General features: G+C 46.5%; 12 protein-coding genes and 2 long non-coding RNA genes across 33 annotated transcripts; 6 read left to right on the plus strand and 8 right to left on the minus strand.

The window, feature by feature from the left end:
* Positions 1-3468: 3468 nt before the first annotated feature.
* NT5DC3 (5'-nucleotidase domain containing 3) lies at positions 3469-61004 on the minus strand. Its single transcript, XM_051845832.3, has 14 exons — positions 60708-61004; positions 34080-34264; positions 26582-26656; positions 25873-25928; positions 23764-23854; positions 22598-22735; positions 19391-19451; positions 18912-19014; positions 18664-18765; positions 16689-16770; positions 15600-15686; positions 14588-14728; positions 10258-10322; positions 3469-7964 (listed from the first exon to the last, which is right to left on the minus strand). Exons 1-14 carry the CDS (start codon positions 60916-60918, stop codon positions 7712-7714), a joined length of 1650 nt encoding a protein of 549 aa, XP_051701792.1. The 5' UTR covers positions 60919-61004; the 3' UTR covers positions 3469-7711.
* Positions 61005-63036: 2032 nt separating this feature from the next.
* On the minus strand, positions 63037-153389 carry LOC100355689 (putative tetratricopeptide repeat protein 41). Its single transcript, XM_089308896.1, has 16 exons — positions 153024-153389; positions 140145-141162; positions 133922-134102; positions 131016-131230; positions 122171-122331; positions 116973-117390; positions 114891-115130; positions 109113-109311; positions 107704-107882; positions 97794-97933; positions 89195-89366; positions 86044-86191; positions 85354-85506; positions 74820-74953; positions 63831-63960; positions 63037-63741 (listed from the first exon to the last, which is right to left on the minus strand). Exons 2-16 carry the CDS (start codon positions 140938-140940, stop codon positions 63066-63068), a joined length of 3942 nt encoding a protein of 1313 aa, XP_089165022.1. The 5' UTR covers positions 140941-141162; positions 153024-153389; the 3' UTR covers positions 63037-63065.
* A 1020-nt stretch (positions 153390-154409) lies between these two features.
* Positions 154410-171336, plus strand: HSP90B1 (heat shock protein 90 beta family member 1). The gene is made up of 18 exons (XM_051845840.3): positions 154410-154566; positions 155223-155325; positions 155849-155990; positions 156442-156558; positions 157888-158219; positions 161759-161870; positions 162085-162204; positions 162896-163012; positions 165014-165151; positions 165232-165309; positions 165420-165485; positions 166134-166403; positions 166687-166932; positions 167324-167460; positions 169784-169862; positions 169948-170103; positions 170479-170595; positions 171046-171336. The coding sequence occupies exons 1-18, from the start codon at positions 154518-154520 to the stop codon at positions 171073-171075; spliced, it is 2409 nt and encodes an 802-aa protein (XP_051701800.1). The 5' UTR covers positions 154410-154517; the 3' UTR covers positions 171076-171336.
* LOC149123602 (uncharacterized) lies at positions 158712-162158 on the minus strand. Its single transcript, XR_016216991.1, has 3 exons — positions 162062-162158; positions 161465-161579; positions 158712-160659 (listed from the first exon to the last, which is right to left on the minus strand). It is a non-coding gene; the product is annotated as an uncharacterized LOC149123602 (long non-coding RNA).
* Positions 171337-176233: 4897 nt separating the features above from the next.
* UQCC6 (ubiquinol-cytochrome c reductase complex assembly factor 6) lies at positions 176234-184603 on the minus strand. Of its 5 annotated transcripts, none has more exons than XM_051845846.3 (4): positions 184334-184603; positions 180979-181096; positions 179487-179589; positions 176234-176885 (listed from the first exon to the last, which is right to left on the minus strand). In XM_051845846.3, the coding sequence occupies exons 1-4, from the start codon at positions 184601-184603 to the stop codon at positions 176828-176830; spliced, it is 549 nt and encodes a 182-aa protein (XP_051701806.3). In that variant the 3' UTR covers positions 176234-176827. The 5 variants fall into 5 exon arrangements, with proteins under 5 accessions (XP_051701806.3, XP_089165023.1, XP_008255221.1 ...); XM_089308897.1 differs by lacking the exon at positions 184334-184603 and adding an exon at positions 181365-181891; XM_008256999.5 differs by lacking the exon at positions 179487-179589 and having other exon boundaries at positions 184334-184471.
* A 7-nt stretch (positions 184604-184610) lies between these two features.
* Positions 184611-204494, plus strand: TDG (thymine DNA glycosylase). The gene is made up of 10 exons (XM_051845841.3): positions 184611-184876; positions 191606-191748; positions 195119-195360; positions 196131-196200; positions 198869-199004; positions 199197-199279; positions 199360-199454; positions 201616-201787; positions 202184-202309; positions 202640-204494. Exons 1-10 carry the CDS (start codon positions 184854-184856, stop codon positions 202768-202770), a joined length of 1221 nt encoding a protein of 406 aa, XP_051701801.2. The 5' UTR covers positions 184611-184853; the 3' UTR covers positions 202771-204494.
* Positions 204495-204706: 212 nt separating this feature from the next.
* On the minus strand, positions 204707-245646 carry GLT8D2 (glycosyltransferase 8 domain containing 2). Of its 2 annotated transcripts, XM_070052783.2 has the most exons (11): positions 245305-245574; positions 244443-244514; positions 230773-230819; positions 228900-228992; positions 220950-221121; positions 214433-214550; positions 212911-212995; positions 212295-212407; positions 210045-210211; positions 208946-209058; positions 204707-205307 (listed from the first exon to the last, which is right to left on the minus strand). In XM_070052783.2, the coding sequence occupies exons 3-11, from the start codon at positions 230789-230791 to the stop codon at positions 205138-205140; spliced, it is 1050 nt and encodes a 349-aa protein (XP_069908884.1). In that variant the 5' UTR covers positions 230792-230819; positions 244443-244514; positions 245305-245574; the 3' UTR covers positions 204707-205137. The 2 variants fall into 2 exon arrangements, with proteins under 2 accessions (XP_069908884.1, XP_002711278.2); XM_002711232.6 differs by lacking the exon at positions 244443-244514 and having other exon boundaries at positions 245305-245646.
* Positions 245647-259208: 13562 nt separating this feature from the next.
* HCFC2 (host cell factor C2) lies at positions 259209-345610 on the plus strand. 4 transcript variants are annotated; one of them, XM_008257001.5, is made up of 16 exons: positions 259209-259476; positions 260946-261094; positions 262831-262991; positions 271220-271428; positions 272824-272908; positions 275380-275486; positions 275591-275779; positions 285848-286015; positions 287281-287333; positions 297232-297406; positions 300634-300834; positions 301359-301432; positions 305002-305139; positions 310460-310645; positions 311975-312260; positions 345091-345610. In XM_008257001.5, exons 1-16 carry the CDS (start codon positions 259314-259316, stop codon positions 345159-345161), a joined length of 2415 nt encoding a protein of 804 aa, XP_008255223.1. In that variant the 5' UTR covers positions 259209-259313; the 3' UTR covers positions 345162-345610. The 4 variants fall into 4 exon arrangements, 3 of the variants coding, with proteins under 3 accessions (XP_008255223.1, XP_089165025.1, XP_002711279.1); XM_089308899.1 differs by lacking the exon at positions 345091-345610 and adding an exon at positions 334324-334561; XR_016216992.1 differs by lacking the exon at positions 345091-345610 and having other exon boundaries at positions 304312-305139; positions 311975-312486.
* LOC127491098 (uncharacterized) lies at positions 291919-296283 on the minus strand. The gene is made up of 3 exons (XM_089308740.1): positions 296210-296283; positions 295461-295613; positions 291919-292460 (listed from the first exon to the last, which is right to left on the minus strand). The coding sequence occupies exons 1-3, from the start codon at positions 296281-296283 to the stop codon at positions 292040-292042; spliced, it is 648 nt and encodes a 215-aa protein (XP_089164866.1). The 3' UTR covers positions 291919-292039.
* On the minus strand, positions 329902-350671 carry NFYB (nuclear transcription factor Y subunit beta). Of its 10 annotated transcripts, none has more exons than XM_051845857.2 (8): positions 350484-350671; positions 347812-347898; positions 338737-338830; positions 335689-335819; positions 333441-333638; positions 332666-332747; positions 331879-331958; positions 329902-331544 (listed from the first exon to the last, which is right to left on the minus strand). In XM_051845857.2, exons 2-8 carry the CDS (start codon positions 347815-347817, stop codon positions 331512-331514), a joined length of 624 nt encoding a protein of 207 aa, XP_051701817.1. In that variant the 5' UTR covers positions 347818-347898; positions 350484-350671; the 3' UTR covers positions 329902-331511. The 10 variants fall into 10 exon arrangements, with proteins under 10 accessions (XP_051701817.1, XP_051701823.1, XP_089165027.1 ...); XM_051845863.3 differs by having other exon boundaries at positions 338737-338850; positions 350484-350621; XM_089308901.1 differs by having other exon boundaries at positions 338737-338875; positions 350484-350621.
* LOC127491072 (uncharacterized) lies at positions 350489-356441 on the plus strand. Of its 2 annotated transcripts, XR_016216993.1 has the most exons (4): positions 350705-350793; positions 352034-352187; positions 354424-354573; positions 355902-356441. XR_016216993.1 is itself a non-coding variant. In XM_089308904.1 (3 exons), exons 1-3 carry the CDS (start codon positions 350489-350491, stop codon positions 355903-355905), a joined length of 459 nt encoding a protein of 152 aa, XP_089165030.1. In that variant the 3' UTR covers positions 355906-356441. The 2 variants fall into 2 exon arrangements, 1 of the variants encoding a protein (XP_089165030.1); XM_089308904.1 differs by lacking the exon at positions 352034-352187 and having other exon boundaries at positions 350489-350793.
* A 38574-nt stretch (positions 356442-395015) lies between these two features.
* Positions 395016-525253, plus strand: TXNRD1 (thioredoxin reductase 1). Its single transcript, NM_001256962.3, is given in 16 exon segments — positions 395016-395095; positions 429078-429229; positions 436469-436529; positions 484525-484647; positions 487729-487801; positions 489790-489909; positions 492104-492246; positions 493447-493562; positions 496095-496320; positions 498454-498546; positions 499178-499254; positions 500319-500475; positions 502885-502992; positions 507754-507849; positions 512490-512624; positions 523430-525253. Coding segments are annotated over 13 exon segments (1500 nt in total). The 5' UTR covers positions 395016-395095; positions 429078-429229; positions 436469-436529; positions 484525-484560; the 3' UTR covers positions 523499-525253.
* Positions 468111-484533, minus strand: LOC127491070 (uncharacterized). 2 transcript variants are annotated; one of them, XR_007919577.3, is made up of 3 exons: positions 484217-484530; positions 470992-471134; positions 468111-468345 (listed from the first exon to the last, which is right to left on the minus strand). It is a non-coding gene; the product is annotated as an uncharacterized LOC127491070 (long non-coding RNA). The 2 variants fall into 2 exon arrangements; XR_016216994.1 differs by lacking the exons at positions 468111-468345; positions 470992-471134 and adding an exon at positions 480885-481451 and having other exon boundaries at positions 484217-484533.
* EID3 (EP300 interacting inhibitor of differentiation 3) lies at positions 473581-475295 on the plus strand. The gene has a single exon (XM_051845856.3). The coding sequence runs from the start codon at positions 473761-473763 to the stop codon at positions 475084-475086; it is 1326 nt and encodes a 441-aa protein (XP_051701816.2). The 5' UTR covers positions 473581-473760; the 3' UTR covers positions 475087-475295.
* Positions 525254-572525: the final 47272 nt, after the last annotated feature.

A 572525-nucleotide genomic window follows, 5' to 3' on the forward strand; every position in this document is an offset into this window, starting at 1 on the left:
CTCGGCCTCCGTGACACCAGCAGAGGCCCGGTGCCCGCCCGGGGTCCGGTCCTGCTACAGCCATGCTTAGGGGCAGGTTTTGGCCTTCTTGCTTCCAAGCCTCACAGCCAAGTGGCGTACTCTCATAGCCAGAGGGAAGAGGCTACCTCTTTCCCAGAACTGTCCTCTGCCAACGTCCCCTGGAGTCTGAAAGTGCCACATGTGCGTGGCATAGGACAAGGATGAGTCACCCAGGTGTCAGGCCCACAGAACAGCTCCTCCTGAGAACTGACTGCCCCGTCAGTGTTCCCACGTGCATGGGGGCACACAGTGCGGCACCATAGCCCCCCCACGCCAAGGAGGGGGGTCCCCGGTGGGCCCTCCCACAGTGTCGAGCCTGCTGATGTTCAGTGAGCCCCCCTTCCTGAGCCTGGACCACCCTGAACCCCGGGGCTGACATCAGAGAGAACTCGGCTCCCACCTTCTGTTTCGTCTGCCACAGCCACTTCCCAGGACAGTGCTGGGCTCGGGGAACACGTGTGCAGCAATGGCATCTGAAGACAGGGACCCAGCAGCGCCAGCACTGCACTCACGGGCTAGGGGAGCACAGGCAGCTACCGCTGGGGGTCGCACCCGCTGGGGGCACTAACACCAAAGGTGTCACATGCAGCGAAGGAGAAGGGCGGTGGACGGCCAGTCAAAACCTCTTCTGCTAAGAGCAGGGAAAAAAATAACCTCATGCAACAACTTGCCAAGACATCTGCAATGTTTTTAAACTGCAAACGTGTGAGCTTGTTAATGGCTATTGCTACCTTAGAAGAGGCGGCAGTTCACCTCCACACCCTGTGCCTGGTAGAGCGTAAAGCAACGGGTGTGGCGGGGGCAGGCTCAGCCTGCTCGGGTGCTCAGGAGGTGCCGGCGGGGTGTGTGAGGGCAGCCGAGGGGCCATTCTCCCAACCTGCAGGGGACCAGGAGCCCTTCCGGAGCGCTGGGTGGCAGGAGGCACCGCCCACAGAGAACGTGGCCCACCTTCACATGAGCCTTCCAGCATCAGACTCTGCACAGAAAGACAAAGTAGCTCTGACACGCAATGCGTGACTCAACTGGCAAATGCTCAGACACGAGGCCTCTAAAAGACATCATGAGGATCACCATGATGGCTTCCGACGAGGATGGATTCCAGGAAACAGTACTGTCTGTTTCAAAAAGGACATTTTAAAATAAGGGTTAAATACTTTGGGTGCCTGCACTGTGGCATAAGGGACTAAGCTTCTGCCTGTGGCGCCAGCATCCACATGGGCGCTGGTTTGAGTCCCAGCTGCTGCTCTTCTGATCCAGCTCTCTGCTATGGCCTGGGAAAGCAGTGGAGGATGGCCCAAGTCCTTGGGCCTCTGCACCCAAGTGGGAGACCTGGAGGAAGCTCCTGGCTTCAGATCGGCCCAGCTCTACCTCTCAAATAAATAAATCTTTGTTAAAAAAAATATTTGCTTTGGTCTGAAAATCAAAGTTCTTACATCCCAGTCTTCAGACCCGGGGATGGGATGAGGCGGCGCGGCCCACGGGAGATTAAGTCAGGAGGTGAGGCCTCGTGTGTGGGATTAGGACCCATCTAAAAGGGGCCCCAGGATCTCCCTCCCCTCTCCACCCGGTGCGGACACAGCGGGTAGGGCCCATCGGTTAATGAGGAAAATGGCGTCCCCGGGCGCTCACTCTGCTGGAGCCTGACCCTGGACTCGCCAGCCTCGGGAGCGGTGGGAAATAAAGCCCTGCGGTTCACAGTCCACTGTACCACAGCACATGCGTGCGTCATCTGCACACGTACATGCACCTCCACGAAAACGCCAGCCACAAATGCAGACCCGGGCGCGTTGGACCTGCGATCCAAATGCTACAAGTGGTGCTGCCGTCAGCAACGTGGTTTCCAATGTCCTTCAGAAACGCAGGAGGATCCTTTATAAACTGGGGTAAAACAAGGCTAAACTCCTCCTTGGGTTTACAAGTGGCTGCATTCCTGGAAAAGTCAGCATGGTAAATCACATCCAGAAAAAAACAGAGTTAGGTTCTGGGCTGAAAAATGGTAACAGATGTACCAGGAATGTCAACAGGCTCTTTAAGGAGGCAGAGGCGGCGGGCCCTTCCCTGCACAGGGCTCCCTGTGAGACGAAGGCAGTCCCATGGGCCTGGCACCAGGGCCCACAGGTGCCCTCCCCATCTGAGCCCTTCCACCCTATCCACCCACATGTCCCCAAATTGTCCCCAGGGGGCAGTGCTGGCCCGGGAGGAGAATCCCTGCTGGGGACAGAATGAGAGGCGGGCCTGTGCAGAAGTCAGACTCTCCTGTCGCCCTCACTCTAGGGAACTTCATTCACAGCATGGGGACTTTGAGCCCACGCCAAAGTTCTGGAAGCCCCAGCACGTTGGGCCAGCTCTGTCACAGCTCCAAGGAGGAGGAGCAGCGTGCCACTTCCTGGTGGATGACGCACCAGAGGGAGAATAATGCCACGTTTCCACGGGATCACTGAGGAAGAGTGCAGGTGCAAGATGGCAGGCGATCGAGGAGGGAGGGGAGACAGAACGAGGTGTCCCCAGGAGAGGTGAATGATGCTACGGTATCAGCCCAAGGGGAGGTCAAAGACTTTAAGATGTTAACACCCACACAGACATTTTAAAACTTTTTAAAAATAAAGCCTTCAAAATATAAGGGGCCAGCGTTGTGGTGCAGAGGGTTAAGGCACTGCCTGCAATGCCGCATCCTGTATGAGAACCGTTTAAAAACCTGGGTGCTCCACTTTGGATCCAGCTTCCTGCTAATGGAACTGAGAAAGCACTGGAAGATGGCCCAAGTGCCTGGGCCCTGCCACCTCCATGGGAGCCCTGAATGGAGGTCCTGGCTCCTAGCTTTGTTCCAGCCCAGCCAGGACATTAGGGGAGTGAACTAGCAGATGGAAGATCTCTGTCTCTCCCTCTATGTGAACTCTGCCTTTCAAATAAATCTTCAAAAAAAATATATACATGTATTTATAAATGTACCCAAAATCCAGTATGAATTGACTTCATAATACTCCTAAATTCTATGCTTCCTTTCCTTAAAGCCTTTCAGCTTTCCTGTTCCTCCGATTACAAACAGGGCCCCGGCGTCTCCTTGGTCTCCCAGAGGGAGCTCCCTGGGAAAGACAGGGGTCACCACCTGCCCACTGGTGGCTGTGCTCCCCACCGGGGTTTCCGTCCACAAGCTCTGAAGGCAGGTGGACCCATGTGCTTCTGGGAGTGGGAGGAGATGCAGGTGCTAAGAAAAAAATGTAACCTTTCACCCCTTCTCTCGGGGATACCTGGTGGGACCGTCAGAGCTTTGCTTTTTAATCCAAGGCTTCCTCCAATCCTTGTAGGAGAAATAACCTCAAGTGCTGGAGGAAAAGGCACGTTTGGCACGTTGTGGCTTCACCAGCCTGCAGTGACTGAGCACACAGATCAGAGGCCTAACAAAGCGACCACGCAGTGCAAACTTTTATTGGCTTTAAGTTCAGTATCACGTAACACACAAAAACAACATTCAGAATAAATAGCAAATTCACATTCAGAATAAATAGTTCATCTACCTAACTTGCATGTGTTGTACTTGATGCCATACAGGCACAGTCCATCACCCCACAGGACAACCAGGCAAGTCTCCTCCCAAGTCTGAGCCCACGCCTGCCCTGCTAATGGAGGCGTCGCAGGCCAGGTTCCCCAGGAGCAGCCATGCTGGAAGGCCTGCCCGGGAGCGCTGCTCGGATCACCTCCTGGCAAGGGGAGGGAAAACAAGGAAGCAGGACCGAGAGGCAGAGGTGCTGGGCTGCAAGCGGACCCCACAGGGAGCGCTGGAGCCCCGAGAGCTCTCCAGGCTTGTCCTGAGCAGGGTGGGGGGCCAGGCCTTTGATGCCCCCCAAGGAGCAGTCAGGGCTCTTCTGCAGGGGAAGCTCCCAAAGAGGCCACTGGCTGTGAGTGGTCAGCCAGCGGCCCTCCCAGGAGCTCCCCAAACCAGCACGATCACAGGACACAGCTGCGGATGGCGGGAGGTACATTCCACTGGTGCAAATGGGAGCTCGGTGGCTCAGGCACACACAACGAAGAGAGGAGGACACGAGCCGGCGACACAGGATGCCACCGGCGACACAGGATGCCACCGCTGGCCACACCGGGAAAACACGCTCAGAAAGTAGCTCTAAGGGAACATGGCGCACTTACCTAACGCACTTCTTGCTACTACCTGCATCCCAGCTATGAGGTCACTCTCCTGCACACTGTCACTGAGGCAATCTTGACAGTGCCACAGGACAGCTCAGCAGAGCAGGGGCTGGTGAAGTGCAGCCCAAGATCAAGTGCAGCCCATGGGCTGTCACTGTCAACCACACTGGGATGGAGGACAGCCATACCACTCCTAGAGCAGAAGCAGCAGGCAACGGCCCATGTGGCTTCCTAAGTGGCCCCTTAGAGGGAGAACCACATCGCAGGAACTTTGCTCCTTTCCCTAACCCACTGGTGATGCCAAAGCTCAGCTGAACTTTGACCTAAGCTCCCAAATGCGAAGGCAAAAAAAAAAGGTACAAAATGAAATCAATAGCAAGAAGACAAAACACAGGTTCTCTAGCAGCTGACTGCAGCAGTCACGGGACCCAACATCTGTGCGGCTTCAGTCCGGGAGCCTGCTGGACAGGGGCCCCAAGTGGGTCTTTGTCTGCCAATGAGTGTTTGGCAGAGTGGAATTCAGTTCTAATATTTAGCACCCTCACCACTGCTTAACAGGCCTTTGAAGAGGAGGAGAGAGAAATGGCCATTTAGTTCACCCAAAGCTAAATTAGGTAGGAGGCAAGATGGCTTTTTGTTTCTCCTTTGCAATAATTAAGAGGACCAGCGGCCAGCGCTGTGGCACAGTGGCCTAAGCCTTTGTCTGAGGGGCAGGTTTGAGTCCCAGTTGCTCCTCTTCTGATCCAGTTCTCTGCTATGGCCTGGGAAGGCAGTGGAAGATGGCCCAAGCCCATGAGCCCCTGCACCCACGTGGGAGATGCAGAAGAAGCTCCTGGCTCCTCGCTTCGGATCAGCCCAGTTCTGACAATTGCAGCTATCTGGGGAATGAACCAGAGGGTGGAAGAACTCTGTCTGTAACTCTGCCTCTAAAACAAATATGCAAAATCTTTAAATAAAAAAAAATAATTAATATTGCCAATGAATACAAGGCAACTAACAATTTAGTTTGAGAGATATGCGCAAATCAGTAGCACGTGTTACATGCCATATGGTACTAACAGAGATAGAAACTTGAGAGAGGGAGAGAGATCTTAGGAGGAAAGTAGGAGCTCTAAGCCTAAACAACTAAAATATTTTAAAAATCAGGTTTCATCATAAAAGCAACTCTGGAAAAAATCAGTTCTGCAACTGCCTTCCAAAGGGACTTGCTACAGGTACCATGGACACTGGCGGCTGCTTGTGGCTGGCATGCACCACCCGCAAAGTCTCAATTCATGTTCATGCAATTCTTATAAAATCAGTCTAAACAACGTTAGAAACACTAAAGCTTTAAAAGTTCAAGCTAATTGCATTGTTTGCTTTTACAAACTGGTTTTTTTTAAATGGTAGAAAACAGACTCACTTCTGTTATCCCAACACCCTTCCATCCGTGTGCACACCAGCAAACCACCCGGAAAGAACCAAGTGGCCAGTGTGGTGGCACACGTCCCAGCTGAGAGCCCTGACAGCAGCAAACGAAAATGTCTTCAACTGCACACAGACCACGACAAGCAATGACATGGGGGTGCCGCTGTCCTTGCTGGGCAGACGGCTGTGCTGGGCCCTGCACTGTCACCCGGGGGGGGGGGGGGGGGGGGGGACGCCAGGCCCCTGCTACCTTGCAGCTCTCAGGTTCTGCCAAGCTGAGTGGCCCAGAGACCGAAGCGCTCCTAAAGGAGAACACACTGGAAAAGTCATTATTCACATCCAGAAAAGTCTTCTCCCTCAAGACCGAGATCACCAAACCAGAAAGCAGGTTTTCAAGCCAGTTCCACTTGGTTCTTGAGTAAACAGAACACCGGGCAACCGTCACACGGCAGACGCCACAGGAACACCTGATCAGATGCAAACTCAGAGCCATTTTCTAAACACCTACATACAACCCACTTCTCCAAAGCAAAGACGACACACCAAGAGCACCTCAGGACCATGACACTGTGCGGTGATGGGCGTCACCCCACACGTGAAATGCCAGCCTCCGACACACTCCGACGGCTGGAACACCCAGCAGCAAACAAGCTGCACACGAAGCGCCTCCTCTGCTCCAAAAACAAATGGGCGGCTGCACCTTACTGCTTCATAGGAACACAAGAAAAGCAGGAACCTACCTGGGCCTAAAGGGTCGCCTACACCCTTACAGGGAAATACACAAGACGCCACGTGGGAAGCTCGGTTAACCAGGGGCGCCCCAGCAATGCCGCGGCGCTGCTCTGACTGCTCCGGTTCTGGCGCGCAGCCTGGGAACCGCCGAGCTGGCCTGTGGTCCACGCGTTTGTTACAACACAAAGGCTCCACAAGCAAGCACTCTCCGCAAGCCCCCTTCGGTCCCTGCCGTTCCCCAAAGCACGCACGTTACAGCAAAAGCTTGAAATGGGCTCTAGCAACTCTAGACCAGGCTCCTCTGGACACAAGCGCAAACCAGCAGATGCGATTACGACCCTGCCAACAGCACCTTGACAACAGCACACACTCCCACAGCTCGCTGAGACCCAGGAACTATGTGGGAGGATACTGACACAATAAAACACACACACACATACAGATGCCACTTGCGTGAGAAATAAGGACCACTCAGTCGGCCATAGCAGGTCTAGCTACTGGCTTCAACGTCCTGCACCTCTCCCGCCAAGGGAAACCCAGGCCAGCTCCCAGAGTCACACACACCTGGCAGGAGCAAGGCAGAGAGCAGCAGAGTGCGGGTGACCAGCACTTGGGTGGGCTGTGCGGGTGGGACCCGCTCCGGGGGGCCTCTCACAGGGGTGCTGGCTCTTGTCACCCGCTCACTCCTTGCAGCCTTGTTTCACAGAGAACTGTTCCCCGACTGCAAGAGTGATCTGCCACGGCTCTCACCTACCCCGCCCTCCTGCCCCCCTACCCCGCGCCCACGTCCAGCACCACTGTCCAGTCCCTGCACAGCAGGCGCAGGCTGAGGACAAGGAGTGCCAGTTCTCTCTCACATTAAGTCCTTCCAGGGACACTGAGTTCTCTTTGACCCCACACACCAGGGCAGCAACACCTTAGGGCCAGCGGGTGTGGGAGCTGGCTGCCGCCTGTGGCGCGGGGCGGCGGGCATGGCTCCCCGGCTGTCTGCGCACAGCGCTGTCTCTGGGCCCCGCCGCGCCGCCTGCAAACACGCAGGACGGTTCCAGGGGGGTCATGACCAATGTCCGCACTCACCCTGCCGGAATTCACGGGTGCACTGGGTGGGCTCGCCTCGCCCGGGGAAGCCCGGTGGCCATTCCCACACCCCCACACCCTGGTCAACAAAGTAGGTGGGGCCAGAGTCTCCGCCCCAGGAGTGCAGGAAGGCGAGACCAGGAGAGGGTAGTCCGGAAGGTACGAAGTCAAGGTCAAAAGGCATACTCGTCTTTCCAGAAAGCAACGCTCAGACACAGGCAAGACCAGTCCAGCCACGCCCGCCTAGCCTGGGCCCACGCTGCTTCCGGCTCTTCCCAGGGCGGGCGCGTGGTTACTTGGCCTGGGCCTCGTGCAGGAGCGGGGCCCTGCAGGCGGCTGGCAGGTCGGACCAGGCGGGCAGCTCATGCTGCAGCGGAGTCCGCCGCGGGTAGAACGTGTGGCTGACATCGTAGTTCAAGAGGCAGCTCAGGGACGCCATGTAGATGTCGGCAAACCGCGACAGGCGCCGCAGGAAGTAGGTGGGGTTCTGGTCAGTGCGGAACAGGCTTCCAAACTGTGCGTTGAAGAAATTCTTGGTCATTTCTCTGAAGTGGCAAAGCAGGGGGAGGGGGGAGAAGGCGAGAATGATTCAGAAAGTTTTAAACTACCGAAATCAAAATCTCTTAAAAAAAAAAAAAAAAAAAAAAAAAGATTCATTTGAGAGAGCTGCAAGGCCAGCAGCTGACCATGTGTCCATCGGCAGGATGACTCTGGCCACGGCTCCCCCCAGCTGGCGCAGGGACACTGCTACAGGCCTGGTTTGGACCTCCAAAGTGCTCGGATGCCTATAGACTAAAGAAACTTGTGATGCTGTTAAGATTTATTTATGTATTTGAAAGTCAGAGTTACACAGAGAGGGGGAGGTCTTCCATCCGCTGCTACACTCCCCAGATGGCCACAACAGCCAGGGTTGGACCAGGCCGGAGCCAGGAGCTCCATCTGGGTCTCCCATGTGAGTGGCAGGGGCCCAAGCACTTGAGCCAACTTCCTCTGCTTTCCTAGGTACATTAGCAGGAAGTTGGATCAGAAGCAGAGCATCGGGGACTAGAATGGGAGCCCACACAGGGTGCCGGTGCAGTGTGGCAGTGCGGGTCCCTAAGGAACCTCACATGGGGTGCGGGCACCGTGCGGCAGTGCGGGTCCCTAAGGAACCTCTCACATGGGGTGCACCACTCCAGCACTCATGGCACGGCCACGGGCATCACAGCCCAGGTCACCCCACTTTGCCCAGATTCACCCCAGCCGAGGCGCTAAGCCCCTCAGTCCTACATGGGTGCACATGTCTGTAAATCAACATCACTACCATACACATACAAGACATGTAAACCTCTGATGGCTGGGATGCCTACACACATAATATTCCAGCAAAATGGATAAATACCGTGACTGTTGACAAATTAGTGACTAACACAGAGAAACTCATTGACACAAGTGACAAAATCCACCAGCAGGCACTCACTGCCTGTTGTCCCTCAACCACAGTAGATGCTACAACACCCAAACAGCAGGAAATTTAAAGAACCCAATTACATCCTTGTGAGTAGAATGATGTAAATGGCTTTCAAACTTGTGCTGAAAAACCCCACCAAGACGTGAACATGCTAGAAACTTTTCTTGTTCTGGTTTGCTTGACTGGAACCTAACACTCCAGCCTGCTAATGTGCTTTGTTTTCTTGGGATTTATTCATTACGGGGCCAACACTGTGGTGCAGTGCTCGAAGCCGCCACTTGCAACGCAAGCATCCCATGTCTGAGTGCTGGCTTGAGTCTTGGCTGCTCTGCTTCTGATCCAGCTTCCTGCGAATGTGCCTGAGAGGCTGCAGACACAGCCCAGGTGCTTGGGTCCCTGCCATCCGGGGTACAGCCTGGCCCAGAAATGGCTGTTGCAGCCATCTGGGCAGTGAACTAGAGGATGGAAGATATTCATTCATAGTCTCTCTCTCACTTTGCCTTTCAAACAAGTAAAAATCTTTAAATAAGATTTACTCATTCATTCGAGGAGCAGAGCTTTGCCATCCAGCGTTCACTGCCCCACGGCCACCACTGCTCCCTAAGGTCTGCACTGGCAGGAAACTGGAACTTGGATCTAGGCACCATAATATAGGATGCAAGCATCCAATGGCAGATGAGCCACTAGGCCAAACAGCCACCCCTGCCGCAACATTTTCATTCCAATGAAAGTCAAGAGTAAGTGGGAGTAAGCCCAGAGGCCAACACCCTGAGGGAAGAGGAACTGAAGGCCACACAGCCTGGGCCTCTGCAGAACCTGAGGAATGGACCCTCTGACCCCCACCCACCCACAGCCCTCAGCAGATGGAGCCCAGGCCGCAGCGGCTGGATCCAGACCTCAGGGACGCTGTGCCCGGGGGAGGCGGAGGGTCACCTGGCCAGCAGCAGTGTCTGAGCGCCCGCACCTGCATAGGGAGGCCCGACTGTCACAGGGCCCGCCTCTGGGAAAGACCAGGCCCCGAGCCACACAGCTGCGCCCAGGGCAGGCCGGCTTCTTCCCGCCTGGGGGCGCATTCCTCAAAGAGCCTGGCTAAGAAGGAGCCCTAGGCTTCGCTGAACCCGCCCACCTCCACGCAGTCCGCTGGCGTCACTGACAACCGCACAGAGGGCTGTGCTCGGGGAAAGTCCGGGGGCAGAGGAGGGGATTCGAGGGCGAGCTCCCCGCCCCCATGACCTGCAAACCGCAAGGGCGGAGCATCGAGGAAGTGCCCTCACCGCACAGAGCTGATTCTAGACTGCACGGGGTCACATTCACACAGGCAGCCAAAAAGGGTGTTTCCAGATCCGACTCAGAACAGGGCGGGGCGCTGCCCCTAGGGCTGCTCTTACCTCATCTCCTTCCGCTCCTTCTTCCACTCCTGCAGAACCAGCCGCGACTCCGCGTCCCTGTGCACCTGGGAGACATACGCCAGTCAGCGCCCCTCGCAGTCCGGGGGACGTGTTCTTGCTAACTACGCAGGACTTGGGCGCCTGAAGTCTAGCAGGCAGGCGCTACACTTCCAGACTTCCTGCCTTCTTCACCAAGAAACGGTTTTAAACAGCAACATTAGCAATGTGATTTAACAAATTTAAGTGGAATACTCTTAGTAAATGCTATATTTAAAGGTAACACAGACATATCACCGTAAAATATATGTGCATTCCACACAGGCGCTCTGTGTACCACATATGTAAACATGCACTTCATACATACTACTGCTACACACGTGCATATGTAAGTCCAACAGCAGTCCAATGGAACAGTACACCCACTAACTGCAAGCCCAGGGAAACAAGTACACATTTGGAAATTAACATGGACATTTTTTTCTTAGTTTATGCAAGGGTATTAGGGTTATAAATGATTTTCACTTTTCTTTACTATTATCCTCTAAAGTGTGTAAAAGAAAAAAAAAATACGCTTTGTGAAACACAAGAAGGTAGCAAACCTAAATGAGAAGGAAAAACAGAATTTTCTGGTGGGCCAATCGTGAGCAAAGGCAAAGAGAAAATAGCAACTACCCCCAACTTAACAAACAGAGTCTCACAGGTCTCTCTCCAGGGTCCCCGTGGCTAAACAGAAACTCGGAAGCCAGCACCACAGGCTCAGGACCGCAGGAGCAGGTGGGGCTCCCCAAAGTTCATGACCGCAGGAGTAACCTTCGAGCCCAGATAAAACACCAGAGGCAAACCATCTGCGTTCACCCGGCACCGGTGCCCTTGCAACCACCACATCCTCCCGGACATGGTCCACAGCATGACTCGGCCCCCACCAAGGACCTCTGCCTCTCGCACAAAAACCCTGTCCCAACCGAGCTCATCATCTGGATTTCTTGCCTAATGCCACTGGCTGCACGGCCAGGAAACAGCTCCCCTGAATGACCCCCTGGCTGCAAACAGCAGCACCAGTCCACTGATCAGCACCGCTGGGAGTCTGGATGGAGTGGCTAGCAGCATCCGTCTCATCAGCTTTCACACTTTCCGTCAGTAAATTACTACAGAACGGAGCCTCTACAAAGTGTGTGACCAGATCAGAAAAGATCATCTCAACACAGAGTCACAAAGAAGCACTGCAGACACACGTGTGTGTGTGTGTGTGTGTGTGTGTAAGTCTGTGTGTTCATTCACTGGGCATCTACTATGTGCCAAGTGTCACTGCCCAAGATGCTGAAGACACACAGAAGACAGGATGGAGGCCCCGTGGGAGACAGGTCACAGTTAAACAATGGGATACAACACAGAAGTGTCAGTCTTGGGTAGCGGGGATCCTCACTGCCCCCATTCTACCCACACATCCTTTTTATTATTTATTTATCTATTTAAGAGAGAGAGAGAGGGCCGCCAAGGAGGGGGCGTCATCTCCAGCCTCCCCCAGCCACAAGGCGGCTGACGGACAGGCACGGGAGCAAGGCTCCGGAATCCAGGGCCAGTCTCGGAGTAGGGAGCCCCTGAGCTCCGCGGGCTGGACCCAGCGCTGGGCCATGGATCCCTTCTGCTTGCCTTCCTGGGAGCCTTTCTCCATCATTTCTCATCTCCCACACAGACCACCCCCTTACGGGGATCCCTCCCTCGGGCACTTACACGGACTCCAGTCTCTCCGTGACAAAAGACCTGCCTCTCCCTGAACCCCCCTTTCTGCAGCTTTGCTCCCCTACCAGGCCCTGGCAAACCAACTTCAGCACGCTTCACAGGTGGAGTGTTAGGTACGAGAAAGCGCACACTCTAGCCGGCAGCCTCCGAGGGCAGAGACAGACGGGCACGTATCCACGCTGGGCACCACTACGTGGGAAGCTGACACCCAAGCTCCAGAACTTTTCTTGAGGATCATGCTGGGGTCACATCGGCGCCTGGGAAGCTCTGGACTTCGGAGCATTTCAAAGCTTGGATTTTCGGATTAGGGACACTCAACCGATGAAGTCCGGGCCGATATCCCAAAGCCAACACACTGTGCGATGTGAAACCCTTGTGGTGTGGAGCATTTCAGATAGGGGCGTTCACCCTGCCCAGTACAGGCCTTCTCACCCCGGCCAGCCCACAAGCCCCCACCAGGTAGGCCGAACCCTGCCACGGGCCCCTGCCTGTGAGTTGAAGAATGGGCTTTGGGGTTTAAATGGTTGGAAAAGAAAATCAAAAAGGAAGAATTTCATGGCATGGGACAACTCCATGGAATTTACATTTCAGCACCTGCAAATAAGCAGAGTCGCTGGTCCAGACTTTGCGCGCAGCTGCCTGTGGGCGACAGGTGCAGGGCGGAGCGGCTGCAGCAGAGTTTGCGGCCCACACGACCTACGGCGCTGCCCACGTGGCCCTCAGCAGAAAGCCCTGACCCCGGCCCAGACTGGCACCGGGGAGCAGTCTCCTGATGGCAGCAGCACGCCGAGAACACAGCCTTTCTGGAAGCACTTTGCAGCCACCTAACAACGTCATTCTTGTTTTAAAACCGAAAACTACAGACTTCAGTTGAATCTGTCAGACTTGGCCCCCAACAGCACTGTACTGGCTCTGAAAAAAATCGAAGCCAATCCAGGAGGACTACGCTTTCCCTTTAGAAAATAGTTCACACCTGTAAAACGGTGCTAAGGCCAGGCCCCGCTTGACAGCGTCATGGGGACAAAGTGAACATGAAGCCCCAGTCGTGGAGAACAGGGCATGTTCTGGTCCCACTGCCAGCCAGCCCGACGCCACACTTGCTGGCGTGGCGACTCCAGGAAGTCACTCGGCCCTTGACCTTGGCTTTCCCGCCTGTAAATGGAGGGGCAGTAGAGGCATTCACCCCCTTTCTGCCCGCTTTCTCCTGTTCTCTAAACCCACGTACAAGTCAGAGAAAGGAAAACAACTAGAGCCATTCAAAGCTAAACTGTAGCGACAGCATCTGCCAGGTGGATTTACGGATCCAACCAGCCACCAGGGTCACGGTCAAGTCTCTGGCTCCAGCCAAGACCTATACACCAGGGAAGCACCTCTGTGTGCTGCTAGGCGGCCTGGGCCCGAGGATCCTGAGGCCAGAGTCAAGTCTTGCTCTGTTGTTTTATGACCCTAGGACCGCCACCTTGCCTCTCCAAACCCCAGGTGCCTTCTTCTGAAATGGAAACGGTGTGGCCACCTGCAGCAGGCAGCTGCGTGGTGAAATGAGAGGCGTGTGCAGAGCGCGCACGCGGCACCATGTCCAGAGTGACTGTCAGCCTGGAATGACAGATGCACACACTCCAGCCACATTAACTCTGAATTCGCGCCTTGTATTTTTAGAAAACCATCTCACAGGCCAGCATAGTGAGGGAAACAGAACAAACCCTCATCAGCAAAGAGCCAAGGGCCCGCGTGGCCTGGGGACGTGCAGGGCACCACGCTCTGGAACCTGGGCCTCGGTTGTGAGCTCAGCGCCCAGCCACCTCCACACGGGCTGCCAGCTGGGGCAGCCGGGCAGTTCCCGGCCCGTTTCCAAAGCCGCTGGCAGGCTGTGGGCAGGAGGCCGGGGCCAGGTATGTTAGCCAAGAGACAGGGCACCCGTGCTGAATGCAGCAGCCCAGGTGTGAAAGCTACATGCCTCCAGGGTCTGGGGGCAGAAAGGAGGCCCAGCTGCAGCAGACAAGCAGGGTGCATAGACTAGAATGGTCTATGCAAAGGACCCACCTCTCCCAAACTGGCCACACAACTCACAAAGACAAAACTGCCACTAAACCCAGTAAGCTGGCGACTGGCGGGTCTTCAAAGTCACACGGAGCCTGGAACCACGGACCTTGACTCTTGCTGTGAAACTGACAAGCCACAGACCCAGGTTCCAGAGGACTCTCCGATTCACAGATGGGGAAACTGAGGACCAGACAGAGAAGCCCCTGAGGGCAGAGCTTCGCAAATCCCACTACTACACCAAGAGACACCTCCCACCATCACCCCGGTGCAGTGGCGAGGATGCCCGAGCATCATAGACATGGGGGCAGAGACACCTGCGTCCACACAGGTCCCAGCTGCCGAGACCCTCCGAACGCCTTCGGTGGGCACCTTCAGAAGTTCCTTTATAGAAAGTGGCAAAACCGCCCTCAGGTCCAAGAGCCCTGCTTCTCTACTGCAGAGGACACGAAAACCCCAGGCTCGGCAGGAACAGCCAGCCCGAAGGTACCTGAAATGACCTTGGCCAACAGACCTACGGCAGGCTGACAGACAGACCCGAAACGCAGCAAACCTGCATCTGCTCCAGTAGGCCGGTCAGGGTCTGCAGCCAGGTCATGGTCTGCACGTACTGCTCGGTGTTCATGATCTTGAGCTCGGATCTCAACTCTGGGATGATGGCGCCAGTCCGCCAGCCGTGCTTCAGGGTCAGATCCTGATCACAGAGATCAGAGAGTCAACGTTCGTCTCCCCCAGACACAGGAGGCACTCGGTTAACGACCGTTCCCTTGCCATGGTTATTTAGTGCCTGAGCACCATGAACTACATTTCATTAAAACCTGTTTTGCCCCAGGCCTTGTCGCCCCAAGACAGTTTCCATTCAGGGCAATAACCGCCCCCAATCGCAATCCCTGCAGACACACAGTGTCTGCAATCACGAACCGTGGTCTGCGGAGAAAACGATGAGGTCCGGTCTAGAGTGGCTGAATTTCAGCTACGAAGCTGGGCAAATGCACCCTGCCAGTGTTTGTGCAATTTTTTTTTTTTTGGGGGTGGGGGTGAAGGGAAGTTTTCTGCATGGTCAAATTTGGGAAACGGGTTCTAGAGACTTCTCTGCAGCAGGGCTTGGTGCCTGGCCACAGCACCAGCTGTTATGGACATGTGGGGAGTGAGCCAGCAGATGGAATCAATCAATCAATCAATCAATCAATCATTCAATCTCTCTCTCTCTCTCTCTCTGTAACCCAGCCTTCAAATAAAATAAATCTTTTTAGAAAAGGCAGCCGCTGGCTGGGAAGTGAAGCCGTGGCCAATGTGTACAAGCTTCTTGTTGCATTTTTCCTTATCAATATTTAAACGGGACGATTTATCTGAAAAACTCTTGGAGAAAATTCTAATTTCCATCATTCCCCCAAAAATGTTTTACAACTCTGATTCACCTTGCCCCCTAAAAAGTGACACATGAAAATATACAGCTTACTCCCAGTGTCAATGAAAACATAAACATGAACTTAAACACGAGAAATTCCGTAGTCAGTGGGACTCACACAGCTATCGCCCCCCAGAGAGAGGACAAAGCTCCTCACCGCCAGATCACTGTATATATGATCTCCAAAATACAACACTCTGGATCCTCTCCAGCCAGTAAGCTTCAGGAATTCATACAAATTGCCCTGCAAGAAGAGAAAAACATCAGTATTCAATCACATGGCAGCCAGAGTCCTCGCTGTGCAACCAACCCATGATCCAAAATATGCATTTTTTAAAAACTTCTAAAAAATTTTTAATATTTACTTTAAATATCACACTTTAAAGACAGAAGCACCTTCCTGGGGAGTCTTCCAGACCTTTCTGCAACGTCAGATGTACTTTTCCGAGAGGATGCGCATTGCACACGGCTCTGGCACTCTGCCTGTACACTGAACACTCGGCGAGCACCCTCCACGTCAGGAATATTAATCTCCTACGTGACGACAGTGGCCGAGAGGGTCCACAGCGCATCGTGTCACCTCCCTATCACTGGACATTCGTGCTGCTACCCACATTGTAAAGGACTTCCTGACAAGCACTGTTTTAGCACCATTTTGTTGACCACACCTTAACAATTTTCTTCAGCTACCTTCCTGGAAGTGGAACAGCTATATCAAAACCAAGTTTTCAATAGAAAATCCAGCAAAATCCAGAATTTTATAGAGCCACCGAGGATATATCAGAATTAAGCACAGAATAACTTTAGTCACATAGGAACGGTAAGTCACTCGTGCAGTCAACATCTGAGAGCCTTTAGACATCAATATACAGGGAAACTGTACATAAAACATAGCTCATCGGGAAACAATGACTAATTAAGGCAATGGTTACGGCCAGGAGTAAACGTTCCTTAAAGAGTGATCTCCAAGGTTTACTACTGGCAGCTGAAATGTTACATAACATGAAAGTAATATTTCAAATTTGTTTAAAAAAATTCAGTTCGGAGTTCATTTAGAAACGAGCATGCCGGAAGTATAACAACTTAAGGCTCGATCTGAGCACCCGGATAGCAGGAGCCACCCCAAAAGCAGCACACAGCGTGGAGCCCAGGCCCGGCACTCGGCAGCCTCCACGCCCATCCACCGTTCCGGTCACTCCTGCCCTCGGAGCACAGCCACAGAAGGGGCACGCTGGGCACGACCCACCTGCTTGTAGATCTGGCCCTTCTGCAGCTTGTGGATCTTGTCCCACAGCAAGACGCCTTTCTCGTTCACCTTCCGGAAAGGTCTAACGGCAGAAACGGAGACGTTACGACGCGTGACAGTGGCAGCGGCTGTGCTGTGTTGCGCTCCCGGGCACACTCCCACAGACCCCACACCCCAGCTCCCAGCCTGAGTCAACGCAGCCCAAGCCGTCCTGACCCCAGAATCCCAAAGGCATTTTGTGCCAAGAGAACCCAGGGTCAAGCGCACTTGGAAAACACCGTGAATCACGTACGTGCCTCTGACAGCTACGCACATGGCACAAAGCCCTGCTGCAGAGAAATCGCTAGAACTCGTTTCCCAAATTTGACCATGCAGAAAACTTTCCTTCACCACCTCCCCCCCAAAAAAGAGCTGCACAAACACTGGCAGGGTGCATCTGCCCAGCTTCACAGCAGGAATTCAGCCACTCTAGACACAGAAGTCAGAGAAGCAACAGTGCGAGCCTATCACTGACAATGGATTTGTTGGCCTTTTTTTTTTTTTAAAAGATTAACATGTATCTGAATTGTCTTTGTGAATATAAACTCACTGTAGCAAATCTGGAAAAAACAGAAAAATACAACGAAGCAAAGGAAAGTGACCCATAATTCTAGGATCCAAGCACGAACCCTTACGACTCCAGGGTAGGTCTTCCAGTCCTGATTTAAAAGCTGCTGGCTTTTTTTTTTCAGATTTTATCTGAACATAAGAGAGGAGCCCTTTGTATGCACCCATTAGTCTTTTATCTCCAAGTGATGACACACCCTTAAACCAATTGTCTTTAACCTAATCAAACACACAGCTGGCTGTGTTTTCTCCCAAATACCTCCGCTTTAACAGCGAGTGTGTCAGAAACTACCTACCCATCCCAGCAGCTCCTGCTGGTTTCTGACCTCTCCCAGATCCTAGAGGGTCATCTCAGCCCCGAGCCCAGCCATCCAAATCAGAGGCAGAGCAAGCAGAGGGAAGGAGGGGAAAGCTGGCAGGGCCCCCGCTCCCGCACACACAGAGGGTGACAGAGGACAGGAGGACCTCGATGCCAGGCCCTTCTCCGACAAACCCCGTGAGCTAAGAACACCCGACACCATGTTTCCCCGACAGTGCGGCAGCCAGCGCTCCCAGCCGCCCGCAGGGACGCTCCAGCCGCTGCTCCCCACGCCGTATTTCTCAGCTGCTGTTCATGGTGCTTGGGCACCGCGCGATGCTGCCTTCAATCACCTGACAGACAGGGACAGGCTGCCTGCGCCCCAGCTGCATAGTACCCAGAAGTGGGGAAAGTGTCCGAAACAGGCCACTACGCAAACCCCAGGCCCTGCAAGAAGGCCAGTGGCAGTGGCAGGTCTCCACACTGTGAACAGCGGGGGTGGCGCCAGCGCTCGCGGCGCAGAGATACCCGGGGCGCACAGACACCGCAGCATCCCTAAGCTCCAGCCACTCAATACTGACAGCACGGCCCCCCCACCCCGCTCCCCTGCGCCCCCACTTCCCAGGGCCCCTAAGGCAGACGTGATGAAGACTTACTCCCCTTCGACAAAACCCGTGCTGCAGAGAAGCTGGGGCCAACCCAGTCGTGATTTTAAATGCACCAATGAGGCTCTCTAGAGTCGGGGCGTGTGTAACTGCTGTTGGTTTCGTGGGCTTCACACCAGCTCCGCATCTAAGGGCCTAATTCACCACGTGACTTCAGTTTGGCTTTCCCACAACTGCCAATCATTTCCTGAAGGCCTGAAGCAGGGGCTGGAGCAGCCCAAGCTCAGCGGAGAAGCATCCACCCGTCCAGGATGTGCTCAGCCCACTCCCCTAGCAACTCCCTTGCTGAAGGGGTCAGAATCTAAAGCCGTCATCTCAGACGTTTATGACCAGGCAAGTGAGCCTGCAGGTGCGCACACAGCCGCGGAGGCGGGGGACCTGGTCCCCACCCGAGAGAGACACTCACCTGCGCTTATCATTGAAGAAGTTGGGCTTCTCGGCCTGAACTATGACCACATCAAACAGGTCCCTCCAGTCCTTCCCCACAATGTACCGCATGCCCTTGTCCCTGGAATAACAAGTCAGCCGCGTCAGCCTCACGCTGCCTTCTCAGTAAGGAAGCACGCAGGGCCGTTAACTTCTCCCCCTCCAACCGCTGAAACAAGCAGAGCCTGAGCCAGCCCGAAGCCAGCAAGGGGACACAGGGGCACTTACACGAAGCTGCTGGGGCTGTTGGTGATGAGGAACATCTTCTTGCCGTGGTCAGCCAGCTTGGCCAGCACCGCGCGGGTCTGCTCGGCATAGCAGATGTACTTTTCTAAGAGCGAGAGAACGCACAGCCAGACTCAGCATGGACCAGTCAATCTACAAGGACTCACCATACAGGGAGCTTCCCGTACCACCCCGCCATCAGTGCGGGACAAAAGGGGCGGAGGACGCCAGGGGTGGGGCAGGGCGGGGCATGGGAACCCAGGGCACCAGACCAAGAGTCTGCCTCCTCTAAGTGGAAAAATCCAAGTGGCTGCAGCTGCCAACTCCTCTGCTTGTGAGATAGAATGATGGCAGGTTCTGGGACAAAGAGGAGGAGAGGCATAGGATGCCAGCAGAGGTGCAGGCAGCCCCCGGCAGGCCCTGGTGTGTGATGTCAAAGGCCCCCAGGGCGGCCCAACAGGTGGCCACCACGGAGCACCTACCGATATCCGCTTCGATGGCCCTGTACATGATCCCTTTGATGTGCACGTCCCGGATGGAGTCCTGCCCGAAGACACATTGCTCATCAGCGAGAGTGGAACTGGGCTGGCTACAGTAACAGTCCAATGAAATGGCACTGCTGGGAAGTCCTGTGTCTACAAGTCTGGCAACCAAGCACTAAACAAAGCCTGAATTCTGGACCATTCATCAGAGGTGGGCTTGGGGAAAAGCTCAGGTTTCCATGGTGACCATGGCAGTTTGCAAAACGATTTTTCCAAAGGGTCGCCTGGGAAAGATACCTTGTGAGAATAATTCTGAGAAAGGCTTCACATGATACACAGTTACTTCTAGGCAGGACCAGAAAGAAATGGCTCCAGCTCATCGGGACAGAGGGAGTTCCTGTTCTCGTCACCTTTACACCCTTCCCTATCCCCAGACCCCAAGTGCAGCTCCTGCATCCTAGAATGAGGCAGACACACACAGATCTTAGGACCCTCCTCCTCTCTTGGGTGCCAACAGGGTGAGGCACCATCCGTGAGGCTGTCCCTCTGCTCCAGGGGGCGTCAGTTTCTCAGCATCAGTGCAGCATTATTTCAACTACATTTCCATCTTCAGTTTCGTTTTGTGCACCAGCTCTTGCACCGTGCCCACAGGCAGGTGCAGAAGCAGGAGGGGAGGGGGCTAACCCTTTGTAGGCCAGGAGTGTGGCCGCCTGGTGCTGCACAGGGGTCAATGCAGAACTCCCAAGGGGGCAGAGCTCCCAAGGGGGCAGCGCTGCTGGAGCATATGGGAACTTTCCACAGCCAGGAGCAGGAGACTGAGTTGTAGGCAACGCGGCAGGGAAGCCCTAGGCACAGGTGGCAGATTTCTGCCAAGCGTGAGCACTTCTGGATTATAATCTGAACTTAATTACCTCTCAGCACAGCCTGTTTGAATTTCACACCAGCAGAAGGAAGTGGCTAAATGCAAGCTGCACTGCCTAGCATAAAATCTAGGCTCTGCCACTTACAAGCTCTGAGACCTTGGGCAAATTACTCCACCACTCTTGTGCCTCGATTTCCTTACCTGCAAAGTGGGATGACAATGATTTTATCTACCTCAAAGAACTACTGTTTAGATTTGAAAAGTCAATATGCAGAATGTACTCAGAAGAACAGTGCCCAGGACAAGGTAAACTCTACATAAGTGTCTGCTATTGGTGCTAGCAATACTTGTGGTAAAAATTGAACTTTCAGATAAACAACGTTCCTCAAGAACACAAAAGGTTGCAATAAAATGTACAATGAAGGGGCTGGCACTGGGGCATAGTAGATTAAGCCTCCGCCTGCAGTGCCAGCATCCCATATGGGCTCCAGTTCTAGTCCCAACTGCTCCACTTCCAATCCAGCTCTCTGCTAATGTGCCTAGGAAAACAGCAAAAGATGGTCTAAGTCCTTGGGCCCCTGCACCCACGTGGGAGACACAGAAGAAGTTCCTGGCTCCAGATTGGCTCAGCTCCACCTGTTGGGGAGTGGCCAATTGGGGAGTGAACCAGTGAATAGAAGACCTCTCTCTCTGTAGCTCTGCCTCTCAAATAAATAAATCTTAAAAAAAAAATTGTACAATGAAGTTCCTGTGTGCACCAAAAGGAGAATAGGAACTAAACATTAAGATCTAGTTGAATTTATATTAGATTGAGGCTGAGACACTATAATTCACCCTTTATCACTCTTTATCTTCCTAAAACCCTCAATCCAAGGCAGTCCAGATTTAAAATTACCCCATATGTACACTTTTTATACTCAATTAAAATAAGATTTTTAAACTTAAAATTAGTTATAACTATACAATAAAGCTATGGTAGCAAATAAATATGTATCTTTTTAAAAAGTATTTTACATATGAATTGCATATGAGCAACTATGTAAGTAACACATATTATATACAAATACACATCTAACAAATAATAAACATTTTTTTAAGTACTGAAAAAGTTCATATAGCTTAAAGGACAGAATATATGAATACCAGGATAGGTGTTCAGCTTGGTGGCTATGCTGACGGCCTACATCCCATTTGGGAGGTGCTGTTTTGAGTCCCAGCTCTGCTCCTGATTGCAGCGCTAACACACACCCTGGGTGGTCAGCAGGTGATGGCTCCAATTGGTTGGGTCCCTGCCATCAACATGGAAGACCTGGCTTCCAGGCTCCAGGCTTTGGTTCCTGACCTGGGACCACGGCAGGCCTATGGAGAACGAACCAGCCAATGGGAGCTTTTGCTATGCCTATCTCCCACTCCCTCCCACTCAAATAGAAATTTTAAAACAAACACATGTGCATGAGAATAAAATATGTGTATAAATATATGCATATAAATAATGTATACACAGGCATGTAAGTGTTTACATTTGTCAACATGCCTCTCCAACTGAATTGTTTCATGGCTTTTGTAGGGGACCCTGTGGGCAACAGGAAAAGGCGCCCTGTGACCCACTCGCTCCTAATCCTCCCATAAGGATTTACAATTATTATCTGTCAATTTAAAAATAAATTAAGAAAAGACACAACAGGCTCCCCTTGGGCAACTTCAGTGGCACAGCCCCCCGCCCAGGGCGTGAATACCCCCAGTAGGTAAAGCAGACCCCCACCCCACCCCCACCGTGGGCAGGCTCCACTCTGCCCTCACACCACCCACCAGAAAGCATCAGACAACCAGGTGACAGGGGAGCACCAGCTTATCTTTTTTTTTCTTTTTTTCTTTTTTTTTTTTTTTTGACAGGCAGAGTGGACAGAGAGAGACAGACAGACAGAGAGAAAGGTCTTCCTTTGCTGTTGGTTCACCCTCCAAAGGCCGCCGCGGCCGGCACGCTGCGCTGATCTGAAGGCAGGAGCCAGGTGCTTCTCCTGGTCTCCCATGGGGTGCAGGGCCCAAGCACTTGGGCCATCCTCCACTGCACTCCCTGGCCACAGCAGAGAGCTGGCCTGGAAGAGGGGCAACAGGGACAGAATCCGGCGCCCCGACCGGGACTAGAACCCGGTGTGCCGGTGCCACAAGGCGGAGGATTAGCCTAGTGAGCCACGGCGCCGGCACCAGCTTGTCTTAAACACCGGGGAGGACTGCGAAGCCTCCTGCCATGACTGCTTTCCTAGGCTGTCCAGGGTCACACCACAGCAGAGAAAGGACCCCACCCCGGGCCCAGAGGGCAGGCTCCAGCAGGCTCTGGCTCTGACCTTGACGTCTTTGTACAGGTGGACGGGCTCATAGTCGATGTTGTTCTTCAGGAAGTGCTCGTTCACACACGACAGGAGCGTCATCTCGGGCAGGGAGAAGATGTCCATGAACTGCTTCATGGTGTTCCCGTGCGAGCTCTGCGGGTGGGAGCGGTAGTGGGGGCAGTGAGGACAGGGCACCCGGCTGGCACAGCTGCAGGCGACCAGGAAGCAGGGAGCAGTCTCACCGGCCAACGGAGGCTCTGGTTGCCAACGGTTAGCTGGACGCTCTCCACAAAACAAGCAAACTCTTAATAACAACGAAGTGTGTTCCTCATCACTCGTGGCAGAGCTGCTGTCTCAGCCCAGATCTAACTGGGCCAGCCACGGAAATGCCTGACCCTCCCCCCGCCCTAAGTCTGCCCACCCTTCCCTGCCGCACTCCTCCCGAGCCAGGAGGAAGCCAGCACAGACTGCTGCCCGCACAACAGCAGGAAAAGCCACCGCGCTCTCCCGACTGGGAGCCCCTCGCAGTCCAATGTGAGCTTGAAAGGAGCCTTTCTGGGAACGCATGAGATTCATGCCCCCGCGGGCACTGGCTCACAGCACCCCTTCCATCTCACTTGACAACGGGAGTCAGATAATTCATCTAAGGGGCCAGTGTCCTGGGGCAGTGGGCTGAGCTGCCACTTGGGACACCCACATCCCACGTGAGACTGGGGTTTGAGTCCCAACGACCCCACTTCTGACCCAGCTCCCTGCTAATGGCCTGAGAAAAGCAGCAGCAGATGACCTAAGTGCTTGGACCCCTGCCATCCATGTGGGAGACCACATGGGGTTCTAGCCTCCTGGCCGTGGCCTAGCCCAGCCCTGGTTATTGCAACCATCTGGGAAGTGAGCCAACAGATAGAAGCGCCTGATTCTCTTGCTCTCTCACCTTCTCTGTCACTCTCAAATTAATGAACAAATAACTTAAAAAGCACTGTAGAAAGGAGAATCATGAAGAGCCCAGGGGTGCGGGTGGGGAACTCTAACATACTGTTCTCTCTCAAATCTCGGGCCCCCCCACCCCATGTCAACTCCACAGGAGCAGCAGGTGAGTCTAGGGGTTCACGCTCTGAAGCCTACAAGACTGTGTTTCAAGAAGGAAAAAGGCAGGCTGCTTTACAGAAAATGCACCTCATTACCTTTCCATAGAAGTCGCTCATCTGCTCCAAGGGCACGTGTGACCCCTCGTACATTTCAATGACTTCTTCATCAGGGACCACACTGAGGCCTCTGGAAAAAACAGATGACGTCATTAAATGTGGGGAGCAATTAGGACTAGACTAAGTTACTAGAATTAAGACATTCTATGCCATCTGCTCTCCCACAATATGGCGCTGAGAAGGAAGTAAACAACTTCTACGCAGCTGCCTCTCGTGTTTGATTGAGCTGCAGGAGCTGCTCCTGATTGGAGGAGAGCAGCGTACTCTGCGTGTGGGTAGCAGAGTTGGGATTGGTGGAAGAGGACTATAAAGGAGGAGAGAGACAACATGCACCAGGAACATCTATCTGAAGGAACACCTGTGCAGCCCCCGAGAGAGCCGGCCGGCCGTGTGCCGCTCCCCCGCGGAAGTGGGGAAAGTGGCAGGGGGAACCACCCTTCCACAGAGGTGGAAGGACAGCAGCCAACCCGGGAAGAACCAGCAGCAAACCCGGGAAGGGCCGAGCAGACAAAAGAACAGCGCAGGGTCCTGTGTCGTTCCTCCACGAAGAGGGGGAGCGACAATTAAAGAGCTCAGCTTAGGATGGCAAGGGTGTTCAGACCTCTGTGCCCTGCAGGGCAGGGGTGCCAGACACTCGTCACCAGGAGGGAAATGGGCCACACCTATTGCTACCGACAATGGATGAGATGCCGTGATCACTCGTGTACCTGCTGTTCTCCCAGTAACACAAGCAGGAGTGGGACTAACAGCTAATGCCACGTGGTGCCTGCTACGTGCCAGAGATGAGACACACCCACTCCCTGAAACCTCAACACCCCTGCAAGGAGGCACTACCGCCTGCTGGGGCAACCGAGGCTCAGAATGGTCACGGACCTTGCCCAAGGCCACCAAAGTCCAAGGCAGGCTTCGTGGTGTGAGGGCCCAGGCTCTTATGCCACCAAGGTACAAGGTCCCACATGACTTGCTCTGGGCTGTGGCCTTATTAATTTGAATGTTTTTCATATATGAGGGCAGCGAAAGGCCGCTTGTGTCTCTAGCAAACTCACCCTCCTGCCCTCTGCTACTGTTCTCTAAGAAGATGGGTGGGGAGGGAGAGGCGCACAGGGGGCTCCGAGGACTACACCCCAGACACGAGGCAAGAAGTGCGTTGACAACCGACTTCGCCCAGTCCTGCATGTGGCTGTGAGATACAAAGGTGAGGGCTGGCGCCGCGGCTCACTAGGCTAATCCTCTGCCTGCAGCGCCGGCACCCCAGATTCTAGTCCTGGTCGGGGCGCCGGATTCTGTCCCGGTTGCCCCTCTTCCAGGCCAGCTCTCTGCTGTGGCCCGGGAGTGCAGTGGAGGATGGCCCAAGTGCTTGGGCCCTGCACCAGCAGGGGAGACCTGGAAGAAGCACCTGGCTCCTGGCTAGCCAGCCATAACACGCCAGCTGTGGCGGCCACTTGGGGGGTGAACCAACGGAAAAAGAAAGACCTTTCTGTCTCTCTCTCTAACTCTGCCTGTCCAAAAAAAAAAAAAAAAAAAGAGAGAGATACAGAGGTGAGGAGCACAGAGCTGAGCCAGTCGGCCCAGGGTCCAAATCCCAGGTCCTTTCATCACGAGCGTAACGGCCTCAGCAAGTCATTCAGCTCCTTGAGGTCTCAGGGTCTCCATCCTTACAGCAGGGCCCACCACCACCTCATGCCACCACTGGGACGGAATAAGCGGCTGCAGACACGCAGCAGGTATGCAGTGAGTGCCAGGCAGGTTTCCTGGTGTACCTGTGATGGAAAGGACCCAGTGCCCCCCCCACCCCCCCGGCTGGAGGTGGCATCCCACAGCCCACGGGAGAAACGCTCACCTGGCGTAGGAACCAGAGGCTGTGGCAGGTCTGTGGCACTGCGCTTTCAGCCAGTCACCCTCTCGCCTATGAGCACGCGGGGACATGGCTGCCTCATCTTCCCAACAAGCCAGCCCTGCAGCCTGCCTGCCCTTGCTCCCTCGTGTGGCTCCCCGCAGGGAGGCGGGCCTCAGCGAATGCTCAACACGTGAAGGAACGAATGAACCATCACCCACGGCAGCCCTCCCGGTCTCTCCTGGCCCGCTTACCTGTAGACAGTCCCCAGCTGAATGTAATGAAAAGCATCGATCTTCATCAGGATCGCCTTTAAGACATAGACAGGCAGGCGTCAACGACAGCCAGCAGCCTGCACTGGTCAATGAGCCATCCCCGGGGCGCCCCGCATGTCCTTCCCGACCCAGGAAGCCCCCTGTAGGTTACTAAGGAGCACAGCCAAACACCAAAACTGCCGCCTGGAGACCAATGGTATCCCCCTGACGGCAGGATGCAGCCAGCCTTTTCCAGGCACGGAGTCTCTTTCGAAAAGATGGCTTGGGGCCGGCACTGTGGTGTGGCAGGTAAAGCCACCACCTGCAGTGCAGGCATCCCATATGGGCATTGGTGAGTCCCGGCTGCTCCACTTCTGATCCAGCTCTCTGCTACGGCCTGAGAAAGCAGCGGAGGATGGCCCAAGCCTTGGGTCCCTGCACCTGCATAGGAAGACAGGGAGGAAGCTCCTGGCTTCAGATTGGCACAGCTCTGGCCATTGTGGCCCACTGGGGAGTGAACCAGTGGATGGAAGACCTCTCTCTCTCTGCACAACTCTGACTTTCAAATGAATAAATAAATCTTTAAAAAAAAAAAAAAAGGAAAAGAAAATATGGCTGGATACTGAAATAATCTGGATCTGCAGCCTCAGGGAACATAACTGAAAACCAATTTATCTGTTGAGCGAGGGGCGCACAGTGTGGCACCTACCCGTTGGACATCGTAGTGCAGCCCGCGGATGGCGAAATCGGGGTCGTACTCGTACTTCCGGATCTCCGCGGGGTACTGGAAGGAAGATGGCCGGGTCAGCTGACCGGAAACCATGTGCAGGGCGGCACCGAGCCAAGGCAGCCCAGCGCTCAGAACAACGGGTCCCTCAGCCTCCTGCCCAGTGTGTCCTGGCCACGGGGGACCCCAGCCTGCCAGGCACAGGCCAGGCTCGCTTCCTGCCTTCCCCACCGCCCCCCCCCCCCATCCCTGGACATCCAGATTCCTAAGACCCCACAACACATCTGACCTCCGACTCACTGCCTCCTCTTGTTTCTCAGGCTGCCTGAGAGGGAGCTGTGATGTCCTCTTGATGGCCACAACCACGACTTCCCCAGACACGCAGCCAGCCAGCCAGGTGGCTCACCTGGGACACCTCCGCAGGGCAGCAGCCCCACGGCCACGTTTCTTGAGGACCCCTGCAGGCGGCTTCCCTGGCCTTTCCCCACAGTCTGAGCTGCAGAAGCCCCCCGCAGTCAGCCATCAGGGAGGCCCCTTCTCAGCAGGGTCCCCTCACCGCAACTGCAATGCTCTGGAGGCAGCCCCTGGCATCTCCCAGCTATGACACCACACTGAACGCCATGCAGCTGCCCCACTGACAGCAGGTCTGCGGCTGCCGCACACCCGGCTCTGCCACACCCATTGTACAGAGGGGACATGAGAGGCACTGCATGAAGCACCCAGCTGGGGAACGGCAGCTGGGCAGCCAGGCTGGGGTCCCTGTCCCGGCCATACTGCATCAGCCCAGAGCACAGCTACAGGACACAGCATCCACTCCGGAGCCTCCTCCAGAGGCTGCGGCTCCAGGATCTGATGGCAGCCAGGATGGCAACGCTTCCGTGAAAACCTGGACAGCTATGATGATGCCCAGGAAACCTTTCCCCAAGGCTGTGCCGCTCACTGTTCACAGCCAAGGTCACATTCACATGGGATCACTTCCCGGCAGCTCCAGGCTGAACTGCACACAGCAAGTTTTCAAGTCAAGCCACACAAAGCACTGACGCAGATGTCACGTTTATCTAACAGCTGCCACACCCCCCCCAAGAAATCTCCAAACCAGCATCTCCACGCACGGGCACTTCCAAGAATTCTGAACAGTGAGTATGGTTCGGAGGCTCAACGCAGCCGACTCAGAACCCAGTGTCTAACAGTTCTGCTTCCTGAAGTGAGGCCAAGCGACGTCAGCGTCTCTGAAGCCTCTTTTTAATGTGGGAGCAAAGGGGCAGCATTGGTGCAGTGGGTTGGAGCTCTGCGTGGGAAGCCTGCATCCCCAACTGGCGATCAAGTCCCTGGCTGCTCTGCGTCCCATCCAGCTCCTGCTAATGTGCACCCTGGGAGGCAACAGGTGATGCCTCAAGCATATGGGTCTGTGCCACCCCTATGGGAGACCCAGATTGAACTGCCAGCTCCTGGCTTCAGCCTGACCCAGTCCTGGCTATTACAGACATTTGGGGAGAGGACTAGCAGAGGGAAGATTGCTTTATCTCTTTCTCTGCCTTTCAAATAAATTAATAAGTATTACGGAAGACAATTCCTGCAAAATGCATTCAGTTCAGTGCCATTTCTCAAGACTAAACGTACTAAGTGTACACATGGAAATAGAAAGACATCTGCTTTTGAGTTGCTTTGTCATAGAACAGTAAATCTGCACTTTAGCATCTTTGCAAAAAGCCAATGTAGAAGATTGCAGCTCCTTCATAATTACCTCTTTTTAAAAACTAAAAGACAGTTTTATGATAATGGAAACTTTTAAAAACTGGATAATTGTATCTATTTTTGAATGTCCTCTGATGCATAATATTCTTGAGAGCTTTTAATGAGAAAGGGAAAAAGACAACACTCAACACCTGACATTCTTTCCTCTGGCCTGGTGTAAGTGCACATTTCAGGAATCAGGATGAGAAGTGTCTGGTTTCCTGGGCTGCACGTCACTGTTCACAGCCATTCCCAGAGACAGGTGTGTGTGTGCATGCACGCGTGTGTGTGCATGTGTGTGTTGGAAAGGGGCCCACTGTGAGGATTTTTTTGGTTTTTTAATTTGAGAGACAGAGAGCTCCCATCTGCTGTTCACACAGTATCTTCAGGTTGGGGACAGGGGCTGGGAGCCAAAACCCTGGGGCAGGTGTCCCTTGTGGATGGCAGCAACCAAGTCAGTTGAACCATCACCTGCAACCTCCTGGGGTCTGCATCAGCAGGAAACAGGAAACAATCAGGAGTGGAGCCAAGTGTCCAACCCAGGTACTCCAACATGGGACACAGAACTCTTAGCTACAAGCATGTTTTTGAGTTGGGTGGTGAAGTGAGGAAATGACAACTTTAGGGCAGGTGTGGAACACAGAAATCACCCCAGTCCAGCCATTTCATTTCACAGACGAGGGAAGAGACCTGGAAGAGGATTCATCTCGATCCCAGAGCAGAGCAGCCGAGGCTGGGAGAGTGGATCCAAAGCCTCCCAGTTCCCAACCCAGTGAAGCGACTCGGTTTTACCGAGCACTTGCTGGGTGCCAGGCACTGCCTGGCCTCTCCACAGGTATTTCTGGACTCAATCCTTCCCACTCCACAGAGGGTGAGACTCTTGTTATTCTTACTTGGTAGCTGTGAAAGTCAGGCCTTGGAGAGACAGAGGACCTGGCTGTGGTCACCCAGCTCGCACATGGTGGGCCCTGGACTTGACACTTGTGCTTTACGATGTTGTTGTCCTGTTGAGGCTATCCCAGCTGCTTTTGTTAGTCCTCACGGTCATTTCCGTTAGGTTTGGGGCCACTGGAAGAACAGCCTTTCTCACTCTCAAGTGGCTGCCCAAGAATACCATAGCCAGTGCAAGTGGCAAGGGGGAACCTAAGCATGTGTGGGTGTGGGCCGTGTCCTGCTGGGAGCCCAGATAAGCCTCGCTCAGACAGCCGGCAGACTTGTCTGCAGGATACGCTCTTGTCCATGCACTGCCTCCTGCCTGAGATAGTGCTAACCAGGACAACCTACAGCAAACTTTGAGCTCCTCCAAGGTGGCAGGGGCTGCTTTTGCATGGAGGCGGTGAACACCAGTACGGTGGCTCCAAGTTGGTTCAGAATTGATGTGGTGATTAACAACGGACTTGAACACAGCACAGACCTGGGTTCAAATACTGGTCCGGCCAACCACTGTCTAGAGCTGTGTGGCCCTGGGAATATTCTTCACTCTGATCTTCAGATGAGTCAGCAGTTAAACAAGCATGAGATGCCCTTGCCTCCTTCATGTGGTGCGATGAGGAATAAGTACAATGTTCTAGGGAATGACCTAGTGTGTGGTGCTCAGCAAGTGCTCAGTTAAGGTATCTCTATCCGTGACATCTGAAATCGCTCTTTCCTGCCTGGCCTCTTATTTATCAGGTGGTGAGTATTTTCTTTTTCCCTTCCTCATTAAAAGCTCTCAGCAATATTATGTGGGGCCGGCGCTGTGGCTCACTTGGCTAATTCTCCACCTGCGGCGCCTGCATCCCATATGGGCGCCAGGTTCTAGTCCTGGTTGCTCCTCTTCCAGTCCAGCTCTCTGCTGTGGCCCAGGAGGGCAGTGGAGGATGGCCCAGGTCCTTGGGTCCCTGCACCTGCATGGGAGACCAGGAGGAAGCACCTGGCTCCTGGCTTCGGATCGGCGCAGTGCCGGCCGTTGTGGCCATCTGGGGAGTGAACCAACGGAAGGAAGACCTTTCTCTCTGTCTCTCCCTCTCACTGTCTATAACTCTTCCTCTCAAATAAATACAATCATTAAAAAAAAAAAGGTTTCAGCAATATTATGCATCAGAAGACATTCAAATATAGATACAATTATTACCCAGTTTTTTTAAAGTTTCTATTATCATAAAACTTTCTTCTTTCAGTTTCTAAAAAGAGGTAATTATAAAGGAGCTGCAACTTTCTACATTTGCTTTTTGCAAAGATGCTTAAATGCAAATTTACTGTTCTATGAGGAAGCAACTCAAAAGCAGATGTCTTCCATTTCCACGCGTACACAAGGTACATTTAGTCTTGGCAGGAAAAATGGAAGAACTGTTTTGTTGAATCAGAGCAAGACAAAAATCTGCATAAGCATAATTGATTCTATTTACATGCCTGATATAATTAGTATAACTTATTTTTATCAAAGCAAAAAACAGATTCATGATAACAATAAAATGTCAATGATCTTCAATCTAGAGGCTTTTATAATCATTATGACTGATCCTTTTATTTATCCATCTAGTTCATCTTTTCCCAAAAAATATTCATAAATGTTTTAGGATCATAAATTTTTTATTTTCATGAATATTTTAGTTTCATCCAAACAAAAAACCCTATAATAGAAAGGTATTATTAACCACAAGGGGCAAAGAAAAGAGGTGAGCACTTGTCCCTTGGGGACAGATCTGAGTTCAAATCCTAGTTCACCTCTTCCTGACCTGTGGCTTAACTCTCTGAGCCTCAGTTCTCAACTGTAAAAGAGAAGCAACATGTGTGAATGGGGCTGTTTGCAGATCAGAGATACAAATAATAGCAACACTCAAGTACTGAATGTCTTCCATGCACCAGGTACTTTACAAATATTAACTCATTTAATTACCACTATAACATAGGGAAATGCTATTATACCCACTTTTCAGAGCAGGAAATTGAGGCCCTAAGAAATAGGGTGAGCTATTAAGATTACCCAGAAAAGAGGTAGGGAAAGCAGGGTTTGAACCATAGCACTCGGGCTCCAGAACCTGTGCTTTTGGCACTGAGCAGGCAATGAACAGTGCTGTTGGGATAACAATCTACACCTGTAAGAGATATCAAGGTCACGGACAACTCTGCAGCTGACCCAGGGAATGCCAGGGGGCAGTGTGGCACCCTTCGGCCTCACTGCCCCGTGGGTAAACAGGTGCTGAAGGGTGGCAAACAGGAAGTACTGGCAGAACCACTTCATTCTTAGGCTGCTTCCCATCTCACAGCCAGGGGGAGGGCAGCAGCTTAGAGTCCCTTGACCAGAGAGAGGTGGCTGCATGGCTTTCCATTTGGTGAAGTGGCCATCATTGAAGAATGCTGGCTAAATGGAGAAGGGAAGGTTATATTTTTGGTAAATACCTTTTCTGCACAGTGGATAAGGAAACATGAGCTGCTTAAATCTACTGATAACCAAAAGCTGAGGATCAAAAAAAAAAAAAAAAAAAAAAACATGGATTAAATGATCAGGACCCAGCACTGCAGCTGCATTAATCAAAGCATAAGACTCACAGCCAGGGAGGTGATGGTATCCCCCTCGGCCATGCAGGTTCGGGGTTTCACATCTGAGAGTGACAAATCACAGCACATACAACAGTAGGTGACCAGATGAAGAAGAGGGACTGGCGTTGCTAAGTCACCACTTGTGACATCGGTATCAAAGCACCAGTTCAAGTCCCAGTTCCGATCCAGCTCCCTGCGAATGCACTTGGGAAAGCAACAGAAAATGCCCCAAGTGCTTGAGCTCCTTCTATCCACGTGGGAGACCTGGATGGGATTTCCAGTTCCTGACTTCAGCCTGGCCAAACCCTGATGTAGCAGCCATTTGGGGAGTGACCCAATGGGTGGAAAATGTCTGTCTCTTTCTCTCTCTCTTTCATAATTTACTTGCCTGCACAACTGACTCCCACCAGGCTGTTGGTTCCCTGTGGGCAACACTTGGACACTATTCATGTTATCCTCCTTGCTTTCAAGGCAGGGCTTGGCACAGAGAAGCCACTTAACAAAGGCTTAAGGAGATTAGGAAGAGATCAATGGTGAAAGTGAAATCAAATTCCCAAACAGTGCCTTGAACGTGGGCGCTAGGAAGCATCAGGCCCCAGCCTAGCCAGCCTCCCTTAGCTTAGCTCAGGGACGCATGAGGTCATTTGCTTCTCCAATACATGAGACCTTGGGGGCCAGTATTGTCTCCAGGGGTCGAGGGCTCAGTTCAGTGGAACTCCAGGTCCGGGGCAGAGGGTGACTACCACCTGCAGGTGGCTCCCAGGCTGACGAAAGCCCACCTGGCCGTGAGACCACCAGGCAACACTGTGCAGGTGGCTCATGCAGAGCATCTTGTTAACACTTCCAGAACGGACTGCTGCCTCCCTGCTCTCCCACGCCATGAGGCACACACCGCCTTGTTCCTTACCTCAACCTCTTTTGCAGACAACCTGGTTAGGCTAGAGCTAATCTCACCACCATGATGAAACAGAGAAGGAATGCACAAGCCTTGGTGCCTGGCTCTACACCAGCGGCTACGGCTCTTCCGTGATTTCGCCAGACCAGCGCCCCCACTTCTTGTAACCTCCTTGAAAACCCCAGAGCAGCCACATGCAGGAGGGCAGTGGTCTTGAGACTCAGAGGTCTGCTACCCTCTCATCTGTCAACAGATTAAACTCTCTCTCCTTTACCCTCAAACCTTGTCTCATTATCTGGATCGACACCAGAGACAGGAACCAAGCTTTCAGCAACAAAAGCTGGACCAAGGCAGCATTGTTCAACCCATGGGAGAAATTCCCCAAAGTCAGAGCTGAGTCCTGGAAAAAGGTGTGTCCACCCAAGAGGGAGACTCAAACCTCACTTCTCAGGATGCTGGATAACGGAGTGGGGGAGGGGGCATCTCTGAGGATGCTGCACCTATCCTGACTTCTGAAACATGCACTCAAGGGGCGCAGCCGGGTACCACGGTTAGAACAAACCTTGGGACACCCACTTCTCATATTTGGCTGTGTGGGCTTGAGCCCTGGCTCCACTCCTGTTTCCAGCTTCCTACTGCTGTGCGCCCTGGGAGGCACTGAATGATAGCTCAAGGGGCCGGTTCCTGCCACGCATGTGTAAGAGCTGAGTTGGGTTCCGGTCTCCCATTTTCAGCCCAGGTTAGCATTTGGAAAGTGAAATAGAAGGAAGGAGACCACCCTCACTCTCCCTCCCTCTTTCTCTTTTCCTCACTGTCTGCATTGCAAATAATTTGAATTTTAACCTGCATTCCCAACAAACTAGAGAAAGCATGCCTAGCATTGAGTGTTTTTTCTGTCCTCATGAGAAGCCCTCAACCCCATGGTGCATCAGACACAGTCAAGTCTTCTTTACATATGGAAGCAACTAAAGCCAGTGCCGAGGGTGACGCCTCGCCTTTCACGTAGGGATTTCCCTCTAACCAAGGCTGCCGCTGCACCGAGCTCTAGCAGAAACCACGCTGCTGCTCTACGACAAACAGCAACAGATGAATCTCTACTGATGCATGCCTGGGGACAGTCTTTTGGCAAATGGTTTTTTTTTTAACAACAGTTTTTATTAAAAAAAAATTAAGTCATTTGGAACAGAACAAAATCTACTCATTCATCCAGCAGCAGGTCACCAAATGACTTCCAGGTGCCCAGCACGGGGCACGTTGGCTCAGGCTTTTCTTCACAAGTCCCGGGGGGGAAGGCGAGGGAGGAAGACACAAAGGTCCCTGCGGCCTTACCCGGTGTTCGTTGATGAGGAGGTCCCGAGCAGCATTAAATATCAGCGTGTGGAGGTGTTTTGAGTAAAACACCAAAGTGTAATCATAATCGAAGCCATAGATTTCAATGTCCGACAGGCTCATCTCATTGTTGGAGAAAATGGCGTCTGGATTCAACAAGTTGCTCATAATTGAAGGAACCAGTTCTAGAAGGAAAGAAAAAAGCACGTTACCCCGCACAAGAAGTGATAGTAGGACTCCTACACAGAGCGAGGAAACCGGAGCACCAGAGGGATTTGTCGCACCGTGTAATCATCACACCGCGCCGAGGAAACCAGGCACCAAGGGCTGCGTGTGGCCCGATTCCACGGACAGGAAGAGACAAACCCACTGGGACAGAAAGCAGAGGAGTGGCTGCCCAGGGATGGAGCCCTGGAGGGGCTGGGGGTGACCACAGAGGCTACAGAATTTCTGGAACTGACTAGGCAACGGCGATGACTGTGCACCTCTCATGAATATTCTAAAAATCACTGAGTGGATGATGACACGGTATGTAAATTACACCTCAGTAAACTGTTTCTGAAAAATATTTACTGTTGGGGCCGGCGCCGTGGCTCACTTGGTTAATCCTCCACCTGTGGCACCTGAATCCCATATGGGCACCAGGTTCTAGTCCCGGTTGCTCCTCTTCCAGTCCAGCTCTGTGCTGTGGCCCGGGAAGGCAGTGGAGGATGGCCCAAGTGTTTGGGCCCTGCACCCGCATGAGAGACCAGGAGAAGCATCTGGCTCCTGGCTTCGGATCGGCACAGTGCCAGCTGTAGCGGCCATCTGGGGGGTGAACCAACGGAAGGAAGACCTTTCTCTCTGTCTCTCTCTCTCTCTCACTGTCTGACTATCTGTCAAAATAAAAATATATATATATATTTACTGCTACATTCACTTTAAAAATACAGGCAAGTTACAGCTTTTGCAAGACAGTAAGTTGTAAATATCACACACATCTCACCACCAGAAAACACTGTCCACATCTGATGCATTTGCTGCCGGTGCTTTTTCAGCTGGACCATTTTACATGAGTGACCCCGGACTGTACACACAGGTTGCATTACGCTCTCTAAAGTTAATATCCAACCATGATCCTATTTCCATATCGTGACAGATGTTCTTAAAGTATTAGGTAAGGGCCGGCACTGTGACAGAGTGGGTAAAGCCACCACCTGCAGTGCCATGTGGGCACCAGTTCGAGTCCCAGCTGCTCCTCTTCAGATCCAGCTCTCTGCTATGGCCTGGGAGAGCAACAGAGGATGGCCCAGGTCCTTGGGCCCCTGCACCCACATTGGGGACCCAGAGGAGGCTCCTGGCTCCGGCTGCTGTGGTCAACTGGGGAGTGAACCAGCAGATGGAAAAGCTCGCTTTCTGCCTCTCCTCTCTGTGTGTAAGCCGACTTTCAAGTAAATAAATCTTTTTTTTTAAAAAAAAAAAAGTATCAGGTAAAATTTTGGTGCACGGATTACCAAACTGTGACTGTGGTGCACACGCAGGTCTGTTTCCTGTTTGACACAAGGGCACTGCGGTGGGCACATCTTTGTGTTCATCTGAGTCTGCCTTCCCATCATTTCCTTCAGCCGGTTTATCAGCAGTGCCGTTCCTCCCACACTGCTGGGCCCAGTGCTAGTTTGAGTTTCCTTGTTGAGCAGCTGTAGCTATGTGCAGGAACAGCTGCTTCATGCCTTATTCCTTCTGGGAGGACTTCCAAAAATTCTTTCCACCTTACTGCTTCCTGGAGCCCACAGGACCCTTTTAAAATTCCGAGATGCCACAGGGAATGCCAGGATCTTATCTGCCACTGTGTTGAAACACCTGGCTATCTGGTTACTCCAGGAACTAATTCATTGTTAAACATCAAGTAATGCCATCTATGATTTAAAAAAAGAAACTAAGAGAGCAGGAGAATGGCAGCTCACTCAGGATGGGACAATGGTGAGACGGGCCGCACTGTGACATCACCCTTCTACTCTGGCTGCTGCCCAAAAAATGCCACCATTCTCAGGAAAGTGCACAGAAGTCTGAAAATACCATCTCTGCAAGTCAAGTTCTTTTTCTTAGAAATTCATTTAGTTATTTGAAAGAGTGGCAGAGGGAAGGAGAGACAGTGCTGGCTCGCTCCCCAAATGGCCACCAACAACCAGGCCTGGGGCAGGCCGAAGCCAGGAACTCCATCTGGCTCTCCCACGCAGGTGTAGGGGCCCAAGCACCCGGACCACCCTCTGCTGCCTTCCCAGCTGCATTAGCAGGGAGCTGGATCAGAAGCAGAGCAGCAGGGACTCGAAGTGGCAAACTGGTGGGAAATGCCAGTGTTGCAGGCTTTCCCAGAACACAGGTGAGGATGACTGTTCATTTCCCTCCCATGGTGACATTTAGGAGGAAGGTGGAACAGGGCATTTCAGGGAAACACGCTACTCTCATCCCTTCGATCATTTAACAGAAGAGCCTCATCAGGCCTCATTGCGCGGCGAGAACACAGACCGCCCTGCCCTGCCACGACCGCCTGCCTTCAGCCTGGAGGACGCTGGTGCTCTAAAACGAGCTTGAAACGGCTCCTGGAGAGGCCAGAGCTGAAGGTGGGAGGCTGCGCGACAAGTACGAAACGACGCATGTAGACGCAAAGCAAACTGTTTTACAACTGACAACCACGTGTCCCGGTACAACAGCTAACATGTATTAAAGCACGCACCATGTGCTACACGCTACAAAGAACACTTTGCACGGCTTCTCTTCATCCTTCCAACGACCCTGTGAGGCACGTCCTGCGTCAACCTCATCTTAGATCTGCAGACACTCGAGGCGCGGAGAGATTAGAGTGCTGGAGGGATACACCACAGCCAAATCCCACTGCCGGGAGTGGGATCTGTAAGTTTGGCTTCGGAATCCATGTTCTTAACTCCCTTCCCGGGGATTATGGGAATCTGCCAGTATCTGTCTGGGGTGCGATTTTGTTGAAATAAAACAAAGTGTCTCAAACCATCATTTCTAAGCTTCCCCCTCTACATACTTCTCCAAGACCATGAACAGCATACAGGAACCATTTCTGCCCCAAGGCATTACTGTGGCACAGTGACAGCTACCAGACAGCCAAGGCCCCAGCAGGCGGCACCCCTTCCTCCTCAAGGTAACCTGAGCTTTTCAGAAAGCCCCATGACCACTTCAGGATGTGGGGCCTTGAGAAACCTAACAGGAGCCATGGAATCCTTGTGCCAGGAAAATGCACATATAGAGTTGGCAGAAAATTCCAGTGGGGTTGTTCCCAATGCCTGCTCATGGCCCCCAGCCAAGCTTCCAAGGCACACACAATAAAAACGCAGCCCTTAGATCCTACACAGGCCTTCCGCGCCCATCAAGGTAAACATATGGATGAATGAGCGGATTTCATATTGTCCAGTGGCCATGATCAAGTCTACTAAAAACCACGTAGCCACAATCCACCCACACTTGCATTTCCTCATTAGCTTCTTTTGTCAAAGCCAAGGGGACAATAACCTCAGCTTTTTACTAACTTGCAAATAAGACAGATTCGAGGAAGGTAAACAGAAACTTGAAGGCAGAGCGTTCACCAGAATTGGCTCTGAGGAAGGTGGGGAAGCTGGCAGCACCAAGCGCTCAGGTATCCAACACCCCAGACTGCAGGGCCTGACGTAATCCACGGGCCACTGCGGGGCTATTTTCTGAACATGAGCACAGCGCTGCCCATAGATGCAAGTGGGCGGAACTGCTTGGAGGGATCCAAGGCTCCACTTTCACCCATGACCTTCCCAAGGGAAGTCCTAGTGGCCTGTTTAAGTAGCGTTTGCAAGAAGGTCCCTCTCCCTTTCACGACCAGGGCAGACTTAACCTGAAGCCCTCAAGAAGAAACCACCCTGATGGAAAATCATGGCAGGGCAGTGCCTGCCCACAGCTGCAGGGATGTCCCGCCGGAGCGGGTTCCTCACCTGAGCACCATTCCCAGCCACCAGGTCGCTCGCCGCCTCTGGCACCCTCAAAATCAGCACGAGGACAGCCTCGGGTGCTTCAAAAGGATCTCAGCACCCTGGGCACCCGCTGCAAAGAGGAGCTGCGAACAGCTCCCAGGCAAAAGAAGACACGGCCAAGCACTCTCCGGGAGGGAAACCGTCTGCACTCCAGACTCTCAGAGTAAAGCAAAGGCCCCTGACCGGCCCAGCCATCCCCAAAGCATCGGCCAGGGTAGGCACACGCTCAAAACAGGATGCCTTTTGTGGATCATGGACGGGGACAGGAAGACAGTGCACTAAGCACAAAGAAACAGACATGTGGCTCCGCTGCTCTGACCAGAGCTCCAGACAGAACACAGGGTCCAGTGCAGCTGCTTGGAGTTGGAGGCTGTGCAGCGACCAAGAGTCCATGTGCAAACCGGGAGCCCCCAGAGCACTTAGTAGCTTCTACTTTTATTTGCTTTGACTTGCTAGGCAGACAGAGATCTCCCTTCCATTGGTTCACTCCCCAGATGCCCACAACTGCTAGGACTGGGCCAAGCTAAAGTCAGGAGCCCATAATTCAGCCTGGGCCTCCCACATGGTTGGCAAGGCCCAACTACCTAAGTCATCTCAGGGGCCGGCACTGTGGCACAGTGAGTAAAGCTGCCACCTGCAATGCCAGCATCCCATAAGGACATGGGTTTGAGTCCCAGCTGCTCCTCTTCCAATTCAGCTCTCTGCTATGACCTAAGAAAGCAGTAGAAGGTGGCCCAAGTTCTTGGGCCCCTGCACCCTCATAGGAGACCCAGAAGAAGCTCCTGTCTCCCGGCTTCAGATCAGCTCAGCTCCAGCCATTGTGGCCATTTGGGAAGTGAATCAGCAGATTCAAGGAAAATTACGAAACATTAAAGAAACACAAGACAACATAGACACACACTAAAATGGAAAAATCTGCCATGTTCATGGACTGGAAGAATTAATAGCATCAAAATTCCATTCTACTCAAAGCAATTTATAGATTCAATGCAATCTCAAAATACCAAAGATGTTTTTCTCAGATCTGGAAAAAAACTCAAATTCATATGGAATCACAAGAGACCCCAAATAGCTAAAGTAATGCTAAGCCGTAAAAATAAAGTTGGCAGCATCACAATATCAGATTTCAAGACATATTACAGGGCAGTTATAATAAGAACAGCCTGATACGGGCACAAGAACAGTTATTTGGATCAATGGAACAGATAGACCCCAGAAATTAATCCACATATCTGTAATCAACTAATCTTTGACAAAAGAGTTAAAATCACTCCCCGGAAAAAGGACAGTCTCTTCAACAAACAGCATTGGGAAAACTCAATCTCTGCATACAGAAGCATGAAACAGGACCCCACGTTACACCTTCTACCAAAATCAACTCACAACGGATCAGAATCTAAATCTAACACCTGCAATCATCAAATTACTAGGGGAAACACTGCAAGACACTGTCCTAGGCAAAGATTTCCTGGGTAAGACCCTAGAAGCACAGCCAACAAAAGCATAAACAAATGGGATTACATCAGGCTAAGAAGCTTCTGCGCAGCAATGGAGACAGTCAACAAAGTGAGGAGGTAACCGACAGAATAGAAGAAAGTATTTGCAAACTTCACATCTGATAAAGGATTAATACCCAGGATATAAGAAGTGAAGTAAGCCAGGCCCAAAAAGACAAATATCACATTTTCCCTGATTTGTCATAACTAATATACAGAGTACCAAAAAAATGTAATGCACATGAACAAAACTGACATTTTGGGATTTGACTATTGTGTATAGCTCTTGTCTATACTCCTGAGGAACAACGGTCTTTCTACTTACCGCTTGTTGAATTATTTATTTAGTGGAGTGTTAAGCTTGGGATTATAAACTAAATTGAAAGCATATCATTGTCAAAATTAGAAGAAAATAAAGGAAGGAGGAGGGAGCATAGGATGGGAAGTATCATTATGCTCTTAAAACTGTATACATGAAGGCCAGCGCCGCGGCTCACTAGGCTAATCCTTTGCCTTGTGGCACCAGCACACCGGGTTCTAGTCCTGGTCAGGGCACCGGATCCTGTCCCCGTTGCCCCTCTTCCAGGCCAGCTCTCTGCTGTGGCCAGGGAGTGCAGTGGAGGATGGCCCAAGTGCTGGGCCCTGCACCCTATGGGAGACCAGGAGAAACACCTGGCTCCTGCCATCAGATCAGCACGGTGCACCGGCCGCAGAGGCCATTGGAGGGCGAACCAACGGCAAAACAGAAGACCTTTCTCTCTGTCTCTCTCTCTCACTGTCCACTCTGCCTGTCAAAAAAAAAAAAAAAAAAAAAACCTGTATATATGAAATTTATTCCCCTTATATAAAAAAATTAAGACTATCATGAAAAAAATGCCATTCCATAAATTTTATATTCACCACTAACAGAGAATAGGAATGAAGTTAGAACTTAGATACAGAGGTCTGATAAGTTTCACTTATTCCACATTTTATACAGGATCTGTTTATTTTATTTGATCTTACATCCTCTGGTTTACTCCCTAGATGGCTGCAATGGCCAGGGCTGGAACAGGCCAAAGCCAGAAGCTTCTTCCAGGTCTTCCACAAGAGTGGCCAGGCGCAAGCACTTGGACCATCTTCCTCTGCTTCTCCCAGATCATTAGCAAAGGATGGTAGCATTGTGGGCAGCAGCTTTACCCATTATGCCACAGCACAAGGCCTGTATCCCACATTTTCAACTGTGCAAGGATCTGAACTTGGGCAGCACAATTACCATTGACTCTTCATCCCCTTTCATGTCCAGATTTGCTACAGAACTCTCCCTTAACAAAGGCACCAAGCCTGCCAGGGCTGGACCATTGTAGAAAGAGGAGAGGAGGGGTATCCTTAATATTATTTAAAAAAAAAAAAAGAAAAAGAAAAGAATAATTCAGCAGCTGGAAGAGATTTCAAAATTCTCTTATTATAGTACAATTCCCAGTAACTAAGCCAGAGAATCAACTTAAGCAGCCCTTGCTGGATGAGTGGATAAAAAGAAAATGTGTATTTATACCATGTAATACAACTCAGCCATCAAAAAAGAATGAAATCCTATCATTTGTGCCAACGCAGATGAGCCTGGAGAACATTGTGTTAACTGACTTAAGTTCACAGGCACTGAAATACATACACTGAATGGTCTCACTGGCTCGTGAAATCTACAACAGCTGATCTCATGAAGTAGCCAGAGAATGGTGGTCCCCACAGGCTGGGGAAGGTGGAGGAGAGGGAGGACGGTCAGAGGTGGACGTGGTACAAAGAGCGAGCAGTAATAAGTTCTGGGGTTCCACCGCAGGAATGCATCGTGTAGTTCAAAATAGTGAGAAGGGAGGGATTTGAATGTTCTCCGTACAAAGAAATGAGAAGGGTTTGAGTTGATGGATATGCTAACTGCTCAGATTTTATCATGACAAATTGTGGACATGAGCTGAAATGTCACACTTATGCCCCATTAATATGAACAATTACATGTCAATTACATTTTTTAAACTTTAATTCCATACAAGAGAGGAATGGCTAATACACATAAATGTTCAACCATTCTAATTACCAAAAAAAGGCAAGCTAAAGCAATCACTTGTGCGGTAGCGGCAGCTCTCTCTGAAAGCAGGAATGATGCGCGGTTCGCCCGTCTCTAGTTCGCATGCACGTGTCTCTGTGACAAGCATGTGTTACTGGCTATGAAACAAAAGCATGATGTTGTCGTGCAGCTGACGGGCTGCGGCGTGGTTCTGCAGGTGTCCGGGTGCCTGTGAGCGTGTGACTCGGGGGTTGCTGCTAACCACGGGACCCAGGGCTGGCACAGCGACCCGGGCAGTCTCACCCCCTCGCTGGGAAAGGCGATGAGTCAACGGTAGCGGCAGCCTCCTTCAAGGCAGCTTGGCCACAGGCACCAAGAGTCTTTAAAAAATACCCGTCCCCTTTGACCTGGTCATCGGCCTTCCAGGAATCCGCGCTGCGGAACCGCTCCGGGAAGTGCATGTGCACTGATACAGGATCATTCTGTTACCAGGTTAATGAGGCAGAGAGTGAGGGAACACCCGTTCCAGCTGGAGCCTCAGTCACCTCGGATCTGCACTCGGGACCAGGACGCGTTCATAGGAACACAACCCAGTCACGAAGCGGGAATACACCTGAAACCCAGAAGGTTCGACTTTTTGATAGAGCAAACCACAATCCCAGAAACATTAAGACAATGTTTTTCTTTAAAGTAATGGTTTAACTTTTTAAATAACATTATTTAAGTTATTTAGCTATAATTTTTTATGCATCACATTTCAAGCTGGTTTCGGGGCGGGGGGGCATATGAGTTAAGCAAAGGTGACCCAAAAATCCAAAATGCTCCCAAATCCACAACTTTGTGAGCACTGATCTGGCGCCAGTGTGATCCTCCAAACGCTGTGGATTTGAGAGCATTTCAGAGTTCAGGTTTTCAGACTAGGGATGCTCAACTGCAATGGCTAAACAAATATTCCAAATCCCAACCCCCTCCAAAACCTGACACATTTCTGGTCGCAAGCATTTGAGGTAAGGGACACTCAACCTGTATACAAACAAGAGAGACTGAAGAAGAAACCGAAGTGGGGAAAATGGAGCAACAGCCTTGTTCTCCTAGAGAAAGCCGGAAGTGACAGAAAACAGGAGGACAGCTTCCATTTTCTCCGGGGCTCAGGAGACCCACAGCTCAGCCAGCTGACTAGCAGGCAGGTGCACTGAGGTGCTGCTGCTGCACCCACAGCACAGAAGCGAAAACTGGGGATGCGGCCAGCTAAGCAGGGTCAAGAGCACGGGCTGTGTGACGCGTTTCTCTGTGTGACGCGTTTCTCTGCTCCTACATCAACACAAGCTACAGCGGCTTCAAGCCAGCTGCTCATCCCTAATTTGACCATATCTCCATGCTTACATTTCATAATATTCATATTCATGAAGACTTGCAAATATGAATTATTTCATGTTTATTTCACATGGCTCCAAATTCTATCACATTATAAGAGTAAGTTAAAAAGTTCATGGAAAATGGAATGAAAGATCATTTTTGGTGCAAAAAAGATTGGAAATTCACACAGCTTTTTCATAAAACACATTTCCCATGAACTTCTGAAGACCCCTCATGTACTAAAAAGAAGCTTTCAAAACTATGCATACAGAGTAAAAACAAAAAACACAGGGCCGGCGCCGTGGCTTATTTGGTTAATCCTCCGCCCGCAGCACCGGCATCCCATATGGGTGCTGAGTTCTAAGTCCCAGTGGCTCATCTTTCAGTCCAGCTCTCTGCTGTGGCCCGGGAGTGCAGTGGAGGATGGCCCAAGTGCTTGGCCTCCTGCACCCGCATGGGAGACCAGGAAGAAGCACCTGGCTCCTGGCTTTGGATCGGCACAGCGCTAGCCGCAGTGGCCATTTGGGGAGTGAACCAACGGAAGGAAGACCTTTGTCTCTCTCATGTCTATAACTCTGCCTGTCAAAAAGAAAAAGAAAATGAAAAGTGCAGACATACTTCTCGTTTCAAAGTTGAAGCAGCCTTCACTCTCCCCCACTGTCTCTACTGCAGGTGAACCCGAGGTCCCAAGCCTCGAAACCTCACTGCCGAGAATGGCACTGTCACCCTCCCACAACCCACCTTCTGTGGAGCCACGCACGGCGCAGGCAGGACCGCAGCTCTGCCACCAACAGTTGCCTGAAGACTTGAACTTGTTCTGATACCTTCCAGAACAATCTGACGACAACACAGACTTCACACTTGTTTATAATTTGTATGTTACGCTTGCTGCCAACAAGTATAGGTGATGTAGCATGTCTACTTAATATCCTTCCTGCAAATAATTACACAGTAAGAAGAGGAGTAGAAAGTGTGACCTCCAACTGAGGCCGAGATGCAATGACTCATACTAGTGCAGACCTAAGGGATCTAAATAGGATGCTTTTTTTTTTTTTTTTTTTTTTTTTTTTTTTTTTTTTTGACAGGCAGAGTTAGACAGTGAGAGAGAGAGAGAGAGAGAAAGGTCTTCCTTCTGTTGGTTCACCCCCCAAATGGCTGATACAGCCGGCGCTGTGCCGATCCGAAGCCAGGAGCCAGGTGCTTCCTCCTGGTCTCCCATGCGGGTGCAGGGCCCAAGCACTTGGGCCATCCTCCACTGCTTTCCCAGGCTACAGCAGAGAGCTGGACTGGAAGAGGGGCAACCGGGACAGAATCCAGCGCCCCGACCAGGACTAGAACCTGGGGTGGCGACGCCACAGGCGGAGGGTTAACCTAGTGAGCCGTGGCGCCAGCAAGATTCCTTTTAGCCACAAACTATTTTCTCCCATAGCTCTAGATTCCCCAGTATCATTCATTATAAATCACTCTTCAGTCAAGGTGTATGATGTGAGGCTGGCGTTGTAGCGCAGCAGGTGAAGTCACCCACCTGTGGTGCCTGCCTCCCAAAAAAGCACCGGTTTGAGCTCTAGCAGTGGAGGATGGCCCAAGTCCTTGGGCTCCTGCACCAACATGGGAGACCTGGGAGAAGCTCGCGCTTCGGCCTGGCCCAGCCCTGGCCATTGCAACCATTTGGAGAGTGAACCAGCGGATGGAAGTGCTCTCGCTCTCTTCCCCTCTCTTTGTAACTCTGCCTGTCAAATAAATAAAATAAATCTTCAAAACAAAACAAACAAAAAACACCAGCATAAAGATTCTGGCATTAAGATTTGAAAATCTCCTTTTTAAAAGAAGGCATAAAATGTTACAGTCCCAGTTTCTTTAGCAGGTGGTGGTGGGATGATGGGAGTTAATGATAATTTATTGTGTATTTCAGAAGAGCTAGGGCTGTGAATGTTCCCTCCACCAAGAAATGGCAAATGTCTGAGGTGACAGCTGTGCTAGCTGCACTAACTTGATCACTACATGCTGTACGTGGATATCGACACAGCACACTTTACCCCATAAACACATGCAATTACTCTATGTCAACTAGAAATACGGTGTCTACACTAGTGCAGTAAGAGATTCCAGAACAAAGTGCCCAGAAAGAGAAAATCCACGCTGTCACCTGCCTAGCACACCTCCAACCCTTAGTGAGAGCTGACGTAACTCTGACTCAGCACAGATTCCAGGGTCTGCGGGGGCCTTGCCCTCCCGCTGCAGAAGCTGCAGGGGTAGCAGTCCTGATGGGCCGCTCCTCGTGCTCCCTACAGGGGAGTCTCTCTCTCCAGCCAGGCTAAACCACAATCCTCCCTGGATGTCTTTGGTTTTATTTTATAGTTTTATGGAAGTACAAATGGTGTACGATACATGGCCCACAGAGCCTACAGTCTCATGCAATCCGACACACACACACAACAGATTAAGGGTAGTGAGCCTGTGGAACATCCCGATACCACCTCACATCCTCTCAACCCCAGCCCACCTGTCTTCCACCCCTGCCATCCCCAGGCCACGACTGATCTTAGGGTCATATAGATGTGTTTCTTTTTTTTTTTTTTTTTTTTTTTTTTGAAGGTTTATTTGATCTATTTGAAAGTCAGAATAATGGAAAGAGGGAGCGAGGGAGTGAGGGAGGGAGGGAAAGAGAGAGAGGTCTTCTATCTGCTGGTTCACTCCCCAAATGGCCACAACTGCCAGGGATGGGCCAGGAAGAAGCCAGGAGCTTTCTCCAGGTCTCCTACATGGCTGACAGGGGTTCAAGCAGTTGGGCCATCTTCCACTGCTTTCCCAGGCCATTAGCAGGGAGTTGGATTGGAAGTGCAGCAGCCAGGACTCAAACCAGCACCCCTATGGGATGCCAGTGTTGCAGGCAGCAGCTTTACCTGCTATGCCACGATGCCAGCCCCTGATGTGCACTTCCTAGAACTTTATATACATGGGACCATGCATCATGTAATATTTTTATAAACTGGCTTCCCCACTTACTACACTCACCTAGCACACCTCCTCCATGCCAGCCGCCATCCAGGGCTGCAGTGAGCAACATCCCAGGCTGTGGGGAAGACAACAGCTTCACAATGACAGGAGAGGGGAAGCAGCCGTTCACAAGCTGTTTTCACTGCATCCATCAATCTAAAGAAGCAGCTGTCATTTTTCCATTAGTTTACCTACTCTGTACCAGCTCCAGGGAAAAGCAATCCACGGCAAACAGCATGACTCATCTGAATTAGCAACGGGCTTGCCATGTGTACCACTCCCACCCAAAGTTAAATTCACACCTCCAATTACCCTGAAAGTAATATCTGTAATTCTGACGACTCCATGGAAACACAGCACGCTTCCTAAAATTACAAAAATAAACTACTCACAACCACATTTGAAATAATACAATCGAAAGTAGTAATGGTTTAAAGACAAGCTAATCTTAAGATAAGTCATTTAATTAAAAATAAAAACTAAACTGCTCAAAAGAAAAGGACATTATCTTCAAGGAAAAAAACTCAGAAAAAGAAAATCGTGCCTTATCAAAAGATCAACTTCTGGGGCCGGCATTGTGAGCCATCTGGGGCATAAACCAGTGGATGCAAGATCTCTCTCTCCCCCTCTCCAACTCTGCCTTTCAAAGTAAATAAATCTCTTTTTAAGATTTTTTTTTTTAAGACCAAATTCTAGACCCACTATTGGAATTTTTCACGGCAGCACAGTGCTGGCCCAGCCCAGACACTGCAGGCATTCGAAGGGTGAGCCAGCAATGGGAGTGCCTGCTCACTCGCTGCTTCTCTTGTTAAATACACAGCCCCGCAGGAGAGCAATTCTGATATCCTGGCATTAATCGTGGCTCTCAAGTGGATTTTTCTGCACAATGGAGGAACAAGCACCAGTGCCTCACATATGCCAGGCACCACACTGCTCTTCCGTTTTCTCAGTAAATCTCCCGTCCAGCCAGTTAGCTCAGTGGGTTAGAGCCGGTGCCAGTCTCTCCACTAACATCGCCAGAACCCCAAGAGGTAAATGACGCAATCTGCACTCTGCAGATGAGGAAAACCAGGCTGAGAAGGCGAGTCAGAGGCCCAGAGTCACCGAGCTGCCTAGCCACACGGGGTGAGGTGAGCGCTTGGCACTGCACACAGGAGCTGCTTCAGAAGTGTTGGTCCTTTCCTTATCCCACTCACCCACTCGGCTTCCCTATTTCCTAGGTCAATCAGCATAATCCAGGAGCCACCTCCACTTTCAAGGATCTCTGAGTCCACAACTCTTCCCCTGGTTAACACTAAGACCTTAGCGGCAGGCAGAATAACAGCTCTCCAGAGTCAGCCGTGTCCTAACCCCTAGATCCTGTGACTACGTTACCCAACGTGGCAAGGGAGGAGAGGGGGCTGCAGCTGGACGAGGCTACAGTTAGCTGGAGAGAGGGCATCTCGGATCATCAGGCAGGCCCACAGGATCACACGGGTCTCTGGGGCTGGCAAAGGCAGGCAGGAGGGTCAATGCTGGCTTTGACAATGGAAGGAGCCGCAAAGCCCACGGGAAACCTCGAGAAGACAGGGAGAACAAGCTGTCTCCAGCAGCGCCTCAGAAGGAATGCAGTCCAGCCAACACCTCCACGCTGGCCCAGTGAGACCCAATTTGGATGTTGCCCTCTAGAAGTACGCCAACTATCAATCTGTGCTGTCAGTACATTGATGGGAGTGACGAGATTTTAATAGACATCTTTTGCCTTTTTGCCTCCTGTTCTCTTGCCAGGGTGCAGTGAGCCTTCCGGGGCTCACATGAGGTCTGAGACCACACAGACTGAATGCAGAATCAGCTCTGATTCCAGCTGTCTTCTATGAATCCAGACATCACAGAAATCTGCAACAATGTGAAACCAGGACATTCTTCTAAACTTATCTTGGAAAATAGTCACGTTGCATAAATGTAGGCCGTTTACATCAACAGATAATGGATTTGTTATTTTTAATGAATCAATAATTACATAACTTTAAAATTTTTTGGTTTTAATCTCTAATAGTTTTGATATATATAATCTATATAAACAAAAACTCTGGGCTCTGCAATGATTGTAAGTATATAAAAGAACTCTGGGGCAGGCACGTTGTGCAGGGGGTTAAGCTGCCACTTGGGAAGCCTACACTCTATACCAGAGTGCCTGGGAAAGAGTCCAGCCTGTTTCTGACCAAGTTTTCTGCTAACGTTCACCCTGGAAGGCAGATGACAAGCGCAAATACTTGGGCCCCTGCCACCCACAGAGAAGACCCAGATGATGGAGTTCCTGGATCCTGGATTGTGCAAGTTGTTCCCAGGCATTTGGGGCATGAACCAGAAGACAGAGGATCGATGGATCTCTCTCTTCCCTTCCCCAAATAAATAAAAACAATTTTTTTTAAAAAAGGATTTATACATTTATTTGAAAGAATTACAGAGAGGGAGGGAGAGACAGAGAGAGAGAGAGAGATCTTCCATCTGCTGATTCACTCCCCAAATGGCTGCAATGGTTGGGGCTGGGCCAGGCCAATGCCAGGAGTTTCTTCTGGGTCTCCCACATGGGTGCAGGGGCCCAAACACTTGGGCCACCCTCCACTGCTTTCCCAGGCACATTATAGAGAGCTGGATCAGAAGTGGCGCAGCCAGGATTTGAATCAGTACTGATATGGAATGCTGGCACTGCAGGCAGTGGTTTTGGCCCACTGTGGCACAGCACTGGTCCCAAAAGCAAACTTTTAAAACATGGAGTTCTCGGCCGGTGCCGCGGCTCACTAGGCTAATCCTCCGCCTTGCAGTGCCGGCACACCAGGTTCTAGTCCCGGTTGCCCCTCTTCCAGGCCAGCTCTCTGCTGTGGCCAGGGAGTGCAGTGGAGGATGGCCCAAGTGCTTGGGCCCTGCACCCCATGGGAGACCAGGAGAAGCACCTGGCTCCTGCCTTCGGATCAGTGTGGTGCGCCGGCCGTGGCGGCCATTGGAGGGTGAACCAACGGCAAAGGAAGACCTTTCTCTCCGTCTCTCTATCACTGTCCACTCTGCCTGTCAAAAAAAAAAAAAAAAAAAAACACAACAACAACATCATGGAGTTCTGACAGCAAAAAATGGAAAGCTATTACCTTAACCATGCCTGCCTCATCCACTATTAAAAATCATTTGTTAAGGGGCAGTCTTCTGGCCTAGTAACTCCAGTGTCTCCCATCAGAGCACCTGGGTTCAATACCCACACTCGGCTCCCGACTCCAGCTTTCTGCTAACGCAGACCCTGAGAGGCAGTGGGGGTGGCTCAAGTGATCAGGTTCCTGCCAAGCACATGGGAGACCTGGACTGGGTTCCTGGCTCCGGCCCCACTCCACCTGGCCCAGCCCCAGACACCGCAGGCATCTGAAGGGTGAGTCAGCAATGGGAGTGCCTGCTCACTCTCTGCTCCTCTAGTTAAATACACATCTACTCAGATCAATTCTGATGTTCTGGTGTTAATCGTGGTTCTCAAGTAGATTTTTCTGCTCAAAAAAGAAGACATATTCCAGTCGACTTGGAGAGTTCCATCTCCATGTACAATTCAGTTTTCCAAGTGTCTCGGTTTCTTAGGAAATCACTTGGATGAAACAGTCCCTCAGAGCCCTAGGGAATGTAACAAAATGAGTCAGGAAAGGACCAGCCCACTGAAGTCAAAAGCCCAGGCCCACCAGTCAGCTAGCCTGTCTGCCTCCACACTACCTTACCTAAAACCACGCAGCATTGGACTTAAAAATCACACATACCTTCATCTCCCTGTAAACACCTGCTACTGGGTGACAGGCACAGACAAAGGCCCACAGGGGATGGTTTCTCCTCAACCAGTTAAACTCCCTGTTAACGTTCAGGAGATCAGGGGCTGGCATTGTGGCACAGCTGATAAAAGCTGTAGCCACTGCACTGGTCCATCTCATAGAGAAGCAGGTTCATGTCCCGGCTGCTCCACTTCTGAACCAGCTCCCTGTTAATGTTCTGGGAAAGCAGTGCAGGGCGGCCCAAGTCCAAGGGCACCTGCCACCCATGTAGGAGACCCAGATGAAGCTCCTGGCTCCTTGGCTTCAGCCCTGGCTGTTGAACTAGCAATGGAAGACTCTCTGTCTCTCCCTGTCACTCTTTTTTTTTTTTTAAAAGAAATAAATCCTTTTTTTTAATGGGTGAAATTATAAAGAAGTTTACAAAAAGCTTTTTGCCCTATTCTCCTTTCTCCAAAATCCACCCATGTCAGTACAGATGGGACCCAGTGAGGACGGAGCTGACCACGAGCTCCATGTGAGGCTGCCGGCACTGAGCCCCAAGGCGTGACAGAAGTCCAGGGAAACCTGGAGAAGCACACAGTGACAGGGTGTCCTGGGCTAAGGACCACATGGTTCGCTTCCCAGGGAAGACTGACAGACCCGACAGAGGGCAAAGATGAGCTACCCGAAAACCAAGTCCAAGGGGGTTGCCGTGTCGTGGCAGCCGTCCTCACACGTGCACAGCTGTCACAGCCAAGGGACATGAGCATCGCTGACTCAGCTGAGCATGAGAAGGCTGGCAGCCTTGCGATCATGCGACAAACTCAGGCCGATGGCAGATGGCCACTCAGGAGGCTGTGGGAAGGGATCCTTTACCCAGCGGAGGCCCCTCCACCTGCCAGGTGTACGGCTCTCTGCTCTGAGACAGGTCTCTACGACCCGGAAATGAGGCACATGTCTGCCTTCAGCCCAGCCTTTCCTGGGGTCACAGGATTGCCAAAACACGCCTAAACCAAAGGGGATGTTTTACAACAAGGTATGAAGATGGTACCGGCACCCCCCTCCCACCACGCAGCCAGGAGGTGAGCCCGGGTCTCCACCTGCACTCTCCCCGCTGGGCACCACAGTGCCGATGCTGGCGCCCTTTACTCAATGCATTTATTTAGAGCTGCACCCCCGCATGGTGCCAGGACTAGTAACCCTTAGTGTTCCTATGGGTCTTTATAACTGGCACACACCTGCAATTAATTTTTATTATTTTTTTGGTTGAATAGACAGGGAAAGCCATCTTCACTGGTAGCATACAGTCAGGAGTCAGCTCACGCTGTCTGTAAAGGGCCAGTTAGTGAATATTTTGGGCTTTGTGGTCTGGATTGTAGCTGCTCAACTAGGACAGCAAAGAGCAAATGAAGTGATTAACAAAAAGAAAAGAAAAAGAAAACAACCGGGGTGGCTGTGTTCCAATAAAACTTCGCACACAGGGGCGGGCATCGGGGCCTGCAGTTGATACCTGCCTGCACTCCTTGGCTTCAGCTTCCCACCAATGCAGACCCTGGGGAGCAGCAGTGGTAACTCAAGTACCTGGGCTCCTGCCCCACACACAGGAAACCTGGATTGAGTTTCTGATTCTGGGCTTGAGCCCAGAGCCCAGACTCAGCCTTTGTGTGCAAGTGGGGGAGTGAGCCAGTGAGTGGGGGAGTGAGCCAGTGAATGGGGGAGTGTGCCCACTTGCTCTTTCTCTGCCTCCCAAATAAAGTTAAAAAGCAAACAGCAAGCTAGAATCAGTCCCATGAACTGTAGTTTGCAACCCTTCCTATGGTTAATAGTATTTCCTTTTAATGTTGTTGCAATATTTGTCTACTATTAATAACTTGCTGGCTTTCTGCGGTCAGCACCTAAGATCACTCCCCCCTTCCATTAAGCTCAACCCTCTCACACCCTTATTTTGGGGGGCATCTCTCATAAACAGCAACTGACTGTATCTCCTTTGTATCTGACGGGATAATCTCTTAGTCTGACAATTACTGATATATTTGGAATTATTTCTATCATATTTAATGCTACTTCTCGCTTTTTGTTTCTTTCATCTTCATTCTTGCCTGTTTCTGAATTGTATTTCCATACAATTTATTGTCAACATTCATTTACTCACTCGACTACCAGTTACTTTTTTCTCCATTTTCTCTTCCTTTTTTTTTAAATTTTTATTTATTTGAAAGACAGAGTTACAGAGAGAGGTAGAGAGAGAGACATAGAGAGAGGCCTTCCATCCAGTGGTTCATTCCCCAAATAGCCACAATGGCTGGAGCTGAGCCAATCCAAAGCCAAGAGCCAGGAGATTCCTCTGGGTCTCTCATGTGAGTGCAGGGGCCCAAAGACTTGAGCCATCCTCCAATGCTTTCCCAGGCACATTAGCAGGGAGCTGGATTGGAAGTGTAGCAGCCGGAACTCGAACCAGCACCCATATGGGATGCCAGCACTGTAGGCCTGGGATTTAACCTGCTATGGCACAGCACCGGCCCCTCCTCTTCCTCCTTACAACTCTCTTTTGGAGATCATTCTTTTATTCCCTGATAAATATACATTTTATAAGTTCCTTTAATGAGTTCTTTTTGTGGCATACTCTTGGTTTTTATCTAAATAGCTTTACTCTTTTTTTTATTGTTATTTTAATTCTCTTATTTGAAAGACAGAGTTAGAGAGAGAGAGTGGGAGAGACAAAGAGAAAGAGATCTTCCATCTGCTGGTTCACTCTTCTAAATGACCACAACAACCAGGGCTGGGTCAGACCAAAGCCAGGAGCTTCATCCAGGTCTCCCACATGGGTGCAGGGGCCCTGCACTTGAGTCATCTCCCACGGCCTTCCCAGGCACAGTAATAGGGAGCTGGATTGGAAATGGAGCAGCTGGGATTTGAACAGATGCTCGTAAGGGATGCCAGCATTGCAGGTGGCAACTTCACCTGCTGCACCAGAGCAACAGCTCCTATTCCAAATCTTTTTTAAGATCTTATTTATTTATTTGAGAGGTAGAGTTACAGACAGAGAGAGAGATAGGAGAGGTCTTCTTTCCATCGGTTCACTCCCCAAATGGCTGCAACAGCCAGAGCTGGGATGATCTGAAGCCAGGAGCCCAGAGCTTCTTCCGGGTCTCCCACATGGGTGCAGGGGCCCAAGCACTTGGGCCATCCTCCAGTGCTTTCCCAGGCCACAGCAGAGAGCTGGATTGGAAGAGGAGCAGCCGGGACTAGAACCAGCACCCATATGGGATAGTGGCGCCACAGGCGGAGACTTGGCCCACTATGCCACAGCATATGCCACTCTAATTCTTGACTGATGTCTTAGCTGGGTATTGGAGTCTATGCTGACAGTTTTCTCTCAGCACTTGGAGGGGATTTTACCCACTGCAGGTTTCATTCTCCCATTCCTCTGCCATCGTAGTAACATGGACATGGGCCTACTGTGCACTGGTCATTAAGAACTCTACATCTATTAATTCACTTAAACCTAACAACCCTATGAGGTGTTATTATGATCATTCCCATTTCACATATGGGGAAACTGAGGCACCCAGCAGTCATCTGTCCCAGGTCACGTAGCTTACAAATGAAGTCAGGATCTGAACCCAGATATGAGTGCTCCATGGTCTGTACCCTTAATACTATGCCTTTGGACCTGTCTTTCTGGTTGATTTTAGGTTCTTGTCTTGTCTTTCGTATCCATGATAGCTTATTAATCCTGCTTGGGATTTGTTCTGCTTCCTAAAACCTGAGCATCCTCCTCCACAGCTCTGGAAGAGCCCCAGCAACCTTTCTTTACTGCCTCTCCTCCACTTCCCCACCTCTCCTACGGGAACACCAGACACGTGTAAGGCCTCTCACTCCATCATTTATTCAGCTGCTTCATAATACCCACCTACGATGACATTACATTCTGGGCAGTTTTCTCAGATCCACCTTCCAGTTAATTTTTTTCTTCACTTTTGCCTATTAAAATAATTCACTGATTTTTTAAGAATTAAGTTTAATTTCTAGAATTCCTATATTATTATTAAAATCTGCCTGATCACTTCATGACCCTTGCCCACACTTGCATCTTTCATGTCTCCAGAAGTCTGAATGTTATCGGATGCTAGTGAAAGCTGTTTTCACTTATAGTCCCAGTATCTGAAGCCCTGCCCACACTAACTGAGTCCACTGGCTCTCACTTTGGGTGGCTTTTTTCTGTATTTTTAAAGTCTGCATTGAGAGCTCATATCTGCTTGATCAAATCTTAAGAGTCCTGGATTCAAGGTCTGTTCTTCCAAGAAAAGCCTGCATTTACTTCTAACAGGAATTCAAGATCACAATCGCTTGCTTTCAGTGACTTTCTCGGTGTGGGATCACCAGACCATGGGAGCACAATCAATTCAAACCCAACCCCACATGAGACCTCTAGCCAGTGACCACAAGGTCACGAGAGGCTTCCACAAACTTCCCTCTACCCCGTACACACAGAAAAAACACCGAGAGCAAGGCAGAGAGAAGTAAGTGTCCCACTGTGCCTCTCATGGAAGAAAGCACTGAGGCCATTGGACTTTCAAGGGAGTCTCGGACCACGCACCATGTGTGGTGGAGGCAGGGCCCAGCCTTGCAGCAGGCAGTCTAGCACCACTCAAAGCCTCCCGGGACAGGGCCCCCTTGGACTGCTCCCTCAGCTGCAGCTCTGTCCTCATGATCAGTCCTTGGGATGTCTCTCCAGTTTCTCAGAGTTCAGTTATGCATTCAAAAGAAGGGCTCCTGTATTTTTTTCCACACAAGGATGCAGAACAAAAGGTTTTCAGACGTCCTCACCTGCCTGATCGCTGGGAGCCAAAGTCCAAAAGAACTTTCTAAGGAGGGAGGATTTCTGCTTAAGTCTTTAAGAGTTCAATAAAGGACTGGTTTCTAGCTTGCAAAAACACAGCTTCCTGTGCCCTGTGTCCACCCTCAGGAACCAGAATCTCCAGGGATGGACATGGAAATTCAATTTTTTAATTTGTTATTCACTTTTATTTGAAAAGCAGAGACAGAGACACAGGGTCCTTCCATCTTCTGGTTCACTTCTCACATGCCCCCCAGATAGCAGGCCAAGCTGAAGCCAAGAACTCAATCCAGGTCTCCAATGTGGTGTCCAGGACCTGATTACTTGAGCCATCCCCCACTGCCTCCAAGAATGTGCACTAGCAGGAAGCTGGAATTGGGAGCAGAGCCAGGCACTCCACTATGGGAAGCAGGCATCAGAGGTGACAGCTTGACCACTGTACCAACCCAATGACCGCCCCCAGGAATTTCTGATTTGAACAAGCTCCCCAGAAGATCTGATGTGTCACCAAGTTTGAGTTTTTGTTTTGTTTTGTTTTTGTTTTTGTTTTTAATTTTACTTGCTGGGGCTGGCACTGTGGTGTAATGGATAAAGCCATTGTGCGCAGTGTTGCATCCCATATAGGCTCCAGTTCAAGTCCTGGTTGCTCCACTTTCTGATGCAGCTTTCTGCTGTGGCCTAGGAAAGCAGAAGATGGCCCAAGTCCTTGGGTCCGCGCACCCACGCAGGAGACCTGGAAGAAGCTCCTGGCTTCAGATTGGCTCAGCATCTGCCATTGAGGCCATTTGGGGAGTGAACCAGTGGATGGAAGATTTTTTCTCTTCCTCTCTCTCTCTGCCTCTGCCCCTCTGTAACTCTGCCTTTCAAATAAAATAGATCTTTAAAAAAAAATTATTTGCTTTCGAAAGCTGGTAAAACGATTATCATGTATCTTGTACATTTTCTCTCCTTTCACATCCTCTTTATGGTACCCAGAATTTTAACTATGCAGGATCTGTGCCCCCATTGAAAGAGGAAAATTAAAACTTGGGATTTCAACTGGTGGGTCCTCCAGCTGCCACCACGCCAGTTAGAGGAAACCTTCACAGTCAACAGGGAGTCAGGTCAACACTACATCCTGATTCCAAGATGGTGCCTGGATCCTGGATGCAAATGTTAACCTGGAGACAGCCCCCGCGAGGGCCCTGCCTCCCCAAGCCAGGCACCACGGCTCAGTCCTCGCTTGCCTGCAGGGCACCACAGGGGCCCAATGAGCTCTGGGTCACCAGAGTGAGAGCCCCCACGAAGTCCTGAGAGCCTGAGGAAGACCCTGCAGACCTGTGCGTAGGCACAGTGTGAGCCGGCACAGCGTACATGGGTCTGTTTCCTAAAGACAAAGCACACCCTGACATCATTACTCTAGGTCCCTGACACACAGAGAAAGCCTATTTCTGGTTATACAAGTAAGCAGCAGTGTTCCAGATCTCCCCCAAGGCTGGCACAGACTCCACTACTTGAGCCACCACTGCTGCCTGGCAGGGTGCACATCAACAGGAAGCTGGACTCGAAGCAGAGCCAGGACACAAACCCAGGCACTCTGATGTGGGATGCAGGCATCCAAGCGTCACCTATCCATGCTGTACCACACGCCTGCCCCTGTCTTCTACTTTTCTTTAAACATGTCTCTCAGAAGATGCTGGAACAATGAGAAATGGTGGTCTGATTTTAAAATTAATTCAAGAATCTCTTTAACCCCTTGCAGCTCCTTGAGGAACTTAAGCTGATTATTACTTTATTGTATTTTATACATAATGACTCCTGTCCCTGTGTCTTGGGCTTATTTTATGACTGCTAAGCTTACATCACCATCTCCCACAGTCCTCACTACCCACATAACTTCTGATTGATTATTAAATGCTTCCAAGCTAGATCTCAGACTAAATCCTTCATCACCCTGTAAAAGCTTCTGCCACTGCGCACTAATCCTCACACTTCTTCACACAACTTAATTTACGCTGCAGCCCTAGCCAGGAGGCCGGAAGTTCTCAGAGACCAGGCTCTGAGATTACTTCTGAAGGAAAACAACCCACTACACTGCCCAAAAATAACCCCAAGCAATGCCTCCTGGAGGAGGAGGAGGAGTGTTCGCATCCCACACCTGAAGGGCACACACAGTGATTGAGTTCAGAGACGACACACAACAGACCATGCACAGATACACAAATATACTTCAAATTCACGGGAAGATGAAATTTAACTTAAAAATTAAAACATAAGCCCATTTTGGTACAATATTTTTAAATGCCCACATAGTTTTTCATAATATCAAACTCTTTGCATGACAATAGCATGACGGCTTTTGACAATGCGTCCTTTTAGGACAGGGTTTCTTGAGCTTGGTACTAGGACTGACACTCGGGGCAGGGTCATTCCATGTTGAGGGACATTTGCGATGTTTACAGAAACCCTGGCCAGCAGCACCCCTCTCCTGGTTGTGACAGCAGAACCATCTCCACATCTCCATACGTGGCCAAATATCCCCCGGGGACAAACCCGCTGCCTCCAACTCCAGTCGAAAATCACTGTTCTAGGAGAAAACTGCAGCATCTAACACGTTTGCCAGAGGCCACAAAACTGCTTCTTTTCCTAAAAACACAAAGAACCTTTGCTTTGCACTGAGTTTGAGACAGGATGCATACACATGATATTTTCAAAAGGATCAAGCAAAAAAAAAAGGACAAGAGAAGAAACTCCAATGAAGGGATGATATATGAAGCCCAGAGCCAGTGCTCCTCAAAACTGCGACTGTTAGAGTCTGCGGGAGCTGAAGGAGAGCAGACAGCAGCCTGGAACCCAAAGAGGACACTGGGTCAAAACTAAGGAACTCTGAGTATGTGTAAACTATGGGTAATGTAGCAGTATTGGTTCATTAGCTATGATAATTGTACCACAGTTGGGGCCGGTGCTGTGGTGCAGCAGGTTAAAGCCCTGGCCTGAAGTTCCGGCATCCCATATGGACACTGGTTCTAGTCCTGGCTGCTCCTCTTCCAATCCAGCTCTCTGCTATGGCCTGGGAAAGTAGTAGATGGCGGCCCAGGTCCTTGAGCCCCTGCACCTATGTGGGAGACTCGAAGAAGCTCCTGGCTCTGGATCGGCACAGCTCTGGCCATTGCAGCCATCTGGGGAGTGAACCAGCAGATGGAAGACCTCTCTCTCTGTCTCTACCTCTCTCTGTAACTCTGTATTTCAAATAAATAAAATAAATTTTTTAAAAAAATTGGACCACAGTCATGTGAGATTAATCAGTGGGGAGCAGCAGGCATTTGGTGCAGTGGTTAAGATGCCACTTGTAATACCAGCATCCCAAATGCCAGTGCCTTTGTTCAAGTCCCAACTCCACTCCTGATTCCAGCTTCCTGCTAATGCAGACTCTAGGAGGTAGCATGTGATGGCTCAAGCATTTGGTTCTCTGTGACTCATGGGATGGGAGATTAGGGTTGAGGCTCCCAGCTATGGCAGGATGCAGCCCCAGCTATTCTGGGCATTTGGGGAGGGAGTCAGTGGATGGAACTTCTCTCTCTCTCTGATTTTCTAATAAACAAATAAATGCTTATTTAAAGCAATAAGAGAAACATGTATAGGGTTTATTTAAAAATACGCAGTTTTTCTATAAATAAAAACTGAGAGACACAGGTAGGGGTTGAGGGGTATGGATTAAGTCACCAATTATGATGCCAGTATCCCACATGTGGGCCCTGGTTCGAGTCCTGGCTGCTCTGCTTCCAATCTAACTTCCTGCTAATGTACCTGGGAAGGCAGCAGACTCCATAGGGTCATAGTCCCTGGACCCCTGCCACCCATGTGGGAGACCTGACAAGTTTGAATCCTGGCTACTCCATTTCTGATCCAGCTTCCAGCCAATGTACCTGGGAAGGCAGTGGAAGATGGCCCAAGTGCTTTGGCCCCTGCCACCCATGTGCGAGACCCAGAGTTCCTAGCTCTTGGCTTCATGCCTGGCCCAGCCCTGGCTGTTGTGACCATTTGGGGAGTGAACGGGTAGAGGATGAAGATCAATCTCTCTCTCCCTCTCTCTCTCTCTCTCTGATGCTCTGCCTTTCAAAGATAGAAACAGTAAATCTTTAAAAAAAAAAAAAAAAAAAAAAGTCCTAACTAAAGGCAAATAAAGAAGGATGGGAAAGGAAAGACACAACAAAGAATAAAAAATCTCCTCCCTGGGGCCAGCGCGGTGTTCACACAGAACTCATTCCATGAATAAATGTTTACTGCAGCTTCATCTGACATAGCAGAAGACTAGGAGCAACCCACATGTCCCCTGATGAGTGATGCCAGGGTAAGCAGCCCACTGTGGTTAAACAGGTGCACACAAACTGGCTCCAATAAGGAAAGCACTAATGATACAATCATGCAACAATGTGGCTAAAACTCCAAGCAACTGTGCCCAGTGGAAAAAAGCCAATCCCAAAAGGTTACATAGTATCATGACTGCAGCTAGACTTTTTGAAATGACAGAATTTTAGAAGTACACAGCAGATAACGCTTCAGGGACAGGGGAAAGGGGGAGCATGGGGAAGGCGATGGGTAGGGTTACAAAGACAAGATGAGGGATCCTTCTGATGAGCTGTTTTACACCTTAACAAGGTGGCTACACAAGCCTAGATGGAATAAAGCTGTGTGGAACTCCTCCTGCCCCCAACACACACACACATAGGAGTATCAATAAAACCAGGGGCCTCTAACAGAATTACACCAATGCACTCTGGCTGTGACACTGTACTATTGTTCTGCAAAATGTTACCACTGGGGAAAGCTGAGCAAAGGGTCAGCCAGATCTCCCGGTATTAATTCCTACTGTTGCATGCACACAATTCTCTCCGCTAAAATTTCAACTGAAAACCACCCTGCTGACCCAAAAGCTGGGCTACACCAATTCTGTCTATTTCTTTCATCTCTAAGACCTGCAATTCCTAACGTCTCCAAAGCCAGGCTTCTCTCCGCACCACACAACAGCTTTAAGTCTCAAAGCAAAATTAAATTCTTGGCATAGCGAAACTCTGAAAATAAACCACTGTCTTATAGAATTCTGCACCGGTAGCCACTCTGAATCTCTTCTGAAAATTATTCCAAGTGGGTTTTATTTCATTAAACTGACCTCTGGCCAAAAGAGGGAAAATGTGACACTACTACTTGTCATATCATCAAATATGTTTTCCTCATCTTACTGCCACCTCAAGCTTCCCCCCCTCCCGAAAAAAAGAGGGCCAATATTAAAATGTCGATTCTGCATTCTGCAATCTTTCATGAAAGCAGCAGCGATTACTATCCGCCCCTGGCAACGGCGGTTCCCAAGTGATCAGCGGCTACTGGGGGCATCAGAGCAGGAAACCAGAGGTGCGCTGAGACAGACGCTAGGTCAAAGTGTGACCTTGGCCGGAGGCCCTTCAACTCGCGTCTCAGTTTTGCCATCCACTGAATGGGAATGCAACAGCACCACCCTGGGAGGCTACGGAAGCATTCACAGGGAAATCTCGGCGCCCCGCACTACGATTTCAAGTTCCTCTTTCTGCCGCGCCCGCTTCCCTTAGCAACGCCTGAGCCAGGCCCACTTCACGTTCACCTGGCCAGAAAGCACTGGCTCTGCGCTCGGGAGGGGAGGCCAGGCCCCCCAGGCCCCCCAGGCCAGGCCAGCCCAGGCCAGCCCAGCCCGGCCCAACCCACCGCCAAAAAGAAACACGTGCGCCTCCACTTGCCGCCAGGCGCCCAGCCCAGCAGGCCCCTGCAGGGGCACGGGGCGCCCACTGCCCCTTCCCAGGCCGTCCTGTTATCACCCTTGGTTTTTTCAACACCTGGCAGTGTGGGGGCGACCGTCTTCGGATCCTGCCAGTGCACCCCCGGGGAAGCCCAACGCGCTTTCCGATGCAAATTTCTGGCTGAAGACCCCTGGAACGAATGCAGCAGCTTCCCCCCCTGACAGGAGAAACGCAAGAGTTGGAAAGTTTCAGGAGTCGCCCGGCCAAGGAGGGGCCGCCCGGGGCTGGGCTAGGGGGCCCGTGAACCCCAAATGCAAGGCCCCAGAGGTCGGGAGCGGGCCGGGGGCGCGGCCGGCCGCGCCGGGAAGGTGTCGAGGCGCCGCCGCACTCACCCTCTGTGCTCCGCTTCGCCTCCCGGTAGCGCTCCCACAGGTAGCTCTTCATGTCCGAGGCGGCCCCGGGGGCAGTGCACAGGGGCCGGGTGCTGCCCGCATGCGGCCGCCCGCGCGCCGCAGCCCCGCAGCCACCCCGCAAGGCCGCTGCTGCCGCTGCCGCCGCCCTCGTCCCAGCCCCGCGGGCCGCCGCCGCCGCCGCCGTGGCCATGCTTTCCGCTGCTGCGCTGCGAGTGGCCCCGCGGGGCCAGCGCGCCCGCAGCTCAGCCCCGCCGGCGGGCGGCTCCCTGCGTCGGAGCACGTGGCAGAGAGGCCCCGCCCTCCGGCCGTCGCGGGGCGGGACCTGGGCAGAGCGGGGGTGTGACCGGACCTGAGGGGGCGGGGTCTGGGGCGGGACCGGGGCAGAGAGGCGGTGACTGGACCGTGAGGGGCGGGGCCTCGGGGCGGGGCCTCGGCGGGCGGGGGCGGGGTCTGGGGCGCGGCCTTGGCTTGGGTCGGGAAGGTGGGGCCCGTGGCCCAGACTGCGGGGGTTGGCTCCTGCCCCTGGGAAGGCCGGGGCGCGAAGGCCACGGGAATGGGATGACCGCGACACGCGACCCCGGCGCGTGCGGAGCCCTGCGGTACCTTCCTTCCGCCTTGTGTGGCTATCTGTCTTCCAACTCTGGCTGCAGGGCCGTGTCCTTCCCTGCCTAGGCTGCCCAAGGTGACCTCTCTACGTTAGCCGTTGCAGGCTAGAGATCCTCCGGGTCGCGCCGGCCTGACTGGGACGTCCCCAGAGCCGGGATCCATCCAGGCCCGCTACCCGATCCTCTACCCACGTGAAGGGGGTGGCTGGACCCAGGCCCCCATCCGTGCGATGATGCCAAGCTCTTAAGGCCCCGATACATTTGATGGGCACCGTCCCTGCACTGCCTGGAGGGCCACAGCCCCCCACAGATCAGCGCCTAGGGAGGGAGGTCCACCCTCGGGACACGCTCACCCACTAAGGCTGCACGTGTTCTCTGTCCCACGGTTCCACAAAGGTCACAGAAACAGCAGTGTTTCCAGCAGGAGGTATTTCTGCGTGGGCTGTCAGACTTAGCAGCCTCCCCGACCAGCCCGGCTGAGTGCCCCCTCCCCCGACCTCAGGAACTTAAAGCAGGGTGCTGGGCGGCCGGGGAAGCCATCCTGCCCCGTGGACCCAGCTGGCCCGAGCAAGGCGCCCCAGGCACTGATTCGTGTATGCCCACGTTGCAGGCTGCAGGGATCGCAGCAGCCTCGGGGCAGCCGGTGGCAGCCCCTGACCACCATTTGCTTGCTAAGTCTTGCTGTACTCAGACGTGGGTGCCCTAATTTCTCCCATTTAACAGGTAAGCAGACTGAGGCGAAAGGAGGTTAAATACACTTTCCTGAATGACAAAGCTGAGCCCATGCTCGCGTTTGGCTTCCTAAAATGATCTGTAGGATTTAGCTGGGTGACAGGGGAGTTGGTAGCCCATAAGCAAGCCTCAACAGGCAATGGTTAATGTTTTAGAAATCACCAACAAAATGGGAAACAATAAAAATGTGAAAAACAGATATGATATCAAATCCACGAGCTCTGGCACTTTAAACATTATGGTTTTACTTTATTACAATTTATATCTTATTTGGTGACAGCAATGTGTAGATTTTGTTTATGCTGAAAATTAACTCAAATTCAAATTAAATGGCATGCAAATCACATCATTAAAACGTTAAACTTTTTTTAAGCTATGGATACTACCAGATCAAAGTTGTTCTACCTACCTCAGAAATGTGAATCACTGGGCCAGCATTGTGGCCTAGCTGGTTAAGCAGCCTGCAACAACAGCATCCCATATGGCCCCCGGTTCAAGTCCCAGCTGCTCCACTTCCCATCCAGCTCCCTGCTAATGACCTGGGAAAGCAGCAGAAGATGGCTCAAGTGCTTGGGTCCCTGCCACCCATACAGGAGACCCGATGAAGCTCCTGCTCTTGGCTTCAGCCCGGCCCAGCACTGGCTATGGTGGTCATCTGGGGAGTGAACGAGTGGATGGAAGACCTCTCTCTCTCTCTTTCTCCCAATTCCATCTTTCAAGTAAATAAATAAAGCTTTTTTAAAAAATGTGAATCACTTAAAAATTGTTCTTTTAGCTAAAATAAGTTACAATATTTGTATTTTTTAAAGATTTTTTTGAAAGTCAGAGTTTACAGAGAGAGACTGAGTTACCATATTTTAAGGGGCTAAAAACAATGAACTCCTCAAATCTAGAGTATGATCACTTCTAAATATTTTAGGAGAAAATACCCCATCAAATAATTCCAAATAAAGACAGATGGAAAAAAAATCTACAGGCACAAAAGAGTTCACAATAATTTTTATTCCTTTTTAATACCACTTGAGGTCTTCAACGATCTTGTTTCCATTTGAGATCTTTGTAGCAAAAAACACTTCTGAGGGTTGAAACTATAATCTGGGCTATGGAAAAGCCACTTTTCTGATATGAGCTCATATCCAGGTTCCCAGAGGTTATTTGTGCTAAGAGGCCCCAGCAGAGGGTGGTGGTAGATGGTAGTGAGTTGGCAGTCCCCGCTCTCCGTTTTGGCCGACAAACTCCTTGGACTCGAAAGCTCTACCAAACTATTCATTTTCCCTGAAGACAGAATCGTGGAGGAATACTCGTCCTTCTGTCCTGAGGCTTTCTTCCCAGGGCCGTTCCGTATGTCCACAGGACTTTGTGTTCTTCGCTGGATCTTTTCCTTAGCAGAAAGGCAAATCAGGGGTCTTGAGATCTGTGTCCCCTTTCTAGAAGCACATTTGGATTTACCTGAAACTGCGGGAGGTGCCGAGGCCCAGCTGTTGGCCTTCTGTAACTTCTGTGCGTTCGCGCACAAGGCAGAGTTCACGGAGCCAGAACTCTGTGCGCTGCAGTAGTCTAACTTAAGCAAGCGCTCCCACCGTGAGGAGTCACTCCGGGGACCCTCCCGACTCCAGTGGCTCACACCTTGAGGCCAACACCTCCTGCCCTTGGCCAGCTGAATTTCCTTCAGAAGGCTGCAAAAGACAAAACATTGTCAAGCGGTCGTGTGTCTCACACAAGTAGCCAGAAATGCCTTTCTTTTTGAGGCATGAATTAGACTCACCACTGGATTCCATGGACTGATGGATGAGAAGACCCCAGGCACATTGCCCTTAAATTAAATGATCCGCGCAAATAACCTGCTACCTCCATCATGACATGATAAGAAGAGTTGAATATCAGTAACTGACCTGCTGGGTATTTGAAAATAAGAATATTAGAATCTGTAACCAAGCTGGCGCCTGCGGCTCACTAGGCTAATCCTCCGCCTTGCAGAGCCGGCACACCGGGTTCTAGTCCCAGTCAGGGCGCCGGATTCTGTCCCGGTTGCCCCTCTTCCAGGCCAGCTCTCTGCTGTGGCCAGGGAGTACAGTGGAGGATGGCCCAAGTACTTGGGCCCTGCACCCCATGGGAGACCAGGATAAGTACCTGGCTCCTGCCATCGGATCAGCGCGGTGCGCCGGCCGCAGCGCGCCGGCCACGCTGGCCATTGGAGAGTGAACCAACGGCAAAGGAAGACCTTTCTCTCTGCTCTCTGTCTCTCTCTCTCTCTCACTGTCCACTCTGCCTGTCAAAAAAAAAAAAAAAAAGAATCTGTAACCATTACTCCTAGAGTCACTTGTCTGAGAGAAGGATATGGCGGTCAATTGGCCCAGCTGTTAAGACACCCTCGTGCCACATGGAAGTGCTTGGGTTCAATTCCCAACTCCCACTCCTGAATTCAGATTTCTACTAAAGTATGTCCTGGGAGGCAGCAATGATGGCCCGGGTGATGTAGTTCCTGCCTAACCCACATGGGAAACCTTGATTGAGTTTAAGCTCCCAGCTCCAGCCCTGAGCCAATGCAGACATGTGAAGAGAGAACCAGAAGATGGGATCTCTCTCTCCCTCTCTCTCTGCTCGCTCTCCCCCCACACACTCACACACATACAAAAAGAGAAAGATGAAAACATTTTCAAAAGACAGCACTGAACGTTACCTATCTGCTAAAAATGCTGAACCTGAATCTAATCATAAAGAAATAATTAAAGGATAAAAGAACAAACTGAACGACACTTGGGGCACAATGTGGCTTAAACACTTCAGAAAATATCAACATCATGAAAGACAAAACAAGGCTACTAAAATATTTCACACTAAAAGAGACAGTAACCAAATCCCTTCAAGATCCTCAATATGATTCTGTATCAAAAAGGAAACAGCTACAAAGAACATTACTCAGATACTTAGGGAAATCTGAATATTGTAGTCATGTGTAATGGTTAAGTTTCCTGGCTTTGATTACTGTATCGTGTTTGTCTAGGACTTGCTTGTACTGGGAAGATACATGCTGAAGTGTATAGAGATGCATGAAAATATCATGTTTGCAGCTCACCATCAAATGGTTCAGAAAAACACAAACCTATGTGTGTGTGTAAAGGGAACAGAGAATGTAGATGTGCAAAATGTAAACAGTTGGTGAGTGCAAGTAAAGTTACACAGTTCTTAACTACACTATTCTTGAAATTTCTCTGTAGGTTTAAAATTTGGCAAAATAAAAAGTTAAGAAAAAATGTTGCCAGGTGCCATTGTCAATGATAGAATTCTCTACAAAGTGCTAGGTTAAAAAATTTTACAAACTGGGGCTGGTGCCATGATGCAGTAGGTTAATCTTCCACCTGTGGTACCAGCATCTCATATGGGCGCCAGGTTCGAGTCCCAGCTGCTCCTCTTCCAGTCCAGTTCTCTGCTATGGCCTGAGAAAGCAGTGGAAGATGGCCCGAGTCCTTAGACCCCTGCACCCACATGGGAGACCAGGAAGAGGCCCCTGGATCCTGGCTCCGGATCGGTGCAGCTCCGGCCATTGCGGCCATTTGGGGAGTGAACCAGCAGAAGGAAGACCTTTCTCTCTGTCTCTTCCTCTCACTGTATGTAACTCTACCCCTCAAATAAATTAATTAATTAAAAAAATTTTTACAACCTAATTTGCAAATGATTCTCACTTATTCATTTTACCCATTGACAAGACTTTTTAAGGAGTTGAATTTATACAACTGATTATAAACTTAGTATAAGGGTTGTGCATGTCAGGGTGTTGATCTGGAAACGTGAGAAGGAGAATGCTAGGTTTGTAAGCCTTAAAACACTGAGAGGTGACACAGCCTCTGTCCCAGATTGCCTGCAGCTTTTTCTGGAAATCTGATAAATTTCTGAAATCAACGGCTGAGTTTCAGCTGTTGTCTCTGCTTAGCCATCAATCAGTGGAATTTTTCTTCTCTGGGAATTATTTTCATGCCTCCCTCTCATGTCCTCAATTGCCCCAATCTAACTCAGCAGAATACACTTCTGAATTACCCTATTGATGATGACCACCAAGTTGCCTTGCCCTTAACTGACCTGAAATGGAAAAGTGCAGACCCCCACCTTTGGGAACAAGAACTGTTCTCTCTTAACCAGGACTTTGAGTACCAACGAAATCGAAGGTTCCCTGTCACCTCTGTGTTACAAGGCACACGGATAGCCTCTCAATCTGATAGTCACAGCGACCTCCTTTCTTGGCCTCTGAGATTCTGCGGACTCTCAGCCTACCTCTAACCTCTCCTTGTCTTTCTGCAGCACAGTCCATCCCCCGTCCTTAAATCCTGGCACGCCTCCAGGTTCCATCTCCTGACATTTTCTTATCTTCTTCTTGGCTCTTTCAATCGTTCGACTGGGTTCAGCCACCAAATGCATGCTAAAGACTCCCAAATGGTCTATTCCGGTTATGTATCAGGATTCCACTGCCTACTCAATGTCTCCACTCAGATAGGAAATGCAAACTCAGCAACTCAGCATGCCCAAAATTAGCTCATCAAGGCTCCCACCGATTCCCCCCTCCCCCCCAGTGCACTCCCTGTGTTGGAATGGCAACAGCGTCACACACCCAGTTTTCTGGCCTACAGTATAGCTGTAAGCTGAGAAATGCCTTCTACTGTTCCCCTCCTTTCACCTCCAAAATCCAATTGAGGACTGAGCCCTGTTCAATCCACCTACTAAATCTCAAATCCAACCCTTTAATCTTCATTTCTAGCATCTCATTTCAGGTTACAAGGAAACCCTCAAATCTCCCCTCAACCAATCGCACCCTCTGCTTGGCCACAAGAATATTGTGTCTAAGACACAAACTGATGCTGCTGTATGGCACAGCAGATTAAGCTGCCACTTGGAATGCTGGCACGACATACCTGACTGCCAGTTCAAGTCCCAGCCACTCCACTTCTACACAGTTCCCTGCTAATGCACCTGGGAAGGCCGCAGAAGATGGCTTTTGTAATTGGGTCCCTACCACCCACATGGACGACCTGAATAGAATTCCAGTCTCCTGGAATTTGGCCTGCCTGAGTCCCAACCATTGTGGCCACCTGGGGAGTAAACAAGCAGATAGAACATCTCTCTCTCTCCTTATCTCTGTCATAATGTCTTTCAAATAAATAAATAATATTTTTAAAAATAAATAATAGGATATAGGGGTAGGCATTGTGGCATGGCGGGTAAAACTGCCACTTTCAATACCAGCATCCCATATAGGTGCCAGTTTGTGTCCTGGCTGCTCTACTTCCAATCCAGCTCCCTACTGATGGCCTGGGAAAGGTGGCAGAGAATGGCCCCAAGTGCTTGGGCCACTGCAACTCTCATGGGAGACCTGGAGGAAACTCCTGGCTTCTGACTCCGGCCTGGCCCCAGTGCTATCTGGAGATCAAACCAGTAAATGGAAGATCTGTCTTTTCCTCTCTTTTTGTAACTCTTTCAAATAAATAAATAAATCTTTAAAAAAAAATAATAAGACACGAATCTATACATGCTGCTCAGTGCTGAAAATCTTCCAGCAACATCTCTGCCAACCCCTTTAGCCCAGTAGACAAGATTGCCCACGCCCCAAACTCTGCTGCTTCCTCCAACATCATTCCCCAGCCCTCTCACTCCTGAGTTTCACACCACGCTGTTCACCTCTGCTTGCCTTTGTTCATGCGGATCCTTCTTACCTACAACACTTTCCCTGACCCTCTTTCCTAGGCGCAGGCCAGGACTCACAGCCCAAGTCACTTTCTCTACAAAGTCTCCCTTCTTGTTTCCCTATGACCCCTGGAACATGGCACAGTCATTTCACACTGACTCGTGGTATCTGTGTGCACCTGTCTCCCCAACAAGGTCACAAAATCCTAGAGTCCACAGACGGTGGGAAAGACTTGGAGTTGGGGGTCAGAGAACTAGAATCTAAGACTGAAATCAACTACTTCCTAGCTCTAAGGCTGCCTTGGGAATGTCACTTGGTCTTCATGAAGCTCAATGATCATTATATCTGATTCACAGGATTCTCTGATCAGAAGTGCTGGATAGGAGCTGGCACGGTGGTATAATGAGTTAGGCCACTGCCTGTGATGCCAGTATCCCACTTAGGTGCTGGTTCAAGTCCTGGCTGTTTCACTTCCATCCAACTCCCTGCTAATGCACCTAGGAAAGCAACAGAAAATGGCCCAAGTGCTTAGGTCCCTGGCTTTGGCCTGGTCCAGTCCCAGCCACTGTGGCCATTTGGGGAGTAAACCAGCAAATGGAAGATCTCTCTCTCTCTTTCTGTGTACCTCTGACTTTCAAATATAAAACAGTGTTAAATTAAATCATATGAGATGCCTGCTATTTCCTCAGCTTTAAGGTTAGTTCACCGGGACAAGTGTTTGGCACAGTAGGTACAATGCTGCTTGGAATACCCACATCCCACACCAGGGTGCCTAGGTTTGAGTCCCAGGTGCACTCCCAATTCCAGCTTTCTGTAATGAAAACCCTGGGAGGCAACAAGTGGTAGCTCAAGAAGCTGGGTACCTCCACCAATGTGGGAGAGCCTGATTTAGGCTCCTGGATTCAGTGTGGCCCAGCACTGGCTGTTGGATGCATTTGAGGTTGAATCAGCAGATGGAAGATCTCTCTCTATATATATATCTCTCTCTATCTCTCTATCTCTGTGTGTGTGTGTGTGTTCTGTTTCTCTCTCCTCTGTCACTGTCTTTTCCTCTTTTCTGTCTCTTTCTCCTATCTCTATCTCTGAAATTTTAAAACCCTGTCCTTACATTATTTCAGAAAAAAAGCTCAGTGATCTCTTAAAGTCCCTTCCAGGGTCAAAAGTTTTCTAGGCTCATGATAGCTACCATTTTCTTGCAACCAATACTGTTTACAAATTTGTAAATCATTGAAAATTATTAAACCTGGGGCCAGTGTTGTGCCCATAATGGGTTACACAGCTGCCAGTAGTGACAGCATCCATATGGGTGCCACTTCAAGTTCCAGCTGCTCCACTTCCAATCCAGCTCCCTGCTACCACTCCTGGGGAAAGCAGTGGAAGCTGGCCCAAGTCCTTGGGCCCCTGCACCCATGTGGGAGATCTGGATGAACCCTCTGGCTCCTGCCTCCTGGCTCCTGGCTCTGGCCTGGCCCAGCCTAGCTCAGCCCTGGCCAAGGCCATTTGGAGTCAACCAGTGCATGAAAGACATTTCTCTCTCTCTCTCTGCCTTTCAAATAAATAAATCTTTTTTTAAAATGACTAAACCTGACAATGAGTAAAACGGAAGCTGTGTGAACACACACACGCATCTTGTTGCTTAACCAGGGCCCTCCAAGAGCACTCTGATGCTCAGGACACACACATGCCTGCAGCTGGCAGCCTCCTCTCCACTCTGCAGCCATCGTTCTGCTCCCAATGACTGGGTTCTGGCATGACTCAAAGTCAATTTGGTTTACTAGTCTAATCAGCTAACTTAATGAATTAATACACATTAATAAGAATGAGTGTGAAATGAGAGGGAATTGCTTGCTATGGAACCCAGGCTAAACCCCTGGGGAAGACTCAAAACCTTGAGCTGCCGAAAGGAATTAATTCTTTTAACTTTTGAGTAAGCAAGACGGTGCTACAGGACCAAGAGGGGAAATGAGGCAGCAGTCTGGAAGGATCCGGCGCACAGACTGCATCACAGTTGTTATCACCCTACAGAAACCCAAACCAGAACCCGTGGGCGATGCATCCAGAGAAAGACGACATCCAATTCCAGTCAGAGGGCCCACTGTAACAAAGAAAGAGACCTTGGTTCCACATCTAAAGACGTGGAGAAAGAACACACATTTGTGTTGAAGTTAAAACTCAAGCCCAAGGTCGGTCTGTGTCACTTGCCTGACTTTTGGATTCCTGGGCCAGTTGTTACAAAGAACAGGGTTCTAGCTGAGCATTTTTAAATTAAACACAGAGAAGGCACTGACTCACTCTGCTCAGTCACCCACCAGAGCCTTTGTCTACTTTCTTCCTTCTAAATTTGACTGAGATGGTTGGCATTTATTTTCTAAAAGAAATCCAGGGAGAGGGAAGTAACACAATGTTCATCTACCATCCTTCATCCAAAATAAACAGCTGAGAACAGAGCACTCTGCCTGCCGGGCTGGAACACAGAAAGGCCCAATTCTCTTCTTTCCTCCCCACTCAAATGGTTTCTCAATAGATGAATTCACAATGCTTATCAAAGAGGCAGATCTCTAGGACTGCTTGGTGTCAGAGGCAGCTTATAACATAAATCTCAAAAACCCTCATTTCAGAGTCAGGAGTCCTACTAACATCTCCAGGCTTAATAGTTTTATTAGGTTTAGGTGAATATTTGAAATTGGATCAAAGTTGAGAGGAGATGAGTTATAAAGGATATAGGAAAGAAAAAGACATTTATGAATAAATGCTTCATGAAAGGCGGGGGCAAGGAAAGAAGGGGAAGTGGGAGAGGAGGAGGAAGAGAAATGAAATTTAAGACTTACTGAAAACAACACGTGTGCACAGTTGCACACATGCTAACACACACACTCCTAGAAATCAGATATTTCCCCTGGGGCCGGTACTGTGGCATAATGGGCTAAGCCTCCACCTGCGGGTCCAGCATCACTGCAGGCACTGGTTAACATCCCGGCTGCAACCACTTCTGATCCAGCTCTCTGCTATGGCCTGGGAAAGCAGTGGAAGATGGCCCAAGTCCTTGGGTTCCTGCACCTGCATAGGAGGCCCCAAAGAAGCTCCTGGCTCCTGGCTTCGAAATGGCCCAGCTCCTGCCATTGTGGCCATTTGGGGAGTGAACCAGCAGATGGAAGACCTTTCTCTTTGTCTTTCCCTCTCACTGTCTATAACTCTGCATCTCAAATAAATAAATAAATCTTTTTAAAAAAAAGATTTGTTACCCTCTCACAAACTCAGTATTTTAATATATGCTTACTATAATCTCATGCATAAAAATGTTGTATTTATAACTAAAGTCTTAATTATCAAAACTGGCTGGAAGGCCCCTATTTTCATACTCCTGGAAGACTATGCTGTAGTCTATATGTGTGGGGAGCAAACCGGACTAGACTGAGTTACTGGAATTAAGACTTATTGTATGCATCTGCTCTCCCACAATATGGCGCTGGGAGAGAAGTAAACAGCTTCCGCACAGCTGCCTCCAGTTCAACTAATAAACTGTAGGACTTGCTACTGATTGGAGGAGAGCAGCGTACTCGGCATGTGGGCAGCCGAGTTAGGATTGGCGGAGGAGGACTATAAAGGAGGAGAGAGACGGCATGCACCAGGAACATCTATGGGGAACATCTAGCTGAAGGAACACCTGTGCAGCCCCCGAGAAGAGCCGGCCGGCGGTGTGCCGCTCCCCTGCGGAAGTGGGGAATGTGGCCAGGGGGAACTGCCCTTCCACGGAGGTGGAAGGGATAGTAGCCAACCCGGGAAGAACCAGCAGCAAACCCGGGGAGGGCCGAGCAGACGAAAGAACAGCGCAGGGTCCTGTGTCGTTCCTCCACGAAGAGGGGGAGCGACAATATGTGTATCACAGGTAGTAATAACAGACTAAGGAAGGTACCGAAATATTCAAGTGAGCAATTATCTTTGTTAACTTACAATACAAAATGGAATCTGAAAAGCCAACTAAAAATGATTCTTTTCAGCAGGGTAGAGTACACTTTGGGTTCTTTCTTTCAATACTGTTAGCCTGGAGCACAGCCTTGCTTCTGTCCAGAGAACACAAAGCAAACTGTGTCAATACCCAGACAGAACCTATTTAGCCACTTCCTCAGCCTCCCTGCACAAGCAGAACACTTACATACTGCTAGCACTGTTTCTGATGCAGCGACAATACAAAGAATAAATGATATGGCCCTGCTCCTCGGAGCTCAGGGTGTTTGAGAGCTCAAAATATGCAGAGGCGGCAAAAAGAAAATGAGTGTCAAAAGGGATCCTTTGTTTTAAAAAAAAAAAAAAGAGAGAGGATCCTTTGTGACTCTGGATTCATAGCATTATTTCCAACTATTAGATTAGAAATCCCTTGTCAAGACTGTGCTAGAGGTAACTCTAGATTCCTGACACTTATCTGCTGTGCAAAAACCCTGCACTGGCTTTAGGCCGCTGTTATGTAAACATCTCAAATCCTTGTCCTGCTCTGGGTGCCCTGTGCCTGGCCCCAACACCTCTCTCACACGCCAGCCACACGGGCCTTCTTTTTTGTTTTTGTTTTTGTTTTTGTTTTATTTTCTTTTAAGAAACACACGGAGAGAACTCCCATCCGCTGGATCACTCCCTGTGCCCTCAGTGGCAAGAACTGGGCCAGCCAGGCCAAAGGCTGGAGCCCAGGAAACAATGCTGGTCTCCCACGTGAGTGGCAGGAACCTAATTACTTTGTGCCATCACTACTGCTCTCAGGGTGTGCACTGGCAGGAGGCTGAAATTGGGAACCAGAGCTGGGAATCTAATTCAGGCACTCTGATATGGGATGCTGGCATCCAAATGGTAGCTTAACCCACTAAACTACAACATAAGCCCCAAAAACTTGTTTAAGAAGTTGCAAAAACACTGTGGTTGATACCACTACAGACGCTTTCTTACCTGAAAGTAAGTGACTATATCAGACTTCCACTAGAGCCCGTCCACCCCTGTTATTCCCAGTGCTGCATGAAGCAACTAGATCAGACAGACCAGCTCCTTGCCACACATTTCTTGCACACTTGCACCTGCATTTCGTAAGCAAAATGTTTCACTCACTCAACCCAGAAACCTTTACTGAAACGTGTGTGCACACAAGCACACACACACACACACACACACTCCCAAACCTGACCACTAGAAAGGTTCTCCCCCTGCTGATATCCGGTATCTTAAGCTGTTTTCCTCCTCTGCGGGTGGGCAGGCTGGAAGCGATCATGTTTTATGGTAAAACAGAGGTACAAGCACACATGCTGGGAAAAGTGTTTGTTTGGTTTCCATCAGGGTTTCTCAGTCTCAGCGCTACCGATATTTCGGCTTGGATAATTTTTCGCTGGGGTTGGGGAGGAGAGGTGTTGCTGTCCTGGGCATTGTATGATGTTTCACGGCCATCAGGCAGGCTCCGCCCACTCAGTGACAGCTGCACTCTCCCCTTTACCCCCATAACACTCAGTCATTAAAAATCAAAAATTTCGCCAGTCTTTTGTTAGGATCAGAACCACCAGCAGTTGAAAGCCACTTGTTTAGGCTGAAGTACAGACTGTGCCCTGAGACACTGAGCCACCAGGACCCCTGAGAGTGCTCCACAATTTTCTGGTTGTGGCATTTAGAAAATGGGATTTCTCGACTGGATAAACAAAATGACCCGCAGCTGGAGACACTCGCCCAAGGGCTCCACCCGTGCCCAAGGGCTGACGGGTCTCTGTTTGGCAAACCAGGCACCCATTCTTATTCAAGACACAAAGGTTGAGAAGCCCTGCCCCCTGGGACTCACATCTTGACTTCCCCATCCTGCCTAACCCCTTCCAGCTCTATGTGGCCTTTCTGGCCTGCTGTCCCAGCTTCCCAGTCAACTCTCCATTCTCAACTTCCAGGTTTGGCAGAAACACTCCTGGCAAATGACAGAACCTACTAGAATGGTGACTACATATAGAACAGGCTCATGGACCAGGGGCCAAGTAAGTACTGAGGCAGTAAAGGACACGGTCTGGGTGCTCTGGTGCATGGCAACAGCAAGGTGCAGAGAGGAGACCTCAGCATCCCTCCATAGTGACCCTGGGAGACTGACTTAAAGGGAAATAAAGTCCACCAGACTGAGCCAGTGCCAGGAGAAACCCAGTATTCACAATAACCTGTGGGGAATTATCAGTTTTGATTAAAAAAAGAATTGGAACAACACCCACGAATGGGAGAAAACAAAAGCAATAAGCAGCAAGAAGGATGAATGGGCACTACTCCATCCCCCTGGTGAGAGTAAAGCCTTCAATTTTTATTAATTTCTACTTTTAGCCTTTAGGGTTATTTATTCATTTGAGAGGCAGAGTGAGACAGCAAGAGCAGAGAGAGCTCCCATCCACTAGCTCACTCCCCCAATGCCTGCTAAGGCCAAGGCCAATCTTGAAAGCTGAGAACCCATCCAAGTCTCCTGCATGGACAGCTGGAACCCAACTACTCGAGCCAACATCTGCTGCCTCCCAGCACCTTCATTAGCAGTAAACCGTAGAGAGGTGTAAGAGAGGGAAAATCAAACCCAGGTACCTGATGGCGGACACAGGCACATTAGCCACTAGGCTACACACCCATCCCTAAGTTTAGAATGTTTATATTTAATTGAAAAGTGCTTTCAATCCTTTGGGTTAGGTCTAAGGCACTGAATCCTACATTTTATAGCTCAAATCAAGGATGCCCCGTGAGAAGCCATCTTGTTATTTCTGACTGCGTATTACATTAGTATCTTAGGAATAACATGAAGGTTATTCTTCTATAAACAAAGTCTTAAGACAGAATTTGAAGAAAGGAGGAAAATCATACTGGTGAGACACAGGAATGGTTGAACACAGAGCTTAGTTTACAAATGAATGAGAAAGGGGAGGGAAAGATGTTTAAAAGATCTCTTTCCTACTAAGGGAAGATAAGTAGGCAACAAAAAAAAGTTGAAAGTATGTGCAACAGGAGCTACTTGTTTCAAAAACAAAGACTTTTAAATAAGCAAGGTACACACAAGAAACAAATGGAAAAGTCACCTTCTTAGAAATAGATCAGAGCAGTTACCTAATTTACACAAGGTGTCACTGAGGCTGATGTTCAGCTGCTTCTGGACAAGTGAGGAGTTGACCAGAGTGCTTGCATTTTCCTTGATTTTTATCACTTGTTTATAGTATTCAATTACTTGCTTCCTTTGGGATCTAGAAAAGAAGAATTTAATTAAAGTTTTGCAAGAAGGATGTCTGCCATTCATTTAACAACCATTCACTAGCAGTAGGCACTAGGACTCAGGATCAAAGACAAGTAAGCCTAACCATTGCCCTAATAATTTCCTAAGGTGGGAGGAGAAATTGGAGAGAGAAGCAGGAGTCTACTCACGAAGGACATTGGCTGCAAACCTAAGGGGTCTGGACCTGGATTTTGAAGAGTTTCCATTAAGAGAATAATAAAATCTGATCCGTACATTAGAAACCCACTTTGGCAGAACTGCAGAACAAGCAGGTGAGGTACGGCTGAGACCAGTTAGTCCTCAGGAAGACTGATGAGGGTCCCACTATTACAGAGGCCACAGATGCAAAGTGAGATTGCTCAGTGTAGCATCGCACTGGATGTGGAGGTGCTGATGAGGGAGGCTGCTGGGGACACTGATACCTGCCATGCAGTGGTGTGGTTAAGAGTTCAAGCACACCGGGTTCTAGTCCCAGTTGGGGCACTGGATTCTGTCCCGGGTGCTCCTCTTCCAGGCCAGCTCTCTGCTGTGGTCTGGGAGGGCAGTGGAGGGTGGCCCAAGTGCTTGGGCCCTGCACCCCATGGGAGACCAGGAGAAGCACCTGGCTCCTGGCTTCGGATTGGCGCAGCGCGCTGGCCGTAGCAGCCATCTGGGAGGTGAACCAATGGAAGGAAGACCTTCCTCTCTGTCTCTCTCTCTCACTGTCTAACTCTGCCTGTCAAAAAAAAATTCTTAAAAAAAAGGACATTATATTTTGATAAAATGTTCCATTCAGCAAGAAGACATAACAATCATAAATATATATGCACCCACTGCAAGACCACCCAGTTATATATAGCAAATACTATTATATCTAAAGGGGGAAATAAACTCCAATGCAATGTAGTGGGTGACTTCAACATCCCACTCTCATCAATGGACAGGTCATCCAGACAGAAAATCAATAAACATCAGAATTGAAACATACTATCAAACAAATGACCTAACAGAAATTTACAGGATATTTCATTCAAGATAGAGAATATACATTCTTCTCATCAGTACATGGAACATTTTCTACATCACATATTAGGCCACAAATCAAGTGTCAGAAAATTTTTAAAGATTGAAATCATACCATGTATCTTCTCAGACCACAGAGAAATAGAACCAGAAATCAACAAGAAGACTAGAATACTCAAATATTTGGAAATTAACAACATGCTACTGTATGATCAATGGGTTATTGAAGAAATCAAAAAGGAAATCAAAAACTTTCTTCAAATAAATGAAAATGAAAACACAACATATCAAAACCTGTTGGATACAGTAAAAGAAGTATTAACAGGGAAGTTTGTAAGTTTGTAGCATTAACTGCTTACATTAAGAAAGAGAAATGTCTCAAATTAAAGATCTAATGATGCCGATCTACAAGCAACTAATCTTTAAAAAAGAAGCTGAAAACAATTCCTGGAAAAAGGACAGTCTATTCACAAATGGTGCTAGGAAAACTGTAACTCTGCGTGCAGAAGTGTAAAGCAAGACTCTTACCTTACACCTTACACAAAAATCAACTCAACACGGATCAAGGATCTAAATCTACGACCTGGTACTATCAAATTATTAGAGGATAACAATGGGAAACTCTGTAAGACATTGGACTAGGCAAAGACTTCTTGGAAAAGACCCCAGAAGCACAGGCAATCAAATTCAAAACAGAGGAATGGGATTCCATCAAGCAAAGAAGCTTTTGCACTGCAAAAACGAAACAATTAGCAAAGTGAAGATGCAACCAACAGAATAGGAGAAAATATTTGCAATCTATACAACATATAAAGCATTAATATCCAGAATCTGATAAAGATCTCAAGAAACTCAACAACAGCAAAACAGTCAGTTAAGAAATGGGCAGAATCAGAGGACCACAGCTCCCTGTGCTTGGTGCTGCTACAAAAAAGCCACATACCCCAAGTCAGGCCAATCAGAATCTTCCCCCAGACTGTTCTCTGCAGGGCCAGTGTGAATGATGCATTGTCCCTTGCAAGAATATGAGTCTAAAGTTGCCACTAGACACATTTTCTACCTGCTCAAAAATTGATAAATTGGAAAGAATGAAGATAGATTTAAAAAAAAAAAAGTAGCAAAAGACACTAAGAAAAAGAATCCTGTAGTGTTGGGATCTTGTCAAGATGGGAAAAGACTGAAAATTGAAGGTCCCTATATTTATGTCTAAATATTTATGTTATTAATCAAGATAATAAACTGATAAACAAAAGAAAAGAAATGGGCAAAAGATGTTAATAGGCTTTTTCTTTTTTAAAGATTTATTTATTTATTTGAAAGGCAGAGTTAGAAGGAGAGCAGAGAGAATCTTCCACCTGCTGGTTCACTCCCCAAATGGCCACAACAGCTGGAGTAAGGCCAATTTGAAGCCAGGAGCCAGGAGCTTCTTTCAGCTCTCCCACATGGATGCAGAGGCCCAAGCACTTGGGCTATCTTTCACTGCTTTCCCAGGCACATTAGCATTAGTAGGGAGCAGGAAGCAGAGGTGGAGCAGAGGTGGAGCAGAGGTGGAGCAGAGGGACTTGACTCAGCAGCTATACTGGAAATGGGCACTGCAGACAGTAGCTTAACCCACTATGTCACAGTGCCAGCCCCAAACAGGCATTTTTCAAAAGAGGGAATTCAAATGGCCAGCAGACATATGAAAAAATGCTCAGGATCACTAGCTGTTGGGGAAATGCAAATCAAAACCACAGTGAGGATTCACCTCTCCCCAGGTAGAACGGCTTTCATATAGAAATCAACAAACAATAAATGCAGACAAGGATGTGAGGAAAAAGGTACCCTAATCCACTGTTGGTGGGATTGTAAACTAATACAGCCATTGTAGAATACAGTATGGAAATACCTCAGAAAGCTGAAAATAGGTATACCATATGACCCAGCAATCCCACTAGTGGGAATTTACCTAAAAGAGATAAAATAAGCATACGAGGGCCGGCGCCGCAGCTCACTAGGCTAATCCTCCACCTTGCAGCGCTGGCACACTGGGTTCTAGTCCCGGTCGGGGCGCTGGATTCTGTCCCGGTTGCCCCTCTTCCAGGCCAGCTCTCTGCTGTGGCCAGGGAGTGCAGTGGAGGATGGCCCAAGTCCTTGGGCCCTGCACCTGCATGGGAGACCAGGAGAAGTACCTGGCTCCTGCCATCGGATCAGCGCGGTGCATCAGCCGCAGCGCGCTGGCAGCGGCGGCCACTGGAGGGTGAACTGTCGCTCCCCCTCTTCGTGGAGGAACGACACTAAGCCCTGCCTAGGCTTCATATCCGAGTCACGGCACCATTATGTCGCTCCCCGTCTTCGTGGAGGAGCAACACTAAACCCTGCCTAGGCTTCATATCCGAGTCACGGCACCATTATGTCGCTCCCCCTCTTCGTGGAGGAACGACACTAAGCCCTGCCTAGGCTTCATATCCGAGTCACGGCACCATTATGTCGCTCCCCCTCTTCGTGGAGGAACGACACAGGACCCTGCGCTGTTCTTTCGTCTGCTCGGCCCTCCCCGGGTTTGCTGCTGGTTCTTCCCGGGTTGGCTGCTGTCCCTTCCACCTCCATGGAAGGGCGGTTCCCCCTGGCCACTTTCCCCACTTCCGCAGGGGAGCAGCACACCGCCGGCTGGCTCTCTCGGGGGCTGCACAGGTGTTCCCTCAGATGTTCCCCTTAGATGTTCCTGGTGCATGCCGTCTCTCTCCTCCTTTATAGTCCTCCTCTGCCAATCCCAACTCGGCTGCCCACACGCCGAGTACGCTGCTCTCCTCCAATCAGGAGCAAGTCCTACAGTTTATTGGCTGAACTGGAGGCAGCTGTGTAGAAGCTGTTTTCTTCTCTCCCAGCACCATATTGTGGGAGAGCAGATGCATAGAATAAGTCTTAATTCCAGTAACTTAGTCTAGTCCGAGTTGCTCCCCACATGAACCAATGGCAAAGGAAGACCTTTCTCTCTGTCTCTCTCTCTCACTGTCTACTCTGCCTGTCAAAAAAATTTTTTTAAAAAATCAGCATATGAAAGAGTTATCTGAACCCCAGGTTTATTGCACCTCAATTCACAATAACTAAGATATGGAATCAAACCAGATGTCCATTAATTGATGGTTGGATAAAGAAATTGTGAGATATAGATAGATACATAGATAGATAGATATAATGGAATACTACTCAGCCATAAAAAATAATGAAATCCTGTCTCTCACAACACAATGGATAGAACTAGAAATCATTATACTTAGTGATAAATAAGCCAGTCCCAAAAAGACAAATACCATATGTTTTCCATGGTCTGTGATAGCTAATATAGGAGCAAAATTGACATTTTGAGATTTGATAATTATTTATAGCGCTTGTCTCAACTGTTGAGAAACAGTGTTGTTTCTTTTACTACTTGTTCAACTCTTTACTTATTATAGGGTTAATCTTATAAGTACAAAGTAAACTGAAAGTAGATCATTGTAAAAATTAAGAGAGAGTAAGAGGGGAAGGAGGAGGAAGGGTAAGAATGTGGGCAGGAGGGAGGGTGGGAAATATCACTATGTAACTAAATCTGCAAGTATGACATGCATGAAATTTATTTACCATAAAATGCAAATTTTTTTACCTTAAAAAACCTAATGATGCATCTTGAAGACTTACAAAAACAAGAAAAACCAAACCCCAAATCAGCAGGAAATAAGCAATAATAAGGATCATAGCAGAAATAAATGAAACTAAAAAAAGTACAAAAGAGCAACGGAAAAAAAATGGTATTTTTGAGAAGATAAGCAAAATAGATAAATCACTAGCCAGACAAAAAAGAAAAAGGTGAAAAAACTCAAATAAATAAAATTAGGGATGAAAAAGGAGACATTACAACTGATACCGCTAAAATACAAAAGATCACAGGAAACTACTATGAAGAACTATATGTTAATAAATTGGAAAGCCTCAAAGAAATGCATAAATTCCTGGATTCATATAACCTATCAAGATTAAATCAAAAAGATATAGACAACCTAAAAAGATCCATAACAAGACATGAGATTGAAGCAGTAATCAAAAGTCTTCCATCAACAAAAAGTCTGGGACTGATGGCTTTACTACTGAATTCTACAAAACATTCAAAGAAGTAACCCCAATACTCTTCAGATTATTCCAAAATATTGAACAGGCTGGAACTTCGCAAAATTTTTTATGAGGCCAGCATTACTTTGATATTAAAACCAAACAAAAACATGATATATATAAAAAAAACTTACAGACTTATATCCTTCATAACATAAATGCTAGATTCTCAACAAAATACTAGCAAATCAAATCTAAAACCACATTACATTAAGTGGGATTTATCCTAGAAATCCAAGGGTGATTCAACATTCACAAATCAATAAACATCATAAATCACATCAATAGAATGAAGAACAAAATCCATAAAGTCATTGCCATAGACACAGAGACAGCATTTTATAAGATTCAACACCCCTTCATGATAAAAACCCTTCACAAATTATGTCTAGAAGGAACACTGCTCAAAATTATAAAGGCTACATATCACAAACCAACAGCCAATATCGTATTGAATGAAGAAAAACTGAAAGCATTTTCCCTCAGATCTGGAACAAGACAAGGAAGTCCACTTTTGTCAGTCTTATTTAATACAGTACTGGAAGTTTTAGTAAGAGGGATTAGAGAGGAGAAATAAATAAAGGGCATCAAAATTGGAAAAGAGGAAGTCAAATTATCCGTATTTGGAGATAACATGATGTTGTGGCCGGCGCCGCGGCTCATTAGGCTAATCCTCCGCCTTGCAGCGCCAGCACACCAGGTTCTAGTCCCGGTCGGGGCGCTGGATTCTGTCCCGGTTGCCCCTCTTCCAGGCCAGCTCTCTGCTGTGGCCAGGGAGTGCAGTGGAGGATGGCCCAAGTCCTTGGGCCCTGCACCTGCATGGGAGACCAGGAGAAGCACCTGGCTCCTGCCATCGGATCAGCGCGGCGCGCCGGCCGCAGCAGCCATTAGAGGGTGAACCAACAGCAAAGGAAGACCTTTCTCTCTGTCTGTCTCTCTCACTGTCCACTCTGCCTGTCTGCCTGTCAAAAAAAAAAAAAAATGATGTTGTACAAGGAAAAATCTAAATACTCCACCAAAAAGCTGTTAGAACTGATAAGGCAATTCAGTCAAGTTGCAGGTTACAAAAAAAACATACCAAAAACAGTAGTTTTTTTGCATGCTAATGATGAACTCACAGAAAGAAATGGAGAAAGAAATTCCATTCACAATAGCCACAAAAAATAATCAAATGTTTAGGAATAGGGGCTGGTGCTGTGAAACAGCAGGTTAAAGCCCTGGCCTATAGCGCTGGCATCCCACATGGATGCTGGTTTGAGTCCTGACTGCTCCATTTCTGATCCAGCTCCCTGCTGATGTGCCTGGGAAAGCCGCAGAACATGGCCCAAGTGTTTGGGCTCCTGCAGACACATAAGAGACCCATATGAAGCTCCTGGCTCCTGGCTCTGGCCTGGCCCAGCCCCAGTCATTGCAGCCATTTTGGGATTGAACAAGTGGATAGAAGACATTCTCTTTCTCTTTCTCTCTCTCTCTCTCTCTTTCCCTCTCCCTCTTCTTCTCCTTCCCCACAATCTCTCTATAACTCTGCCTTTCAGGACTAAGAGTCAAAGGGAGCACATAAGCAAGTCTAGTACCTGCTAACACTAACCGATAGAATAAATAAAGGGGAGAGTGGTCCAACATGGGAAGTAAGATACTCAGCAGACTCCTAGAATGGCAGATGTCCTGAATGGCACTCTGGCCTCAGAATCAGCCCTAAAGGCATTCGGATCTGGCTGAAAAGCCCATGAGAGTATTTCAGGCATGGAAAGCCAAGACACTCTGGCAAAAGATCTCTGTGAGTGAGATCTCAGTGGAAAGAACAGGTCTTCAAAGAAGGGGGTACCTTTCTCTGAAGGGAGGAGAGAACCTCCACTTTGACTATGACCTTGTCTAAACAAGATAAGAGTCGGAGAACTCGGGGGGCTTCCATAGCCTTGGAAACTCATGACTGGAGCATAGGGGGATTGCTGATGCCATAGACAGGAGTGTCAATTGGTAAAGTCAACAACAGGAGTCACTGTGCACTTACTCCTCATGTAGGATCTCTGTCCTTAATGTGCTGTGCATTGAGATTTAATGCTATAACGAGTACTCAAACAATATATTTCACTTTGTGTTTCTATGGGTGTGCAATCTGTTGAAATCTTTACTTAATGCATACTAAACTGATCCTCTGTAAAAAAAAAAAAAAAGAAATTATCAACTCCCAACTTGACTCTCACTGGGATTAAACATAACAATAGGTCTGATCTGATTTCATCATCATTAAAAAAAAATCATCCATTATTTTTCACTTTATGTTTCTGTGTGGGAGCAAACTGTTGAAATCCTTACTTAATGTATACTAAGCTGATCTTCTGTATATTAAGATAATCGAAAATGAATCTTGATGTGAATGGAAGGGGAGAGGGAGTGGGAAAGGGGAGGGTTGTGGGTGGGAGGGACGGTATGGGGGGGAAGCCATAGTAATCCATTATTCGTACTTTGGAAACTTATATTCATTAAATAAAAGTTAAAAAAAAAAACTCTGCCTTTCAAATAAATAATTTTTTTTATTTGAAAGGTAGAGTTATACACAGTAAGAGAGAGAGACAAAGAGAAAGTTCTTCCTTCCATTGGTTCACCCCCCAAATGGCTGCCATGGCTGGAGCTGAGCCAGTCCAAAGCCAGGAGCCAGGTGCTTCCTCCCAGTCCCCCATGCGACTGCAGGAGCCCAAGCACCTGGGCCATCCTCCACTGCCTTCCTGGGTCACAGCAGAGAGCTGGACTGGAAGAGGAGCAACCGGGACCAGAACCGGGATGCCGGTGCCGCAGGTGGAGGATTAACCAAGTGAGCCATGGCACTGGCCCCCAAATAACTAAATCTAAAAAAATATTTAGGAATATTTTCTACAATAAAAAATTTCTAACATTGATGAAAGAAATAATCAAAAACACAAAAAATGGAAAAATATTCATTGCTCATGGATCAGAAGAATCAATATTAATAGGGTCAGTAACACTGCAGGCAGAACTGTAAATTTCCTTTTAGACATGCCACCTACCTTCTATTCAGGCCAGCTCCCCTTCCAGGCCAGCTAGGTAATGGAAGTCAACAGTATATTCCCTAAGAAGGTTCACAGCTCCCTTATGATGTCTCTTCAAGTACCCCATGTAAAGAGATAGATAGGTCTGGGCATCATACCTGCCTTAAATTAGCCCACCTGGTTATTATCAAGCCCATCCTGTCAGTTTCTATTTGGTTCTCAATGGGAAAACTTCTCTTGGTTTAGTCAGCACCTTTCTAAGGTCCTCTAATAATGACTCTGTCCTTTGTTTTAGACCCTGTGTTTTTAATCTCTCTCCAGACTTGAAACAGTGAGATTCTAGAAGGCCATGCACATGAAATCTTGGATGGAAGCAGTTTCTACAAGCTGGCACTGCGTCTCCCTCAAAAGGCCATCTTCTGCTAGAACCCTGTCTTAACTGCCATTCTCAATGACGCCCCTTTTCAGCATGAAGTAACCAGAGTGGCCATTACCTAGTTCCCCTAACAGAAGTTAGTGTCCATTCTTCTAGGGGAGGGAGTGTGAGGAGCAGACAGGTTAATAGGCAATCACATTGGTCCCAGTGGAATTTAGGGTGCAAAATGCTTGCTTTCCCCAAAGGCTACCTTTAGCAAGATTAAAAGTGCCTGCCCCATTCCTTAGGAACTTCCATTCTTATCATGAGAATAACAAGAGAGTGGTGACTCCATCCTTCTGAGCTCCCAGTTCACTGTAAAACAAAGTAGGCATCCCACCCTTCTGATGGCTGTTTCGTTTTATCATGAGTAAGCCAACAGGGTAACAAGATTACAAGTCACGTATTTTGATAGGTTTTGTCCCTGCCTTGAAATTGAATGTCAAGCTGGTAAGTTTTTTCTTCCCCAAAATTGTGCTTAAAAACCCCTTTAGCCAGCCCCTTCAACAATAATAACAAAAAAACCAATCCAGTTGAGAAATGGGCAAAGGACTTTAATAGACCTCAAAAGAAGAAAGAGAAATGACCAACAAATATATGAAAAGAACGCTCATCATCACTAGCCATCAGAGAAATGCATATCAAAACCACAATGAAACATCTCCTCACCACTCTCAGAAGGGCTAAAATCCAAAACACAGAGAGTAACAAATGCTGGTGAGGATGTGGACAAAGGGGAACACTTATACACTGCTGGTGGGAATGTAAATTAGTGCAGCACTGTGGAAAACAGTGTGGAGATTTCTTAAAAAGTTAACAATAGACTTGCCATTTGATCCAGCAGTCCCACTATTGGGTATAAACCCAAAAGACTTGAACACAGTATATCAAAGAGACACCTGCACCACCATGTTTATAGCAGCACTGTTCACAATAGCCAAAACTGGACTCAACCACGGTGTCCATCACAGGATGAATGGATAAAGAAAATGTGGCATATATACACAATGGAATATTATTCAGCTATAAGAAAGAATGGAATTCTACCATTTGCAACAAAATGGACAGTACAGGAGGAATCATGTTGAATGAAATAAAGGAAGCTAAAGTTTAAAAAACAAACAAAAAGGAGCAAAGAAAGACACATCTGTGTCTGTCCGTATTGCTGCAAATATAGTTGTGTAAAACTTTGTTATATACCTTTGTGAAACCAATGGTTAGGAACGTTACACTACTGTAGTTTTAATGATGTCATTACTCTAAAATTTACTGTACATGGGTGAAATGGTCATTTTTTGTTTATAACCATTGTCCATATTCCCAGTAAACAGGGTCTTTTTGCTTTTAACTTATTAGACTTACTCAGTGAAGTAGTAAGCCTTTCTACTGTCACAAAAATAACAAAAAAAGAAAGGGAGAAGGAAGGAGGGTGGACGGGAGAGAGTGGAGTGAGAAAGGAAGGGGCTATTACTGTGTTCTTAGAAGTGCACCTACAAAACACATTGAATCTGTTAAAACTAATTAAAAATTAAAGAAAGAAAACAATGATAGCATCACACTTCTTTGCCCTTTCCCTACTGCCAAACCTCTGTGCTTCTCGTGGGCCTAAGACTTCCTTTGAATACATTACGCTCAGTTCCCTGACAAACAGAGCGGGACTTGACTCTCAGGCAAGTCAAACTCCCAAGCTTCTGAGCAAGGCTGGAGCCAAAGAAGTGAGACGCCCCTAGTGGGTAATCTCAGGCCTCCTGCCGCTGCGGTCTCTTTTTTTGGGTGAGGGGGATAACACATTTCTTGACACATCTCATAAAAACTTACTTTTCACTATCACTTTGTGAAAAAAACAGTAAATCTGCTAAAAATTCCATAATTTCTGCAACTCGCATGCTTTTCTCACCAAACAAACTTCTCCTGATATTTAAGCACTCTTGAAGTTTCACTCTTGCAAAAGAAGTATTTCCGGCAACCAAACTGGAAATAAAACACGTGTGTTATTTGCTGGCATGACACATGCTGGCTACATTCACTGTGCTACCAAAAATAATTCTCTTAAATAGCCTTTATTTTGTGCGGTAACTTGTACTGGAGAAATAAAAAGAATAGTTGATAATAGCAGAAATGCCAGAACATAGTATATACATGTTTGTAAAGAAACTGTGGCACTATTTCCAACCTCAGTACACTGGCCTCTGGGCCACATGGTTCTTCGTTGTAGGGGATTCCCTGGACATTGTATAATGCTTAGCAAAATCCTGGCATCTAACGACCAGCTGTCAACAGCGATCCCCCTAGTTATGACTATCAACAATGTCTCCAGACACTGCCGCAAGTCCCCTAGGTGAAGGGGCAGGCCTCAAATTGCCCCTGATTAAGAACCACTAAGCTAAAGGATGGAAATGCTAAAGGTCACCTAGATGGGAAATGGATTAGCAGGTGTGGGTTAAGCACACTGATCATAAGAGGAAGCTCTAGTATGGAAAACATAACAATTTTAGAAACCAGGTTTACATGAGAACACCTTCCGTGTATTTCATAGTAGCTTGATCACAGGGATTGTTACTCAGGAATTTGGAAACTTCCGTAGCATATTCCAAAACATGATTTTCCTTTAAGTACTCCTCAGACGCTGTCTTGGCCAGGTTACTCAGCACTTTGACTGCAGGAAATAAATTTTGGCAAAGAATGTGATGCTTAGAGGATTTTTTTCCCCACAAAAGAGTTAAGATATCAATAGGCATAGCATTTCACATAATTTCATCACTGCCAATAGCCAGGTGTTTCTCTTAATAAAATCAACTCTTGACCTACACTGAGTGGAGATTGCTTTTCATACCATGCTTTTGTGAATGCAGAGCAGTTAGAGGGTCCAGGAGCCAAATTCATACCTTCAAAACAAATTCTGAGTCTGTTTTGCCAACAAATAGGTCAGAAATAGAGTGGGCATATAGATATACTGAAGCCATTCATCGCCTTGGTAACCGAGTCCTACAGAAGATCGCCAGCACAGTTCTACAATAAGATACAGCAAAACTATACAATCTTACGACAAGCACCACACAAATACACAGCCCACAAACCCAGTTACTACAAAATGAGCTGGACCTGGACCCACCCAGCCTTGGGAATGCAACCTCTACAAAGGCTTGGCAATGCTACTCCTTTATTTGCTTGTTTTTTTTTTTTTTTTAATTTATTTGAAAGGAAATGAGAGAGAGAGAGAGAGAGAGCACGAGAGAGAGAGAGAGAGAGAGATTGTATCTGCTGGCTCACTCCCCACATGTCCATTACAGCTGGTGCTGGGCCAGGCCACAGCCAGGAGCCTGGAACTCCATCCAGGTCTCCCATGTGGGTGGCAGAGACACACACCTGCTGCCTCCCAGGGTGTATTACAGGATCGAAAGCAGAGTAGGCCAGACTCAAACCAGGCACTCTGATACAGGATGTGGTCCTTATAAGCAAAGGAAACTGGGACTATGGACATGAGTATGCACATACAAACAGCCAGGGAAGGCCACAGAGGACACAGAAGGAAGGCACCACCCAGAAGCCATGGAGAAATCTCAGGAGAAACCAACCCTGCTGACCCCTTGACCCTGCACTTCCAGTCCCAGAACCGTAGGAAACAAGTTTCTATTGCTAAGCCCTCTCGTGTGTTCTACATTGGTTTGTGCAGTAATGTTCTGAGAAGGTGTTACCAGAGCATTGCCAGCAGCCCAGAAAAGCAGGCTTAACTCCCTGTGCTATGCAATTCAGACTTAGTTATAACAGAATTCCATTCCATCATCAAGCAGCACTCTTAGCATCATCATTTGTGCCTAATTCCCTGCCCAGTGAGCACCACACTCTTCCATGCCTCCCATCTGCGGTCCTGTGCTTGCACTTGGACATCAGAGCAGGACAGCCACATAACTGGTCTCCCTACATCCCACCATGAATCCATTCTAGACAGAGCAGCAAAAGTGATCTCAAGATAGAATTTAGATAATGTCATTCCTACCCTGACTCCCTGCAATGGCTTCCCCTCCCACTTGGAATAAAAATCCCAGTGTGTGTCCACGGCTCAAGACCCAAACTCTGCATAGTCTGGGCCCAGCCACCTCCAGCTATTTGCTCACAGAGGCTTCCTTCCATTCTTGGGGCAGACCCAGCACTGCTCCACGTCAGGGTTCTACACATGCTGCTCCCAGGACTGTCCCCAGCATGCCTCCTGCAGTCCACAAACAGATCCACACACATACATGCATGTATACTCTAACTCCACCCATCTCTCATGTGCACCTGAAATCATTTCATAGTTTGGCTCACTTGTGTTCTGTGTGTCACCTCCTTAGAAAGAAGAGTTGGTGTTTCTGTCTTGATCGCTGTTCTAGACTCAGTGCAGCTCCTGGGGCACAGCAGGTGCTCAAGAAATATTTCTTACGTGTGTGACCTCTGGTCCAGCTGGAATCCTCCCTCACCTTCTGTATCTGCTTACCCCGGCCCCAAGTCTCTACCACACTGGAACTGTGGTGTGATTCTATCAATGCTTCCACTCATGACACTGAGGCCTCCTAGTATCCCATTTAGCCAAGATAGCCCCACCACAGCCTATTGATTTGACCTCCCCGTGTAGATCAAGCTGGGTCCACCTGTCCCCTTGGAATTCTACACTGTGGACTGCCCAGCTGCCCTGGAGGACCAGGCCCTGCTTACACACAAAGTGTCCCTGGTTCCACCCTGGTTTCCCCTTGCACTAGGGCAATTTGAAGTTAGGCTCCACATATTGAGAATCAAAGCTTCGTAAATCTCTAGAAGATATTCTGCGTGAGGCCTAGTATGGACTCCATAGCACCACAAATACTAAGTGCCAGAGTCGAAAGTACTTTATTTAATCTCTCTGACCGTCAGGTTCCCCATGTGTAAAAGGGGAGTTACAATGCACGCCACATGAGGCATAGTTAAGGACATAAGGAATTATGAGTATAAGAGCTCAACAAATAATCATTATTACTATGAAAAGGAATTGGCAAATGAGAACCTCGGAGTGAACAGCTTGCCCAAGGTAACCTTTGATCCTCTAGAAGTGTTAGCAGACTGCAAAAACAGCTGCACCTTCGTACCTCCTACACAAGCCTGCACCTACCGCCACCATGCATTGCGACTCTGCACCTCCTCCCATCAGAGGCGAATGAAGCCTGCTGACTGTCAAATGCTGCAGAAGCAGGCATGGACCAGTTCTGAGCCCAGGCCCAGGCTTCTGCTCACCCTCCTGGAAGCCTATGACTTGTCAAGTGCACAGGTCCAGGCCACGCTCCCGGAGGATGAAGAACACATGGCCCAGCCACCCCCATCACCTCAGCTAGACAATCCCCAGATACCTAAGTGAGGTCCTTAACTCAGCCAGCCCCACTGACTCTGCCAGTAGATTTGGCTGCTTGCACAAGCCAGACCCAAATCTGCTGGGCTGACCCTGGAGTCACACCCTCACAGCCCCCACCTTCTCAGGAGCAGCTGTCAGAACACAGAGCACTTTGTGTTCAATCCTCACACGCCCACCAGCTTCCTGCCCAGACACAGCAAGCAAGCAATGCACAGGCGTCTATTTCCACCTTCTTGCGGGAGGAGTCGGACTCTGTGAAACACAAGAAGTTATTGCTCCCTCTGCATGGTTCTGCCGTACCTTTCTGCTTCATCAAGTCCTGGCTGTTTCTCAAGTCACTGAGTGAAAAACACAGCAGGTTTGACCATGCTTTTTGGAAATACTGGCAGCTCTCCTGAGTCATGCCGATTTCAAGATACAGTTCTCCGGCCGCGTTCTGTACTTTGACAAGCATCTCTTTCGTGGACCGGCTCTATACAAAGTAGAAAGGGAATCGGTGCTGAGGGAACACGGATCTGGAAAGGGTACAGCCGCCAGACACTGCCCCCCCCCCGCCCCCAAAGAAAGGCTCATTTCGTAATGAACTTGGAAAAGATGGTATGCGTTACATTGTTTCTCAGGGAACTGTACATGTTTATAAAATAACAGTTATGGTGAAATATTTATTGGGAGACATTGCAAACTAAAAACACAATTTGGAAATTGTTTTCACAACTTAATAACAAAAATTTTCGAAGAATAACGACCATATTTTATGCATGGTAATGATTCCAAGAGGAGCCTTATGCAGAATTCAAAAGAACAGCTGAAAATGCTACTGGGATTCAAATGTGACCAGAGTGCTGCTACCTTTATGTCTGACACACTATTGCTTAGCTATGAATTTAAGGGACCGGGCTGTGGTGTAGTAGGTTGGGCCTCTGCCTGCAGCACCAGCATCCCCATATGTGCACCAGTTCAAGTCCCAGTTGTTCCACTTCCAATCCAGCTCCCTGCTAATGGCCTGGGAGAGCAGTGGAAGATGGCCCAAAATGTTTGAGCCCCTGCACCCTGTGGGAGATCTGGATGAAAGTCCTAGCTCCTGGCTCCTGGCTTCAGATTGGCCCAGCTCCAGCTTTTGCAAACATTTGGAGAGTGGACCAGTGGATGGAAGACCTGTGTGTGTGTGTGTGTGTGTGTGTGTAGCTCTACTTCTCAAATTAGTAAATCTTTAAAAATAAATAAATAAATATGAATTTAAATTCATCTACTGGTTGAGTGTATTTCTTTCAGGAATCCTTAAACTTTGTTAATTGTAATCACTCTATCAAAACCTTTTCAAAGCCGGCACCGCGGCTCACTAGGCTAATCCTCCACCTTGCGGCGCTGGCACACCAGGTTCTAGTCCCGGTCGGGGCGCCAGATTCTGTCCCGGTTGCCCCTCTTCCAGGCCAGCTCTCTGCTGTGGCTAGGGAATGCAGTGGAGGATGGCCCAAGTGCTTGGGCCCTGCACCCCATGGGAGGCCAGGATAAGTACTTGGCTCCTGCCATCGGATCAGCGCGGTGCGCCGGCCGCAACGCGCCGGCCGTGGCAGCCATTGGAGGGTGAACCAACGGCATAGGAAGACCTTTCTCTCTCTCTCTCTCTCTCTCTCTCTCTCTCACTATCCACTCTGCCTGTCAAAAAAATTAAAAAAAAAAAAAAAACCTTTTCAGGGGCCGGCTCCACGGCTCACTAGGCTAATCCTCCACCTGCAGTGCCGGCACTCCGGGTTCTAGTCCTGGTTGGGGCACCGGTTCTGTCCCAGTTGCTCCTCTTCCAGTCCAGCCCTCTGCTGTGGCCCAGGAGGGCAGTGGAGGATGGCCCAAGTCCTTGGGCCCTACACCCGCATGGGAGACCAGGAGGAAGCACCTGGCTCCTGGCTTTGGATCAGCACACTGGCCATGGCGGCCATTTAGGGGGTGAACCAACAGAAGGATGATCTCTCTCTCTCTCTCTCTCTCTCTCTCTCTAACTCTGCCTGTAAAAAAAAAAAAAAAAAAAAAAAAAAAAAAAACTTTTCAGGGGCTGGTGCTGTGGCGTAGAGGGAAAAACCGCCACTTGAAAAGGCGACATCCAATACGGGTGCTGGTTCAAGTCCCAGCTGCTCCACTTCTGATCCAGCTCCCTGATAACATGACTGGGAAATCAGCAGAGCATGGCCCAAGAACTTGGGCCCCTGCACCCACATGGGAAACCCAAATGAAGCTCCTGGCTCCTGGCTTCAGATTGACTCAGTTCTGGCCATTGCAGCCATTTGAGGAAGAAACCAATGGATGGAAGATCTCTGTCTCTACCTCTGTCTCTGTCTCTGTCTCTCTCTCTCTCTCTCTGTAACTCTGCCTTTAAACTAAATAATCTTTAAAAAAAATTTATCAGTGCATAGGAACATATTGATTTCTGTTAGTTTTTAAAGTGCCCCCACAAAAAATAAGTTGGTAATGAGTTATCCCAGTGTTAATATCTCATTTCAGAAAACTCATCAACAAGAACAATGTGAATGTGTTTGGCAACTAACAGGCTCTCTCAGTGGACTACATCATCATCATAATTAGCTATGTAATACTTTATGCTGTACCACAGTGTTGGCCTGGGGAAGGACTAAGCCTGGCTCCCTGCTGTGAACGTCAAGACTTTGAGTCTTCCTACTCTGCTGCACCTACTTAAAATGCCCTTCCATGGCAAAGGATCCTTCAGAGCTTGATCCAGAGCTTTCTAATAGGTGCCCTGCAAACAGGTTCCATCTGCACCGAGATAATTACGTCCTTGACCTTGGAGGCAGCCAAGTGTAGCACAGCATTCCCGGGCCTAGGTAGTGATTCTGCCAGGGATCCCTCACATGAATCTTTAAAATCTAGGGGGCTGGCGCTGTGGCACAGCAGGTTAATACCCTGGCCTAAAGCACTGGCATCACATATGGGCTCTGGTTTGAGATCCAGCTGCTCTACTTCTGATACAGCTCTCTGCTATGGCCTGGGAAAACAGTACAGGATGGCCCAAGTCCTTGTGCCCCTGCACCTGTGTGGCATGGGAGACCAAGAAGAAGCTCCTGGCTCCTGGCTTTGGCTCAGCACAGCTCTGGCCATTGCAGCCAACTGGGGAGTGAACCATTGGATGGAAGACCCCTCTCTCTCTCTCTTTCTCTCTCTCCCTCTCCTCTCTCTGTGTAACTATGACTTTCAAATAAATAAATAATTTTTTTAAAAAATTGCCCACTCTCAGCATAATTGTAGATCCTATCCCTGCTGCTCCTAGGCCCAATCCTCCACTCCAAAGTTGGCCTCCATTCTGCTTTCATTGAGCTCAAATATACCCTGAAAGATTGCTCTCAAATATTGGTTAGGATCAGGATTGGCTGCAAATAACAGAAACCTCAAATCAATAGTGGCTTCATTTCTCCCATGTGAAAGTCAGGAAGCTGAGCGGTGCAGGGCTGCAGACTTTCCACTGTGCAGAGACCCCGGGCCCCTTTGATCTCACTGCTTGAACTTCACTCTCAAGGATATCTCTTGGCTTAAAATGACTGTTCCCTCTCCAGCCATCATATTCACAATTTAGCCAGCAGTAAGGAAGAAAGATATTATGGTCTGAATGAGGCCCCCAAACTTTGTATTTCAAAATTCTAACCCCCAATGTAATGCCATTAGGAAGTAGAGCCTTTGGGAGGTGATAAGGTGGTGAACATGAAGCCCTCATGAGTGGAATCAGTGCCCTTACACCAGAGAGCCCTGAGAGTTCTCTCACTCCCTTCCTCCACGCGAGGCCACAGCAAGAGGATGGAGTCTGTGAACCAGGTCACAGACCCTCAACAGACTCCAAATCTGCTGGTGCCTTGATCTTGGCCTCCCCAGCCGTCAGCACTGTGAGAAATCAATGTCTGACAGTTAGGGCACCAAGCCTATGGGGGTTTTGTGATAGCAAACAGGGCTAAGACAAGGAGAAGAGGGGAGAAGAGGGCATACCCTTCAGTTCACAAAAACTTCCAGTCACTCCCATTTATAACATATCAGCCAAAACTTGGGCATACGGCGCTGCGGCTCACTAGGCTAATCCTCCGCCTTGCGGTGCCAGCACCCCGGGTTCTAGTGCCGGTCGGGGCGCTGGATTCTGTCCCGGTTGCCCCTCTTCCAGGCCAGCTCTCTGCTGTGGCTAGGGAGTGCAGTGGAGGATGGCCCAAGTACTTGGGCCCTGCACCCCATGGGAGACCAGGAGAAGTACCTGGCTCCTGCCATCGGATCAGCGCGGTGTGCTGGCCGCAGCGCGCCGACCACGGCGGCCATTGGAGGGTGAACCAACGGCAAAGGAAGACCTTTCTCTCTGTCTCTCTCTCTCACTGTCCACTCTGCCTGTCAAAAAAAAAAAAAAAAAAAAAAAAACTTGGGCATAAATTCATATCTATGGAAATGTGGGAAATGCCCCCTTCTTTCCATACAGCCATCTGCTAGGCTAAAATTCAGAGGAGGGGCATACAACTTACAACAACAAAAGGGGAACAGAGACAGAGAAATGACCAACCATCTCGGCTACATCTAATTCCCTCTTTTACATTTCAAATGATCAGTGTTTCCACTAATCTCCATCATGCCATCGCCAGAGGAAGGGGTGCCCAGCCCCCTTCCCAAGGACTCACTCCTGGCCCTGAGCTGTATATCCGGCCCTCCTGCGTCCTCAGAGTCTCTGCAGGAATGTCTGGCCTGCCCCTGTCCTAGAGTCAACTCCAGCTCCACACAAACACACATAACCTGGGCCAAATTTGACCCCCACCCAATGCTCTCCTGGCTTTTCTTCTTCTTTTTACTGTCAAATTTCTCAAATCTGTCTCAGTGCGTGCATCTTCTCCCTTTCCTGATCACACACCCACCTCTGAAAGCCCTGTACTCCGGCTTCTCCCACATACCCTTGCCCCACTCACTCACTTAGGGCTTCTCCAGGCCTCACTGTCCAGACCCCTGGGCAGCACTGGGTGCCGTTGGCCACTCACTCCTTGATTTGGGGGAAACTTCAGCCTGCTTCTCTTCCAACCTTTCCCTCCCTCACGAGCTCTTCTTGTCTCCTGCCACTGGTTCAGCATTCCCAGGTGTGCAGACGCCTTTCTGGTCTCGCTCTCGATCACCAACCTTAGATTTCCCTCAGTTGGCTGAACACTCCACTTGAATATTTTTCTTGAGCTGAAACTCAAAATTTCTAAAACCCACCATCTTCCATCCCAAACCCACCTTACTCTTTGGCTTTGCCCACTCTGTCAACCAGGCTCAGATTCTTCGGGTCTCGTTGATTCTTCCCCATTTCACAGCCATGCTTCCCATCAGTCTGAGACAGAGCAGAGCGCTTCCCCCAGGGAGTCTGACAGACGTCTAACCCAGCACCAGTCCACAGTGGCCCTTCCACCTCTTGGATCCTCTGTCCATATTGCCAGTAACACCAGTCAGCGTGTAAATGTGGCCCCATATTGTCAGCTTCCGTTCCCCTCCTCCTATTCCATATTACTCACTCCTTGAGGACAGAGACCCTCTGTGACACTGAGTAATATGTGTGGACATTCACAGCGACTGCAAATCACAAACCCAACTTCACACTGGCTCTCAGGTCTATGTAGCCACCACCTCTGGAGCGCTGATGAAACTAAGCTTGCCAAGTGTGACTTCACTGCATATTCACAGCCACCCTAGGAAGTAGAGCTCATTACTCCTCTATTACATGGGAAAACCAAGGTTCGATTTGGCTAAATAAATGGCTCGGGTTTATGTGACTAATCAGCAGGAGAGCAAGGGAGTTCAACCCAGACCTGCCTATCTCCAAAACACTGTTCTGCACATTTTCTCAGCAGGAGCGCCTGTGTTCAGTGCAGAAACAAATGTGCACTTGGGTTTTCAGGCTGTCTGGTGTACCTACTGCGAAACACTGCAGGGAAGAAATGAGACCTTTTGAACAAACAGACCATCTACGTCAGAATTTCTCAAAACCAATGCCACTGGTGTTTGGGGCACCAGAGCCCTGTGCTGTGCACTTCGTGCTGTGCATTAGAGGATGGCTAGCAGCATCCGTGGCCTCTACCCGCCATATGCCAACAGCAAGTCTCACCCCAAGTTGTGACAACCAAAAAAGTCTCTAGCATTGCCAAGTATTCCCTAGGGAATGAAATTTGCAAACCACTGCATTCAATTTTAAAACAAGCTGGTCTCTGGCTGGAGCCGCGGCTCAGTAGGCTGAGCCTGAGGCGCCGGCACACTGGGTTCTAGTCCCAGTCAGGGCGCCGGATTCTGTCCCGGTTGCCCCTCTTCCAGGCCAGCTCTCTGCTGTGGCCCGGGAGTGCAGTGGAGGATGGCCCAAGAACTTGGGCCCTGCACCCCATGGGAGACCAGGAGAAGCACCTGGCTCCTGCCTTCGGATAGGTGCGGTGCGCCGGCCGTGGCGGCCATTGGAGGGTGAACCAACAGCAAAAGGAAGACCTTTCTCTCTGTCTCTCTCTCTCACTGTCCACTCTGCCTGTCAAAAAAAATAAAAAATAAAACAAGCTGGTCTCAAGAAATTATAAAAATGGTATAAGACAGAGTATAACAAGATTTCCCCACTTGAAAATGTTAGGCACATATTTCAAAAGAGTTGTTATTGCCCAAAATAGCTATATAATTTCAGAGCCTAGAAAATTCTTTCAATAGTCTCCGTGGTGGCTAGGCCCAAAGAACTGTTGCAAAAATATTTTGAGAACTGAATCACAAGACTGATGCCTCCAGAAAGAGACTGCAGAAGCTGGGAATTCTTGCTGGATGTCTCAGCGCTGGCGTGCTCCCCCAGTCAGCCCCACCCCTTCAAGACCACACAGCTTAGTCTGTGCTTCTCCACCGACAGTGAGTCCTGTGCCACTGCGAGCTCCATGAGGGACGGAACTGGCCACCTTGCTGCCTGCTATCAAACCTCCACACTCTGCTCAGCCTAGGCAAAGCCTTCAGTGAATGCTCCCTGAGTGAATGACTGAGCGACTGGCTAGAATCAGACAGCTGGTGAGGACCTAATAAAATAACTGTGTTTTCCAGACAAACATTAGACAGAGGAAATGTGGACCTCATGGGGGAAATGATCGTGGCAGGGAAAGATTCCACGGTCGTAATAGGAAACCATTCTACTCCCTAAAAAATGAACAAGTGGTCAAAAGAGCTTAAATTAAATGCACTATTTCTAACCTAGGCCTCAGCATTTTATAACCCAAGGACAGCAATAACAAAATTGCTTCTAGTACTTAAGATCTCACTGTGTGTCAGATACCACGTAAGGGATTTTTGCATTTTCTTATTTGACCCTGGCAATGGCCCATGAGATAGACCTTAGAATCCTTAAAAATGAGAACTCAGTAGGGCAACAGAGATTAAAATTCCTGCAAAGGTCACAGAAGCAGTAAGTGACAGAGCTGGGGTTTAAATCTGGGTCAGCCTGAAAACACTCCAGGTCCCAGTCACTACTCTGTACCACCTTCTAAGGACATAAAGGAATTTAATTTGCTGACCAAATGGATTTGTTGATTTGTTTATCAAGTACCCCCAGATTAGAATATCTCATGGAAGATGTAAAAATTGGTAAATAAGCACTGTCTCTGTTGTAAAGGGAGTTGCAATGTTGAGTATCATGAATCCTTTTACATAGAAGCCCTTCCATAAACATGTATTGATGAGGGCAGGGGTAATATCTTAGGAAAATGTGAAGGTTAGAGCCAGTACTGTGGCATAGCGGGTTAAGCCACTGCCTGCAGCAACACCATCATTCCATATTGGCACACTAATTCCAGTCCAGTTTTTCCACTTCCAGTCCAGCTCCCTGCTAATGTACCTGGGAAGGCAGGGAAAGAACGGCCCACGTGCTTGCAGCCCTGTGGCCCATATGGGACACCTGGATAGAGTTCCAGGCTCATAACTCGGCCTGACCCAGCCCTGGCTATTGTGGCCACTTGGGGAGTGAGCCAGGAGATGGACTATCTTTTTCTTACTGCTTCTCACTCTCGCTCTGTCACTCTGCCTTTCAAATAAATAAAATAAATCTTTAGAAGAAAAGAAAAAATTTTAAGGAATTTGTTTCAAAATAAGAACAACTTTGTCTTTGGTTATACTTCCTTTAATCCACAAACTATTGAAATCAGTGAAAATTAAAACAGTTCTTTAAAGGCAACAAATGTTATCTTAAAGCAATCTTATAGTTATATTTTATGAGTGAAACTTTCATTGAATTCAACAAAACCAAAAGTTCGTATTTGAGGAAAAGCGAATCAATATAGGGACAAGATAATAAACCAGTCTTCCCCAACATCTTTATGAGAGTTGAAACAAAGGCTTTGACCAGTCTTTTATTAATTCATTTCAATCCACCACTGTACTTTCCTTTTTGTTTATGAACATTTTTTTCTCCCAAAGTTACACTTGTGTGTATTCATGAATTCTGTAATGATTTCTATCTATTTAGTGCTTTTTGTCATTAAATATAGTTTGGAGCATAGGTTAAAAACACAGCTTCCAAGGCCAGCAATAGGTCACACTGGGTTAAGTCAGCTGTTGAGATACCAGCACCCGATATGAGCACTGTTTCTAGTTCTATTTCTCCGCTTCCAACGCAACCTTGGCCACTGAGGGCATCTGGGGAGTGAACCAGCAAGTGGGAGCTCTCTGTCTGTCTGTCTGTCTCTCTCTCTCTCTCTCTCTACCTACCTACCTAATCTATCACTGTTCCTCAAATACATAAATTAAAAAAAAAAAAAACATAGCTTCCTCATTGCTGAGTAAAACCAATCTGTCTCTTTGTGCATCAAGCTACAAAGGAAAAAAGGCAAATGATACCTGACAACAACTGACACAAAAGGAATAAGGTCCAGAGAATCTGAACTTCGTCTCACTTTACCTGCATTAACATGTTCTCAACATCTACAAACAACTCTTTGGCTTCGTTGGTCTTTCCCATAATCTTCAAAAGACTCCCAATAAAGAACAACAAGCGACATCTGTCCACGGCAGTAAGCCCAGAAAGCCTGGACTCCAGCGCTGGAGTGGAAAGAATAGTAAATGATTCTAGAGAATATTCTGAAAGGAGCAAAAAGTCACTGCTACTCTTGATACAGGAGTCAAAAATGCTCTCTGTAGTTCAGTTTTGTCTTCAAGATATTAGCATTTTGCTTTTATTAAGGTTTATATATACTATCAAGCATTTTAAATTATGACATGAAAAATAACTATAATTCTTTAATCTTAACATATAAATTTGGGAAACCATAGGGTCAAAAAATTTTTATAACTCAATTCATGTTTTGCTATAATTTATATTACAGGGTGTTTTTCAGGCAGGAACAAAAAGAGGTTCTTACTTCTTATACAATTCTGCCCTCTGTTGCAACTATCTTGAATTGCCAGTTTCAACAGAAAGAAAATATTAAAAGAACAAAATTAAGAGTATGTATGGGGGCCAGCACCATGGTGTAGTGGGTAAAGCTGCCACCTGCAGTGCCAGCTTCCCATATGGGTGCTGGTTCTAGTCCCAGCTGCTCCTCTTCCCATCCAGCTCTCTGCTATAGCCTGGGAAAGCAGTAGAAGATGGCCCAAGTCCTTGGGCCCCTGCACCTGCATGGGAGACCTGGAAGAAGCTCCTGGCTCCTGGCTTCAGATCAACACAGCTCCAGCCTTTGCTGCCAACTGGGGAGTGAACCATCAGATGGAAGACCCGCCCCCCTCTCTCTCTGCTTCTCCTTCTCTCTCTGTGTAACTCTGACTTTCAAATAAATAAATAAATATTTTTTAAAAAGAGTATTGTGTACTTATAATTTATACACAAATGAAAATACAGAATTTTTGAACTTAAAGACATAATTAAATCCATAGTGCTACAAAGTCATCATTTTCTTTTTTTTTTTTTTTTTTTTTTTTTTTTTTTTGACAGGCAGAGTGGACAGTGAGAGACAGAGACAGAGAGAAAGGTCTTCCTTTGCCGTTGGTTCACCCTCCAATGGCCGCCGCTGCAGCCGGCGCACCGCGCTGATCCTGGCAGGAGCCAGGAGCCAGGTGCTTTTCCTGGTCTCCCATGGGGTGCAGGGCCCAAGCACCTGGGCCATCCTCCACTGCACTCCCTGGCCATAGCAGAGAGCTGGCCTGGAAGAGGGGCAACCGGGACAGAATCCGGCGCCCCAACCGGGACTAGAACCCGGTGTGCCGGCGCCGCAAGGTGGAGGATTAGCCTATTGAGCCACGGCGCCGGCTCAGTCATCATTTTCAAAATTGCTCTTCTTATATGTCCCAGTACCTAAATTTCTACATTCACTCATTTGTTACATTTCAAATTACTGTTTCTAGTGTGTTGGGGACAAACTTATTCCTTGTTCCTTACCCACTCCTTTTCTCAAGTTGGAGACCAGTCCAACCTTGCATACTCTAATTTCCTGTTGCTCACTTTTCTGTAAGTCACATTCATATATACAGCAAATACTGAGCATCCACTGTGTGTCAGGCAGCATTCTAGGCTCTGAGCAGGCAGACAAGGCTGAAGGCCTCAGCACAGCAGGGTGCTGTGAGCTTCAGCAAAAATGGAAACAGAGTCAGCGGAGAAAGAATGTCAGAGCTAGAGTACAAGACATTTGTCCAAAGTCCAAATGAGCCTACGGTGGGAATGAGAACCCGGGGGGAGAACTACGCGGCAGAGGAACCTCAGAACTGGAAGCAGCTACTCAAAGCAGGCAAATGAGAGGGATCTGGATGAACAGAGAAGGGACAAGTTTCTGCTCAGGACAGGGTTCAAAGGATCACTGGTTCAGTTTCTTGCCAAGAGCTCCGATTGCAGTGGGTGATGTCCACCACTACATTTACTATCACTCAATTCAACCATCTCCCATGCTCCAAGTAACCTTCATTCATGAACCCTAACTCCCACTCCCCTCGCAGCAAGAGATAGAACAGATGAGGAAGTAACTTTTCGTGTCATAAAACTGATCTGAGTACATTATAGAAAATATGCAAAATTAGAGGGAAGAGTTAGAGAGAAAAGAGCAGAGGAAACTACATAAATTGGAGGAACACAGTAGACCTACTGGAGGGTGAAGATGCACACAACTTAGGACCCCACCAACCAAGAGCCTCCATGCCAGCGCTGGAGAGAAAAGTGAGACCAGACTGCAGCAGCCTAAGCCACTGGCGAAAAAGCTGCAGGAAAAGCCTAGAGGAGATCCGGCTTGGAGCCCCGTGGGGGACAGTGTACCCACCAAACTGAGGAGAAAGAACAAGGGAGGGCACGTTTTCCCTCTCCCTGATCATCCTGCAAACGCACAAGCTAACAGAGAGCAGGTGCCATTTTGGACAAATATAATAGCTGCACCAGCTTATGTCCACGCTCAGCAATGAGCCAAACTGAGACTGCTGAGTCTGGTGGGGAGAATAGACTGTTGGCTGGGTGCTTGTGACTGTGGGAGGCTTGTGCGCCAGGACTGTGAAAACACTGAGGCTGCATGGGTGCCGGTTCTAGTCCCGGCTACTCCTCTTCCAATCCAGCTCTCTGCTGTGGCCTGGGAAAGCAGTAAAAAAACAGCCCAAGTGTTTGGGCCCCTGCACCCACATGGAAGACCAGGAAGAAGCACCTGGCTCCTGGCTTCAGATCAGCACAGCTCCGGCCATTGTGGCCAACTGGGAAGTGAACCAGCGGATGGTCTATATTCCCACTAAACTAGGGTCTTTTTGCTTCTTATTTGTTAAACTTCTTATTTGGTAAAATATTAAGGCTTTTCACTTTAATGTAAATTTAAAATATGTTATCTCAAAAACTAAAAAAAAAAAAAGACACAAGGAAGAAGGGTGGGAGGAAAGAGGGAACTATCACTCTGCTCTTAGATTTGTATTTATAAATCATATTGAATCTGTTAAAATTAATTAAAATTAATTTTTTTAAAAAAATCATTGCCAATTTTGTACTTGAAAAATAGCACCCACTTTCGTTTCAATTTGCATTTCTTTGATTTCCAGTGAAAGAGAATGTTGTAATATAACTATTAACAATTTATAGTTTTTCATCAACTCTTAACATGCTATGAATTTCAAGATGCATCTCTATTTCTGTAAGTTTTGAGAAAGCATGCACTTTAAAACCAGTGAAATCTATTATTTATTTAGTGAACTCATTTCTCCAACAGCCATTTACTGAGAACCTTGGGTATCTACCATGAACCCAGAGCTGTCCTGGACACAACAGATAAAGGATAAGCCCAATGAGACCCAGCCTGTCTGTTGTGCTGTCAGAATAACAAGGGAAACAGATCTGCATTCAATCATATAAGTGAATATAAAATTAAAGTTATAAAAATAACCATGAAAGTGGTAGTGGTAAAATGGAGGAAGGTTCCTCCTTGGAAGTGACCATTGAATTAAGAGTTAAAGAAAGGGACCGGGGCTGTGGCATAGCAGGTAAAGCTGCCACCTGTAGTGCCAGCATCCCATATGGGCACTGGTTCAAGACCCGTCTGCTCCACTTCCAATCCAGCTCTCTGCTATGGCCTGGGAAAGCAGTAGAAGATGGTCCAAGTCCTTGGGCCCCTGCACCCATGTGGGAGACCTAGAGGAAGCTCCTGCCTCCTGGCTTCAGATCGGTACAGCTCTGGCTGTTGCGGCCAACTGGGGAGTAAACCAGCAGATGGAAGACCTGATTCTCTCTCTCTTTCTCTCTCTCTGTAACTGTGACTTTCATGTAAAATAAATAAATCTTTAAAAAAAAAAGTTAAAGAATAGAAACCTTTGAGGCAAAATGGGGAGAGGGAATGTTGGGAGTGCTGGGCAGGGGGGATAGCTGTGTGAAGGCCTCAGGGCAGGAGAGAGCACGGAGCTTAGAAAACTGGAAAGAGAGGGCTGGCGCCGTGACACAGCAGGTTAACACCCTGGCCTGAAGCACCAGTATCCTATATGGGCGCCGGTTCAGGACCCAGCTGCTCCACTTCCCATCCAGCTCTCTGCTATAGCCTGGGAAAGCAGTGGAAAATGGCCCAAGTCCTTGGGCCCCTGCACCCACGTGGGAGACCTGGAAGAAGCTCCTGGCTTCAGATCAGCACAGCTCTGGCTGTTACGGCCAACTGTGGAGTGAACCAAATAAATCTTAAAAAAAAAAAAAAAAAGAAAAAAGAAACTAAAACTGAAAGGAGGAGACCATACATCAGAGAGAGCAAAGGTGATTTGGTCAAGATGGGATGGAGGCATAGAGAGGGATACACCCCACACCCAACAAGAGAGGAAGGTCCCTAGTCTCAAGGAACTGATATTTCCAGTGGCTGAGAGGGTCTGGGGCAAAGGAGGGGGAGAAAATCAGAAGATTTAGAAAATTACAATAAAAAGGAAGTCAAGACCATGACAGATAGTAATAAAAGCTATGCAGAGAATTACAGTACATTAACATACAGAGAATAATTAGTTTTACATTATGCTATGGATGCTACTCTGAGAAAGTGACACTTCAACTGCCATCCAGAAAGAACCAGTACTACGGGTTGAGGATCCCTTATCCAAAATGCTTGGGACTACAAATGTTTCTGATTTCAAGAGTTTTTCCAAATTCAATTAATTAATTTATTTGTTCACACAGACTTTCCCAGTTGAGCACCCCTAATCTGAAAATCTAAAACCTTTGAGATCATTGGTGCTCATATGTTTCTTTTTTTACAATAGTCTTTTTTTATTTTATTTTTATTTTTTTATTTTATTATTTTTTTTTTAATTTTTTTGACAGGTAGAGTGGACAGTGAGAGAGAGAGACAGAGAGAGAAAGGTCTTCCTTTTTTGCTGTTGGTTCACCCTCCAATGGCTGCCGTGGCCGGTGCACTGCGGCCGGTGCACCACGCTGATCCGATGGCAGGAGCCAGGTGCTTATCCTGGTCTCCCATGGGGTGCAGGGCCCAAGTACCTGGGCCATCCTCCACTGCATTCCCTGGCCACAGCAGAGAGCTGGCCTGGAAGAGGGGCAACCGGGACAGAATCCGGTGCCCCGACCGGGACTAGAACCCGGTGTGCCGGCGCTGCAAGCCAGAGGATTAGCCTAGTGAGCCACAGCGCCGGTCTACAATAATCTTGGTTTCAGATTTTGAAAGTACAGATGCTCAACCTGTACAAATATGAATGGAAAGAGCATTCCTGTTAGAGTGAACTTCCAGTGCCAAGGCCCAAGGGTTGAATAAATACACTTGCAGAGAGAAAACCGGCCAGTGTGGCTGCCACCTAGAGGAAGAGGAGGAATCTTATAAGATGGTGCTGCCCAGGAGGGCAGAAGCCAGATTCTATTAGATAATGCAGGCTAAGCCAAGGAGTTGATCTTTTATTATAAGTGCAACTGCAGGCCATTGGAAAGGTCCTGATCTAAAACAATGACACGGTCTGGTTTAAATCTTTAAAAAATTCATTCCAGCTACTGTGTACGGTAGACAATGGGCTGTGGCTGTAGAGAAATAAAAACTAAAGTAGGAAGACAAGGAAGGAAGCTATTAAAATAGGCCAGGGAGAGTTAATAACGGTGGCTTGGGCTCACTAGAGTAACACTAGAGAAAAACTGGGGTTATAATAGCTCCTCTTATCGTTCTTATTCAACATCACGCTGTGGGCCAAGCTAATGAAATAAGACACAGGAGAAAATGCATACATACTGAGAAGGAAGGAATAAAACTGTCTTTGTTCACAAATGATATGACGTCTATGTAGAGAATTCTAAAGAATCTTGAAAAAAAATTCCTGGAACCAACAAGCAATTATAGTAGAGTTGAAGGATACAAGATTGGTAGACAAAACTCAATTAGTTTCCAATGCGCCAAGCAACAGACAGTTGTAATTAGAACTTTAAAGCATAATGCCAATTATAACAGCATTAAAAACTAAATGCATTGGTATAAATCCAACGAAGTATATAAAGGACCTACATGCAGAAAACCACAAAATTCTGATGAAAGGTATCAAAGAAGATCTAAATAAATGAAGAGATATTCCCTGCTGATAGACTGGAACACTAAATATCATTAAGCTACAATATCTTCCCAACCTGATCTATAGATTCAATGCAATTCCAATCAAAATCCCAGCCATCTATCATGTAGATTTTGACAAACCGATTTTAACATCCATACAGAAAGGAACAACAAAAACAACAACAAAAGAATAGCTATAAAGGCTGACCATCCCTAACCTGGATATCTTAAATCCAAACTTTCAGATTTCATAGTTTCACTATGGGGATGCTCAACTAGTAAAATCTATTAGAATATTGCAAGATATAAAAATTCTAAAACCTGAAACATTGGTCCGGCGCCATGGCTCACTTGGTTAATCCTCCGCCTGCGGCGCCAGCATCCCATATGGGCACCGGGGTCTAGCCCCGGATGCTCCTCTTCCAGTCCAGCTCTCTGCTGTGGCCCAGGAGGGCAGTGGAGGATGGCCCAAGTGCTTGGGCCCCTGTACCCACATGGGAGACCAGGAAGAAGCACCTGGCTCCTGGCTTCGGATTGGCGCAGCACCGGCCACTGCAGCCATTTGGGGAGTGAACCAGCAAATGGAAGACATTTCTCTCTCTCTCTCTCTCTCTCTCTCTCTCTCTCTCTCAATAACTCTACCTGCCAAATAAATTAAAAAAAAAAATCTGAAACACTTTTAGTCCCAAGCGTTTCAGATAAGGGACATTCTCTCTGCATTAGTTTCCTAGTTTCCTGCTAGAGTAAATCACTACAAACTCAATCCAGGTCTCCAACAGGGTGGCAGGGACCCAACTACTTGGGCCATCACCCGCCTCCTTCCTGCACGCACATCAGTAGGAAACTGGATCAGAAGCAGAGTGAGCAGGACAACAGTCGGGCACTCCACTATGGAATGCATAGTCACCCAAACAGTGACCCTAACCACTGCTCCAAACTCCAGTCCCCCGCGATGATCTTTTAAAACTAAACCTGTCACCATCTTATTCAAATCCCTGATGGCATCCCACGGCCCTTAGGATAAGGATTCAGTCTTCAGCGTAACTCTGCCTACATGGGCTCCTGCCTTACTCTGTAGCCTCAGAAGTACCCACCCTGCTCTTGCTTCGTTCTCCAGATTTTTGACTCTCCCTCTCAACTCTGAGTTTTCAATCATGCTGCTCTCTACTAGGGTTTCTTTCTCCTCCTCCCTTTCTCAGCTTCAAGACAAGGTTACACCTCCCTGCTCTAATCTCCATGCCACAACTTTGTATCACCCCTCTCAGGCTCAATGCTTTTATAGCTCTTTACCATAAGCTCCATTAAGGGAGGAACCATGTTTCTCTCATCCATTGCTGCATCCCTTGGCACAATGCGAGCACTCAGTAAATACCGCTGAAATAATCTGGACTCACAGCACTTGTCCAGGTCTCTTTATTAGTGAGGAGAGCAAGGATGAACTCGCAGGTAACTCCCAGGATTACAGACTATAAAACAGGATTTCTCTAAAAATTCTCTGCAGAAAAATTATCCCCTCTAAAAAATGTGTTTTGGAGAATGGTCCAGTTAATGATCTTCCCTTCAGTAGTGCCGCAGGAGGGAAGATTGACCCAGGCCATGTGCAACTACACAATCATGGCAGAAACAAATGTTCAGGAAGACCCAAGAGACAGCCAGGCCCCTGGAACACCTCCTGTGTCTATTAACTGGGATCCTGCAATGATTACATTTACTCTAATCTAGGGCATCCAGTGCTTGGCCCTCTGACTCCTTCCAGTAACCCCAGAAGGAAGAAAAGTGACCCACACAGTGCCAGAGGGACTTCAGGGAGACGGCTAAACGGCTGATGCCGACTCTGCTACCTGGGCTGCGAGGCAGGCAGGAACCCGGAGAGCTACAATGAGCAGGGTGCCCTGATGTTTACGCTAGCAGAACTGGAGAGCGGAAGCAAGAAGCTTGGTGGGAGTGAAGTCTATAGAACTTGGTCGCAGTTGAACACGAGGGCCCTCCTGGAGGTTCCCGAGGGCTGACAGTAACATGGGGACAGAGGGCAGCCTCTCCGGCATCTCCATAGACAACGTCATGCTTCCAGAGCCACTGGAACAGCACAGAAGGTGTCTCCCGCGGAATTCACAGGCGCACATTCTGAACTAGGGTCCTTCATATGCAGAACAGCCCAACACGTGAAAGGTGGGGTGATTGCCATCCAGTGCCAACTGCCAGCACCACCGCTCCAGCCCCACAATGACCAAGCCCTGCTCAGCAGCTGCAGCCTTGCCCGGAAGGGCTATCACACAGCCCCTTGGAGATCTCCTCTCCCTCCAGTTTACTTTCAGCTTCTTGTTCTCTCACCTCCTCTGCTCTACTTCCTGACAACGGGCACACTTTCAGATGGACCCCAGCTCTCTTCTGCACACACCACATCCCAGTGGGCCTTCTGCGTAAAGGATTAGTGAGGCAAACAAATTCCAGAATTACAGAACTCATGCGTGGTCATCAGAATGAAGGTAAACAGTAGATGCTCAAGGACCAACAGGGGCAGATAAAGCCTAAATCCATTCCTAACTATGTGGGAGACCCCGGGCAACTTATCTCACCTCTCTCGAGGCTCGGTTTCTTTAATTGATTTCAATCAATGTATGACTAGTATTAAAGCAGTTATATGAGAATTCAACACAATGAGACATACAACGCATTTAACGTAGAGCCTGGCATATAACAAATGCTCCAAATCTATTATTAGGATCATGAGATGTGTAAACCTCATGAGGAGAAGGATTCCACTTGCCTTGTTCACCACTGTGTCAGTTAAGTCCTTAAGTCTACGGCCCAGGGAAGGTGCTCAGCTCGTGTTTGTTGAAAGAATGAATGAAGGTTATGACTGTAGTTATTAAGCTATGACATACAGAATAAAAGAGGTGGGGAGGAGGAGGGGCAATAGGGCCTACTTACGGAGGACAAAGGCAAGGAATATTAACCAGAGTGCTCTCCAAACACAAGCCAAGAACGTCAAGGGACATCTGTCCCACTGTGGATTATGCCACCCTTGACAGTACTGTTTCCAGTCCTGAATGATGGAGTTGCTGCTACAATCACTAGTCAGAGGGAGCACAGAACAAATGTGGAGGAGGGTGGTGAAGGAGATGCAGAAATAATTTAGGTTTTGGGTTTGGCACTGTGGCATAGTAGGTTAAAGCCCCAGCCTGCAGCGCTGGCATCCAATAGGGGCACCACTTCAAGCGAGTCCCATGCGGGTGCCATGGAGACCCAAAGGGAGCTCCTGGCTCCTGGCTCCTGGCTTTGTATCGGCTCAGCTCCAGCCACTGCCATTTGGGAAGTGAACCAGTGGACGGAAGACCTCTCTCTCTCTGTCTCTACCTCTCTCTATAACTCTATCAAATAAACAAAATAAACCTGTTAAAAATAATAATAACAACTTAGGTTTTGTACTTATTTAATCTGACATGTCAACTGGCCTCTCAGGAATGCTGTTGATTAAGCAATGATGCTACTAGTAGCTCTTACACCATGGGCATGAACCCTGGGCCAAGGGCCAAGGATGGACATACAGATAAAGAAGGAAGCTATTAGGTATGTGGTTAAAGCCCCAAGAAATAGAGTGCAAAGAAAACTAAGGACAAATCCCTAGAAAACAGCCACAGCAAGAAAATACACAGACGCCATTTCAAAACAAACACTTTTTCCAATTCTTTTTTGTTAAGGAATTATTGCCTTAAATTGTGATGAGGAGAAATTAGGGAAGTCTGTTGGGTTGATCAGAATTATGTGAAGAAACAAGGGAATAGCTATTTTGGCCACTCCATAAGCCGGCAACGTGGGCTACTGAGATGACGGGACTCGCCGTACCTGAGAACGTGTATCTCTTCCTCGCCTTGTGGCACTCATCTGCTTTGATCCTGGCCGCTGAGAGCAAATAGGCCCCAGAAATATCATATCCGGCCTCTGACAACTTCTTCCAGTAGTGAACGAGCTGCAGCCTTGTCCAGAAGCTCAGGCTTTGGATTTTTGACAGAAAGTCTGCAATACTGGTGACACGAGGAGGCATTATAAATCACAGTAGGACCTCGTGCTTTGAGAGAAGCTGTTCCTCTACTTACCACATTTCATCAGCCTCTTCAGAGACTTCTTAACTATCAGGACTTTTTAGGCCACCAGATAAATATGAGACTTTCACTCTTCAGCAGTCAAAGACAATTCACACCTGTCCAGGGTGCCCCTTCCTCCAGGCAGACTCCCTGGGTCTACCAGCAGAGCTCTTCTCTGCTTGGATGGTTCATTACACCATTGCTCTAGTGAAACATTTACCACATGTACAGTAATTCTTTGGTTCTAGATCTTGTCTCACCAGATGAAAGCATCTAAGGGCTTGGATTGTATCTTACTCATTTCTGCACCCTCAAGACCTAGCACAGTGTGGGAGAGAGGGTAGGTTAATGACAAGACATTTGCTGAGCTAATGCATAAAACGAAAAGAATGAAGAGAAATGGGAGGCACGGGACATGGGGGAAGGAAGAAGGGGCGAAAAAAACCATACAGGGAAGAAGAGAAGGGAAGGGAAGGGAAGAGAAGGGAGGGGAGGGGAGGGGAGGGAGGGGAGGAGAGGGGAGGGGAGGGAGGGGAGGAGAGAGTGGACAGGAGATTCTAGCAGAGGAACATGGTCAATCCTTCGCCCTTTTTTCAGCCCTTATCTTGTCCTCTCCCCAGAATTCCACTTAACTTTGAGAGGCATCCACATGGAACCAAAAAGGGAAAAGAATACTTTGTAGAGGAAATGTGTCAAATAGAGCAGCCCTGGGGACCCATCAACCCCAGAAGCTGGTGCCAGATGATGGTCACAGCTGAAAAAATGGACTGGCAGTTGAAGGCATTAATGTGTCTTGCTCAAAGGCACCCCTTGTATCTCAACAGCACTGGTCAAAGGAAGAAGCTAAATATGTACACATGCAATTATATAAAAATGGTGAGGAGTAGCTTTCGGTGCAGTGGTTGATGAACTACTTGGGATATTCACATCTCACGTCAGAGTGCCTGGGTTTCGATTCCACCTTCCTGCTAGTGGGCACCCTCGGAGGACTGTAAAGTAGGTCCCTGCCACCCATGTGGAAGCCCTGGCTTGAGTTCCAGGCTCCCGGCCTCGGCCTGGTCAAATCCTGGATACTGTGGGCATTTGGAGAAGGAGCCAGTGAGTGGAAAGTGTCTGTCTGTCTCTGTGTCTCTGCCTTTCAAGTAGATTTTTTTATACGGGGAGACTTACCTAGGGCTGGAGAGGAAGCTGCACAAGCCCGACCAGCACCCACTCATCTTCATATGCCACGGCAGTTCTTGGTACACTCTCCAGAAGGCGGACTGCCGCTGGAAGTATCTGACCAGGATGTGGTGGAAATAGGTTTTCCTGTGATTTGTGGGTTTCCGAAACGAATATGGACCGCTTTCTCTGACAGGAGTGATTACACCTATTTAAAAACCAATTGTAGTGTAATGCGGCTGACTTTCTAGTACATGAAAGCACTATGGCAAAAATACGACAACTCTGTGGCCATAATAAGAGGAGTAAAAGTCAAGACAGCAGGGGGGAGAAGTGTATCTTCTGATCCATTATTCTGAATTTGCCAAATAATCATTTATCATCTGATCACTGACCTAGAACTTGAGAAGCTTGTGATCACACTGGTTTTTTCATTGAGTCCTCCACCTCCTCAAGGAAATACGTGTAACTTAACTTTTCTACTTTAAGCCTACACCATGGTTACAGCTCGGATATGTACTTCCAAACATCTGAGGCTATGCACTTTGGAGAAGTTAATCCAAATTGCCTGGACTTCACACAGGCCAGGGCGCCACTGAACAAAATAAGTGGCAAATTCACTGTTGGAGCCATGGTTTCTTTATCTTGATTTCCAAAGAGAAATGACTCCAATGAATAACACTACCCAGAAATCAGCCTCTCAAGAACAGATGGTTTTGCTTCACTCAGTCATGGTGCATGCTGAGTGTTCTGCAATACTACTTGGATGTCTTCAGCCCATATCAGAGTGCCTGGGTTCGAGTCCTGTCTCCACTTCTAATCCAGCTTCCTAACAATGCACAGCCTGAGAGAAAGAGGGTGAGAGCTCAAATGCTTGGCTCCCTGCCATCTACATGGGAGGCCCTAATAGAGCTCCTGGCTCCAGGTTTCATCCTGGCCCAACCCAGCTGTTGTGACTTTTGGGAGTAAACCAGGGATGGCAGATCTCTCTCTCTGCCTATCTCTCTCTGCCTTTCAAACAAATAGTTCCTGGAAACATCTGTCCTTGGAAACTAAACTAGAAGTATTTTTTTTAATTTTCTGTTTGGCAACTTCAGCTGGATGACACACCAAGCCCAGCTCTTCATAAGAACTATAGGGAAGGTCAGCACTGCAGCTCAATAGACTAATCCTCTGCCTGCGGCGCCAGCACACCAGGTTCTAGTCCCAGTCGGGGCGCCGGATTCTGTCCCGGTTGCTCCTCTTCCAGTCCAGCTCTCTGCTCTGGCCTGGGAGTGCAGTGGAGGATGACTCAAGTCCTTGGGCCCTACACCTGCATGGGAGACCAGGAGAAGCACCTGGCTCCTGGCTTTGGATCAGCGCGGTGCACCGACCGCAGCAAGCTGACTGCAGCGGCCATTGAGGGGTAAACCAACAGAAGGAAGACCTTTCTCTCTGTCTCTCTCACTGTCCACTCGGCCTGTCAAAAAAAAAAAAGAACTATAGGGAAAGAGGAGCCCATTATTTATATGGCCATTGTGCATTTCCATTGAAATGACTTCCAGCTCACCCACTCATATGGAGAGACACCATGCTATCTGGTCTAAAGTGTGCAGGTATGCCCAAGGTGGCAAAGGCAGGGCTTAAGAGGCCCACAGAGGCCGGCGTCGCTGCTCAATAGGCTAATCCTCCACCTGCAGCGCCGGCACCCCAGGTTCTAGTCCCGGTCGGGGCACCGGATTCTGTCCCGGTTGCCCCTCTTCCAGGCCAGCTCTCTGCTGTGGCCCGGGAGTGCAGTAGAGGATGGCCCAAGTTCTTGGGTTGGGCCCTGCACCCACATGGGAGACCAGGAGAAGACCTGGCTCCTGGCTTCGGATCAGCACAGTATGCCGGCCGCGGCGGCCATTGGAGGGTGAACCAACGGCAAAGGAGGACCTTCCTCTCTGTCTCTCTCTCTCTCACTGTCCACTCTGCCTGTCAAAAAAAAAAAAAAAAAAAAAAAAAAAAGAGGCCCACAGAAAAAAAATAAAATAAAATTCCCCTCCTTTACCAAGAGAGGCAAAGGCATGTCTGTGGGCACTAAGTTGGGAGGTAGGGTGGGTGACAAGAGAAACAAAGAACCGGGGCAAAAATGATCCTGAATCCAAGTTCCGGTGCATTAAGCACAATGCTTAAAGTGTACTAAACATTTTCAGAGGCAACACTGTGTTTAATCTCCTCTTCTTACAGCATGAGGAGGATCTGAGTACGATTCCTCTTCCGACAAGCAAGGCTACTTAAATCAGACAGGTCAGGTGAGCTGCCCCAGTCAGCACAGGACCAGTAGCTCAGGGAGCATTTGACTTCATTCCAGTGCGCCTCCAGCTACAAGGGGGATGTGAGGAGAGGGTTGACCTCTGCATCGTCTTTGCATACAAAGTACAGCACGGTTCTCATTGACTTAATGCCTGACCTCTAAGTAGTGCTGTTGTCATCCTCATGGTAGGCCAGAGTATCCTATACTGATAGACAACTCCCAAATCTCAGTGACTCAAAAGAGCAAAGGTTTATAATGTACATCACAGGATCAGAGACCAAAAATTCCAATCCATGTCTCCTCACTCACCCCAGGACTGATGGAGCAGCCACCATCTTGAATGTTGCCAATGGTAACTCAGTCACAAGGCCTGTGATGACAAAGGAGCCAGGAAGTGTTCCTCATAGTGGGGTAGAGGCTGGGAACATTGGTGATGAGCTCAACCAGCCACTACAAATGCTTGTCGTAAGTACTAGAAGCTGTGCCTTACATGAATTAGCATTTTTAATACCCTCAAGGTAAGTACTGTTATTGTCCCTATTTTGCAGGTGAGAAACCTGAGTCCGAGATTTAAGCTAGGTCACACGGGATCTTTCAGATTCCAAAGCCATTGCTCTTAACATGAAATCCCTTCTAGTAGACATCAAAGTGATTTCCAGTAGGAGGGAGGGTAGACTCTCTGACAAATAGCATGTAGATGTGACAGTGATGTGAGAAGCCAATGGAAAAAGGCTGCTGCTGACCTATGACCACAGAGCCCTATAGAAATGGCTCCTCTTTGGTGCTCAATCCTCTGGGTTTGGTTCTCCAAGCAGACACTATTTCCAGTATGGACTCTCAAATCGGCAGAGATAGAGGCTGCTAGAAATAGCAGGCCCCCAAAACTAATAGCAGTGCATTCATTCAGCAAACATGTATTGAACATAACTAAGTGGGTCCCAGAGAATTCAGATGTGCTCAACAGTGTCTGATAAAACAAAACAACTTCGGGCCCACGGAATTCTAGACAGCCAGGTGATCTGCAAGGACCATTTGGGGAAGATAGTGGGTAGGGGGCCACAGGGAAGATAGATGAAGAAATTGAAAAGGAAATTAATGGTGGATAGCATTCCTGGAGTATGACTATGGGCCAGGCGGTTCTAAGTGCTTTGTGTGTGTTAACTCATTGAATCCTCGTAAGTAACAACCCTGTGTGATATCAGTTCATAAATGTGGGATCTGGGACACAGAGTGGTAAAATGTAGCCAAGGTCATCAACTAGCAGGTGGAAAGGCAGGAGTTCAACCCCATCTGGCATCAGGATCCCACTTGTAAGCATTATGCTATGTTGGCTCCTTCCATTCAACAGATGCAGAAACAAATAGGTTTCCCTGACTGGATTTGGGACAGTTTTATGGGGTGAAGGTTACAAAAAGAAATGGCAGAGGCTTTTCCCAGGAAAGGCTCCCTGGGAACCTGAGAAAGGTGGGGCTTGGGGACACACCTTTGCCCACATCTGATGGAGTCCACATCAACCTGGCACTTCAAGGGCTGACTGTTTTGGGACAAGAGGGCAAGGCCCTTGGCATGATGTCTGGTTTGTGCACAGTGGCCACCAGCAGCAGGGATAGTGGCGAGGCATCCACCTTGTAAACAGAAACCAGACGAGACTCTTTGATGACCACTGCCAACAAGCAGATGGGTGAGACATGGGGCACTCATGGGGGACCCCCAGGAATATCAGGAGCAGATCAGGGCTTCCTGGGTGGGTAGGAGGAACAGGTGGAAAATAGCACTGTTGTGACCTGGCCTTGTCTGATGACGTCCTGGTTGCACATGAAATAAATGAAATAATGTATAGGAAGTTAGGAAGTGCCTAGCACAGTAACAGGACTAAAAAACAAAAAAACTGGTTATCATGACCTGTATCAACAGATACAACAATGGCCTACTGGTACTAGGGCAACTCTCTCAGCTTTTCAGCTCCCCTTTACAATTGCCCTAATCCTTTTCCACCCTCACTAAGGTGCACGTGTACACACACACACACACACACACACAGAGTATATAAGAACAAACAATCTTGAGTTTTGGTGACAAAAGGGAAGGAAGGCTGCTCCATCACAGTCCAGGAATCAAAGAATGTCTCTAGATTAGATCATTAGGCACAAAATAGGTTACAAATCAAATGCTATGCTATTCAGAGTATTAATTTTAAAGGCAAGAAGCAGATGCATGTGGTTAAAAAAGACTAACTTGCCTCAAAATGATTGACATGCTATTTGACAAAAAAGAGTCAAAAGATAGCCCTTGACCAGAAATGTCACAGTGGTCTCAAGGAGTGTGGCCTGGCTGTTGATATTGTGGGCGTGGTTGCTTCTGGGGGTGAATTAATCTCCTGATGCCTCTGGCAAGGACTGGTGCTCACAGCCTGATCCTGCAGCGTGCCTTTCTCTCTAACTATAGGGCATAGTGTCAGCAGGGTTTTATTTTGGGCTTACCATGCAGTGAAGGGGGACAATGCATTCCCAGAATTTTAACAGCCACATTGTTCCCTTCTAGCCCCCACACCTACAAGAGTGTATTGTTCTGGGGGAAAAGCAGAAATGGAGCACATTGCAAACCATCCTACGGCAAGTGAGAAGAGATGACATTAAATCTAAGAGCAACTTCATTCCTAGGCCTGCTCTCTCCTCTACTTTACACAACTTAGAGATGGTAGGAACGACTACAATACAGATGGGAAATAGCAAAAAGGATTTACATTTTTTAAATGAAAGCTTAAAAGATCACAGTAAATATAAAAGGAAATGTGCAGGGAGCTTGGAATCTTGCCAGAGGACTCAAGAGTTTTCAAAGCCTGAGAGCTGCAGTTCTCTGTGTGACTGTCATAGAGTCTTCTGCTTCTAGAAGGGTTAAGAATCCGATTTCAGAATCAGGGCAGACACTGATAATTCCTAGCCAATATACTTGTCCCTCTCCTTTGTTGGTGACAGAAGCCCACGCTGGTTTAGGACGGCAGTACACTCAGTTGAAACCACTATTCTTCAGGTCCCCTTGTGTTTAGCTGTGATCACATAATGAAGCTCTGGGTCAAAGAGACAGAAGTGGAAATGATGATGAGAAATTGCAAGGACAGCTCCTTTAAAAGAAGCAGCAAGCTCTTCTTCCTCTCATCTCCTTTCCTGTTGCCTGGTATTTGATGGCTGGAGCTCTGGCAACCATGAGCATGAGGTGACCTTGAGAAGGTGAATGGGGGACATAGAAGGAGTTGGGTCGCAAGTGATTTTGTGGAGTAAATAAAGCATCCCAGAACTGCCTGTGTAGGAGAATAGGCCCTGGAGCGTCAGCCACTGAAGGCACGTCTCAGTCATTCATAAGTAAATCCAATTCCTAACTTACACTCTTAGAGATATGTTGCTGCACGGACTCAATCGTACTTCAGAAATCCCAGCTACAGGCTCTCCCTGTGTGCAGCTGCTCTGCCCCCTTAGCCAAACCCCTTAGGACCGGTTCCCAGACCCAGGCCTTACCGAGAAGCGTGTGCTCCACAGCGTCTCGCAGGGACTGGTGCCAGAAGTAGAGGAGGCCGTTGGGCTTCTCCTGGACCCACTGCTTGGTGGCGCTGCGGAAGGCAGCCCAGTGCAGCGTGGTCACTTTGTAACGATTGCTATAGCCCAGCATGTCCAGAATCTGGAGCAGCTCATCTTCCGTCAACCCACAGTGTGAGACGCACAACAAGCACAGGGTGTCAGTCACCCAGCCGTCCAGCCCTAGGCAGACAACGTGGGGGGGGGGGGGGGACAGTGAGAGTGAGTGTGTGCCGGCGGCAGCCTCTCCGATTTTAGTATATGTGCTGCCGAGGCGAGCATGTCGGGCAGCATGCTAACGTTTGAGGTGATTAATCCACTTACTCCTTTCCGTCGGCCGCAAGGCAAATACTAAAACTGCCCCGTCTTACAAACAAGGAAAATGGAGGCCACACAGAAGTCCATGCCGAAAGGGAATTTGAACCCAGAGCCAATACCGTTACAACTATACCATCTACAGTGACACAACTGCCACAGGTAGAGCTAGCGTTACAAATGCAAATTGCCGGTTACTGCACTGAGCGTTTCGGCTGAGCAGTCCTGACTTCGGGTTTCCAAACCCCAGATTTGTATGTGTGGGTAGGGGCAGCTGTTCTACTGGATTGCCCTCCTGCCACGCTCTCACAGATACCCCTGAAGCAGCGCTATTACTCCCCTGACTTAGATGTTCCCTCCAAAGCCAGATTTCCTGCCGGCTTTAGGACGCCCCAACTCTAAAGGGACCCTTCAGCGCACTGAGAGCAACGCCCGCACAGTCTGCCAGTCCGAAGTCATTTCCTGTGCTGGGCTGGGGTGCAGCTCTAAAGCACCTGCAGTCCGTGGGCAAGGCAGAGCTGGTCAGCCTCAGCAGAAGCTTCCCCTCGGCTGAGCTCCCTGGGCCCGAGTCACTCGGGGTCTCTGGGTACCGCTGAGGGATAGGGCAGTCCTTGGGGGAGGAGACCTGGGCTTTCCTACCCCGTGCTGGAGATCGGGGGTAGCACAGCCATGGGCCACTCTCACGGGGACCACGAGAGGACAAAGTTAGACTCTCAAAAGCCCAATTACTGAATATCATGAAACAAATCCCAGACCAATTTGTGGAACAAATTGTTTACCACAAACAACAGACTCAGCTAGAGGACGCTCTCAAGGGAACCTGTATTCCTGCTGAGGAGACGCCTTGCAGAGCTGAGGCAGGCACGGGAGCGTCAGAGCAGAGGGCGCACTGCAGCAGAGAGGCCAGGGGAGCAACGGGGCTTTCTCCGCTAGGAGGGACTGCGTCAGCAGGGGGCAGCAAAGATCGCTCAACCCGAGAATGCCGGGCACGCCTGTGTCCTAGGGGAAGACCCAAGTCTAGAGGACCGTCTGAGCCCATGGTCTCCTTAGCAAAAGACCACGGTGGTAAGTAACAACCAAAGACACCCAGCACCAAGGTCATCGGACCCGAGCTCGACCCAACAGAGACATGGGAAGGCGAGAAACGCTCACTTGACTGAAACAACCCCGGCTTCACTGAAAACAAAATCCGCTGGTGGCATTAACTTGGATTGACTGGATTAGGTTTCCGTCATTGCAGGACCGTGGGCTCAAAAGTGAGGTTAAATTGAAGTATACAGATGATGAAGATCCATTTCTTAGGCCCCTGAAAAATGTGACTGAAACTTGGGCCAGACGAGTACAGTTCTCCTTACAGTCCACACAGAGATCTCTAGAGAGGGTAGTCAGATTTAGCAAAGAAAAATACAGGACATCCAGTAAAATTTGAATTTCAGATAAGCAACTAATTAGGGTTTGATATGAATGTGCCTCGTGTAGTATATGGGATATACTTACACTGAATATTATTTTTAATTTGTCAGCAATTAAAATAATTTTAGCATAAGTATATCCCAGATATCATAATTCTATAAGATTACTTGCTAATTATCTGAAATTCAAATTTACCAGGGCACCCTCTATTTCTCACAACTCTGTCTCTAGACCCTCCTCTGCTGCAGCGAAGCCATACGGTTTCCTCACCCAGCTTCCACACCGCCCAAGGCCTACCTTGTCGTGAAGCCTCCTTACAAGTCCAACTATAGTCTTCAGTCCAGCGTTTCAGGATCAATCCCCAGAGTTCCTGAATAGAGGCCGCCTCCAAGTACTCACTCATACACTGGAACTCATTTCGGTAGATTCTACATTCTTTCAATTCATTGGCAAGGATCAGGAGTTTTAAAGGATTGCTGTTTGCATTATTCTTCAAGGCATATCTGCTCTGTTGGAAGGGGTCTTGGTTGAGAATGGAGAGGTGCTGTCTAAAGACCTTGAGCTTCATTTCGTTATTGTCCATGCTAATGAGTTCCACAGTCCTCACATCTGGGCGGGCATACAGTGACTTGTAGGGCAGGCTGGAGGAGACAGTGCTCATGATAAATTTGCAATGAGGAGAAAGCGAGTGTGGCAGCCAGGAGAAATCTCTTGCCTGATGGAGATAACCAGAGAACCTTGGACACTTTAAAGACCTTCACGATTCCTTTGCCAATGGCTTTCAAATTTAAAGTAGGTGGAATACTGGGAAGAAGTCTAGGGTATGGGTTGGGATTACTTATTCATGGTAAACCGCATGGTAAAACTCTTTTTAATGAAACCATATTTGACTGACCCACCTATCTGTTAAGAATCTGATCATGCAAATGTGGAGTCTTTTTAAAAAGAGGTTCATAAAGTCACAGACTTTTATAGAATGACCTATAATAATAATCAGAGAAAACGTAAGAGAGAACAGATAGAACCATTTGGTTGAAAAAGAAGACATTATCTTATGCTGAAGAATTGTCTCTTTGTACAGCCATAATTAAATGTCTCATCTAATTCATTCCGCTAACAAGCAGCAAAGCTGGAATTCAAACCCACGGTCTGGTTCCTGAGTTCAATGGCTTTACTTTGGAACAAAATAAACATCTAGTAAAATGTTTTCTCAGGGTCAGTGCTGTGGTGTAGTAGGCTAAGCCTCCACCTGTGGCACCGGCATCCCATATGGGCACTGATTCAACTCCCAGCTGCTCCATTTCCAATCCAGTTGCCTACTAATGGCCTGGAGAAGCAGTGGACAATGGCCCAAGTACTTGGGTTCCTGTTCCCACATGGGAGACCCAGAAGAAGCTCCTGGCTCCTAGCTTTGGATCGGCCCAGCTCCAACCATTGTGTATATCTGGGGAGTGAACCAGTGGATGGAAGACCTGTGTCTCTCCCTCTCTCTGTATCTCTGCCTTTCAAATAAATAAATAAATCTTTTTTTTTTTTAAAAAAAAAAAGACCTTTTCTCCAGTTTTTTAAGTCATCCCCCTCCTCTCTTCCTCTTTGTCTAGTAACAGCAACTATTACATTTTGTCTGCTTCCGCTGAGTCAGGCATTACGTTGAGCATATCTTCAGGAATTGACTGTATTACCATGTTTTTTATTGTCTGTATCTTAGAATATTTTGTCATCTCTTGGGGTCTTTCAAACCAATAGAGAAACTACCATTCTGAAAGCTAGCCAGTTCTTGGGATTGGTGGACAGCTTGCCTGCAATATGCCCCAATCCAGCTTTTAAAATATATTTTAAAATTTATTTATTTATATTTGAAAGGCAGAGGAACAGAGACAATGAGGCAGGAAAAAAGCTCCCATCCTCTGGTTCACTCCCTAATTGTCAGCAACAGCTGGGGCTGGGCCAGGCCAAAACCAGGAGCCCGGAACACAGTCTGAGTATCCAACGTGAGTTGCAGGGACCCAAGTACTTAAGCCATCACCTGCCAATTCCTAGGGTGCACATCAGCAGAAAGCTGGAATGGTGACCGGAGTCAGGTCTTGAACCCATGCTCCACTCTGAAAAGATGTGGGCATCCCATGGGCATCCCAAGTACTATACCAAATAGCCAACTCCCAATCCAGCTTCTTTTGTAACTTTCACATACCAACTCAGTATTTTTTCTGCCCTAGATCAACCAAGAGCCAGGTATCAAACAACTCGTGGCAGCCCCTGGGCCCTAAAGCCACCAGTTTAAACTGAACAGTCCTGAATTGTTTTTGTTTTTGTTTTTTTTTCCACAGGCAGAGTTAGTGAGAGAGAGAGAGAGACAGAAAGAAAGGTCTTCCTTTTTCCATTGGTTCACCCCCAAGTGGCCGCTACGGCCGGAGCTGTGCTGATCCGAAGCCAGGAGCCAGGTGCTTCCTCCTGGTCTCCCATGTGAGTGCAGGGCCCAAGCACTTGGGCCATCCTCCACTGCCTTCCCAGGCCACAGCAGAGAGCTGGACTGGAAGAGGAGCAAACGGGACAGAACCAGCGCCCCAACCAGGACTAGAACCTGGGGTATCGGTGCTGCAGGTGGAGGATTAGCCTAGTGAGCCGCGGTGCTGGCCCAGTCCTGAAGTGTTTAATCTGCCCCTCTAGCCTTTCCCACGGAAACCCAAGTTCTATTGACTCTGGCCTAAGTTTCCCCTTTTGCCTTATGACCACTCTGATATTTCCTCTGGGGCCCTTCGTGTCCCCTTCTCTCAGGAAAAATAAGTGATACATTCTTCCAGTGCCATCGCCTATGGCGTCACTCAGTCATCTCTCTGTAAATTAAATTTTGAGGGTAATTTTAATACAGTAGCTCACTCAATCCCTACAACAAGCATCTGGAAAGGCAGAAGAGGCCACTGAAGCGTCAAGGGGCTGAATATCCTATCTAGCTCATTCTGCTAGTAAGTGGGTGGGCTAGGATTCAAGCGTGGGGCCTGGCTCCAGAGGCAGGCCCCTGACCACTGCAGTTCATCCCTACTCAGTTCTCCCTCCTGCAGAGTTGTGCCCAGTACCTTCTTCCATGAAGCTGCCTGGAAGGCCAAATTCTTTCATTAGAGTCTCTCTTGGTGCTACAGGCCAATCCATAGCAGCAGTGGTAGCAAATGTAATTTTTTTTTTTTTTTTTGACAGGCAGAGTGGACAGTGAGAGAGAGAGACAGAGAGAAAGGTCTTCCTTTGCCGTTGGTTCACCCTCCAATGGCCGCCTCGGCCGGCGCGCTGCGGCGCCGCACTGATCCGATGGCAGGAGCCAGGTGCTTCTCCTGGTCTCCCATGGGGTGCAGGGCCCAAGCACTTGGGCCATCCTCCACTGCACTCCCTGGCCACAGCTGAGAGCTGGCCTGGAAGAGGGGCAACCGGGACAGAATCCGGCGCCCCGACCGGGACTAGAACCCGGTGTGCCAGCACCGCAGGCGGAGGATTAGCCTATTGAGCCGCAGCGCCGGCCACGAATGTAATTTTATACTTATCCAAGTTCTTGCTTTCATGAAAGTCTGTCATTCCTCAATAAAATGAAGGTTCTGTTTCTTTGCGGACACCATGGATGTCTTTGCTTATGGTGCTTTGCCCATAGTAAGCAGTCAATAATTACTTACTGAATGTACAATGGATATCATGCGTTAAATTAAAAAGCAGGGAGTTGGCATTTAGCCTAGGGGTTAACATGCCCACATTCCATATTTGGCATGCCTGGGTTTGGTTCCAGGCTCCAGCTCCTGATCCCAGTTTCCTGACAATGCAGACCCTAGAAGGCAGTGGTGATGGCTCAGGTAAAGTTTCTGCTATCCATGTGGAGAGATCTGGATTTTGTTCCCAGATCCTGGCATTTGTTTTTGGTTCCAGTCATTGCAGGCATTTGGGGCATGAACCAGCTGATAGGTCACTCTGTCTGCTTCCCTTTCTCTGTCTCTCAAGTTAAAAGGAAAAAAAAGATTACAAAACGATATGGTGGGACAGGCACTGTGGCACAGCCTACAAAACCAGCATCCCACATGAGCTGTGGTTCAAGTCCCAGCTGCTCCACTTTCAATCCAGCTTGCTGATAATATGCCTGGAAAAGGGCCTGGGTTCCTACAACACATGTAGGGGGCCCAGACACAAATATGCATAGCATATATAAGTAGCCATAGGAGTATATGACACCCACAAAATGATTTAACAGAGATGAGTTCTATTTTCCTTCTTTAACCTTATTTTCTATAAGACCCATTTATTACTTACAGAATTTTAAAGAAACTACTTCCAAAAGATTGACTGGTACTAAGAAGCAGTAGAGGTTTAATGCATCTAGTATTATTTCAAACAGGAAAAAAGAGATTTAGAATATGCAAAGTCAGGGGGCCAGTGTTGTGGCATCATAGGCTAAGTCTCCTCCACCTGTGGCACAGGCATCCCATACAGGTGCCAGTTCATGTCCCAGCTGGTCCTCTTTCAATTCAGCTCCCTGTATATGTCCTGGGAAAGCAGTGGAAGCTGGCCCAAGTGCTTGGGCCCCTACACCCATGTGGGAGACCTGAAAGAAGCTCCTGGCTCCTAGCTCCTGGCTTCAGATCAGCCCAGCTCCAGCTGTTGTGGCCACCTGGGGAGTGAACCAGTGGATGGAAGACTTTTCTGTCTCTCCCTCTTTCTGTAACTCTATCTCTCAAAGAAGTAAATAAAATCTTTGGGGCCAGCGCTGTGGCATAGCAGGTAAAGCCGCTGCCTGCAGTGCCAGCATCCCATATGGGCACCGGTCCAAGTCCCAGATGCTCTACTTCTGATCTAGCTCTCTGCTATGGCTTTGCATCAACCCAGCTCCGGCTGTTGAGGCCAATTGGAGAGTGAACCAACGGATGGAAGACCTCCCTCTCACTCCCCCGTTCCCTCCGCCTCCCCCTCTCCCTCTTTCTCCTTCTGTAGAACTCTGACTTTCAAATAAATAAATATTTTTTAAAAATCTTAAAAAATGTTTATGTAAAATCAGTGATGAGACAGAACAAACTATAAAACATAAAGAACATAGAAGTCCAATAAATGACTGATCAAAGCATAAAATAGGGGGCATATCTGTTGCAAGGGTGAAGACCACAGTTTTTGGGACCAGACTGCTCATGTGTGAATTCTGAGTCCACTACTTAATTATCTTAGGACCTTAGACAAGCACCTTTGTCCTCAGTCCCCTCTGTAAATATGAAATATGATCAGTCTCTTCCTCATATATTGTTGTGCATATTAAAATGTGTTAATATTTTTTAAAATTCCTACAACGGTACCCAGTCCATTGCAAACACTGTAATAAGTACTTGTGCAATAGGATAGAAAGCAGTAACTAAAAGTAACATTGGTTACACTCAGAAACATTGCTGCAATGACAATGAGTTATGCATATCTTCAATAATGGGGTCTCCTTTCTATAAAATAGCAATTAAATAAGGGTTCTTTTAAAAACATGTTACCTTCTGACCTGAAATCCCATAAATACCAATCAATTCTTCGATTCCATCTAGTACAAGTATACATGGCTTTAAACTGATGGAAGCAATGAATATTTCTACAAGAAGTGAAAAGACCAAGATATTCGATTCTTCGTTAACAATATCCATTTCGAGCTGAGTACCTACAGCATAGAAATTTGCTCAAGTTAGGTGAAATTGTTTTCATCATTGCTAAAACATGTTAATAGGCTGGGGAGCAAAGGAGGTTGGGAAAAATGACTGCTAGCCTCAGCTATACCATTGACACATGTATGACACATATATGTGCACATGTGATTAGCATCCTCAAAAGCTTCAATCCCAAAAGGGTATCATTACCCAAAATGGTAATGATATTTACCACCAGATGTTGCCAATGCATTCTTAGGATTTTGTATGAAAAATATCTGTGAATGATCCAAAGCATTACTCTCAATCTCCAAAAAGCAAAAACAGACCCCGTTGGAAAGAAATGAAACATCAGGCTCAGGGGTCATGGCGTGTTTAGGGATCATGGCCACCACCCTTGGTTCTTCCAGCAAGGCATATATGCAGCATCTGCTACTCACTGCCTGGTATATTTGGTCCTAGCCCACATAAAGCCTAGCAAAACCAGAGCCAGTGCTATGGTACAGCAGGTTAAGCCATGGCCTGCAGTGCTGGCATCCTGCATGAGCGCCGGTTAGAATCCTGGCTGCTCCACTTCTGATCCAGCTCCCTGCTAATATGCCTGGGAAAGCAGCAAAAGATGACCCAAATACATGGGCTCCTGCACCCATGTGGGAGACCCGGAGGAAGCTCCTGGCTCCTGGCTCTCCCTGGCCCAGCCCTTGCTGTTGCAGCCATTTGGGGAGTGAACCAGTGGATGGAAAATATTCTCTTTCTCTTTTTCTCTCTCTCTCCTTCCCCTTCCCCTGTAACTTTTGCTTTCAAAAAAAAAAAAAAAAAACTTAAAAAAAGTCTAGCAAAACCAATCCTAAGTCTACCCCCATTCCCCCTCCATACACACAGAATCCCAGGCATTACTAGGGAAAACTAAGCTATAAACCAGGAAACAGCCAAGGAGTTTGAAAGGACCAACTTTCAGACTATAATCAAGTGACTTAGTAGCAGAAAACTGTGACCAACTACTTAATATCCTGAAGATGTTTTACAACAAACAATTTCTGTCTTGCTTTTGTTTTTCTAAAGCAATGTTTTCCATAGAAATATAGGCATATCAGGGTCCAGAAAAATCAAGTCCCAGCTTTAATTAAGTATCTGAGATGCATTAAGAGTCTGTTAGAATTATTGAAGGCAATTGTTTTGGCCAGCGCCGCGGCTCACTAGGCTAATCCTCCGCCTTGCAGCGCCGGCACACCAGGTTCTAGTCCCAGTCGGGGCGCCGGATTCTGTCCTGGTTGCCCCTCTTCCAGGCCAGCTCTCTGCTGTGGCCAGAGAGTGCAGTGGAGGATGGCCCAGGTGCTTGGGCCCTGCACCCCATGGGAGACCAGGAGAAGCACCTGGCTCCTGCCATCAGATCAGCGCAATGCGCTGGCCGCGGCGGCCATTGGAGGGTGAACCAACGGCAAAAGGAAGACCTTTCTCTCTGTCTCTCTCTCTCTCACTGTCCACTCTGCCTGTCAAAAAAATAAAAATAAAATAATAAAATAAAAATAAAAGATGAAGGCAATTGTTTTGAACAAATATTTATTGATTGCCTACTATGTGAAAGTTCTGTGCTAGATGTTGAGAGGAGACAAAATGGTCTGAAATATAAGTCAAGGACTTTAGGGAGGCGGGAATGAGCTCTGTTCACAAATACCACCTTTCAAGGCAGCATGTGAGTGGAAACCCCTTGGAGCGATGCAGACATCACAAGGAAGAAAGTTCCTCACAGAAGACATCTGAGATGAGCCTTGAGAAATACACCATTACAGATGAGAAGGGTGTATCATCAAGAAATCGGGAAGGGAAGGGAAGGGAAGGGAAGGGGAGGGGAAGGGAAGGGGAGGGAAAGAAGACAAAAAAATTAATCTTGATACTGCTGCTTCTGTTTTGTTTTTTGTTTTTTTGTTTTTGTTTTTGTTTTGACAGGCAGAGTGGACAGTGAGAGAGAGAGAGACAGAGAAAAAGGTCTTCCTTTTGCCGTTGGTTCACCCTCCAATGGCCGCCGCAGCCAGCATGCTGCAGCCGGTGCACCGCACTTATCCGAAGGCAGGAACCAGGTGCTTCTCCTGGTCTCCCATGCGGGTGCAGGGCCCAAGCACTTGGGCCATCCTCCACTGCACTCCCTGGCCACAGCAGAGAGCTGGCCTGGAAGAGGGGCAACCAGGACAGAATCCAGCGCCCCAACCGGGACTAGAACCCGGTGTGCCGGCGCCGTAAGGCGGATTAGCCTATTGAGTCACGGTGCCGGCTGCAGCTTCTGAGTTTTTTTTTTAAATATTTAAAACCATGGACACTGTTGAGACTTCAAGACTTGAAACACAGAATTCTAGAGCTGGAGGGGTTCCTGGAAATCATCTAGTCTAGACCAAATCCCTCACTCTGTAGATGAGGAAACGGAGGCCTACACACTGAGGCCCTGAACCCACAGGTCCTTAGGAGCTGTCACGATACTTCTCACAGTTTGTTTCAAGCTATACGTAGTTGCCCTTTCTCGGCCTATATGGTTCACTCCCACTTGGGGGGAGCCCACAGAGATGTGGATTCACAAAGCAGGCACAGAGGTTAAGAGACAAAGCGGATATGACTGAACCTCAGGAGGTACACGCTGGCTGGCTGATGGTAAAGCATCACACCACTACTGACAGTCCCAGAGTGAATCCTAGGCAATAAATAGACAAGCATCTCGAGGATGATGCTCACTGATTTCTATCTTTTAAAAATTGTATTTAGTTATTTATTTTAGTGATTTACATTTTACTTGAAAGGCAGAGAGATACAGAAAGAGAGAGAGAACTTCCAACTACTGATTAAATTTTGGGAGTAAGGCTGTAGATGGAAGACATCTCTCACTCATTCACTCTTTCAAATAAATAAATCTTAATGAAACACACACAAACTGGCACTGATATAGATGCAGGTGTCCCAACCGCTGTACCACCCACTCACCCCTAGATTTATATTTTTGTATACAAAGGAAAGCACTCGTGTGTGTTCAGTGCTTTAAAATCACATTTTGAGTTACTATAATTTTTTTCTCAAAATGATATTGAAGATAAAGTCAGCATGACTAGCAGTGGAAAATTATCCTAAACATGCCCCTCTATTCTGGCTGCAGCAACCTGTCTCTACTAAACGACAATGGCCCATGGGTTATTTAAGTGGTCACATCTCAAGTGTTTAAACATGCACTTAATGATCTAGCTACTGACTAACCCTGTTACTTTTTAGAAATGTTGCATCTCGGCCGGCGCCGCGGCTCACTAGGCTAATCCTCTGCATGTGGCGCCGCCGGCTCACCGGGTTCTAGTCCCAGTCGGGGCACCAGATTCTGTCCCAGTTGCTCCTCTTCCAGGCCGCTCTCTGCTATGGCCCAGGAGTGCAGTGGAGGATGGCCCAAGTGCTTGGGCCCTGCACCCCATGGGAGACCAGGAGAAGTACCTGGCTCCTGCCTTCGGATCAGCGCAATGTGCCAGCCGCAGCACGCTGGCCGTGGCAGCCATTGGAGGGTGAACCAATGGCAAAAGGAAGACCTTTCTCTCTGTCTCTCTCTCACTGTCCACTCTACCTGTCAAAAAATAAATAAATAAAATTTAAAAAAAATAAATGTTGCATCTCATCATTCAACACTGATTGAGAACCTTCTGTCCTGTGCCAGGAACTGGGTCCAACAATGGTTCATAAACTAGGCATGACCATGGGGCTCACAGGACTCACATGATGACAGGATCATCACTAAGTCACCTGGAGCACTCAGGAGCACAGTTTCAGTTTCTGGAGGGAGACATAATGGGACCAGGACTATACTGGCCTCCTGCCCATTCAAAGCTGGGGGGAGTAAGAGAGAGACCCCATCAGCCCCTCTTACAGAGGGGTGACCTTTGGGTGGGGCCTTAAGGGGGAGAAGGATTTCATTGACCTGAGCAAAGGGACAGGTGTTTCAAGAGAAGGGGACTGGGGCCTGTGCAGTGGCACAGTGGGTTAACGCCCTGGCCTGAAGTGCAGGCATCCCATATGGGCACCAGTTCTAGTCCCAGCTGCTCCTCTTCCAATCCAGCTCTCTGCTTTGGCCTGCAAAAGCAGTAGAAGATGGCCCAAGTCCTTGGACCCCTGCACCCGTGTGGGAGACCTGGAAGAAGCTCCTGGCTCCTGGCTTTGGATTGGCTCAGCTCCAGCCGTTGCGGCCATCTGGGGAGTGAACCAGCGGATGGAAGACCTCTCTCTCTCTCTCTCTGCCTCTCCTCTCTCTGTGTAACTCTGACTTTCAGATAAATAAATAAATCTTAAAAAGAAAATAAAAGAGAAGGGGATTGAAGGGACACAGACAGGGATGTCTGGAAGACACTGGTTTGCTCCAAGGTTACCATACAGTGTAGCAAAAGGCAAAGAAATGAGGCTGAGAAGTCACATGACCCATGCACAAACTCCACCAAGGATTTCTGCCCACCACCAACCTGCACAGACTCTCCTGACACCTGATGCTGGGAGCAGAGCCTGAGGGAAATCAGTCAGGAGTGAAACTTTGCTCTGTTGGCCCAAAGATGCAAGATAAGGCAGACATGAGGAAGAGGCACCTTGTTTGACTCCCTGATGTTGGTCCTGCGATTCTGAGCCTCAACCAGGCATCTCATCTGCAGGATAATGGCACAGATGTGTCTTTGGGTGTAGTAAAGGAGATGCTGATAAGCCCTTTAGCACAGTGGTGCCTGGTACTCAGCAAGTCGCCACAAGAACGCTTTGTTATCCAGGGCTGCCAGCAGGTTCCATGCAGTACCATGCAGGAAACATGTCAATAAGAAAGCTAGCAACTCTGACCTTCTGCAGGACCTGCCACAGCTGCCCACAAGGTGTGGGGGCTGGGAGAGCTGGCCACAGGCAGTTCTTGTTCCTAAGATCCCATTATCCTGTGCCAAGCAAGGGTGGAGGATAGAGGAGCAGAAATGTGAGCCTCACCCAAGAGTTGTGGTCTGGGACAGGAAGGGCCCCCTGTTCACAGCCCACGACGGAGCTGTAGGCAGAGACAGCTGAGACAGCTGCCAGCAAATGCTCTCTGCAAAGCAGCTGACTCTGCTCCAGGCCCCTGGCTCTCAGGCTCGCTGTGTTCTGGGCAGCAGCTCCGTTCCTCCGCCCACACCCACCTGACCCTGGTGAAACCCAGCCCTAGAGCCCAGGCAGCAGCTGTGGACGCCCCATGCTCACAAATCTTCCTTCCCTTCTTCTTCCTAACAAGAGTGGTTTCTCCAAGCAGCCTGCCACTCCTGCTTCCTTCTCCAGTTCTGCCAGGAATAACACAGCAACAATAATAAACAGCAACAACAATGACAGCAATTGTGTGATACTGTTTGAAGTTTTTTTACATGACTGTATTTTAAGACTCAGCCTCGCAAGGGAGGTGCTGTTACCCCATCTTCATTTTACAGATGAAAAATTGGAGCCCACCCTGCCACCCACATGGGAGACCTGGATGGAGTTCCAGGCTCCTGACTTTGGCCTGGCCCAGCCCAGCCCCAACTGTTGCAGCTATCTGGGGAGCGAACCAGCAGATGGAAGGTCTCTTTCTGTCTCTCCATCTCTCTGTGTCCCTCTGCCTTTAAAATAAATAAATAAATCTTTTAAAAAAATACTACAAGATTAAAAAAAGGGGGGGAGGGGGCCAAAGAGCTTAAGTAAACTGCCTAAGATCACACCGTTAGTGAAGAGCCAGAGTTATAGTCCAAGTTCAGAACCGCAGCCCTTCTCCTTGGCCCCCACATTAACAAGGAGGGGTACTCTTCCTAGAAGGGATCAAGTACTCACAGTCTGTTCCCAAATTCATGCTACTATCGGCAGCCTGAAGATCTGTGTGTGGGAACCTGCTCTGTGGATAGCAGGTAAAGTCGCTGTCTGCAAAACTAGTTTGAGTCCCAGCTGCTTCACTTCTGATCCAGCTCTCTGCTAATGTGCCTGGGAAAGCAGCAGAAGATGGCCCAAGTGCTTGGGCCCCTGCAACCACGTGGAAGACCCAGAGGAAGCTCCTGGCTTTAGACCGGCCCAACTCCAGTCATTGCAGCCATTTGAGGACTGAACCAGCAGATGGAAGATCTCTCTCTGCCTCTCTCTGTAACTCTGACTTTCAAATAAATGAATCTTTAAAAAAAAAAAAATCTGTGTATTTGGGGTGGACGTTCACCCTGGCAGTTAATAGCCTGGTTGAAACACCCATATCCCCTATCAGAATGGCTCTGCTTCTGATTCCAGCTTCCTGCTAACAGGCACCCTGGGAGGCAGCAGGTAGTTGGGTCCCTGCCACCTGCCTGGCAAAACCAGATTGAGTTTCCAGCTTCCAGCTTCAGGCTGTCAGCTTCAGCCTGGCCCAGCCCTGGCTGTTGAGGACATTTAGGGAGTGAACCAGCCAGTGGGAGATTGTTCTCTGTCTCACTGCCTCTCAAATAAATAATAACAATAATAATTTTTTAAAAAGATCTATTTGAAGGCTGGTGCCGCGGCTCACTAGGCCAATCCTCTGCCTTGCGGCGCTGGCACACCAGGTTCTAGTCCCGGTCGGGGCGCTGGATTCTGTCCCGGTTGCCCCTCTTCCAGGCCAGCTCTCTGCTATGGCCCGGGAGTGTAGTGGAGGATGGCCCAAGTGCTTGGGCCCTGCACCCCATGGGAGACCAGGAGAAGCACCTAGCTCCTGCCATCAGATCAGCGCGGTGCGCCGGCTGCAGCGCACCGGCCACGGCGGCCACTGGAGGGTGAACCAATCCTTTCTCTCTGTCTCTCTCTCTCACTGTCCACTCTGCCTGTCAAAACACACACACACACACACACACACACACAAAGATCTATTTGAAAAATAGCTGTTTTATTAGGAACTTTTTGTACTCAAAAACACTCATTTAAAATAACAACTCACTTTGGGAATAAAATCATAATTAGACATGTGCAACTGAGTTTGCCACAATGAACACCTTTGGGATGTGCCAGAATAGGATTAGTTGCAATACACCTGCTTCCACAGATTTTGATATTACCCAGTTTCTATGCCCTCAGCAATGCCACCATAGGAAACCTGTGCACACACAAGCACCCCAATTTATTCATGGATATACCACACACACACAAACTCCAATACCCTTCCCTTCATTCAGAGATATTACAGATCCCCCCCAACACACTCACCCAAGGACACCCACATATTCATTCCAGACCCAGAGCACATACGGCTGTGTGCCCCTGCGTGAGAACAGATGAACTCCCCAGAGCCAGCAAGATCTGACACACATGGCAAACAGCAGAGCTGATGGTTATCAGTGCTCACTGTACACCAAGCATGAGCTAAGTGCCTCCATCTTGCGTACTTTATCTTAGTCCACTCAACTACCTGTAAGGCACATTTCTGATTATCCAGATTTTACAAATAGGAAGATTGAGCTACAGAGAGTTAAAATCACTGGCCCAAGGTCACACAGTGAGTAGGTGGTGTGGCATGCTGTCTGAATGCAAGGGTCAGCTGCTCCTGGAACAAAATTAGACACAATGCGGATCCCACACACACTTGTCACTCACTGGAACTCCTTGCATCTTAAATGTCTCACAGCCAAAGCTAAAACCTTGATTTCCCTTAAACCTGCTGCCCCTTCCCAGCTCCGCTGAAGCTGTCCCATCTCAGTCAACAGTCTTCAACACCCATCTTGTTTGCAAAAACCAAAAGCTGGGAGTTGTCTTGATTCCTCCCCGTCCTTCAGCCTTCACATTCAATTCCTCAGCAGATTCTCAACCCACCCAGAGCCTCTCTGCTGCTCTTCTCCACGCCACCGCCTGGACTGCTGCCTTAGCCTCCATGCTTCCTCCTCCCCTCCACTTTCCACACATCAGACTAATATTCATCTTTTTTAAAGATTGATTTATTATTTGAAAGGCAGAGTTACAAAGGCAGTGGCAGAGAAAGAGGTCTTCCAACTTCTGGTTCACTCCCCAAATGGCCACAACAGGCAGGGCTGGGCCAGGACCAAGCCAGGAGCTGGGAGCTGCTTCTTCTCTCCCTTGTGGGTGCAGGGACCCAAAGACTTGGGCCATCTTCTTCTGCTTCCCAGGCCATAGCAGAGAGCTGTATTGGAAATAGAACAGCCAGGACTCAAACCAGTGCCCATTTGGGATGCTGGCACCACAGGCAGTGGCTTTAACCGCTACATCACAGTGCAAGCCTTATATTGATCTTTTTAAAATATCAGTCAAATCATGCCATTCCACTACCCAAAACTCTCCACTGTTTTCCCAGTACTCTTAAATCCACACCTACCATCCTGGCCGTGATCTAAAATAGCCTCACCTTTACTTCCGGCTTCATCTGGTCAGTCCCCTCTGTAGTGCACCCTGTACGGTTACCCTGGCCACATTTCCCTTTCTAATTCATTCAACTCTGTGTCCAGCTTAGGAGCTGTACTCGTATTACTTAGCTGTTCCCTTTGCCTGGAGTGTTCTGACGGCACAGTTTGTTCATAATACATTTTTTTCATGAGCTTGTGGAATATCCCACAGATGCCTGAATTTCAAACTTTTTCTACAAGAAAGTAAACAGCTTTTAATCAAACATCCTATGAATTATTTGAAGCACTTTGTAGCCACATCAGCAGAGAGAAACACTCATTTCTAGCTCACCAGGTGTGCTCTGAATGATGTAAGCGTATGACACAGTTACCGTAGTTCTTGTGCTGCAACTCCGAGATGAAGTAGTGGATCACGGTCATGATGTCACTGCTTTCACAGGTGCTTCCCACAAAATGCGGGATCAGCAACAGGCCTGGATGTTTCTTTTTGAAATAATCCACCCAGCTGGCAAGCAGAGTGGATTTCCCGCAACCACGTTCTCCAGACAAGAGCAAAATAGACTTGTACGTTGGAAGATAATTCAGCCTGAAAAATAAAGCAGTAGAATGTAATCAAGAATATTTATCCAAAAGGGGGCAAGGGAGGGAGGAGAAAGGAAAAGACAGAGGCAGAGGAGGCCATTTTCCCATATACATTATGTCTCTAGAGACAGGAAGTTCCGGTTTCAACTTTGGCTTCAACTGTTTTCAAAGAAGTCATCCACCCTCTGGGCTTTCGTTTTGTCATCTGTGAAATACAGAGACAGACAGCAGCCTGAGAGCCCCATCCAGCTACACCGATCCTGGGGTTGTCCAACATGAACGTAGGGCCACATCAAGGGTGCAAGGCACGGGGAGGGAAACTCTCCCAGGCAGGTCCACTGCCCTCTTATCTGAGCTGCCCAATCCTTCCTCAGGTTACCATCACCATCACCACCCTGGCCCCTGGTGCAACATCACTTTGGAAGAGAATACAAAATTAAAACACTTACATGTCAAGAATCCCCACCAATCCTGATGGCCTCAAAATTAGAAATTCAACAAAATTCCATTAATTGGTAGACTTGCTGAGAAGTAGCCTGCACCTCAGCCAGGATGTGCTGGCTGGCAGTACTGCATAAATACGGTTTTTTCTACTGGCAAGGGGGCAGTGTAACCTGTATTGCTGCTTTATTTTTATGTTTTGGTGAAAAGTGAATGGATATACAGGGGACTCTCAGGACCATGAATATCAACACATACAGACTCTAGCTTTGTGCCCTACAGTTGTGACTCAATATATACATGTCTAGTGATTTTTCATTGACGTAAGCATAACAGGGAGGAGTTCTCAGACTTATCTTATTCACTGCTGTATATTTAGGGACTAGCACAGCACCTGACCCTGAATTGTTGAGTGAATGAATTAAGTCTGACATTCAGATTTACCAAAGCAATAACATGAGCCTGAAAATTCATTAAAATAAAAGTCCTACAGCAGGGTCACTAAATAAGCATTATTTCATAAAAATTCCATCTCCATTAATATGAATTTAAAATCAAATTTTCTATCTTTATTTAAAATCAAATTTTCTAATGGCTGGATTTGGTTTTGTACTCTTCTTCCATCTTTGCCCTCTTTCAGTCTATCCTCAGCTAAGCAGCCAGAGTGAGTCTATGAAAATACGTCATGCAAGAGAAGGTGCTCGGTGCAGTGACCAAGACACCACTGGGGACACCCACACACCACATCACAGTGGTTCAAGTCTCAGCTCCTCCACTTGCAATCCAGCTTGCTGATAATGCACACGTGAAGACTCAAACACAGACAGATCTGTCTGCCTTCCTTTAAAATAAAATGAAAATTAATTAAAAATTAAGAAGAGAAATGTCATCTAGGTAGGGGATCACTCTGCTGAAAACTAGTAAAAGCCCATGTCCCTAGAGTGACCATGTGAGGCCAGACAAGGCCATCCATTCCCTTCCCCCTCTCTCCCCTTGGCTTGACTGCCCTCCTTGCTCTCTCTGGCCCCCAGCCCCTGCCTGTGACTGCCTCTGTGTGCAGTGCTCCTCCAGTGCATATCTGCAGAGCTTGCTCCTCACCTGTTTCCAGCGGTTGCCCAAACGCCACCTTCTGAGGGAGGGCTTCCCTCGCCCTGCCAGATGGCCTGTTCCTTTTCAGTGTTTCATTCTGCTCCACAGCACTTGAAGTCCTCTAGCACACTACACGGCTGACCTATCTCCATGTGTTACCTGTGTCCGTAGCACGAGCTCCGTGGAGGCCACAGTGGCTGGCACCATTGCCCCAGGCTCATCACTCTCTATTGCAGTCCCCTCATGCACATGGCTACCAACATTCTTGTGGCTCTAGGAACCCACAGACCCTTACCCACAAATACAAATAATAATGCAGGCCACATCACTTTAACAGGCACTGGCTGAATATCTGAACATAATTAACAATGATCTGACAATGTACATGGAGACTCTTGGTAAACTATACAACATGATGATGATGATGATGATGATGCATCATTTCTATTTTTTTTAAAGATTTATTTATTTATTTGAGAGATAGAGTTACAGACAGTGAGAGAGAGAGAGACAGAGAGAAAGGTCTTCCTTCCGTTGGTTCACTCTCCAAGGGCTGCAACTGCCAGAGCTGCACCGATCTGAAGCCAGGAGCCAGGTGCTTCTTCCGGGTCTCCCATGCGGGTGCAGGGGCCCAAGGACTTGGGACATCTACTGCTTTCTCAGGCCACAGCAGAGAGCTGGATTGGAAGTGGAACAACCAAGACGAGAACTGGCGCCCATACGGGATGCCTGCACCGCAGGTGGAAGATTAACCTACTGTGCCACGGTGCCAGCCCCCATTTCTATTTCTTAACCTGATTTCTTCTCATTAAAGTCATTCCAACATTCTCAGAAATTATGTAGCCCAACTTTGATGCAAGGGTGAAAAAAGAAGCCCCCCCACCCCCACCCCCGCCGAAACCCCTCCTCAGGAGTTTATTTGATCTCCTTGTGAGGACACTGGAAGAAAGTATGTGAAATACCAGAAAATCTTCCAATGCAGAATGATATCTAATCAGGAAATTTCTACCCAGGGGTAGTTTTTAGGGGTTCTCTTTTATAGGAAGGAATGGGCAGAGAATAGAGAAAGTGAGGGGAACACATTGCAAATTGGGGGAATCTGATTTACCCGTCAAGCTGTTTCGCTTGAGTCCATGAAAAGGTTTGAGGTTGCTTAATATCTTACCTGAAGACCGGGTCTGAACTGGAACCTGCTGCTGAATTTTTTAAAACAAGGTCCATATCCTTCAAGGCAAATTTTTCCAAGATTTCAAAGGTCTTCTTTGGCTCCTTGGAAATAGCAACCGTTGCCTTACACTTCTCGATGAACTCTTCATGATAGAAACGTTCAAAGCTGTGCTTGTAGTCTTTACAGTCAAAAAAAGATACATTTTAGCATCTTAGATTTGTAGTTCCACATTTTCCATTGTACATGGTTATTATAAATGCCCAGGAAGGCATCTGCCTCTCTGTATTTATATTACCTTCTCACTATGTTGGGGCCACATATCACAGCCATCTGTATGTTCATGAAAGAAAACTGTAAGCAAACAATTTAACCTCCTTCATGCTACTTGTACATAGATTCCTGCTTGGGATTCCAAGTTATTCATGACCTCAGAATGACAAAGGCAAAAATATTAGACCTGCTACGTATATTTTGTCATCTTTTCAAATTGCTAGCTAAGTATGAAGTTATCTAGTTCAACCTTGTAGGGTATGTGTGTGAGTCTATGCATGGCTGAGGTTGGGGGAGTGGAGTATAATTTTAATAAGATGCCCTAATACTATGACACCCATCAGCATGGTTACAGTTCTGCTATTAGGCAAGTCCCTTAAACCCTGGTAACATAAGAGGGAAGGCTAGGCAATTGGGTGATCTCTGAGGTTCCTGCTGGTTTCAACTTACTGCAATTCCAATCTTGTTACCTAATTAAGTTCAGGGTTGTCTAGACTGCCAAAATGCCCTCTTGTCTCTGGAGATAACTACATCTCCTTGGTTTGTTTGGAGGGGAATAGGGGAAAAGGAAGTAGAGACTGGTATCAATATATACGGACAAAAAAAAAAAAAAACATCAGCTATGTTAGCCTGATAAGTTCCCAAGGTACAGGGTAGACCTTGTACTTCTGTAGGTAACTAGGCTGCACCATGGTTCACGTATGGACTACAATAGACCTGGAAGAACTACAGCATGGCCAACATCAGCTTCAAGCTTCAAGATCTTAGATAAAATTTGGGATGAACTTGTAGGATGACAGGTCCCCTGAGCTAAACTTGAACCTTATCCACTAATCTCAGATATATTCAAGGACCTCCTAAGTATTTCTAAGGCTTAAGAGCACAAACTGGTAGCTCTACATTGCCTTACAATAACTACCAGCTTCCCAAATGGCCTCCCACTACCCTCACTATAGACTATGAGATTCTGAAGGTATCAAGGGATCAAAGGGTATGTAAAATCCAAAAGAAAAGCAATTCAGTAGTTTCTTCTAAAGAGTTTTTTATAATCCATCCATTTTGTACCTTATAATTCAGGTATTTAGTTTACATATGTGGGGAGCAACCCGGACTAGACTAAGTTACTGGAATTAAGACTTATTCTAAGCCGGCGCCGTGGCTCAATAGGCTAATCCTCCACCTTGCGGCGCCGGCACACCGGGTTCTAGTCCCGGTTGGGGCGCCGGATTCTGTCCCGGTTGCCCCTCTTCCAGGCCAGCTCTCTGCTATGGCCAGGGAGTGCAGTGGAGGATGGCCCAGGTGCTTGGGCCCTGCACCCCATGGGAGACCAGGAAAAGCACCTGGCTCCTGGTTCCTGCCAGGATCAGCGCGGTGCGCCGGCTGCAGCGGCGGCCATTGGAGGGTGAACCAGCGGCAAAGGAAGACCTTTCTCTCTCTGTCTCTCTCTCTCACTGTCCACTCTGCCTGTCAAAAAAAAAAAAAAAAAAAAAAAAAAAAAAAAAAAAAGACTTATTCTATGCATCTGCTCTCCCACAATATGGCGCTGGGAGAGGAGAAAACAGCTTTTACACAGCTGCCTCCAGTTCAGCCAATAAACTGTAGGACTTGCTCCTGATTGGAGGAGAGCAGCGTACTCGGCGTGTGGGCAGCCGAGCACGGATTGGCAGAGGAGGACTATAAAGGAGGAGAGAGACGGCATGCACCAGGAACATCTAAGGGGAACATCTAAGGGGAACACCTGTGCAGCCCCCGAGAGAGCCGGCCGGCGGTGTGCTGCTCCCCTGCGGAAGTGGGGAGAGTGGCCCGGGGGAACCGCCCTTCCACGGAGGTGGAAGGGACAGTAGCCAACCCGGGAAGAACCAGCAGCAAACCCGGGGAGGGCCGAGCAGACAAAAGAACAGCGCAGGGTCCTGTGTCGTTCCTCCACGAAGAGGGGGAGCGACAACATACATACATACACTAAAGAATAAAGTCTAAAATAAGCTTACCTTTCAATAATATTCAAAATCAAATGCTAGGGAGAACATTATGGAGAACCAAGTTGATCCAAAACCAAATACACAAAAAGACTTGATTCTTGAACATCCTAATGAATATTAATCAACTGGTACAATTCAGAATGTGATTTGTTAACGAATATTGGCCACACTTCAGACTCTAACCAAACACATGTGTTACCTCAGGACCCATTTTTATTTTTCATTCTCTTTAGCTATTGCTCTGTGTCCGAGGTGTGCCTGGCATTGTTTTGGAGTATTTTACATTATTACTATGTTCAAGGTGATTAATGTCAATCTATTTTATAGGAGAAACTAAGGATTCCCAATATTAAATAATTTTCTCACTGAGACCTGGAAAAATCAAGCATCTGAGGACATGTCTGTCAGATTCTAAAACCCCAAGGCTGTAATAAACATTTGGGATATTTACTTGACTGCCTCACCCTACCACAGTTTCCACAATAGAGCCTTAGGTCATCATTTGGGGTCCACCCACCGCAGTACTCAGTGAATGCTGTTCCAGCGAGTCTGATCCCACCTCTGGCTGCACAGCCGGCATATGACTCAGGATTAGCCAATCAGAGCATCACCCTCTCTCAGCACCAGTGACTGAGTCAGATACAAGCACATGGCCCAAGTCAAGCTAATCAGAGACAGACAGGCTCAGTTCTAGGGCTTTGGGCCATTTCTGCTCAACTTGAACCTGGAGCTGCTACTGTCAACCTCCTTCCATGAGGGAGGAGCCAAGGAGTTGATCCAGCATCAGGGCAGCAAAGACAAGCTGAGAAATAATGAAAAACCAGAGCCTGGTAACATCATGTGAGCCACTGGATGAAGCCTGAGCTGAACCAGACCTGGTCCTGGGCTTTGCAGCTGTGTAAGTTATAACTTCCCTTGTTCTTGAAGCCCATTTGAGCTGTGACTGGTAACAATATATTTTCCCAGGGTCCAGGACAATTTGGTTTTTAGGGAGAATTTTCTTTGAACAGCAAAAGTGGGTTTTCACCACCACCCCAACTCTTTGTTCCAAAGACTCAAAGGTGGGTCTACACGCTGGTTCACCACCAACCCATCTGCTCCTTGAAAATATTGGATCATGTACCACTTGCCACTATTTTGTATCTTCACATTAAATACCCTCTTACATTAACAATCCACAACCTTGTTTGGCCCATTAAACCGTCTAAGCATCTGACCAAAGATAGAGGTCACCTTCCCACCCCCATCCCCTACAACATACATGTGCATATAAACATTTTAATTTCTTTTTTTTTTTTAATTTGACAGGTAGAGTTATAGACAGCGAGAGAGAGAGAGAGAGACAGAGAGAAAGGTCTTCCTTCCATTGGTTCACTCTCCAAATGGCTGCTATGGCTGGCGCTGCACCCATCCAAAGCCAGGAGCCAGGTGCTTCTTCCTGGTCTCCCATGTGAGTACAGGGCCACCCTCCACTGCCCTCCCGGGCCACATCACAGAGCTGGACTTGAAGAGGAGCAACCGGGACTAGAACCCGGCACCCATTCTAATTTCTTTGACAGGCAGAGTGGATAGTGAGAGAGAGACAAAGGTCTTCCTTTTGCCGTTGGTTCACCCTCCAATGCCCACCATGGCTGGCGCGCTGCGGCTGGCACACCACGCTGATCCGAAGGCAGGAGCCAGGTGCTTCTCCTGGTCTCCCATGGGGTGCAGGGCCCAAGCACTTGGGCCATCCTCCACTGCCTTCCCAGGCCACAGCAGAGAGCTGGCCTGGAAGAGGGGCAACCGGGACAGAATCCGGTGCCCCGACTGGGACTAGAACCTGGTGTGCCAGCGCCGCTAGGTGGAGGATTAGCCTATTGAGCCGCGGCGCCGGCCCTAATTTTTTTTTAAAAAAAGATTTATTTATTTATTCGAAAGGCAGAGTTACAGAGAGAGAGAGGAGTGACTAAGATCTTCCATCCTCTGGTTCACTTCTCAAATACCCGCAATGAACAGAGCTGCGCCAAGCCAAAGTCAGGAGCCAGGAGTGTCTTTCAGGTCTCCCACATGGGTGCAGGGGCCCAAGCATTTGGGCCATCCTCTGCTGTTTTGCCAGGTGCATTAGCAGGAAGTTGGATTGGAAGTGGAGCAACCAGGACTCAAACCAGCATCCATACAGGATGTTGGCACTGCAGACTGTGGCTTATCCCACTGTACCACAACACCAGCCCAAACATTCTAATTTCATGCCATCTGAGAGGCACCATAGGTCCCCAGTGACATCTGTCTAGGTGAAGAATCTCTAACATACTTTGACAGTGCTCTTCCGTTTTTTGTTTTTGTTTTTTTTTGTTTTTTTTTGTTTTTTTTTGTTTTTTTTTTTTTTTTGGACAGGCAGAGTTAGACAGTGAGAGAGACAGAGAGAAAGGGCTTCTTTTTCCGTTGGTTCACCCCCCCAATGGCCGCTAGCCGATGTGAAGCCAGGAGCTGTGCCGATGCGAAGCCAGGAGCCAGGTGCTTCCTCCTGGTCTCCCATGTGGGTGCAGGGCCCAAGCACTTGGGCCATCCTCCACTGCACTCCCGGGCCACAGCAGAGAGCTGGACTGGAAGAGGGGCAACCGGGACAGAATCCGGCGCCCCAACCGGGACTAGAACCCAGGGTGCCAGCGCCACAGGCGGAGGATTAGCCAAGTGAGCCACAGTGCCAGCCAATGTGCTTCCCTTTTCAATCTGGTACATGTCCACAAGGCATCATTTTCAAATAATCTTTTCACTTAGCAGCAATATGCTGTCAGGTAGTGCTTTTCAAACTTTAACATGCATGCACCTGGTCACCTTGTTAAAATGCAATTTTTAATTCAGTAGACTAGGAATGGGGCTCAGAGCCTGCATTTTGAGTAAGCTCCCAGGTGATACTAAGGTTGCCAGCCCAGGGGTTACACTGTGAGTAGTAAAGGTTAGGGCAAACAGCCATGGATTTTAGTCGTGGGGACCTGGGTTCAAATCCTGGATTGGCCCCTCACTAGTTATATGACACTGGTAAGTCATTTAACTGCTACTATAGTAGCTTTCATTTGTCCCTCTGCAAAATCAGAGTTGCAGTAGGTATCTTGTAGGGCTCAGCCTTGAAGATCAAAGGTGACAATATATATAAAGTACCAAACAATTAGTAAAGTTCTCTCCCCTTCAGCTCAGGGTTTCTCAACCTTGGTATTGTTGACATTTGGGCTGGATAATGCTATACTCTGGGAGGCTGGACTGTACACTCTAGGATGTTCAGTGGTATCCCTGGCCTCTACCCACTCGACACCAGTAGCTCACCCCAGTGTGACAACCAAAGCTGCCGTGAGACATGGCAAATGTCCCTCTGGCAGAGGGGACACAATTCATCCTAGTTGAGAATCGCTGTCCTGGACCTACATGTTAACCATCAGATATTATTTTGGCTCTTCTCCAAACTCCTTAACTTCCTAAATAATCTTCCATGACCCATTATTTGCTCCTATTTTCAGTTTCCAAAATCTTCAAAACGGAAAAGCACAGGTTACAGGAATATGGGAATAATTTAAATGTGTAAGGAGTATTTCCAATCACTTAAAAACTCCATTCACAATGAAGACATACTCATAAAAAATATTAACCTTGGGGCCAGTGTTGTGGTGCTGCCACTTGCAACGCCCATGTGTCATTTAGGAGTGCTGGTTCAAGTCCCAGCTGCTCTGCTTCCAATCAAGCTTCCTGCTAATGCGCCTGGGAAAGCAGCAGCAGATGGCCCAAGTGCTTGGGCCCCTGTCACCTATATGGGAGACCTGGATGGAGGTCCTGGCTGCTGGCTTTGACCTGGCCCAGCCCTGGCTGTTGCAGCCAATTGAGAAGCAAACCAACAGAAGGAAGATACCTCTGTCATTTCACCTTTCAAATAAATAAATAAATCATTTTTAAAAATTAACCTTCTGCAGCTGCTAGACTTAGCTGTCTCTATGTTTGCTAACCTATATTATCCATCAGTAAAGTGGCTGGGCACAGTTTTTCTATCACAAGTGACCAGTCCTTGAGAACCAGCTCCCCCAGCTCCTGGAGACCGGCATAGAATCTGACCGGGAGCCCTTTGCTCATAATCGTGGCCTTCAGCTTTCCAATCTTCAGTTTCTCCTCCCTGGGGATCCGAGAGTCCGAGGACGGCTGCTGCACCTGCTCCTCGTTCTCCTTGGCTGAGGCCTTGGGCAGGGTGTCTTGAGTCCTAAAGTAAAAATACTGGAATGGGGATGGATTCAGAAATGCTGCTTGGATGATCTCAAACTCCATCAGGCTGCAGTCGTGGCACTCCAGGACCCAGGGATAGCCGTTTTGGGCCGCAACATAGAGATTTTGTTCTTTGTTGGATAACCGTGACAAGCCGACATCTTTGGAGAACAGGAAAGCTGAGTGCTTAGAGAGGAAGTCTCCGTAGGTGTGGCCCAGCAGGCAGATGAAAAAGGGCAAGCAGCTGCTCACGGAGTCGAGGCACAGCTTCAGCTGTTGGGCGTGGAGACAGGCGTGCTGCCTGCGCAGGCTGGCGGGTGAGGACCTGTGGGCCTTCAGCGCCGACCATCTCAGATCCACTGCTTTGAAATATGTGCCCCGGGAACTGCAAAGTTCATGAAGCTGAGGGAAGATGTTGTTGGCCAAAAAGTCTCTCTCTTCCTGAAAATCATGCAGAGCCGAGCAGATGTATGGCCGGATGGGTTTCGGGGGCTTTGAGATGAATTGGGGACGGCTGGGTGCATTCTCGCTTGCCTTCTGGCTCATTTCACTTTGCTCAGGGAAGACATCGTGGTCGGAAGGTAACAGTTTTCATCAGGGGGCAGCCACTGACCTGCACGGTTTTGAAGCCCTTTGGCTGGCTGTGTTGGCTATGAGCAGATGGACATCTTTCCCCAAAACTGTTTCTTTCCTGTTGACATTTGAGGGTGAGAGATGTCAGCCAATGAACAGACCAGAGTTTAAAAATAATGTAGCTTTAAGTCGAGACTGAAAAAGAAAACAGGCGTTATTTTAGGCTAACAGGCAGTCCTTGTCGCCCCTGCTCTAAGCCTTTGCGAACTACTGAGAACCACAGGAGAGTAGGCACTGGATGCAAGGCCCTCCCCTCTCCCAGCCCCGCTGCCCACTCCACCTCCCCAGGGCTCCTTCAGCCAACCACCACATCTGCACCCTAAGAATTTGGAAATTATGCAAGGGGACTTACTGACAGTGCAAAAAGGCACACAAGTCCAAAAAATGCAGGAATCTAACAAGCAAGGGAAGACTCACAAAACTGGGACCAGAAGCAGGAATGAAAATAGGTAGAGGGTTGGTCAAGACAGGGGGAACAAATCAAATTATCTAAGGGCAGAAGACCAGGAACACTGCTGGAAGCTGACAGACAAGCAAGTCAGGATCTAAGAACCTGAGTTCAGTGATACTTTTTAATCTTAAAGTACGCAGGCTCATAGAACGTTCCATTTATCTACACAGGCTGGAAATTTAATTCCACTGAGCTAATGGAAAATACCCTCCAACAATGACATAGCTATGCCTGCAAGAGCTCAGGAAGAAACATTATAAAAACTACCTACTTTCATGAGCTTTTCCTTGATGCAACTAATTTCCATACAAAATGTTTCTTTGTTGTTTATGTCTGTTGCTTTCAATTGTGGAGAAATATAACTATCGGGTTATAAAGTATATTTGATTCATTTTTTATCACCTTCACCTGACAACAATGTTACAATGCAATACTTTTTAAAAACTATTAACTCTATTGCATTGAATGTTCTAATAATCCTATGACAGGTAAAAATATCAGCCTACTTTGTAGATGAAGAAACAAAAGTTCAGACAAGATAAGCAACGGGTCCACAATCATGTAGCTACTAAGAGGAGAGCCAAGATCTAAACCCAGGTCAGTATGACTACACACATGCATGTTGCAATGCCACTCTAACACTCTATATCAAGAAGACAACATTTAAAGATAAAAAAAAAGGAAAGAAAATATCGACTGTCTTAAAATGGTGAGATTATACAACACTGAGAAAGTCAAATTATCCATGTTTGCAGATGACATGATGTTGTACATGGAAAAACCTAAACACTCCACCAAAAAGCTGCTAGAATTGATAAACTAATTCAGTAAAGTTGCAGGTACAAAATAAACACACAAAACACAGTAGGCTTTTTGTATCCTAATGATGAGCTCACAGAAAGAGAAATCAAGAAAGAAACCGCATTCACAATAGCCACAAAAAAATCAAGTGTTTAGGAATAAATGTAACCAAAGAACTGAAAGATCTCTACAATTAAAATTATCCAACATTACTGAAAGAAATCATCAAAAACACAAAAAATGGTGATATTCCTCATTCATGGATCAGAAAAATCAATATCACTAAAATGTCTATATTACCTAAAGCAATCTACAGATTCAATCCAATCTATCAAAATACCAATGATATTCTTTACAAATTAGAGAAAGCAATCCTAAAATTCATATGGAATCACAAAAGACCCTGAATAGCCAAAGTCATCCTCAATAAGAAAAATCAAGCTGGAGGCATTACAATACCTATCTTCAAAGCACACTACAAAACTATAGTAACTAAAACAGCTTGGTATTGGCATAAAAACCAATACATATGTCAATGAAACAGAATAGACAGCTCAGAAATTAATCCACATACAAACACACAATTGACTCTTTTTTAAAAAGATTTATTTATTTATTTATTTGAAAGGCAGAGTTGCAGCAAGGCAGAGGCAGAGAGAGAGAGAGAGAGGTCTTCCATCTGCTGGTTCACTCCCCAGATGGCCACAATGGCTGAAGCTGTACCAATCCGAAACTACGAGCCAGGAGTTTCTTCTGTGTCTCCCACACAGGTGCAGGGGCCCAGGCACTTGAGTTTATCTTCTACTGCTTTCCCAGGCCACAGCAGAGAGCTGGATCAGAAGTGGAGCAGCCGGGACTTGAACCAGTGTCCATATGGGATGCCGGCACTGCAGGCAGTGGCTTTACCTGCTACACCAAAGCACCGGCCCCTCAACTGACTTTTGACAAAAGTACTCAGAACATACAGTGGAATTAGGATAGTCTCTTTAACAAATGGTGCTGGCAAAACTGGATGTATATATGTAGAAGAATGAAGTTAGATGCATGGATCAGAGACCTGAATTTAAGACCTGAGACTATGAAGTTGATGGAAGAAAATATAGGGGAAACACTCCAAGACACTGGTGCAGGGGAAAACTTCTTGGACAAGAACCCCATAGTACAGACAACAAAACCAAAACTAAATAAATGGGACTATATCAAACTCAGAAGCTTGTGTACAGCAAAGGAAATGACCAATAGAGTGAAGAAGGATACAACAGAATGGGAAAAAATATTTGCAAAACACCTATCTGACAAAGGATTAATATCCCAAATGTATCAGCAACTTAAAAACCTCAATATGGGGCTGGCACAGGGGGTTAAAGTCCTGGCCTGCAAAGCCAGCATCCCATAAGGGTGCCAGTTCAAGTCCCAGCCACTCCACTTCCCATCCAGCTCCCTGCTAATGTGTCTGGGAAAGCAGAGGAAGATGGCCCAAGTCCTTGGGCCCCTGCACCCACATGGGAGACCCGGAAGAAGCTCCTGGCTCCTGGCTTCAGATTGGCTCAGCTCCAGCCATTGCAGCCATTTGGGGAGTGAGCCAGAAGATAGGTGATGCTCGCTCGCTCTCTCTCTCTCTCTCTCTCTCTCCCCCTCCCCCTCTGCCTCTCCTCCTCCCTCTCCCCTTCTCTCTGTAACTCTGTATTTCAAATAAATAAAATAAACCTATTAAAAAAAAAACCCTAAGTAACAAAATGAGAGTTATCTAAAGAAGAAATACAAATGGCCAACAAATATATGAAAAAATGCTCAACATCACTAGCCATTGGAGAAATGAAAATCACAATGAGACATCACCTCAACCCTGTCAGAATGGCTAAAATCTAAAACACAGAGAGTAACAAATGCTGGTGAGAATGTGGACAAAGATGAGCACTTAGACACTCTTGATGAGAATGTAAATTAGTGCAGTCACTATGGAAAACAGTATGGAGATTTCTTAAAACTAGAAATAGACTTGCCAGGGCTGGCACTGTGGTGTAGCATGTAAAGCTGCTTCCATATGGGCGCCAGTTCAAGTCCCAGCTGCTCCATTTCCTATCTAGCTCTCTGCTGTGGCCTGGGAAAGCAGCAGAAGATGGCCCAAGTCCTTGGTCCCCTGCACCCATGTGGGAGACCCAGAAGAAGCTCCTGGCTCCTGGCTTCAGATCAGCACAGCTCCAGCCATTGTGGCCAATTGAAGAGTGAACCAGCAGATGGAAGACCTCTCTCTCTCTCTCTCTTTTTCTCTCTCTTTTTCTCTCTCTCTCTGCCTCTCTGCTTCTCTGTCTCTCTCTGTCTAACTCTGACTTTCAAATAAATAAATAAATAAATCTTAAAAAAAAGAGAAAGAAATAGACTTGCCATATGATCCAGCAATCTCACTACTGGGTATGTTCCCAAAAGACTTGAATACAATGGATCAAAGAGATACTTATACTACCATGTTTAAAGTGGCACTGTTCACAACAACAACCAAAATTTGGAATCAAGCAAGGTGTCCGTCATCAGATGAATGGATAAACAAAATATGGTATATATACACAATGGCATATTATTCGGCCATAAAAAAGAATGGAATTCTATCATTTGCAGCAAAGTGGATGTAACTGGAGGACATCATGTTTGATGAAATAAGCCAGACACAGAAAGACAAATACCGCATGCTCTCCCTGATATGTGGGAGCTAAAGTTTAAGAAACAAACAAAAAGAAAAATAAAGAAATGTCTGTATGTATCAGTACTGCTGTAAATATAGTTTTGTAAAACTTTGTTTTATACCTTTGTGAAACCAAGGATTAAGAATGTTATACTACTGGGGCCAGTACTGTGGTGTAGCAGGTAAAGCTGCCACTTGCAGTGCTGGCATCCCATATGAGTCCCGGGTCGAGTCCTGGCTGCTCCACTTTCAATCCAGCTCTCTGCTATGGCCTGGGAAAGCAGTAGAAGATGACCCAAGTCCTTGGGTCCCACATGGGAGACTTGGAAGAAGCTCCTGGCTGGAATGACTTCTCTCTCTCTCTGCCTCTGCCTCTCTGTAACTTTGCCTTTCAAAACAATAAATCTTTTTTAAAAAGTTACACTACTATACTTTTAATAATGTTATTACTTTAAAATTTACTGTATATATGGATTAAATGGTCATTTTTCCATTTAATTGTTGTTTATAGCCATTGCCTATATTATCACTAAACTAGAGTCTTTTTGCTTTTTACTTGTTAAGCTTCTTATTCAATGAAGTATTTAGCCTTTTTATTGTAATGTGAATTTATTTTTTTAATCTGATTTCTTTTTTTAAGGTTTTTTTTTTTTAATTTATTTGAAAGGTAGAGTTAGAAAGGCAGAGACAGAGAGAGAGAGAGAGAAAGGTCTTCCATCTGTTGGTTCATTCCCCAGATGCCCACAATGGCCAGAGTTGCACTGATCCAAAGTGAGGAGCCAGAAGCTTCTTCCATGTCTCCCATGCAGGTGCAGGGGCCCAAGTGTCCAGGCCATCTTCTACTGCTTTCCCAGGCCATAGCAGAGAGCTGGGTCAGAAGTGGAGCAGCCGGGACTCGAACCAGTGCCCATATGGGATGCCTGCATTGCAGGTAATGGCCCTACCTGCTACACCACAATGCCGGCCCCTGTAATGTGAATTTAAAATATGTTATCTCAAAAACGAAAGAAAGTAAGAAAGTAAGAGAGAAAGAGAGAGAGAGAGGGAAAGAGGGAAAGAGGGAGGGAGGGAGGAGGGAGGAGGGAGGAGGAAAGATAGTGAGAGGGAAAGAGAGGGAGGGAAGGAAGGAGGGAATATCATGTTCTTAGAATTGCACCTACAATCATATTACATCTATTAAAAAGTAATAAAAAGTGAAAATTAAAAACATTTTAAAAATACCCTTCCCAACATCTTTCTTAGGTTATCACTGTTTAATTTATATTTCAGAATCTGCAAGCTACAAACTAAGTGCTTAGTAAATGTTTGCTATTCATATTATTGTTGGTGCTAATGCTAACATTCCCTCTACTGCGAATGTTTGATTTCACAGTTTATGATAAAGCAGCCTCAACAGTATCACTGTTTTTATCACTGTACTTTATAATTTAAAGTTACAAAGTACATCTATTAACTGGTGAAAGCTGCTTCTGGCCTCCCTCAGAAACTGCTCTCAGTATTTTACGGCTCAGGAATGTCTATATATCCACATGCCAACTCACATGCTACTTCCCAAAGGCCATGCCATCTTTTGTTAGCAATTTTACCCCTGGCAGCTTTAGGCTGTATTTCTTCTTACTTTTAAAGTTTCCTATGCTTAAAATTTAGGTTGACTGGGGCCGGCACTCTGGCGTAGTAGGCTAAGCTCCTGCCTGCGATACTGGCATCTCATATGGGTGACGGTTCAATTCCTGGCTGCTCCACCTCTGATCTGGTTCCTTGCTAATGTGTCTAGGAAAGCAGCAGAAGGCAGCCCAAGTGCTTGGGCCCCTGCACCCACGTGGGAAGAAATTATTTTAATTTTCTTCTTGAGCTTTTTTCCATTTCTAAAGTTTCTACAATAAACATTTCTGGCTTTGAAATCATTAAGATGACTTTTGTTTAAAAAAAAAAAAACTTTCAGGCATGGGCACTGTGGCACAATAGATTAAGCTGCCTCTTGGGATGTCTGCAGCCCATATCAGTGGACCTGGGATGGAGTCCACCTGTGCCTCTACGGCCAGTCCTGCTTTCTGCAAACACACCTGGAAGGCAAGTACTGAGTCCCAGCCAGCCATGTGGAGACCACAGTGGACTTCCTGGCTCCTGGCTTCCGCTTGGCTCAACCCCAGCTGTTTCAGCCATTATGAGAGAGAACCAGAGATGGAAGACATCTTTCTGTCCTTCAAGTACATAAAAATATGAATAAATTAACATTTTATAAAATAAAGACAGTTTAAAAAAAAAATAAAAGCAGCGGCCAGTGTTGTGGCGCTGCAGGTGAAGCCACTGCCTGCAACACCAGCATCCCATACGGGCGCTGGTTCAAGTCCCCACTGCTCCAAGTCTGATCCAGCTCCCTGCTAATGGCCTGAGAAAAGTAATGGAAGATGGCCCGAGAGTGTGAGTCTCTACTATCCATGTGTGAGACACAGAAGAAGCTCCTGGCTTCAGCCTGGCCCAGTCCTGGCCATTGTGGCTATCTGGGGAGTGAACCAGAGGACGGAAGATATCTCTGTCTCTGTCTCTTCCTCTCTCTGTAACTCTTTAAAGCAAATAAATAAACCTTTTTGAAAAAACACAAACAGAATAAACGTGAAAATTCTAAGGTAAGTAACCAAGAAGTATGTGACCATTAGAACAATGCAAATTTCTTAAATACAAGGTCCAGTTTGTTCTGCCATTATATAACTAACTCCCAGAACTCATTTAATTTTTCTAAACTCCGATTTTTCTAAGCTTTGCAAAAAGGATAGGGCAGGCTTGAGAAGTGTGAATAAACTGTTATAACCTCTTTTACAGAAGCAAATGGCCATGAAAATCTGAATGCACATACTCTTTGATCTATTCCAAAACTAAAAATTTATCTTCCAGATAAACTTATACAAATATAAAAATCTGTATATATTAGAACTTTCCAGCAGCACTGGCTATGACAGACGCAAACTGGACACCATCCAAATGCCCACTGAATAGGGGAATGGTTAAAAGGAACAAGACATCTAAGATCTAGGTAATGTCGCTCCCCGTCTTCATGGAGGAACGACACTAAACCCTGCCTAGGCTTCATATCCGAGTCACGGCACCATTATGTCGCTCCCCCTCTTCGTGGAGGAACGACACAGGACCCTGCGCTGTTCTTTTGTCTGCTCGGCCCTCCCCGGGTTTGCTGCTGGTTCTTCCCGGGTTGGCTACTGTCTCTTCCACCTCCGTGGAAGGGCGGTTCCCCCTGCCACTTTCCCCACTTCCGCGGGGGAGCGGCACACCGCCGGCCGGCTCTCTCGGGGGCTGCACAGGTGTTCCTTCAGGTAGATGTTCCCCTTAGATGTTCCTGGTGCATGTTGTCTCTCTCCTCCTTTATAGTCCTCTTCCGCCAATCCCAACTCAGCTGCCCACACGCCGAGTACGCTGCTCTCCTCCAATCAGGAGCAGGATCAGCTCCTGGAGGTCATCACTCAAGTTGGCAAGAGGCAGCTGCGTAGAAGCTGTTTCCTCCTCTCCCAGCGCCATATTGTGGGAGAGCAGATGCATAGAATAAGTCTTAATTCCAGTAACTTAGTCTAGTCCGAGTTGCTCCCCACAGGTAAATGGAATAAGCTAGTATCTATTGTTCTACATCTTTTAAAAATTACACATATACAGGGGCCAGTGCTGTGGCTCACTTGCTTAATCCTCTGCCTGCGGCACCAGCATCCCATATGGGCGCTGGGTTCTCCGCTTCCAGTCCAGCTCTCTGCTGTTGCCCAGGGTAGTGGAGGATGGCCCAAGTGCTCCAAGTGCTCCCTGCGCCCGCATGAGAGACCAGGAAGAAGCACCTGGTTCCTGGCTTTGGATCGGCACAGCGCACAGGCTATAGTGGCCATTTGGGAGTGAACCAACGGAAGGAAGACCTTTCTCTCTCTGTCTCACTGTCTATAATTCTACCTGTCAAATATTTTAAAAAATTATACACATACATGTACATACACATGTGTGCACACACACACACATACACACATACACACAGAGAAAATTTCTGGAAGGATGCATAAGAGACCCGTATCAGTGATAAACCCTAGAGAATGGGAACAGTAGGGAAGAGGAAGCCTACAAATCATACCTTTACTTTACACTTTTCTATATCAATTGATTTTTTTAACCATGGAAATGACCAATATAATTTAAAACTGAAACAGGCATTGTGGAACTACATGATTTCCAAGATTCTTTCCAGCTCTAAAATGCCACACACAAGGGCACACACTTGGTGCAGCAGTTAAATCACAGGCGGAACGCAGGGTTTGAATTCTGGCTCCTCCAGTCCATAGCCAGCAGCCGGGAGGCAGCAGGTGATGGCTGAAGAGCTTGAGTCCCTGCCACCCACATGAGAGATCTGGACTGAGTTCCAGGCTCCTTGCTTCAGTCTGGCCCAGCCCTGGCTACAGAGGGCATTTGGGGTGTGAAGCAGCAAATGGAAGACCTCTGACTCTCTCTGCCTTTCAAATAAAATGAAAATAAATATTTGTAAATCCCCAACAGAAATTACCATCAATATGGCTAATCGGGTCATTCATGATATCCAATTTACCACAATTTGAAATTTAACAAGCCTGTATTTGAAATTCTGTTTCCTTTGTGCTCTGCTACGGTTCAAAGCCCACAGGAGACAATTGGATAGCTATTTTTAAACTGAGCTATTTTTCTAAGGCAGCCTCTGGGGAGATTTTTGTGTTTAATTAATAGGATAAAATGGCAACTCCAAGACTATGGGTGAATTTACTTTATGACAGGTTGAAGGTTTCTGATTGCTTGTGAGAGAGTCAGCACACCCAGAGATTTTATTGGCAGAGGAACAGAGGCAGGAAATCTTTTTTTTTTTTTTTTTTTTTTTTTTTTTTTTTTTTTGACAGGCAGAATGGACAGTGAGAGAGAGAGACAGAGAGAAAGGTCTTCCCTTGCTGTTGGTTCACCCTCCAATGGCCACTGCAGCTGGCGTGCTGCGGCCGGCACACCATGCTGATCCGATGGCAGGAGCCAGGTACTTATCCTGATCTCCCATGGGATGCAGGGCCCAAGCACTTGGGCCATCCTCCACTGCACTCCCTGGCCACAGCAGAGAGCTGGCCTGGACGAAGGGCAACCAGGACAGAATCCGGCGCCCCGACCGGGACTAGAACCCGGTGTGCTGGCACCGCTAGGCGGAGGATTAGCCTAGTGAGCCCCGGCGCCGGCCAGGAAATCATTTTCTAAATTCAAAGTTAATTCTAGGCTTTCTGTTAGATTTCCTGGGTGCTCCATCTTCATAAGCAGGTCTCTCCCACCTCTACTGTGTGCAGGTCCTCTCATTTTCTTCCAAGCTGGAATTCATTGTTTTATATGGCACAAGATAGGAGTTCCACTTCATTTTGCTAGAGACAGAGAACCATCACAGGCAAGCATCATTTATTAAATAAACTATCCATTCCCCCTCTGAATTGAAACATCATTCTATGCATCCACTGGAAATGACCCATTTTTGGATTTTCTCTTCCGCTTCACTGACTTGTTTGTATAGTTGAATATCAGTACGTAGTGAGTATTTTCATTCTTTTTAATGCATAGCATCTGGGAAAATCCCCACTGTATTATTCAGGGCCCACCTCTTGTGCCAGAAGCTGAAAACGCCTTGTGAAACTTTCCCAGCTTCCCTTGCCACTAGGGTATGGTGGCAGCTGACCTCCAAACGGGCCCAGTGGCCTCTGACAGCTGGTACTCAAATCCTTGCAAAATCCTCTCTTACCAAATAGGGTTACTGCTGTGAGAGTGCGTGATACCTGAGATTCATTATGAGTCACTGTGGCTTGTGAGCCGTTCTCTGCCTTGGCTCACTCACTCCCGATGAAGCCAGCTGCCGCTGTGAGCACACTTGGGCAGCCCTACAGAGGGGTCTGCATGGTGAGGAACCGAGGGTCTGGCCCACACCTGCTCAGATGAGCCCTGGAGGAAGCTGATCTGCCAGCCCCAGTCCTGCCACCAGATGCTGTCTGCCTTGGCCAACAGCTTGACCACAAGTGCATGAGAACCTCAGCCAAAACAACCGAGCTAAGCGCTCCTGCATTCCTGACCTATGGATACCTTGTGAGATTATAAACCTTTATCACTTTGAGTTGCTAAATGTGGGTGTACTCTGTTACACAGCAATAGACTATACATAGGGTATGGAATCTGACCCACGTTTGATTTATATTCTTCAACATTTTATAGTTTCTTCATGTTGGAGCTATGTCTTTTAAGCTTATTCCTATTTTATGATTTTTGCCTCCAAAACAAATGAAATTAAGGGTTTTTTTTCTCACATTTCTACATTTTTTAAGCAAGATTACAGCAAGACTACCAGATTCTCGTATTTATTGTGCACCATTTGTTTTACAGGTAGAGTCTTGGGTTTTTGGCATATAAAATCAGGTCATGGGTAAGAAGAGATTTTGCCATGAAGGGATTTCTTGGAGAACTTCTCTAATTTGTGCCACACCCTTCATGTTCTGGTCTTCTTGTTGGACCCTGCTCAAGCGTGTGGCACAGTACTGACACAGTGGGCATCCCTGGCTCCTTGTTCTTACTGAAACGGGTTTCAGCATTTTGCTGTTTAGAGTAACAGTTGTTAGTTTTAACTGGTGTCTAATTTTTTTAATTTATTTTATTGATCTGAAAGTTACAGAGAAAAATAGAGAGGTCCTCCATCGGCTGGTTCACTCACCCAACGACCACAACGGCCAGAGCAGGGCCAATCTGAAGCCAGGAGCATCTTCTGGGTCTCCCACATGGGTGCAGGGGCCCAAGGACTCTGGCCATCCTCTACTGCTTTCCCAGGCCGTAGCAGAGAGTTGGATGGGAAGTGCAGCAGCTGGGACGGCAGGCAGCGGCTTTAAACTGCTGCGCCAAGGTGCCAGCCTGGGGTCTAATTTAAAAATAACAAAACTCGCCCTTTCTAAGTATACAACCTGATGAGTTTCAACCACTACAACATGAAGATCAAGGACATTTCCATCAACCCAGAAACTTCCCTGGTTCTCCTGTTCAATCCTGCCTTCACATCCTGACCCCAGTTCAAGTAGAACACCTGTGTGCAGCTGCAGCTCCAGGGGTAACACCTGCTCAAGCTTCACAGGAACACAAGACTACACACAACGCTCACGCCAGTGTTCCCAGCACCCAGCACGATCCTTCCCGCACAGCAGGTCCTCCACAGTCCCTGAATTAGTGAGTGAACGAGTGAAGGAACCAGCTAATGGACCCATCAATTCACCTCAGCGCTCCCTCCATCCCAGTGCTCCGGGGTGCCAGCCTGCACGCTCCCGGGCTCCCCACCCCTGAACCACCTCCGCCTACCAGGAGAGCTCCCCACTGCACTGACCGCACCTGTCGGCCCACCCGGTGTTCACCCCAGTCGGAACACAAGGTAGGTCACTGCCTCCTGGGCTGAGCGGTGCTTACGCGGAAGCTTAGCAGCAACCACAACAAAGGTATCCATGGAAATGCACCACAGGAAGAATCAAGAGATCAGCTCCAAAGGCGGGGAGGGCCCGTTCTGGAGGAGCCGCACAGGGCAGGAATGGGGATGGGTAGCCGTTAGGAGTCAGAGAGGCGGAAAGACCGCCCGAGGGGGCGAGGCTGGGCACGAAGCCGCTCTTGCGCACCCCTAGGAGCACGGCAGAGCCCAGGCAGTCTCGCCGTGGCCAGCCCACAGCCTGCGGCTCTGCCCCCTCGTGAATTCTCAGCATCTGCACAAACATCCAGGCACTCGCAGCGGCTCTATTTCACTCTCGGTTCCCTCCAGGTGCAGCGCGAACTGCCCGGTCACATGGCTTTTGCAGTTTCAGGACTGCTCAGAAGTAGAGAGAAAGGTGAAGGAGCTGAGCTGTGAAGCCCAGAAGAGAGGAAGAACCCATTTTCTACGACCAAAAAATCAGTGAAAACACAACGAAATACCCTTGAGATTTCTGAATGCGATGCACACTCTAGTAGACTTTAAAAAAAAAATGCCAGCACAGAAGCGTAAAACCTGCTTCGTAAGCTACTTTTGCTTACTAGGAACAAAAGCGGGGCAATAAGGAGCCCCGCGAGGCGCAGGTGTCAACCAGAGTTCAGAGTGGGAGTTGCGGAAGCCGGTCTTCAGGAATGCGGAGGATCTCCCGAAAACAGGAGGGAGCAGCGAGGGAGAGGGGCCCGGCTAGGGGCAGCGGGAGAGGTGGTCCTAAGACGCCAGAGACCTGTGGGCGACTTCCGCGGAGAGACACCTGGGGTTTCACGTCGCCCTGAGGGCGGCCGGGGTATTTCTACGAAGTTACAAAGCTGCTATCTTGTCCCCACTCCCCCACCCACGAAAGGTTTTGCTTTCAAATACTGGCAGGTGTGCGCTCCTGCAGGCGGGGCGTTCCTTTTCTATGCAAACCCGGGCGGCCCCGTGCTCTCCCGCCGACTTGCAGCGAGGGCTCGCGGGCTGCCCGGGTCGCCCAAAGTTTACCTCAGGAGAGCGGGGGAAACCCACGCCGCCCCCTGCCCTAAACCACATCAGGCAGGCGCGAGGAAGACTGGGGTGCCCGGTGACGCACGCGCAGCCAGATTGGGAAACCGCCGTTCCCGAGCCGGAGGCGGCCTCCGCCGAAGCGCGGCGACTTCTGAAAGCGCGTCCGCTGCGGGGTCCTGCAACACGCACGAATCTCTACTGCGGTCAGAACGAGATGTGAATTCGAAAACGTGCAGGACGGAGTTCCCGCAAAGACACGCGAGGAGAGTGGGGGAGAAGAGACCCAAACTGCGCAGCTATAGCCCGCGAGGAAAAAACTACGATTCCCAGCATCCAACACGGCGTACCCTCGGTGTGTGGCATGCCGGGAAATGTAGTTTCTTCACCACCAACAAGCCACCCGAAAGCCTTCAGGGGGGTTTCAATCTCTCACGTATTGCTTCTCCGAGAAGCACTGACAAATAGAAAGGTGACTTGGAAGTCGCGCTGGATTCGGTCCCAACGGGATCCCGGGTGTAGACGCCAAAGTGTGAAGAACCCGTTGTCATGGCTACCGTTTCCCCTGGTCACGGAATACACGCTCTCTAGGATCCGGAAGTGTTTCCTCCGCGACCTCTCAAAAAAGGACGGACGTGTGTGGAGCTTACGTTCATTGGACGATTTCCTCTAGATGCTAAGGCTTCCCAGGCAAAGGGGCGGTTCCGCGTGCGAGGGGCCCGCGGAGGTATGTGATTGGACAAAAGCTGTTACCCATGCCCAATCGGAGGGAGCCACGCTTCGGGCATCGGGCACCGCACCTGGACAGCTCCTATTGGCGGACTGTGGTCCCCCCCGCGAGTCCCCATTGGGTGCCTGGGGTGCGTGGTGCGGTGCGATTGGTGGATTCGTGTTTCCCGTCCCCCGCCCGCGGGCAGTGGGGGTGAAAAGCGGCCTGACCTGCTTGCGGTGTAGTGGGCGGACCGCGCGGCCTGAGGTGTGAGGCTCGGAGCTTGGGGTGGAGGGGTGGAGGCGGCTCCTGCGATCAAAAGGGACCTGATACCCGCCGGCCGCGCGCCATGAGGGCCCTGTGGGTGCTGGGCCTCTGCTGCGTCCTGCTGACCTTCGGTGAGTGATCCTGGAGCCCGGACACCCCCCCCCCCGGCGCGGCCGCTTCTCGAAGGTTCTGGGGGCGTTGGGGAGGGGTACCAGGGCCCGCGGCGGGCCAGCGGGGCCATCGCCTTTCCTCGAAAGAGGCCGAGGGGACTACGTTGGCGCTCTTGCTGCTCTGGGAAGAAAAGAAAGGACGGAGTCGTTTAAATCCCCCGCAGCCCGCGTGGGTCCGCGCCCGGCGGTCGGGGCCGCCCCGGGCGGGGCCTCCCTTGGGCTCTGCCTTCCCCGGCTGCCCTCCCGGAGGGCTCCGGTCCGCAGCCACAGCCTGGGGAGCCCCCGCCCCGCTCCGGGCTTCCGTCGTGCGCGCGCTTCCGTTCTTAGACGTCGGCGGGGTCAGCGGGTCCAGGCCCGATTGCAAGCCCCCTCGCCAGAGGCTGCACGAATCTGGTTCGTGTTGTGACCCGGGCCGGGGCAGGCCGGGATTTGGGCTTTGGTCTGCTTGGGAGCCCCGCGCGGCGGCGCGCAGCACGTGTGGCGGGGGCCCTGAGCCACGCGAGTCGCGGGGGCTCCGTGGGGGCGCCGCGCAAGGCCCGCCTCCCCCTCCTCCGTGCACCGCGCGTGTTTCGCAATCCCTGCCCTTGCCCTGTGTGACCGTGTTCGCTGTCCCCCAGGCTCGGCCCGGGCCGACGACGAGGTGGACGTGGACGGCACCGTGGAAGAGGATCTGGGGAAGAGCAGGGAAGGGTCGAGGACGGACGACGAGGTCGTACAGAGGTCCGTGCTGGTCGGCAGCGCCGCGGGCTCCAGAGATCCCCGTTAAAGCTAATGCTCCCACAATGGGCAGGAAAGTGTTAGCAGGAGCGAGGTGTAGCGCATTATCTAAGAGTCCCTTAGCGTGAGCTTTGGATGAATTCCTTTGAAAACTGTTTTGCTGACTTGCCGTGCAGAGTGCTGGCCCCTTGAGCTTTGTAAGGCCTGAGAGAAGACTTGCAGTGGGGTTTGTACTCGCCGAGTGCGTGCACTGACTGGTTTTCTGACGGGTTTCTGTCAGTGGAGTCTCTGCCGTGGAGCAGTGTGGGTATGGGTATGACTGCTCTTTGGTCAAGTTGGGCAATTTAAGAATCTCGGCGTGACCCTCTGGGAGCAGAGGAGCTGGTACTTGGTGGTCGTCTTGGAAGGCTTCCATTTACCCGTCTAACCCTCAGGACAGTCTTCAGGGGCCCCTTGAGCCGTCAGCACAGAGGCTGTGTTTTTAAAGGTACTAAGCATGCCGTATTTGCCTACCTGATTTCCTTAGAGAGGAAGAAGCCATTCAGTTGGATGGACTCAATGCATCCCAAATACGAGAACTTAGAGAGAAATCTGAGAAGTTTGCCTTCCAAGCTGAAGTTAACAGGATGATGAAACTTATCATCAATTCATTGTATAAAAATAAAGAGGTAAGCAGCCTGGGTTAGGGTGATACTTTGTTTTGTAGATTGGCATACTTGTTTACTTTCGCAGTTAAATACATTTAAGAAATAGTAATCGCAGGTGAACAGTGAAACTGAAATACCAACCTGTGCAGCCAGGACGACTGTTAGACGTTTCCCCTTTGTCCTCTACCCTGCAAGCAGGGCCCTGGCCTGCTGAACAGTCCGCTAAGCTTCGTGGACTTCTTACTGGAAAATCAGGGTGGTGTTTAATTCTCCTTCCAGTCCAGGTATCCTTATAGTTGTAATAGTCCCGTGTATAGGAGCTAATCCTCCTTGTACCAGTGAGCAGAGCCACCCTGAGAAGACTTTAAGGATAAAGAGTGCTTTTTCAAGGTACAGAGGAGACAGGAAGAGTCGACATTAAATTCAGTGTCCTATGTGTCTAATGTAACTATCAAATCTGCCTTCCATTTAGATTTTCCTGAGAGAACTGATTTCCAATGCTTCAGATGCTTTGGATAAGATAAGGCTGATATCACTGACTGATGAACAAGCTCTTTCTGGAAATGAGGAACTAACAGTCAAAATTAAGGTAAGTACAAGAGTTCTGTCATCATTCAAGATATGCTGCACTAACTAGTGAACCCCAAGTCTCAGTAGCTTACCTCAGGAGTCGGTGACCTATGACCTTTGGACCGAATGTGACTTTGCCAAATTTACAAGTGACCTCCAAGTCTCAGTGGCTTACCTCAGGAGCCAGTGACCTATGACCTTTGGACTGAATGTGACTTAGCCAAATTTTTAGAAATTAAATTTTATTGGAGCACAGCCATGCTCATTTTTTTTTTTTAAGGTAGGGGTTTTTTTTGTTTTTGTTTTCATCAGAAATAGACATTTTGATGATTCACTCCCCAAGTACCCATAGTGGTCCCAAGGCCAGACCAGGTGCTAAACACAAGAGCCAGGAACTCAATTCAGGTCTCCCCCGTGGGTGGCGGGAACCCCATCACTTGAGCCATCATCTCCGCCTCCCAAAGACTGGATTAGCAGAAAGTGGAGTCAGGGCAGAGCCAGGTACCAAACCTAGGCTCCGCACATAAAACATGGGCATCTTAACTGCTAGGGCAAATAGCCACCCACTGCCCATTTTTCGTGTGTTATTCTGCTTTTGTGCTGCGGGGCAGAGTTGAGTTATTGTGACTGAGATCATATGACTCAGATAGCCTAAAATATTTACAGTCTGGCCCTTGACAGAAATTTTGCCACCCCCTGGCTTCAGTCATCAGTCCGCAGGCTGCCTGTGGCCTTGGCTCGCCCCCATTCTCACACTGGGACGCAGGCTGGCTGAGCAGCCATCTGGAGTATCGCTGGTTGCCGTGGTGCAGGGAGCTCAGAGGGTCTCTGCGCCAGTTTAGTCAAGGCTGAGTCTGAGCTGCACTCCTGGCTGGCACTTTCAACTCAAGGCCTAAACTAATCACCTGGCTTCACCCACCCAAGAATAGAGGAAGTACAATCCTTCTGTGTTCCTGGAAGGCAGAAAAAAAGGAATAGTGGACATGCATGAGCACCACAAATTCCAGATCCAGGATTCATGCAAGTGTAAAGTCCTTTTGTGTTCTATCCAAAAAAAACCACATTTCTTTTAACAATCGTTTTCTTTACAACTTTGACATTTCAGTCTCTTTCCATTTTATACTGATAGTCATTCAAATACACTGAGCTTTTAAATGTACTGTGTAAAGAAAGATGGTTGTACTTTAAGCTGTGTACATTCTGGAAAAGTCAAAATACTAAATACTATGTAGGAAAATAGTTTTGTTGTCCACATTGGAATTGAAGTGACCCAAAGCTGATACGTGTCAGTGCCTGGCTCAGTGTTGGCATCACATTATGTGCAACTCTGGTCTTGCCTTGCTTTCAGTGCGACAAGGAGAAGAACCTGCTGCATGTCACAGACACTGGTGTGGGAATGACTAGAGAAGAGTTGGTTAAAAACCTTGGTACCATAGCCAAGTCTGGCACGAGCGAGTTTTTAAACAAAATGACTGAGGCACAAGAAGATGGCCAGTCAACTTCCGAATTGATCGGCCAGTTTGGTGTTGGTTTCTATTCTGCCTTCCTTGTAGCAGACAAGGTTATAGTCACATCCAAACACAACAACGATACCCAGCACATCTGGGAGTCCGACTCCAATGAATTTTCTGTAATTGCTGACCCAAGAGGAAACACTCTGGGACGGGGAACAACAATTACGTGAGTATTACTGGTCTCTAATTAGAATTAATGGATAAAGGGAGAATCTGGATTCTCCAGTTCTGGTTCTCTGAGCAAATGATAAATTACGGGCCTTGATTTCCTTGCCTATAAAATGAGGACTCAAATGCTGTCACTTGAGGAAGTACTGTTGCCGTAGACCTAGGGGTAAAGTAGGAAATACGAGTTTTCTTAGGGGAAAGGGCAGATTGGAAGCCTCACAGAGGAAAGACGGCTTGGTCAGTTTTCCAGGAAACAGAAAGGAGTTTAGGCTGTGGAGCATCATGGATAAAGGCATGGAGATTGAGCATGTTGACGGAATGGAGGGAGTTCTCTCGGTGGGTGGTGGTTATTTCTGATCAACTTCTAGAAGATTTCTGAAGGAGGGTGGAGGGAGGTGGGACCAGAGAGAGGAGACCGAGTTGAAACTGTTCAAGGTAGAAATGTGGGGGGCTGAATGGAAGTTACAGAAGGTCTTTGGAAGAGAATGTCTTGGGTTGAGGCCAGTTACAATTTATTTTAAGCTGATAATTCGTGTTTGTGTGGCTGAGACAAACTGTATAGATCTTACTCCTCACAGTAGTTTCTGGTACTTGGAGCACTGAAGTATACAGGGTGACTTTTTTCTTTTAATCCCCCCCCTCCCGAATTTGGAGAAGAAATTGCATTTTAGAGGTTAGTTGACGGGCCAGTCATGCTGGGTTAATAAGAGAACATGCAGACAGCCTTAATTCTTTTCCTCTGAATTCGATTTTAAATTTTTTCTCAATGTTAGGAGTTTAAGTCCTCAATAGGAAAATATATGCCTATCATTTTGAACAGTTTTCTTCATCCTACCACATAGCATTTTCTATCTTCATTGTCACATATATATTTCTTTTAGCAAAGACTAATTAGGGGACCACATTTTAGTGTTTTGCTAATCTCTTGTTACCCATTTGTCTTTCCCTGTGTACCCATCTCCACATGTCCAGACGCCATTAGGAGATATCACTAAGTGAAACCCCAGTGTTCTCTGTGTTTCAGACCTTGTGAGGAAGATAGCTGCTTCACTGCTGTGGAGAGGTGGAAAATGATCTATCCCCGACACTGTTGCCCCAGGCTCCCTGGCTGTAAACCTCAGGAGAGCAAACATTTTGTTGGCAGTTCCATCCCCAGAACCCAGCAGTTGACTGACAGATTCCACAGTACTTCAGAAAGTTGGAGACAGTGACATTAAACATTAAGTTCATTTTGCTACAAAAAATTTGGAAACTCATGCATAATACATTCTCCAAATACTTTTTGAAAATCCCTCTTTCCTTCCCCGTTTTAAACCTTTCTCACCTCATTCTTCCCTGTCAATGTGTATTAATGTTCAAGTGTTTGTAGGGGAGGAGAGGAAGGCAGGTGGTGTCACCATACCCTGTCTTCTAGCACATACTCCCCACCCCCATGTACATCTGAGCTGCTTGAAAAAAGGATAAAGTGGGTCCTCGAAACGCACAGAACCAATACCAAGATGTGCAGGTGCACAGTCCCTCACGTGAAGTGCGAACTGTGCATTTAGCATTCTATATACATCAGATCGTCTCTAGGCTACTTCGACTACCTGATTCAGTGTGAATCCTATGTCAGTTGTCATTGTATTGTTTAGGGACTAATGACAAGAAAACAGCATGTCAGTAAGACACAACCATTTTAGGGCTGATCGTTCTGAATGCAGAGTGCACAGCAGCTGCAGCAGAACATGGCTGATCCCAGCGGTTGTGTCTGCTGATGCTGAACTGCTGCTTCATCTTCAGTGCGTGGTGACGCTAACCACCTTTCCATTGAAATAAGCAGCAAGGGGCAGCGCCGTGGCTCACTTGGCTAATCCTCCACCTGCAGCGCCGGCATCCCGATTGGGCGCTGGGTTCTAGTCCCGGTTGCTCCTCTTCCAGTCCAGCTCTCTGCTGTGGCCTGGGAAGGCAGTGGAGGATGGTCCAAGTGCTTGGGCCCTGCACCCGCATGGGAGACCAGGAAGAAGCTCCTGGCACCTGGCTTCTGGCTGGCGCAACACCAGCTGCAGCGGCTATTTGGGGAGTGAACCAACGGAGGGAAGACCTTTCTCTCTGTCTCTCTCACTTTCTGTAACTCTACCTGTCCAAAAAAAAAGGGCAGCAAAATCATGGTGGTAAACCCAATGGGTTTCTTCTTGATTTTAAGCTCAGGAGCCTGTAGGCTATCACGTGTCACAGCTCTGCTGTATCAGCTTAAAAATAGCCATAGAGGGCCAGCTCTCTGCTGTGGCCCGGGAAGGCAGTGGAGGATGGCCCAGGTGCTTGGGCCCTGCACCCCAAGGTAGACCAGGAGAAGCACCTGGCTCCTGGCTTCGGATCAGTGCCGTGCGCCGGCCGCGGCGGCCATTGAAGGGTGAACCAATGGCAAAAAGGAAGGCCTCTCTCTCTGTCCACTCTGCCTGTCAAAAAAGAAAAAAAGAAAAAAAAAATAGCCGTAGATGATACATGAGTATGTGCCCCAGTGAAACTTACTAGGGTGCCAGCTACAATTTGTTTACCCTTTGCCTAGATCTCACTTCAGGGCTCATGCATCTAATTGCCTTTTAAATACCTCTACCTAAGGTGTTTAAACCAGCAACTAAAACTGAACCCCTCAAGAATCCCCTACCACTAGGACTTCTGTATGCTGAGACCAGAGACCCAGTCATCTCACTAGGCTGTGTCCTTACCATATCCTGTGTACCACTAAACTATAAACCTTTGCAACAGAAGAGAACAGTAGCTATCTCACCTCCCATGTTTACTGAGAGCACAGACATCAAGATAAGATAGGGCCACCTGTGCCTGAGAGTGTGCAGTGGTTTTTCCTTATTTTTGATGGATGGAGGACAGGTTTGTAGAAGCAGCAATAAGAAGGAAGAATAAGCAGTGCTACAGTTCCCAATGTGGGAATGATTAAAACGAGCTTTGCCCAGTAGAACTCTATGCAGAGCAGCAGTGCTCCGTACCTGCACACTCCAGTGTGGCCACCTGTGGCTGTGCAGCTGTGAAACTGGGCTTGTGAGTCTTACTCCGAGTCACATGGGGCTGATGGCTACCATTTTTTGGATGGTAGAGAAACAATTATTCAGCTTAGTTTTTCTTTTTTAGGGAATTTGTTTTTACTAATTAGAGAGAGGTCCCTATAATAATTGTTACTTTTAAAATAACAGCTGTGAGTGTTGAAATAATTCCATTTTTTGTCAGAATGTTTCAGTGTCTCACCTTGAGAAATGAAAATCCTGTCCACTCAGAAGGTTGGGAACATTTTCACTTTTACTTGAAGCTAAGGATGTTCTCCACTGAGGGAATGCAGGAGGGTCTTCCCTTGTCCCATGCCCTGAAAGGCAAGATATTTAGTTCACAAACCCTCACTGGTGAGGCAGTTCTTAACATCAATAATGGAGCCATCCTGAATTACACAGAACAGTTGATTGTTACCGTTATCAAGATACTTGAATTTCTAATCAGAGCATCTAAACCTTGAATATTTCCAACCATCTTATTTTCCTGTTGCAGCCTTGTCTTAAAAGAAGAAGCATCTGATTACCTTGAATTGGATACAATTAAAAATCTTGTCAAGAAATACTCACAGTTCATAAACTTCCCTATTTACGTGTGGAGCAGCAAGGTAAATCCATATTGATAATATGTGTACAGTAGTACATGCAAATTTTAAATGTTTAACACTAAATGAAGGTTAAATGTGGCTCTGGGAGTTAAGGATCCCTTCAGGGTTTTCCTACCAAAGACCTTTTTGTTATTTTTCAAGTGTTGCTTCATATCCATAGACAAAGTGAGAAATCATTACCCAGAGTTTACCTGTGATCCCACTTTCTGCATAGACGGAGACGGTCGAGGAGCCCGCGGAAGAGGAGGAGGCAGCAAAAGAAGAAAAAGAAGAAGCCGATGACGAAGCTGCAGTAGAAGAAGAAGAAGAAGAAAAGAAACCAAAAACTAAAAAAGTAAGTCTGCTTCATCTCCCACGTAGAATGTGTAGAAGGAACCTGAATGCGCACGTGATTGGATTTGAGCCTCAGTTTTCAAAGTCCCTTTTGCCAGGTGGCCCAGCCTTTAGAACCATGGCCACCTTTATTTGTGTGCTGTCCTCCCATAGAAAGATTCAAGCAGCGAGCAGACCATGTTTATGAGTCATTTTCTGACTTCCGTGTGTTGCCTAGGACCAGTGGCTAGTGTGTTCTGAATTTTAAAATTCCTAACACTTTCTGAATCTTTTGTCCTTTTACTTGTGGGATTAATTATAAAAATAGTTCTCTGGCTTATTCAGGTAGCAGAGCAGGTACCGGTGCTGATTGTTGAGAAATGTTTATGAATCTGAATTTAAAGTCATTTAAAAGGAATATATAATAGGTGTTTCTTTATAACCTCAAATATTTTCAAGAAACAACATCTTAACTCATTAATTGGCTTTTTTATTAGCTATGTTAACCAACTTCCTTTGTCTATTAAATATTGGCCTTAAATGTTGGGGAAACCAATTTATTTTTAAGTTTTTGATCCAATAGGTAGGAGCTATCCTAGATAACCAATACCTTTGGTACATTACATAGTCTTTTGAAATTTGCTTAAGCTGTGGTTCATGCTAGAATAACCATTGACGATTGCTAAGAGGCTAATCAAATACTGTAACTTCAGGTTGAGAAAACAGTCTGGGATTGGGAACTTATGAATGATATCAAACCAATATGGCAGAGACCATCAAAAGAAGTAGAAGAAGATGAATACAAAGCTTTCTACAAATCATTTTCAAAGGTAAATATTATTTAAAATTCCCTAGCTTCAGGTTATTAATGAGTAGGCAAAATAATCACTGTGTTGAATATAGTATACAACCTTGAATGAGGTGGTCTGTCCCCATTTTACCCAATCAGAAGATTCAATAGAAGACCTTTAGGCCAACTAGAATAGGTCTACTTTTTTTCTTCTTTTTTAGTATTTATTTCATTTATTTGAAAGGCAGAGTTACGGATCTTCCATCTGCTGGTTCACTTCTCAGATGGCCAAAATGGCCAGAACTGGGCCTGTCCAAAGCAAGAAGCTTCCTCTGTGTCTCCCACGTGGGTGCAGAGCCTCAAACACTTGGGCTGTCTTCAGCTGCTTTTCTCAGGCCATAGCAGGGAGTTCTGGATCCAAAGTGGGGCAGCTGGAACTCAGACCAGCACCCATATGAGATGGCAGCTTTAATCCACTACACCACAATGCCGTCCCAAGAGCAGGTCCATTAGGACCACAGGTGAAGTAGTCCTGAATCATAATTTACCAACTTAATCATAATTAAAAATACATTTAAATTTTACATGAGCCTTTGAGGTTAGTTTGTCACTAGAGACAGTCTGAGAGTAATTGGTTTCTAAAACATGTCATTTTTACTTACACTGAATTTTAATACTTCTCTACCTCAAAATCAAGATACTACACAGGTGTTTGATGCCGGGGTTAAGACACAACTTGGGAACCTCGCATTGCATTTTGGAGTTGCCTGGCTCCACTTTCAATCCCAGCTTCCTGCTCATATACAGTTTGGGAGGCAGCAGCTGATGGCTCAAGTGCAAACAGTTTCCTTTTTCATCCTGTGTATTTGATAACACTTAAATTATTCTGAGAAGGACTCCATGGGCTCAGATTGTCAAAGGGTCTGTGTTAACAAGATTAAGTACCACCTACATTAGTGTTAAACTTTGATTTCTACCACAAAACCCATAAAACATGAAATCACGTTGTCAAATGGCTTTTAATGTCATTTTTACAGAGCTTGCTTGCAGCATCAAACATTGTGAGATTATAGGCCTAGGAATAGTTACTCAATCTGTTTCCTTGCCTGTTTTCTCTTAATGATCTCTTCTTGTGACTTTTCATCTAAAACTAGCACTGATATTACTTCAAGCTAATGTCTCCCCACATAACACTTTACACAAAGAACAGAATGCGATAATAGTCACACAGCTAAATGAAACTTCATAGATGCAGAGTATGTTTGTTCTTTATTCCATGTCTGCTGAGTTTCAGCTCTTGAATCTCCCTTGTCCTGTCTCCATGTTCATTTCCATGAACGCTAATGTCAGTGTTTATAAACATTGAGGTACAGCAGCTATATTAGAAATATGAGCCACATCTGTGATTTTAAGTTTTTTAGAAACTATAGTAAATTGGAACATTAAAATTCATTTTAATTTAACCCAAAATAGTGTTGTTTCAGCATGTAGTTAGTATAAGAAATTAATAAGACATTTCATATTCTTGTTTGATTTGTATTATGTCTTCAAAATGTATTTTACAGTCTCAATTCACACTAGCCACGTTTCAAGTGCTCAGTAGCCACATGTGGGTCCAGTAATGGATAAAGCAGATAGAGGGTGTTTCCGACTTTATGCCTTCACATAGCTCTTTAGTTCACTGCTAGACACCGAACCACGTCGGAGAACTCTGTCCTTCCTCAAGTGCACTCAGGAAGGGTTAGGCATGATTTTTGTTGTTTAGACGGGGTGATGGTTTTTCTGTCATGTCATGTTCTTTCATACTTGTGGAAGCTAGCAGACAATTCACTAGTCCAGCCTTCCCCGAGTTTAGACACTAGTCATGTTTGTGACAGTCATCAAAGCCAGTCATCTAACCAGTTGGAATTGTGATCTTGCTTCTCCAGGATAGCATCCCCACTCTTTGTTCATTAAACACCAAGCTGAATGTGTATAGTGCTTAGCCTTTGCATGGTTTTTCCTGTGCCTTTTGAATGACTAAGAGATGAATTTTTCATAGGAAAGTGATGACCCCATGGCCTATATCCACTTCACTGCTGAAGGAGAAGTTACCTTTAAATCCATTTTATTTGTACCTACATCTGCTCCACGTGGTCTGTTTGACGAATATGGATCTAAGAAGAGTGATTACATTAAGGTGAGTCTTAAGTAGCATCGAGTGAACTTAAAATTTGAAAACAGTGTGCAGAAGGTGACATCCATGTGGCCTCTCCCTAGCTCTACGTGCGCCGGGTGTTCATCACAGATGACTTCCATGACATGATGCCTAAGTACCTGAATTTTGTCAAGGGTGTTGTAAGTACTGGAGATGGGGTTTAGGGGTATTGGCCTGGGGCGCTGGCAGGATTGGGGTTGTTTGGCTTTGCTGTTCTCATTGCTCAGTGACCTTTCTTTGCCATCTGAAGGTGGACTCGGACGACCTCCCCTTGAATGTTTCCCGTGAGACCCTCCAGCAGCATAAACTGCTTAAGGTGAGCACTGTCTGTGCAAAGGAACCGGCCACAGCTGGTGGGAGGTTCAGGACAGACCCCGTGAGCACAATAACCAGATTTTGAGTCTGGTTCTAACTTGTGAGTTGAGGAAGTTCCTTTCACTCGGATTATCAGGTCTTGAAAATCTGTTTCCTTCCTTCCTTTTTCCTTCTCCAACATTGAATAAAATAGCAAACAGAGAGGAGTTAAAAGAATCATCCAGTGAGTAGCCAAGTACACCCACTGCCTGGTCCACGGTTAATGTCTTATCTTACAGGCTTTACCCCATAAGCTGTTCATTTGTTAAATCTTTCCTTAAACCTCCCTCCCCAGTCCCAACCGTGCCTCCATGAGTACAATATTCTTGGGTTTGTAAATTTGAAAGTAGCCTATTTTTTTATTCCCTTTATGTAGATCTAGAAAGATAGCGAATTTTAAAGTTAGACTGTAGAGTTCAGGCCATCTTGTGACTGTTGCCACTGGCAGTTTCGGCGCAGTCAACACAGTGTTTTCCCTGTTACCTGCCCCTTGATAAGTGGCAGTGACAATCCCTGTCTTTGTATTGTGGGTCACAACTCCCCTGGTACCTCACATTTTCAGAAGTTCTACATGAACTTCTCTAATGGGTGATTATTTGATTTTGTTTAGGTGATCAGGAAGAAGCTTGTCCGTAAAACTCTGGACATGATCAAGAAGATTGCTGATGAGAAATACAACGACACTTTCTGGAAAGAATTCGGTACCAACATCAAGCTTGGTGTAATTGAGGATCACTCCAATCGAACACGTCTTGCTAAACTGCTTCGATTCCAGTCTTCCCACCACCCAACTGACATTACTAGTCTAGACCAGTATGTGGAAAGAATGAAGGAAAAACAGGACAAAATCTACTTCATGGCTGGGGCCAGCAGAAAAGAGGTAAGGTGAACTTCCATGTTCAGGGACTGTGATAGGCAGCTAAGGATTTCTAGCCAGCTCTTGAGGGGAGAAAGAAAGGGATAGTTAGCATTTGTGTAACTGGAGTAATTACGAAGCCTGAACAGTCACTAATGGAAAGTGACGTCCTCTGCCATGCAGTTCTTCACATGTAAGGCAGAGTTAATACCAGATACGCACAGCTAATGGGGTGAGAGAGTGAGCCGTAGCCATAGCCATAGCCATAGCCATAGCCAGACTTGTAAATGTGTCACTGCCCTTCTAGGCCGAATCGTCTCCATTTGTTGAGCGGCTTCTGAAGAAGGGCTATGAAGTCATTTACCTCACAGAACCTGTGGACGAATACTGCATTCAGGCCCTTCCTGAGTTTGATGGGAAAAGGTTCCAGAATGTGGCCAAGGAAGGGGTGAAGTTTGATGAAAGCGAGAAAACGAAGGAGAGTCGTGAAGCAACCGAGAAAGAATTTGAGCCTCTGCTCAACTGGATGAAAGACAAAGCCCTCAAGGACAAGGTATTTCCCTGGAATTGACTCACTGAAAATGTTAGCGCCTGTGAGAGAGAAATTGTTCTGACCACAAACAGAGCTGCAGCTAGTTTCTTTGTAACCTTTAAAAATGGGGAAGAACAACGTTTAATAATGTAACTATGGAGAGGAGGAACTGCAGAATATTTTCTGTGGTATCATACTGCTTTTATAAAAGTTTTTGTGTTAAATTTTGTTTTTAAAAGTTGATGTTTTAAGTATTTCTGATGAAAGAATTCAGATTACTAAATGATAGTATCTAAGCATTCGTAAACAAAAGCCCCGTTTATGACCCATGCTGTGAAGTCTTACAAAGTCCAAGTACAGTGATAGAATGACCTTACCTGTTGATGTCTAATGTTTGGTTTCTTGTCCTAAGATTGAAAAGGCTGTGGTGTCTCAGCGCCTGACCGAGTCTCCGTGTGCTCTGGTGGCCAGCCAGTACGGATGGTCTGGCAACATGGAGAGAATCATGAAAGCCCAGGCCTACCAAACGGGCAAGGACATCTCTACAAAGTAAGCATCGGCGGGGTGGGGGGTGTCTACCACTTGTTCTCTACCAAAGTTTACATAACAAAGGGATTCTATGTTAGGTTGGTCAGTCTTTGACTCATGATTTTATTGTTTTATATTCAGATGGAAATTTTCTTAAACTATTACATATCATTACTTTTGTATTAGACTATATGCTTGGCCTGGACTTCACATTTTTAACAAATGTTAATGGTTAACGATAATAACAGTTCTCAGGTAGGGCCTCTATAAATTGTGCTCTGCAGCCACCTGACATATACCTTTAGTACATTAAGTTACAGAAACCCAAACAGTATGTCCTACCAAATAAAGGGGTCAAGGACTACAAATGAGCAAATATGAGGGTGCTAAAACAACTCATGGGAAACTTGAAATAAAAGGCAATGAATGGGTCGGCGCCTCGGCTCAGTAGGCTAATCCTCCGCCTTGCGGCGCCGGCACACTGGGTTCTGTCCCGATTGCCCCTCTTCCAGGCCAGCTCTCTGCTGTGGCCAGGGAGTGCAGTGGAAGATGGCCCAAGTGCTTGGGCCCTGCACCCTATGGGAGACCAGGAGAAGCACCTGGCTCCTGCCTTCGGATAGGCGCGGTGCACCAGCCACAGCGGCCATTGGAGGGTGAACCAACGGCAAAGGAAGACCTTTCTGTCTCTCTCACTGTCCACTCTGCCTGTCAAAAAAAAAAAAAAAAAGGCAATGAATGCAGTGGCAGGCATTTAGCCTCACAGTTAAGACATCCACACCCCACCTCATAGAACCTGGGTTTGATTCCCACCTCTGTTCTAACTGCAGCTTCCTGCTAATGCAGACCCTGACAGGCAGCAATGATGGCCCAAGTTTTTCTAAGATTTTGACAGGTAGGGTTACCGACAGAGGGAGAGACTGAGAGAAAGGTCTTCCATCCACTGGTTCACTACCCAAATGGCCACAACAGCCAGAGCTGGGCCGATCAGGAGCCAGGAACTCCTTTGGGTCTCCCACGCAGGTGCAGGGGCCCAAGCACTTGGGCCATCTTCTGCTTTCCCAGGCCGTAGCAGAGAGCTGCATCAGAAGAGGAGCGGCCAGGACTAGAACCAACGCCCCTATGGGATGCTAGTGCCGCAGGCAGATGAACTTATTGCAGCACAGCGCCAGCTCCTAGAGAGTTTGGTGTTTTACTTGGTGGTTAAGACGGAGCTTTGGGATGTCCACATCCTATATCAGAGTGCTTGGGTTCAAATTCTAGCTCCACTTCTCAATCCAGCTTCCTGCTAACAGGCACCCAGGGAGGCAGCTGGTAATGGCCCAAGTGTTTGGGTTCCTGCCATTCATGTAGGAGACCTAGATTTCCAGGCTTCCATCTTCAGCCTGGTCCAGCCCTTGCTGCTGCAGGCACTTGGGCAGTGAACTAGCAGATGAAAGAGCTGTCTTTTGTCTCTCTCTGCCTTTTAAGTAATAAAGTCTTGATCATAACTACATTTTCCTTGAATAGTTTCTGAAGCTCCCTTAAATTTGAACTCAAAGGACCAAATACTAGCAGTGTAGTGAGTCTTTGGTACTCTGATTTTCAGGAAATGTGATGGTCCAGGTTTGTATTTTACTGTCAGAGCGATGGCCTCTAAAATGACCTCTTTCGTGCTTTCTGCCATCTGGAAGATCTTCATTAGCTACCTAGTCGTCACGATTTTTTCCCCCCGAGGACTAGTTTAACGATTCTTCTTTTTGAAGCCATTTCTCACAAGTGTACTGTGCTTTGTTCATGATTCCAAAACTGTATATATGTGCATGTTCACACACATTCACATGTCACTTAGCAGGGATTTATGTTGAGTAATGAGTTGTTAGGTTCACCATGAGATGTTGCTGTGCTGTGCCTGACTATATAAATGATAACATAATCACCAGTGTATGGTATATACGTTACTAAAATTCTAACTTGTGAATGTTGTCACTTGATGGTTGCCATCTAAAACTTACCTACCTATTTCATTAAGTGATTGATAAATGACCACCATTCAGTAAACATTTGAGCACTTACTGTATCTATTCACTGGTAGTCAAAAGGAGGCATTGCTCGTCAGGAGTCCAGATGACAGATGAAGTCATCTAATAAGCCCTGTGGATGCAGGTGCACCAGGGTAAGGACAGATGTCATTCATCCCTGCGGTACACTCTGTCATCTGACCACGCCTGCTTCCCTTTCAAAGGGAGCAATACACGAACTTGTGGATTTTTTTTCAAGAGATTCTCTGATTATGAAAGGATAAGTGGAATGTATGAACCCTAAAATTAGATAGGCTTCACTAATGTTGACTTTTCTCACTTAACAGTTACTATGCCAGTCAAAAGAAGACATTTGAAATCAATCCCAGACATCCACTGATCAGAGACATGCTTCGACGAATTAAGGTATTGACCATCCTGTTACTTGTTCTTTTAATTTGAACACTTTGTACATTTTAATATTAATCAAGTGACGCTTCTGCTGTTTCAGGAAGATGAAGATGACAAGACTGTTATGGATCTTGCTGTGGTTTTGTTTGAAACAGCGACACTTCGGTCAGGATATCTTTTACCGGACACTAAAGCATATGGAGATAGAATAGAAAGAATGCTTCGCCTCAGCTTGAACATTGACCCTGATGCAAAGGTTTGTGCCTCCAGCCTTTGCACACTTGCTGACTGGCTGGTCTCTTTCCTCCCTCCTTTCTTTCCTCCCTCCTCCTCTTCCTTCCTGAGGCAGCCGCTCATGATTAAGTGATGGAACTTAGACGTCCACCTAATCTCCACTTTCTGAAACAGTTCATTGAACGTTTGCATCACCAGAGTGACAGACACTGCACTAGAAACTAGAGAGGAATTCCCCTTCTGCATTTTCTTCTCACCCGCCTCCCTTCATTAGCTGGACTGTTAACTCTTAGTGAGATTGGCTCTCTAGTTCCGGGATCTCACACGTGAGCTTTCACACAGTAAGCAAAGCGCAGACAGATCCAAGGCATTGATGGGCTTGTAAATGTGCTCTTAGGTGGAAGAAGAACCCGAGGAGGAGCCAGAAGACACCACAGAAGACACCGAGCAAGATGAAGAAGAAGAAATGGATGCTGGCACGGATGAAGAGGAACAGGAACAGGAACCAGAAAAGGTATGTCGGAACAAGACGGCACTTGGCTTTGTAGTTCTGTAAGCAACACAGTGCTAACTGTAAGAAGTCAGATCAAGTCTTAAAATATCTGAAGGCAGGTATCTAATATCAACTCTGAACTTTTAGCAAAATACTGTTTTCTGTCAAGTGTTTAATTTCACTTTATTTTAGCCAACCATTCTTGAGATGTTTTTAAAAAGAATTTTCCTTAGCTACTCCTTGCTACTTGAAAGTATTCTGCCTTACTACCTAGCTACATTAGGTTCATTTTATTTGTTGGTTGTGTTCAAAGGCCATTAATCTTGCTAGTGAGTTCTAAACTTGAGTTCAGGCCCGCAGCTGTAATTTTGCAAACAGACCGGGCCCTTTGGTTTTGTTCATACATGAACATTCTGTAAGCCACAGTTTTTTCTGCTAGCCTTTAACATTTTCTGGTTTCTGTTTTCACAGAAATCGACAGCTGAAAAAGATGAATTGTAAGTTATACTCACCATTTGGATCCTGTGTGGAGAAGGAATGTGAAATTTAAGTCCTTTCTTTTGGGAGAGACTTGTTTTAGATGCTCCCCCAACTCCCTTCTCCCCTGCACTGTAAAACGTCGGGATTTTGGGTCACAGGAAAAAGTGGGTTTTTTAGTTGAATTTTTTTTAACATTCCTCATGAATGTAAATTTGTACTATTTAACTGACTTCTTGGTGTAAAATCTTGTCATGTGTAAAAAAATAAAAAAGATCCCAAATACCCAGTGTCTTGTTTATGGTTTTATAATATATAGCATGGCAACTGTCTTACTCAGCTGATTTTCTTTAAATCATGACAACTTGGATTTGCACTGGGGCATAATAGATTAGGCTGCCACTTGGAAGGTCTATACCAGCATCCCAAATCAGAATGCTGGTTTGAGTCCCAGCTGCTCCGCTTCCTGCCCAGTTTCCTGCTATTGCCCTGCGAAGGCAGCAGATGATGGCCCCTCCACTAATCTGGGACACCCAGATGGAGTTCCTAACTCCTGGCTTCATCAGGCCCAGCTCCAGCTCTTGTGACCATTTGGGAAATGGAACCAGTAGATGGAAGATCTTGCTGTGTTTGTCTCTCCCTCTCTGCTACTATGCCTTTCAAATAAAAATTGTTGTCAAAATGAACTGGGATTCTTCTTATAAAAGTAAGTTTGTCTGAAGAAAAGTTTTGTTAAAAGTTTGGGTTAGAAGCCTAGAAGTTAAGACACTACATGCCCTCTCAGAACTCCTGCATTCATGGTTGGCATTGGTGGCGCAGCATGTTAAGCTGCCATCTGCAGTGCTGGGATCCCATATGGGTACCGATTTGAGTCAGCTACTCCACTTCCAATCCAGCTTCCATCTAATCCCTTGCGCGAAAGACAGCCCAAGTTCTTGAGTCCTGGCACTCATTTGGGAGACCTGGAAGAAGCTCCTGGTTCCAGCTTTGGCCTGGAAAGCCCTGGGCTGTTGTGGCCATTTGGGAATAAATCAGTGGGTGGAAGATCTGTCTCCCTCTCAAATAAATCTTAAACAAACCTGGTTCAATTCTCAACTCTCTTTCTTTACAACTTCCTGTCAATGGCACACCCTGGGAAGGGGTAGGACCAGGCTCAACCTGCATTCTTGCCACCTGGATAGCCAACTCCTGCCTCCAGCCTCAGCTGTGAGCATGAACTCTGTCTCAAAAATTAAGAGATTTTACTTAAATTTTTTTTTTAACACCTATAGGGTGAAGATCATGTTTATTACTGAATCCTGAACTCCATGTAGATTGTTCTTTCCATGTTCACTTTCCAAGAGGTGGATCTTCACATTCCCTTCAGTTTTGAGTGTGGGCTAGGTTCAGTGATGGCCTGCTACAGAACAGTATGGAAAAGGAGGACCTGAACAGGAGAAACCTGGCATATACTGCCTTAACCAAGCGGTGCCACTGTCTGCAGTGATGTCATGTGCCCCACAACAGGAGGTGAGAAGGGCATTTCACCTCTGGAATTCTTCCCAAAACCCATAACCTCAGCATCAAAAGAATCATCAAACAGGTATAGAATGTATAAGCTATATTACTAGGTTTAAAGTCATGGAAAATGCTAAGATTCACAGACTGGAGATCAAGGATACACTACAACTAAAGGTAGTGCTGTATCCTGGAATAGAAGAGGGGATAAATGGAAAAACAGGTGAAATCCAAATAAAGTGTAGTTAACAGCAGCATAGCAATATTGTCTCTTAACTTTGATGTATACAGGGATACTCCCAAAAGTTCATGGAAAAGAGCTGAAATATAAAAAGTGGAAATCCATGCAGTTTTTTCCTAAAAAACTTTTGAAGTGCCCTTGGTATAGAAACAGGTTACTGCAGTTTATAGCAACTGTTGACTGCAACTCTTTTTGCAATTTTGTGTAAATCTAAACATTCCAAAAGTAAGTTTACCTTTAAAATCACCCACAATCCTACAGAGATAACAATAACCACTGAGTGAAGACTAGATGAAGCTGTCATTTGTGGGAAAACAATGTCCCTAATTTCACTAGTCAATCGTATAACCCTGTGGAATGGTGGGACTTTTTTTCCATCTTTGGAGAACATGTGTTACATCCTCAAACAATGTATATTAGAAAATTCTGCAAAAACCTAATTCACGTAGTTACAGTACACGATTTCAGCTTACAGATTAATATCATCTCGTACCCCTTTCAGTGTTTGTTGTAGTTCTCTTGGTCTCATTCTTTTTCCCTCCACCTTAAGGTATTTTTCTAGCATTAGTCTGCACTACCTACCCACTTTGACATTACCAAATTCCTTACTGTTTTTAAAACTGCCCTGCTGCTTTTCCTCTTAGGGAAACAGAATGGCAGCTCAGTCATGGGACGCCCACTACAACAGAACAGCTTCTGACAGTGCTATATTAACTGTTACAACGTTTCCATTTTTTTGGCCGCTGAATTATTTTTAGTGAATGTTCTTGTCATGTCATACATTCAAGTAGTGACGTCTGACACTTGTTCCTCAGAATCCTATAATAACAAATTCTAATTTTCTACTGTTCCCAGCGAGAAACCAAAAACATTCTGCTCCCTCCGTTTTTGATAAAAAACTAGCAGCTTTTACATGTCTCTTGCACAAAACCTTGCTTAACTGGCCTAATTAAATTGCCACACAGGCTGCAACAGACTTAAGAAAGACTAATCTAGTACTGCTTTAACTTTTGACGAACATGACTTGGTTCTCCAGGAAGCACTGAGATGGAGTTCCACACACAGGATGCTTACTAACGAGCGCCCTTGGAGCAGCATCTGTAGCAGGAAAGCAAGTGAGATGGAGCAGTGAGAAGTTGAGCAGCAGCGTAGGCCCAAAGAGCACCTCGCTAAACCTCCAGGGGAGATGTGGAACCAAAACAGAGCCCATGGGGTGCTGAAATGGCCACGCCGCTCTGCCCCCACCTTCGTCACTGGACACAGGGCTCTTCAGGAGACTTGGTTTTGAGCAAGGCCGTTCTGCCTGGGGCAGTCCGTGGTGAAGGCATTCACTCACAACACTCTTGGCACTGCAGCCACCCGTCTCTCCTTGGGGAATCTGGATGGAGCATTTCTGCACCCACCACCATGCACATTTCCCAGAGAGAGGTCAACTTCAACACAGGAAGAAAATATGTATCTTGGTGAAAGTCACTTAGACCAGCACTTACTAAAATAAAGATGGCATTTTTACTTTAGGTGGATTTTTATCAGTTATAAAAATTGTTCAACATCATGAAGTCCTGTCTTGTAGGAGAGTAGGGTTCAAGTCACGACTCTTCCTTGGATCCTTTACTCTGTTCCTGTAAACAGAAGCTAAGGGAGGTGCTTCTGCAGTACAGTTCACTGCACTCACTGGAGACGAGGGTCATCCCTTGTGCACAAACTGGCCAGGAGGGGCAGGTCCTTTCTTCATGCAAAAGTGAGCGATGCCGGGCCCTTTGTTCTGGAAGTGCTGAGGGGCTCCTCAATACTATCTTCAAATGCATGATCAATCACCAACACCGCGTCCACAGGGCTTCCTCCCTGAGTTCCAACCGAGGAAGCTGTGCAACTAGATCTGAGTTACTAATCCTTTGGAAGCCATTTTCTAAGTCCTGTAATTTCTTTTTTTATTTTATTTTTTGACAGGCAGAGTGGACAGTGAGAGAGAGAGACAGAGAGAAAGGTCTTCCTTTGCCGTTAGTTCACCCTCCAGTGGCCGCCGTGGCCGGAGCGTTGCTGCCAGCGCACCGTGCTGATCCGAAGGCAGGAGCCAGGTACTTCTCCTGGTCTCCCATGGGGTGCAGGGCCCAAGGACCTGGGCCATCCTCCACTGCACTCCCTGGCCACAGCAGAGAGCTGGCCTGGAAGAGGGGCAACCGGGACAGAATCCGGCGCCCCGACCGGGACTAGAACCCGGTGTGCCGGCGCCACAAGGCCGAGGATTAGCCTAGTGAGCCACAGCGCCGGCTTAAGTCCTGTAATTTCAAAAGGTCAAGACTTCTAGTCTCAAGCTTCTTGCAATTGGTAGCTGCAGCAAGCTTCACCATTTGCAAAGCATATAATTTTTTTTTTTTTCAAGAAAATAGCAGTCAAGTTCACATAAGTAAAACAGCGGCAAACAGCAGTCCCAACTCAAAACCATCTTCTACTTCAAAATCTCGGGCCTCTCACTAGGGTCAGCTCCCACTCATTTGTCACTGACAGAATCGGAAGTCCTTTGGTACTGAAAGCATCCAATAAGGCACCAAATGGCATGGTGGCAGAAAATAAAATCAAAGATCTCACATTTGGGGCTGGAAATAAATCAGTTCATTCAGTTGCCTTGTTAAACTAAAAAGCACTGACTATAGAAAATGAAACAAGTTTCGTGTGCACTTGAGGATTTAATATTGAAGATCTCAACACAGGTCACAAACCCCCTCATGGAGCTACCCGCTAACTGGCGGGGAAAGAACCCTCAACATCATCTTTAAGAAAGCAGAATTCTGAGATGGTCCTGCCCTGAGCAGAACCCACCTGCTCTATAATTTACTTTAGTCCTGAATGCAGTCAGGAAGGGTTGAAATGTTGGATTTCGTTTCCTAGGGCTGTTGAAACCAGGCGGCTCACAACACAGAGACTGACCCTCTCTGTTCCGAAGGCTGGGAGAGTGAAGTCCGGGAATCAGCAGGGCGTGCTCACGCATCCTTGGCTTCCAGCGGTGGTGCTCAACCCTGGGTGTTTCTGCTTTAGCTGCGTGACTGGCCTCTGCCTCTGTGCAAACATGGCGGCATTTTCCTCTTGGAACAAAGACGATCCATTTGGGATTAGGGTCCATCCGACACCTCATCTTAACTCAGTCCCATTTGCAAAGACTCTATTTCCAAATGAGGTCACACCCCCAAGTGCTGGAGGTGAGGGTTTCAACAGTTTTCTAGGAGATACAATTCAACTTACCACAGTGCCCATTAAAGACATTCAGTTACTAAAACATACTTTACAGGAAACATTAAATGCCAATCTTGTTTTTTTGGTTTTCAGGGATTTCTCAGAATTGGCAGAGAACTTGTAAAAGACCCAGTCACACAAAGGTTATACTTTTGTTATATATAAATAATACTTTATAATATTTAGTGAAATATTAACTTCACACCATTAGCATTCATTGTCAATATTACTTTTATTATACTTAATTTATAATCCCCATTTGCCATTGTAATCAAACTCATTCAGAATTATAACATCATGGTGTTCAAGATTAAGTATCTTCCAGACCTCATTCAGGAGGCTGACAAGAAGCACTTGAACAATTTACAAGAATTACTGGTGAGTTCAATTAAATTTCCATGTATCAGTTAATATCTACAAAGCACCTTCTCTTGCAGTTAGCATTGGACGGCAGCTCAAAAAAAAAAAGCAGTTTTATGGCCTGGGAAAGCAGTAGAAGATGGCCCAAGTCCTTGGGCCCCTGCACCTGTGTGGGAGACCCAGAAGAAGCTCCTGGCTCCTGGCTTCGGATCGGTGCAGCTTCGGCCATTGTGGTCATCTGGGGAGTGAACCAGCAGATGGAAGACCTCGATCACTCACTCGCTCGCTCTCTTGCTCTCTGCAACTCTGCTTTTCAAATAAATAAACCTTTAAAAAGTAGTTTGACTCAATATTAAAATACACATATAAGAGAGAGTTATTCACAGAACTCTTGGCAGAGTTGAAGTTTTTACTGCTGAGAAGTCTGAGGTTTATGTTGTCTCTCTTTCAGACCCAAAAGCTCCGTTCTGAGTTCTCCACGCTTCGGTGGGATTTCAGGTATTGTCTACAAAAACAAAAACAAAAACAAAACACAGATGCTAGTATTCTCATATGATAATCCAATGTGATTAGAAGACTTTAAGCCAAAGAGTAAAGAAGAACTGCTTGCTGCTCAGTGATAACTCTTACAAAACCTCTGGTTGACCCAAGTCCCTTTCTAACGCTGTTATTTATATGATTCTATCATCCTGGATGTCATTAAGGACTACAGGACTCACACACATCATTATCAGTGAGAGTTGGGAATTTGAGTAAAACTTACCGCAGGTGAAAATGCACTGCTAAACTACAAGGGCTCTTCAAAAAGTTCGTGTAAAACGCACATTATGAATAACTATGCATGGATTTCTATTTGTTTTTAAGATTTATTTATCTGAAATGGCACAGCAATCTTCCATCCACTGACTCGCTTCCCAAAAGGGCCACAATAGCTAGGACTGGTCCAGGCTGAAGCCAGGAGCCTAGAACTTCACCTGGTCTCTCACGTAAGTGGCAGGGGTCAAGGACTTGGATCATCTGTCCCTGTCCTCCAATGCACATTAGTAGGAAGCTGGAGTGGAAGTGCAGCAGAACTCAAAATGGTACTCAAATATGGGAAGCCGACACCACAAGTGACCGCTTAACCTGCTATACCACAATGCCAGCACTGGCTTTCCTTTTTTGTTATGTTTTGTTTTTACACTAAAATAATCTTTCTAATTCCACTTTCCATAAACATTTTGAAGCCCCCAGGTATTTACTGATTCTCCATGTGCCCGGCACAGAAAATAGATATTAAGAATTCATTAGGGGCCGGTACTGTGGCTCACTTGGCTAATCCTCTACCTGCGGCACCAGCATCCCACATGGGCACTGGGTTGTAGTCCCGGTTGCTCCTCTTCCAGTCCAGCTCTCTGATGTGGCCTGGGAGGGCAGTGGAGGATGGCCCAAGAGCTTGGGCTCTGCACCCGCATGGGAGACCAGGAAGAAGCACCTGGCTCCTGGCTTCGGACTGGCATAGCTCCGGCCACAGCAGCCATCTGGGGGGAGAACCAACAGAAGGAAGACCTTTCTCTGTGTCTCTCTCTCACTGTCTTAACTCTAAACAAACAAACAAAAAATCCATTAATTTATTCAAAATACTAAGTACTGTTATGTGCAACATATGAAGGAGTGAGCAAATAAATAAATAAATAAATAAATTCCCCGCTTCAAGAAAGTGATCGGGGCTGGCGCTGTGCTGCAGCGGGTTAATGCCCTGGCCTGAAGCGCCAGCATCCCATATGGGCACCAGTTCAAGTCCCGGCTGCTGCACTTCCGATCCAGCTCTCTGATATGGCCTGGGAAAGCAATAGAAGATGGGCCAAGCCCTTGGGCCCCTGCACCCGCACGGAAACCAGGAAGAAGCTCCTGTCCTGGCTTCGGATCAGTGCAGCTTTGACCACTGCGGCCAATTGGGGAGTGAACCATCGGACGGAAGATCTCTCTCTCTCTCTCTCTGTCTCTGTCTCTCCTCTTTCTGTGTAACTCTGACTTTCAAATAAATAAATAAATCTTAAAAAAAAAAAAGAAAGAAAAAGTGATCAGGAAAGACATGAGGTAACTTGTTAAACAGTTTTCTTGGATATAATTTACATACCACCCATTTAATGTGTACACACACTCGGAGGCAGCAGGTTCTTGGGTCCTGCCACCCACTTGAAAGATCCGGACTGGGTTCCAGGCTCCTGACCTCGGCCTGGCCCAGTTCTGATTGTTGTGGAATCTGGGAGTGAACCAGTGAATGGAATCTCTCTGCCTTTCAAATAATTTGAAAATATTCTGTTTTTTCTTAAATCAAGAAGCCTGCAGTTCTAAGAAAGCTGCTGTAACATTCTTTGTAAAAACTACATAGCACATAAATGTCATTAAGAGATTGATCAGGGGACCAGCGCTGTGGAGCAGCGGGTTAACACCCTGGCCCGAAACGCCAGCATCCCATATGGGTGCCAGTTCGAGACCTGGCTGCTCCTCTTCCAATCCAGCTCTCTGCTATGGCTGGGGAAGTAGTAGAAGAAGGCCCAATTCCTTGGGCCCCTGCACCCGCATGGGAGACCTGGAAGAAGCCCCTGGCTCCTTGCTTCGGATCGACGCAGCTCCAGCCATTGCTGCCATCTGGGGAGTGAACCGTCGGATGGAAGATCTACCTCTCACTCTCTCTGCCTCTCCTCTCTCGGTGTAACTCTGACTTTCAAATAAATAAATATTTAAAAAAAGAGAGAGAGAGAGAGATTGATCAGTGCAGCCTGCATTGTGGTGCAACTTAAGCTACCACCTGTGACGCCAGCATCCCGTATCAGAGCATCAGCTGAAGTCCCAGCTGCCCTACTTCTGACCCGGCTCCCTGCTAATGCGCCAGGGAAAGCAGCGGAAGGTGGCCAAAGTGCTTGGGCTCCTGTACCCACGTGGGAGACCCAGATGGTGTTCCAGGCTCCTGACTTCAGCCTGCCCCAGCCCCAGCTGTTGAGGCCATTGAGAAGTGAACAAGTGAATGGAAGATCTCTTTCTCTGTTTCTCTGTCACTTTGCCTTTTACATAAAAATTACTTTTTAAAAAAGAGATTGACCAAGTAATATTTAAAACATACATGTAAGGGCCAGTGTTGTGGCACAGCGGGTGTCGGCATTCCATATGTGCAACGCTTTGAGTCCCAGCTGCTCCACTTCTGATCCAGCTCCCTGCTAATGCGCCTAGGAGAGTAGCAGAAGACAACCCAAGCACGTGGGCCCCTGCCACCCATGTAGGTAGGAGACCTGGATGGAGGTTCACGCTCCCAGCTTTGACCTGGCCCATCACCATCCACTGAAGCCATCTGGGGACTGAACTAGTAGATGGAAGCTCGCTCTCGCTCTCACTCTCCCTCTCTCTGTCTTTCAAATAAATAAATCTTTAAATATACACACACTTGACATGAAATACAATGATTAGAAAAAATGCATATATACAAATGTCTATTCATGCAGACATTACCAAAACTAATGCAGAAAAATGTGCATATGAACTCCCATTTATGTGGGGAAAAACATCACAAATTGTGCATACACAAGCATTCAATGACTAAAAAAATCAAAGGATGCACACCACCCAATCGATGTGGGGGGGCCTGGAGAAAGGGAGTTGCGAGTGGAGGATCTCCACTTCTAATGTTTTACAGGAGTGTGGCCGTATTTTATTAAGGGAAACAAAAAGGCAACACTAAACAGAAAGCTTGGGTTCAGATCCTTAAGTCAATGCCTCATTGAGCTGTGCGGCATTGGGGAATCGCCTACGCTCTTCTGAACCTGACCCAGTTTCCTCGTCTGAAAACAGATAAACACCTCCAAAACTGTAGTGACCAGGAACTCGAACCAGACACCCAATGACTACTGTCCAGGCAGGGTCTAAGCACAAGCGACTGCCCCCTACACGGTGCCCCAAACCACTCCATTCACGGCTACAGGGCAACACTAGCGCATTCTTGCAATGACCCCCAACCCTTCTTTCTCATCCCCACCTCCCCAAGCCCATCATTCTCCAAAAATTTCTCCTTCCTTTAAACGCCTGTAGTCCCTCACTCTTCATTCAACAAATAGGTACTGCGCATCCCCTCCATCCCAAGCTCCTTTTTAGGAGACACAACGGTGACCCCGTGAGACACAGTCTCCGCACGGAGCTTACACTCTAGCAGAGCACGCAAAGGAATAAAATCGCACGTGGCAAGTGCTCTATGGAAAGAAAGGACCGAGTCGGACCAGCCGAGGGCGGGTCTTCGGGACCTGGACAAAGGAACCTCGTGGCTGCAGGGGACATGTGAGCAAGACCTGAAGTTTTGAAGAAGGAAACCAAGCCAAGATCTGAAAGGCAGGCGCCAAAAAGAAGGGCGAGCACGGCCCTGAAGTGGAGGGAGGTGTGACGGGCTCGAGAAACAGCGCGGGAGCCGGGTGGGAAGCGGTAGGGGCTGGGCGGTGGCCAGTGGGGCCGGAGCAGGTGCACCCGCACACGCCCTGCTCCACTTGCAAAGCGCTGTGATCCCAATGTCCTCTAAGAGCCCTCTGGCTGCTGGGAGAACGCGGCGGCAGCCAGGACGCTCGGGCACTCACCAGGTCCGGCCGGTAGTACCTGTGCACCACTTCGGCCCCCGCGCACATGGCCAAGAGGCTGGCCGCGAACATCTTCAGGTAGGTGGGCCAGGACACGCCCGCGGGCATGGTGGGCAGCCTGGGCCGGGAGGGAAAGGAGGCGGCGTTAGAAGGTCCCCGGCGCGGAATGGTAACGCCGGGCTTCTCTGCCGCGCGGCGCCGGCGCCTCGGCTTCCTCGGACCGGACGCGAGGCGGCTGAGGGACGAAAGCCCCTCCGAGACTAGAGCCAGCACTCCAGCCCTTCGTCGGCGTGCGGCGCCGGGCCGGCGGCACTCGAAAGCAGCTTTCGAGGAGCCTGTCCCACAGCTCCTGGGAAGGCAGGAACTGCACTCCGTACCGCCCCCACCTCGTCCTCTAGACCCGCTCCGGGGGAGAGCGTACCACCAAGTGCACAGGCGTCGGGCAACAGGGCTGAAGGCGGGCGAGGTGCGCCCTGGAGCCCGGGCGGACCGAAAGTGCAGGGGCTGGGGGCGGAGCCGGAGGGGAAAGCGGAGGCACTGCCGGCCGGCGCGGACACGTGACCAGGGCGGAAGTGGGGCAGGGCCGGGAGCCTGGGCTCCCTACTCCTTGTTGCTGTCCTCATACGCTCGCTTTATTTCCCTGGCAGAAGTAGACTTGGGGTGCGTTCTGGATTATTGCATCCGGCACACAAAAAGAAAATTGCGTGCGATCTCCACCTTTGTGGAGATTGGCGCACAGCGTTTGCGCGCAGTGAGAGAAGGGCCAAGTGCTGACTACGCTGGTGCCCTTTGACAGTGTCCTTTGACACTGCAGTGGAGCCACACTCAGACAGCTGTGTCCTTGTGCCACGGTGCTCCTGGGAAAGAGGAAACCTGAAGTAGACATTATTTAATCCACGCATCTTTACGTTTTAAAAAAGTATTTATTTGAAGAGCAGAGTTAGAGAGGGAGAGACAGAGAGGGCTTCCATCGGCTAGATGGCCACAATGGTCAGGGCCGGGCCAGGTCAAAGCCAGGAGCCAGGAGATTCTTCTGGGTGTCCCACGTGGGTGCAGGGGCCCAAGCACTTGGCCCACCCTCCGCTGCTTTCCCAGGCCTATTAGCCGGGACTCTAACCTGCGCCCATATGGGATGCCATATGGGCCCCTCCATGCATCTTTAGATTGTATTTTGGTTGGGGGTTGGTTTTGATTAAACAGAAGGTTAGTGTAACACTGAATTCTGAAGGATCAAGGTTGTGTGTTTAGTTTGAATTAGGATACACTCATATGTGTGCGTATATATAATTTGAGATTGATCTTCCACCTGCTGGTCACCCCAACTGACTATAAAGTCAGGGCTGGGCCAGGCCAGTGCCAGGAGCCGGGAACTGCATCTGGGTCTCCCTCACGGGTGCGGGAGTCCAAGCACTTGGGCCATCTTCTGCTGCCCTCCCTGCTAATGCAGGGAGCTGGATCGGAAGCAGAACAGAGAGGACTCCAACCAGCGCTGCGACATTGGCCGCTGGGATTGCAAGCAGCAGCTCAGCCGGCTCCACCACAATGCCAAACCCACGTATCTGTAAACCTTATTATCAGAGATCTTCCATCCATGGGCTCACTCCCCAAATAACTGCAACAGCTAGGTTGGGCCAAGTGAAAGCCAGGAATCCAAGATTCACCCATGTCTTCCACAAGGGCAGAGACCCAAATACTTGAGCTATCACCTGCTGCCTCCCAAGGAAGCTGGACTCAAACCAGGCACTCTGATATGGGATGTAGACATCCTAACATCCTAAGCCGTGCACCAAATGCCTGCCCCTCATATTTTTATAAACAATCTTATAGATTTTACATGATAAATGCATATTTATTCAACTTGATGTGGTTTTAAAAATGTGTATACTTGTGAAACCATTACCCAAATCAGTATATCCAACAGCTCCAAGGTTTCTTGTGTGTGTGTGCTTCTAATCTCTCCCTCCCCCACTGCCTCACTTTGTGGGTAGTCACTGATCTGCTGTCATTATCGATTAGTTTGCATTTTCAAGGATCTTATTTAAATGGAATCCTACAGTAGGTACTTTTGTTCGTATGGCTTATTCATGCAACCCAGTGCATCCACGTTGGTGCTTGTATCAACTGTTCACTCCTTTTTAATTGCTGAGTACCTTTATACTTGCTGCTGGACATGTGGGTTGTTCCCAGTTGTTGGCTAACAGAAATAAAACTTCTACAAACAGTGAAGTATATGAGACAAGTGCAGGACATTATGCCGAGTGAAAAAGCTGGACCAGAAAGACAAATACTGCATGTTCTCCCTTATATGTCGGAGCTAAAATTTAAAAAGCAAATGAAAAGAAATGTGTGTTATTGCTGCAAATATAGTTTTGTAAAACTGTTTTATACCTTTGTCAAACCAATAGTAAGGAATGTTATAGTGAATAGATTTTCCCTAAGCCCCTGTAACTTTCTTTTTTTTTTTTTTTTTTTCTTTTTTGACAGGCAGAGTGGACAGTGAGAGAGAGAGACAGAGAGAAAGATCTTCCTTTTGCCATTGGTTCACCCTCCAATGGCCGCCGCCAGCGCACCGCGCTGATCCGAAGCCAGGAGCCAGGTGCTTCTCCTGGTCTCCCATGGGGTGCAGGGCCCAAGTACTTGGGCCATCCTCCACTGCACTCCCGGGCCACAGCAGAGAGCTGGCCTGGAAGAGGAGCAACCAGGACAGAATCCGGTGCCCCGACCGGGACTAGAACCCGGTGTGCCGGCGCCGCAGGTGGAGGATTAGCCTAGTGAGCCGCGGCGCTGTAACATTTTGAAATATTACTAGTTTCATTGAAGCTTCACACTATCGATCTGATACAAAATAATCTTTCCCTCTTCCTGGCTCCTAGCACGACGGCACAAGGAGCACAGGGCGCCGCCAGCTCCCAGCTCCCGAGCCGCGGGAGAAATGAACCCGGTTTGCTGTGAGCCACTGGGGGTTGGCCAATTTTTCACAGGAGCCCCGTTTTCCATCATGCAAACCCGAGAGGCTGCAAAGCTTATCTCCATTAGGAATTACGAAGGAAGTGCTGCGCAAACAGCACCGAGAGCGGCCGCCAACCAATGAAACAAAAACCAGGGCAAGAACCACGGAGACCGAGGCGGGGCAGGCGACGCCGGAACGGCAGGTAGTACTCCAGACTTCAAAGGCCGCCATCTCGCACATCCAAATTAAAGCCGAGAACGCTCCGTGCAGTGTTATACTTGACACAGCAGCTGCACAAACAGCCTCAGTTTCCAGTTTCACGACGGCACAGCGGCCTCCACGCTCAGGCTTTCCGATTCCAAAACCTTTTCCTCTCCCCCCCCCCCCCCCGATCATATTAGTTACCTGACAATGCAACGCACTGTTTCTTAATCGGGATAAAAATTGGGGGTGGCGAAGCCTGGATAATGCTGACACCTCCACAGCGCCGCCAGAGAACCCCACCCTTTCACCCACGCGACCGCCCAACCCCGAAAACTCAGCACGGACGAAAGCTGACGCCACTGGGCGCGGCCCCTCAACCGCGGTTCGTCCTCCACCTTCCCGAAAGGCCAAGCGGCAGAGCACGGGTCGCAGGACGGGACGGGCAGCGGACGTGATTGGGCTGCCCTGCATCACGTGGTGGCCACGACGCGTGGGACCCGGATCTGAGAAGGCGGAAGTGGCGCATGGAATGGGGGCATCTGCGGAGGGAGGGGGTCTGGAGAAAAGTGAGGGTGGAGCTTAAGGCCAGCCGCCGTCCCGGTCTTGCCAGCAATCGGAGCCAAGTCTCTGGGATCGTACCGCCGTGCGAACCCCGTCGTACCCCAGAGACCAGCCGGCCGCTTGCTTGGCAGGAGGAGTCTCGCGCAGGCGGCCGCAGGGCATGGAAGCGGAGAACGCGGGCAGGTAAATCCGGGGGGCGGGGCGCGGCCCCTCCCCGCGCTCCCCGCGCCCCTCGCGGCGGCCTGCGGGCGAGCGCGCGCACGCTGGGGTCTCGAGCTGCTCGGGCCGTCCGAGCACAAAGGCCAGGGCCGCGCGTGCGCACCGCGGGCCTGCGCCGGTCACGGGCTCGGGCCGCTCCCGGTGCTCCTGGAGCCGGGGTCGGTGGCCGCTGGTAACCCCTGGGCTTCGACGTCCGGTAGCGAGCAGCCGCAGTCTGGGTGGTATTTCTTTCCGGATGCCCTTCCTCCACCGTCCAGCACCGTGCAGACTGTGACGAGGGAGTGTCCTAATCAGCCGCAGTTTTCCTTGTGTAGTTAGTAGAGTGACGGTGGCTTCCTCCCCAGCAGCTCACTGAAAGGGGTATTAAGGGTGGATACTGTTGCCATGGGACTCTGTGTAGCAATCAAAAGCAGTCCATCGAAAACCTGCGAGGGGTCTTGGCACGATCCTAAGAGTCTGTCTAGTGTCCTTTGCGAGCGTTCGTTACGTCCAGAGAGGGTTTTGCGAAGGCACAGAGTTAGAGGTTCGAACTCCTAGCAGAAAGATGAATGAGAACTAAGGTCCCCGGGTCTTTAAAAAGAAAAAAAGAATGATTTACATTGAAATAGCATACTGTTAGGCCTAAAGAGGAGTAGCCTGACTCTCAGCGCCCAGTGCTGAGCTTGGGCCAGACGCCACAGTTCTTTGGGCCTCCTGTTGAAGCCTGTAAAATCAGCACCTCTGGAATCTGTGGGTGGCTGCCTTGCGGAAGGTGGGTACTTAAGTAACCCAAATAAGCAGTCTTAGAGTTAGGAAGGAGACACACGCAGATTACGTGTGTACTTGATCCTGACTTCTTGGGCCAAATGCTGTACTCTGCTTCTTTCCCTGAAGACTTTTACAAGTAAGAGAACTCCCAGAACTTGTGGAAATCTCTCACCTTTGTGATCCTCCTTTTAAGAGCAGAGTTCAGTCTGAGCTGAGCCTACCACCAAGTGCATCAGGTATTTGAGGCCTTATTTTGTGTCTTAGTAGCAGAATAACTGGACTGAAGTACATGCTTTAGCTCAAAGCTGTGGTTTGTGTTCACTTCCTCCGTAGGGCTGTTCTGGGGCATTTTTTGTTGGGACTTGCAAAGCTGTCACCTTTAGGAAATGAGGAAATTCAGTGTAGCATTCGAAGGAGTTTCTCTTCGAGGATCCGGGAATGACTCAGACCTGGGTCATCCTGAGACAGTGGTTCTCTGCCATCCTTGATTTTGGGCTGATCCAGGAATGGAATCTGCATATAATAAACTTTTTAGTTTGGAAGAATAATGTTAAAACATTCGAAGGAAAATATTCCATGGACATAGACTCAAAATGGAAAATAGTCAAGAGTCTTTAAAGGCGACCACAGTCTAATCAGTCAGAGAGGGGAAGAGGAGCAGTTGTGTAAGGGGACTAGGATGTTCCACACAGGAAAGGGACTTCTACCCAAGACGGGAAGTAGGATGCCAAACCAAGGGAGACTTGAAAGAGTTAAACAGACGGAAAGATCAGTCCTCAGCCGAGACCCAGATTTCTGGGAATGTTAAATGAACCAGGAAGGGCTGTTGTATTAGATGTGGACAAAGAGAAGGACAAGCTTTGGGTTTTTTTTCTGCCCAGCCCATCAGCATGGTGTTAGTGAATGACAGAAAGTATATTTAGTTTGTGTTTTGATTTTACACCTCCCATGTCGAGGAAGATGATTGTCGGGCTGGAAATGGCAGAACCAATGTCCGTAGGAGAAAGGTAAACCTCGAGAGCAGTGAGGCCCTTGGAGGAGACCTTAGGCTGCCTTTGCAGAAACTGTGTCCTGGCCTAGCGGGGAAAGGCCAGACTGCAGCGTTTGGGGACTCAGAGACAGCAGGCGCGGGATCTGAAGTGTGGAAAGAAACAGGTGTGTCCACATGGACACGGCTTCTGAACAGATTTCGCTACGTGTTCTAAAACGGACCAGTGCATACCAGGCTGTAGTGTGTGTTTAGAAAAAACAAAGACCAACCTGTGTAGACTGGATCGGGGGGATGCTGACAAGAGGCACCTCCTGGTCTCTACTGTTGCGGCAAGTTGACTGCATACCAAGCACTGTTTGGGTGTTTTATGTGTACTAACTAATCCTCATAACCAGTGAGTTGGGTACTGTTGTTCCCAGATGTGGAAACTGGGGATAAAGAGGTTAACGAATTTGCCTGCAAAGCTAGCAGCTAGCAGAGCTGAAATCTGAGTCTAGGCAGTGTGGCTCCAAAGTCTGCCTTCCTAGCCAACAGCACTGCCTCACTGCTTCTCTTTGTGAGTGGGATGAGGATGAACTGATGGTGAGTCCAGTTAAGCAAAATCAAAAATCAATTTCCTGCCTGGAAAGTCAAAGGAAGACGAAAGAAAGGTCCATCCTGACCAGCCACAGGGCTCTGTCTCCAACTTCATTCTTTTCAGCAGTTGAACAACTTCATGATGCCAGTGGCACACGGATAAGATCTGAATGACCCAACTCTGGGCGGCGTTTGTTGAACTGATAGGTTGAGGCAGAATCCCGATTCCGGCAGGCTAGAATGGGGAATCATCTTTTACAGAAAGAGACGCGGTCCTGTCTCTGGTGCGGGAAACCCATGATGAAGTGTGCGACGAGAGAACAGTGATGGGAGAGCAGTTGTCCGTGCTGATAAACACGGTGTGAATCAGCAGCATAATGTGGGTGCCAGTAAAGCTAACGAAATGGGTTCTGCATTGAGGATGAGAAAACTGATGGCCCTGCCCAGGCTGATGATCTTGTATCTGGAGTATTTTATTTGATTCTGGGTACAAAAAAAATGACCAAACAGTGAAGACACATACATTCGTATCACATGAAGAAACTAGGGCTGGCTCAAGTCATTATATTCATATTTTCTAGTACAGACTGCACGTGTAATATGCTCACCTCCGTTTAGCAATATGAAATACAGTGTTCTGGTAGTAATGGTGGTGTTCCATTATAGGTCACGCAATATGAGCATTTGAATTGTTTAGCACTGATCATTCTTTTGTAAGTATTCAGTTTTGCATACGCATGTTTAAGTGAAGATAAAATTTATTCAGAAAACAAACTTAAATAGTTAAAATAGTGTAAAATAACTGAAGACTAAGTAAGTTGGAGTCAGTAACTTTCATTTGCTTGAGAGGCACTGACAGAGAGAGGATAGAGAGCGAGCTCCTCCATCTACTGGCTCACTCCCCAAATGCCTACAGCAGCCAGGGCTGGGCCAGGCTGAAGTCAGGAGCCAGGATCCCCATCTGAGACTCACACATGGGTGTCAGGGGTCCAAGCACTTGAGCCATCATCTGCTACCTTCTAGGACATTAGCAAGAAGCTGGATCAAAAGGAGAACAGCCAAGCGTCACACCAGCACTCCCATATACGATGCAGGCAGCTTAGCCCACTGTGCCACAGGGCCCACCCCCTGCAGTTGGTAGTTTTAGAGAAAACTTTTATTAAAGATTTTGTTTTCTGAAATACAGCAGATCTGAATCAGCTTGTCTTCTTAATCAACTCTGGATGTATATGTATATGTTTTGAGAAAGACTGTCAGAAAATTAGTTCATCTGTTTCAGGCACCTGTCCAAACCAGTCCTGTGAGCCGTGTAGTTCCATGAAAGGAGGGCACACGTGGAGGCCAGGAGAGAAGGGATGAACTGCAGGAAGAGAAATGTCCTACAGAGCAGTGGGGGTGGACACGAATGATGATGGAGAAAAGTGGACAAAGGCAAATGAAAACATTAATCCAGCTAACGGGTTTGATTCCTGGGAGTTATGGAAAATAAGACATCTCTGAAGTGTAGTCTGATCCCCTCACTTGCTCCGTATTTGTAGAAATCACTGACACTGACCCGTCATTTTCCTGGTGAGGGAACAGAAGCTGGAAGAGGGGGCAGGGCTGGGCAAGTGCTCTTTGCCGCTGCCCCCCTCGTAGAGCCTTATACAGAAGCACTGGCGAGTTCTGGGCCGTTAGATGGCAGTTACCAGACAAACGGCTTTATGCTGCTTACAAATTCAGCTAATCCTAGATACTAGAAAATGTAATTATCCATCCCTCTGGTTTCCTGGCACCCAGTTTCATGAAGGTTTTTCTGTAGACAGAATGCCTTTTTCTGCCAAGTGTTAAGAAGGTTATAATCCATCCTCTTCCTTTTGTTATGGCTGCTAGGGAGCTGCGAAGATAGTCAGGCTGGGGCCTGCACTGTGATGTAGTGAGCTAAGCCTCCACCTGCAGTGCCAGCATCCCTATGGGCGCTGGTTCGAGTCCTGGCTGCTCCTCTTGCAATTCAGCTCTCTACTATGGCCTGGGAAAGCGGTGAAAGATGGCCCAAGTGCTTGGACCCCTGTGCCTGCAATTATTTTCATAATTTATTGAAAAGAACTACTAATAATATTAAAGAAAAAATATGAAAAAGGAGGACATCTTTCTGCCAGGCGTGGTTCTAAGCACATTCCCTTCTGTTCATTTTTACGTTTTAACGTTCAGGCCTTCTACATAATTTACCGTACTCTCTTCTATTGTCTTCTGCTTTGAAATATACATCATGGCTGGCACTGGACACAGGCGGTTACACTCCCACGTGGGACACCCGCATTCCCCCACAGAGTGCTGCTGCTTCCCTTCCAGCTTCCGGCTAATGGGCACCCTGGGAGGCAGCAGTGAAGGCTCAGGTACTTGGGTCCCTGCCAGCCATGTAGAGAACCGGGGTGAGGTTCTTGCTGTTGGCTTCAGCCTGGCCCAGCCGTGGCTGTTGGATTTGGGGGGTGAACCAGTAGATCAACAGAGGGAGAGATCTTCCATCCACTGGTTCACTCCCCAGATATCCGCCACAGCCAGGGCTTTACCCCACCAAAACACTGGCCCCTCTCACTAATTCTGAACCTTTTCTTTACCAGTTCACCATTAAAGGTAGCCTGAAGTGGATTGCCTGTTCAGTGTCCAGTGGGATTGGCCCCCAACCTCCTGTCTTTACTTATTTGGCACTCTAGCTTTGCCATGAACCTGTGTGCCTTAGACCAATTAAGCTTATCTGGTTTTAGTTTGCCTATTTCATTTTTTTTAAGATTTGTTTATTTATTTGAAAGAGTTACACCGAGAGGAAGAGAGAAAGAGGAAGAAAAAGAAAGAGATCTTCCATCAGCTGGGTCACTCCCCAAATGGCCGCAGTGGCCTGTGATGAGCCAGGCCAAAGCCAGGAGCTTCTTCTGAGTCTCCCACATGAGCACAGGGGCCCAAACACTTGGGCCATCCTCTGCTGCTTTCCAGGCACATTAATAGGGAGCTGATTGAAAGTGGAGCAGCTGGGATATGAACCAGTGCCCATATGGGATGCTGGCATCACAGGCAATGACTTTATTTGCCTGTTTCTTGCTTTATCATTTTATTGAAATGGGATTCACACACTACAGCATTCACTCATTGGAAACCTACTAGGCCAAGCTTGCTCCCCAGAGTGGCTGGTTCCAGTCCCAACTGTGTTCCCAATTCGAGTTTCCTGCACATGTGTGCCATAGGAGTCAACAAGTGAGGGCTCAAGTACTTGGGTTCCTGCCACCCATGTGGGAGACTCTGATTGAGTTCCTGGGTCCAGGCTTCCACCTGCCCAGCCCTGGCTGCTGTGGGCTTTTGGAGGGGTGAACCAGCAGACTGGGAGCTAGTACCTGTGCAGTCTGACATGGTTCTCCCTTCCTACCTCCCACCTTCCCTCCTCCCTCCCTCTCTTTCTTTCTCTGCCTTTCAAATGAAAAGAAATAAAGGATACTTATTTGTCTTTTTAATCTATTTTCTGACCTCTGCATTCTCTTTTATCCAGTGTCACAAAGACAGGTGGTAGAGTATCTTAACATAGAAAACATTCTCTCTGCAACTAGTAAACCATACTTTCCCATTTTGTTTCCCAGCATTTTTCTGCCTCCTGTGTATTTAATAGCATTCTTTGGCATTGTCTGTAGCTTAAGTTTCACCACATCCCTGCTAATAGTTTGCGACAGGTCGAAGGTCATCAGAAAGATTTTTTTTTTTTAATTATTTGCTTTGAAGTACTGTACTGTTTATTTTGACAGAGTATTTTGAAGGAAGTTTAAATCATGTTCAGAAAAGAAGTCTAGAGGATTTTTTTGCTTAATAATTTTAATAGATATTTACAGAGTATCTACTTCTGATCTCCATTTAGTGGCAAAAATGTAGCAAGAACAAATCTTAATGGATAAATACGTTAACAGATAAATAAGAAAAAAAAAAAAAAACCCAGAAGTTGAATGGAAGAAGATCTTTGTGACAAGATGATTAATTAGTTAAAGTGGGGATACAGATTGTGTTTGTAGACGTTTTAATCCTGTGTGATTTAAAGAGCCTTTCCAGTCTGGCTACTAGAAAATTCCCACGATCTCATAGAAAGTACAGGCTGACTTGCCAAGACAGGGGTGTTTTATTGGTGACACATCTGTCATTATGTTGCGTGAGAGTTAAAGTTCTTTTGGTGAACACTCAGGAAAGGTTGGCTGGGTGTGCATAGATGGGCTTAGATCTTCCACCTGTCTCTCTTCCCCAGGTAGCTAAATATATTCCACAGTCTGATTGCCAGATGCACGGATCCCAAAGAGCTTCTTTGCAGCTGATCATTTGAACTTGGGTAGTTTGATTATGCTTATATCGTCTACCAATTGTTCTTTCAGCTATTCCCTTCAGCAGGCTCAGGCTTTTTATACGTTTCCCTTTCAACAAATGATGGCCGAGGCTCCCGATATGCCGATTGTGAACGAACAGCAAATGCCCGCAGAAGTCGCAGCCCCCGCTCCTGCTGAGGAACCTGTACAAGGTAGCATTCACCACGGTAGTTCACAACATTGGGTATTTGATCAGCCGTCTGATTTCAGGACGGGTTTAGCGATGAATTAAGTGGTTTGTGTGTGCTAAGCACAGGGATAGGTTCTGGGTAATAAGAGGACATGGATCTTGCCCTCAGCGCTCTCAGTCTGGTAGAGAAAGGCAGTGAGTAACCGTGTTGCCCCTCAGCACACGAGGTAGTAAAGGAGGCTACAGGATGGGTGTTCTGGGCCTCCTGTAGTTGGCACTTACCCTGGTCTGAGAACATAGGCAGTCTCCCAGAGCAGAGAAATAGCACCAGAGCTCTGCACCTGCAAGGGTGAGGAGACTCCGTCCTTGTGCGGAACACAGTGGGGAAGATTCCAGGCTGCCAGGGCACAGACAAGGGAAAGGATGGATATGACGCAGAGTGGAGATGGAGTGATTCTCTGTCATTGCACTCCAAGGTGCAGCAAGGAAATGAGGAGGGATGGGGTGCGGTGGGGGCAGCGGGGGGGGCCTGCTTTTTATCCTAAAGAATGTATCTTCTATCCTGAAGGCAGCAGGGAGCTGTTGAGAGAATGTCAGCAAAGGGATGGCTTAAATAGTGGGCATTTTAAAAGTACATCTGAAAATATTACAGAGGGGAGATTGGCTGGTAGAGAGGAAGGCAGAATTGGGAGGCACGAGTGGGTTAGAGACTGAGTGATCTGGGGGAGAAGTGAGGAGGCCCTGAAGGAGCGGAGAGAGAGCTGAGAAATACCCAAGAGGTAGAGCTGCCTGACTGACTCACGGGGTCCACGTGGAGGATGAGGGAGAAGAGGAAGTGTGTTTGTTTTACTTTGCTAGAATGAAATACCCGAGGCTGGCCCACGCATGCAGACAGGAGGTTTATGTAGCTCACAGCTGTGGAGGTTCAGCGGCGTGGCACCAGCGTTAGCTCAGCGGAAGGCCTCCTCCGGGATGGCGTCGCGATGGAGAGATCCCTTCCTCAAGGGGGAGGCCAGCGAGGGGCTGGTGGCCTAAAATCTCTTCAGTTAACCAGTGGGCCTCCCGCTAGACCCCACCTCTTTTTTTTTTTTTTTTTTTTTTTTTTTAAGATCTATTTATTTGAAAGAGTTATGGAGAGAAAGAGGGGGAGAGGCAGAGAAAGCTTCCATCCACTGCTTCACTCCCCAGATGGCCACAGTGGCCAGGGCTGGGCAAGGCTGAAGCCAGGAGTTTCATCCAGGTCTCCCATGTGGGTGCAGGGGCCCAGGTATTTGGGCCATCTTCTGCTAGTTTCCCCAGGTGCGTTAGCAGGGAGCTGGATCAAAGTGGAGCATCCAGGAGTTGAACTGGCGCTCATATTTGCCAGCATTGCCGGCAGCAGCTTAACCTGCCGTGCCATAGTGCCGGCCAAGACCACACCTCTTAAAGGGTCCATATCACCTCCCAACTGCCATCCTAGGGACAAGCCTTCCAACAGACACTCCTGGGAGGCAAACTCAGACTCCAGTAAACTCCCACGTTTCTGGCACAGGCAGTTGGCTGAAGGAAGTGCCAGTCAGCAAGACACAGAATTGGAAGAGGAGGTGAATAGATTTTGGGGAAATGGAGGTGGAGAGAGGGTAACCGTTTTCTCTGTTGTTGCAGTATTTGAATGAGCTCAGAGTTTGGGTTTATGATTGCAGGAGCGCATCCGCCTCCATTGCGTTGGAGATCCCTCCTGCCCTTGTCCCGACCATGTTTCTGGGCAGGGAGCGCCAGGATTTTCCCAGCCACAAGCCAGTGTGGTGGGTCCCTTGGCTTAGGGAGTGCCTACAGCAGTGAGAAGAAGAGAGAAGCTCCCCTGATCATGCCAGGCTCGGCTAGGGAATTGCCAAATAGGAGCAGGGAGGGGTGGTGCCCAGGAAGTGAGGACGGTGTTACCGAACTGAGAGTGAGAGAACCGAGGCTTCCTGCTGGGCAGCTGTAGGTCACGAGTTCTCAGCCAAGGGTGAGTTTGTCCTCCAAGGGGATACTGGAGTGGCATGACTGGCAGGGTGCTGCAGACATCTAGTGGGTTGAGACCACAGATGCTGCTAAACATTCTGTAATGTGCAGGGCAGCTCTTACCACGGAAAATCACCCAGCCTAGAGCACCTGTAGAGCAGAGGTTCCGATAAGCGTGCTTTAGGTCCTGAGATCACATCCCTGGTCTTGCCTTTTGAAAAATACTGCAGGGGCCGGTGCTGTGGCGTGGTGGTCTCATCCTCCGCCTGCAGTGCTGGTATCCCTTATGGGCACCGGTTTGAGTCCCGGCTGCTCCTCTTCCAATCCAGCTCTCTGCTATGGCCTGGGAAAGCAGAAGATGGCCCAAGTCCTTGGGTCCCTGCACCCGTGTGGGAGACCTGGAAGAAGCTCCTGGCTCCTGGCTTCGGATCAGCCCATCTTCGACCATTGTGGCCATTTGAGGAATGAACCAGCAGTTGGAAGACCTCTCTGTCTCTCCCTCTCTCTGTCTGTATCTCTGCCTCTCAAATAAATAAATAAATCTTTAAAATAAAACAAGAAAGAAAAAAGAAAAATACTGCAGCCCAGAGGTTTCCTCAGCACCTCTCAGTTCCCCTGTTTGACTTCCTGTGGAACAGGCTGTACCTTGTAACCTCTGACATAAGCCACATGCCATTTGAGGTTTTCTACTACTAGAAGTTACGTGAAGATTGAGTTCAGCTGTTTTGGCTTTCTTTTCCCATTTTTTTCTATTTAACCTTCTATGTTTTAACTTAAGTATTGGTATATTTACATTTTTTTTTAAAGATATATCTATTTATTTGAAAGGCAGAGTTACAGAGAGGTAGATGCAGAAAAAGAAAGAGGTCTTCCATCTGCTGGTTCACTCCCCAGTTGGCCGCAATGGCCCAAGCTGCACCGATCCTAAGCCAGGAGCCTCCTCCATGTCTCCCACATGGGTGCAGGGGCCCAAGGACTTGGACCATCTTCCACTGCTTTCCCAGGCCATAAGAGAGCTGGATCAGAAGTGGATTCCCTGGGACTAGAACCAGCGCCCAGATGAGATGCCAGCACTGCAGATGTGGCTTTACACCACAGTGCTGGCCCCCTATATTTACCTTTAGAATCCCTGGGGATAACAAGATGCTGAGTAATATTGATTATGATGGGTGTTTCTTTCCACGAATAGCTACGGGGGAAGGGAGGGTGGGCTGGGACCCACAGAGGCCCAGTTCTAGGGTAAAAGAGGAAGTTACTGCAGAAACAGGTGGTGAGAACATAAGTGTGACTATAAGAAGTTTTAGGGAGTGAGTAAGAAAGGGTATCAACAGGGTAACTTCTGAGAAAGCTGCTGAAGGGTCTGGGTTACAATCATCTGCGTCTGCATTCGAGAAATCCTTGTGTTTCAGAGGCTCCAAAAGGAAGAAAAAGAAAAACTCGAGCAACAGAACCCAAAAAACCAGCAGAACCCAAAAAACCTGCTGAGGCAAAAAAATCTGGCAAATCTGCCAAGTCAAAGGAAAAGCAAGAAAAAATTACAGACGCGTTTAAGGTGAAAAGGAAAGTGGACCGTTTTAATGGCGTGTCAGAGGCTGAACTTCTGACCAAGACTCTCCCTGATATTTTGACCTTCAACCTGGACATTGTAATTGTAAGGATTTTGTCTTCATTTGCTTTTATAAACAGCATCAGTGGATTAGCTCTACTCAGCTGTTGTCCATGCAGACAGCATTTTGCTTAAAAGAACCATTTCTGAGAATCCTTTTGGTGGAAAATGGTGCCATCTTCATGAGGTTGTGTTAATATGCAAATGTTTTAAGAGGGCAGTTCCAGGTTGGAACTATCTGAGGTAACAAGATGTGACCTTGGGCAGGCCTTCACCTTCTCGATTACTGTTTTCCTTGTTACAGACAGGGTTAATAATAATCCCTCCCTCACAGCGCTGCAGTTCAGTGGAAGGACCCCTGTGGGTCACTTGGATTCCATGAGCACTGAGAGTGCTCCCTAATGACTGCACTGATTTTCAGCTTGTTTTTGTGTGTGTAACTGTGAGAACCGTCAGCATTTGAATAGCTGTAGCTGACATACAGCATGTTACTTGCAAGAATTGAGAGCAAGACTTGTGGCTGGGCAGGGGCTCAGATTGATTGATTGTTTCAAGATCTTTCCTCTCAGACTGTAGTGGGTGAGGGTCACAGACAGGGCGTCATGAGGTTTTTCTGAACAACAGCAGATCTCTAATAAAGGTAGTCTCTTTCTCCATGTCGATCGAGAGTAGTAACTGACAAATGGTACCACTTACGATGCTGTATGAAGTTTATATCTTAATCAGTTCAGTTTTGCCCACCACTCCTCCATAGAAGCCCTAAGTCTTAAACCCTAGTTTCTAAGACTAAAAAGTGTAATTCTTTTGTTTGCTAGATTGGCATAAATCCAGGACTAATGGCTGCTTACAAAGGACATCATTACCCTGGACCTGGAAACCATTTTTGTAAGTAATTTTTATTTATTTACTTACAAATTAGGTATCTTTGTTCATAGACTTTTTCTTTAACCAACTGTGTTTTTTTAAAGACTTTATATGTAAATATACCTTCATTCTGTGTGTATGTGAATGTGTATATGTATATGTATACAGTGTACATGGAACATGGCTTTGAGGTGCTGTGCCACTGTTAGCATTTTGGTTAACATCTGGTATGAGAGTGAAGGGACATGAGAAAGAGTACTTTCTCCTCTGTTTGAATTGTTTGCAATGATTGTAACTACTCTTAAATGATTTTTTAAAAACTATTATCCATAGACGTGGTAACAGTAGTACCTCTTTATGGCTGTGCAGACAGAATACTGACCCACATTTTTGTTGGTCTTATTCCCTAGGAGAAATGAAATGCATTGATCACTGGCAATCAAATTGTAATAGTTGTGAAATGCTGTGATTGAAGACATTCTGTACAGATACTACTAGCAGAAAATAGTAGTAAAGATGCTATTCATTTACATTTATTTATTATTTACTTGAAAGACAGAGAAATCTCTCATTCCTGGGTCAGTGCCGGGAGTCAGGCTGAAGCCAAGAGCCTAGAACTCAGTCCGGGTCTCCCATGTGTGTGGCACAGTCCCAAGTACTTGAGCCATCGCCTGCTGCCTCCCAGGGTGCACATTAGCAGGAAGTAGAATTGAGAGGAGAGCCAGAACTTGCACCCGAGCACTCTGATATAGGATGCAGGTATCCCAAGTGATGTCTTAAGTGCTGTGCAAACACCAGCCCTAAGATGCTCATAATTTTAGAATGAGCCTTAAAACCATAACTTACATATAAACTGTCTTTTTAAAAAAGAGTTATTTATTTAAACGGCAGAGAGAGAGTTCATCCATCCTCTGGTTCACTCTGCAAATGGCCACAACAGCCAGGGCTGGGCTAGGCTGGAACCAGGAATCAGGAACTCCATCTGGGTCTCCCCACTTGGGTGGCACAAACTCAGGTACTTGAGCCATCATCCACTACCTTCCCAAGCACGTTAGCAGGGAGCTGGCTCAGAAGATGAGTAGTCACGATTCAAACTGGCACTTCAACATGGGATGCTGGTGTGCCACAAGACCCACCCCTTATATATAAACCACCTTAATCAACACAGCCTAATAGAATAGTGCATGCAGTAAGCCCTTAGGAAACATTAGTTGATTTTTTTAAGGTTTTTTTTATTTATTTGAGAGGTAGAGTTACAGACAGAAGGAACAGCAGAGAGAAAGGTCTTCCATCTGCTGGTTTGCTCCCCAAATGGCTGCAATGGGAGCTGGCTGATCCCAGGCCAGGACTCAGGAGCTTCTTCCAGGTCTCCCACATGGAACAAAGGCCCAAGTACTTGGGACATCTTCTACTGCTTTCCCAAGCCATAGCAGAGAGCTGGATTGGAAGCGGAGCAGACGGGATATGAATCAGCATCCATATGGGATGCCAGCGCCACAGGCAGCAGTTTAGTCTACTATGCCATAGTGCCGGCCCCAACATGAGTTAAGAGTGACATTCCCTTTTTATTTTTTAATTATTTTAAGATTTTATTTATCTGTTTGAAATGCAGAGTTAGAGAGAAGGAGAGACCAACAGCGAAATGCTCCATCTGCTGGTTCACTTCCCAAATGGCCACGTCTAGGCCAGGCCGGAGCCAGGAGCTTCTTCCTGGTCCACCGTGTGAGTGACAGGGACCAAAGTACTTGATCCACCTTCTTTTGCTCTTCCCAGGCCATTGACAGGGAACTGGATGGACCGTGGAGCAGCCAGGACTTGACTGCCACCCATATGGGATGCTGGTGCTGCAGGCAGCAGCACAACCCCCGCGCTATAACACCAGCCCCAAGAGTAACATTAAACGCATTTAGAGCAAGTGACAGTAACACATTTTTAGAACTAACAAAACTTTTTCTTCATTTTCTTTTTGAAAGTATCTGGTGGAGCCATTGTTGTGGCACAGCAGGTTATGCCACCACCTACGATACCACCATCCTAACTGGGCATGAGTTTAACTCCCAGTTCTGGTCCAGGTCTCTGCTAAGGTGCCTGGGAAAGCACTGGAAGATAACCCGAGTCCTTAGGCCCCTGCCCCACCCATCTGAGAGACCTGGTTGGAGTTTCTGGCTCCTGGCTCTGGCTTGGTCCAGCAGCCATTTGGGAAGTGAACCTGTGGATGAAGATTCCCCTCTCTCTCTTCTCTCTGTGTCACTAGGCTTTTCAAATAAATAAATCTTTAAAAAAAAACCTTTCTGGTACGTTCTGAATTTTCTGAATTCTCCATTTTCTTCACTGTCATGGTGTTTGTTGTTATTAGTGTATGTTTGTTGGCAGGTTATGTTAACAGCAATTATTGGAAAGGAAAATAGTTTCAAAGTTTCCTACACTAGTAGCTCTGTCTTCTCAGACAGAAAAGGAGATTATAATTTTAATCTCATAAAGTAATTACGGTGATTAAATGAGCTAATCCATGTCAAGGATTGACCCCACACATAGTAATTGCTCAATATGGTGTTTGAGCTATGTTACCATTTTTTAATATTCTCAATCTTATTTTTTTTCATTTCAAGAATAGAACCTAGATTATCACACCATTTCTTTGGGCAAAAGCCTTTGACCTGCAGAAATAAGCTGAACTGTCTTTTCGCAGGGAAGTGTCTGTTCATGTCAGGGCTGAGTGAGGTCCAGCTGAACCACATGGACGATCACACTTTACCTGGGAAGTATGGCATTGGATTTACCAATATGGTGGAGAGGACGACGCCAGGCAGCAAGGATCTTTCCAGGTAATGACGTAGCACTGGGGAGTCGGAACCTTGAACCTGCTGGCACTCACAGGCCCTGAGAACATCATCCACATGCCCTTCAAGCTGAGCTCAATGACTATATGATGTGATCTTTTATTGAAAACAGCCTGAATTTAGCGTATTAGAAATGTTGTCACGTTTGGTTTTGACTACTTTTTAATTCAATTTTAGTAAAGAATTTCGTGAAGGAGGACGTATTCTAGTCCAGAAATTACAGAAATATCAGCCACGAATAGCAGTGTTTAATGGAAAATGTAAGATTTACTTTTAAATTTTATCTTTTCTTCTTTGCTAATGTTATAGACGCTGTAAATATGTTTGTATTTCATTTTAGGTATTTATGAAATTTTTAGTAGAGAAGTTTTTGGAGTAAAGGTTAAGAACTTGGAATTTGGGCTTCAACCCCACAAGATTCCAGACACAGAAACTGTAAGTCCTTAAAATGGCAGCTGGAGGTGAAATGTTGTCTCTCTTCCTTGGTACTCCCTATCCATTGTAGTTTATGCCACAAAAAAAAGCACACTGTATTTTGTTGAATAATATCTATACATATATCAACTTGAACTAATAGTTACAAAGTAATTCAGAAACTGTTAGGATCTTATTAGAGACATATTTATCAACTAAATGTCTTAATGATGTTATCCACCTAAACTATTAAGAGGAACTGGCTCATGTACTGCATTTAAAATATATTTAGGGGCCGGTGCTGTGGCGCAGCAGGTTAACACCCTGGCCTGAAGTGCCGGCATCCCATATGGGTGCCAGTTCTAGTCCCAGCTGCTCCTCTTCCAATCCAGCTCTCTACTGTGGCCTGGGATAGCAGTGTAGGATGGCCCAAGTCCTTGGGCCCCTGCACCCACGTGGGAGACCCGGAAGAAGCTCCTGGCTCCTGGCTTGGGATCGGCGCAGCTCTGGCCGTTGTGGCCAACTGGGGAGTGAACCAACGGATGGAAGACCTCTCTCTCTGCTTCTCCTCTCTCTGTGTAACTCTGACTTTCAAATAAATAAATAAATCTTTATAAAAAAATCAGGAATAAAATATATTTAATGGTGTATGCTTATCAAATGCAATTGAGTTAGCCCTTGGACCCAGTTATGAAAGAAACATGACTCTGATGAGAAAAACCACAGGTCCTGTTTGTATATTCATTTTAGAGCCATATAAATACAGCCCAGACAAACATTCAGAAATAGCAATATTTCCAAACTCTAATTTCTTTTTTTTTAAGATTTATTTATTTGAAAGGCAGTTACAGAGAGAGAGAAGTCTTCCATCTGCTGGTTTACTCCCCAAATGACCACAGAGGCCAGGACTGGGCTAGGCCAAAGTCAGAAGCCAGGAGCTTCTTCCAGGTTTCCCACATGGGTGCAGGGACCCATGCACTTGGGCCATCTTCCACTGCTTTCCCAGGCCACAGCAGGGAGCTGGATCAGAAGCAGAGCAGCTGGAACTCAAATTGGTCCCCATATGGGATGCCAGGACTGCAGGCTCTGTGGCTTTACCTGCTACACCACAGTACCAGTCCCTGCATTTATCTTTTAAAACTTAGTCTTTATCATGAAATGTTAAAGTTGCTGATTTATTAGTGATTTAACTGTGAAACAACAAAAAGACCTATCTTTTTTTAAGCTTCTGAATCATTTTAATAGAATATCTTTAGATTGGAAAATATGTTATTACAAAATCCAGTAATATTCATACTACATAGCTTTATGAATCACCATTTTCTACACATACATAAGCAAAGCAAGTAATGTGTTCTTCCTGTAAAACATGATATGGAGGCCAATTTAAAAATTATGTGAACATGCATATCCTATCAGTCTCTCACAGGCGCTTTTTAAAGACAGTTTGTCACCATCAGCCAAGCTGATAAATGCATCTGTCTTTCTTTGTAGCCATTGCACTTCCAGGAATTTATTGGATATACTCAAACATTCAAATATGTACAAAGGTTTTTTGTTTTTTTTTGTTTTTTTTTTTTGCTACAGCTTATAATAGCAAAAAATTAGAAACAGCCTAAATGTCCCCAGTTGGGCTCTGGTTGAATAGATTATAAAGTACTACACAATTATAAAAAAAAAAGGAAGTTCTTTTTTTACTCTGATTGTAATTATTGAGTGCAGGACAGGAAGTAGAGCATGTTAACATTCGTATATTTTTTTAAAAGGGGCGCGTATATCCAGATACCTTGGATTGTATGTTTATGGCATCTCCGGAACTGGCAGCATTGTTTGCCCTTGGGTGAGGGAACTGGGTAAAGACAGAGCTGGCAGGGAAGACTTCATTATACACTCGCATGCCCTTCTGTCTCTTGAATTATGAACCATGAATCATGCATTTCTATTGAAAAGACTTTACTGACAGATGGATGTTTGGGGAAGAAGGCTGTTTATGTTTTATTTATTGACTTTGAAATAAATACTACAGATCTGAACTTAAGCACAACTACTTTTATTGATGTTGCATACAATATAAGTATGTGGTTAGGTATTAAGTTAGTAACTCTAAGATAAATTGTATAATGTCAGTATGAGTTGATTCAGTAGAATTGTAACATTTCTGAAACTAAAACCTTGATTCCAGCTCTGCTATGTGATGCCATCATCCAGTGCAAGGTGTGCTCAGTTTCCTCGCGCTCAGGACAAAGTTCATTACTACATTAAGTTGAAGGACTTAAGAGATCAGTTGAAAGGCATTGAACGAAACACAGACGTTCAAGAAGTGCGGTATACATTTGACCTACAGCTTGCCCAAGGTATGCTACTGTTATTCCTTTCATTCATTTATATACAATACAGAAAATAGGTTGTGGATACAGAAACAGGAAAAGAAAAGAAAAAATTGTATTTGCAGCCAGAGGGCTCTGATAATAGCCATTAGTCACTGCTGCAAGTCTCTTACCAAGGTTCTCCACCTGCATACCCTGAGGATACAGGAAACATCACATTGTGCCTAAAATTAAGTGTAATAAGCTTCTGTAATCCTTATGAGTTCATCTGGTATATGCTACAAAGAGTTTAAAAGAGGACTGCAAAAGATGTATTTCAGCATTCATGAACATTTAAAGAAAGAATTGCTCATGATTTCTCAACAAAGCTGCCTTCAAAATTGTTGTACAAAATCCATTTTAAATTTTTTATCTCTGTCACAGAGGATGCAAAGAAGATGGCTGTTAAGGAAGAAAAATACGATCCTGGTTATGAAGCAGCCTACGGTGGTGCTTACAGTGACAACCCGTGCAATAGTGAACCTTGCAGCTTCCCGTCTAATGGGCTAGGTATGTTCCCTCCCCCATGAGCGTCGCTTCCAGAGACTGGTCCTGTCAGGATTCAGGGACTGGGGGTGAGAGGCAGATTTTACAGAATGAGAGTAAAGTACTGACGAGTGGGAATGGTAATATACGAAATGTTACTTAGTGATGGTGAAAAGTTGGTGGTATTTGATGTTTACATGGACATTACAACTCATTTCCTTTAAGTCATCTTAGTTGCATTTTCCTCCTTTAACTAGTTTAATAATAATTCCCTTTTAAACCTCCTGACTTGATTATTTTAAAACTTCTAAGTAGACTGGGCAGAATTGCCTGACGTTGTTTCCTTTCTCCTAGCTGCGGACAGTGCGGAGTTAAGAGAATCAGCTCTCAGTGCCATTCCAGATGGGCAGTGGATGGCCCAGCCGTTTACAGACCAGATTCCTTCCCTGAACAATCACTGTGGAGCGCAAGAGCAGGGTGTCTAAGAATGCTGTTTCTCAGCTCCGCGTGAATGCTGCAGTTTTAATGCAGTTGTCAAGATACGGAACCTCAGTGTGCTAACTTAATATTTTAGTAGTAGTTTACTCTAGCGATGTCATTAGTGTAGAACAGTTGTGTGATAGAACCAACTGTATGAACTAAGTAATTTGGAAGGAAAAGTAGGGTTTTTTTGTATGTGATTTTGTATGTGAATTAACCATCATTCCAGCTTTTTATATATTTCATGTGTGAAGAAATTGATTTTCTTTTGGGAGTCACTTTTGATCTGTAATTTTAAAATACAGCAGTCTGAATATTTATAGTTGATCCTTAACTGTGCATAAACCTAGGAAGACTATTACTCCTTTTATGCCTAAGGAGGGTGTGCTCATGGTAAGAATTAGCACAGCTAAGGAAGCAAGTATGTTGCTTTTCACATATGAAGTTAGCCCTCAGTGGAGTCCCATTTGTTAGTGTTTGGTGGTAGCTGAGGGTCACCCCAGAGCTGCCTAAGTTGCTCTCAGCTCAGACCTCTTCACGTTAGGAGTGGTGTTGAGAGTTACTTAGCAGTAGAAATACGGAGTGTGGCCTTGCTGTGGCAGGGCTGGCCCAGCCTCCTTCCCTGGCCTTGGCCTCCTGGCCCCTGTGTGCTAATCCTCCAGGAGGCAGAAACTCTCCGCTGGGACAGTCGGTTCCAGAGAGTGCAGTAGAACCCTGACGTTGTATCACGTAGCTGTGTTTTACTTGAGAGATAGATCTGATAGAGAAGGAACTGAATTTCTCTGTCAGTATTTATCACCATTGTAATTTTAGCCTTGATTTTAAGGTTGGTGACATGGAAATGGGGTAAGAAATGAATTTTCAGGCTGAGCAAAAGATGGCTGGAGGGGTTTGATAATCTCACTTAAACCGGTGCTTTCTGTACATGAGATGTACCAAAATAAATAATGCAGAACCTTTCTTGCCAGGTAAATCTAGTAAGCCAATAATTTTAAAAATCCTTTCTCTGCATCATTGCTGATACTTAGTTGCTATGGACTACGTGAATCTCGTGGGAAGGTTGGTTTGAAATCTGTACCTTTGTGATGTTCTGATGCCTTTCCCATGGTGCTACAAATAGTCCAGACCCCTAGGTCTGGTAGATGTTCAAGCTGGGTATTCAGAAATGGCCATTTGCATTGACTCCTACTCACTCCTGAATACTCCAGTTCCGTACATACCCAGGGAGCATGCTCATTTTCAATATGAAATATTTACAAGGTTCCTCTTTCCCCCGAGAGGTGGTATGTCTTGTTCTTCTCTTTGTAATAAGAGAAACAAATTCTTGTGACTCTTAGTATGCTTTTTAGCTGTGGTAATGATGGTTTTATTTTTCCTGAAGTCTAGGTCAAGCTATGTGGAAGTCATTCGTGTTATTTAATGATGTACTGTACTGCTGTTTACATGGCCGTCTTCTGCGGGTGCTCTGAAGTGCCTTGCATCAGGGATTAGGAGCAATGGAATTATTTTTTCATGGGACTGTGTAAAGCATGTAACTAGGTATGGCTGTAGGAAATAACTATTGTAGCTTTACAATAGATTTTTTTATTTGACTGGAGAAAATACCTTTTAAATTATGACAGATGCCCACTAGATAATGGGTTTGAAGATTTTCCAAGCCTACAATAATGGTGTTTTACATTGAATATGACTGATACATAATAAATGTCGGTATATCCTGTACATGACAGTATGAGACTTTTTCATTAAATAATATGGAAAGATTTTGAAATTCATCTGACAGTCTGATGGTCTTTACAATAAAAAAAAAATTTTAAGAGTGAAATACCCTTGGCCTTCAAGCTTTTTTCTGGCCAGACTCAATGGTATTCCTTCCCCCTTCAAACCTGCACCAGTTCTCCTTCTAGTATTTAGCACTCAGAATATATACATGATGAAAAATTTTAAAAATCAATGACAATTTTATTTCTTCAGGCCTCCATGTTTTAAATGTAACAGTGCTATAAAAGGCAAGATTGAGAACCTGTTAAAAAATACCTACATGTAAAAAATACATTTAGAAAATGCTGAATTTGTGGCTGTAAGTGCCATTCAGTGTGAAGCACCTTGATTGCCCATAGCCGGCTGGGTTTCTTTCTTTCCAGCAACATGCTTCACTCACAGAATCGTGGCCTCCACGATTATCACTTGGGCTTAAGGAAACACACCCGTGCCCATCTGGTCCGAGGTCCAATCTGCACAGAGAAGTTTCTGGTTCTCGTGTCGTGGATTGTACGTGTCAAAGGTATTGCTCCTCAAGCAAACGTGTTGCAAGGCTACAAAGGGACAGTTGCAGCTTTTCCCATAGGGAGTATTTAAAACGTTGAGTTCTGTCAGCTGTTGTGATGGAGCTTAAATACCCCTGCAGGATCAGGGACAAACCAGCTTTCCCACAAGTCGTTGTGAACGCTTGGGAAGTCCCAGGGTTTGTGCCTTCCATTCCAGTGCAGCAGTTTAGCTTCCTGCAGGAAGTGCTCTGAATATCTGGCATCCGGATTCCAGCCTTCGTTGTGTGCAGAGGGAAATAGTAGACTTGTTAGAGAATGAAACCTGCCTCGTAACATTGGATATAAATTCATGATTTAAAAGACAATTAAAGGATCAAGCTGTGAAGAATTTCCCACCCTCCCCAAACCTCTAAAACAGCCACTGTGACCTTAGTGATGTCCGTGCACACCTGAACATACAAGCCCATTCCAAACTGCATGGAAAATGGGATTAGAAGATAAGCGGATTGTGGTGCAAAAAGTTTTGAAAGTCATGCAGTTTTTTTCATGATACACATCTGCATGAAAAGGAATGTGATGTCTTATTTTTTTTAACATTTATTTGAAAGCCACAATGGCAGAGAGAGACCAATTGCCCATGTGCTGGTTCACTCCCCACATGGCCGCAACAGCTGGTGTGAGGCCAGGAGACCAGAACTCCACCCAGGTCTCCCACTTGGGTAACAGGGCTCCAGGTACTTGGGCCATCTGCTGCCTTCTCAGGTGCCTTCAGCAGGGAGCTGGATCAGACATGTAGCAATCAGGACTTGAACTGGCGCTCCAGTATGGGATGCCAATAACGCAAGCAGCCGCGTAGCCTGCTGCACCACAGCGCCAGCCCCTCAATATTTTAAAGCAACTCCGAGTCTCCTGAGTAGAGAAGATGATTACTGGAGCATGCTACACTGCTTTATGGGGTCAACAACAAAGTCTGGCTTCTGTGATTCACAGTACAGCTGGGGACGCCGCTGCAGAAGAGGCGCTAGTTGTTTCCAGCTACGGTGGCAGAACTCGAGTGATTTCAGGTCCAGGAAATCTGCACAAAGGAAGAGCTCAACTGGGTAGAGCCTCTTCATCTCCGCTCTGCGACTGAGACTGTGGACACCTCAAAGGGGCTTGCAATGTGGGGGTGAAACTTGGCTGAATGCGGTCCATCAATTTTAAAAGCCTGAAGCTGGGGCCGGCGCTGTGGCGCAGCGGGTTAATGCCTTGGCTGAAGCACCAGCATCCCATATGGGCGCTGGTTGGAGCCTGGGCTGCCCCACTTCCAATCCAGCTCTCTGCTGTGGCCTGGGAAAGCAGTGGAAGATGGCCCAAGTCCTTGGGCCCCTGCACCCAAGTGGGAGACCCAGAAGAAGCTCCTGGCTCCTGGCTTCGGATCAGTACAGCTCCAGCCGTTGTGGCCAACTGGGGAGTGAACCAGCAGATGGAAGACCTCTCTCTCTCTCTCTCTCTCTCTGCTTCTCCTCTCTCTGTGTAACTCTGACTTTCAAATAAATAAATAAATCTTAAAAAAAAAAAAAAGCCTGAAGCTTACCTATTTGGACCCACATGTAATACCTATTAATGTTACATTGCTTTCTGCATTCAAAATACTATAAAACCAGATCATCTTTCAAATTCTTTCTGGGTAGATGTACTTTGTAAATCCCTGATTCTAAAACCTTCCAAGGAAAAGTGACGACTTTCTGAATATGCCCCTCCCTACTTGTCAGTAAGATAAGGTAAGGTAAGGTCCCTCATAAAGTACAGTTCTCAGTGGCTGGTCCAAGACCATAAAATGCTGGAACTCTAAGCTCCACCAAGCGGTTCCAACACAACACTTTTTATAGATTCTACTTTAATGGAACTTTCTGGACATGGAGATGTTGCTATTTGATCTGACAGTGAGTCCAACATAATTATAAACTAAGAATGACAGAATGCTAGTGCCCCTGACTTCCTGTGTCACTCTTGGGTGCGTGCATGTGGTCGGGAAAATCAAGGAGAATTTTGGTAATGGTGTGTGAGTATACACGGGATTGCTAGGAGGAGACATAGCATCCATAGTTATGTCTGTCCTTTGGTTTCAGGAGAAGGGATGTGACACCTTGTACAGTTTTAAGAATTGGAAATAATATCTTTTTCAAGAGAACCTAGCCCAGTTCTTACCCATTACACTAACAGGCACTTGGTAAATAAGTTCATCTGCATTGTCAGTAATTCTTAAACAATCCCCACGGTGTGCAAACAGAGTCGTTTTATTGACTCCTTGGCAGTGGAGTGTAAATCACATGCAGTGCCACATTCCCGTTTTTAAAAATGCAAAGTATTGGCCGGCGCTGCGGCTCACTAGGCTAATCCTCCGCCTTGCGGTGCTGGCACACTGGGTTCTAGTCCTGGTCGGGGTGCCGGATTCTGTCCCGGTTGCCCCTCTTCCAGGCCAGCTCTCTGCTGTGGCCAGGGAGTGCAGTGGAGGATGGCCCAAGTGCTTGGGCCCTGCACCCCATGGGAGACCAGGATAAGTACCTGGCTCCTGCCATCAGATCAGCGCAGTGTGCTGGCCACAGCGCACCAGCCGCGGCGGCCATTGGAGGGTGAACCAACGGCAAAGGAAGACCTTTCTCTCTGTCTCTCTCACTGTCCACTCTGCCTGTCAAAAAAAAAAAAAAAAATGCAAAGTATTTGCAAATTTCTAAACCGTGCTGGCCCAGTGGTTTTGGATAGGGGATCGTGGCACTGTGTTAGAACGAATGTGAGGGGTTAGCTACCACCTTGCAACATCAGCATCTCATGGGTACCTGTTTGTGTCCTGGCTACTCCACTTCCTATCCAGCTCCCTGCTAATGGCCTGGGAAAAGCAGCAGAGGATGAGACAAGTGATTGGGCCCCCACCACCTACATGACAGACAAGAAGAAGCTCCTGACTCCTGGCTTCGGTCTGGCCCAGCCCTGGCTGTTGTGGCCATCTGGGGAGTGAACCAACAAATGGGAGATTGTTTTATATATATATATATGTCTCTCCTTCTCTATAACTATCTGAAATAAATAAAACCTTAAAAAAAAAAAAAAAAAACTGGGACTGTGGTGTAGTGGGAAAAGTCGTTGCCTACAGCCCTGGCATCCTACATGGTAGCTGGTTCAAGGCCCAAATGCTCTACTTCCAATCCAGCTCCCTGCTCCTTTACCTGTAGGTCCCTTACACGCATGTGGGAGACCTAAATGAAGCTCCTGGCTCCTGGCTTTGTCCTGGTACAGCCCTAGCCTTTGCAGCCATTTGGAGAATGAACCAGCAGGTGGAAGATCAATCTATCTCTGCCTCTACCTCTTCCTCTCTGTAACTCTGCCTTTCAAATAAATAAATCTTTAAGAAAAAAAAAAAAAGAATGTGAATATGTCTCAGTATCAAGCTGTGTTCTAAACAGTTGACTTGTATTTGAAGTTAAAAGTAATCACATAATGGCCTAGCTGGGACTCCACACGCAAACCCTGGCGGCTGCACTCCTGTATGGAATAAGGCTGGTAGAGGACTCACACAGGACACAGTAAGCAGCTGCTTTGACTTGCAATGCCAGCCATCTCGGTTCATCACGGGCCATTATGCAACTTTGGTTTTGTCCACAGTAGCAATACAGGCATGTGAAAAAGTTGTGACAGAGTTATATGAGCATATACTATATGCTAAGCTGTCATGCAGTAACTTTTCATGAATTCCTAGAAACCTCCATAGTAGCTAAGGAGAGAAGCTGCCCCTGCAGAATCTGAGCACTGAGGGTTAAGATACTCACCCAGGTCACGTGGAGCAGTTGCACCTGGTGCTGGAACACTCTCCCCTCACTGGGTGGTGCTCCCTGGGTCTACCATGGACATTTGCATAGTTTTGTGGAACACTTACCCAGGTGCCTTATGTGCCACAGGGGGTTGATTGTGGAGTGTTTCCCGTGAAACACAATCAGCATGGGGGAAGTGGCCACCCCTCCGCCCAGGGAGCTGCTGTAGAGGTTTTCCCTAAAAAGCCGAATAGAAAGGCGTCATTTGGCCTAGGGCCTCCCCAAGCTCAAAGTAAAATTAAATACTTTCAAGAAATGTCACATTTTCATTTTGCGAAGTGTCAAGCATACACAAAACTGTTAGAATGCCACATCACCCACATTCACGGAGTGTTCATGTTTTAATAGTAGATATAGATCAAGTTCTGATCTTGTATTAGTTAAATATTCACAGTTATGATGGTATTAAAATAAACAGGTAAAGACTGACATGGGGCCAGCTTTGTGGCATAGTGGGTTAAGCTGCCACCTGTGATGCCAGCATCCCAAATGGGTGCTGCTCCACTTTTGATTCAGCTCCCTGCAAATGAGCCTGGGAAAGCAGCAGAAGGTGGCCCAAGTATTTGGGCCTCTGCCACCTATGTGGAAGACCCAGAAGAAGCTCCTGGCTCCTGACTTTGGGTTGGCCCAGCCCCAGCCACTGCAGCCTTTTGGGAAGTGAACCAATGGATGGAAGATCTTTCTCCTTCTTTCCCTTCATCTCTCTGTAACTGCCTTTCAAATAAATAAAATAAATAAAAAAAAAACACTTGAAATACAATGACATGATAATAGTGGTTGGGTTACAGTTATTTTTCTCTATTTTAAAACTTTGATAATGAAAAATTATCATTTAAAAATCAGCCTTAAAATGTAAAAGTGACTTTATAAAATAATCCTTAGAGACAAATTTTTCTAAGAAGGACAAATGACTAGGATAAATGTAGGTTTTCAATGGAAAATATTCAAGTCACTATAGGAAAATGCACGAGACTCCTCATTTCATGGCATCTTGGTTCCTCTGATGTCATTTGAGGAGAGATTCTTATCTACTGCCCCCATTTTCTTTCTCAACAGTGTTTCTGTAAGAAAGTGTGAAATGTTTCTAACCCCTGAGCTATGCATAAAAAATTAATGGAATCATTTGGTGCCCAAACATGGGAAAAATGGTGGGTCAACACATACTCCACATTTTTCTGCATCCATTTCTCCAGCTGTTTGGTGATACGCTGGTGCTTCCATTCCGTCATGTTGGCTACAATCACGCCGGGATTGAACGAGCAGGTGCTGGGGCTGATGCCAAGGTCCTTTATGGTCTTCTTCCGATAGTCCAGATAGCCCATGTATGTGTTCTAGGAAGAAATGAGACATGTGTGCTTTGAACTGACAAGTCTTTCTGGAAAATGAACATTTTTGGAAACCACTGTGCTGTGTCTCTGAAGTTTCTTCCTTTCTCACTGGCCACTTCCTAGTCCTCCTTGCTGGTTTTCCCTCATTTCTCTGAATGCCAAGTGTCCCAGATCTCAATCCCAGCACCTGTTCCTTCCCGAGTGCTAACGGCAGACAGCCTCCTCCCGGCTCTTGGCTCTAAACCCTGTCTGCTGGCAGCCTTGCCCTCTGTCTGGGTTCCAACTCCTGCTGCCTCTGCCAACTCCCTGTCTCCTTTTGGATGCCGACCAGGGCAGCTCCAGCTGACATGTAAAAATCGATCCTAATCCTATCCCAAACCTGCTTTCCTAATACCTGCCCCACCTCAGTGAGTGACAGGTCTGTCCTGGTTCCTTGGACGAAAGGCCGGGGGAGTTAGGTTATCCTCGACTTCTTCTCACTTGCCTCTGATCTAAACCTAGCAAATCCTGTTGCTCACACCTGCAAAATATGTCCGAAGTAACCACCACTTCTCTTGCCTCTCGTGCCGGTTCCATCACTGGCTTTCTGCAAGTTCCTCCTAACCAGTGTCCCTGCTTCCACCCTTAGTAACCCTACTCTGTCTCTGTGTCACTCACTTCCTCCAAGCCCCTTCTATGACTTTCCATCTCATTCACAGTAAAAGCCAGAGTTCCCCAAATGCCTGCCATGCCCTGTGCTGTCCAGCCACCATGACCCCTCCAATTTCTATCATTTACCCCCAGTCTCTCTGCTACAGCTACATGGGACACCTTTCACACACCAGGCATACCTCTGCCTCAGGACCTTTGCACTTCCTGTTGCTTATTCCTAGAACGTCTGCCCCCTCAATATCTGCAAAGGTGGTTCCCTCAACTCTTCCAGATGTGGGCACAAACCACCCCATCTCTGTCTACAGTCCCGCCTCCACTGTGATCCTTTGTTAAATAATTTACTTGTTTACTGTTTATCTTCCCACTGGCATGTAGGCTACACAAAGGCAGGAGCTCTGGCTTTGTTCACTATATTACCAGTACCGAAAACAGTGTCAGGCATTATTAAGCGCAGATAAGTAGTTGAATGAATGTAGGAGGAGGCCGGATGTACACTTTCATGCAAACGGACTGCCATGACCCACTTCAATACGGTGTTCTCAAATATGATTCGGGGTGCTGGGAATACTTGAGTACTTCCCATGTGCCAGGCGCTGCCCTCAGAGAGTCCCGCGCGTAACCTCGGTTCCTGCGTGCCTTCACTAATGTAATCCCCATACTAACCGTGCAAGGGAAGCACTGTTAGCACTTCTGTTTGACAAATGGTGGCAGGAAGAGGGGACGATTGCCTAAGCAATTTGCCTGCGGCCATGAAGATGGTAAGTGATGACAGCACCAAGATTTTCACAGAGTTGGATCCAGCCTTGGAACCCATACCCTGAGATGCCTTAAGTGTCACAACAATACATTTTGCTAGAAATTCTTTTGAAGGACAGCATTCAACTCCTAACACCTCACATTTCAAAGCTATTCCTTGGGTTTCAGCATTAGACATAAGTTCAGCTTCCCTTATTTCCACTAGGGTAACGGTGTCTATATCTTTGAATAAAGTCAACCCTTTCCCCTACTGAAAGGGGGTGGGGGGAGCAATGGGCAGAAATCTGCAAATAGCGATGTTTGGCAAGTCTCTCTTAGAGAACACATCTCTGACAGAGCGTGGCTAGGAGCAACCTAAATAAGTCTCATTTCTGGAGGATCTGCCCTACGCTACGCATTGGACATCACACTACTTCATCACAGCTCACAAAAACACAGCAAACCACTTCTTACCATTACCGTGGGACTTTGCAGGGTTAGAGTAACTCGCCCCAGAGTTGGTAAGGGATGGAGCTGGGGTAGGAACGAGAAGGCCAAACCGCAGCCCTGTTCTGGCCCCCTGCCCCCAGCAGCCCAGAAGGTGGGGCTTTCCAGGTGTACTCGGCACCCATTTCAAATTGCAGAGGAGCAGGCAGGGCCAAAGCAGCAGGGAGCCGGGTCTCCCAGGCCATGCCCCTACCTGGAGCCCAACCAGTCTGCTTATGTCCTGGGCAGAGGGCAAATCGCAGTCATCGGAGAAAGCTGCCGCGTGTCCCAGGGCCAAGGTGGTGTCGTACAGCTCTTGGATATCACCTGAGTTTAGAAATGTCAGCAGTTAAAATGCTTAGGCTGGACAGAGTCTCAGAATGTAAACAGTCCCTGGTGTTTCTACAGCGAAGACCACAAGATCTCGGACTTGGAGTGGTTCGGCGATTTGCTTAATAGCTTGCACCAGTGGGGAAAAAGACACTTGATAAGTCCAAATCTACACTCAGCGGGTTTGGCTTCTGTTGCTGTGCAGGCAGCACGCGCACGCTGCTTGTGTCTGCAGGTGGAAGCCAGAGGAAGCACCATGTAAACCATCAGAACTCAGAGCGTTCCTAAGCACACCGTCACCGTGCAGTGTAGGCACGTGGGGAAGGAAGGACAGAAATGCAACTAGATTGTCTAGGAAAGTACTAACGCCTGTTTGCAAAATATTTCCCACTTTGCAATCGTGCTGTGCCCCAAATTTAGTAAGCAAAATCGCTGGGGAACTAGCTGTAGGCAAAGCGAGCGCGCCTTCTCCAAGGGCTCTCGGCGCTCAGCGAGTGTACCTTGTACGATGACATCATCGTCCAGGTAGATGACTTTCTCGTGCTGCTGGATCAGCAGAGGGAGGTAAAATCGAACGAAGTTCAGCTGTCAAAACAAGAAAAGAAACCAGGCAGGTGGCTCAATGCCTTGTGGAGCCTCGGCCCAGACCACAGCCTCAGCTCAGCTCCAGGTTTGGAACAAAGAGCTGCAAAGATGCCTCTCCCGAGCCTCCCAGCGTCCCCGTGTTAGCCCCGGGGTTGAATCCAGCGCTGGCAGATCAGGGATTCCCTGGCCCTGAGCCCTCTATCACAGAGACTGCTGCTGCTCTCATCCCTGTGCGCTGTTGCGGCCGGGTCACGGGGGCCACCTGGGCGACCTTCGCGGGCACAATTTGCCTGCCTTCCCCCGTGTTCATTAATTTTGATAGCTGTCAACTAAATCGGCCGCAGACACGCAGGCACATGTGTCATTCCTCTGAGAAGTTCCAATGCTCTAGCGCCTTAACCACAAAAAGGTCGGAGACTGCGTTGCGGGAAGAGTTGTAAAGTTTTGTTTGGTGACGCCCTGGCTTCATCACCCCAGCCCAGCTCACACTCGGACAAATACCTGGAACCAGGGAAAGCGTGCGTGAGACACAGGGTGCTTCGAATGCAGTACATTTGCAAGGATGGATTGAAGGTGGGCGCGGTTTCTGTACAACTGCCACAGTGCCCCTCTTCTGGTCCCTTCTGTAAGAAGTCTTACAGTGAAATACCTTAAAATTTCCAATCCAAGAAAATACATTGCGTCTCCAGAAACGATGACCCTGCTCAATATGAGAAGGACATACTGCATCATGCCGTTTGTCCGCAGCTGCTAGGATACTCAGAGCTAGGACTGATGTGCAATCGTGCAATCGCAGTGCATACGCCAGGCTACGGGTCTGGGGTATTGTTTCTGGCCTCAGTACCTGGCCCACTTCCAGCTCCACCCCCACAGACACAATCACACACATAAATGCACCTTACGTGTTTAATGCTGCATTTTTTCTTTAGGAGCTTTATTATGCTTATGTATATGGTCTTAAATCCTTTCTGGAACAGGCGGTTTATAAATTACAAAGCGCAGAGGGGCAGGCGTTCGCTGTAGCAGTTAAGCTGGCAGTTCAGATGCCCGCATCCCATCAAAGTGCCTAGGTTCCAGTCCTGGCCCCACTCCCAGGTCCAGCTTCCTGCTAATGCACACTCCAGGAGGTGGCAGGCCACGCCTCAAGTTCTTGGGTCTCTGCCACCCACATGGGAGACCCAGATGGAGCTCCTGGCTCCTGGTTCTGCCTGACCCAGCACTGGATATCATGGGCGTTTGGGGATTGAACAGAAGGTAGACACCTCTGTTTCTCTCTTTCTACTTCAAAAATAATAAAAATAAAATAAGCAGAGTTTGGTGGAGAACTAACATTGTGAGGGTTCAAAATCCTTCCAGTTTCATGCTGGCAGTTACTGTTCCCCGTCGAACAAGGGCCTCCCCCAGGCCCGTCCCAGCACCTGCAGGATTCACACTCACAGGCTGCAGCAATTCCGGTCTTGAGGAGTCTGGTCTGATCTTCCCTTTGAGCACCATAGGGTTGAATTCCACGATCTTAAAGTTGATTTCTCTCAGTTTCGAATGTTCGATCCATTTCCTAGAGAGATGACAAAAAGCCCTCTAGTATACACTTCAGGTTCTTGGTTCTCTTCCTTGGGCCTATTGCTTCGGGATCCATCTATCACTTTTTTTTTTTTTTTTTAAGGTGTACTTATTTATTTGAAAGGCAGAGTTATGGAGAGGCAGTGGCAGAAAGAGAGAGAGAGAGAGATCTTCCATCCACTCCCTAAATGGCTGCAACAGCCAGGGCTGGGCCAGGACAAAGCCAGGAATCAGGAGCTTTTTCTGGGTCTTCCGCATGGGCACAGGGTCTCAAGGACTTGGGCCATCTTATACTGCTTTCCCAGGCACATTAGCAAAAAGCTGGATCAGAAGTGGAGCAGCCGGGACTTGAACCGGCACCCATGTGGGATGCCAGCACTGCAGGTGATGGCTATACCTGCTACAGCACAGCGCCAGCCCCCTCTATTGCCTCTTTAAAAAGGTAAAAATAAAATGTGTTTGGCCTATAACTCCTTCTGATTCTTTCCCCATCTGGTCTGGCTTGAATTTTTTTTTCCCCTCAGTCACATAACTCTTTCTGCAAAGGAAATGAAGCAGAATAGTAAAACCCAAATATCTCCCCAGATCCAGATAGTCTCCGCGGGACACTGGGAGAACAAAAGCATTCCTTCTTCTTCCTAAAGGAGCATCTGCAGCCCTCGGAATGATCTTGGCCACATGGTGACAGCTCTGGATCACGGGGAAGCAGGCCCCTCTGACCCCGCAACTCACACGAGAGGCATCCGCGCTCCGCTGTTTGCACTCCGCTGCCTTGAATTTGCCTTCTCCAGCCTCTGATCTTCTCCATCTGTCCTCCTTCAAAATGTTGGTCTCTTTCTCCACTTCCTCAGTCTAACAGTACATCTTTTATGCAGTCCATAATGAGTTTGTTGGTAGAAGTAATCTCAAAATGAAATTCCCAGCAATGATAGCTACATATGGTAACATCTGTTTGTTAAAATTTGACAAAAGAGGGGCTGGTATTGTGGTGCAGGGGGTTAAGTCACAGCCTGCAGCACCGGCATCCCACATGAACGACAATTCGAGCCCCAGGTACTCCACTTCTGATTCAGCTCCCTGCTAATGCACCATGGAAAGCAGCAGAAGATGGCCCAAGTACTTGGGCCCCTGCATCCACATGGGAGACCTGGATGGAGTGCCAGGCTTGTGGCTTCAGCCTGGCCCAGCCCCAGATGTTGTGGCCAGTTAGACAGTGAACCAATGGTTGGAAGATAATCTGTATGTATGTGTGTGTGTGCAACTCTGCCTACTAAATAAATAAATCTTTAATCTTATTTAATTTTTTTAACAAAAGGGGTAGGCATTGTGGCATACAGGATTAAGCTGCAGGTTAGGGTACCTGTATCCCATATCAGAATGCCTGGTTCAAGTCTGGGCTACTCCACACTTTTTTTTTTGAAAGTCAGAGAGAATTAGAGAAAGAGAGAAAGAGAGGTCATCCAAATGCTGGTTCACTCCATAAATGGCCTCAATGGCTGGAGCTGGGCCAGGCTGAAGTCAGGAGTTATCCAGGTCTCCCACATGAGTACAGGGGCCCAAGCACTTGGGCCATCTTCCACTGCGTTCCCAGGCCCTTAGCAAGGAGCTGTGTAGGAAGTAGAGCAACCAGGACAAATCCAGGGCCCATTTGGGATGCCAGCATTGCCAGCAGCAGCTTTACCCACTACACCACACACCGGCCCCTACTGCACACTTCCGATCCAGCTCTCTGTGGATGCACCTGACAGGTAGTGGATGATGGCCCACGTGTCTGAGTTCCTTCCACCTATGTGATAGACCCACATGGAGTTCCTGACTTCTGGCTTCAGCTTGGCCTGGCCCTGATTATTGAGGGATTTTGAGGAATGAACTCTCTCTCTGTCACTCTGCCTTTCAAATAAATAAATAAATCTTTTTAAAAATATAAAATCTACAAAAGAATTAAATCTGAACAAAATTCAGATCTACAAAATTTGAGCCATAAAAATTTATGGTGTAGGGGCCAGTGTGTTATAGCATTGTTGCACAGTGTATAAAGCCACTACCTGTGATGCCGGCGTCTCATATGGGTGCCAGTTCATGTCCTGGCTGTCCACTTCCAATCTAACTCCCTGTTAATGCACCTCAAAAAGCAGCAGAAGATGGCGTAAGTGCTTGTGCCTCTGCCACCCACATGGGACACCTGGATGAAGCTCCTGGCTTCAGACTGGACCAACCCTGGATGTTGGGGCCATTTGGAGAGTGAACCAGTGAATGGATGATCTCCCTCTCTCTCTCTCTCTCTCTGTAATGCTGCCTTTCAAATAAGTAAGTACGTAAGTAAGTAAGTGTTGCTGTGGATTGGTTCTGAGAGGAGGAGCATGGTGGGGACAAGAGACACAGAGTCACCACACAGACCCCAGGAGACTCATTTATTTCGGTTGGTACAGCAGCTTAAATAGCCAAGGCAGCCAATGTGGTCAAAGGGCAGTTTATGCCCTAACCAATCACAGCCTGTTGCCAGGCAGTATCCAAAGCCATCCAATCACAGCCTGTTGCCAGGCAGGCTCCGTTGCCAGGTGGGTTTCAAAGCCGTTCCTGAGTAGCTGATGCTCACTTCCCAGTGGCCATCTTGGCATGGCCTTCTCATTCCACCACAAGTAAGTAAGTAAGCAAGTAAATATTTATTTATTTATTTGAAAGAGTTACACAGAGAGAGAGAGGAGAGGCAGAGAGAGAGAGGTCTTCCATCCACTGGTTCACTCCCCAATTGCCGCAAAAGCCGGAGCTGGGCTGATCTGAAGCCAGGAATCAGGAGCTTCCTCCAGGCCTCCCATGCCAGTGCAGGGGCCCAAGGACTTGAGCCATCTTTTACTGCTTTCCCAGGCCATAGCAGAGAGCTGGATCAGAAGCAGAGCAGCTGAGCAGCCAGGACTCAAACTAGCGCTTATATAGGATGCCGGCACTGCAGGTGGTGGCTTTACCCACTACACCACAGCACCAGCCCCAATAAATAAATCTTAAAAACTATGGTAGTGTCAGCCGGCGCCGTGGCTCAATAGGCTAATCCTCCACCTTGCGGCGCCGGCACACCGGGTTCTAGTCCCGGTCGGGGCACCGGATTCTGTCCCGGTTGCCCCTCTTCCAGGCCAGCTCTCTGCTATGGCCAGGGAGTGCAGTGGAGGATGGCCCAGGTGCTTGGGCCCTGCACTCCATGGGAGACCAGGAAAAGCACCTGGATCCTGGCTCCTGCCATCGGATCAGCGCAGTGCGCCGGCTGCAGCGGCGGCCATTGGAGGGTGAACCAACGGCAAAGGAGGACCTTTCTCTCTCTGTCTCTCTCTCTCACTGTCCACTCTGTCTATCAAAAATTAAAAATAAATAAATAAAAAGGAAGACCTTTCTCTCTGTCTCTCTCACTGTCCACTCTGCCTGTCAAAAAAAAAAAAAAAAAAACCTATGGTAGTGTCAATTAGGAAAAGATAGACAACCCAACAGAAAAATAGGCAAGAGATTTGAAAATGTACTTCTAAATAGCCAAACTAAGCAGGAAGAGAGCTCAACCACATTTACATAAAGAAACTTCAGATTTAAACCACAATGAGATACCACCTGGAACCCATCTGAATAGCGAAGTTAAAAACACTGATGACACTAACTGTCAGTGAGGATGTGCTAGTTGTTCTGTGAGTGTGCTTCTTTTGTGATGACTCACTAAACTGTACTCTGGATTGATGATTTTTTTTCCTTAGCCTGTGCTAAGCACAGGCTTAGCTAAGCACAGGCCTGTGCTAAGGCACCTCTTCTTCTTCTTTTTTTTTTTTTTTTATTATTTATTTTAAAGGCATAATGATGGAGGAAGGGAGGGAGAGAGGAAGGGAGAGTGGGAGGGAGAGGGAGAGAGAGAGGGAGAGAGGGAGAGAGGGAGAGAGAGAGAGAGAGAGAGAGGGAGAGAGGGACAGAGGGACAGAGGGACAGAGGGACAGAGAGAGAGGGATGTTACATCCACTGTTTCACTCCCCAAATGAGTGCAAGAGCTAGTGCTGCACCAAGCCAAAGCCGGGAGCCTGGAAGCCCAGCCAGGTCTCCCACATGGGTGGCAGGAACTCAGGTACTTGAGCCATCGTGCACTGCTTCCCAGGCGCATGAACCGGGAGCTGGACCGAAAGTGGAGTAGCACGCACTCCGATGTGGTACACACCACATTAGTGTCACACACCAGCCCCTAAACACTGGATTTATATAATTTTGTTTTTGTGTCCTACTTCAATGAAAATAGCTTTTAAATTATGTAAAAGTGGGGAGAGGGACTAGAAAGCCAAGAACCAGGCAACAGCCCCACCCAGAACTCATGCGTTTTGTTAAGTACACAGCCTTGCTTGGAACTTGCTTCTCATGCATCCTTTTGGGTTCGGTCATCTGGTTTTCACACTCACAGAGATTTAAAGGACACTGACATCTAGTTACGTGGATCACCAGCAGCAATAACTGATAAGGAGAGTAAGAAGTGAGACAGAAAACCTAGAAAACACACACAAGCCCTCAAAGGCCACAGCCACCACGGCCGTGCTGCTCTCCCAGAAGGCTGCATTCACCAAGTTGTGAACATCTTTGTGTGTATAGTGTCAGCAAGGAACCATCAGGAACATTTCCCTGCAACAGATGGAGTGGTTCTGTTTAATCTGTGGCAGCCTGATGAGTGAAAACTATGTCATTGTTGTTTTAATTCTCATTTCCCTTACTTATCACATAGAACATCTTTCCATGTTTGTTGATCGTTTATATTTTTTCCTGCAGGTTATCTATTCATATTCTATGCCCATTTTCTACTAAATGCTTATATTTCATAATCCTTTGTCTATAATACATGTTGAAACTATCTTTCCTAATAGATTAAGTGCTCAATTTTAAATAGCATTTTTCATAATTTAAAAGTCTAAAATGCTGTACAATCAAATCTGTTCTTTTTTTCTTATGATTTTTGAGCTCAAGATACTTGCCAAACTAAGATTATATAATTATCCTTTAAGATTGCATTTAAAATTCAATTTTCTGCTTATTCCTCTTTAATCCAACTCCAGTTTTTAGTGTAGTTTGTGGTAGAAAAAAAGATCACTTTGCTGTTCAGAAGTTATAATTAATGACAATTCTGAGCCATATTAAAATGGTTAAGTAGGAGAGGGCATTGGGCTCAGTGCTTAAGACATTGTGTGGGGCCGGCGCCGCGGCTCACTAGGCTAATCCTCCGCCTTGCAGCGCCGGCACACCGGGTTCTAGTTCCAGTCAGGGCACCAGATTCTGTCCCGGTTGCCCCTCTTCCAGGCCAGCTCTCTGCTGTGGCCAGGGAGTGCAGTGGAGGATGGCCGAAGTGCTTGGGTCCTGCACCCCATGGGAGACCAGGAGAAGCACCTGGCTCCTGCCATCAGATCAGTGCGGTGCGCTGGCCGCGGCAGCCATTGGAGGGTGAACCAACAGCAAAGGAAGACCTTTCTCTCTGTCTCTCTCTCTCACTATCCACTCTGCCTGTCAAAAAAAAAAAAAAAAAAGACACTGTGTGGGATGTTTGAGTCCTGGCTCCTCCCTTCCACCCAGCTTCCTGCTAATGTGCTTGGGGGAGGCAGCAGTGATGGTTCAAGTATTTGGGTCCCTGCCACCCACATCCTGGTCCCTGGCTTCAGCCTAGCCCAGACCTGGCTGTGGTGGGTATCTGTGAAGTGGACCAGAAAATTGGAGATATCGCTCTGCTTTTCAAATAAAATTAAACAAAACATTTTAATGGCTAAATGGTATAAATATTCTGCCCAGTAAGAAACAGAGAAGAGAGAACCCATTTTTGAAAGAGAAGCTCCTACAAGCTGCAGACGGCCTGGGATCCTCCGTGCGTTCACCAGCCTCCTCTGTAGCAACACAGCACCCTGCCAGACAGGGACTCCTTGGGTCAGTGGGCAAACCTCAAGACATCCCCCTATTAATTTAAGTTTGTTTCATTTATTTGACATGAAGAGTTACAGAGAGAGAGAGACAAAGAAAGACTTTTCATCCTCTGGTTCACCTCCTAATTTGCTGCAATGGCCAGGGCTGGGCCAAGCCCAAGTCAGGACCCAGGAATTCCATCCAGGTCTCCTATGTGGGTAGCAGAGGCACAAGGACTTGGGCCATCATCCGCTGCCTTCCCAGCTGCATTAGTGGGGAGCCGGACCAGAAACAGAGCAGCAGGACTCGCCCTGGCACTCGGATATGGGATGCCAGCGTTGCAGGTGGCAGCTTAACTCACTGTGCCATGGCCCTGGCCCCTGCCCTTGTTAATTCTAGCAATTATCAATCTGAAAAAAAAAAAAAGGAAGTGGTGCACTTAAGGAAAGATACGAAAGATTCACAGACAGTAGAAAGCCCCCCAACCTGTCACACAAATTACCGAATGCGAGTCAGCGTGTTCCGGAGTCCAACTACGTAGAACAGAATGTTGGCGTCGGTGTTGCTGTAGATGCTGTTGATGGCGGCCATGGCAGCACCCATCCTCCCTGCTGCCGCGCAGATCACCACAGGGATCTCCTCCTCCACTTCCTCAGGCGTCTCCGAGTCGTCGTCTGGAAGACAAATCGGGGGCTTAGAGCAGCAAGGATCCCACAGTGCAGTCTCCCATGCGCCTGTGGTTGGACAGCACAGTGTGGAAGGGATTGCTGATTTTTCTCCAATATCCAGTTTCTCCTTCTTCCCTTAGAAAAAAATGTTGGCCAGCCATCATTGTGGCGCAGTGGATTAAGTCGCCGCCCGCAACATTGGCGTCCCATGCAGGCACCAGTTCGACTCCCAGCTGCGCTGCTTCTGATCCAGCGTCCTGCTAATAAGGCTGGAAAAGCAGTTCAGGGGGCCCCCACACCCTTGTGGGAGACTTGGATGGAGCTCCAGGCTCCTGGCATCAGTGTGGCCCAGCCCAGGCTGTTGTGGCCATTTGGGGAGTGAACCAGATTTAGGATCCATCTCTCTCTCTCTCTCTCTCTCCCTCTCCCTCTCCCTCTCCCTCTCCCTCTCCCTCTCCCTCTCCCTCTCCTTCCTCTGTCACTCTGCCTTTCAAATAAATAGAAGCAAAGCAAAGCACGATGGGGCTTTTGCTGCATATAAACCACTCACTAAGACTATTTTCCCAGACTCCCTTGCAGCTCCATGTGATCAAGTTCAGACCCATGGGATGTTACTTCAAGTAATGTGTACAGGGACTGGATCTGCCTGACCAAGGAATCTGCTTACCCGTGTTCCCCTTCCCCCTCCCCATCAGCTGGAATGTCGATACGGCAGCCAGAATTACAGCAGTCATCTTAAACCCCAAGAGGGAAGCCACCTGTTGAGGACACCAAAACCTTAAGACAAAACGGATCTTGATGGGGATGATGGTGGGGCTGACACCCCTCCGTCACCGCACAGAGCAAACAAACTTCTATTTTGCTTACATGGCTGTTGATCTGGAGCTCTTTTACAAGGGCCAGACAAACACAGACACACAGAGCTGGAAAACGAAGAGCTCATTGGCTCGACAGTCCTCCACACCACCCTGGGCCAGAACCTTTACCTTCTCCATGCAGCTACAGAACACACTGCTGCTCCTGTGCCTCCCCTCCCCAGGCAGGTGAGATTAAGGAGGAAAATGAAAGCACATGAGCAACACCCAAGGTGAATGATGGACTGTTCTTTTGAGCATGGGGAAGAGGCCAAATGCTAACGCCATAGCATCATGCTGTGGTATTAGACTTTCAGGGATGAAGAATAACCCTGTCTGGTGTGCAGGGCATCCACTGTCAAATGCCCACCTGATTTTCCTGAAAGCTCTCTCTCTGTAGATAGCTTCCAGCAGAAACTCTTCCATTCAGGCCCAGGGTGGTCTAGCCGATATTTCATTCAACAAGCCGTGGTTGACACAAAACACCAGTACTGTGCTTTGTGTAATTTAAGAAACACGAAACCAGCCCCCTTTTCTCCTCCCATGTCTTTCCCACCAGTTCAAGAAGGCATCTGAAATTTCTATGACTAGAATATTCTGGATTTTCAGGATTATTTACTGACATGAGAGAGTGCTCATAATATGTGAGTACTGACAAGAGGAGGAAATATAGCCTGCACTGTGGTGCAGCGGGTTAACGCCCTGGCCTGAAGCACCGGCATCCCATATGTGCACCGGTTCTAGTCCCAGCTGCTCCACTTCCAATCCAGCTCTCTGCTATGGCCTGGGAAAGCAGTAGAAGATGGCCCAAGTCCTTGGACCCCTGTACCCACACGGGAGACCCGGAAGAAGCTCCTGGCTCATGGCTTCAGATCAGCACAGCTCCGGCTTTTCGGCCATTTGGGGAGTGAACCAGCAGAAGGAAGACCTCTCTCTCTCTCTATCTGCTTCTCCTGTGTAACTCTGACTTTCAAATAAATAAATCTTTTTTTTTTAAAAAAGAGGAGGAAATACAAAATGCTCTCTAGTAGTTGATCCCAATGCGATACATGCATTTTTTCAATGTATCTACATTTATTTATGGAATTGTGAGCAATTTTAATTCTTATATTTTCCAAATTATCTAATCATAAGCTATTTTTTAAAGATTTATTTATTTATTTGAAATGCAGAGATGCAGAGAGAGAAGGAAAGAGAGAGAGAGAGAGATCTTCCATCCACTGGTTTACTCCCCAAATAGCCACATCAGCTGGGGCTAGGTCAGGCCAAAACCAGGAGCCCGGAGCCTCTTGGGTGCAGCGGCCCAAGCACTTGGGTCATCCTCAGCTGCCTTCCCAGGCCATTATCAGGGAGCTGGATGGTAAGTGGAGCATCCGGGACCAAACCTGCACGCCACAGAGCCCGCCACAGAGCCAAGTTATCTTGTAAATAAGCAGCTCCTCAGGGATTGCTCTTTTTGGCCTCAGCTGGGATCCTGGAAGGCCCCCAGTCCTGTGGCATTTTACCTGGGGGCAGTCAAGTGATCTGCCTGAAATGCAGATTTGTGCTTCTTTATTGCCTATGCAGTTCCTTAAAGGTAAAGCCGCACTTCTTGGTCTGTCTCCCACGGTCCCTCCCGAGCCATTGCCTGCTCACTTCCCCAGCTTTGCTGGCTTCTACTACAGTAACACCACACTACTCGGGGCTCTCTGAGTAACACCCCACGCTGTCTGTCACCTCTGTGTCTCTGCACACACTCTTCCTGATGCCTGGAATGCTCTTTGAATCCTTTCCTGCATGGCTCTTTTCTATTCATTCAAATGGCAGTACAGGTGCCTCTAACAGCTCCATACACAAACCAGCGTATCCCTTCATCATCACCTTGTGGTTGGATGTAGCAGCTGCATTGCCATTTATTTGGATGCCTGTCTTTCCTTTCTCTCCTATTCTGATAGTTGCACTGTGAGGACAGGGATGGTATCTCGTTCATCTGTACCCTTTGCATCTATCCTAGTGTGTGTGGCACACAGTCAACTCTAGTTACGTGTGGATGGAAGAATGGATGGAGGGATGGGTTTATTAGACACTATTATTTGAGCACTTACCACACTGAACTGTGAGAATTTATTTATGTGTCTGTCTACCCCACTGGACCATAAACTCATCTTATTATACCATAGAGTTTGGCATCTTGGAAATACATAATAAAAGTTTGCTGAAAGGAGCTAAATTGGACCAATGGCTTGGCCCTAAAGAACTGGATCATGGAAGACTGATTCGTGGGCTATGCCTAAGAGCAAAGAGACAAGAAAGGGTTGAGAAGCTGGGGCAAAGCCTGACTGCTAAGCTAGGGGAAGGCTTTCAGCAGGCAGCATGAGGTAGGAAGGTATCCTCCTGAAAGAGGGGTGCCCCAAGGAAGGTCAGACATTGAGTGCACAGCTCTGCGGCAGACACCCCGCCCTGCCTCCACCAGTCAGAGAAGCTGGGCGCATCCTCAGCCAAAACACAGCTCTCGCCCAAGCAGTCTCTCCTGGACAGGATGGAGAATGAAGGGCACTGGGGAAATGCAAGGGAAGGCTTGCAACTGTAGATTCTTCCCCAATGCCCTGTTCTCGCAGCTTCTTCAGGCATCATCTGTTGTACTATCTGTATCCATGGTACTCACTGGTACCTGGGCCAACCTGTTCAAAGATTTGGCTATGGAAAACCATCTGGTACCTAACAACACTAGAGAACATAACAATGATGACAGATTGGACTGGAAGGGGCACTGCCTTAATTTACTCCCACAAGCCAAGCCTAATCCTAGAAGAGGTGAAATGTCTGCTCTTTCAAGGCCAAAACTCAGAAGGCCATTTCAAAAAGGACTGTTTTAGCCAAAGGCAGTAACTAACCCTGCCCCTAATAGGACAGAAGTGAGTCACCAGATGCTCATTGTAAGGAAATGATCAAAAGACTACAGGGCAGGCCAGCACTGTGATGCAGTGGGTTAATTCTCCGCCTGTGGTGCTGGCATCCCATATGGGCACCGGTTCTAGTCCCAGCTGCTCCTCTTCTGATCCAGCACTGTGCTATGGCCTGGGAAAGCAGTAGAAGATGGCTCATGTCCTTGGGCCGCTGCACCCACATGGGAGACCTGGAGGAAGATCCTGGCTCCTGGCTTCAGATCAGCACAGCTCTGGCCAATGAGGCCATTTAGGGAGTGAATCAGTGGATGAAAGACCTTTCTCTCTGTCTCTCCCTCTCCCTGTCTGTAAATCTACCTCTCAAATAAATAAATAAAATCTTAAAAAAAAAAAAAAAAAAGAAGAAGACTACAGGGACCGTCATTGTCGGGAGGTCACACAGAATGGCTCCAGGCTTTTGTTCATGATACAACTTCACCAGGCTTCTGAACGTTAACTTATCACGCTAGTTCCTTGAATTAATGTTTTTAACATTATAAAAATTAATCCGTACTTCATGAAAAAATTCCAGCCCAAACAGAAGAGTATCTGACAAATCGTGACTATGTTTTTTTTAAATCTTTCCACTCTCGGGCCGGCACCGCGGCTCACTAGGCTAATCCTCCACCTAGCGGCGCCGGCACACCGGGTTCTAGTCCCGGTAGGGCGCCAGATTCTGTCCCGGTTGCCCCTCTTCCAGGCCAGCTCTCTGCTGTGGCCAGGGAGTGCAGTGGAGGAAGGCCCAAGTCCCCATGGGAGACCAGGATAAGCACCTGGCTCCTGGCTCCTGCCATCGGATCAGCGCGGTGCGCCGGCCGCAGCACGCCAGCCGCGGCAGCCATTGGAGGGTGAACCAATGGCAAAGGAAGACCTTTCTCTCTGTCTCTCTCTCTCTCACTGTCCACTCTGCCTGTCAAAAAAAAAAAATCTTTCCACTCTCATTCTAAAGGCAGACCTGTGTCAGCGGCACAGTGTATGTCCCCAAACCCTTCTTCAGGCAAACACATAAGTAAGGGGCATATATATCATACAGCTATATTTTTTAAAGCCAAATTGAAATCATACTTTGTCATACTTCTCTGCCATTTGCTTTTCCCACTGAACCTACTATGAACCTGGTGCCTGGTCAACACTACACACTTCTGAATGGAATTTTGTTTACGCTGATTCATTTTTACTTTAACACTGAACAGATTAAACAAGACACTGGTTCCCATCTGTGTGGTCCACACGCTTTATTTATCTGTAGATGGCTGATGGTGATGGATCGGTCAGGATGTGCACTTCCGTGCGGCTGTTTTCACAGCTGCTCCAAGACCTTCCTTGGAGAACGGAGTCTACGGTTAGATCCACCAACCCAACGTGTTAGTTTCTGGGTAGGCAGTGAAGCGTGAGGAGTAAAAGCCAGACCAGGAGGCAACATGCGCCCTCATATGGCTTCCTTTGTTCTCAGCTTTAAGACAGTTTATTGAGATACAATTTAGATGCTCTTGTGGGCTGAACTGTGTTGCCTTTCAGGTTCATATGCTAAAGTCCTAACCCCAGTAGCTCAGGATGTGACTGTATTGGGAGACAGGGCCTTTCAAGAGGCCATTTAAAGTGAGATCATTAGGGTGGGGCTTGAACCCAATAGGAGTGGCATCCTACCAAGAGGGAGCGATGCCAGGGCTGTGAGCATGGAGACAAGGCCGCGTGAGGACACAGTGGGAAGGAGGCATCTGCAAGCTGAACAGAGAGGTCCCCGGAGAAACCAACCTGTGGGTACCGCAGTCTTGGCCTTCCAGCCTCCAGAACCGCGAGAGAATACATCTCTATAGTTAGAGCCACAGGGTCTGTGGCATTTTGTTACGGCAATCCCAACAAACCAATGCAGGTTTCTTAAAACTCATCTATTGTAAGTGCTGATCCGATGGCAGGAGCCAGGTACTTATCATGGTCTCCCATGGGGTGCAGGGCCCAAGCATTTGGGCCATCCTCCACTTCACTCCCTGGCCACAGCAGAGAGCTGGCCTGGAAGAGGGGCAACCGGGACAGAATCCAGTGCCCCGACTGGGACTAGAACCTGGTGTGCCGGTGCTGCAAGGCGGAGGATTAGCCTAGTGAGCCGCGGCGCCGGCCGACTTTAGAACATTTTCATCACCAACCACTGATCTTCTTTCTCCTCCATAGATTTCTCTTTTCTACAGATTTTTGTATTAGAATCATATAACATAGTGTTTGGATCTGGCTTCTTTCATTTAGTATGTTTTTGAGGTTCACCCATATTGTAGCTGTGTCAGTGGTCTGTTCCTTTAAGTTGTTGGAAAGCACATCACTGGGTGTCAAACATGTGTGTTAGATGTACATGTTTAAACATACCACATGTGTGGACATACTACATTGCCTTTATCCACCCCGGTTGAGGTATGTTGGACTGTTTCCAGCTTGGGCCTATCGTGAATAATGTTCTAGGAATTTTCACATACAGTAAGTCTTTGTGTGAAAATCATTCTCTTCCCAGGTGCTCCTGATAGTCATTTAGACCATTTATAGATGTTTTCAGTTATTTTCAAATGATTTTCTTTTTTTATGACAGGCAGAGTGGACAGTGAGAGAGAGAGACACATAGAGAAAGGTCTTCCTTTTCCGTTGGTTCACCCACCAATGGCCGCTGCAGTCAGCGCACCGCGCTGATCCAAAGCCAGGAGCCAGGTGTTTCTCCTGATCTCCCATGCAGGTGCAGGGTCCAAGGACTTGGGCCATCCTCTGCTGCACTCCCAGGCCACAGCAGAGAGCTGGACTAGAAGAGGAGTAACTGGGACAGAATCCGGCTAGAACCCGGGACTAGAACCCGGGGTGCCGGCGCCGCAGGTGGAGGATTAGTCTAGTGAGCCACGGCGCTGGCCAAATGATTTTCCGTAATAACCAAAGGTAATGTCAACTTTGTGAGAATAGGGTCTCTAAGGTCCGGGTTTTTTAAAGTATCTTAGAGGCAGAGAAAGAGAGAGAGACAGAGACCGAGACACACAGAGAGATCTTGCATCCATTAGTTCATTCCCCACATGTCCACAACAGCTAGGGCTGGGTCAGCTAAAGCCAGAAGTCCATCCTGGTCTCCCATGCAGTTATGACCCAAGGGCTTGGGTCATCATCTGCTGCCTCCCAGGCAGATTACCAGGGAGGTGGACTGGGAGAGCCAGGATTTGAACTGGCACTCCAATATCGGATGCGGGCATCCTAGAGACTTAACCAGCTGCACCGCAATGCCTGCCCCTAAAATCTGGCTTTCTTAAAAAAGTGTGGAATCAGTGTATGTAATACACCATATTTTTAACTGTGTTTTGTCTTTGGCTGATGCAGCTACAGGGAATATTTTCTTTTCTGTATTTTCCATAAGTGAGTGTACTAGCTTGACTAGATAAGAAGTAGATGAGTTGAAGACAAAATAAACACACTAATGGCACTTTCTGATTTTTGTAGGGGTTGACTTTGTGTGCGTGCCGAGGTTGCAAAGGTGCCATCTCATGCAGTTTACCCCCGAGGAGGGCTCTGAGGGCAGCTGGAAGAGGACGTGGGGTCAATGAAGATCATTTTTAAGCTGAGAAGTGAGAGTGCCTGGGCCCTGATGGGAATGAGCCAGCAGGAAGAGGAGGAAGAGGGAGTTCTCATAAGCAAAAGGACGGGAGGCTTCAAGGAGATGGGATGCAGAGCAGTCCCTCAAAGTGTGGGCCAAGAGCCCACAGCACCCATCAGCACCCACAGGGAGCATATCAGAAATGCACATTCCAAACCTCTCAGGTGCAGCTCAGGACTGCAAGCCCACCATGTGCATGTCAAAAGTTTGAAGAGCACTGGTCATTGCAGAGCTCATGAGAACGGTTAGGCTTGGGTGGACATTGTACAAGGAGCTCCTTGCGAGCTGACCAACCGGTCACTTGTCTCTAAAGCCAGCCGCTGACATCAGCCAAGGAACACATTCGAACCACGGACCCAGGCGTCCCGTCCAGCGGATGCCACGCCTGCTTACCTGCTCCATTCCTGAGCACAGTCCCCTTGTGAACTTTCTTGTACAGAATCCCACAGAGCGTCACAATCAGAAGGAACAGCAGCACCTGATTAACTGAATAAACAGGGAAGCACATTAAAGTTTAGCCTACTGACTTGAATGCGTGTGGGACAGTGTAGCTTAGTGTGAGCAGCTGTCTTTCATAGCATTCAGGGGAACACGTGGCCACCTGACACTTCTTTGAGCAGAGAGGGCGTGTGGGAAAGTGCTCACCCGGGACACTGTTGCTGTTCAAGGATACACTGTAGCAATGTAAGTAAATTCAGCACCAAACCAAGGCAATCTGATGGCAGACGCTGCAATGTGCAGAATGATACCAGGCTGCCTTTGGGGCCACGTTCTGTGCATGCATATTTTGTTTCAAATAACAGCCCACATTTATGTAACGCTTCTTCCCAGCCTGTACTAAATATGAGCACATGTTCCCAGCTATTATAACACAGTGGCTTCTCAGCTAATTGGACTGTCAGCCAAGGGTGACTTGCCCTGGATAAAAGCTTAGACGATTCCAGTACATCTTCCAGTTCTAAGTCTCCAGGACCATCATTGGCAGATCAGTGATGCCTGCCCATGGAGTCTACTGAGATGTACTGCAGTGCAGAAGACAGTTTTCCTGAATTTGGAACACGTACCGTGGGTTGTGCATGAGCTGACTAGGGGAGGTCACGTGTACAGCATCAAGCAACATTAAATCACAGTGTGGGAAAGAAGTCTTCATGATTTCACGTGCGGGCGGGCAACGAAAGCTACCAAGAATGGAGCAACATTTTTATAATTGTATATATTTTATAACTACTTTTCTTTTCCTAATAGATCATGCTTTTTCCATTTATAATAAGGATTAAAATGTTCTATTAAGTGGTTTAGCTGTACATTTTTTAAAAATGAATCAGTCTAAAGAAAATAGTAAGGAATACATATTTTGAATGAAAAGTAAATTCTATTTGCAAGTTTTAAAGAGATAGACATATGTTTCCTCTCACGGTAAGTCCATTTCACTTTTTTAGAGGTTTATGTATTTGAAAGGTAGAGTGAGAGAGAGACAGAGAGAGAGAGAGAATATCTTCCATCTGCTAGTTCAGTCCCCCAGATGGCTGCAATAGCTACATCTGGGCCAGGTCAAAGCCAGAAGCCTGGAATGCCACCCAGGTTTGCCACATGGATGACAGGGACCTGAGCACTTGGGCCATCTTCCACTGCCTTCCCAGGAACATTAGCAGGAAGCTGGATCAGAAGTGGCACAGCCAGGACTCAAATTGGCACTCCAATATGGGATACAAGTGGTGGCTTAGCTCACTGTGTCACAACACCAGAGTCCACCTCTGACCAAAATATTTAACAACTTTCCGTGGGAATCATCCTGAAGTGATGATGCCAAAAACTGCCTGTAAGAAAACTACCCATAAAAACAAAATCTTTAAAAAGCCGCAACACGGAGCCAGCTCTGTGGCGCGGCAGGTCAAGCCTCCACCTGCAGTGCCAGCATCCCATCTGGGCACTAGTTCATGTCCCAGCTGCTCCACTTCCGATCCAGCTCCCTGATAATGTGCCTTGGAAAGTACTGAAAGATGGCCCAAGTGCTTGGGCCCCTTCATCCATAAGGGAGACCCAGAATATGCTCCTGGCTCCTGGCTCCTGGCTTCCATCTTGCCAGCCCTAGCTGTTGCGGCCATTTGGGGAATGAACTAGCAGATGGAAGATCTCCCTCTCTTTCTTTCCTTCTATCTCTGCCTTTCAAATCAATCAATCAATCTTTTTTAAAAAGCACCAACATCAAAACAGTCTATCAAAATATCTTTTATTAAAATCATGATTTTCAAAACTGTAATCTTACTTTTTCGTAACAGAGCCATAAGTGTTCACGCAGATAAGAATCGTGACCTGTGGATTAAAGAATAAAATTCTGTTTAAAAGAGAATCAATTCAAAAGTCACCAACAGGTGGTCAGGACTAAATCTCCTTCAAAAGCCTGATGTGTTGGGAAATGTGTGGTCATCTTGTCCCGCTGTGCATCTAGAATATTCTGGAAGAGAAATCTTTCTTGGACGTACAGCCACCTCTTCAAAAGTGATTCTTCAAGGTGAACACACCTACAAAGGGCCTGCAAGAGCTCATTTTTTGTTGTCAGGGTTTTTGTTTCTTCGTCTTACCTTCTCCAAAAACAGCTCTGTGTGCCTTCTGGGTCTGCAGAGCTGAGGGGGCTAAATGGAACAAACAGCCCCTGAGAGTGTCTCCTTCATCCCAAAGATCAACCCCATGCCTGTCTTTCTGCCCTCACAGCTTCATCCCTTTGGTACGGGGGGTTTCACGCCTTCTGGAATCCCTTGTGGAAACAGAACCACCCTTGACGGGAGCACACTTCGCATCCAATTCATCTGTTCATCATTCACTCATTCATTATTTTGTTGAGATCCTACTAAAAACCCAGCACTGTGCTACATGCTGGAGATGGCCAATAAAACAAAACAAGCCCAGGCCGGCGCCGTGGCTCACTAGGCTAATCCTCCGCCTAGCGGCGCCGGCACACCAGGTTCTAGTCCCGGTCGGGGCACTGGATTCTATCCCGGTTGCCCCTCTTCCAGGCCAGCTCTCTGCTGTGGCCAGGGAGTGCAGTGGAGGATGGCCCAGGTGCTTGGGCCCTGCACCCCATGGGAGACCAGGAAAAGCACCTGGCTCCTGGCTCCTGCCATCGGATCAGCGCGGTGCGCCGGCCGCAGCGCGCTGGCCGCGGCGGCCATTGGAGGGTAACCAACGGCAAAGGAAGACCTTTCTCTCTGTCTCTCTCTCTCACTGTCCACTCTGCCTGTCAAAAAATAAAAAAAAAATAAAATAAAATAAAAAAAACAAGCCTGATCCCCATCCTCATGGAGGCAGGAGGGTAAGTGCTATGTAGGAAACAACTCAGGCGTTAGAATAAAGATTAACCATGGGGGAGGAGGAGTGCATCAGGCGGAGAAATGGGAAAAGCCTCTCCAAAGAGGAGATGGCATTTGATGGGCAGGAGGAACAGGAGCCAGTTAAACAGAGAGCAGGCAGAGGAGCGTTCCGGGCAGAGAGCTGCTGGTGCAAAGGCCCTGTGGCTGGAAAAGAGCTCTGGGTATTTGAGGGTCCACGTGCCTAGGACAGAATGGACCAAGGGAAAGCCTGGAAAGGGCTAGAGATACAAAGAGACCAGACACCATGGTGCCTGGAGAGGAGCTGGATTTTATTTTAATTGCGTTCAAATTTCCATCCGTCTTGGACCTCGAGAAGCCCTAAGGCAATGTTTCCAAACATTCCCAAGGAAATTCTGATGGTAAAGGAGAGAGATTACTCAGCGTCACCCACAATAAGTACAAAATATCTTCCGAGTTTCTTGTTTCAAGTTTTATGTCAACTGTGCAGAATTACTCTTCATGGCTAGAGTTCTCCTGGGGAAGAAAATTGCTTTTGTTATGACAGCAAGGCCCTGTGTGCATAGGTAGGAAAGCGGGGGTGAGAGCAGGGGAAAGCTAAACAGGCCTGAATAAAAGATAAACAGGAATCCTGTGGTCTGACTACAGCCCAGGAAGAAATGCTATATGAGAAGAAAGATTCCATGGCTGGAGCTGTCACTCACCCACAAAATGGGCAAGTCCCCATGGCAGATAGGTCCCAGGTACTTTTCAATAACTGAGATGTCCAGTGCTCAATCCACAGTCCTCTGCTACTCTCTGTACCTTTGACCCCTATCCCAGCTGCACACTGCTCTTCTGCCTGCATCTGAAGACGCAGAGTCAATGTGTTTGGGGGAATTCAATGGTGGGGGGGAAGCCATGTTTCTCATTTAGGAAGTGCAGGACTCTGGGGAGATGCAATTGAGACAGAAAGTTCCCAGGGAACTGAAAGTAAGAAAAATTGTGGTGATAGAGCAATATACAGTCAGCCCTTCATATCCACAGGTTTCATCTGCAGACTGAAAATATTTGGAAAAAGAAGTTGCACTGTATTGCACATGTGCAGACTTTTTCCTTGCCACACTTCACTAGACAAGGCAGTATAATGACTATTCCCATAGCCTTCACATTGTAGAAGGTATGAGTAGTAATCCAGAGGTGATCCAAGTATACAAGAGGATGTGCATTGCTTTTATGCAAAGATTGTGCCATTTTACATACGGGACTTATATAATATGGCCTTTGGCACCAGCCAATCAAAACAGGTACCAGCTACTGACGGCTTGAGCAGACCCACTTTCATGTTCTAACAAACTGCAACTCTGGCATCTACACGATGTCAATTCACATGAATACAGCACATATTCAAATAAATAGTTAAGTACAGGAGATGCTGTGCACACACACACACACACACACACGAGATGCATTACATTCTAACAAGAAATGAGAACCATCACTGTCACATCATCAATCATTCTCCTATTCTATCAGGCCAAGTTTTTTACATGGAGTTCTTGGTTTCACATGAGACAAATTCAGGGTGAATTCCAAGAGGCCAATAACTAGATTTATTCCAGCAACAACTTGTTTTAACAAAAGAAGCCAACTGCTTCTTCAGAGAACAGGGAACCAGCACCATGAGAGCTATTTTTCTGCCAAGGTATTTGATACATGCTGACAATGTAGTTTCTTTGTGGTCTGCTAGATCCCATCAATTTCCTACTCTGAATTTCCATAACCAGAAACAGCACTACACCCTGGGAAATGCAAATGTGCTGTGTGAGAAACACAGACAAGCATCCCTGCTTTTTTTAAGGATTTATTTATTTATTTATTTGAAAGGCAGAGAATCAGAGAGGAAGGGAGGAAGGGAGGGAGGGAGGGAGGGGGAGAGAGAGAGAGAGAGAGAGTCTCACATCTGCTGATTCACTCCTCAAATGACCCCAATGCCTGGGGTTGGGCCAGGCTAAAGCCAGGAGCCAGGAGCTTCTTCAGGATCTCCCACTTGGGTCTCCCTCTTGGGTGCAAGGGCCCAAGCACTTGAGCCATCTTCCACTGCTTTCCCAGGCACATTAGCAGGAAGCTGGATGGCAAGTGGAGCAGCTAGGACTTGAACCAGAGCCCATAAGGGATGCTGGCACTGCAGGTGAAGGCTTAACCTGCAGTGCCACGCACCGGGCCCCCTGTTTTTGTGTTTTAAACACACTTCCTGTGGCACATTTACTCGAGGCATATCAATTCCACTTCAAAATTCGACTTGATGAGGGCTGGCATTGTGGTGCAGGAAAACTGCCACTTGTAATACTGGCATCCCCTATGAGAGAACCAGTTTGAGTCCCAGCCATCCACTTCCAAGCCAGCTCCCTGCTAATATGCCCGGGAAAAGCAGCATGCCTGGGCCCCTGCCACCGACCTGCAAGACCCCAGATGGAGTTCCCGGATCCCAGCTTCATCCTGCACCAGCTCTGGCCTTTGCGGCCCTTTGGGGAGCTAACCAGGGGATGGAAACACTCTCTCTCTCATTCTCACCCCACCTCCCCACCACTCTGCCTGTGAAATGAATTTTTACAAATTTTAAATGTTTTTACTTGATGATTTTGAAGTCTTTAAAATCTATATCCATTAAATTCATTTTTTGGTTGTATAGTTGCATGAATTTTAACACATGCATGCCTTCTAACAACCCCACAAGCAAGGAGAGAACCATTGCAAGCCTCCTAGGGAGCTTTCTTCTGTTGGCAGCCTCCCTAACACCTGATTTCTTGGCAACCACTGACGCGTTCCCTGTCACCATAGTTTTGCCTTTTCCAGAATGTTAAATAAATGGAATCATACAGAGTGTGATATTTTGAGACTCTCTTTTGTCACTTCGCCTTATACCTTTGGTGTTCATACTTGCTGTTGCGTGTTTGTATCTTTTTATTGTTGAATAATATTCCACTCTACAGATATGCCACCGTTTATTTATCCATTTACCCATTGAGGGATATTTAGATTGCTTCTGGTGTTTCCTAATTATGAATAATAATTCCGTAACATTTATTTGCTTTTGTGCAAATGTAAACACCCAGAAATGACACTGCTGAGTCATTTGTTAGCTATATGTCCCACTTTCTAAGAAACTGCCAGGGGCCAGTGCTGTGGCATAGCGGGTAAAGCTGCTGCCTGTGGCACCAGCATCCCTTAGCACTGGTTTGAGTCCTGGTGGCTCCACTTCCAATACAGTTCCCTTCAGGATTTAACCCAAGCCGTCTAACATGAGACAGAGGTGTCCCAAGCAGTGTGTTAACTTCTGTGCCATAATGCCTACACCCCCCACACCCCTGCACCAAATGCACACACCAGGACCATTTGTTGAAAACACTGTCCTTTTTATAAGATTGAATTTTTTAAAAATATTTCATTCCAATTTTAAAGTTTCCAAAAAGGATGTGATGACTGTCAAGGGGGTTGGATCTGGAGGATGAAATGTGTGCAAGAAGGGAGGGAGATCAGCAGAGTTTCGATTTCTTTCCTGCCCTCCCTACAAGAAGGTTTATAGACCCAGAGAATCATCAGGACTACAGCATCACATATTCCAGAATGCTCTCAGAGTAGATTCAAGACCCAGGAAGTGGCTGGCGCCACAGCTCACTAGGCTAATCCTCCGCCTGCGGCTCTGGCACCCTGGGTTCTAGTCCCGGTTGGGGCACCAGATTCTGTCCCGGTTGCCCCTCTTCCAGGCCAGCTCTCTGCTGTGGCCAGGGAGTGCAGTGGAGGATGGCCCAAGTGCTTGGGCCCTGCACCACATGGGAGACCAGGAGGAAGCACCTGGCTCTTGGCTTCGGATTGGCGCAGCGCGCCGGCTGTGGCGGCCACTTGGGGGGGGTGAACCAATGGAAAAGGAAGCCCTTTCTCTCTCTCTCTCTCTCACTGTCTAACTTTGCCTGTCCAAAAAAAAAAAAAAGAAAGAAAGAAAGAAAAGAAAAGAAAAGAAAACGAAATCCAGGAAGCAAGGAGAGGGTGACCTCCATCCATGAAAAGGTTTCAATCAAACATTTCCCCCAATTTAAACCCTGTCTCAGCACTACATTCTAGAGTACTTTGTGCTCTGAATTCAAGAAGGCAAACCAACTCTATGTTCTCAAAACATAGCAGTTGCACCCTGCTTCCTGTTTTTCCTAGTTTGCAGTTTATCTTCCTACAAGCTTCTTAACGATACCTTTGATACTCATTAGAAGGCATAGTGAGCATTCACAGAAACACAAGATAGCAGGGCAGGCTCTGTGAAAAAAAAAAAAAAACAAAGTTTAACCAGGAGATAAGAACTGTAGATAAATAAAATTCATCTTAGTCTGGAAACTCAAATTTGATTTTGTCACACTCACTTCTTTGCAACATTTTGCCAACAACCTCAAGAAGTAGAAATGGACTTCCTTTATTGTTTTAAGTTAATTTGCCATAAATAACAATTTGTCTTGAAGACACAAAGTTTGTTTTAAAATTAAGTCCATCCTCCTTAGCTGTGGTCCTTCGAAAGAAGCTCTGACTGTGACATTTGCCAGCAACCAAGGAGTGACAGCCTTTGGAACTGGCAAGGCAACGTGCCCGAGCCAGCTTCCAGGAGCCAATCAGGCAAGGTCGGAAATCTGCACCCACTGGTGGTGAGAACTTGTTGGCAGTGAGCTAGCAAACCTCAACAGAGGCTGGATTCAAGTGCTTTGCTCACTATGAACAGCAAGTGACAATGTCCCTTTTATTTTCCCGGATGCGGACGGCACACCCAGGCATTTGCCACTGCCCTTCTCCTCTTCCCCTCTTGACTCGGGACAGAATCGAGGCAGAACAGTGCGTGGGCTGGTTCAGGATTCTCCCGAGGCCGGGTTTTGGGCACACTTTCTCCACGCATGCGTTCATCTAACTCGTGGAGATACAGTAAGCCTAGAGTGGATTTTGGCTTCTCTACTGCTGGATGAAGGACGCCATCTGGTACCATGAGAGAGGGAGGTGTGGAGCAGAGGGCAGCACAGTTCCAAGTCCCTGAGGCATGTCCCTCCCTGAATGTCCCAGTTACCCAGCCAATAAAGTTCCCTTCTTTCTCTCTAAGCTGCTTTGAAATGAGGTACACTTTCTTGCAATCAGGAATCCTTATAGATCCATTTGATGTAGGCAGAATGGTGTGCAAACATGGGGAGAGGTTGTTTTCTTTTGCTTAAAAGGCAGAGTAAGAGAGCGAAGACCACACACAATCACACACACACACACACACACACACACGCATGACGAGAGAATCTTCTATCCACTGGTGCACTCTTCAAACACCTGCAATAGATGGGGATGGGCCAGGTCAAAGCCGGGAGCCAGGAACTCCCATCTGGGTCTCCCGCATGGATGCAGGAGCCCAAGCACTTGGACATCTTCTGCTGCTTTTCTGAGTGTGTTAGCAAGGAGCTGGATTAGAAGCAGAGAGGAGACTTGGTCCTAGGCACTCTGAAACGGGATATGGATGTCCCAAGCACAAGTTTAACCGGCTGTGCCATGGGACTTACCCTGGGGAGAAGTGTGTAAAGGCCAGATAACACAGTAACAACACTTACTGAAATTTGAATTTGTACACAGCTTTAAGTTGGCAATTTAGGTATGTTATTTCCTGTGATTCTTATAACACATTTCAGCTGTTCCTTTTTTTAAAAAAAGATTATTTAATTGAAAGGTAGAGTGACAGAGAGAGAGACAGACAAATGGATAAAGAGAGAGAGAGAGAGAATTTCATCCACTGGTTCATTTCCCAAATGGCTGCAACATCTGAGTCTGGGCCAGCTAAGGCAAGAAGCCAGGAACTCTATTCAGATCTCCCACATATATCGCAGGAACTCGAGTACCTGATCATCACTTCTGCTTCCCCAGCACATTAGCAGGTAGATGGATCAGAACTGGAGCATCCAGGACTCACAGTCACTCTGATACAAGATGCCAGTGTCCCAAGCAGCAGCTTAACTCACTATGCCACAATGCCTGCTCTGGGTGGATATATTACCATCTCCATTTTTCAAATGATAAAATTGGGGCCCAGAGAGGTTCAGTAACTTGCTCAAAATCACACAGCCAGTAAAGAGTGGAGAGGGAATTGGAAATTAGAGCTTTCTGTTGCCAAAACCCTCTAACCACAAGGTCCTGAAGCTACTGAAGGGCCATTTTGTCCACATCAGGGGGCAGGCCACAGATCTCACTGTGTGCCCATGGCATTCCACAGCTCCCAGGCAAGGCTGGTCAGCTTTTCCCTGAGGGCTCCGTTACTGTGACTACGAGACCACACCAGAGAAGCAGTAAATGTTGACATGTCCCTCCCTATCCCACATGTTGCCAACTGAGAGATCTTATTAAGGTGAGACAAGAGGCTTCAGGAGAATGAAGAGGGTTCCATGCTAAGAGAAATAAAAAAGAGCTGGTATAGCCATCCTAATATCCGACAAAATAGACTTTAACACAAAAACTGTTAAAAGAGACAAAGAAGGGCACTATGTGATGATTAAGGGATTAATCCAACAGGAAGATGTGACCATCATAAATGTATATGCACCCAATCACAGGGCACCTGACTATTTAAAAGAAATGTTAATGGATCTAAAAGGAGACATAGCTTCCAACACAATAGTAATGGGGGACTTCAATACTCTACTTTCAGCAATGGACAGAACAACCAGATAGAAAATCAACAAGGAAACAAAAGAACAACAGAGTTAATTGACACTAGAGACCAAAAAGACCTAATGGGTATCTACAGAATTTTCATCCTACAGAGCAGAATACACATTTTTCTCAGCAGTGAACTTTCTCTAGGATAGACCAAATGCTAAACCATAAAGCAAGTCTCAGCAAATTAAAAAAAAAAGTGAAATCAAACCATTGATCTTCTCTGACCACAATGGGATGAAGCTGGAAATCAACAATTCAAGAATCTCTAGAACATATCTAAACACATGGAGATTGAACTACATGCTCCTGAATGATCACTGGGTCACTGAAGAAATCAAAAGAGAAATCAAAAAATTTCTGGAAATGAATGAAGATGACAATACAACATATCAAAATTTATGGGATACAGCAAAAGCAGTGTTAAGAGGAAAGTTTATAGCAATTGGTGCCTATGTCAAGAAATTGGAAAGGCACCAAATAAGTAAGCTATCAACGCATTTCAAGAAGAAACAACAGCCAGCCAAACCCAAAACTAGTAGGAGAAAAGAAAGAATTAAAATTAGAGAAGAAATTAGCAAAATTGAAATGAAAAAAACACAGAGGATCAGCAAAAGAACTGGGTTTTGAAAAAAATAAACAAAATTGACATACTTTTGGCCCAACTAACCAAGAAAAAAAAAGAGGGAGAAGACCCAAATCAATAAAATTAGAGATGAAAAAGGAAATGTAACAATAGACACCAAAGAAATAAAAAGAATCATCAGAAATTACTACAAAGAATTGTATGCCAACAAACTGGGAAACCTAAAAGAAATGGATAGATTCCTGGACACATACAACCTATCTAAATTGAGCCATGAAGACATAGAAAAGCTAAACAGACCCATAATCAAGACAGAAATTGAATCAGTAATAAAGACCATCCCAGCAAAGAAAAGCCCAGGACCAGATGGCTTCACTGGTAAATTCCACCAGACATTTAAAGAACTAACTCCAATTCTTCTCAAGCTATTTAAAACAATCGAAAGGAAGTGAATCCTCCCAAACTCCTTCTATGGAGCCAACATCACATTAATTTCTAAACCTGAAAAAGAAGCAACACACAGAACTACAGACCAATTTCCCTGATGAACATAGACGCAAAAATCCTCAACAAAATGCTAGCCAATCAAATCCAACAACATACCAGAAAGATCAATCACCTGGACCTAATGGGATTTATCCCATGTATGCAGGGATGGTTCAACATTCGCATATCAATCAATGTGATATATCACATTAACGAATTGAAGAACAAAAACCATATGATTATCTCAATAGATGCAGAGAAAGCATTTGATAAAACACAATACCCTTTCATAATGAAAACTTTAAGCAAATTGGGTATAGAAGGAATATTCATCAACACAATCAAGGCAATTTATGACAAACCCATGGTCAGTATCCTAGTGAATGCAGAAAAGTTGGAAGCATTCTCACTGTTACCTAGAACCAGACAAGGATGCCCACTCTTACCATTGCTATTCAATATAGTCCTGGAAGTTTTAGCCAGAGCCATTAGGTAAGAAAAAGAAATCAAAGGGATAAAAATTGGGAAGGAGGAAGTCAAATTATTCCTAATTGCAGATGACATGATTCTATATATTGAGGATCCAAAGACTCCACTAAGAGATTATTGGAACTCACAGAAGAGTTTGGTAAAGTGCCAGGATATAAAAACAATACACAAAAATTAATAGTCTTTGTATACACAATGTTATGTCTGAGAAAGGACTTCTAAGATCAGTCCCATTCACAACAGCTACAAAAAAAATCAAATATCTTGGAATGAATTTAACCAAGTATGTCAAAGATCTCTAAGATGAGAATTACAAAACATTAAAGAAAGAAATAGAAGAAGATACCAAAAAATGGAAAAATCTTCCATGTTCATGGATTGGAAGAATCAGTATCATCAAAATGTCCATACTACTGAAAGTAATTTACAGATTTCATGTGATACCAATCAAAATACCAAGGACATTCTTCTCAGATATAGAAAAAATTATGCTGAAATTCATATGGAAACACAGGAGACCCCGAATAGCTAAAGCAATTATACAATACAAAGCTGGAGGCATCAAAATACCAGATTTCAAGACATACTGCAGGACAGTTACAATCAAAACAGACTGGAACTGGTACAAAAACAGATGCATAGACCAATGGAACAGAATAGAAACTCCAGAAATCAAACCCATGCATCTGCAACCAACTTATCTTTGATAAAGCAGCTAAAATCAATCCCTGGAGCAAGGACAGTCTCTTCAACAAATGGTGCTGGGAAAACAGAATCTCCACATGCAGAAGTATGAAGTAAGACCCCTACCTTATACCTTACACAAAAATCCACTCAAAATGGATTAAAGACCTAAATCTACAACTGAATACCATCAAATTATTAGAGAACACTGGGGAAACCTGCAAGACATTGGCATAGGCAAAGACTTTTTGGAAAAGATCCCAGAGGCACAGGCAATCAAAGCCAAAATTGACAAATGGGATTATACCAAATTGAGAAGCTTCTGCACTTCAAAAGAAACACTCAACAAAGTGAAGAGGCAACTGACAGAATGGGAGAAATTATTTGCAAACTATGTAACTGATAAAAGATTAATAACCAGAATACATAAAGATATCAAGAAACTCAACAAGAACAAGACAAACAACCCAGTTAAGAAATGGGCAAAGGACTTAACCAGGCATTTTTCAAAAGAGGTAATCCAAATGGCAAACAGACACATGAAAAAATATTCACAATCCCTAGCCATCAGGGAAATGCAAATCAAAACCACAATGAGGTTTCACCTCACCCGTTAGAATGGCTTTCATAGAGAAATCAACAAACAACAAATGCTGGTGAGGATGTGGGGAAAAAAGTACCCTAACCCTCAGTTGGTGGGAATGTAAACTGGTACAGCCATGGTGGAAGATAGTATGGAGATAGTTCAGAAATCTGAATACAGACCTGCCATATGACCCATCCTGGGAATTGACCCAGGGGAAATGAAATCACCTTATGAACAAGTTATCTGTACCCCATGTTTATTGCAACTCAACTCACAATAGCTAAGATATGGAATCAACCCAAATGCCCATCAACTGAAGACTGAATAGAGAAATTATAGGATATGTACACCATGGAATTCTACACAGTGGAAAAAAACAAAATGAAATCCTCTCTGGCAACAAAATGGATGAAACTGGAAAACATCATACTTAGTGAAATAAGCCAGTCTCAAAAGGACAAATACCATATGTTTTCTTTGATCTGTGATATCCAATAGAGCACCTAAAAGGTAATCTATTGAAGTGAAATTAACAATTTGAAATGTAGTGACTTTGAACAGCCATTGTCTTCACTGCTGAGCAACAGTTTTTTTTTTCCATACTATTTGTTGAACTCCTTACTTAGTATAGAGTTAATTGTATGTGTTATAAAGTTAATTGAAAATAGGTCTTAGTAAAAAAAAATTAGAATGGGAATAGGAGTGGGAGGAGGAAGAGGGGTAGGAGTGTGGGTGGAAGGGTGGGTATGGTGGGAGAATAACTATGTTCCTAAAGTTGTATTCATGAAATGAATGAAGTTTGTATTCCTTAAATAGAAGGTTTCTGGGTGAAAAAAAGAAAATAAGGTTTTGTGTGGAATAAATAAAATAGTGCATGTAAAGCTCCTATAAAAGTAAACAACAGGCACCCCGTCAATATCAGCGATTATAATTATGTGAGCTGAAGGAAATCACTTCACTTTTCTTTGTCTGTTTCCTCATTATATTTGAACAGACAACTCTAGCAGATCTAATGTCCTCAGACTTTACATGTAAACATGTTACTTTACATGTAACCTTCAAAGGGGCAGATATGAATCTGACTTCAAAAAAGTGGCTGAGGAGTGGATGCTCAGCCTAGCTACTAAGATGCTTGCAGCCTTTCTCAGAATGCCAGGATGTAACTCCCAGTTCTGGCTCTTGGCTCCAGTTTTCCACCCATGTAGATCCTTGGAGGAAGCCGTGATAGCTCAAATGTCTGGGTTCTGCTACCCAAGTGGAGACCTGGATTGCACTCGTGGCTCCTAGCTCTGGCCCTGGCCCAGACACAGTCATTGCAGACAACTGGGGAGTAAACCAGCACTCGTATCCTCCAACTCACTGTCTTTGTCTCTATCTCTGTCTCTCTCTCTGCCTCTCAAATTTAAAATAACTTTTAAAATTTTTAACTGATTGAAATCAGAATAATCAATATTATAGAAATGTATATACTAACCAAGACAATTTACAGATTCAATGCAATTTCTATCAAAATCCCCATGCCATTTTTCACAGAAATAGAAAAAAAATCCCAAAATTTATATGGAACCACAAAAGACCCCAAATAGCTAAAGCAATCTTGAACAGGAACAAAGCTGAAAGCGTCACACTTCCTGGCTTCAAACTATATTACAAAGCTATAGTAATCCAGTGTAGCTCTGGTGTAAAAATAGACACATAGACCAATGGGACAGAATAGAAAGCCTAGAAATAAACAATCCATATATGATCAATTAATTTTCCAAAAAGGCACCAAGAACACACAATGTGGAGAAGGTAGTCTCCTCAATAAATGGTTCTGGAAAAACTAGATATCCACATGCTAAAGAATACAACTGCATTCTTATTTCACATTATTCACTACATGCAAATCAAAATTGATTATACATTTATTTTTATTTGTCAATTAATATGCATGTTATACATAGTCATGAGGTACAGTATAATATTTTCACACAGGTATATAATGTGCAAATAGCACATATGTGCATATTAACCACACATTAAATAATTAAATGTAGGATGTAGAATGGTAAGACTAAAAGAAAATGAACAAAACTCCATGGCATTGGTCTTGGCAAAACACCAATAGCACAGGCAAGTTGAAAACTAGATGCCTGAAGACACTGCATGGGGATCTGTTTCACTTGGTGCTAAGCAATTTGGGCAAACTGTGGTCAAACCTGGAACGGATATTTGGAGACCCGGCGATAGCTACGGGGATTCGCTCTGCTTTGGAAAAGGCAAAAATGGGAAGGACTCTTCAGAAAAACACTCCAACAATCAGAACCCCTAAGTTTCATTATTTATTTATTTGAGAGGCAGAGAGACAGAGTCAGGGACAGAGAGATAGGGATAGAGAGAGACAGAGTTCTCGCATCCTGGTTCACTCCCAAAGACCCACAACAGCCAGGACTGCGCCAGGCTGCAGGTGGAAGCTGGGAACTCAATCCAGTTCTCCCACGCGAGCGCCGGGCAGTGAACCAGCAGACAGAAGATCTCTGTCTTTCCCTCTCTCTGTGTCACTCTGCCTCTCAAATAAATAGAGCTTCTAAAGAAAGAGCTATCCCCTAGGGATGTTCATTAGTCACAAAGTAGGATTTCATAGAGGGAACCATCAAGAAAACTACCATGGTCAGAGCAGCGACCCACCAGGCGCTCTGAGAAATGTTAAATGATACTTGCTAAAATGGTTTGGGGATCACCTGTTTGGAACCCCCTGTGTTAGACAACCTTAAGTGGGTTAAACAGCCTTAAGCAGTTTCTCTCCTGGAGTACTGCAAGTGAGGACTGGAGCCAGGAGCAGTCCCTTTCGTGGTCACTAGAGAAGCTCGCCTTGCCTGAGGCCTCCCTTACTTTGCAGACCCTCCCCTATGTCTTCTCTAGGGAGGGTGCCATCTATTTCCCATTTCACAGAGGATGCGATAGAGGCACACGCTGAGGCAGTAATTCGCCCAGAGTCAAGCTTACAAAGCTTCTCAGTGCCAGCACAAAGATTCAGCCCTGGGAGTCTGACCGGCCCCCCTTCCCCCCACCCAGCCCACGCGCCCACTACTGCAGCTCACCGTCAAGCGGGGGATGGGAGTCCTTTATGTAATACAGAAAGGGTCTCACGCAGAAGTGCAATGCCAAAACACCTGAAGGAAAAGGAAGAGACAAAGCCCAGCTCCCCAGCCAATCTCACTTCAGACATCTGACTGCACAGGGCCAGCGAAGGCAACGGTTTTTTTCCACAGTACATCCCGATGCTTACATATCATGGAGTTCTCTCAGCTACTCTGTGCTAACTACCGCTTTGTAACTTACGTTCACGATGTATCAGGCTATATTAGGCATGTCCAGTCTACCTTGCTTGCACTTAAAATGAACACGAGACATACTTCGAATGTTAAAAAGCATTTTCCACCGGAACCCCACAGCTACCGCCCTTACTCGAAGCCTCACTGAGATGTCCACGACTCGGGCTACAGGCCCTCAGGACAGCCTCCTAGGGCAGATTCTGAAAACCTGAATCACAGCTCAACTGGATCATGAGTGGCTCAGAAACGAACCTGTGGTAAATGTTAGCCTTCAACACATCCTATGTAACTCCTGATTTCTGTGCTTAAAATCTGACGCAAGTGGGGATATCACGCTCAGAAAAAGGGCTCAGAGTTGGGTGGATAAACCCGGGTCTGGGAGAGCAGTCCAGGACTTGAAAAACTTGCACATTTACTACCCTGGATTTGCTGCCATGGCAAAAAAAGAGAAAGAGAAAAAGAAAAAAAAAAAAAGGTCCCCTTGGAACGCTTGGGGATGGGGACTTGGGAAGGCCAAGTTTTGTGGGACAGCCTGACATTGCTGATTTATGAGTCTTCAGCCAAGACTGCTGTGGAGGGGCCGGGGACCAGGGCAGGCCTGCAGCTGCTTTTCAGCGTCTCTGTTTACCTGGCGAACGGTGAGGGAGGGCGGGGGGCTCCCGGGTCCTGAAGAGCTTGCCGGGCAGAGCGTTCCAATCGTGGCTGGCCCGGGGCGGCGGTTGCGGCTAAGATCCCATTGGAAATCCCAAAGGGCTGGAGAGCCCCAAGGCCAAAGTGACGTCTCCAAGCGAGTATTCCTCCCCGCCCCGCACCCCGCTCTGCCTGCGTCGACCGGAGAGCGGCTCGGGTTTCTCCCAGCCCGGAGCCGAGCAGCTGGGAAGACGGGCCGGCGCGGCGCGGGCGCAGGGGGGCGGCCCTTGAAACGGTTTCCAGATGTGCGGGGCGGGCGGGGCTGCGCCGGCGAGCGCTTCGGCTGGAAGAAGAGCAAATGCCCGCAGGCTGACTTTCCGAACAGCAGAAGTGAACTACGAAGTGCTTAATGCTTTTGAGGGTCTGCATCAGAATCACTCGTCTGAAATGCAGCCGATCCCAAAGCAAAACCCAGACACACAAGGTGTTTGTTTAAAAAAAAAAAAAAAAACATTTTTTTTAAAATTTATTTGAAAGGCAAAGTTACAGGGTTGGGGGAGGGAATGGGAAGAGAGAGAGAGAATTGTCTTTCCACTGCTTCACTCTGCAACCGGCCGCCAACAGCCAAGTCAGGGCAACGTAGGTACAGGGGTCCAAGTACCTGGGCCATCTTCACTGCTTTCCCAGGCGCATTAGCAGCGAACTGGAGCGAAGTGGAGCTGCCAATACTCCAACCTGCACTGGGATGCTTGATACTTTGGTCCCTGCACCCACGTGGGAGACCCGGAGGAAGTTCCTGGCTCCTGGCTTTGACCTGGCCCAGACCTTCTCAAGGGCATTTGGGAAGTTAACCAATGGATGGAAGATCTCTCTCTCTCTCTGTAACTCTGCTTTTCAAATAAATAAAATAAATCTTTTTTTTTTAAGAAAAGCACAAAGAGGTAAAATTTATTTTACACAGTGGATGCAAAATGCAATCTTTTTTTAAAAAAAGATTTATTTCTTTACATGAACTGCAGAGTGACAAAGAGGGAGACAAATCTTCCATCTGCTGGTTTACTCCTGAAATGCCCACAACGGCTCAGGCTGGGCCAGGCTGAAACCAGAAATCTGGAAATCTATCCCCATCTCCTATGTGGGTGCAGAGGCCCATGTCCTTGAACCACCTACAGCTGCTTTCCCAGGTGCATTAGCAGGGAGCTGGATTGCAAGAGGTGCAGCGAGAACTCAAACTGGCACTCATATGGGGTGTCACAGGCATCACAGGCAGTGGCTTAATCAGCTGCGCCACAAAGCCAGCCCCTTGATTTTTTTGATTCCACATATAAGATCACACGGTATTTATCTCTCAGTGTATGATTTATTTTACTTAACATAATGTCTTCTAGGTTCATTCATTGTGTCACAAATGACAAGATTTGAACTTTTTTTTTTAAAGGCTAAATAGTATTTTATCATGAACAAGGGTCTTTAAAAAGTGCATGGAAATGTGTACTATGAAAGAACCGTGCATGGATTTCAATTTTTTGCACCAAAATAAACTTGTCTTTTAACTTGATTTTCCTCAAATTTTTTGAAGTGCTTTTGTATATATTCCACATTTTCATTCTAGAAGCTGTAGAACACATACACAAAAGCTATTCCCGTATCTTGGCTATTATGAATACCACTGCAATGAGTGTGGGAGGGCAGATATCTTTTCAAGATACAGCACTGATTTTACTTCCTTTGCATAGGCACCCAGAAGTGGCACTGCTGAGTGGCAGTTCTATTTCTCATTTCTTGAGAAGCTGTACTGTCTTCTATAATGGATATATTAATTTTATTATTGCTGAATAAAGAAGACCCAAAGTGTAAGCTAGTGAAAAGAATTCTAAGACTAAGTTATTCATAATGTTTTAAGATTTATTTACTGGCCGGCACCGCTGCTCACTAGGTTAATCCTCCACCTTGCGGTGCTGGCACACCGGGTTCTAGTCCTGGTCGGGGCACCGGATTCTGTCCCGGTTGCCCCTCTTCCAGGCCAGCTCTCTGCTGTGGCCCGGGAGTGCAGTGGAGGATGGCCCAAGTGCTTGGGCCCTGCACCCCATGGGAGACTAGGGTAAGTACCTGGCTCCTGCCATCGGATCAGCGCGGCGCGTCAACCGCGGCGGCCATTGGAGGGTGAACCAATGGCAAAGGAAGACCTTTCTCTCTGTCTCTCTCTCTCACTGTCCACTCTGCCTGTCAAAAAAAAAAAAAAGAAGATTTATTTACTTATTTGAAAGGCAGACCAACGGAGAGAGATTAAGAGACAGGGTGTGTGTGTGTGGAGAGAGAGAGAGAGAGAGAGAGAGAGAGAGAGAGAGAGAGAAATCTTCTATCCACTGGTTCACTCCTTAAATGGCACAATAGCCAAGTAGGGACCAAGCTGAACTCTTTCCTAGTCTCCAGCATGGGTGACAGGCACCCAGTTACGTGGACCATAATCTGCTACTTCCCAGGTGCATTAGCAGGGAGCTGGATCAGAAGCAAAGGACTCGAACCAGCACTTTGATGTGGGGATATTGTCATCCTGCTACACCACAACACTGACCCATTATTTTTGAGTTAAAAAAAAATCTGAATGAGTTAAATGGTCTTGGAGGAGCCACCACTGTGGCACAGTGGGTTAAAGCCCCAGCCTGCAGTGCCAGCATCCCATATTGGCGCTGGTTCAAGTCCCGGCTGCTCCACTTCTGATCCAGCTCCCTACTAATGTGCCCGGGGAAAGCAGTGGAGGATGGCCCAAGTGCTTGGCCCCTGCACCCACGTGGAAGGCTCCAAGAAGCTCCTGGCTCCTGGATTCAGCTCAGCCCAGCTCTGGCCCTTACAGCCATTTGGGGAATGAACCAGCGGATGGAAGACCTGTCTCTCTGTCTCTCCCTCTCTCTGTCTGTAACTCTACCTCTCAAATAAATAAATAAAATCTTTAAAAAGTATTAATAAATAGTCTTAGAAGCATTGCTGGTGGCCAACTCATAACATTTCTCTGCTTCTTCCCTTTTAATAGAAATTCTATTTTATTTGGGGCAGCAAAGTGCTCATTACAGATACTCCCCTCCTTAGATAACCTGCAGTTAGCATGGAGCAGAAGTCTTTCCCTAGAAAGCTCCCCTCTTCCTTCCTGGTAAAGAGCTGCTTAGTGTTCTTGCTTCTCCAGCCTGCCTGAAGTCCCTGCTCGAAGCCTGCAGGCAGAGTTGCCACCTTGCAGTTCTGAGGATAAAAGACCCACAATGTGCTGCCTATGGCCTCATGAGCTGTGCACAGAGTACACAAACTAGTCAGAGGCTTTTAGGAGACAGGAGAATGGTAGTAGGGTTTTGTTTTTTCTTTTAAGGCACCTTTTGAAAGGGCGTAGTGTATGACACCTGGTTAAGATATGGCACAATACCCTGGCGCAGCAGCAGCCAGGAGGCACTACCAGCCACATGACTGGGGGGAGATATTTGGAGAGGGCTCTGCAGCAAGAGCAGCCCTCCGGTTGGTGGTGCCTCCCATTGGCCAAACCCAGCTGGAAGTCAGAAGGCAAGGAGCTCAAGTGCCATTGTCCATTCAGGTCAACATCTCAGGACACTGAACAGGTTGAAGAAGGGAGGAGAGGAGATCTATACAAGCCACTGGAAAATGTCCTCACAAGTATAAAAATAGGGTCCCCTGGCACTAGGTCTTCCAGCAGCCTGGCACGTGCTACAGATAGCACAGGTAAGGAGCAAGTCCCTACGGCACTCAGTATCACTGAAGTAACTGCACTAACTGCTTTCAGAATGCCTTGCTATATGAGGAAAATAAATCTTTACGTTATTAAGTCACTTTAGTCACTACCGCTGTATGCTTGCGTGCAATGCTATATGATACACAGTCATGTCCACATAAGGATATTTATGGTCATAAGCAATGGTGGACCCATAAGATGATAACGGAGCAGGAAAATTCCTGTTGCCCAGCGATGGCATAGCTGTGCTAACTTCTTAGAGCTGCACACTCCTCCTCATGCATTTGTGCTGATGCCAGTCATATAAAAGAGTAACTCGGTTATGTGCAGTGCATGTTACTTGATAATGGGTGATAATCCTCTGTGTTGCTGGTTTAGGTATTTACTATACCGTACTTTTTACCATTATTTTTGAGTGTACTCCTTCTACTTACTGAAAAAGTTATTTGTAAAATAGCCTCAGGCAATTCCTTCAGGAGATGTCCAGAAGACGTCATTATGACAGCTCCATGTGTGTTACTCCCCCTGAAGACATTCCAGCGGGACAAGATGTGGGGGTGGAGGACGGTGATGATTGATGATTGATGATCCTGACCTTGGAGAGGCCTGGGCTAAGATGTCTGTCTGTATCTTCATTTTTAACAAGGTTTAAAAAGCAAAACAAATAAATTAATAGGCTATAAGGTGTAGCTCCAATGTGTCACAGGCTGTATCATCCAGATTTGCGTAGTGTACTCTATGATATTCACACAACACAGAAATGATGCATTTCTTAGGACATATATTGTTAAGCAATACATGACTATACATCCATTTAACATTCTTTTTATTTATTTGAGGGGCAGAAAGGCAGACAATGAAAGCAAGTTCCCATCCTCTAGTTCACTCCCCCAAACTCCCACAACAGCTGGGGCCGGGCCAGGCTGAAGACAGAAGCTAGGGACTGAATCCAGTTCTCCCATGAGGGTGGCAGAAACCCAACTACTTGAGCCATCACCACTGCCTCCCAAGCTTCACATTGGCAGGAAGCTGGAATGGGAGATGGAGCCAGGACTTGCACACAAGCATTCTGCTGTTGAATTCACCCACCCACTCCCCAAAACCTCTTCTCAGATCTCTGCCAGTAAGAACTTGGCCCAAGTCTTCAACTGAGATCAAGGTATCCTTTGGCCATTGTAAGTTACACTCTTGGCTAAAAACACTGCATTGTCTGCCACCCCTGGCACCAGCTCCTCGTTTCCTTAGTGGCTTGAAACAACAGTAGTATAATGAAAATGATGGCAGTGATGCTAGAAAACTATATACTTGATACGAAAGGCTAAACACGTGCCAGGCATCATGTAAGTTCAGCATAGCCCTTGCTTTGCCTGGCCACAGTGCAAACTTAAATGCCTTTGTCTTAGTTAAGTCACACCAGTCCCCTAGCAACACAGTTCAAAGTGAGTTACCATGGTATATGAACTATGAGTAGCTGCAGAAGTGCAACTTTGTTGCTAGTTTTTCTGTCCAAAAAAGACTACCCAAGTAATAATGCACTCTATGATTAATGACCAAGCACCTGACTTCTTTCAGTCTGTTGGTGAATGGTCACTAGACATCTGTTCTTCAGTTTGTGAATTTCTTGTTTAATCAAAAAAAAAAAAAACATACAAAGTATTATTCCCATTTTCCAGGCAAAGAATCTGAGATTCAAAGAGGACAAAACACACAGTCAAGGACACACAGCTAAACAGAGACTCGTATGTTGCATCCTAAAGCCACGATTTTAACCCCTATACTATACAGGGGGTGGAAGAGGGACTATAGTGAGAAGTTATTAAAATGCTGCGGCAGCACTGTCCAGTAGAACTTCCTACTTTCTGTAGTGCTCCTATAGGTATATAATATCTAGAGAATCTATCATCCACTTTACAGAATTAATATACAGTCAATGCTTGAATACATGTAAATATGCATGTAATTCATAATCCATTTCTTCTTGATCCTCCAGGATCTCGATCCACAGAGTTTTGACCCTGTTTTTCTTAAGACTTTATTTATTTAGGCCGGTGCCACGGCTCACTAGGCTAATCCTCCGCCTAGTGGCGCCGGCACACAGGGTTCTAGTCCCGGTCGGGGCGCCGGATTCTGTCCCGGTTGCCCCTCTTCCAGGCCAGCTCTCTGCTGTGGCCAGGGAGTGCAGTGGAGGATGGCCCAGGTGCTTGGGCCCTGCACCCCATGGGAGACCAGGAAAAGCACCTGGCTCCTGGCTCCTGTCTCCTGCCATCGGATCAGTGTGGTGCACCGGCCGCAGCGCGCTGGCCGTGGCGGCCATTGGAGGGTGAACCAACGGCAAAGGAAGACCTTTCTCTCTGTCTCTCTCTCTCACTGTCCACTCTGCCTGTCAAAAAAAAAAAAAAAAAGACTTTATTTATTTATTTGAGAGGGAGAGTTACAGAGAGGGAGAAAGAGAGAGAGAGATAGAGAGAGAGAAAGAGAGAAGTCTTCTACCCACTGGTTCACTCCCCAAATGACTGTAATGGCTGGAGTTGGGCCAATCTAAAGCCAGGAGGCAGGAGCTTCTTCTGGGTCTCCCACATGGGTTCAAGTACCCAAGCACTTGGGCCATGTTCCAGGGATTTCCCAGGTCATTAGCAAGGAGCTGGATGAGAAGTGGAGCAGCTGGCACTTGAACCAGCGCCCATATGGGATGCCAGCACTGTAGGCAGAGGCTTAGCCTACTGTGCCACAGCATTGGCCTTGAGTTTCAACTCTTTTCAGAAATAGGCCTACTTGATTAGTCAACTGAATTTTCTAACCTTCTTCTTCCTGGAGCCCTGACAAACAAATTCAAGCAAATGACCACCTTCCTAGACTACTGTACCCACTGCCCCCCTGCAAGATGAGCCCTGGCATCCTCTCTCTTTCACTTGACCACTAGCTAGGCAGATGGCATTTCTGAACAGAAGCTACTAATCCCAACTTGCTTCAACTAGCATAGCTACTGTGACTAAATATTGACCTGTGGGATACAAGCAAACGTAATATATATAATTCCAGAGTGTTCTAGAGGACAGAATGCTCCTTTCCCTTACTCTCTCCTGCTAGCTGAATTATGAATGTGACAGTTGGAGCTGGAGCAGCCATATTGAACCACGATCAACTCAATCTGTGCTATGATTTAGATATAGTTTGTCCCCCCTAAGACACATTTTGAAATTAATTTCCAATGTGGCAATGTTGAAGAATGGAGCATTTGGGTTGATTAGTTCATGGGTGTACTCTCCTCAAGACTGGTGTCTTTCTCTCAGAGACTGGGTTCCTTGTCTCAAACCTAGATTAGTGTCCATGAGAATGGGTTAATTGTCAAGAGAGTTGTGGCCCAGCAGGTTAAGCCACTGCCTACGATAAAGCCAGCATCCATATTGGAGCTCTGGTTCAAGTCCCAGCTGCTCCCTGTTAATGAGCCCAGGAAAGCAGCAGATGATGACCCAAGTGCTTGGGCCCTTGCCACCCAACATGGGAGACCCAGATGTAGTTCCAGACTGCTGGCTTCAGCCTGGTCCAGCCCTGGTTTTTGTGGTCATCTGGGGAGTGAACCAGCAGAAGGAAGATCTCTTTCCATCTCTCTCCTGCTCTCTGCTACTCTACCTTTCAAATAAGTAATTTTTTTTTTTTAAAGAGAGGAAGCAGGTTGTTTTAGAGTAAACCTGATGCTTGCCCTTGTATCTCTGACATACGCTCTTTGCAAACCTGCCTGTTCCCCTTCACCTTCTTGTCCTTGATGATTGCACATGGTCCTCACCAGCAGCCAAGAAGATGTTGGAACTACGCTCTAAGACTTTCCTACCTCCAGAACTGTGAGCCAAGGTAAGCCTCTTTCTTTACAAATTATGCAGCCTTTAATATCTTCTTAGAGCAACAGAAAATGAACAAAAACAGCTGGTTGGAGTTGAAGTTCCTGACTTGGTGAAGTAGAACTGCTATACTGGCTTTGGACTGCCACCCTCCAAAATTTACTTACATGAGGGAAACAAATATTTAAAGTCAGTATTTATTTTGGTATTTTGGTCACTACAGCTTATGTAATACAGTTTTAACCCATGGAACCTAAGGGCAAGTGTGTTGGATGGCTTATAGCACGATACCTCCTGCCTTGAGAGAGGAGAGCTCCATCTCCCCAACCTGGTTGTCCTCCTGCTTCCTGCCTTTGAGCATAGCTGTATGAAGAGACAATGACCACTGGCGCCGCGGCTCACTAGGCTAATCCTCCGCCCTGCGGCACCGGCACACCGGGTTCTAGTCCCGGTCGGGGCACCGGATTCTGTCCCGGTTGCCCCTCTTCCAGGCCAGCTCTCTGCTGTGGCCAGGGAGTACAGTGGAGGATGGCCCAAGTGCTTGGGCCCTGAACCCCATGGGAGACCAGGATAAGCACCTGGCTCCTGCCATCGGATCAGCGCGGTGCGCCGGCCGCAGCACGCCAGCCGTGGCGGCCATTGGAGGGTAAACCAACAGCAAAGGAAGACCTTTCTCTCTGTCTCTCTCTCTCACTGTCCACTCTGCCTGTCAAAAAAAAAAAAAAAAAAAAAGAGAGAGAGAGAGAGAGAGAGAGAGAGAGAGAGAGAGACAATGACCAGAGCTGCTGCAGCCTTCTTACTGTTGTAAAGAAAAGATCAAGAGAAATTCAGAACTATTCACTCAGAACGATGGTACTACTGAGCTTCTGAACTCACCCCGGACCCCAGATTTCTTGTGCAAAGTAATTCACAGTCTTATCATTTTGTCGCTAGAGGTTGGATGCTCTACTTGTGGCATAAAACTTTTCCAGATGACACATTCTCTGTTGCTCCCAGAAGGACCTTCCCTATCTCCCTTCCATTTGCTTCTCTTCCTTCCCTTTCCTCCCGCCCTCCCCTCCCCTCCCCTTCCTTTCCTTCTTCCTCCCTCCCTCCCCTCCCCTTCCTTTCCTTCTTCCTCTTTCCCTTCTCCTTCATCCCCAAATGGCCACAAAATCAAAGATTGGATGAAGCCAAATTCAGGATCCATGAACTCCATGCAGTTCTCCCACACTGGGTGGCAGGACCCAAGCACTTGGGCCATCATCTGCTGCCTCCCAGGTGCATTCTCAGGACTTGAATCCAGACAAGAAGTGAAGGTGCCAGATCCTAGGCGTTCTGATGTGGGATGCTGGCATCCCAAGTGGTGACAACCTGCTGAGCCAGAACACCTAGCCCCTGCCTTTCCTTCCCAGTGCATGTTTCTTCTGGGTCCACAGTCATGAGCAAGTCTCAGAATTCAAAACAACAACGTCCCTTGTACCCATCTCTCCCCTATGGCTGCTGTTGTTTTTTCACAGGAAGTCTCTCTGAAGAGTAGACTCACATGTGTTCTCTGTACTTCTTTGCTTATTACTCATTCTTTGATTCTCTCTGGTTTATCTCCTCCCACTCCACGGCAAGTGTTTTAATCTGGGTCAGTAACAACAAAACCCTCCTAATTTACAAATCTAACATACTTCTTCATCCTCTTTTACTTGAACTCTCTATGGCTTTTTGGTAACCACTTCTGCCTCTACTAAAGCCCTTCTCCTGTGACTTCTCTGGTATCTTCATCACCCAGCTCCCACCTCTCTAGCTACTTACCCCCCCCACTTTTTTTTTTTTAAGATTTATGTATTTGAAAGAACCATGACAGAAAGAGAGGAGAGAGGAGAGAGGAGAGAGGAGAGAGGAGAGAGGAGAGAGGAGAGAGGAGAGAAGAGAGAGGAGAGAGGAGAGAGGAGAGGGGAGAGGGGAGAGGGGAGAGGGGAGAGAGAGAGAGAGACATCTTTCATCAGCTGGTTCACTCCCTAAATGGCTGCAATAGCTAGGTCTGGGTCAGAGAGGAGCCAGGAGCCAGGAACCCCATCCAGTCCCACACATGGGTGACATCTTCAGCTACCTTTGCAGGTGCATCAGCAAGGAGCTGGATCAGAAGCAGGGCAGCTGGGACTCTGATATCGGATGCCAGCATGTCAGGTAAGCAGGAGGCTCAGCGCTCTGTGAGGGCCTCTCTGGCTCCTTGTCCTCCATGTCCTACAGGAGTGCCTCCTCCTGTCTCTACCTCCTAAGCTCTGGCTTCTTCAGGGCACTCTCCTCCCTCCCTCTTCTCTTCCCTGTACACTCTCCTCCTACATGGTTACTTCCATTCAGAATGAAACTTTTTTTTAAGATGTATTTATTTGAAAGGCAGAGAGAGAGAGAGAAAGAGAGAGAGAAAGATCTTTGATCCACTGGTTCACTCCCCAAATGGCTGCAACAGTTGGAGCTGAGCCAATTCGAAGCCAGGAACCAGGAGCTTCTTCTGGGTCTCCCAAGTGGGTGCAGGGGTCCAAGGACTTGGGCCATCTTCTACTGCTTTCCCAGGCCATAGCAGAGAGCTGGATTGGAAGTGAAGCAGCCAGAACATGAACCTGCGCCCACATGGGATGCTGGCACTGCAGGAGGAGGTTTAGTCTATATGCCACAGTGTCAGCCCCAGATGAAAACTTCTTGAGAGTTGAAAATCAACTATATTTCTCACTGAAGGACAGATGAGTCAAAGTTGCTCTGGTAAAATATCTTTCCTGCTGGGTCAAGCACTTCATCATAGGTTGAATTGTACACCCACTACCAGGACCACCACCACCAATATGTTGAATCCCTAACCCCCAGTACCTGTGAATGTGACCATATTTAGATATAGGACCTTTAAAGAGATGGTCAAGTGAGATGAGGACCTAAGATGGGCTCTCATCTAACATAACGTAGTGACATTAGAAGAAGAGACACAGACGCATGTGACGATCGAGGTAAAGACTGGAGTGATGCATTGTCCAATCAAGGAACACCAAAGAACTATGATGTGTCCTGAGGCTAGAAAGAGGCAAGGTAGCATTCACTCCTGTAGGTCCCACAGGGACAATGGTTCTGCTAGCATCTTGATTTTGGACTTCCATCCTCCGGAAGTGTGGAACAATATGTGTCTACTATTTTAAGCCCCTTGGTTTGTTGTACTTTGTTACAAGGAAGTATCCTAGGAAACTAGCAACCTTCATCATTCTGCTGCTCCTAATCTAAACTTCCAATTATAACTTGCACCTTTTTAAGAATATTTTTGCCCTGGTGTGGGTGTGTGGTGCAGCATTTAAGATGCTGTGTGTTACACCTGCATCCCATGTTGAGTGCCTGAGCTTGCACTCCAGCTCCGCTACTGATCCCTCTTCCTGCTAATGTGCTCTGTGCACAGGAAACTGGTGATGACCCAAATACTTGGGTCCCTACCACCCTCATGAAAAACTCAGATGGTGTTCCAAGCTCTTGGCTTTGGCCTGGCCCAGCCTCAGCTGTTGTGAGAATTTGGAGAGTGAACCAGTTGATATAAGATCTTTATCTGTCTCTGTCTCTGCCTTTCTTTCTTTCTTTCTTTCTTTCTTTTTTTTTTTTTGACAGGCAGAGTGGACAGTGAGAGAGAGAGACAGAGAGAAAGGTCTTCCTTTGCCGTTGGTTCACCCTCCAATGGCCGCCGCGGCCAGCGTGCTGCAGCCGGCGCACCGCGCTGATCTGATGGCAGGAGCCAGATACTCATCCTGGTCTCCCATGGGGTTCAGGGCCCAAGCACTTGGGCCATCCTCCACTGCACTCCCTGGCCACAGCAGAGAGCTGGCCTGGAAGAGGGGCAACCGGGACAGAATCCGGCGCCCCGACCGGGACTAGAACCCGGTGTGCTGGCAAGGCGGAGGATTATCCTAGTGAGCCGCGGCACCGGCCCTGTCTCTCTGCCTTTCAAATAAAATAAAAATAAATTTAAAAACAGAGAATATTTTGCTTGTATCTTACCACTAGTTCAGTATTTCTCCGGTTTTTAAAATATCACAGGCCAATTTTTTTTATTTTTAATTTTAATTTTTTATTTTTAATTTTAAGACCAACATTAGGCTTGAAATTTTAAAATTTTCTCATAATGTTTTGCTATTAGGGCTTTGGGGAAAAATACTACCATCTAAATATTGAATTCTCAGAATCAAGTACAGTTTTCTAAATGAAATACTTTTGGTCTTAGGAAAAGCTCACTGCTTTTGTCCCAATTTTTCCAGTTTTGTTTCAGGTCCATAAAAACTAGGGAAATATTTAAGGCTTATGTTACATAAATGACAAAGAAAAATATTAATGAATAAGTGTCGTTTGAATGAACAACACTCTGTTCCCATCTTCCTCCCTTCCCAAATTATCTTTGAACATATGAAATTGGGATAATAATTGGTGACAATCAGAATTGGTAAGAAACTGAAGCCTGAAAGAATAGTAAGAATTTCTTATTAAAAAAGTAGAGAATTATCTCTCCAAAACAAACTTAGATGGATAAAAAGGCAGAGGCAGCCTGAAGCTGGGGGAACGGTGAGTTAGGCAGAGGAGAAAAACTGAAAGCCAGCGCCGTGGCTCACTAGGCTAATCCTCCGCCTTGCGGCACCGGCACACCGGGTTCTAGTCCCCATTGGGGCACCGGATTCTGTCGCGGTTGCCCCTCTTCCAGGCCAGCTCTCTGCTATGGCCCAGGAGTGCAGTGGAGGATAGCCCAAGTCTTTGGGCCCTGCACCCGCATGGAAGACCAGGGGAAGCAACTGGCTCCTGGCTTCGGATCAGCGTGATGTGACCGGCACATCACGCCAGCTGCGGCGGCCATTGGAGAGTGAACCAACGGAAAAAGGAAGACCTTTCTCTCTGTCTCTCTCTCTCACTGTCCACTCTGCCTTTCAAAAAAAAAAAAAAAAAAAAAAAACCTGAAAATGATGAGAGTAGGAAAAAGGGATTTTAGGCAATATGCTATAGGTCCTGTGTACTCCTGCCTTTCCATAGCTTCCTGAGAATCTTAGGCGTTCTTGTATCTCTTTTATAAAATTCTCTTGTGCATATTTAAGTATATTATGTAATGTTACTGGATACATATAGTAACAAGGTTACTACAATGAAGCAAATTAACATATCCATCATCTCACAGAGTTGCTTTTAGTGTGTGTGGCAAGAGCAGATAAAATACACTCGCTTGGCAGGAATCTCGCCTACACTACCTAATGTAACAGTATGTATCTCTTTGAATGTGATTCCGTGCAGAATCCCAAGGCAAGTTCGTTTTGTTAAGGGTTTCATGACTGCTGGCAGAGACAGTGTGGTACAGTGGTTAGGCTGGGTGTGTGTGTGTGTGCTGGAATCAGACCTGCGTTTGAATCCTGGCTCCAGTCCTTTTTCTCTTTAGAAAATTAAGAAGCAGGGAGACAGAGGCAGAAGCGGGGGTGTCGGGTGGGGAATGGGTGAGAGAGCGCTCTGGGGCTGGTTCACTGCCCAAATGCCTGCATCCAGAGCCGGGAGCCAGGAGCCAGGAGCCAGGAACTCAATCCAGGTCCGCGCGGGTGGCAGGGACCCAAGTACTTGAGCCATCACCGCTGCCTCCTTGGGTGCGCGTTAGCAGGGAGCTGGATCAGAAGCGGAAGTGGACCTCGAACCCAAGCACTGACGTGAGACAAGGGCATCTTAAAACACCAGGCCAAGTGCCTGCCCCCAACCCTTTTTCTGTGTGTCCGCGAGGTGATGGAGTTCCTTCTCTGTGCTCAGGGCCCCTCCAGGGAAGGGAGACAATGGAGTTCGCACACAGAAGGGCTTTAGGACCGTGGCTGGGTATGGAAGGCCGGTGGTTGTTAGCCAGTAATCCAACAGAAATCTACACCTAACCTGTCACCTGCTTAAACCAAAGGAAAAACACCCCACGGAGCTCACGGCGCCCAAGCCTCCAGAAGGGACTCCTCCACCCAAGACCCAACCCAGGGCCCGCTGACCCGGCGCCCTCGCATTCCGGGGCGCCCTCGCCCGCGACGCCAGACCTTCCCCGTCCCTGGCCCGCGCTGCCCGCGCTTGGGGCCTCGACCGGGACCTCCCTCAGGTAGTGTGTGGTAACCGTCCCGAGGGTCTGAACGGACAGAGGTCAAAGGACAATGCCGTCTCTTCCCCCGCAACTACCCCCACGGGAGGCTGCGGGTGCGGAGCGGACACTTGGTCGGTGGCACACGCCCTTCCACCCTAAAACGCGCTGCCCGGGGCCCCTGGACGGCCACGTCGCCCCGGGCAGGGGCAGGGCTCCCCGGCAGGCCGCCCAGCGGCCGGCGCCCGGTCACGTGACGCCCCCTCGGCGCGCACAGCTGGAGGCGGGCCCCCCGCCCTCCCCCGGGAGCCGCGGCGCTGGAGCGGACGCGGAGCATTGTGGGCAGCGGGGCGGGGGTTGGGAAGATGGCGGCTCCCAGCCTCCTCAACTGGAGGCGGGTTTCCTCCTTCACGGGGCCGGTCCCCCGCGCCCGACACGGACACCGGGCCGTGGCCATACGGGAGCTGATGATCATCTTTGGAGGAGGCAACGAGGGCATCGCGGACGAGCTGCACGTCTACAACACCGGTAGGCGCGGCGACGGTTCCTCGGCCCCGCCTGCGGGAGCCGCTGAGGGGGAGGGGAGGCGAGGCGGCGGCTGCCGCGGCCCTGACAGCTGTCACCGCCCGGTCATGGCTTCCTCGGGCGGCGGGGATCGCGGCTCGGCCGGGTGTCTCGCGTCCCGCAGTGTCCTGGACGGCGGCTGTTTCCTCGCGGCCCGCGGGCGGAACGGACCCCAAGCGGGGCGCGCCGGTCCTCTGGCGGGCGGCCCCGGCCCCGGCCCCGGGTCCCCGCCCCAGCCCTGCGGGGAAACGTAGGCGACAGAGGCGGTCTCCACCCGCCGAGACCTCTCCCCGGGGTTTCAGTCCGGGGACCCGAGATCCTTTTCCTGTCAAAAAAGACAAAACCCAGTCTCTCCGAAGCTGCTCCGGGCCTGACTGCTTTAGGAGAAAGGGAGTCATGGGGGTGGGGAACGAGAGGCCTTCCGGTACTTTCACCCCGAATACCGCCCGGTGTCCGGCGGGGAGCGGTCCAGGGACCCCCCGGTTGGTAACGCTCTAGTCTGGCAGCCAGGTGGCTCGGGGGAAGACGGGCCTGGCGCCCGCACCGGCGGTGCCTGTGCCGACGCCGGGCCAGGCGGCGCGCTCTGGGCTGCTGCTCGGGGAGCCAGAGGGGCTGTCCTAGCTCGGACAGCACTGCCGATCCCAAGTGCCAAGGCCAGGGCGGGCCCTGCCCCCGGCACCTCCGTGCGGTTGCCAGGAGGCCATAGAAATGAAAAAGGAGATCCGATTTTCCCACTTGTAAATACTTCAGCTGTCACGAGAGATATGTTTCCATAGCGCGAGGGCCAACTACTGAATTCTGGGTCTGTTTCAGGACCAGTAACTTTTCTTGGACGCCGAGAGTGTAATCGCAAGTGGCCTTTTAAAAGTTAAAACACCTGAGTCCAGGAGATTTGATTTTTTTCACATTCGCCTCCTCCTGGCACCTCAGCATATAGTTAAAAAGCTATTTGACAGTTTGACACAATGTAAAGCCCTCGGCTTTGGACCAATTAGACCTGATTTGTATCTTAATGTCCCAGTTGCCCAGGATCAGCACTGATGTCACCGAGCTGTGTAAGCCTCAGATTTTCCATTTGTAAATGAAATGAAGGGAAGAGGCTTGTAAGAATTCAATGCTGCAGGTCGGTTTTTTTCTTTGTTCCCCAAAGCAGCACTGCTGACATTTTGGGCTGGATGATTGGAGGCTGCTCTGTTCATTGTAAGACATTTGGCTGCATCCCTGGCCTTTCCCCACCACATGCCAATCCCACCCCCATTTCCAGTTATGACAACTAAGAATGTTTCCAGACGGTGTCGGATGTCTCCTAGGGTGGGTAGGTGTGGGAGGAACCATCCCCCGTTGAGAACCACTGATAAAGCTGTCACATATGAAGTATATACTCTTAGACTGTGTTGCTTGTTATAATTGGTTTATTTCACTTTGGTAACTAGTTACGAATCAGTGGTTCCTACCAGCTGTTAGAGGAGACATCCCTCCAGGCTGCGCTGCACATGGATTTGTCTGTGATGGCACCAGAATATTAGTGTTTGGGGGAATGGTTGAATATGGAAGATACAGCAATGAGCTGTATGAGTTACAAGTAAGTGCATTTACAATTATCCTTTCAACCTGAAGCTTTAATAAAGGTATTGCTCATAGTCCTTCAAATAATTGCAACTATTTTAGTAACATAATTAAATTAGTATAAGCTTCACATTTTATTCAAAGAAAATGTTTCCACATCAGAAGTCAAAGTTTCTAACGCGCATCTTTTTGCCTGCGCAGTGTGATATTGTGACATAACTAAGGTATCTGTTACCTTGTTTGTCATACATATTATATGTTTAGTATCTAGTGCGGAAGTTCCTCAACTTTAGTCTGCAGCAGAAGAACCTGCAGGCCTGAGAACACAGTGCTGGGCCAGCCTCCAGAGTTTCTGAGTCAGTGTCATCTGCACTGAGAGGCGAGCATTGCATTTTTACCAAGTTCCCAGCTGATGCTGTTGGCCTCCACATCATACTTTGAAAACCACTGCTTTTGTCATATAGCAATTGTTACCCTAACCTAAAAAATTACTTTTTTTTTTCATTGACAATACATACAGAAGAGGGGTAACAGTTTCATGTAACTTTTGAAAATTGATTCTCATTGAACCAGACCTGGAGGCCTAGTTTACTTTTCCTCCTAATCTGTGTTGTGTTCCCAGGGTCAGCATCTTGAGAGTGTCTGCTAATTGAATGGGTTATACTTATTTACAAAAGACCCATTTCAAAAATAGCTTCAATAAAGAAAATACCCATGGCCAGAGAATAAGTTTTGAAAGTTGGCTTGTTAAATGAGCTTTATATTTATTTTAAGGTTAAAATATTTAGCATTCATGGATTACCTAATTTCAGAAAGTAAGAATACATAAATTATTTTTAAAATTAATTTATTTGAGAAGCATAGAGAGAGAGAGAGAGAGAGAGAAAGAAAGAGCTCCCATCTGCCGGTTCGTTCCCTAAATACAATGATTGAGGCCGGGCCGGGACCAGAACCAGAGCTTGGAAGTGGGGCAGGAGCCTAGGAGTCAGTGTTGAAGCCAGGAGCTGAGAACTCAGTCCAGGTCTCCCATATGGGTAGCAGGAGCCCAATTACTTTGAGTCATCACTACTATCTCCCAGGGTTTACATTGGAAGGAAGCTGGAGTCAGGAGCTAGGGCTGGGAACTCTTTAAAGCTGTTAGTGTTTATTATTATTATTACTATTTTTTGACAGGCAGAGTGGACAGTGAGAGAGAGAGACAGAGAGAAAGGTCTTCCTTTTTCCGTTGGTTCACCCCCCACAATGGCCGCTGTGGCTGGCACGCTGTGGCCGGCACACTGCACTGATCTGAAGCCAGGAGCCAGGTGCTTCTCTTGGTCTCCCATGTGGGTGTAGGGCCCAAGGACTTGGGCCATCCTCTGCTGCACTCCCGGGCCACAACAGAGAGCTGGACTGGAAGAGGAGCAACCGGGACAGAATCCGGTGCCCCGATCGGGACTAGAACCCGGGGTGCCGACCCCGCAGGCAGAGGATTAGCCTATTGTGCCGCGGCTCCCGTCTAGTGTTTATTATTATTGTAAGCTTAGTTTGCCATTGTGAAGTCTGTGAATTTGGAAGACTAGCCTGAAATTTTTTTTTGAACATACATTTTAATTACAAAAGTTAGCTACTTATTTGTCATTTATCCCAAGAGTAGCTTATTTTGGACCCTTCTGATGGGATTTGGATAAAATACATTGTTATGATATATATTGTTGACAATATAGAAATGCTTTCCTGATTTTGTCTGATTGTGTTTATGCTCTTTTTTAGGCAAGTCGTTGGTTATGGAAAAAAGTGAAGCCCCATCCCCCTTCTTCTGGGTTACCTCCTTGTCCTAGGCTTGGACATAGCTTCTCTTTATATGGTAACAAATGCTATTTGTTTGGTGGCCTGGCAAATGAAAGTGAAGATTCAAACAATAATGTTCCTAGGTATGCTGACTCTTTCTCAGACCAAATACTTACTTTATGATGTGTATTAGAAGCATTTGATTTCTCCCATCTTTAATTATTAAAAGGGCTGAAGCCTAACTTTTTTTCATTTAAATCTAACAATGAACAAATATGTATGCATTTGTGTTTTCTTTAGTCCTTGGAATATATTTGTTTTCAAAACTATGCTTTTTCTAGTCAGAAATCATTTTAAACTGATGTTAGTATTCTTACTTGTATCACTAAATTCGTATATATTAAAACAATGTATTATAGTTGCTTTATAAATAATAATTAAAAATAACAGAATTATTTTAAAATTAGGTTTCTCCGGGAATTAAACATTTTTTAAAGATTTATTTGTTTGAAATGCATTGGCTGTGTCAGAGTACCCAAGGTGAGTGGCAGGGAATGACAGGGTGAGAGAGAGAGAGAGAGAGAGGGGCAAAGAGATCTTCCGTATGCTGGTTCTCTGCTCAAATGACTGCATCGGCCTGCTCTCCCAAATGCATTAGCAAGGAGCTAAGATCAGAAGTGGGGCAGCCAGGATTTGAACCTACATCCATATAGGTTGCTGGGATTACAAGCAGTGGCTTAACCTGCTGTGCCATGGTCTCTTTCCCCCCTTTGGGAATTTACTGACAAAAATATGACTATCAAATGAAAGGTGTCATTTCTGTTTTTCATATAAGAAGCTGTTAGAATGGTTCAAAGTTGACAGTTTTAGAAATCTTTTTCTCGGCCGGTGCTGCAGCTCACTAGGCTAATCCTCCGCCTGCAGCGCCGGCACCCCAGGTTCTAGTCCTGGTTGGGGCGCCGGATTCTGTCCCAGTTGCTCCTCTTCCAGGCCAGCTCTCTGCTGTGGCCCGGGAGGGCAGTGGAGGATGGCCCAAGTGCTTGGGCCCTGCACCTGCATGGAAGTCCAGGAGGAGGCACCTGGCTCCTGGCTTTGGATCAGCGCAGCGTGCTGGCCATAGCAGCCATTGGGGGGTGAACCAACGGAAGGAAGACCTTTCTCTCTTGTCTCTCTAACTCTGCCTGTCAAAATAAAATAAAAGACTACACTTTCCTTATGAATTGGATTGGCATCTTTGTGGAAAAACAATTAACCATAAATGTAATTGGGGCAGGCATTGATTCAGTAGTTAAGCCACCATTTGGGAAGCATGCATCCCATATTGGAGTTTCTGGGTTTGGGTTTTGACTCCACTATGATTCCAGCTTCCTGCTAATGCACACCTTGTCTCAAGTGACAAGCAGGTGATAGTTCAAGTGCTTAGGACCTTGCCACTCATGTGGGAGATGCAGACTGGGTTCCTGGTTCCTGGCTTCCAGAGAATAGGAGATTTCTGTCTTTCTCTCTCTCTGTCTCCTGGCTTCCGACAGAAGGAAGATTTCTTGTCTCTTCCCTCTTCCCTCTTCTCTTCCTCTCCCCTCTCCTCCCCTCCCCTCCCCTCCCCTTGCCTCCCCTCCTCTCCCCTCCTCTCCCCTCCTCTCCTCTCCTCTCCTCTCCTCTCCTCTCCTCTCCTCTCCTCTCCTCTCCTCTCCTCTCCTCTCTTCTTTTCTCTTCTCTCTGTTTCTCTGCCTTTCAAACAAATTAAACATTTTAAAAATATTTATTTGGGAGAGAGAGCTCCCATTTGCTAATTTACCCCCAAAGTATTTGAAACAGTTTGGGCTGGGCTGGGCTGGGGCTGAGGCTGGATGGCGGGAACTTAATCTAGATTTTCCAGGTGGGAGGCAGGAACCCAAATACTTGAGCCATCACTAATGCCTCACAGGATCTGCACTGGTAGGAAGCTGGAGTCAGGAGCTAGGAATTGAACCCAGGTACTCCAATGTGGTATGAGTATGTCTTAACCCCTATGCTAAACACCTCATCCTGGATTGTCAGTTCTGTTCCATTGATCCTTGTGTTTATCCTTGTGCCAATATCACGCTGTCTTGCTGTCTTGATAACTTACTGATTTCTGGCTTTGTGGTATGTTTTTTTTTTTTTTTTTTTTTTTTTTTTTTTTTTTTTTTTTTTTTTTTTTCAGGCAGAGTTAGACAGTGTGAGAGAGAGAGACAGAGAGAAAGGTCTTCCTTTTGCTGTTGGTTCACCCCCAAAGTGGCCACTACAGCCAGTGTGTGGCAGCTGGCTGATCTGAAGCCAGAAGCCAGGTGTTTCCTCCTGGTCTCCCATGCTGGTGCAGGGCCCAAGCACTTGGGCCATCCTCCACTGCACTCCCAGGCCACAGCAGAGAGCTGGACTGGAAGAGGAGCAACCAGCACAGAATCCGGCGCCCCAGCTGGGACTAAAACCTGGGGTGCCGGCCCCGCATGCGGAGGATTAGCCTAGTGAGCCACCGTGCCAGCCTCTTCTTTTTCAATAATTGTTTTTGAGTCCTTTGTATTTTTATGTAGATTTTAAGATCAACTTGCCAAGTTTCGCAAAAAGGGCTGATGGAATTTTCATAGAAATTTATGATAACTTGGGGAGAGTTCCATCTTAATATTTAATCTTTCCATCCATGAACATGTAATATCTCTTCATTTATTTAGTTTCTTTAATTTGTCTCAGCAATATTCTATAGTTTTCAGTGTACAAATCTTACTGTTTTTTTAAAGATTTATTTATTTATTTGAAAGGCAGAGTTACAGAGAGAAAGAGAGAGAGAGAGAGTGAGAGAGAAAGAGAGAGAGAGAGAGGTCTTCCATCCACTAGTTCACTCCCCAGATGGCTGCAACGGCCAGAGCTGTGTCGATCCAAAACCAAGAGCTTCTTCCAGGTCTCCCATGCGGGTGCAGGGGCCTCTTCTACTTGGGCCATCTTTTACTGCTTTCCCAGGCCAAAGCAGAGAACTGGATCGGAAGTGGAGCAGCTGGGACTCGAACTGGTGCCCATATGGGATGCCGGCACTGCAGGCCAGGACTTTAACCTGCTGCAGCACAGCGCCAGCCCCACAATGAATAATTCTAAAATTAAATTTGGAAATCTAATCCAGGAGTGGGCATTTGGCACAGCAGTTAAATACTACTTAGGACTCCTGCATCCCATGTTAGAATGCCTGGGTTTGACTCCTGGTTCTGCTTCTAATTCCAGCTTCTGGCCTATGTGCATACTGGGAGGCAGAAGGCAATTCAAGTGGTTAGGTCCCTGCAACCCATGTGGGAGGCCTGGATTGAATTCTGGGTTCCTGGCTTTGGCTTGGCCCAGCCCTGGCTGCTACACGCATTTGGAGAATAGACCAGTGAATAAAAGATCTGTATTTGTCTCTGTCCCTCTTTCAACTAAATAAATAAATACATTTTAAAGAAAGAAAGGGGCCAAATCCAAATCCATTCACTGTGTCATCAAAAAAATAAATAAAAAGCTTAGGAATAAATTTTACAAAATAAGAAACAGTAAGGAGCCGGCGCTGTGGCATAGCAGGTAAAGCCGCTGCCTGCAGTGCCGGCATCCCATATGGGCACCAGTTCGAGTCCTGGCTGCTCCACTTCTGATCCAGCTCTCTGCTATGGCGTGGAAAAGCAGTAAAAGATGGCCCCAGTAGAAGGGGCCCCTGCACCTGCGTGGGAGACGCGGAAGAAGCTCCTGGCTCCTGGCTTCGGATTGGCGCAGCTTCAGCCGTTGCGGCCATCTGGGGAGTGAACTAGTGGATGGAAGACCTCTCATCTGTCTCTACCTCTCTCTGTTACTCTGTCTTTCAAATAGATAAAAATAAATCTTTAACAACAACAACAAAAAGAATTATTCATTGCTAGTATATAGAAATGTAGTTGGTTTGTATGTTGACTTTGTATCTTATAACATTTATTATTTCTAATCATATTTGTATAATATCAATTTTTCTTTTTATCATTGATCCTTTGGAGTTTTTTATATATTTTCTTTCATACACTCTAAATATTTTGCCAAGTTTTTGCTTTGTCCCCTCCCTTTTTTTTTTTTTTTTTTTTTTTTTTTTTTTAAGATTTCCACTTTTGTGTTTTCAAGCTTGAATATTTTATGGCTTTTGGGTTTTGTATCTTACCTAAGAAGATTCTCCTCCAAAATAATGAAATATAACTTTGTGTATTCTTTTAGTACATTCACAGTTTAGTTTTGTTTATTATGTTTAGAATATTTATACATTTGGAATATACTTTTGTAACTAATGTGAGGCTTTTTCCTAGTAGATTTCCAGTTCTCTCAACCATGTATTAAATAAATCATCTCTTCCTCACCCCCCCCCCCGATTATTTGAAATTCCATCTTTGTTACGTATTAATTCCTGTGTAAATGGGTCTTTTTCAAGGATTTCCAAAACAGGAATAGCAAACTAGATTCTGTGGGCCAAATCTGGCATGCTGCCTATTTTTGTTAATTAAGTTTTATTGGAATACAGCCGTGCCCATTTGTCACATATTGTTTTTGGCTGCTTTTGTGTTAAAACAACAGAGTTAAGTAGTTGCCACAGACTTTACAGTCTATAACATTTAAGATGTTTACTATCTGGCCCTTTACAGAGAAAGCTTGTTGATTCCTGCTCTAGCCTGTGTTGTTTTATTAATATATTTGCCTTTCTGTCATGAATTGTGTTTTCTATAGGTTTCTGGTATACCTTTGATCAGATTAAGGATATTTTCATTCCTAGTTTACCAGGTGTTTTTTTCTTTCTTTTTAAAGCAAGACTGCTTCAGTTTCAGAACTCTTTTTTTCTTTATCTCTCTCTCTTTTTTTCTATTCTTTCCTTATTTATTTATTTATTTATTTATTTTTTACTAGAAAGGCAGAAAGACAGAGACAGAGCTCTTCTATCACTAGTTCACTCTCAAAATGCCCCACAACAGCTGGGGCTGGGCCAGGCCAACGTTAGGAGCCCAGAAATCAGTTCAGTCCTCCTTTGTGGGTGGCAAGAAGCCAAGTACTTGAGCTGTCACCTACTGCCTCCCACGGTGCACATTAACAAGAAACCGGAATTGGAAGAGGAGTTGGACTCTGTTATGGGATGTAAGCATTTCAACAGTGTCTTAACTACTGTGCCAAATACCTGCCCCTTTTTTCTGTCTTTTTAACCAAAAAATGGACATTGTGATAGTTTAAATTCATTTTAGGCATGGACATGGAAATGAGAGCGATCTTCCATCTGCTGGTTTACTCCCCAGATGGCCACAATGACCGGGCTGGGTCAGGCTGAAGCCAGGGGCTTCTTCCAGGTCTCCCATGTGGGTGCAGGGGCCCAAGGATTAGGCCATTCTTGGCTGCTTTCCCAGGCACATTAGCAGGGAGCTGGATCAGAAGTGGAACAGCTAGACTCGAACCAGCACCCATATGGGATGCCTGCATGCCATGGCGTTAACCTGCTGTGCCACAGTAGCCTCAAATGATTATTCTTTTTTGAAGATTGTATTTGTGATCAGTTTCACAGTCAACATTTGTGATTACTTTATAGGTGCTCCAAAAGACCAAGGTTCTTTATTAAGTAGTTTCACATTATTATTATTTTTAAAGATTTCTTCATTTATTTGAAAAGCAGAGTTAACAGAGAGAGAAAGAGAGAGGGATAATGATAGAGATCTTCCATCAGCTGGCTCACTCTCCAAATGGCCTCAATGGCCAGAGCTGGGCTGATCTTAAGCCAGGAGCTTCTTCTAGATCTCCTATGTGGGTGCAGGGGCACAAGTACTTGGGCCATCTTCTGCTGTTTTCACAGGCACATTAGTAGGGAGCTGGATCGAAAGGGGAGCAACCAGGACTCGAATCAGCACCCATATGGGATGCCAGGACTGCAGGCAGTGACTTTACCTGCTATGCCACAGCCCTAGCCCCCGTTTTATTAAATTATTATTCAAAGCTTTTTAAGTTTGTTTGGGTAATGTCAGTGACATGTTAAAATCTCCTAGTATGATTATATATTTGTATTTTGTTCCTTTGTTTTGTTTATCTAATTTTCAACCTGTGAATCATTTTGATGTAGACTTATCTTTTATAAATAGAACTAACAGCCAACATAAACAGGCATAGCATTCTGTCTGGTGTCCATTCTGATCAGTTTACACCTCTGCCATATCAGTTGTTAAAAAGTTTTAATAACATTCTTGATTTTGTTAGCTTGTAGTTAGATTCAGAATTATCTTTCCCCTATGTCCCCATCCCAACCAGAGATCTTGCCTTATAGCAAGGAATTTTTCACTGCCCTTGTACTTTATTTTTTCATGTTCTCTTTTTTGTTTCTACTCCCTCACCTCCCGTTTTTGCCTTTGCTAGATTTCTTAAAGCTTTGATGAGATTGGACATTTGTGTGTATGTGTGTGTATATGCATGCATGTTAGTATATATATATCTCTGTGTGTATGTATGTACACATGTATAATTTTTATTTCTTCTGTGAACTGTCAGTTTACATCCTTTTATCTGTGTCTGTTGTGTGGTAGGCCATTATTTTGTTTTAGAGTTCTTTTTCTGTGATGTACACTAATTTTCTTTTTAGTTTATCCTTTTCTTTTAACATTGCTTATGGTGGATTTTTGTTTAACATTTTATTAATTGGGGCCATAGCTGTGGCACAACAGGTTAAAGCCGTGGCCTGCAGCCCCAGCATCCTATAGGGATGCCATTTTGAGTCCCAGCAGTGGGGGTGACCCAAGCCCTTGGCCCTCTGCACCCACATGGGAGACCAGGAAGAAGTTCCTGGCTCCTGACTTAGGCCTGGTCTAGTCCTGGTTGTTGCAGCCATCTGGGGAGTGAACCAGCAGATGGAAGAACTCTGTCTGTGTCTCTCCTCTCTCTCTGTAACTCTGCCTTTCAAATAAATAAACAAACTTTTAAAATTTTTATTAATTGCTTTCTGTATACTATGATTTAATTACTTTTCTCTTTTAATTGTTCTTTGATTCTTTTCTTTCTTGTAGTTGTTTAAAAGTTAGACATGCTAATTCTAATTGCTTAGAAGTTAACATGGACGTTTAAATTGAAAATACCTTGTCATTCTTGAGAATAATTTTTTTACCCTTAGTATTCTTTTGCCTACCCTGTTTGTACATTCCATATTCTTGAATCTTATTCTGGGTTATAATAATACTACAAAATTAACTTTTTAGTAAGTCTTTTATTGGGAGTGTGTAGACATCACAACCACAGTTACTAATATCAATTTAAATGTAACCAAAAATGACTGTTTCTTTGTACTGCCAGGTACTGCCATTTCTCTTATCCAGTGTATTCTTTCTTGGACTTCTTTTTCTTTTATTGAAATAACACCACAGAGTCACTTTTCTTCAAAACAAAAATATGTAGCTGGATTTTGAAGTTTATATTCCCAAAAAGTCATTTTGGTAAAAACTTTTAAAACATCTATGCCTCAGATAAGAAAATCAATGTTAGTTTCTTTCTTTCTTTTATTTATTTTATTTGAAAGGAAGAAAGAGAGACACACAGAGAGAAATCTTTCATTTGCGTATTCACTCCCCAAAGACCCTAAATAGCTGCAACTGGGCCAGTCTGAAGCCAAGGAGCCAGGAACTCAATCAGGATCATCCACATGGGTGCTGGAGATCCAAGTACTGTGAGCCACCTGCTGCCTCTCAGGATATGTATTAGCAGGAAGCTAGACTTGAGAACAGAACTAGAGCTCAAACTGGCAACTTTAAAAAAAAAAATTGTTTTCATCATAATGTCATAGCGTTGGGTTGACTGAACCCTCAGATGGGAAGACTTGAATAATTACTGATGCCTCAAGTGAGGTGGCTGAAGGACAATTTCAGTGGGACAGTCACCCCTCATGCCTACCTCTACAAATAGTGGTTTTGTGATAGTTGGACTTCTGACATGGTAGCTTAGGATTCCAAGAGCAAATGCTCTAGTGAACCTTTATTAGCCTTCCGTGACCCAGCCTTAGAAGTCCTTGGTATCATTTTTCACACCCTATTGTCAAGGCATCACAAACCAGGTAGAGTCAAGAGGAAGCCACATAGACCCTACCTCCTAATGGAAAGATTTAGAACTCTGTTTTAAAATCCCACAATTGTCATTGATAAGAGTGTTCTAAATGATGGCAGGATTTTTTTTTTTAAATTTCTGTTTACTACTGAGCCTCCAAAGAGTGATCAGTAGTGTTAAATTAATGAAATCTAGGTTTTCAGCACTACTGTTGCCTTTCTGTAGTACATGAATTTTTTCAGTAAACATGTTATTTTTATAAATAAGAGCAAGAAGCATAAGTATGTATTATCTGAATGTTTTCATTTCTTATATGATATCCTAGGTATTTAAATGATTTCTATGAGTTGGAGCTACAGCATGGTTCTGGTGTTGTGGGTTGGAGCATTCCAGTGACTAAAGGGGTTGTGCCTTCACCAAGAGAATCTCACACAGCTGTTATATATTGCAAAAAAGATTCTGGGAGTCCTAAAATGTATGTTTTTGGTGGAATGTGTGGTGCTCGTCTGGATGACCTGTGGCAACTTGACTTAGGTAAGCTTAATTTGATTCAGAGTCAGGAATTGGTTATGATTAATAAAGGCAAATCTTAAAATGATTTTAAAATGTTTTTGATTGTACTTAGATTTATAATCAGCACTTGAAGCCCGAGGGGCAGCTGAGATGTTATATGAGTAGTTGGTAATCAATCAGATTGAACAAATGAATGTTTGATTTACAGTTGTAACTTGGTTTGCCTAGGGTTGTTCTCATTTATATACTTACTGTCCTGTGCAATTAAAAATAGTGATTATTAAATATCACCTTTCATGCTAAAAATATTCTGTTAGAGATAATTTTAAATGATCACCCTATCTAGAGCAAATACAGCATTAGCAGTGTAATTGCTAGTCAGTGAATAAACCCTTAGGTAGCTTGGTCTAATGGAATTCTAGAAATGAATGTTTGGAGGGTAGGTTTGTCTTTTACCTTTGATTATCTTCTATACAATATACTCTTATTTAAAATGTCAAAATAACTAATATTGCTCTTTAAATTTTTTTTATTTATTTATTTGAAGGGAAGAGTGACAGAGAGGAGAGACAGAGATCTTCCATCTGCTGGTTCACTTCACAAATGGCTGCAACAGCCAGAGCTGAGCCAGGCTGAAGTCAGGAGCCCGGAACTCCATCCGGTCTCCTTTGTGGGTGACAGGGATCCCAGGTACTCTGGGCCATCATCTGCTCCCTTCTCAGGAACATTTGTAGAAAGCTAGATTGGAAGCAGAGCAGCTGGGACCTGAACCAGTTCTCAGATTTGAGATGCAGAAGTTAGAAATGGCAGCTTAACACAAGGGACCACAACACTCAGCCTGCTAATACCATTTCCTTTAAAAGATTTATTTATTTATTTGAAAGTCAGAGTTACACAGAGAGAGGAGAGGCCTTCCATCCAATGATTCACTCCCCAATTGGCTGCAATGGCTAGAGCTGTGCCAATCCCAAGCCAGGAGCCAGGAACCTCTTCTGGGTCTCCCACACAGGTGCAGGGGCCCTAGGACTTGGGCCATCCTCCACCGCTTTCCCAGGCCACAGCAGAGAGCTGGATTGGAAGTGGAGCAGCTGGGTCTTGTCCAGGCCCATATGGGATGCCGGTGCTTCAGGCCAGGGTGTTAACCCGCTGTGCCTCAGCACTGGCCCCACTAATACTATTTTTAATTCACTATTAGTGGCACTCTAAGCATACCTCTCAATTACAAATGCTTTCAAATGTAGAGATTTGGTTGATAATTTATGTCAGCTATATGTTTATTTTAAGGTGACATTCAAATAACTCTTTTGAAACATTTCTGTTTTAAATTCTTATTTTTGTTTTAATTTATAACTATGGAAACTGAGGTAATTTTTTATTATTGGATCAATTTGCTAATATACTTATTTTTTCTTTTAGAAACTATGTCTTGGTCAAAACCAGAAACTAAAGGGACAGTGCCACTTCCACGAAGCCTTCACACAGCCAGCGTTATAGGAAATAAGTATGCTGTCTTTTTGAGTTTTGCTTTTGCTTTAAAAAAAAAAAAAAAAAAAAAAAAACTTGACAAAGATGCAAAAGAAAATTGATACCACTAGTTTCTTAGCAACAGATTCCTTAACAATGTGCTTACCAAAGCTAGAACCATTTGTGTATGTTGGCTAAAGTGCTTCCTGTGCCATTTTCTTATCGTGATGTCTTCTGTACTTCCTCACCTTCCTCACGGTACTTGGCCAGAGTAGAGGTTATGTAAGTGTAAGGTAAGGCATTGTCAAGTGAATCTGTCCTCTGTTAGCAGCTTTGATACACTTAACTGTTTCTTTTGAAATATGTTCCTTGTGCTTGATTTATATATAGGCATGTACTCTCTGTGATTATATTTTGTATGGCAGTACTATAGACTTATGGTTATACTGCAGACACTAACCAAATTGTCTGAATTCAAGTCTCAGGCTTGGTCTTTGTCATGTGTGACCTGGGGCAAGGAAGCTGAATCAGTCTGTACCTCAGTTTCCTTAAGCATACAGTGGAGATTAAAGTAACATCTAGTTCACAGGGCTATAGTGAGGATTACATGGATTAAAATATACAAAATTCTTAGAACATTGCCTGATACATACAGAGCACTCCTTAAAGATTAGCTATTGTTATCAACAAGTGCCCTTCTTTATGTGACATTGGACCACAACTGGGTGTATTGTTTAAGTAGAATTTAAGAAAGTACTTACTAGTATAGGGATTTTACTTTAACTTTCACTTTAGGAAAGTAGTAGTTACAATTTAGAATTTGACTAGTTCTTTTTTAAAAAAAAAATAGTCTCAAAACCAAAACAGAATAGTCTTTACATTTTTTTTAATTTTTATTTTATTTTTTATTTTTTTGACAGAAAGAGTGGACAGTGAGAGAGAGAGAGAAAGGTCTTCCTTTTTCCGTTGGTTCACCCTCCAATGGCCGCTGAGGCTGGCACGCTGCGGCCGGCACACCGTGCTGATCCGAAACCAGGAGCCAGGTGCTTCCCCTGGTCTCCCATGCGGGTGTAGGGCCCAAGCACTTGGGCCATCCTCCACTGCACTCCCGGGCCATAGCAGAGAGCTGGACTGGAAGAGTAGCAACTGGGACAGAATCCAGCGCCCTGACCGTGACTAGAACCGGGTGTGCCGGCGCCGCAGGCGGAGGATTAGCCTATTGACCCACGGCCCGGGCCAGAATAGTCTTTATAGTTAAACATGATTTTATCATACAATAAAAATTTGTTTTAAATTTATTTGAGAGACAGAGGCAGAAAGAGACAGGGAGCTTCCATTTTGCTGGTTTCCCCTCCAAATGCTTGCAATAGCTGGAAGAAGGATTGGGGCCATAAGGAAACCGAAGCCAGGAGCTGGGATCATAATCTAGGTCTCCCATGTGGGTGGCAGTCACCCAATTACTTGAGCCATTACCATTGCCTTCTAGGTTCTGTATCAGTGGGAAGCTATAGTCAGGGACAAGAGCCAGGAATCCAACCCAGACACTTGGATGTAGGACTTGGGCATCTTAACTTCTAGGCTAAGCACCCATCCAAGATACAATTTTTGAAACAGTTGAGCGTTTTTCTTTATTTTATTTTATTTTTGGCAGGCAGAGTGGACAGTGAAAGAGAGAGACAGAAAGAAAGATCTTCCTTTGCCATTGGTTCACCCACCAATGGCCACTGTGGCCGGCGCACCGCGTTGATCCGAAGCCAGGAGCCAGGTGCTTCTCCTGGTCGCCCATGCGGGTGCAGGGCCCAAGGACCTGGGCCATCCTCCACTGCTTTCCCTGGCCATAGCAGAGAGCTGGCCTGGAAGAGGTGCAACCAGGACAGAATCTGGCGCCCCGACTGGGACTAGAACCCCGGGGTGCTGGCGCTGCAGGCGGAGGATTAGCCTGTTGAGCTGCGGTGCCGGCGCAGTTGAGCCTTTTTATAAAATGAACTTTTTCCATTAGAACTTCAATATGCAAAATAAGTAAAGGGAACTTCTGTGGTTGGCATGAAGTCACAAGTACCCTAAACTCTACCTGATGAACTTGTTTTTCTTCAGCAGTCCCTAGGCTTATCTCAAGAAACTTAATCTTCTTTGGTTACTGTATGCACACAATTCTAAATTTAATTTTGGTTGTCATATAGATCATGTAAGTATCATTCTTACTGAGGTACCCTTCATATATTACAGACATATTGCTTTCCAAATGCATTATAATTGAAATATTATCCCACTTTGAGTAGCTTGCCAGAGAGAAATGATTTGGATTCTGTGTTACTGCTGTGTAAAGTTGTAAACCCTAGAAAGAATACAGTTTTATTCATCTTCCTATTCCCGTTATCTTGACAATGATATATGAGTGAATAGTCCTGAAACTTTTAGTCCCAAAGAAAAAATTGGTTTGTTCTTCTTCGTATTTCAAATACAAAAATGAAATTAAATCAGCAACTTCATATTCTTTTTGTTTTTTAGGATGTACGTTTTTGGTGGATGGGTTCCACATAAGGGGGAAAATATTGAGACTTCATCTCATGATTGTGAATGGAGATGTACCAGTTCTTTTTCTTATCTAAATCTGGGTGAGTCTTTTAAGAGTTATTTATTGAAATAAGGTTTCATAATAAAATTTTTATCTTGTTATTTAAGAACAATAGACTAGTCATGGATATTTCTGTCTTTTTAGATACGGCAGAGTGGACAACCCTTGTATCAGATTCTCAGGAAGATAAAAAAAATTCACGACCAAGACCAAGAGCTGGACACTGCGCTGTTGCAATTGGCACTCGGTTATATTTTTGGAGTGGAAGAGATGGTTACAAAAAAGCACTGAATAGTCAAGTTTGCTGCAAAGATCTTTGGTATCTTGATACTGGTAGGTAAGAGTACTTAAGAAATAAAATTTTCCTTTAGATAAATACTCAAATAACTGCTAAAACTTACTGTAAATGCCACCACCTCTCTTTGCCATAAAATGAAGGGAGGAAATAATATATGTAGATAATCTCTGTGCAAACAGGTATATTAATTCCACTCTCCTTGAATGTAGATTGAATTTAGAGATTCCCATGCAAAGAACAGAATATAGAAAGGGAAAATGGTTTCTTTGCAGTGGATAAACCTGGCAAACACTACCTTAAGTAATTAAGGTTAATATTTCCAGTGATAAGTTACATGAATATCATTTACCCTCACCCCCCTGTTATAATATTGTAAGAAAGTGCTTCACCTCTGTGGTATTCTTCTCAAAAATCTTTAACCCTAAATGTCAGGCAAACCCACATTGGGACACTCTGGATTTTATAGAATATGTGAACAGTACTCTTCAAAAATTTCAAATTGCTGAAGAACAAGGAAGACCTAAGAAATAGTCATTAGTTACAGGTGACTAAGGAGACATGACAATTAAATGCAATATAATATTCTGTACTGGATCCCAGAACAGCAACAACAAAAAGACATTACATGAAGAACTGGTGAAATCTGAGTATCCTGTAGTTTAGTTGGTAACATTATACCAACGATAATTTCTTCGTTTTTTTTTTTTTTTTTTTTTTTTTTTGACAGGCAGAGTGGACAGTGAGAGAGAGAGAGACAGAGAGAAAGGTCTTCCTTTTGCCGTTGGTTCACCCTCCAATGGCCGCCGCGGCCAGCGCGCTGCGGCCGGCACACCGCACTGATCCGATGGCAGGAGCCAGGTGCTTTTCCTGGTCTCCCATGGGGTGCAGGGCCCAAGTACTTGGGCCATCCTCCGCTGCACTCCCTGGCCACAGCAGAGAGCTGGCCTGGAAGAGGGGCAACCGGGACAGAATCCGGCGCCCCGACCGGGACTAGAACCCGGTGTGCCGGCGCCACAAGGCGGAGGATTAGCCTAGTGAGCCGCGGTGCCGGCCTTCTTCGTTTTTACAAATGTGTTAACATTAGGGGAAGCTGGGGAAGTGGTATATGGCAGTGCTGTGCTATCCTTGTAATCTTACTATAAACCTAAAATTACTCCAAAATAAAAAGCTTTTAAAAAATGAGAGCACCAATAATTTTTTAAAATATTTATCTATTTATTTGAAAGGCAGAGATACAGAGAGATAGGGGGAGAAAGAGAGAGAGAAAATGAGATCTTCTATCTTGCTGATTCACTCCCCAAATAACCACAGTGGCCAGAGTTGGGCCAGGCAGAAGCCAGGAGCCTCAAACTCCATCTAGGTCTCCCACATGAGTAGGGTACATAGCAAGGAGCTGGATTGGAAGTAGAAAGTTGAAACTCAAACTGACACTCATGTGGGATGCCGGTATCCCAAGCAGTGGGTTAGCTCACTGTACCACAACACTGGCCCCACCAATAATTTTTTCAATGTGGAATTGGCCTCCATTTTTAATAAATATTTACTGATTGATATCTGTCTAGCAGAAATTGTTTTAATTCTAACAACACAACAGTGAACAAGGCTAATGTTCATATTTCCAAAGAAATTAAATTCTGAGGGAATATGAGGACAGGGAGATAATGAGTCATAAACAAATGAACAAAACAAGTTTGGTTTCTGGTAGGCATGTGAAGACATGAGATAGTGATGGAGCATGGTGGTGGCTTTGGAGTGAGGAGTCAGAAAAGGCATCTGTGATGAGATGTCAGATGGGATATGATCCAAATGATAAGGAGCTACCCATGTAGAAGGCTGGGGAGTCACCACAGGAAAAGTGAACAGCAAGTGCACAGGCCCTGAGGTGGGACTTCTTGACATGCTTGGGAGTAGATCTGAGCCAAGTATACCAAGCGGAGAGAGCTGGCCTGGAGGTTAGAGAGGGCCATGGATTAGATTATTATAGGAGCTTGAGTGGCATAGTAGAGTTTCAACTGTTTTTAATGAACAATGGTAAGTTATGTATAAGTTTGAAGGAGAGATGGGATGTGATCTGGTTTACATTTTTATTTTATTTATTTTAATTTTCTTTAAATATTTATTTATTTATTTGAAAGTCAGAGTTACACACAGAGAGGAGAGGCAGAGAGAGAGAGAGAGGTCTTCCACCCGCTGGTTCACTCCCCAATTGGCCGCAATGGCTGGAGCTGCACCAACCCGAAGCCAGGAGCCAGGAGCTTCTTCTGGGTCTCCCACATGGGCGCAGGGCCCAAGGACTTGGGCCATCCTCTACTGCTTTCCCTGGCCATAGCAGAGAGCTGGATTGGAAGTGGAGCAACTGGGTCTCAAACTGGTGCCCATATGGGATGCCAGCACTGCAGGCGGTGGCTTTACCTGCTATGCCACAGCATCAGCCCCTGGTACACATTTTTATTTTAAAGACTTACTTATTTTATTTGAAAGGCAGAGTTACAGAGAGAAAGAGAGAGAGAGAGAAAGATATCTTCCATCCACTGATTTACTCCCCAAATGGCTGCAATGGCTGGAGCTGGGCCAATCTGAAGCCCCGATGCAGGGGCCCAAGGACTTGGGCCATTTTCCACTGCTTTCCCAGGCCATAGCAGAGACCTGCATCGCATGTGGAGCAGCCGGGACTTGAACCTGTACCCTGTATGGGATGCCAGCACTGCAGGTGGCGGCTTTACCTACTATGTCACAGTGCCAGCCTCTCTGGTATACATTTTGAAGTGCTTTCTGCAGTTACGTGGAAAGTAAATTGTAGGGCAGCAAAAGTGCACACAGGAGACAAATTAGAAGGCTTTTGCCATAGTCAGACAACTGTCTTAGAGTCTAGTGGTAACAGTGGAAAAGGAGAGGAATGGATAAATTCAGGATATGTTTTGGAATTGTTGACAGAACTGCAGATAATTGGATATGATAGATGACAAAAAGAAAACGGAGGGTGAAGTTTTTAACTTGAATAATTTACTGAGATGGGGAAGACAGGAGAAAACAGCTTTGGGAGAAAATGAAGAGTTCTCTTTAAACCATGTTATGTTTGAGATGAGATTGAGTAGGCAGTTCAGTGAGTAAACAAGTCTGGAGGCCAATAAAGAAATTTGATCTGGAGATGTAATATGTGGTGTTATATGAGAAAAGCAGATTATAAAACATACCCATGATGCCAGTTTTTAAATGTATAAATAGAAAACTTAGAAGAATATAAGCAAAATTACTATCTGAGAGCTGAGAGTATACATATTCTTCAAAGTTTTTCTCTCTTATCTCTTGGTATCTTCTACCGTAGCATATATAGCTTTTGTGATGTAAGAACAGCTTAATATTAAAATTAAGATAGTTAATATTAAAATTAAGATAGTTGAAAAACACAATGAATGGAACAGCTAAGTTATGAGACTGAGTGCTTTCCTTGGAAGCACATACCAGCAAGCAGGAGAAAAATATAGAAAATCCAGCTTACTGATTTGTCTTAAAAATTGGTAATTATCAACCAGTCCAAGGATAACCTTCAGTCTCTAAAATTGTATTTATGAATTTTTCTCTGTAGGGAATATATCACTTTTTTAAAAAGAGATTTATTTATTTGAAAGTCAGAGTTACACAGTGAGAGGAGGGGCAGAGAGGGAGAGAGAGAGAAAGAGAGAGAGGTCTTCCATCCGATGGTTCACTCCCCAGTTGGCCGCAAAGGCTGGAGCTGCACTGATCCGAAGCCAGGAGCCAGGAGCTTCCCCTGGGTCTCCCATGCGGGTGCAGCGGCCCAAGGACTTGGGCCATCTTCTATTGCTTTCCCAGGCCATAGCAGAGAGCTGGATTGGAAGTGGAGCAGCTGGGTCTTGAAGTGGCACCCATATGGGATGCAGGTGCTTCAGGCCAGGGCGTTAACCCACTGTGCCACAGCACTGGCCCCTGGGAATATATCACTTCAAGCAGATTCTCTAAGGTATCTGTGACTTAGAAAGCTTAAAACCATTGGATCTGAATGGCCAGTTTTTCTATAAAACTTTTTTTTTTTTTTTTTTTTTTTTTTTTGACAGGCAGAGTGGACAGTGAGAGAGAGAGACAGAGAGAGAAAGGTCTTCCTTTGCCGTTGGTTCACCCTCCAATGGCCGCCGCTGCAGCCGGCGCACCGCGCTGATCCTGGCAGGAGCCAGGAGCCAGGTGCTTTTCCTGGTCTCCCATGGGGTGCAGGGCCCAAGCACCTGGGCCATCCTCCACTGCACTCCCTGGCCATAGCAGAGAGCTGGCCTGGAAGAGGGGCAACCGGGACAGAATCCGGCGCCCCAACCGGGACTAGAACCCGGTGTGCCGGCGCCGCAAGGTGGAGGATTAGCCTATTGAGCCACGGCGCCGGCTATAAAACTTTTTTTTTAAAGATTTATTTTATTTATTTGAAAGGCAGAGTTGGAGAGAGAGAGAGAGAGAGAAAGAGAGAGAGAGAGAAAGAAATCTTCCATCCACTGGTTTACTCCCCAAATCCCAAATGGCTGCAATGCCAGAGCTGGGCCAGGTTGAAGCCAGGAGCCAGGAGCTTCCTCTGGGTCTCCCACTTGGGTACGGGGGCCCAAAGACTTGAGCCATATTCCACTGCTTTCCCCGGCAGTGAGCTGGATTGAAAGTAGAGTAGCTATGTCCCAAACTGGTGCCCACATGGGATGCTGGCATTGCAGACTGCAGCTTAATCCATTATGCTACAATGCTGGCCCAATCTGTAAAACTTTTCATAAAAGGCTTTAGATGAAATATCCATCTAAAAGTAATCATGACCACTATCATAAGGACAAATTTTAGATTTTGCTTTTCTTCTTGATAAGTTGGCATCGATTTTTTGGGAGGTGGAAGCTCTTTATGTTGCCTTTTTTCACTTTTTTTTTTTTTTTTTTTTTTTTAAGATTTATTTACTTGAAAGGCAGAATTGCAGAGAGTGAGCAAGGGGGGGGGGGGTCTTCTAACCATGGATTCATTCCCAAATTGGCCACAATGGCCCAGGCTGAGCCAGGCAGAAGATGGGATCCAAGAACTTCTGGGTCTCCCATATGGATGGCAGGAGCCCAATCACTTGGGCCGTCCTCCACTGCTTTCCCAGGCACATTAGCAGAGAGCTGGATCATAAGTGGAGCAGCTAGTACTCACACCAGCCCCCATATGGGATGCCAGTGTTGCAGATGGTAACTTTTACTCACTACCCCATAGTGCTGACCCCCCCTTTTTTCCTTTTTTAAAAAATTTTTTATTTGAAATGTAGAGTGATTTTGAAATGTAGAGGAGGAAGGGCAGAGAAAAGAGATCTTCCATTCACTCCCCAAATGTCTGCAACAGCCAGGACTGAGCTAGGCTGAAACCAGGAGTCAGGAACTCCATCCAGGTCTCCCATATGGGTGGTAGGGCTCCAAAATCCTGGGCCATCATCATTCTCTGCCTTCCTGGGCACATGAGCATGGAGGTGGATCAGAAGCTGAGCAGCCGGGACTCAAACCAGCACTGCAATATGGGATGCTGACTTCGCAAGCCAAGACAGACTTAACCTGCTCTGTCATACTGTCAGCCCCCCTTTTCTTTTTTTTTTTTATTTTTTTTTTTTATTTTTATTTTTTTGACAGGCAGAGTGGACAGTGAGAGAGAGAGACAGAGAGAAAGGTCTTCCTTTGCCGTTGGTTCACCCTCCAATGGCCGCCGCGGCCAGCGCGCTGCGGCCGGCACACCGCACTGATCCGATGGCAGGAGCCAGGTACTTATCCTGGTCTCCCATGGGGTGCAGGGCCCAAGCACTTGGGCCATCCTCCGCTGCACTCCCTGGCCACAGCAGAGAGCTGGCCTGGAAGAGGGGCAACCGGGACAGAATCCGGCGCCCCGACCGGGACTAGAACCCGGTGTGCCAGCGCTGCAAGGCAGAGGATTAGCCTAGTGAGCCGCGGCGCCGGCCAGCCCCCCTTTTCTCTGTTTTAATTAGCGTTTTGCATTTGATAACATTTAAAAGAGTAATTTACAAATTTAAAAATCCCATAAGGCGTTTTGTGAAAAATCTCAGCCCTTTGCACTTTCCTCTGATTTTCTTTGCTTTACAAGCATCTGTTTTCAACTTGGTCAAATGATTCTTTGGGTAGTTACTTCGGTGTTTCTCTGTTATGTGTATATGTTGTTACTTTGCTGTTTTTTGTTTTTTTTTTTTTTTTTTTTTTTTAGTTTAGACATAATATGTTCACTTTTACTATGGAAGTTAAGGATTTATCTCTTCTTCCTACTGTTTCTCACCTCTTTCCCTATACCTTCTCTGCTCCCCATTCTCTGAAAATGATTATACCATAATTTTGTTACATGAGTATTCAGTGTTTTCATTAAGAGCATATAAACACTGTTCACAGGTGAGCTTTCCTTAAACAATTTTTATTTGCCATGGAATAATAACTGTCGGTTTTGTTTGTTTTAGATTTATATATGTATTTACCACTAATTCAATCCATGCTCTCTGTTATTTGTTTAAATCTCATTATGGTTAGATGCATCAGATATTCTGTCAAATTTCATCGGCTTGAGGAGAGCTGTCCTACTTCAGTCTGGGATGGTTGCCCTTCACAAATCGAGCACAGCTATCATCTTGGAGTCTCCATCACCTTCCTGGGGATATCTTTTGCTTCGTACCTGTGCCGGATTCCCTGTTTCCTGGATCCCATCTTTTTTTTTTTTTTTTCTTAGTTTACTTTCTCCTTCCCAGGAAAAGGGTGCATAGGTGATACATGTATTTTTGAGATTTTACATTGTTTGGAAATGTGTTCAATCTCCTTTTCTACCTAATTGGTAATTTGGATAGAAATGGGATTTTACATTGGAAATCATTATCCTTCATAAATTTGAAGCATTGTTGCATTGAAACTTCCAGTAGTTTTCTTAAAAATCCAAACTGCTTCAAATTTTTAGTCTTATTGGATATGACCTTTTTATCTTCCCTCTCTGGAAGCTTTTAGGATTTTTTCTCTTTATCCACACTTTTTAAATTTTATGATAATGTACCTTATTTAATGTGTATTTTCATCCCATTAAGCTGAGTATGCAGTGGCCCTTAAATCTAAAAACTATTTAATTCTGGGGAATTTGCTTTATTTCATTAATTTGCACCCTTCTGTTTTTTCTATTCTCTCTTCATGTAACTTCTGTTTGTTTGGGAATGTACTTCCTGGACTTTTCTCACTGTGTGCTGGTTTTTTTTAAAAAAAAATTTTATTTATTTATTTATTTGAAAGTCAGAGCTATACACAGAGAGAAGGAGGAGCAAAGAGAGAGAGTGAGAGAGGTCTTCCATCCACTGGTTCACTCCCCAGTTGGTCTCAATGGCCAGAGCTGCACTGAACCGAAGCCAGGATCCAGGAGCTTCTTTCAGGTCTCCACGTGGGTGCAAGTCCTTGGGCCATCTTCTACTGCTTTCCCAGGCCATAGCAGAGAGCTGGATCAGAAGTGGAGCAGCCAGGACTAGAACTGGCACCCACATGGGGTGCCAGCGCTGCAGGCACACGCTATGCCACAGTGCCGGCTCTTACTGTATGCTTTTGTTTTGTTTTGTTTTGAAGATTTGCTTATTTTTATTTGAAAGTCAGAATTACGAGAGAGAGCGAAAGAGGGAGAGACAGAAAGAGAGGGAATCTTCCTTCTGCTGGTTCATTTCCTAGGTGGCTGAAACAGCCAGTGCTGGGCTATGTGGAAGCCAGGGTCCAGGAGCTTCTTCCAGGTCTCCCATATGGGTGCAGGGGCCCAAACACTTGGGCCATATTCTGCTGCTTTTCCCAGGCTCTGAGCTGGATTGGAAGTGGAGCAGCGAGGACATGAACTGGTGCCCATATGGGATGCCCGTCTCACAGGTGGTAGCTTTATGTGCTGTGTCATGATGTGGCCCCTCTTGGTATCTGGTTTCATTCAAGTCTAATTTGCCTTGCTTTGAGAAACATTAATAAATTGTGAATAGAATGATAAAAAAATTTACATGGGAATAGTTGAAGAATAGGCTTAATTATCTTCTCAAGCAGAGTTGTCAAATTTTTTTCTGTCAAGGGACAGATATTATATGTATAGACTTCGTAGGGCACATGGGCTGTTATAACTACTCAACTCTGTTGTTATAGCGTGAAAGTAACCATAGACCATGCATACAAAAATAAGTGTAGCTGTTTTTTTATGAAATCTTATTACAAAAGCAGACACAAACTGGGTCTTTGGCCCATGGTCCTTGGGTTTACAGATCCCTACCCTTAAGATCCATATTAAAACATGAGGTAGATAATAGATTTGTTGTTCTGGAACAATGAATTAGAAGCTTATAGATTTCAACAGAAGGGTAAATTTTCTTATATAACTGTCCAAAGATAAAATTAGTGAATTTTGAGTTCTTTGATATGGTAGGTATACAAAGAAAATGAGGACAAGGATATTACAGAAATAATCTCAGGTCCTTTTTCTAGCTCTAAGAGTCTTATTGTTATTTGTTTTGAAAATGTTAGTGTTATTTTATAACAAGGTTACATGTTTTATGTAGTATATATCTTGATAAAATGGTATTAATTTTAGACAAGTTCTGTTTTTCTAGATTACCATATTTAGCTTATCTTTACTAACATTAACAGGATAGCAGGCTTGGGACTGGTGCTGTTGTATAGTGGGTAAAGCCACTGCCTATGTTGTGGGCATCCCATATGGATGCCAGTTTGAGTCCCAGGTTCCACTTCTGATCCAGCTTCCTGCTAATTGTGCCTGCAAAGGCAGCAGAGGATGACCCAATGCTTGGGTCCCTGCACTCATGTAGAAGACCTGAAAAAGGCTCCTGGCTCCTGACTTCAGTTTGGCCCAGTCCTAATCACCTAATCATTGCTGCCATTTGGGGCATAAACCAGTGAATAGAAGATCTCTCTCTCTCTCTCTCTCTCTCTCTCTCTCTCATAAGTAACTCTGCCTTTCAAATAAGTAAAATAAATCTTTTTTTAATTCCATTTTCTCATAAACTTAAATTTTTTTAAAAGATTTGTTTATTTGAAAGGTGGAGATACAGAGAGAGAAGTAGAGACAGAGAAAGAGACATCTTCTATCTGCTGGTTCACTCCCCAGATGGCTGCAATAGTTGGAGCTGGGCTAAGCTGAAGCCTGGAGCTTCATCTGTGTCTTCCCCATGGGTAATAGGGGTCCAAGTACTTGGGCCATTTCCCACTGCCTTCCCAGATACACCAGCAGGAATCTGGGTCAGAAGTGGGGCAGCCAGGACTCAAACCAGTGGCCCATATGGAATGCCAGCATTGCAGGTGGTAGCCCAACTTGATGTACCAAAATACTACTCACCCCCAACTTAATGTATTTATTAGAGACAGAGAAGCAAAGACAGGAAAAGCCCCAGCCTGTTGGTTCACTCCCCAAATGCCTACCACCACTGGAGTTGGGAAAGGGCTAAAGCCAGAGCTGGGAACTCAATCCTTATCTTCCATGTGGGTGGCAGAAATCCAATTATTTGAGCCATCCCTGCTGCATTCCAGGGTCTGCATTGCCAAGAAGCTGGAATCAGGAATTAGCTGGGAATGACCCAGGTTCTCTGATGTAGTGCAGGGGCATCCCAACTAACATCTTAATGCTACGCTAATTGTCCATCCCACCCATGAAATTTTGTAAAGCCCTCTTGTATTTCTAGCATGTATGCTACTGCTGAAAGTTACTTCATAAAAAGATTAGAAAGAAGACTAGTTCATTAAAAAGATTAGAACTTATAAAGAGAAGTTAGATTAATATAGCTGTAATTATATAATACTTGATTTCCACCCAATCTCCACTTCTAAGGTTAAACATTTTTTTCTTAATCTGATGACTCAGATAGCTTTGTACTGGATTATTTGTAGACTTATTTGTATAAGGAATTAAATAAACAGAATCAGAACCTCAAACTGTTTTCATATGACCTGCTATCCTACTTAACTGAGTAAATTTTCCCTCTCTGGGAAAATAGGTGAAATATTCATTGCTAACATTTTCAAAGCTCCAGTCCACACAAACTATACAGGCTGTTTCAAATGTAAATATATAATATTAATATTGTTCTTTAGAAAAACCACCGGCACCATCACAAGTACAATTGATCAAAGCCACTACCAACTCATTTCATGTCAAGTGGGATGAAGTGCCTACGGTTGAGGGGTATCTTTTGCAGTTAAACACAGACTTGCCATACCAAGCTCCATCGTTAGACTCTTCAGCTGCACTGAATATGCCAGGTAAGATAACTTTCATGCTTAAAGAAAATATGTGTGCTCATATGCTGCTTAAAAAGTATGCAGTCAAGAAGTGGTTAATAATCTTTTTTTTTTTTTAAGAATTGTTTATTTTATTTGAAAATCAGAGTTACATAGAGAGAGAAGGAGAGGCAGAGAGAGAGAGAGAGGGAGGTCTTCCATCCAATGGTTCACTTCCCAATTGGCTGCAACAGCCGGAGTTGTGCCAATCTGAAGGCAGGAGCCAAGAGCTTCTTTCAGGTCTCCCATGAGGGTACAGGAGCCCAAGGACTTGGGCCATCTTCTACTGCTTTCCCAGACCATAGAAGAGAGCTGAATCAGAAGCGGAGCAGCCAGGACTCGAACTGGCGCCCATATGGGATGCCAGCACTGCAGGCAGCAGCTTTACCCGCTTTGCCACAGCGCCAGCCCCCAATAACCTTGTTTTAATCAGACATGATTGCCTAGTCTATCAAATATGTTGAATTTCAACTCTGAAACTTGGCTATTTACCATTATGCTATAGTAGAAAACACAAACATATAGGATATAATTTTTTTTCTGGAGTTCATTTTGATACACTTTTTAAATTTTTTTTTTTCTATTTTTTGCCAGGCAGAGTTAGACAGTGAGAGACAGACAGAGAGAGAATTATAGACAGCGAGAAAGAGACAGAGAGAAAGGTCTTCCTTCCATTAGTTCACTCCCCAAATGGCCACTACAGCCGGCGCTGCGCCAATCTGAAGCCAGGAGCCGGGTACTTCCTCCCGGTCTCCCATGTGGGTACAGGGACACAAGCACTTGGGCCATCCTCCGCTGTCCTCCTGGGCCACAGCAGAGAGCTAGCTAGACTGGAAGAGGAGCAACCAGGACTAGTACCTGGCACCCCAACCGGGACTAGAACACAGGGTGCTAGCGCCGCAGGCGGAGGATTAGCCAAGTGAGCCACGGTGCCAGCCCTACTTTCTTAATTTGATATATAAAACTTTAGGAGATGTTTCTAATTAGCTTTCATAAATATTTCAGTTTTACTTCCAAAGTATTTTTAAGTAAACAGGTAGTTGGAAAGTAAAAGCAAATTTAATTTTATACATTTTTCCAAAGAGGTTTTCAGTCAATTCTTAAGCAAACTATTAAGAAAACAGAAAAACTTTCATAAAGATAATACTATTTTAATTTTTAAATTGTAACTTTAAAAAAATTGACTGTAATACATTATATTTAAGTTAGTTAAGAATATATCAGTCTGAACTTTCTCATTCTTACAGGAGTCAGGATGGACCCCTACAGACAAGGCACTAATAACATCATTCCGAACAGTGTAAGTTAAAAAATTAATGATGTAAATGAATGTGTATGGTTACAACCATAATTTTCATTAAGAATTTTAGCACTTTACTTTAGGTCAGGGGTCCTCAACCCTGGCTGCATACCAGAATTTGAGTCCTTCCTCAGATTGAGTGAAATAGAATTTTTAGGATGATGTCCAGGCACCTGTCTTTAATGCAGCTTCACAGACCATTGTGACAGTGGCTTGAACTGAGATTCCTGCTCCAATACACATAACAGCAGAGGCTATTTCATCATAATTTATACTTACATATCTGTATTTTGACACTTTAAAATTTCACATACACTCTTATTTTAAATTTCTAAAGATGTGCATTAAAATGTGTATGAAATATATTGTTTTTTAAATTATTTATTTATTTGAAAGCAGAGAGAGATCTTTCATCCACTGGTTCACTCCCCAAATGCCTGCAAAAGCTAAGGCTGGGCTAGGCTAAAGCCAAGATCCTGAACTTAGTCCCTTCTGCCTTCCATGGTACATATTAGCAGGTGGGAAGTGGAGCTGGTCTTGAACCCAGGGATTCTGATATGGGATGGGAGTGTCCTAAGTAGCAACTTAACCGCTGCACTAAACACCCACTGTTGGCATATATTCTTCACTGTATTTTATTTACCAGAGAATATCACTTTCTAAATAAATCACCTGTGTAAGTGATTTCTTTTTTTTCTTTTTTTAAAAGATTGATTTTATTTATTTGAAAGACAGAGTTACAGAGAGGTAGAGCCAAAGAGAGAGGTCTTCCATCTGCTGGTTCACTCCCCAAATGACTGCAACACCCAGAGCTAAGCTGATCTGAAGCCAGGAGTCAGGAGCATCTTCCTGGTTTTCTATGTAGGTGCAAGGGCCCAAGTACTTGGGCCAACTTCCACTGCTTTCCCAGGACACAGCAGAGAGCTGGATTGGAAGTGGAGCAGTTGGGATTCGAACTGGTGCCCCCATGGGATGCCGGTGCTGCAGGCCAAGGCTTTAACCCATTGTGCCACAACACAGGCCCTGAAGTTATTTCTTGTTTATTTCTGTGTTTATAGACCACAATAGATCTGTGTGGAGACTAATGAATAAGCTTACTAAGATTGATTTTTTTTTTTCTATCAAATTTCTGTCTACATTACTAGCCTCTTTGCAAGGAAAGGGATGTAGGTATAAGCTAACCTGTTCTGAGCATGATAGAGGACCAGTAATAATGCAGGAAGGAGTACTGCAAGTAAAACATGTACAGTTTGTTTTTGAGTAACCTATTTTAAGACATATTTATGATGTGCATCTATGTATATATGTTATATGTGTGTGTATGTTTTAAGGTTTACGATGGGAAATAATAGTTTCCTACTTTATCCCTAGATCCCTACTCCCTAGAAGTACCTACCTTAAACTACTTCAGCTTTCTTTTAATATTTGACCAACTACTAAATAAAATCCTTAATGCTGTCACTGCTTGATTTTCTAACTTTAGATCAATTATATTCAGTAATGGAAGATAAAGATTTGATGATCTCTTAAAATATTTTCTCATCCCCTCCCCACCCATTTATCTTTTGCTGGTGACATAGTTACAGATGAGCTATGTAGTATGTCATGATTCTGTGTTTTTCCTGTTGTTAATACTGCCTCCTGTTTTCATTTGCAGCAAAATTATTAAAATTCCTCTCAAAATATTCAAACATGCAAGGTAGTTTTCTTTATTTTCTTTTTTCTCTTGGAAACTTTCTTCCTGGGTCCCTCTGTCTTCATACCCTGGTCTCTAACGGTTCTTTTCTAGGCCTGCTGCATAGCCATCATCTTACAACTTCCATTTGTATCATAGTAGGAAGTTCTTTTATTTCTTTCCTGTGTTAAAACCTGTGATTCTTGGCCTCCTTTCTCTTTTTTTCCCCCAAGATATTCAAAACTTTAATTTTTTTAAATATTTATTTATTTGAAAGTCAGAGTTACACAGAGAGAGGAGAGGCAGAGAGAGAGAGGTCCTCCATCTGATGGTTCACTTCCCAATTGGCCACAACGGCCGGAGATGTGCTGATCTGAAGCCAAGAGCCAGGAGCTTCTTCTGGGTCTCCCATGTGGGTACAGGGGCCCAAGGACCTGGGCCATCTTCCACTGCTTTCCCAGGCCGTAGCAGAGAGCTGGATTGGGGGAGGAGCAGCCGGGTCTCGAACCGGTGCCCATATGGGATGCCAGCGCTTCAGGCCAGGGCATTAACCTGCTGCACCACAGTGCCAGCCCCCAAAACTTTAATTTTAAAAAATTGCCTTTATGGATAATTTAAAAGTCTCAGAAAGCTCCTTTGCTCTCCACCCAAGAATTCAAAATGATATACAGCAGCACAAATTCATTTTAAAAGAACATTATTAAAAAGGAAGAAGATGGTATCCACAGGCATAAGTCCAACTTGTAAGAAGTAGTGCAATCCTGGGCCGGCGCCGAGGCTCACTAGGCTAATCCTCTGCCTTGCAGTGCCGGCACACCGGGTTCTAGTCCCGGTCGGGGCGCCAGATTCTGTCCCGGTTGCCCCTCTTCCAGGCCAGCTCTCTGCTGTGGCCAGGGAGTGCAGTGGAGGATGGCCCAAGTGCTTGGGCCCTGCACCCCATGGGAGACCAGGATAAGTACCTGGCTCCTGCCATCGGATCAGCGCAGTGCGCAGGCCGCAGCGCGCCGGCCGTGGCGGCCATTGGAGGGTGAACCAACGGCAAAGGAAGACCTTTCTCTCTGTCTCTCTCTCTCTCACTGTCCACTCTGCCTGTCAAAAAATTAAAAAAAAAAAAAAAAAAAGAAGTAGTGCAATCCTTACATAGTCAGAGTCCCAATGTTAGTAAGGTTGCCTTAACCACCAGAATTTATAGCTTAATTCCTCCACTTAAGACCAAGGAAAAGTTACAACTCCTCCAAGGGTAACACTGTTCTTGAATGATGGCCCTGGATGAGTCCCAAAATTTTCTACTTGACATGTTGAATTTTTCTTTTCCACTGGCCCTCTGAATGTTTCTTCAAATGCACTACCATTATTTTCTACTTCTTTTGATGTGAAGGTAAATGAAAATTTTCTTTGGATAGAGCATGATATTGGGACATGACTTCTGACCTTTAGAAATACTGGTTCATATGAAACTGAACTCTCAATAAGAATACCCCAAAGGCATTCATATTTCCTGATGCTACAAGAAGTAAGCATATAGATGAACTCAAAGTAACTAGACAACACTCTGCTTACAGGGTAGCCAGTTCCAAGAGAGAGCTTATAAGCCTGTGGATGCAGTTCATCCACAAAAGGTGCCCGTCTAACTTTGACCCGGAGCCAGAATTCAGTACAGGCTACAAACAAGTCTTGCAAACTATGAGCAGACACAAGAAGCAGGAGGTGCCCTGCTAGCACATCAAAGATCTTCATGGCTTCCAGATCCTGAACCAAAGTGTCACAAGAAGCAGGAAATCCCTTGGCCTCATTTCTGTTGTCTTCCCTTGCTTTCTTATGATAGTCCCATCAGCAGTTTCCTGAGAATGAGTTCATGAGAGGTAAACTTTTTTGAGATCTTGTATATCTGAAAATGTCTTCAGTCTGCTCACATTTTGTTGATAATTTAGCTGGATTATGGAATTCTGTATTGGAAACATTACTCTCATAAATATGAAGGCATTTTCCTGCTGTCTTTTAGTATTTGGTGTTGCTGTTGAAAAGTCTAATGCCACTCGGATTCTCGATCATTTATATAAGACCTCTTTTTATCCCTAGTATTCTGAAATTTCAACAATGATATGCTTTAGAGTATGTCTTTTTTAAGTTCTTTTTCTTTAAACATTTTTTAGTCTCTTTAGTACAAGTCAAAACACATTTTTGTTACATATCATTTTAACAAGTTTAACATTCTTTTCAATACTGAATGATCCAATCTGGATAACTTTAAAACTCCCTTTTCAAAAACAATATTGGGTTTTAGAAGGAAACAAGTTATCAGTAAGGTACGTGAGTCCACAGGCTATTGTTTTTCATTATTTTAGAGCATTCTCTCCACCTTAAAATTTAGTCCATATATATATATACATATATATATTTCTCCTATAACAAAATAAATTAAACCTTATAATTAAAAAAATAACAATCAGAAATATTTGGCATAGGCCTCTGAGTGATCTTGAGAAATAAGTTAGGATATGTTTTAAGTATGAGAAGGAACATGTAGAATTACCTAGAACTACATGGCAGGACAATTGGACTGCTGCCTCTGAGGGGGATGGAAAGTACATGGGAGAGTGCTGAAGACTTGCAACAAACACAGAATCACTTATTCCAAATAAACCACATTTAATACAGAATAATACACAATAATAACAGAACAATCTTGACAATTATTTAATGCTTGGAAAGCATGTTGTAAGTTTAGGACAGTAACTCAGGAATATTAGGTAACATGTTTATAACACTTTGAAGGTGAGAAAGCTTAACAATTCATAGAGGATACCTTGTGTACAAGTATATTAATTTCCAGGAAACTGGAGACAATGGAAAAAGCATGCAAAGTAAGGATAAATCCAAGCTGCTTAATATTACACCATTCTCTTGAGGATTAAACCCAGGCCACATTTGGCTACTTGCAGGGATGTCTTGTCTTCTTTATTTTCAATGTGAAAATTTGCTCCTTGGAACACCAATAGTTTTGCCTCTTATACTCTCTCCTTATCATAGGCTAAGTGTCCTTGGCTGCTGCACAGTGCTTGATATAGCCATCATAATGGTCCATAGTGTCTGGATTAGCACCGCCTTGCAGTAACATGATAGCAGTCTCTTGTCTGCTTTTGAAAGCTGTGTTGTATAGAGGAGTACAGCCATTCTGATTGACTGCATTCACTGGAGCACCCTTTCCCAGAAGGGCCTTTTCAGTCTCAGGCCAGCAGAAGCAGTGATGAGAAGAGGAGAATTCAATAATTTCTGTATGTCCATCTGAGCATGCCCGATGCAGTGCAGTTCTGCTGTCCTGGTCAATTCTAGTAGCCAAGGATTTATTGTCCAGGAAGCTCTCTCTCAACTCCTCCAGCTTCTTGCTGTAAGCCAGGGTGCAGGCCATTAGGTTAGACACCACCCCTCCATTTTGCTTTCCCAGGATCTCCCTGAAGCTCCAGGAATGTCCACCTCACATTGCTGGCTCCTATTTCCTGTCCCTTTTTAAGTTTTTAAAACTCTTGTTGATTCTCCTGAACTAGTCCTCTAATTTTAGTTTTTATCTCCTATTTTCTGTGTATTCTACTTTGTGAAAATTTTCTATTTTATGTTATGAATGTTCTATCTAACTTTAAATACATTTAATTAGTTTTTTTTTTATTTGAGAGACAAAAAGAGCACCCATCCAAATATTCACTTCCCCAAAGCTGATGATGGGCAAGGGCTAGATCAGTCCAAAGCCAGGAGCCTGAAATTCCATCCGAGTCTTCCATGTGGGTAGCAGGAGTTTAAGCACTTGATCCATTATCTGCTGACTCCCATGGTGCATTAAAAGGAAGCTGAATCAGAAGCAGAGGAACTAGGACTCAACCAGCACTCCAGCATGGCATGCAAGTGTCCCAGGCTTAACCCGCTGGGCCACAAATCCTACTCCTTCTTTCATGTTGAAAGTAGACATCAAGGGGAGCTTGGGAGGTCCATGTGTGTGAGCATGAATTGTTGATTAGTGGACCTAAATAAGGGCAATTGGGAGAGGACCTGTAAATACCAGTATCTGTGAGTCTTTTCTTTCAGGCAAGTTAGTTTCCTATTAGAATTCTCCAACCTCTTCCCAAGGGTTTATGAGTCTGGATTTTTTTTGATTGTTTTGTTTTAAGATTTATTTTGTTTGTTTGTTTGTTTTTTGAAAGGAGTAGAGATATTCCATCCACTGGTTCACTCCCTAAATGGCCACAACATCTGGGGCTAGGCCAGGCTGAAGCCAGGAGCCAGGAACTTCATCCAGGTCTCCCACGTAGGTGCAGGGGCCGAAGGACTTGGACCATCTTCTACTGCTTTCTGAGGCCATAGCAGAGAGCTGGATCAGAAGTGGAGCAGCTGGGACTTGAACCAGTGCCCATGTGGGATTCCAGCACTGAATATGGCAGCTTAACCCATTATGCCATAATGCTGGCCCCTCTAAGCCTGGCTTTGAGTATTCTAGGAACTTAGTAAGGGAATGAGTGAGAGTATCTTTCTATTCAACATGTAGACTTTCACTTAATTCCTATTTTCAGTATGGGTGCCTCTTCCTTACCCTCACCCAAGGGACCCTGTTCTGTAGTCTAGACCAGGGATTGGGAACATGTGGCCTACAGGGCTCATGAAATTATGTGGTCTGGCCCTACCAAGGCAACCACAGGCAGGACTTGAAATTCAATAAATCTGTAGCAGGATAATTTCTCTTTAAAGATTTATTTGTTTTTATTTGAAAGAGTTACAGAGAGAGAGGAAGAGACAGAAAGAGATCTTCCTTGTGCTAGTTTGCTCCCCAGATGGCCAAAACAGCCAGGGCTAGGCCAGGTGTAAGTCAGGAGCCAGGTGCTTCTTCCGGGTCTCCCACATGGCTGCAGGGGTCCAAGCACTTGGGCCATCTTCCTGCTGCTTTTCCCAGGCTATTAGCAGGGAGCTGGATTGTAAATGGAGCAACCAGGACATGGACCAGCGCCCATGTGGGATGCTGGTATTGCAAGTGGCAGCTTGGACTGTTGTACCACAGTGCTAACCCCTAGATCCTCACATTTCAGCCTTTCTACTTATTTCGCGTCTTTAATTAGAATAGGGGAGAGGAAATTGACCTGGGGTGCTGGGAGAGCAGATCTGGGGCTCCAGCGCTTCTTCTGCAGGCTTTCAGGTGGCAGTCCTCTGCTGTCACTTGGAATCTGCACCACTGACACCACAGGACCTGATGCTTTTCTGAGCCCTGTAGCACAAACCCTGCAAGTCTTAGTGACTTTCTACCTGTAGGCTCTTAACTTCTAGTTTTTTTCTGCTTTACATCTTATCTACCATTGTCTCTTCTCCCTTTCTTTTTCCTTATAATTTTTTACCTTTATACTTTTTAAGTTTCCATTCCTACTTGAATTGGATTTTTGGAGAAATATCCTGAAATATATATATTTTTAATCTACCATGTTTAACCAAAAATCTAGGAATTTCTTTATTCTTATTTTACACAATTCTAGTTAGATTATCTGAGTTTAAAGGAAAGAGCATAGTAGAGACACTGTAACGTGAAGATACTGGAATTAGATGAACCTGAGTTTATATTCCAGCTTTGTTATTTACTGGCTACCTGAGTTCTCAGAATCTCATTTTCTTCATCTCTAGAATAAGTCACATTATCCAACTTAAGAGAATTCTTGTAAAGATGAAGTGCGATAAGTTTAAATGTGTAGCATGATACCTGGCACAATGTCTGGTGCAATGATTGTGGCTGTCATTTATTAACAGAAGCACCATCACCACCATTAAGGGCAAGCACAGGGCATGTTATAGACAAGTATCCCTAGAGAAATCATAAGAGTTGACAATGAAAGTAGAGATAGAAAGTAAGAAGAAACAGATAACTGAAAAGGAGCAGAAATATTGAAGTATTTGAATGAAGCCAGGTCTCTTTCATGGTTCAGTAGTCCAATAGGTATTGGTAAATTATCACTGATGTACACATTGATGATTTAATCAAAAAGCTCAGATGTGTTCGATATAGTATGTTTTAAAAGGCAGAGAAAATGTAATTAGGAAGGTTGTTATCTAAGATGTTTAGCAGTAAAGAATACTGATATGTGTAAGAGTACTTCAGAAAGCTCATGGAAAAATAGAATTAAAAGATAAATTTATTTTGGTGCAAAAATGTTTTTTACAGGTACACTTTTATGAAATAAACATACCTGTTTCTTGTGTATCCAGTTCTGAAAATATTTGTAATCTTCCCTTCCCCCTTTGATACTTGTACAAGCTTGTTATAAAAATAATGGAGAAATGTATAAATCAATCTATTTAGTTTCTGAAACATGGCCAACTCTCTCTCGCCCCCTATCCAAAATTTAAAAAAAAAAAAAAAAAAAAAAAAAGATAACCTTTTTAAAACTCTTTTCTAGTTTTGAACAAATTATTTCCCTAATTCATACATCCTTAATCTCCAGCCAATCTGAGTTGTGGGAAAGACATGAATTTGTAGGTTTGACAACTTAGACTTTCTTGAGGAGAGAGCAAAACCTGTCCCTTCAGTCTCAAGCTTGATGAAGACAGTGACCACCTCCTTCTGCTTCCCACTACAGTATCTAGAAGTTCACATTTGGCATTTACAGTTCTTGGTTTACAGGGGTCTGAGGGTGAAGCTGTTACTTCCTTCTTAGCTCTTGGTACTGTCTTCTTGTTTACTCTTGCCACCAAAGCCAGGGGGCCTGGAATTCACCTTGTCCCTCAAGCCTCCGATTTTCTTCCCTTCCCAGCGGTGTGGGCCCCTACCTGGCTTTCCCCAGGACCCTGCCTGTCTCTGTTTCTCTTCCCTTTCTGGCTCATTTCCTCCTCTTGGTGGCCTGCCCTTGGCACTTCTCCATTAGCTACTTAGTGTCACATTATCTGCCCTTGTCACATCCAGCTTAGGCTTCCAGCTGTTTTTTACTGGAAGTAGCTCCATCTGGTTGGTTTGCGTTTTTTCTGTTTGTTTGTTTGTTTGTTTCTCAGCTGCAAAGTCTGAAACTTCCTCCTCTTGTTGGAGGCTCATGGCACTTACTCTTTAGGGAAGACAGGGAGTAGAGACCTTAGCCACTTGGCATGGTGATGCCCAGCTCCCTCTTACTCTGGTATCCAGTAGAGTGCATGATGGCTGTGCTGGGCAGCTGGGTAGTGTGCATGCAGATTCGTTTTTGGTCACCCATTCATTCCTTTTTTGGCCTGAATGCAATTGGCAAACTGGTCCTCTAAAGGGTCAGCACCACTGGGCACCATGCTCTACCATTCGTTGGTGTCGTCCTTGGTGAGCTGATAACTCATACCTCCTCCTGCACCAGATTGGCCTTCTTAGGACAGTTGTTCTTGAAGTGTGCCAGCTGCCACAGCCAGGGCATCAGCTTCTCATGCAGTAGGCGAGTGAGTGGTGGGCCTAGGCAGCGGAGCCACCAGCGTCTCTTCCACGCACCCCATGGCCACAGCCCAGTTGGGTGGTTCTGGTGAGAAGCCAGCAGGTTGCCTAGGTCAAACTCTAACTCCACATCCTTGTGCGCCTTGATGTGCCTGTAGTTTCTCAGCTTTGTCCAGCTCTGCCTTTGCCAGCAGCTCCTCCATGTTCTGGTCCTCCATGGCTCCACTTTGGCTCAGTTGGTGCCAAATATTTTTGAAACCCATAGATAGCCTTTTCACAATACACATTTCCTATAGACTTTTTGAAGACTCCTCATGTATGTATTATTCTTTCCATCTGTATGGAAAACTCAGTCATATTGAATAATTCATTTGTATTAAAGTTTTGTGTAACTGAGATTTTACTTTTAGGAGTTATTGGATCTTTAGCATATATATCTAAATTTTGATGAGAAAATTTGACCAGATGTTTAAGTTAGTTGCTTTGATGTTTTTTCCTGTATTACCTAAATATTTACTTGTAATACTTAGCTACTGCTTATGAAAATAATGAATTTTTTTCTCAAAATATAACCTCACTTTCTCCTTTAAAAACTGATCTTTTGAGTGTAGCAATTAAGTGAAAATAAATGGTTTTCTTAAAAACTTTTATAAAACTTAATCTAAGGAAATTAAGAATATAATTTGAATATATCTCACACTTTAGTTAATTTATTTTCAAAAAAATTTAAATTGTAAATTACTTTGATTTTTTTTACTTGTATTTCTATTTCATCGAATACTGCTTGCTACAGTAACCTATTTTATTTCTTGTAGATCAGTGATACAGTAAACAGTGCAAAAACTGAACATACAGGCATGAAAGGAACTTTAATGAAAAACACACCAGACTTCAAAGCATCAACAGATTCTAATGCTATTTTACATTCATCTTTGGCATCTAATGCTTCTAATCATAATAGTGTGGAAGACATGCTAAGGAAAAATGAAGGTATAAGGATGATATTTTAAATAAAACTAAAGCTTTTTATGGTGGCAGGGAATTATAGAGCCAAATGGTTTTGATCCATTTTCTCATATAAAATACTTACCATCTAGAACCTAGTTATGAATGATGTCAGAATACCAAGTAACTGCTTACCTAAATAATAATGTTTAGTTAAAATGTTATAGAATATAAATAAGCCAAGTTTTTATATGGCATTTGAGGCTGGCCAGTGTGTTCAGTTTTTTGTTTTTTTTTTCCTAAAGGTTTTTGTTTATTTGAGAGAGAGCATTACAGACAGAGAGAGGGAGAGACAGAGAAAGGTCTTCCATCTGTTGGTTCACTCCCCAAATGGCCACAATAGTGGAGGTGGGCTGATCCAAAGCCAGGAGCCAAGAGCTCCTTCTGGGTCTCCTACATTGGTACAGGGGCCCAAGCACTTGGACCATCTTCCACTGCTTTCCCAGGCCGTAACAGAGAGCTGGATTGGAAGAAGGCAGCCAGGACTTGAACGGGTGCCCATATGGAATGTCAGCACTGCAGATGGAGGCTTAATCCACTACACTACAGCATCGGCTCCCAGTGTGTTCAGTTTTAATGTCCCATTACTTAGCACTTTTAACTGTCTGAGATTATTTATTTTGAGCAAGGATTATATCTGTCTAGTTCATGTTTCCTCAACACCTAAATTTGTGCCTGGTAAATAATAGGTACTTATTAAATACTATTTAGCAAGGTACTAGATTATCCTCAGAAAGGCAGTCCGTTTGTAATTACTGTTGATTAGTCCATTCATTGCATTTGTTAGATAGCTTATAATTTGTTAATATGCATATTTGAATATTATAATACCATCAGTTAAGTATGATATTAAGTATGATCTCTAATTTCAATATCTCAAATTATTTTATTAATTTCACTGATATATTCCTGATATAAGAACATGTGACTTTATTTTTACTTTGAAAAAATCATTACAGCCATATAAATCTGAAATTATTTTTTGATGACTCAAATTTAATGAGATGGAATTTTTTTAAAAATTTATTTATTTACTTATTTGAAAGCCAGAGTTAAAGAGAGGAAGACAGAGACAGAGAGAACTCCCATTCACTGGTTTACTCCCCAAATGGCTGCTACAGCTGGGACTGGGACAGGCCAAAGCCAGGAGCCAAGAAATTCATCCAGGTCTCCCACATGGGTGGCAAGGGCTCAACACTCAGGCAATCTTTCACTGCTTTCCCAGGCACATTTTGCAGGGAGTTGGATCAGAAGCCAAGCAGCTGGGACTCAAACCAGGGCTCAGATTATATGCTGACATTGCAGGTGGTGACTTAACCCTTTCTGCCACAATGCCAAACTCAAGATGAGCATTTTTATTTCCATTTTTCTTTATGAGTCAAGGATAGATTAAAAAATACTTAAGGAAGATAGTTTTATCATTGCATTACTGTGGAAGAGGAGAGTTCTTTTGTTTAGTTGAGTTTCTTATATAAGGGAATTATTTGGTCATAATTTTTACAGTTTAGTCCTAGACTTTAACTTAAATTTATTTCTTATAATGATTTTCTATGTGTTTATTTTACAAAGAGGTTTAGCCCTGAATCAAATAGAAGCTTTGAAGTTTCAGAATCTTAGTGCATTCTAAATGAATGTTACAAGGCAGTTTGAATAAGGTTAATACTAGGTAAGTAGGAAAACCAGAGTGTTTGTATAGTGACAGTGCCTGGCATATCATAGACACTCAAGTGTATCTAGGGTAATCTATCAGATTAACAGGAGGAGTTTGACTTTTTCTCTCTAGGTTAGGGTATGTTTCAAAAAGTGGAGGAGTAACATTAGATTTTTAAGAGTGCATTCTAGCCTCTCTATCAGAAAGCACTATAGTAGGAAATGATTGGGAAACTTGTTAGGAGATGGATAGAGACTAAAGCAGTATTTGGGATGGATGGAGGGAATATATTATTTAAAAGACTTTAAGAAAGTTGCATCTGTTAGACTTGCCAGCTGGTTGAATTTGAGAAATACAAATGGTTTGAACGTGGCTCCTAGGTTTTTGGGTTGGAATCAGAATGGATGATCATACTCTTCATCAAAATAAAAAGTAGAGGAGCAAGAACAGTTTTAAGAAAAAGGCTTGATTTTGAATTTAGTTTTTTTGAGGTATTTAATGAACACACTGGTTTAGATCTCTTTTTTATTTTTTTAAGATTTATTTTTTATTTGAAAGGCAGAGTGACAGAGAGGCAGAGAGAGAGAAAGAGGTCTTATATCCAATGTCTCACTCCCCAAATGACCACAATAGCTGGAACTGGGCCTATCTGAAGTCAGGAGCCAGGAGCCTCTTCTAGGTCTCCCACAGGGGTGCAGGGGTCCAAGTCCTTTTTGAAAAGGAATATGTGGTCAGCATTATCTACCTTGCAGAAAGATCAAGAAAATGGAAATTGAAAAGTATCCCTTAGAAATCATTGCTTTCCAGAGCCATTTCATTAAGAGTAATGTGCTAAGGATCCAAACTGGTGGGAAGTTAAGGAAATACAAATTGCTGTGAAGGGAACTGGTGAGAAAAGTGATAACTGGAGGGAACTTGTGGGTCAAGGAAGATGCATGTCTATGACTTGGGACTAGGTGATGTGTATAGGCTGAGTGTCAGAAGCTAAAGAATAAGAAACTGGTAACCCTGAAAAGACAGGAGTAATTGATAAATGATCCTAAAACTGGGACAAAGAATGGTACAAGAATGCAGGAGGATAGCTTAAACTTCTGTAGGAAAGAGATTAGCTCATCTTCTGAAGTGGAAAAGAAGCCAGGGAGGATGGGCTGAAGATCATAAACACATTTCTAGTTTAGGACAGAAGAAAGCAAAAAATTGAGGGAATTCATGCCTGATTACCTCTATTTTTTGCCTCTAAAATGAGAGAGGCAAAGCCATTTGTTACACAATTTACTACAGTTCAAGAACTTTGGTTCAATGTATGGAATGGAAGAGGGAGCTGGGAAGATAAACATCCATTGTAGATCTAATGCACTTTATTTTTTCTGAACATTTTATGCCTAATGATAAATTTATACTAATGCCATTTAGTATGTTTATGATTTTAAAACTGAAAGTATCAAGAATTACACAAGAACTATGAGACAATAGTTATCCGTAGTTATATAATTTTTAAATTTCAATCCAAAATTTTTATTGTTACTATATTAATATTTTTATCTTTTCCCTTTAAATTTAGGTCCTCACACGTCAGCACACATAGGTGTACTTAGTTGCCTGGACTTAAGAACAGTAGTCTCTGAAACTTCTGTATCCAGTACTGTTTCCAGCACACAAACCATGGTAACCCAGCAGACCATTAAAACTGAATCCTCCAGTACAAATGGGGCAGTGGTTAAAGATGAAACTTCACTAACAACATTCAGTACCAAATCTGAAGGTTTGAAATGTGTTTCACATACTGTATTTTGAACCATTTATGTATATAAAGTCATCAAACTTACTTGTCTTAGTTAAGAATGGCATTTCATCTTGTTTGAATCATATAAGCAGATAACGTGTTTCTGTTAAATTCATATAAAATATTCTTTGCTGCCTTACATAATATATTTAGATTAGCTCACACAGAAGTATACTCAGAATATATCTTCTCAATCATGAATAAATCAGCAAACCTTTCCTTAGAAGACCTTAGTTCTTGCCTGTGGGTGCACAATTTTCCCAGCTTGGTTGATTTCTAACTTTGTAAATTCTTATTGTTTTGCAATAGGAATTCTGTTTCATCTTTGGTAAACATTCATTGAAGTTCCAGCTAGTCATTAAGTATTTATGAAAATGAACTTTATTCAGTTATTTTAAATGTATAGTTGGGCAGTATTAATAGTTGTATATTTATAAATTATGCTTTAATGTGTCTGATAAGTTATTATATAAATAAATCTTATGTGATTATTTAATTTTTAGTTGATGAAACATGTGCTCTGCCTGCAAGTAAGATCAGCCGTGTAGAGACACATGGTGCAGCAATGCCATTCTCTGTAAGTATATAATCTTGTGACGATGCATGTTTACAGGTGATTATGTGCTTTTAAATGCTGAGCAATTTCTAAATAAGTCATAAAAAGGTTCTCAGGTCTCAGTTAGTAATGAATTGACAAATTTAGAAACAAACAATTAAATAGGAAAATGTCCATAGTATGTTTAGTGAAAAAAGCTGTATAATAAGCTGTGATCTCATGGTTTGTTTGGTTTTTTTTTTAAGATTTATTTTATTTATTTGAAAAAGTTACAGACAGAGGTGGAGACAGAGAGAGAGGTCTTCCATCTGCTGGTTCATTCCCCAGATGGCCACAATGGCTGGAGCTGCACTGATCCAAAGCCAGGAGCCAGGAGCTTCTTCTGGGTCTCCCACACGGGTGCAGGGGCCCAAGGACCTGGGCCGTCTTCTACTGCTATCCCAGGCCATAGCAGAGAGCTGGATTGGAAGAGGAGCAGCTGGGACTAGAACCGGCGCCCATATGGGATGCTGGCACTTCATGCCAGGGCTTTAACTCTCTGTGCCAAAGCTCCGACCCCTATCCCATGTTGTTAAAAAGTACACACACTATATATATATATATATATATATATATATATATATATACACATATACATACATACATACATACATATATACATAACATTCACAGTTGTACATGCATGCATGCACACACATCCACTGTAAAAAAAGATAGATGACTGTCTCCAAGTTGTGGAGCCACAATTTTTACTTTCTTGTTATATTTTTCTATGACATGTACTTTTATAATCAGAAATATGTATATATACCTACCTGTATATATAAAAATCTTCCAAAAAATTCACTGAAATGTGTATTATGGAAAAACTATGTATAAATTTCAAAAAATTTTAGCACCAATATAAGCTTATCTTTAAAGAAATTTTTTTACTTGTCTATTTTCATTTCATTTGAAAACGTGAGAGAGATAGAGACCAATAGAGAGATCTTACATTCACTGATCCACTCCCCTAAAGCCCACAAGAGCCAAGACTGGGCCAGGCCAAAGCCAGGAGTCCAGAACTCAGTCCAGGTTTCCTACATGAGTGTCAGGGACACAAGCACTTGAGCCATCACCTGCTGTCTCCTAGGGTGTGCGTTAGCAGGAAGCTGGATCAGACATAAAGAAGTTAGAACTCAGGGACAGTGATGTGGCGTAGTAGGCTAAGCCTCCTCATTAAGTGGAGCAGGAATTCCATATGGGTACCAATCTGTGTCACTGCTGCTACTCTTCTGATCCAACTCTCTGCTTATGACATGGGAAAACAGTGGGAGATGCCCCAAGTGCTTGGGCCCCTACACCCACCCATGTGGGTGACCTGGAAAAAGCTCCTGGCTTTGGATTGGCCCAACTCCAGCCATTGTGGCCACTTAGGGAGTGAACTAGCAGATGGAAGATTTCTCTCTGTCTATCCCTCTCTCTGTCTGTAACTCTGCCTCTCAAATAAATAAAATATTTTTAAAAAAGAAAAAAAAAAAAAAAGGACTCAAACCAGGCACTCGAATATGGGATGCAGGTGTCCCAAGCAGAGACTTAACCACTGGACCAAACATCTACCTCTAAACTTAGCTTTTAATTACATTTCCTATAAATTTTTGAAGTGCCTTCAGATATATGTGTACAAATATCTAAATACAAATTACATTCATGGTTAAAGATAGACTGTGTTATAGAACAGAAAAACTTGCATGGCTCTATTATTGTTAGCTTCTTAGTAGGAGCATGACAGAATATTGCAATATTACATTACATAGGATGACCTAATAATCTCTGAGAATGGATTGTTTTATGGAAGGCAAAAATTGATCTGCCTGGCACCAAACTTAAAATGCTACGAAAGCATTTCACAAATACATCAAGATTGTCTTAATTACATAAATGTAAGAAAAACACATACATATATGAAGATGCTTCAAAAGTTCATGGAGAAATGGAATTAAAATATGTCTATTTTGGTACAAAAAATTTTGAAATATATGCATATTATTTTATAAAGTGCATTTTTCTGTTAGCTTTTTTTTTTTTTAAGATTTATTTATTTGAAAGAATGATAGTGTGTGTGAGAGAAAAAAAAGGAAAAAAAAAAGACCTTCCATTTGCTGATTCACTCCCTAAATGGCCACAGTTGCCAAGGTTGGGCCAGGTCAAAGCTTGAAGCCAGGAGCTACATCCTGGTCTCCCACATCTTCTGCTACCTTCCCAGGCACATAAGCAGGAAGTGGGGTTGGAAGCGGAATAGCCAGGACTTGAACTGGCACTCCAGTTATGGGATGCCAGCCTTGCAAACGGTGGCTAACCCACTGAGCCACAGAGCCAGCCCCACTGGGAGCTTTTTGAATACTTTCTCATGTATACTTTTTGAATATTTTTTAAAAAATTATCCATCATTTCAACTCTGTTGCTATGAATAGGAGTTTTTATTTGGCCTAATTGTTTACTTTTTAAGATCTTTAAGAATTATCTATAGTTTTCAGTTTTATGTATTTCAGTTATATATTCATTTACCTTTATTGAATTTCACTTTTCCAAAATATTAAGTCTTAGTGTTCTTAGACTCTTTTTCAGAGAAGGATTATTAAAAGGAACTTTGTTTTTTCTCAAGCCTGTTTTACAGTGCATCAGGCAGAATTATAATTGTTATTTCAGCTGGAGCCAGTTGTTTTATAAAAGTTGTTGAGAGTTTCTGCAACTTTAAAAAAGGAAAACAAATTTAAAGCTTTTTTTAAACCATAAAAACTCATCTAGTTAGCTTACTTTGTCATATGTGATAACCTTAACAAAAAAATGTAATTATAAGCATGTACTTCTGCTGTTATATATTTAAGACAAAAATAACTGAAGTGCACGTTTGTTTTGAGCTTCTGGAAACAGTGTCTCATTTATAAAGAAGATGGCTTAAAAAGGTTAGTTCCAGGGATAAGTATAATTCACTTATCACTAAAAGTAGCTTAAGGTAGAAGAAGTTCATTTGTTTTAAAGCAGGATAAAAATGTAAAACTGTTTAATCTATTCCTGTTTACTATATACTAAAACATATTCAAATGGCATTTTAGTTTTGAACACTTTTTCTCCTTTTAGGTTTGGAGAATCACAGGTATTTAAAGTGAAAGATCACTGAACTTCTGCTAGTTGTTTTTGAAAGTAGAAATAAGCCAGCTTGAAATGAATTTTCTTTATTTGCTCTTTTTGGAGCAAGTTGTTATGTTACACTAAGGGATTATATTTTCTGAGAGCCTCTGAAATGACAATGTTCTATAAAATGGCTGGCATTTTAACATATCACTGATTGAAAAGCATGCTAACTCCGACCAAATTGATAGGACAAAGCTACTGACTTGGAGAATGCCTGTCACTCCCTATGTTTGAATTGGCATCCCTGTTTCACTGTCAGTTGACCTAATCTGTCAAGCCTTTATTTACTTAGGAGCTATTAATGTTGTGTTTACCCATATATATACTTGTAGATCACTGCATGATTTTATTAAATCTTGAAATTTCTCAAGTGCTCAATAAGAGACTTCATCAAAATTTTCTTTCTCTGAAATTAGAAAGAGATTCCTTCAAATCCAGTGGCCACAGTGAAAGCAGGAGAACGACAGTGGTGTGATGTGGGAATTTTTAAAAATAATACAGCTTTGGTGAACCAGTTTTATTTGCTGCCAAAAGGAAAGCAAAGCATCTCAAAGGTAGCTCTCAATATTTTGTTCAATATGAGTTATAAGCCTCAAGAATGAGAATTTTTTTATTACCTTGATCAGGTCACTTGAATGAATAAAATCTAGATATGTCCAACAACCTATTATTGAGAGTTCTGTATGCCTAGTTACCTTGTATTTTGTTGTTGTTGTTGTTAAGTCTCCTTTTATAGAACATATCACAAGTATGTCATTTAAAAAATGTTATACAGTCACTGAGCTGGGTTTTGAGTCAAATTATCTAGTCTGACCAAAACACAAATTAAGATTATTTTTGAAATATCTCTAATATCGTTACCTAGTATATTTAAAAAATGGAATTCTCCCTCCCTCCCTCCCTCCCTCCCTCCCTCCCTCCCTTCCTCCCTTCCTTCCTTCCTCCTTCCCTCTCTCCCTCCCTCCCTTCCTTCCTTATTTCCTTCCTTCCTCCTTCCCTCTCTCCCTCCCTCCTTCCCTCTCTCCCTCCCTCCCTCCTCTCTCCCTCCCTCTCTCCTTCCCTCCCTCTCTTCCTTCCTTGCTTCCTTCCTTCTAAGGCGTAGAGACAAAGACAGAGATCTTTCTACCACTGTTTCATTTCCCAAATGCCCACTGGCCAGGCTGAATCCAGGAACCTGGAATTTTTTTGTTGTTGTTACTGCAGAACTTTATTTTTTTAATAGAAAACTTTTATTTAATAAATATAAATTTCAAAAGTACAACTTTTGGATTATAGAAGTTCTTCCCCCCATAACCACCCTCCCACCCGCAAATCATCCCATCTCCTACTCCCTCTCCCATCCCATTGTTTATTAAGATTCATCTTTAATTATTTTTATATACGGAAGATCAACTCTATACTGAGTAAAGATTTCAACAGTTTGCATCCACACAGACACACAAAATATAAAGTACTGTTTGAAGATTAGTTTTACCATTAATTCTCATAGTACAACACATTAAGGACAGGGGTCCTACATGGGGAACAAGTGCACAATGGCTCCTGTTGTTGATTTAACACTTGGCACTCTTATTTATGACGTCAGTACTCACCCAAGGCTCTTGTCATGAGCTGCCAAGGCTATGAAAGCCTCTTGAGTTCACCAACTCTGATCTTATTTAGACAAGACCATAATCAAAGTGGAAGTTCTCTCCTCCCTTCAGAGAAAGGTACCTCCTTCTTTGATGGCCCCATCTTTCCACCAGGATCTCATATACAGAGATCTTTCATTTAGGTCATTTTTTGCCACAGTGTCTTGGTTTTCCATGCCTGAGAAACTCTCATGGGCTTTTTAGCCAGATCTGAATGCCTTAAGGGCTGATTCTGAGGCCAGAGTGCTGTTTAGGGCATCTGCCATTCTATGAGTCTGCTGTGTATCCCGTTTCCCATGTTGGATCATTCTCTCCTTTTTAATTCTATCAGTTAGTATTAGCAGACACTAGTCTTATTTATGTGATCCTTTTAACACTTAATTCTATCTTTATAATCAGTTATGAACTTAAACTGATCATTTTAAATATTAAGATGGCATTGGTACCTGCCAACTTAATGGATTTGCAGTCCCATGGCAAGTTTTTAGCTTTACCCGTAGGGGTGAGTCCGAGGGAGCATGTGCCGAACTGTACATCTCCTCCCTCTTTTATTCCCACTCTTATTTTTAACAGGGATCAATTTTCAGTTGGATTTAAACACCCTATAATAATTCTGTGTTAATTAAAGAGTTCAACAAATGGTATTTAGTAGAAAAAGAAAATACTAAAAAGAATAAAATAGTAAGCTGTTCCTCAAGAGTCAAGACAAGGGCTGATCAAATCATTGCTTCTTTTTTTTTTTTTTTTTTTTTTTTTTTTTTTTTGACAGGCAGAGTGGACAGTGAGAGAGAGAGACAGAGAGAAAGGTCTTCCTTTGCCGTTGGTTCACCCTCCAATGGCCGCCGCGGCTGGCGCACTGCGGCCGGCGCACCGCGCTGATCCAATGGCAGGAGCCAGGAGCCAGGTGCTTTTTCCTGGTCTCCCATGGGGTGCAGGGCCCAAGCACCTGGGCCATCCTCCACTGCACTCCCTGGCCACAGCAGAGAGCTGGCCTGGAAGAGGGGCAACCGGGACAGAATCCAGCGCCCCAACCGGGACTAGAACCCGGTGTGCCGGCGCCGCAAGGCGGAGGATTAGCCTAGTGAGCCGTGGCGCCGGCCAAATCATTGCTTCTTATAGTGTCAGTTTCACTTCTACAAGGAACCTGGAATTTAATCTAGGTCTCCTCTATGGGTGGCAGAGACGCTAGTATTTGAGCCATTACCTGCTATCTCTCATGAAATGAAATACATTAACAGGAAACTGGATCAGAAATAGAGTAGCTAGGACTTGAACCAGGTACTCTGATATGGGACAGAAGCATCCGAAGCAGTGACTTTAACTGCTATGCCAAATACCTGTTCCTATTTCCTTTTATTCAGAAATTATTTTTATTCCTGACTTCATGATTTAAAAACTATGAAAGCCCTGTATTCTATGAAGTACTATCTAATATTTTCTGTGATTCTAAAGCTCCTTAATTAACCCTTTAAGAATTTGAAGAAATAGCAGCTCCCAAGCTTATTGAACTAATTTATTTTCTGATATTGACTGAAAATTTTTGAGAAGAAATTATTCAAAAAATGATATTAATCTTAAATCTGAAGATCTGCAAAAATAGAGACTATATATAGTATTTATATTTAATTCCTCCAATGTTACTTCTGGAATCTTTATAATTTTTTCAATTATTTTCATAAACAGAAATTTTGGTTAATAATTTGTTAGTATTATATCTAATGAACTTTCTGCCCACATTTGAATTTCATACATATAATGACATTTCCATTTCTGGGGACCTATTAACTACCTAATTTTTCCTAAATGAAAAAAAAGCATAAAATTTATAGCCATTAAACTTGGATTTGAACCACTAGTTCCAGCACCCAACAGTCTGATCTTTGACAAGATAGTTGTTTAAACTGAGACTTGGTTTCCTCCTCTGTAAAATAGAGATGACAAAGCACCTTTAAAGTAAGATTATACTTTAGCATTCCCTGTATCACAGCAGTATTGTGAGATTTAGGGAGAATGTATGAAAATTGTTTGAAAGGTATGATTTTCCTACCTAAAATATGCAATCTAATTATTTTTGTTTAACCTTAATTCAGTGTCTGCTGGATTTTAATTTTTTTAAAAATATGTATTTGAGAGTCAAAGAGAGACAGAGACCAAGAGAGTGCTCCCATCTGCTGGTTCACTGCCCAAATGCCTGCTGCAAAAGCCAAAGCCAGGAGCTGGGAACTCAATCCAGGTCTCCCATGTGTGACAGGAAGAACCCAGTTATTTGTGCCATCACTACTGTCACATTAACAAGAAGCTGGAGTCAGAAGTGGAAATAGGATTCCAACTCTGATTGGGATTGGGTTTTTTTGTTTTTTTTTTTTTTTTTTTTTTTGACAGGCAGAGTGGACAGTGAGAGAGAAAGACAGAGAGAAAGGTCTTCCTTTTGTCGTTGGTTCACCCTCCAATGGCTGCCGCGACCGGCGCGCTGCTGCCGGCACACCACGCTGATCCGAAGGCAGGAGCCAGGTACTTCTCCTGGTCTCCCATGGGGTGCAGGGCCCAAGCACCTGGGCCATCCTCCACTGCACTCCCTGGTCACAGCAGAGAGCTGGCCTGGAAGAGGGGCAACCGGGACAGAATCCGGCGCCCCTACCGGGACTAGAACCCGGTGTGCCGGCGCCGCAAGGCGGAGGATTAGCCTAGTGAGCCGCGGCGCCGGCCGGATTGGGTATCTTAACCACTAGGCCAAATGCCCATCCCTCTGTACTGACTATTTAATTAAAAAATTTTTTAAAAATTTGCTTTTGAAAGTCAGAAAGAAGGGCCGGCGCCATGGCACAGTAGGTTTATCCTCCACCTGCAGTGCCGGCATCGCATATGGGTGCCGGTTCTAATCCCAGCTGCTCCTCTTCCAATCTAGCTCTCTGTGGTGGCCTGGGAAAGCAGTAGAAGATGGCCCAAGTGCTTGGGCCCCTGCACCCGCATGGGAGACCAGGAAGAAGCACCTGGCTCCTGGCTTCGGATCAGCTGTTGCGGCCATTTGGGGAGTGAACCAACAGAAGGAAGACTTTTCTATCTCTCCCTATCACTGTAACTGTACTCTCAAATAAATAAATAAAATATTGAGAAGAAAGAAAGAAAGAAAGAAAGAAAGAAAGAAAGAAAGGAGGGAGGGAGGGAGGGAGGGAGGGAGGGAGGGAGGGAGGGAGGGAGGGAGGGAGGGAGAGAGATCTTCCCATCCTCCAGTTCTCTCCCCAAATGCCCATAACAACTAGATCATGGCCAAGCTGAAGGCAAGAGTCAGGAACTCAACTCAGGCCTCTACATGAGTTGGCAGGAACAAGTACTTGAGCCGTCACTTGCTACCTCCCAGGGTATACATTAGCAGGAAGCTGGAATAGGGAGTGGAGCTGAGATTAGAACTTGCACTTCAGAGGTGGTGTTGTGGCATAGTGGGTAAAGCCGTTACCTGTGATGCTGCCAACGTCCCATATAGTTGCTGCTTTGTGTCCCAGCTGCTCCTCTTCCAATCCAGCTCCCTGCTAACAGCCTAGGTAAAGCAGCAGAAGATGGTCTAAGTGTTTGGGCTCCTGCCACTTATGTGGGAGACCCAGATGAAGCTTCTGGCTCTTGTGTTTGGCCTGGCTGTTGAGGCCATCTGGTGGTGAAACAGCAGATGGAAGATCTGTCTGTAACTCCGACTTTAAATGAATGAATGAATGAATGACTAAATAAATAACCTTGCAATCTAATTAGAATGTGGATGTCCTAAGCAGCACCTTAACTGCTGTGTCAAATGCCTACCTCATGAATTTTTAGATGCTCTCTGTTACATGCTAGTCATTCCTTTACTGTGTTGCTTGCTTGCTTATTATTTCTAAAGGGTGTTGTCCCAGCAGACTAAGTCTGAAATTTCTGCTTCATGTTAGGTCTACACAGGGATAGCATAATTGTTACTTTGTTTATAGTGGTTATTAATTTTTTTCTACCCTCATACAATTCATGTATTTCTCTTTATAAAAACCAGTGATTCTTAACTGGAAAGTACATTTTTCCTTAGAAACACTGATTTGATTTGTTGTCTTAGTTGCTTTTATTTAAGAGGATTCATACCATGTGTGAAGTAAATAAATGTAAACTGGAACCTCAAAGCATAAATTATTTGTTAACATTTTTGTATTTAATGAAAAAATAATTTAAAAATTTTAGTGATGTTGACGGTGCCATTTCTTTGACTTTTGCATGCGTTACATTTTAGGTAGGAAATGCAGATGTACCTGACTACAGTCTACTCAAGAAACAGGATCTTGTTCCAGGCACAGGATACAGATTCAGGGTTGCTGCAATCAATGGTTGTGGAATAGGCCCTTTCAGCAAAATTAGTGAATTTAAAACTTGTATTCCTGGTTTTCCTGGAGCTCCTTCTGCAGTTAGAATTTCAAAGGTGAGATATCAGCTTGACTTGTTGATGATTTAAGTTATTTGAAACTTCATACATGAAATAAATTGTTACCTTAGAAATTCTGGTTAGCATCTAATGAAATGAGAGATAACTAAAAGGGGTGGATTAAAAATATTGTCTGCTAATCATGAATGATATATTTTTTTTTTGACAGGCAGAGTGGACAGTGAGAGAGAGAGAGACAGAGAGAAAGGTCTTCCTTTGCCATTGGTTCACCCTCCAATGGCCGCCACGGCCAGCGCGCTGCGGCCGGCGCACCGCGCTGATCCGATGGCAGGAGCCAGGTACTTCTCCTGGTCTCCCATGGGGTGCAGGGCCCAAGCACTTGGGCCATCCTCCACTGCACTCCCTGGCCACAGCAGAGAGCTGGCCTGGAAGAGGGGCAACCGGGACAGAATCCGGCGCCCTGACCGGGACTAGAACCCGGTGTGCCGGGCGCCGCAAGGCGGAGGATTAGCCTAGTGAGCCGCGGCGCTGGCCCATGAATGATATTTTTAAGTACCAAATTTTAAGCAGAATTACAGGTTCCAAATCATAGAAAGTCAGGGAAATCTGGTATGCTTATCTTAGTTCTTGTTCTTATGGAACTCAAAAGTTCATGCTAGAGAATTTTAATAGAGCACGTAAGATTAGATTATATTTTATCCTAAAGACTTGCCCCTCCCTGGAGAAGAAAAGATCTGCTTTTAGGGAAGAAAAATCCCCTCTTGGGGATATTTAGCACAGATAGTTAAGCCTCATTGTTTTTTGAAAGTGGACATGAATCAAATATTGTAGAATTATAGATGAATTATGCATTGTGGAATTATGTAGATTTAATTAAGGTAGGTTTCTAAAGTCAACAATAAAAGATCTTTTTTTAGAAAGAGATTTATTTATTTACTTGAAAAGCAGAGTTACCGAGAAAGAGAGACAGAGAAAGGTTTTCCAACAGCTGGTTCACTCTCCAAATAGCTATGGATGGGTCTGGGCCAGGCAGAAGCCAGGAGCCAGGAGGGTCATCCAGGTCTCCCGCATGGGTGGCAGGGGCCCAAGTACTTGAACCATCTTCTATTGCTTTCCCAGGCACATAAGCAGGCAGCTGGATCAGAAGTGGAGCAGCCAGGACTCGAACTCATGCTCATTTGGGATGCTGGCATCACAGGTGGTGCCTTAAACTGCTGGGCCAAAATGCTGGCCCTAAGATCTAATATTTAATATAATTACTTTAGGAAAAAGGAGCTTTCTATGTTTTAAAGATAGGCTCAACATAATAAATGGTAATAGAAAAAGCCTGAGAACCTTTACCTGTTTTTTTCCCCTCTCTTCAAGAATGCTGAAGGTATCCATCTTTCCTGGGAACCTCCAACTTCACCTTCTGGAAATATTCTGGAATATTCAGCCTACTTGGCTATTCGCACAGCACAGATACAAGATAATCCAAGCCAACTTGTGTTTATGAGGATTTATTGTGGTCTTAAAACATCATGTATAGTAACTACTGGGCAACTTGCAAATGCACATATTGATTATACGTCCAGGCCTGCCATTGTGTTCAGGATATCAGCAAAGAATGAAAAGGGATATGGACCAGCTACACAAGTCCGATGGCTTCAAGGTAACAATAAGAAAGCACCTTTAAATTGAATTCTTTTTTCTTAACTGAAGCTATTGTGATGATGATTATTTATTAGTAACTGATTATAAAGATTGTCATTTAAGAGTATTCTCTGGCTGTATTTCTAGCAGTTATAAATCTGAGTTTGTAAAGTTGTTAATAAAATGTATTTGCTTGATTCTACATACAAATAAAAATAGAAAAGAAGCAAAGACTCTGAAAATTAGTATATGGGTTCTTCCTTATAAGTGTAGCTCTTTTATAAAGAAAAGTAGTAAAGTTAAAAGCTAGAAAGCTTTCTTACCCCAGTGTTGTTTATAAAGGCTCTGTAACTCAATCATCCTAGAGTTCTGAGGTGATTGTTGTAATTGGCTATTGTACACTGTGCTGTCTTAGATAATAAGTGTTCTCTACATTGTAAATGCCCTATCTTTGAGTGTGCCCTCTGGCTTTATTGTATAGGAGCAGTGGTCCTCTAACAACTTTCTTCTTGGATAATACTTGTGATATTTTAGTAGCCATTGGATTCTTTTCTTTATTTACAATTGGCACAGAGCTTAAGAAATTATAAAAAGAAGAAAGGCAAGGTCAGAAACTGCTTTTGAATTTTTATTTTTCCAAGAATCATGGTAAAATATAAGAAGTAATAATGAGTTTTCTTGATTTGTATCAAGCAGATATATTTGAATATATTTTTAGTCAAAGCACTTAATTTATCTATCCATCAGTTTCCTCATTAACATATGAGGAGGTTAAAAGAGTTTACCTTTAAGGTCCCTTTCAGCACTAAAATATTGTATTTTCATCAGGAGTGAAGTATATCCCTAAACATTCCCATCTGTCTTAATGGCTCTAACTTTGCTTTTTATTGAAATTAAAAACTTCATAATTTAAAATTAAAAAATAGATGTTCTCCTATTGCAGAAAGAAGCACCTTAACAGGAAACAAGTTTTGAAATAGTGTTTTAAACATTTGTAAGATTTTTGTAAATGCTCTAAATGTTTTATTTTTGCATTGTTTTTATCTCAAAATTGTATAAAATTTTTTACAATGGAAATATAAACAGACAGCTCACTCAGGTTCCAGTACAACTTTAAAGATGCAGATAGACATCATGAACACTCTGCTGCAGGTAACTTGCTTTAAACCTGTTAGGAATTTCGTGGTTCCTCTGCCTATTCAAATCCGAATGAACATGTAAGCAATAAAGGCAGAAAAGACATTTGAATTAAGATCTTCAATAATTGCAGGGGCAAAAGTCTATCTTTCTTAATACCACATAACCTTATACCAGTTTAGGTTGACTGAGTAGCTATGTCCTCAAATTTTATGTATAATACTCCCAGCAAAGATGATTTAATTGTGCAGAATTGATATATATGTGTGTTCCAGTTACTAATTTAAAGTGTATAGAATATTTTAATATATAATTTTTGTAAAGAACTGGGATTTTTATACTACAGTATTTGTAATTAATGTGTCTCACTAATTAAATTTTCTTGAAGAAAATATGCAAACTGTTAGACACGCAGTGAGTGGTTTCTGAACTCTAAAAATAAATGCACTACTATGGTGTTGTTAGAATACTTTTTTTTTGTGGTTGTATGAATCCTTAATCTTCAAATGTGTATCTTACAAACAATGTTTACAAGGAGCTTCTCTGGTTATTCCAGCAACTCCCTTGGTGAGAGCTTCATCTGCATTTGTTTAACTCATATGCTTTGCTTTTGGCATATGCTTGCTTTTTGCACTAGTAGAATATTAACTTACCTCATTATTATGTTTGTAATCATTTTATAGCTTCCATAATGTGTCTGATATGGGCTAAAAAAGTACTTAACCAAAGTTAAAATAAATGGTAAGCAATTTTGCACATATTAAATGCTAGGGTTTGCTGTGTATATGTGTGTGCTTAGTTACAAAAAAAATAAGAACTGAAAGTTATAATAAGTGTATGTTTCAAGCCCAATTATTTTAATGATTCATTTGTTTTATTACAAAAACTCTTAACCCCTTAGTCTCTGCAGTAATTAGTAATTTTTATCTTAAAGCACTTCTCTTAATAACAAGGAATAAGTTACTTCTAAGCAAAGAAAAGGATTTTTTTTTTGAGTGTGCACATTTATTCCTGTTTAGTATTTGATTTAGTTTACTTTGCTTAAATGCCTCTACTGTTCTAGACCAGGAGATGAATATGAATCTGTCATCCTAACATATGACTTAACCTTTTAGAGGAAAAGGCAGCCTTTCTAGACCAAGGGATCTGTTAAAATAATGATGCTTTCACTTTGAGGATTAGCCCAGGTTCTGTTGCTATTATTTGGGCATTTGTACATTAAGCACCAATCATGTTTCTCATAAGTAATGATGAGTAATTCAAAGATGGTATTTATCTCATAGTAATTAAAAGATGCCATTTAGAAATCTCTGTGGCTTTGACATTAATAGTTAATAAGAGATCTTTGAGCTATATGTTCATGAATAGAACGAATTAGGTAAATAATGAGAAAACTACAAGTTAGCTTCTTATGATTTGTACATTTTCTAAGTGATTAAGATCACTTTGTGAAACAGTGGACTGTATCATGTGACAATTTTTCATAAGAGGACTTACCTTGAGTTAAATTAGTTTCTTAACTCTTCCCAGTTGGATAAGCAATTTAGATATAACACACCTTTTCCTGTACTCCGCAACTTTGGCTGAAATAAGTAATGAAATTATTTTTGATGTTGCATGCTCTTAGAATTTTGTTTTTAAAACATTATATTGGCTTTATTTAGTTCAGTAAACTGTTTTGACAATTTAATTAGAAATAGGGTATATATAAATTCAATTTTATCTGTTTTTTAACAATTTGAAATAATATGATTGCACGTATGAGGCACCCATGCCTCATAACCCAATTACATAAATGTAACCATCTGTAGGAAGGTGAAACTGTTGTTCTGTTATTTCAAAGACTTATAGACTAGCAGAGATTTGTTCTGATTAGATATATGGTCTATAATAACTAAAGATATTTTTAAAAATTATAGTACTTGTAACAAAAAACCATTTGTAACATTGCATATGAAGACATTATTAGTATTTCAAATTATTTTAGCCTTCTGATGATAAGTGAAGTAGATGCGAAATAGGCTTGGTCTTTGATGACTTGAGGTGTAACTGACTGTTTTGTTTGACAAGATTGATTTTAGGCAGTTTTATGTGTCGTGTACCAATGATATGTAAAATAAAGCACCTTTTCTACCATAAGCAATTACAGGTGTTATTTATTTTGAATTACATTAAAGAAAAATTAGTTATGGCAGAGAAAATCAGTAGAAGTGTTGATTTCATGGCATTCATTTAAATTAATATAGACAGTCTCTAAGAATGGATTGTGTCTCAAAATTTGTTTTTTAAGTTATTGGATTATGGTTGAGAATCCTTTTTCATAGAAATGTAAAGCTTATCCAATTCTTACTGTAGCTGAACTAATATGCTTGAAAGTAAAAAAGGCAAATGGCTCTAAGAAATAATCTAAATTTGTCACCTTTTTTTTTGTCTTCCATTTATTCTTATATTTCTTCCTGCTTTTCACTCTTTAAATTCTCAGCGGCCAGGCTTCTGACCTGCTTCTCTATTGAAATGGCTCTCTATTCAGAGATTAGGGGTGACTTCCCATTTCCCAAATCCAGCGAACTCCTTCATCAGACTTAATCATGTCATTTGAAATTTTTATCCATTCCTGGGATCCTGCCACACTGTTTAGTATCTGCAGTGCTATACTCTTTATGTACCTCCTCCTGCCTACACTCCCCTCTCCCACTTCCACCAGTCTCCATTCATTTGTTCAAAATTCAGTTTGGTAAAGCCTTTCCTAATATACTCCGCTTCCAAGCCGATTTGACCCATTCTTTCTGTGCCTCACTGTCCTTTGTGAAATCTTCTCATAAAGACATGCCCTTATTTGTTACCATGTCTCTCTCCCTTTACTAAAAGGTAGGTAGGTCTCTGAGGCATAGACGGGATCTTTATATCCCTTCCATAGTGGCCAGTTAGCTGGTGCCTAAATATTTTAATAAATGAATACAGAAAATTGTCACACTTCCCAAACTCTCATTTTCCACTTTCAAATTGGGGTCAAAATGAAAGGGAGGTGTTGAAAGGGTTAGCGATCATAGCAGATTTAATAGACCTATGGAGGAATTCCAAATGCTTCAGCTTTGACCCCACCCTGCTCTCACTTAGGTTCCCAAGAGAAGTTCTGGAATATAAAGGGGATTTAATATAGAGATAGAGGTTTCAAGAGGTCTTTGATTTGAATAAGTGTTAGCATTTAATGAAATTATGAGGCATGGCTGGGTTTTTAACAATGGATAACCAAAACAAATAAAAAAAAAACTGTTAAAAGTATCTTGAAATAAACTAACTACTTAAGCACAAGGAAGTGTTGGGGGACACAGATACCAGAGTTGGAAGTACACTGGATTCTATTACGTTACGTATCAAGTCAAGTCACTCTTGTCCCCTCTGAGCTTGTAGGACAAAAGATTCTTAGACTCAGGAAAACAGAATGACATTGGCACATCTCCCTTTCAAGGTTCCCAGTAACATTTGTGTTACATATTTTTGTAACTACAGAAGGGGCTTAGTATGATCATCATACCTGGAAAAACAGGCATTACAACATTGTATACAACTTTCTAGGAGAGAAACAATAAATTTTATAAGCTAAATGAAGAGAAAAGAAGGCTAGTAAGTCATAGGTATAAGGCTGTGAATGCTATACAAGTGTTCCTCACTTACTGATTTCATTTTGCTGGTTCAACAGTCTTTGAAGACTGCTTAAAGATGCCAAGGTGTTTACATATAACCTCTGAAGATAAGAGTACAAAAAAGTATGAAATTGGTGCCATATTAGATATGGAAGCTATAACAGTGACAGTTATCCCCCCCCCCATCCTACCCACTTCCCTTTCATCATCTCCTTGCCACGAGACAAGAAGCTGAGGTATACATCATTGCTAAGTGTGAGAATTGAGGAAGGTACAAGAACCTTTTGTGTCTGAGCATGTGCAGGTTAAAAATAAGCAGCAGTAAGCTGGTGTCTGAATTTGAACACACAGTAACTCCTGTCTACTAGTATTCATGGTCCACCAAACGTTCTGCTGTGACCTAGAGGGTTATCCACTCCTGCTCCTATCTGAGGAGATAGAAGTTCTCTAAGAACTTAAGAGTTTCTTCCTAATTTCTGTCTTCATACTGGGGAGGGGACAAAAAGCTATAGGCATAGCACTTCCTATTTCATACAACAAAGCAAAGCATATAAGAGAGTGGGTAGTTTCGAAGATCCAAGTGCTTGATCCAAAATCATCCTGCTACCAATTGAAGTTTAGCACCCCCTGCTGGCATTGTCTATTCCGACTTAAATATGGGGAAGATTCTGGGTCTTAATAGTTGTCTAGGGTTTTTAAAATAATCAAAGCAGTGCCTAATTTTCTGATGAGTTTGGCACCCTTTGCAAACCCAGGTGAGGTGTTTAGACCTGGAGAAGACACTTGCTACTTTCCCAATCCTTAGGCCAGCCGTTTGCTGCTGGACCTATTCTGCCCCATACACCAACTCTGTAAACCAAGATGGTAACTTTAGTCTGCCCTATATGGGTGCAACGAATGTATTGAATGTTTCAAGATCTATTTAATGTTTTTAAATTTTTTAATTGTGTATAAAATAATTCCCTGTCAGGAGAAATTACACCTTAATTGTATCTTCATCCTGAAAAATGGCATTGATGATGATAACCTTGGCAAAGACAAAATTGCAAAATTGTTAACATCTGTGTGGCCAGTAAGGCACCTGTTATCAATGTGGAGAAACAGTCTGAACAGCTGCCATGCACCTTCCATGTTTCTGGAATACTTAACTCATAAGTGCATTATTGGAAGAATGTGCCAGAGGAAATTTGTACTTTTCAGAAGTCAACAGAATTCAATGAAGAGATGGTGTCTTTGTCATTCCATTATCTACTGTGTACAAATAATCATACCCTATGAACAAAGTAAGCAGTTAGCTGGAGTCATGGCAGTGACTGAGCCAATTTGGAAGAGTAATACTATAATAGTACCATCTTGTTGGATCTTCACCCTATAGAAATCTACTTAACTTCTGTGAGGAATAGTCCATCTTGTTTCTATTTTCATATTATCATGTATTATTCTGCATTTTAATAATTGGTCAGATAGACTAGTACAACAGTGGCTGAAATGTCAGATATTTCTTCTTTATTGATGAAAGAATGTATTGCATAACCTTATATATTTTTTCTTTTAAAATATGTTATATCTAGTAAAGTATACAAGCTATGTATGTATGTATGGTTTTGAAAATAATCACACATACCTCTCTGTAACTCTGTCTTTCAAATAAAGAAAATAAATCTTAAAAAAAAAAAAAAAGAATCACACATGTACTCAACCTTCTGCTTAAGGACTAGAATATTCTCAAATGCCTAGAAATACCCCGCCTCTCCAATTTGTCCTCTTTCCATATACACCACATGGGGTAAACATTTTTTGTGTATTTTTGTTAATACTTTTTATTAATAATTCCCATGTTTTTATTTGTGGCTCTGCCTTCTATGTATGTATCCCTAGTAATTTGTCATTTAGATTTATCTGTTTTTGAACTTTTGTGTTAATAGAATCATATGTATCCTTCTGTGACTGTTTTTTGACATTGTTTTTGAGATTCCTATCCATGTTTATGCGTGTACTTCATGTTTTCACTGCTGTATAATGTTCCCTTCTGTGACTATGTCGTTATTTATCCATTGGATGTGGATTATTTTGTTTTTATTACTATAAACAATGCTATTATGAACATTCTTCCCAGTTACAATGTAAGCTCTGTGCAGGCAGTGGTTTATTTTGTTCTCTGCTGTTATCACAATGTCTGGAACAATAATTGGCACAGGATAGATGCTCAATAAATATTTGAAGAATGAATAACTCCTTGTATCTGTCTCCTGGTGCACTTGTATGAGAGTTGCTGTAGGATAATTGTTTTTTAAGTATGGTCCTGGGCTCCTGAGCCCCTTTTGGGAGGGGTCTGTGAGAACAAAACTATTTTCATAGTAATGTTAAGACATTATCTATTCTTTTCACTTCATTTTTTCATAAGTGTAAATGTTTTCCAGATGTGTGATGACAGCATTGCTCTACAGCAAAGCAAGTGTGTTTGTCAATTGGATGACTCTTATATAGTATCTAACTATGGATTTTATTTGCACTTTACCGATTACTAATGAAACTGAGTGTTTTTTTTTCCCCACATTTATGGTTCCCCCACGTGAATCCTCTTCTTTGCAATACCTAATTGTGTCTTGTGCTTGTTTTTCTATCTTATTCTAAGATTTCTTTATATATTCTGGAGACTAATCCTTTGTTACTTAAACATATTGCATATATCTTCTCCTGGCGTGTGTATATTTCTTTTGTAACCATATTGAATCTGTTGATCAACTTGTAGAAAATAGAACATTTTAAAAATGAGTCTTCCCAGCCAAAAACATTGTGCATATCTCCATTGAAGACTTACTTCTTCAATGTCTCTTAGTAAACTTTATCTTTTCCTTAAAGATCTTTACATCTTGTATTAGATTTCTTTTAGGGGCTTTATAGCATTTTTAATATTGTGGTAAGTTGAATTCTTTTTTTTTTTTTTTTTTTTTTTTTTTTTTTTTTTGACAGGCAGAGTGGACAGTGAGAGAGAGAGAGACAGAGAGAAAGGTCTTCCTTTGCCGTTGGTTCACCCTCCAATGGCCGCCGCGGCCAGCGCGATGCGGCCGGCGCACCGCACTGATCCGATGGCAGGAGCCAGGAGCCAGGTGCTTTTCCTGGTCTCCCATGGGGTGCAGGGCCCAAGCACCTGGGCCATCCTCCACTGCACTCCCGGGCCACAGCAGAGGGCTGGCCTGGAAGAGGGGCAACCGGGACAGAATCCGGCGCCCCTACCGGGACTAGAACCCGGTGTGCCGGCGCCGCTAGGCGGAGGATTAGCCTAGTGAGCCGCGGCGCCGGCCTGTGGTAAGTTGAATTCTAATTGTTGCTAATATTGATTGTAGATCCAGCAACCATGCTAAATTTTATTAATTCTAGTACTTTATCTTGGTGTCTTTTTAAGGTTTTTATCTTTCCATCTGCAAATCATAGCAGTTTTCTTCCTTTCTGATAATTATACTTATTAAAATATTTCTTCTTGTATTTCTGCCCTGACTGGGACCGTAACACAATGCTGAAAGAACTGGGAATGAACATCCTTGCCTTAAACCCAGTTTAAAGGAAATGCTGTAGGGTGGGCATTCGACATAGCAGTTAAAACTCCACTTGGCATCAAGCCCTGGCTATGCTCCCAGTTCCAGCTTCTTGCTAATGAGAATCCTGGGAGGAGTAAGTGATGGCTCAAGTACCTGGGTCCCTGCCACCCACATGGGGAGACCTGGATTGAGTTTCTGGCTTCTGTTTTAGCTCCAGGTGGCATGGGCATCTGGGGATTGAACCAATAGATGGGAGATATTCTCTCTTTCTCCCTTCCAAATAAAAACATTTTTTTAAGCTTTTATTTAATGAATGCAAATTTCATAGGTACAACTTTAGGAATATAGTGGTTCTTCCCCCAATACCCGCCTTCCCAACCCCACTCCCGTCCCACCTCCTACTCCCTCTTCCATCCCATTCTTCATTAAGATTTATAATTAACTTTATAAAAACTTTTAAAAAAAGGTTCTTAACATTTCACTGTTCAATATTTTTAATAAATGACCTTTATGAGTGGATATTGAATTTTATTGAAGTTTTTTTCTGCATCTGTTAAATGTTCTCTTATAACCTGTTAATGTATAAATTGTGGTAGTTGACCTTTTAATATTAAACTAATCTTTAATTCCTAGTATTAACCCAACTTCATCATTTGTGTATGTATGTATATTTTAACACATTGCTCGGTGCACCGGCCACAGCGCGCCAGCCACAGCGGCCATTGGAGGGTGAACCAACGGCAAAAGGAAGACCTTTCTCTCTGTCTCTCTCTCTCACTGTCCACTCCGCCTGTCAAAAAAAAAAGATTATGTTAGGAGCTGATGCCGTGGGGCAGTAGGTTAATCCTCCGCCTGCAGCACTGGCATCCCATATGGGTGCCGGTTCTAGTCCTGGCTGCTCCACTTCTGATACAGCTCTGTGCTATGGCCTGAGAAAGCAGTACAAAATGGCCCAAGTCCTTGGGCCCCTGCACCTGTGTGGGAGACCTGGAAGAAGCTCCTGGCTCCTGGATCCGGCCATTGCGGCCATTTGGGGATTGAACAAGCAGACAGGCGGAAGACCTTTCTGTCTCGCCCTCTCACTGTCTGTAATTCTACCTCGCAGATAAATAAATAAAATCTTAAGAAAAAAAAAAGATTATGTTAGCCTCATGAAATAAATGAGTTTTCAATTTTCCGGAGGAGTTTAAACTTGAAACCAGTCTCTTTTTTGTTATTTAAAGATTTATTTATTTGAAAGTCAGAGTTACACAGAAAGAGAAGGAAAGGCAGAGAGAGAGTCTTCCATCCTCTGGTTCACTCCCCAATTTGGCCGAAGCAGCTGGAGCTGTGCTGATTGGAAGCCAGGAGCTTCCTCCAGGTCTCCTACGTGGGTGCAGGAGTCCAAGGACTTGGGCCATCCTCTACTGCTTTCCCAGGCCACATCAGAGAGCTGGATTGGAAGTGGAGCAGCAGCCCCAAAACCAGTCTTTAAAGCCATTTGGAACCCATGGAAAAATTTTTAGTTATTTAACTTCTTAAGGGTTATAAGATTGTTAGGATTTTATATTAATCTTGAGTCAATTTTGTTCAACATCATACATTTTTTCCAGGGATTTATTCATTTCTTTTTTTAAGATTTATTTATTTATTTGAAAGGCAGAGATGCAGAAAGGAGGAGAGAGAAACAGAGATCTTCCATCTACTGGTTCACTCACCAGATGGCTGCAATGGCAGGAGCTGGGCCAGACCAGAGCCAGGAGCTTCTTCCAGGTTTCCCACGTGGGTACAGGGGCCTAAGTACTTGGGCCATCTTCTGCTGCTTTCCCAGGTACATTAGCAGGGAGCTGGATTGAAAGTAGAGCAGCCAGGACTTGAAGCGGTACCCATATGAGATGCCAACATTGCAGGTGGAGGTTTAACCCATGCCACAGCGCCAGCCCCAGGATTTATTCATTTCAACTTATTTTAAATTTTTATGAGATGAAGCTGTCCATATTATCCTTGTATCATTTTACTTGTCATAGAATCTGAAATGATCTTTCATTCCTATTAGTTTATTTGTGCCTTCTCAATTTTTCTGGATTAACCCTTTTAGAGGTTTGCTTATTTTAACTCATAAGGTACATTTTCATACATCAGAGGTAGATTGTACAGTGTCTGATTTATATATATATATATATATTTTTTTTTTTTTTGACAGGCAGAGTGGACAGTGAGAGAGAGAGAGAAAGGTCCTCCTTTGCCGTTGGTTCACCCTCCAATGGCCGCTGCGGCCGGTGTGCTGCGGCCAGCGCACCGCGCTGATCCGATGGCAGGAGCCAGGTACTTATCCTGGTCTCCCATGTGGTGCAGGGCCCAAGTACTTGGGCCATTCTCCACTGCACTCCCTGGCCACAGCAGAGAGCTGGCCTGGAAGAGGGGCAACCGGGACAGAATCTAGCACCCAACTGGGACTAGAACCCGGTGTGCTGGCGCCGCAAGGTGGAGGATTAGCCTAGTGAGCCACGGTGCCAGCCTGATTTATATTTCTATTATCATTTTTGCCAGAGAATAACCTGTAAAATTTCAATTTTCTTAAATCTGACACTAGCTTTATATCCTGTCATATGGTCAATTTCATGACCATTAGTTGTTCTATGCACAACTCAAATCTCATTATCATACCAGATCTCCCAATTTTTCTTTTAAGTTCTTTTTTTTTTTTTAAAGATTTATTTATTTATTTGAAAGGCAGAGTTACAGAGAGAGAGGAGAGGCAGAGAGAGGTCTTCATCCGATGGTTCACTCCCCAGATGGCCGTAATGGCCGGAGCTGTGCCAATCCAAAGCCAGGAACCAGGAGCTTCCTCCAGGTCTCCCACACAGGTGCAGTGGCCCAAGGACTTGGGCCATCTTGTACTGCTTTCTCAGGCCATAGCAGAGCTGAATCAGAACAAGAGTAGCCGGGACTAGAACTGGCGCCCATATTGGATGCCGGCACTTCAGGCCAGGGCATTAACTCGCTGCGCCACAGCACTGGCCCCAAAGTTCTTTTTCTTTTCTTTACCACTTGTTATGTGCTAATTCAGAAATGTTCTTTTCTGGTGACCTAAACCATTTATAATTTTGTAGTGACTCTGTGAATTTGTGTTACCTTCATCTTTTTGTTGTTGTTAATTACTATACAAATATTTTGGTTGGTTTTTGTCTGGTATGTCTTTGGCCTTATATTTTGAGTTTGCAGAAGATAGCTAAAAGCCAAAGCCAAAGCCAATCTATTTGCTAAGATTTATTTATTTATTTGAAAGAGTTACAGAGGAGAGAGGCAGAGAGAGAGAGAGAGCTCTTCCATCTACTTGTTCACTCCTCAGATGGCCACAGTGGCCAAAGCTGAACAAGGCTGGAGCCAGGGGCCAGGAACTTCGTCTGGGTCTCCCACTTGGGTCATCTTAGGCTGTTTTTCCCAGGCCATGAGCAGAGAGCTGGATTGGAAGTGGAGCAGCCAGGACTCAAACTGGTGCCCAAATGGGGTGCCGGCACTGCAGGAAGCAGCTTAACCTGCTATGCCACGCCACCAGCCCTTCCATGCTCCTTACTTTCCTGTGCTAACACCAATATTGAATTTTTACAGACAGTTCTATTGTCTTTTGTTTTTCATTCATGGTGCTATTTTCCTCCGAGTTTGTATTTGTTCTGCCAGACATGGAGGACTACCAGCCTGAGACCACTTTAAATTACCAGCTTGAGGGTTCTGTGATTTCAGAGGACAAACCCTGGGGAGTGGCCAATGGTTATAGTGGAGGTGGTGATTCATCCCCTGCACCAAAATCGAGACGGGCAAGGTTCCCTGCTGCCCAGTTCTCTGTGTGGCCCTAGTAAGACTCAGCCTGCTCTACTGCTGGTTCAGTCTCTACAGTTCAAAAGCAGGCTTTGGTGCTGGCTTACTTCACAAATTTCCTCTTTTCACTTTAGGTGTTTTGGCAAATTCCTTGCATTCATATCAACTCAGTGCTACATTATAAAAGGTATTTTTAAGATTATTTTGCATTTCTTACATGTTATTTTAGGCCTTTGGGGCTTCTTAACTGGGAGTTATTTGTGTACCCAAACTGTTTTAGTAAAGCAGCCTATATTAGGTTTAATTTTCCCCTTGCTGTGTGAAACGTTGGTGCTTTTGTATTCTGTTCAGAATTACAGAATGCCTAGTTCTCTCCTTTGCACTGTTCTGCAAGACAACACTTTTTTTTTTTTTTGGACAGGCAGAGTTAGTGAGAGAGAGACAGAGCGAAAGGTCTTCCTTTTTCCGTTGGTTCACCCCCCCAAGTGGCCACCATGGCTAGCGTGTTGCGGCAGGCATGCTGCGCTGATCCGAAGCCAGGAACCAGGTGCTTCTTCCTGGTCTCCCATGCGGGTGCAGGGCCCAAGCACTTGGGCCATCCTCCACTGCCTTCCCGGGCCACAGCAGAGAGCTGGACTGGAAGAGGAGCAACCAGGACAGAATCCGGCACCCCAAACGGGACTAGAACCTGGGGTGCCGGTGCTGCAGGCGGAGGATTAGCCTAGTGAGCTGCGGCGCTGGCCCCAAGACAACACTTTCACAGCTGCTTGCAAAGACTGGAAATATACAGAAAGGAACTAAATTTTTAAAGAAACTCTCTTCCTTCCAAGTAAGGAATGTCTCTGCCATTTCCTTAAGTGGCCCAAATATTACTCCTTTGTGTTCTTTTCTTAATGTTTGCTTTGGTGTTAAAAAAAGGGGAGGGGGATTTGGATTTGGTTTATTGAGCTAACGTTGGAGATGAGGGATGCATGAGCGAGCTTCCTTGGCAGACCTGTCCTGGCCGAACAGCCCTTTCTGTTATGCTTTATCTCTGCCCAGCAACTTGTTTTCAAACAGACACCAAGGTTCAAGGTTCAGAATTATCTTTCAGATGTACTCTGAAATGGCACCTAGGAAAATAGGTGCAAAAGTCATTTACAAACCTTGCTGCTTCCTCTTAGAGGACAATCAAAAAATCCCTAAGTTATACCTTAGGAAGCAAGTTTATGCGATAGTGTCAGAATTTTATAATAGTGGTTTTCTTTTTTAAGATTTATTTATTTGAAAGAGTTACACAGAGAGAGGAGAGGCAGAGAGAGAGAGAGGTCTTCCATCCAATGGTTCACTCCCCAGTTGGCCACAACAGCCAGAGCTGTGCCGATCTGAAGCCAGGAGCCAGGAGCTTCTTCCAGGTCTCCCACACAGGTGCAGGGGCCCAAGAACTTGGACCATCTTCCACTGCTATCCCAGGCTGTAGCAGAGAGCTGGATTGGAAGTGGAGCAGCTGGGTCTCGAACCGGGCCCCAAAAGGGATGCTAGTGCTTCAGGCCAGGGCCGTTAACCCATTGCGCCACAGCGCTGGCCCCCGTAGTGTGTTTTTATGGAAGATAGAGGAATTACCTATTAACATGTCATGTGCACTCCTAAAACTAATACATGGCCGTTAAAATTCTACAAACAAAGCCAGTACATATTTTACTGACTTTATTCTTATTTTTCAGTTTTATTTATGTGTTGTTTATTTGAAAGGCAAAGAGAGGAAACGGGGAGAGCTGCCATGTGCTGGTTCACTCCCCAGATGCCTAACAACAGCCAGGACTGGGCCAGGCTGAATGCAGGGGCTGAGAATGCAACCCAGGTCTCCGACATGTGCGGCAGGAACCCAAGTACTCAAGCCATCACTGCTGCCTCTAAGGGTATGCATACAGAAGCCAGAATTAGGGAACTAGGACATGAACCCAGGGAGTCTGCCACGGGATGCAGTATACAAGCAGCTTTTTAAATGCTGCACCAAATGCCTGCCTCCTTACTATTCTAATGTAGCACACTTGTTGGCATTAACTTTGGCAATACATTGCCTTGCACAGGTAGCTATTTAAGATGCAGTGTAAACGGAAACAGTCCCTAAAGTAAGGTCAGGGAAAGGTGTCACTTGACTATTAAGCAAGTTTCTCTTTCTCTCTTTTGATTTGAAAGAGTTACAGAGGGATAGGGAGAGATAGATTTTCCATTTCCTGGTTCACTCCCCAGATGGCCGTAACAGCCAGGGCTGGGCCAGGCTGAGGTCAGGAGCCAGAAGCTTCATCTGGGTCTCTCATGTGGCTACAGCGGCCAAAACACTTGGGCCATGTTCCAATACTTTTCCCAGGCCATTGGCAGGAAGCTGGATCAGAAGTAGAGCAGCCAGGACTTGCACCAGTACCCACTGGGATGCTGGGGCCACAGGAGGTGGCTTTACCCACTGTGTCACAACATCAGCCTCAGGTTTCTATTTTAAAGGCAATGGAAAGAAGTCAGAGAGACAAATCCATACCAGTGCCATCTGGCCTGTGATTTGAAGGGATTCAGCCTTATGGCTTCACAATTCCTTAACATCAAGTACAAAAGTACAGTCGTGAAAGAAATACCTGAGGAGCTGGGGTACCCAGCACACAGGCTACCCAGATTTGGGTGGTGCTATTTTCTGTCTTGGCAGTTAGTACAGAAAAGGCTTTCCTGATGAATTTAAACTAAAACCTGAGGGATGAGTGGGACTTAGGCAGAGGAAGAGAAAGACCGTTGTAGACAGAGCAAAGTGTTAAATGTTTAAGGCCAGCGCAGGTGGAGGGATGAGGCAAAGAACTTGGCACAGGAAGCCATCAGTGGATGGAACACAAGAGGGAGCCAAACTTGCAGTAAACAAAACTAACATTTCAGCTCCAAAAGAAGCTACAAATGATAACCCAGCATGTTTCCAGCCAGTGAGGTCAGCTCCTTGACAAACAGTGGAGGGGTGTCCCATTTTTTTAACTCATGAGCCTGTAATACTCTATGACTTACTTTAGATCTAAGGTCAATATATACAGATTATTAACTTACATAAATGTATGCAAGTACTTCAAAATGTTTATGGGAAATGGAATTAAAAGATGTATATTTCAGGGGCCGTCGCCATGGCGCACTAGGTTGATCCTCTGCTTGCAGCGCCGGCATCCCATATGGGCGCCGGTTCTGGTCCCGGTTGCTCCTCTTCCAGACCAGCTCTGTGCTGTGGCCTGGGAAGGCAGAGGAGGATGGCCCAAGTGCTTGGGCACCTGCGCCCGCATGAGAGAACGGGAGGAATCACCTGGCTTCTGGCTTCGGATCGGCACAGCTCCGACCACTGTGGCCACTTTGGCGGAGTGAACCAACGGAACAGAAGGAAGACCTCTCTGTCTCTCTCTCTGTCTATAACTCCGCCTGTCAAATAAATAAATAAAATCTTTATATATAAAAAAAGATGTATATTTCAGTGCAAAAAACTTTTGAAATACTTGCAATCTTTTCATACTATGTATTTTCCATCAACTTTTTGAAGACTGTTATATAAATTGCCTAATTCAGGAAGACCAAAAATACACATTTAAAACAGACTGGGGCCGGCACTGTGGTATAGCAGGTAAAGCTGCCGCCTGCAGTGCCGGCATCCCGGTTCAAGTCCCGGCTGCTCCACTTCTGATCCAGCTCTCTCCTATGGCCTGGGAAAGTAGTGGAAGATGGCCCATATCCTTGGGCCCCTGCCACCCGCACGGGATACCCAGATGAAGCTCCTGGCTCCTGGCTTCGGATCGGCACAGCTCCAGCCATTGCGGCCAACTGGGGAGTGAACCAGTGGATGGAAGACCTCTCTTTGTCTTTTTTCTGCCTCTCCTTCTTTCTCTGTGTAACTCTTTCAAGTAAATAAATAAATCTTAAAAAAAAAAAACTAAAGTTTTTTACATAGATCTTACCCAATATCATTTATTATGAGTGACTCAAGGGTATTTTAATCATATAAGGCAACAAACAATGCTGTCTTGGATTGTTGATAACTTCCCCTGTGAGAAATTATCTGAGGGAGGGGTTCAAAAAGTTAATGAAAAATGCATATTATGAAAAAATAATACATGCATTTCAAAATTTTTTGTACCAGAGTAAACTTTTAATTCCATTTTCCCACAGAGTTTTTGAAGATTGCATTTTTGGCAAATAGCAGAACTTTTTTTCTTTTCACTTTTCAAGCCCAATTTCTACTGCTATGGAAATCCTTTTATTTGGGCATTACAGGCAACTATGTTCAATTAAAATTAGGTAACTAGTATTCATATAACCTACTAAGGCAATCCAGAAAACAGGCAATAAGGCATGTTTCTGAAGAACGAACACTGCATAATTTCTACACTGTATGAGGAAAAGAAATACAAATAGCTTCCAGCACCATCATACCAAAGTGTCTACCATAAAGAAGGTAGATTTTAAAGAACACAACCTGGGGTCAGCACTGTGGTTCAGTGGGTTAAGCTGCCTCTTGCAACGCTGGTATCCCAAATCAGAGTGCTGGCTGAGGTCCCAGCTGCTGTGCTTCTGATCCAGCTGACTGCTAATGCCACCTGGGAAAGCAGCAGAGAATGACCCAAATGCTTGGGCCCCTGCACCCATGTATGAAACCTGGATGGAGTTCCTAGCTCCTGGCTTCGGCCTGGCCCAGCTCCAGCCTGTGGCGGGCATTCACAGGGAGTAAACTAACAGAAGATATCTCTCTCTCTGTGTATCCTGCCCCCCCCACTCCCCTCCCCACCATCACTGTGCACTAAGCTCCAAGATAGTGAGATAGTGAGGGGACAAGCTACTCAAGTCCCTTCTACCTTTTTTTGTCCCTGAAACCCATTTTCTGTCTTAGATACTTATAAGAGCAATATTTACAAAATCATAAAAAACATTTTTAGGTTAACATAACAGCTTACATCCTAAGTTTCAGGAGGAGAAAACAAAACATTCAATTAAATGTAACACAGGCCAGGTAAAAAAATCATCCTAATTCTCACATATAAAAAGACAGTATTTGCCTGAAACATGCAGAATGTTGATTTCCTTTCTTGTGTATGAAGGCCACATAACTCAGCGTTGACATGACTGTACCTAAAGTTTGGAAGTTTGTTTTGGAATATACCAATTTTAAGCTGTGAAATTCCTTTCTTATCTTGATTCTTTACTCAAACTTATTCCAATCTTTAGAGTAATTTTAGAGAATGAATCTGATAACCAAAGACCAAGTGCTTTTATCAGTTATATAGTGATATACTGCCTGAATCAAATGGAAGACATTTTTAAAATACATCCATTTGTAAGTATCAAAAGCCTTAAAATTATGCATGTCTGGTAAGCCAACAATTCTGAGAATTCATTTTAAGAAAACAGTCATGGATATACACATGATTCAGTGAACTGCTGTTTATAACTGAAAAGATGTAAATAGTCAAAATGTCCAGTGGAGGAGTAAATAAATTATGATTCATTCATACAATAGAATAATAAACCAATAAAAATGATGCAGAAGACTGCATAACCTGGCAAAGACATTCACAATATATTGTTAAGTGAAAAAAGCAGGTTACAAAACAGTATGCACAATGAACCCATTTTTATAAAAATATACATATTTTGCAAAGTAAAAGGACAAATGATATTTATCAAAATATTAACATTGGTTATTTCAACATAGTAGGAGGCTAGTTGATTCTGCGTAACTACCATCCCTTTTTTTCCTATTTGAAGTTTCTATCATGAAGATTATTTTTAAACAAGGGGGTAGGAGGAAGGGAATTATTACCTAGAGTAGCCAAAATGTGCCCTTACAGGCTCCTGGCAGTCAGTGGGAGACTGCCTCTGCCTTATACATCTGAATGTCCTTCATCACAGACGGCATTCACTCAGACTGCCTTTTAGGCAAAATATACAACAGCAATTTGTGATATTAAAATAAAAAAAATCTACTTCAAGTTAATTATCACCAAAAAGAATAAATGAGAAAATACAAATCCTTACTTTAAAAAAGGAACAACTCAAGTACATACTACTAAATTATACAAAGTTACATTATCTAAGTTTAGTTTATTGCAAAGATCAAGACAGCACACTAGAAGTCATGGCTTCTATTTCACACTGCTCATAGCACTCACTCTGTTCTCATTCTCATTCACTCACCGTGCAAAAGGTCTGTACACATAATGACAGCCAATATTTCTTGGTTCCTATAGTGTAATAGGAAACTTGACATTTCAATAAAAAAAGGTAAGATGAGGACATTTACCATCAGACTATAAAATTCCCCTTCTGGAAGAGGACACTATAATACTTGAAGATATGCTTTGAAAAAAATCATATCAAATAAAAGGGGCACCATTTTAAGGGCTCTAGAACTATGTTAAACTTAAATGAATTCTAACACTCATAATAATGTAACTCAAAAATAAATCTAGTCTTAATGAAAGCTCTAATAAGTAAAACTACATTAACAGGCACAATGAACAGTGTAAACACTGTTAATGGGCACCAAGTTTAACAGGGCAGACAATAATTTCTTCTGCATTCACAATTACTCAGTTATATTTTTTAAAATGGTGCTGCTTTGAATGTTTTACCAAAAAAATCAATTTTAATAAAATATGGCAAATGTAAAAATCTAGCTAGGTTACCATGCAAGATAGTATATATAGCCAAGACAAACTCAAATTTATAATAAAGGCAACTTGCATTCAAATGAACTCTACCCTTATATTTTATTAAAAGGGCAAACATCATGAATTAACCCAGCTGCTTATTTGAATTACAAAAGTAACATGATTCAATATGAAAATAAGAAACTGTCTACAAATCTCTGACAGTAATAAATTGCAATATACAATGCATACAGGAGTCATACAGAGCAACAAACTCTCGTACAAAACAAAAATATTTTAATACCTTTAAAATCCAAATTTTTCTTTAAAATCATTCATGAAAAAGATTCTCAAGTCAGAATTAACACCTCAATTAGTCAAGCATCAGGAAGCTACATTACAGCTATTTAATGTACAAAGAGACATTTTTTCACCAGTCATTTTCTTCTGATGTCTCTGTTCCAGAATCACAGACTCTTGCTTCTCTACACTTCCATCCCATAATTTCTTCAGATCATGAAAACTGAATTTGTTGAACACCAGAAATCTAAGATTACAAAAATTTGAGTAGAATTAGGAAAAAAATAGTTTATAAGTAACATGCATATCATAAACAGTGACTAAAAACAACAGATAATGAAAAATCTGCTTCCTTCTATTTTAATCATTTCTGGTATTTTCCTACAAATTGTCTATGTAAATATAAACATGTCTATATGTATTTTTAACCAGTTATAGAATATTATAGCTAATTTTGTATACTTTGAGAAAACAAAATTTTTAGTAACTTTTATTTCATTACTAATATATTAAAATTACCTGTGTTAAAAATAAATATAATCAACTTTTAAAGTAACTTAAATACAAAGAAGGTACTGTACCTGTTGATATGATGTTGTATAAACCATAACATTTTGTTGTTGACCATCTGCAGTTATTAAGCCAGCTGGTAATTGGTTAGCTAAGACAAAAAAAAAAAGTTAGAGGAAAAAAAATCCCATCTACTTTCTCAGACTGAACCTTAAGGTTATGCCATTGATGTCTCCTTGCAATCTGGCCTCTTATTTAATGTGGGTAAAATCATAAACCTAACATTTTTCCATTCTAAAATGTTCCCTAATATGCTAAAGCACATTTTTTTCTATTGTATTTTTCAATTTTCTGAATCCTCGCCCATTGTACCAATCTCAGAAACATGGGAAGGAGTGTCTGATTCATGTGAGGCCTACACCACACAGTGAGGGTGAGCTGGGCGCTGACTTAAACACATACATACATATGTGACTTATGAGAAATATGTTTACCACATACCTTTCATTTCACCAATGACAATGATAGCCAATTTTTAAATAAGAGGCCTTAGCTCAAACTTATTTAAACCACAAGATTTTGTATAACAAACTATGATTCTCATTATTTCTATTTCACATGACTTTTAACCAAAAACTAGGAGCTATGGAAAATCAGTAAAAGATTATAATGTGTGTAGAATTAAAATTTTCTACACTTATTATCTACTGATTTCAAATACATGAGTATGAACTAATAAGTATTCAAAATAGTACAATGTCAAAATACTCAGTGCAGCTAGTCCAAAAATAACACCTCCAACATTTCGTATGAATCACTGCTGACAATCTGCAAGACTTGTATCATAACACTGCTTACTGAATGCCTCCTCTGTAAGCTCTTCACTTAGTCCATCTGTAGCTGTGACTGCTCCACCAATTCCTTTCTCTCCTTTCATAGCCTGGGGAAGGAAAATGAAAAACAAAAACAAAAATTTAAAAGGTAGTCACTGGTAGTCAAATCAAAGTTTCCAAAATGAGACTGCTTATTTACTGCCTAAAATTAGGAGCTTCTATTATTACAAACACTAAACAGTATTTATTACCACTTCCAGGTAATTACATGAGGAAGCCCTTAAAATACCTTTTATATTAGCAGTAATCATTATAACACAGTGTCAGTAATGACCTAGAAAACCTTAAGGATTTATGGATAAAAATAAATTATTCTAATTCCAAACCACATTAAAGGAATACAGAATAATATATTTTATTTATTTACTTATTTTTATTTAAAGATTTATTTATTTATTTGAAAAGCAGAGTTACAAGGGAGAGCTAGAGAGAGACGGTGATATTCCATCAACTGGTTCACTCCCCAAATAGCTGCAATGGATGGAGCTGAGCCAATCCGAGGCCAGAGGATTCCCCATGTGGGTACAGGGGCCCAAACACTTGGGCCATCCTCTGCTGCCCGCTGGGGCACACCAGCAGGGAGCTGGATCGGAAGTGGAACAGCCAGAGCTCAAACTGGTGTCCACATGGGTGGCTGGCATCACATGCCACAGTGCCAGGCCCAGAGTAATACATTTTAAAAGTTTAAATAAATAATGAATCTTGTATTGTTCAAAGCCAACAAAGGACATCTTACTTACCTCTCTGAATTTCTGAAGGTACAATTTCAGAGGTTCCACATAACTGTCAAAGCCCAAGGTGGACATGGCAAAGAGAATGTCTTCTCCATTGATTGTCTTCCGTTTTTCTTGATGGCACCTTTCACTTGCTTCAGATGTTATAAAGCTAATGAACTCACTCACACATTCTTGAACACATTCTTTGGCATCTTTTGCAATCTGAAGAGAAAAAAAAACATAAGAAAATCTGTAGGGGAATATAGCATCACTTTCCTAATAACCTGCAAAATTAAACGGCTATTCAGAAGAATTTATCTCACATGCTACTTCTCTGCCTTAGCATTTTCATGAATAAGAATACCAGGAAAAAAAATTCACAAACTCAAAAACTGAATTCACACACAGCTTAAAAAAAAATGAAACAATGTCATATGGTGACTTTTTGATTTTCTTACTGTTGAGAATATAGTGTCAGGTACAGGTCAAGTTCATTAAAAAGCCTGCCTACAGAAGCACACACCTGCCACCTCATGGTAATTCTTAAGGGCTTGGATCTGAAAATGAAGCTGTAATGGATTAATTATGCAATTCTACAGCCACTTATAACACAAATGACCATCTTCTTGCTAAAGACACTGCCTTTCAACTTGGTGACTATGTTACATCCTGGAGAAAGTCAGTAAGTTACAAAAAAGCAGTCAAGCAAGATAATACCATTTTAATTTCTCCAGTACCCATTTTAAGAAAAAAAGAAACATGGAAATTCATTTTAATAATATACCTTATTTAATCCAATATATCCCAGGTTATGATCACTTAAACATAGAGTTAATTTTAAAGTGAGACATTTGAGTTATTTTCTTCATACTAAGTCTTCAAAATCTGATGTGTTTTATATTTCCAGCATATCTCAACTCAGACCAGCCACATTTCAAGTGCTCAGGAGACACAAGTGGTTAATGGCTACAGAACTAGACAGCACAGGCCTACTCTTTAAGGCCAGAATCAGTAGTTTTTCCTCTAAAACATAAGGAGGACCTCTGAAATTGGAACTTCTCGGTTTCCTGAGGTATTTTAATGGTGTATTTGTTTGTAAGCCTTATTTACCTTCATAAGTACTTTTATAATAAAATGATAGAAAAGGTTACATATGTGAATTTTAATTCAGATCAAGTAATGAGTGACAGTGAGTTTTAAAAGTTACTCTGGGAGCCAGCACCATGGCTCACTAGGCTAATCCTCCGCCTTGCGGTGCCGGCACACCGGGTTCTAGTCCCGGTCGGGGCGCCGGATTCTGTCCCGGTTGCCCCTCTTCCAGGCCAGCTCTCTGCTGTGGCCAGGGAGTGCAGTGGAGGATGGCCCAAGTGCTTGGGCCCTGCACCCCATGGGAGACCAGGATAAGTACTTGGCTCCTGCCATCGGATCAGCGCGGTATGCTGGCCACAGCGCGCCGGCCATTGGAGGGTGAGCCAACGGCAAAAGGAAGACCTTTCTCTCTGTCTCTCTCACTGTCTACTCTGCCTGTCAAAAAAAAAAAAAAAGTTACTCTGGGACCAGGTTTAGTCTAGGAGTTAAGTCACTGAAACCCCGCCCAGTGCCTGGGCTTTTATACTCAGCTCTGACTCCTGACTTCAGCATCCCACTCCTGTGTGCGCTGGGGGGCAGCAGTGATGGTCCAAGCAACTGGGTTCTTTGGCAGATGCACAATGAGCCCCTGGCTCTGCCTTTGGCCCTGGCCGCTGGTTGCTGCGAGCATTTGAGGAGCAAACCAGCAGTTGGGAGCATGCTCTCTGTCTCTATCATTCTGACTCTCAAATAAACTTAAAAAACAAACAAAAAAAAGTTTGAAGACCACCAAACTACTTTAAAAAGAAATCGTACCGGTTGAAAGGTTATGTTGATATCTATAATTATGTAAAATAGTTGTTTGCAAACACCAGAATTTTTAAAGAGATTTTACTACAGTCCAATATAACCTAATTTTGTTGCAACATTATAGAAGTTACAACTTCATATGCCTAAACCCACCAGTGTACCTGTTTTTCGAAACAGAGTTTGAATTCTATTTTACCTGCTTCCAGTGCTGGGAGAGGGCAGCACTTGGGAAGATGACAGAACTGAAGATGGAGCACTGTTCAATAACTGAGTGTGCAGACAAGGGAATATTTGATTTTCTGAAAGGCTGAGTGACTAAAATCAAGACCTGACTGCATCCATTCACAGGTTTACATTCTGCCCTGAAAAAGCTAGTTAAACTTCTCCCCATTACCTTTCCTGTTTGAGGTATGGCATTCTTCATTATCCTAGCCACATTTGCAATTGGAAGATATATATCTTGTTCTCGGAAACTTTCTTTTGAACCATTTGTGTCTTCATGATCATTCATGCTGTCCTCAGTATCTAAGGAAATAAAAATTTTGGATTTAAAGCTTGTCATACTTTTTACTTCAAGAAAGAAAAAACCACCTGCAACAACCTGGAGTGAGAAGCACTGGTGTTCATTTCCTAATTCTGCTCAGGGATTAGCATTTCTTTCCACAGATTTCTCAGGGGCAGAACTGAACCTATTCAGTAACTTCAAACCCACTGACCAAGAAGTCTTTTTCCTCAATCATGCCCATTAAAATTCTACCTACTCATTCTTCAGAAAGCTCAAATAACATCTCCATAATAATTCAAAACTGAGGTTTCATAAAGTACCACATGTGATTATTTTTATTTCTCATTTTCCCTGTTAAGATTTTGCTACTTGATGCCATGGATCAGCTTTGTTTCCCAGGACTTGGAGAGCACCTTCTACAGAGCAAGTGCTCATAAATACTTATTTCATAACTTAGCTATAAAACTTACAGACCATAACCTTAAATATTGCTACCGTGAGAGGTTATGTATCTATACAAAGCCAAGTTTATATAAACTTCTTTAGGTAGTTTATATAAAACTTTTAAAGAAACTTATATAAACTAAGTTTCTTTATATACAGTTTTATAAAACTTTGTATAGAAAAGGACATTCCATGTACAATTTGAGTAGATTTGAGTATCACTAACCCAACTGGATTACTAATATAGTAACTAGTTTTTGAACAAAGGTATAGTGGTGATCCTATTGTTTTATAAAAGTACTTTTTAAAAAAGATTTATTTTTATTTGAAAGGTACAGAGGCACAGTTACAGACAGAGACAGACAGAGAGGGAGGGAGGGAGGGAGAGAGAGACACAGAGAGAGGTCTTCCATCCACTGGTTCACTCCCCAAATGGCCGCAATGGCTAGAACTGAACGAGATCAAAGCTAGGAGTCCAGAGCTCCTTTCTGGTCTCCAACATGGGTGCATGGGCCCCAGCACTTGGGCCATCTTCTGCTGCTTTCCCAGGCATCTTAGCAGGGAGCTGGATCAGCTGGGACACGAACCAGTACCCATAAAGGATGCCAGTGTCACACATGGCGGATTTACCTGCTACGCCACAATGCCTTCCCCAAAAGTACATCTTCAAATTATACAGATTTAAGTATAACTGAGTTTTAATACTCTTTTATGACTAAATAAAGTATCTTGTAAGTAAACTTCCCACTCTTTGTGGACTAAATAATAAACAATGTATTTAGGCTGATACAGGTTGATTCCATTTACATTTTTATGTGTTTAAATGATGTTATAAAATTGAACTTATTTGAATATTTGTTTTAGGGTGAAATAACTATTCCCTTCCTCTCCAGAATTGCTTTCCAAGAATCTCTTTTTAAAATTTCACATATGGAAATGCCACAAAAGGGGCAGGCATCTGATATTACTTGGGATGCCCTCATCTCATATTGGAGTGCCTGCATTTGAGCCCCAGCTCTGCTTCTTTTTTTTTTTTTTTTTTTTTTTGACAGGCAGAGTGGACAGTGAGAGAGAGAGACAGAGAGAAAGGTCTTCCTTTGCCGTTGGTTCACCCTCCAATGGCCGCCACGGCCGGCGCGCTGCAGCCGGCGCACCGCGCTGATCCGATGGCAGGAGCCAGGAGCCAGGTGCTTTTCCTGGTCTCCCATGGGGTGCAGGGCCCAAGCACCTGGGCCATCCTCCACTGCACTCCCGGGCCACAGCAGAGAGCTGGCCTGGAAGAGGGGCAACCGGGACAGAATCCGGCGCCCCAACCGGGACTAGAACCCGGTGTGCCGGCGCCGCTAGGCGGAGGATTAGCCTAGTGAGCCGCGGCGCCGGCCCCAGCTCTGCTTCTAACTCCAGTTTCCTGCTAATGCACACCCTAGGAGGCGACAGATGACAGCTCAGTACCCAGGTCTTGCCACCCAGGTTGGAGACCCGGGTTGAAGGCTAGGCTCCGGGATTCAGTCTGGGCCCAGGCCCAGATATTGTAGACCTTTAGGGAGTAAACCTAGATGGGATATCTCTCTCTATCTCTGTTTTTCTATCTTTCAAGTAAATAAACATTTTTAAAATTAAAATCTTAAAAAATTTTAAAGTAAAATTTTAAAAAATTAAAATTAAAAAATTTAATTTAAAATTAATTTTAAAACTTTTTTTTTAAAGATTTATTTATTTATTTGAAAGTCAGAGTTACCCAGAGAGAGGAAAGGCAAAGACAGAGTCAGATCTTCCATCTGAGGGTTCACTCCCCAATTGGCTGCAACGGCAGGAGCTACACCAATCCAAAGCCAGGAGCCAGGAGCTTCCGGGTCTCCCACGTGGGTGCAACGGTCCAAGGACTTGGGCCATCTTCTACTGCTTTCCCAGGCCATAGCAGAGAGCTGGACTGGAGCAGCCAGGTCTCGAATGGGTGCCCATATGGGATGCTAGCGCTTCAGGCTAGGGCGTTAACCCACTGCGCCACAGCACTGGCCCCAATTTTAAAACTTTTAAGATGGTACAAAAGTAAGTTATTTCTGATAGGTCAACATAATACTACTATTCTAATCTCTGACATAGTTAAAGGTAATACTGAGTGAAAAACAAAAATAAGTATGTACGTAAGTCCTAAAAATACACCTAGCAATTTAACTCACCCTCTAAAGAACTATTTTTATTAGTCTATTAAGTATTAATCATATTTATTAAATAGGAAATCAGTAACAAATTTTAAAAGACACTATACAAGTTTTTTAAAAAGGCATACTTTTACAAATTCCTTTCTGGGACTTGAACTGTTTTGAAGACTATTTTTAATATAGCATGTTAGACCTTTTTCAACGTTCATGATCTGTGACTAAAGTTGCTAACTGTTCTGTAAAGACAAAAGTAACCTAGAACATCATATTTAATACAATTCTCCTTCCTAACTGTTTCTACTTGTGAACTGGTTTCAGAGGGGCCTCTTACCATCGTGAGGCTGTATCACGTAGTGGCTCCCGCCAATGTAGTCTGCAGAAATTCCCAGTTGAGAAGCATCTGTGGTCGAACTGTCACCGTCCATCTAGGAGGAAAAAAAGATTTCTAATTCTCTTCAGTGAGGGCTGCGCTGAAATACATAACAGATTCAGGCTCATAAACTGTCATTACGATGGGTCAAATACATCTTTCACAGCTTTAAACTCTTTAGGAGAAAACATATGTCTTCCTTTGGAAACTGTTTAATAATTCGGTTCTCTTATCCATCTTCCACAAGTGATAAGCATAGAGCCCTAAGAAACAAAAGAAAATGACTCTAAAGCATTAGCCTCTTTCTTTTCAACTGCCTGCTCCTCAAATACAGTACAGATCACTCTGACACAGAACTGAACTCACCCCTGGAATGACGGTCAAAGCCTAGCTCAGTTAACTGCAAGTCATCGCTGCTCCTCACTTTCAGCTCTTCTGCTAAGGCTGATATTCCTGGGCAAACCCTTTTGTTTTTGCTGCAAACCTTTGTTGTCCCTCAGAAGACCCAAAATAGACTACGTCTCAGTTCACACGGCTGCTTCGTGTAGGAAGCACGTGAATTCCCCAACAGTTCTATACGTGTGCGATCCAAATGCACACCCTCATTTTGAATAAGCCCATCACCTCCGATTCTAGTCAAAGGTTAATTTTCCCTCTTCTCCTCAAACTTTGTTTTTTAAAAAGGGAGAGGGGAGAGGGGAGGAGAGAAGCCTGGAGATGTGCATATGAAGATAGGAAAATTATAATCACAGACAAGAATGAGCGTTAAAATGACAATTTTACAAGAAGCCTGCTTAGTTAATTTTGCTTAAACAGAATTCCAAGAGGGAAATTCCGGAGTGAACAGAATTCTGAACTGTTCTGAACTGGCCCCAACCTGTTTCACCAACATAGCAGATCTCAGGCTTTCGAAAGCTTTGCGAATGCTGCCATTCACCACCATGAAGGGCCTGGCTGTTTGTGAGTAGGAAAATTTTAAATACATTATCTGAATCAGAAGTGTTGCATACATTAAGAATAACTTATGCATGCTTTCAGGCCAATGAGATAAGGGTTAGTAAGACCCCAGTCCAGATTATTAATTGCAGTGTTTTAGTCCCTGTAGAACACATGTCCTCTTCCCCATCTCTGTTGGGGTTTTATCTAATACCATGTACTGGGCGAGTTTCCAAGTCTTTGATAACATGACATTTCTTTCATGGATCTGCTGACTGTGATGTCTAATTTAATTGTAGATACACATTTCCATAATTTATATGGTTGTTTTAAGGAGGTAGAAAACAGAATTCATATACCTTCAATACACTGATTTATTGCTACTTTTTTCTTACTCTAAGAAGTAAACAAAGTCAGTCAGCTGACTCTGGCTCTCCCAGTGATCCCTGAAACCAAGAGGCCCTGTGTGTTCAATGAGTTCAATGGAAATAACAACACTACCTTTCAGATCCCAAACTAAAACAACTCCATGTGAAACACTACCCAAATATAATATGCCATTTTGATCCAAAATTGTGAACGAGATACTAGGAGGGTAGTTAGTGAGCATGATGATGAATTAATATTTGCTATGAAAGAGTGGTAAATTAGGAGAGCTTGGACTATCTTTTAAGAGTAATTCATTTGAACAGCCAAGTTAGAGAGGGAGAGGAAGAGAGAGCGAGAAATCAACTGATCGTCCACGCTCTAGTTCACTCCCCAAATGGCCGCAACAGCCAGTACCTGGCCAGGTTGAAGCCAGCAGTCAGGAACTCCATCCCTGTCTCCCCTGGGTGCAGGGCACTGTACTGGGGCCATTTCCCACCATCTCCCAGGTGCGCAGCAGGAGCCAGGTCAGAAGTGGAGCAGTGGGGACCAGAACCAGCGCCCACATGGGATGCCAGCTCAACTGCTGTGCCACAGCACTGGCACCCAGCTGAATATTTTTTGTAATGATGAAAGGAAGATCAAGGTACAAAGACACAGAACCAAAATAGTTGTATCAGAACCTACAAATGGAAACAAATCTTTTTGCGGGGTGAGAGTTGGGTAATACTGCAAATTCTTTGCTGAACTAATGTCCACAAGATACCATGAGTCTTTTTTTTTTTTTAATTTATTTTTTATTTGAAAGGCAGAGTTACAGAGAGACAGAGACGGAGAGAGAGAGAGAGAGAGAGAGAGAGGTCTTCCATCCACTGGTTCACGCCCCAAATGGCCACAATGGCCTGAGCTGTACCAATCCAAAGCCAGGAGCCAGGAGCTTCCTCCAGGTCTCCCAGGCCGGTGCAGGGGCCCAAGCACTTGAGCCATCTTCTACTGCTTTCCTAGGCCATAGCAGAGAGCTGGATCTGAAGTAGAACAGCCAGGACTAGAACTGGCACCCATATGGGATTAAAATTTAAAAAATTACCAGCTTTGCCAGTGCTGGCCCACCATGATTCTTTTACAATTAACTAATGAACAAGACATTATTAAAATACCAGGGAGGGGCCAGCGCCGTGGCGTAGTGGGTAAGGTTGCCGCCTGCAGTGCCGGCATCCCATATGGGCACCGGTTTGAGTTCCGGCCACTCCACTTCTGATCCAGTTCTCTGCTGTGGCCTGGGAAAGCAGTAGAAAATGGCCCAAGTCCTTGAGCCCCCGCACCCGTGTGGGAGACTTGAAAGAAGTTCCTGGCTCCTGGCTTCGGATCAGTGCAGCTCCAGTCGTTGCGGCCATCTGGGGAGTGAACCAGGGGATGGAAGACCTCTCTCTCTCTCTCTCTTCTCCTTCTCTTTCTAACTCTTTCAAGTAAATAAATAAAAAATCTAAGAAAAAAAAGATTTATAAAAAAAAATACCAGGGAAACCTGAGATGAATTAATTTATAAATATAACACAAAGTATTAAAGGTAAAACATTTAAACCATGCTATTTTGTCATACCCTGGAATTAGTAGCAAGATTATAATTTGGATTAATAGCCTTAGCCTCTGTAAACCTGTCTTCTAAAAATTGATGGGTATTTCACAGAATTGTCAAAATTAAAGACTAGGAAGCTGTCCAGGGCAATGCCTGACCTGTAGTGCACTCTAGAAATGGGTCTCTTCCTCTCCTGAAGGGAAGCCACACACTGTCCACTTAACCATGTGTCTGGTTCCACAGTTTTAGCTTCTTCGGCATTTCACTTTTCGTCTTCCTTTCTTTCTACCATTAAAATTTTTTTTTCAATTCCAATTTTTCCTTTCCTTCTGCAATCTGATTCATCATATTCTGCAATTCAAAAATGACTGTTCCAGGACTGGTGCTGTGGTGCAGCGGGTGAAGCTACCGCCTGCACTGCCGGCATCTCATATGGGTGCCAGTTAGAGTCCTGGCTGCTCCTCTTCCCATCCAGTTCTCTGCTATTGCCTGGGAAAGCAGAGGAAGATGGCCCAAGTCCTTGGGCCCTGCACCTGCATGGGAGACCCAGAAGAAGCTCCTGGCTCCTGGCTTTGGATCAGCACAGCTCCAGCTGTTGTAGCCATCAGGGGAGTGAACCAGCGGATGGAAGACCTCTCTCTCCCCCTGCCTCTGCCTCTCTGTAACTCTGCCTTTAAAATAAATAAGTAAATATTTTAAAAAAATGAATGTTCATCATCTTCTGATGCTTTACAATATAAGGGTACTTCAAAAAGTTTATGGAAAAATGGAAGATAAATGGAAGATAAGTCTATTTTAGTGCAAAAACATTTTGAAACCCATGCAGTTTTTCCATTATTATACATTTTCCATGAAGTTTCTGGATTTCAAAATTTTCTGCACCAAAATAAATGTATCTTTTCACTCCATTTTTTCATAGACTTTTTGTTTTTGTTCTGATTTATTTTTATTTATTTGAAAGGCAGAGTGACAGAGAGTGAGAGAAAGAGATCTTCTATCCACTGGTTAATTCCCCAAACACCCGCTTTTGCGAGGACTGGGCCAGGTCAAAGCTAGGAGCCAGGAACTCCATCTAGGTCTCCCACGTGAGTGGCTGGGGCCCGTGTACTGGGCCATCTTCTGTTGCCTTCCAAGACACATTAGCTAGGAGCTTGTCCATTAACTGAGCAGCCAGCACTCAAATCAGCAGTCTGTCCAATATGGAGTGCCCACACTGCAGGCAGTGGCTTACCCAGCTGCAAAACAACATTGGCTCCTCAAAAACTTTTTTTTAATGATTATTTATTTATTTGAAAGAGTTACACAGAGAAGCAGCAGCAGAGAGAGGTCTTCCGTCCGCTGGTTTACTCCCCAATTAGCTGCAACGGCCGGAGCTGGGCCAATCCGAAGCCAGAGCTTCTTCTGGGTCTCCCACGCAAGTACAGGGACCCAAGGACTTGGGCCATCTTCCACTGCTTTCCCAGGCCATAGCAGAGAACTGGATGGCAAGTGGAGCAGCCGGGTCTTGAACCGGCGCCCATATGGGATGCCAGAATCGCAAGCAGTGGGTTTACCAGCTATACCACAGCGCCGGCCCCAGCACACAAACTTTTTGAAGTACTCTCATATGCCAGCCATTCTCCAACATAAAAGAAATGACGGAAGCAACTTGCCAGATACAGTCCAAAGGTCTTCCTGGGTCCTAAAACCTTCTTATAAAAATGAACAGCAGAGTGCAGACTGTAAGGAAGCTACCAGCAAACATTTACTGAGCGAGCACTTGGCGTTTATCAGGCCCTGCTATTTGCTGGTGCCACAGCAATCAACACACACATCTGCATCTTGCAGAAAAGACAAACGTTAAGTAACCTAGGGGACAGGGGGTGAACAGGGTAGCCTATTAGAACTTCTAGACAACGGGCTCTAGAATCCAATCACCCAGTTTGAATTCTCTGCTACCTACTATCCATGAGACCATGAGCAAGTTGGATGAGAACAGGATTTAAGCCCACATGGCTACTGTACTATTTAGGAGATAAGTTAGCAGGGCTGCCACTGTGACAGAGAGGGTAAAGCTGCCACCTGAAATGCTGGCATCCCATATGGGTGCTGGTTCTGATCCCAGCTCCTCCACTTCCAATCCAGCTCTCTGCTATGGCCTGGGATAGCAGTGGATGATGGCCCAAGTCCTTCAGCTCCTGCACCTGAGACCAAGAAGAAGCTCCTGGCTCCTGGCTTCGGATCAGCCCAGCTCTGGCCAATGCGGCCATTTTGGGGAGTGAACCAGCAGATAGAAGACCTCTCTCTCTCTGCGTCTGCCTTTCAAATAAATATAGAGCAAAAAACCTTAGCATAGCACAGTGGGAATACCCATTAAATGTTATATATAGCACAAAGAATTACAAATAGCTGTTCACGCTACGTGCTAAGAAAAACTGAAGTTTGGAGCTGGCATTGTGGTGTAGCAAGTAAAGCCACCACCTGCTACTCTGGCATCCCATATGGGCACCAGTTCACGTCTCAGCTGCTCCACTTACAGTCCAGCTCCCTGTTAATGTGCCTAGGAAAGCAGCAATGGATGGTCCAAGTGCTTGGGTCCCTGCATCCATGTGGGAGACCTAGAAAAAGCTCCTGGCTCCTGGCTCAGCCCTGGCCATTGCAGCCATTGGGGGGGGGTGAACCAGCAGATGGAAGACCCCTGCCTCTCCCTCTCTCTCTGTGACTTTTTCAAATAAATAAAATAAATATTTATTAAAAAAAGGAAAACTGAAGTTCTGTTACATGCTACCTGAGCTTATTTCAAAAAGATCTCACTAGTGTGAGAGGTCAAGAGAAGCTGTATTAGAAAATGACATTTAACCTGAGACTGAAAGATGAGTATAAATCAGTTAGGCAAAGAAAGGTGGGGGAACAAATGTTCCAGGCGGAGGAAAGAGAAATACAGCACTGGCAGATTCGGAGGAGCCCAGGAGGGGCTAAATCTAGCAGCACTTTATGGACAAAAGCAAATCAAGGGGGGGGCCAACGTTGTGGCGCAGCGGGTTAATGCCCTGGCCTGAAGCGCCGGCATTCCATATGGGCGCCGGTTCTAGTCCTGGCTGCTCCTCTTCCAATCTAGCTCTCTGCTATGGCCTGGGAAAGCAGTGGAAGATGGCCCAAGACCTTGGGTCCCTGCACCCACGTGGGAGACCTGGAATAAGCTTCTGGCTCTTGGCTCTTGGCTCTTGGCTCGTGGCTTCGGATCGGTGTAGCTCCGGCCGTCGAGGCCAATTGGGGAGTGAACCAGCAGATCGAAGACCTCTCTCTCTCTCTCTCTCTCTCTCTCTGCCTCTCCTCTCTCTGTGTAACTCTGACTTTCAAATAGATAAATAAATAAATCTTTAAAAAAAAAAAAGGCAAATCAAGGAAGAATGCAAATCAGATTTCTTTTCTTTTCTTTTTTTTTTTTTTTTTCAAAAGATCACTCTGGCTACCATCTGGTACGGAGAATGACCTGGAGAGGAGCAAGAACAGGGGCAGCAGACCAGTGAGGCTACAATGCTGCGGCTAGGACATGACTTCCGGCAAGGTGATGATCTCTCTCAGCATCTGGCCCAGGGCGGCGGCAGGGGAGAACAAGAGAAGCAGAGCAACCAGACAGCTTGGTAGCAGAGAAAGCCAAGAGGACTGCGCAGAGTTCGAGGAAAGCACAAGGGCACTGCTGGCGTCCTCACGGCTGGGGAGACAGTTCCCACTGCAGGGAAAGGGAGAGCAAGGGGAGAGCAAGGGGAGCCGGCAGTGCAGAGCCTGGAAGCTGAAGTTGGCAGCCACGACTTTGCAGTGACACCGACATGCGCAGCTGTGACGCTTACCTGCCTGGTAAAAGAATGGACAAGAGAATGGTAAAGTGATGACTACTCAGATCCAAGGGAATGGATAAATATGGACAAACAGGACTTAAAGCCCATTAAATTAATGAAACAAATGGTCAACTGGCTAAGTGAGTTAATTTCCTATTTTCAATGTAGCATATTTAAACTATGCTAATAACTTGTTGCACAAATACATTAAGTAGCAACCTCTTTAATATGTTTATAGTCACTGACCACTTTCTAAATATCTCATGCAGTGTTCACAACCTTGTAAAACAGTGAGAAGACGGAGTCTAGGAGGGCAACATTTTGCCCAAGGTGGCACAGTAGAAGGAACTGAAATCCGAAGCTTCAGATACCAGGTTCTTACGGTATTCATTCCTGGTAGTTTTTCCCATAGTCCTGACGTTTCAATTTCCTCTAAATTTTAAGTCTGTGGATTACACACTGAAGACATTCAGGTAGCTTCTCAAACAAGGGCAGTATTTGTAAACTGGTTGGGAGCACTTGCTCCCAGAGACTGCCTGGGTTTGGAGCTTGGCTCCCCATCTGTTAGCTGTGTGAACAACCATACTCTGTTCCAGCCTCCTCCTTTTTAAAATGGATTTGCTATGAGACGTTCCTGTATCAAAAGCTCTTATAAAAGTTGGATACTTACTAAGAACTCAACCAACATAACCTACCATTATGACTGCCCCTTCCAACACAGTTCTCATCATTCCTTGCAGGCACAGAGAGCTTGCTTTCATGGAACTTGGCCTGTTCTTTGTATCATAGTCCTCTTATTTCTTCCAGGACAGGAAGCAACACTTCTCATGGCTAAGGTATCTGCAGTCCTCCTTAAGCATGCTTAGTCTCCCTCACTAACACACAGATGGGCACGGAGACAGAACTGTCCCCTTCTGCCCTGTCATTCTCACCCCGACACACAGTCCTTGCACACCTCTGCGTGCCTACTGAAGCTCCCTCATGCGTGCTTCTTGGCCTAACACAATATGAAAACCACTCTTAAGAGCTGTCGCTGATTTTGCTTTCAGCCTAACTCGCTGTTCGAGGTAGAGCTGGCCCCTGACGGCTCCTCATTTATGCCTAGAATTCTCTGCCCCCCTGAATTCCAATGCAGTATTCTTTCCTCTTTACCCCTAAATTCTCAGTTCCCATCCAAGATGACCGTTTTCTTTCTTCCCTGCCTCTCTTCATGAACTCTTTTATTATCACTTCCATGCATACAAGTCCCAAACCCACAACCAATACCCTGCCTGCCACCCAAGTAGCCCCCACACTGAACCTGTCTGACCACTCCCCGCCCAGGAGGACGGGAGAGAGCACTCCTCTTCCACTTGGGATTCTAAGAATACCGCCAGCCTTCCACTCTTCCAGGCTAAGTATGCCAGTGTCACCTTAGGGTCCCCCACGTCCCTGAAGCCCTACCTCATCTGTTAACTCAGCCAAAATGTCTCCTGGGGCTGCCCCTCCTTTCTGGTTCCTCCAGGATTCCGACCAAATCTGAAGAGTAACCTTCCACGACACTGCTCCTACTGCCCTTGAACCGGTTCCTAAAGTTCTAAATGGTTTCCTGAGTCAAAGCCAGACCTGGTTTTCATGACTTTACCTGGCCTGCTCGCACCTAACCTAAGCAAGCTTCATCTGTGCTGTCTTCAAGGCCCACAAACATCTTAGTGCTACCAAGGATCAACGGAACGCAGGTCTTTGGTTTTAGGAGTGTGGCAACTATGGCTCGAAGCTGTGAATGCCAGGAGATGCAGAGCTAAATACCCAGACAGGCCACGCGCCTTCTCTTCCCGACCTTACCATCCTGTGAAATCTCCATTCAGACCACGCACCTCTGCTCCTCATCCCCTAACTGGTTATTAACTGGTGCCCCCAGGCTTCGGCTGTTGGTGAAACCTTCCAGCGCACCAAATCCCACTCCCCCTTCAAGGCTCCTCCCACCCCGACATTCCCAACTACCCAGGCCCACCAGACCTCGCCTCTCCACCTGCACTGCATTTGGGTCAGCACTTTCCATTCAGCACGCAACTGCCCTCACAGTATTCAACTGGACCAAAGCCGTACCAGCCAAAGAGCCCGTTCCTGGCTGGGACAGGTGGTTTGCCTTGGCGCCTCGCAGCACTTACCGGCCATGGGAAACCCTTCCCATAGGCAAGCAACTGAGAAGGGAGCACAGGGAAGAGCAGAGCCACCATCTGCCTAGACTTGAAAGGTAGCCATCGCGTTAGGAATCTCCAGCACAAATCCACCATAACTTTGTTTCCAGCCAATTACGGTTCAAATCTCATTAACCACCGAAATGGTAAAACATACTTACTGTCATGAAATACTGTCAGAACCGTGGTGCCAGTGGTGCTCAAGAACACCTTTCTAAAAAGGTGTCTAATCTCTGCCCAATTCCAACCTAAAAGATAAACACCTATTAGGAGTAAAAATATAGAGCCTGCAGGCTTACTTTCTAGTACAATTAAAGACAGCATATATAATTTGGGCTACTATTCTTAGTCAATGGAGTACCTGGTATAAAGCGGTGAGAACAGAAATGCAATATAAATGTTTGTTGAATTAGAAGAATTATTTTGGAGAACTTACAGAAAAGATAATTCCACAGCAGGGAAGGGCAGCTTGGTCTTCTAATGTAACCTCAGATTTAGTCAGGTTCATTATAAATAGTCATCACAATACACCCAACAGGGATCACATTCCACAATACACACGAAACCAAAAATTACACATCTAACTACATCTCAAGTGAGCAATATTTCAAATTAACATCCAAGACACAAACACTCCACTTATCAACTCCATTTCTGGTGGTGTTTTTCTTAATGTTTCAGAGTGAGATTTAGGTGTTTTAAGGCTGAGAAAGAGTAAAAAATTATCTCCGAATGGGATACTGTTAAGTATCTCAGATTAGACTGCAAAGATGAGACAGGCTACCCAAGAACACACAAGAAACACCACAATTAAGACCTTTATACTTCTAATTTTGAAGCACCACCATTTTGTACTAAAATTGCATCTGAACAGCACTTCAACCTTAAGGCATAAATAGCTGAATAAATTAGGATCAGTTACAATGTTACAACCTTCACTTCTCATTTGCTGCTCTCCTTTTTTCAAGTGAAACAAGTAGGGAAGGGGACAGAACAAAAACACAGCCTTTCCCCATTAATGCTGAAAGGAGAAGAAATGCAGATAGGCAGTCAAGCAGGAAATTCGGGAAATTACAGACAAAATTGTAGCCACTGAATTGAATCTCTAAAATGCCAGTGAGAGGGTCCAGGCAGCAAAGACCGCCTGACGTCCGCTATAATCTTAAAAAGTAATTTTTAATTTCTTTTCAAATAGTGTCCTCTTTCTAACCCCAAAACCAGCTAGAAAAATTTCTTCTTTGTAGCTAGGAATGTTATTTTTAAGTCTGCCTTTGGAAAAATCTAAATCCTTAGCACACTTGAAGCGCAGGAGCTATATATACTCATGTCTTACTTGGAATGGGGGTGGTGGTGGGAGGTGGAGTGAGCCACACAACCCCACAGTCACTCATCCAAATAGGTGGCTCAATATATATTTAGATGGAATGCATTAAAGAAGAACGCCATCACCTCTAAAGGTATACACTTGGAGAGCTGGTCATGATATATGTAAAAGCTCAAGGGAATGCATACATCTGTTTAATGTTTGGAGAAATGCAAATTTGCATCTAAGAAAAGCAGCAGTCCCTTCCTCCAGGCTCCATTCTCTGGCACCAACATCGTCCCTAAATTAACCTACAGGAGCAGTACAGGGGAGGAATAAGTGGCTTTTTAAGGAATTCTGGTTAAACTTTCAATATTTTATAAATAAAACCCCTACTTATTAATGCCACTGCTATTGATCAGTTTGCCTCCTCCCTAACATTGCTGATCACCTCCACACCCGGAGAGCTGAATCCACACAGGTACAGAACTGGGGAGCCCACGCCGGCCAGGGGTGCCATTTTTTTAGAGGTCGCATGCCAGCTACCTACCCGTGTTTCTAGCATCTTGTTCTAGTACTTCGGGCGAGATTACGATTTGTGGGTGCTCTGGAATTCTTTGTTCTCGGAGACTACCGCTCCGTGAGCCCCTGCACAGCCTCCCGCCTCCCACCAGCGAGGACTGAAACCTCAGTCCAATCCGAACGGCTTCCTTCCCACCTTCGGGGCAAGTCCAGGGACCACAAGCCGCCAGATGGCTGCATTCTTTACGCGCAAACCAGACTGCGGGGACGCCAAAGCCATTCCTTCCTCCCGGGGACCTCGCCGCCTCCCCCACGCAGGTGCGCGGGGTGGCCCGGGGCCCCACCGCCGAGCCCGCGACCTGTCAGCCCCGCACGTGCGGCGCCGACCCCCCGATGGCCCGGCCAGCCCGGCCCCCGCGCCCAACGCCCGTCTCCCGCCCGCCGCGCGGCGCCGGAGTGTGCGGGCAGACAAAGCGGCCGGGCCCGGCCAGGCCCCCGCGGACCGACGAGCGGGAGGCTGGGGGGCGCCCCGCGGGGGCCCGCGCGGCGGCAGAGGCCGAGGGGGCAGGGTCGGGGACCCCCGGGCCGCGCGCCCCCCGCCAGCCGGCCGGCTCCCCGCACAAAATGGAGCCGGCCCGGGGCGCCGCCGCCGGGAGGGGGGCCCCGGCCGTGCCCCGCCGGCAGCCCTCTTCGGCCTCGGGCTCGGAGCTCAACGGCGGCGAGCGGGAGGCGGCCTGGCCCGCGTCCCGCCGCTCCCCGGCCGGCGCACAAAGAGCCGCGCTGCGGCCCCGCGCCCGCTCCCGGCCCGGCAGGCCCGCAGCGGGAGCGGCCTCGCAGGCGCCGGCCCGGCCCGGGTCCGGGCTCCGGCCGGGCGGGCGGGCGGGAGGCGAGTGCCCCCGGCCGCGGCGGCGTTGGCGGCGGGGACGGCGCCGGGAGGAGACGGACATTTCATTCGAGCTAAAGTGGAGTCGGTTTAGGAGCGATCATTGGCCGAAGCGAGACACAAACCTCCAATGCAGCCCTGGTTGGCTCCCGTCTCCAATCGGCTGTTTGGTTGGACAGAAAATGGCTGCGAAGGAACCAGTCCCAGCGCGGAGCCCCGCTTCCAGCACTCGGCCTCCCCTCCCTCCGCCGCGGGCCGCTTCCCTCGGCGCGACACCCTCCCTCCGCACCGCCCGCCCGCCCGCCGCGGCCCCGCCCCCGGCCCCGCCCCGGCCCGCGCGCGCTCCCGTGGCGCGGCGCGGCGCGGTGGGTGGCGGCGGCCGCGGCCGCGCGGCGCGGCTGAGGTGGGCCTTGGAGCGCGGCGGGCGCGGCTGAGGTGCGTCCGGGCGTCCTTCCCGCCGCGTTTCCCGGGGCTGGGCGAAGCGCCGCGGCTCTGGCCGCCGTCCCTTTTGAGCGCCCCACTCCCACACCACGTAGAGGTTCTCCACCGCCCCGGGCGAGCCTACCCGCGCCTGGTTTTTAGAAGGCGGGGAAGCCAAGGACTGACTGAGGCGGCCGCCCAGGGCGACACTCGGGCCCCGGGGGGGATTGGAAGGGAACGCCGGCTGCGCCTCGGGTGTTCCTCGTGTTCCTGTGCGCGCTGCCAGGGGCACCGCGCTCCCTCTGGCTTGGTCCCTGAGCGCGGGTGTCGGCTTCTTCAGGTTTCACCCAGAGACTCAGCCCCCTTCCTCTTGGGGTTCAGTAGGGTGGTCGGACCGCCTGGCCTTGACCGTGAACCTCTGGAGTAGGGTGGTCGGTCCGCCTAGCCTTGACCGTGAACCTCTGGACATTTTTGCGTCCCCTCCCTTCTCCCTCCCCCGGTAGTTTGCGTAGTAGCTGCAACCCGAGCTGTGGCTTTTCCCATTTTGGCTGCCAGAGTCCGTGGCGCATCGTTGCATCTGGGTATCCAGGCTCCTTGACTCTCCGTCTGCAGTATGGGTCGAGCTTCCCTGGCAGCAAACATCACAGAGGGGCCGTGACCCAAGCGGCCACCCAGCCGCCAAGGACAGCAAGATTTCTACACCCAGAGCTGGAAATCACCTTCCCCTTAACTTGCATCGACGAGGGGCCTGGCGCCGTATTCGCCTTTCTAACTTCAGTCCTCTAAGAATCTAAGTGTTTTATTTATAAGACGTCTTAAACATTTCTGGGGCAAGGAAGGAAGCTCCCAATTCCTGCAAGAGAAGCAGCAATGCTACTGTGGAATGGGACGACCTGATTGGAATTCCAGCCTCCCCAACTTACTGGCTTGTGCTGGTGGCCGGATTCCTTTAGCTTTTCATGCTTTATAATGGGAATAAAATCAGCTACTTCTCAGGGTTGTCTGGAGTCGAAGTACACTTAGAAAAAAAGGCCTTCCTCAGCCAAACATTTTAAAAATAAAGTTTATTTGAAGGGCAAAGCAACAGAGACAAGGTGAGGGGAGGAGAAAGGTCTTCCATCTGCTAGTTCACGCCCCAAATGGCTTCAACAGCCAGGACTGGGCCAGGTTGAAGCCAGGAGTCAGGAGCCCCATCTGAGTCTCCCCCATGGGGTAACTGGGGCCCAAATACTTGAGCCGTCTTCTGCCTTTCCAGGCACATCAGCAGGGAGCTGGATAGGAGCAGCCTGGACTCAAACTGGCACTCTGGTATGCGATGCCATATGGGATACCGGCATTGGGAGTGGCGGCTTAACCCATTGTGCTCCAGTGGCAGCCCCAGAGTTGTCTTATTCTAAGATATTTATGTGGTAAGAATTTCAATCTCCATCATACTTTTTTAAACCTATTACATTGTTTTTTTTTTTTTTTTAAGATTTATTTATTTATTTGAAAGAGTTACACAGAGAGAGGAGAGGCAGAGAGAGAGAAAGGTCTTCCATCCGATGGTTCACTCCCCAGTTGGCTGAAACGGCCGGAGCTGTGCCGATCCAAAGCCAGGAGCCAGGTGCTTCTTCCTGGTCTCCCATGCGGGTGCAGGGGCCCAAGCACTTGGGCCATCTTCTACTGCTTTCCCAGGCCATTAGCAGGCAGCTGAATTGGAACAGAAGCATCTGGGTCTCGAACCAGCACCCATATGTGATGCTGGCGCTTCAGGCCAAGGCGTTAACCTGCTGCGCCACAGCGCTGACCCCCTACGTTGGGTTTTTAAATTATTATTATTAATCTGTTTGAGAGACAGGTTCACTCCCCATATGCCCACAACAGCCAGGCCTGGGCTTGTTGGCCAGAGCCAGGAACTGGGAACTCAATTGAAGTCTCCCACATGGTGGCAAGAACCTAAATAGTTGAGTCATCACCACTTCTTCACGGGGTTTGCATTGTCAGGGAGCTGGAATCAGGAGCGAGAACTGGGCTTCAAACCCAGGCACTCCCCTCTGTGGGAGGCAGACATCTTAACTGCTAGGCTAAACACCTACTCCTCCATCAGTCTTCTAGCACTGTCACTTGCCTGAGTTTAACCCCTCCACTGCTCTATGTGTATTCATTAAATGGAGTTTTCAGAATGAAATTAGGTGGTCAAAGGCCAGGAGATATAAACACCAAAGTAACAGCAGCGGGAAAATCGTGATTAATCCACATGCTGGAGGATGAACCAAAAGAGAGGAAGAGGGCTTCTTTCCTGGCGTTACAATGACTTCCTGCCAACGCCGCGGGTCTGTCTACATGCTGAATTCAAGTTCAACAGCAGGCTTTTCCCCGCTCCTGCTGTTTCCCAGGCACTGTACCAAGAACCCCAGGGCTAAGACTGTGGTGAGTCCACACTGCCCTGCAGGCAAACCCCAGGTCTTCCTTCCTGAACAACCTGTGTTCTCTGTGCCTTTCACACTGATAGTCAGGACCCCCAATAGATGTTGCAGTGGTTTAAATATTTGTCCCGCCCCTGAATTCAGGAATTTAGTTCCCAGATACTGAGGGTGGTGTGTAGGCGGGGCCTTTGGGAAGTGATTATATTGGATTATGTCATTAGGGTGGAACCCCATGATTGGGTCTTTGTGGCTTTCATGGAGACCATGGAGACCAAGGTGCTCCTTGTCTCTTGCACATGGTGCCTGGTGCCACCTCGGGATTCTACTGGCAAGAAAACCATCACCAAACCAATAGGACCCACCCAGTCTTGGATTGTAAACATCCCAAACCATGAGCCAGCCGCAGGCATTTGGCACAGCAGTTTGGGTGCCACTTGGGATGCCCACATCCCATATTCAAGTGCCTGAGTTCAAGTCCCAGATTTGTTTCCAGTTCCAGCTTTCTGCTAATGGGAGGCAACATCATGACACAAATACTTGGGTCCCTGCCACCCAGGTGTGAGACCGGCTTGAGTTTCAGGCTTGGCAGTAGCCCAGCCTTGGCTATGGTGGGCATTTGGGGAGTAAACCAGAGGATGGAAGCTGTGAGCTTTCTCTCCCTCTCTCTGTCTCTCTCTCTCTCTCACTCTCCATGTCAAATAAAATGAAAATAAATAAAAATGGTTTAAAAAACAAAACCATGAACCAAAATACATCTCTGTCTTTATATAGGCTGCCTTCCCCGATTATTTCATTCTAGTGCCGAAAAGCTGACAGGTGTTACCCACTTTTCGTGACTACATGCATCACTGGACAGTGATAAAACAGCATCCCTAGAGGGACGAGGACTGCCCAGCTGGGTGTCCCTGTGTGGCTTCAGGCAGGCCTCAGAACGGGCCCAGGCAGACTGATGGATCTGTCACGGTGTTGTCTCCATTCCCAGCTTCCTGCCCCTGCTCTTCCCACTCTGTTCCCCAGGTATTCTCCGCACCGAGGCCTGCAGGGCTCAGCTTCTGCTTCCTTCTCCCTCCCGGCGTGTGCCCTGCCCCACCCACTCACCACTCTCGACCCACCCCCACCCCCCGCCCCGGCCTTGCCTTGCCCCCTACACAGGAGGCTCTCCTCTTCAGGACCACACTGTGTTCACTGTCATGCGCTTTGGCTAATTGGATCATCTTGTTCTTTGTTATCCATAAAGAATCCTGAAGGGGACGACTTCTTGCTCCCTCTACCACCACCAGGATGCCACTGGGACTCCGGCCACATCTCCTCCCTTCAAGATGGCTGCAGTGTCTCCCGCTTCCACGCCGGCCGGCACAGCAGCCAGGTTCTCAGATCCGCTGAACCTGTAAGTCAGATCCTGTGCCTGCTCCGCCCCGATAGCCTCCGGTAACTCTCCATTTCTCTCAGAGTAAGACAGAGATTGGCAAGTTCTTTCATTCCAAGTTGAACAAAAGAAAAGACCGATGGTTCTTTGGCAGAGGTGACAGGTGATGGCCAGAATCTGTTTTAATCGATCAGTGCCCGTCTCCCCATGTGGTGCCGTGTTGCTGAAAGCGAGCTGGTGAGCCCCCGGCTGAACGTCAGGTGGTCTCCAAGCAGCCCAGCTGTTGTGAGTCCACCAACCTGGGAACCCCAGGCTTTCCCCAGCCCTGCTCAAGAACGACGGGTTTCTTGGCCCAGCACAGCTGTCCTATGCTCGGAAGAAATACACTCAGGGGTGGGCCTTTGGCCTAGCGGTTAGGACGCTGATGAAGAAGCCCATGTAGGGGCCCAGCAGGGTAAGCCGCCACCTGAGTCATCAGCATCCCGCACCAGAGTGCCAATCTGAGTCTCAGCTGCTCTGCTTTCAACCCAGGACTCTGTTAATACGCCTGAGAAAGCATAGGATGGCCCCAGGGCTTGGGTCCCTGCCACCAATGTGAGAGACCCAGATGAAGTTCCTTGCTCCAGGCTAGCCCATCCCTGGCTGTTGCAGCCATCTGGGGAGTGAACCAGCAGAGGGAAGATCTCTGTGTCTGTCTGTCTGTCTCTCTCTCTCTCTCTGTCATTTTTCAAATAAATAAATAGTCTTTTTTTAAAAAAAAAAAAAAAAAAAGGTTGCCTACATCCCATATCCGTGTTGGACTGCCTGGGTTTGATTCCTGGTTCTGGTCTCCAGTTCCAGTTAATGCAGACTATGGGAGGCAGCAGTAATGGCTCACGTAGTTGGGTCCCTGCTACCCATGTAGAAGACCTGGATCGAGTTTCTGACCCTGTGTCCATCCCAGCCATTGCAGGCATTTGGGGAGTAGACCAACAGAGGATGGGAGCTGGCTCTCCTCTGCATAAATAATTTTTAAAAAGTAAAAAAGAGAGGCCAGAGTTGTGGCGTAGCGAGTTAAACCACTGCCTGTGGTGCCTGCGTCCCATATTAGCACTGATTCCAATCCAGGTTGCTCCACTTCTGCTCCTTCTCCCTGCTAATTCACCGGGGAAGGCTCCTGTCATCCATGTGGGAGACAAGGGTGGAGCTGCTTCAGCCTGGCCCATACTCAGCCCTTGTGGTCATTTTGGAAGTGAACCAACAAATGATTCTTCCTCTCTTTCTCTCTGTAACTCTGCCTTTCAAGTACATAAATAAACCTTTATTGAAAATTAAAGAAATATATTCAGTGCATTTGATTTCTTTAACAGGTGAATGATGGCCGCTTCATTAGACAAGACTCCGTGGGATCTATGATCCTCCCTCCCCATTCCCCCCTGTAACCTTATCTCCTCCTGTCCTTTCTCCTTTGCTCACTCTATTCCTTGCAGCCCTTGCTTCTGTCAGGGGCACCCCTGCCTCAGGGCCTTTGCACTGACTGTAACATCTGCCTAGTACCTTAGTTGCTTAGATATCCACATAACTCATCACTCCCTCATTTCCCTCTGTGTCCTGGAGACCAACCTAAATCAGTCACCTACAAGCTGCAGTTCCACCTACCTACCCCACTCTCCCTTCACTGCTTTTTTTTTTTTTTTCAAATAATACCACACTCTAACATACTGTATAATTTCCTTATTTCTTACATTTATGGTTTCTCATCCATCTCCTCCTACTAGAATGTAAGCTGTGTGAGGACTAGGAATTGTGCTTGTTTTGATAAGGAATGAGACCAAGTATCTGAAATAGCACCCAGAATGTAGTAGGTGCTCCATAAATATTTGTTGAATAAATGGACTTTGAATATTTTATGTATTTGGAATATAAACTTAGTGCAAAGACCTGGTGTTCACTGATGTGTTTGCAGGGTTTAGCCCATAAAGTCTCCATTGCTGTCTGTTGAATTATTACATGAGCAGGCATTGAAGAAAATGATTTTAAAGCTGAATATATAAATAAGCCTGAAATTACCAAAGCCTTACACGCCACCTTCCTCTATAGAAACACCACTAATCCTGGGAGAAAGAAAAAGAAACACCACTAAAGAAAGAAACACCGCATAATCACCACATTTTAAATCCCTACGTTGTTACGATGTGTTAATCAGAATATTAAAAACATACATCACGATTCCCCATGGGTTAGGCGAGTTCGTATACAAAGATGACTCAAACCTCCGGGATTAGCTTGAAAAAGCAGCAAAAGCTCTCCTCTCCAGGGCTGTGCAGGCCCCAAGGAAAAATCTGCGTTAGGGGGGAAGGGCAGCCACAGGCTTTTCTCCTTTCCTTAGCTTTTTGCTTAAACTGCTGGGCTTTTGCCAAATTGGTCCGTACCTTTGTCTGCAATTTCTCATTAATCTGTTTACTATAATGTGGTAGGATTAATCTTCTGGAAGACAGTTCTTTTTTAAAGGTTTATTTTTATTTATTTATTTGAAAGAGTTACAGAGCGAGAGATGGCGACACAGAGATGGAACTTCCATCTGCTGGTTCACTCCCAAATGGCCACAACCGCTGGGATGGGACCAGGCTGAAGTCAGTAAGCCTAGAGCTCCACCCACGTCTCCATATGGATTATGCTACTTTCCCAGGCAATCAGCAGGGAGCTGGATTCAAAGTGGAACAGCTGGGACACGGAGCCAGCATCCATATGGGATGCTGGCGTTGCAGGTGGCAGCTTAACCTATGACGCCACAATGCCAGTTCCATGAAGACAGTTCTTACTGTGCTGTTTCCTTTGAAAAATCATGAAAGTCACTGCATTTATTATGTATTTACTGTGTATCAAGCACTCAGTTGAATGCTAAATGCAGGTTTTCTTAAAAAAATTATTACTTCATTTAAAGGTAGAATTATGGAGGGAGAATCTTCACCTGTTAGTTCACTCCCTAAATGACCACAGCAGCCAAGGGTAGGCCAGGCTGAAACCAGGAACCTAGAAATCCCTCCGGGTCTCCCACTTTGGTAGCTGGGGCCCAGGCACTTGGGCCACCTTCTGTTGCTTTCCCAGGTGCATTAGCAGAAGACTGGATTGGAAATGGAGCAGCTGGGACTCAAACCAGTGCCTGTATGAGATGCTGGCATTGTAGGCTGTAACTTAACATGCTGCACCACAGTGCCAGCTCCAAGATACACGTTTTCTTATTTCGGTCACACAGTAACCCTAGTGGGTTAATTTTCTCTATTTAAAGAACCATTACTGGAACTCAGGCCCTCTGCTATGGAATGCGGCTGTCCCAACCATTATCTTTTTTTTTTTTTTTTAAGATTTATTTATTTATTTATTTGAAAGGCATAGTTAGAGAAGGAAAGGCAGAAAGAGAGAGAGAGACCTTCCATTTGCTGGTTCACTCCCCAGATGGCCGCAATGGCTGGAGCTGTGCCGATCCGAAGCCAGGAGCCAGGAGCTTCTTCCAGGTCTCCCACATGGGTATAGGGGCCCAAGAACTTGGGCCATCTTCTACTTCTATCCCAGGCCATAGCAGGGAGCTGGATTGGAAGTGGAGCAGCCAGGGCTTGAACTGACTCCCATCTGGGATGCCGGCACTGCAGACTGCGGCTTTACCCACTACACCACAGCGCTGGCCTCCCAACTGTTATCTTAACTGCTACTACAAATGCCCATCCTAGAGTAGAGCATGTTGGGACCAAAAAAGGAGTGAAGAATTAGGGTCACTGCTGGATGGCTGGCTTCGATAACGAGTGGAGGGTGGGATAGGCTCTGGAGTAGAGCGCTGAGTTGCAAATCTTGGTACTGCTAACTACGGACTGAATGATCCTGGGTCCACGGGCTACATCATGTCTGCATGCCTCAGTGTGCTTGTGTGCGGATTGCTGACTTTCCTCACGTACTTTGGGTCATTGGGAGGCATGAGCTAGTACAAAGAGCTTCAGGGAGTGCCTGGCACCTTGGAAACCAGCCAGATGGTTAGCCATCACTCATGTTGTCATAGCCCAGCCGCTGCAATGAGGATGACTGAAAAAGAAATCAAAACGAAGACTGAATTCTTAGGACACGTGGCAGTCATTAATATTGATTGCAGTGGAATCCTGCCATCTATGAAAGGTTATCTGGTCAGAGCAGTTATGAGAGTAATTTATACACTGTATGGTAATTACTACTGGATTAGAGGTGCCCGAGGGAAGGCATAAAAGGGCAAGAAATTTTAATGGAGACACTAGGGATGGTGCTTGCAGGGAGAGGTGCTGAGAGGGGCTGAGCCTGGAGGGGAAGGAACTGGAGAGGGAGGGAGAGGGCATGGGAGGGCCAGGAAAGGGGAGGCTGTAGCCATGCCACTCGGCTCAGGCCCTGACACTTCCTGAAGATGGTTAGTGGCCTAAGCATAGGAAATATATGACTTTAAACAGCCTGCTTCTCTGTGGAGCATGTGGATGGAAGACCCTGTGTTCTGGCTTTTCCTATGCTGGGCACTTGGGTGCTCTTCCATATCAAATTCTTTCTTTTAAAAAATATTTGTTTATTGGAAAGGCAGAGTTACAGAGAGAGGGGGAGACAGAGATCTCCCATCTGTGGGTTCACTCCCCAGATAGTCGCAAATAGCCAGTGCTGGGCCAGGCTGAAACCAGAAGTCAGAAGCTTCTTCCGGGTCTCCCACACGGGTACTGGGGCCCAAGCACGTGGGCCATCTTCCACTGCTTTCCCAGGTGCATTGGCAGGGAGGTGGATCGGAGGTGCAGCAGCTGGCACTTGAACCAGTGCCCATATGGGATGCCGGCATTGCAGGCAGCAGCTTTACCTGCTGTGCCACAGTGCTGGCCTCTCAAATTCTTACATGATTTCTCCCGGGACAAGAGCTTAGCCTAGCCGTTAACATGCCTGTGTCTCACATGAGAGTGCCTGGACTCCATTCCCTGGTCTGGTTCCTGACTCCAGCTTCCTGCTAATGCAGACCCTGACAGTAGTGGTGATGGCTCAAGGGGTTAGGTTCCTGCTGTCCCCCTGGGAGATCTGGATTGAAATCCTGATTCCCGGGCAGTTGGGAAGTGATCGCCCCTCTACCACCACCCACCCACTGTCTCTCAGATAAATGCGTATTTTTTTATTCTCACTTTCTGATATCTCTGCTTTGCTGATCCCTGAGCACATTGTTGACTGGCATAGTAAGTGATCCTATCTGGGGAGTTTTAGCCACTGACTCCTCACCCCTTGGCATTTGCCTGGCTGGCTCCTACACATCCTTCAGAATTCAGCATAGATATCACCTCCTTCAGGAAGCCCTCCTTGATCCTTCAAACCAGATCTTGTAATTATATCCAATAATACAACTAAAGCACACCTCCCTCTGGAGTATAGATCTGTTGGCCAGATCACGTCTATTTTTTTCATCACTGCATCCCCATCCCATACCAAAAACAGTACCTGGCTCGATGCTGAATGAAAGTTTACTAAAATGAATGAGTTAAAAAAACGAGGCACTTCCAGACAGGGAGAGGGAAGAGGGCCAATACCCAGATCCATAAAAACTCCAGTCTGAATGCAGCTGGGGCCTTGAGTTCTTTACTGGCCGGTCAGGTGTACTCCCTTCATTATTTCTTTTCATTAGCCTTGGTTTCAATATTAAAAAAGAAAAAAATTTATGATCACACTTGGAGGAGTATCGAATTTCATGAAACGAAATACAACTGCAAACTGCCCCTCCCAACCTGCCTTCACCTCCCTGTCCTGGCTGGAGAAGCTCCTCCCACTTTTGCTCCCTTGTAATCAGAGTCAAAGGCTGACCAGCAGAGCTGCTGAGGCATCCTGGAGACTTTAGCTCACAGGCTGTGAACTCCTGGGGCAGGCACTTGGCTAGGCCTGAAGGGGCCTGCTGTTCTTCTTTTTTTTAATTATTTATTTTATTTATTTGAAAGACATAGTTAGAGAGAGAGGTTGAGCCAGAGAGAGAGAGAGAAAGGTCTTCTATCCGCTGGAGCTGGGCCGATCCGAAGCCAGGAACCAGGAGCTTCCTCTGGGTCTCCCACGCAGGTGCAGGGGCCCAAGCACTTGGGCCATCTTCTACTGCTTTCCCAGGCCATAGCAGAGAGCCAGATTGGGAATGGAGTAGCCAGGACCTGTACAGGCACCCATATGGGATGCTGGCACTACAGGCTGGGGCTTTAACCCACTGTGCCACAGCACCAGCCCCCTGCTGTTCTTTTCCATCTAGAACAGGTGCCACCCATCTGGGAAACTGGCCTTTCCCCAACCCTTCACAGCAAGTCCCCGTGGAAGAAGCCACCATGCTCTTACAGATCCCACCCCCGGGGTGGGGCGCCTGACTCCAGCTGGGCATGCGTAGTCCTCTGTTGCTCTCTGAACCCTGCCAGCAATACAGGCTTGACCCAAATGAGGCCAGAAACCTTACCCAGGAGACAGCAAGGGTCAGTCTTTCTCTGGTGTCAGAGTTGGGTGGAGCTGACCTGGTGGCTCCTGCCTGACTTGGCCACCAGCCTGGGGACAAAGCCAACAAACTTCTGTAGAGTTCAAGTCTCTGGACCTCTGTTTTATCTAAGCTGGCGTCAGTGAACTTTCCTGTCTTGAAGTGAAGCCCTGGGCGACCCAGCCCTGTGTGTTCTGTGTCAGTCACAGCCCCTAAGGGGAAGTCACTACTCACAGTGGCGCTGCTTGGCCATCTCCTTGTATGACTTGATTTTCTTTTTAAAGATTTATTTATTTGGAAAGTCAGAGTTACAGAGGGAGAGGGAAAACAGAGAGGGAAAGAGAGAGATGGAGAGAAAGAGAGAGAGATCGATCTTCTGTTTGCTGGTTCACTTCCCAGATGGCTGCAACAGCCACAGCTGAACCAAGATGACACCAGGAGCCAGAAGCTTCATCTTTGGGTGAGACTTGGGCCATCTTCCACTGCTTTCCCAGGCACCTTAACAGGGAGCCAGATCAGAAGTGGAGCAGCTGGGGTACAAACCTTTGCCGTAATGGGATGCTGACATTGCAGGCAGCACCTTAACTCACTGTGCCACAATGCAGGCCCCTGACCATCTCCTTTTACAAGTTAATGTTTAACCACCTCTCTCAAGTAATGCCATGTAACAGAAACACTATGAAGCTCGTAATTAGGGAGGCAAAGCTAGGACCCAACAGACAACCAAGGGTGAGTGAGGGACACAGAGTGTGACACATACTGTAAGAGGCGTGAAAAAATGGGAGACATTGACCCAGAGTTGTATACATTTTACATTGTTTATTTATTCATGACACAGAGAGTTCTTATCTGCTGGCTCATTCCCACAATGCCCACGATGGCTAGGGCTGGCCAGCAACAAAGCCAGGAGCTAGGAACTCAATCCAGGTCTCCCATATGGGCACAGGAACCAATCACTCGTGCCATCGCTGTGGCCTCCCAGGACGGCGTAGGCCCCTGCTGGAATCAGGAGCTGGAGGTGAGTGTTGAAATCCAGGTACTCTCGATGCAACCAGCCTCCTAACCACCAAGGCAAAGTGCCCACCCCGGAGTTTATAGTTTTACAATTTTTAGCCAAAGTAATGGTTTTTTATATTTTACAGCCCAAGAATAAAGCTTTTACAGGTCTGACCTGCTCATTTGGAGAGCTGGTAGGTAGAATCCCTACCTCACACTTTCAGCCAATTGAATCTAGATGCCCTTTGCATGGCCCGCTCCTCTGACCACTGCCCATAACGGCAAGGGTGGAGTCACTGCCATGTTCATCTGAGGTCGCTGTAAGGTCTTCAGCTCCATAGTCGTGGCAGGCACTTAGAAAGCAGTCATGTTGGTGTAGTTGGTAGAGTAGTCATTGCTTGTGATTGTAGCACACACTTGCCTGCCCAGCACACCTTTCCACCCTTCTTCAGGTGACATCACTCTTCACCCCCATCTCCAACCACATGGTCCTAATGGGTGCCCACCCCAGGCACATATGATGTGGGTGCTTGATGCAAGCAAGAGCAATGACAGTACCTCAAACATGCAGTCAGCTTGAACAATGAGCACGTGACCCAAATCAAGCCAGACAGGAGCCTTCTATGAGGTTTTTAAATCTTGATCTACAGCAGGGGGTGTTGTGGCATAGTGGGTGAAGTTGCTACTTGGGCCAGCATTGTGGCGTAGCGGGTAAAGCTGCCACCTGTGACACCAGCATTCCATTTGGGTGCTGGTTCCATTCCTGGCTGTTCCGCTTCCACTCCAGCTCCCTGCTAAGGGCCTGGGGAAAATGGTAGAAGATGGTCCAAGTTCTTGGACCTCTGTACCTGTACGGGAGACACGGAAGAAGCTCCCAGCTCCTAGCTTCAGTCTGGCCCAGCACCGGCTGATATTGCCATTTGGGGAGGTAACCAGTGAATGGAAGATCTCTCTCTTTGTGTCTCCCTCTTTTTCTGTAACCCTGCATTTCAAATAAATAAGTCTTTAAAAGAAATTACGGGCTGGCGCCGTTGCTCACTAGGCTAATCCTCTGCCTGTGGCGCTGGCACACCGGGTTCTAGTCCCGGTCGGGGCGCCGGATTCTGTCCCGGTTGCCCCTCTTCCAGGCCAGCTCTCTGCTGTGGCCCGGGAGTGCAGTGGAGGATGGCCCAAGTGCTTGGGTCCTGCACCCCATGGGAGACCAGGATAAGTACCTGGCTCCTGCCATCGGATCAGCGCGGTGCGCCAGCCGTGCCGGCCATTGGGGGGTGAATCAACGGAAAAGGAAGACCTTTCTCTCTGTCTCTCTCTCACTGTCCACTCTGCCTGTCGGAAGGAAGGAAGGAAGGAAGGAAGGAAGGAAGGAAGTTATGCCATTTGGGATGCCTAGCATGCATGCATTGCATGGAGTCCCACCTCCACTTCCAATCCAGCTTCTTGCTAATGTACCTTGGAGGGAATAAATGATGGGCTCTATATTTGGGTTCTTGCCACCCACATGGGAGACCCGGATAGAGTTCCTGGCTCCTAGCTTTGGCCTGGCCCCGACTGGCTGTTGTTAGCATTTAGAAAGTGACCCTGTAGATGGAAAATCTCACTCTGTCTCATTGTGTCTTTCAAATAAATAAATAAATCTTAAAAAAAAATTTAAAGAAAGATGTTTAACTATCAAGACCATGTGATGGTTTAAAAAACTCTTGATCTAGGGGTAGGAGTTTAACCTAGTGGCTAAGACATAGGTTATGCTACCCATAGAGGAGTACTTGAGTTCAGTGGTTCTCAGCTCTGGCTCTCAACTCTGGCTTCCTAAGTCAAATCCTGGGAGGCAGCATGATGGCTCAAATGACAACTCCTACCACCCACATGCAAGACCTGGATCAAGCTCCCAGCTTCAACTCCAGGAGTTGTAAGTACTTGGGAAATAAATCAGCAGATAGGATTCTCCCTCTTCCCCTCAAATAATTTTTAATCTAAAAAAAAAAATTCTAGATCTGGGGGAAGAAAAAGCAGAAAGTTCCCGTTCTTGTTGGGTGTTGAAGCCATGATGTGACCTAAAATTTCCAGAGGCACTGGAAAATCCTCCTGCACATAGGGAAGTTTAATTCCAAACAAAGCTCGGAGGGGGGGTTGTGTCTGAAAATCTCTGTGCTTCTCTCATTCCTGCTTTCCCAAGGCTGAGTCCTGAGCCTCAATTCTTTTTCTTTTTTTAATTTATTTGACAGATAGAGTGTGAGAGAGACAGACAGAGAGAAAGGTCTTCCTTTTCCATTGGTTCACCCCCGAAATGGCCGCCAAGGCTGGCGCTGCACAGATCCGAAGCCAGGAGCCAGGTGCTTCTCCCTGGTCTCCCATGCGGATGCAGGCGCCCAAGCACTTGGGCCATCCTCCACTGCCTTCCCGGGCCACAGCAGAGAGCTGGACTGAAAGAGGAGCAACCGGGACTAGAACCAAGTGAGCCACAGTGCCAGCTCCCAGTGCCGGCTCCCGAGTCTCAATTTAGATAAGTACTCCGGTACCCGACAGACCACTCTTGTCTTTCTTCAGTCTCCTTAACACTAGCTTGAATTTAGCTTCTGTCATTTGCAAACAGAGTCCCAGTGAACATAAAAATTTTCTGGCTCCATTAAAAAAAGAAAACCTACCAGATAGGATTTTGAAGGTTTTCAATATAAATAAATGTTACATGCCTGAAAGGATAACTATATTGACCATGATTGGACATTATATAATGTAAACATCACAAAGCACCCCATAAGCATGAACAATTTTTATATGTCAAAATTAAAAAATTTTTTTAAAAGATTTATTAATTTATTTTGTAAGTCAAAGTTACAGATGGGGGGCAGGGGGACAGAGAGAGAGAGAGAAAGAGAGAGGAAGAGAAAGAGAGAGATCTTCCATCCTCTGGTATGCTCCCCAAATAGACTCAATGGCCAGTGCTGGGCCAGGTGGAAGCCAGGAGCTTCATCCAGGTCTCCCGTGTGGGTGGCAGGGGCCCAAACACTTGGCCCATCCTCTGCTTCTTTCCCAGGTGCATTAGCAAGGAGCTGGATTGGAAGTGGAGCATCCAGGACTCAAACTCGCACCTGTGTGGGACGCCAGTGTGGCAGGCAGCGGCTTTATCTGCTAGGCCACAATGCCACCCCTGTAGGTTTTCATTCCTTGCACTCTGAAAGAGGCCCATATCATTTATCTGTCAGGAGCCAGGCTTGCAGAAGGCCCATTCAAGGCCAGGTGTCTCCAAAGTCTTTGTGAAGACAAAACGATGAGGGAAAGTTCTAAGTGCCTAAGGGTTGGTGAACAATGGCCTGCAGGCCTGCTGCCTGTTTGGGTCGATGAGGTTATTCTAGGACACAGCCACACTGCTCACGCATGTGTGTCCGGGCCGCCTGCCCGCTCCATTGGCGGTAGAGCACTGTGACGTAAAGGTTCGAGTATGTACTCTCTGTGCCTTTAAGAAAGTGTTCTGCCCTCTGGGCTAGGGCCATGCTTGAAACCTGAAGAGGTCGGGAGCCAGCACAGTAGTTCAGGCCACTTCTGTACCCAGACGCTCTTCCAAGCTGACACGTCCCTTGGATCTGCCCATCAGAGGACATTCTGGTGCTCAGTGAGCAACCCCATGGCGATGGACACCCGCGGTTTATCTTGTTCCCCATCCTGCCATCCCTGCTCCTGCCCTTGGCTCACCTTCCTTTTTCTGTCTGTCTGCTTTCCCATGTCTTTCCCAGGATATAAATCTCACGCCTGCCTCCTGCTCTCTCAGTCACTCATTGCTCTCTTCCCAGTGCTGTTTCTACCACCTTTGTCATGAGTTTGGCCTATAGGGAAGGCCCCAGCAGAAGTTCAAAGGTGAGAAGAAAGGCTGGTTGGGGTGTTTACTGCCTTGCCCCATCTCCACCCCGCTTTCCAGAGATACCCAAACTCTTCCCTTTCTTCTCTCCCCCAGGCCTAATGACGGCTTCCTGCTAATCCACTCTCTGTCTGCAGGTTTTCCTAAACTCTGCTTAAAGAGTTCCTGTGTTCCTTTTTAGTTGTGTAAAAATGTATCCTGTTACACAGCAGACTCATAGAATGGCAGATGCCCTAAACAGTACTCTGGCCTCAGAATCAGCCCTTAAGGCATTCAGATCTGGCTGAAAAGCCCATGAGAGTTTCTCAGGCATGGAAAACCAAGAAGGGCCGGTGCCGCGGCTCAATAGGCTAATCCTCCACCTTGCGGCGCCGGCACACCGGGTCCTAGTCCCGGTCGGGGCGCCGGATTCTGTCCCGGTTGCCCCTCTTCCAGGCCAGCTTTCTGCTGTGGCCAGGGAGTGCAGTGGAGGATGGCCCAGGTGCTTGGGCCCTGTACCCCATGGGAGACCAGGAGAAGCACCTGGCTCCTGCCTTTGGATCAGTGCGGTGCGCCGGCCGCGGCGGCCATTGGAGGGTGAACCAACGGCAAAGGAAGACCTTTCTCTCTGTCTCTCTCTCTCTCTCACTGTCCACTCTGCCTGTCCAAAACAAACAAACAAACAAAAAAAGAAAACCAAGGTACTGTAGGGAAAAAAAAAAAAAAAAAACAACTAAATGAAAGATCTCTGTGAGTGAGATCCCAGCGGAAAGAAGGGGTTATCAAAGAAGAAGGTACCTTTCTCTGAAGGGAGGAGATAACTTCCACTTTGACTATGACCTTGTCTAAATAAGATCGGAGTTGGTGAACTCAAGAGGCTTGCATAGCCTTGGCAGCTCATGACAAGAGCCTTGGGTGATTACTGACGTCATAAATAAGAGTGTCAAGTGTTAAATCAACAACAGGAGTCACTGTACACTTACTCCCCATGTAGGATCTCTGTCCTTAATGTGTTGTACTATGCGAATTAATGGTAAAACTACTATTCAGACAGTACTTCATACTTTGTGTGTCTGTGTGGGTGCAAACTGTTGAAATCTTTACTTAGTATATACCAAGTTGATCTTCTGTATATAAAGATAATTGAAAATGAATCTTGATGAAGAATGGGATGGGAGAGGGAGTGGGAGATGGGATGGTTGCAGGTGGGAGGGAGGTTATGGGGGGAAAAGCCACTATAATCCAAAAAGTTGTACTTTCAAAATTTATATTTATTAAATAAAAGTTTTAAAAAAGAGAATAAAAAATGTATCGCATTCCTGCAAATTGTTTAACTCTTTACTTAGTATAGAGTTGTTCTTCTGTGTATAAAGTTAATCAAAAATGGATCTTAGTGGAGAATGGGACAGGGAATGGGAGAGGGAGGCATAGGAATAGGAGTGTGGGTAGGAGGGTGGGTTTGATGGGAAGAATCACTATATTCCTGAAGTTGTACTTACGAAATGTATGAAGTTTGTATTCCTTAAATAAAACGTTTCTTTGGGATAAAAAACAAACATACCCCAAACTCAGTGCCTTGAGCAGCAACCCCTTAGGATCTGGCAGTTTCTGTGGGCATTGCTGGGAAGCTGTGGTCAGGCTGGTGGCTGGGGCCGCAGTCGTCTGAAAACTTGGCTGCGGTTGGGATCCGCCCTCCAAGCCTGCCACATGACTATTGGCAGGAGGCCTCAGCACCAAGCCATGTGGTCTCCTCTTAGGGCTGTCCCTGACACTGTAGCTGGCAAAAAATGATGATTAGACTTCTATAGCCTAATCTTGAAAGTGGCATTAATAAAGTAAAAGCTCAGGGGCAGTCATTTGGCACGGTGTTGTTGAAGATGTCTGTTATCACACCCACATCCCAAGTGCAGTACTTGGTTTGATACCTGGCTCTGGCTCCTGACTGCAGCTTCCTGATACTGCAGGCCCCAGAGCAGCAGTGACGGCTCAGTGACTGGACTGAGTTCATGGCTCCTGACTTCAGCCTGGCCCAGCCCTGGCTGTTGCAGGCATTTGGGGAGTGAACCAGTGGATGGATGAGAGCTCTGTCTGTCTCTCTGACTTTCTCTCTCTCTGTGCTTCTCTGGCTCTCAAATAAATTAATAAACAAAATAACAGATAAGGGGCCAGCATTGTAGCATAGAGGGTAAGGCTGCCGCCTGCAGTGCAGGCATCCCATATGGGTGCCAGTTCGAGTCCTGGCTGCACCACTTCCAATCCAGCTCTCTGCTATGGCCTGGGAAAGCAGTGGAAGATGGCCCAAGTCCATGGGCCCCTGCGCTCTGCCTCTCCCACCCGTGTGGGAGACCTGGAGGAAGCTCCTGGTTCCTGGCTTTGGATCAGTGCAGCTCTGGCCATTAGGGTCAGTTGGGGAGTGAACCAGCAATGGAAGACCTCTCTCTGCCTCTGCCTCTACGTCTCTTTCTCTCTCTGTGTAACTCTGACTTTCAAATAAAATAAATAAATCTTTATTTAAAAAACCCACAAAATAACATATAAATAAATAAATTCTTTAAAAATCAGTTATTCAGATATGTGTATGTATCTCTGAATTGTCCTGTTCCATTGCTCCAATTTGTACAAATACCACACTGTCCTTTTATTAACATTTATTTTATTTATTTGAAATACATAATGACACAGAGAAAGGGACAGACAGACAGAAAGATCTTCCATCTGCTGATGCACTTGCCAAATGCCTGCAACAGCCAGGTATGGGCCAGGCCACGCCAGGAGCCAGGGTCTCCATCCAGGTCTCCCACATCGGGGGCAGGGATGCAAGTACTGGAACCGTCATATGCTGTCTTCCCAGATGTATTAGCAGGGAGCTGGATCAGAAGTGGAGGACCCGGGACATGAGTCAGGCACTCCAATTTGGGATACAGATGTCCAAGTGGCGACTCAATTGCCACCAAACTCCTGCCCCATACCACGCAGTTTTGCTTAAGGTAGCTGTATAATACATCTTGAAATGAAGCAATTCAATCCTCCAACTTCATTCTTTTTTCAATTTTTTTTTGTGCACACTCCAGGTCTTTTGTACTTCTATATGAATTTTAAAATCATTTTTACCTTTTTTTAAAAAGACAACTATAGAAAACCTTCAATTTCCATCAGGATTGAGTTGAATTGGGGAGAATCATGAGCATGAGCATGGCTTCTCTCTCCATTTGTTAGAATCTTTAATTTCTGGGGCCAGCACTGTGGCGTAGCTGTTAAAGCCACTGTCTTCAGTGCTGGCACCTCATATGGGTGCCGATTCAAGTCCCGGCTGCTCCACTTCTGATCCAGCACCCTGCTAATGTGCCTGGGAAAGCAGTAGAAGATGACCCAAGACCCTTGGCCCCTGCACCCATGTGGGAGACATCAAAGAAGCTCCAGGCTCCTGGCGTTGGATTGGTGCAGCTTTGGCCATTGCTGGCTATTTGGGGAGTGAACCAGCAGATGGAAGACCTCTCTCTCTGCCCCTGCCTCTCTGTAACTGCCTTTCAAATAAGTAAATAAATCTGAAAAAAAAAAAAAAAAAGACTGGTGGAAAATAACTGCAAATTGTAAATATTTTGTGCTCCCAGGGTGAATGTTAACTTAAAAAAAAAAGAATCTTTAATTTCTCTCAGTGATGTTTTGTGTTTTTCACTGTTCAAGTCTTGAAATTATTTTGACAGATTTTCATAATAGTTTTAAATGAATGAAATTTATAAGGAAAACTAACTGGTAATTTTAATTTTGCAGTAGGTGAAGAACATTTGTATTTGATAGGTACATTTATTTTTATATTCTTCTGTTATATTGAGAATTTAGAAACAAGGAGAAGGGCAATCCAGGTCTTATTTTGCAAAATGAATGAACATTCTCATTCAGAGTGAGGAAGAACAGTGACATCCGAAACAACATTGTTCACTTTTTTACAAAAGCAGCTCTTATGCAAATAAAAGTTCTGGGGGCCAGGGTAGGGTGCAGTGGTTGAGATGCTACTCTGGACTCCTGCATCCCACAAGGGAGTCCCTGGGTCCAAGTCCTGACTCCACTTTTTTTTTTTTTTTTTTTTTTAAGATTTATTCATTTATTTGAAAGGCAGAGTTACAGAGAGGCAGAGGCAGAGAGGAGTTGGGGGAGGTCTTCCATGCGCTGGTTCACTCCCCAAACAGCCACAACGGCCAGAGCTGTGCTGATCCGAAGCCAGGAGCCAGGAGCTTCTTTCTGGTCTCTCACACGGGTGCAGGGGCCCAGGGACTTGGGCCATCTTCTGCTTTCCCAGGCCATGACAGAGAGCTGGACTGGAAGTGAAGCAGCCAGGACTCAAGCTGGCACCCATATGGGATGCCAGCACTGTAGGTGGCGACTCTTCCTGCTACGCCCGCAGCGCTGGCCCCCTGACTCCACTTCTAATTCCAGCTTCCTGATAATGCACACCCTGGGAGGCAGCTACTGATGCTGTAAGTGCTTGGGTCCCTGCCACCCACATGAAAGACCTGAAATGAGTCCCACGTTCCAGGCATTGGCCTGGCAGAGACCTGGCTGTGGTGAGCATTAGGGAGTGAACCACTGCATGGGAGCTCTCGCTCTCTCTTTCTCAAATTAATTAAATTTTAAAAAATCCAATTATATTCTATGAATATTACTACTACATTTCAAAAATAGGTAACTGGAATAATGGCATTTTAATTTAAGTTGACTATGTTGTTTAAAAAGCTTCTTGACCAGCCGGCGCCGTGGCTCAATAGGCTAATCCTCCACCTTGCGGCGCCGGCACACCGGGTTCTAGTCCCGGTTGGGGCGCCGGATTCTGTCCCGGTTGCCCCTCTTCCAGGCCAGCTCTCTGCTATGGCCAGGGAGTGCAGTGGAGGATGGCCCAGGTGCTTGGGCCCTGCACCCCATGGGAGACCAGGAAAAGCACCTGGCTCCTGGCTCCTGCCAGGATCAGCGCGGTGCGCCGGCTGCAGCGGCGGCCATTGGAGGGTGAACCAGCGGCAAAGGAAGACCTTTCTCTCTGTCTCTCTCTCTCACTGTCCACTCTGCCTGTCAAAAAAAAAAAAAAAAAAAGTTTCTTGACCAATTGGATTTTTTTCTTAATTTTTGAATACACTGTTCATCTCATTTCAATTTCCAGTTGCTCACTGCTAGTATGTAGATGTTTTTATAGAGATATCTTTTGTACTGCAGCCTCATTGATTTTAGTAGCTTTTCTTATAGAGTCCATTGGATTTCCTACACGAATGGTTATGTTGTCTATGAATAAGCACAATTTCATTTTCCTTTCTGATATAAATACCTCTTATTCCTTTTTCTTCTCTAAAACATCCAGTGTAATGTGGAGAGTTTTGAGAGCAGACATCCTCATCGTATTAATGATCTTAAGGGGAAAACATTCAGACACTTGCCATTAACTGTAATATCAACAGTAGGGGCGCGTTATGGAAGTTCTCTCCCTCTCCTCCTTTGCTGAGAAATAGGAATAGGTGGTGAAATCTGTCAGGTACTCTTTCTGTTATTGATATAATGAATTACATTATTTTTTGAATGTGAAATCAACATTGCTTTCCTGGTTCATGGTGTATTACCCTTTTCAATTGTTGTGGGTTTGATTGCTGAAATATTATTTAGAATATTTGCACTTGCCAATGAAAGTATTGGTCTTGTCTATAGTTTTCTTATAATATGTTTGACTGGTTTTGGTATTAGGATAAAGTTTGTATCAAAGAATGGGTTAGGGAGTGGGCTCCTTTTCAATTTTCTGGAAAAGTTTGTGTAGAATTGGTACTATTTCTTCCTTAAATGTCTGATGGCATTCACCAGAGAAGCCACCTGGGCCTGGAATGGTTTTTGTTGTTGTTTTTTATGTGGGGGGAGGTTTTGAGTTACAGAATTAATTTTTATATCTGAAGGCTTTTCAGGTTGTCAGTTTTTAAAAGTTTATTTTTATGTTTTTGAAAGGTAGAGTAACAGAGGGAGATAGAGAAAGATATTTTCTTGAATGAGCTTTGGTAGTTTGTGTTTTCAAGAAAGCTGTACATCTCATCTAAGTTGTTGAATTTGTTGACATAAAGTTGTTATGACACTCCCTTATTATCCTTTAATATCTGTCAAATCTGTGGGGTATTACCTCTGTTATTCTGAGTATTGATAATTTGCCTTATTTCTTTTCTTCTTTTTTTTTTAATAATTTTTATTTATTTGACAGAGTTAGACAGAGAGAGAGAGACAGAGAGAGAGAGACAGAGAGAAAGGTCTTCCTTCCGTTGGCTCACCCCCAAAATGGCTGCTACGGCCGGGGCTACGCCAATCCGAAGCCAGGAGCCAGGTGCTTCTTCCTGGTCTCCCATGTGGGTGCAGGGCCCAAGGACTTGGGCCATCCTCCACTGCCCTTCTGGGGCCACAGCAGAGAGCTAGACTGGAAGAGGAGCAACTGGGACTAGAACCCGGCACCTATATGGGATGCCAGCGCCGTAGGCAGAGGATTAACCAAGTGAACCACAGCGCCGGCCCTTTCTTTTCTTCTTGATCATTCAGCAAGAGAGTTATTGATGTTATTGATCTCATTGAATCAGTTTTGGATTTCATTGATTTTTTCTATTTTTCTGTTTTCTATCAATTTTCGTGCTGATTTTTATAGTTTTTTTTCCTACTCACTTGGAATTTAATTTGATCTTCTTTTTTAGTTTCCAAAGATGAAAAATAAGGTCACAGATTTCTAATCTTTCTTCTTTTCTCATGTAGGTTTCTATTACTCTGAATTTTCCTCTAAAAGTTGTCTTAGAGGTATCCCATGAACTTTGACATGTTGCATTCCATTTCCATTCAGATCAACTGGATCTCTCATTTCGCTTTTGATTGATTCTTTGATGCAAGGATTTTAAAACTATATTTAAAATATGTCAACTTCTTTCCAAAAGGTGGAAGACTGAAAGCCCATTTCAGTTATATGGTAACAATGACAAAAATCCCAAATGCCGAAGAACCATCGGTCGCCTACATAGAAAACTGAACTTTGGCCAAGATAAGTGAGTGTTATATACACAACACAGACAAGAAGGAAATAAATAAGTTTACACAGTTTCCCTGGACCATGGCCCTGACTCCATTCACTCTTCCCTTAAACAGGATGAGTTATAATCCTGTCCCAGATGATTCATGATTTTAAATACATGGTCTGATGATTAACATTTATTTTTCTCCAACCTCAGTCCTACAGCTATACAAATGACCCCCTTAAGATATTTGAAACAGTTATTGGATGTGTTTGTTGGCTATAAGTATGAATATATGAATATAATACCAGCTTGTTCCAATGGGACCAAGAAAGTTCCACTAAAAACAACAGAAAAAGGCTGTGTGACTGCCTCTGCGTATGATCCAAGGATTTGTAAAAGTGTTTTACTTATTTTGCAATATTGATGGTAACTGCTAACTTAGTTCCACTGTATTCTGAGAACCCTTTTTGGAGGACTTTATTTTTATTTTTATTTATTTTTTTTTTTTGGACAGGCAGAGTGGACAGTGAGAGAGAAAGAGAGAAAGGTCTTCCTTTTCCGTTGGTTTACCCCACAATGGCTGCAGCAGCTGGCACACTGCGCTGATCCAAAGCCAGGAGCCAGGTGCTTTTCCTGGTCTCCCATGCAGGTGCAGGGCCCAAGGACCTGGGCCATCCTCCACTGCACTCCCGGGCCACAGCAGAGAGCTGGCCTGGAAGAGGAGCAACCGGGACAGAATCCGGCGCCCCGACCAGGACTAGAACCCGGTGTGCCGGCGCCGCAGGCAGAGGATGAGCCGCAGCACCTGCCGACTTTAATTCTTTTTTTTTTTTTTTTTTTTTTTTTTTTGACAGGCAGAGTGGACAGTGAGAGAGAGAGACAGAGAGAAAGGTCTTCCTTTGCCGTTGGTTCACCCTCCAATGGCCGGCATGGCCGGTGCACCGCGCTGATCCAATGGCAGGAGCCAGGTACTTCTCCTGGTCTCCCATGGGGTGCAGGGCCCAAGCACTTGGGCCATCCTCCACTGCACTCCCTGGCCACAGCAGAGAGCTGGCCTGGAAGAGGGGCAACCAGGACAGAATCTGGTGCCCCGACCGGGACTAAAACCCAGTGTGCTGGCGCCGCAAGGCGGAGGATTAGCCTAGTGAGCCGCGGCGCCGGCCGAGACTTGTTTTAATGGCCCAGAATATGATCTGTCAAGACCATCATGTTCTGTGTACATCTGAAAAGACTGCATTCTGCTCTTGTTGGGTGGAATGTTCTACAAATGCCAGTTGGGTTGCATTGGTTACTAGTACATGCCAGTCGGCCAAATTAAAGGAACCCCTTAAGAGGGTGCGAATTTGAATGTGATTTTTGCATGTTGGAGTTATTTTTGCATCTTACATCAACCCATTTCCCCAGGCCTGTTCCTGCCTACAGACCCTTACTTTTGCCCTCTGCCTTCCCACTGGACATGAGAAAGCACAAAAGGGCCTGCTTCTAGCTAAGGTCCTGGGGTTGCTTTTCAGTTCTGGGTCTATGTCATATTCTTCCAAGGCCCCCCAACAATTCAGTTACTTTTCCTAACTTTCTCTCTTCTGAGCTAAGGGATACTGATATCCTAAAAATGGAGACATTTCAAAGCTTCCAGAAATCTTATCAAAATCTCATTGCATATGACAAATTCCCTTTTGGTTCTTCTTTTTCTTTTTAATTTTATTTGGAAGGCAGAGAGATACACAGAGAGGAATGAGAGACAGAGATCTTCTATCCACTGGTCCATTCTCCGGCTAATTGCAATAGCCCAGGCTGGACCAAGCTGAAGCCAGGAGCCTAGAACTCAGTCTGGGTCTTTCACGTGTGTGGCAGGCACCTAACTACTTAAGCTATCACTGCTGCCTCCGAAGGCGTGCATTAGTAGGAAACTGGAATCAGAATCAGGACCAGGACTTGATTCCAGACACCGTGGTATTGGCTGCTGGTGTCCCAAGTGATGTCTTAACTGCTATGCAAAATTCTCACCCTTTCTTTTTGATTCTGCTTAGCAAATATGTATGATTCAGGAGACAGAAGGGTAGAGAGAAACAAGACACAGGCCCTGCTCTGAAGCAAGGGCCATCAAATGTCTTCTGTAGAGGGGCAGACAATAAATGTTGGGCTTTGCCAGCTGTGTGGTTTCTGCAGCAACCAGAGTGCTGCTGCTGCAGCATCAAAGCAGCTGCAGTCAACACTTACAGGAGTGGGTGTGGCTGTGTTCCAATAAAACTTTATTGACAAAAAATAGCAGTAGGCTGTTTGGTCCACTAACTGTAGTTTGCTTACCCCCTACTCAAAAGGAATGCATTGACCAATGGACTAAGATTAAAAACTTGAAGAAAACAGTGCTTCCTGCCTTCAAACAATGATCTAGTTAAGGGGACAACACCTAGTACATTAAACGTCAAGAGGGGTTTGGGAGCTGGTGCTGTGGCATAGTGGGTAAAGGCACCACTGGCATCCCAATGGGCACCAGTTCATGTCCAGGCTGCTCCACTTCTGATCCAGCTCCCTGCTCATGGCCTGGGAAATGCCCCAGAGGATGATCCAAGTGTGTGGGTCCCTGCCACCCACGTGGGAGACTTGAATGAAGCTCCAAGGCAGGGAAAGCTTCTTGGACAAGTAGCAATGAAGCAAATTTGGCATCATGGCGCAGCACTGTGGCAGCCTGCAGCACTTTCATCCCACTGGGGCGCCAGTTTGAGATTCAGCTGCTCCACTTACGATCCAGCCTGGCAGGGCAGTGGAGGATGACCCAAGTCCTTGGGCCCCTGCACCTGCATGGGAGACCCAGAGGAAGCTCCTGGCTCCTGGCTTCTGATCGGCACAGCTCAGGCTGTTGCGGCCAACTGGGGAGTGAACCAGCGCATGGTTCTCTATCTCCACCTCTCCTTCTCTATATTCACCTCTCCTTCTCTCTCTATCTCCACCTCTCCTTCTCTATCTCCACCTCTCCTTCTCTACCTCCACCTCTCCTTCTCTATCTTCACCTCTCCTTCTCTATCTCCACCTCTCCTTCTCTATCTTCACCTCTCTTTCTCTATCTCTACCTCTCCTTCTCTATCTCCACCTCTCCTTCTCTATCTCCACCTCTCCTTCTCTATCTCCACCTCTCCTTCTCTCTGTGTAACTCTTTCAAGTAAATAAATAAATAAATAAATCTTTAAAAAAAATATTAAAAAAGAAGCCAGGGGCCAGCACTGTGGTGTAGTGGGTAAAGCCACTGCCTGGAGTGCAGGCATCCCATATGGGTACCAGTTCAAATCCCAGCTCCTCCACTTCCGATTCAGCTCTCTGCTGTGGCCTGGGAAAGCAGTGGAAGATGGTACAGGTCCTTGGGCCCCTGCACCCACGTGGGAGACTTGGAGTGGGCTCCTGGCTCCTGGCTTCGGATCGGCATAGCTCTGGCTGTTACAGCCATCTGGGGAATGAACCAGCAGATGGAAGACCTCTCTTTCTCTCTCTATAACTCTGACTTTCAAATAAATAAATAAATCTTTTTTTAAAAAAAGAAATAAAAGAACCTAACTATATTAAAAAAAAAAAAAAAAAAAAGAAGATGGCCCAAGTCCTTGGGCCCCTGCACCCACGTGGGAGACCAGGAGGAAACCCTGGCTCCTAGCTTCGGATCAGCTCAGCCCTGGCCATTGCAGCCACTTGGGGGAGTGAACCAGTGGATGGAAGAATGGAAGACTTTCTCTCTCTCTTCTCTCTCTCTCTCTCTCTCTGCCTCTCTTTCTCTCTCTGTGTAACTCTGACTTTCAAATAAATAAATAAATCTTAAAAAAAAAAAAAAAAAAAAGAAGCCATCATCTGCCCTGGGCAGACGTAGTAAGGAAGGACAGCTCCTTGGCTATAGAGGTAACTACTGCTTCTGTTCCTCAGTTCCCCAGGGCACAGGTGATGTGCCATTCACCTGGAGCATAGTGAATGGCGCGCCTCTTCCCACCGTCCCATCATCACCTCTGAAAGGAAAGGCCACCACAAAACACACCAAACACCAGAGTAAGGGAGAAGGTCTGCTGTCATGTGGGGTAAACCTGCGGGAGAGAACAGCAGCCTGCACTGGGAGAACAGGTCTTATGTAGCTTTGCAGAGGTAAGGAAGTGGGAGCAGCAAATCCCGTCAGGGTGGGGGTGGAGCTGACGCTTGTGATTGGGCCATTTGGTCACCTGACTTCTAGTAAGCCAGGCTGGGCTTAGAATGAAGCTATTGCACAAAAGGGTGATGGGGCCAGAGCTTAAGGTGGTGCCACAGATAAGACTGTACCATTTTACTAACAACCTCCTCCTGACCAATCCCATCGCATGGCTGGGCCCATAGTAGAGTTTGTGGTTTTGTTTTTGATTTTTTTTTCTTGTTTTCCTTCTCAGTGGTATCACGTTGTATCTCTGGTTCTGAGTCTTATTTGCCTTGGGCCATTTACGTATTTCCTAAACTAGGTAGGATGAAAGGGACCAATATCTGAATTCCAGAGACCCCCCGGTACAGGGCAGTGTGGAATCAGAGTGGTAACAGCGTTTGGGTGATTCCCTAGGGAAGGATAGAACCAGTGCCGACGGGTCGATGGGTCGTTTGGAGCTGACTTTATGTGTGTGTATCAGACTATAACACCAGAAATTTTCGGGCTTGCTACCAAGAAAGATTTTTTAAACACATATTTTGGAGGAAAATTGATTTGGAGTTCAAAGTTCTTCTGCACTTCTGACCTGTGCGTCGGTCCATGTTTATCTTTTGTTTCTTGGCTCATTAGAGATTCTCATTAAGTCACTCCTGGAATGGACAGGTGCCCTCTGTTCCCTTACCTGTAGGGAGGGTTCATGGCTAGTAGCCCTCCCCAGTACTTCAGGGCCCAGGGCAAAGCCGACTCGAGCCCTTCGCCCAACTCAAGCTGTTAAGGGCAGTTTATCTGATAATAAATTAATGGAAAAAACCAACCTCCAGTGGAAAGCAAGACACATAATCAGCTGACTGCAGAATGTAAGGGAGCCTGGGGCTCCTGTGTCCTGGCCACCCAGTGCTGGAGCGATTTACAGGCTGAGTGTGTACAGATCTTTTGATTTTTTTTCTCTATTGACCACTCGCTAAGCTATTGCCACAGCCAGTTGGTGACTACACAGCAGCTAGATCCAAGAATCCCATTGGATAGGATCTTTCAGCGTCCTGAGGGCATAGACTAAACTGATAGGGTGGCAATTGGAGGAAAGATGAGAACTGCCCTGCCCATCTCGCGGAATTTCTCTAGGCCAGATCTTGCCAACTCTGACCAAAGGGTGGCCAGCCTGTGAGCTGGGTAGGGTGCTGGGTGGGGAGGGACCTGCAAAGCCAAGACACATTTCCTAGGGGCAATCAGGTATCAGCCACCCAATGCAGGATCTGAAGTCAAAACAGGCCAGGGTTTTTTCAAGAAGATAGGTTGTTAGCATCCTGCAGGAGGAGGTGGATAGATACAACCAGGACAGATGTATACTCGGGTTCTCTAAAGAACAGAACCGATAGGCTGTATGCAGAGACAGGTAAGGGATTTATTATGGAAATTGCCTGTGCAATTATGCAGGCCAAGAAGTCCCACAATACATGTCTGCTTGTTGGACAACCAGGAAAGTCATCAGTCTAATTCAGCCCAAGTCCCGAGTCCCAAGAACCAGGAGCGGCAGTGTCTGAGGGCCGGAGAAGACGGCCCCGGCTCAGAAACGCAGAGCAAGGAGTCACCCTTACTCCACCTTTTTGTTCTCTTCAGCCCCTCAACAGAAGGGACAATGGTCACCCATTTTAGTGAGGGTGGATCTTTTTTTTTTTTTTTTTAAAAGATTTATTTATTTGAAAGAGTTACACAAAGAGAGAAGGAGAGGCAGAGAGAGAGAGGTCTTCCATCCACTGGTTCACTCCCTAGTTGGCTGCAATGGCCAGAGCTGCGCCGATCCGAAGCCAGGAGCCAGGAGTTTTTCTGGGTCTCCCACGTGGGTGCAGGGGCCCAAGGACTTGAGCCATCTTCTGCTGCTTTTCCAGGTGCGTTAGCAGGGAGCTGCGTCAGAAGTGGAGCAGCTGGGATGCCAACCAGAGTCCACTTGGGATGCGAGCTGCAGGAGGCAGTTTTACTCCCTAAGCCACAGTGCCAGCCGGCGGGATACTATTTCAATGTTTGCTGTAATTGGTAAGCAGGCCTGCAAAAGCTCTGGAGAAAGCTAATCTGAGGTGGGCCTAGCAGTTAAGATCCTGGCTCTCCTATCATGGTGCCTAATTTCCCCATCTAGCTTCGGACCCCGGTTCCCTGCTAATGTGCATACTAGTAGGCAGCAGGTGACGGCTCAAATAGTTGGATCCCTGCCACCCAAGTGGGGACCTGGATTCGCTTCTTGACTCCTGGCTTCAGCCCAGCTGCAACCCACTGGCTGCAGGCACCTGGGGAATGAGCCAGATGGTGGGAGCTCTGACTGGCTGGCTGGCTGTTTCTGCTTCCCAAATAACTAAATGAAAATTTTAAAGAAGAAAAAGGCAAACTGGCTACTTTTATCTTCCCTCCCAGACAAAAATCCATCTCCAATTAGGGCCGGTTTGAGGTGGACAAAGCGGCTGTGACCAGTGGGCTGAAGCGGGCATCCTCTGTGAGAAGCAGGGCTCAGAACTGAGTGCTCCCCACGGGACCAGTGCCACGAGTTGTAGGATTTGGGGAACACCGCTTCCCAGCAGGCAGGGCGCAGCCTCTCCAGGAGAGCTGCCTGTGGGCGCTGACACTTGGGGGGCATTTGGTTTTGTTTACAGCTCACAAGAACCCCATGCCAGCCAGGGAGGGAGAGTAGCTTCCACTCCTGGAGACACACAGGTAGCGGCCAGCTGCAGCCGGTGCCGGCCTGGGGCCTGGGGGCTGGGGCCTGGGGGCTGAAGGTGGTGCAGATCCCACCCAGCCACCAGCTCCACCACTGCAGCCAAATTTTTTTCAACTAAGCCAATTGGCTCCCCACCTCCCTCACGACCCCAACAACCCGAGCCACTAGAAGGCAGTGAAGGAGGCCAGTGGGAGGGGCCCACATGGGTGGGATAGTCTGGAACATTTCCCCCTCTACATGCAGCCTTTGTGTCAGACCACCCCCTTTGCAGGGGTTCCCCTGACGCCCTGAATGCAAAACCCTGTTGTTTCCCCTGTTCTCTTCCTGCGGGTTGTCCCATCTTGGGCTTAATGAGGCTGATCCCTAAGGCCCGGCTTTCTCAGTGAACGTTTGGGACCCGGGCTCATACACTCTGCTGGCCTGACTCCAGGTCTCCACTCGGGACTCACCTGGCCAGCATCCCGCACACAGCCCCTACCTGACCCCTCAAACTCGCTTTCCCCAGACCCCGGATGGGGACTTGGATTTCACATTATCCTGCCTTGTAATACACTTTCTCTGCATGCTTCAGTGCTTTCTGTTTGCTTTTTAAAATATGTATTTATTTGAAAGGCAGAAGGATGGGGGGGCAGAGATCTTCCAACTGCTGGTTCACCCCCTAATGGCCTACCCAGGGGCCAGGAACTCCTTTCTCATCTCCCACTTGGGTGACAGGGGCCCAAACATGTTAGCCATCCTCCGCTGCCTCCCCTGGCACATTAGCAGGAAGCTGGATTAAAGGCACAGCAACCAGGACTCAAACCAGCACTCTGATGCCGGCATTGCAAGTGTCAGTTTAACCTGGCATGCCACCAAGTTTGAGACATAATATGGCTATTTTGAAAATGTTCAGTTTAGGGGCCGGTGCTGTGGCATAGTGGGTTGGGCCTCTGCCTGCAGCACTGGCATCCCAAATCGGCACCAGTTTGTGTCCCAGCTGCTCCTCTTCTGATGCAGCTCTCTGCTATGGCCTGAGAAAGCAGTGGAAGATGGCCCAAGTGCTTGGGCACCTACATCTGTGTAGGAGACCTTGCGGAGGCTCCTGAATCCTGGCTTAGGATCAGCCCAGCTCCATTGCGGCCATTTGGGAAGTGAACCAGCGGATGAAAGACCTTTCTCTCTGTAACTCTACTTTTCAGATAAAAAAAAAAGTTCAGTTTAGTTTCTATGTATTCATATAATTATATGTAATCTTGGTTCTTAGCCACTTAATTATGAATCAAAACTCAATACCTTCACATCATTTCAAAAGCTGAAAACTGATGGCTGCTAAGAACTATGATTAATCAGTGGAAGAGGTGTGTGGGTTCTCTGATGGGCAGCTAGTGGCAGAGGGGAAGTGCTCTTTAGTGCCATGTGCTTGGCTAGGAAATGCCCTTCCCAGATGCAGGGTGATGTGAACAGGTACCTTCCAAAAGCCGGCCTCATCTTGACTGCCTGCTCCCTGTCCCACATTTCTTTTCTTTGCACCCAGAATCAGTTGCCTTCCGACACAATTTTTGTATTTGTATTACAGTTGCTTTGTGCCTAGCTCCCCCAGGGCACTACATAGAAAGCCGCACAGCAAAAGCAATTATGCCTGTTTCACTCCCTGGTTTACACCCAGCATCTAGCGCAGGACTGGGCACATAGCGGGAGCCTAAAAAAATTTGTTGAGAGGTGCAGGGAATGAAAAGCTTCGCTGATGCAAGAACCTCCAGATGTGTGAGCCAGCAGCAGCAGCCTCTGTTCTGAGAATCCGGTGAACTTTCCTGTCTCAGTGGATGATTCATTCTGTCCATTAATTCTCCAAGGGCGGGCATTGGCTCCTGGCTTCAAACCCTTGTGTCCCTGTCCCTCTTCTGTTAGTCACTTCTTTCCCGAGCTGTTTGCAGGGGCCAATCCCACCGAATCTACATGAGCTCTGCCTCCGAAATCCCACCCCTCCTTGGCCACTGCCACTGGACTGCCCTGCGGTGGTCAAAGTTTCTGGCAGAATTCCTTCCCTCTTGGCCTCCTAACTGGGCTTCCCGCCAGCAGTCTTGCCCAATCCCACTCCACTTTCCCCTCCGCTGCCAGAGATATGATCATAAAAAAATATTTGGGAAGTTAATTCTAAAGATTCTCATGTATCCCAAAACTGAGAGATAAGGTCAAGTCCAAACATCTGGGCAGAAGGTTCAAGGTGTTTCACAATCTGCTCACAGGTCCTTCTCCTTGCTCCTCTCTCTCATCAGCCATCCCCCTCCCCCACCCCACCCCTGCAGCCAGTGCTGAATGACTGTGTCTACCCTGCCACAGTGCCAACATCTAGTGCCAGCTATGTCCCTCCTTCTCATCTGTCAGAATGACAGAAATGCCATTCTCAGGAAGAGGGTCCAGCTGCTTTGGACACTCCCCAGGCAAACCCTCCTCGCCTTGCGCTGGAAGTGGGTGGTCAGCTCCTGCGGCTGTCGCTTCCAGCAAGCCAGGGGAGGACTTGGAAATGGACGCAAGAAAGGTCTGTCCCCAGTGGCTGATAGCCTGTCCCTGACTTCCTTTCTCGTTGTGCTTGTTGTACAGCATTTGGTGAGAAGTGACTCTCCCTCCCTCCCTCCCTCCCTCTCTCTCTTCCTCTTTGCAGTGATTTTAGTGAGCCATTAACTTCATTTATTTTTTGATACTAAGAAGAACCTAAAAGGAACACTTACCCCAGCCCCTTGTATCAAAGCCCATTTCAAGCACACGTGCTGTTTCACAGCTATCTGTAGAAGCAGTCTGGACCTTGAAAAAGGCCACATTCTGGGAAGCCAGCTGGTGCTTAAGAAGATACAAAGGGGGTGGACACTTAGCCGGCGCCGCGGCTCACTAGGCTAATCCTCCGCCTAGCGGCGCCGGCACACCGGGTTCTAGTCCCGGTCGGGGCGCCGGATTCTGTCCCGGTTGCCCCTCTTCCAGCCCAGCCCTCTGCTGTGGCCAGGGAGTGCAGTGGAGGATGGCCCAGGTGCTTGGGCCCTGCACCCCATGGGAGACCAGGAAAAGCACCTGGCTCCTGGCTCCTGCCATCGGATCAGCGCGGTGCGCCGGCTGCAGCGCACTGGCCGCGGCGGCCATTGGAGGGTGAACCAACGGCAAAGGAAGACCTTTCTCTCTGTCTCTCTCTCTCACTGTCCACTCTGCCTGTCCAAAAAAAAAAAAAAAAAAAAAAAAAAGGGGGTGGACACTTGACCTAGCAGCTGAGATGGCACTTGTGATAGCCACACCCAGTATCAGAGTGCCTCGGCTCAATGCCCGGCTCCACTTCCGATTCCAGCTGCCTGCTGATGCGCACCCTGTGAAGCAGCAGGTGATGGCCAAGCGGCTGAGTCTCTGCCACCCACGTAGAAGACCCACATTGAGTTCCTTGTTCTCTGCTTTACACTCGCCCAGACAACTTGTTATGGAAATTGAGAGCGAACCAGTGGATGGATGGGTACTCTCCCTCTTTGACTATCTCTCAGTCTCTCTAATAAATAAAATAAATTTAAATGAAATTTTAAAAATATACAGAGAGAAACCCAAGAAATTATACTTTACATCTCTCATATACGGTGCTTCGAATGACTTTTTAAAAAATAGGAGAATTCCTCTATTTGGAGGTATTTAGGGCAAAGCAAAGTTAGGGGCCATTGTTGGAAAGGGGAACTGTAAAAGAGGAAGAATTTACAAATTAAGTTAGTACAAAATAACGTGTTTTTAAATCATCACTGACAGTTCAAAAAAGCTTGGGGGAGCAGGCGTTTAACCTAGTGGTTAAGACTTTCGTGTCCCACATCCAAGTGTCAGGTTTAACTCCTAAGTCAGGCTCCTGACTACTGCATACCCTAGGAGGCAGCAGTGATGACGTGGAGACCTGGATTGAGTTCCAGGCTTTGGGCTTCAGCCCCTGCCCTCTCCTGGCTGTTGTGGTCATTTGAGGAGTGAACTAGCAGATGGGAGCTCTTTCTGTCTGACTGTCCGTCCGTCCATCCATCCATCCATCCATCCTCTGTCTCTCTGTCAAATAAATAAATTTAAAATTTTTTTAGAAAGGTCACTGGGCCCTTGCCAATGTAGAGAAAGGAGCATGGGTGACGTTCTGCAAAAATAACATCAGTTGGGTCCTCTTATTTCAGGACAGTTCATCTGAAAAGGATCATGGGAAAGTATCCTTAGAAGGATGTGTCTAGGAAGCTTGAAGAAGGACGCCCTCTAAGGGGCTGCTCATTAACCTCCCTTTCTTGCTCTGTAGCTTCTCAAGATCATTACCAAGTCCATGTAAATGGAACATTGACTTACTCACCTGAGAACTATTGCCTGAGTAGCCTTCATGGGCTCACCACTGACCACGGTCCATGAGACACAGCTTGACTGTGGGACTCCACTCCTCACCAGGTAGCCTGGAATGGTCAGCAGATATTTCCACTGAGTGCCTGTTTTGTGCCAGGCACTGATTATCGTAGGCTCCGTCATCCTACCCTTGCAGTCATGGTGGCAGTTAGGCAGGGTTTGATTCCTAGAGACTCACAGAAACCAGCATGACGATGTGGCAGGACAAGGCTAGAACAGGGCAATAGCTCTACGGTAGGGCAATGCGTAGGGATTGGCCAAAGCCTGCATGACAGCGCAAGGTCTGCCAGATGCAGGTTCCAGTTACCCGCTTCTGCAGGGTTGACCAAATGCACTTTCTCTGTTAAATCAGGAATCACCAACATGAGCTCTGAACATCTTGGAAATCCAGGTGTCCCCAGTGGGGTATAGCAGGGCTGCTTCTACACTGCTGTTCACATACGCATATTCTTGCTATGTAGCAATTCCCATGGCAGGGACCCCCAATGACTCACACTGAGTCAGGCGCAAATGATCAGTCTCACAGCTATCAATGACCAGTAGTGACCAGCTGGCACAGACTCCCTAAAGTTTGACTTGGATCCATGGTGACAAAGCAGCACTGTATTTTTCAGAGTATCTTGTGTCTTGACCAGGCTGTGTGGGCACATCCCTCACTTCGGTTTGCTGCTGTCAGGCCAGTTCCAGACCATGGGAGTTAACCCTGGAACCCTTCCAGCAACGACAAAAATGACGACTCAGCTTAATCAGATGATGTCATTCACTCTCCTGCTTACAAACCCTCAGTAGCTCCTGATTCCCAAAGTCTGTGTTCCTGGATGCAGCATGCAATGCCTTTTAGGGTCTGGCTCTTGTCTCCCTTTCTTATAGCCCCTGCCTCCCTCTCCCCCAGTCTGCACTGGAAAATGATGCTTCCCAACACTTCCCACAATTTTGAAGTGCCATTGTCTTTCCTTTCTTTATGTGGCCAACTCCCGCTCAGTGTGGATATCCCCTCCTCCAGGAAGCTCTCCCTGGGATCCAGTCATTCTGACTGTGCTGCACCACCCAGACCTCAAGCCTAGGCCAGCTCTAATGCTTTACTGTCACTTGCTTTGGTTGGCCAGGGCTGGACCAGGCCAAAGCTGGGAGCCAGGAGCTCAGTCCAGGTCTCCCACATGGGTGGCAGGCAACCAACTACTAGAGCCATTACCTGCGGCCTCCCAGGGTGCACATTAGCAGAACACTGGAATCCGGGGCAGAGCTGGGAACCAGGCGCTTGTCCCAAGGGCGTGTGAACTGCTGAGCCGAATGTCCACCCCTGTGATCACTCGAGACTGTAATTGTCTTAGCGCTTCTCCATCTCCCCGCCCATGTCTCCACTAGATTAGTAACTTGTTAATGACTGGGTGAACACAAGATAACTGTCTTGTTTTTTAAAGATTTACTTACCTGAAAGGCATAGAGGCTGAGAGAGAGAGAGAGAGAGCGACTCTTCCATCTGCTGATTCACTCCCCAAATGGTGTAACAGCCAAGGCTGGGCCAAGCCTAAGTCAGGAGGCAGGAACTCCCTCTGGGCCTCGCACGTAGGTGGTGGGGACCTGGGCCCTTGTGCCAAATGCCTCTGCCTCCCAGGATGCGTTAGCAGGGAGCTGCACCTGAAGGGGAGCAGCCAGGACAACCAGCACTGCAGTATCAGAAGTGGAGGCGTAACCTGCGCCACAGTGCCGGCCCCTGTGGTTTCTTCCTGGTTCTTAATTATCTTTCACAGTTCCCTGCAGACAAGAGCCACTGGGGAAATAAATGATTCTACGAAATTGCTTTCTAGCAAAATGTGGGCGAACAGCCCGCAGCCCAGAGTGGCAAGAGGACTCCTTGCTCACAGCTGTTCTCTTCTTTGAGGCCCAGTGGCACTGCTGACCTCAGGCTCCCCAAGATTTAGCTACGTCTTTATAACATGCCCCCCACTCTTTTCTCCCGTAAGCCACTTTAAGAAGTTTCTGTGATTTGTGACTGAACATACTGTAGGTAAAACATTACCTCATAGGCCTATTGCATTAACCCTCGTATTGATCTCTGCATCTCACTGCATGTAAATTTTACCTCAAAAAAAAAAAAAAAAAAAAAAAAGAAAAAAGAAAGAAAGAAAGAAAGAAAAAAATTACCTCATGGAGTTGCCACGAGGCATAAATGAAAAAGCACATGAAGAGTATTGTGCCCGTCATTAACCTCTCAGATACGAGGGGCCACGAGCCAAACTCGCTTAAGTGAAAGATGGATGTGCATGGCTCACAGACCTGGAAGATCTGGGGCCGGCTCTGTGTGCTGGTTCTCTGGTGCTGTGCAACAAATGACCAGAACCACCCACTTATCGCCTCAGAGGTCAAGCCTTAGATCGCGGTGTTGGCCAGGCTGAGTGCTTAGCTGGAGGATCCTTGGCGCCTTCCAGATTCCTTGTTGGCACAATCCAGTTCCTCAGTGGAGACTGAGGGCCCATTCCTCTCCGGCTGTGCCGCTCCCAGCTCCTCAGCATCACCCACATGTCCTTCCTGTTAGACCACATCAGCCATGCATAGCATGGACATTGTGTTCTTCCAGGCCAGAGCGTGTCCTGCTGACACTGTCTTCTCAGTCATCCGGACAATCTGATCTTGAACTCAACTGACTTGAGGCCTTGATTACATCAGCAAGCTCTCTTCACAGCATTACCTAGAGTCTTAGTGTTTGACTGAAGAGCTGCTAGAAGATATAAACCAGGGACCAAGGATCCCAGGAGGGCCATCTCAGAATTCTTAATTCTTCCTACCACAGGCTGACTTCAGGTGTAGCTAGGTCTCTGTGTGTGTGTGTGTGTGTGTGTGTGTGTGATTCCAGTGGTTTCATCTCGTGAATTTGAGTACACTTGAGGCATTAGAAAAGTATCCTTCCTGATGGCCGTGAAGGGATTGACTTTGGTTGGGCCCACTTGAGCCTTCTGCTCATCTCTGAATCAGTCGTGGCAGGGGGTACAAAGGCACCAGTTGACTGTGTCTGCATGGCATGCCCTGTCTTGGACCTGAGGGTTAGTGCTGGCTTGGCATAAGCCATACAGACCGGTAGTTCTCAGTGGGGAGAGGGGATGATTTTGATCCCCAGGGGACATTTGGCACTATCTGGCGTCATTTTTGACTGTCAGAACTGGGGAAGAGAGATGCTACTGGCCCATCTTGGGTAGAGGCCGGGGATGCTGCTAAGCGTCCTGCAAAGCACAGAACAGTCCCCACAGTAAAGAAGTGCGCAACCCCAAATCTACGCAGTGCCAAGGTCAGGAAGTCCTGGCACAGAGTAGGACAGGGAGTGTTTAGGGAACGCCAGAGGGATGCTAGCCAATGCGGACTCTGCTGCAAGTAACATTCCTAGCACAGAATCCACTTCTATAGTTTAAATTTTCTCCTTTTTTAATTTTTAAATTTATTTTTTCATTTATTCGAAAGGCAGAGAGAGAGATCTTCCATTCATGGGTTCATTCCCCAAATGCCCAGAACAGCCAGGGTTGGACCAGGTTGAAACCAGGAGCCAATAACTTCATAATTGTGTGTGACAGGAACAGAAATACTGGAATCATCATCGGCTGCCTCTCAGGGTATGAGTTAGCAGGAAGCCAGATTGGAAGTGGAGTCAGAACTTGAACCCAAGCACTTAGCTATGAGATGCGAGGGTCCCAAGAGATGGCTTAACAAGCCACACCACAACACAAGCCTCTTCCCCAAAATATTTTTTTTAATTTCATGAAAAATCAGAACTTGTTTCCAATTTATTTAAAAATTTTTTGACATTTAAAAATCATGTGTATTTATAAAATACTATATGATGTTTGATACATATAATACATTTTGTAATATCTAATCAGGGCAAATATATCTCCTCAAATATTTAACATTTCTTTATGGTGAGAAATACCCAATAATCTTATCTTCTATTTTTATTTATTTATTTAAAAGGCAGAAATACAGAGAGGGGAGAGAAAGAGAGTGAGCGAGAGAGATCTATCTGCTGGTTCATTCCCCCAAATTGCCACAATGGCCAGGGCTGGGCCAGGCAGAAGCCAGGAGCCAAGAACTTCTTCTGAGTCTCTCACATGAGTGCAAGGGCCCAAGGACTTGGGCCATCCTCCACTGCTTTCCTAGGCACATTAGCAGGAAGCTGGATCAGAAGTGGAGCAGCCAGGATTCAAATCAGCGCCTATATGGGATGCTGACACTGCAGGTGGAGGCTTAACCGTCTATGCCACAGATCTGGATCCCGAGAAATTTATTTTGTAGAGTAAATTCTCTTTGTTTTTTTTTTTTTTTTTTGGGGGGGGGGTTTATGTTGTGCATGTATTCCTTAAAAAATGACAGCAGATTAAGCCACAGCCTGCAACACCAGCATCCATATAGGTGCCAATTCAAGTCCTGGTTGCTCCACTTCTGATCCAGCTCCCTGCTAATGTGCCTGAGAAAACAGCAGATGATGGCCCCAGTGCTTGGGTTCCAGCACCAGCATGGGGGACCTGGAGGAGGCCCCTGGCTCCTGGCCTCAAATTGGCTCAGCCTTGGCCATTGCAGCCATTTGGGAAGTGAACCAGCGGATGGAAGACCTCTCTCTCTCTCTCTCTCTCTCTCTCTCTCTCTTCATCTGCCTCTGTAACTCTGGCTTTAAAATAAATAAATAATCTTAAAAAAAAAAAAAGAATACTAACCATGTGTTTAACCAACTCTGAGTCACTGAGGGGGAAAGAGATAAAAATGGCAGAGGAAATGGTGCTTGCATCAGAAGACAAAGCCAGCCCGAGTAAAATTATAAACCAGATGAAGTTGCTTGCAAGGCAATAATGTCTAAGATTTGTCAACAACCTGAGAACCAGATCACACCAGGAGCAAATTCTAGTTCTGCTATTTCTTTAGCAAATTCTCATTTTTACCAAGTTCTGTACAAAGAGAAATGTTTGGTGTCTGAATTGTCAGTGCTTAGTGGTTGTATTAACCAAGTAATTGTAGAACCCTGTTTTCGGAACAAACATTTTGCCAGTTCTAAACTTGGTCTCAGTTTGCTCATTTGTGAAATGGGTATCATGATGTTATTAGCTGTGAGAGCACTTGGCTGATTTGAAGGACACACCCACCAGGGATGGTAGCCCACAATGCGCCGTTTACCATGTTAATGTCTGCTTTTATTTAATTTAGTCTCCGCAGCTACCATACCCAAGGAGGTAGCACAACAGTTATTCTACACAGAAGATGGAGGCTCAGAGAAGCTCAATAACTTGCTCAAAATCACACAGCAGGGGTGGGTGCTTGGACTAGCGTGTCCTGTATTGGATCACTTGGATTTGACTCTCGGCTGTGGCCGAATGGCTGGCGTGTTTTCCAAGGTATGACTGATGGCTGTATTCTGCTACAGGCTGGTCACATTACATTTCTGTGGCATTGAGCCGGGTGATGGAGACGCGAAGTGAATACATGCACTCCCAGAGTTCACAGTCCCACAGGGAAAACAGTGGGGCCTGCAGGCAGCAGCCTCCTCCCACTTCCTTGATATGCACAGTTAGGGTTTTCAAGACCAAAATGAAGCACTGTGCCAACCCAGCTCAAATTCTTTTCTGACCCAATCTCTGCCGCTTGAGGTCCTCAGTCAGTCTGGAGCTGCTCTAAGGGACTAACCACAGCGCAGCCCCAAGGCAATGAGAGGAAGGTGGAATATTCTGGAAGCACTTGGCCCAGCAAGCCCTGTGTTAAAGGAAAAATCGGGGTAACCCAGTCCAGGTAGGACAGCCCACAGGTGATGTGGCTTTTCTGTGCACTTCACCTTGGGCACAAAAGCAAAAGATGCATTTTTTAAAATTTTTAATGGTGGAACATCAAAATGTTTAATTAATAGTGTATGGCTTGCTTTGTTTTAAAAGATGCATATTAGTGAGGTCCCCCCCCCCCCCCCCCCCGTCCCTATGCCTGTGAAGAAGGTATTTGCCTGTTGGTTGGTCTTTTCTCGCTTCCAGCTACACTGAGTCAGCAGGGAGTCTGTTTTGTGTTGGTCTCCCTTGGAGGCCTGGCTCCCATCACAGCGGGTGGTTGGCCTGTAGCCAGCCTCACAGGTTTGTGCTGAATGAATGCAGGTCTGAGGAGTCACTCAAGAAGGACTGGCCAGTGGCCATGCAGAGGAAGGATGCCAGGACATGAGAATGAGGGCGGAGCCCGGACACTGGGGCCATGGTCAAGGGGCGTGGCACTGGGAGGGCCAGGCTCTAGATAATGGTAGGGCTGCAGAGCAGCAAGGGGGTTAGAGAGGTATTCAGGAGGTAGAATGAGCAGAACCTGGTAGTTAGGGGCAACTTCTGGTCAAGGAAGACGCTACCAACGGAATCAGGGCAGAGCAACCCATTTAAGGGAAACAGCAAACTAGAACAGGGTATTCCTCAACGCTTTCATATAAAGGGAAGTACTCTGGGGCTGGCACAGTGGTGTAGTGGGCTAAGCCGCTGCCTGTGGCACCGGCATCCCACATGGGTCCCAGTTCGTGTCCTGGTGGCTCCTCTTCTGATCCAGCTTTCTGCTAATGACCTGGGAAAGCAGTGGAAGATGGCCCAAGTGCTTGCCCCCTGCATGCATGTGGGAGACCAGGAAGAAGCTCTTGGATCCTGGCTTCGGATCGGCCCAGCTCCAGCAGTTGCGGTCAGTTGGGGAGTGAACCAGCGGATGGAAGACCTCTCTCCGTGTATCTGTATCTCCTTCTCTCTGTCTGTAATTCTGTCTCTCAAATAAATAAATAAAATCTTAAATATCTGGATTGCCATCTTTTGGAGATTAAATTAACTAAGTAACTGTGGAGCCCTAATTTTGTTAGGATTTTGTGGCTTTGTTCATGAGCTCCAACTGCGGAGATTATTTGTCTGATTTATTCCTTTATTATTTGAGAGACAGAGACAGAGATGGAGAACTTCCATCCACTGGTTCACTTCCCTCGTGCCCACAACAACCAGCTGGAACAAGCTGGAACTGGGAGCTGGGGACCCAGTCCGGATCTCCCACCTGGGTGGCAGGCACTGAAGCACTTGAGCCATCATCTGCTGCCTCCCAGGGTGCGCATCAGCAGGCAGCTGGAACCTGGACTTTAGGTCTGACACTGTATCAGACACTCCAGTGCCAGTCGGATGTGTGAGCCTGGAGCTCATGAAAGTGCCTGGGGCAGGAAATAGATTTTGCAGTTGCCAGCAGAGAAAAGACAGGTACAGCTTTGTGAGTGGATGGGATCATCAAGGGAGCAAATGCAGAGTTCTTCCAAAGGACGATTCTAAAAAAGCTTCCCGCTAACGTGCCTGGCAAAGCAGTAAAAGGCAGTCCAAGTCCTCGGGCCCCTGCTAGCCCTGGGGGAGACCCGGATGGAGTTCCTGGCTCTTGGTTCTGTTTCCTCCCAGCCCTTGCTGATGTAGCCATTTGGAGAGTGAACCAGAGGATGGACATTCTCTCTCTGTCTCTTCCTCTCTGTCTCTCATCCTGGCTTTCAAATGTATGAATAAATCTCCTCCTCCACCACTTCCTCCTCCTTTTTCTTTTTGTAAGAGAGAGAATGTTAAAGGCCCAGGCCTTAAGGTGCTTCCATATTGAGTGCCAGGGAAACTGGGGTGGGACACAAGGAGACTCAGAAGGGGTGTTCAGCAGGCAAGGAGGAAAACTGGGAGAGTGTGGTGCCCCAGCAGCCATTTGTCCCAAGGAGGAAAGAGTGACAAATGGGTCTCTGTGAGCAGGCCACGTGAGATGAGGCCTGGGAATGAATGACTGCATAGAATAGGGATGTCATCTCTTCTGATGTCTTAAACAAATCATGCAGAATTAAATTAAAACTTAACATTTCCAGGAAAGTGTTCCTTTCACGTATACAGATGAATGGATTGCAGCATCACAACGTTAGAGAGCTGAGGCCTGGAAGTAAGGAGACCTGGAATTCGAGCCAGTCCACGATCCTGGTGAACCCACCCCGCCCTCTGTACAACAGGAACAACAGTCCCTGCTACCTGGGGCTCTTGTGGGGATTCCACAAGGTGATCTGAGTTAAGCACTTACTGCATGTCTGTCTGGCTCACCTTAAGTACTCAATAGTTAACTGTTGCACACGATGGATGACACAGATAGGCACATGACTCTTGGCTACTTTTACCTATGTATTTAAGAAAAATAGGAGAGCCATCATTTGTGAGATTTAAATAGAGAAGAAGAAAATACAACCGCATTTGGAGTTTTGCTGATAAAATGGTAATTGTAGGGAAAGTTGAACAGCATATTAAAACAAATTTCTGGAACACTCATTCCAGCTGATGGGAGAAAATGCAGAGCTGGCTCACAGAGAGAGGGAACTTTGCCTTGTCTCTCAACAGTTCTGACTTAGTTACATTAGTAACAATTTTAAGTATTTATTTAGTTCCATCTGTTTAAAAGGCAAAGTAACAGAGAGAGACAGAGACAGAGAGAGAGAACACAGACACACACACAGCTATCTTATGTCCCTCTGATTCGCTCCCAAAATGCCCACAATTGCCAGAGCTGGACCAGACGGAAGCCAGGACACACCAGAGCTCCATCTGGGTCTCCCTTGTGGATGGCAGGGGCCCAAGCACTTGACCCATCAAATGCTACCTCTCAGAATGCATTAACAGGAAGCTGGACCGGAAGCAGAGCAGCCGGGACTAGAAGTGGCACTCCAGAGTCTGCCACACAACTCTTGCTTTGCCACGATTTTAATAGACAATAGCCCCTGGATAAGGTTTAGTAAGATTTACTTTGGCTTTGTGTGACGTCTGTTTTTAAAGGGCTTTAGTTTAGCTTTTATGTTTTTATTTATATTTAAGGAAATAAATAGCCAGTGTTTCCCAAGAGTGGTTGACCCTAGGTTGCCCCCAGGAAAGCAGGATATAAGCTTGCTCACAAAGCCGATCAAAACAACATGCCCGCACCCCTGCCAACATCTGGGGACCAGACTCGTTCACTAAATCTGAGCTGCATGCGGAAGTCCCTCAAAAGCAGGGAACTTGTGTGAGGCACATTGTAAATCCCAGAACAAAGCGGCCTGCAGGTTGGATGCTTAGCATATGGAAAAGCAAAGCACTGCACTGACTGAGAACAGTGACTCTACACCTGATGTGGCACAAACTGGTTTTGGTGTCAAGGAATCACATTCATTTCTAGGGGGTGTACACATGGGGGCCACCATTCTGGAAAAGCCATTTTGCAATGTCTAATGAAATCTTAAAGTTCTACACATCTAAAGACATTCAACAAGCTTTACTTAATATATGCTAAATTGATCTTCTGTATATAAAGATAATTGAAAATGAATCTTGATGTGAATGGAAGGGGAGAGGGAGCGGGAGAGGGGAGGGTTGTGGGTGGGAGGGAAGTTATGGGGCGGAAAAGCCATTGTAATCCATAAGCTGTACTTTGGAAATTTATATTCATTAAATAAAAGTTAAAAAAAAGATGTTCAACACAATCTTATAATACTTTTAAATAATAAATTAAGCATCTAACAGTAGACTAGGTAATCTCCATAAGTAACTATTGGATGGCCAATTACATTGATAGTTATTAACAATAACGGGGAGGCAGTTGGCACAGTGGCTAAGACACTGTTGGGGATGCCTACATCCCCTATTCAAGTGCTCTCGTTTGAGCCCTAGCTCCACTCCAGATTCCAGCATCCCTGGGGCTGCCAGGGGATGGCTCAAGTGCATGGGTCCCTGTCACCCACACAGGAAACCTGGCCTGAGTTCCTGGTTCCCAGTTGTGACCTTGCTCAGTCCTGGCTGTTGTGGGCATTTGGGGCTGGGGGTGGGGTGGGGTGTGAATCAGTGATTGGGACATCTGTCTATCTTTCAAATAAATAAAAATTAATTTAAAAAATTTCCTTCCTTCATCTCTTCCTTCCTTCAATATTGAAATTCCTATAATGTCCCAGGCACCAGTCCAGACACTTGAGATACAGCAAAGACAAAAAATTACAAAAGGCTATTTTATGGGATTTATATTCCAGGGAGGGCAGTGGGAGCAGGTGGCAGAGAACAGGTGTGTGAGGAAAGTTAGAAGGCTCTCAGGGCTTCTACCAAGCAAATCAAGTAAGGTGAGGGTTGGGGGCACAGTGCATGGTGGGGCCACGAGACTTCTGTTTAAAATAGTTCCATCTTTTTGCTGTGAACTTCAAATTACTCTGAACCACAGTCTATTTTTTAAAAAATAGCATGGTCAATGAATGCTACATCCACTGGCAAAGAGGCAGACCACAGTGAGGGTGAAAGCCAGTCACCTGGGTGGGCTTACAAGACTGTCAGGGGCCGGTGCCAACATCCCATGTGGACGCTGGTTCAAGTCCCAGTTGCTCCACTTCCAATCCAGCTCTCTAGATCTCCAAGTCTTGGGCCCCTGCACCTGCATGGGAGACCCAGAAGAAGCTCCTGGCTCCTGACTTCGGATTAGCGCTGCTCTGGCTGTATGGCCTTCTGGGGAGTGAACCAGTGATGGAAGATCTCTCTCTCTCTCTCTCTCTCTCTCTCTCTGCCTCTCCCTCTATCTGTGTAACTCTGACTTTCAAAAAAAAAAAAAAAACTTAAAAAAATAAAAAAGACTGAATGACAGTATGGAAAATGCTGGCATTCAGATACAAGCTGAATGCAGACCTTCACACAGGGAGAGGGAAAAACAAAAACAGAAAACAGTAATTTGAATATGATTTTGGATAATGCTTTGTTTCCATTTTTTCGTTTCTGCATTCTCCAAGTTATCTGTAGGGAGCATTTTCTTAATATTTAATAAATCCACGAATTTGAAGAGGTGAGGACCCCATGAGTCTCCCCGCGAGCCCCGCCCCCCGCGAGCGTCCCGCCCCCGTAGCGCGGCCGGCAGGGGGCGCGCGGCATCCGCTCCGCGTCCCGCGGGCCCGCGCGTTCCCACAGGGCCTGGCGCGCCATGGGCTGCGCGAAGAGCAAGGAGGTAGGCGCGTCCGGTAGGCCCGAGCGGAAGGTCAAGGGCATGGGCAGACGGGGCCGCTCTTCGCCAGGTACGACCGAGGGCGAAGGCCTGGCTTCAGGAAGGCGGGGAAAGGCCTCGGAGCCCTCGACCCCGCGCTAGCCGGCAGACCCCAGAAGCGCCCAGGGGCCCTGGGGCGGCCCTGCCGGAGAGACCAACGTGCTTGGAGTTCACCCCAGAGAGACGGAGGAGAGGGAGGAGGTGGAAGGAGCGGCCGGCCTCAAGCCCCCGCCGCAGAACGTGTCCCGGAGCCTGGTGCAGCCCACGGCCGTGGAGGGTGGACTCCTGTGAGGAGCGCCGAGTTCCCCAAGAAAGGAGAGGGCGAGGGCCCGAGCCCCGGGGTCGGCAGACGCCTTTTAGACGTCCCCTCCGGCAAGAACCTGTTGAGACAGATCTTCCCCGACACCCCGGCCCGTCTTACTCTTGCTCCGTTTCCCAGATGCCAGTAGCGGGGAGATGGTTCCCGCGCCTGCGCGGTGTGGTGGGCCTATTCTGAGCACTTCACACGTATAAGCCTGTTTCATCTCTCCACTGATACCGAGGCCCAGTTCTCATAGCCCCCATTTTACAGGTGAAGAAACTGAGGCACAAAGAGGGTTTTGAAGCTTGCCGAAAAGTGCGCATCTAGGAGGTGGTCGAGCCGGGGTTTGGGGGTACAAGCTGAGGCAATTTGATTCCACAGTATGGCTCCTGCCGGGTTGATAGGTTGGAAAACGGAAGCTCACAAGGATGCCTTGCCCAGTTTTCAGAATTAGTAAGTGCTGTGGGATTCAGAGGCTGGCAGAGTGGTTACAGGGCGGCGGCATGTGGTGCAGGGCCCAGGGGAATGGTTTCTGCAGCCCAGTGGAGAAGGCAGCCCCTTGTGTGAGGCAGGATTGGGAGCAGCTGGTGGGGCCGTCCTGGAGATAGGAGCTTGCGTGTTCTGGGGTTGGATGGGCACAGGAGCTGAGCAGTTTCCCCCGAAATTCAGCTGGCTAAATTATGGCCATTTCTCTCTCTCTTTCTCAGGATTGATTGATTTAAAAGAGAGAGATCTCAGATCTCCCAGTTCACTCCCCAAATATCTGTAACAGGGCTGGACCAGTCAGAAGCCACCCTGTTCTCCCACATGGGTGGCAGGGGCCCAAGAACTTGAATCCTCCTCCGCTGCCTTCCTGTGTGTATTGACAGGAAGCTGGAATGGAAGTGGAGCAGCTGGGACTTGAACCAGCCGCTCTGATAGGGGATGCCCAGCATCCCTAGCTGTGGCTTAACCTGCTGTGCCACACCACCACCCCCTGTGGGCTTTTCATTGCAGCTGCAGAGGTTTGAGAAAGTGTCCCCAATTAGCCATTCGTGTGCCACCTTCAGGGTTTTCCTGAATCTTGCATACCACCTTGTATTTCTTAGTTTTCTTTAACTACATTCATTAAAAAAAAAAAAAAAAAAAAGATTGATTTGAAAGGCATTGAAAAAGAGAGAGAAAGAGAGAAAGTCTTCTTCCCAAATGGCCACAACAGCTGGACCTGATCCTAAGCCAGGAGCTTAGACCAGACCACGTGGGTCTCCCACGTGGGTGCAGGGACCCAAGGACTTGGGCCATCATCCACTGCTTTCTCAGGCCACAGCAGAGAGCTGGATCAGAAGTGGAGCAGCCATGGCTCACTTGATTAATCCTCCACCTGCAGTGCCGGCATCCCATATGGGTTCTAGTCCCGGCTGCTCCTCTTCTAGTCCAGCTCTCTGCTGTGGCCCCGGAGGGCAGTGGAGGATGGCCCAAGTGCTTGGGCCCTGCACCCGCATGGGAGACTGGGAGGAAGCACCTGGCTCCTGGCTTCGGATCAGCGCAGCGTCGGCTGTAGCGGCCATTTGGGGGGTGAACCAACAGAAGGAAGACCTTTCCTCTGTCTCTCACTGTCTATAACTCTACCTGTCAAAAAAACAAAAAACAAAAAAACAAAAAACACAGCGCCCAAATGGGACACTAGCACCACAAGCAGCAGCTTTACCTGCTAAGCCACAGCACCATTCCCTACATTAATTTTTCTTGGTAAACATTTATTTATTTGAAAGGCAGAGAAAGAAAGAGAGAGAGGGGTCTTCTATCCACTGGTTCACTCCCCAAATGGCTGCAATGGCTGGAGCTGGGCCGACCCAAAGCCAGGAGCTTGGAGCTTCTTCCAGGTCTCCCACATGGGTGCAGGGACCCAAGGACTTGCTTTCCCAGGCCGTAGCAGGGAGCTGGAGAAGTGGAGTAGCTGGGACTGGAACCAGCATCCATAAGGGATGCTGGCACTGCAAGTGGCAGCTTTACCCTTCATGCCACAGAACCAGCGCCAACATTCATTCTTTAAAAATTGTGATGAACACCTAACAGAATTTAACACCTTAACCATTGTATGTGTCCAGTTTTTTTCTTTTCTTTTCTTTTCTTTTCTTTTCTTTTCTCTTCTCTTCTCTTCTCTTCTCTTCTCTTCTCTTCTCTTCTCTTCTCTTCTCTTCTCTTCTCTTCTCTTCTTTCTTTCTTTCTTTCTTTCTTTCTTTCTTTCTTTCTTTCTTTCTTTCTTTCTTTCTTTCTTTCTTTCTTTCTTTCTTTCTTTCTTTCTTTCTTTCTTTCTTTCTTTCTTTCTTTCTTTCTTTCTTTTAGTTTTATTTAAGGTATATAAATTTCATGTGTTTCAGGAACATAGTGATTACTTCCTACTCTACCTTCCCTCCTGCCCACACTCCTACCTTTCTTTTTCTCCCATCTCCTATTCCTATTCTTAATTTTTACAAAGATCTATTTTCAATTAACTTTATACTCATAAGATTAATCCTACACTAAGTAAAGAGTTCAACAAATAGTATGAAGAGGAAAACACTGTTCCTCAACAGATGAGACAAGGGCTGTTAAAAATCATCCGATGTCAAAATGTCAATTTTTACTCCTTTGCATTACCTTTTAGGTACTCTGTTACCACATATCAGAGAGATCATATAGTATTTGTGTTTTGGGACTGACTTACTAAGTATGATGGTTTCCAGTTGCATCTATTTTGTTGTGAATGACAGGATTTCATTTTTTTTTAATTACTGTATAGGATTCCATAGGGTATATATACCATAATTTTTTAAAAAGATTTATTTTATTTGTTTGAAAGAGTTACAGAGAGAGGTAGAGACAGAGAGGTCTTCCATCTGCTGGCTCACTTTCCAGATGGCTACAACAGCCGAGCTGTGCCAATCCGAAGCCAGAAGCCAGGAGCTTCTTCCGGGTCTCCCACGTGGGTGCAGGGGCCCAAGGACTTGGGCCATCTTCTACTGCTTTCCCAGGCCATAGCAGAGAGCTGGATCAGAAGAGGAGCATCCGGGACTAGAACGGCGCCCATATAGGATGCTGGCTCTTCAGCTTTAACCCGCTGTGCCATAGCGCAGGCCCCTATTTACCATAATTTCTTTCTCCAGTCTTCAGTTGATGGTCATCTGGTTTGATTCCATATCTTAGGTACTATGAGTTGAGCTGCAATAAACAGATAATTTTCATATGCTGATTTCATTTTGTTTGGGTAAATTCCCAGGAGTGGGATGGCTGGTGATATGGTAGATCTATATTCAGATTTCTGAGGTATCTCCATACTGTTCTCCACAGTGGCTGCACCAGTTTACATTCCTACAAACAGTGAATTAGGGTGTCTTCCCCCACCCCCATCCTCACCAGCATTTGCTGTTTGTTGATTTCTGCATGAAAGCCATCCTAAAGGGAGTAAGGTGAAACCTCATTGTGGTTTTGATTTGCATTTCCTTGATGGCTAGTGATCCTGAGCATTTTCTCCTGTCTGTTGGCAGGTGTCCAGTGTCAATAGTGTTGAGTGCATTCATACGGTTGTTAAATAGATTTCCAGAGCTTTCTGATCTTTTAAATCTGAAACTCCATTGCCATAAGCAACCCTCCCCACTGTTTCACCTACTCCAGCCACTGAGGCCAACATTCTACTTCTCAGACTATGAATTTGTATATTTTAGAGTTCTCATAGAGATGGAATTCTGTGGTGTGAGTCTTTGTCTTTTTGTGCCTAGCCCTTACACTTAGCGGTGTTTTTAGGTGTCATCTATGCTGTGGCATGTGATAGAATTTTCTTCCTTTTTAAGGCTAAATATTCCATTGTACATAGATGTCATATTTTGTTTATCCTATGTATTTACTCTTAAAAATAAGTTTTTATTGCGTATTCTATATACACATAAAAGTGCATTTGTCATAATGTAACTTGATAAATCTTTACAAACTCCACATATCCATGCAGCTAGCACCAGCTCAAAAAACAGATCATTTGGGGCCAGTGTTGTGGCACAGCGGGTTGGGCCACCATCTGCAACCCTGGTGTGCCCTGTGAGTGCTGGTTCCAGCCCTAGTTGCTCTACTTCTGTTCCAGCTCTCTGCTAATGCATCTGGGAAAGCAGTGGAGGATGGCTCAAGTGCTTGGGTACACGGGAGACCTAGATGGAGTTCTTGGCCTGACCTAGCCCCAGCCATTGCAGTCATTTAAGGAGTGAAGCAGCAGATGGAAGATTGCTCTGTCTTTTCCACTGTCTATAATTCTGCCTTTCAAATAAATTTTAAAAAGAAAACAGAACGTTTCCACTGCCTCAGGAGTCCCCCTGAATGTCTCTCACCCTTATTCCAAGGGCAGCCATTACTCTGCTTTCCAACAGCATAGAAGACTCTTAGTGGTTTCACTTTTTGAAACTTAGATTAGACTTGTTTTAAGCATTATTCTGTGAGAAAAGGACTTTTTTCTAGATATTTTTCTGTACACAGGTACATATACGTAACTATTGGCATGGATAATGCTCTCCTGAGTATCACGTGTAAGCATCTTCCTTTTACTGCTAGTGACCGCCATAGCAAATGGAGTGAAATGTAGGCACCACATGATCTCAGTTCCTTCCCAGTTTAAGATGACCGGGCTCCCAAGAAGGTGAATTCTTACATGAGCAGCCAGAATCTAACGTGAGGTTTCTCACAGTCTGGTCCAGGTGGCGACTGATGGAGAAGTCTTGATTGAATGGTTCTTCACCCTGATGTCTACTATTTGTCAGGCACTGGGGACTCGGGGTGAACAGGACCTGATGTCAGCTCCTGGCCACACAGCCTATTGGAGGAGCATGGCAGAAAATGCAGTGTCATGATGTGTAATCAGAAAGCTTCTCAGGACAATGGCGCAGGGAGTTGGCATGATGGCACTTAGCATTTCGTGTGTGTTTCTGGAATGACATACATTCCGTTCCGTTTTTATTGGCTTGTAAACTTTTTTTTCCTGCTGGAGTTTTGAGGATCAGGTGTGTCCGCAGGGCAAAGAGCAGCTTTGAGCAGAGTGTGGAATCTTCTGAAAGCTGGTGCAGCTCAGGCTGCCGAGCTTTTCCGGTGAGGAAAGGAGGGGACACTGTTCCCCAGAGGGGGCTCCTCCGAGCACCTGCGAGAGAAGCAGTGGCACGCAGGCTGGGGACGTGTGGGTTACAAACTCAGTTTCCTTCACTCTAGACGTTGAATCATTCTCAGCAGTTGGGCCAAGAAGCCCACGTCTGGTGCCTCAGGTGATTGATTTCCTGTGAACAAGCTGTGAGGATGATGAGCTGAGGTGTGTGGGCCGGCATGGGCAGTGGGGTTGAGGTGAGGGTGAGGCAGCCACTGCAGATTGCTGAGGCTGATAAGATGAATCAGACAAAGGAGGAGGAAATGGAACCAAAGATCATCCTGACTGGCTTGCCAAGAATCTGCAGTCAGACGTTAGGATTGCATGATTTACCAGGCAGTCGGGGAGAAAACTTCCTTTATGCCCTCTTAAAATTTTATTATTTATTTTCATTTTTCTTGAAAGGCACAGAGACAGAGATCTTCCGTCTGCTGGTTTACTCCCCAGATGCTGGCAACAGATAGGGCTGGGTCAGGCCAAAGCCAGGAGCCTGGGATTCAATGTGAGTCTCCCACAAGGGTGGCGAGGACCCAAATACTTGAGCCATGATCTGCTGCTTGCTAGGTGCACATTAACCAGGAAGCTGGGTTGGAAGCAGAATACCTGGGATTTGAACCAGACACTCCAATATGCCCTGTGGTTGTCCCAAGCTGGAACTTCATCGCTATTGCAAACATCACATTTTTTTTCCATGTTAAACACTTTTCCTATGATTTGGGTCTTTGCAATTGAATGTTACTTGTTTGGATTACTGTATAGTGAGTGTTTAAAAATTTTAAATTATTTAGTCTTTGTAAATTATATTTTAGATTTATAATTTATAATCTTTAAAATAAATAACCTAACTGAATGCCTTTGTGAAATTTATTTTATTTGAAAGGCAGTGAGCAAGTGAGAGATACACAGAGGGCGGTCTCCCATCTGTTGGTTCACTCCCCACACACACCCAATAGCCAGGGCTTCGCCAGGCCGCGGATAGGAGCCAGGAACTCAGTCTGGGTCTCCCATGCTGGTGGCAGGGACCCGAGTACTTCAGCCATCACCTGCTGCTTCCCTGGTGCTCGTTAGCAGGGCACTGGGATCAGGAATAGAGCTGGGGCTTGAACCCAGACGCTCTGATATGGGACTGCTGCACCAAATGCCTGCCCCTGTGTACCTTTTCTTTACTGCCATAGGACATCAGGGGACACTTGGTGAGTGTTCCTTATATCCTGGTTTCTAGCTCTCTGCTGTACTTGGCTGGTAGAAACTAGCCTACATGTGTCCAGCCATAAAGCACTGACACAAATCACGTTAGATGTCGAAAATGAATTGCTTATTCCATATTGGTTTAAGTGATAGTGCGATGGGTTTTAGCTCTGAACTTTCAGTTGTGCCCTATAGGTGTGCTGCAGCTTTGATCAGTGTGTGAGAGGCACTTTTGCCACAGTTGAGTGTGTGTGTATGGAAGATGTGTATATACATTCCAGATGTCAGTGTCTGCCAGATGAAAAACAGCTGAGGAGGTGGTAGGATGTTACATAAAACCGAGAAACAACTTGTTATGAGAAGAATGAAGAGGCCCCTGTAGAGGGGTCAAAACTTAAATATCCACAGGGACAAGCAGGCAGTATAAGTGATGGAACTGCAGGCTGTAGACAACAGGGAGTGGTGGAGACTGGGGTGAACTGAGCAGGAACTTCTCTGGAGAGGGGCAGCCTGAACTCACCGTCCTGCCTTTGGATGGAAAGGGGAGTCTAGTGTTGCCAGGGTTTCTGAGATTTCAAGAGAAATCAGAAATTCATATTTATTATTTTTGTGGCTTTTTCTATTTATAAATGTCAGCAATAACTCAATTATCAACGAAACAAAATACCAAGAATCAAGTAAGATGTGACTATAGGTAAATGTGGCTTGTGACTGTAGAATATTGACAAACTGGCAGACATTAATGGGAGAAAAGTGCCTTATGAATGTTTAGGAGGTGAGGCCAGGGCAGAAAACAGTTTTTCTTGGATAGCAACAAAATACAGAGAACTTGGTGAACAATGTAATTACCGTTGTCAAAGTATGTTTTCAAGACATTGAAAACATGATTCTTGTACAAAAATAAACACACATAAACATTGATTTAGTAAATAAATTTTTGTTTATTCTCAATAAACGAAGAAACCAATAAAGTAGTAGGGCTGTTTCAATGGAGAATTCAAGGAATAGAGACTTACATAATGAGAGAGAGGCTGAACTGAATTTTCTGGTAGTCACAAGTTGGTTAATAGTCCACAGGACAATAAAACTGTAACCTTTGGGGTTAATGAACGGAAAGGTACAAGTTCACTGCAATGTCTAGACTCATAAAACAGCAAATAGCAAGGTCAAGTGCAGGTGCACTGTCTTAGAGAGTCAGATGACCCTTTGGTGGGCTTGTGTGGCACTAAAGAGACTTTTCATCAACTTCTTCCTTTCCAGGTTTTGGATTCTTTCCTTAAGATTGTGGAGATTACACCATAGCTCTGATGACCTTCGAATTACTGCTCATTTAGCTAGTGGTATTTTAAGCTGCTTGAGCCTCTCAAATGTGCTGCTGCCCAGACTCTACTGTTTAAAGCTTGTGCAGCGGCCTATAAGAGGTTCAAAACACTGTGAGCTTATGGAGGGCGACCTCCCTGCCGTACCCAGTCACTGATGGTCGTTGAGTGCTTGATCGTAAGTGTTTGTGAGTCCTTGGTCATCAACTTTGTTTAGGTTTACGGAAGTTATCTTAGCCGTTGGAGCAAGAGTTAGATTTCATTCTTTTATGTATAGAGTGAGATCAAGGAAGAAGGAAATAGAAGGAACTGGAACTTAGCAGCTCCCCCGGTGAGTCAGAAACACAATACCTTTGTCGGGAGAGCAGTAAGCATGGTGTTATGGCACCGTTCTGTCCACAGGGCTCAGGGGGATATTCCTGGGTGTGGCTTCATGTGCTAAACTAGTAATACAGTCCTCGGGGTTTGGCCACGCTGAGCTGGGTAAGGGATGTGTGAGTGTGTGTCCAGTGTGAGCATGTGAGGGCTAATTAAAGGAACGCTGAGCCAGAGCTTGACCCTCGCTCAAGCACAGTAAGGAGTGGTAAAGACTCTGGAATCACTTAGAGATGGCAGAGAGTAGGCAGCAGCTGGGGAGAAGGGCTCCTGAGCCAGTGTGTGTCTGGGTAGGGCACAGTGGCAGGAGCAGGCTTACTAAAGAGTGTTTGTAGGGTTTATTACAACCATGACAGGGTCAGCGTTGTGGCGTAGCTGGTAAAGCCACTATCTGCAACACCAGCATCCTGTTTGGGTGCCAGTTTGTGTCCTGGCTGCTTCACTTCCAATCCAGCTTCCTGCTAATGGCCTGGGAAAGTAGCAGAAGATGGCCTCAGGGCTTGGGCCCCTGCACCCAGGTGGAAAACCCAAATGAAGCTCCTGGCTTCGACCTGGCCCAACCCTGGCTGATGTGACCATCTGGGGAGTGAACCAGAGGATGGAAGACCTCTCTCTCTTTATAATCTGACTTTCAAATAAATAAGTTAATTAAAAAAAAAAAAAAGGAAAAAACCTCACAACAACAAAGGGAATTCAGTCCGCTGCTCTGGGTGTGGGATGAGAAGGGGGGTAGATTTTTTATTTTCTTTTCTTCCTTCCTCCCTTTCTTTCTTTTAGATTTATGTGTTTGAAATGCAGAACAACAGAATGAGAGCGAGAGCAAGAGAGAGATCTTCCATCTGCTTGTTCACTCTCCAAATGGTCACAGCAGTCAGGTCTTAGCCAGGCTGAAGCCAGGAGCTCAATACTACTCTCTCACATGAGTAGCAGGAACTCAAGTACTTGACCCCTAAGAGGGTCAATTTTAAAGGAAATTGGCTATGAGATTGTTTCTTTTTCTGTGGGCACTGACTAATGATTATTCATATCAGATTAGATAAAAGCTGTAACTCCTGGAGAATTAAGAACGCAAGACCTTTGGCAGGTTTGGTTCTCCTGTTAAGCTCTCCTTTCTTGCACGTGGCATTTATTTCCTGTTCCCTGATGTCATGTGCTCCCTCTTCACCTGTTCTTAAATGTTTGTCTCTTCTGCCTATAATCCCTTTCCTTCTTCACTGGTCGAACTCTCCTTATCCATTAAAACCCAGGCCAAAGAACAGCTTTGTGAGTCCCTGAGTAGAGGTGGACAGCTGGGGTCCTTCCCATCTCTGTTATAGACCATGTGGTGTGGTGTGTAGCTCCAGGAACAGGGGTGTCTTTCTGAGAGGTGAGTTTCCTGTTTGAGGTCGCGTGTGGCACACAGTAGTTGCTCAATAAATGTCTGAGTGCAGTGAATCAAGTCGTCCCTCCTGTCTCTGATTTTCTCCTGCAATGTTGTCAATCCAAGAATCCCTGTTTCTCCCTTTGAAACTTCTTTTACCTACATCTCCTGCCTCTGGCTCTTTGGGATCCTACAAGTAGGACATCTTGTGGAGATGAAATTCCTTTTTTTTTATGAGAGTGGGAGAATGGAGACTTTTATGGGATATTTTCAACATCCCATATGGGGTGTTGTATTTCTCAGTAATATGTTGTTTTGAAAGAAGCAGCAGCTCCTGAGGTCGCCTGTGAGTTAGATTACGTTTACTCAGTTCAGCGCTTCCTGACCATCTTGTGTGTGAAGTGCTATTGTGGGTGCCGAGGGCACATCAGTAACAGGCCCTTATGGAGTTGTTTTCTAGAGTTGTATGTAATTTCTTGAGTCTTTTTGTGAAAAGTGGTCATATTCATCTGATCCAGCTTCTATGCTGAGTGTTTATTTATTTATTTTTTTTGGAAAGTGTATTTATTTATTTGAAAGGCAGAGTTATAGAGTAAGACACACAGAGAAATCTGGTTCATCCCTCAAATGGCCCCCAAAGGCTGGGCTTGGGCCAGGCTGAAACCAGGAGCCTGGAACTCCATCCAGGTCTCCCAAGTGGGTAACACGCGCCATCTTCTATCGCTTTCTCAGGTGCAGGGAAGTGGATCAGAAATGATGTAGAGGGACTTGACCCAGTATTCATATGGGAAGTTGGCGTCATAGGCAGAAGCTTAACCTGCTGCACCACAATGCTGTCCCTGATTGCTTCCACTGATTTAACTCATTTAATCATTGCAATAAGCAAATGAGGCCCTGAGAGGTGGTGGAGCCAGGATTCTCATCCAGGAAGCCAGTGTTCTGAGGCACTGTGCTGTGACATCTCATTTAACAGAGGATTGCATGTGTCTGACCTGATGAGAACCTGGGTTCCTCCATCCTCTTTTATAAGAATGACAGTAAGGCATTTTTTCCCCAAGAAAACAAGCAATTGGGGCAGGATTGTAACACAGAGGATAAGATGCTGCTTGGAATACAACCATCCCACATCAGAGTGCCTGGTTCGAGTCCTGGCTACTCCACTTCCTGTCTAGCTTCAGACTGTTTTGCATCCTGGGAAGCAGCGGGCGATGGCTCAAGTTCTTGAGTCCCCAACACCCACTTGGGAGACCCAGATGGAGTTTCTGGCTCCTGATTTCAGCCTAATCTAGCCCTGGTTATTGAGGGTGGTTGGGTGTAAACCAATGGATGGAAGATATCTCTCACTCCCTCTCTCTTTGTCTGCTGCTCTACCTTTCAAATAAACATTATAAAGAAAAAGCAATTGAATTAAAATGAAACTGGGGAACTGGCATTGTGCATAGTAAGTAAAGCCACCACCTGTGATGGTGACATCCCATATGGGTGCTGGTCTGTGTCCTGGTTGCTCCACTTTCAATCCATTTCCCTACTAATGCACCTGGGAAAACAGTGGAGATGGCCCAAGTGCTTGTACCCATGTGAGATACCTAGAACAGGCTCCTGGCTCCTGGCTTCAGACCAGTTCAACTCTGGTGGCTGCGGCCATTTGGGGAGTGAACCAACAGATGAAAGATCTCTCTTTATCTGTCTCTCCCTCTCTGTCTCTGTAACTCTGCCTTTCAAATAAATAAATAAATCTTAAAAAAAAAAAAGAAAGAAGTAGGGGCCAGTGTTGTGGTGTAGTGGACTAAGCCTCCGCCTACAGCATCAGCATCCCATATGGGCACTGGTTTGAGTCCTGGCTGCTCCACTTCTGATCCAGCTCCCTGCTAATGCACCTGGGAAAGCAGTGGAAGATGTCCCAAGTGCTTGGGCCCCTGCAGCCACATGGGAGACTCCAAAGAAGCTCCTGGCTTCTGGCTTCAGATTGACCCAGCTCTGGCCATTGCGTCCATTTGGGGAGTGAACTAGTGGATGGAAGACCTTTCTCTCTGTCTTTCCCTCTCTCTGTCTGTAACTATACCTCTCAAATAAATAAAATCTTTTTTTTAAAGTTTCCTTAAAAATAAATCTTTTAAAAAAAGAAACTTTTGGGAGGATTGCCAGGACCTGGGAACAACAGAAAAAGGAGTTTAACCTTTTATTTAGGGACAGACAGAATAAAATTAATCATGGAAATGCTAAGTACAGCCCAAAATGCCTGCCATAGGTTTCGGATGTTGAATGCTGTGGACTCAGTGACCCCTGCCTATAAAGCAGAATAGAATCCCTTTGTCACTTCATGCTCACAAATTCGTAACCTTGACCCAGAACATATTTTTGAAATGGAAGAAACTTATATAGCAACTTGGAATCTAAGGCTTGTCCCCAGTGCAGGGCTGTCTTTACAGAGTGCTCCTGTTACATTGAGGGCTACTTACTAGAGTACAGCTCCACAGTCAGTTGAGGGGGAGTGGGAAGAGAATTAAAAGAACAGAGTTCTAGTTCCTATCAAACCATCAAATAGCTGTGTGATCTAGACAAGTGCCAAAGTACTTCTGGGCCTCATTTGCAAAATAAAGTAAATGGGTGAACCTTAAATCCTTTCAAGCTCAAAAATTCTGTAGATCTGTTTCCCAGAAAATTAAACATCTAGCACATGGGAAATATAATAATTCCAAATGAAAATACCTAGTATATTATAGGATTCCTCGATATACTAGATAATTTCATGCGTGTTATCTAAGAGATACCTTTTTCCTGACTTGGCTCCTGAAATGCAGGCCTGAATAACTACTAAGGTTTTTAAACTCCATTTTATGTGAACAAGTCAGTAACTCAAGATAGCAAGGAAGACCTTGCTTTAAAGTAATAGATTAAGATAATCAAATACTATCAGTTGCTTTTGAAGAGATTTGGGTAGAAGTTGCAAAAATTTGGCTACCTTTCTAGAAACAGTTCTCTTTTTGAAATATTCATATATTTAGAAGGCAGAATGACACACAGAGAGGAGGGAGACAAAAAGAGAGAGAGAGAGAGATTTTCCATTTGCTGGTTCACTCATCAAATGAATGCAACAGCCAGGGCTGGGCCAGACCAAAATCAGGAGACAGGAATTCCATCCAGATCTTCCATATGGGTTGGCAGGGACCCAACACTTGGCCATCTTACACCACTTCCCCTGGTGTTTTGTGTGAGCAGGGGCTGGATCAGAGGTGGAGCAGCTGGGACTCAAACCAGCCCTCTGCTCTGATACAGGATGTAGGGGTCACAAATGGCTGTTTAACTCCCTGTTCCACAGTGCTAGCCCCTCCATCTAAATCTTCTAATGTATGGGGCAGGGACTCAACTGCTTGAGCCATCATCGGCCTCCTAGGCACATTAACAGGAAACTGGATGGGAAGCAGCACAGCCAGGACCTGAACCAGGCACTTAGAGTTGGATGAGGATGTCCCAGTTGGTGGCTTAACCAGCTGCACCACCACACCTGCTCCTGGAACCAGTTCTGTGATAAGAGTGACCTTTAAATTCATGTTACTTTCCTATGTATAAGGTCTCTCTTGCAGTTTTATTTTTTATTTTATAGCAACTGCTCAGTAAATGAGTATTCTATTAGAGTATCTTATTCAATTTTGTCTTTAATATTAATATACAAGTACAATTGACTTTTTGGTGTCAGTTTTATGAATTTTTAACACATATATACACAATCAGGATACACAGTTCCAACACGCTTAAAAATTCTTCCTCTGCTATATCTGTGTGGTCATAACCCCCACCAATTCCTAATCTCCAGGAACCACAGATCTCTTTCCCATCAACGCAGCTTGTCTTTTCAGGAATGTCCTACAGATAGAATCACACAATGTGTCACATTTTCAAACTGGCTTCCTCTAGCATAATGCTTTTGAAATTCATCAAATTTATATGTATAGGGGCCAGCACCGTGGCTTACTTGGTTAATCCTCTGCCTGCATTGCTGGCATCCCATATGGGCGCCGGGTTCTAGTCCCGGTTGCTCCTCTTCCAGTCCAGCTCTCTGCTGTGGCCCGGGAGTGCAGTGGAGGGTGGCCCAAGTGCTTGGGCCCCTGCACCCGCATGGGAGACCAGGAAGAAGCACCTGGCTCCTGGCTTCAGATTATAGAGTTACTATAAACATTTGTGTTCAGAGGATGATATTATGGTGTAGCAAGTTAAACCGCTGCTTGCAACACTAGCATCCCAAATGGGCACTGGTTGGAGGCCTGTTGTTGAGGCCATTTGGGGACTGAACCAGTGGATAAAAGATCTTTCTTTTCTCTCTCTCTCTCTCTCTCTGTCTTTCCCTCTCTCTGTCATTCTGCCTTATAAATAAATAAATATTTTTTAAAATAAAATTGTATGTAGGTTTTTTTTTTAAAGATTTATTTATTTATTTGAAAGTCAGAGTTACACAGAGGAGAGGAAGAGAGAGAGAGAGAGAGAGAGAGATCTTCCATCCGATGGTTCACTCCCCAGTTGGCTGCAATGGCCGGAGCCACACTGATCCGAAGCCAGGAGCCAGGAGCTTCTTCCAGGTCTCCCACTTGGGTGCAGAGGCCCAAGGACTTGGGCCATCTTCCACTGCTATCCCAGGCCATGGCAGAGAGCTGGATCGTAAGTGGAGCAGCCGGGACTCGAACCAGCGCCCATATGGGATGCCGGTGCTTCAGGCCAGGGCGTTAACCTGCTGCGCCACAGTGCCAGCCCCTGTAAAAAAATGCAGAAGTCAGTGCACAACCATCAACCACTATCTATTTTTAGAACATTTTCGTGACCACCAGGAAACCCCACGATTACAGTAATCCTGTAACCTTAGGAGTAAGTTCCCACTCCACCCTCCCCTCCAGACCTTGGTAATCACTAATGTACTTTCTGCCTGTATAGATTTGCCTGTTCTGTACATTTCTTATGCACAGAATCACACAATACATGGTCTTTTTTGACTGGATTCTTTCACTTACAGCAATGTTTTCAAGATTTATCCTGGCTGTACCACATCTCAGTATTTCATGTCTATTTATCATTGAATACCTCCATATCTGCAGGTTCTGCATCCACAGATTCAACCAAGCATGGATTGAAAATATTCCAAAAATAGATTTGCAGATGTACTGAACATTTACTAACTTTTTTCCTTGTCATTTCGCCCAAAACGATATGGTATAGCAACTGTTTACATAGCATTTATGTAATCTTAGGTATAAGTGTAAGTGATATAGAGATGGTTTAAAGTGTACAGTAGAATGTGTGTAGGTTATATGCAAATTCTGAGCCATTTTATATAAGGGACTTGAACATCCATGGACTTTGGTATCCATGAGTATCCTGGAAGCAATCCTCTGGGGGTAAGGGATAGTTGTGATAGTCCATTGTACAGACATGCCACATTTTATTTATTTGTCTGTTGGATGTTTTGATTTCCATTTTCTGGCTGTTAGGAATAATGGTGTGGCCGGCGCCGCGGCTCACTAGGCTAATCCTCCGCCTTGCGGCGCCGGCACACCGGGTTCTAGTCCCGGTCGGGGCGCCGGATTCTGTCCCGGTTGCCCCTCTTCCAGGCCAGCTCTCTGCTGTGGCCAGGGAGTGCAGTGGAGGATGGCCCAAGTGCTTGGGCCCTGCACCCCATGGGAGACCAGGATAAGTACCTGGCTCCTGCCATCGGATCGGCGCGGTGCGCTGGTTGCAGCGCGCCGGCCGCGGCGGCCATTGGAGGGTGAACCAACGGCAAGAGGAAGACCTTTCTCTCTGTCTCTCTCTCTCACTGTCCACTCCTGCCTGTCAAAAAAAAAAAAAAAAAAAAAAAAAAGGAATAATGGTGTGTAGCCATCTTGAGTCTATACTTTGGAGCAGAATTACTGGCCATATGGTAATTGTATGTTTAAATTTTTAAAGAGTTATTATACTATTCCCAAAGTGTTCATACCATTTTATATTCTCATCTGCAATGTATGAGGATTCCAATTTTTCCACATCCTTGTCAACAGTTGTTACTGTCTGTCTTCTTGATTCTAGCCATCTTGTGGGTGAGAAGTGGGTTTCCTATGGTTTTGATTTACATTTCCCTAATGATTAATGATGTAGAACATCTTTTCATGTGCTTATCATGTATCTGCTTTGAAGAAATGTCTGTTTAAATCCTTTTTTCACTTTATAATCAGGCTATTTATATTATTGAATTGTATGAGTTCTTTATACATACAACTCCCTTATCAGATACATAATTTGTAAATACTTTTCTCATTCTGTGTTTTTTGGTATATTTGATGATAGCCTTTCAAGCAAATATATTTTTAATCTGATAAGTCCCTATTACTCTGTTGTTTTGTTGGTGGTGTTTTTGGTGTCATAGCTAAGAAATCATTGCCTTATATAAGATGATAAAGATTTGCTCTGTTTTCTTCTAAGAATTTCATTGTTCCCATTCTATTTATATTTATGGCTATCACCCAACCTTAGTTAATTTTTGTATTTAATGTGAAGAAGGGGCCCAACTTTATTCTTTTGAATATGGATGACCAGTTGTTTCAGCACCGTTTGTTGAAAAGACTATTCTTTCCCCACTAAATTGTCTTAATATCCCTGTCAACAACAAATTTAAGGATTATTTGCAGTCTCAGGTCTGTTCTGCTGATCTACATGCTAGTCCCACACTGTCTTGATCATCATTGCTTTGTAGTAGGTTTGAAAACAGAAAGCATGAGTCCTCCTAATTTTTACTTTTTCAAATTGTTTTCACAATTATGGATCCCTTGCATTTCCATACAGATCTTAGGATTCTGGATCTCTCGCATTTCCATACAAATTTTAGGATCAGCTTGTCAATTTCTGCAGGATAACAACTGAGATTTTGATAGGGATTTCTTTGAATCTGCAGATCAATTTGGAGGCTGATGCTATCTTTTTTTGTTTATTTATTTGAATGACAGAGTTACCGAGAAAGAAATCTTCCATCCACTGGTTCACTTCCCAAATGGCCAAAATTATTGGGGATAGGCCATGCTGAAGCCAGGAGCCAGATGCTTCATCTGGGTCTCTTATGTGAGTGCTGGGGCCCAACCACTTGAGCTGTCTTTTGCTGGACATTAGTAGGGAACTGGATCAGAAGCAGAGCAGCTGGGACTAGAACTGGTGCCCATAAGAGATGCCAGCATCACAGGCAGTGGCCTAACCTACTGCACCACAACTCTAGCCCCAGTGACATCATCTGAATATCAAATTTTCTAGTCAATTAACTAGGTCTCTAATGTCTTTCAGCAATATTTTGTAGTTTTCACCATACAGGTTTTATACTTTTTTTGTTGAACTTTTTCCCAAGTATTTTATTCTTTCTAAAAATTTTATCTATTTATTTATTTGAAAGGCAGATAGAGAAAATGAGAGAGAGAAAATAAACTTCCACCCATTGGTTCTCTTTCCAAGTGGCCACAATTGTTGGGACTGGACCAGGCTGAAGCCAGGAGACCAGAACTCCATCCTGGTATCCCATATGGATGGCAGGGGCCCAAGCACTTGAGCCATCCTTTACTTCCTTCCCAGGCACATTAGCAGGGAGCAGGATTGGAAGCAGAGCAGCTGGGACTCGTGCTTCAATCAGTACTCCAACGTGGGATGCCCATGTTATGGGTAGTGGCTTAACTCACTGCGGTACCACACTGCCCTAAGTATTTTATTCTTTTTGAGGCTATTATAAGTGGAAATGTTCCATTTTCAGATTGTTCATGGCTAGAGGATAGGAATATAATTGGTATTTGCATATTAGTTTTGTGTTCTACCACCTGTCTAAGCCTGCCTGTTCATTCTAACAGGTTTGGTGTATGATCCTTAGGATTTTCTACATACAAGATCATGTTATCTGCAAATGCATCCTTTCCAGCCTGGGTGCCTTTAGTTTTGCTTCCCTGTGTAACTACCCTGCAAATCTCCATGATATTGACTAGAATTAGCAAGAGCGGACATCCTCATCTTATTACTATCTTAGGAACAAAGCATTCAATCTGTCACCATTCAGAATGATATTAACTCTGGATCTTTCCTAGATGACCTCTGTCATGTTGAGAAAGTTTCTTTCTATTTCTAGTTTGTTGAATGTTTTTCTTTGTCATGAAAGGGTACTAGATTTTGTCAGTTACTTTTTTCTGCATCTATTGAGATAACCATGTGATCTTGTCCTTTATCCTACTTTTTAAACATGATTTGCTTTTTTAAAAAAAAGATTTATTTTATTTATTTGAAAGACAGAGTTACAGTGAGAGGTAGAGACAGAGAGGTCTTCCATCTGCTGGTTCACTCCCCAGATGGCTGCAACAGCGGAGCTGTGCCAATCTGATGCCAGGAGCTAGGAGCTTCTTCCAGGTCTCCCACATGGATGCAGAGGCCCAAGGACTTGAGCCATCTGCTACTGCTTTTCCCAGGCCACAGCAGAGAGCTAGATCGGAAGAGGAGCAGCCTGGACTAGAACCAGTGCCCATATGGGATGCCGGTGCTTCAGGCCAGGCCTTTAACCCACTGTGCCACAGCGCTGGCCCAAGTCCTTCATCATATTAATATGATGTGTTGCATTGATTGGTTTCCATAGGTTTAATCAATATATGCAAGCATTACCCTTGGATAATTCTACTTGGTCATGCTATATGTTATTTTTATATGCTATATGTTATTTTTATATGTTAGATTTGGTCTGTATTTGTGTCAATGTTTATAAGGGGTATTGGTCTGTGGTTTTCTTTTCATATAAAATCCTTCCCTGGTTTTGGTATCAGGATAAAACTGGTCTCATGGAATGAGCTGGGAAGTATTCCTGACTCTTCTGTTTTTGGAAAAAAAAATTGTGAAAAATTGGTGGTTGGCCGGCTCTGCAGCTCAATAGGTTAATCCTCCGCCTGCGGCGCCGGCACCTCCGGTTCTAGTCCCGGTCAGGGCGCCGGATTCTGTCCTGGTTGCTCCTCTTCCAGGCCAGCTCTCTGCTGTGGCCTGGGAGTGCAGTGGAGGATGGCCCAAGTCCTTGGGCCCTGCACCTGCATGGAAGACCAGGAGAAGCACCTGGCTCCTGGCTTCGGATCAGCACGGTGCACCGGCCGCAGCAGCCATTGGAGGGTGAACCAACAGAAAAAAGGAAGACTTTCTCTCTCTCTCTCTCTCTCTCTCTCTCTCTCTCTCACTGTCCACTCTGCCTGTCAAAAAATAAATTGGTGGTAATTCTGTTCTAAATGTTTGGTAGAACTTAACTAGTGAAGTCACCAAATCTAGGCTTTTCTATATGGGAAGATTTTTGATAACCAATACAGTATCTCTCTCTCTCCCCCAATATTTTTTAAAATTTATTTAAGAGGAAGAGTTGCAGACAGAGAGAGGGAGAGACAAAGAGAAATAAAGATCTTCCATCTGCTGGTTTACTCCCCAAATGGCTGCAACACCCTGAGTGAAGCCAGGAGCTTCGTCTAGGTCTCCCATATGGGTTCAGGGACCCAAGCACTTGGGCCATCTTCCACTGCTTTCCCAGGCCATTAGCAGGGAGCTGCTGAATTGGAAGTGGAGCAGCTGGGACTTGAACCCACACCTATATAAGATGGCAGAGCTGCAAGCAGAGGCTTAACCTACTAAGCCACAGTGCTGTCCCCTAGTACAATCTCTTTACTTGTCATAGATATATTCAAATTTTCAATTCTTCTTGAGTCAGTTTGGATAGTGTGTCTTTCTAGAAATTTATGTATTTTTTTTTTAAGATTTGTTTGTTTGAGAGGCAAGGTTACAGAGCGAGAGACAGAGAGACAAAGAGAGAGAGAGACAGAGACAGAGAGAGCTTCCATCCTCTGGTTCACTCCCCAAATGGCACAACAGCTGGGCCAATCCAAAGCCAGGAGCTAAGAGCCAGGAGCTTCCTCCAGGTCTCCCACGTGGGTGCAGGGGCCCAAGCACTTGGGCCATCTTCTACTGCTTTCCTAGGTGTATTAGCAGGGAGCTGGATCAGAAGTGGAGCAGCCAGGACACTAGCCAGCACCCATATGGGTTGCTGACTTCACAGGTGGAAGCTTAGCCTACTGTGCCACAGTGCCAGCCCCAAAATTTGTGTATTTCAAGTAGGATATACACTTTATTGGAATACAATTGATTACATGGTTTTTCTTTTAGACTATTAATAAGGTAGGTTAAATTGATTGATTTGCGAGCCAGTTTATTTATTATTTTTATTGAGCCAGTTTACATGCCCAGGGAAACCCCCTTTGTTCATAGAATAATATTATTATTTTTATATAATGCTGGGTTCAATTTGCCATATTTTCTTGAGGAATTTTATATCTTTGTTTATGAGGGATCTTGGTATAAGATTTTCTTTTCTTGTTCTATCTCTAATTTGGGTATCAGGGTAATAATGGACACATAAAATAAGCTTGATAATAATTCCTCCCCTTATATTTTCTGGACAATGTTGTGTAGATTGTTAGGATATCTTTTATTAAGTTTTTTTTTTTTTTTTACTTCCTCCTGATACTGTGTGTGTGTGTGTGTAGGGGCTAGGGGGAAGGGGAGGAGGAAAAGAGGGAGGAAGGGAACATGGGGAAATAGTGCTGAATCTGAGCAATTCTAAATATCTCTGCTTTCTGTAATTTTCTGGTAAGCCTTGAGGTTCAAAGAAAGCTGTTTAAGGCCGGCGCCGCGGCTCACTAGGCTAATCCTCCGCCTAGCGGCGCCAGCACACCGGGTTCTAGTCCCGGTTGGGGCGCTGGATTCTGTCCCGGTTGCCCCTCTTCCAGGCCAGCTCTCTGCTGTGGCCAGGGAGTGCAGTGGAGGATGGCCCAAGTGCTTGGGCCCTGCACCCCATGGGAGACCAGGAAAAGCACCTGGCCCCTGGCTCCTGCCATTGGATCAGCGCGGTGCGCCGGTCGCAGTGCGCCGGCCGCGGCGGCCATTGGAGGGTGAACCAACGGCAAAAAAAGGAAGACCTTTCTCTCTGTCTCTCTCTCTCACTGTCCACTCTGCCTGTCAAAAAAAAAAAAAAAACTGTTTAAATATATAATGTGACCTGTTTCTTATTCCTAGACCTTTTATGAGAGAACTCAAATATAAACCCTATTGTTGGCAACATGGGCAGAACATTTTAATGTACTAGGATTGCTTCATTTATTGGCTCTTCTTAATACTTATCAGGTAGAAAAAAATGCAGCATATTGTCTATATATATTTGTAAAGCATGCTCAGTGAAATCATGAGAATTATTGGCCTAGTGTAGGTAACAGGATTTCATTTTAGTTTTTAACTGGTTTTAGTAGGTGTGGGTATGAGGGATCAGTTTGATAATTTTCCAGTTTTCTTTTATATTTTAATGACTGTAATTCAGGTCTTGCAGTCGGCAATAGCATCTGCATGTTCTTCCTTGCATATGCTTTATGTCTAGAAAAGGCAGATTTGCGGAAATTTTGCACGTATCTAGACTATCTCATATCACAGATGAAGAAGTGGAAGTCCAGAGGGCATTATTGTTAATATTCTTTAAGATCTATTTATTTATTAAAAGAGTTATATGTAGAAAGATCTTCCATCTGCTGGTTCACTCTCCAAATGGCCACAATAGCAAGGGCTGGCCAGACTGAAGCCAGGAGCTGGGAGTGTCCTCCAGGTCTCTCATGTGGGTTCGCTGCTTTCCCAGGCACATTAGCAGGGAGCTGAATACAAAGTAGAGCAGCTGGGACTCGAACTGGCACACAAATGGGATGCCAGCAATGCATTCGGAGGCTTAACCTAGTATAGGACAATGCTAGTTCCCAGAGGACATTATTAAGCCAAGGATAGGGGTTGGTGCTGTGGTGCAGTGGGTTAAGCTACCTCTACCTTTCAACCTTTCAAATAAATATTTTTTTTAGATTTATTTATTCAAGAGGCAAAGAGTTACATAGAGTGAAGAAACAGGGAAAGAGAGAGAGAGAGAGAGAGAGAAAGAGAGAGAGAGAGAGATCATTCATTCACTGGTTCATTCCCCAAATGGCTATAATGACCAGAGCTGGGCCAGGCTGAAGCCAGGAGTCTGGAGCCTCTTCTGGGCCTCCTACATGGGTGCCAAATGGGCACCCTCCTCTGCTTTCCCAGGTACGTTAGCAAGGAGCTGGATTGGAATTGGAGTAGCTGAACTCAAATGGGGGCACCGGCACTGTAGGCTGTAGTCTTAACCTGCTGAACCACAGCACTGGCGCCCAAATAAATAAATCTTAAAAAAAAAAAAAAAAGCCAAAGATATATCTTCACAGATGAAAAATACCTGATATTTTTTAAGATTTATTTATTTATTTGAAAGGCAAAGTAACACACAGAAAGAGACAGAGATCTTCCATCTGCAGTTCACTCCCCAAATGGCCTCAGTGGCTGGAGCTGAACCAGGCCAAAGCCAGGATCTTGCACCTCCATCTGGATCTTTGACATGATGGCAGGGCCCAAATACCTGGGCCATCTTCTGGTGCTTTCCCAGGCACATTAGCAGGGAGCTGGATCAGAAGTGGAGTAGCTGGGTCTAGAACTAGCACACCAGTATAGGATACTGGCATTATGGCCAGCAGCTCAGCCCACTGCACCTTAATACCGGCCAACAAAACATTTTATTTCTTGTCATTTTTAAAAGGCCATATATTAAGGGAAATGTTTACATTTTACTCTTTCATATGACATCTTTTATGGTTTTGTTTATTTTTATATATTTTATTTATATTTAGATTAGATAGATTTATATTTTATTTGATAGAGCTTACCCCCCTGGTTTACTCCTATAAGACACACAGTCAGAAACCAGGAACCAGGAGCTCCATCCAGGTGTCCCGGGAGCTCCATCCAGGTGTCCCGGGAACTCCATCCAGGTGTCCCGGGAGCTCCATCCAGGTGTCCCATGTGGGCAGCAGGAAGCCAATTGCTTGGGCCATCACCGCTGCCTCCTAGGGTCTGCCTTCACAGGAAGCTGCAGGCAGCAGCTGGAACTGGGAGTTGAGTCCAGGCTCTCTGATGGGGATGAGCATCTCAACTGGCATCTTAACCACTAGGCCAAAGGCCTGCCCACTTTTACGTTTTTTACTTCAATTTAAAACAGTATTTATTTGAAAAGCAGCAGAGAGAGAGAGAGAGAGAGAGAGAGAGATCTTGTAATTTGCTAGTTTACTCTCCAAATGCCCACAATATCCAGGACTGGGTCAGGCAAAGCCAGGAGCCTGATACTCATTCTGGGTTTCCCAGATGGGTGGCAGGGACCCAAGTACTTGAGCCATCACCTGCTTTCTTCCAGGGAGCCCGGTAACAGGAGGCTGGATTGGAAGTGGAGGGGCTGGGACTCATAATGTGCACACCAATATGGGATGTGTGCATCCCAGGCAGCAGTCTAACTGCTGTGCCAAAATCTGTCCTTCAGATTTTTAAAAAGGTCTGTAGTATTGTATTTAAAATGAGTTTATTGCCTTATTAATAACATAAATATTAAATTTAACGTTCAGGTGAAAGGAAGTTGGATTTTTAAAAATTATTTGTTTAAGTGAAAGGCAGAGTGAGAGAGAGAGGGAGAGGAAGAGACTGAGACAGACATCTTCCATCTGCTGGTTCACTCCCCGGATGTCTGCAATAGCCAGGGCTCGGCAAGGCCAAAGCCAGGAGGCAGGAGTTCTATCTTGGTCTCCCACAGGGGTGACAGGACCTGTGTACTTAGGCCATTATCCTTCCCAGGCATGTCAGCAAGAAGCTGGATGGGAAGTAGAGTAGCCAGGACTCAAACTGGTGCTCTGCTATGCGATGCTGGGACCTCAAGCTGTGGCTTAACCTGCTGCACCACAATGTTGGCTCCAGGAAGTTGGATCTTTGTCTTTTTCCATTTGGTCCTTCCAAGATCCCTGTGGTAAACCCTAACCCTGACAGGATAATTTTTGGGCTGAGTTACCTGGTAAACCAGGAATAATAACCCTCCCCACCCCCCCACACATACAGTTTGTTTCCAATGACAACACACTTGTATTTCTGACATAGTTTCTCTTATCACAACCCATTCTATAAGCCACTCCTTTGGGAGTGAGACGGTTCCTTTGGAATGTGTATTTTCAAGCCGAGCAGGCACTGGATCCTGGGTCTGACATATACTCCAACTGTAGAGTACAGTTGTGTAATGGGACAAGTGGGAAGTCTTCCTTACTGGGACCCCAGCACACCCCAGTTTTAATTCCGGCCATCTAATAGCACTCCTTTAAGGAAGTGTAAGCGTAGGAGCTATAACCAGGATGTCACAGTCCTTTTTATAGCAGCTTGGTTCTAACATAATTAGTACTTCGCATGACAAGTTCTTTGTAAGAACTGGAAACACTTTTGAGGCTAAAAACTTTCCACAAGTTTTTAGCCCCCCAATTTGGCAAACATTACTGAAAACTAAGATGTATTTATTATTGTCGGAAAGTCAGCCTCAGAAAGTCATCATCGTGTCCTCTTTAGGAATCTTTGGTTGATTTTCCTGGTGATTGCATAAATACTTTTGTTTTATTTTTCCAGCGTGTCTCATGCTACAGACTTAAAAATGTGTGTAATTACATTCCAGCCTCCTCTTTATAGATCATGTCATGCTTACCTCTTTAAGCTTCCCCACTCTTAGGTCTTTTATGGATTAACTTCTTACTTGCTGGAGTCTTTTTAGACCTATGTGTAATGATATTCTATGTGTCTTGTGGCGTGAATAAAATGGTATTAAAAATTATTGCTTTGTTAAAAGGAATCTTCAGAGAGCAGTGGTGTGTTAGCAAAGCCCTGTGCACTTGAACTGAGTAAGCTGTGTTAAGAGGTGTGGGATCCACAGAAATCCTTGATTTCTGACTTCATACAGTCCAGATGCTTTCAACTGAGAGCAGCAGAATAAAGGCATGCATGGGACATACCAGAAAGTGATGACAGCAGGCAGAGTGGAGTGCTATAAAAGTTTCATCATCACACGTGAAGTGGTCGTGTTGCTTGTTAATGGGAAAAACTCAAGTTCTAAGGAGTGGCAGCTTCTGTCTGTGGGTAGCCCTGCCATGCTGCTTGGTTTTGCTGGGGCTCCCCTCTGCTTTTCTCCTTGTGTCCTGCTTTGAATTTCACCAGCCACTTCTCTCATTTTCTGAGGGGCATATGTCTCATGACTGTGACCTCACCTGAGAAGTCTAATCAGCCCACTGTAATGATGATCATCTCTTGTTGGTTTGTTCCTACTTGCACAACAGAAATGCAGGCCTGCATAGCCTCAGGCCTATAAGGGTGAGAAAGGAGGGCATGTTGACCTCAGCAGAGTTCGAGCAGTGTCATCTTTTTCTCCCACATTTTGAGTGGCTCAGAATTGGAAGTCCCCACAGTAAAAATGACATAGGGTGGAGTCCCCCCACCCACCCCTTTTTTTAAAGAGAGGCCTAGACTGAATGCCTTGTTGGGATTAGTTTTTGGAGCTTTGCAAGAAAAGTCAGCTTGTATTCACTTTGCATCATGTCAAGAGAAGGCTTTGTTTTGTTTTTACAATCCTAGATAGAAGGATTTTAGCTCCTGAAAAAAAACCATTTTTCACATATTCTAATTTTTCAAGTGTAATGGTTTTCAAACTTTTGTCCTCAGGGCCCCTGTACCTTTCCAATATGTAGATTTTTAAAAAAGTTTTATTTATTTATTTGCAAAAGTTACAAAGAGAGAAGAAGGAGAGACAGCCAGAGATCTTTCATCCACTAGTTTACTCCCCAGATGGCCCCAACAGCCAAGGCTGGGCCAGGCTGAAGCCAGGAGTTTCATCTGATCTCCTGCATGAATGGCAGAGGCCCAAGCACTTAAGCCATCTTCCACTGCTTTCCCAGGCATATTTACCAGGAGCTGGATTGGAAGTAGAGCAGCTGGGACTCAAACCAGCACCCATTTGGGATGCTGGTGTCATAGGAGGTGGCTCTACCTGCTACTCCACAGTGCATCCTAGGATGCCTTTACCTTTAAACATTATTTTTTAAAGATTTATAGATTTATTTATTTATTTGAAAGTCAGAGTTACACAGAGAGAGGAGAGGGAGAGAGAGAGAGAGAGGGAGAGAGAGAGGGAGAGAGGTCTTCCATCCGATGGTTCACTCCCCAATTGGCTGCAACGGTCGTTGCAGCCAACTGGAGAGTGAACCAGCATATGGAAGGCCTCTCTCTCTGCCTCTCCTTCTCTCTCTGTGTAAATGACAGGATTTCATTTTTTTTAACCACTGTCCAGTATGGGTGTACATGTCCCATAGTTGCTTTATCCAGTCTTCAGCTGACGGACATTTGGGTTGATTCCATATCTTAGCTATTGTGAATTGAGCTGCATTCTTTTCCTTTTTCTAATAAAAGATTTATTTATTTATTTAAAAAGGCAAGTTACAGAGAGAGAGAAGGGAGATACAGAGATTATTCTTCCATCTGCTGGTTTGCTCTCCAAATGATTGCAATAGCCAAGGCTGGGCCAGGCCACCCAGGTGACCCATGTGGCAGGAACCTAGCACTTGAGCCGTCATCTCTTCCTTTCCCCAGCACATTAGCAGGACACTGGATTGGAAACGGAGCTGTTAGGACGCAAACCAACACTCATATGGGGTGGTGGTGTTCACCAGTGGTGGCTCAACCTGCTGTGCCACAATGCCAGTCCCAAGCTAGAGCTTTACAGCTACAGAGAGTGGGTGACCAGGGTCTCTCTGAAGAGACAAATGTCAGTTACATGGTCCTGTGGGCACTAGACAGACTCTGAGAGCCTCTCAAATGATAATGGTACACTGCCTGCCTCTCTGTAGGCTCTCATGGGCCACAGATGGCTGTTGTAGCAGGTAAAAGCACGTGGTATTAAGATGGAGTAGGAATGTTCTGGAATGGAGTGTTTCCTTCTATAAACTCTTAGTACAAAGTAGTTTGTTTTATATCCCTGAGAACAAGAAAATTTGAAGATTTTCTGTGTTTACTCAAAGAGAATTTTGTTGACTCTTAGGAGCCACTAAGATGTAGGCTGACATACAGTTTTTTTTTTTTTAAGATTTATTTTATTTATTTGAAAGACAGAGTTACAGTGAGAGAGAGGTAGAGACAGAGAGAGAGAGAGAGAGAGGTCTTCCATCCACTGGTTCACTCCCCAGATAGCCGCAACAGCTGGAGCTGCGCCGATCCGAAGCCAGGAGTCAGGAGCTCCCTCTGGATCTCCCATGTGGGTGCAGGGGCCCAAGGACTTGGGCCATCTTCTGCTGCTATCCCAGGCCACAATAGAGAGCTGGACTGGAAGAGGAGCAGCTGGGACTAGAACCGGTGCCCATATGGGATGCCGGCACTGCAGGCCAGGGCTTTAACCAGGTGTGCCACAGTGCTGGCCCTCTTTTTTTTTTTTTTTTTAAAGATTTATTTTATTTACTTGAAAGACAGAGTTACAGGGAGAGGTAGAGACAGAGACAGAGAGACATACAGCTTTAACATTTATAACTTAAACTTTTTCTGAACTTTTTTGGAAATACAGGAAAGGCAAAGGCATGCATTATCCTATCACACCAATATAATGAATGTGACCATTTTGCATAAACCTTTTTAGGATTCCTACATGCAGAGCTTCATGAAATTGTAAAACTGTGGAACATGGCGTTTTGTGTTCTGTCTCTTTTCTGTGTTATTTTGAATCTCAAATAGTATACAGCCATTAAAATGATCATTGAACAGGAAAGTCACTATAAGCAAGTAATCCCCAATGTTGTACATTTTTGTTTTTGTTTTTTAAATGATAACCAATGCTGTTGTAATGAAATAATTGGTAATAAATAGATCAGAAGAAGAGATTGAAGCTTGGGAATGGATGGGGGTGGAATAGACTGGAGGGCAGGTGTAGAAGCTCGTTCCACTTAGTCTGGGGAGCGAGAAGGCAGCTCAGCAACGTGTCATTTTGTCCGGAATCCAGGAAGGAATGGGCACGTTCAAGAGAGAGAGAAAACGTGTGGCCACTTCAGGGGATCTTGACCCACACTGTTTCCCAAACAATAGTATTATCTTATATAAGACATCCTCTTATGTCCATGACTCATCCTAGTGTGTACTTACCAACCTTGGAAATTTTCATTTTTGGTACATAAGAAATGACACTTCATCACTTGAATCTGCATTGCCAATTATGAAATGAAAATAAAATAAATAGCTCTCATTTTAGTTTTGCTCATTTCTTTTTAATGAATTGGCTATTATGTTCCTTGTTAATTTTGTCATTTGTGGGCCTACTGTTTTCTCACCACTTTGCTGGAGTTTTTTTTTTTTTTTAAGATTTATTTTTGTTTTGTTTGAAAAGCAGAGTTAGAGAGAGACAGACAGATATACAGACAGACAGAGACAGGCAGACAGAGACAGAGAGAGAAGTCTTCCATCCTCTGGTTCACTCCCCAAATGGACACAACGGCCAGAGCTGGACTTATCTGAAGCCAGGAGCCAGGAGCTTCTTTAGGGTCTCCCACATGGGTGCAAGGGTCCAAGGACATGAGCCATCCTCTGCTGCTTCCCCAGGCACGTTAGCAGGGAGCTGGGCTGGAAGTGGAGCAGCTGAGGCTCAAACCGGTGCCCATATGGGAGGCCAGCATTGCAGGCGGTGACTTTTTCTATAAATATTTTCCTATGCTGCTCATTTGCCTTAATAAAAGATAAATAAAAACCTGGGCCAGCACTGTGGCATAGTGGGTAAAGCCACTGTCAGCAAAGCCAGCATCCCATATAGGTGCCATTTCGAGTCCTGGCTGTTCTACTTCTGTGTTTTTTTTTTTTTTTTTTTTTGACAGGCAGAGTGGACAGTGAGAGAGAGAGACAGAGAGAAAGGTCTTCCTTTGCCGTTGGTTCACCCTCCAATGGCCGCCGTGGCTGGCGCATCACGCTGATCCAAAGCCAGGAGCCAGGTGCTTCTCCTGGTCTCCCATGCGGGTGCAGGGCCCAAGCACCTGGGCCATCCTCCACTGCACTCCCAGGCCATAGCAGAGAGCTGGCCTGGAAGAGGGGCAACCGGGACAGAATCCGGTGCCCCGACCGGGACTAGAACCCGGTGTGCTGGCGCCACAGGTGGAGGATTAGCCTATTGAGCCACAGCGCCGGCTTTCTATGTTTTTGTTTGTTTGTTTGTTTTTATGGCTGCTCTACTTCTGATCCAGCTCTCTGCTATGGCTTGGGAAACCAGTAGAAGATGGCCCAAGTCCTGGGGCCCCTGCACCCACATGGGAGACCCAGAAGAAGCTCCTGACTCCTGGCTTCGGATTGGCGCAGCTCCAGCTGTTGCAGCCAATTGGGGAGTGAACCAGCAGATGGAAGGCCTCTCTCTCTCTCTCTCTCTCTCTCTGCGTGTGTGACTCTAACTTTCAAACAAATAAATAAATCTTTAATAAATAAATAAATATAATAAATAAAAATCCACCATTATTATTTTGCAGTGCAATTCTTCTTTTTTTCCTTTTGTATTTAATTATAAGTTTAGGAGTTATTGCCTCACTAGAGATTTAGAAAAGTTTCAGTATAATATGCTTGTATATAGTAAGAGATAAGTTAAAAGGTTTTTTCTAAATTATCAAGTCATCCTTATCATACTGTTCACAAATATTTTTTCTTTATTGGTTATGATGGCTTTTTATAATGAATAATCCTACACTATGCTTGCCATTCCGAGGCTATCCAATCTCTTCTATTGATTTATATGTTTATTTAAGTGTGGAGTATATTATTACCTTTTAGTTTGGGTTGTTACAAGTAGACAATAGGTACTTCATGGATCCTAATGTTGGGAATTGATCTTGGGCAAAAAAGTTGTGGCAAAATAGAAGAACCTCAAAATTCTAATTTTTAAGCGTTTTATTTGTCTTTTTTCATTTTACTTAAAAGAGAGACAGAGACATCTTCTCTCTGCTGGTTCATTCTCCAAATACTCACAGTAGCTGAAGCTGTGCCATGCTGAATCTAGGAGCCCAGCTCTCAGTCTGAGTCTCCAATGTGGGTGGCAGGTACCCACATCCTTTGGCCATCACCTGCTGTTTCCTGGGTGTGCATTAGCAGGAAGCTGGAACCAGAGGTGGAGCTGGAATGTGAACCCTGACATGAGATGTGGATGTCCCAACGGACATCTTAATCACTGCACCAACCGCTTTTCCCTCATAATTACAGTTTTATCAGAGTTTTGCAGACCATCTGGTTCTGTGCTGTTCTTGCCACATTTGCTTGATACATTTCTTTGAATGGTACCTCAAATTGTATTTCAAAATTGAGGAGAAATTTGAAAATAAATGATAAACATATAAATAGAATTTTACTTGCTTTTTTGTTAAAGGCAGAATTTAAGGAAAAAGTCTAATGATTTTGATTAGTTGGGCAATCTCTTATTTATCTACTTAGCTATCCATCTGTTTATGTTATTCTTATTTTTGGTAAATAGCCTCTCCCAGTAACGCTACAGCTTTTCATCACACAAGATACTCCTTTCCTGTGACTTCCCTAAGTGCTGTGTTCTGTGTATTGGCAAATAGCTGAGTATAATAACTGGGTGGTGCCCCTAGAATAGATGTTATGTAAGGAACTGTCACCTTCTTTTAGGGTCAGTCATCCTGTGAAGTCTAAGGAGTCAGTAAGGCATACTGGAATCAGGAGGCTTGTGTGACAGTGCTGCCTGTGACACTGATTAGTTTCCTGTCTTGACCTTGGTTTCTTCGCCCATAGAATGAAGGGTTGGCCTGGTGACTCCAAACGTCTCTGCCACGCTGACATCTGTGATTGTCTCCATGACACTGCACCTCTGCATTGCTTCTTAAAATAAGAGTAATGGCAAAGAAGGGATGAAAAATCAGAGTTTTACAAACTTTGAAGTGTGATTGTTGGGGCTCTAGTCTTGGGTCATGTTGCCTTAGTCCAGTGGTTCTTCATCAAGAGTGGACATTAGAAATACAGTAAACAGGCCAGGCATTGTGGGACAGTGGATTAAGCTACCACCTGCAGTGCCAGCATACCATGAGTCCCAGCTACTCCACTTCTGACCCAGCATTCCTGCTAATACACCTGGAAAAGCAGTTGAAGATGGCCCAAGTACTTGGGTCCCTAACATCTATGTGGGAGACCAAGATGGAGTTCCTGTCTCCTTGCTTCTTCCTGATCCAGACCTGGCTGTTGTGGCAATTTGGGGAATGAACCAGCATGTCGAAATTTCTCTCTCTCTTACTCTGCCTTTCAAATAAATACACAAAGATTTTTAAAATTTTTTTTGAATCAGCAAGCATTTTAACAACTATTTTTATAAAAGTAATACATCCTCATTGTTGAAAACACTGGCATGAAGAAGTATATGATGAAAGGTGAAAAATCCAGCTTACTGTAGGTAACAGTTGTTAATATTTTGGAAGATTACCTGATTTTGCCAACACTTTGTGTAAATATAAGTCTAGGTGCACTGACAGTGTAGCATACTGGTTAAAAGTATGCATTCTACCCTTATATTTATGTTTAGTTGATTTTTCAATAAATGTAGAAAGACATATCAATAGGGAAAGAATAATTTTTTGACAAATGGTGCTGAGGCAACTGGTTATTCACATACAAAAGAATGAAGCTGGATTCATTCTTCATATCAGTTACAAAATTGATTCAAGATGGATTGTTGCCTTAAATTTAAGAACTAAAACTATAAATTTTTTGGAGGAAAACATAGGGCTAAATCTTTATGACCTTGGATTAGGCAGTGGATTTTTAGATATGATACCAAAAACACAAGCAAAACACACAGGGAAGATGAATTTGACTTTAGCAAAATTAAATTTTTTAAAATATTTATTTATTTATTTGAAAGTCTGAGTTACACAGAGAGAGAAGGAGAGGAAGAGAGAAGGAGAGAGAGGGCAAGGGTCTTTCATCTGCTGGTTCACTCCCCAATTGGCCACAATGGCTGGAGCTGCGCTGATCTGAAGCCAGGAGCCAGGAGTTAGGAGCCAGAAGCTTCTTTCAGGTCTCCTGCGCGGGTTCAGGAGCCCAAGGACTTGGGCCATCTTCTACTGCTTTCCCAGGCCATCGCAGAGAGCTGGATCGGAAGCAGGGTAGCCAGGTCTCGAACTGGCGCCCATACCCGCTATGCCACAGCACCCACCCCTTAAATATTTTTTAAAAATTAATTTACTTGGGAGGGAGGGAAGTGAAGGGGGCGGGGGAGAAAGAAAGAGCATGCTTCTGTCTATTATTTCATTCTCCAAATGCTTACAACAGCTGGGGCTGGGCCAGGCTAAAACCAGGAACCAAAACTCAGTCTAGATCTCTACATGGGTGGCAGGGACCCAACTACTTGAGCCATCACTGCTGCTTCCCAGGGTGTGCATTAGCAGGGAACTGGAGTTGTGAGTAGAGTCAAGGACTTGAACCCAGACACTTTTAGATGTTGGCATCCAAAGAGGCATCTAAACCACTATGCCAAACACCCATCCCAGACTTAAAAATTTGTGGTTATTAAAATGGAAAAGACCCTACAAAACATACATGCTAAGATACCTACATCCAGGATAATGAAAAACTTACAGTTCAAGAATAAAAATACAAACAGCACAATTATAAAATGAGAAAAGAATTTGAACAGACATTTCCCCAAAGAAGATATACAAATAATAAGCACATAAAGATTGCTCATTATTATTAGCCATCAGGGAAATGCAAATCAAAACCACAAGGAGACACCACTTTATACCCACAAGGATGGCTAGCGTCAAAAAGAGAGGTAAGTGTTGGCAAGGATGTTGAGAAATTGGGGCCTTCATGGATTACTGGTGGGAATGTAAAGTGTTATTACTGCTTTGGGAAACAGTTGGGCGGTTCCTCAGAGAGTTGACCAGAATTACCCTGTGACACAACAGTTGAACTTCCAAGCATTTACACTAAAGAATTGACAGGGGTTGAGACAAAAACTTGTACATGAATGCTGACAGCTGCTCTATTTATAATAGCCCAAAGTGGAAATGACCCAAATGTCTAATAACAGATAAATGAAGTGCGGTATAGCCATACAGTGGAATGTTATGTGACAATGAAACAGTGATGCATGCTACAGCATAGAGGCACCTTGAAAACATTATGCTAAGTATAAGAAGCCAGTCACAAAAAACCACATGCTGTTTAATTCCAGAAAGGGAACAGAAAGTAGATTAGTGGTTGCCAAGAGGTTGTGGGGAAAGGGGACTTGCTGGGGGAAAAGGCGGCATGACTTCTAAAGAGTGTGGGCATCAATTTTGGGGTGATAAAATTGGAAAATTCTGTGAGATTTTATCAATAAAACATTTTTTTTAAAATCATGGATCCTAGAGAATGATGACCAAGATTTGAGTGCTAGCTGCATCACTTGCTGTGCTACCTTGGAGAAGTTTCTTAACCTCTCTGAGTTATTTCCTTGGTTGTGAAATGGGGATTCTGGCAGCAGTATCCCCCAATGGTATCGTTGGAAGGATTAAATTCCTTACAGCACACAGACACTAATTCCCTAGCTAGTTCTGGGTAAATATAAATATCAACTATGAAAATGCTAAGATTCAAGAAGAACAGGTAAGTCTCAGATAAACAGAGATGAGAGGAAATCACTTCAGGAGCAAGAGTAAGGGGAGCATGGCACTTGGTTTGTTGTGGGTCTTGGAGAATACAGATAGCTTAACAATTTTTACAAGCTGGAGGTAGCATTCTTGGTGGTTTTGGCTGGTGTTGGTGTGCAGGCTGGCAGCACAGTCATGTGGCGCTTACGTGCCTCCCACCTGGATCATGTTTGCTTTGATGCCTGACTGAGCCAGAGCAAAATCCTAGGAGGAAGCAGACAATCTGAAGTTTGTTTTTGGAAGTCTTGCCATGCCTGGGGCCTGAAGATCCTGTGTCTGCTTGTCTAAGAGTTAGTTGGAGAAAAAAAAAAAAAAAAGTGTAAGCCTTGGTTTGGGTTGTCTACACCTCTGCTCCTGAGCAGGGCCGGGTGAGGAGGGGACACAGGTCTGATCTTTTTTCTCTCTGTTTAAACCACAGGTGGGAGGAGAGAAGGGCTGAGGTCTTCAGAACCTGCTGCTTCTCTCCTGCTCCTGGGGAAGATTCAGACCATGGCTTCCCTTTGTCAGGCTTCCCTGAGAGTCTGTGTTGAGCGTGGTGATCGGAGTCGGGGATGTTGAAGGAGTTAACAAAACAAAATGCATAGTCCTGGTCTGAGTCCTTCCTCATAGTCCTTATTTTAGTCCTTGGGGCCAAAATGGTAAGGCTTTGGAATGAACCTAATATTAGAAACCACTTCATCATATTTTCCCTTCTGATAATTACCATCTCTGCTTCCATTACTTCCAGCTAAGGGTCATCCTCCTCTTCAGACTGTGCCAGGACACCCAGCAGGATCGGCTGGCACGACTCCTGTGGACCCCAGGGCCCTGCTGCAGTCCTACATAGACAGTCACCCTGTGGTCATCTTCAGTAAGTCCACGTGCAAACGCTGTGCCGAGGTAAGGCTCCCACCTCCAGGGGAACTGAGCGAGCGGGATGCCTGTTGGGCTCAGGTGTGAACAATTGGATTTCACCTTAGAAAGGGCGTGTGTGGGTGTAACTTGTTTGGAGTCATTGGAGAAGGCCGATTTGAAAACAACGTATTGCTTGAGTTGTCTCTTTCTGAGTTTTGGCAGGGCAGGTGTTCAATCAGGCAATCCAGGTCAGGGAAGGTTAGTGTGGGGGAGTTGCCAAACTTGTTTTCTTTCTTTCTTTCTTTCTTTCTTTCTTTCTTTCTTTCTTTCTTTCTTTCTTTCTTTCTTTCTTTCTTTCTTTCTTTCTTTCTTTCTTTCTTTCTTTCTTTCTTTCTTTCTTTCTTTCTTTCTTTCTTTCTTTCTTTCTTTCTTTCTTTCTTTCTTTCTTTCTTTCTTTCTTTCTTTCTTTCTTTCTTTCTTTCTTTCTTTCTTTCTTTCTTTCTTTCTTTCTTTCTTTCTTTCTTTCTTTCTTTCTTTCTTTCTTTCTTTCTTTCTTTCTTTCTTTCTTTCTTTCTTTCTTTCTTTCTTTCTTTCTTTCTTTCTTTCTTTCTTTCTTTCTTTCTTTCTTTCTTTCTTTCTTTCTTTCTTTCTTTCTTTCTTTCTTTCTTTCTTTCTTTCTCTTTCTTTCTTTCTTTCTTTCTTTCTTTCTCTTTCTTTCTTTCTTTCTTTCTTTCTTTCTTTCTTTCTTTCTTTCTTTCTTTCTTTCTTTCTTTCTTTCTTTCTTTCTTTCTTTCTTTCTTTCTTTCTTTTATTTATTTATTTATTTATTGACTTATTTGAAAGTCAGAATTAGAGGGAGAGAGAGATCTTCCATCCACTGGTTCACTCCCTAAATGGCTGCAATGGCCAGGGCTGGGCTAAGAGCTTCATCTGGGTCTCCCACATGGGTGCAGAGGCCCAAGCAACTGGTCCATCCTCTGTTGCTTTCCCAGGCCACCAGCAGGGAGCTGGATTGGAAGTGGAGCAGCTGGGACACAAACCAGTGCCCATATGGGATGCCGGCGTTGCAGACAGCTGCTTAACCCACTGTGCCACAGACCAAACCTTTCAAGTATGTCTGAAAGTTACTCTTTCAAGTATGTCTGAAAGTTACTCTTTCAAGTATGTCTGAAGGGAACATTTTGTAAGGAACCATTGCTGTAGGGTATTCCTCCATTTTTGTAACTATCTCTATATGCTCTGGTTGATTATGGGGAAAATGACTTTGCAAAGAATAATCCTAGAGAGAAAAAGAGCTCATAGCAGTGGGGCAGCTTGGTTTAATCCACTCTGGATTAACCACTGAATGGGAACTGAAAGACAAACCTGATCTGGCACTTTAGAAAAAGGTTGAGGGCATTTCAATGCCACTGACATTTGGCAGTGAAGTCTGTGCCTCCGCACAGTGGACTCTCAAACGTAACCGGCCATCTCTCCAGGTGCACCTGTAGGTTTATTTATTAAGGTTAGCTTTCTCTCAGCGTGGCTCTCTCCTGACTTCCTTTCCAGATCTCAAGGAGGCTGAATTCAGAGGTCTCGTGACTCTGGAAGCCTTCCTCAGACTTTTGACTGTCTCTCTCTCTCTCTCTCTCTCTCTCTCTCTCTCTCTCTCGTGTTCTTGTTTCTATAGAAGGAGAAAGGGAACAAGCAGTGGAAACACTCGAAGTGGGAGGCACCTCCACCTGGGCCTCTCACTTGCAGGTAGTCTCAATGACTGGTGTAGGCATTAAAGTTGGAGAACTTGGAAGAGGGCTGGGGATTAGAAATCGCCTGTATAATTCTAGGTCTCCAGGGGTTTCATTACCTGGCTTTGATGACGTTGTCTGCTTTGGAGGCTCCCTCCCCTTTCTGTTTAATCTTTAAAATGAAGAGCCTGGACTAGTTAATTCTTGAGTTTGCTTTTAGCTCTGAAATTATGTGGTGGTCTAATCTTTATTTTGTTACCAAATAATGCTTATGAGCCTGGAATCTGAGGTCAGAGTCTGGACCTTGGCCCTGTGACTTAATGGGCGTGTGACTCTGGTTAAGTTATTTACCTGTTATGCCTCAGTTTCCTCATCTGTAAAATGAGGATAATAATAATAGTTATGTCGTGAGTTTGTTGTGAGGCTTTAGCTGGTTAATACTTATGAAAGCCATAGAACATGCCTGGCATACAGTAAATTCTGTGTGTTCATTAGATAAAAGAACTGCTTGCTTTTCCTGTTTTCCTCTTCTTAGATGGTGATTTTCCATCAGTACTGAAGCTCGGTTAAATGTCAGTCACCAAATATCCCTGTCAATTCCAAATATATTATTCCTATCAATGGCTAATAGTGGCCAGTTGAGTGCTTTTTACTTATTTTTTTTAATTGTTAAAGAATTGGAAGAGTCTCAGCTTGATCCTTCCCTGATTCTGCAATAGGGAGTTTGGCTGCTGGTCGGGATTGCTACTTGGCAAAGGTAGTTAGATTGTTAGCATGTTTCTCACAGTCCCACATCTTGGCTAGTCATTACTCGTATCCTTACTTTTTTTTTAATTACGTATTTGGGAGGCAGAAAGAGGTGCTCACAACAGCAAGGGCTGGGCTGGGCTGAAGCTGGGAGCTGGGAGGTAAATCCAGGTAGCACATGTGAGAGCACTTGAATCATCACTGCTGCCTCCCAGGGACTTCACTGGCAGGAACTGGGGATGGGCATTGAATCCAGGTTCTTTGATGTAGGAAGTGGGTATCTTAACCACTAGGCTAACCTACATTTATAAGCTATTTTCAGGTTGGTGCCAATTAATGTGGAAATTAATTTTCAATGTCTTTGGCCAAGGAAAATGTTGAGGCACTTCTGGCAAAAATAATTAGTTTACTTCTGGTTTTGGTGGTGATGACGGGGTTCAACTTATGTACTTAGCTGTCCACATTAGTTTTTTAAAAAAACAATTACCTTGGGGCCAGCTGGTGCTGTGGCACAGTGGGTTAAAGCCCTGGCCTACAGTGCCAGCATCCCATATGGGCGCTGGTTTGTGTTCCAGCTGTACCACTTCCGATCCAGCTCTCTGCTATGACAGTAGAAGATGGCCCAAGTCCTTGGGCCCGGCACCCATGTGGGAAACCCAGAAGAAGCTCCTGAATCCTGGCTTCAGATCAGCTCAGCTCTGGCTGTTGTGGTCATTTGGGGAGTGAACCAGCAGATGGAAGACCTCTCTCTCTCTCTCTGGCACTACCTCTCTCTGTAACTCTGTCTTTCAAATAAATAAAATAAATTTAAAAAAAAATAACAATTACCTTGAAGTAAAATTTCCCTGAGTTATTTCCTTCTGTTTTGAGTTTATCATCATAGATCAGAATAGAGAAACTTCATTTTCATATTTGTGCTTGGACTGATTAATATAGATTTCTCTTTTGGATGAGTAATGTAATTTGCATTAATTCAAGTTGGGAAATGCCCATGAAGAAATTAACTTTTACATAGTTTCCCGCTTGTTGCATAACACATTAACATAGGTGTTTTGGAAGCATCCTACTATGAAAGGTGGATTTAAAAAGTGCGAAGATAAACTACCTTTTCAGAAAAGATGATGTTTGTTTCTTACAGATATTTCAGTAGGAAGTCAGAAGTATGCAGTGTGAATTAGCAAATGATGCCTCATTACAACCGGTCAATTGCCTGACTCTCAGTCTGCTGCTATTTCTCAGTCGTGTTTGCTTTGCAGGCAAAGTTTTCCATCCTCTACTTTTATCCCTGAGAATGTTCTGGAAGCTGGCACTTCTGATTTTCAATACAGGTTTAAATCATGTGCTGTGGAACAGTACACAAGCTTATTCAGAGTTAAAATAACCTTCAAAATAACAGTCAGGTGGAGGATTCTGTATATTCTACAATCTAGAGAGTATGTTTTCTGCATTTCATGTAGCAAATTTTAAGAATGATTTTTGGAGGTTTTAGGATTTACTCTTTAAAGTTAGAAAACTTTTTTGATCATAAACTATAAATGTTTAATTTCTAAAAATAAGTGGTTAAGGAAGTCATTAAAATTCTGTGTTTTTACATGTTTATGAACTTTTTATTTTTAGTCTGAGATAATGAATTTTGGAACATGAATTAATTTTTGTCCAGCTGGATTCTCAGTTCTAGCCTGCCTTGCCTGCCTCTTTCTTTCCTTTCCTTTTCTTTTCTCTTTTCTTTTCTTTTCTTTTCTTTTCTTTTCTCTTTTCTTTTCTTTTCTTTTTCTCTTTCTTTCTTTCTTTCTTTCTTTCTTTCTTTCTTTCTTTCTTTCTTTCTTTCTTTCTTTCTTTCTCTTTCTTTTCTCTCTCTCTCTCTTCCTCTCTTCTCCCTCCCTCCTTTCCTTCCTTCCTTATTCTCCTTTTTTAGATTGATTTATTTATTTGAAAGACAGAGTTAGAGAGAGAGAGAGGTCTTCCATCTGCTGGTTCACACCTAAAATGGCTGCAATGGCCAGTACTGGGCCAGGCCGAATCCAGGACCTAGGAGCTTCACCCAGGTTTCCCACATGGGTGTAGAGCCCAAGTACATGGGCCATCTTCTGCTGCTTTTCCAGGCCATTAGCAGGGAGCTAGATCAGCACCCATTTGGGATGCTCTTTTGCAGGCACACACTGCCCCTTTGTCCTTTCTTTAATGTCTATCTTACCTCGTTGTTCTTCAGAAAGGTTCTGCTCTTTTCTTTTTATTTATTTATTTATTTATTTTTTGACAGATAGAGTTAGACAGTGAGAGAGAGAGAGAGACAGAGAGAAAGGTCTTCATTCTGTTGGTTCACCCCCCAGATGGCCACTATGGTCAGTGCTGCGCTGATCCGAAGCCAGGAGTCAAGCGCTTCCTCCTGGTCTCCCATGGGGTGCAGGGCCCAAGCACTTGGGCCATCCTCCACTGCCTTCCCGGGCCACAGCAGTGAGCTGGACTGGAAGAGGGGCAACCGGGACAGACTCCAGCGCCCCAACCAGGACTAAAACCCGGTGTGCTGGCTCCACAGGTGGAGGATTAGCCAAATGCACTGCGGCGCCAGCCGGTTCTGCTGTTTTCAAATGTGTTTTCCTGGGGGAACTGAATTCAGATTGGGGCCTGAATATCATCCAAGGGAGTATAAGAGGAAGATCACTGAATTTGTGTGAAGGAACTCTCTCCTTTTTAAAAAAAATTGAATTTATTTGATGGGGGGAAGAAAGAAAGAGAATGAAAGAGATAGAAAGCTCCCCTCTACTGGTTTACACCTCGAATGCCCACAACAGCCGGGGTTGGGCCAGACCAAAGCCAGGAGCTGGAACTTAACACAGGTCTCCCATATGGATGGCAGAGACCAGTACTTGAGCTCTCGCCTGCTGTCTCCCAAGGTGGCATTAACAGGAAGCTGGAATCAGGCGCAGAGCTGGACTTGAACCCAGGGATTCCTTTATGGGATGCAGGTGTCCCCAATGGCATCTTAACTGCTGTGCCAAATGCCCATCCTTGTTCTCTTGGTGCCACAGAAATCTTTCCATGTGCTTTTATACACTGAGAAATATACTGTTTTCATAGTTACATTTGGAACGAGGCAAGATTTATGATTTCTGTGAACTTCATCACATGCTGACCTTTTAAATTTTATTGTATAAGCTGGAGGAAGGGGGTTTCAAAGTTTCCTAAAGGATTAATGTCTGGCTATTTGTGTGGATTTTTTTAAAGATTTTATTTGAGAGTTAGAGTTACAGACAGGGTCTTCCATCCACCACCTAACTTCCCAAATGGCCGCAACAACCGAAGCTGGGCCGATCCAAAGCCAGGAGCCAGGATCTTCATATGGTTCTTCCACGTGGGTGCAGGGGCTGAAGTACTTGGGCATCCTCCACTGCTCTCCCAGGCCATTAGCAGGGAGCTGGATCAGAAGTGGAGCAGCCAGGACTGCAACCGGCAGCCATACAGGATGGCAGCACTGCGGGCAGAGATGGAAACTTCTAAGCCACAATGCTGGTCTCGGGTTTCTTTTCTTTTCCTTCCTTTTTTTTTTTTTTTAAGATTGATTTATTTATGGGGCTGGCGCTGTGGCGCAGCAGGTTAATGCCCTGGCCTGAAGCGCCGGCATCCCATATCGGCACTGGTTCGAGACCTGTCTGCTCTACTTTCGATCCAGCTTTCTGCTATGGCCTGGGAAAGCAGCGTAGGATGGCCCAGGTCCTTGGGCCCCTGCGCCCATGCGGCAGACCTGGAAGAAGCTCCTGACTCCTGGCTTAGGATCGGCACAGCTCTGGCCGTTGCGGCCAATTGGGGAGTGAACCATCAGATGGAGGACCTCTCTCTCTCTCTCTCTCTCTCTCTCTCTCTCTCTGTCTCTCCTCTCTCTGTGTAACTCTGACTTTTGAATAAATAAATAAATCTTTAAAATTTTATTTATTTATTTATTCGAAAGTCAGATTTACAGAGAGTCTGGTTTACTCTCCAGATGGCCATCATGGCCAGAGCTGGGCCAGGCTGAAACCAGCAGCCAGGAGCTTCATCCTGGTCTCCCATGTGGGTGGCAGTGGCCCAAGCATCTGGGCCATCTTTCACTGCTTCCCCAGGTGCGGTAGCAGGGAGCTGGATCAAAAGTGGAGCAGCAGGGAGATAAACTGGTGTCCATGTGGGATACCAGTGTCACAGGCAGTGACTTTACTTTGCTATGCCGTGATGCTGGTCCCATCTATTTGTGTCCTGTGCAAAATATTTTGCATGTAAATTCTCTTTTATCAGGAATTTAAGTGTTATTTGTGGTATAAATTTGGTAGTTTATCCTTCAAGTAAAATAAACATTTTTTTGTTTTACTTATGTGACCTGTGTAATTTTGAGTAGGTGGGTTTTTTTGTGCTGACTTGTCAGTTGAAGGTTACTGGTTACCATAAATAATACTTTCATAAGAATTTGCTTTTCCCCCTCAGGGTTGCCATGTAATATTTTGGAAATATTATGTATTCCAGTGCTTTTTAAAACATGGTTAGTATTAAATCCATTTTATAGTAGGGTAGCCTGATCACTAAACATGTGTAAAATGTCCTTCATAAAGCTCTTCAGGTGAGCCATTGACAAGAGAATAGAATCAACACACTTCAGATACTTTTTAAAATATCATTACTGTCAGCAGGGAGACTCTTGTGGGTTATATACAGATGAACTGGAAAGTTTACAAAAGAGAAGACTGGTTGAAGAGGAAAGTTGCAAAGCTGAGTAAGAGGCCCTTCTCTTGCTTGTAATCTTTACCTTTTTATTCCCCTACTTGCTTTGTTTTTCATCTTCTTTCAGGTCAAGAAGTTGTTTAAGTCTCTGTGTGTCCCGTATTTTTTACTTGAACTTGATCAAACAGGTAAGATTCTGTTTATATAAATTACATCTGCTGGCTGTACATTTTATTTAATCTCCACTGTCTGGCTTTTATTTTCCTTTCTTGATATTTTTAGTTAATTCATATTGGCTGATTCCTCTTTGTGACTGTTTAGACAGGGTACTTCCCTGGGACAAATCATTTCTACTTTTAGCCTCTGTTTCTAGCTTTGGTATTATCTGGAGTTTTCTTTTCTTTTTTTTTTTTTATTTTTTTTTATTTTTTTTTTTTATTTTTTTGACAGGCAGAGTGGACAGTGAGAGAGAGAGACAGAGAGAAAGGTCTTCCTTTGCTGTTGGTTCACCCTCCAATGGCCGCCGCGGCCGGCGCGCTGCGGCCGGCGCACCGCGCTGATCCGATGGCAGGAGCCAGGAGTCAGGTGCTTTTCCTGGTCTCCCATGGGGTGCAGGGCCCAAGCACCTGGGCCATCCTCCACTGCACTCCCTGGCCACAGCAGAGGGCTGGCCTGGAAGAGGGGCAACCGGGACAGAATCCGGCGCCCCGACCGGGACTAGAACCCGGTGTGCCGGCGCCGCTAGGCGGAGGATTAGCCTAGTGAGCCGCGGCGCCGGCCTGGAGTTTTCTATGTTGAAATCATTCTTCCTAATAACCTTGAGCCTGGTTACAGGTACAGTACTTGCTGGTTTTATGGTGAATTTATTGCTTTCGCAAATCTGTCCCTTTCACAATAAGTAATTACCAGACTCTGAATTAAATGTAAGTTGAGATATATTCAGAACTGTGACAGTAACACAAAGACAGAAAAGATAAATATCTATGAAAGGAGCCATGGGGAAATATTGCAAGAGTCTAGAAATCTCAGGGAAAGAAAGGTTGGTGGAGTAAAAGGAACACTTAGTCCTTTAAAAAAAAAAAAGATTTATTTTATTTACTTGAAAGACAGAGTTACAGAGAGAGAGAGAGGGAGACACAAAGAGAGAGAGGTCTTCTCTCTGCTGGTTTACTCCTCCGATGGCTGCAATAGCCAGAGCTGGGCCAGGCAGAAGCCAGGAACCAGGGGCTTCTTCCTGGTCTCCCACATGAGTGCAGGGGCCCAAGCACTTGGGCCATCCTCGGCAGCTTTCCCAGATGTATTAGCAGGGAGCTGAATCAGAATCGGAGCAGCCAGGACTCAAACTGGCGCCCGTTCGGGCTGCTGACATCACAGGTGGCAGCTTTACTGGCTTTGCCACAATGCTGGCCCTGGAAAGCTTCTTCCTAGTACCAAAGTGCTCCTGCTCCTTGTTCTTGGGTCAGAACACCCCCAGTGCTCAATAGCAAACATTATTGGGAATCTGATCAGGGGCTGGCACTATGGTGCAGTGGGTTAAGCTGCCACTTGTGTTGTTGGAGTGCTGGTTCAAGTACAAGCACTGGCTGCTTGATTTCCAATCCAGTTTCCTGCAACTGCATCTGGGAAGCCAGCAGGTGATGGATCAAGTAGTTGGGCCACACATGTAGGATACAGGGATGGGATTTCAGGCTCCTGCCATTGCAACCATTTGGAGAATAAACTAGCAGGTGGAAGATCTTTCTGTCTCTCTGTTTCTCTCTCTGTTACCCTGCCTTTCAGATCAATAACTTAAAAAAAAAAAAAAACAAAAAAGAAGAAGAAGAAGAAGTCGTCTGATCAGGTGCCCAGCACCATTGTTTCTAGCTCCTCCAGCTTAGGAAGCAGAAGTAACCTTCATCCTAGTATCTTGGGAAGGCAAAGTCCTGGGTGTTGACAGTTTCTGCACAGTTTCCAAAGGACTAAAAACACCAGAGAAGAGATTCAGCTGGAGAAAGACATATGGTAACTGAGATATAGGAGTCATTGAGATATAAAGTTCATTTCTTGGGTCAGGAAGGAGGTAGTTGTGTGGCGGGAAACTACTACTTGATGCTTCTAAAGAGATTCCTTGGCACAGATTCAGGTAACTGTCACATATTGAGTGCCTACTGTTTTGTAGAGAGCATGCTGGATCTAGTAGATGGTAACTAATTCTCACAAGAACTCTGCAAAGAAGATGTTATCCACTTTTTTTTTTTTTTTTTTTTTTGGACAGGCAAGTCAGACAGTGAGAGAGAGAGACAGAGAGAAAGGTCTTCCTTCCGTTGGTTCACCCCCTAAATGGCCACCAGCCAGCACGCTGTGCCGATCCCAAGCCAGGAGCCAGGTGCTTCCTCCTGGTCTCCCATGCAGGTGCAGGGCCCAAGCACTTGGGCCGTCCTCCACTGCCCTCCCGGGCCACAGCAGAGAGCTGGACTGGAAGAGGAGCAACCAGGACAGAATCCGGCACCCTGACCGGTACTAGAACCCAGAGTGCTGGCGCCGCAGGCAGAGGATTAGCCTAGTGAGCCACGGCACCGGCTGATGTTATCCACTTTTACAGATGAGGAAACTGACTTCCAGAGAAGTCAAATAATATCCCTAAAATCATTTAAGTAGTGGACCCATAATTCAGATATAAATTTGGCCTGTGTCCTTTCCCTCGTATCGTGTTGTCTGTCTTCCCTAGCAGACCCTTTCTAGTCTTCCATTCAGGAAGGTGCTTGTTCCTTAATCCTGCATTGTGTAGGGGGATTCATTAAAATTTTATCTGGATCAGAAAGTAGCATTTTAAAAATGTAAATTTTCTTGGATGACTTAAGTCACTTACGGCTTGGTGTGGATTAGGAAAAAAAAATAGCAAGTAAACTAATTAGACTAACATAAGACAAAGCAAGTGAACGTGCCCTTCAAGGGTGGGAAAAAACAAGGGCGGTAAAAATTGAAGAGGTTGGGCAGGGCAGAGGTACTGGGTGCTGGGGGATGTGAGTTGGAAGGGAAGGAGGTTGACAAGGGTGCCACAGGGCAGGCAGAAGGTCACAAGAGGCAAGTGTCAACTACTTTGGAATTTTACTTTGGGCAACACTAATCAGCGAGGAAGCTCCCCCCTTTCCTGTGGAAGTAACTGTAGATCCCGGCTGGGAACTCCCACGCAGTGCTGCCCAAGAAAAGCTGGCAAGTGTGACCTAGGACAGGTTTGACTAGAGTCACCTTGAAGGCTGGGAGCCTTTAGCTAACAATGGCATCCTCTGTGTCCTCACTTGCTGCTCATCACCCATAAGAAGTTATCTTCCATCTCCTGTTTTCTTCCTGTCTTAGGCAGTTTGCAGGGACATATCAGGATTTTTCGACTAAGGCAACAGTTTTCAAAGTGTGGTCTCTAGAACTCTAGGGATGCCCATGACCTTTTAGGGGTCCTTAAGGTCAAAGCTGTTTGCATAATACTTTATTTACCAGTTTTACTGTTTTGCCATTCCTTTTGATGGCACGTAAGCAATTTTGGATAACACTGTTGATGTTTAGCATGAAGCAAAACTGGGACAGGGGCACCAAACTGTCCTAGTAGACTTTGTGTTCTTCATCACCACACATAGTGAAAGAAGATATCTTGGGGCCAGCGCTGTGGTGTAGCAGGTAAAGTCACCACCTGCAGTGCCAGCATCCAATATGAACGCCAGTTCAAGTCCCAGCTGCTCCATTTTCAGTCCAGCTCTCTGCTATGGCCTGGGAAAGCAGTAGAAGATGGCCTAGGTGCTTGGGCCCCTGCACCCGCAAAGGAGACCCAGAAGAAGCTCCTGGCTCCTGGCTTAGAAACGGCCCAGCTCTGGCCATTGCAGCCATCTGGGGAGTGAACCAGTGGATGGAAGACTTCTTTCTCTCTCTCTGTGTCTGCCTCTCTGTAATTCTGCCTTTCAAATAAATAAATAAATCTTAAAAAAAAGATATCTCCATTTAACTTTATTAAATCTCAACCCTGCATCTTACAACACTGTATGTTAAAGAAAGTGTGCATAGTGTTTTGCCATATGAAGTACTGTAGTTTCTCAAGAAAAGGCCATTGTTAGTTGATAGTTGCAGACTGCACCAGCTGCCTGTTTTTTGGGCGATACCATATATGCTTGGATGCATGACTGACAGTCAAACTATGATTACTCAGGCTTGGGTATGTGGAAGTCATTTCTCCCATAATGAACAAAGTGAGTCTAAGGAAAACAACTGGCAGTATTTGCTGCCAATGATGAAATACAAGCTTTTAGGTGAAAATGAGAATTTTGGAAAATGTGTCTGCCATGTGGGTTCAATAGCTTCACAGTGCTTTTCTCCTTCCTTCCTTCCTTCCTTACTCCCGTCTGTCTGTCCGTCCGTCTATTTATTTGAAAGGCAGAGTTACAGAGATGGAGAAGTCTACCATCTGCTGGTTCGTCCCCAAAATGGCCGCAACAGCAAGAGCTGGGCCAGACTGGAGCCATGAGCTTCTTCCAGGTCTCCCACATGGGTGCAGGAGCCCAGGCACATGGGTCATCTTCCACTGCTTTCCCAGGTGCATTAACAGGGAGCTGGATCAAAAGTGGAGCAGCCGGGACTTGAATCGGCACCCATAAGGGATGCCAACACTGCAGGTGGTGACTTAACCCGCTAGCACTGGCCCCCAAACACTTTCCTGATGAGATAAATAATAATCTATATTAATGTGATTTTTATAGATTGTTTAATGAGATATTTCAGCATTTGGAATATCTGCATAACTTAGTGAACAAATATTTCCCAAGTGGTCAGTGTATGATGTTATAAAGAGCCAAAGAGTGGTTAAAATTGCAAGACAGATCAGTGGATTTTAATGTGACAAAGGATGAAAAGTTCATCCAGGGGTTTCAGATTCCACATTGCAACTAACTTTCTTTCTTTCTTTCTTTCTTTTTTTTTTTTAAGATTTATTTATTTATTTGAGAAGTAGAGTTACAGAGGGTAAGAGGGAGAGACAGAGAGAAAGGTCTTCCATCTGCTGGTTCACTCCCCAAATGGCCACAACAGCCCGAGCTGTGCAGATTGAAGCCAGGAGCCAGGAGCTTTTTCTGGGTCTCCCATGCAGGTGTAGGGGCCCGTACTTAGGCCATCCTCTACTGCTATCCTAGGCCATAGCAGAGAGCTGGATCAGAAGAGGAGCAGCTGGGACTAGAACTGGCGCCCATATAGGATGCTGGTGCCACAGGCTGAGGATTAACCTACTGCACCACAGTGCTGGCTGCGCAACTAACTTTCATTAACTACTGCTTGTTGAGTTTTATGTAGCATCAGAGGTGAATAGCCATGGTTATCTTTGAAATGTGTTCATTGTTCCTCCTTTTCCAACCACTTCTCTGTATGAGACTGGGTTTTCTATTTACTCCTACCGAAACAGCATATATTGAAATAAATAGATTGCAGAATCAGATTTGAGAATCCAGTTGTTCTCTGTTAAGTCAGGCACTAAAAATATCCCAAGAATATATGACAATGCCAGTGTTCTCACCATGCTTATTTTACTTTGGAATTTATTTATTTATTTATTTGACAGAGTTAGACAGTGAGAGAGAGAGACAGAGAGAATGGTCTTCCTTTTCCGTTAGTTCACTCCCCAAAATGACCGCTACGGCCTTCCTCCTGATCTCCCATGCGGGTACAGGGGCCCAAGCACTTGGGCCATCCTCCACTGCACTCCCGGGCCACAGCAGAGAGCTGGACTGGAAGAAGAGCAACCAGGACTAGAACCCGGCACCCATATGGGATGCCGGTGCCACAGGGGGAGGACTAACCTAGTGAGCCATGGTGCCAGCCCCTAGTTATTTGTATTAAAATACATTGACATATAATGGGTTTATTTTAGGTGAATTAATAAATATTTTTAAATATTTTGGTTTTAAGTTCTAACATGGTCAATATTGATAGCTATGACTCACATACATAAATGATGTCTGGAAGCCAGTGTGTTAAAAAATCACAGCACAGCATGTTAAGCTGCTGACTTGTGATGCCAGCATCCCATATGAGTGCCGCTTCAAGTCCTGGCTGTTCTGCTTCTGATCCAGCTCCCAGGTAATGTGCCTGGGAAGGCACTGGAGGGCACTTGGCACTGGCTTAAGTACTTGTGCCCCTTCTACCATGTGAGAGATCCAGGATGGAGTTCCAGGCTCCTGGCTTCAGCCTGACCCATCCTGGCCATTTTAGCCATTTGGGGAATAAACTGGTAGATGAAAGATTGATCTCTCTCTGTCTCTGTCTCTCTCTTTTTCTTCCTCCCTCTCTCTAACTCTGCCTTTCAAATAAAAATAAAATAAAATAAATCTTTTTAAAGAAACTTTGTGGTCCTCAATAATTATTAAAGAGTGTGAAGGGGTATTGAGGGCACAGGTGTTTGGTATGGTGATTAAGATGCCACTTGGCACACTCATATCAGAGTGCCTGGTTCAAGTCCCATCTCTACTTCCTATTCCAGCTTCCTGTTAGCACACACCCTGAGAGCCAGTAGGTGATAACTCAAGTAGCTGTATTCCTGCCGCATGGCATGGAAGAGTTGGATTGAGTTTTGATCCCCTGGCTTCGACCTGGCCCATCCCTGCTGTTGCAGGCATTTAGGGAGTGAACCAGTGGAAGGGAGCTCACTTGCACCCTCTCTCTCTCTTTTGCAAACAAATACATAAATATTTTTTAAAAAAGGATATTGAGATCAAAAGTTTGACATCCTTTGTGAGTAGAAAACGTATTAATCTGTGAATTTTTGATCCTGTGAGTTTTACTTGTCCCCAGAATTGGAGGAACACTCTCCAACGTGTGCCGTGAGCCCTCACCACACAGGGATTTATGATCTGGTCCTTGTCTTCAAGGAGCTTATAATTATGGAGCTGGAGTAGCTGGTGTAGTCTCTTAAGGACTGGTTTCATGAGTAAACACCTCCTTTATCTGTTTCTGCCTGGCCCCAGAAGAACCCTCCTTTGGCATGATCTTCACACCAGTCCTGGGTACCTAATCTTCCTGGTCCTAGATCATGGTGGATATTTAAGACAAGAGCTTTATATAGAATCGAGTAGGTACATTTATTCATTCCGCATATTTCTTGCATGCCTTCTGTGGGCTAGACTCTGTTCTAAGCACTGGAAATGAGAAGAGTACTAGGCAGGTGTACTTTCTGCTCTAATGGAATTACACTTGCTTGTTTGTTTTCCAGGAGTTTTCCTTTGCCTTCCTTTAGAGTGAGGGCCTGTGGCAGTCAATGCAGTGTGCTGCCTACCTTCCCACTGAGTTCCTGTCATTTCTCAAACAAAATGTTTAAAGGGAAGCTGTACTGCCAGGGAACCTCCTTCACCACCTTGACATTTCTTCTTCATTCCTTTGGGCCATATTTTGGACAAGTCTATGTCATTGCAGGCTATTTTTGAGAGCAACTATCAAGGTCAACCCAGGTCTACTGAGATCGGTATTGGAGCACCTGGAGGGCATAGTGTTAGCAGCGATGTGTGAGCAGTAGAAATAGTTGTAAATGCTCTCCTGCCCATGCCAGAGACTTACGTATGCTATCCTGTTTATCTTCAGAATACCATCAGTGAGGTTGGTGATATCATCTTCATATCACGAGGAAATGAGATGTGGGAAGTTGTCAGTATACTTGGTGTCTGGTGGCTGGCTGCCTGGTGAACCCATTGGTAATTCCTGATCGCTGATCATGATTCATCCCACTCATCTCATGTATGATGTTCATGGCATTGTTACCATGATAGGTGTTCCTGGTTGTGATGGTGGCTGTCGCAACTGGAAGTTGTGCAACCTATGACCATGCCAGCTACCTCTCAGCCATCCCTGTGGATGAGCCGCCACACACAGCGTTTGCTGATGTAGGAAGGCTTGGGTATCTTTGCAGTGACTTTGAGCTGAGAACAGATGACATCATCAAGGTGATCATCTTAATTCAGTCTTCCAGCTCCTGATGTTTTCTAGCGATTGATGTGGGAAACAGATCCAAGTTTTAGGAGGACTTATGAGATGGTTTGTAGAAGTATGCATGGATGCCACATGTCACCAGCTTGGGGCTTCTGATGTGTATCATCTTTGTCCTCTGCCTTTTTACAGAGTGTGGCTTTACTGCCCTTATCACAGGGAAAAGAGAACTAAAATCTCAGCTCCTTTCTTATGTCGGGGTCTTGCATCTCTCTCACTTAATCCTTACAACAGCTTTGCGTGGTTGTGTGGTTCAGTTCTGCTTTACAAGGGAGGAAGCCAGTGCTCAGCCTATCTTGCTCATGCTCAGGCCTGTCTGCTTTCCCAGGTGCCTCTTCAGAAATTGTTTTCCTTACACAGACTACAAAACCCTCACTAGCAGCAGCTCTTGGGCCGGCTCAGATCTCTCCTCGTTGGTACTGATGTACATTCATCCAGTAGATGTGCTTTGGGCATTTGTTTATCTACCAAGCACTGGCAGGGGAGGAAAGAGGAATAAAGCACAACCTATTCTGTAAGATGGCTCAACTGCTTGCTTCTGCCTCCTTTCTAATTTCAGTGTGATCTGATCAAGGCTGTAGGATCACAGAGCTGCTGTGTTAGGATGTCGGTGTTTCCCAGGTGGACAGAGGTAGTGGGTAAGGAATTCATGGCTGTAAGTAGAAACAATCCGAGAGCATCCTGGCTGTTTGTTTAGAGTGAATGTAGTCAGGACCACCTGGCAGAACGAGATGAGAGAACAGAGTAAGAAGGGAAAGAGGCTTCACCCTACAGGAAGTGAGGATCCATTGGAGGCTCTGTTTATTTACCAGTGACACTTAGACTTTTAGTGTTTGATTTTATCTGTAACAATATTAGTTTTTTTTAAAGATTTGGAAACACTATATAATAAATATAAAAATTACATATACTCACATCTAGAGATGATTGCTGTTAATATCTTTTTTTTTTTTTTTTTACTTTGGGGTGGCTTTATTTTGCATTTCTTTTTTTTTTAACTAAAATTTAATGAATATAAATTTCCAAAGTACAGAATATTGATTACTGCTGTTAATATCTTTGTGTATCTTTTATGTATCCTGTGTTCTGTTTTGTTTAATAAATATTTTACTTATTATTATTTGTATTTATCTGTATTTATTATTGTATTATTTGTATTTATTTGGCCATTCTACAACAGTTGGACAAATAATCAACAAGTAGTTTCTGATTTGGGGCTATTATAAATGGACTGCTATGAACCGGCGCCGTGGCTCACTAGGCTAATCCTCCGCCTTGCGGTGCCGGCATAGTGGGTTCTAGTCCTGGTCGGGGCGCCGGATTCTGTCCCGGTTGCCCCTCTTCCAGGCCAGCTCTCTGCTGTGGCCCGGGAGTGCAGTGGAGGATGGTCCAAGTGCTTGGGCCCTGCACCCCATGGGAGACCAGGAGAAGCACCTGGCTCCTGGCTCCTGCCACCGGATCAGCACGGTGCGCCGGCTGCGGCGGCCATTGGAGGGTGAACCAACGGCAAAGGAAGACCTCTCTCTCTCTGTCTCTCTCTCTCACTGTCCACTCTGCCTGTCAAATAAATAAGTAAATAAATCTTTAAAAATAAATAAATAAATGGACTGCTATGAAGTCTGCTGTCAATTTGTTATGGAAAAAAACAGATTAGAAATTCTTTTTGCACCTAATTTTCTTCTGTCTTTAGATTTATTTCCATAGGATAAATTACTGGAATATATTTCTGGGTCAGAGTATGAACTTTTTTTCTGGGATTGAAGACCTTTTTAAATGATGTACATTGATTGATACAGATTCAGTGAGTTACCTGTACTTGAGTAGTAAGAAATAATAACAGATTTTTAAAAAGTATTATTTGTGGGTTGGGCATTATGGTGCAGTGGGTTAAGTTGCCCTTTAGAATGCCATATTTGAGTGCCTATTCAAGTCCTACCTCCACTGCTGTTCCAGCTTCCTGCTAATTTGCTCCTTGGGGGTACTTGGTCCCTTCCACCTGTGTGGGAAACCCTGATGGAATTCTTGGCTCCTGGCTTCAACCTGGCCCTGCCTCTTTCGTTTTGGGCATTTGGGGAGTGAACCAGCAGATTAGATAGTTCTCTCTGTTGTCTGCCTTTCAAATAAATAAAAATAAATAAAACAAAAAGACAGTTTGCCAATTTTAGAGGTAAAAATTTTAACTTATTTATTTGATTAATAATGAGATGCAACTCTTTAAATATATGTTGTATTACACTATCTGAATTGTACTTCATACATTATATTTCATTGTTCAAAATGTCTGTTCATATTCCTCAGGGAGTAATAGGAGAAATTTTTTTCTTTTTTATAGATTTACTTATTTGAAACACAGAGTGCAGAGAGAGAGGGAGAGACGGGGGGGGGGGAGGGAGAGGGAGAGGGAGAGGGAGAGATAGAGAGGTATCTTCCATCATTGATTCATTCTCCAAACAGCCACAATGAATCGGTCTGGGCTGAATCAGGAGCCTAGAACTCCATTTGACTGTCCTTTATGGGTCCTGGGGCCCAAGCATTCAGGCCATCCTCTGCTGCCTTCCCAGGCGCATTAGTAAGAAGCCAGATAGGAAGCAGAGCAGCCGGGACTCAAACCCGTGCTCATATGAGATACTGGAGTTGCAGGTGGTGGCTTAACTTGCTGCGCCACAATGCAGACCCCCAACAAAATTCTTACATAATTATTTCTACGAGCCACTGCTCTAAGCACTTTAAGCATTAACTGATTTAATAATATAATTCTCTAAGATGGACAGTATTGTTATCTCCATTTTACAGATGAGGAAATTAAGGTACAAAGAGGTTAGAGGTTAGATAACTTGCTCAGTGTTGCACAACCAGTAAGTGACAGCCAGAATTTGAAACTAGACTGGGATCTTCATCAAAGTTGAACTGTTCTGATCTAATCTGTCCTGGTTGATCATGATGGTCCCCACTGACTCCTGCACACACACACACACACACACACACGCCTGCAAATAGTTCTATTCATAGAAATAACTGCCGCAGTGCTTGGGCCCCTAGTGAGTGTTCTCTTACATAAATTGAAGCAAGAGTGGTGATTATAAGAATCTGTACCTTTGTGCCTCTAGACAAGTCAATTTCTTTTTGGAATAAATACAAGGAGGTAGAGAAACACATACATTTTATAGGAGGATTTATCTTAAATCAGAAGTAGAAAATACATTTTTGTATTATGCAGACTTAAGTTAAAATCCATGCCAGGTGGGGATAGCGTTACCCTTCTGGTTGAGTTATTAGACATACTGCTTAACTAATGCCTCCTTCCCGATGTATTTAGATGTGAGGAGATAGATTTAGATTAAGCTTTTTTTTTTTTTTTTTTTTTTTGGACAGGCAGAGTGGACAGTGAGAGAGAGAGAGAAAAGTCTTCCTTTTCTGTTGGTTCACCCCCCAGTGGCCGCTGCAGCCAGCGTGCTGCAGCCGGCGTCTGCAGCCAGCGCACCGCGCCGATCCAAAGCCAGGAGCCAGGTGCTTCTCCTGGTCTCCCATGCAGGTGCAGGGCCCAAGCACTTGGGCCATCCTCCACTGCACTCCCGGGCCACAGCAGAGAGCTAGACTGGAAGAGGAGCAGCTGGGTCAGAATCCAGCGCCCTGACCGGGATTAGAACCCGGTGTGCCAGCGCCGCAGGCAGAGGACTAGCCTATTGAGCCTCGGCACCGGCCTAGATTAAGCTTTTTGTAAAACAAATCCTTTAAATTGACAGATGTACATTCTAGTTCATTTTTTAAAAGAGTTTATTTATTTATTTGAGAGGTAGAATTACAGACAGAAAGAGGTAGGATAGAGAGAAAAGTCTTCCATCTACTGGTTCACTCCCCAAATGGCCGCAATGGCTGGAGCTGGGCTGATCTGAAGCCAGGAGCCAGGAGCTTCTTCCAGGTTTCCCATGTGGGTGCAGGGGCCCAAGCACAATGGACCATCTTCTGTTGCTTTCACAGGCCATAGCAGAGAGCTGGATCAGAAGCCAACAAATGTTGAGGTCCTGCTTTTTCTTTTTAAAAATATTTTATTTATTTATTTAAGAGGTAGAGTTACAGAAGAGGGAGAGACAGAGAGAAAGGTCTTCCATCGGCTGGCTCACTCCCCAGATGGCTGCAATGGCCAGAGCTGGGTCAATTCGAAGCTAGGAGCCAGGAGCTTCTTCTAGGTTTCCCACGTGGGTGCAGGGGCCCAAGCACTTGGGCCATCATTTACCGCTTTCTCAGGCCATAGCAGAGAGCTGGATAGGAAGTAGAGCAGCTGGACCAAAAATTGGCGCCCAGATGGGATGCCTGCGCTGCAGGTGGAGGCTTGGCCCACTGCCAATGTCCTGATTTTATACATAGTGACATGAATCCTGCCTTCTGTGAGCTCATGATCTGCTGTGGGGCGTTAGTTGCAGTCATCACAAGCAGAGCTCTTGCTCCTCTGAGTGTTTTGTCCTCCTGTGTCTCCAATGTGGGACCTAAGGAGGATGAATGTAAACTGCCTCGCGGAGCACCTGACAGAGTCAGTGCTCGGTAATAGCTGCTTACTCACATAATATTATGCAGCCACTTTGATGCATGGAGAGTTTTACTAGCGTGGGAAAATTTCCTATGTTATCATGTTAATGAGAAAAAATAGTTTAAAATGGTTTTTGTAAAACAATAACATCTTGTTTTTAAAAGCATAGGAAAAGTACTGGAAAGAAATACATAAAATACTAATAATCACTCCCATATTTGTGCATCTGTCTTGCCAGTGTGATAGGCATTGAGGAAATAGGTAGATAGGGTCATGGTTCCTCCTTAAGGATAAGTTTGAACACAGGAGACAGTCATCCTGCAGCATGGGATGAAGGGGAGGAGGAAGTCAGGGGCTGCTCAGATTGCTATAATGAAGGAAGGCGGCGTGGTTCTATCATTCTTTGCAAGAGGAGACAAGATTTAGACAAGGGAAGGTCATGAATTCGGTGTTAGCATGTTTGCTTAGGTTTGAATTTGTGGTTTGACATGAGTTTGGTTTGGCATGTTGTTCAAGGTAAGTATGTAGGCCTGTGGGTATATGGGTGTGGATGGACTGGAGACACAGATTTGGGAGAGGTTACTCTCTAGGTGAGGTGTGAGGCTGAGGGAATGAACAGGAGCATGCTGGGAAAGTCTGCAGAGCGAGTAAGAACCTTAGCTTCATTGTGTCCGGATGGTAAGATTCTGCAAGACTCATTTTCTTCCTTTGTTTTATTTTTATATTCCCTTCATGTAAATGTGTTTCCTGTAATGTAATTGTTTTAGTTAGGATTAGTTGGCCACATGTAACAGTAAATCCAAAATAATAAAGGCTTAAATTAGATATAAATGCATTTCTCCTGCCTAACAGAGGTCTAGGTGCAGAAAGCCTGTCCAGGGCTTAGGTGATTTTTGCACAGTGTTTGAATGTTCATTGCTTCTGTTCTTGTGCTCCAGAGTCTTCAGCATTTATCTCCCATGTTATGTTCTTTTTTATTTTTAAAGAATTATTTTATTTATTTGAAAGACAGAGTTACAGAGAGAGGCAGAGCAAGAGAGAGAGAAGTCTTCCATTTCGTTGGTTCACTCCCAAATGACCACAACGGCCAGAGCTGAGCCCATCCGAAGCCAGGAGCGAGGAGCCTCCTCCAGGCCTCCCATATGAGTGCAGGGGCCCAAGGACCTGGGCCATCTTCCACTGCTTTCCCAGGCCACAGCAGAGAGTTGGATGGGAAGAAGAGTAGCTGGGACTTGAACTGACGCCCATATGGGATGGCGGCGCTGCAGGAAGGGCTTTAACCCACTGTGCCACAGCTCCGGCCCCCCATGTTATGTTCTAAGATGTGTTCCCAAACTCTAACTGTCAGTTGGAAGAAGGCTTGAAGGAAGGCATGTCCTTTATAGTGAAGAACATTTTCTGGAAGTTGCATGTGACAGTTTGCTTATATCCTATTGACAGGAGGAGGGTATTTTCAAAGGTTCATGGAAGAATAGTTAGAAATAAGAATTTATTCTGGTGCAAACATTTTTTCATAATATGTAAAATGTACATTATGATAAACTATGCATGGATTTAAAATTTTTTGCACCAAAATAAACTCAGACTTTTAATTCCATTTTTCCATGACCTTTTTGAAGTGCCCTTGCATATGCTGAAAACAGACCAGGAAAAGAAATATTTTTTAAAAGATTTATTTATTTACTTGAAATTCAAAGTTACAGAGAAGGAGAGACAGAGAGACAGATCTTCCATCTGTTGGTTTACTCTACAGATGGCCACAATGGCCAGGGCTGTCCCAGGCCAAAACCAGGATTCAGAAGCTTCATCTGGGTCTCCCACATAGGTGGTAGGAACCCAAACACTTGGGCCATCCTCTACTACATTTCCCAGGCCATTATTAGGGAGCTGGATTGAAAGTGGAGCAGCTGAGCCATGAACCAGCACCCATATGGTGCTGGTGTTACAGGTGTCTAGTAGCTATACCTGTTATACCAGAAAATCAGTTTTGAAAAGAAATATTTTTTTTTGACAGGCAGAGTGGACAGTGAGAGAGAGAGAGACAGAGAGAAAGGTCTTCCTTTACCATTGGTTCACCCTTCAATGGCCGCTATGGCTGGTGCGCCGGCGCTGATCCGAAGCCAGGAGCCAGGTGCTTCTCCTGGTCTCCCATGGGGTGCAGGGCCCAAGCACTTGGGCCATCCTCCACTGCCCTCCCTGGCCACAGCAGAGAGCTGGCCTGGAAGAGGGGCAACCGGGACAAGAATCCAGCACCCTGACCGGGACTAGAACCCGGTGTGCCGGCGCCACAGGCGGAGGATTAGCCTCTTTATTTGGAGAAGTAATATACCCAGGAGTCCATTTAGTGATGCTAGTAGCATCTCAGTTTTACCTGTGGAGCAGTTGAAATTGGTTCATCTGAAGGGGTTAGTACAATATTTTTCTCATAAACCACATGGTTGTCTCCTATTTAAATTGTAAGTAAAGGGGCCAGCATTGTGATGTAATGGGTTATGGCACTACCTGCAATGCTAGCATCCCTTATGGGGGTCATTTCCAGTTGTGGCTACACCATTTCTGATCCAGCTCTCTGCTAATGTTCCTGGGAAAGCAGCAGATGTCCCAAGTCCTTGGGCCCCTGCACCCCACATGGGAGACCCAGATGAAGCTCCTGGCTCCTGGCTTCAGTCTGACCCAGCCCTGGCCATTGCAGCCATTTGGGGCATGAACCAGCATATGGAAGATCAATTCTCTCTCTCTCTCTCTTCCCTCCCTCCCTCCCTCTCTCCCTCTCTCTTTTTCTGTAACTCTGCCTTTCAAATAAATAAAATATTTTTTAAAAATCAGAAGTATAGGGGGCCAGCGCCGTGGCTCACTTGGTTAATCCTCCACCTGCAGCGCCAACATCCCATATGGGCACTGGGTTCTAGTCCCTGTTGCTCCTCTTCCAGTCCAGCTCTCTGCTATGGCCCGGGAGTACAGTGGAAGATGGCCTAAGTGTTTGGGCCCCTGTGCCCGCATGGGAGACCAGGAGAAGCACCTGGCTCCTGGCTTCAGATCGGCGTAGCTCTGGCTGTAGCGGCCATTTTGGGGGGTGAACCAATGGCAAAGGAAGACCTTTCTCTCTGTCTCTCTCTCACTGTTTAACTCTATCTGTCAAATAAAAAAATAAATAAAATCATAAGTATAGAGGTACCAAAATATGATCATTATACAATGGTAGCAAGATGGAAAGCACTTTTATTTTCATGGAAGGGCTGATGACTGAGCCTTGAACTAGAGGCTTAGTGTGTGTTTTTCCTCCCATAAGGAGGACACCACCTAATGAGTAAAATTAACCCCTGTCAAGGAGAGTAGGAAGTAGTTTAGCCTCCTTCATTGCCCACAGCTCAGAGAGTTCTTGAGAGATATATTGAAAGATTAGACACTTTATTTTTTAAATTTATTTATTTCTCATTTTAAAATCAGAGTAGAGAGATCTTCCATCCACTGGTTTACTCCTCCAATGTCACAACAGGCAATGCTCACAACAAGCTTCCAACTACTTGAGCCATTATCTGGTGCCTCCCAGGGTGGGCATCAGCAGGACGCAGAGCTAGGACTCAAACCCGGGCACTCCAGTATGGGATGTGGGCAAAATAAACATTTTAAATATAAAATAAAAAAGGAATTCAGAAATATTTTGGTGGAGAGCTTTGAGGTTTTCATTTGCCTTTAGAGTGGAAAAAATCATGTAACCATCTAAGTGAGGAGTGCATCACTCTCAGTTCAAACCAGGCTTCCAGGATTAGCTCCTAACCAAGAAGATGCAAGGCTACTGAAGGTTTAGCTTCAGGAAGTGACCATAGCCCCCGACAATGCCTTGTAGTCATTAATGTCTTTGGATGCTGAAATTTTGGCTCTTAGAAAAATTAGAGAGGGGCATTTCTCTTAATATCAACTTCCCGATAGTGTTTAGGAATGTAGAGCACGGCCAGCGCCGCGGCTCACTAGGCTAATCCTCCGCCTGCAGTGCCGGCACCCTGGGTTCTAGTCCCGGTCGGGGTGCCAGATTCTGTCCCCGTTGCCCCTCTTCCAGGCCAGCTCTCTGCTGTGGCCCGGGATCCTGCACCCCATGGGAGACCAGGAGAAGCACCTGGCTCCTGCCATCGGATCAGCGCGGTGCGCCGGCCGCAGCGCTCCAGCCGCAGCGGCCATTGGAGGGTGAACCAACGGCAAAGGAAGACCTTTTTCTCTGTCTCTCTCTCTCACTGTCCACTCTGCCTGTCAAAAAAAAAAAAAAAAAAAAAAAAAAAAAGGAATGTAGAGCTTAATAACAATCATGATAATATGCTGTATGGCACTTCTTTCATCTGTAGGATCTAAAAGGCATTTTCCCACTATGAATTAATACTCGCCCAGCCCCTTGGCGGGTGGGGAGGGTGGCTGTTCTCCATTTTGTGAGATGAGACATCTGAGAGTTGATGGGCGTCTGCACTTCCTGGGGCCTCCGAGCCGGTGGTTTTCTGTACTAAAAACTCTCTTTTCCCTCTGGAATTAACTGTGGCACTGAGAGACCTGAAACACATGGAGTGCAAAAGGGCAGTATTTCTTCATGTACTGCGTATGTATGTGTGTTACATATATGTATGAACATGTAATGTAAAATGTGCCATTTAAAAATTATTTAGTCATTTTGTTTATTTGAAAGGCAGAGAGAGAGAGAGAGAGAGAGTGATTGAGAGATACCTTCTACTGGTTCACTCTCCAAATGCCAGCCCCCAGCAGCCCTTGCTAAAGCCAGAGGCCAGGATTTCCATTTGGGTCTCCCGTGTTGGGTGCAGGGACTCACTGTATGTGCCATCATCTGTTGCCTCCCAAGTACATTATCAGGAAGCTGAATCAAAAGCAGAAGCAAAGGCGGGACCTGACCCCGGGCAATCTGATAGGAGACATGGGAGTTCCAAGCAACAGCTTAACCCGCTGTGCCACAGTGCCCACCTCTTGTGTAATTTTTAAACAAGTTCTTTATATTCCTTCTACTCTTTTTAGTAATTATTTAAAAAAATGTTTTTCTTTTTCCACAGAAAGACAAATTCTTAGTAATGAGAATATGTACACTGTGGTGCTTATGTGATGTGCTTAGCCAGAGACTGCTAATTAAAAGAAAGATGAATGAACTATCCCTTGAATTAGGTTTGTTTTTTTTTTTAAAGATTTATTTGAAAGTCAGAGTTACACGGAGAGAAGAGAGGCTAAAAATGAAGATAAGCCCACCACAACTATCTCATCCCAAAAAGGAAGGAGGTATTAACTGCCCCATAGGCCTGAGGCTCAGGGCGTTAACCCACTGTGCCCCAGCCCCAGCCCCAGAATTTATTTATTTAAGAGAGAAAGAGGGGCCGATGCCGCGGCTCACTAGGCTAATCCTCCACCTTGCGGCGCCGGCACACCGGGTTCTAGCCCCAGTCGGGGCGCCGGATTCTGTCCCGGTTGCCCCTCTTCCAGACCAGCTCTCTGCTGTGGCCAGGGAGTGCAGTGGAGGATGGCCCAAGTACTTGGGCCCTGCACCCCACGGGAGACCAGGATAAGTACCTGGCTCCTGCCATCGGATCAGCGCGGTGCGCCGGTTGCAGTGCGCCGGCTGAGGCAGCCATTGGAGGGTGAACCAACGGCAAAGGAAGACCTTTCTCTCTGTCTCTCTCTCTCACTGTCCACTCTGCCTGTCGAAAAAAAAAAAAAAAAAAAAAAAAAGAGGACAGACACTAGCTCTTCCATGCTCTGGTTGACTACCCTAAACACCTGCAATGGCTTGGCCCAGGGCCAGCTGAAACTGGGAGCCAGGAACTCATTGTAGGTCTCCCATGTGGATGGCAGACACTTGACTACTTGAGCCATTGTCTGTTGCCTCCCGGGGTGTACAATAGCAGGACACTGGAACTGAGGCTAGAACTCACACACTCTGATGTGGGGTGTGGGCTTCCCAATAAACCAAAATCTTGTCCATGGGCCTGGCGGTAGGGCACAGCAAGTTACATTGCCGTCTGCAGCACCAGCATCCCATATGGGCACCTGTTTGCTGCTCCGCTTTCCGATCCAGCTCCCTGCCAATGTGCCTGGGAAAGCAGCAGAGGATTGTAAAAGTGCCTTTGCTACCCACGTAGGAGACCCAGAAGAAGCTCCAGGCTTCTGGCTTCAGCCTGGCCCAGCCTCGGCTGTTGTGGCCATTTGGGGAGTGAACCAGTGGATGGAAGACCTCTCTCCTCTCTCTCTATCTCCCTGTCTCACTGTAACTCTTTCAAGTACATAAAATTTAACAACAGCAACAAATGAATTAGGTTTTAAACAGTGTCTAGTGCAATGTACTGATTTTGTTTTTATTATTATTTATTTGAAAAGCAGAGTTATGGTGGCAGGGGTGGTGGTGGTGGTGGTGGAAGAGGAAGAGGAGGAGTAGGAAAAGGAGGAGGAGGAGGAGGAGGAGAGAGAGAGAGAGAGAGAGATCTCTTCCATCTGCTGGTTCATTCCCCAAATGGCCACAGAAGTTGGGAATGTGCCTTGCCAAAGCCAGGAGTCTGTCTGGAGCTTCCTCTGGGTCTCCCATGTGGGTGCAGGGGCCTAAACACTTGGGCATCTTCCCCTGCTTTTCCCATACTGCTTGTCACTAGAAAGCTAGATGAGGCTGCGGCATTAGCTCCCAGATTTACGGAAGAGCACACTTGGGCACATCTGAAGCTGGAATGACTCAAATGATCCTGGTTACAAGGTCGGGAGAGGACCCCTATCCTCTGTGGGTTCCCCCTATGGAATTGGAATCGGCTGTGGGACTCTGGGAAGGGTGAACTTTAGCCGAGGCAGGACAGTTTTTACCTGTCTTCTGAGGTTGCGGTGGAGTCTGAAGTCTGGAGAGCTGCTGGGAAGAGGAGACACAGAAGGGAAGTTTGCTTGTAGCTGATGGCCTTGAGCTGTGGGGCTGTGTACTGTGGGCGGCCCCTACCAACATAAGAGAGTCATTGTTAACCACGCAGTAATTTTGCAGATGGTTAGGAGCTTGAAATTAGCCCAGGTTGGGAGTCATTATATCCCGGAAATTGGCAAACACCACTGCTACAAATCAAGGCTGCCTCTACTACTCAGTACAGTTTTACCGGAACGTCTTAGACACTCTCCTCTTCTCCACTTCACTAGCGTTCAAAGCCTTCCCAGACAGCAGTTAGGCTCAACCCCGCAATGAGTGCCTACTGTGGTGAAGGCACTGTGCCAGGTCCCAGGAGACAAAGGTGAGCCCGTCAAGTAACACTGTGACAGACAGGGAAGAGCGTGCAGCAGTGAGTCCTGGACTAGCTGTGAGACCTCGGTCAGGACTTAACCTTGGGTTACCCGTCTATAAATTGAGATAATAGTACGTATCCCCAAGCGTTCCTGAGCTAATTACTGAGAACATGTAACGCTCCTGGCACAGAGGTGCTCAGTAAGTGATAGTTCTAAGTGGCCACGATGTAAACAGAAGGCTTTAATGTAGCTTGATGTAAGAAATAAAGGCGTGACTAGTTGTAGATCAGGAAATCTCCGCAGAGGTCTCAGTCCCCCAGGCAGGATCTCAGTTTTCCGGGTAGATGATTCACAGTGAGGCCTTCTCTGGTCCTTGTCAGAAAGTTACTGCGTTTTTTAGTCCCTACAGCATGTTTTTACCTCTTTATAGCCTGTACCTCCCTATACATGATTAATTTTAAGACAAACCTGGATTTGGAGATAGCACATTGAGAATGAAATTCAAAGCCCTGATGATGACCTTTGGGAGCTGACCCCTGGCTACTCCTCTGACCTGGGTAGCTTCCACTTTCTTCCTGGCTCACTGGGCTGCACACATTGGGTCCCTTGCAGGTCCTCTGGTAGTTCAAGCAGGCCCTCAGCTGAGGGCTGTGCTGCCTCCTGTTTCCTCTGTTTAGACATAGTTTCCCCCAGATTTTCTCATGCTTTGCTCTCATTTCACTCTGGGCTCTGCTCAGGGGTCTCATTCTCACGCACTAGACACTGGTGCGGGAAGGGGCGGCTCATTTCAGCAGAGGTTCTAGAGGACAGGAAGGCAAGAAAAGATAGGACTGCACCCGCACGAGGAGGACTGGCTGCAGCAGGAGGGACGGCAGAGGATGTGGCTGCTGAGAGGTGGTGGAGAGGGACATGTAAGGGAATTCTGTTGGATTCTGTTTTCATAAAGTAGAAAAGTAGGCCAGGAGCTAGACGCAAGGTGTATGGGTGTTGGAAGTTTGAGGAAAGAGGAGTAAGTATGAAACTGCCCTTTTGGAAATTGGGAAAACTAATAAGCCAGGGTGAGAAGCATTGCTGGGCTGCATCAAAAGCATATTTGACCTTTGTGTTCTTGACCTTCTAGTGAAGCCACTTTTATTTTCTGTGTTTTCCCCAGCAAGGTTTTGCTGTTTTAAGTGGGATGTGGAATGTATGGACAGTGAGGTTTTATAAGGGTGGGCCTTGCCGTGTTGCTACAATTGATAAGTCTGTACCTAGAGAGCTACTGAAGGTGTGAGCAGAGAAGGCTTGGGTGTCAGAAAGATTCTTCTAGCTCAGTATGGTGTAGATGTATGTGAAAGAGGTGCAACAATCTAATCCAATAGGAATTAGTCTGTTTTGTGTTGCTGTAACAAAATGCCTGAGGCTGGGTGAGAAAAGACAAGAGGTTTGTTTGGCTCATGATGTTGGCACTGGAGGATCCAAACTGCATGGCCCCAGCGTCCTGTTGAGAAGCCCTGACACTGAGAAGCAGAAAGGGGACTGACTGCCTATGAAGGGACCAAGTCACTTTGTAACAACCTGCTCACCTGAGAACTTCCTCCATCCTCCATCCCAGCCTACACTGAGAGAACAGCATTAATCTATACCCCAGGTCAGACTGCCTTCCACTAGGCCCCACCTCTTAAAGGGTCCACCACCCCAACATTGTACACAGGACACCAGGCTTCCATAACATTAATGGTTGTGAGATTAGCCACATCCAAACTGTGGCGGGGACCCTTGATCAATCCTTCACGGATCTGCTCCGGAACCTGGAGGGTCTTTCCCCAGCATTTTCTGAGAGCCTACTGTATACCAGGTTCTGGGGAACAAGACAGATCAAACAAGGTTTGCCTTTAGAAGGCGCTCATGGATTTAGAAGGTTTGTAATTTTTATGGTATTTGAGAAGAGGGAAGGAGCAATTAACACTAGGTAGGAATGGAGGAAGGCCTCCCTAAAGAGGTGACATTTCAAATGAGCTTTAGAGAATTAGGCCCTCAGGAGGGAAGATAGTTTTAGACAGGGAAAATAACATGGACCCAGTCTAGAGATTTAAGATGCATAGAACAAATGCTTCATGGCGAAAGATGGTGGAAGACGAGGTCCTTCCTCCATTTACTAGCAACGAAGTAGAACTGAGGAGGCCTCTCTGCTTGAGAACACAAGGGTGAGACACCGGGGCCCAGAGCAGCAAGAAGGGTGGCGGAGAAGGGTGAAACACGTGTTTTTAAAATGGAAATTTCTTTTTTAACTTAAAAAAATGTGGAACTACTCTGGGGAATTTGTGCTGTAATTTGCTCAGCTAAGAACGACGTGCAGTTGAAATGTCTGTGTGCTGTCTGAAAATATTAACTACGATCTCTGCCACCTGTCTGACCATGCAAGATGCTTTCAATGGCAAAGCTCTTGCAATCAATCCGTTAAATGACTTAAAACTTCGTCTCTATCCTAGGCTATGCTTTTGAAACAAGTAGTTTCTGCACATTTTGAAGAATGAGAAGTTCGTGACCGAGCCTATGGGTTGATTTTATCTAGATTAAATGAAGTAAGGCTCGGAGGGCTTGGCTTGGAGTCAGGGGTCGATGTTACATGTTCTCCTTTAGTCCCCGTTTTCTCTTCCTCACATGTTCTGTTCTTCGCTCCTGAAATCATGTTGTTTCCTGAATACCCTGTGCTAGACCCAGTCTGTTCTAGGGACCCCAGAATCAGGTGAGGCACTCCACACCTGATCACCATCCCTGGGAAGTGTGGTTTGCTGTCTGCAGCGTGTGTGCATTTACAAGACCAGAGGCTAAACTAGGCCTCTTTCATCTGGTAGTGCCTGCCAGTTCAGAGGGGTGGCTTCTCCCAGCTGTTAGCAGCCAGCAACCCTTCTGGAGTGTGCCTAAGTTGGCATTAACCAGACAAAGAAGTGGGAAAGACCTTGCTTTCTTTATTTATCAGCAGGTGTTCATAGCTGAGTAACCGCATGAGTAAGAGCAGTGAGTATGTGAGAGCATGGCACACTCGGGCAGCGGCAGGTGGCTTGGCACGACTGGAGTTAAACATGCTTTTGGCTTCCCTTAAGACAACACAAACCTAAGCCGAGTGTGCTAAGGAGGCAGTCCTCGGAAGCGGAGGTTAGGCGTTGGTGAGAATTTGTCATTTCTTTTCAGGATTAGTCAGGATGAACCTGATGTTTCTTTAACAAAGCCTGGTAACTTCATTTAGGGAATTACCCATCTGACTAACCCATTCCCTGAGGGCAGTGGGTCCCGAACTTTGCTGTCACCTTCGGAGTTTTTGGAGATCCAGATGCCCAGGTCACACCCCGTGCCAGTGACATCACAGTGTCTGGGGCAGGGACCAGACACCCCAGTTCCCAAGCGCCTCACGTGATGACCGTGGAGAGCCGCCACTGCCCTGGGGCATGGGCTGGCCTCTTCAGTTAAAACACAAAAATTCTTACTTTCTTCCTACTTGCAAGCAGTCCCTGCATCGTTTTTTGCGCGTTTCCCGGTCTGGGGGCGGCCGAGAGCCGGCAGGGGATGTGGTCTCACCCAATTAGCAGGTTGCACTTTGCTAAGCTGCTCAGCATAGGCTGCCAGGGCTGCACGAGGGCTGGATTTTTGCTTTGTCATCCTGACTCTGGCTGTTTGCCCGCCCGCTCCGAGCAGGGCGTGGCTTCGCGTCGCTCCTGGGAACCTGCAACCCTTTCACCCCAGTTTGCCTCAGTGCCGCGCTTGCATCGCCACCGCAGGAGGTGGACGGAGCCCTTCGGAACAGCCAGCATCTTCATCACCGTCGCGTTCATGTAAGCTCTGCGGCAGACTGGGAACAAAGCCCCTAGCCCGAGGGCGCGAGCACGCCGGGACGTTTTGCTGGCGGGGGCCCGGAGCCCCGCGCCCGACCGAGGGGTGCTTTGGGAAGGCAGGGGCAAAAGGGGATGTGCTAGGACCGGGCCGAGTGGTGGAGAGGCGCGGGGCGGCGTGCGAAGCCTCCCCCGGCCGCGGAGAGCGTCCGCATTCGGGCGGGCGGCCCGGCCCCCTGGCGGCGGCTGCTTTCCTTCCTCTTGCCCTTGGTGGGGACGCCTGCGGGATGTCTGGGCTTTTACAGTGGGGGTTTTGTATGATTTCCCAGAGCTGCAGTCTGGACGTATGGATGACAATGCGATGAATAGACTGGCAGATTGACAGCACGGAGAGTCTATAAGACTCCTTTCCAGGAACATTCACACCGCCTAATCCCTAGAAATCCCGAGAGATTGGCAGAACCCGTGTGATCTCACGTTTTACAAGTGTCACGCGCAGCCCGACACGGGCTACTGACCGGGGCAGCAGCGAGACCGGGAGCCAGCGCTTGCCTCGGCGGGGCCGGGCCGGGCAGGGCAGCGGTCGGCGCGCTGGCTCTGCGGCTGGTCGCGGCGTGGGCCCGGGCGAGCCGCTTGGCCCCTCTGAGTGAAAAGCACTTGACAGCAGCCGCTTCCGGAGGGTGGCAGTGGAGCTGGGCCGCGAAGCTCTGTGGAAGCGGCACCTGTGTTCCTGTTGGGCAGGTGCGCATCCGAGCACTGCTGGGCCTCTTGTTTCGTGGACGGGCCTGACGTCAGGGCCTCGAGGAGTCGATTGTATAAGGCCCTGCCTCCTCCTCTGAGTTCACCCTTTCGTGAAGGTGGGCCCTTAGTCCCGGGTCTCGTGCTGCACTGCTTTAAGATTGGGGGCGGAGGGGCACGCTAAGTCGGCAGGGGGTTTTTCATGATGTCCCGCCGCGGCTTCCCACTTGAAGGAACTGTTGGAAGTTGAACTTTGACCCTCTCAATAGGTGCAGAGTTAAAAGCAAAATCAAACTGGGCGGTGTTTTGTGAGAGCTGAGGGAACCGCGGCGTAAGCCGCTTACTGGACACTGAACTGTGCGTTTCCTCTCAGCCGAGCCCGGCCACGAGGTGGCCCCGGCCGGAACTCCGACGCCGATCGCTGGCCTTGAGGCCATGTGTTCAGCCAGGGTACAGGTTGGCGGGGGCCGGAGTCCGTGCCAGATTGTGGGTTTTAGTCACGCTGCGAAAAGGAGCGAGTCACGGTGAGTGGCTCGGGAGCGGCCCGCGGGCACGGCCGGCCGGGCTGGGCGGGGCCGGCCCGCGGCGCCCGCCGGAAGCCCCGCCCCGCTCCTCCCCGCCGCCCCGCGCGCGCGCCGGACGCGCCGCCGCGGCCCTCACACGCTCTGCTTTTGTGCACAGAGGACGGCCCGGGCCTGCACGCCGCGCTCGCCGAGCTGACCGCCGACCCCGACGTGCCCGTGGTGTTTGTGAGGCAGACCAAGATAGGCGGCCATGGTCCAACCCTGAAGGTAGGAGACGGCGGCGCGCCTCTGTGCCGGCCCGAGCTCGGCGGTCGCGCCCGCGCGGCCGCGGAGGGGGCGCCGGGGAGGGGGCGTGACGGGAAACGGGGTACCTGTGGGCGTCTGTTGCAGTAACGTCTTCAGGGGTCCTTCGTCTCCTCTTTTCCTTTCTTCCCCGGTGACTCACCATTTTTAGTGTTAGCTGCTAAACGTGGGTTGTTTGGGGAAGTGCTCGTCTGCGTCATACTAGTCGGCCCTACCGTCTTCCTCCGGACTTCTCGGAGGGGTGGGCGGCCCAGGGCGCCTTGGCTCCGAAGGGACCTCCCAGCAGTTCGTTGTCCGTCAGGTCCTACCGGCTGCCGCTTAACCAGGTGGGGCGGCCTGGTGCGCATCCGTTACCGCAGCGCCTGGCTTCGATGTTTGCACATTCTTTCTCTCCTTATGCATTTGTGTCTGTAGCGGTTAAGAAACTGCCTATTTGCATACTTTCACTTTGCCCACGGTAAATGTAAAAGTACATTTAGATGTATGCACCTTGAGGAAAGGAGAGTGACAGTTATTTGCAATTTGATTTACTGCCTTTTCTTCTGAAGGACTTTAACTTTTTTTTTTTTTTTTTTTTTTTTGACAGGCAGAGTGGACAGTGAGAGAGAGAGACAGAGAGAGAAAGGTCTTCCTTTGCCGTTGGTTCACCCTCCAATGGCCGCCGCTGCAGCCGGCGCACCGCGCTGATCCGATGGCAGGAGCCAGGATCCAGGTGCTTTTCCTGGTCTCCCATGGGGTGCAGGGCCCAAGCACCTGGGCCATCCTCCACTGCACTCCCTGGCCATAGCAGAGAGCTGGCCTGGAAGAGGGGCTACCGGGACAGAATCCGGTGCCCCGACCGGGACTAGAACCCGGTGTGCCGGCGCCGCAAGGTGGAGGATTAGCCTATTGAGCCACGGCGCCGGCTTGACTTTAACTTTTTTTAAAAGGCTTATTTATTTATTTGAAAGGCAGAGTTACAGAGAGAGAGAGAGAGGACTTCCATCCACTGGTTCACTCCCCAGATGACCGCAACTGCCAGAGCTGTGCCCATCTGAAGCTGGGTGCCATGAGTCTCCTCCGGGTCTCCCACGTGGGTGCAGGAGCCCAAGGGCTTGGGCCATCTTCAACTGCTTTCCCAGGCCATAGCAGAGAGCTGGATCAGAAGTGGAGCAGTTGGGTCTCAAACCGGCTCCCAGGTGGGGTGCTGGCACTGCAGGCAGCGGCTTTACCCGCTACCCCACAGCTCTGGCCTTGAATCTTACCTTTTTAAGACTGAATATACAGGAAGTGGAGCTAGACTAATGAAGTGGAGCGGATTAATGAAAAGTAGTTAAAGGAGATAAAAGGTTTTCAGCTGTATGTAAAACTTACAGAATTACTCATAGTTTTAGTTTACAGGTAAAATGAGGTAGAGGTCTATTAATATTTCTGCTGATTATTTTCTTCACCTCGTCATGAGTTTACATTTACAAAGTCATCTAGGCATTTGGGAATACAAAAAAAAAAATCACTGTTTTTTATAAGCGTTGGAGCTCACTTTGATATGACAATATATAGCAGTATATAACAGTACAACAGTGCCCTGAATGGAAAAGCATTCCAGTAAGAATTCCTCACTTAGCACATTTCTCAAGGGAGCTCACCATTCTGCTTTGAGCATTTGATTTAGTTTTTTTTCTTTTTTTAAGATTGATTTATTTATTTGAGAAGCAGAGTTCCAGACAGAGGGAGAGAAAGAGATCTTCCATCCACTGGTTCACTCCCCAAATGGCCGCAACAGCCAGAGCTGGGCAGATCTGAAGCCAAGAGCCAGGAGCTTCTTTCTGGTCTCATGTGAGTGCAGGGGCCCAAGCACTTGGGCCATTCTCCACTGCTTTCCCAGGCCATTAGCAGGGAGCTGGATCAGAAGTGGAGACTTGGTGTCCACATGGGATGCTGGCACCACAGGCGGTGGCTTAACGTACTAGGCCATAGTGCTGGGCCCTGATTTGGGTTTTAGTGAGCATTAAGAAATGGAAAAGAGAGAGAGCTGAGGCAGATTGGTTGGAATGGTGTGTGAATTTCCAACCAGTTGTCCGCATGTGGGGGCCAAGTGGTGGGTCTTGAAAATTTTTAGGGTATATTGGGTTTGAGTGGAGAAAGGCATTTACTAAGTGTGGACTTGACTGATTATGGAATTAGGGCTGTAAATTTAAAGTTCACCCCTTCAAAAAAGAAAAGATGGAGAGTTCATATTTAACCTAAAGCTTGAATAATGGAGAGGGAGCTTTCCAAATTGTTAGCTTTTCCTTTCTCCTGTTGATGTCAGCTCTGCCTTTGTCCCCCTCCCGCCCCTCAAGACCACCAACGGCAAAACCTGCCTTGCTTCTGCAGTGAGTGTGCTACAGAAGATAGGAGAGTCCTGCTGCGGGGAACCGGCGTATGCAGGTGCCTGCCTAGAGGAAGGTTTCCAGAGATGTGGTTCTCTGAAGCAATGCACATGCACCTGCAGACTTCCTGGAGTGTTTGTTAAACATGTCTGCGGGGTGGGAGTTGTGCAGCAGGTTAAGCCTCAGCTTGGGACACCCTCATCCTGTCTGGAGATTGGCTCTTCCACTTCTGATCCAGCTTCTTGCTAACATGCACCATGGGAGGTGGTGGAGGATGGCCCAAGTACTTGGTTTTTTCTGCCACCAACGTGATAAACCTGGATGAAGTTCCTGCCTCCTGGCTTCCACCTGGCCCAACCCTGGCTGAGGTGGGCATTTGGGAAGTGAACCAATGGATGGAAAAATCGGTCTCTGTCTCACCCTGCCTTTCAGATACATAAATAAATTTTCAAAAACAGTGGAGAGGCTATATGAAGTGTTACTTCCCTAAGGAGTTACCATTTGCTGTTTTCTAACTAATAATTTTTGGGTATTATGCAATAACAGTCCTCTGTTTACCCCAATTCTGATTATTTTATCAACTGATCTTTAGCAAATTACCTTATACATTAGTCTCAAACTTAATGTTTCTTGTAAGAATTACCAGGGGGTTCATCTCAAGAAGATTAATAATAATAAAAAAGACACTTTAACACAGAATAGAAAAAGGGACATGTGCTGTCTGTGGCCAGGGCTTGTGTATCCATGTGAAAAGTTGCAACTAAAGCACTTCTAAGTTAATGCTGGAAGACATGTGGCTTTCATGAAGTCTTTGTTTGTAAGGCAAGAATCTGAGTTTTCCTATAGGGAACCTGTCTTGTCTGTAAATCAGCTTCTCTACATTGAAAGCATTTGCAGAAATGCCTATTGGTAGTACTGAGAGGAAAAGCAAATTAAATGAGAAAACTGGAATCCTGACAGGCAAGTCTTTAGTAGTTTGAGCTAATCTTGAGAGATAAGAGTAACACTGACGACATAGGATTGAAATACAGTAATGTCTTCAAGGCTGTAGCAGGAAGGATGACCAACACAAAACAAGGTACAGTTAACACCCAGGAAGTTATGCAGAAACTTGGGGTTGTGGTAGGACCTCAGTGACCCCATGTTTCAGCCTCGGTGCATAGACACTAAAACAAAGGGAGGTCTCCTTTTTTGTTTGTTTGTTTTTATTTATTTATTTGACAGGTAGAGTTATACACAGAGAGAGAGAGAAAGGTCTTCCTTCCATTGGTTCATTCCCCAAATAGCTGCTACGGCTGGCACTGCACCAGTCCGAAGCCAGGAGCCAGGTGCTTTCTCCTGGTCTCCCATGCGGGTGCAGGGGCCCAAGCACTCGGGCCATCCTCCACTGCCTTCCCGGGCCACAGCAGAGAGCTGGACTGGAAGAGGAGCAACCGGAACTAGAACCTGGTGCCCATATGGGATGCCGGCGCCACAGGCAGAGGATTAACCAAGTGAGCCACAGTGCCAGCCCCTCAAGGAGGTCTCCTTTCTAAGCTAACTTCTGAGTTACCAGAAACCAGGCTCTTAACTGATTAGACATCAGGAAATCAGTGGTAATTGAGTAGCTCTCTGAACATTTTTTCTTACTACTTTATGGAAGCTTTTGATTCCTTCCTTTGAGATAATCTCTGAGGCCTGAGGAGCACTGGAGGATGAATTTGAAGATGAGGGACTTGAACAGGTGTCCTGGCTTACATTAGAAGAAAATAAGGGGTCAAGACTGCTGAGATACAAATGAGGCATAGATTATTTTGGCTAAGTACGTTAATCTGGTGCTGATAATAGTGAATTTTTTTTTAAGGTTTGTGTATGTATGTGAAAGAGTTACATAGAGGAGCCAGGAGAGTCTTCTGAGTCTCCCATGTGAGTGCAGGGGCCCAAGGACACGGGCCATCTGCTGCTGCTTTCTCAGAAGCATTGGCGGGGAGCTTGATTCGAAGTAGGGCAATGGGGACTCTAACCAGTGCCCATATGGGATGCTGGCACTGAAGGCAGTGGCTTAACATGCTATGCCACCAGCCCCACTAGTAAAGTTTTACCAGTTGTCAATCCATGTTGAGACCCAGTGCCTCCCAACCCCCCAAAGTACCACTTTTACCAGGTGACAGCACAAACCTCTCTTTGTGCCTGTTTTTTTACAGTAGTGTCACTACTCCACTGGTGCAGGCTTCACACTTCCTCCTGAACCTTTCCTGCTGTTCACCCACAGAGGTTGACTGTTGCCACGCATCTGCCTACTGCCCCCCTTTACTTAGGCTGGGACTGGGGTACTCATGTCCGCTGCCCGAACCACTTCCACAGCCTCTAGCTGGCTTCGGAACCCCTTCCTCTGCCAGCCCATCTGCTGACAGTCATCTTCCTGATAGCTCCCTCCCTGCCCCCAGATCAGCATCCAGAATCAAGAGTAGGTGCCCCTTTACTTGGTATTCTTGCCCTTGGGGATCTTGCCCCAGCCCGCTTTTCTGGTTGTCTGTTGCTCTGCTTCCTCACTTACTGGAGGCTCCTGGGAATAATGTCGCCACTGCGGTTAGGAAACTTCTCCTTTGTTCTGTTCTTTGTTCAATTCCTGACATCTCTTCCAGTCCAAGCTTATTTTTGCAACTGCCTTACCTGTTCAGAGAACAGTGTCCTTGCCTTCTCTTTGTTCCCACAGTATCTCCATAAATCTTTGTGGACAAGGAGGAATCCTGCCAGTGGTAATTTTTGGCTAGTGTATCAAAGGTGGAGAGCAAGGCTTATTCTTTGTGTCAGTGGTCCAACAGGTAGGCAAGTGAACGTGCTTTCTAACAATGGTAAAAGCCGTTCATCCAGTGCCTGTTATGTGCTAGACTTCAAGTGCTGTGCTGCTTAGTTGATGAAACCCTCACGACAGTCTCAGGAAGGGCAGGTGGTGTCCAGGTGCGAGAACGAAGGCCTGGAGGATGTCAGGAGGATGCTCAGCTAGGTGACAGCAGCAGTGTCAGGAATGGAACCCAGGCCTGCCTGTTGGCACAGCTCACTCTGGTGAACTCACATTCCTGGCACTTGGCTCTGGGTTACTGCTGTTGAGATACCTGTCTTGTGTGCTCATGCTTCACCGTTGAGCCAATGCAGATCCTGGTATTGCTAGCATAGTTTGGGCACACAGACATTCATTAGATGCTTGCTGAGTGGGACTTCATTCCTCTGTGCCTACTAAATTAAATTGTGTGTTCCTTTAGGAGATCAGTGATAACATTTTTTGTATCTTTTTTTTTTTTTTTTTTTTTTTGACAGGCAGAGTGGATAGTGAGAGAGAGACAGAGAAAGGTCTTCCTTTTTGCTGTTGGTTCACCCTCCAATGGCCGCCACAGCTGGCGCGCTGCAGCCGGCGCCCCGCAGCCGGCGCCCCGTGCTGATCTGAAGGCAGGAGCCAGGTGCTTTTCCTGGTCTCCCATGGGGTGCAGGGCCAAGCACTTGGGCCATCCTCCACTGCACTTCCTGGCCACAGCAGAGAGCTGGCCTGGAAGAGGGGCAACCGGGACAGAATCCGGCGCCCTGACCGGGACTAGAACCTGGTGTGCCGGCGCCGCTAGCTGGAGGATTAGCCTATTGAGGCGCGGCGCCGGCCTTCTTCATGTATTTTTTAAATGTTTTTTTATTTTCATTTACTTCAAAGGCAGAGGGAGTCCTATCAATTGATCTTCTATCCACTGGTTCACTTCCCAAATTCTTGGAATATTTGGGGGTGGGCCAGGTTGAAGCCAGGAGCCCCAAACTCCATCTGGGCCTCCCATGTGGTTGGCAGGAGCCCAAACACTTGAGCTGTCAAGTGCTGTCTAACAGGAGGTACATTAGCAGGAAACTGGATCAGAAACGGTAGCAAGGACTTGAACTAGCACTTGCTGATATCCCAAGCAGTGGCTTAACCAATGTGCTACAATGCCCACCCTTCCATCTGATTCTTAACACCTAGCATATGCAAGTAAATGTTTGTTGAGTAAATGGATAGTGGTGGTAAGGCCAGAAGAATCTGACGTGACAGATTCAGCTATAAGGTGTCAGATTTTATTGAAGATGGGTTGACTGTCAGGGACCAAGCTCCAAGTTGTTCACAAAGAGATTCTAGGTAGCATATTGAAAGCAGTTCAGAGTTTTAAAAACCTGTCATCTTGAACATGTGTCTTAGGTTCATTGGGAAGAAAGTCACGTCAAGTCTAGTATGAACACCTATGGCTCATACTAGGCACTGTTTTATTTATGTCTAACAAATCTATAAGGTGATCACTTATTTAACAAGACATTTGTTAACATGTTTGCATATGACTTTTTTTTTTTTTTGATATTTATTTGTTTGAAAGGCAGAGTTACAGAGAGGCAGAGAGAGAAAGAGAGAGGTCTTCCATCCATTGGTTCATTCCCCAGATGGCCACAATGGCTGGAGCTGTGCCGATCTGAAGCCAGGAGCAAGGAGTATCTTCCAGGTCTCCCATGCAGGTGTAGGGGCCCAAGGACTTGGGCCATCTTCTACTGTTTTCCTAGGCCATAGCAGAGAACTGGATTGGAAGAGGAGCTGCTGGGACATAAACCTGACCCATATGGGATGCCAGCACTGCAGGCAGCGGCTTTACCCACTATGCCACAGTGCTGGTCCCTGCATTTGACTCTTAAAAAGATGGTCACAACTGTTCTATATGGCTAAGTGAGACATCTGATAGACTCATTTTACAAAGGAAGAGATTCAAACATTGAATAAAATCAGTGGAAACTAAGCACCAGGTTTTTTTTTTTATTTGAACCCAGTGTCCAGAGCACAGCCACTTCCCCATCAAAACAATGCCCCTGTTATTGGGGACTTCTGAGAGATTCTGTTCCCTTCGTCTTCCACCCTTGTTTCTTATTTTTGAGGCTGGGCAAGTGAGCCAGCGTTGGTTTTCTAAGTGTCATTAAGTATGTAAATTCACAGTTGAGGGTAGAGCTTTTATATACCCCAACTTGTGGGTCCAGATTACTTAGTGGGACTTGTATCTTTTACCTCACTAGTAATAATACCATCTTATTTGAATAGAGCAGTTATTCAAAGCTTCTTTGAGATACTGAACTTTTTTCTTTGTAAAATCTTTTTTAAAATTTATTTTGAAAGGCAAAGTTATAGAGAGAGAGAAAATGACAAGTCTTCCATCTGCTGGTTCACTCCCAAAGTGGCCATGATGGCCTCCTGGCTTCCAGTTGCCGCAGCTCAGGCCATTGCAGCTATTTAGGGAATGAACCAGTGGTTGCTCTCTCTCCTTCTCTTTCTGTGTAACTCTTTCAAATAAATAATAAATCTTAGAACTGTTCAATGATTTTTTAAAAAGATTTTATTTATTTGAGAGGTAGAGTTACAGACAGTGAGAGGGAGAGACAGAAAGGTCTTCCTTCCGTTGGTTCATTCCCCAAATGGCCCCAACAGCGGGAGCTGTGCTGATCTGAAGCCAGGAGCCAGGTGCTTCTTCCTGGTCTCCTATGCGGGTGCAGGGGCCCAAGGACTTGGGCCATCTTCCACTGCTTTCCCAGGCCATAGCAGAGAGCTGGATTGAAAGTGGAGCAGCTAGGACTTGAACCAGCACCCATATGGGATGCCGGCACTGCAGGTGGAGAACCTACTGTGCCACGGCACTGGCCCCAGATTTAAGAATTCACAAGTGTTAGAAATCCTGTTGAGCCGGCGCCGTGGCTCAATAGGCTAATCCTCCACCTTGCGGCGCCGGCACACCGGGTTCTAGTCCCGGTCGGGGCGCCGGATTCTGTCCCGGTTGCCCCTCTTCCAGGCCAGCTCTCTGCTATGGCCAGGGAGTGCAGTGGAGGATGGCCCAGGTGCTTGGGCCCTGCACCCCATGGGAGACCAGGAGAAGTACCTGGATCCTGGCTCCTGCCATCGGATCAGCGCGGTGCGCCGGCTGCAGCGGCGGCCATTGGAGGGTGAACCAACGGCAAAAAGGAAGACCTTTCTCTCTCTGTCTCTCTCTCTCACTGTCCACTCTGCCTGTCAAAAAAAAAAAAAAAGAAAAAAAAAAAGAAATCCTGTTGAAATGGTGAGGGGAAAACCATTAGACATGATTGTTTTCCTTGGTAGCAATGTCTAAAGGCAGATTTTAAATCTTTTGGAGGATGATCTAAGCTGCTTTAAGGTTCTTGGGAACTGCGATCATGCAAAGGAGGAATTCAACATTAGAAATCACAACTTAGGTCGCTTGCCTTGTGCTCTGTTATTCTCAGCAAGTTGTGTGGGCTGTGTGTTATCACCTGAGAAATCCCTATAAATGGTGTTAGTAATACTTGATGAGTGGGTTGGGAGGATTAATATATTTTTCCAAAGCATTTTGAAATTCTTAGATGAAAGGCTCTGTATGGAGCAAACTGGTGTCAGCCTGTTTTCCTTCCTCTGAGCCAGGAGAAAATATGCACCCTAGGGTGGGAAGGTTGGCTTTTGGAGTTCTTTTTATAAATTGCTTTCATTGAATTTAAAATGGATACCAGAAGCTCCCAAGAATACAGTTCACTGTAAAATCAGGTTTTTTTCAATTTGGGTCTTGGGTTTTTGTATTATCTTTTTGATTAATTAATTAATTAATTTGAAAGGCAGGAGTTAGAGGTCTCTCATCCTCTGGTTCTTTCCACAAATGGGCTCAATGGCTAGGGCTGGGTCAGACCAGAGCCAGGAGCCAGGAACTCCATCCTGGTCTCCCATGTTGGTGGCAGGGTCCCAAGCATTTGGGCCGCCTTCTGCTTTGCCTTTTCAGACACATTAACAGGGAGCTGCATTGGAAGTGGAACAGCTGGGACTTGAACTGGCACTCTATGGGATGCTAGTGTCACAGGCAGTGGCTTAACCCACACTGTAACACAACACTGGCCCTGCCTGAGCTGTGTTTTTTTCATACAAGATTTAAGATAGATTTAAATATTGGCTGAATGTGGGGAAAAATGACCTTTTAGTGATCCAGCATCTCAACTTTATTTTTCTCTTGTTTATTCTTTATTCCACAGGTGTGATAAAATGGTTAAGCAGTAACATTTACTTTCAGAAACTGTAGGACTTACTACTTTCCTTAATCTTTGATTTTTTTTAAAAGATTTATTTATTTGAAAGGCAAAGTGATAGAGCGCGAGAAAGAAAGATTATCTTTTGTTGATTCACTCACCAAATGGCTGTGACAATGACTGGGGCTGGTTTAGGTCAAAGCTAGGAACCGGCAACTTCATCTTGGTCTCTCCCAGATCAGTGGCAGTGACTCCACGTACTTGGGCCATCTTCTGCTGCTTTCCCAGGTGCATTAGTAGGGAGCTGGATTGGAAGTGGAGTAGCTGGGATCAAATATGGGAAGCCGCCAATTTAACCTGCTGTGGCACAATGCTAGTCCCTGTGGGTGCTAGATCAAATAACTTGTGGGTATTAGATCAGATTTTTAATCACAATAACTTATTGAGTGCATATCCAAGTGCATTAATTTTGAAAATAATTATGTTTGAAAAATAAAACCTGGGGCCAGTGCTGTGGCGCAGCAGGTTAAAGCCCTGACCTGAATCGCTGGTATCCCATATGGGTGCTGGTTCTAGTCCTGGCTGCTCCTCTTCTGGTCCAGCTCTCTACAATAGCCTGGGAGGGCAGTGGAGGATGTCCCAAGTGCTTGGGCCCCTGCAGCGGCATAGGAGACTTGGAGGAAGCTCCTGGCTCCTGGCTTCGGATTGGCACAGCTCAGGCTGTTTGGGGAGTGAGCCAGCAGAAGGAAGACCTCTCTCTCTCTGTCTCTCCCTCTCACTGTCTGTGGCTCTACCTCTCAAATAAATAAATAAGATCTTTAAAAAAAAAAAAGAGAGAGAAAGAAAGATAAAACCAAGTTCTTGTTTTTGAGAAGCAAATAGTGTAACAGGGCAGGATTTTTTATAAATATATGCACAAATAACCATAATGTATGGGATTCTTCCAAACTGCATGCTTTTCCTTGAATCCTCCTACTTAAGTAAATATTTCTGGAAAATAGTAGCATAATATTTTGGAGTAATTTATACTGAGTTTTGCATTTGCAAGGAACTTTCTGCTAGTGCCAAAGAAACATGAAGCAGTCTAGAAGAAGAGAGAGAAAGGTACTAAGAAGGGTTGGTGGCCAGCGCCGCGGCTCACTAGGCTAATCCTCCGCCTGGCCTATTGAGCCGCGGCACCGGCACACCGGGTTCTAGTCCCAGTCGGGGCGCTGGATTCTGTCCCGGTTGCCCCTCTTCCAGGCCAGCTCTCTGCTGTGGCCCAGGAGTGCAGTGGAGGATGGCCCAAGTGCTTGGGCCCTGCACCCCATGGGAGACTAGGAGAAGTACCTGGCTCCTGCCATCGGATCAGCGCGGTGCGCCGGCCGCGGCGGCCATTGGAGGGTGAACCAACAGCAAAGGAAGACCTTTCTGTCTCTCTCTCTCACTGTCCACTCTGCCTGTCAAAAAAAAAAAAAAAAAGGAAATTAAAAAAAGAAGAAGAGTTGGTTTTCTTCTTGGTGCCCTGAAACCTGTGGTTGTCGGCTATAATGTGTGTCTCCCGTGGTTTTAGTTTTGAAGAAACACTTCACACTCATGAAAAACTTTTGACTTTGGTTGTCTTTAGAAATAAACTTATTCTTCTGATTGTTACCTGTATTTGCTACTTGTGTGACTGAAACTGAGCCGGTTCTTTACCTGTTTGTGAATTTCCATTACCCACCTGTCGCTCCCCGTCTTCGTGGAGGAACGACACAGGACCCTGCGCTGTTCTTTTGTCTGCTCGGCCCTCCCCGGGTTTGCTGCTGGTTCTTCCCGGGTTGGCTACCGACCCTTCCACCTCCGTGGAAGGGCGGTTCCCCCCGCGGAAGTGGGGAAAGTGGCAGGGGGAACCGCCCTTCCACGGAGGTGGAAGGGTCGGTAGCCAACCCGGGAAGAACCAGCAGCAAACCCGGGGAGGGCCGAGCAGACAAAAGAACAGCGCAGGGTCCTGTGTCGTTCCTCCACGAAGACGGGGAGCGACATAATGGTGCCATGACTCGGATATGAAGCCTAGGCAGGGCTTAGTGTCGTTCCTCCATGAAGAGGGGGAGCGACACCCACCCATGGCTAGTGGGTGAATTTTCCAAAGCAGGTTAGTCAACCCAGTTAACAGATGTCATTCTCATGTCCTTGTAACAGATTGTACTTAAAAATCTTCAGAGCATTGCTGGTCTTTTGCTGTTCGGTCAGTGGCTTTTACATTTTGGGAAAGTTTCCAAATAAAGACTTTTGTTTATTTTTTTTGGCAGAGACCCCTCCCCACTCCATTCGTCCAGGGATCCCTTGACTTACGAGTGCACACAGCTGGCACTGACACTGCTGCCACTCCGCCCCTCCCCATCCTCAGGAGGGAGTAAGTGGGATGGGATTTGGCCTTTGAGGGCCTACAGATATAATTCACCGGGTTTATGTTTGTATGATGAGTTCTGAACAGCCACCTTGCAATGCATCTCTGGATGTGGCCTCTCTGTAAGAGGTCAGCGTTTCCTGATCTTGGCCTTCCTGACAGTTCATAGTTTATATATCTGTGTATCTATTTCTGTCCGTCTAGTGTAGCCAGATTTAGTTCTCAAAAACTAAACATCTTTTAGTGATGGAGTGAGTGCAGGTGCTCTAAGCGTTTCAAATCACAAGACCTTTAGTTCTCCCAAATTTTGTCCTAAGGTTGCCCCCAGGTGTTTGTGTACTAGGTCTTTACACACCAAAAGTGAGACTAGCCCTTGCCTGAACGGCTGTTACTTCCTGGTGGGGGGTTGAGGGGGGGCATTGTTGGCGCGCGTTCTGTGCGCGAATGCAGGGATCCGGGCTCCAGGCAGCGGGGCTGGGCGGAGGCGGAGGCGCAGAGTCCTGCATCCCGCTGGAGCTGCCTCGGGGCGGGACGGGGCGGGGCCGTCCTGGCACGGGGAGGGATGAGGCGGGGCCGCCCAGCCCTGGGGCGAGGTGGAGGCGGAGCCGGCACGGGGCGGGGCCGGCGTGGCGTGGGGCGTGGCAGGGGCGGGGCGAGCCGCCGGCGGGCAGGGGCAGCCGCTAGTGCGCATGGGCGGGTGTCGTGTGCTGCCGTAACTGACCTCAGGCGTATATACGGTGTGGGAATCGTTGAGGAGGCAGTTCGCTACGCGCTCCCGGTCGTCAACAGGCCTGACGAAGCAAGTACCCTGAAGGAAGGTGTACAGAAAGGGGAGGCGGCGATCGTGACCGTCACCGGAAGCGAGTACTTGGTGAAGCCGGTGGAGGAGGAGGAAGAACCGATGAAGGTGGAAATGGCCCTGGACTCTGATGACCTCAGCTCAGGGGAGGCCCAGCTGGACCCCATCCTCCTGGGGCTGGAGGCTGATGAGGAGAAATGCCGGAGCATCCGCAAGCAGTACCGGCAGCTGATGCGGAGCGTGCAGCACAACCGCGAGGACATCGTGAACACGGCCAGCAACTCGCTCACCGAGGCGCTGGAGGAGGCCAAGGTGCTGTTCGATGGCGTGAGCCGCACCCGGGAGGCGGCCCTCGACGCCCAGTTCCTCGTTTTGGCTTCTGACTTGGGGAAAGAGAAGGCGAAGCAGTTAAACTTTGACATGAGCTTTTTTAACCAAGCAGCGTTTTGTGACTTCCTGTTCATATTCATGGGCCTAAACTGGATGGAAGACGAGCACCACGAGCTGAGTAGCTGTGATGGGACCGCGGCTCTTCACTTCTGGGAGACGCTCCAGAAGGAAGCAGCATGCTGGATGCTGCGAGCGGAGAATTTCCGCTATATCTTTGGTTCGTTCAAGCCAGAACCTTCCGTACGAAAGCCTCGACTTGAACATCAGAAGAGAGTTCGCAGACTGAAGGGAAGCGGAGACATGCCCACAAAGTTGAGGAAGCTGGACCTCAGTAGTAATCATGAGGCTACAGAGAAAGAAGTGGAGAGAATCCTGGGGTTGCTGCAGACGTACTTTCAGAAGTACCCCGACAGTCCTGTGTCTTATTTTGAGTTTGTGATCGACCCGAACTCTTTCTCTCGCACCGTGGAGAACATATTCTATGTTTCTTTCATTGTAAGGGATGGCTTTGCAAGAATAAGCCTCGACCAGGACAGACTGCCAATATTAGAGCCAATTAGTACTAACCAAGTAGATGAGGAAAATGATCCCAGTTTTCATAGCAGGAAACAAGGAATTATCTCTCTGAGTTTACAGGACTGGAAGAATATAGTGGCAACTTTTGAAATTTCAGAGGCTATGATCACAAACTCGTACTAGAAAGATTTTTGTTGCTAGTGTAGGAACTATTTTGTGTTTCCTGAAATATCTCAAAAAATGGAGAGTGAAATCTAAACAGAAATGTATATTGTATCCCATGCAAAGTGAAAAAGTGTTTTAAGAACATCAGAAGTTTTACTGTGCACTATATTTTTCTTGATAATTTACAATGTCATGGTCTTTGGTTATTAAAAAAATTTCATTGATAACCTTTATGGGAAGTTTTTCTTTTTAATGCCCTATGTGTAAGTCTGTATTTAAAAAGTAGATTCTAAGTTTCATAAACACAAGAGTATTTTACAGTTTCCAAAAAAAAAAAAAAAGTTACGTTCTGCAACTTTATTTCCTATAAGGGGCTCCTAATGAGGTTGGGGGAAGATGGATTAAAAGTGGTCAAGTAAAACCACCTACCTATAAGGGAATGACTATACAACATTAAAACGCCTTTTTTTTTTTTTTTTTAAGACAACACTTGAGATACCATTGTGGAGGAGTCAGTTAAGATACATGAATGTCTATATTCTTAATTTCCCTTGTGATTGGACTCAGCAGAAGTAGAGTGTCTCTAGTGTAGTTGTCAAAAAACATCAACTATGAGGTGAAGGGTGAGTAGGAATTAAAAGATAGGAAGGGCAATCCAGGCAGGGGCATAAGTGAGGCCAAACTTGTGGAATTGTGAGAATTTAGGGTGCAAGAGGACATCAGGTTTTTGGGAAAATGGTTTTCTTTGAATGCTAAGCTGGCAAATTGGATGACCTCATCTATTAGTATCCTCAGAAGGGGAGAATATTTTTGTCAGGCTACTTCAACCACAGAATCTATAATGTTGCGTTGTAGGCTTTGTCTTACTGGTTAATTTCCTTCCTAGTTCCTGGATTCCCCTTGTAATTTCTGCTAGTGTGCTGTGTCCTTCAGAGTCTAGAGTTTCAGCGTGTTAGAACTGAATGTTTGTCTCAGGTCTGTTTGCACCGTTTATCCAATTCTTCATTTAGTATAAAACTATAAAGCATTTTGTTTAAAATTGTTTTAAGAATATTAATTGCAACCATATTTAGAGATGACTGCCGAATATTTGAGTCACTAAGTAAATAACCTCAGAATTTGCAGTGGGCATGCCCATAGGCTCTTAATCTTTGCTAGTTGAGGAATTTTGCCATTAAACGTAATTTGGCAAGTGAGTATGTTATCTCTGATGCTTAGTGGTACTAACAGTACTTTCATACTAAGTCTAGTGTGGTACCAATAACGGCAAGATCAGTAGGAGGGATATTATGTGGGAAGGGTTCTGCACCAATAATGCAGCAGAGGTTGTAGCAGAGAGTTTTTCATGAAACTGTCCCAGCTATTTTCTAAAGTAGTCATTCCTTCCCCTTTCTCCCCTAAAGAAGGGCTAACCCTTCTGAGTGTTTACTGTGCTTTATCTGTAAGGGAAGCATCCTTGGGTCTTACTGGCCCTTACTTCACCATCACAAGTTCTGTGCTGTTGGAGGAAGAGATACATAGTCCCACTGGGAGCAGAAAGATCCTGTTTCAGTTCCGCACTCAGCATCACATTGTTCTGTCATGATTGCCTCGTGTCTTCACTAGGAGTGTTTTACATGTAGTGATGACTTATCAGCTTCAGGAGAGAATGTAGAGGTTTTACAAAAGGTTTTTTTTTTTTTTCTTTTTTTTTTTTTTGCATTTTCCCTGAAGTTATAGCTGTACGTATAAAGTTATCCACTTGTTTTGTTTCTTTCTGTACTGGTGATTGTGACATACAGGGTGCCACATCAGTTTGAAATTGAAGCCACTGCTTGCATTAAATAAAAACTGGCCAATGGGGAGAATTACAGAGATAAAGAACCAAACAGGGGCCAGCACCATGGCTCACTTGGTTAATCCTGTGCCTGCGGCGCCGATATCCCATATGGGTGCCGGTTCTAGTCCCAGTTGCTCCTCTTCCAGTCCAGCTCTCTGCTGTGGCCCGGGAAGGCAGTGGAGGATGGCCCAAGTGTTTGGGCCTCTGCACTCGCATGGGAGACCCAAAGAAAGCACCTGGCTCTTGGCTTTGGATTGGCGTAGCTCCGGCAGTAGCGGCCATTTGGGGGGCAAACCAATGGAAGGAAGACCTTTCTCTCTGTCTCTCTCACTGTCTAACTCTATCTGTCAAAAAAAAAAAAAAAAAAGAACCAAATAGAAGTCATCTGGTTTTCCACTAGTAGAGAGTATCTTAAATTTTTCAGATTTGATAAATAAACTCAACTTCAGGAGAATAAAATAGGCTGCTTAGAAAAATTACAACTTTATTGATCAAATGAACCTGTTTATAGGACCTGGACCTGTTTATAGGACCTGGGATCAGATTTTGACTGGTTATGCATCATGGGTAAATTATGTAATCTGTAAACTCAAAGTTTTGACCTGCTAAATGGGAATAGTACCTATTTCTTAATAAGGATCAAATTAGAAAATATAAGTGACAAGTACTTTGGAGTATGAATTGCTAGGTATGCTGTAGTGGAAGAAGCAAAAATATTTGTAACTGTACAGATTTAGGTTTCATTTTCTGTTGATAGGCAAGTTTCTTAATCTCTAAGGGACCCTCTCTAGGAAATGGGAATGATACCTGCTTAGAAGACTTTATTGTGAGGACTAGTTGGGATATGATGTATATGAAAAAATCCACAGTGTCTTTCTCATTGTAGACCCTCCTGTTAGTGTCCCATTGTCTAGATGAGGGTCAGCAAATTCCGTGATGTCACCTCCTTCCATGGTGACCTTTTTAATGATTCACTCACTCTTGTGAGTCTAAGCAAGAGTTTCTCACTTTTGAGATCCTTGCCTTTGTTCTGGGGGATCCATTACCAAGTGATTGAGTTTGAGGCATGGCTAATTTTCCCAGCAGCTGGTAAAGCACTATTTGGGCCCTGGGAAAAAAGTGGTGGACGGAAAACTGCCCATCTCATGGAATTTATATGGTAGGGGATGTATTTGTTTCTTGTGAATGACTGCTGTAACAAATCACCAAACATTTGAGTGGCTTTAAACAACACTCATTTTATAGCCCTGGAGGTTGGGTGTCCAACTAAAACTGGTTTCATTGGCTAAAACTAAAGTATGGGCAGGTCTGGTTTATCCTGGACTGTCCTCAAAGCTGGCAGTGCGGCCTCCTGCCCCTGTCATTTCTCTCATTCTAATTCAGTCCCCACCGTCTTCTTCTAAGGGCCTTTAGAATTACGTTGGGCCTATTGGGCTAATCTTGGAAATTCCCCCTGTCTTCAGAACCTCACTTGAATCTCCAAAACCCCATTTACTGGGACCTTTCTTCACAAGGGCTGGCAGTTCAGACTTTCATGTTGGAGGATGACCATGGTTCAGCCTGTCACAGAGGAGGAGACGAACAGTGTTCCTATTGGTGATGGTTGTTCCAAAGGAAGACTGCTTGGATAGTGGTTGAGGTGCTGCTCAGAAAGGATGGTAAGGGAAGGCCTCTGAAAGGAGGACTTGGAAACTCTGTCATAATTGTAGCATAATACTTGATACAGAATAAATGTTAAATATTATCTAGGCACTGAACAGTTAGGTGCATACTAGCAAAAGATACAGATAAATGGTCATGGATAATCCACTTCCCTTATTCTAAGAGAAGCCTAGTATTAAAAGCATCTCTACTTCCCTGAGTGGAAGATGATTCTTTTTAAATATTAATTTACTTGAAAGGCAGAGCAAGGTAGAGAAAGGGAGAAGAGGGCTTCCATTTGCTAGTTCATTCCCCAAATGATAACAGCCTTGTCTGGGCCAGAGAGGACCCAGGAGCCAGGAATTTAATTCTGGTCTCCAACATGGGTAACAGGAGTCCAGTTTTCTCTTGGAAACTTGGGGCTGTCTTTCTCTGCTTTCCCAAGTGCATTAGCAGGAAGCTGGATCAGAAGCAGAACAGCTAGGACTTGAACCTGTACTCCATCCACTCCAATATGGGATGCTGGTATCAACCACTGTACCACTGTGCCATAATGCCAACCCCATACCTTGTGCTCTTCAAAGTGTTTTCTGTGTGTTTAATGGGTAAGAAAACTGAAGCACAGTTAAGTATACCCAATCTTGATATATAGTACAGTTGGAGCTGGTATCATTCTAAAAGTGGTGTTTTTTTTTTTTTTTTCAATAAAGATTACTTATTTATTGAAAGGCACAGTTACAGAGAGGCAGAGAGAGAGAATTGATCTTCCATCCCTTGGTTCACTACCCAAATGGCTACAACATCCAGGGCTGGGCCAGGCCAAAGTCAGGAGCCAGGAGTTTCTTCCAGGTCTACCATATGGGTGCAGGGGCCCAAGTACTTGGGCCATCCTCTGCTGCTATCCCAAGTGTATTAGCAGGGACCTGGATTGGAGGTGGAGCAGCTGAGACTTGAACCAGTACCCATATGGGATCCTGGTACTGCAGGTGGCAGCTTTACCCTCTGTGCTGCAGCACCAGCCCCTAATGCATGGTTGGCACTGAAGATGCAGATATGAAAGATAAGATGTCCTTGTAGAGTTGATGGTGGCGGTGGGATCTCAGAGGAGCAACACCCAATTCAGGCTGTCAAGTAAAGACTTCCAGTTAGGTTTTGGAGTGGAGAAAAGAAGAAATCCTGGGTCTGTGGGGAACGGTCTGTGCTCAGTGCCTTAACAACGTGTGTTGGAGTGGCAAGAAAGAAAAGGAGAATATTTGAGAATCTTAAGGAGACTTGGTGCATGGAAGGGACCTTGTGTTGGTAAAAGAACCTCCCTGGTCCCCAGGAGAATGCTTTAGCAGACGATGTATCAGGGTACACTGAATAGAAGTAATAGAACGTTGGGCTAATCTGTGTACCAGGTCAGGACTGATAGAAGGAGGACATTCCGGTGGGACGTGGTGCTGCAGGACACCTGTAGGACATACTGCAAAGCCTCTCGACTTAGTCCCAGGCAGAAGGGGAGAATTAATGATTTACAGAGACTGCTTCCTTCCAGCCATGTGCTAATGCGCATCACTTCCCCAGCAATGTGGTGTGGTCCAGGGGCATGTTATCCTCATTTCACATGGAGTGAGAACCATGGAGGCTCCTAAGGATAAGATACTAAGCAAGCCTCACCTCAGAAGTGGCGGAGCACGCATGTTAATCCGGTTTCACACTGGAGCCATGTAGAAAGGGAAGAAAAACCAGTATACATCAGTGGCAAAGGATAGGAATTGTGCTTGTGGGGGAAATCAGGGTTGCTTATCCTAGTTTTAAAGAAATGTGCAACAGTGAAATTGCTTTTGATGTTGTGTCCTTTTCTGGGGAGTCTGGAGCAGTGTTTATTTCTAGGAATGGGGTAGAAGAAGCATTGCTGTGAGAGGCAGGTGGGAGAAAGGGAAGACGGTGCAGGGTGTCAGCCTGACCTGTCAGCAAGATGAGCACCTTCAGGTGGGAGGGGGAGGGGGGCGGCGGCATCAACACTCAGCCTAGAGTGATGGGTCTCAGAGTGCAGTCTGCGGGGCCCAAGTTCCTTTTCGGGGGACTGGGAGGTTAAAATTATTTTATAATACTGAGATGTTTTTTGCCCTTTCTGTTTTAATTTTCTGCAAGATTACTATGAAGCTTACTAAAAGCCTGTGTCCCAGGCCATATTGGAATAGACAGAAGCAGCAGCAGATAATGAGCTGTCTTTTGTTAAGCCAGACATTAAAGAGAATTCCAAAGATACAGAACAGTGGTTCTCTTGTCACTGACTAAAGCAGTTTCTCTAAAAATATTTGTTAAGAAGTAATGGGTATATTATTTTTTTTAAAAAATATTTATTTGAAAGAGTTACAGAGAGAGGAGGAGGAAACAGATTTTCCGTCCATTGGTTCCTGTTCCAGATGGCTGTGTTTTAAAATTTAATACTTTAATTGTTTTTAATATGTATTTGTTTTAAATTGTGTTTTTTAAAAAGATTTATTAATTTAATTGAAAGAGCTACAGAGAGGCAGAGGCAGAGTGAAAGAGAGAGGTCTTCCATTTGCTGATTTACTCCCTAAATGGCTGCAATGGCTGGACCTAGGCCACCAATCCGAAGCCAGGAGCCAGGAGCTTCCTCCAGGTCTTCCATGTGTGTGCCAGGGTCCAAGGACTTGGGCCATCTTCTGCTTTCCCAGGCCATAGCAGAGAGCTGGACTTGAACTAGTGCCCATATGGGATTCCAGCACTGTAGGCGGTGGCTTTAGCCTCCAGGCCACAGTGCTGGCCCCTTAATTTGTATTTATTTATTTGAGAGAGAGAGGGTGGGAGGGAGGGAGGGAGGAAGCAAGCAATTCCATCTGCAGGCCCACTCCCCAAATACTTCCAATAGCTTGGTGGGGAAGCTGGAAGCAGGGAGTGTGATCCAGGTCTCCTGTATGGGAGGAAGGAACCCAATTACTTGAACCATCACTGCTGCTTCCCAGGGTCTACATTAGCAGATAATGAGCCCACGCATTCCTATGGGGATACAGGTATCTTGGCTGGTGCCCCAATTGCTAGACCAAATGCCTCTCCCTGTGTTCATTTCAAATGTGGTAAATATGAATTGCTAAAAACCCATATTAACAAAAATTCTTTCGAGGCTCAGATAATTTAAGGTTGTTAACAGGATCCTGAGACTGCCAACAGGTGTGAGAGCTTCCGGCATCAACCCCCACAGCTAGCCGCCCTTAAACTGAACACTTGCAGTTGGAGGAGGGTGGGAGCACGTTTTCCTCTGGTCTCCGCCCTGTGTCTGCTCCCTTCTTATGCTCTCTGGGAGCTGTCTTCTACCACCTGTTCTACTTGTATTTCAGGTGGGATGCCCTTCATCTGGAGCTGAATGACAGCAGTTTTTCAATTTTAAGTTCAGTTAAAACTCAGCCATATATTTAGTTCTAGGGTCATCCAAATACTTGCACTTGCCTCTAACCAATTCTTCCTTACAGAGTTAAATATGTTCAGGGCTTTCTTTGTAAACATCTGTATGCTGTTGCCAAACTGGAACCCAAGAAACCAGGTCACATCCAGAATTTCAGTAAAGAGCAGATTGTGAACGTTGGTAGGGACAGTATTTGTGTTTACAGCGTTTCATCTTTTTATTTGTTCTGCTAGGAGTGTTGGGAGGCTGGGGGCCCTAAGAAAAGGCAGTCTTCCTTAGATAGCCAGTGATTGTGTTCTGGCCCCATCTGTGCTGAGTATGTGCAGGGAAAATGAAGCTGAGTATAGAAATGCTGTGTGTGGCTCTTCCAGAAGAACATCTAGCTGCATTCATGTATTACCCTTTCTTGTCTTTCTCTTCTTGCTTTAAGATTTATTTTATTTTATTAAAAGGCAGAGTTACAGAGAGAGAGAGAGAGGGAGAGACGCTTGCTCCCCAAATGGCTGCAACAGCTGGGGCTGGACCAGCCCAAAGCCAGGAGCTTCGGTCAGGTCTCCCATGTGGGTGCAGGGACCAAGCGCTTGGGCCATCTTCTGGTGCTTTCCCCAGGCACATTTAGCAGGGAGCTGGATCAGAAGTGGAGCAACCCAACTGGTGCCCACATGGGATGCCAGCGCTGCAGGCAGCAGCTTAACCCACCATGCCACAGCACTGGCCCCAGGTATTAGCACTTCTAACCCAGCCAGTCATGCTGTTGAAGAGCTGGGTCAGGGTGACACTGGTTCTCCGCAGCTTCGGCTGGTCCTTTGGTCTGAATGGCTGTTATCACCCAATTGTTTCTCCCCCACAGTGCCTGGTACTGAACGAGGAAGCTCTGCTGTAATGCCAGTCTGCAAACACTGGCTCTGTTTACCATCCACTCACCTTAGACCTTTTGTGCAGACTGTCAGGGTGGCGCAGTTTTGTCCCCACTGCCGCTGGTTTCGTCCCCACTGCCGCTGGTTTCCAGGTGTTAGCCCTTCAGTCCCTGAGCCACCACGTGCGTCCACCATGCTGCCAAGGGGCAGCCACAGCGCTGTGCCGCCGCCTCCACAGCCCTCCACTGCACCCCCTCCCGAAACATCCCAAGCACCCTGTTCATCTGCTGACCCCAGCCTCTGCCCTTCAGCCCCTACGTGTGATTGTAGGCAGGAGGAAAATGTGCGACCTGGGCTGGTAAGTTTGAGGGCCTTTTTGGTTATTAAGATTAAGACTTGATTTGAAAAAAAAAATTATTGTTCTTACTAATTTTTCAGTCATTATCCCATGTTAGCATAGAATTTTATTTTATTTATTTTTAAATGTTTTAGAAGATTTATTTTATTTCTTTGAAAGAGTTACAGAGAGAGGTAGAGACAGAGAAAGAGGTCTTCCATCCGCTGATTCACTCCCCAAATGGCCTCAGCTGTTGGGACTTGGCCAGGATGGAGTCAGGAGCCAAGAGCTTTCTCTGGGTCTCCTGTGTGAGTGCAGAAGCCCAAGGACTTGGGCCATCTTCTGCTTTTCCAGGTACATTAACAGGGAATTGGATCGGAAGTGGAGCAGCTGGGACTTGAACAGGTGGCTATATGGAATGCTGGCACTGCAGGCTTTAATCCACTGTGCCACAGCTCAGGCCACCAGAATTTTATTTTAATGTAGTGTTTAAATATGTCACCAAAACGGTCTTCCAAATTCATATGAAATATAACTAATGTGTCCAACTAGTGAAAAGGATTTTTTTTTTAACTTATTCTGAAAGAGAGAGAGAGAGAGACAGACAGACAGACAGAGACAAACAGATCTTCATCTGCTGATTCATTCCCCAAATGGCCACAATGGCCAGTGCTGGGCCAGACTGAAGCCAGGAGTTTCATCTGGGTCTGCTGTATGGGTGAAAAGGGCCCAAGCACCTGAGCCATCTTAAACTGCTTTTTCCAGGACATTAGCAGGGAGCTGGATCAGAAAGGAGCAGCCAGAACACAAAGCAGCACTCAATGAATGCCGGTGTCACAGGCTGTGGCTTTATCTGCTATGTCACAGCACTGGCCCCTGCTGTAGGTGTTTAACTATACTTGTATTTACCAGGCTGCCATCTTACTCTGAGACTTTAGCCCGTTAATTCTACTTTGACTAAAAAGTGAAGATGATTGCCAGACTGTATTGACAGTTCCACTAAAGCATGTGGTACATACAAGCTAAAACTGGTTTTAAACCTTGTTGAAAAATTCTGGGGAGAAATAGCTGATCACACTTACCGTAGGCAGAGGTTGATTTTGTCGGGCCGTTGGGACCTTACTGCTGTAGAAGTCGCGTCTGAATGCTTCAGAGAGGTGACCGCTGACGCGCAGAGGCACAGGGACGCAGTCCTCAGGGCTCTTGACTTAAAGCAGATTCTGCTCACCACTCAAAGGAGGGCTGGGTATTCCCACGTCTGTGCTGTAAGGTACATCACACGTTTTTCTGTCTAAAATTTGTTTTGCTTTTCTTTAAAAGATTTTCTTAGCTTTCGGAACATTGCTGCTTTTTAAGTTAACTTATTTCCTCTTCGATTGTTTTCCTTCAGGCTTACCAGGAAGGCACACTTCAAAAGCTCCTGAAGATGAATGGTTCTGAGGACCTTCCCCCGTCCTATGACTATGACCTCATCATCATTGGCGGCGGCTCCGGAGGACTGGCAGCTGCCAAGGCAAGGCTCCTGGTGCTGTGTGTTCTCTGCACTCGGTGTCCAGGGCAGAGTTGGTCTCTGCAGTCTCTGTGGAATTTATTCTATTCACTCTTGTGGCATTTTGCATATTAACTTCAGTATTTACTTTATACATAATTTTTCTAAGTTGAATATATTTGCTCTTTATGAAAAAGGGCCTGGTATTTGGGGATGCATTTTCACTCATTTTAAGTTTAATTGATTCTTCATAGATACTAAGAATACTGTGTGGAAGTGGTTTGAAATTAAATGTTTCTTTCTGTACATATTATTATTTGGTTTCTCACCTTCATGATTCCCTGTTTATAGCCTGTTTGTGAAAGAAGGAGGACAGTTGTATTTCTTAAAGTCATTTATTAGAAATGATCTTCCTTCTGAGATTAACCACTAGCCCTGTGGCTTACAGCTAACTGGGAAGAGGGTGTGTGAATAAAGGTTAGCAGGAAGGCTCCTGGCCTGAGTGGAGATGTATTATATGAGGAGTCCTTAGGCCCATCCTTCCCCCACAGGTTTTTTTTTTTTTTTTTTTTTTTTTTTTTTTTTTTTTTTTGACAGACAGAGTGGACAGTGAGAGAGAAAGGTCCTTTTCCGTTGGTTCACCCCCTAATGGCCGCTGCAGCAGGCGTACTGCAGCCAGCGCACCACGCTGATCCAAAGCCAGGAGCCAGGTGCTTCTCCTGGTCTCCCACGGGGTGCAGGGCCCAAGCACTTGGGCCATCCTCCACTGCACTCCCGGGCCACAGCAGAGAGCTGGACTGGAAGAAGAGAAACCGGGACAGAATCTGGCGCCCCGACTAGGACTAGAACCCAGGGCGCCAGCGCCACAAGGCGGAGGATTAGCCTATTGAGCTGCAGCGCTGGCCCCCACAGGTTCTTTTAAAGGTTGAAGAAAGGGACCAGCGCTCTGATATAACAGGTAAAGCTGCCACCTGTAACACCGGTATCCCATTATTGGCACCAGTTCAAGTCCTGGCTGCTCCACTTCCTATCCAGCTCCCTGCTAATGCATCTGAGAAAGCAGTGGAGGGTGGCCCAAATTCTTGGGCCCCTGCACCCACATGGGAGACCTAGAAGAAGCTTCTGGCTTGTGGCTTCGACCTGGTCTAACCCCGGCCATTACAGCCATTTGAGGAGTGACCAGTGTATGGAAGATGAAGATCTCTGTCTTTCTATCTGTTTCTCTCTCTCCCTCTCTCCTCACCCTCCTCTCCCTCCCTCCTTCCTCCTCCTCTCTCTAACTCTGCCTTTAAAATAAATAAAAATAAATCTTTTAAAAAGGTAGATTCAAATGAAGGAGGACAATGTCTAGCATGAAATAATGCTTTGCCAAAAGTGATTCAGGAGTCACTGTTGATGTCTGTCAACACTGCTGACGGACACATAGATGCATTCCTTTCAGATAACCTTTGAAGGTCTAGTTGCTGGAACACATGGCTGGCTGACTGAGAAAGATGAAAAGTACTCTGCAGATGAACTTGAGACTGTTCTCTTCACTTCCCTGAAATAGATTTGGAAACTAGGTTTGTCATCAACCTCTTCATGGGCTTCTCACATGAAAATTTTAGGAAATCTGACAATTTCAGTAGAAAATGTCTCCAGTATTCTTCAAGACTTGGAAATTTAGAACATACTTGATAAAACTAACAACACCTAGCGGCGCCGGCACACCGGGTTCTAGTCCCGGTCGGGGTGCTGGATTCTGTCCTGGTTGCCCCTCTTCCAGGCCAGCTCTCTGCTGTGGCCAGGGAGTGCAGTGGAGGATGGCCCAAGTGCTTGGGCCCTGCACCCCATGGGAGACCAGGATAAGCACCTGGTTCCTGCCATTGGATCAGCGCGGTGCGCCGGCCGCAGCGCGCCGGCCACAGCGCCATTGGAGAGTGAACCAACGGCAAAGGAAGGCCTTTCTGTCTCTCTCTCTCTCACTGTCCACTCTGCCTGTAAAAAACAAACAAACAAAAAAAACACTAACAAGCTAATGTTTTAAAAAGTATTCTAATACACAAGTTGAGTCAAAGACTGTAGACTATCAGTAAGCCTGATTTACCAGCTACTTAACCAGTTACTGGGAAATGGCCTTATTTTTTGTCAGATTATTGCTTAATTTGTTATTGTGTAAGTGCCATTAAAGAAGATTGTAAGTTTTCCAGCTGGTTCTTTTTTTTTAATTTATTTATTTATTTAAAAGAGTTACAGAGGCAGAGAGAGAGGGAGGGAGGGAGGTCTTCTGCCTGCTTGTTCACTCCTCAGATGGCTATAACAGCTGGAACTGGACCAATCTGAAGCCAAGAGCCAGGAGCTTCTTCTGGGTCTCCCACATGGATGCAGGGGCCTGAGCACTTGGACTGTCTTCCACTGCTTTCCCAGGCCGTATCAAGAGAGCTGGATCGGAAGTGGAGCAGCTGGGACTCAAACGGGTGCCCATGTGGTATGCCAGCACTGCAGGTGGCGGCTTTACCTGCTACGCCACAGTGCTGGCCCCTCCAGCTGGTTCTAACAATTTTACAACAATAATCTGCATAATCTTCAACTATTTTAATGTTTTTCTTTTTTTAAAGATATATTTATTTATTTGAAAGTGAGAGTTACTGAGGTGGAGGAGCATGGGAGAGAGCAATCTTCCATCTGCTGGTTGACTTGCCATATGACTGCAGCAGCCAGGGCTGGACCAGGCCAAAACCAGGAGTCTCCCACATGGGTGTCAGTGGCCCATGGTTCTCCCACATGGGTGTCAGTGGCCCAAACACTTGGATCGTCTGCAGCTGCTTTTCCCCGGTCATTAGTAAGAAGCTGGATTAGAAGTAGAGCGGCCAGGATATGAACCAGTGCCCATATGGGATTCCAGTGCAGCAGGCTTTACCCTCTGTGCCACAATGCCAACCTGATTTGAATATTTCTTTATTTTTATCTTGGAGTTGAATTAATCATCATGACGTGAAATTCTCATGTATTAATAGCTGTTTATTCTTTAGGCATTTATAGCTTCATAGAGACCAGATTTTAACAGTTCATTTCCAGTTTGTCATGCGATACTTTTCAACTGATTTTAACAATTTTATTTTCTAGGAGGCAGCCAAATATGGGAAGAAAGTGATGGTTCTGGATTTTGTCACCCCAACTCCTCTTGGAACTAGATGGGGTAAGCTTTTAAAAATATTTTAGACTTGGTTTTTATAGGAGTAAGTCTTTCCTTGGTACTGATCAAATGGCTCCTAAATCTCACTTTAAAAATTAAAAAGCAAACCAAAAATAATAAACCTTTTTCACTTGAGCTAAGCTAGAATGGACTCAAGTTAAATGCTGAAAACTCAGTTTTTTTGACACAAAGTCAGGGTAGTAAAAACCTTGTCTGCATGCTGCGATTTGAAGGTAAATGTTTTAGTAACCTAGTATTCTTCGGGACTTGCATAACTGAAAATGCCAACTTCTCATCTGTGGGTTTCTGTTTTCACTCCACCTCCCACATTCCACAAGAACTGGGATCTGTGGCACCTTAATGGATAGCATTGCTGCTTCTGAGTCTTGATGAATTATATGTTCCTTATTTTATTTACTGCACATTTACTGAACACTTACAAACTGGGACCATGAGGATAGGCAGTGAATTTGGTACGTGAGGAGCTGCCACCCTCATGGAGCTTATATTCTAGTGGGGAGACAGAAGATAAGTGTGCTGAGAACACTGTGGGATAGGGAGGAGCTGGGTAGAGGTGAGCATTCCACTTTGAGAAGATTATCCAGAAAGACTTCCGAAGAGCTGACATGCATTTATCTAATTTTAAAGATTTATTTACTGAGTTGAAAATCAGAGAGAGATCTTCCATCCACTGGCTTACTCCCCAGATGGCCACAACAGCTGGGGCTGAGCCAGGCGAAAGCCATGAGGAAGGAGGTTCCCTTGTGGGTGGCAGGGGCCAAGCACTTGGTCCATCTTCTGCTGCCTTTCCCAGACCATTAGCAGGGAGCTGTGTCAAAAGTGAAGCAGCTGGAACTCGAACCAGTGCCCATATGGGATGCTGGCACCACAGGTGGCTGCTTTACCTGCTACGCCACAGTGCTGACCCCAGAACTAGCATTTAAATGAAGCCATGACAGTGGTAATGAGAACAGCCAACTATGCTAAAAGCTGAGGTAGAACCTCCCAGGCAATTTTCCTCTCTTTCCCAGAGAATAGCACATGTAAAGGCCCTGGGGTAGGTAAGAGTCTCTTGTGGTGTGGCACAGGTCACAGAGGTTGGAGGTAGTAGTATAAGCAATGGGAGGAAGGCAGGTGTCAGACTGTACAGGATCTTGTAGGCCAAGGTGAAGAATTTGTACTGAAAACAGTAGTGTGGGAAGCCTTTGAGGAATGGAAGTCAAGGGAGTAATGTGACATGTAAGTTTTATGAAGATACTTGACTGTTTGCATGTGAAGGAGGCAAGAATCAGGAGGTCCAGATAGATCTCCGTTTCCAGTTTATTAATGAATACTAAGTTCAGCTCTGTGTCAGGCACAGTTCTTGGTGCTCAGTGTATCTTCCGCCCTGTGGTGCCTGCACTCCAGTGTGACACTCAGAGGGCTGACTGAGAGCTCAAGACCACAGGCACCTTGCGCTCTAACTCGTGTCATTTGGCTTCCCCCTCACCTGCCTCTGTTTGGTTCTAAGTCAGAAGCTGTTGCCATGTTCTTTAAGCAGAGGACTATTGCAGCTTTGTAGAATCAAGTGAAAACTTTAGGCCACATCCTTCAAAAAGGCACATACGTGGTTTCAAATCCACTGCAGTCTAAATATACCCAGCATAGCAGCACCCCCACCCCTGACAGTTAGTTCTGTGCCTAGGTTCAGTGGCAAGTTTATGGTTGTCGTGTTTATCAGCAGTCAGGTCACTTTGGATCTTTGAAATATATAGAAATTGCAGAAATATGCTTGTGTTTGTTTTGTTTTAGGATGATGTGTTTGGAATGCTGTGTTTGGTATGTAGTGCTTTCTGAAATCCCATAAGAGTTAGAAATAAATTTACATAAATGATATTGACTACATCAAGCGAGTAAAATACCGTGTTTGACAGAATTTTAATCATCACTGACCTTTTCCTTTTGAAGGCTTGTAAAGCAGGCTCTAAACTGGTTTCTCAATGTCGTTGCAGGTCTCGGAGGAACGTGCGTGAACGTGGGTTGCATACCTAAAAAACTGATGCACCAGGCGGCTTTGTTGGGACAGGCGCTGCAAGACTCTCGCAATTACGGGTGGAAATTCGAGGACACTGGTATGGAGGGAAGAGCTGAGCTTTGATTGGTGCTTTGCAGTTTTGAGCTGCGGCCTTGAAGTGCCCTGTCCTTTTCACAAGGCTGGCAAATACTCTGGGAGTTGTTTCTGTTGTTTACATTATTTATGGATGAAATCACTGCACTTTTCCTTAACTACATAGTTATTATGGTAAGAACAGACACTACATTTGGAGTATGGTATTTCTATAATAGAAAACCAGAATTCTTTGAAATAATTTCTCATGTATTTGTAAGAAACCCATACAGTGTTAGTAATTTGTAAGGAATTACAAATTACGTTGGCTTCCTGTTGAGGCTATTGCATTTTTCCCTCTACAAATAAATCTGTTTCCTGAGCTGATATATTGAGAGGTTAGACTTTGTTGGATTAAAAATATTTTAAGAGTGCTCTAGAAACCTTAGACAGGCTTGTACTCTGCCAGGAGGGTCGGGGGAGGCCTGGCACAGCTTTGTGACTAATTCGTGACCTACATCATTCTGTCCTTAAACATTGAAGCTCCAGTTTTGAGATTCATGATGTATGCGGTGTTTGAGGGAAAGTCTTCCACTCAATAGCTAGGATTAACTATTTTGTGGCTTTTTTTGAGTTGCAATGAATAATCTACTGAAGGCAGAAAACCCAGTGCATAGTTTAGTCATACATGCTTTGAAAAATGTTGCTCCCATTCATACTAGTCATGCCTCCTCAGTTTATGCTTTTACTTCTTGTTTAAAATCAATAGTATTGTTTTTATGACTGAGGTCTTACAAAATCAGTTACTTTTAAAGTTTCCTCGTGTTGAGGGTCACATCTGTTTCTTCAGACCCAATACCAGGCTGCCTTCTGCCTGTGACTGGGGGGGCTTGCGGCTGTGCTGAATATCTGGTATGTGCTTCTGAGCCCACCTTGTTTTCTCAACCCGTCTACATGTGCAGTTGCATAGACTCTTCTGACTGTGAAACATGGGTTTGATCCATAGGGTGCCAGTCATCTATCACTCTACTGCCTTTTCTGTCCTCCACATTCTTACTGACTCACGTGTCTGAATGTCTACCAGCGAGGCTGCCCATACATGCCCATCCCCCTCCTGTTATCAACAGGGTCTCCTTCAGGGAGTTTATTTGACTGCTTGGTTGACATTTTAGAAATGCTATGGCTTGAGACATACAACAAGAATATTCATCTGAAAAGGTTTAGAATCTATTGGAAAAAAAGGAATCCACACAGATTTTGATTTATGGAAATTGCTTTTGTGATTTCCATACAGTCTCCTTCCTGTGCCACTGACTCGTAAATTTAGATAAGTTATAATGCCAGGGAAGTGTCACTCAGGCTCATAAATTTTCTTCATCTGTGTGGGGTTTAGTTCCCAGATTTGTGTATGGTACTAGTGGATGTTAGCCTTATGCTATCAACTGGAGAAATGTAGTCAGTAGAACATGGGGGCTTAATATGGTTGGAATGTAGAATATGTACTGGGGCTACAGGTTTACTTTATCGGGTTAGGAAGCTGAAAGGAAAAGTAAATAAATAAAAATTTATTTGTTTATTTGAAAGGTAGAATGACAGAGAGAAGGAGAACAATCTTCCATCCACTGGTTCATTCCCCAAATGCCCACAATGGCTGGGGTTGGGCTAGGTCAGAGCCAGGATTTTAGAACTCCAGCTGGGTCTCGCACATGGGTGGCACAGGTCCAAACACTTGGGCCATCTTCCTCTTTTCCGGGTGTATTAGCAGGGAGCTGGATCCAAAGTAGAGCAAGCTTGGACTTGAACTGACTCTCCAGTATGGAATGCCAGCATCGTAGGTGGTGGCTTAACCTGCTGCACCACAACACCAGCCCCTAAATTTGAATTTTAATAATGGGGCCAACTAAATATAATTAGAATTAACCCTGTGTGTGTGTGTATACACACACACACACATACACACACACCCCAGCAATTAGTATTTACAATCCAAAGTAAAATTCCAGTTCATTTCTAGATAAAACAGAATGATTGTGTATGACTATTATGTTTTTGACAATTGTCAAGAAGCCTTGCCTTACTCTGCTGAAAGGGGAAAAAAATCTTCAAAGATGAAAAAGTTGCTGATGTTCTCAAAGTGAAGAACTCCTCTTTTCTCTCAAAAGCTTTGCTTTTTTGTGTTACGCAGTTGAAAAGCTAAATGTTCTATCTTTATTACACAGTTGAACATGACTGGGAGAAAATGACAGAAGCGGTCCAGAATCACATCGGCTCTCTGAACTGGGGCTACCGAGTAGCCCTGCGGGAGAAGAAGGTGGTCTATGAAAATGCCTATGGGGAATTCATTGGTCCTCATCAGATTAAGGTAATTGTGTGACATACTGAGTTACTTTTTCAAAATGAGATTTGGTTGGTGGTAGGGGTGGAAAAAAATACCATGAAGTATGAAAAGTGTCATAAAAGTAATAACCCCTGTGACCCAGCCCTTCCAGGTTAGTGAATTTGCCACCACACCTTCCTGGGGCACCTTTGGTGGGGGAGGGGGCTGTGGGGTTACTTACCAGGCCAGATGCTCCGGGTTTGAGGCTTGGCTGTGCTACTTGCTAGCACTGGCCGCTTGAGCAAGTCCGTTAACTTCTCAGCCTTACTATGTCTTTTTTTTTTTTTTTTAATTTCTCAGGCCTCTGTGGCTTTCTCATTAAGATCCAAGATTTCTTTCGTAACCTTCTGTGACTTCCACACACCCTCTTCAACTTGAAACATTCCATCATTTCCATTCCAGTCTAGAGTAAACTAGCCATTAGGATGAAGTCAATCTTACAAACCGTGTCCTTTCTTTATTCAAAATAACTCTTTCCTTTTAACCTTCCTTAATAAATGCACATTTCTATAACATTTTTAACACAAATTTAACATGCTGAGTATACTAGAGTTTACAATAAATTAGCAGTTACACCTAAATGACTTAAGATGGTGATATTATACATCTCTACTTGAATTCAATTAAAATTTAAATTGCATCCATCTAAAACAAGTACTAATTACCCATTGCTGTTTCATTGAATACTGATTACCTGGAAACCTGTTAAAATAAATTGCAAAATAAATTCAGCAAGTTACAAAGCGATATTTTCAAAGGTAGTGATGTTCCTAGATTCAAAGAGAAATTCCTTCGAACTCAGTGTCTTTTTACAGTTACAGTTGCCTTTTTCCTAAGAATACCTTAGGCCCATGATGTCATATTCAGTTGGCCATGTGGGGCTTAGGCACTTGACCTAAAACACAGCAGACTGGAGGGGTGGGATGAAGAAGGGAAAAAAGAGGGAGAAGGAGAGTATAAAAGCGAGACAAGAGAGGAGAGGAACTAGGAGAGAAGAGAGAGATGAGAGGAGAGAGCGAGCAGGAGAGAAGAGAAAGGAGACCAGAGGAGGAGGCTAGAGACTCATACTGTATTACCAAGTTTGTGTGAGCATAAAATGAGACAGATAATGTCCTTTGTTAAGTATAAGTTTAAAATTCTAAGGGATGATTGCATATTGAAGTTAACATACTGTTTCTTTCGTAGGCAACAAATAATAAAGGCAAAGAAAAAATTTACTCAGCAGAGCGATTTCTCATTGCCACCGGGGAAAGGCCGCGCTACTTGGGCATCCCTGGGGACAAGGAGTACTGCATCAGCAGGTGAGGGGGCAGCAGAGAGAGGAAGACAGCTCCGTGGAGTTCTGCTTTTACTTTTTTCTTCAGGCCAGTTTAGTCCAATTTTTGCATGTCAGACTGAATTCTTTGTCACACTTTTCCTTTAGGGACAAGGGAATAGAAGAGGAAAGGGAAAAATCATTTTAAGAGAACATTTGAAAAATTCAAAGCCACAAATGGTGGTCATCTTACCACACAGTTACTATCACTGCTAGCATAGTTGTACAAAGATCCACATTTATATTTGTATTTGAAAGTTATTGATGCATGTGTGTATAAGCATGTCCCATATAAAGCCACAGGGATACTCACAGACTTCTTTTAAAATAAGGGAGACACACATGTCTGTACATCTAGTTTTTGCAAAACCAGGATCGTGATACCCTGTCACCCTTGCAAAGTGGACACCAAAAAAATCAGGATGGCTGGCCATTTAAATGTATCATTCACTAGGCCCCACTCACTGCTGTTTGAATGCGTACAACATTGTTAGGGACCTTCTGAAATACGTGAGTCAAGCAAGGAGGTTTTGCATTGCAATTTTTTTTAAAATTTCCATCAGGTGATAACACTACTTAACCCTGTGGTTCAGGCATTTTACTCCTTTTATTTATTTATTTTTATTTTTATTTTTTGACAGAGTGGACAGTGAGAGAGAGAGACAGAGAGAAAGGTCTTCCTTTGCCGTTGGTTCACCCTCCAATAGCCGCCGCGGCTGGCGCACCGCACTGATCCGATGGCAGGAGCCAGGTGCTTATCCTGGTCTCCCATGGGGTGCAGGGCCCAAGCACCTGGGCCATCCTCCACTGCACTCCCTGGCCACAGCAGAGAGCTGGCCTGGAAGAGGGACAACCGGGACAGAATCCAGCGCCCCGACCGGGACTAGAACCTGGTGTGCCGGCGCCGCAAGGCGGAGGATTAGCCTAGTGAGCCGCGGCGCTGGCCAGGAATTTTAAAATACTAGGTTATTAAGAAACATTCTTAGTAAAAATATGTCCTCTGGATGCCTTTTGCCTGGAATTCATGATTGTGCTATGAAAAGCTCTTCTTTAAACTCCTTTTTTGGTGATGAGATTTTATCTTTTATACCTTACCCAGGGGCAGCTCAGACAGCAGCTGCTGTCAATGCTGTCTTGGATGTGCGCTTTGTCACAGCTGCTGTAGCAAACAAACTGGGTGGCTTATAAACAAATTTATTTCTCCCAGTTCTGGAGGTGCCAGCAGATCTGGTTCTTTTTCTTTTCCTCCCTTCCTTCAGATTTATTTTATTTATTGGAAGAATAACAGAGATGGAGAGACAGAAGACAGAATCTTCTATCTGCTGGTTCACTCCCCAATGGTTACAACGGATGGGGCTGGTGTAGGCTGAAGTCAGGAGCTAGGAACTACATCCCAGTCTCCCATGTGGGTGCCAGGGGCCAAGTACCTCAGCCATCTTCGGCTTCTTTCACATTAGTAGGGAGCTGGATCAGAAGTGCAGCAGCCATGACTCGAACCTGTGCACCAGTGTGGGTTGCTGGTGTCACTGGCAGTGGCTTAACCCATTGCAGCACTACACTGGTCCCCAGATCTGGATTCTGGTGAGGCCGGTTTGCTGGTTCATAGATACTGCCTTCTTGCTGTGTCTTCGTATGGCAGGAAAAGCAAGCTGCTTTCTGGGCCTCTATATAAGACACTAATCTCAGGCATGAGGGCTCTACCTTTATGACCAAATCACCTCCCAAATGTCCTACCTCTTAATACTGTTTTTGTATTACAAAAACAAAATATTGGAAAATTTCCCTGTCCATCTCTCTACTCTTGATAATTCATGTTATAGGTGAAAAGTAACACAGTTTTCCACCTTGGAGAGAGCTGAGTAGTGGGGGACAAGGATACAGTTTGCAAATGTATGAATCGTTTCGAACAGTTCAAAATCGTTTTGGACAAATGTCAAAAGTTAAATGGCAGGGCTGGTGCTTTGGCGCAGCGGGTTAAATCCCCAGCCTGCAGTGCCAGCATCCCACATGGGCACCAGTTCAAGTTCTGGCTGCTCCACTTCTGGTCCAGCTTCCTGCTGGTGCACCTGGGAAAGCAGCAGAGGATGCCCCAAGTGCTTGGGCCCCCACACCCATGTGGGAGACCCAGAAGAAGCTCCTGGCTCCTGGCTTGGCCTGGCCCAGCCTCAGTCATTGTAGCCGTTTGGGTAGTGAACCAGCTGGTGGAAGACCTCTCTCTTTCTGTCCCTACCTTTCTCAGTAACTCTGCCTTTCAAATAAATAAAAATAAGTCTTTTTTTAAAAAGTTACATGACTTACAATGTATTTAGCCAGAATAACTTGAGCTATGCCCAAAGCATCTGAATGGCAAGAAAAGACTATCTAACACCTTAAACTTCTCATATATTATGTGTTTGGTTAGTTGAGTGTTTATAATCTTGTAAGTATCTTGTTCCTGTGAAAATAAAAAGAGTTACTTTGGTTTCGTTGTTACTCATACATGAACATTTCCCCTTCCTCCTTCCTTAATTCTTTTCAGTGATGACCTTTTCTCCTTACCTTACTGCCCGGGCAAGACCCTGGTGGTTGGAGCGTCCTATGTTGCTTTGGAGTGCGCTGGATTTCTTGCTGGTATTGGTCTAGATGTCACTGTTATGGTACGGTCCATTCTTCTGAGAGGATTTGACCAGGACATGGCCAACAAAATTGGTGCACACATGGAAGAACATGGTGTCAAGTTCATAAGGCAGTTTGTACCAATTAAGGTAAGTGAGGTCGCTGACAGATTTGTTCTTCCATACTCAGGGTCTCTGTAACATTGATAGGTAGAGTATGAGCATGAGGATGAAAGTAACCTGGATTCAGATACTTCCCTGCGAGTTTCTTGCCATGTGACCTTGGAAGAGTTACTTCACCTCTCTGGACCTCAGATCTTCAGTGAACTGAGGATGATGAGTGTGTCCACCTCAGAGTTCTTGTGAGAATTACATTAGCTAGCACTTGTGAAGTACTTAGAGCAGTCCCTGCATATAGTAAGTCTAAAGTGGGTCTGTTGCATGACGTTTCTGTGAGGATTTCTGAGTACCTCATTGCTGTAGCTGTGTTTCAGGAAGTGGAGGGATGGATGATGTGTTTGCATTGGGACTGTGATTAGGATGGAAACTGCATGCGCTGCACTGTACATCTTCCTGGCTGATAGCTTAACATCAGGCACTTGGGAACCCTTTTGGAAGTCTGGTGAACTGTGCCTGGTAAAATGGGACTGCTCGGGATCTGACTTCCAGTAGCCAGATGTTGAACTCACTGTGTTATGAAGTGAAGGAACCCCTACAGGGGGATAGAGAACAGAGAACACTGCGTGTGCAGAAGGCTCTGTGGGGAGCAAGACTGTCCTGCATACAGAGAGCTTGACTGGAGCACAGAGTGGTTGAGGGAGGAAGGGTAGAGGGAGGATGAAGCCCTTACCGTTTGAAGTAAACCCTAACATCCACTGATTCAACTCTTCTCAAAAGAGAGAACATTTCCACTTAAATTAAGCAGAAAAGAATTTTGTGTGACATTCAAAGAGGTTTAGCTATTAAGAAGGGAAAGAAATTCAAGAAGGAAATCTTCACTGTTCACTGATACTGAAAATAAAATGACCCTTACCGGTTTTCCCTTTACAGTAGTTATATTTTAAAGGTGTAGTAGAAATTGCAAGTGATTTTACTGATTTCTCCTGGGAAATATTTCAGAAAAATGTATGATTTGGCTGTTATTTAGGGGGCAAAGGTTAGCTGCATACTTTTTTGTTTTTTAGAGATTTCTTTATTTATTTGAAAGTCTTAGTTACACACACACACACACACACACACACACAATTTTGCATTCACTTGTTTACCCCCCAAATAGCCACAATGGCCCGGACTGGGCCAGGCTGAAGTCAGGAGCCAGCAGCTTCACCTGAATCTCCCAGGTAGGTGGCAGGGGCCCAAACACTTGAACCATCGTCCACTACTTTACCCAGGCCATTAGCAGGAAGCTGGATTGGAAGTGGAACAGGCAGGACACACAAACTGACATCCATATGGGATGCCAGCATCACAGTTGGCGACTTTACTGACTGTGCCACAAAGCTGGCCCCAAGCCATGTAACTGTTAACGTTTGTCCAAAAATGATTTTGAACTGTTTGGAATGAGTCATGCATTTGCAAACCGTGCTCTTGGCCCATGCCACAGCAAGCTTCCAGGTGATAGGGTTTCTAAGTGATCGCTGCCCAGTCTGTAGGTTATCATTGATATCTGTGTGTAGCATGCTGACGTGTTCATTCTCACTTGCTGTAGCACAGGTATCAGGACTTGCTCATTGCTTCCTAAATATGTAACAACCCAAGGCAACACCTGATTGTGATAAATACACACATCTCTTCCTACGTGGTTTTTAGGACTTTCTAGCTGTTACCTGTATTATTGACCTCTAGTTTCTGTTCCTGCTGTCAATGGGTGCTGAGCATCTGTAGGTAAAAGGGAATCTTTAAGTTTGGGCCACAGTGGTGCTCTCTGGGGTTAATTATGAGACGGGAAGCTGGGGAAAGCAGTAAGTCATTGGTTTGATTTAGTGACTGTGGTGTGTTTTCCCTGGATTTTTTTTTCTTTTTTGCATTCTCTCTGAATTTTGTTCTGTTTAAGAACCATTTGGAAGAAGACTCTTCTAGCAAACAACATAAAAAAGCAAGAAATAAGGGGATACATAAAAGAATCACTTATCATTCTAATGATGTGAAGGTGAGGGAGGTGGGACATAGAAGACCTGTCAGGACCGATTTTAACTTTGGGTTAACCAGACAGACGAGGGAAGATGCATTGTCCCCCGTGATAAGTATGTTTATTTTAGAGTGTGCCTTTTCTCCCTTTTGTAGGTTGAACAGATTGAAGCAGGGACACCAGGCCGACTCAGAGTGGTGGCCAAGTCCACCAATAGTGAAGAAACCATTGAGGGAGAATATAATACGGTAAGGAATGGCCCAGCTTAGTACTCTGCCAGAAGGCAAATAATGCGCTTGCTGAGTGTCTGCTCTGTATTTAGAGCGACTGTTTGCTACTTCTAAAATGCACTGGTGCTGTGCCTTTTCTAATACATTGTAATTCCTTGTGATATTAGAAATTTGTTTTGGTACAGAGATGATTTCAGATTTTCTTTAAAATGTTTGTCATCACCTCTCGGCCTTTTGGCTAAGATCAAGTGTTATGTTGTTTGTCAAATAGCTATTAAAAGGCACCAGAATTATGAAATAAGCTAAAATTTCTATGACCCGTGTCCTTTAATCTCCTCAGCCCAGCACTTAAAAACTAAGTAAATTTAATCATGGGCTGTGCTTTGGCTCTAATCTTGATTGGGTTTATTAAGGAATTGTTAATTTCCTTTTTGTTAATCAAAAGTAAAAAACGATTTTGGCTATATCAGAGGATTTTAGTTCATTAAAGATTTTAATTAGTTTAGATACTGCATTATTTTCTTAATGACATATTTTCTTTCCAAGTATGGAAAATGAAATGAGATTGCCTTAATAAACGGAGAAAAATATGATTAATTCATGCAGAGCCTTTTTGTTAATAGTTACTAATATAGTAGTCATTTTTCAGGTATTGCTGGCAATAGGAAGAGATGCTTGCACGAGAAAAATTGGCCTAGAAACCGTGGGAGTGAAGATAAATGAAAAGTAAGAAAAAAAAATCTTATGTCATACTGATGCAATTTCAGTTAGTTTGTACATTGATCTAGAGTTCCAGATTTTTAAAAACTTTTGGAGAGTTTGCTTTTTAGGCATATAAAACTTCTTCCACTGCCATTTACGTTAGTAACTTCTGGGTTCTCCTCCCCTTTTTTGGTTATTTGTAATTCTAACTTTTTAAATATTTCTTTTTAATCATTTGAAAGGCAGAGAGAGACACACACAGAGATCATAAGCTGGTTTAATCTCTTGCAACAGCTGGGGCAGGGCCACGTCAAAGCCCGGAGCCCAGAACTCAGTTCAGGTCTCCCATGTGGGCGGCGGGGACTCCTGTGCTTCAGCCATCATCTACTGCTTCCTCGAGTGTGTGTTAGTGGGAACCAGAAGCAGAGCCAGTACGTGAACCAGGCCAGGCGCTCCAGGATGACTGTGGCGGCCCAAGTGGCGGCTGCTGCTGCACCAGACATGCCTCTGCCCAGCCTCCCCATGGTCTGTCCTTTGACCCACTCTGTCGTAGACCTCCCATTCTGAAGCTTCTTACACTCTTGTTATTTCTTCAGTTTTCAATATAGTGGCCACAGTTGTCACTAAGCAGTTTGATTCTTCTGAGATGTTTTGTTTGCTTGCTTGAAAGGCAGAGAAATGTGACAGACAAAATTCCCATCTGCTTGTTTACTCCCCAAATGCCCACAGAAGCTGAGGTTGGGCCAGGCTGAAGCTGGGAACCAAAACTCCATCCAGGTCTCCCACTTGGTTGCAGGGACCCAACTACTTGAGCCATCACACGCTGTCTCCCAGGGTGTACCTTAGTTGTAAGAATGGGGAGTGGAGCCAGTATTCAAACCTTAGGTACTCAGATATGGGATGTGGGGGTTTCCAGGGGCAGCTTGACCACCATGGCAAAAACTCACCCCTTGCTTTGGTTTTAATATATTAGAACATTGCCCTCAACCAGAGTGATAGTTTTGGGCTTCCAGGGGGTAAAGGGGATTTTGTTGTGCTTATTTAAGTAGTGGTGACTGATGATGATTTTTAACTGAATGACCCTGCAGGACTGGAAAAATACCAGTCACAGATGAAGAACAAACCAATGTGCCTTACATCTATGCCATTGGCGATATATTGGAGGGAAAGCTGGAGCTCACCCCTGTAGCAATCCAGGCAGGAAGACTGCTGGCACAGAGGCTTTACGCCGGCTCCACTGTCAAGGTGAGTGTTGCGGCTGTTGGCAGCTGCAATGCTGTGGGTAAGGACGACTCCCATTCCCTGTTTTTAAGGGGTAGTTGGGAAGTTTTCCAGGTGTTGGATAACTTAATTATTTGGTGACGGTAGCCCAGATGTGCTTTGTTAGCTGTATGCCAAATAAGGCGTTGTTAAGACTGCTCTGCATTTGTGACTCCATTATGATAAAATTGTCACTCTTGGAACCACACTAAGAATGAAAAGAGCTTGATTGAATTTCAGCACTGTTAACAGTCACCATATTCACGGTAGTCGTATTTTACAATAATTTATTACAGATACAGGTATAATTTTCCAAGTCTTTTGTGGGTACCTGTCGAGGCTACAGAAAGACTTGGGGATTTAGGCAGTGGTGCCAACGAGCGGAAGTGCTGAAACAGCTCTTCAGGATTTATTGCCCTGTCCTTTCAGGAAAAAGTAGACATGCTACGTGTTACAAGTCAGTATAGGAAATCAGAACTCTTGAGTGTATTTCACAGGAGTAGATGGTCAGAAAAGAAAACCTATTTTTTAAAAGAATTCTAGAAAATTAATTGTAAAGAATTTGGGCACAAATCCTTTGAGTATAAATCACTGTAGGTTGTTTCAGTTTTTTTAATAATGGAAACCTGGCAGCGTGATGCTAGTAGAATTTATTTGTGACCTGAGTTGTTTTGGATTGTAGCAAAATGAAATACAGATTGAAGGGGAGAAAAAGGGTTTTTAGTACCAGAATGACTGGGTGTCCAGGGAATAACAGTTGATTCGTATTCACATTACTGTTTGAAATAAACTTAAAGTGACTACCTCTTTGAGTGACTTTTTATATTCCTTGTAGCAGTTGATGAGGCTCTGATAAACCAAGAAGGGCTAGAGACACAATTTGAGATGGCAATACTTTATTCTCAAGTTTATATTTTGTCATTTCCTTACGTGGTAAGATTTTTTTTTCTATACCAGCAATAACCAAAGGGTGAACACACAGAAAGCTGCACCTGAATAAATTTGAAGTCATTGTGGTACAGTTCTCTTGCTTCCTGGCCTCGGGAGGCCCTCTGTAGAAGGAGAGAGCTGTCTGTGCTCTCCAATTTCCATTTTCTCCAACTTCAAGCTACTGTGGCCACTGTGGCTTCCCTGAGCCGCACGAGGTCTGTCTCCGTAACTGCGGCAGACCTGTGGGCTCTCTCTGAGCTTCCCCTGCCCGCAGAGGTTGAGAAACTGCGTCTGAGCAGTGAGTTGGAGCGGTCGTAGGACCTACTTCATAGTTTCCTTCTTTCATGGATCACAGGCCCACATTGCCTCTTGTGCAGTGGCTAAAAGTGGTGCTTCCTGTTCGGTTTGTTTTCTAATTTAAAGCAGGAGGGTAAATCAGTGGATGTTTACATTAACTTTTGAATTAGAGAATTCAGAGGTGCTTATGCTCCTTTTAGAGAAAAAGGATTACATTTATTGCTTTTAGAAGGAGGCGCATTTTAAAGATTTTACCCTATTTTAGAGAGTGAAAATTACACTTCTCATATTTTAAATACAGAATGCTACTTAGGATCAGCTATGTACAGAAGTCATTGCTAGGTTTACCAATTGACATTTAAAAGCACGTTAGACATTTACTTAATACTTTTTTTTTTTTTTTTTTGCAGTTCACATTGGCATATTATATGTTCTCTGAAATCTGAGAAACCTTTTTGTTTTGCAGCTTTTTTTTAAAAACTTCCTGAATCTAGAATCCTTTCATCATCTGTACCTAATAACATCATACAGTATGCTTTGGGAAATACCATCATAGACATTAACTGTTTATTGTTTCTTTATTACCATTTTGTGGAAGTGCCATAGAACCATTTCCCAGTTGCTGAGATTTTAAACCTACTCCATTGTTGCTAATCGCACAATTTATACACACAACCTTTTCTGCATATTATTATATTACTATATTATTATACTAATAAGTTGGTATTTTATAATCTTACAGATTTTTAAAAGTGGGATTATTGGGCCAAAGACATAAAATACTTTTGTGGCTCTTCATATGTAATACCTAATCGATGTCCCCAAAAATTCTGTTAATTTTTGTCACTGGCAGTATGAGATTGTTGTATTGGGTGGAGTATCATTTCTGGCTTCTCCATGAGAATGATGTTGGTAGCATCATTTGGCAGATAGGTCGAGGAGCACAGAGATCGAGATCCCTGCGAGGACATCACACTTGAGTAGTTGGTGGTTCACAGTGTGGTGGGTTAATATCTGGGACTGAGACATCACATGTTGTTGGTAGAAGTTTGTCAGTCATCTTTCCTCTCCCAATTTTGAGCGTTTTGCAGTGTGTGTATATTTTTTTTCTTTGTTGATAAGATGTAATTTTACTTATCCTAACTCTGTCCCTCTGTTTTGAACCAGTGTGACTATGAAAATGTCCCAACAACTGTGTTTACTCCCTTGGAATATGGTGCTTGTGGCCTTTCTGAAGAGAAAGCTGTGGAGAAATTTGGGGAAGAAAATGTTGAGGTAAATTTGCCTTTTCAAACTCTTTCCTCCCATGTTCTTGATTTTTTTTTCCCTTTAAAATTTTAAATAATCTCAAGAATATGAGGAAGTTGAAAAGTGGTACTAGATTTTCCATCTACTCATTTTCCCAATTTACGTATTATTGATGTTTTGGCCGTTTGTTTTAGATACATTTTATTTTCTCTATTTCTGTATCTGTTTCCCTTAACCATTCAAGAGTAAATTGATTACTGCTTTACTCTTAAATCTAGAGTACTTCAAAAAGATCATGGAAGGCCGGCGCCGCAGCTCAATAGGCTAATATTCTGTTTGTGGCGCCGGCGCCGCGGGTTCTACTCCCGGTCGGGGCGCCAGATTCTGTCCCGGTCGCTCTTCTTCCAGTCCAGCTCTCTACTGTGGCCCGGGAGTGCAGTGGAGGATGGCCCAAGTCCTTGGGCCCTGCACCTGCATGGGAGACCAGGAGAAACACCTGGCTCCTGGCTTTGGATCAGCGTGGTGCGCCGGCCACAGCGGCCATTGGGGAGTGGACGAAAGGAAAAGAAAGACCTTTCTCTCTGTCTCTTTCTCTCACTGTCTACTCTGCCTATCCCAAAAAAAAGATCATGGAAAAAGAAATTTAAAAATAAGCTCAATTTATTGCAAAACTTTAAAATCTGTGCACATGAGAGGTTTGAAAAGTTCATGGAAAATGTGTATTATGAAAAAGTTGGAAAAAGTTTATCATGAATTTTTAAGAGATTGCAGCAAAATAAACAAATTTTAACTCCATTTTTCTCCACACAGTTTTTAAGTACCCTTATACTTTGTTGTATATTTCCAATGAAAAGAGGGGGCATTCCTCATACCCACTTTCTGTGCAGGGCTGTTCCTGCCTGGTTGAAACTCAAGAATTTAGTCCAGGTTTCCCACATGGGAGGCGAGAACTCCTTGAGCCATCACTGCTGCCTCCCAGGGTCTGCATTAGCAGGAAGCTGGGGACAGGAGCCAGAGGCAGGAATTGAACCCCCCAGGTACTCTGATAGGGAACCATAGCATCTCAACCACTAGGCCAAATTCCCACCTCAGGTATTTTCTTAAACAATCACTGTATAGTTGTTTGTTAGAAGAAATTGTATTGATGTAATGCTTTTTATCTCATTGACCTTTATTTATTTATTTTAAGATTTATTTTATTTATTTAAAAGACAGAGTCACAGAGGAGAGGCAGAGAGGTCTTCCATCCGCTGGTTCGCTCCCCAGATGGCTGCAACGGCCGGAGCTGTGCCGATCAGGAGCCAGGCAGCTTCCTCCGGGTCTCCCACGCGGGTGCAGGGTCCCAAGGACTTGGGTGATCCTCTGCTGCTATCCCAGGCCATAGCAGAGAGCTGGATCAGAAGAGGAGCAGCCGGGACTCGAACCGGCACCCATATGGGATGCCGGTACTGTAGGCCAGGGCTTTAACCCGCTGTGCCACAGCGCCAGCCCCAATCATTTACTTTTCATTTTCTGAGTTTGTCACTTAACCCAATAGTATTTCCTTCTGCTTTTTAAAAGCCAACCAAATTTGTTGATTTCATTTGATTATTAAAACAGTATTGTTGGAAATTTTTTAAAAATGTGGGAAAATTAGAAAAGGTAAATGAAAATTAGCTAAGGTTCTGCTGCTTTGACCATGGGGACTAATTGCTGTTTCCAGCATTGCTCTTAATTTACACTTACTGTGCTGCTCTCCTTTTATCATGTAGCCAAGGGAGAGTCACACTCTTGAATAGTGCTCCCACAGGCAGTGCTGTTGCAGATACCTGAGGGAAAAGTTTTCCATAAAACCTCATAATGACCAGATTTTTAAATAAAAGTCAATCTTATGATAGAAAAGCCCAATTTAAACTTCCTCTTCATTAGCTTTTGTAGTGGAATATAATATCTTGGTCCATTTAATAACACATAAGTTTTTTTTCTGATTGTAAAAATAACATCAAAGGGGTGGGTGCTGTGGCACAGCGGGTTAATGCCCTGGCCTGAAGCACTGGTATCCCATATGGGCACCGGTTCTGGTCTCGGCTGCTCCTCTTCTGATCCAGCTCTCTGCTATGGCCTGGGAAAGCGGTAGATGGCCCAAGTCCTTGGGCCCCTGCACCCGTGTAGGAGATCTGGAAGAAGCTCCTGGCTCCTGGCTTTGGATCGGTGTAGCTCCGGCCATTTTGGCCAGTTGGGGAGTGAACCAGCAGATTGAAGACCTCTCTCTCTCTCTCTCTGCCTCTCCTTTCTCTGTGTAACTTTCAAATAAATAAATAAATCTTTAAAAAATAATAATAATAGTATCAAAGCAGGCCTTTGGTATAGTTGTTAAGACACCACTTGGGACACCCACATTCCATGTTGGAGTGCATGTGTTCAAGTCTCAGCTTTTCTGCCCACTGCAGCTTCCTGCTAATGTGCACTGGGAGGCAGCAGGTAATGTGGGTCCCTGCCATCCAAATGGGAGGCCCTGACTGAGTTCCTGCTTCTGGGCTTCAGCCTGGCCCATCCCCAGCTGTTGCGGGAATTTGGTGAGTGAACCCGCATGCAGATGGGAGATATTCCTGCTTCTTCCCTTCAAATAAATAAATTAAAAATTTGAAAATAGTGCATCTTCATTATAGGAATTTGAAAAATTAGGATGATACCAAAAGGAAGTTCTAATTCATGAGGAGATAACTGCTACTAATATTTTTACATGTTTTCTTCCAGTCTCAATTTTTTTTTCAAAGTTTGTTACAGTTTCCTGTCCTTTAATAATGTTGTGTCATGAATTTTTTTGTCCTTTAATTTACTAAAATATCACTTGAAAAAATGTGTAATAATTCATTATCATTTGTTAAGCCACTTTTAATTAGGTTGTTTGTAGTTTTTTACTGTTACAAATAGAATATTGAGCATCCTTAGAATTCATTGTTCATTTCTCTGGTTATTTCCTATCAAAATGTTTTGAAATTTTAAGGTTCTGAATATGTTTTCCATACTTCTTGACAGGCATTCTTTGGCTTTTTAAAAATCTTTTTTTAAATCACAAAAGTAATGTTTTTGAGTCAAAGATATTTTGAAAAATGTGAGAGAAACGGAAATAATTACTCAGACTTGTACCCCTTTTTTTGAAGACTTATTTATTTGGAAGAATTAGAGAGAGCAATCTTCTATCCACTGGGTCACTCTCCAAATGGCCACAGTGGCTGGGGTTGGGCCAGGCCGAAGCCAGGAGCTTGGAGCTTTATCTGGGTCTCCCTAGTGGGGACAGGGGCCCAAGCACATGGGCTATCTTCCTCTGCTTTCCCAGGTGTATTAGCAGAGAGCTGGATTAAAAGTGGAGAAACTTGGGACTCAAGCCAGCGCCCCAAGACTCATGTCTTTACACAGCAGTTTTCAGTAGTTCAGGGTAATTTCTCTAATAGCATTTTTTCTAATTGTTGTAGTGCTATGATTATGCATTCAATTTTGTAACCCACTTTTGTTTTTAAGATTTACTTATTTGAAAGCAAACTTAGAGGGATAAACAGAGAGAGAGAGAGATATTCTATCTACCGGTTCACTCCCCAAGTGGCCAAAATGGCCAGGGCTGGGCCAAGCCGAAGCCAGGAGCTTCATCTGGGTCTCCCATGTGGGTGGCCAGGGTTCCTGTGCTTGGGCCATCTTCCACTGCTTTCCCAGGTACATAAGCAGGGAGCTGACTTGGAAGTGGAGCAACCAGGACTTGAACTGGCGCTCACATGGGATACTGGCAGTGTAGTCAGTGGCTTAACCTACTGCACTACAATGTTGACCCTGTAACCCACATTTGTGAAACCATTTTACATTGTGTGACGATATAGAAGAACACGTATGTGTTCATAATCTATGTGCTTTTAAAAGGTAGCTGATCATAGACATTTTGAACTAAAGTTAGCAACTAGGGGTAATAGCCCCTCAAGTCATCAGTTAGGTCATCTGTCCATCCTTCATTCTTCTCTCTCTCCTTTCCTTCCTCCCTCCTTCTGTGGTTTTGGTGAATAAAGCCAGAGGGAGACATTCTTTTGGAAGCAGTAAGACAAGAGAACTAGATAATTGGTATAATTGTTTCAGGTACCGTATTTGTTTCTTGCTCAAAATATTCATTCCTGTAAGGTAAAAAAGGCAGTAGTGAATTTTTTATGTTATTTTTAGGTGCAAGACAATAAGTAATTATATCTTTCTCTCATTCGTTGGTCTTCTTTGTTATTACTTTAGGCTTATTGTTTTGAGGTTGAGAAATAAGAAATGAACTTAGAGCAAAAGTGCTGGGCAGCGAGAGGTTAAAGTCTGACCAGATTCCTGTTTATTACATGAATGTTGTTGTCTAATGAAAGTTACAATTATTGGCCGGCACCGCAGCTCACTAGGCTAATCCTCCACCTTGCGGCGCCGGCACACCAGGTTCTAGTCCCGGTTGGGGCGCCGGATTCTGTCCCGGTTGCCCCTCTTCCAGGCCAGCTCTCTGCTGTGGCCCGGGAGTGCAGTGGAGGATGGCCCAAGTGCTTGGGCCCTGCACCCCATGGGAGACCAGGAGAAGCACCTGGCTCCTGCCTTTGGCACAGCGCGGTGCGCCAGCTGCAGTGTGCCAGCTGTGGCAAAGGAAGACCTTTCTCTGTCTCTCTCACTGTCCACTCTGCCTGTCAAAAAAAAAAAAAAGTTATAATTATTAAAGAGCTTCCGTTGTCTTTTACTGTATCTAATGTTTGACAAACATACTCCTTCAGATAATTGGTCTAAATTGTGCTTGTATTTTCTTAGGTTTACCATAGCTTCTTTTGGCCGTTGGAATGGACGATTCCCTCAAGAGATAACAACAGATGTTACGCAAAAATAGTCTGTAATCTCAAAGACAACGTAAGTGCCAGTCTCATGTAATCCTACCCAGTGATGTCCTGTGGTGTCTAAGAGGTAGTCCTGTTTGATCTTGTGGTCCAGGTGGCATTCCTTTCCTTCAGTGTTTCACCTGCCAGTCTCCCAGCCGCACGCCTCTCCTCCGAGGGCAAGCAGCTTGGCTCCACCACTTACTCTGCCCTCGTCTTCTCTGACACAAGGCCTACACAGAGTGGCAGGCGGTCAGAACTTGCTTGAACTGTCTGTGTTTATAGTAGAGGAATGAAGTCATTGACTAAAAATAATGAACAGTAGAAGAATGAGAGTGATGCAAGGCCGATCCCAGCAGCTGGCACCAACGAGAAAGGCGTAATGGGAAAAGCCCTTAAGTGGGTCCCGTGTAAGGAATCCCTACCTGCTGCTACACAAAGCCCGAGGGCAAACTGCTCCACCTCTAATGGCGTTTGTTTCCATACCTGCAGAGTGGGGGTTGGGTCAGCCAGTGTTTGTCAGGCATTTTGACTACAGCAGCACAGCAGGAGATATGTTCTGTGCTGTAACTCAGGACATGTGTGTGAACACACACATACTCTTACATTGTATATTCAAATTATGAAACATTTTCAGCCATGTTATGTTTTGCAAAAATGCCCTCAGCAAAAATAAAAACAATGCTAAAGAATCCATATGTCAATGTTAAATACCTTATAAACTAATAATTTTTTAAGTTATTTACTATTTTATTTACTCATCCTCCTCCCTACCCCCTAATTTGGAAGGCAGAGACACAGAGGTCTTCCATTCACTGGTTCATCCCCCAAATGCCCACAGCAGCAGGGCTGGGCCAGGCCAAGCAAGGAGCATGGAACGCAGTCCAAGTATCCCAGATGGGTGGCAGGGACTCAAACATTATCTGCTGCCTCCCGGAGTGTGCATTAACAGGAAGCTGGGTTGGAAGGGCGGCTGGGTCTGGAACCAGGCACTCCAGCATGGGATGTAGGGGTCCCAAGTTGTGGCTTAACTGCTGAGCAAACACTTGTCTCTGCAAATTGTTTTTATCTTGAGCTTCCACTGTAATGAAGCCAGGTGTCCTGTGTAGACATTCCTGCTGCAGACAGCAGCACCGTTGCAGGCTGTTTCAGGAAACACTTCCCTGAATCTTCTACCAAAATGGCATCCTTGAGGCATTTAATAAATGAATATCCTAGGATGGCCCGTGATCAGCTGAGCCCTTGACGTGCAGAATCATGGTGGGGGCCAGCACCGTGTTGCAGTAGGTTAGTCCTCCATGTGGGCGCCGGTTCTAGTCCGGGCTGCTCCTCTTCCAGTCCAGCTCTCTGCTGTGGCCCGGGAAGGCAGTGGAGGATGGCCCAAGTGCTTGGGCCCTGCACCCGCATGAGAGACCAGGAGGAAGCACCTGGCTCCTGGCTTCAGATTGGCACAGCTCGGCTGTTACGGCTATTTGGGGAGTGAACCAATGGAAGGAAGACCTTTCTCTCTGTCTTTCCCTCTCACTGTCTGTAACTCTACTTCTCAAATAAATAAATAAATAAATAAAAATCTTTTTAAAAAAAGAATGATGGTACTCAGAGTTTTCAGACATACCACTAAGGATGGATATGAGTGTGCATTAGGTGTCAGTTCTGTGTGCTTCTCCTGGTTTCCCATGCGGGTGCAGGGCCCAAGGACTTGGACCATCTTCCACTGCACTCCCGGGCCACAGCAGAGAGCTGGCCTGGAAGAGGGGCAACCGGGACAGAATCCGGCGCCCCGACCGGGACTAGAACCTGGGGTGCTGGTGCTGCTGCAGGTGGAGGATTAGCTTATTGAGCCACGGCGCCGGCCCAAGAAAGCCCATTTTAACCATATGTAGTGACTTTGACCTTTTCCCTCACTAGCAGTAAACCTGTCTTGACTAAAATAGTTGAGGGTCCTAAGTTTTAAATCACTTTTGTAGGCAAAGATAGTAAAAAGGACTATGCTTATCATTGCCTTTTTTTTTTCTTTTATTTTTAAAGATTTATTTGTTTGAAAGTCAGAATTAGGAGGAGAGACAGAGACAGAGATTTTCCATCCACTGGTTCATTCCCCAAATGGCCACAACGGCCAGGCCTAGGCCAGGCTGAAACCAGGAGCTTCATTTGGGTCTCCCACATAGGTGGCAGGGGCCCAAGCACTTGGCCATCCTCCGCTGTCTTCCCAGGCTGCAGTAGCAGGGAGCTGGATCTGAAGAGGAGCAGCCAGGACTGAAACTGGTGCCCAAATGGGATGCCAGCATTGCAGGCTAGGCTTTACCTGCTCCACCACAGCACTGGCCCCTTGTCGTTGTTCTTCTATCATGAGCAATCCAAGACAAACGCATGTCTTTGGGGTTTGGCTGTCCTTGAATCATGCCTTATTCATGCTGAATCAGCCAGCCAACCTCATAGTGAAGCCTGAATGTCCTTGATTTTAAGTGATGCTCACAATGTTTATTATCTGCTGGATTTTCTTCCTGTTCTATGTGGTTTTTTCCCCACATAAAAAATTTAAAATATATATAGGGGTGGGTCTGCGGTGCAGTGGATTGAGCTGTTGCTTGGGACCCCTGCATCCCATATCAGAGTACATGGGATTGAGTCCTGGCTATGCTCTCCATTCCACCTTTCTGCTAATGCACACCCTGGGAGGCAGCAGGTGACGGCTCGGGTCCTTGGGTCTCTGCCACCTGTGTGAGGGATGCAGATGGGATTCCTGGCCTGTTGCTTCTGCCTGACCTAACACTGGTTGTTGTGGGCATTTGGTGAGTGAACCAGTAGATGGAAGATCTCTTCTTTCTTACTCTGTTGCTCTGCCTTTCAAGATAAATAAGTAAACAAATAATAAATAAATCCTACCATCCAGATGAGCTGAACATTACCATTTTCTTTGTGCTTACCTGAGAACTTTGGTCTCATAACCTCAGAACATTGTTCTGACAACCTCAATGAGAACCCATCACATATGCAATTTATAGTTCTATTTACCAAGCACTTTTTATGTACCAAGTTCTACTTAGATGTCTACTTTAGCACGTTTTAACTTTTTAATACATGCTACATTCGTAATTCATGTCACATAGTCCTGCGAGGTGTGTACTGCTTGTTGCTAAGCCCATTTTACAGCTGAGTAAACTGAAGTGGGTAGAAGGTGAATAGTTGTGCCCAGATCGTTTGCCAGGTTAAGGACAGAGTTGGTGTGCAGTTCTGGGCCACCTCCCTGCTCTTACCCTTACTGTGTACAGTGCAGTGTTTTGTATTCATCCCCTCCCCGAGGCCAGCCTGTTCTAGAGTTGGGGCGGCTCTCCTGCCCGTATTAGGTTTCCCACCTGCTGTGTTCTGATCACCATTTTACTGTGTATTATGGCTTGAGTGTCATTCTCAGAAAATAGAGCCCCAACAGCCCAATTTTTTTTAACTCTCTTGAGGTCTTTTCAGATTATTACATAAAATTCCTGGTATATTTTAAAGTGCTTTGTGGTGGTTCTTCATACAGCCAGACATCTATACTGCAAAACCTTGATTGTCCACCTTGATTGGGTCTCTCCCAGTAGTTGGCAGCACAATGAGCGTTCTGACTGCTTCCAGGCAGCGATGGAGCCTTGGATGAGCTCTGTACCCATTGCCGGAACTGCCTTGGCTGTTACGAGGATCTGGGACTCACCAGTCTGGCTCCTCGCAGCCCTGAAAATCTGAACTGAACAGTAGAACACATCAGACTTTTTTCTACCCCCAAAACCATGATCTTTTTCACTAGAGTCATTGCTTCCCATTGTCACAGCCATAGCAGAGTTTCTGAGCTGAGACACCAGATAGAGGACAGTGGGACACCACCGCCCTCCAGTAGCGTTTTCCAGAACACTTTGGTGGTAGAGGAGCTGCAGATGTGTCGACATTTCATATTGGGCCTTGTCATCACACATAGCCCACTTTTGTCTTTTTCCATCGTGTTCCCTGTGTTGGCCCGTGTAAGGGAGTGTTAAGCCTGAACAGGCTTCGGCAAGTGTCGCTCCCCCTCTTCATGGAGGAACGACACTAAACCCTGCCTAGGCTTCATATCCGAGTCACGGCACCATTATGTCGCTCCCCGTCTTCGTGGAGGAACGACACAGGACCCTGCGCTGTTCTTTCGTCTGCTCGGCCCTTCCCGAGTTTGCTGCTGGTTCTTCACGGGTTGGCTACGGTCCCTCCACCTCCGTGGAGGGGCGGTTCCCCCTGCCACTTTCCCCACTTCTGCGGGGGAGCGGCACAGGTGTTATTCGGATAGATGTTCCTGGTGCATGTTGTCTCTCTCCTCCTTTATAGTCCTCTTCCACCAATCCCAACTCGGCTGCCCACACGCCGAGTACGCTGCTCTCCTCCAATCAGGAGCAGGTCCTGCTGTTTATTGGTTGAACTGGAGGCAGCTGCGTAGAAGCTGTTTTCTCCTCTCCCAGCGCCATATTGTGGGAGAGCAGATGCATAGAATAAGTCTTAATTCCAGTAACTTAGTCTAGTCCGAGTTGCTCCCAGTTGCTCCCCACAGGCAGGATGCATTGTCCATGTCTGGATGGGTTTTCAGAACAGACTGGGGGGAATAGAATAGGCTCTGTAGGCTGAGATGAGGGAAAAACCAACTTAATCGTATTACTTTGTTTTCCATGTTAGGAACGAGTTGTGGGCTTCCATGTACTGGGTCCAAACGCTGGAGAAGTCACACAGGGCTTCGCAGCTGCACTCAAGTGTGGACTGACCAAAACCCAGCTGGACAGCACCATTGGAATCCACCCTGTCTGTGCAGAGGTAGGTCACTTGCGCCTCCCAGTGTGAGGGGCCGATGGAGGAGTGTGACGCCAGTGCTCCTCCTGCTGAACTGGAGCTGCTTCTGTATCTCCTGACCCTGTGAGAATGACTGAGAACACCTCCAGAGACGACGCTGACGCTAAAGACAGCTTTCCCTCTTTCACATGTGAATAGTTCCCAGTATGGATTGGAAGCCTCTATCATGCCCCGAAGTGGCAAAAATTCTGAGAGTGACTTACAGAGATAGGACTTTAATCCTTGAGTGTCATGTCTTCTGAGTGGTTCTCACAGCAGTTAGTTAATGTCATTCGTAGGCAGAAGGAGCCTTAGTTGTTACCAGGTACTCTGGGCCTCCCTGAAGGCTAAGTGGAGATGTCTGCCTCTTTTGGTATCAAAGAATGAGATTTAAAAGTGATGCTTTCAAGAGGTCAAGCAAATGGTGGTAGAACTGGAAATCAACCAGTCTAGGCCTCTGGGTGTCAGTGTTTCTTTGCTTCAGTGATCATTCAAGAGTTGATCGTTTTTAGCGCTGCATCAGGATGAAAAACCAAAAGTGTGTTCACATTGGAGAAGATGGTGAAGGTTGGAGGGAGGCATCCCCTAGCCTACCAGCTGCGGTGTGGAGCTGGAAATTGCTTTTGTTTACCATGGTCAGTGGTTTCCACAGTGCACGCTGGTGGTTGCAGGCACGTGCGCGTACATAAATACACGCTCATGTGCACATTTGTGTCAGATTTCATTCAGTGGCTTGAAAACTGATTGGTCATGGTTGGCCCTGCACGACCACTCTTTGCTGAGCTTGTGACCTGCCAGCTCTGAGAGACAGGGAAGTGTCTCAGCCTCCCTTGGCTCTGCCTTCTCTCTGAGTAGGAGTGCTGCCCTCCACTGTATTACCTGTACCTGCATGAGGTGGATGCACCTTGTTCCTAGAAAGCTGTTGTCTTTGTAAAGGACAAAAAGTACATAACATAAGCACTGGGGAGGCTTCGGGTAGGCGCAGCATGCCGGCTGCAATGCGCCAGCCGTAGCAACCACTTAGGGGGTGAACCAACGGGAAAAGGAAGACCTTTCTCTCTGTCTCTCTCTCTCTCACTGTCTAACTCTGCCTGTCAAAAAAAATATATTTTTATATATATGTGTGTGAGAGGTCTTTTATTCAGTGCAGTGACTCCCACTGCGTGCTCAGGGAAGGAGCACTTAGCTTCCCTTTTTTGAGTGCCATGCTTCCTCCAGAGGCTCTGGGGAGGAATCTTCGCCTCTTGTGTCTTCTTGTTGCTCCTGGAAATCCTTGGCTTGTAGATGCATCGCTTCATTCTTAGCCCCAGTCTTCACACGGCCCCATCTCCTGTGTGTCTGTGTCCAAGTTTCCCTATCTTTTCTTTTTTTACTTTTTTGCTTATTTGAGAGGCAGGGAGACAGAAAGCAGAGACCGAGTTCCTATCCACTAGTCCACTCCCTAAATGCCCCAAATGACCCCCACTGGACCTGAAGCAAGGCACTGGGAACACAGATCTCCTATGTGGTGGCAGGAACCCAGTCACTTCCCCCATCACCATTGCCTTCCAGGGTCTGCATTGGCAGGAAACTGATTGAGGAGCCTGAGCCAGGAACCAAACTGAGACACTTCTAAGATGTGGGACGTGGCTCGTGACTACCCCATCTTCTTACAAGAGCACCGGTCGTTGGATCGGGGCCTGCTCCAGTCCACTGTGACCTCATTCTAACTTAATACATCTGAAGAGACAGACCCTGTTTCTAAATAAGGTCACATTCACAGGTACTAGTGTTAGGACTTAAACCTTTGAGGAGACACAGCTCCACCCACTACAATGAGTATATTTAAAAATTTAGGAGTAGGCTTTCAGTCTCGGTTAAGACTCCCACAGCTCGTGTTGGAGTACCTGGCTTCAGTTTCTGGCTCCTGACTGCAGCTGCTTCCCATTGCAGACCCTGGGGAGCAGCAGTGATGGCTTAAACAGTTGGGTTCCTGCTACCTGGATTGTGTTCCTGGCTCCTGGCCATGGCCTCATCTGTTTGGGGGCAACTGGGGAGTGAACCAGTGGAAGGGAGCTGTGTCTTCTGCCTCTTACATAAATTAGCTGATTTTGTAAAAATCAGATACCAGTCCCAAGATACAAACTGCCGCAATTGAGAGTCTAATTTGCGGTTGGAAGTCAGTTGTGAGCAGGCTGGTGGAGAACAGGGCTGCTTGCTTGCGGGACTCCATGCACCTTGCTTGGTTGCAGTGCCCTGTCACCCAGCAGTGACGAACACAGCAGCAGCAGACTCACTGCCAGCTGGACGGGATGATGTGCAGAAGAGCAGAATGTCCCCTGAAGCCCCTGGCCTGCTCCCCTTGGTGTTTCTGTCATGTTGGCCACAGTGCATCTCCCTCTGTTGGTCCCCTTAGGACTCTGAAGCCCAGAGGCTGAGTGTTTTGACACTTTGATGGGACTTGGATTTTTAAAAATTTCCTGGGGTGGTGACTGATGAACAAGATAGAGTACTCTGTGAACATGTTTGTTGCAAAGCTGTGTGCATAGCTCTGTCCCGGGCACTGAGGATCCAGCAGAGGATGTAAGACAAGCTGAAGAGAGGTAGGCAGATGAGCGAAAGTGCAACGACTTCCTAGGACTGCACTGGGCACACCCAGCACCCCAGAGGTTCTTCCTATCTCTTTTTACTCATAAAATGCTTCTGACAGGAAGTGTGTCAGACACATGCATCCCTGTCCAGACACCAGCTGGGACCTGCCCTACAGTGTTGGTTCTCACACTGCCTGGACTTAGCATCAGACCCCACAAGTGAGGGACTCAAGACCTGCAGGCTTGTCTTCACTTGGATGCCAGCCTCAAGTCCAGGCTGCACTTTTGAACACTCAGCTAAAAAGTCAGAGGGTTCTTATGACCCTTTGTCAGGTTCAGTACATTCCTAGAATGGCTCACACAGCTCAGGAAAACACCTTACTTGCATTTACTGGTTTACTAAGAAGGCTACAGCTTGGGAATGGCCGGATGGAAGAGGCACACAGGGCAGGATGGGGTGGAGAGGGGTGCAGAGCTTCCATGCCCTCCCTGGATGTGCCACCTTCCCAGAACCTCGGAGTTCAACCTGGGAGTTCTCCAAACCACTGCCGTTAGAGGGTTCTGTGGTGTGCCCGTTATCTTAAGCATGATTGATTCATCATCAGCCAATAGTTGTTAACTCAGTTTCCAGCCTTGTCACCTTCCCGGAGGTTGAAGAATGGCAATGGGTCTGAGTTCCAGTACTGGGACCCCCGTTTGCTCTCCTGGAAACCAGGGGATGGTAACCCCCATCCTGGAGCCATCTCAGGGCCCCCCAGAAGTCACCTCGTAAGCACAACCTTGGCTGTGTTTGAAAGGAGCATATAATGACCATTAAAAAATGTTTCTCTCTTACCACTCAGGAAATGACAGGTATTGCCAGCAACCAGGGATGAAGATCACATGTGTATATATCACATCACATATTGCAAAGATCCACATGTGATATATACACATGGTGATGCAGGAGGTCAGTCTTCCTTGAGACCAGAGCAGCTGGTGTGAGCCAGTCAGAGGGAGCAAAGGTGTAGGAAGAGGGGAGCGTGGTTCATTCAGAGACCTGAAGATACCTCGCAGTAGCTGGGAGAGTTTAGGGAGAGGTAAGAAACCATGCTGGGAAAGTAGGAGGCTAAGTCGTGGCCTGGGATCCCTGTGGGGCATTGGAGTCCTGCAGAGAGTTTTCAAGCAGCGAGCAACGTGATATGAGCGAGGTCCAGAGAAGGACCCCAGCTACACTGAGAGCAGCTGAAGGTGGTGAGCCTGTCAGGTGGCTGATAAAAGAGGAGGAGAGGAGGGTTGTGGCAATGGAGGGGCAGTGGTGTGTCTCAGACGGAGCTCCTAGTTTCTCCAGTCGACTGAAGCTGGGAAAGGGGGCTTACCCAGAAGGACTCAGGTTTGTGGCCTGAAGTGAGAAGGGATAGAGCAAGAGCCTGTCTGGGGGAAGAGCAGTGATTCTCTGCTAGGGTTTGCTGTGTGCTAGCCACGGGGCTCTCCACCCATCGACTTACTAGTCCTTGTGAGCACTGTACCAGGAAGGTGGGAGTGGAGTCCTTGATAGACAAGAAGAACGAGAACGGAGAAGTTGAGAACTTGCCCTGGTTTCCCAGCCTGGTGGTGGCAGAGCTGAGATTCAAGCTCAGGCAGTCCAGCTCCCGGGGCCCCACACCATCCAGGAGACGACTCCACTTCAGTGGGCCACCCTGCAGTATTTGGCATAGAAATAAAAAATGAGCAGTGACTTCCTGGTGACAACATAAGTATAGTACAGACACACAGAGTGTTATCTCATTCTGCACATTGTTCTCTGTGAGACCTGGCTGGGCGACCCAACTTTTTAAAAGCTTACTTTCCATATTAACTAAAATCACAGTAACATCTAAGTTAAAAGATTGGTTAGAAATGCTGTGTATGTAAAACATCTAGGCGAGTTCCTAGCATTTGGTAGGCGCTCACTCTATTCCCCAGGGAGTTTCACTACAGAAGATGTGGCTTGACTACAAGGTTATCAGTACTGTGTTTTTCAAAGGGGGAGGGGGATGGAGGAAAACTCATTTGTGTGTGTGTGTGTTTTCTTTTTAACCTTGGTCATAAACTATTTGCTTAGATGCTAGATTTTGAAAATCCAACACCCTAACTGGTAATATTTTTAAAAAGTCTTAATCTAAGGAAAGTGACATTTGTTTGGTAGGGGATTCTCGGGGATTCTATTCTGTTCAACACTAGGCATTGATTGGATTTGCTTCTGGACCCACAGTTCATAGTGTCTAGTCGGTGTGGTCCATAGAATATGTGTGGTTGGTCCCTGATGAGGTCAAGATACAGATGTGGAAGAAAGAGTTGGGAAATTTATTATGAGTAATTTGATAGGATCTGCTGTAATAAAAAAAATTGAAGTTTAATTGCACATGCTTTTTAAAATTTCATTTTCTAGTACATTTTTATTGAATTTAACAAATGTCAGTCTCTTGATGGATTAGAAGTTACAATAATTGAAAAACTGACCCTGAGCCCTGCTTTGAAGTGGTATGGGGCCAGCTGTGGTTGGTTACAGAGTGAGTGTGGAAGGAACCACGCCCCCTGATAAGAGGAGTTGAGCAATCTTTGGCTCTGAGGCTTCCTCCTTTAAGACTTTGCCCTTTGGAGTGATTCAGCATCCTCAGGGCTTTCTTGTGGAATTGCTCTCAGAGCTGGAGAATGCTCATTACTGACCAGAGGCCAGATGATGAGGGGTCTTGGCACCCGGAGCCTCAGTAAGGCTGGAGTTCTAATCAGGGTGAGATGGGATGGTGAGCAGTGATTCCGGACATTGCAACAGCAGTCGCTGAGCAGGAAGCAGTTTCCTGATGACTTGTAGTTTTGAGTCATAATTTCAACTAATCACATTTACTCTACTGTATGGGGACAGAATGGCTCAATAGGAAAGAGCATTTGAAATGTCTTAATGTTAGTGCCAGCCGCAAGAAGTTTGGGGATTTTTTTGTTTAACCATTAACATAATCCTATTCTGAAGAGAGGGAGCCCTGTAGGGCCAGATACGAGGCTGTGAAGTAAAAGCCTCCAGCAGCACTTGGCCTTTCTAAGTGTCCTGTGTGTTGGTAGAAGCAATGGAGCCTGTGCTCATTTTTTAAAAAAATTGTTTGAGAGGCAGACACACAGAGCTGCCATCTACTGATACCATTCCCCAAAGGCCTACAGTGCTGGGGCTGGGTTAGGGTTGGAGCCAGGAGCCCAGAACATGATTCAGGTCTCTGAGGAGGGTGGAATGGACGCAGTTACTCCTGCTACCCCAGGGTCCACATTAGCAGGAAGCTTGAGTCAGGAGCTGGAGCAAGGACTCAAACCCCAACACTGCAGCATAGAATGTAAGCTTCTGAACTACTAGCTAAACATCTGTTCCTTTCTTCGTTATATAAATGTGTGTTGGCAGTATTAAAAAAGAGCAAAGAGCTCTTACTACCTTTGCCCATTTTTGAATGGGTTTCTGGTTTTGTATACAAGTCTACAAATAGTTCCTAAGAAACAGAACTTAAGTCTATGAATTTGCCTGGTATTTGAATGTTCTAAGTATTCAAAAGAAAGCACATTTTATATAAAAACAAAAGATTTATTTGTTTATTTGAGAGGCAGAGAGACACACACAGATATCTTCCATCCACTGGTTCACTTCCCGAATGGCCGCAATGAGCAGGGCTGGGCCAGGCAGGAGCTAGGAGCTTCTTTTGTTTCTCTTACATGGGTACCAGAGGCCCAGAGGCCCAGGAACTTGAGCCATCTTCTGCTGCTTTCCCAGGCACATTAGCAGGGAGCTAGCTGGATTGGAAGTGGAGCAGCTGGGACTCAAATTGGTACCCATATGGGATGCCAGCACTGCAGACCATGGCTTAATCTGCTGTGCCACAGCGCTGGCCTCACAGAGCACTTGTGGTGGTACATTATAAACTGCCATAGTGCCATCTTCCTAACACAGCTGTTTTCCTTATCATGCATTGTCTTCCTACAAGGTAATTGTATTGCTTTTAGAAAAAGTTGCTAGTTTATGGAATCATCAGTATTAAATTAAAAGGTGCTAATGAAAATGTTGCAAAATTCAGTATTAAATTTTTTTTTTATACTAAGTGTAAAAGGATAACTGTTTTGAGGACTTTCACCTGACACTCCTAACAAAGATGAACCTCTTACTGTAACTGATTTTTGCGGGTGTGAGTTGTCCATGTTTTCTTCTGGCCTTTACTTGTGTCTGAACTTTTTGTATTGCTTATGGTGTGTGTGTGGGCGTGTGCGTATATGTGCGTGCAACACGCAGAAAAGGGCTTTGTCCCTGCTCGGAGGCTAAAACAGACCAAAAGCTTCTCTCACAGGAAAGCATTTTCTCCTTTTGTTTGGTGTTTTTGAATTGATCCCTGGTGCTTTGCCTGCATAATTAGAAGTGGCCATGATTTTTTTTTAGTCTATGCCAGCAGTAATGGTAATAGAAGGGGTAACAATTCTGGATGCATGCATGTCCCAGAGCCACCAAGGAGTGGTGATGACATTCACTGAGAGAAGCTTAATCCTCCATTAAGTGGAAGGATTCCGTGTTGGACATGTGACGTTTCAAGCGGCATCCAAGAGGAGGTGTTGGTTAAGTCTTAGCAGTGTGTTTCTCGCAGGAGACTCGATGCTGATGATTGACAAATTCCTGTGCCTACAGGGAGTAGCCGACTCAGTGAGGCTGCTTGGGCAAGTCCCTGGTGAAGGGGAGATCCGGGTGGTGCCAGGGAGGTGCTTCCTGGCCTTTTGATGCCACACACACACGAGTGATGTTCCTGTTTGTGCTGCACACATTGGGGTAACCAGGGAAGGCAGCGGGGCCTGCAGCCGCCCCAGGGCTGGGGGAGCTCAGTGTTTCCGCACACATCTCTGCCACGGCTGACCAACAGCCACGATAGAAAGAGACAGGAAAGAGCACATTCTGGTAGTAAGAAGAGGAAGGAAAGGTTGAGAGATGAATTAGACCGGAGAAGTGCCAGGGGGAGGCTGTGTGGAGGGAAGTCTGGGCGGTGTCCTCGGCTGAAGATGAGAAAGCTACCCCTGGCTGCTGGGCGAGGGCAGCCAGCTGCAGGCACGGACACCGCTCAGGGTTCTGTCTGGGAGGACAAGAGGCAGTGGTCATGGCAGGAGGCTGAAGGGAGAGGTCAGATGAGTGCAGTTTGAGGCCTCCTGAACTCCAAGGAAAGAAGCGGAGGGGAGGGAGCAGGTGAGGGTAGCCGGGGCAGGCATCCAGGGGCAGGCATCCGGCGTAGCCTGACGGTGCCCACATCCCACACTGGGGGTTTGGGTTCGGCCTTTGGCTCTTCTGTGGCTCCTGATTCCAGGTTCCTACTAGGGCACACCTAGCAGGGCAGCAGTGGTGGCCCAAGTGATTGGGAGCCGGCCACCCACCGGGAGACCTGGGTTGAGGTCCTGGCTCCCAGCTTCTGCTGAGGCCTTGGCAGGCATTTGGGGTGTGAACCAGTGGCTAGAAGCTGTCTGTCTCTCTGTCTTGAAAGAGGGCTGGCGGCAGGTGATGTAATGAAAAGAACATGAGGGGGTGGGATCCCGGAGCGGGCAGGGGAGGAGCAGCCGGGCCGCTGAGCCCTCAGTGGTGAAGGTGCAGGTGAAGGGCGGGCAGGTGGGGGCAGCTCTGCTTTTCCTGAGCAGGAAAAAGGGGCCGGCGCTGCTGCTCCCTTCCCTCAGCCGCGAGACCTCCCACCCTGTCTCCTTGCGGATCTGCCTGCGATGGGTTGCTCCATTTTAATTTGTCTGAAAATGTCTTTATTTTGCCTTTTTGGCAGGAAGGATATTTTTGTGGCCTGTGCAGTTTTAAGTTGACAGATTTTTTTTTTCTTTAGCACTTGAACCTGTTCTGGGTCCCTGGGTTTTGTTGTCTTCTTCAAAGAGCACTGAGTGTCCGTGGGAAGCAGTTTATGTCCTGTGGATCACTTTGATCCTTTTGAGCTTGTTTTCAACAAGTTTCTAGAATGTTCGGTTTAAGCAGCTTTTGCTCTAGGGCTAGTAATGTTTAGCCTTCTTCCTGTGTTGTGGCTTTCCGATGTCCCTGTGAATGGCCCTGGGTGGGCTTGGGTACTTGATCAGTACACAACTTGCTGGCTGCTGTTTTCCCCAGCCTCCTGGGCGCACACAGCTTGGTGTTTAGCCCCAGGGCACCTGCCTACAGGTTTCTGGAGCTCTTTCTCTGGGTAGCTCTCTTCTCAGGAATTCTTACATTGTAGCTTCCAAGCCTCATTGTACCCTGACCGGTCTGGGTCTGTCTCCACATCAGGGCGACTTGCTCTCTTTGGGTCCTTGGCCTGGATCAGTCTGAAAAAATGGCTCTGGGTGGAAAGCTAGGCCCACTGAAGGCTCATCTGGCCTCCTGTGGGAATTACAGCCTGTCACCTGTTGTCGCACGTAGAAAATCCTTGTCACGTAATCTCCAGTTTTCTGAGTGGTAAAGGATGGGGCAGAGCCTGTTCCGTACCAATTACTCTGTTAGGCCAGGAATGGACATGTAGTTTTAGTTTTTATTCATTTAAAAAAATTTATTTGAGTGAGACACAGCCTCCATTCCCTGTTTCACTACTCCAGATGCCTGCATCAGCTGAGGCTGGGCTGGGGCCAAAGTTGGGACCAGTAACTCGGTCCAGTTATTCTACCTGGGTGGCAGGGACCCAGCTGCTCGAGCCATCCTTGGAAGCTGGAGTCAGGAGCTCAAACCAGGAGCCTGGCCCAGATCAAACCCAGAAACTTTGTTCATGACACATAGGCATCTTAACCAGCACCTTTACTGATAGGCTAAACACCTGCCCCCAAAATCTGTTTGCTTATTTTTTTAAGGTTTTATTTATCTATTTGAGAGGCAGAGTTACAGATAGGGAGAGACAGAATGAAAGGTGTTCCATCTGCTGGCTCACTCCTCAAATGGTTGCAACAGCTGGAGCTGGGCTGATCTGAAACCAGGAGACCAGGAGCCTCCTCCGAGTCTCCCACTTGGGCTCAGGGCCCCAATCACTTGGACCATCTACTCCTTTCCCAGGCCATAAGCAGAGAACTGGATCAGAAGTGGAGCAGCAGCTGGGACAGGAACCAGAGCTTTTTGTAGCATATGGTAAATTACAGAACTACAGGATGGAGCCAAGAAAGGGTATAGCAGAGAGCGTAAGAACTGGGGGCTCGGGAGTGCAGTGGAGGATGGCCCAAGTCCTTGGGCCCTGCACCCGCATGGGAGACCAGGAGAAGCGCCTGGCTCTGGGCTTCGGATCAGCGCAGTGCAGCGGCTATTGGAGGGTGAATCAACGGTAAAGGAAGACCTTTCTCTCTCTGTCTCTCTCTCTCTCACTGTCCACTCTGCCTGTAAAAAAACAAAACAAAAAACAAAACAAAACAAAACAAAAAAAAAACTGGGGGCTGACACTGTGGCAAAGAGTCCCATATGGGTGCCAGTTTGAGTTCTGGCTACTGTATTTCCAATCCAACTCTCTGCTAATGCGCCTTGGACAGCAGCAGCAGATGGCCCAAGTACCCACATAGGAGACCCAGAAGAAACTCCTGACTTCGGCCTGGCCCAGCCCTAGCTGTTGTGGCCATTTGGAGAGTGAACCAGCAGACAGAATCAATCTTTCTTTCTTTCTCTCTGTCTCTCTCTTTCTCTCTCTCTGTCTCTCTCCCTCCCTCCTTCTGTCCCTCCCCCTGCTTCTTTCTCTGTATTTCTGCCTTTCAAATAAATAAATCTTGAATATATATATTTATGTGTGTATATATACGTGTATTTATACACACACACACAGAGTCTTGCTGTTTAAAACTACAAAAAATTACAGGAAGAAATACACAAGAATAATAAGCACTAGTTAGGGGAGAAGGCCATCAGGAGGAGGATGGGGGGACGGATTCTACCAGTGTGGGTGCATGTGGGTGTGGCTAGCAGTGACCTCACACCTTCCTGTTTTCAGAGTATTTCAGGAAGAATTTCTTTCAAAGAGTTGACAAGCAGCTAGGGTAACTGACTTGCTACCGTCGCTGTCATTCTAATAAAAATCTTCATAGGCTCTAACAGAGGTTGTTGCTCTCGCGGTTTTCCCACTGTCCTCTGGAGATGACGTGTCTGTCTGTCTAAAGGAGTCACCTTTGTCATTCTCAGCATGTGTTGTGTTACCTGAAGCCCTTCCTGTTCATTCCTTAGCCCAGGTGTCTAAACACGTCGCCCTTTCTCTTCCCCTGCAGGTATTCACGACGCTGTCGGTGACCAAGCGCTCCGGGGGCGACATCCTGCAGGCTGGCTGCTGAGGTTAAGCCCCAGTGTGGATGCTGTCGCCAAGACTCCAGACCACTAACTTGGTTCCTTGCCCAAATCCAAGACGAAGTTTTTGGGATGGTTCTCTTGGCACCTGTTCAGGTGCTGTGCTTACCACCACCCAGGAACCCCTTGGATCTTACGGGCAGAGGGTGGTGAGAGGAAGGCAGGCAGCGTCACACTGGGGTTACCGTAACAGACTCGAAACTGGCCTTTGGCAGTGCATCAAAGCGTGCGTCCATGAAGTCACGAGCCTCAAGCCTACGTGGTGGGCAGTGATGGAAGAGCTGTCAAATCAGTTTTAGCGCCATCTTTCCTTCGTGGATTTCCTGATTCTCGTCGTCAGACTTTGTCATGTTGATTATCTTCTTTTTTACCCCCCATGATGTCAATGATACTAGAAATGAAAAAATGTTAGCATTCAGTTTTTCTCCCAAAGCAGTGTGTGGCTAAAGTATCCAGATTCTGTGTCTGGCACGGAAGGGGTGTGTTGGCTCACTCAGAGGCCACAGCTTGTCCCGTGAGAGAGCTCTCTTGTGGGCAGAAGGGACTCGCGTGTATCCAGAGCACAGAGGTCCACGGCTGCCTCTGCCCCCGTGTGCTCCACCACCAGCCGTGATCCGACTCGGTGGGAAGGGAAGTGGCTGCTGGGCCACCTGGCTGAAGTGATTTTCCATTGCTCAGAATTTCCGGGGAGACTCGGTGGTGTCTGAGGTTGAGGGGAAGCAGTAAATGTCTCATTTTATTTATTACTTGGTGTATTACATGTTGGTCTGTGTGAGCTGAGATACTTGGCAATGGAAAACACTAATTTAAAACCTTTTGGAGGGTGGCTTTAGCTGTAAGCTAAAAGCATAGAATACCGGGACTTTATTTTGTGTGTGTCATGGTGATCGATCCCTTCCCTAAGAACCACATCCATAAGAAACCAGGTCTTCCCACACTTGGGATTGTATTAACTTTTTTAAGGAAGCTGTTGCTATCATAAATTATTGTTGCTATTTTTGAACACAGGTGATGTGAAGGATTTTCATGTTAAAACCAAGTGGTTTTGGCTCTCTGTGCTGACGAACGTCTGTTCCTGGTGGAGTTTTAGCAGAAGCCTCCGTGCTGTTCTGCTCCACTTGTTTTACTGCAGAGTGTTCATTCCCCAGTTAGAGGGCTCTGTGCAAACGTGCTGGCTGAGGGTTACACTGCGGCCGTCGTCTCTGTCCCTGGGAGCTGCATGTTGACCGTGCACTGTGGACACCAGGCCTCCGGCCAGCAGCTCTGTCATCCCCTCTCCCTGCCTCCTGCCCTGCTCAGCCACAGCACCAGGTGGTTGTGTTTTGAGCCACTTCAGGAAACCCACGCGTCTGCCTGGTGTTTGGTCAGCAGAGAGCCCTGCCCCATGCCCTCATCCCATCTGGGCAGCTGAAGAAGCCAAGGGAAGGGGAACTTGAGAGGGGAATTGCGATTGGCTGTGTTTGGTCTTACTTTATTTAAAAAAAAATTTTTGTTCCTCCACATTTGCCAGTCTCTGAAGTTAGAATCCGAGGCAGCATGAGGTGGCGGGGCCTCATCGAGTGGGATCCTGGCTCAGTGGATTGGAAAGTTTTGCCCCCGCAAGAAGGATGATATTTCATAGTCATGTCTTGTTTAAGTTCCGTTGTCACCCAGTGTCCTGAAACTCATACTAAATTCCATGTATTTTTGTTATGAATATTCTGGAAAAAATGAAGACAATGTGAAAGAGTAAAAGGTTTTAATAGCCACGTGTGTGCCTTGTTACTGAGTGGAGGTCTTGGGGTTCTTGGCAGGAGCCCTCAAGGTGGAGCGAGCTCACTGCCGCTGAGCTTGGGTGGCGTTGTGGGGTTCCACCCGGCCTTGTCTGCTGACGTTCAGGGTGCGGCGTTGGTGGCTTCTCCAGTTCCCCTTTCAGCCTGTCCTGATCTGGTCTGTAAGTCTTGGTCTGGAGGGTGGCAGAACCACCCCCACTCCACTGACAGCTTCTTCTGGGTCTCCCAGTGCTTTGTGCACCCAGAGCTGTGGCTGTCTCCGGCCCAGTGCAGTGCCGTGAGTGTGTGTGACCGTTTCTTCCTGTCTTGACTGAGTAGAGACGTATTTTGGGTATAGGGAGACTGATTCGTGGCCAGGCCCCAGCCCTGGCAGTATTGGGCACATAGATGGTCATGCCTGGATTATTCCTTCCCTCAGTCCACTTGTGTGTCAGTTACTAAGCAGAAACTCTTAGTCCGTGTTAATCCTCACCAGCAGTCTTCCCAAAGTACATTTCCTTCCCACGCTGAGTAACTGCAGGTGCTGTCAGGAGAGCCTGCTGAGTGTTCACTGCAGCGTGTTCGGGGCTCTGCTGCACTCCGAGTGGCTGACTTAACCCCTAGCACAGTCCCGTTAGCAAGGAGCTCTTAGCACTCGCTTACAGAGGAGGAGACAGGCTCAGAGGTGCAAGTCGCTTGCTCAGGTTTACACAGCCTGTGAGTAATGCGTCAGATTTTTGAGGCCTGAGGCTGGTGTTGTGGTGCAGTGGGTTGGGCTGCCACCTGCATTGTCAGCATCCCATTTGAGCACCAGTTCAAGTCTCAGCCCCTGCTAATGGGACTGGGAAAGCAGTGGAAGATGGCCTAAGTATTTTTGGACCCCTGTCACCCATGTGAGAGACCCGGATGAAGTTCCAGGCTCCTGGCATTGGCTTGGCTCAGCCCAAATTGTGGCCATTTGGGGAGTGAGCTGGTGGATGGAAGATTCTCTCTCTCTCTCTCTCTCTCTCTCTCTCTCTCTGTGTGTGTGTGTGTGTGTGTGTGTGTGTATGGCTGGCCTCCTCTCTGTAACTCTGTCTTTCCAATAAATAAATCTTAAAAGTATGGAGGCCAGAGCTAGCCTGTGATTTCAAAGGCCCAGCTTAGCTTCTTCTTTGATGTGTGGGCACTTTCAGGACTGCTCCCTCGATTGCTAGAACTTGTCATTTTTTTCACCTGCCAGCAAACAGTGCTCTCGGCATACCTGACACCTGTCTGAGATATTTTAACACTTCTACCTGATCTTTCCTCTGCCCTTCTACTTTGGCAGACTTCCCTTGTCCCACTCCCTTGAGGCTTCCTAGAGTCCCCTGCCATGCCCTGGACCTATAGCAGAGTGTCCCCAAATATGCTCTGTACTCCTCGCCTCCCTGGAAGGTTACCTGCTTTGGGTCTCTTCCAGCCCAGATCCCCTGACTAAAGTCTCAGGGAACTGTGTGGTTTGGGCACTTCAGATCATTCTGTGTGGAGATGGGCGTATGCACCTGTCTCCACCACTGGGTAACGAAGGTGCTTCCTCTGTCTGTGCCCCTCAGCGTCTTGCACAAGGACCGGTGCCTAAACGGATGATGTAATAGTTGTGGGTAGGGCCAACCTGCTTGGTTTAGCACCTGTCCGAGATGGCTACGTGAGGGGCGTCTGCATCTCTTCCTGTTAGGTCAAGAACCTTTGATTCCAATGAGACTGACAATAGAAAGGGCAGAAACAGAACCGGTCAGCTGACCCACGAAGGGAACAGTGAGACACTGTTGCATTGCTGCTGTGGGGGTTAGTTGTGTGTCTTGACTTGGCTAAGGGATGCCCGGAGAGCTGGTAAAATGCTCCTGGGTGTGTCGGAGAGGGTCTTTCCAGAAGGCGTTCACGTGAATTGGTACCCTGGTAAAGAGTGTTCTCCCTGGCCGAGGTGGGCTTCAGTGGTGATGTTGCGAAAGACCTCTGCCACCTGCTCGTTCACTCCCCACGTACCTACAGCAGCCAGAGCTGGGCCAGGCCCAAGACAGGAGCCAGGAACTCAATTTGGGTTTTCCACAGGAGTAGCAGGGACTCAACTACTTGAGCCATCACCTGCTGCCTCCCAGAGTGTGCATTAACGTGGAGATGCGATCAGAGGCGGAGCTGGGACTGAAGCCCAGGGCTGTCCTAACCACTGTGCCAAACACCCACCTGCTTTCTGCTCTGATTTGCAATTGCTTACTAATTTGCCTCTAGCCTTCCTATTTCAGACCAACTCATGCAGTAATAGAATTTACTGTATACCTTTGTTGTCTGCACAGTGAGGTCACATTCTAGGTGCTCTGTATCCATCAACTCATTAAATCCTCAGAGCCTCTGAAGAGAGTAGCACCCTCCCTCAGCTGGAGGGTCAGGCCAGGCGTTGAGTGGGTCTGCCAGCGGGGATACGGGAGTTGGGGGCCAGGCGAGGTGTTCAGTGGGTTTGCCAGCGGGGACACGGGAGTTGGGGGCCAGGCGAGGTGTTCAGTGGGTCTGCCAGCGGGGACACGGGAGTTGGGGGCCAGGCGAGGTGTTCAGTGGGTCTGCCAGCAGGGATACGGGAGTTGGGGGGCCAGATGTGCAGTGAGTCTGCCAGCAGGGATACCGGAAGGTGGTCTTGGGATCAGGAGGGAGGAGAGAACAGGCTCTGAGCCGGTACCTGTCTTAAAAACTAACAGCAACCCCGAGACTAGTGTTGCTCAGGTAGAGAAGGCTGGGCAGTTTCATCTGCTAAATACCATAAGAAAAATAAAGATACTTGAAAAACTTCAGATTATGAAGGAAAAAGCCAATGGTCAAATATTTAAATGCCTCCCTATTTTTAAAAGATTTATTGTTTATTTAAAAGTCAGAGTTACAGGGAGAAAGGGAGAGACAGATCTTCCATCTGCTGGTTCAGCCTCCAGATGGTTGCCATTGGCCAACCTGAAGCCAGGAACCAGGAGCTTCATCCGGGTCTCTCATGAGGGTAGCGGGGTCCAAGCATTTGGGCCATCTTCTGCTGCTTTTCCCAGGCAATTAGGGAGCTGGATCAGAAGTTGAGTAGCCAGGACTTGAACCAGCACCCATATGGGGTGCTGGCATCGCAAGTGGCAGCTTTACCCACTACGCCACTACATAATATTTCAACTGATAAATATAGTTGGGTCCAACTCCCATATATCAATAAATGATTGGTGCTTAAGGCAGGAGGGGACTATATTTCCCAGTTCCTGGAGTGATGGGGTGGCAGCTCTGTAGTAGGAGGGTGTGGGGAATGAGAGAAGACGTGGAGAAGGGAGCTGGGAGCTGAGACAGAACAGAGACGCTTTCTGAGCAGTGAGTGGTTCAGTTAATCTTGTAAAGAGCCTTCAGAGCTGGGGTCAGGCCATTCTCAGGTGAGAAAAATGCGCTCCATGTCACTTGCCCAAGCTCAGGTAATTCCAGAGCCAAAGAGAAGGTGTGCCCCCTAGTGTCCATCGCTGTGCACAGCAGGCTGCCGCTTGTCAGTTACCTTATTGAAACACAAACTGGGCCCTTGAACAAGGCTACAGAGCTAAAATGTTGCAAGGGTTTGCAAATCAAGGGGGAGGCACAACGTGGGTGAGGCTGGGGCAACCTCATCATCTGGATATCTATAAAACCGATACTTGGGGCCAGCGCTGTGGCGCAGAGGATTAACACCCTGGCCTGAAGCGCCAGCATCCCATAATGGTGCCGGTTCTAGTCCCAGCTACTCCACTTCCGATCCAGTTCTCTGCTATGGCCTGGGAAAGCAGTAGGAGATGGCCCAAGTCCTTGCGCCTCTGCACCCATGTGGGAGACCTGGGAGAAGCTCCTGGCTCCTGGCTCCTGGCTCCTGGCTTTGGATCAGCGCAGCTGCATCCGTTGCAGCCAATTGGGGAGTGAACCAGCGGATAGAAGACTCTCTCTCTCTCTCTCTCTCTCTCTCTCTCTCTTTCTGCCTCTCCCCCCTCTCTGTGTAACTCTGACTTTCAAATAAATAAATCAATCTTTAAAAAAAAAAAAAAAAGCCGTATCCTTCTCTAGCACTGCGCATTGAAGACTACAGTGTGTGTGAGAGCACCCTACAGTTTACATGGTAGGGCCAGGCAGGCGTCTCTGACCTGGAGGTCGGGAGGACTTCTTAACCCACGGCCACAACTCCAAGGCAAAGGCACCAGCAGGGCCGGCTGCCTCACAAGTTCTGGCCCACAGAGGCCGCCACGGGCAAAGTTAACAGACGACAGAAATGGGGGAAGACAGGGTCTGAACATGTCAAGGAACTTGGGCCCAGATGATGACAAGGGATTCTGGCCAATCAAGAAGAAGACAGGAACCCCAACAGAAAAAGGGAAAGGACACGGAACCGGTGAGTCACCAAGGGGGAAGCCCAGAAAGGTGACAAGAGGGCAGGTGCACCTGCTTGTGAGCAGTGTAACATTAAAAGAAGTCACTCGTTATCAAGCAGGGACAGTGAAGACATCACAAAGCCATCACCAGCCACACGATGGCTGAGGAGGGAGGAGAGAGGGGCCTCCCGGTCGCTGGTCACTGCTCCCTGTTGTAGACAGATCAAGCACCCTGAACCCCGTGACCCAGCAGTCCCGCTCCTGGGCCCCAACCCCAGAGAAATCCTCATGCCTGTCCATAAGGAAACACGCATGAAGAAGTGAAGAAGTTGTGGCATCATTTATGACATTGAGAAATGTGGTTTAATTTTTTTTTTTTTTTTTTTTTTTAGGATTCTTTTGTAGAAAAGCAGAGTTACAGAGAGGGAGAGACAGATCTCCCACCCGCTGTTTCACTCCCCAAATGGGTACAATGGCCAGGGCTGAAGCCAGGAGCCTGGGACTCCATCTGGGTCTCCCATGTGCATGGCAGGGGCTGAAGCACTTGGGCCATCCTCTGCTGCTTTCCCAGGCTCATTAGCAGGGAGCTGGATAGGAAGTGGAGCAGCTGGGACTTGAACCAGTGCCCATATGGGGTGCTGCTTAGCTAACGTGTGTGTAAATGTTGAGTGGCCGCAAGGGGTGCTGTTACTGATAGCAGTAGTGGGGTGGGAATGGGGTGCTGCCGTGAAGACGCCACTGGGGACGCCCACATCCCACATTGGTGTGCCTCAGTTTCCAGTCCTGGTTCTGCTTCCTGCTGATGCTCACCCTGGAGGCAGCCTGTGGTGATTCAAGCACTCTGGGTCCCTGCCACCCACGTGGGAGACCTGGCTTCAGCCTGGCCCAGCCCTGGTTGTTGCAGGCACTGGGAAATGAACCAGGGGATGGGAGGGATTCGTTCATTTCTCTTTCTCTCTCTGCCTTTCAAATAAAAGGGAAAAAACAATTTATAATAACAAATAGCAGTACTGAGTCAACTTTCTGGACACCCCCAGAAAGCTAAGAGACGGAGTTGGGATTCCAGCCCCACTGCCTCCCATCCAGCACTGGGGCCCCTGGCAGGGCAGTCTTGGTCCGGGGAGGAGAGAGCTATGGGTATTTTACACTCTGTCCCCAAGCCCAGCTGATGGGGCCGGCTTAGCCCTGAGTGAGGCTCAGGCTGTGGGGCTGACCCCACGGTGAGGAAGGCCCATCTCTGCTTCATGAGTGAGCACAGAGCCCCAGGGAGGAGAAGGCTCCTCCATGCCCTGCCGCCTTCTGTCCCCCTGCATCCTGCTGGGTTGCCCCTCCCCCCAGCAAGGTGGCTGCCTGAAACCTGCCCGCACACCCCCCCCCTCCCTGCGCACCATGATGTCCCAGAGCAGGTGCACTCTCTCTCAGGCTGCCTTTCTTGCCTGGGGCCCAGCCAGCTGCACTGTGACTGACCCAGAAGTGAGAGTTGGCTTGAGATCGAGAGGCTAAGGGATGTCCAGGGACTGACACCTGTGAACGCTACAGAGTGCTGGAGGTCACTTTCAGACTATCCCTGCCCCTTGGTCAGTAATGGCACATCTGAGAATTACCCGAATAAAACATTGCAGGTTTCTGTTGAAGTTCGTGTCAGGATGTTTATCACAGCAGTATTTATATGAATGTAAAATTGTAAATAATTTAAATACCCAACGATGGGAGAAAGCTCTATCCAAATGGCTGTGCTTGGAATCAGTGTTATGTTCTTCTCTCGTTCCCTCTGCACACACATACCTGGTTTGGTTTTGTCTTTAATTTGAGATTGGAACACCCAAGTATATTCTTGACATATGTTACCATGGGCTTAAATAAATGTTTATTTTTCTCATAGAAATCCCAGGCAGGTAGCTGTGACTACTGAAGCAGCAAGTCAGCGAGGTCAGGGTTCTGGGTCTGGTTCTTAATAGTGCTCTTTTTTTTTTCCCCTCATGGTCACAAAACAGTTGCTGCAGCTCCAGGCATCAAGTCTACATTCAAGTCAGAAGAGGGAGTAAGGACAGAGCTGCCTCTTGACATTTTATGCAGAAACCTGTAAAGTTTGCCAGAATTCCCTGTCAAACTTTTGCTTTTACCTCCTTGACCAAATCTGCATCTCATGGCCATCCCTGGTTGCCAGGGAAGCTTGAAGAGGGCTCTTTCTGTTCTCCCAGTTTATAGAGACAGTGAACAGAGCACGTCTGGGCACCTACAGCAGGGAGGCCGCCACGCAGTGGAGGGGGACAGGTGGGAAACTCATCTTTACTTTGTGCCTACCTGTGCCTGCAGTCTCCACCTCTCCCCCACAGTGGTTGTCGGCTCAAGGAAAGCCATGCGGGCGACAGTGCCCCATGAATTACAGTCATCATTCAGAGTCAGCGCCGCCAGCGGAAGCAGCGCGATCGCCGCCAGCGGCTGCTTCTGTCCCGTGCAGAGATTCAGACTTGAGCAAATCCTCCCCAAGCAGTCCACGTGTCTGCTTCCAAAACCTCCCCTCTCGGGAGCCCTCCTCACTCTGTGCCTGCCAGTTCTTTTGGCAAACGAGACGAGTGACACAGCTCTGGGGACGCAGAGGATTCCTGCCGGCCTGGGGTGTGAGCAGGGCGGTACAGAGAGGGGGCGGCTCTGGCCGTGTCTGCAGGGGAGCCAAGTCTGCCACGTTTGGCGATGGGGCGTTTAGGCAGACACGTTTTAGAACTAGGGACAGTCTGTAAAGAGGCCAAGACAGGAAAAGTTCTTGCAGAGAACACAGCACAGACGAGCCTGCCGGCCAGGAAATACAACAAGGATCCACCCCCGACAATGGACATTGCCCAGGGACAACTTTGGGGACCAATCCGGAGGTGCGGCTGCCGCCAGGACTGGAGGAATCCGCCCTCCCTCCGGCAGCGTTCGGACCCGAGTGACTTCTTCCCTCTCCGTGGGTCAGCAGGAAGTAGAGGAGGGTGGCCGAACCTGCAGCGCCTGACGCGGGCCAGGCGGGGTTGAAGTCCGAGCGCGGGCACTTGCCGCGAGGCGTCACTTCTCTGGGCCTCCTCTGTGGAGTGGGAGTGCGGGCTGCAGGGAGGTAAGGAAAGTGAAGGCGCAGACAGGGGAGGGATTGGGCCGACTCCGGGTGAACAGGACTCCGAGACCAGGGCTGACCCTGTGTGCTCTCCATCAGGCGCAGTGATGGGCGTGTGCAAGCCACTGGCAGGACTGGCCACTGGGGGAGACGGTGGGTTTCCCCGCTCCAACCTGGAAGGTGTGGTCTGTCTAAAGACAACTTTTTCTTTCCTTTTTGAGAACCCAAGGAATGATTTTTTTTTTTTTTTAAGAATTATTGATTGGGGGCCGGAGCTGTGGCGTAGCAGGTAAAGCTGCCACCTGCAGTGCTGGCGTCTCCTATGGGCATCGGTTCAAGTCCCGGCTGCTCCACCTCCCATCCAGCTCTCTGCTATGGCCTAGGAAACCAGTAGATGAACCAAGTGCTGGGCCCCTGCACCTGCGTGGGAGACCCGGAAGAAGCTCCTGGCTCCTGGTTTCAGATGGGCACAGCTCCGCCACTGCGGCCACCTGGGGAGTGAACCAGCAGGTGGAAGACCTCTCTCTCTGTCTCTCCCTCTCACTGTCTTAAATCTACCTCTCAAATAAATAAATGAAATCTTTAAAAAAATAAAAAGTGTTGCTTTATTTGAAAGCAAAGTGACAGAGAGAGACACACACACACAGAGATCTTCCATCCTCTGGTTCACTCACCAATCGCTGCAGGAGTCTGGAACTCCACCTGAGTCATCCACGTGAGTCGTGGGGCCAAGCGCTTGAGTTCCCATCTGCCTCCCAGGCTCATCAGCAGGGAGCTGGGTCAGAGGCAGAGCAGCTGGGACCTGGGTTGGGATCCCCAGGGTCGCAACGGGGAGCAACACTGGTGCCGAAAGAAAAGATTCCGAAAGCCGCCATGCGTTTTTAAGGACAGAAAGCGGGACAGACGGCGATGGCCAGGTGCTGTGAAAGCAGCATAGATCAACACTGGGGACTGTGACTTTGGATCCCAGCACGTTTTGGTTTGAGCCGGTCTCTGCTCCTGGAATCACCCTGGCCACGTTACTCAGCCTCCTGTGTGAAGGAGGCAGATGAGCTCTGGGTCGTGGGGCCACCCAGAGGGCCCCATAGGACAGCCCCAGGCCTGGCCCTCCGAGAGGGGTCAAAAAGTTAATGTAGCCACAAGAATGCAGTCAGAAATTAGCCCTGGGCAGGCGTTTGGTGCAGCAGTCGGGGTGACGCTTGGGTTCCCCAAATCCTGTATCAGTGCCTGGGTTCAGTTTAGATCCAGCTTCCTGCTGATGTGCACCCCGGGAGGCAGCAGGCAATGGCTCGTGTACTTGGGTCCCTGCCACCTACATCAGAGACCCAGATGTCAGCCTGGCCCAGTCCCAGCTGCTGCAGGCATCTGGAGAGTGAACCAGTGGGTGGAAGATCTCTCTGTGTCTGTCTCTGCCTTTCAAATAAATGAAAAAAAAAAAAAAAAAGTCAGCTTTAAAAAGCAGTGGAGAGGGGTTTGCATCCCGTCCATCTGCCCTGCAGTCCACCCTCCCCCTGCACAGCAGATCCTGGCTTTGCTGGGTGTGGCCACTTCCAGTCACCCTCAGCCCACAGGCGCTATAGGAACAGGGCTCCTCACTGCGCTGCCCCGGGGACGAAGCCCTGGGACCCGAGCTGGGGGGGTCACAGCTGGGCTCTGAGAGGTGCTGATGGCTGTGGGCAGCAGAGAGCAGACGCCCTGCTGGCCTTGGGCTGCACAGTACCCAGGCCTCCAGGTGGCTACAGGAGCGTGGGCTCTGTTGGGGCAGAGCGGGACACACTCAGCACACCCCTCTCCCTCGGGGAGCCGACCCATCCCAGCCTGTCCACTTCCTGCTCTCTCCTCCCCAGTGCAGGCCCCAGGGCATGGGGTGGGCAGGGGGACTGCGGAAATCCTGCCCAGCCCCCTGTGATGGGCAGGGCAACTTGTGCAGGACCCCCGCCCCCTGCACTGTGGCCCAGCTCTCCTACAGAGGAGCTGCCACCCTACTGTCCATCCTCGTGACTCCTGCGTGCTCCAGGGGTGCACAAGAGTTCAGTGGACCCCAACTCCAGCACTGCATCGGCAGGTGCAGCAGGCAGGCCCCCATCGCTACCATCTGGGCCACAGATGCTACCATTTCTAGTCCAGGGATTTTTTTTTTTTTTAGTGTATTTAAGCCTCACTCAGGAAGATTTGAAAATTACCCAAATGTAGAAAGTTTCGACTTTGAGGCAGAGTGCATCTCTTGTGCATCACTTATCCCCAAGGCCTAACCTATGTCGCAGGTTGCTCAATAAACAAACACGTGTCAAAAAAAAAAATAACTGAAAATGTATTTGTTATTTTGTGAAAACAGCCTATGCACAGATGTTCACTGCAGCATTATTTATAAGAGGGAAAAAATGTTGTAGCTCTGAGCAAGAAATCTGTGGCCTATGACTATGAAGAGTTACTGTGAGGACTACACAATCGTGCAGAGGTGTTCAGGGAACACTTGTGGAAGAAAAGGACCCAGGAGGCATTTCATAGTGGCAGGATGAAGGTGGTGCCAAGACATGAATCTCTACAGATTGAGATGGGAAGGCACTTTTTTTTTTTTTTTTGAGATTTATTTATTTATTTGAAAGGCAGAGTCACGGTAAGGGAAGGGAGGGAGAGAAAAATCTTCCATCCACTGGCTCACTCCCCAAATGGACACAACAGCTCGGGCTGAAGCTAGGAGCTGGGAGCTTCATCAGAGTCTCCCATGTGGGGTGCAGGGGCCCAAGCCCTTGGCCCATCCTCCACTGCCCTCCCAGGGGCATTAGCAGGGAGCCAGATCTTGAGCAGAGCAGCCAGGACGGGAACTGGTGCCCACATGGGGTGCGGGCAGGCTCTAGGCTCACCCCACTCTGTCCTAGGACCAGCCCCTCGTTTTACGTTTTAACGCACCCTCTGCCGTGCCTTGTTGGCCCTTCTCCAGGGTCTCTGGGGTGGGCTGTGAAAGGCCCCATTGGACAGGGGCTTGGGCAAGTGCCCAGCTCCCTCCTCCTCCCACTGCAAAGCCATCGGGCCAGGGCAGCATTATTCTTGGCAGGCGTGAGCATGACTCAGAAAGGGTTCTCAGTACAGAGCCCCCAGCAATAACCTTTGCGAGTGAAATTCTAAACAGGCGGGGCTGGACAAGGCGCTTTGTAGGCATCTGTTTCCCCCCCTGGCTCATTCTCCTCTTCCTTTTCTCAGGTTTAAAACACAACCCAGGACTGAGCCTCGTGCTCCCCCAGGCCTGTGTGGGTGGAAGGAGGCCCTCCCTGGCCCTTCCCATCCCATCTCTGTCCCTGATGTCCTCTGTGTTCTGCGCACCCCAACCGCCAACCTTGGCACTCGCATGTGGTCTGACACCGCCTCCCGCCAGCCACCTGGGTTGACTTTTTGTGGTACCTACTGCTGACCTGCCCTGAGGCTTGTCTGGCCCACTGCAGGAACTGTCCAAACCTTCCTTTGCAACAACCACACTCTGGAACCCCAAAAATAGGTCTCCACGGAGGTCCAGGTGGGGCTGGCCTGGGTGTGCCCTGCCCAGCTGGGGCACTGGGGAGAGACCAGCCAGTGTGGTGGGCAGAAGCCATCTGGGGCCACTGAGGAAAATTCCACTAGAGTTTGTCTTGGGCCAGAGCTTAGATGAGTTTTAGGGGGAGTCCTGGGTGCTGGCTCTGGGAGTCACCGGACAAGAAAGGTCTTGGTGTTCGCTGGCTCTGCAGGGCTGGCTCGGGCTGCGCCCGGCTCTGCCATTGACTGAGCCAAGTCTAACAGTCGTGCACACAACACCAGGCAGGCACATGCTGAGCCCTCCACATGCTCGGCCTTTGTCCCCTGCACTGTCCTGGCACGCGGCACTCTTTGGGGATCTTTACCTGTGGGCAGGACCCGTAGGTAAAGCCGGGATTTACCCACAGACGGGATGTCGCCCCCAAGCGCACACCTTAGCCCGCACCACCTCCTGGCCTGCAAAGCCATCTCCCTTGCAAAGCGGCAGGGTGCTTACACCCCGGCCCCGTAAACCCCAGTGGCAAAGGTTCCAAAAGCGAAAGCAGTTTATGTGCATGCTTTTTAAAAAACAAAAACAACAACAAAACAAAAACAAAAACAACAACAAAAAACACACACTTTTCACTCCAAAAGTCACAGTGGCAAAAGCTGCCCTGAGCTGCCCCAAGGCTCTCTGGGGTCTGCCTGGTCTCACCTGTTGTGACTGTCTATGTGCTGAGGGAGAAGGCGTGGCTGATTGTGTGGGTGGGTGGGGAGGGGTCTGCCTGGGACCCGCTGCAGGTATGACAGGCGAGATGGAGGGGCTTGGTGCTTCTCCACAACAGGGGATTCTGCACCTGGAAACACCCTGGTCCCGAAGGATTCAGATGCGGACCAGAGGTCTGTGTGAAAGTGTACCCTTGGGGCCAGTGCTGTGGTACAGCGGGTAAAGCTGCTGCCTGCAGCACTGGCATCCCATATGGACGCCAGTTCGAGTCCCGGCTGCTCCACTTCTGATTCAGCTTCCTGCTGATGAGTCTGGGAAAGCAGTGAAGGATGACCCAGGTCCTTGGGGCCCTGCACCCACGTGGGGGAACTGGAAGAGGCTCCTGGCTCCTGGCTTCAGCTTGGCCCAGCCCTGACCATTGCAGCCATTTGGAGAGTGAACCAGAGCATGGAAGATCTCTCTCTCTCTCTCTGTAACTCTACCTTTGACATAAATAAATAAATCTTTTTTAAAAAGAAAAAGCATAGCATTGGGTGGGCATTTGGCTTAGTGGTTCAGATGCCAGTTTGCATGCCTGCATTTCAAGTGCAGCTTCCTACTCATGTGCACTGTGGGAGGCAGCAGGTGATGGCTCAGGTGGCTGAGTTCCTGCCACCCATATTGGCGACTGGGATTGGGTTCCAGCTCATGGCTTCAGCATGGTCTAGCCCCTACTCTTGCAGACATTGTGGGAAGGAATCCACAGTCCTGAGTGACTCACAGGCCACCCCGTTTCTGCCATTGCTCTTCCCTGAGTGGGGGTGGGCACCAGCCCAGGCTCCGCACTGGGATCGGGTTTTTCACTTTTGTGGCAGCACTTTCTGCATCCTGATTGGGGCCGCTCAGTGGTGTTCACCCAATCCTTCAACAAGCAGCTTTCTCATGGGCCAGGCAGCGTGCTAAGAGCCAAGGATGCAGAAATGAACACGACACCAGGCTGCTGGAGCGTGAACTCGGCGGCCGTGTCCGTCTCTACCCTCCACTCAGCATGGTGCCAGGTGTCTCAAAGGTGCGGCTTCACCAGGCACCGAGGAATGAACAGGAACCCTGCCCTTAATTTTTTTATTTTATTTTTTTTTTATTTTTATTTTTTTTTGACAGGCAGAGTGGACAGTGAGAGAGAGAGACAGAGAGAAAGGTCTTCCTTTGCCGTTGGTTCACCCTCCAATGGCCGCCGCGGCCGGCGCGCTGCGGCCGGCGCACCGCACCGATCCGATGGCAGGAGCCAGGAGCCAGGTGCTTATCCTGGTCTCCCATGGGGTGCAGGGCCCAAGCACCTGGGCCATCCTCCACTGCACTCCCTGGCCACAGCAGAGGGCTGGCCTGGAAGAGGGGCAACCGGGACAGAATCCGGCGCCCCGACCGGGACTAGAACCCGGTGTGCTGGCGCCGCTAGGCGGAGGATTAGCCCAGTGAGCCGCGGCGCCGGCCAGGAACCCTGCCCTTAAGAAACTCTGTCAGGGCCAGCGTTGTGGTGCGGGAGGGTAAGTTGCTGCCTGCAATGCCATTATCCAATATGAGCACTGGCTGGAGTCTTGGCTGCTTTGCTTCCAATCCAGCTCCCAGCTAATGCACCTGGGAAAGCAGCGGAAGATGGCCCAAGGGCTTGGACCCCTGACACCTACAAGGGAAACCTGGTTGGAACTCCTAGCTTCAGCCTGGCCCAGCCCGGCCACTTTGGCCATATGGGGCATGAGCCACCAGATAGAAGCTCTCTCTCTTTCTCTCTGTCTCCCTCTCTCTATTTAACTCTGCCTTTCAAATAAATCTTTAGTTTATTTATTTATTTGAAAGGCAGAGTTACAGAGAAGCAGAGGCAGAGAGAGAGAGAGAGAAGTCTTCCAACTGCTGGTTCACTCCCCAGTTGGCCACAATGGCCAGAGCTGGACAGATCCAAAGCCAAGAGCCAGGAGCTTCTTCTGGGTCTCCCACATGGGTGCAGGGGCCCAAGGACTTGAGTCATCTTCCGCTGCTTTCCCAGGTGCATTAGCAGGGAGCTGGATCAGAAGTGGAGCATTCAGGATTTGAACTGGCACCCATATGGGATGCTGGCACTGCAGGCAGTGGCTTTACCTGTTACGCCTCAGCGCCAGCCCCAAAGCAAATCTAAAAAAAAAAAAAAAAACAAACACCTCACAGTCTAGGAAAGGGCAGTTGATACACAAACAAGCTAGCGCAGGCGTGGTTGGAGGCGGGAAGGACAGCCCGACCAGGGGCGGGCAGGATGAGGAGACACCAGGGCCACTCCAGGCTTTATTGGCGTCACAAGCACTCCTTGGCCGGATGCCCGCATCGCACCTGAGTCCATGATAATGTACAAGGCAGCGAGGCTGTGCAGCACCCCCCGAGGGGCTTTGAAGGAGCACCACCGAGCAGCAGGAGAGCGGGGCTCTAGTGTGAGGTCCTTGAAGAAGATGCCGATGAGGAAGACAAGGGGTTGTTCTCACTCATGTATGGCCATTCTGCCTCCTGGCTCATGACCCAACAGGAAGGACAGGGCTGGGAGGGCCTTGGCCAAGGTCAGGGCCAGCGGTGAGGCAGGTCTGGATGCTGACACACAGTGGGGATCAAAAAGAGCTTTAGACTCATTAAAATGAGTCATCAAACAAACACTGAGCGCCAGCTCCATGTTGGACCCGAGGTCCCGGGACTCAGCCGTGAGCAGACAGAGCTCCTCCTGGGGCTGACTTCCGGGAGAGCCCTGTCCCCTTCAAGGGGCCATGCACATGGAAGTATAGTTGTAGTTGTAGGCCAGGAGCCCCAGGGACACCAGGGGCACAGGGGATTCGGTGGCAGTAGGAAAGTGAGCGAGGGTTGTGGGCAGCAGCAGCCTGCGGCCTTCCCAAACCATCTCCTGACCCGGAAAAGCTCCCTCGGGGACTTCTGTCTGTCCCCCTTTGCACCATTCTCAGCCCCCACAGCCCCCCGGCCACCGTGAGGTCCCCTTCAGTCTCCCAAATGGGGTTGGTGGGCTGCCGTCTTTTGACAGTAATTACAGTGAATGTTACCGGGCACTCTGCACCAAACGTCTCCAGAACTTGAGTGGAAAAATGTATGTTATGGAGAAACCACATGGGTTTCAGAATTTTATTGCCCCCAAATAAGCTTATCTTTTAATTCCATTTTCCACGGACTTCTTGAAGTCCCCTTGTATACGACAGTGGCTGTGATCAAAGGTAATCAGCCCACGGTCCCAGCAGGGGAGGGTTTGGTGCAGCAGTGCCGACACCGCTTGGGCTGCCCCCACCCCTGTCACAGCCCTGGTTCTAACCCCAGCTCCATGTCCCATCCAGCTTCCCTCCGGCTCATGCACAGCTGTGAGGCGGCTGGTGATGGCTCCAGCAGCTGAGTCCCTGCTATGCACGTGGGAGACCTGGACTGAGTTCCTGGCTCCTGGCTTCAGCCCGGCCTGGCCCTGATTGTTGAGGGCATTTGGGGAAGTGACCCAGTGGGTGGGAGATCTCTCCCTGTCTCTGTCTTTCAGATAAATTAAATAAATAGTTGAAAAAAAAAAAACCCTGTAATTAACGTATATGTCACAAAGTCTGCCTGACAGGGAGGAGATGGGGGTGGGGGTTGGCGCAGCAGCAGCGCGAGGTGGGCAGCTGTCAGCTTCGCCCGTCTGCCTCCCGCTCTCCTCTCCCTCCCATTGCTTACGGAGCATCTGTTACACTCAGGGCAGTGGACAAGGCCCGCATATACGTCACAGAGCCTTGCCTTGCGGAGTACCCTGTGTGGGGAAGCAGGGAGGAAGCCGTGAGTCCGCGGTTCTGCTGAACCTTGTGTAGGGGCCCTGGCCCTGGCTGGCTGCCAGCTTTCCAGGCTGTACCACAGAATTTGGTGGCCCAAATTCCAGGACCACCCCCAGTGGCAGGCACAACCCGGGGGGTTCTCTTTGCTTGGTTTGAACATTTGCTAATTTGACAGGTTTCAAATGGAATTGCACTGTTTGTTTTCAGGTTGCCTCTCTTCTGCTCACCAGGGAGCCCACACAATGTTGTTTTTTGTTTGTTTGTTTGTTTGTAAGATTTATTTATTTATTTATTTGAAAGTCAGAGCTACAGAGAGGGAGAGAGAAAGAGAGAGAGAGAGAGAGAGAGAGCGCTTCCAACTACTCCCCAGGTGACCACAAGAGCCAGCGCCAGGCCAGGCTGAAGCCAGGAGCAAGGAGCTTCATCCAGGTCTCCCACATGGGTGGCAGGGCCCAAGGACTTGGGCCATCATCTGCTGGTCCCCAGGCCATTAGCAAGGAGCTGGATTGGAGGTGGGTTGCTGGCCCTGCGCCACAGCGCAGACCCCAAATTCTGAATGTGTTTTACCCAAAGAGAGCGAACCGGCTGCTCCCAGGAGTCCTGTACTGAAGCAGAGGTCTCCAAGCTTGAGCAGGCAACATAAGGCTTGAAATGCAGGTCACCGCCCCCCAACCTCACCCCAGATTTCTGATTGAGGAGTCTGGGGTGTGCTTGAGAATGTGTGTTTCCTGTGAAGTCTCAGGTGAGGGTGGGCCCCCACTGGGAGGAGCACTGTAGTGAGGGGTTGCGTGGGAGCTGTTACTTTAGCAAAGTGATTGTCAGCCTGGCTGCACGTTAGGGTCCTCTGCGGAGCATTACAGAATACAGATGCTCAGACCTGCCACGGACTATGTGAATCAAATCTCTTGGAGTGGAGCTAAGGCTTGGCTAGTTTATTGGGAAAAAAAAATTTTTTTTTAAATAATCTTTGTAGGGAGGTGAAACCCAGGCCATGACAAGTACAAGAAAGAAAGAGAGAAAGAGAGAAAGAGGGAGAGAGAGAGAGAGAGAGAGAAAGAGAGAGAGAGAGAGAGAGAGAGAAAGAGAGAGAGAGAGAGAGAGAAAGAAAGAGAGAAAGAGAGAGAGAAAGAGAGAAAGAAAGAGAGAAAGAAAGAGAGAAAGAAAGAGAGAGAGAAAGAAAGAGAGAAAGAGAGAAAGAAAGAGAGAAAGAAAGAGAGAAAGAAAGAAAGAAAGAAAGAAAAAGAAAGAAAGAAAGAAAGAAAGAAAGAAAGAAAGAAAGAAAGAAAGAAAGAAAGAAAGAAAGAAAGAAAGAAAGAAAGAAAGGGTGAGTCGGCGCTGCGGCTCAGTAGGCTAATCCTCCGCCTCGCGGCGCCGGCACACCGGGTTCTAGTCCCAGTCGGGGTGCCGGATTCTGTCCCGGTTGCTCCTCTTCCAGGCAAGCTCTCTGCTGTGGCCAGGGAGTGCAGTGGAGGATGGCCCAAGTGCTTGGGCCCTGCACCCCATGGGAGACCAGGATAAGTACCTGACTCTTGCCATCGGATCAGCGTGGTGCACCGGCCGCGGCAGCCATTGGAGGGTGAACCAACGGCAAAGGAAGACCTTTCTCTCTGTCTCTCTCTCTCTGTTCTCTCTCTCTCTCACTGTCCACTCTGCCCGTCAAAAATTAAAAAAAAAAAAAAAGGAAGGAAGAAAATAAATCTTTGTGGTGTTAAACTAAGGGAAAAGGGAGACCAGCATGAAGAATCCCAAGCAGAGAGAGCCAGGCAGACCCCCTCAGGAAACTTAACCTTGCTCAGTTTGCAAACATATGTAAAAATCTGAGCTATTTCTTGTAAACATGTATATACTAAAAAAAGCAAAACAGAACTTAAGCTTCACCCATTAGAAGCAGCCAACTAAACTATGGCTTCCATAGCTGGGGTCTTCCCATGGGGTGGACCAAAGAAGGAACTGTGTAACTGTAACAAGTCAGCTGTTCCCCCTGCTTTCCTTGCCTGCTCATCTGTAAATGTCTTCTCCCAAGGCCTTCTCTAGGGTTGATCCAGGAACTGCTGTTTGCTCAAATAAACTCTTAAAAAAAAAAAAAAAAAAAAGGGTTGTGCCTCAGCAAATGGGAAGGCAAAGAAGAGGAAATGCTTTTACTTCTGAATAGCTTCGTGTGCATGCGTAATGCTTTAACCTTTCAATCTCAATATCGCTGAAGATTCACATGCAAGAACTGGTGTGGAAAGACTCTGAGCGCCCGTTACCTATCCCTCCCAGTAGTGACCCATGGCAAAGCTGGGATCCCATGTTATGACCAAGACAGCGACGGCAACACCAGCAGGAGACGAGTGTATCCGACACCGGCAGGACCCCCGTGTTGTGCCTTGACAGTCACGCTGTCCTCCCCCTGACTCTTCACGACCACTGGTCTGTTCTCCATCTGATAAACTGAACTTCACAAAACTCAAAGCTTTGGCTCTGCAAAGGGCCTCATGGACAAAGGAAAGAAGACAGCTACAGAGTGTTAGGAAATCTTTGCGAGCCACATATCCACCAAAGGACTGGTATCTGTACTGCACGAAGAACTCTTAGACGCATCTGTGAAAAAGACAGGCAAGACAGTTAGGAAATGAGCAGAAGACATGAACGGAATTCCAGTGGGAAGCATGGCATGTAACTTTTGGGGTTTACTCTTTGTTCCCACTCAGCGTCATTCTCCAGAGACTCATTATTGCCCAGCCCTATGCCCCAATATAAATGGACCCTGGTTTGTTTACTGTTCACCTGTTGAAAGACACCCAGATTACTTCTAGTTTTTTAATATAACAAATAGAGTTTCTTTTCTTTTTGCAAAAAAAAAAAAAAAGAGATTTATTTATTTATTTGAAAGGCAGAGTTACAGAGACGGGGCAGGGGAGAGAAAGAGCAAGTGAGAGAGCTATCTTGTATCAGCTGGTTCACTCTCCAAATGGCCACAATGAGCAGGCTGAAGTTAGGAGCCTGGAACTCCATCCAGGTCTCCCATGTGGGTTTTAGGGGCCCAAGCACTTGAACCATCCTCCACTGCCTCCCAAGACACATTAGGAGGGTGCTATATTGGAAGTGAAGCAGCTGAGACTCGAACAGGTGTTCATATGGGATGCTGGCTTTGTAAGATGTGGCTCAACCCACTGTGCCACAATACCTTCCCCTACAAATAGAATTTCTATGAACATTCATGTAGAAGTTTTTGTGTGAACATAAATTTTGACTTCTCTGAGATAAATGCCCAGGAGTGCAGCCACTGGGTCATATGTTTTATGTTCATGTCATATTTTTTTGTGTTTAGTTTTTCTGATTTTGGTTTTTAAAGAAACTGCCAAACTGTTTCCCACAGCAGCTGTACCACTTTACATTCCCACCAGCAATGTAGAAATTTCTCTTCATCCTTGTCTGCAGTTGGTATTGTCACTATTCTTTATTTTAGTCATTTGAATAGACATATGATGATATCTCAACATGATTTTCATTGGCATGTCCTGAGTGGCTATCACATAGTGTTGGACATCTTTTCATGTATTTGCCATCCTTATTGCTTCTTTGATGAGTTGCCTGTCCATGTCTTTTGCTCATTTCATTATTTGTCTTTTTCACTGATGAGCTTGAGGATTCTTTATATTGTATAGAAACTAGTCCTTTGGTGGATATATGGCTTGCAAAGATTTTTTAACACTCTATAGCTGTCTCTTTTTTTAATTTATATTTTTGATTTATCTGAAAGGTAGAGTTACAGAGAGAGAGAGGGAGGGAGAGACACAGAGAGAGATCTTCCATCCACTGGTTCACTCCCAAATGGCCACACAGCCAGGCCTGTGCCAGGCTGAAGCCAGGAGCCTGAAGCTTTTTCCAGGTCTCCAACATGGGTGCAGGGAACCAAGCACTTGGGCCATCTTCCACTGCTTTCCCAGGTGCATTAGCAGGGAGCTGGATTGAAAATAGAGCAGTGGGGACTTGCACCAGCAGCCATATGGGATGGTGGTGTTGCAGGCTGCAGCTTTACCTGTGATGCCACAATGCTGGTCCCAATAGCTGTCTTCGTTTTTTTGATGGGGGCGGGGGAGGTAAGATCTTTTGCAAGTCAAAAGTTTTTAGTTTTATGAAGTTCAATTTATCAAATTACCTTCATACAGATCATGCTTTTGGGGTCAGGTCTAAGAACTGCCTTGCCCTAGATGCCAAAGATTTTTCTCCTTGCCTCTTGCTAGAACTTCTGTCATTTTATGTTTTGCACTTAAGTCCATGATTCAGGTAGAGTTAATTTTTGTATAAAATATGTGGTTTATGTTGAGGAAATTTTTTCTTTTTGGCCTATGGATTTCTCATAGCACCAGAACCATTAATTTTTTTTAAAGATTTATTTATTTATTTGAAAGGCAGAGTTACAGAAAGGCAGAGGTAGAGAGAGAGAGAGAGAGAGAGAGAGGTCTTCCATCCGCTGGTTCACTTCCCAGATGGCCGCAATGGCCAGAGCTGCACTGATCTGAAGCCAGAAGCCAGGAGTTTCTTCTGGGTTTCCTACATGGGTGCAGGGGCCCAAGGACTTGGGCCATCTTCTGCTTTTCTAGGCCATAGCAGAGAGCTGGGTCAGAAGTGGAGCAGCCAGGACACCAAGTGGCGCCCATATGGGATGCCAGCGCCGCAGGCAGTGGCTTCACCCACTACCCCACAGCACTGACCCCTACTGTCTTTTCTTTAAAGATTTATTTATTTATTTGAAAGGCAGAATTACAGAGAAAGAGGGGGAGACAGGGAAGAGAGAGAGAGAGAGAGAGAGAGAGAGAGAGAGAGAGAGAGAGAGAAAGAAATCTTCCATCCACTGGTTCACTCTCCAAATGGACGCAAAGCTGGGCTGGGCCAGGGCGAAGCCAGGAGCCCGGATCTCCATCCGTGTCTCCCACATGGGTGCAGGGGCCCAAGTGGTTGGGCCGTCTTCCACTGCTTTTCCAAGCTTCATTAGCAGGGAGCTGGGTCAGAAGTGAGGCAGGGGCAAGTGCTGTGGCATAACAGGTAAAGCAGCCGCCTGCAGCGCCAGCAGCTCATAGGATCAACAGTTGAGACTCAGCTGCTCCACTTCCAATCCAGCCCCCTGCTGATGCACCTGGGAGATCAGCGGAGGACGGCCCGAGTCCTTGGGCCTCTGCACCCACGTGGGAGACCCAGATGAAGCTCCTGGCTTCTGGCTTCATCCTGGCCCAGCCCTGAACGTTGGAACCATTGGGGAGTGAACCAGCACATGGAAAATTTCTGTCTCTCTCTCCCTCTCTCTGCCTCCCTTTCTCTGTAACTCTGACTTTCAAATAAATAAATCTTTAAAATAATAATAATAAAAAAGAAGTGGGGGGCAGCCGGAACTCCAATCGGCACTCAGTGGTTGCCAGTGTGCAGGTGGCAACTGCCACAACATCAGCCTCTATCTTTGGTTTCGATGTCAGGATAATACCAGGTTCATAAAACGAACTGGGTATGAATGGGAATGAATTTTCTTTTGTGAAAGAGAACGTGTAGTGTGGTGTTCATTCTTTTTTAAAAATGTGGTAGAATTCTCCAGCAAAACCATCTGGATCTGAACAGTTTTTTTTTTTTTTGAGAGTTTTTAAATGACAAATTCAATTTCCTTAACAGTTGTAGGCATATTCAGATTATCTAGTTCAAATTGGGTGAGTTGTAGTCATTTGTATTTTTCAAGGAATTGATCCATGTGATCTGTGTTGCCAAATGAATGTGTGCTCTCAGCAGCTTCTTAAAATTCACGTTCCTCTGCCAGCTCCTCTGGTTGAAATGAGATGCTGATTCTCCCACAAGCCTCCGCGCCCTCCCTCGCGGATGCAGAGCTGATAAATGACAGGCACTGTTTTGTGCCTTCATGCATGACGGCCTGGGGGAGCGCAGGCAGAGCACGTCAACCCACAGCGCTGGGGAACCCTCTAGCCTTACGCCTCTCTGGAACCAATGAGGGCTGATGACCCTCCGCGTCACGGGAGCCTCGCTAGGGAGGCCTTCCTGGAGTCCCTTTCCTCCAGACGGGGCACGGGACGTCAGAAGCGCCGCGGCTCGGGGTGCCACTAGGTGGTGCTCAGGGCCTGCAGCGGCTCTTGCAGGCAGCCCGCGGAGCTGGGAATTTCAGTTCAGTAGACAGTGGGGTGTTTTGTTCTTGGAGGGAGAAGCACTTTAGGAGCCCCGGGGGCCCGGCCTGGTGGATGTGACAGTACGTTCTCTGCCCTGCGAACACAGGCGGGAGAGCTGGAGAGGTGGCGCTGGCCGGAGGCTCCCTCCACGCGTCAGGGGCACCCAAGGGCAGCTGCACACACAGGTACCAGGCTCTCCCCCGCCTCTGCAGACACAGGCTGGAAGGAAAGAGTGCCCTGGAGACAGTGGGGAGGCCTGAGGTGTGGCCGTGCCTCTGCCTCTGACCGTGCATCACGGGCAGGACTTGGACAGGGGTGTGCTGCTTGCTGGACTCAGTCCAAATCCTGACTCAGCCACTCCCAGGTGAGCTACAGCGATGCTTCAAAAATTCATGAAAACTACAATTAGAAGATGAGTTTATTTTGGCACAAAAACACATGGGAAACCAGCACATCTTTTGTCCATAACACACTTTGCGTGAAGTTTCCAAAGACCCTTCATACCTGGGGGTCGTGGGTTCACCTTTGCAGGCCTTGGGTTCGCCTCTGTCCTGCTTCATCTCAGTGTGCTGCAGGGTTTTGGTCTAGGTGGACATGCAGCATGGAGTGAGCACTGGATGAGTGCTGATGGCTGTCGTCGCCATCACTCCTGTTACTGTGAGTGTCTGCGCTTTGTGCTCCCCGGCCCCGGCTAGCAGTAGAGGATTCATTTCCTGTTGTTGCTGTAGCAAATTACTGCAAGCTTAATGGCTCCAGACAGCACAGATTCTCTTTCTTACACGACTGGATGTCAGAAGTCTATAATCAAGGTGCTGGCAGGGCCGTGTTCCTTCCGGAGACGTCAGAGGACAAGCCTGGCCTTGCCTTGCCTTGCCCAGCCTGCAGAGTCTGTTTCTTTTAGAGATTTATTTATTTATTTATTTGAAAGGCAGAGCTACATAGAGAGAGACAGAGAGAGAAAGAGAGATCCTCCATCTCTGGTTCACTCCCCAAATGGCCGTGATGGCCGGAGCTGGGCTGATCCGAAGCCAGGAGCCAGGAGCTTCTTCCTGGTCTCCCATGCAGGTGCAGGGCCCAAGCATGTGGGCCATCCTCCGCTGTCCAGAGCCCTTTGCCATGTCATGTGATCCCTTTCTGGTGTCCCTCCAACCGCCTGCTCCCATCGTCACATCTCCCCTACTAACCTGATCCTTGTACCGCCTTCTTCTAAGGGTCCTCGTGACGACCTTGGACCCATATGGATAATCAGGATAGTTTTCCCGCACAGAGAACCTTCACTGAATGATGTCTCAAACTCCCCTTCATCATGTAGCTAACACAGTCACCAGCATCAAAGGTTAGGATGTGGACATCTCTGCAGGGGGAGGAGGGCATTATTCAGCCCACTGCAGTGGGAAAAAAGACATAAATGAGAAAAAGAAGTGGTGGGAAGTGGCGCGTCCCTTTAGTTTTATCACCCAATGCTATGCTCTGAATGTCCGTGTCCCCCTAAAAGTCAGTGTCGAGACTTACCAGCGTGCTCAACTCTGTGTGTGTGCGCCCTCAGCAATCCCATTAGGGAGGCACCATTATCCTCCTGATGATGGCACAGGAGAGCTGGGTGTGGCTCTCATGATGAGATCAGTGCCCTTATTAGAGCAGCCCCCGGAGCCCTCTACCAGGACCTGGTGAGAGGCAGGAAAGAGGCCCTCCCCAGAGGCTGAGTCTACTTGATGTCCCTTCCCAACCTCCAGAACTGGGAGCATAAATTTCTGTTGTTTGTAAACTACCCAGTTTGTAGCAGCCAGAACAGACCAGGACCCCGTGTCCAGCACATTGCCTTTCTGGCCAGAGGGTCCTCTCTCCCACCCTCCTTGTCTCCCTCCCTTCCTGAGTATGGCAGCCGTCACTAGTACACACCAACGTGCAGTTCTCTCCATCTTTGTGCAGGGGCCATGCCTAGAAACCAGCTCTGGCCAGTGAGAGTGGGCAGAAGTGAGGCGGGTTGCTCCCAGGCTGAGTGAATGGAAGGCCCCTGTGTGACCCCTCAGTGTCTGTCTGCCCCGCCTTGAGGAAGGTAGAAGCCTTCTCTTGAGACAGGGGCAAGCAGCTGGATCGTGAGTCTCCACTTGGAAGCCAGCTGCCCTGGGTTGTCATGTCACCCACCTGCTCGTACGAGCAAGAAAGGAATTTCCAGAATTTGGGGGTTACTTGTTACTGCAGCGTAGCCTATCCTGTCCTAACTGAGACAACAAGTTAATAGAACTGCCCAGTCCCTGGAGTTCAAATCAACCTAGGCTGTATGTAGAAGAATCGTGCATAAACGTTCCAGATTGGTGGTCTTTGGCACACACCCAGGGGAGTAGGCCGTTCCCTCTGCTCCAAGGTCTTGTCCAGTGTCTAGTTTTCTTTTTTTCTTTTTTCTTTTTTTTTTTTACAGGCAGAGTAGACAGTGAGAGAGAGAGACAGAAACAGAGAGAAAGGTCTTCCTTTTGCCGTTGGTTCACCCTCCAATGGCTGCCATGGCTGGCACGCTGTGGCTGGTGCACCGTGCTGATCCGATGGCAGGAGCCAGGTACTCATCCTGGTCTCCCATGGGGTGCAGGGCCCAAGCACCTGGGCCATCCTCCACTGCACTCCCTGGCCACAGCAGAGAGCTGGCCTGGAAGAGGGGCAACCGGGACAGAATCCGGCACCCCGACCGGGACTAGAACCTGGTATGCCGGCGCCGCAAGGTGGAGAATTAGCCTAGTGAGCCACGGTGCCAGCCCAGTGTCTAGTTTTCTGTGACTTCTCTGTGCACTGGCTTCCTCCTTTGTAAAATCAGGAGGATAGCGGTACCTGCCTGATGGATGCTGGGGATTAATTAAGGTAATGCATGTAAAAGGTTTAGCACAGTGCCTGGCACTGGTAAGTCTCAATTTGTTTGCTATGATCACCTTCATCACCACCACCATCATCTTCCTCATCACCATCATCACCACTTGGTCACCTTCACTACTGTCATGACCATCATCATCATCACGAGGAAGAGCAGGAAAAGGAAGAAACGTTTTCCTTCATGTCTGCTGGGCAAAGGGAAGAGTTCATCGGACAGAGCCTGATAAGCATAAATGCCAGTGATGGCTACCTCAGTTTGTCAACTTTCATTAATGAAGCTAGTAGAAGTTGATTTCACAAGTCTTACACATTGTCATGGCTGTTTCCTCCTCCGGGACCATCACGGTCTCCTCCTCCTCCTCCTACACAGATGTGGGACTGATTAAAAAGCTCTCTGGGGGAGGGAGCGGCGCCATGGCGCAGTAGGCTGAGCCTCCACCTGCAGCGCCGGCATCCCATACGGGCACCGGTTTGTGTCCTGGCTGCTCCTCTTCTGATCCAGCTTATGACCTGGGAAGGCAGTGGAAGATGGTCCAAGTGCTTGGGACCCTGCACCCATGTGGGAGACTCAGTAGAATCTCCTGGCTCCTGGCTTCGGATTGGCCCAGTTCCAGCCATTGCGTCCATTTAGGGAGTGAACCAGCAGATGGAAGACCTCTCTCTCTGTCTTTCCCTCTCTCTATCTGTAACTCTACCTCTCAAATAAATAAATAAAGTATTTAAAAAAAAAAGATGTCTGGGGTGAGAGAAGCTGGCAAGTGGGGCAGATGGCCCACAGTGAGACTGGGGTACATTTCAGATAACTGGTGCAGTTCAATGATTCCCCAGAGAGCCTGGCCTCTCGGCCTGCTCTCAGTCCTCGGTGCACCAGTGAGCTTTCACCCGAGGCAGGCTAGCTTGTAAAGAGCAGTGTTTGCTGTGGCTCCTGATCCAGGACCCTGGAAGACAGCTCAAGTCGCTGGGTTCCTGCGCTCATGGGGGACACCTGGACTGAGCTCTGGTTGGGCTGTGGGGGAGTGAATCAGCAGACAGAATCTCTGCCCCCTTAGCCTCTCACATAAATACATTAAATAGTTACAAAATAAATTTTCATCACAGCATTGCGTAACAGTGACTGGCTGGAAGAAATCAGAGCTTGGCTAAGTAAGCTGTGGGATATCCATAAAAAGAAATGACATGCCGTTATTAAAAATAATATAGCTTCTATAAAATGTGGAGAAAGGTTTATAGAATAATATCAGGAGAAAAATATATACTCCAAATTATATATACACTGTGATTATGACACTGAAAACGTGTGGGTTTATATGAATTAAAATCAGAAGATGATTATTAATAAATGAAAATAATTATGTTGTAAGACCAGTGGGATTATGAGTAGTTAAAAAAATCCTTTAAGCTATTTTACAGTGGACTCGGTATTTCGTGTCTCCTAAGGAATCGGCGTGGTAGTGTCCAGACAGGCGGACCAGTCGGTCGCCCTTTTCCAGGGTCTGCCTGGGAGCACTGGATTCCCTTTCCCTGCTGGCCACCTCCAGGGCCGAGGGCTCCAGTGAGGTGGGTGCTGGGTGTGGCAGCGTGGAGGGAGAGAGAGGCCCAGGGCCCTTGTGATCTTGGCGCTGGCGGCTTCTGCAGATGGTTTCACCTGGCTGGGACTGAACTTGGTGGAGGCATAGAGTCCTAAGGCAGACCCCTCCTCCAGCTCTTCCCCGGATAGCCCTTTAGCAAGCTGTTGGGAAAGAATCACGTTTGGAGGACGTGTTCTGCAGAAGCGGCTGTTCCTTGCGCTCTCCTCTCCCTGCGGGCCTTGTTCATCTTCTGCGTGCTTTGCCCACGGCTGTGACCCTCAAGCTTTGGTTGTGCCAGAATCACTGGGAGGAGGCCAGTTCTTCACAATGCAGATTTCTGGGTCTCAGGCCCGGAGCTTGGCTCGGTCAGGTTCCACAGCGGAGTCCTTGTTTCTGTCCTTCTTGGAGCTCGGCACAGGTGACGGTGCTGCCACCACAGTCGACACTCACTGCTCTGCTGCCACCATGGAGGGGCAGCCCCGGAACCTCGGGGAGGGCAGCCCGGCGTGGATGGATGAAGAGACTCCCTGCAGGACTCTGTGCTGGGCCTGCTCCTTTCTCCTTCTAATACAAAATCGGACGCGTGAGCACAGGTCGGGGTTTGGCTTAGTGGTTAAGATGCCAGCTGCTACGCCTGCATCCCACCTCAGAGTGCCTGGATTTAAGTCCCAGCTCCACTTCTGATTCTACTCCCTGCTAATGTGCACCTGGGAGGCAAAAGAGATGGTTCAGTTACGTGGGTTTCTGGCACCGTGGTGCAGGCGTTTGGAGAATAAACCAGTGGATGACATCTTTATGTCTGTGTGTGTGTGTGTGTGTCTCAAACATATAAGTGAAGAAACATTTTTTTTTTACAAATAATGCTTCATTTGTTTTTGCTTTTAAATGTTATTTTCATCTACTTGAAAGACAGATCACAGAGAAGAAGAGAAAGAGAGAGACAGAGGGACAGAGGATCTTCAGTCCCCTGCTTCACTCTCCAAGTGCCTGCAACAAGTAGCCAGGGACGGGCCAGGCCAAAGCCAGGATCCCAGAACTCCATCCTGATCTCCTGCGTGGGTGCCAGGGGCCCAGGCGCTTGAGCCGGCATCCGCTGCCTCCCAGGCTGCATTGGCAGGAAGCTGGATCAGAAGCAGGGTAGGCCAGCGCCGTGGCTCAATAGGCTAATCCTCCACCTAGCGGCGCCGGCACACCAGGTTCTAGTCCCGGTCGGGGCACCGGATTCTGTCCCGGTTGCCCCTCTTCCAGGCCAGCTCTCTGCTGTGGCCAGGGAGTGCAGTGGAGGATGGCCCAAGTGCTTGGGCCCTGCACCCCATGGGAGACTAGGAGAAGCACCTGGCTCCTGCCATTGGATCAGCACGGTGTGCCAGCCACAGCACGCCAGCCGTGGCGGCCATTGGAGGGGTGAACCAACGGCAAAAGGAAGAACTTTCTCTCTGTCTCTCTCTCTCACTATCCACTCTGCCTGTCAAAAAAAAAAAAAAAAAAAAAAAAAGAGAGAGAGAGAGAGAGAAGCAGGGTAGCCAGGATTCAAACCAGCACTGTGACACCAGATGCAATGTCCCTAGGGGCAGCTTAACTCTCTGCATCACAACACCTGCCCCAGTAAAAATTTTTTCAAAAGAAATAAACACCCACACAAGTGGAAAAGGACTTGAAGTTCACTTTCAGCATCGCCCGGTCAGTGATCTACACAGTGCAGGAGAAGCACTGGTGAAGGCTCACGTGAACCTGACTTGGGCCACACTCAGACAAGAAGCTGGAAACCGGCCCTGTGGAATGACAAATGGGTGTGCTCCAAAGACGCCATTGAGCAGTCAGTAAGACCCTGCCCGAGGTTCGTAGTTCTTCACAGTTAGAGGGATGCCTGCACGCTGATGATTCTACCTCGCTGGCAAACCGCACCCTCTGTGGAACGGGCATGGGCAATATTAACCTACAGTTATGTGGCACTTAAGTGGTTTCAGACAACCACAGACTACCTGTGCCACAGTACTCCCATCAGGGTATGATGGAGCCAAAAGAAATCCCTATGACCTCCACACCCCAGCTGTTGTAACGTTGTAGTGCAACCCTTGCTCACCTGTTTGTGGTGTTGTGGTGGTAAGCTTGCGTAGATGAAGGCACATGGCACACACAGTTACAAGCAGTCTGTGACACTTGATGAGCATAAGTCACAATGTTACTAGTTGATATATTCCCTCTACTGTACTTGGTCATTATGTTAGAGCGCACTCTTTCTACCCATAAAACAATTTGCCACTTGCTCATCTTGTGTTTGCTGCTTCTGCTGACTGTTTCAAGAGGCCACGTGGAGAGATGACCATCACTGTCTAGGGCTGTGTCAGTGCCCTCTCTGATGTCCACACAACAAGGAAGTCGGCTCCCGGTGCCGTTCTCGAGTGTGTCCCCATGGGTAAGTGACATGACAGCGTCTCGCTGAGTCTAAGAGGCAAGTCTCCGCCATACATTTTTGGCAGCTGTGCAACTAAGCAAGTGTCTTATGGTCACTGGGGCGAGGTCATTGACACAGTTATCCTTGTGTGACACCTTCTGGTAAGACCCAGAAAGCCCCAGCAACACGTTTGTAGAGTAAGTGTCAGGGACCCGAGAGAAACGGCTGTTCGTAAGAAACACTTCCCCACACTGCTCGTGACAGCGAGAGGGGCACTTTGTGTAGAGAACATTGACATTCCCCAAACATGAGGAGATTGAGTTGAAAATCCCTGAGAGGATTTGGAGCCCATGAAGAAGTTCTGGGAATCACTCAGACACTTTATTTCACTTCTATTTTCCTCTTTAGAAATACCCAAATTTGCAAATACTTCGTAAAGATTTTTTTTCCGCACCAGATGAGCTTATACTGGTGTGGGTGTTGAGGTGCCGTGGTTAAAGCTGCCGATTCGGATGCCTGTGTCCTGTATCAGAGTACCTCCTTTAAGTCCCAGCTACTCTGCTTCCAATTGGGTTTCCTACTGACGCAGATCCTGGGAGGCAGCTGCTGATGGCCCAAGAACTTGGGCTCCTGCCACCCACATGGGAGACCTGGCTGGAGTTCCTGGCTTTGGCCCGGCCCAGCCCTGGCTGTTGTGGCCGTCTGGGAAATGAGATCAGCTGAGGAAAGCTTTATCTGTCTCTCTCTCTCTTGGTTAATAAACACTTAAAATACTTTATTAAACAAAAACTTACTTAAAAAGTTTTGGGGTGCATGGGTGTTGTGCTGTAGTGAGACACCCATGTCCCCAAGTAGAGTGCCTGGGATCCCCCTCCACTTCTGACCTAACTTCCTGCTAATGCACACCCTGGGAGGCAGCCAATGAGGAATCAAGTGGTTGTGTCCAGGCCACCTATAGGGGGACCAGGGTGAGTTCCAGGCTCCTGGCTCCCGCCTTGGCTATTGCAAACATTTGGGGAGCAAAACAGCAGATGGAAGATCTCTTTGTCTTTCAAATAACAATAAGAATAAATACACTTTTAAAAAGGAAAACAACAAATTATACATGGCTTTCAAAACTTTTTTGCACCAAAATAAACATCTTTTAATCTCATTTTCCATGAACTTTTGGAAGCACGCTTGTAAATAATTTGAAGCATTATGTTTGTGTTAATCCAAGTGCAGCTGTATTACTAAAGAAAATGTGGAATCTCAGTGAGTTTTAAGAGAACATTAAAACCAGTGGATACATTTCTGGCTTCCCGGTCAGCTTCATACTGAGACTTCTAGCACCTAGGGTTGAGTGACCATTTTTGTGTACCCCAAGGGGCACCGATGTGGAAAAATTTGAGTGGCTTTGCTTTACAAAGAGTCCCTTGAGCCTCTTGGCCATTGGTCACTAAGTGGAGAAATACACCAATTCTTGTGTCCTGGGCGGGCTTCCAGTGCTGTCCATCATGACCATGAGCTGCCCATTGGCATACAGGGTCTTTGGAGTTGGCAGAATGTTCCGTGGAGTGTTAGTGTGGGAGGTCCATGAGTGTGGTTTTGAAGGCTAAATCAGAGACTATCCTAGAATCTTAAGGCTGAACTGGAAGAATTTTCCTTGCTCAATCTCTGGTTTGGGAAAAGTAGGGGGTTAAGGGAAGGGTGGTCAGAGCTGTGTTAGGCTGAAGCTGGGAGCTCAGTAGACCAACAGGGTCCATTTTATGAGTGTATGGATGACAGCATCTTTGTAACTGTTTGAACCGCCCTATTGTACTGGTCTCTCTCTCTCTCTTTTATTTTTAACATTTTATTTAATTATTTGAGAGGTAGAGTTACAGATAGTGAGAGGGAGAGACAGAGAGAAAGGTCTTCTATACGCTGGTTCACTCCCCAAATGGCCACAACCACTGGAGCTGGGCTGATCCAAAGCCAGGAGCCAGGAGCTTCTTTTGAGTCTCCCATGTGGGTGCAGGGGCCCAAGCATTTGGGTCATCTTCTGCTCTCCCAGGCCTTAGCAGAGAGCTGGATCACAAGAGAAGCAGCCAGGACTAGAACTGGTGCCCATATGGGATGCTGGTGCCACAGGCGGAGGATTAACCTACTGCGCCATAGCACTGGCCCCTGCACTGGTCTTTTTTTTTTTTTTTTTTTTTTAAGATTTATTTATTTATTTGAAAGTCAGACTTACACACAGAGAGAAGTAGAAGCAGAGAGAGAGAGAGATCTTTCATCCGCTGGTTCACTCCCCAACTGGCCATCACGCTGGAGCTGCACCAATCCAAAGCCAGGAACGAGGAGCTTCCTCCAGGTCTTCCCATGTGGGTGCAGGGGCCTTAGGACCTGGGCCATCTTCTACTGCTTTCCCAGGCCACAGCAGAGAGCTGGATCAGAAGCGGAGCAGCCGGGTCCCAAACCGACGCCCATATGAGATGCCGGCATTGCAGGCGGTGGCTTCACCCGCTGTGCCACAGTGCTGTCTCCATGGACTGGTCTTTTAAGAGAACACGTTTACATGTATTTTAATGATTCATCCAACAGTGGGCTATGCTAGGGATGAAGGCTACAACAGCAAGTGAAACAGGTCGAAGTGCCTGCCTTTATGGAGCTCTCGTGCTAAGGGGCAGGGTGGAGGGGACAAATCACTTAAAAGCTGATTAAAATTTCCAGGATGTCTGATGGTGATCAGTGCCATGAGGAAAAATGGTGGAAGAAGGATGGAGTATTGTATTGTCGGCTGAGCTGCAATTGTAGCGGATGTTTGAACGCCAATGAACTGGTGACATTGAGCAAACTGAAGAAGGCTGGGCCAGTCATTTTGCAGGGACAGACTGTGGGCTGCCTGATGGATGGGGGGTGTGAGTGAAGGAGAGAAAGTGGCCACGATTCCCAGGCGTGGGAGGCAGGATAAGATATGGCTTAGAATGATCCCTGCCGGCTACAGTCCACACTCTTGGGTGGACCTCCTGACTTGTTCCCAATAAGCAGATGGTTGACAGTTTGGGGAATCTAAGGGATTATGACTTCTTGCTTGGCAGTGCATTCTTTTTTTTTTTTTTAAGGATTTATTTATTTATTTGAAAGTCAGAGTTACACAGAGAGGGGGAGTGTGGGGAGCAACTTGGACTAGACTGAGTTACTGGAATTAAGACTTATTCTATGCATCTGCTCTCCCACAATATGGCGCTGGGAGAGAGGTAAACAGCTTCTGCACAGCTGCCTCCAGTTCAACCAATAAACTGTAGGACTTGCTCCTGATTGGAGGAGAGCAGCGTACTCGGCGTGTGGGTAGCAGAGTTGGGATTGGTGGAAGAGGACTATAAAGGAGGAGAGAGACAACATGCACCAGGAACATCTATCTGAAGGAACACCTGTGCAGCCCCCGAGGGAGCCGGCCGGCGGTGTGCCGCTCCCCCGCGGAAGTGGGGAAAGTGGCAGGGGGAACCGCCCTTCCACAGAGGTGGAAGGGACGGTAGCCAACCCGGGAAGAACCAGCAGCAAACCCGGGGAGGGCCGAGCAGACTAAAGAACAGCGCAGGGTCCTGTGTCGTTCCTCCACGAAGAGGGGGAGCGACAGGGGAGAGGCAGAGACACACACAGAGAGAGGTCTTGCATCCGCTGGTTCACTCCCCAGTTGGCCGCAATGGCTGGAGCTGCACCGATCCGAAGCCAGCAGCCTCCTCCAGGTCTCCCACGTGGGTGCAGGGGCCCAAGCACTTGGGCCATCTTCTACTGCGTTCCCAGGCCACAGCAGAGAGCTGGATCAGAAGAGGAGCAGCTGGAACTTGAACTGGCACCCATATGGGATGCCGGCGCTTCAGGCCAGGGCGTTAACCCGCTGCGCCACAGCACCACCCCCGCTTGGGGGCACATTTTATTGTTTCACACTTCAGCCAAGCAAACTGCCTTGTTGGGGTGGTCCATGTGGCAAGGAGCAGAGGCAGCCACAGCCAGCCGGAAAGGAACTGCGGTTCCCAGGCCACCGGGCCACAGAGGGCTGCGCCTTGCCTGGAGCGCTCCTTCCCAAGCTGAGTCTTCAGATGAGATTGGGACACCAGCCAGCAATGGGAGATCCCAAAGAGGGGCCAGCTGAGCCGTGTGCAGATTCCTCACCCCAGACACTGTTGCATAGGCCCGCGCATTCTAAGCTGTGAAGGTTTGGGCGAGGGACTGATACGGTGGCCCAGAGGGTTAAGGCACGGCTGTGATATTGGCATCTCGCACCAGAGCCCCTACTCAAGTCCCGGCTGCTCTGCTCTGACTCACCTCTCCAGCAGTGTGCCTGGGAAAGCAGGGGGAGATGCCCCAGTACGTGGGCCCCTGACACATACACGGGAGACCCAGATAATGTCCCAGGTTCCTGGATTTGGCCTGGCCTGGCCTGGCCTAGCCCAGGTCATTGCAGACATTTGGGGAGTAAATCAGTGGATGGAAGATCTTTCTCTGTCTAACTCTGTCTTTTTTTTTTTTGGACAGGCAGAGTGGACAGTGAGAGAGAGAGAGAGAGAAAGATCTTCCTTTTGCCGTTGGTTCACCCTCCAATGGCCGCCACGGCTGGCGTGCTGTGGCCAGCGCACCGCGCTGATCCGATGGCAGGAGCCAGGTGCTTCTCCTAGTCTCCCATGCGGGTGCAGGGCCCAAGCACTTGGGCCATCCTCCACTGCACTTCCTGGCCACAGCAGAGAGCTGGCCTGGAAGAGGGGCAACCGGGACAGAATCCGGTGCCCCGTCCGGGACTAGAACCCGGTGTGCCGGCGCCACAAGACAGAGGATTAGCCTATTGAGCTGCGGGGCGGCCTAACTCTGTCTTTCAAATAAAAAAAAAATCTTTTTTAAAAAAGTTATAGAATAATTTGCTGTGCAGATATGTGTACATATCTAATGAAATTTTTTTTTAACAAAAGACTTTATTTACTGTTTTGAAAGGCAGAGTTACAGAGAGAGAGAGAGAAAGATCGATCCTCCACCCACAGGCCTACTCTCCAAATGGCCGCAGTGGCTGGGCTGGGCCAGGCAGAAGCCAAGAGCTTACTCTGTCTCTTCCACGTGGGTGTGGGGGCCCAGGGACCTGGGCCATCCTCTGCTGCCCTCCCAGGCACATCGGCAGAGGGCTGGATTGGATGTGGACCAGTCTGGACTGGAACTGGCACCCATGAGGAATGCCTGGGCCACAGGTAGCAGCTTAACCCACTGCACCACAGCACTGGCCCCCGTGCATTTTTTTATCTGGGCAGCTGGATTCTTCTAGTTTATAGTAGAAATTACTGTTTATTGTAAGACAAGTGTAGGTAAATTCATGTGTATTTTAAGGTATTAAATTTAGTGATAATTTGTTGTATAGCCATATATAACTAATACACAAAGGCTTCTGGTCTGGGCAACTGAATTCTTGCAGTTTAGAATATTATAAAATTACTGTTTATTGGCCGGCGCCGTGGCTCAATAGGCTAATCCTCCACCTTGCGGCGCCGGCACACCGGGTTCTAGTCCCGGTCAGGGCGCCGGATTCTGTCCCGGTTGCCCCTCTTCCAGGCCAGCTCTCTGCTATGGCCAGGGAGTGCAGTGGAGGATGGCCCAGGTGCTTGGGCCCTGCACCCCATGGGAGACCAGGAAAAGCACCTGGATCCTGGCTCCTGCCATCGGATCAGCGCCGTGCGCCGGCTGCAGCAGCGGCCATTGGAGGGTGAACCAACGGCAAAGGAAGACCTTTCTCTCTCTGTCTCTCTCTCTCATTGTCCACTCTGCCTGTCAAAAAAAAAAAAAATCAAAATTTATAAAAAAAAATTACTGTTTATTATGTGACAAGTGTAAGTAGAAGTGTTTTTTGGGGGCGGGAGATTGTAAGTTTGGTTTTGGACATGAACCAAACATGTGTATTCCTATTTTTGTGATAGTGTGAGGAGTTAGATGGGCTAATAGGCAGTTAGGTCAGGTCCCTGACGGAATGAAGAAAGGGGCAGAGTCCCTTTAAGAGTGGACAGAATCCTTGCTTACTTCTCCCCAGAAGCTGCCTTTAGCAAGACAAAATTACTGATCCCACCCACTAGTGAGTTTCTAGTTTTATCTTGAGAATAGCAAGAGGAAGTTACTAATCCCACCCTTCTGATGAGCTTTTTTCTTTTATCTTGAGCAGGCTAAACAGGATTACAATTCCAGCCCTCTGATGGGTTTTGTCCCTGTCCTTTGATTGTCAGCTCTTCTGCCCCCGCCCCCCACCTTGTGCCTGAGAGACCCCACACTGGCAAGTTTTCCTGGCATTCCTCTCCTGGAGCCCCTCCTGAATGCCGTGGCAGGAGGTTTCTGACTTAAATAAACCTTGCTTTGTTCACTGTCCCTGTCCACGGGGAAATTCTTCTACATGAGACAAGAACTGAGATTGCCTTCATTGTTCCTGTAACAAAAATGCTTCTCATGGAATTTTCAAATGCCAGTTGGCTACCCACATCTGTGATCTGTGTGCCCTCCCATGAACCACTTTTTTTTTTTTTTTTTTTTTTTGACAGGCAGAGTGGACAGTGAGAGAGAGAGACAGAGAGAAAGGTCTTCCTTTATCGTTGGTTCACCCTCCAATGGCCACTGCTGCCGGTGCGCTGCGCTGATCTGAAGCCAGGAGCCAGGTGCTTCTCCTGGTCTCCCATGCAGATGCAGGGCCCAAGCACTTGGGCCATCCTCCACTGCACTCCTGGGCCACAGCAGAGAGCTGGCCTGGAAGAGGGACAACCGGGACAGAATCCTGTGCCCCGACCAGGACTAGAACCTGGTGTGCTGGTGCCTCAGGAGGAGGATTAGCCTACTGAGCTGTGGCGCTGGCCCCCATGAACCACTTTAAAACACAGTTAATCGAGGCATATTCAAAAAATCAGATTCTATAATAACTTGTCTTAGTTACTTCTATAGAAACCGAGAACATGAAATGCAGCAGGATGAACCTGGTAACTCTGATGTCTCATATTTAGAATTTATTATTTGTTTTCTAAAACATTTAGGAGAAAGGATGTTGCATTTCCCACATTTGAGAGGGACTTATTTGTATGTTAATGAAACCATTCACTGTTAGGAGAAGTTTGCCCAACTTACTGAGGTTTTAAATGATGACAGCCTAAATGGAGATCAAAAGCTGGCACTGATCTAAGAACAAAGGAGGAGGTAAAATTGGCAGTCCATGGTGACTAGGAGGGAGGAAGGGGGAGTGTGCACGCACCGTGGGGCGTTCACCCTCCTCCATCTTTCTTGCCAAGAGAGTACCATTTTCGTTCTTGCAGCAGGTGCGGTAAGAACCCCAGCAGACAAATCATGATTCATCTCAGCCATTCTGATACTTCCATGGGAAGTCTTGTCCATGACTGGTTGAAGAATGGGCACGCAAACACTCCTAGCCAGGGGACATGAAGGAGAGCTCCACTGGGGCGTCTCTGGGAAAGTGTAGGACACACGCCTACCTGAGACCACCCACCCACCAAAGGACAGACTCAGAACCATTAAGGAAGCAGAAAGCGAGGCATGTGCTGATCCCTGGTCTCGAGACTGATGAGCCCGTGCAAGCAGGCACTGCCCGTGGCATGTAGCTCCTTTTATTCCTGTTACAGGGATCCCTTCCCTGAGTTCCTCACTGGAGTTGCAATCTAAATGTGATCTTATACCTAGGAGGCAATGGAGGTGGGGTGCTGCTGGGCAGGTGGGGTGGGGAGGGAGAGGTTACACACGAGGAAAACAAAAAATGTCTTCAAAAAGTAGTGTAACAGCCTTGGAAGTGCACCTTAGAAGCAGCCTGAAGTCCTGCCCCTACCCCAGTGGCCTTGCAGATGATCCCAGGCTTCCCTCAAGGGAAGCCCCCTAGGTGGCTCTCTTCTGCCCAGCACCAGGTGGGCTATTTGCTCTGTTAACTTCAGGAGGAATTTTACCTAATTCACACTCAGCAAATCCTTTGTCCAGGGGAACAGGGAGGAGGGGAAGGAGAAACAGTGGGAATAACTGGACTCTAGTCTGAATGTCAACTGGGCCCTCTCAGAATCTGTCTGGAGAGGTGCCTATCCATCCTGATGGATACCCTGCACCATTAAACCTTACTACCTTGCTCACCACTCCTCTCTGTCTCACATCTGAATTCTCTCTTGCGGAAAGACAAGAACCCATTCCACTTCTCTCTGCTAAGAAAGCTCATCAGTTGATCGACTTCAGATTTCTTTCACTCGGCCCCCTTTGCAGTTGGGAACTAGTCCCTGGCATCATGGCTGTAGTTAGGCTAAGCTAAGTTCTTGTGAAAATACACCACTGGGTCACTTCTAACAGGAGACTAATTTTTTTTCTTTTTTGCCTCTGGACATTGCTATTTGCATGTGGCCTTCTTGGGACCATGGGTGGAGCCAGGCTGAGGTGGCCAAGCAGAAAGACAGAAACGTGGGTCCTTGAGCTGTGGGTCAGTGAACCCACATGCACCACCACAGGTGGGGACTTGGTTTTATAGGAGATGGGACACTTCCCAAAGGTCAAAGACATTTTGAGTTAGATTTTCTGTTACTTGTAGCTAAACGCATTCTAACCGAGACAGAACAATTCTAGGAAAAGATCGAGTGCGCTGGCTTGGTCAGTGGATTCCTTTTCTATAACAGGAAATTCAGGAGGAGCAGGTGGCAAGGCAGGCAGTGTGGGCAAAGCGAGAATCCTGGCTTGGGGCGTGTTAGAGAGCACCAGGGTGTCCTGGGAGAGCGTCTGTGGAAGGCTCCGGTGCAGATCTGGAGACCAGGAGTGACCTCTGCAGGACGCAGAGCCTGGGGTGCTCAGGCAGCACACAGGGGAAGAGGGTGGTTTCATCTGGAGGTGGGCTTGGACTCACGCCTTACCTCTGTACCTGTGTTACCTGGGGCAGTCTTAACCTTGTTAAGACTCCATTCCTTCAGCTGCAAAATGGAAATTCTTGCCTTAATGCTTTCAAAGTAGGAATTCTTACATTGGGGTGGTAGAGTCAGAGAAAGATCTTCACCAGACCTCGTCTTCCTTTCGTCTGGGCCCAGGGACAAACCGCACGTCTCAGGGTGGCTGGTGGCAGCTGGCTTTCATGGATTCTTTTTCGCTGACAGAGTAACGAGTTACAGTTCAGAGAGATGAGAAATAAGGATAGGAAAGCAAAGCTTATTAAAGTTCGTCCCAAGGGAGGGACAGGCCAGTCAAGAGAGCACATGGCACTCTGTCTTCCTGGCTTGGGATTCTGATCTGACGATACGGCTGAGATGCTCACGATTGGCTCACACTGTGAGCTCTCTGTGTGCAGCTACAAACTACACTCTTCTGGCTTGGCTGATCTTCCATTTAATCAGGATACTTTAACTACAAGTTAGACCCAAAATGGGCAGTCTTGGCTGGGACCTGGTGGAGAGCAGGGTCCTGTGTCACCACTGGGGCAGGGTCCTATGGCCCCTCCTCAGTCCCTCATATCTAATGATATGCTTGATATCAACTCCCCTGCAGTCAGGTGGCGTCACAGGGTGGATGCTGACCACGCAGCTGCGGCGGCTGCCTCTTTACTCCCGTTATGAGCTGGGTGCAGAGATTCCAGGGGAGCCCCGTAGTCCCTGAGTGACTTGGTAGGAAACCGCCACCCCCACATCGTCACCTCCACGGCCGTGTCGTGAGTAGAGCGTGAACCTGGCCATGCTATTTTCACAGCAGCCGCTGCTCCTGGCCCTGTCTCACCTGCCCAGGCTCTCCCGTAGTCTGAATCATCACCCAGTTTAGGTGACATCCAACAGTTTCAAATGTTGGTCTGTTTCACATTCGTTTTACAGCTGTGTCTCAGTTTGGGCCGCTGAAACTAAGGCCCACAGCCTGGGTTCTCGGACAACAAACAATTTCACCTCTCAGTGTTCCAGAGACTGGGGGCTGTGATCTGGGAGCCAGCATGTCGGGCTCTGGTGAGGGCCCTGTTGCATCCTGCTGAGAGCTGACTCCTTGCTGTGAGCTCAGTGGGAGAGGAGGCTGAGAGAGCTCTTTGGAGCCTATTTTAGTTATATATGCTTGGTTTTTAAAATTGTATTTACTTGAGAGAGAAAGAAACAGAAACCCAGAGAGAGAGAGAGAGGGAGCACCCATCTGCTGGTTCACTCCCAAGTGCTTGCAACAGCTGGGGCTGCTGGGGCTGGGCCAGGAACTCAGTCTGGATCTCCCACGGGGGTGGCAGGGGCCCAGCTACTTGAGCCAACACCTGCTGCCTCCTAGGGTGCACGTTAGCAGGAAGCTGAAATGCGGAAGAATCAGGACTCAAACCCAGCCACCTGGATATGGAATGCAGGCATCCCAAGGAGCATTTAACACAATGCCAAATACCAGCTCCCCTGGGGCCCTCTTATAAGGTCCCTGATTCCACTCATGAGGGTGCCACCTTCAGGATCTAAGTTACCTCCTAATGGCCTGTAATATCATTGTAGTTGGTGTTAGGATTTCAACCTGTGTTTTGGGGCAATACAAACATTCAGGGCAGAAGAAGGGGTGTGTGTGTGTGTGTGTGTGTGTGTATACTCATCAGAAAGTTCATGACAAATGCATATCATGAAAAAAACTGTACATAGATTTCAAAAATTTTTGCACGAAAAATTTTTGCACGAAAAATTTTTGCATGAAAATTTGCATTTCCATTTTCCACAACCTTTTTTTTTTTTAAAAAAAGATTTATTTATTTATTTATTTATTTGAAAGTTGGGTTACAGAGAGAGAGAAGGAGAGAAGAGAGAGATCTTCCATCCGCTTGTTCACTGCCCAAAATGACTGCAATGGCCAGGGCTGGGCCAGGCTGAAGCCAGGAGTCAGGAGCTTCTTCCAGATCTCCCACATGGGTGGCAGGGGCCCAAACACTTGGGGCAACTTCCACTGCTTTTCCCAGGCCATTTAACAGGGAGCTGGAGCAGAAATGGAGCAGCTGGAGCAAGAACTGGTGCCCATACGGGATGTCAGCATTGCAGGTGGCAGCTTTACCTGCTGCACCATGTTGCTGGCCCCTTCCTCAACCTTTTTGAAGTCCCAAAATGTGCATGTAAGACTACCTCATTCGTCTTATGACTCCAGAGACTAGGACAAGGATTGGCTTCATTATGTGAATTAAAGCAAAATGTCAGGTCAATAACAGAACAGGTGAAATGCAAAAGTTATAATGGCGGCACACACACGCCCGCTCTCTTCGTGAGGCCTTGAGGCTGACCTGACACGATGTATGTAGAGTACCTCTGCCAGGTCTGGCACATGGCAAGTGAATGATAAATGAGAGCTCTTGTGTTGCAGGGTGCACATTTGTATTCTGGGATTGATCAGGCTGCATTGTGGTGACTGGTTGGCTGCTGCCATGCGTATTAACACTGCCAGCTCTGCGCTGCATAAGACCAGGGTCATTTTCCTTCCTTTCTGAGTCTCAACTATTAGCTCAGAGCCTGCAGAGGCTGAGTGTTGATTTTTCTAGAACAGATTTCAATACAATGAACTGTGAACCCCATGCGGGAGAGAACTGGGGCTGACTCCGTAGCTGGAACGCAGGCAGTGCTCCGGAAGTCTTTGTCATGAACAAGTGCTGTTTTTGTTGCTCTCATAGACTCCTACACCATCCAAATGGCTTTGAACTTTGAGAGCAATGCTTCTCAGCTAACGAAAAGGAAGCCAAAAGCTGAAGAAGCGAAGTGACCTCAAAAAGTCTCACCAGTACAGGAATGTGAAGTGGGACCTGGGGAAGCCACACGGGAGGTGGTACAAGTCCTCCTTGTGCAAGACCGTCCAGAGCGCTGCAGGACATCTGGTGTCACGAAGGCCGATGGCGTGTCCAGTCACCGTATCATCAGAGGTGCTCTCACAGAGGCGCCTCACTTGGCGCGACTGCACCAACCTGGCCTCCTCTGTGCATGAAGAAACGGAGACCCCGGCGAGGGAGGAGAGAGTCCCGCCTGCATGCCAAAGCCAGGACTTGGACATTGCCCACTCAGTAATCTTTCTGCAATCATTGATACCGCTTCAGCATCCCCAAGCTGAAGACCTGAAGTGTGAAACTTTGGAGAGCTGACACGACAGCACAGTGGCAAATTCCTTCAAAGTACCTGCCGGCTACTAAGAGGTATAGGAGACATAAGTGAACTGCGCCTTTAGACTTGGGACCCATCCCCCAGATAGCTCATTGTGTATACAGAAATATTCCAAAACCTGAAACACTTCTGCTGGGGGATGCCCACCCTGGAGTGTGACTTGTTCAGACCAGAGTGAGCTCCCGCAGGAAGCAGGAGTTGGGGATGGTCAGGACTTGGTACCCCATGACGGCGTTAAGGCTTTTCTCACTGGCCTTTGGGTGCAAAAATTTGTCCCCACCCCTCCGTCCAGCCCAGTCCTTGAGAAAAGGTCTGGCATCTATCCGTCATCTGTCCATTCATCCATCCGTCATCTGTCTATCTATATCTAATCTATAGATCCACCTGTCTATCTATGTAGTCTTCCAAAAGTTCATAGAAAATGCATATGGTGAAAAAACTATGCATGGATTTCAAAAATTTCTGAATCAATACATGATCTGTCAATTCCATTTTCTATGAAGTCCCCTTGTAAGCAGGAGGGGAATGGGGGGCTGAGGAGGGCAGTTAGGGGACGGGGGTTGCAGGGCAGGGGGAGAAGTGGGCAGAGATGGACCTTACTCCCAGGCAGAAGCTGGCTATGACTCCTAACAGAACTGAGATGCGTGTGTGTGTTTTAAAGCAAATAAACATTTCAGGACCCGAGAAGGGAGACGTTAATGCTTCCATTGGAATTCAGCAGAATTCATTTTCCATTAGGGCCGGCCATCCTGAGCAGCACGGTTCAATCAAGGTTAGAGACGGAAGCAGCTCTGTGGCGGGGTGGACGGAGCATCCAGCCCCAGACTCTCACCCTCTGCACGTTGCTTAATTGGATCTCCGAGCCTGCAGCTGCCCTTGGCCGGCACCCAGAGACGTGCCCGCTGCTTCGTGCTGGCCCTGGCTTTTTCCACACTGGAGAAGATGGTCTCTCCCAGCTTGCTCCCACAGGCAGCACCTAGATGCCCTGCTCCCAGGCTCACTGGCTCGTGTTTGCCTTCTCTGTGTGCCCAGGTGCCCAGCAGCCAGCAGTAATGCGACCGTGGCTCACCCTTCCAATGATTCTTTTCCCCAATGGATGGTGTTTGGGGAAATGAGACTGGGCACGGAGATTCATAATGAATAGCTCCAGCAATAATTACTTATTTTCTAGATTTATGGATAAGAACCACAGATCATATTGCTGTTTTCTCTCAAGAGGAAAATATAATGATTATCACAGCCATTAATCTACTTTCCTATTCTAATGACCAGCAATTGCCATTTCTTAGTTACCAGGACAAAAAAAAAAAGTTGGTATCCTTTCGATGAGATGGCCCTGGCATCAGTAAGATCATGTCCTGTAGCTTAGTGTGCAGAGGAAAAATACAAGAGTCCTTCACAAAGTTTGTGGAAAAATGGAATCCAATGGTGAATTCCCTTTGGTGGAAAAATATTTTGAGATCCATGCATAATTTTTCCATAATAAGCGCTTTCCATGACATTCTGCAAGACCCCTCCTATGCACAGATCTCAAAAAGCTGTCGCACTAAAGCTCATCTTTGAGGTTCCAATTGCCATGAACGTCTGAACCACCCTTGCACAAAGTGTTGGGCTTTGTGCCATTCAGCCTTCAGTTAGGTCTGGGACAGAACGAGCAACTTAAGGGGTGGACATTTGGCACAATGGTTAAGACTGTGTGTCATGTAAGTAACATGTGCTGGGTATATGTACATGAAAGATGGACCCTTTAAAACTTTTACCTGAAGTTTTTCATAATCAATTTTTTTAAAAAAACGACTTTATTTATTTATTTGAAAGGCAGAGTTACAGAGAGAGAGAGGAGATAGAGAGATCTTCCATCCATTGCTGGTTCACTCCCCAAATGACTTAACAGCTGGGGCTGAGCCAGGCTGAAGCCAGCAGCCAAGAGCTTCATCCAGGTCTCCCATATAAGGCCCAAGCACTTGGACCAGCTTCTGCTGTTTTTCCAGGCACATTAGCAGGGAATTGGATCAGAAGTGGAGCAGCTGGGGCTTGAACCAGTGCCCATATGGGATGCTAGTATTGCATGTTAACTTGTTGTGCCACAACACTGGCCCCTTAATCAACTTTTTAAAGCAAATATCAGTGGCCATAGTACTTTTTAAACCTGTACATTGGTGGTGATCAGCTAGAATGTAAAATTTTGTCCCCCCCACCCCCCAAAAAAAGACTGTGTGGAATGCCAGTATCTCATATTGCAGTTCCTGGGTTCAGGTTCCTGCTCTACTCCTGATTCCAGCTTCCTGCTAATGCGCACCCCGAGAGGCAGCAGGTGGCGGCTTAGAAGGCTGGACCTTTGCCTCCCATTTGGGAGACGTGGACTGAGTCCAGCGCTCCTTGCTTCTGTCTTGTTCAGCCCTGGCTGTTGCAAGCATTTGTGAGTGAACCAGTGAATGGGAGATCTCTCTCTCTCTCTCTCTCTCTCTCTCTTCTCTCTCTCTCTGCCTTTTAAACAAAAAAAATTTTTTTTTTAAAAAGAACAATTTGGGGTTGAAACAATTTGTCTCAGGAGTCCTCAAATGAGCTGGTTTTCCTGAGAGCCCGGTGGGCAGTACCTCTCTCAGCCAAGGAGCTATAATCCAATAGCAGTGCTCATTTATGACCTGTGATGTCTGGGGAAATGTTTAGCCACCAACTTTCCAGCAGGAAAAAGAGCCCTGCCACACAGCATTGGCCACATTCTGCGTGTGAGCACTCTCACCAAGGCAGCTTTTAGGGTACCAGCACCGTGGGGTTGGCGCGGTGGCATGGTAGGTTAGCCGTCACTTGGGATACCCACATCCCATGTTGGAGTGCCATCTTGAGTCCCGGCTGCTCCGCTTTTGATCCAGCTGCCTTCTCGTGTGCCCTGGAAGCAGCAGCAGAAGGCTCAAGCACATGAGTTCTCACGACCTAGACACCCAGGTGGAGTTCCTGGTTCCTGGCGTTAGTTTGGCCCAGCCCCAGCGGTTGAGGCCGTCTGAGGAGTGAATCAGCAGATGGGAAATCTCTTTCTTTCTCTCTTGGGCTCTCTCTCTCTCTCTCTCTCTCTCTCTCTCTCTCTCTCTCTCCCTCTATCACCTGCCTCTCAAGTCAATATATAACTGAATGAATGAATCTTTCAAAAAAAAAAAAAAAAGATACCAGTACTGCATAAGGAATACACATTTGGGACCAGCTGCATACAATCAACGCTCAAACAGCTGGGAGCCAGCTCCGGCAGCACATCCCTGGACATAAATGACACACTAAGTGCACTTCCTGAGGACCTACTGTGTGCCTGGCACCCTCCCAGTTGTTGAAGGTATAGCAGTGAAACTCCCAGACAGCTCCTACCCTGATGGCTTTAGGTCGAGTGGACAGACCATGAACAACCGACAAAGCCACACAGGGGGACAGTGACACGCAGGGACCAGAGGCAGAGACCAGCGCCGGACACGGTGGGTGGTGGGGGGAGGACGGGAGCAGTGCCCAGGGACGGCCCCTCCGAGGGGTGTCGTGAGCCCAGATCTGAGTGAGGCGGAGGAGTGAGACCATGATGCCCGGGCAGTGGACATTCTGGGGAGAGGGAAGAAGCCCAGAACTGGTGAGCTGGCTGGGTGGGGGCATCCCTGCGGTTGCTCTCGCTCTCTGTTTCTGAAGGTGTTGAGGGCTGGGAGCCTGGGGCTGCCTTCCAGGACACAGCTGAGCGTCCGGGACCCCCGGAGAGGCAGCCTCGCCATGCTCCCCTCGCCACGCTTCCCTCTGTCTCCATCTCTTGGGGGATGCAGCATCCTTGCTCTGTTTCCCTCTGCTGTCACACGTGGCCTCAAACGGCTCTGCCAGGGCGGGATGTGCCTGCTCCCGACTCCCCGGCCCCTACAACAGTGTCCCTGGCCCCCAGGCCACGGCCTGCCATTTTTGCTCGCTGCTCAGCATGGGGCTCGTAAACACTGGTGGAATGATTGAAAGCGCCGATGTCATTTTATCCCAAATCACTTTTATTCCTCCTACATACGATAGATGGGACGTTTTATTGATTTTTCTAAAATTGTCTGTGCAGGGAGGTCAAATCGTCTATGAATTTCATTTCAAGCCTTGAGTTTGGTTCTAAGAAGGGCCTGCAGTGAGCGAAAGGCGTGGAAGCGACTGGGCTGGACGGAGGGACGCTCAGTCACGTTTCTGTTTCTGTCCCAGCAGCCTCCCCACCAAGGTCACCTTGAGCATCTCTGAGGCGACCAGAGAGCGTGCGCTGAGGGCAGCCCTGGGAATGCTGGGAAACTCTAGGGAAGACTGTGGGGCCCTGGGAGACATGCTGGGCACGAAGGCAGGGCCTCCCTGGGGCTGGCAGAAGCCGCCGATGGTTTGGCGATGAGGGTGGGAGGTGAGTGCTGGCTTCCAGCTGCGCTTCGTGTCCTGCGCAGGAAAAGGAAAGAGAACAAAGCAGAGAGGGGCCCCCCGAAGCGAGGGTCCTGTCCTTGGGGGAGCAGAGCCTGGCTGCGTGTTTAAACCTGAGATCAGTGTGCTCTGTGCTAATAACAGGAGCAGGGAATTCACTGACACCACAGGTGTTTCAAGTGTGACCAGAAAACAGACGTTTCTTTTCATCTATTCATCCGCGGCTAGCAAAGCCTCCCCGCTCACAGGACTTTGTTGTTTTATTTTGTGCTTTTCCTCCCTTTCTTCCCCACTGATGTCTCTTGTAAAGAAATCCACGGCCACATCTGATCTGCAGAAATAGGCGCCGGGTAGTGCAGCGCCGGGGAGATGGTACAGAGGACTGTCGCACGCACCAGGAGTGTGCCTGGCTCTCTCGGCCGCATCCCACCCGGAGGCTGCAATGACAGTCCAGAGACAGGGAGTCCAGGCTCAGGGAGATGACGCGGTGTTTGCCTGCAGCGGCCTCCCGGGGAGGGGTGGCCCGGGGCTCACACACCTGCTGCTCCAGGACTGTTGGTGCTGTCTTTGGCGGGGATGTGAGCCATCCTGCTTTGCAAAGCAATGGAACAAACAGGGTGTGTGTGTGCATATGCGTGTGTGTGCGTGCATGTGTGCGTGTGTGTGCATGTGTTGTCTATTTTTCTCTATCTATTGAGAGTCTGTTAAGGATTTGGCTTCCTTATTCGATGGTGGAGGCTTGGCAAGTCCAAACTCTGATGGGGGTAGGCAGACAGGTTAGAGACTCGGGCCAGAAACTGTAGTTTGACTTCCAAAGGCAGCCAAGTGGCAGGACTCCTGCACTGGGCAGAGGGGTGGGGGGTCTCTGGTCTATGCAGGGCTCCACTGCTTGGGTGAGGCCCATTCCTTCTGGGATTTCAATGGTCATTTCATCCAAAAGTACCTTCTCAGGAACATTCAGAATCATCCGTGTTTTTATTTTATTTCTAATTTATTTATTTTGTTTACTTGAGAGGCAGAGAGATACAGATAGACACATAGAGATCTTCATCTGCCGGTTCACTCCCCAAATGCCCACAACACCAGGGCTGGGCCAGGCTGAAGCCGGGAGCCAGGAGCTCAGTACGGGTCTCCCAGGTGGACGGCAGGATGCAGACACTTGGTCATCACCTGCTGCTTCCCAGGGTGCAGATGAGCGGGCACTGGGAGCACAGCTGGACTCGGATCAGGCACTTCTGTGTGGGAGGTGGTGTCCCGTCCCAGGCGGCTACCCCCCGCCATGCCAAATGCCTGCTCCCAGAATCCTCTTTGATCTGGGCACCCTGGACCAGCCAACTTGACACATGATCTAACCACTGTGCAACCTTATTTAACCATTGGCAACACGATTTAACCCGTGTGCAACCTTAATTTTAAAGCCATTTTAAGTAACACTAAATGCAATAGATGTTCAATGTAGAAATTTTAAAACTGTAAAAAAAAAAAAAAAAACAAAAAACTTTCAATCCTGCCAGGCCCCACTGAGCGTTTTCTTACCATCCTAACTTCAGGCATAGGAAGACTACAAAACTACAAAACACGTATTTTCATACCCCCAAAGGACCTTATTTCACAGTAGTGCTTTGCAACCTGCTTTCCTCATCTAGCAAGATTCAGTGAACCCCCCACCCCCAGCCCCAGGTTAGCAGGTCTTCTTCCCTGGATCGCTTCAGTGAACAGCGTCACCCTGCTCAGCACCCTTTCCTCTCTGTACCTGGCAGCAGCTCCTTGATTTCCCATTAGAGGCATCCCCCTGCCTTGGGTTCTGGTGATGCCAAGTCTCACCTTTGACCCACAGGACTGACCCACGGCCAAACGTGTGACTATTAACGAATATGCACTCTCTTCTCTAACTTGCTGGCTGGGTGCCCTCTAGGTCTGGGACTGCTGGAGGCTGCTTTTGACAACACCTGGACCTGCTCCTAAACATGAAGTCAATAAGAAGGAAAGTGGAGGAACGGTGGGAAACTGATTCCTGAAGTCATTGTTTGAACACCTGGATCCAGCCATTCCTGAAGCTTCCACTCTTATTTTTCTGTTTGGGAGATAATGCTTTCTCCCTTCTTCTTTGCCCAAGGCAGTAGAGTGGGATTCTGTCCCTTTCCCTTGAAAGTCTGGAGTGGTGTCTGATGTGGCATCAGTCACGAATGGGCTGTTCTCTTGTTTTTAAATTTCTACCCACATTAATTTTATCTGAGACACAGAGATCTTCCATTTGTGGGTTCATTCCCCAAATGCACACAGCAATCAGAGCTGTTCCAGCCTGAAGGCAGGAACCCAGAACTCCGTCCCGGTCTCCCCACGAGGGTGGCAGGGGCCCAAGCACTT

Source organism: Oryctolagus cuniculus, chromosome 11, assembly GCF_051225735.1.
Source record: "Oryctolagus cuniculus isolate XC-2025 breed Fujian yellow rabbit chromosome 11, ASM5122573v1, whole genome shotgun sequence".
NCBI classification, from domain to species: Eukaryota; Metazoa; Chordata; class Mammalia; order Lagomorpha; family Leporidae; genus Oryctolagus; species Oryctolagus cuniculus.

Excerpts from the sequence above, each read along its gene's own strand:
- HCFC2 (XM_008257001.5), top strand. The coding sequence starts at position 259,314 with ATGGCGGCTCCCAGCCTCCTCAACTGGAGGCGGGTTTCCTCCTTCACG. Across the intron at positions 259,477-260,945 it reads GCTGCACGTCTACAACACCG|TTACGAATCAGTGGTTCCTA; the intron begins GTAGGCGCGGCG and ends TTTGGTAACTAG. Across the intron at positions 312,261-345,090 it reads ACAAGTCCGATGGCTTCAAG|ATCACTCTGGCTACCATCTG; the intron begins GTAACAATAAGA and ends TTTTTTCAAAAG.
- TDG (XM_051845841.3), top strand. The coding sequence starts at position 184,854 with ATGGAAGCGGAGAACGCGGGCAG. Across the intron at positions 196,201-198,868 it reads TGGACCTGGAAACCATTTTT|GGAAGTGTCTGTTCATGTCA; the intron begins GTAAGTAATTTT and ends GTCTTTTCGCAG. Across the intron at positions 199,005-199,196 it reads GGCAGCAAGGATCTTTCCAG|TAAAGAATTTCGTGAAGGAG; the intron begins GTAATGACGTAG and ends ATTCAATTTTAG.
- GLT8D2 (XM_002711232.6), bottom strand. Across the intron at positions 214,551-220,949 it reads AACACGCTGACTCGCATTCG|GAAATGGATCGAACATTCGA; the intron begins GTAATTTGTGTG and ends TCATCTCTCTAG. Across the intron at positions 212,996-214,432 it reads GACCGGAATTGCTGCAGCCT|CTGAACTTCGTTCGATTTTA; the intron begins GTGAGTGTGAAT and ends TTGTTTTGACAG.
- NFYB (XM_051845857.2), bottom strand. Across the intron at positions 335,820-338,736 it reads CGTGATACAGCCTCACGATG|ATACTGAGGACAGCATGAAT; the intron begins GTAAGAGGCCCC and ends TTATTTCCTTAG. Across the intron at positions 333,639-335,688 it reads CCATACCTCAAACAGGAAAG|ATTGCAAAAGATGCCAAAGA; the intron begins GTAATGGGGAGA and ends TTTTCTCTTCAG.
- LOC127491072 (XM_089308904.1), top strand. The coding sequence starts at position 350,489 with ATGCAGCCCTGGTTGGCTCCCGTCTCCAATCGGCTGTTTGGTTGGACA. Across the intron at positions 350,794-354,423 it reads GCGCGGCGGGCGCGGCTGAG|AATCCTGAAGGGGACGACTT; the intron begins GTGCGTCCGGGC and ends TTATCCATAAAG.
- HSP90B1 (XM_051845840.3), top strand. The coding sequence starts at position 154,518 with ATGAGGGCCCTGTGGGTGCTGGGCCTCTGCTGCGTCCTGCTGACCTTC. Across the intron at positions 156,559-157,887 it reads AACTAACAGTCAAAATTAAG|TGCGACAAGGAGAAGAACCT; the intron begins GTAAGTACAAGA and ends CCTTGCTTTCAG. Across the intron at positions 161,871-162,084 it reads TTTACGTGTGGAGCAGCAAG|ACGGAGACGGTCGAGGAGCC; the intron begins GTAAATCCATAT and ends CTTTCTGCATAG.
- LOC127491098 (XM_089308740.1), bottom strand. The coding sequence starts at position 296,283 with ATGGTGCCCAGTGGTGCTGACCCTTTAGAGGACCAGTTTGCCAATTGC. Across the intron at positions 295,614-296,209 it reads GCCAAAAAAGGAATGAATGG|ATACTGTAGTGGGAAGCAGA; the intron begins GTGACCAAAAAC and ends GTGAACTTCTAG. Across the intron at positions 292,461-295,460 it reads ATTGGCTGGAGATTAAGGAT|GGAGATCCTGGGAAAGCAAA; the intron begins GTATGAATTAGG and ends CTGGAGCTTCAG.
- UQCC6 (XM_051845846.3), bottom strand. The coding sequence starts at position 184,603 with ATGCAGGGCAGCCCAATCACGTCCGCTGCCCGTCCCGTCCTGCGACCC. Across the intron at positions 181,097-184,333 it reads ACAGTGCGTTGCATTGTCAG|GCTGCCCACCATGCCCGCGG; the intron begins GTAACTAATATG and ends CTCCCGGCCCAG. Across the intron at positions 179,590-180,978 it reads GGTACTACCGGCCGGACCTG|GCGCATTAGCAGGGAGCTGG; the intron begins GTGAGTGCCCGA and ends CTACTCTCCTAG.
- LOC100355689 (XM_089308896.1), bottom strand. The coding sequence starts at position 140,940 with ATGAGCCAGAAGGCAAGCGAGAATGCACCCAGCCGTCCCCAATTCATC. Across the intron at positions 134,103-140,144 it reads TTTACTGATGGATAATATAG|ACTACAAGCACAGCTTTGAA; the intron begins GTTAGCAAACAT and ends TTGACTGTAAAG. Across the intron at positions 117,391-122,170 it reads ATGGGATTTCAGGTCAGAAG|GCAAGAGATTTCTCCTGGCT; the intron begins GTAACATGTTTT and ends TATCTCCATCAG.
- EID3 (XM_051845856.3), top strand. The coding sequence starts at position 473,761 with ATGAGGCGGGGCCGCCCAGCCCTGGGGCGAGGTGGAGGCGGAGCCGGC.
- NT5DC3 (XM_051845832.3), bottom strand. The coding sequence starts at position 60,918 with ATGGCCACGGCGGCGGCGGCGGCGGCCCGCGGGGCTGGGACGAGGGCG. Across the intron at positions 23,855-25,872 it reads CAGCTGGGGACTGTCTACAG|AGGCCTCAGTGTGGTCCCTG; the intron begins GTAAGCGGGCCA and ends TGTTTTTTCCAG. Across the intron at positions 15,687-16,688 it reads AGGGCCAGATCTACAAGCAG|GGCAATTTGTATGAATTCCT; the intron begins GTGGGTCGTGCC and ends CTCTTCTTGCAG.